Consider the following 576716-nt stretch of genomic DNA (forward strand, 5'->3'; position numbering starts at 1 on the left):
CAATGACAACCAGAAGACAATGGAAGGTCATCTTTAAAAGGTCAAATGCTTAAAAAAAAAAATTAAAAGGCGAATATGGAGTTTTATACCCAACAAAACTACCTTTAAAATCGATGAAATAAAGATGCTTTCAAATTAACAAAAGCTGAATTTGTTGTCAATATAGCTAAATTGTAAGAAGCATTTAAGGAAAATTTCCCCTTATATACAAAAGACAAGCCCCGCCCCCCCCCCCAATCGAAGTGTTGAATTCTGCGGAAATGAAGAACACTAGAAATGAGTGAATCTAATCTATCTCTGCTTTAACGGCCCTTGATTCCAATGGAATGATTTGGTGTAAAATATAAGTTCACATAAAACTATGAACAAGGAGTTACAGTCGAGCCAGAATTTTACAATTTAATACCACATACAGTTGGTCAGTTTAATTTAACCTCAATAAGCTTTAAAAAAAAAAAATAAAGAAACAACGGGGGTTGGGTACTGCGGGACAGGGGTTAAGGACAGCAGTTGGATTTGGGGGGGGTGGAACAAGGACATCCGTGGAGATGTGGGATTTGGGAGCCATGGATGATGTATTTGTTTCAGAGTCCTGTCAGGAATCAAAATTGCTTGTTGTAGATTTAAGCTTTATTATTATGTGTATGCAAGGGATGCAGGCGCCCGCTAAAGCAGTGGGATCCCCACAAGCTGGAGCTATATGCAGCTGTGGATGCCCTTCACTGCCGAGCGGTCTCTTCAGCCTTGTCTACTGTAGATTTAGGAGCCGAAGCGCTCGGTGACACGCACCGATTCCTGTACTCAGGACTCAAGGAGATGAGGACGACCACGAGTTCGAGGCCAGCCAGGTTGACATAGTTATACGCCAGGCGAGAAGGCAAAGTCAGAGAGCCAGTCTTCAAAAATAAATTTGCCGGTGGACATGGCGGACAGGTGGGTCGAGGTGGTGGGCTAAAGGTCAGAGGCCAGAGGTCAGAGGCTCAGCCCTGAGGGACCACCAGCAGTTGCAAAAGGAGCGCACCGGCGGTTGGGCGTAGGTGCCCTAAGGACACGCCCCCTCCGCCAGCCCCGCCCAGCCCCGCCGCCGGCTCCGAGTGGAGCGCGCCGACCACGGGGAGCGAGCGGCGTGGGGATCCCGCGGAGGCCGGGCTTGCGCGTCGCCTTCGCTCCCCCTCCCCTCGGCCCTCGGGCCGCGCGGCCCGCGCCGCTCAGGGAAGATGGCGCTGCACTTTCAGGTCAGTGCGCCGGGCTGCGGGCCTGGAGCGCCGGCGGCGGGCGGCCCAGGCCGCGACCCCGAGCGCAGCCCCTCGCCCTCCCGGGAACGGTGGGGCGGCGGGGCGCAGAGGAGCGGGCTACGCTCGGCCGCCGAGTCTGCCCCTCGTCCGTGCGGCTGCGTCCCGGCAGGTGGGAGCCGGGGCGGAGGGGCCCGCCATCCGGTCCTCACCGAGCCCGCGGTCGGTGCTCGCCCCGGGAGCCTGAGCTCAGAGGCTGGGACGGCGGGAGCGCGGCAGCGCGGCTGGAGGACTGTCATTGGCCGGAGGCGGGCGGGCGGGTCGGGGCGCGGCGCGGCCCGGGTGCTCGCAGCCTCATTGGAGGAGCCTCGGGCCAGGGCGCGGGCTGCGCGGGAGGGATGCGGTGGCGACTGCCAGGTGCCTCCTGCACCGTGCGTGTCTTCGTCCCACAGACATCTATCGCGCCTCCCCACTGAGCGTCTACCGTGGCGGAGCGTTCTGGGGCTGCAGGGCGACATCAGCTACCACCCTTGTCCTTTTAGGGCGTGCTGTAATTACTGCACACGTGAAAACTGTTATGGTAGAATCAGTCCCGGAGTATCGCGGGAGCACAGAAAGGGGTTAGTCAGTCGGTATTCGGAGTGGAGCCTGCACTTGACTTGTTACTTGTTTCCTAGTGATGGTACTTACACCTCGGAGCAAACTCCCCTTGCCTTGTACTCCCAGGAACGTGGGACTCTGGCGGGAATTGTAGGCACTGTCGATGTCTAGGTGAAGAGGAAAGAAAGACTACAGTCTAGAAACTCTGGGCAAAGCAAGGAATTGTAGAAGACCGTAACATACTGCAAAAGCCTGTTCTTGAATCCTAAGATTGATTTGAAAAGAGCTCAGGGGAAGTTGTGGATAGCAGATGACCTTACAGAAGTAGGCAGGGGTTTGATGACAGTGTATCTGTCACATTCTCCTTGTAGATTTACATGGATCCTCTGATCCCACGAACTCACTGCTTTATTATTACTTGTTTTGTTTTGTTTTTTTTGAGACAGGGTTTCTCTGTGTAGCCTTGGCTGTCCTGGACTCACTTTGTAGACCAGCCTGGCCTTGAACTCTCAGCGATCCGCTTGCCTCTGCCTCCCGAGTGTTGGGATTAAAGGTGTGCGCCGCCACCGCCCGGCATTATTATTACTTTTAAAAAGTATTTAGAACCAGAAATAGACCCACATTTTATCTTTTGACTTACCTTTTTGTTTGTTTTATTTTGTTTTTAAGGGTTTTTATTACCACTTTGGGTAAATATGCCTTGTGCAGAAGGACCTAATAGGGAGAATTTATTGTGAATCGGAAATAGATAATCAGATGTTCATAGTGCAGATATAAGTCTTGAGTAAATTAGGAGGTGTAGGAGAATTTGGAACTTTTTTGGACTTGGAAATATGATGCCTGGTAAATTGCCAAGTCCTGGAAACCTCCTTCATACTCAAGTGCAATATTAGAAACATTATATGTTGATCCCCAAAAGAGTCATATCAGTCCCAGAAATATACACTAGCGTGACATTTTTAGGGCGTTGCTTCAGTGTCTTTATCACACTTGGTAATTATGTAGCTCGGTAGAATTGTCCACAGGGCAGTGCCATGAGTGTGGCCTGTCCATGCTTTTCCCCTTCAGTCCACTCCTTGGCTTCCTGTAAGGCAGAGGAAGATAATCCTAGAGATTTGGTCGCAATCATCCTAGTTAGGAAGCAGTGAGAGGCGGATCTGGGTTACCTTGGAGGAGGCATTCCAGGTGGAGGTGTAGAATGAGGAAAGATAGAATTGGGAATAAGTTGAGGCTTGGTCTGGTGCTGTGTATTCTTATGCTGATTCCTGGCCTCCCAAGATCTGGATGCCTGCCTGACAAACACCTGTGTTTGTTGTGTAACCCTTGCTCTACCTAATTTAAAGTTGATTGGTTAATAAAGTTGCTGAAGCGTGTGACTGGGGAGTAGAGAGGTAGGCAGAGCTTAGAGCTTCCTAGGCTTGGGATCTGGGAGGGACCACAACAGTAGGAGGAGAAGATGACTGATGGAGCAGAAGCCGACAGGGAGTCATCTGATGGGCGAGTAACGAGCTTTTAAGTGGGTCTTAAGGGTAGTAGGATTAGAATAGCTCAGAATCTGCCCAGCGTAGTGCTTACAGCTTAGTAATAAATCACAGTCTCTCTGTGTCAATCATTAGGGAACTAGCTTGTTAAAGAGAACTGGCGCCATATTATTTTCTGCATACACTATTATTATTGTTTTACACCTAACAATGATTGGGGAAAGCCCTCAGTGGTTCTGGAATCAGAGACTATTAGCTGTTCTTTTTAAGCTCGACTTGGCTGGATGTTCTAGATGTGACTGAGAAATACACACAGCGATGGCAGTGTGATGAGAAGTGGTTTGGGAAAGGTGGTTGTTAGTCTGAAGTGTGGCACGTAGATTACTTTTCCCCTTTCCGTCTTACCCTTCACAATTGCTTCAGATGTTTTCTGTTTGTGGTTTCAGTCGTGAGGCTTAAGAAAGTTTTGATCATTGTGAGTGTCAGGTTCCAAAGCTTGTGCCCACTCCATGGGACCAGCAACTTTTCCAGGTCTGTGTCTTTTAAGACACCTCTCCCCTCCCTTCCCCTCCCCTCCCCTCCCCCCCTCTCCCCTCCCCTCCCCTCCCCTCCCCTCCCCTCCCACTGCTACTTTCCACTCATTCCTAAGTAGCCTCTGGAGAAATCTAAGATGTTGGAGCCATGGCAGAAGATTTTACTTAATTACTCCAATGTCTGAGTGTCTGGAGTCTGTACAGTGAAACAGTTTGTAGAACTTGATTGCTATAAGTAAATTGATATGCACCCAGAGTTGGGCATGTGCTGTGAGACATAAAACTCCTTTCAGCACCAACAGCAAATTCAGGAATTTCCCCCAGCCATCATAGGTCTGACAGTTTATCAGAAGGGCTCATCAAGTTCAACAAACACTATCAAATTCTGCCAGACCTGGTGGCACATGTCTTTAATCTCAGCACTTGGGAGGCTGAGGCAGGCTGATCTCTGTGAATTCGAGGCCAGCCTACGCCTACAAGTTCCAGGACAGCCAGGACGTCCACAGAGGAACTCTGTCTTGGAAAAACAAAACAAAACAAAAAGCTATCAAATTCACAATATTTATTATAGGGAAAGAATACAGATTAAAAGTGGATAAAGGGAGGAGACACAGGATAATCTGTGAAGGTTCTAAAATATAGCTTCTGTTATCCTCAGGATAGGATGCTCTCCTGACCTCCATATGTGTGCACCACTCAAAGTGAGAAGGCTCCCACCCTTTAGTACCCACAGTATTTATTGAGGCTTTATTATTTAGGCATGACTGATAATTTCTAGTTCCACTGTTAACCTGTGACCCAAAATCATTACCCTAACCCAAAACCCTGAACCAGGTTTGGTCAGTGCTTGTCCTAAAAAAAGAACTCATGTCAAGTATGACACAAATTATCTACCAGAAATTGAGGGCAAATATCAGATCCCCTGGGCAAAACCACTTTTTTTTTTTTAAAGTTATGCAAGAGGGATTAAGGAGAGGAGAAAGCAGAAGATAGTATGAAACTTGTGACAATGGGTCTGGTCTTAAACTCCAACACCACTGGAAAGGGACACCTAGAGTAAAAGTCTGCTGGAGACATGTTTAATTTGGTTTCTGCTGTTTCGGTGTTACTTACAGTACCTTTCTGGAAAGGCTTTGTAGACATATATAAAGGTAAGAAGTGGATGTTTGTTGTCAGATAGATGGTGACTGAAGAATAAAGCGTGGCTGGATGGCAGACAGTGAGGAAGACGTACCTGTTGCATATACACTTGCCATTGGCTCTGTGATCTTGTGCAGCCTACATGCATGTGCCCTGTCAACTCTAGGTTTTTTTTTTTTTTTTAATCTGAGAAATGAACACACTAAAATTATGTAGTATGTAGGAATCTGGTGTTTAGAATTGGCTTAGGAAAAGATAAGGATACACTTGTAAATTGTGAGACACTAAAACTATTTGGTGTAAAATCTAGTTTTTGGGTTTTTTGGAGACAGGGTTTCACTGTGTAACTTTGGCTCTCCTGGACTCGTTTTATAAACCAGGCTGGCCTTGAACTCACAGAGATCTGCCTGCCTCTGCCTCCCCCAGGCATTAAAGGCATGCGCCACCACGCCCATCTATACTGTATTTGCATTTTGGATATTTGTCATTTGATATTCTTAACATGTGGTTATGTTGTAAATCATTTTAATATGAATTTCTTAGTATGCTTTTTGATAGTGAAATTACTGTTTATTTTAGATTTATATTATGGAAATGATGAAGAGGAAAAGCAAATTTGAGGTTTTTTTTTTTTAAAACATTTTACTTGTTTAATACTGTGGGTGTGCTGTGGCACATGTGTGGAGGTTAAACTACCAATGTTGTGTAGGTTCTCTCCTCTTTACATGGCTTACAGCCACCTGCTAAGCTGTGGTTTTCTTGTTTGAGTATAAAAATGGATCTCTGCTGTTACTGGCCCACAAATTGCTAGTGGAGAGTGCAGTGGTGCTTCAGTAAAGTTTGCAAGGAATTGAGAGCCCTGAAGTTGAAGAGCACTGTGGCAGGTCATCAGAAGTTGATGGTGATCCTTGGAAAATAGTCACTGAGACTGATCCTCTTACAACTAACTACAGAAGTCGCTGGAGAACTCAGCGTGAGCTTACTCATGGTCATTTGACATTTGAAGTCAATTGGAAAAGGCAAAAGGCTCAGTGAATTGATTCCTCATGAGCTGATAGAAAATTTTTTAGAAAACTGTTTTGAATTGTTTTCTCTCTTATTCTTTACAATGATGAGCCCTTTCTTTTTTATTTCTTTTTAAAAAAAGTTTTTTTTTTTTGATGAAACATTTCTTGATCAGATTGTGCCATGTGGCAGAAAAATGACAATTGCTGATGACCAGCTAAGTGGTTGAACTAAAGAGAAGTTCTAAAGCACCTTTTCAAGCACCTTGACAGTGTTTCACAGTGAAAAAGCACTCCTATGACCAACAGGATTTGGAAATTGCTTTCTAAGAACATGTTTTAATTCCAAAGAATGGGTCTCCACACTAAAAGAGTAATTAAAGTAATTTCTTACTGGCAAAATATGTTGATTTGTAACGGTTCCTGTTTTGATTAATAAAATTTGCTTTAAGCCTATTTATAATTATTTAACATTCACAGTCCAAACCTGCAACTCCTTTGCACCAACATGATTTTGGATTCATTGTTGAAGGAAGAGGCCCAGGAATAAGGCTTCAGGGATGCCCAGCTAACAAAGAAGGAACAGTTTGTAGGAAACAAGTGACCTCAAAGTGAAGGCAGTGTATCCTACTGGCAGTCAAGAAGCTTGATCTCAGAAGGCAGGAAAAATACAAGGAAGTAGTTTATCTGTTTTTAAAGATAGATAGTTTGGTTTTTTTTTAGAGGAGAAAACAAAGGCCTTTTAGTGAACTATAATTGGTACATAATAAAATGCATGTGTTTAAACTGCAATAGATGAGTTTTGGCATATATACACAATTGTGAAATTGCCACTAAAATATGAAAATGCCCATTGCTCACATATATTTCCATTGCTCTTATGCTTTCTTGCTGTACTGCTGACTGCCTCCTCCCCTGCTTCCCTTACTCCTTTGCTGTTTCTTCATCTAGCCAAGGAGCCTATGCCCACAGCACCAGGGTCAGCGCCACTGAGCTGCTCAGGCGTGGTGCAGGGCCAGCTCTCCAGAGTGGTACAGCCAGTGAGGGGCAGGGCCAGTTCTGCATAGCCCTTGCACAGCAACATGGCTCCAGGCTGCAGCCCAGACCAAGAACTTCCTCATAGTCTTTAGTGGTAATCTGACCCTCTGACATCATGACTCTCAGCAGCAGCACCAGCTGGGACTTCAGCATGGCCTCTGGTGGCAGGGCAGGCTACTCACATCAGGCTGTTCCTTTCCATCCTTGCATCTCCAGTTCCACCTCTCTTCATAGTGCTCAAACCGTTTTGCTTCTCTTTTTTTCTCATCGCTCCATCACACACTTGCACATCATAGTGGCTCCCATGGCAGGTGGACCACAAGGCTAGTGGACCTCTGGGTGTCTTCCCCAACCATGCTACTTGGCATGGCCAATGATGAGCCTCTTGATTTTTTTTTTTAACCATTACAGTAACAAAATTTGTTGCCCCCTTCAGATCTTTTATTAAAGTCCAACTCTGCCCTTTTAAATTTCTACCACTTATCATTTGCTAGTAATATATATTGAGACTGGAGAAATGATGCAGTGGTTAAGATCACTGACTGTTCATCCAGAGGACCTGGCTTGATACCTAGCACCCATGTGATGGCTAATAAATATCTCTGTCTCCAGTCCTAAGGGATCCAGTGCACAGATTTACATGCAAGTAGATACCCGTATACATAAAACTATATGTTAAAACACTCACACATATAAAATAAATAAAAAATAATTTAAAATGTCTTTGGAGAAAAAGAATGATTGGTAATGTTGACTGAACACTAATTAACTATATACCTGTCTTTTTGTCTTGAAGTTTATTAAATCAGTATAGCAAAGCAAATAATATCCAGACTTTTTTTTACAATCTTTCTTAATAGACTTACTTAGATAATTAGATACCATTGACTTGAATAATATGAGTATTTATATTTTAAAATGTTAGTTTCCAACCCCCTGCCAAGACAGGGTAAGCAAGTCCTCAATAGTTCCTGCCTCACAAATATGTCTGTCAGATGTACTGGGCCAGAAGGCTGAAGATGATGCTCCAGTGTTATAGAGTCTTGGGTGACTGTTCAGGCAGCAAACTATCTCTGTCATTTTTTCATTTTGGAAGCTGCTAACCTGTACTTCTGGTCTACTCAGGTAATTAATTTTTATTCCTTCTCAAGTCTCTGATGGGGTTGAAGACCAGATAGGTTAGTTTTACAATTAAACTTAGTTGTTTAGGGCTTAAGATGTTTTTAGGTCTAGATATTTTAAGTTGATAGAGATGAGATATGATAGATATTGATTTACATTCAAAATTTTATACTCAACAAGATGGAAAAATGTTTTATTCAAGGTTGTCTAATTCAAATATTCAAAACATTATGAATGTAACATTTTTATAATTCCTGATTGTTTCATGGTTCTTCTTGCTATATGTAGCTTATTGTATTTATGTGTAATAAGATAAACATATATGTAAAAAATAAATAAATTTAAAAAATATTGGTTTCCTAGGTCTTTTGTAACAAATTGTTACAACTGGGGTGGCTTAAAACTCAAATCCTTCTCAATTCTGAAGGCCAGAAAACTGAAACAAAGGACAGATAGGGTTGGTTTCTTCTGGAGGCCTCTGCCCTACCTTTTATGGGTTTTGGCAGCTTTGGTACTTCTTGGTTTTAGATAAGGCTTTCCATTCTCTGCCTGTCTTCCTATGGCCTTCTTCCCTGTATCTCTTTGCATCTGAAACATTCCCCCCACCCTTTCTCTTTCCAGACAATTAATGGTTTTCTAAGAGCGGTGATAGTATTCACCAGAGTTACCTTTGCAAGGGGCTTTATGAGGGGTGCAGATGGTATTTTAGGGAAGTAGGTTTGGACTCTACCTCATACTCAAATTTCATAGTGCTTTAAAAGTCGTAGGCAGGCACTCACATGTCCCCCTTGTGTATTGGTGTATTGGCAGGAAGAGTGTTCTACTTTGTGACCAAACTTTATATTTGCATGCAGTTTTGTGGAAAGTTCTACTGTGCAGAAAAGGGGGCCAGTGCCCCTAACCCGTCAGCAATGACTTTTTGTTTGGACAGCAATTTCGTATGTAGCACAGGATGACCTTGAATTCTGAGTCTTCCTGCCTCAGCCTCCAGAATGCTGGATTGTAGAAATGTGCCACCATGTCCTTCCTCTCTCATAAGGGTGCTCGTAATTGGGTTTAGAGTTGGATTTAGGGATTGATCTAAATAAATGTAGGATGCTTTTATCCAAATTCCTTAACTAAGAGTTTATAAAGAACCCTTTTCAGCTGGACAGTGGTGGCACACCCCTTTAATCCCAGCACTTGGGAGGCAGGCAGATCGCTGTGAGTTCGAGGCCAGCCTGCTCTACAAAGCGAGTCCAGGACAGCCATGACTATACAGAGAAACCCTGTCTCAAACAAACAAACAAAAAACAAAAACAAAAAACCCAAAACCAAAGCAAACCAAAACAAAAGAAAGAACCCTTTTCGTAGATTGAGGGTTAGGAACTGCAGCTGTCTCTTGGGGATAGCGTTACTTATCTTACGGTGTCCTAACAGTAATGAGTGCAAAGTATGTTGTGTGCATACACACAGCTCTGCCTCATTTAACTCAAGTTGACATGATGGGCATAGGACGATACTCCTGCCTCCTCCTAGATGACAGATTACAGCTATGCACCACCATGCCAGGATTACAGCTATGCACCACCATGCCGGGATTACAGCTATGCACCATCATGCCGCATGAGGTCCTTTATTTTAATGAACCAGTTTGTTACCTTATTTTAGGACTCGTTGGGAGAAAATTTCCAAATCATGGCCACTGGGCTGTGCCTCAGATAGGGAAGTAGGAATGTGAAGGAGCTAAAGAGAGCGGTGGAAACAGGGTGGGAGCCATGGGATCTTCGTTTCGTGGCTGCTTGTGTATCTGAGAGCTGGGAAGCCTAGAGTAGCTGTAAGCTGCATGTAAAAACTCAGGCCCAAACTGAGCAAAATTGGCATCTCTTTTGGATCCCATTATGTTCATTTGGCTACCTGTTTTTGAAATTTCTGCCAACATTTTTGTTGAGTATGTAATTCAAGTTCCAAGTGAAATAATTTGTTTTAATAAATGGCTTTAACAAGATTCTCTAAGCCACGAGAGTGGCTGAACTCATTTTGTAGTTCATTGTTTCTAAGTGTTCTATTTATAGACAGAGTGAGTTAGTCTTTGTGCTTATAATCTAAAAACCTCTACATTAATTAGAATGTTGTCAGAAATACTGTAGGATTGAAAATCATGACATGGTTCACCTGAAGCGCTGTTGAAGGCCTAGATGAGCACACAAATAATTATCGTTAGTTCTTTGTTATAGGCATGAGGGTTGGAAATAATAAAAGAATGTACAGTGAACTATGGCAGCGTGGGTGTGCTCATTCTCCCCACCCCATCTCTTCGTTGGTTGTCTCCTAGCTGTTTACTGGCCACTGCTTAATGCCTTGAAATGAGTGCATTCATTTTATTTCAAGCCCTTGTAAATGCTATCTTTCTTTTTCTTTCTTTCTTTCTTTCTTTTCTTTTCTTTTTCTGAGACAGGGTTTCTCTGTGTAGCCCTGGCTGTCCTGGACTCACTTTGTAGACCAGGCTGGCCTCAAACTGAGAGATCTGCCTGCCTCTGCCTCCCAAATGCTGGGATTAAAGGTGTGCGCTCGCTGCTACGCCCGGCTGTAAATGCTATTTCTTTGTCTACACTACCTTCTAGTCTACTCCTCATTTGGCTTGCCCTTTAGGTTTGAGGCATTCTTTGAACATTTTAGCATATATGTTACTTCTTTCAGGCATAACTTCGTAAAGGAGAGAATCTTCTCCTTTACCTAAATTTACACTGCATAATGATAAGTAAGTCATCTGGGAAGTAGGAAATGTGCTTCTTTTGCCCAGTGTTAAGTGCGTCTTTACTGCTCAGTACCTGAGTATTGAATGGATGTATATAAACGTTATTTCTCCACGCCTTACTTATTGTGTTTAATATATGATTTTTTCATTTAAGTCAGATTTTTTTTCTTTCTTTCTCTGAAGAGTTTGGCTGAATTGGAAGCACTGTGTACTCATCTCTACGTAGGCACTGATCTCACAGAGAGAATAGAGGCTGAGAAAGCCCTCTTGGAACTGATTGACAGCCCAGAATGTCTCAGCAAGTGTCAACTTTTATTAGAACAAGGAACAGTAAGTATGTGATGAGTGATTAACCATGAAAGGCCAGAGTTAATGGTAATAGCAGTGGGATAGCATGAGTACCCAGAGCTTTGGCCACATCTTTTTTTTTTTTTCATTAAAAAATTTTATTTACTCACTTTACATTCTGATCATAGCCCCCTCCATCCTCTTCTCCCTGTCCCACCCTCCCTCCTCCTTCCTCCTGCCCCTACTCCCCTACTCCTCAGAAAAGGGGGGCTCCTCCCCATCAGCGCATCTTCTTCCCCTGTGGGAGGTGATCGAGAAGCAGGCCACAGAGTTGGTGTCAGAGACATCCCCACTCCCCTTACTGCCACATCTTCTGATTGTAATTTTCTGTCAAAAGAGTTAAGCAGGAAAGAACTGGAAAGGCAGGGAAGGAAACATAGAAAACAGCCACAGAGTAGACATTGGAATGTGCTGAAGTAGTTTGCTGGTTTTTCTTGGCCTGCTTTGATGTCACATTGTGTATGTTTATTTTAACAGTGCTGAGGAGTGAACTAGGGCCTTTACATGCTAGGGGAGCTCTCTACCAAGTTACATTCCTAGCCCTACCAATTACATTTCAGAAATAACTTAAAAAAAAAAAAAAGAATAGAAAATGCCAGTGTTATAGGCAAGCAGGCTAACGTTAACTTTAGAAAAGCCAAGGATTATTTAGAAGAGTGCTGACTGCCTCTTTGCACCTTCATTAAGTATTGAACGTGCTTTTTATGCCATACTGCTTGGCTGAGAGAGGTTTAAACTTGGTGTTTTCTGTTATTAGACTTGATTGCGGATGTTCACAGTTCATATATTCATGCAAATTTCTAATGAAATTCTTTCTTTAGACAAGGCCTTACTGTGTAACTTTGGGTAGACCAGGCCAGCCTTGAATTCATAGTAATCCACCTGCTTTTGCCTTGAAAATGCAGGTATTAAGGTGAACACTGTCATTTGCCTAAAATTTTACATCTTTGAAAATATCTTTACAAACCTAGGTTCTGTTAAATCTTATACCAGCATGTTAGTGTCCGATCTACCTTATGCAAGCTTTCACTTAGAAGACATTTTTGAACTTCTATTAAATCTTCTTCATGTTTGCTTTTTTTGCCTGTTATTATATTGCATATTAGTGATTTTCAATTAAAAATTGGTAGAAGGTTCTCAATTTTATAGCAAAATGGATTTTCAAATATGGAAATTTTCTTTATATTTGTATCAGTGTCTAAGCATGCTACTGAGATTGCAATTGGAGATTAGAAAATGTACTGGGAATGGCGATTTCACTCCCTGCTGAAGCTTTTCTCAGTAGGAACTTGTGAAGTGGCTTGCCTGACAGTGCTTGTGGCTCCAGCAGTGCTAATGCTGCCGGGGTGACTGGGGCCACTCACCCTGGCCCCCCCCCCCCACATTGGGCATTAGCTTGGACTCACTGAGAGAAGAAGTTTGTTGTATGCGTTAATTTCTAAAGCCATTTAATAGTGAAAAATAGTGGTTTTGTTTTACCTATAAAATTTTCTTCTCAGCTGTGTGCTTTAAAAAAAAAATACAATTTATCTGTGATAAGTTACTAGTCTTCTTTGTTGGGGGCAAGTCAAGGTATTGAGAATCTGTCTGGCCAAAATTTACAGAGTAGAAGATGAGTCATGAAAGTAAATGAGCACCCCTGGCTCCCTGAGTTAGGAGAGATTCAGATATTCACTCCAGAATAAATGCTAGTAATAATGTGAACAGTACAGGATGATGATGATGATGATGATTAGCTTTGTGACTTTAACTAGCTAAGCCCTTTTCTGCTCATATACTGTCACCATGTGTATGTGGCACATTTTACCTAAGGTTTATGTTTAGTTAATGTTTCCTCAGATCCTTTGAGAACATTCTGGCCTGTAGGTCCACAGCTCCTTCACAGAAGGTAGCAGTTCTCAGATTGCTTGCCATTCATCCTCGGCTTCTAGAATCAGCTGGTGGCAGTCGTCTGTTACGTTGATAGCACAAACAATTACTAGTAACATCAACCCATTCATTGGAAGCTAACATCAACCTTTGCAGTTTACTTGCCCTGCCTTCAAGTTGACTTCTGGTGTTGCTTCAGTGTCCTTATCTCTGAGCATTTGTTCTCTCTTAAAAGGTAGAGAGGTTCATTTTCTCTACTCGGACCTCAACTGCTGCAGTAAAACAACGGTGATTAGCTCATCACTAGCTTGTAAACGTAGCTTTGGTTTATAGTCTCATATTTTACTTCTTTTAAGGGAAACTGCCATCCTGACATAGTGTGTATTAAATTTCAAAAAAAACTACTGACTTTCTTTGAGTTGGGAATATTTTTATGACTGCTTAGTTTGAAACTGTCACAGTATATTCTTTTAGGACAAGGTAGCTGCCCTAAAAGGTACCAAGAAAGTACATTCATTTGCCATCTAATTTAGCATTAGACATTTAAAGTCCACTTTGTTTTTTTCTTTGACATGGGGCAAATACCCTGATGTAGGGAAAACTATGTGTCATGCTGGCTCTGTCTCGACGCTGTGGGGTTATATTACTGCAGTCTGTGGTGCATGAGCAGCAGCCAGATTTGAATATACACAGGGTCAGTTTTAGCTGCTAAGGTCTGCCTTTATTCATGGATCAGCCATGGACAACAAGTAAACACTGAGTGAGGCTTTGTGCTTTAGAAATTTTATTACGAGCTGGGTGTAGTGGCGCAGGCCTTTAATCCCAGCACTTGGGAGGCAGAGGCAGGCGGATCTCTATGAGTTTAGTGAGACCACCCTGATCTACAAAGTGAGTTCCAGGACAGTCAAGGCTGCACAGAAAAAACCTTGTCTCAACAAACAAACAGTTTATCACTGAAGTTCAGGTTGTATCTATTTTTTTATACATTACAAAGTATTGTTTTTAAATCGTTTTCAACTGTTTAAAACTATGAAAACCAGTTTTAGTTCACAATCTATAAAAAAGCAGATTTTGGTTCATTTGGCTCATAATTTTTTTTCCACCTTGTGGAATAAAAAAATACCATTTTGGCAAGAAATCTGTAGGAGTGGAATGAGTATAGAAGTGAATTTTGCAGGATGAACATGTATTTATGGAGTTTGAGTACACTTGTTGAGAACATTGGTGGTGAGGCTGGAGAGATGGCTCCGTGGTTAGGAGCACTCGAGGAAAACATCACACTGGGTGCCTCACAACTGCACCTGACATCCTTTGGCCTTTGAGGATAAGCTCATGTGAGCACACATAGATAAACACAAGCTAAAAATGCAAATCTTTAATAAAAAAAAAAAAAGAAAATTGATGGCCTCAGCGTACTGTCTGACATAAATTCGAAGGAACACAGAACTCATGGTGGGAAAGGCATTGAAAAGGCTTGTGCGCACAGCCTTCTCAGGTGTGGAACCAGCCACATTTGGTGGAGGATGAGAGAACAGACCATGCAGACCTGCTAGGCCATGTGGAGTGTTTGTGTTGCACTTGTTCACAGACATTTGTTTTTCCCATTCACTTGCTGCTGTTGGCATGGCTGTGTGTACCCCCTTCAGCTAACGGTCTTTTATGAAGGATTGTGTACACTTGTGGGTCTACATAGGTTATTTCAAGCACATGTATTATTCATCATAAATCTACTTTGGAGAACTAAGAAAATGATTGGTTTTTGGGGCTGGGCAGATGGCTCAGCGGTTAAGAGCACTGTCTGCTCTTCCAGAGGTCCTCAGTTCAATTCCCCAACCATCTATAATGTGATCTGATGCCCTCTTCTGGCCTGCAGGTGTACATGCAGCTAGAGCACTCATATACATAACATAAATAAGTAAATCTTTAAAAAATTAATTGGTTTTGCTCAGAAAATTCTATTTTGACTATTTGAGTTTTGTGATGATAACAGTTACTGTTCTTTACAGACATCCTATGCTCAGCTCCTTGCAGCAACATGTCTTTCAAAGCTTGTTACCAGGCTCAATCCTTTACCTGTTGAACAGAGGATAGACATCAGTAAGTGATGCATTAATTTTTTAAACAAATCATATTTTAAATGTAAAAATATCCTTTTTTGCTGAACTTTTATTTGGCTTGTAGTTTAGTCTTATTACTTTAAGATGGTAGTTAAGTCTTATTTGTGGAATGATGATGATGTAATAGATGAGGCAATATGTAATTATAAAATATTGTTAATTTAATAATAAATTACATTTTGTATACGTTGTATTTGTTAGGATGTTCACTATTATATTTTATCCTCCAAATAAATGAATGAATTATTCTTATTTTACAAATGAGTAAATTGGATATGATGAGCTCTGACCTGCTCAGGATCACACAACCTGGAAATAGAGTTGTCATTTAAGTACGTTAGATCTGCATAGAGCTTATGCTCTTAATTGTATGCAACTGAATTCCCAGAAAGAAACCACTCTGCAGTATTGCTCATACTGTTAGACCATAACCGCTGTGGCTACACTTAAAACCCACAGCTGAGTTCCTACTTATAGTAAGCACATTATTACTGTACAGTAGCCATATATGTTTTGAGAATCATACACTTCACATATATGTGTAAGCTTGCATTTTATATGGCTAAATATAATAATTAGGATATGAAATTACTTTTTCTTTGTAGTAGAGACAGATTATTGTGTTATTTCTGTTACTTAGACTCAAAGTTAATGTAGTTTATATTTTTGTTTTAGAAAAATGAAAATATCTGATGTTTTAAAATTTTTTAAGATCCAAATTCATTGGTTAGAACCATCCAGTGGTGCAGTTTGCCTTCAGTCTGCAGAAAGTTCTGCACTTAAGACAGCAAAGGAGAGGCATTTGCATTTTAAAAAACCATCTAAGTCATGACTTAGAACATATCTTAAATAGACTCATTATTGTTGTTGTTGTTGTTGTTGTTAGAGCATTTTTAGGTTCTTAGCAAAACTGAATAGAAACTAGAGTTCCCTTACACTCCCCGCCTCTATTCATGGATGGCTTCCCTGCTGTCTGCGTAAGTGTAGGCTGTTCTCTAGATTTGGGCAGTGCACAGTGGCGTGCGTCTGCTGTTACAGCAGTGTGTAAGGCAGTGTCCCTACCCTGCAATTTTTGTGCCCTGCTGCAGCTTCCCTCTTTACCTCAACCCCATCTCTGATTAGCCTCCACTGTTTGCCTTTCCACACTAGCATATGGTGAGACTCAGAGTATGTAGCTTTCTCAGATTCCCTTCTTTCATTTATAATAAGCCAAATCTTTTCATGATTTATTCAATGATCTCATCTCTCTTTAGTTATGAGTAATATTCTTCATTGTCTGAATGTTCATAAGTGATAGATGTTTCGGTTACTTCCAAGTTTTGAAAAAAATGTGAGTAAAGTTGCTCTAGACATAAGCAGATGTACATGGTGACTTGTATTTGGTGGCACATGGGACACTGAGGTAGGAGGCTCCCACAGGTGAGGCAAGCCTTGGCTAAATTGTGAGTTAATGCTTTACAGCAAGCCCGTTTGGAGGGTGGGAGGGAAGGGAACACCCGAAGTAAGTGAAACCTGAAGTAATGGTGAGAGCACTTCCTGCTTTGCTCCTGAACATGGTGGGGAGCTTTTTAAATTCCTCCTTGTTAAATGTGATGCCATTTGTAGTTGCTGTTTTCCAGCATTCTAGATCAAATTGAGAAAGTTCCTCTTTATTCTTAGTTGACTTTCTGTCATAAATGGATAGAGCATTTGTTGAATGCTTTTCTGACACCCATTGATATTATCATATGGTTTTCATTCTGTAGGAGGTTGATGGTTTTATGTGGTGAGCCAGCCTTGCATATCTAAGATAAATTCCACTTTGTTCTACTCCTTAATTCTTTGTACATTGTTGGCGTCAACTTGCTGAGATGTTGAAAATTTTTACAACTCTGTTTAAGAGAGACAACTGGTTTCTAGTTTCATGTTCTTGCAATGCTTTCAGCTTGTGTATTAAGATAATCTGGGGATGGGGTTGTAGTCAGAGGTGGAATGCTTGCCTAGCATGCATGAGGGCTGGGATTTACTCCTGGATGTGAGAGAAAGTAAATAATAGAAGATAACTTTGCACTAAAGTAAGTTAGGTAGGTCTCTACTTAGGTCTCTTGGCAGCTATTTCGTAAAGGCTTGATGTGTTCACTAGTTAGCTCACCTGTGCTTGGTGCTTTGCTCTGGAAGATAACTGTATTATTTAACTGTTGTGTCACTGTGACAGAACACCCAAGAGGACGGCTGAAAGGAGGGCAGTTAATTTGCCTCATGGTTTCAGAGCATTCATTCCATGGCTGGCTGTCCTGTGTGTTGGGGCACAAGTGGCATTGGGGTTTGTGGTGGAGGCTGGCAGTCATCTTCGTGGATAGGAGGGGCAGAAGAGCAATGCCAGCGCTCATTTGGCCTTTTCCTCCCATCACTTTTATTCTCTTAAGGTCTCAATTCCATAGGATGCTGCCCATGCTAGTGGTAGTTCTTTCTCCCTTGGCCAGTCCTTTCTGGAAACACTGTTAGAGACATGTCCAGAAGTGTGCTTCACCAGTCTGAGGTGATTGCACATCAATGAAGTTGACAATGAAAATTGTACTTAGTAATTACTGAGCAAATTTCCTTAATAGTTATAAGGATTCAGATTATCTATTTGACTTATATTTTAAAAATAGAAACATTTTTTTAAAGTAAGGAACATGGATATTAATTTACAGTGATTTGATTTCTGATTTTTTTTTTTTTGAGACAGTTTCCCTGTGTAGCCTTGGCTGTCCTGGACTCACTTTGTAGATCAGACTGGCCTCGAACTCACAGCGATCCACCTGCCTCTGCCTCCCAAGAGCAATTTCTGATGTTTTTATAATACTTTGATTCTATGTAAACAATACTTCAGAATATGAATTTTGATTTTTTTTCTTGTGTTGGTGATACAGGGTCACCACACTTTTGTGATACTGGACAGTGGCAGTAAGCTGTAGCCTTTTGTTATCTCCAAGGGTAAACAATGATATTCTACCCTGTGGTGCTACACTGTGCTACTTGTAGTTAGATGCAGTAAATAATTTCCAGATTACAATGGACTGTTAGGCTTTTATCATCACAAGCTGAGTAAGGCTGGGATGTATTTCAGGTGGTAGAGTGACTGTCTAGCACTGTGTTCAATCCCTACCACTGTACAAGCAGGACATGGTGGTGAAAGGCTATAATCCCTGGACTTGGAAGTTAGAGGCAGGATAATCAGAAATTCAGGGTCATCCTTGACTGCATAGTGAATCCAAGGCCAGCCTGGGATATTTGAGACCTTGTGTCTCACATACACATACTCTTTGAAGCAAAAGTGATGAGCTGGGTGGTGGTAGCTCACACGTTTAATCCCTGCATCTGAGAGGCAGAGGCAGGCAAATTTCTGAGTCTGATGCTAGTCTTGTCTACAGAGCAAGTTCTGCGACAGCCAGGCTGCACAGAGAAACTCTTGTCTTGAAAAACAAATATTGGATTGGAATTTTTGTTATGACATGATGTGTCTAATGGACATGTATAATAATAGGCATGTGAGATCAAATAAAACATGTGGAGGATGAATGGCCTGACTAGTCACACTGCCTTTTCAGGTTGACTTAACTCCTCAGTTTTAGATGATACTCTTCTAATAACCCCATTAGTTCGCTCGAAAACACCATTGCCAAGCTCTGGGCTCACCACACTGCTTTCTACGTTACTAGTATAGTTACCCATGGCCTTCTATTGATTATCACTCAGATACCGTTTTCCTAGCTTAGTACTGAAGAACTTTCATGGCCCTGTCTTTGAAGAGCTGTCCTTGTTTAGATGACCTTGTGTCTTCACCAATGTCATCCAGTTTCTTTTGTCAGGAGGGCCTCATCTCATACCAACTGTTCCTGCCTCGGTGTGTTCTTCTGTGGTTCCCGGCACTGGAGTACTATCCTTCTCCTCTTCAGACAGCTGCCTAGTTTAGCTGTACTTGGGTTTATAAGTCAGTACCTTTCCTTCCCTTCTTCCCCACTTACAAAACATAATATACATTATATCATTAAATACAATTAAGTGCTTGCAAAACAGTAAGTATATCAGAACCAATCAGTTGTAAGCCTTTAGAAAAAGCTTTAGTTTTTGTAAACTTTCTCACAATTCGGTTCTAGAATTATTTGCATTACCCTAGAAAGATCAGCTAGAGCCTGTCTCTGCCACCGTCCCTTAATGTGCTTTCTGCTTTCATAGATTGACATTTTTTGCAGGTATTTCATAGAAAGAGATGATAGTATATGTAGTTTTTTTGTACATGCATAGTACCTTTCCCCAAGCAAAATGATGTTTCATCGTGTTGTATCAGAGTGTCATTTCTTTTTATTACATACAGCTTTAAAAACATCTGTTACCGCAAGGCATTGTGGTTCACGCCTGTAATCCTAGCACTCAGAGAGGCAGAGGCAAAGGCAGGAGGATCTCTTGTGAGTTGGAGGCCCGCCTGGTCTACAATGCAAGTCCAGGACAGCCAAGGCTACACAGAGAAACCCTGTCTTGAAAAACCAAAAAAGAAGAAAAAGGAAAGGAAAGAAAGAAAGAAAGAATGACCCGGCTATTTATTATTAGTTCATGAGTTTATTGGCTGTTTGACTTTCCCTTCTTTGCCACTATAAGCACTTATACTTGGAACATTTACATACAAGCTTTCCTCATGGTCCAGTTTCCCCCATTTTTCCATGTAGACCCCTAGGCATGAAATTGCTGAGTTATAAGGACAGTTTGCGCAAACTTCTAGGAATTTTCCAACATTTTCCCCGAGTGCCTGTTGCCTTGCCAGTGTATAAAGGTGCTGATTGTCCCTTGACTTTCTAGTCGTGTCGTCCCCCCCCCCCCCGCCCCCGCCTTTGCATGTGCATGTGTGCAAGCGCTTTACTCCAGAGCCTTTTCTCCAGCTCTACACTTTCAGTCTTTTGGTCTTGTGTTTTTACCCATAGTATATCCTAAGCTCCTCCAGGCAGCGATGATCACTCATTTATTAAGGTGTTTTGGATTTGGAGTGGTTTCCATTGAAATGTTCTTAGTTGGGTAGCTTGCAAGTGATTTTGCTGTATTAACTTTTATAAGCATTACTTTACTTTTCATGCTTAAAATAATACTTTATGTACCAACTTATCAATATTGCATGCTACTATATCTTTTTGTCACTTAACAGGTTAAAAAATGGTTATAGTCTTTGAGCCTCATGATAAGCATTCACTTATTTAGTTATTGTAACATGATACATGTGTTTCTAAAAGTGACTTGTTGTACAATGCTGCGCAGGCCTTACGAGAGAAAGGAGATTATGGAAACAAGAACAGAGTTCTAGGAAATGTTTGGTAGAATTGTACAGATATAGTGATTTAGAAACACCTGCACAGTACAGCAAATGTGCCACTTTTATCTTGAAAAGTCGTGAAGTTCGGAAGAATCATTAACATTGCAGCTTGTGAGGTACTGTGAAGTGATGTTAGGATGGAAAATTATGGTTTCAGGTAAGGAAGGGTGCGACGGTCACACAGTAATGCAACACAGTGGCCAGTAGACATCTGAGGCATATGTGTTCTTGTGTTGTATTATATTGTACTGCTACATATTTTCATGCCACTTAAATAGATTGACTTATTTGATTTGCGGTTTTCTGCATTTACCTATCAGATTTTTGCATGTGATGTCTACAAATAAAAAATGACATTCATATTATACTTAAATTACCCCAAGATTTATCAAAATGTAGAGGGACAAACTCACATTTTCCAAATTCATGCTCTAGAATCTACTGTATAGTGAGCACACAGCAGAGACCAGTTCATTCCTCAGAGAGCCCTCCTTGGCCTTCTTCCTGTCCTGCACAAGACTCACGGTGCGCTTCTCAAAAGTCCAAACGGTCACTGCTGTTTTCTTTATAGGAAACTACATTCTGAATTATGTGGCATCACAGCCGAAGCTGGCCCCCTTTGTCATTCAAGCTCTTATTCAAGTCATTGCTAAACTCACTAAGTTGGGGTGGTTTGAAGTTCAGAAAGACGAGTTTGTTTTCAGAGAAATTATTGCTGATGTGAAGAAATTCCTCCAGGTAAGAAGGCACTGGCTGGTGCCATGTAGAATGTTAGAATATTGCTTAGAGCTATTTGGTTCTCTTTTGTAGTACCATTCTTATTCACCATTTTTTATTTGTCCTTTGGATCCTTTGTTATTTATTGTCAATTAATAAAAATCACGCTATGTCAGAAGAATGAAAATAACTACTGTTTCTAAATTTCAAATGTGCTTTTATTTATTACATATATACATATGCATATATGTACATATATACATATGCATATATGTACATATATACATATGCAAGCAATATTTATAATGATTTTTATAATTTCCCAATTCTCATAACAGTCATAGGAAGTGGGTTTCATTCTACAAATGAAAGATCTGCGATTTCAGTTGAGTAGCTTATAAGGTCACAGTGACAAAGCGTAACTTGTACCCCAACAAGTCTTTTGACAGCTTTTTTATCCCACACTACATTGACTATGACACTTTTCTGAAAATGTTCTCAAGTGAATTGCTAAAGCATAGCATATGATTAAATGTAAGTAATATATGGTAGATCATGACCTTTCATACTTGTTTACACCAGTCCAGGTGCTAAGAATGCAAGAAGAGAGAGCAGACACTTCCAGGGATCGTTACAGCTTTGAGACAGTAAAGGGATCAGGGCTCTCTCTGTGCTTCTTGTTTGCCTCTTGCCTCTTTCTTAAAATCATGTGGGTGTTTGGTGATACATATTTTTATATTTGTGTAATTTCTAATTGCAAGGCGGCTAACTTTTGTCAAGCTTCAGAGGTCCTGGGCTGGCGAGATGGTTCCGTGGGTAAAGTGCTTGCTGTGCCCAGTCTGATGAGCAGTGTGAATTCCCAGAGCCCATGTAGAAGCTGAGCACAGCAGCACAGGCCTGCAATCCCAGGTGCTTACGTGAAAACAGAAAGAAAGCGAGGGACGTTTTCAGGCTTGCAGTTGCTTACAGAGCCACACTGTGCAACTTTATTGAGTATTGTACACAGTGACGCCATGATTTAGCGACTAGGAAATTAGGATGTCCATTAAGAATGAAAATGCATTGTTTGGTGCTCCCAGCATTGATCGTTGGTGGCTCTGAGATAGCATGAACTTAATTATACCTCATAATCAGTGTTGCTGAGTTTCTGAGCAAGTTAAAAGGGATGACCAACTGTGAAATGAAGATGTAAAAAGCACATCTGTGCATACTTTGGTATTGCGCCTCTGTAATTTGATGCTTCGTTTCTTATTTCCATGCTTTCCACTATGATTTTGTAATAGGGTAATTTGTTAGTAATGTGCACACGAGAGCTGAATTGAAGGAAGTTTTAGAATTAAATTGTAAGCTAATTAGAAACATCATGGAAACTATACCATATTGATAGTCATATATTTACCATACTACATTGGGTACCCTAGATGTCTTCATTAAGGCACCTAACGACTCCATACACGTGCACTGTAATATTAAAAGAGCCTAAGTGATCTTTTCTAATATTAGATCAAGAGATTTAAATGAGTTTCTAAGCTACTTATTAATTATTGAATGCAGCTATCACAGTAGGCTCCAAGCAAATTTCTAGAACAAAAACCATTTTTCACCATTCTTATGATTGTAGAAAAAGTACTAAATTAAGTGTTATTTTGGCAGGGCGTGGCAGCACACGCCTTTAATTCCAGCAGTCAGGAGGCAGAGGCAGGCGGATCTCTGTGGGTTCGAGGCCAGCCTGGTCTACATAGTGAGTCCAGAACAGCCAGGGCTACGCAGAGAAACTCTTGTCTTGAGAAACAAAAAGACAAACAAACAACCAAAACAACAACACCATTCTTTGAAGCTTAGTTTCTCTGACTTGTAACTGCAGGAAACTGTCTAGAGTATGTGCTTTTCTAAGGTCTGTGTACATTTGCTGCCTTACTCCATGTGCCAAAGTTTATCCTTCGAAAATGAGTTCAAAATTCTTCTAGTTATGGAAATAACAATACTTTTTGGTCTTTTTTAAAAACACATACTTTTAAGGATCACTACGAGGCAACTGTGATGCTTTTGAGTTTAATTTTGACAGTTATCACTTGGTTGACCTTAAGAACTAACCATGCTCTCCTTGGTTGTCATTCCAAAGGGCACTGTGCAGCACTGCATAGTAGGGGTGACGATCCTCTCTGAACTGACTCAGGAAATGAACCTGGTAAGTCAGCTTTTCATGTAACAGGACATGGGAGTTGCTTTGTGATGTTGTTTCTCTGTGGTACAATGTATAGTTGTTTTGAGGCATGAAACCCATAACTGATCAAGTCTTTTATGCATTTGTTTTACTAGTTGGAAAATTAAATTAGAATACTTTTCATCAGAAATTACAACCTTAGTAAAAACTGCAGAATAAAAGTAGTGGGAAATAGGACATGGTGCTTGTTCAGTGGGCACTTGGAGAATTGTCTTTTCATTCTTGTAGATGGTGATGATGATGATGATGATGATGATGATGATGATAATAATAATAATAACAACAACAACAACAATAATAATAAATAGTTAACCATAAAAATGAATTATACAGAAAATGAAAATAAATGTATATTTTTCATAAAAAAGAGCAAATGGTTTATAAGACTGATTATTTTTTCTCTTCCTTCTTTCTTCTTCTTCTTCTTCTTCTTCTTCTTCTTCTTCTTCTTCTTCTTCTTCTTCTTCTTCTTCTTCTCCTCCCCCTTCTCCTCCTCCTCCTCCTCCTTCTCCTCCTCCTCCTCGTCCTTCTTCTTCTTCTTTTTTAAGATATGATTTCTCTATGTAATAGCTCTGGCTGTCCTGGAACTTGCTCTGTAGGCCTCGATCTCACAAAGTTCCGTCTGCCTCTGCCTCCTGAGTGCTGGGATTAAAGGTGGGTGCCACTACCTAGAAGATTGATTGTTAACTATAGGTGAATGGCAAGACCCATCTAGAAACACATCTCTTGGCACTTAGTCCCTTTCTGGCTTGAATTTTCACCCCGCACAAGGAACATTTTCAGAAACTACACTCCCCCAGTAGGCAGCTGAGGACGTGTCCTCCGCCCTGCTCCCTCTTGCTGTCAGCATGGTTTTCAAAGGAGGACAGTAGGAGTTGCGCTCGATGTGGGATGGTTTTGTAGAGGGGATTGTAGGCTTTGAACTGAGACACTGCTGTCCTCCTGGGAGGTGCATACAGGAGAGCACGTGCGCACTTGCCAGCTCCCTTTGTAGTACAGTCACAGTATTTTACAATTGAAAAAATCCAATTTGAGGCCAGACTTGGTGGTGCATACCTTTAATCTCAGCGTTCAGGGAGGAGTTTGAGGCCAGCCTGGTCTACAAAGTGAGTCTAGGACAGCCATGGCTACACAGAGAAACCCTGTCTTGAATAACCAAAAAATAACAACATCAGCAACCAATTTGATTAATGTTGCGTGATGAATTAAAATAGATTTTATAGAATTTTCATGTTTTAAAGTAGCCTTAGTTTCCAAGACCATCCATTTTTGCTTCTCTCGGAGAGTATGTGAAGATTATCTGCTATGTCAGTTTTCTCTCTGTGTCAGGAGTAGCCTTCTTGTTGGCAGGATATGATGGCAGGGACCCTGACAAATCATATTTGAACTCTGAATGAGTGTAAAGAGCTGGGAGCTCTTTTTTAAAAGGGAAAAACAATTTTAGCACGTAAATCTACAAAAGTGTGAGACTAGTGCAGTAACCACAGGCACCGAGCTTTTACATTGGCTAACCTTAAAACACGGACTTATTTCCCACTGTACAACAAGGAACAGTACGGCTACCTGAGAGTGAGGGGTTGGGTTTCCTTAGTTCCTGGTTGCTTACTTAGTTCCTTAGGAACTGGTAATGTGGATTCTAATAAAAATGTATCTTGGAGACCAACCAAGTATCCTTTAAAAAATAGAAAAGAACTTTCAGCAATGTTGGAGGGCGGGATAAAGGTCTTTCTTGACCATTTGATAAGTTGACATCATGATGCACTCCCCCGACATTCCTGCAGGCCCAGGGAATACGTTTACATTTCTTTCTACAAGGACATTTCTTTGTCCTACATGATCATGACACCACCATTAGATTTTTAAAAAGTGACATGACTAAAAGCAACTGGGGGAAGAAAGGGTTTATTTCACTCAGTTCCATGTAACAAACAGCTCATCATCAGATGGGGTGAGGGCAGGAACCCAAGCAGGGGAGGAACCTGGAGGCACGGGCTGGTGCAGCGCCATGGAGGAGTGCTGCTTACTGCCTTGCTCAGCCTGCTTACTTACAGAACCCAGGACCACCAGCCCAGGAATAGCAGCACCCTCAGTGGGCTACATCCTTACTCATTAGTCACTAAGAAAATGCCCGGCAGACTTGCCTGCAGCCCCATCTTATGAAGGCATTTTCTTAATTAAGGTTCCCTTCTTTCAGGTAGCTCTAGTTTGTGTCAAGTTGACATAAAACTATCCAGCCCACACTGGAGAGACATGAAGTCACAAGCTAGTGTTTTCTCATTATCAAATCCACATTACATTTATTTATCAGGACTGTCAGCAATAATGCTCTGGGCTTCTCACTGTCTCCTGCCAGGAAGCACATGGTTTGAGTCGTCTAATAATGGATGATACTCACTTAGATTTCTTTGTTTTTTTTTTCAAGACAGGGTCTCTCTGTGTAGCCTTGGCTGTCTTGGACTCACTTTGTAGACCAGGCTGGCCTCGAACTCATAGAGAACCTCCTGCCTCTGCCTCCTAAGTGCTGGGATTAAAGGCGTGTACTAGCAAGCCCAGCTTATATTCTTTTTCTCTCTGTAATTAATATTTTGTGGAGAAGTACTTTACACCTCTGAAAATGCCCTATTCCTCACCAAGCTTAGGTTGTTAATACAGATTTCTAATTTTATTTGATAGACTATAATTCACCAGTAAGAAATCTTCCAAGGTGGCTTTGCTTCCATTTAACATTCCCTCACTATTCTTTCATTTATTTATTTTATTTTATTTTATTTTTATTTTTTTTGAGAAAGGGTTTTATGTAGCTCAGGCTGACCTTACATTTGTGATGTAGCAGATAGTGACCTTGAACTCTTGATCCTTTCCTCTCGAGTATTGGGACTGTAGGCATATTCCTCTATGTCTGTCCTCTTTTGTTCCTCTGCTATAAGATGTTCCAGTTATCCACTTATAATAAAGCCAAGCTCCTTTTTAGAAGAGTGCCATGCCTATGATCCTAGAGCTTGGAGGCTGAGGCAGGAGGATTGGGAATTTCAGGCCAGACTGGGCTGCATAGTGAGGTCTGATAGCTCTAAAACAATTCTACTTCCTTTGAAGCTTTAAAGGATGATTTTTGGCTTTAAAAATTGGAAAAATACATCTTCTGTGGAGCAAATTTCACTGAGCTTGATTAGGGGATGGAGAAATGATTTCCATTTCAACTAGCATTTATGGTGGTGACCAGATTTATATGAGGAAAGTCCACTGTTATATAATGGTCAAAAAATGTACTATAAAGTCATTCAGTGTGCTTGTATCTTCTTCTTCTTCTTCTTCTTCTTCTTCTTCTTCTTCTTCTTCTTCTTCTTCTTCTTCTTCTTCTTCTCTCTTTTTTAAAAAAAAGATTAATTTATTTATTATTACATACACAGTGCTCTGCCTACATGTACACCTGCAGGCCAGAAGAGGGCATCAGATCACATTTCAGATGGCTGTGAGTCACCATGTGGTTGCTGGGAATTGAACTCAGGACCTCTGGGAGAGCAGTCGGTGCTCTTAGCCATCTCTCCAGCCCCTTCTTTTTCTTTTTTAAGACAGGGTTTTTACAGTGTAGTAGCCCTGGTGCCTGAAACTCACTATATAGATAGACCAGACTGGCCTTGAACTCAAAGACCTCTGACTGCCTCTGCCTCCCTAGTGCTGGAGTTATAGGCATGTGCCACTATACTTTGTCCAAGTATGGATATATCTTTTAAGAAAAAGATCTAAACTTGATTTTTTTTAAGTTAAGAGGATTGTAAACGTTATCCTACATTTTTAGAAGCTGAATTTGCTGTTCCTTGAATAATTTGTTATATAATCATCAAAGCAAAGCACATATGCCTATGCAGTTGGTACATTATGTGTGGCATGAAATGGTTGTGCTCTCAAAATACAGTGTCTACATGAGTGACCCAAATGACGTACGCATGCAAGCTTGGAGGACAGCACTGGTGAAGGCAGACATGTCTTTAGACCCATGGCCTATTCTATATCTATGGCTTTGTATGCGTTTCTTAGTTTTTTCAGAGTTCTTTAGTTTCTTACAGTGTGTTTGATCATACTCTCTTCCCCTAACTGTTCCCAAATCCACTCCCTTTCCCCCCCACCCACAAACCTCTTAATTTCTTTTGACGAATTCTGCATGGTTTTCTTTAAAGAGAGATGACACCTTACTACTGCATAGATGTTATTAAGAGCAGATAAACTGTTGGCATAGCACCTAGTATATAGAAGGTACTCCATAATTAAGTTTCTTCTCTTCATGTAATGGATATGGTAAAGAACAGTACGCATCTTAAAGATGCTTTCAAGGATCAAGAGGAGTAATGTGGTAAGCATACTTTCTAATCAGGACTTGTGATGCTGTATGCTCTTTCTGATTCTTAGAAAAAAGGAAAGGTTTGATGTTGTTTGGTTTTAGCAAGACAGAAGTGGGAGAGATGAATTAAAAATCTTTTTAAGCTGGGCGTGGTGGCACACGCCTTTAATCCCAGGCAGAGACAGGTGGATCTGTGAGTTTGAAGCCAGCCTGGACTACAAAGCAAGTCTAGGATAGCCAAGGCTACACAGAGAAACCCTGCCTTGAAAAAACAAAGCAAAACAAATGTCCCCCTCCCCACTCCCCTAGTCCTCAAAGAGGAGGAACCCTCCTCCCCTATCATCTGACTCCATCCTATCAAGTCTCTCTGGACTGCCTGTATCCTCTTCCTCTGTGGCCTGGCAAGACTGTCCCACCCAGGGGAAGTGATCAACGAGTGGGCACCAGAGTCTATGTCAGAAGTAGCCCCTACTCCCCATATTTTGGGACCCACAAGGAGACTGTGCTACCAATTGGCTACATCTGAGTAGATGGTCTCAGTCCTCACCATGCATGGTCCTTGGTTTGTGCATCAGTCTCTGCAGGCCCCCTGGGCCCAGATTTTCTGGTTCCATTGGTTTCCTAGTAGAGCTCCTGTCCCCTCCAGGTCCCTCTGTCCCCCAACTCTTCCATAAGACTGCCAGCACTCCAGCCCCAAGTTTGGCTGTGAATCTTAGCATCTACTTCAATTCGCTGCTGGGTGGACTCTTTCAGAGGACCCTGTGGTAGCTCCCTTCCTGTTCCTCTTATCTATTCTATTTGCCCTTCTGGATGAGAATTAGCATCCTCCCTGGAGTCCTCCTTTTGTTTTTTAGCTTCTTTAGGTCTGTGGATTGTAGTGTGGGTATCCTGAATTATGTGGCTAATGTCTGCTTCTAAGTGAGTATATACCATACGTGTCTTTCTGGATCTGGGTTACCTCACTCAGGATGATCGTTTCTAGTTCCATCCATTTGCCTGCAAATTTCAGGATTTCCTTGTTTTCAGTAGCTAAGTAGTATTCATTGTGTAAATGTACCACAGTTTCTTTATCCATTTTTTAGTTGAGGGACATCTAGGTTTCCAGATTCTGGCTATTACAAATAAAGTTACAATGAACATAGTTGAGCAAATGTCCTTGTTGTGTGGTGGAGGACAGAAACAAATTTAAACAATATCTCTGTACAAACCCAGCACTACAGAAGATACTAGAAGGAAAACTCCCACCTGAGGAAGTTAACTACACACGCCTGTCCCGAAAAAACTCCACAAGATATAAATAGCTTCACTACTGCAAAACCAAAAATAGACAAGCACACAAACACACTTCCACAATGAACATCAAAATAAAAGATTCTAGTAGTCACTGGTCATTAGTATCTCTCAATATCAATGGACTCAACTCTCCAATAAAAAGACACAGACTAACAGAATGGATGCAAAAACTGGACTCATCATTCTGCTGCGTGCAAGAAACACACCTCAGCCACAAAGATAGACATTTCCTTGAGAGTAAAGGGCTGCAAAAAGGTTTTCCAAGCAAACGGGAGAGATGAATTTTAAAGTTTGGTTTAGTGAAGGAGGAATGGGGAGATGACTGAACAGGCAGAGCACTTGGCATACAAACATGGCAGCCAGAGTTTGCATCCCAGGGCCCAGTCAAAGCCACCCAGTGTGTTGTGTGCCTGTAATCCCAGAGCATGGGACTCAGAATCAGGAACTCCCTGGGCTAGCTGTCTAAATAGGTTAACCAAAATGGTATATACTCAGATTCAGCAGGAGACCTTGCCTCAAAATGTAAAGCTGAGAGTGAACAAGGTAGACACACGCATGTTCTCTTATGTGTGACCACACCTACATGCACAGCACACACACACATACACACAGTTTGACTTAGAGCAGAATGCTGCAAATGCTAATTAATTCAAATTATACATTGGCTACAGCTTTCAGCAACTACTTTCTGTATGTAGTACCTTTGGGCTTTACTATGTTCAATATTTTCTAAGTAAATGTAACATTTAAGGATATCTGAATTGTATCCTGAAGTTTAGAAAGTATCAGACAATCAGTTCTTAGCTCAATATATGTATTTCTTAAAACAGATGGAAAAATGGTTTCCTTTTGTCTTCCAAATAGCCAAAGAGATAAATAGTAAGTCTATAATAGATTAAGGCCACAACTGTAATAATCATTTAGCTATCAGAACTGGTCTAGTTTGTTTCCTGTTGATAAATGGAAATATATAGCATATGTGCATATGTGTACACACACACACACACACACACACACACACACACACACACACACACACACACACACACTTATTGGGGAGAGAAGCCAGTGCTGGGAACAAAACCCAGCATCTCATAGGTGTTAAGCAAGTGTTCCCAGCCCTAGTACCACTGTGTAAACCATTTTTACATTTTAGGCTATGGGCTCAAGATCTAGTCCTAGTAATTCTAAAAAATTAATTTCTGGCTAGGTTTGGTGATGCATACCTGTAATCTCAGCACTCTGGGAGGCAGAGGAAGGTGGATCTCTGAGTTTGAGGCCAGCTTCGTCTACAAAGCAAGCCTAGGACAGCCAGGGATCTATTACACAGAGAAACACTGTCTCAACTCCTCCCCCAACCCTCAAATTAATTTCTGGCCAGGCTGTGGTGGCTGTTGGGAGGCAGAGGCAGGTGGATATCTGTGAGTTTGAGGCCAGCCTGGTCTGCAGATTGAGTTGCAGAACAGCCAAGGCTATACCGAGAAACCCTGGCTCTGAAGAAAAATTCTGTTAGCTAATAAAATATTAAGAGATGACACATTGTTGTACATAATCACATTCTTGAGTATCATTTCTATTTTTATTTTCAGAATTTTAGTGTCATAAACCAATGACATTAAAATACTTTCATGTAAAAGTTTTTTTTGTAACTGAATTATTTAGCTGATTTACTCATCTGAATTTGAAGAGTGTTTTAGAGATTTCTTCTTTTGTAGGAGGCATTTGAGAACTAGGAAGTTACTTATTTATATACTCTATAGGGCAGAGTTAAGGAGTCTATGATCTCAGTCAGGGTGTGTTACTTATCTGTGTCCTATGTTGGCACTGAAACCATGATAGTTTTGGGGTGGATTCTAACCATGTCCCTGTCACTAAGTAACCTCAAACAAGTCACCCTTTCAGTCTTTTACAAAACTCTGTATTCATGGTTCTCTGATGACTGGTGCTATTATGTTATGTAGTACATTTTGCCTTGCTTTTCAATATATTTGAAACTAACTCACTTTAACCATTTTAGGTTGATTATTCCAGACCTTCAGCAAAACATAGGAAAATAGCTACGTCATTCCGTGATTCTTCTCTAAAAGACATCCTAGTGTTAGCCTGTTCTCTCCTGAAACAGGTAAGTCAGCTGATGGCTCAGCTTCCCAGCCAGAGGCCTTAAGAGCTTTGAGCGAGTTTCAGATGCATTGTGTATAGTACATCTATACAAACTCTATTCCACCCATAGAGAATTCAGCGCTTGTGTTTAGGCCTTCTTACTGTTGAGTTTTAGTTGTACAAGCTGATTTGATCACAAAGAATTAAAAATCTGAGATTTAATAATTGGAGTGCTTCTTTTTTCCTACCCTCAAGAAGATAATGCTAGAAACAGTTTAGTTGCATCCAGCCATGGACACTTTGTGTCAAACACACATGATCCGCATGAGACTGGTCCTGTCAACACCTTATTACATGCAGAAGGGCTTAATAAAGAGATTAATTTTTTAAATCTGCATTCCAATATTTTGCTGGGGATGCAGTTTCCCTCCCCCCCATAATTTTCCCAGAATTATTTTAATAGTTTCTTTAGGAAATAGGAATTTATTTGTTTCTTACGCACCATGGAGCAAGCCTGACTTTCATAGTTGTATTAGGCTCTGCTGTGGTAAGAAGGGCTCCATCACACTACCCAAGCGTGGTAATAAGGTGTTGTGAGCATTTCCAGAACATGTCAGTAAGCTTTGCTCCCTACCTGTTCAGTTCTCTCGTAGGCTAAGTGTCCTTTATAAATCCTTGGGACTAGAAGTGTTTCGGAGTGGTCTAAATTTTAAAATATTTATATAGACTTAACCCGTTGAAAATTTTCAGAATTTGAAATTCACCAAAATTCAAACCTTGCTCAAGAAACTTTACATTGCAGGTTATTTCAGATTTTAATGTTTGATTAAAATTGTTACCTTGAATGTTAACATTGATAACACTGTAGTCTGTCTAATTTTTTTTTAGATTAATTTCTTTATTATTATGTATATAGTACTCTGTCTGCATGTGCACCTGCAGGCAGAAGGCGACATCAGATCACATTATGGATGGTTGTGAGCCGCCGTGTGGTTGCTGGGAATTGAACTCAGGACCTCTGGAAGAGCAGTCAGCTCTCTTAACCTCTGAGCCATCTCTACAGCCAGTCTGCTTAATTAAATGACTATTATTTTAAAAATATTTTTGTAGTGTGGAAAAACATCATTTACAAAGGTAGATGAAACAGTATGATGGATCTTCTTGAACTCATCAGCTGTTTCATATGTATTTCTGTCTACCTACCTCATTTCTCTTTGTATTATGCTTGGCTTTTATTTTGTTTTTTTGAGAAGGGTTTCTCTGTGTAGCCCTAGCTGTCCTGAACTCACTTGGTACACGTGGCTTCTTCTTATTGTAGTCTCTACAATAAGTCATAGTCTCCAAGATGTACTTTGAGGTTGTATGGGAGCCGACTGTACAGAAGATGGGCAGAACTGTGCTCCTGAAGCCTGTGCCCGTTGCCCGCTCCCGCAGGCCTATGTTAGTTGACGGCGTCTCTTACACAAGAAGTTAGCCCAGATTTTTATAAAGAAAATAATTCTCAGCTTTTTCAAAGTACTTTTTTTTTTTTTTTTTTTTTTTGGTTTTTCAAGACTGAGTTTCTCTGTATAGCCTGGCTGACCTAGAACTTTCTTTCTGTAGACCAGGCTGGCCTTGAACTCAGAGATCCACCTTCCTCTGCCTCCTGAGTGCTGGGATTAAAGGCATGTGCCACTATACCTGTCCTAAGTTACCTCTTAAAACTTCAGAAGGCAATCTGCATTATGTAGTTAAATATATTTTTATTCTCATTTTACAGGGTGAAATTTGAAAGTAGTTTATTATTGTAGAAATTTGTAGACAGCTTTTTTTGTTTTTTGAGACAGGGTTTTTCTGTGTAGCCTTGGCTGTCCTGGACTCACTTAGTAGACCAGGCTGGCCTATATTTTCTTTATTTTTACCATTTAAAATTTACTATGTTTCATTTCACATTGAAGAAGTATTTAAATTTATGAAGTTGAAATTCTTTTAGTCCTAATGTTTTATTTCTAACTTTGAAGGTGTTGGCCAAACCTTTAAATCTCCAGGATCAAGATCAACAAAGTCTGGTGATGCAGGTCTTAAAGCTGGTCCTCAGCTGCCTGAACTTTGACTTTCTGGGCAGTGCAGCAGACGAATCTGCAGATGACCTTTGCACAGTGCAGATTCCAACAACCTGGAGAACAAGTAAGGAGAAGGAAGGGTTTAACACGAGAGATGGTCAACATTACAAGGTGCAGAGTTAACATGTACATATGTTGTAGCTCCGGTTTTTCTCAGTGGTCTAGTGCAGAATAGCTACTAATACTCAGTATTCATTGAAGTGCACTGTCTAGTTCATGTCATAACTCCTACATTTTGATTTCAGGAAAAAAGAGACAAGAGCTGTCCACATAAGTAGTGAGGAAGTATCACCCAAAGGGCTCTTTCATTCAGCGTTACAAGGTGACCGAGTCAGAGGGAGTGGCTGAGCAGAGCGGAGTCATGATTCACCTTTTGATAGGAGGGACACCAAGAAGGAAACAAGATGGCTCCCCTACACTGCAGAAAAGTTAATGTCCACTAGGGTGCCTCTGGGCAGAGGTGGGGGAGGTGCTGGAGAGTGGGTGGTAAGGAGACTTTGTTCTAATTCACCTGTGCAGTTGGGAGACTTGGCTGATGGCCTTGGGATCTGTAATTGGACCTCTCCCTCGCAAAGCTGTTTCCTTTGAAACATTAAACTAGAAAAGCCTCAGATGTGCTGATGTCAGATAGAGACATAAAGGTTTTTTTTTAAATGACTTCCAATTTAGGAATAAAAGATTAATAAACAAGGGATATAACATTCCATATCTTAGTGTGGTGATGAGTTCATAAACCAACACGTGTAGTAAAAATGCTAGCCTAAAAAGACGTATGCACACCTGAGAGCATATAAAATTGGACTCGGTATCGTTGGGAGATTGTGATGGGCACCATGGCTGTGGCGTTGTAGTGTTGTTTTTATAAGAGATCACCAGTGTGGAAAAGTAGGTAAAACATGGTTTAGGTCTGCTGGGTAAAATATGGTATACGTTTGTATTTGATCTTGTGATTCTATAATTTATTATCATAGAAAGTTTAACTTTTTAAAAAGTTGCAGAATTAATATACAAGGTGAAAAATAGAAATAAACTTTAAAAGGGTGTGATTAATATCCCTAGAGATATAAAAGAAAGATAAAACATTCCTGAGGCAAGAGTAGAATATTTGCCATATAATTTAACAATTTAACAAACATCTTAGAAGAGAAAGTTAATGAAATTTACAAAGTAGAATAAAAAAGCAAGATATTTGATAGGAGAGAAAGTATGTATTAGAAAATTAGAAGGTGAGCTGGGTATAGTGGCGCACGCCTGTAATCCCAGCATTCTGGGAGGCAGAGGTATGTTGATCTCTGTGAGTTCGAAGCCAGCCTGGTCTACAAATTGAGCTCAGGACAGCCAAGGCTATACACAGAGAAACCCTGTCTTGAAAAACCAAAAAAAAAAAAAAAAAAAAAAAAAAAAAAATTAGAAAGTGAGGCAAGGAGTTTAGGATTTGTCTATTGGAAATTCCAGAAAGAGAAAATAGGGGGGAAAAAAGCAGAAGGAAAATTGAAAACCTAAAAATGTCCTCAGCTTTGAACGACAAGTTTATGAATTGACAATTGCACCAGACATCCGGCATGGGAGTGAAGAAAGCACTAGCTCTGTAGCTATGATGATGTCCCAGGAAAAGGCTTGCAGTGCATGAGGAGGAAAGTAAGTCCCTTGCACTGGGTTGGAATCTAGAGTGACAGTAGATTCCTCAGTAGCAGCAGTGACAAACAGCGGCTTAGCAGCCTCAGACCTCTTTGGCATTTCAGACTCAATGGAAATCATGAAAAGTGAGAGATACTTTCTCAGACATGCAAGTCCTTCCAAATTTATCCCTCAGATACTTGTATTCAGCAAATTTGGCATACAAATCAAGAAAATAAAAGCGGGGTTGGGAAAGAGCCCTTCAAACAAGATGACAATCAATAGATGAAAAAGGACACAAGATATGTGACAAAGTTAAGAGCCAGCCAGTTGAAGTTGAGTGAGTGACAGGTATAGGAAAATGAAAATGATATTTGATGATAATGGTTGTGTAAAAATGTTAGGAAGTTTTTTGTTTGTTTTGTTTTTTGGTGAACTTGTCAAAAAACGTTTGGAAACAATTAGTGACAGACAGATAGACAACTGTACAACTAAGCCACATGCTTAGCCTAAGTACGGAGATCATTGAGTGAGATAATGATAATACGTTCTTTGGCTCAGCTGTTAACATTCTTTGCATGTTTATAAATGTTATAAGCTTTAGAATTGAATATATCATGAGTTGTGGCCATAGTGGGAGTAGAAAGGTGGATGTAACAAGAATAAATTAATAAAAGAGAAAAAAAAAGGTGGATGATTTCAGAAGATGCTGGAGCTGGGTTGCAGGGCGAGTTAGAGAAGTAAAGTTCAGATGAGGTTTCAGGAGGCAGCAAGTGACATTGTATGGATATCATTTTTAAATGTAAAAATAGGAATGGGACAGGATATAGCTGCTTTTTATAAGTTTCTGGTGCTACTTATCCTCATAATTTTAGAATAATTTTTACATTATTTTAGTGTAAATATAAACTATTTTCTGCTTAGAAATGCAGATACTGTATGGAACTAAGAGCCACCTTAGGTAGCTAATTATTCTTATGTTTATACTGTTTGATTTATCAAAGGAATAACCCTTAAGAATCAAAGCAGCCCAGCTTCAAGCAGGTTGTGGTGGTGCACGCCTTTAATCCCAGCACAGAGGCAGGGAGGTCTCTGTGAGTTCGAGGCCAGCCTGGTTCATAGTGCAAGTTCCAAGAGAGCCAAGGCTACACAGTGAAACCTTGTCTCAAAAAGCCAAGATTAAATGAGTGAATGAACACCTCAGCTGCAATGATTGGCCATGTGTGGAGGTCTTGACATTCTTATTTGATGTTTTAGTGAAAGTAATGGTGTTAGGAAAATCATCTTTTTTCCAGTTTTCCTGGAGCCTGAAACATTGGAGCTTTTCTTCAATCTGTACCACTCGCTTCCACCACTGCTGTCTCAGTTAGTAAGTACAGTCCCTCGTTACTCCTTAAAGGCATATCCCCTGTTAGTCTGCTGTTACTGTCTTATACTACTGAGGCAGCGAGCTCATGGCCCCACACCTTTGATGTTTATATTGTAACAGAGCTGAATGGCAGTCTTCTGGATTTGTGTTTTGGACAGAATGTTACTGTATAGCCCACGCTGCCTTCAAACTTGTCTTCCATCCTCATCCTTTAGGTGTCAGGCTCAGCCTCGTACATGTGATTTTTTACTAATCTGAAAGGAAATACATATTCACTTCAAAAATTCTTATGCATCCGGGCATGGTGGCGCACGCCTTTAATCCCAGCACTCAGGAGGCAGAGGCAGGCGGATCGCTGTGAGTTCCAGGCCAGCCTGGTCTACAAAGTGAGTCTAGGACAGCCAAGGCCACACAGAGAAACCCTGTCTTGAAAAAAAAAAAGTTATGCATTTTACTGAGTTACATTTCTCAAGTAGTTCTTTTACTTCTGAACGTGTTTTGTTTAATTATTTTCAGAATTTGTTAACAGTCCGTTCCACTCTGTGATTAAGCTCAGAACCAGTAATTGATCCTGCTCCTGCCAAAGCCAGGGCAGGCTACCAGTCTCCACCTGCATCTCACTCCCTAGTGCTTCCGGGAGCCTTGCCAGGCCCAGCAGGCACTAGGACCCCCCTTCTTCTCACCTGCTCTCGCCCTTCTCCAGCCTGCCTGGCTGCATGCCTTAGGGTTGACTGGCGGTCTTCATCTGGAATTTCTGAGAGAGGCAAAGGTGAACCAGTCACTGGATTGTGTGCTCATCACTCTTGCATGCTCACTTTTTGTTTTTAAATTCTCTTGTTACATTACATAGCACTTTGAGACTATGAACACCTAACTTTGTTGAGTCTTAAAGATCTAGCAGTGTTGGGGAAAAAATGTAAGTTTAATATCTAAGCTACTAGAAATTGGGGGATTGTATCTCTGGATTGAAAGCGCATTTGTTTAAATGTCTCTTAAAAGGAAGACTGCATTGCCAGGTGCTCTACTGTTGAGCTGCATCTCTAACCCAACAAGTCTGTTCTTGAACTTAGAGTTTAAGGGTTTAATCTGAGCTTCATTGGGTGTTTATTTGAGGTTGTATTTCAACCAGGAAAATTGCTTTTAGTTGTTTAAAATGCGCAAGTCATATGATGATGTTTTAGTCTAAAGCAAAAACATACTTGTGATTAAAAATGTAGACTAGAGCATCTGCTTTGCAGTAACTAGCCTGATGCCCTGTTACGTGATGCTTATCTCGTTTCATTTTCACAGCGGCCTTGCAAGGTTAATGACACCGTCCTCAGTAGGTTGACCTGAAAAACAGAAAACAGACCCAGAGTGTCTAATTGACTGTCTTCAGGGCAGCAGAGTAGATACTGGCATTGAGATTAAAGTTGAGGTCTTTTTATCCACCCAATTATGCACTGATGTTTTGCTTTTAATACACTGAGGGTTCCCTGTCCTATGCATCAGAGTTGCCTAAGGAGGATGGTTTTTGATTTTTAACAATAGAGGCAGTAGGAGACTGGAGCATGGCCCAAGCAGAAAGATTCCCGTGTTTGGTGTTACTTCTACTGTTAACAGGAGAACCAAACGTTTTGTATGAAATCTCCTAATATAGTATTTTAATATTGACAGCTAATGGTAATTTTAGCTGAGCATATAAACACGTGACTCTAGATTAAACGTGCAGAGGTCAGTCTGTCCTCTAGGTTAATATGAAGTTAGACTGCAGTAACTGCTGTGGAGTTGGGGACCTAAGTAATGAAGTGGCCTGGAAACACAGGAAGATAAGTAGGTCACAGATAATCCTTAGGAACTTTCAAAAAGTTCCTAATTTTTCCAGCAACATTTTCCAGTCCTACCCCCGCCCCCAAGATACTTAAGAATGTTGCAGAATATACTTCATGACCAAGTAAATGTGTTATATGTCTGATTCAGTTAAGGATTTTTTCTCCTTTGCATGTTCCATAATGCATAGTTTACAATACTCTGTAACTTTACTTTAGGATCACTTTGTCACTGGTGGAACACCTAGTTCATTGGTTCACAGACAGAATGAATGTCGTAAGCAGTTGGGCACGTTCTGAATATATCCTGGTCGAGGGCTTGCTTTGGCAGATTTGTCGTATAAAAAACACAAGAGAGCATATGTACTATATGTCTCACAGTCAGAAGGAGAAAGAAAGGGATCCAACAAGCAGACGGAGCATAGGGTGCAAATAAGAACACAGTGGAATATAGATCCTCCCCCATGAGAATATCACCTTGAAATCCTTTTTTCTCCTTAAAGTGTGTGTGTGTGTGTGTGTGTGTGTGTGTGTGTGTGTGTCTATAGCTGGGAATCTTAGTCTCTTTGGACAGGATTTCTCTCTGAACCTGAAGCTCTCCTCTTTTGAGTAGAATGGCTGGCTAGCAAGTTGCCAGAGTTTGTCTGTCTGTCTGCCCCTAACACTGACCTTACAGGCATATGTGCCTATGTCCAGCTTGGTATTCAGGTGTTCATGCAAGTGTCATTACCCAATGAGCCATCTCCCTAGCCCATGAGGGCCCGTCCTTTTTAATGAAAATAAAAAAGTAAAATAAAAATGTCAAGGTTTTGAAAGCCAAAGAGAAAAATGCAGTCTCCAAGCAGAGGGACTGAGGAGACATTTTAAAAATAACATGAGGACTACCTACAGTGCTGTTTTTTAGTATAGGGCAGAGGCTTGTGAGTGGCAATAGTAGATGTAGCTACTTTAAAAATTGAAATGAAAATTTTTCTTTGTTTTTTTTTAGGCACTTTCATGCTTAGTTCAGTTTGCTTCTACAAGAAGGTCCTTATTTAGCAGTCCTGAACGTGCCAAGTATCTTGGTAACCTAATTAAAGGAGTAAAAAGGATCCTTGAAAACCCCCAGGTATTTATGAAATAATTTAATTAATGTTTAGCATATAGAAAGTATATTTCTACCCACTAATACATAATAATTTTTAAATTTTGTTTTGGAAAGAAAATATTTAGAATTGTATTCGTCTTCCTGAGGTCTTATTTTATATATATATATATATATAATTTTTAGATGAGAGTATTTCAATATTGATTTGATATTCCTTCTCTTTTCTTTTTCTTTTTCTTTTTTAAGGTGAAAATGAATATGAATTGAAATCATGTGTTGAGTGAATTATGCTTCTGTCTTTTTTTTTTTTTTTTTTTTTGAGACAAGGTTTCTCTGTATAGCCTTGACTATCCTGGACTCACTGTGTAGACCAGGCTGACCTGGAACTCAGCGATCCACCTGTCTCTGCCTCCCGAGTGCTGGGATTACAGGCGTGTGCCGCCTCGCCCGGCTGTGCTTCTGCCTTTTATCATTGTATTTTATTTCTTGGCTTGTACTAGGTGAACTGCTGAGGTGATTGAGGACTACATCTGCTTTTTGAAATAGGACACAACTTAAATTTAATTGTTAATATTGAAATAAGTTGTCTTAAGTTTTGAAATGGTGTCTTTTGCCCTCTTGTGGACACCTCAGTCTGTAACTTCAGAAATAGACTGCATTAGCTCTGGCACTTTGGTGTCAGCACACACAAGCCGATAGACATTCATTAGAGGTTTAGAATGTCGAAAAAGTAATTGTATCACTTTTAATTTGGTTTTTCTGGCTGAACGCTTTTGTAATTAAGCCAGGGACTGTAAACGCATAATTGGCAGCTTAAAGAGCTTTATCTGCGCTTCTCAGTTATGGCAAATTGGAGGCATCAGATAGCTTTGGATAGAAATAAAATGTTATCATTCTACAAAGGCTCCCCCCGCCCCGACTGTTGAAGAGACTTTTTTCATTTTTTTACAATATTTTCACTTACTCTATCAATTTCACATGTGTGTATATAATGTATCTAGATCATGTGCATCCCAAACATGCCCTGCCCACATCCTTTACACCCCAGTACTTCCCCGGTGGAATATCTTAGAATGTATACTTTTTTTTTTTTAATCTTTTCAATGTTGTTTCAGGTCTTGTATTTACTCATTTTGCTGATAGATGGGGTTTTACTTTTAAGATTGTAAATTATTTGTGTGACTATCATGACCTGTATTGTGGGAGATACTTGGTCAATGTCAGATAATCTGAAGATATTTCCTTTTCATGGTGATGTTTCACTGTAAAAGTCATTTAGAATTATAAATGTGTACTAAAATACCTTGTTTTAACATGCGTTTTTGGAATTTGTTGTACGTAATACCCCCATTAGTAAAATTCTTCAGAGTCTTTAAGTATTAACATTCAACCAATTCATTTTTAATTTGATTATATGCCAGATATACTGCGTAGTACTTAATATGGAGGTAACTTTTGTGTGTTTGTGTGTGTGTCTAATATTCAAGCTATTCACAGTTGCTTGGAAAGGTGTTTCTTGGTCTGTTCCTTTTAACTTTTCTTCTAAAAGTTACTTGGATGTTGTGGAGGGATTTTATTAAACTTTCTTCCCTTTGCTACAATAATTTTATTTGAATGCCTTGTTGTTCAGAGACAAGATGTTAACTTGGAGCCACAAAATCTAAGGATACTTAATAAGTGTTGAATTAAAAGAATTTTCTGTTATTTATGCTTGTGCACTTGTATAATGTACGTATGTACGTGTACACACACACACACACACACACACACACACACACACACACACACACCTTTTTGTGTAATAAGTTCCCAAACATATTTGGTCGTCTTGGTGCAGTGCTACTTGTAAATACTTTGTTGCTAATTGACAATGACACTGAACTTAGCAGGACTCATTTGTTCTTTGGTGCTATTATCTACCCGTCATCTACCACAAAGTAAGTGACTATGATAACCAGGGGACTCAATAAAAAAATAAAAATAGTTGGCTTTTTAAATCAGTTTCTTTAAAGAATTTTTCTTTTGTATCTTAATTTAGGGTTTGTCTGATCCTGGGAATTATCATGAATTTTGTCGGTTTTTGGCTCGTTTAAAGACAAATTACCAGTTGGGAGAATTAGTGCTGGTGAAGGAGTATGCCGAAGTTATTGGGTTGATTGCCAATTTTACTATTACTAGCCTACAGGTAAGTACAAGGGTACAATTGAGGTCAAAGTATATTTTTAAAATAATTTCTTGATTAAGGTTTGGTACAGGTGGTTTTTAAAAAAACTTGTTTGAGAACTTTAGAATTATTCTTTACAAAGTTTTTAGATAAAATAGTCATTGCAACACATAAAGTAATAAAAATTGGTATTCTGCTTAAATCTCTAATAGTTGAGGAGTGATGAGCATCCATAATCAAATCTATGTAAAGAAGTAAGAATGCTTTTACAGATTGCATTATGGGAAAATTTCTTTGGAAGTTGATGGGAAGCCGGTTCCACTTGCTATCAGCTCTTTTAAGGAAATGTGGTAATATTTTGTAGTCATTATAGTAAGTGGCATAGTGAGAGTTGTTATTTTTTTAAATACTTCTTGGATTCATAAAATTTGCTATTTTAAGTGATTCTTAGTTATCAGAATACAAGTGACTTTTATTAGGGCTGGTGATATAGTTCAGTTCATAGAAATTTGCCTAACATCCACAGAACTCCAGGCTCTATCCCAGCACCATGCAAATTGAGATGGTGGTGCAAGCCTGTAAGAGCAGCACTCAGGATGTGGAGCAAGGAGAACCAGAAGGTAACGGCCCTTCTCAGGGACATAATGAACTCAGGGCCAGCCTAGGCTACATGAGGCCCTTGTTTCACAACAAAAGCCCTAACCCAAAACAGCAGCAGCAACAACAGCAAGCCCCGTTAATTTTACCTGTAGTAATTTTTCTCTATGGTTTTTAGTCTAGAAAGCTATAATGCCATTTTAATTAACATCTGCTGTGTTTGTTTGTAGCATTGGGAGTTTGCCCCCAACAGTGTTCATTACTTACTAACCCTGTGGCAGAGGATGGTAGCATCCGTTCCTTTTGTGAAATCAACTGAACCCCACTTATTAGACACTTACGCACCTGAAATCACCAAGGCCTTTATCACTTCCCGACTGGAATCTGTTGCCATTGTTGTGAGGTATTAAAATATTAAATAATGTTAAATGTTTTATTTTTTAATCTATTTTATCTTGGAGTTTTTCAAGATTGAGGTAAAATGTTAAGGTTCACCACTGTTGATGTACGTACAGTTTTGTGAGTTTTGGTGAGTAGGTGCAGTTGCGTAGCCACCGCCATACTCAGGAGTGAATGCAGTGCCATCACCCCACAGGCACTTTTGGTCTTTTTTAAGTTAGTGCACAGCTCTGGCAATGATTATTCTGTTTGTTTTCCTATAGGTTTTGCCATTTCTAGGCTATTGTACAGATGGAATGTCAGTATTTAGCTTTTGAAGTCTGATGTCTTTCATTTGGCACAAGCATTTGGAATCCCTCCATGTTGTACCGGGGGCTTCTTTTTATTACGGAGTAGAGTCCCATCTGTGAATGTATCAGTGCACCCATTTACTGTACATGGATATTTGGGTTGTTTACTGTTTTAGCAGTGGGGCTAAACAGCTGATATCATTCCTGTGTACAGTTTCACATGAGCGTAAGTTTCCATCTCTCTTATGTAAAATACCTACATGTGGGTTTCCTGGTGGCATGGTAAGTATATATATTGTTTTTTCCAAAAAGCTGCCAAACTTCTGTGAGTTTGAGGCCAGCTTGGTCTACAAAGAGAGTCTAGGACAACAAGGCTACACAGAGAAACTCTGTCTTATTTAAAAAAAAAAAAAGCGGCCAAACCATTTTCCAAAGTGGCTGTAACATCTGCACTTAACACCTACATTGGATGAAAGTTTGAACAGCTCTGCACTTTATTGCTGGCCGTTGATGATGATCTTTTTAGTTTTATAGTAAGGTGTGTAGTGGCACCTCATTGTGGTTTTAATTTGTATTCCATCAATGAGTCATAATACTCCTAATAGTGAACGTTGTTTCCCATGCGTATTTGCTGTCTACATTTGTTCTTTGCGCAGGTGTCTGTCTGGTGTGTTGCTGTGGGCTGCAGAGGTAGATAGCTGGGTGGTGAAGGGCCCTGACTTCTTTTTCAGATGACCCAGGGTTCGCCTGCAGCACTCACAGGGCAGCTCAGAGCCATCCCTCTGGAACTCCAGCCCTAGGGGATCTGAAGCTCTCTTCTTGCTTCCCAGGGCACCAGGCACACATGGTGCACAGACATAAACACAGTCAAACACCCACACACATAAAATAAAATGAAAATAATTTTTAAAATCTGTTGCCATCACCTTTTAAAAATCGGGTTATTTCCTTAGATTGGGCTTTTAGAAGCTGATGTTCTGTTCACAAGTCTCTGTATTCTTGTTAAAGTCTGGGGCAGCCTCTTGGTGCCTATCAGTTGCCTTTTTACTTTCGGAGTCTTTAGGAGGTTGTAAGTCACATTTGATGAGCTCCCGCTTACTGCTTGTTATTCTGTGTGTCATGGTTGCTGCTGTGTCTTAGGAATGTTTTTACGTCATTCCAAGTCAGAGCTTTTCTTTACTCTCTTATAGTTTATGATTTACACTTATGTGTGTGATCCATTTGAAGTTAATTTTTGTTCTGAGTGTGGAAACACGTGTTTGTACTGCCAGCACTGGGATGCTGAGGCAGGGAGTCAGAAGCTGTGTGTAGTGCGTGGAAGGCCAGCCTAGGTCACACAAGAATTCTGTCTCAGAAACAAAAATTGAACAAACAAAAAAGCCAAGTTTTGTAAGTTATGTTTTATGTATGGTCTGTATATATTTATATTTGATATATCAAGTTGAGATCAGGTTCTTCTGTCTCCATCTTGTTTGAGTTGGATCACCAGTTCGTCACCTGGCACCATTTGTGGATGCAGATTATCCTTTCTAATTGAATTTAAGTTAAGAGTTGTTAAGAATTAATCTACCGCATGTATATGGTCCCCTTTGAGACTCTGTAGTTAGCAGTCCACACATCTTTCCAGCAGTGCCTTGTCTTAGTTACTATAGGAAAAAAACAGTGTGAGTCTTCCAACTTGGTTTTCACTTTTCAGAATTGTTTTGGCTATTGTACTTCATTCTTTTTCCATGTAAAATTTAGCTTCAATATTCTAGTCTCTTATTTAATTTAAAAAGGTATTATTATTGTGTGTGTGAGAATACATGCCTAGCACCTGTGCAGGTCAGAGAGCAGCCTCATGGAGGTGTCTCTGGCCTTCCATCTTTGTTTACACGGTTCCAGGGATCAAGGTGAGGTCCCCAGCCTTTGCAGGAAGCACTGTGCAGCTCAGCTTTTGTCTGGGTTTTACTGAATGCCGTCTGTTAATTTGGGAAAGGAACTGAGATTACAGCAATGGAGTTTTTCAGTTAGCAGCCTTGGTGATTCTCCCTTTCGTTTATTTAGCTATTTGCTTTCTTTGATCATTAGTTTTTAATTTTAGCTTTTAGATTTTGAGCATATTTAGTTAATACCTTTGTATTATACAGTTATTTAAATTTATTTATTTATTTTTGAGAACAGTATCTCATGGGCTCCAAGCTAGCCTTTAAATTTACTTGTAACTGAGGGTGATTCTTCTGTTGTCACTTCTTGGATGTTTTAATTATAGGCCTGTGCTCCTCATTCACCTTACCATGCTGTCTGTCTGTCTGTCATCATCTGTCTGTCTGTCTGTCTCTCTGTCTTTTGGTTTTTCAAGACAGGGTCTCTGTGTAGCCTTGGCTGTTTGGGCTCACTTTGTAGACCAGGCTGGCCTCTAACTCACAGAGATCTGCCTGCCTCTGCCTCCCGAGTGCTGGGATTACAGGCGTGCGCCACTGTGCCTGGCTTTACCATGACACTGTTGTTTAATATTTCATTTTCCTTTCTTTGCCACTATAGAGCGGCACAGCTGTTTTAGCATTTTGAGTTCGTTTGCTATGACCTCAGTAATTTCACTTCTTAGTTCTACTAGCTTTGTGGGGGGAGGGAGGTTTGGTAATTTTTATGTGCATAATCATGTCAAATTCATATATGGGATTTTATTTTTACTTTCCAATCCATTTGTCTTTTATTTCTTGGTTCATCATAGCATTTTTAGATTGCAAAGTTTCTGTGTTGTGATTAAGATGTACCACATTGTAAGCGAATGTCTTCCATGTTTCAGAGATAATTTAGATGACCCCCTGGATGACACTGCTACCGTGTTCCAGCAGCTGGAGCAACTGTGCACAGTCAGCAGATGTGAATATGAGAAGACGTGTACTCTCCTTGTACAACTATTTGACCAAAATGCACAGAATTATCAAAAGCTTCTGCATTCAGCTTCTGGGCTCGCTGTTGACATGGCAATTCAGGAAGGTCAGTCTGTTACACAGTTGTGAGCAGTTACACAGTTGTGAGCAGTATGCTCTCATGAGTAAAGCCATTAGTCACTGTAAGACTCCTGCCCTAAACTGGGCGTGGTGGCACACGGCTTTAATTCCAGCACTGTGGAGGCAGAGGCCGGAGGATCTCTGAGTTTGAGGCCAGTCTACTCTGCTATAAACTAATTTTATGTTTCTCCCAGTGTCTATTTCCTTAGTAAAGCACTGATTTTATTAAGCTGTTGAATAGTGTGCTTGTTGATCTTTAATATGTTTATGAGACAGAGGCAACAACAGCATGGACTCACGCAGACAGTGTGATGATGCCAATGTCTTTGAACTAGTATTGTAGCTTTCTTGACAATAGTAGATTGGAAACTCAGCCAAAATTGGCGAGTGAAAGACGCCTCTTCAAATTTTACTTTATTGGTCTTCACCATGGCTTTTTAATTCTTATTTTTCACTTTCTTTATTATTTCATCTTTAATCTTACTAAGGGAGGCTTCACTTTTATATCCTTTTAAATACTTTCAGATAGATAGTAGGGAATAACATTTTTTCCCAGATTTTTAAAATGCAATATAAGGATGAAAGATCCTATAGCTTTTGTTATTTGTTAGGCTAGAATACAGAATAATGGGTTTCACTGTTCCACTGGTATATCCACGTGCTAGTGGATTTTTTGTTTGTTTATCTTCTTTTCTCTCTCTTTCTCTTTCTCTCTCTCTCTCTTTCTCTCTCTCTCTCTCTCTCTTTTTTTTTTTTTACACAAGGTGTCTGTGCATAGCCCTGGCTGTCCTGGAACTCTTTGTGTAGACCAGGCTGCCTTGGAACTCACAGAGATCCACCCGCCTCTTGCTCCGGAGTGCTGGGATTAAAGGCGTGGGCCACCACTACCCAGCTCTGTTAGTGTTTTATACTTTGTTTCCATTCATTCCCTTTCCCCAGTTCCCCTGTGTGCTCTCCTCCTCTCTGGCTGTGTCTGCTCCCTTCTTTCCTCCAGAGTGTCACTCCTGTCTCTGTGCCTCATACATCGCATCACCTCCCTTTCTCCCCTTTATGACCGGCTCTAGTTTCATGACATGTCCATACCTACTGATATAAATATACCTTTTGATAACATATTCATGTTATACATTTAATTTTAAATTTACAGTCTGTGTATAGGACAAAATAGGCAATATATGTCTTTTGGAGTCTGTTAAAATAATAGTTTCTTGTCCCATTTCTACAAATGTCATAATTTCACTTTTCTTCATGGCTAGATGAAATGCCATTGTATATGTCTACCATTTTTCTTCATCTGCTCATTTGTTGATGGGCATCTAGGCTGGTTTCATTTCCTAGCCATGGCAAATAGCACAACACTAAGCATGGAAGTACAAGTGTCACTGTGGTCCTTTAGGAATATTCCCAGGAGTATTATGTCTGGGTCATGTGTAATTCTGTTTTTACTTAAAAAAAAAGTGACTGTATTTGTTCCTATATTGTTTGCACAAGTTTATGTTCCCAACAGCAGCAAACATATGTTCTTCTTTCCCCATTCACGCTGTCATTTGTTTTCTCCAAGCTAGCCATTCTAAAAGTGGTGAATGATACCTCAGAGCAATTTTACATTTCCCTGACTGCAAGGATGTTGCACTTTCTCATGTACTTATTGGCCATTTGTGTTTTGCTTTTTGACAACTATGTCAGTTCATCTGCCCATGTATTGACAGAATGTTTTTTTGTTAGTGTTTAGTTTTTGCAGCTCTTTCTGTATTCTAGAAATTACTTCTTTATCCAATATGTATCTTTTAAATATTTTCCCGCTTTTTAACTCTTCTTCACTCTGCTGACCATTTCTGTTGCCCTGCGGTAGCCTTTTAATTTCATGTAACCTCATATGACATTCTGAGGTCAGTTTTATATATAGTGACGTACATGGATCTGCTTTCATTCTTATACGTAAAGAAACCCAGCATTTCCAACACTGTTTATTTAAAAGGCCGTTCTCACCAATGCATGTTTGTTGAAATAATTGTCAGAAATCAAGAGTGTACTATGTAAGCTGTTTGTAGGTCTTCTGTCAGATTGCATGGGTCTCCATGTCTTGTTTTTGTTATGGTGGCTCTGTAATGACTCTGAGATTAAGACTCCATTGTTGTCGCATTGCTCTCTTTGCTGAGTACGGCCCTGACACCCGAGGTAGTCCTGCTTGTTGTGGGAGGATGTTACACTCTAGAGGGCTTCTCTAGCCCAGCTACTTCCCAGAGAATCGAGACAGAAACCTTTTCAGTTAGTAAAAGCTTTAACATACCATAACTGGGCAGATATCAACCCTCTCAGCTATTTTGCTATTTCTCAGCTGGCATTTTCCAAGTTACTGTGTGGGCCGCTTCTGCTCCATCAGGCCAGCCCTCTTGGCCACATGCTCATGGTCCACACTGCCCCATGGCGACCTCCTTCTCTCCAGCTCCCTCTCCTGCTTCTCTCTCTCCCTCTCTTCCAGCCTCGCGGTCTCTACATGAGACCCCAAGCCTGGGATCCTAAGCTCTACCTCCTTCTCTTCTGCCCAGTTACAGGTTCCTAGGTATTTTTATTAACCAGCCAGCTTTAGTTTGGGGAGCAGAGTTTACACAACATCACTTGGTGTGGGTGAGAATGTGCTCCTCTGAGCGGTAATCAGATCTTGGTAGCATTTGAATATACAGCACCAGACCAACCCCAACACATGGTCTCTTTTGCTTCCATATGAACGTGAGGCTTTTTTCCCCCTAGTTATTTGAAGAGTATCTTAAGGATTTTGGTTAAGGTTCCATTATTTCCATAAGTCACATTAGTAATATAGATGTTTTCACAAAACGAATAGTGCCAATTCATGAATAAGGAAAGTTTTCATCAACCAATATCTTCAGATTTTCCCTTCAGTGTTTTAAGGTGTTTATTGTAAAGGTGTTTGCCCTCCTTGGTTAAGGCTATTACTATGTATTATTTTTTTAAACTATTAGGAAAGGGCTATTTATTTGTTTGTTTATTTTGGTTTTCCAGCTTTTTGGACAGGTAGGCCACCAGCTGTTTCTAGGGGCCCAACTGTTGTGTGAGAACTCCCTTTGCGATCTCGTTATTCTCAGCCACATATAAATGGGAGGGCTTAGTTAATAAGTCGGGCAGTTCCAACTCTGGGGCACACAAGAGAGCTTGTTTGATCGCTTCAAAGAGCCCTGTTCAGTCTCAGTCCCATGAAAAGGCTGGCCACCCTTAGTTATAGGATAAAGGGGGGCAGCCATCTCAGCGAAGCCCTGTATCCATAGATGACAAAAGTCAACTGTTCCCAGGAACTCCCTCAACTGTTTAGGTATTTTTGAGGTTGGCAGGTTCAAAATGGTCTGTTTTCTGGCTTTTGACAACCATCTCTGCCCGTCCTTCAGAAGATACCCTAGGTACGTTACCTCTCCTTCACAGATTTGTGCCTACTTGGCAGATGCCTGGTAGCTGAGGCGTCCCAGCTGTCTGAGTAGCCGCTTGGTTCCTTTATGCGGGCTTCTTGTTCTTTGCCTGCAATTAGAAGGTCATCTACGTACACCGTAGGAGAGTTACCTGGGGATTGTTGATCTGGTAGGTCTGGAGATCCTGATGGAGGGCCTCATCAAAGTTAATTGGGGAGTTTTTAAACCCCTGGGGCAGCCGGGTCCATGTGAGTTGTCTAGTGAGTCCGTGCTCTGGGTCCTTCCATTCGAAGGCAAAGATCTCCTGGCTCTGTGGTGCCAGAGCCAGGCAAAAGAAAGCATCTTCTAAGTCCAGGAGAGTGCAGGAGAGTGTAAGGGTTGGGCACCATGGGGTGAATGTCCACTACCCTGCGATTCACCTCCTGCTCACGGCTCTCAGGGGCAGAGTAATAAGATTGGGTTCAGAAGGAACCCGTTTACTTCGGGTCCCCATGGCCAGTCCACCAGGGGAGATGAATTGGTGGAGAGGGGAGTAATGTTAGGGATGGATTCAGTAGTTGTTGAGGGGAATGGGGTGCACTGTGTAAGGATGGAGGAGAAGGAGGAAGGAGACTAAGAGGAGGGGGTAATGGGCTGCCGGGGAGGGAGAAGAGGGGAGTGATTGACCCGCCCGATAGGAGGGAGGGTGATCTAGATGAAGCAGGTCATTTGTGGCAGGATCTTCTTGGATGACAGGCAGTGGCTGTCTCTGGCTGGGAGACAGTTCCGGCACTGCAGATGCTGGAGGCTCCTGTAAGGGAAGAATCTGAGGAACAGGGTTAGGCAAGAAGGGGTGGACCCAAGTTGGGGGGGGGGTCTATAATGAGCTCCTTCCAGATAGTGATGTAAGGAACCTGGTCAGGATGTCCTGATGAGTTCAGTCCAAAAACAATCTTTTTTACTGCCAAAGAGGTAAGGAGATCGAAAGTCCCTGTGGCCGGCTAGCCGACCCCGTATGTGGGCCATTCTGCAAAAAGGAATCATGCTGCTTTTCTTGACTAACAAAGATAGGTTGAGAGCCCTAATCTGTAAGTCAGTCCAATGGTCGGTTATGACAGTCAAGGGAGTCGGCTCAGCCTGCCTCATGCCAGGCAGTTCGTCAATAGTTAGTCCAACAGAAACAGCAACAGACAGACAGACAGAACCTCACACGAGTCAATGCCCCTGCCACGGATGTGGCAGAAAACAGGCAAGGAAAACCACATACAAGCCACGCCCGTGCCCCCAGCGTGGCCCAGACCTGCGAGTGGAGACTTCTACCCTCTTGGGCAAGAGCAAAGTGCTGGCACACAGGTTGGAGAAGGGCTGTTTCACCCTGCTCCTGGCGTTCTCTGAGTTTACCCAGGCGGGGACAGCTCAAGCTGGGGACCCCGACTATTGCGAGGACACTGAGAGCAACATAGTTGCTTCCTTGATCTAGGAGGAGACACGTTACGCTGTCTCCTTAACCCAGGCGACGTGTTTCCCCGTATGTTGCTTCCTCAACCCAGACTGATGTTTGCAAACCAGATTCAGAGTAAAGAGGAAAGTGTTAGAACAACACAGAAAAGAGACCAGACAAACCTCAGTGGTACCTGTTATTCCTTATTCCTCAGCCGGAGTCTGGTCCTCAAGGGGCTTCAGAGCTCGATGGGACCTCCAAATGCTAGACTCAGAACGTCAGAGTCTATTCCTGAAGCCCAACTGAAAGTCAGAGTCCAGAGATGGTGCAAAAGCAAAGGAATTTTATTGAGCCCCTCCGAGGAGATGGAGGACCCCTTTCTGCAAGAGCGGGGGATTAATATACCATATACAGAAGCAGAACTTAGCGACAATGGTTAATTAATGTGTGATAGGCTAACAATAGGTGACCTTTTAGGTGAATGGGGGTCTGAGGTAGTAAATTCTAAGTAGGGTGAGATGGGGGCAGTAAATTCCGGGGGCAAGGTTGAGATGGAGGCTAGTGGAGGATTTTTAACTTGTTCTTCTCAGTTCGCTGTTACTTTGCTTGTCCTTGTGATTGGCCTGCAATTCTTAACTTGCTTTGCTCAGCTAACAACACCGTTGTTATGATGGCTAAGCCCAAGCCACCTGGAATCTCACATTGCTTAGCTAATAATGTTACTGCTGAGTTCAGGCCACCTGGAATCTTACAACATGAACAAATAAAAATACCTAGTTACGGGGCTGGCGAGATGGCTCAGAGGTTGAGAGCGCTGACTGCTCCTCCAGAGGTCCTGAGTTCAATTCCCAGCACCCACATGGTGGCTCAAAACCATCTATAAGATCTGGTGCCCACTTCTGGCCTGCAGGTGTACATGCAGGCAGAATACTGTATACATAATAATAAATAAATCTTTTAAAAAATACCTAGTTACTCCAAATAGGAAACCAACAACAAGCCAAACAATTCCAACTTGACAAATTGATAAGTTGATTATAGTTATTCACAGGATGCAAATAAGTACAGGAGCAGGGCTGGCTCAGAGACAAGTGCATCGTGGAAAAGCCTATTCCAGTTTGGGCATTCTCTGACTTGCAGGTGCTGGGCTGCTCAGTCCCTTCTTCTCAGCAGTGTTTACTGCTTCCATGACCTTCCTTGGAGAAGGTCGTATAAATCTTGAATGTTTCTGCTTCTTGGGCTTGTAAGGTTTTGCTTCTCTGAGTCTCACGAGGCTCCCTGCTCTTAGGCAGCACACTGCCTAGAGGTGAGCTGGCCCATCCTTTTACAACTTTTCAGACTGTTCCGGTATTTGCATTTTCAGCATTCTCTCCATTGTGTGTGTTTGGAGTGTTCTTCTCTGGTCATGTCTGTTTGCAACTCTCAGTGCCTTTTTTATCCAGATGTCATTTCCTTCCCCTAGATTTGCTGAGTTTTCTGCGTCACTGGATTCCCTGCCTGCAGTGTTTGCTTCAGTTACTTCTGCCTGGTGGATTCTTAACATTTGATCTCTTTTCTTTTTTTGGTTTTTTGAGGCAAGGTTTCTCTGTGCAGCTCTGGCTGTCCTAGAGCCCACTCTATAGACCAGGCCTGCTTCAAACTCAGAGATCGCCCGCCCCCGCCTGCCCGCCCCCGCCCCCCATGTGCTGGGATTCCAGGTGTGTGCCACCATTACCCTGCAAGACGATCTCCTTTATTGATGTTTTAGTATTGTATTTTATCATCCTTGCCTTCCAGCTAATTTTTTTCTTCTACTTGGTCTATTTTTTGGGGGTAATATTTTGCTCTTGTGTTTTTTGTTTTTAGTTTTATTTCATTCATTGAATTTTAATTTTTTATTACATTCTAAAATTTATGTTGTTTGTTTCTCTGTATATGTGTATGTATATACTTGCACTAATACCATAGCCCCTATGAAGACTCAGAGGACAGCCTGTAGGAGTCAATTCTTTCCTTCCCTCCCCAGCTCATTGGGCTTGGTGGCAGGGGTCTTTACTGGGTAGTGTGTAAGCTACCTTGTTGGCCCTGACTCATTGATTTTTTTTTTTAATTTTCCGTATTTCTATCCGTCCCCCTCCCCCTTAATAATCTCAGTGGTTTTCATGCTGACTCTTTTTCTTCCACGTGACTGTGATTTCCCTGTACTGTTGGTTTTCTCATCCATTTTGCTGCCTTTTCTCCTTCAGAGGGAATTTTGCTTATTTCCTTTTCTAAGTCTCTGACCACTTTTACCAGAGAGTCTTTGATATGATAGTTGACATTCTACCCCTTTTCAGTATCTTGAATTTAGTAGTTGCGGAATTACAATCTTTTGAAGAAATCATGTTTTGCTTTTTCATGCTGTGTTTCTTTATTGCAATTTGCATCTCTCTTGGTTTAGACACTTCTTTGTGTTTGTTTTGGAGAGAGAGAAAGGTCTTCTTTTTGAACCACCTACTCCTGGTCTTGGTTTCTTTTAAATTTCACCAATCTGCTGGGTATCTAGCGGGTATCGGTGTCGTTGTCATCTGTACGCACCTACTGGGTAGTCGTTTTTACATCTTTCATGAGCATTTTAAAGCCATGCATATACTTTGGCCCATGTTAAACTTGGCTTTTGTGTTTTCTCATTGTGGGATTGTAGGAATGCTTTGCATTTTGTTGAAAGTTTGTTTCGTGTGTGTCTTAGGAAGTGCATTTCTTAGTCTGTACTTTGTCTTCTTATTACCCTGTAAAGAACTAAGTTTTTCTTTCTTTCTTTTTTCTGTTTTTCTTTTGTTGTTCAGGTTTATTTGTGCAGTCATTACTGTCCTGGAACTCACTCTGTAGACCAGGCTGACTTTGAACTCACAGAGATCTGCTTGCGTCCAAAGATCTCAATGCTGGAATTAAAGACGTGGGCTACCACCACCCGCTTTGATAGTTTACTTTTTTTTTTCCAATATGGCTGTGTGTTCTGTATTAAGAAATCCTATGTAGCAGCTTCACAGAGACTTTCTCTTAAGTTTAATAGTTTGAGTTGTTATGGTTAGGTCTATGATCCATTTCATATTAATCTTTTGTTGTTGCTTTTTTGTGTTTGTTTTCCATGACAGGGTTTCTCTGTATAGCCTGGCTGCCCTGGACTCTGTAGACCAGGCTGGCCTTGAACTCACAGAGATCCACCTGCCTCTGTCACCCAAATGCTGGGTTGGATTAATCTTTTGATTGTTGTAAGTTCTTAAGTTTTTCCTTTATAGTCAATCCATTGTCCTTATGTCACCTGATGACAAAATTACCTTTCCTTCATTGAATTACCATGATGTTTTTTGCCAGATTATTTTCCCTTAAAAGGCTAAAGTTTGTTACTAGATCATTCTCCTGTACCATTAGTCTGTACATCTGTTCTTAAGCCATATTGGTTCAGCTATTGTGGCTTTCAGCTGAGCCTTGAAGTCAGGTGATATAAACCTCTAATTGTGTTTTTTTTTTAACAGTATGTTTGTTGTATGGTGCCATTAGCATGCATTTGTTGTTGTTGCTGCTCTTTTTTGGCCATTTTTTTAAAAGGTTAACTTCCTGGAATTTAATTGATATTGTCTCAATCTATATTGCAGATGGGAACAATTAATACTGTGTGTCTTCCTCTTAATTAACTTTACGTTGTCCTTGTAATGCTCTGTTGGTTTTGTTGTGCAGTTATTAAAAATGGTCCTACGTTTATTATGTATTTTGATATATTTCATAACTTAGCTCTGCTACTCTATACAATCAGAATTGACATGTTTGTTGTATGTCTTTGCTGACTATTATTTCCAGCTGCATTTCTGTGCACTTGCTCAGTTATTTACATGATAGTGTTGTCTGCAGATAGCCACAGTCCCGTCTCCTCCTTTTTTCTTTCTACAATAGAACTCTCCACTGCAGTGGATAAACTCAACCTTGATGCTCTTAGAACAGATTAGAACAGGATCCAACATTTATTACTGAGTGTAACCTTACCTGGGAATGTTTTCAAGTTGTTCATGGTATAATAAACAGGAAATTTTTATTTATTCATTAGGGCATTTATAGTGAATCCTGTATTTTTTTTTTAAATAAGTGGGTTTTTTTTTGTTTTTTTACTTTTTCAAATAACTTTTTTCATTGCTGAGATAGTGAATTATATTAATTGATTTTTAAAAATTGTTAAAGTAGCTTTGTATTCCCAGGACAGTTCTTACTTGGACTTACTACAGTGTTCTTTTATGCGTACATTGTCTGACACCGTGTACAAAAAGATGGTTTTTTAAATCAGTGTTTGCAAAAGATACTAGTTCATAGTTCCCTCCACCGTTTTCATTTTCTCTGTCTTTAATGCATAGAATTTTAGCTAAACTAAAGAGTTGTTTTTTTCTTTATTTTATGGGGAATTTGTACCATATTGAAATGTATTGATAGAAAGTTATTCCTAGTATTCTACTATTGGGTTGTTGTTTTTTGTTGTTGTTGTTTTGTTTTTGTTTTTTAATCTATAGTATTTGAAGTAGTGCACTTGATTTCATTTTTTATACTGATTTTTTGTTTGTTTTACTTTTTTCTTTAATTGCTCCAACTATTTTGTTGATCACTTTATTTTTTTTTTTTTTTTTTTTTTTTTTTTTTTGGTTTTTCGAGACAGGGTTTCTCTGTGTAGCCTTGGCCATCCTGGACTCACTTTGTAGACCAGGCTGGCCTCGAACTCACAGCGATCCGCCTGCCTCTGCCTCCCGAGTGCTGGGATTAAAGGCGTGCGCCACCACGCCCGGCTTGTTGATCACTTTAGAGAACCAAATTATAGTTTGATTGACTTCTTTTAATTTTAAGTTTTACTACTGTTTTGGATTTTTTTTTTTTTTGATACTTTTCTAATTTTGTTACAGACTCTAGAGGTTTTATTTCTATTTTGTTTGCTTTTTGAATTAGGTCTAGCTTTTATCATGCAAATTAAAAATTCCTTTCTGTTCAAAAATATTTTCTAATCTATGTTTTTCTTTTTTAACTGGTGCATTATTAGATAGCTTCCTGCTTTCTAATTTCTACCTTGGTCAAGTGTCACTTTACATGGTTATGCCCTTCTGAGTTTACTGAAGCTTGCTATGTGACTCGTCATGTGGCCTGCCCTCGTCGCATAACATGTACACCTGGAAAAACTGTCACTAATGCTATTGGACATAGTGCTGATACTTAATTCAGAATCCTTTGTCTGTTTATGTTCTGCAGAGATAAGATTATGAAATTATCTGTTCTTCTCTAATTCTTGCAATTTTTGTTTTATGTAGGCTTGATAATGATATGCCTTACTTTTATTTCATTTTTTGAGACAGGTTTTGTCTTCATCCCTGGCTGTCGTGGATCTTTGTAGACCAAGCTGGCCTTAAACTGACAGAGCTCTGCCTGTCTCTGCTTTCCAAGTGTTGTGATTAAAGGTGTGCACCACCACTGCCTGGCTACATGACGTCGTCGTCGTCTTTTTTTTTTTTTTTTTTTTTTTTTTTGGTTTTTCGAGACAAGGTTTCTCTGTGTAGCCTTGACTATCTTGGACTCACCTTGTAGACCAGGCTGACCTTGAACTCACAGTGATCTGCCTCCCAAGTGCTGGGATTAAAGGCGTGCGCCATCACCGCCCGGTACATGATGTCTTCTTAATTGACATTTTTCTGTTGAAATTTGCCTATCACTGTGATAGCCTTTCCACAGTCTTCTCATATGTCCACTTACCTCCCGTCTGCTGATGTTTTTAAAGCACCTCCTGTAGATAGTATATAGTTTTGTTTTGTTCTTAACAAAGTCCGTCTCTATTCTGTCTTGCTTTTACCTGGAGTGCTTCCCATATGCAGAGTGGCAGGTGAGGGTATTATTAGCTTAATGTCATTTGAACAATTTCCTTAGAGCAAGGCTCTGCCTTCACATGCTACCACGTACTGTGCCATTGAGTCATGTCCTCAGGGTTGGCATGAGGTTTGTTGAGCCGCTGGGGATATATGCTTAGGCCTGGCTTGGGAGTCGTTGCCCTGTGTCCACCTAGCACTGGCATTCCTACCAGCTTTCTCTGTCTGGGTAGGTTATCCCACTTAGTTTATAACATTTTTACCCAAGATCCTACTGTGTCCACCTTTTACGTGGGATTCTCCTCTAGCTTTTCAGCTGGTTAAGCATTTGACTGTCCCTGAACCTGTGCCTGTGGTATCCAACTCCATCTGTATGTAAAGTCTGGCCCTAAAGTTGTTTCTGGCACTTGAGGCTCTGTTTTACCCTTTCTCACTCAGCAGAAGGTTGGGTGCTGAGTGACTGACAGGAAAGGCCCTTCGTTCAGACGCCCCAGGGCTAGGCTCCCTGTCCCTTTGCCAAGTCCTCATTAACTATGCCTGTGTCTCCTTTATAGATATGTGATAGCCCTATACTTAGTGTCATGTACTTTTGTTTTGCCTGGTCACACAAAGGTGGCATTTTTAGTATTTTTTTCTAGATGGGCATTCTGTGTGTAAATACTAGTTTGGATCATGTTTAGCCAACTACCTGTAAAAAAATTGACTTAATATTAAATCTTGCAGTGTTTGCACTACTTTGGTTTTTATGGTTACCAGATGCTGAACTCATTTAATGCATTGATTATTATTTAGTTGTTGTTGCTCTAAAGTTTTGGATTGTTAAATAGTAAATTGAGGAAGGAATCTTTAAACTCCCAGTTCTGAAGAAATAGTTAAAAATGCTATAAAAAAGGGAAATGAAAATATTACATGGGAAGTTAAAAGATCATAAGGGAATGCCATACGTGTCAAAATGACTCTTAGACACAGTAGAAAAATAGAATGGAGGTAGCAAGTGGAGAAATGCTGAGACTTAATTCATCATCTGTATTGTTATTACAGCAAGCCTGTCGTCTACCAGTCATAAACAGAACCAGCTCTGCTTCTTTCATGTTGTCTAAGCTCGAGAGTAGCTCAGAGGAAGGACTAACAAAACAGTCTACTCGATTGACAACTGACTTTAAGGTCCCCACAGCTCCCATGGTATCACTGTGCCTCAGTAGGTGTATTTGTAGGTTTTCAGCTGCTGTGTGTTTGGTATTATATGTTGAGATAGAGTCTGTGTGTGTGAGACAGAGTCTGTGTGATAGTTTCTGTGTAACCTAGGTTGACCTAAAACTCATTACAGCTTTCCTGCCTCAGCCTCCTAAATGCTTGGATCATAGGAATGTTTGGCTAGCAGATGTCTCTTTTTAAGAACCAGATAAAAAAGCTGGGCATGGTGGTACACACCTTTAATCCCAGCACTTGGGAGGCAGATCACTGTGAGTTCAAGGCCAGCCTGGTCTACAAAGTGAGTCCAGGACAACCAAAGCTACACAGAGAAAACCCTGTCTTGAAGAAAAAACAAAACAAAACAAAAAAACCCCAAACAAACAGATAAAATAAGGGCATTTTCCTGACAGATCTAAGTAGAGTGTTTGCTGCCATGAGATCTTAACAGTGATGTTAAAACACTTGTCAGTAGTTTAGAGGCAGGACAAGAAGGAGGTTTAAAGTCACCAGAGACATGGACTGAGTAGAATGATCAAGCCGAGTGGTTGCATGGCTGGATCTCAGAAAGTTCCAGCGCCGTGGCCTTGGACAATTGAAGCACAGATTGCAGAGCTCAGGATGCCCTGCCACTGAGAACAGTGGGGAAGCTGTTAGCACAACTGTATGGAGCCCTTAGGAAGAGACCTGCAGCCATAGTCACGTGACGTGGTTGATGAGCTAAGTGGTGAGAGTAGTGACCCAGTTGACTTTCCTGAGTTGGACAACGGTGGCCAGAAAGCCAAGAAAAGAGCAAGAGTAAAGCAGGAGTTAGGGAAGCATTCATATGCTTGGGTGCAGATGGCAGTTGCTGTGTTGGTGCAGCAGACATTTGACATGGGATGGCAACTGGAGCAAAGGTAGCAGATTGCTGCGAGGGTTAGAGTCCAGCAGACACAGGGACATTGGCAACTCTGTATATATGACGACAGCGAGGAGAGACATGGGGAATGGGCTCGAGTCCTTGTGTAAAGTTGTTCTTTCTTTGTCATCTGTAAAAGGTTCCCTACCTGTCAGGAAATGTACATGCATAGTAAACAGAAATTTACCTTCCATGTTTTCTTTCCTTTTCTTTGTTACTGTATTTAAATTTTCTTTAAGAAAATTGGTCAAGTGGCATGCATGTAGCTTGCTGTGGTTTTATCTACAGCCTTCTATTGCAACTTGGGTAGAGTTTGCCAGATATGTGAAGATTTGCATTATGGCCATTAAAGATTGTTTTCTTTTGGTGCTGTCATCAAGTTGTAAAGTATGGAGATCTTAGTTTGTATGAACTAGTCAGTAGTATGTGTTTAAAAGTACTAATGCAGAACAGTGCATTGTCAGGTATTTGTAATTTGGATATAGAATGCATTCCCATCATCTTAGAGATAGATAATATACTAGAAATCAGATATTTAGTGAAGGAAAGGAACTTTCAGGATGGTACATGTAGCATGAAGCCTTTAATAAAGCTTTTAAACAAGTGAGACAAGTGAAAAGTCCATTGTCCAGGAATAGATGCAAAAGGGGTAAAACTCAAATGACAAAAGAATAGTAAGCACCAGTTCGAGGATCAAGCTCACATCAAGGCCGAGCCATAACTCAGGGTTTGGAGGCGGCCATGACAGTGGGGTTAAGCTGCAGCTTTCTAAGTTTGATACATGCCTTTTATTTAGTTAACATATATTATATATGATTTTGTATTTGTATCAAATATTACATTAAAATGTAGCAAGTGACGGGGCCGGGGTAGCATGATATCTCAGTAGTTTGATCTGTAGAACTCAAATGTGGAAAGACTGATTCCTGCAAGTTATATTCTGACTTCCACACATGTGCTTGGGCATATGTGCATGCGCATGCACACACACACACATGCGCACACTAACTGTAGCAAGATTCAGTTTTTTTCTTCAGAGGGAAATTTAGTGAAAGACATGCATAGAACTAACTGGAAATGAATAATTTATTGGGGGTAAGAGATGTATATTGAATATATTAAGTCACATCCACTTCTTGATGTATGAGAATTTTTTTTATAGTTGGATATAATAGGTCTGTCTATTTGGTACATAGAAAATTTTTAATAAATGTTTATTTTCCACTTTTTCTGTCAAAAAGTCAGTGAGAAGAAATCTGTCTGCCTTTTAAAGGTATCTATAGTGTGGTCAAAAGCAATTGTTACTGTATTAAAAAGAATGCCCAGCATTGCTCTAGTTTGTACATTGTGTGCAGTAGTATTCAATTTCTTTTGTGCAGACTCAACAGTTCAGTTAATGTTGAACAAAGAAAATTATATGCTTTAGTTATGTGTGCTTTAATTTAGATGCTTAATGGCTTTTAATGTTACAAAATAAGTTTATTATTATATTATGATCTCATTTGTATTATATTGTCTTGCTCTCTCATATCTGTGGTGATATGGTCATGGTTTACAAAAACAATAATCCCTAAGAAATAGGTCATTAACAGTAGTTAACGATTACTTGTGATCTATGGTAATGACTGATTTCTTTGGGATTATTGCAGTTATAAACCATAATTACAGATTATTACAGCAATAATTATTTTGTTAAGGAAAAAATGTTCTATGCTTGAACAGCTGCTTAAACAAGCGCCTTGAATATTTCAGAATGAAGAGAAAAATGGGAAATTATAATGAAAATTTAGTCTTATAAAATGAGATTATAAGATATTTATAGATATGAGTCTTGTGTATCAGATAGTTTCTTCTAAATTCAGTTTAGATGCATGTGTTGACATGGTTCTCTGATTGAACTTTCTGAATGCAGTTTTGGGATGAAGATAATTTTTTTTTTATATCCTTTAGGTATACAGCATGTTTTGATGGACATTTACATAATGAAATGAATGCTGTAGTCAGGGTTGTTGCCCTGTCTACCCCCACCTTCCATAGTTCCCCGCACCAAGGCAGGGTTTCTCTTGTGGCCCCTGGCTGCCCTGGGCTCGCTTTGTAGGCAAGGCTGTCCTCAGACTCCTAGAGATCATCCTGCCTCTGCCTCCCGAGTGCTGGCCATAGTTTTGTGTGTGCTTCTGAAAAAGAGATGGTGACACCTGGATGTCACTTGAAGCTCATGCTATTATGCTGTGTGATGATGTTCTTTACTGTAGTCCCAACGTGTCTTCAGTCTTTAGGTGTGATTGACCTATGCAAGTTTATACCCTTTGACCTACTTCTTCCCTCTTTGATATGGATATCAACCTCTCTATTATATCACACTTTTTTGTTTTGTTTCTGTGTGTCACATCATGTTTATTTTTGCTTCCATGTCTGGTTGACTTCTCAAATTGATTCCTCCCTCTCTCTCCCTCCCTCTCTCTCTATTTCTCTCTCTCCCTCCCTCTCTCTCTCTATTTCTCTCTCTCTTTCTCTCTCTCTCTGTTTTCAAGACAAGGCTGTTCTGTGCTCTGGCTGTCCTGGAACTGGCTCTGTATAGACCAGCCTATTCTTGAACTCACAGAGATCTGCCTGATTCTGCCTCTGCCTCCCAAGTGTTAGAATTAAAGGTGTGCACCAGGACACCTGACCCTCGGTGTTACTTTCCTTTTTTAATTTTTTTTAAACGTATTTATTTATTTGTGTCTGTGTGGATGTTCGCTCTCCATATATGTCTGTACCACATTCATGCCTGGTGCCCATGCAATCTGGAAGAGGACATTGAATCCCCTGCAACAGGAGTTGCAGATGCTTGTGAGCTCCCATGGGTCCTAAGAATCGAACCCAGTCCTCTGGAAGAGCCCAGTGTGCTTAACCATTTAGCCATTTCTCCAGCCCTAGTTTTATTTTTGTTTTTCAAGACAGTGTTTCTCTGTGTAGCCTTGTCTGTCTTGGATTCCTTTTATAGACCAGGCTGGCCTTGAACTCACAGCAATCTTCCTGCCTCTGCCTCTCTGAATGTTGGGATTACGGGTGTGTGCCACTTTTCAATGTTGCATTTTAAATAGAAGTTTGGGAGAATAGCTTGATATTCATGAGAAAATACTGCCTCACCTTTAGCTGAGTCCCAGAGTTGCATCTGACAGCTTCCCGACAGCCCTTCACTGTTCTTGCTAGCATTACCTCTAACTTGGTCAGTTCCCAAGAAAAGAAGTACCTGCTTTTCAGTTCCCTAGACCATAGAGACTGTGGCCTCTCAATCAAGAAAGGGCAAATGTACACCCACTTTTCAAAATAAATCAGTGAACTTTCATTTAATGTACCATTATTTTATAAAAATGGCTATACTTTTGTCACATGCTACTTATATATGGTATTATATAAGGTGTCATTTTGAGGTCATAATGAAAGAATTAAAATTTCTGAACATTGAGATGGCTTATGGATAGTTTCATTAGTCTACTGTTAGACAGTAGTGTTCTTTATATAGCACTGCAAAAATCACCCTGCCTGAGGAACCCTCCCGTGCCAGTAGATTCAGCTCTCAAGCAGAGAGTCATTTGCTCCCTCAGACTTTCACATGTTGAGTCAGGCCTTCCTAAAGCTTGGCAGGTTCTCAGCCAGTGTTTTCTGGGTGTTTCTTCCTGGAGAAGTCTTTTCAGCATGGAATTTTGTTGCTGCTGCTGTTTATCATACAATCAACATTAAGGAAGTATAAATGATGAGTTATAGTTAACTTTTATCATAGCAAAACTTTGACAAAGTGGAACAACTCAAAGTTCTTAAGTAATGTGTAATTTCATTTCTAGTACAGCTTCTGAAGGAAGGCAGAACTTTTATGGTTTTTGTGTGTGGCTAGAAGTGGGACTTAGCATTAACAGGCCTTTATTCAACAATGATAGTAATAATAGCCAAAACAGACAGAGTGACTACCTACAGTGCTGACTCCTGTGTGCTATTATGAGTACTTAGGAAGAGTAAGTCGCTAATGTAGTAAATAAATGCCAGACAGACGCCTTGAAGCTAGCGTTTGCTTTGGTGGCTGTTGGTGTTGCTTACCGTGCTGGTTTCCCCTCCCTGCGCTGTCTTTTGAAACAGAGTCTCCCTGTGTAGTTAACAAACCTGCATCACATTCCCAGCAACTTCTGCTTCTCAAAGTTTATCATGTATCATTCATGGAGAACTATGACATTTATATACAAGGAACAACTTTGGTTGGTTTTAAATTAGGTTTTCTTAAATAAGAGCTAAGTGGCAGGTGGTTCACTTCACATTGATGGAAAGCCTTGTATATCACGTTTTCAAGCAGGGCAAGTTTGTGCTGTGCTCTTTAGTCCTGTAATCTCAGCATTAACGAAGTTGAGACCAAAGACTGTGAATTTGCGTGCATAATGCGTGCAAGGGCTACTTACAGTCTAGAAGAGCACACCTCACACAGCATCAACAGCCCACCACCTCCTCAAAGGAGCGGTTTGCCTAATATTTTTTCAAAAGGAACTACAGTCATTAGTATCTAAATATCTAAAGTGATGAAGTGTAAGGGAGGTATGGGTGAATATTTGCTCCTAAATTATATAGTTTGCTTTGAGAAATAGTGTTGTTTGGAGTGGGAGGGGTTACACAGGGTCTTGCTGTGTAGCCTGATCTGGCTTCCAAACAAAGGAGTATTTCTGCTTCAGTCCTCCCAAGTCCTGGGACTGTAGTCAAGTGCCACCATGCCTGACTTGTAGAAAATTTAAAAAATAGTGACTTCCTTGGGGCAGGTAAAATGTTACATTCAATAAAAATTATGCTTGCAGTATTTCAGAATTACATTTATTTTAGAAGTGACTAATAGTTCACACACAGTGCAACTGCTAGTCTGTTAGCTGGTTAGAGTCATTGCTGAGAGCCTCATGATTACTAGGATTCTAGGAAATACAGCTGACTCTTGTTATTTGGGGATAATGGTCTATATAATCTGAACACTATTCACAAACTTCCAATCATTGTTCCTGTTGGTAGTATTGGGTCGTAACTTCCCATCGGACCATAGACACATAACCATTGTTGGATGTGTAAGTCTTTATAAAAGCTCTTTATTTAAATGTATTATTAGTTCATTAACATTGAACTCAGGCCCAACAGCACTATTGGCTCATACTTAAACAGCTTATATAGCACATAGCTTGTTATATAGAAGGCATGTGTCTTAAGTACTTCTCTATTGCTCTGAAAAATAAATTCTATGGCTAAGGCAACTTAGAGAAGGAAACATTTAGTTGGGTCTTACAGTTCTAGGGGGCTGGGGGTTCATGACCATCTTGGCTGTAGCATGGCAGCTGGCATGGTGCTGGAGCTGCAGCTGAGAGCTCATATTCCCATTTACAAGCAGAAAGCAGAGAAAGCACTGGGATGACAGGAGGCTTTTGAAATTTTAAGTCTTCCCCCCCACCCCCCATCCCCTACCCCCCACCCCAGTGACACACCCCCTAATCCTTCCCAAATAGACACCAACTAATCAAGTGGCTGAGACTTACAGGGGCATCTCATTCAAACCATTAGAACACATAGTATCCCCTCCCCCAATCCAAGAACAATACATAGCACTTTGGTGTGACACCAGGGCAATCTCATGCCGTATAAATGGGAAAAATATATAGATTAAGTGACTAAAAAGAATGTTGGTTAGAGATGAAATAAAAGGGTCATACTGCCGAATAGGAACTGGAGTCAGTGTACACCAGACAGCTCAGCCTTTAATGTTTGCACATATATGTGAATTATTTTGAGTAACAATTTAGGGTCACAAATAAGTTTTAGCAAAAAAGTAAACTAAAAACAATAGGGAATCTACAAATAATAAGAGTTAGTAGTAGCACGTCTTGTATAGAATGTACAATACAAGAGTGGCCAGGCTATAATTTAGACTCTGGAGTTGAGTAGAGAGCCTAACAGACAAAAGGACCTGTTTTCCTGCAGTTTACAGTGGGGTTAGCAAGCAATAATTAAGAGTAGCTATATAGAATATGTTATATGTTAGAAATCAGTATGTGCTAAAATAAAAAGCAGAGACACAGAGAGAGGCTGTGTTCTACTTGTTGTCAAAGCTTGGTGATTTATCAATTAACAGTTGCTTTAGTACCTCAATTTCCTGGGCTTTTGAGGCACCGCAGTTAGCTGATAGCCGGGGCTCAAGTTGTTTGTGTTCACATCTCTCATCAGTTGGTATCTAGGCTGGAGTTCCTGGACCCAAACATAAGAGGTCAAGTAACCCTCAGAAGGATATGTAGGTACAGACGTTTATGACTTCGAGTTAGGCATTTCTTTCTTAGTATTGCCAGACAGACACTAACAACAATAGTTAAGTGCTTGGAGTATATTAGAAGTAAGAATTTTTTGTTCATTGAAGAACACCATCAAGAAGGTAAAACTAAGACCTACAAAAAATGCAGTGACATATAATAGTATCTGATCTAAAATACATGAAGAACTTTTACAACTTGGTAACAGTGACAACTCTGCAAAGTAGCCTAGGGACTTAGACTTTTCTCCTTAGAAGGCATAAAATGAGCCAGTAAACACATGAAAATATGCTGAACATAATTAGTCACAAGGGAACGCATCTCAAGATGACCTAAGCTACCAGTTGACACCCACTAGGATAGATGTAGAGAAAAAAGGTGATTACAAGTCTGTTAGTAAGAACATTTGTAGAACACAGCACTTACACTTCATTGGTAGGATTACCAAATGGTGCAGCTTGATGAAGCAATGTGAGCGTTTCTCAGTACTGTAGAGGCCCATATGACACAGCTGTCCGAGGTATGTGGAGACTTGAAGACATGCATCTACAGTGTGTACAGTGTCCATCTCAGTACTCTGCAATAGTTGGAGGTGATGATCACCCCAACATCTAGCAGCTGAAAGAGTATGTAAAACGTCACCTCCAAACAACAGCATACTCACTGTTCCTTCACAGCCAACACAGTGCTGCCACAGCACACCTCAACCTTGCCGCTGTGTTACATGGAGAACACAGTCACAGAATACCATTGTCAGATTCTGTGACTACAAAGTGACCCAGGTAAAGCAACCAAATGTTTGCTGCGGTTGTGGTGGAGATGGGAGAGGGAGCAAGGCCACCATACCTAACTCTATGAAGTTTAATTTTAGTACACTTAATCATTATGAGATTTAATTTTAGAAATAAGGAAAGCCTTAAAGTTTTTGTAGTGTTCGTTGCCCAGCTCTGTGACTTTACTCAGAAGACTAGCCTCCGTGTTTTAAGTGAGTTGTCTATAAGGTTTTTATTTAGCAGGCCTGTTAAAATCTAACAGATCAGGGCCTGGAGAGATGGCTCAGTGGTTAAGAGCACCGCCTGCTCTTCCAAAGGTCCTGAGTTCAATCCCCAGCAACCACATGGTGGCTCACAACCATCTAATGTAATCTGATACCCTCTTCTGCAGATAAAGCATTCATATGCAATAAATAAAATAAATAAATCTAAAAAAAAATCTAACAGATCTACAGGTTAGAGATCCCCAGTAGAACACAGGACTCTCAGGGTCGCCAGACTTGTCACAGTTACTGAAATTGGCAACTACTGTGATAAAATATCAGAAAAACTGAGTGAACCAGGGTCTAGTCTTCAAAATAAGGTGAGGTAATATACAGGAACGTAGATAATTGCATCAACAAACATTCATGGTCTGATGATGTCAGATGTAAAGATGAGTACTTTTATGATTAAGAAAATGTTCTAGAAGCAGAAGCGAGGACCATGAGCACGTACTCCGTTCCATGTTCAAGTTGCAGGATATAAGAGGCTTGTTAGAACGGGCATGCTAACTGTTTGCATGCTCACCAGGGCACACTACATGCTGTCTAGACTCTTCTTTTGAGCTGGGAACACTTTGGAAGCACGGATGTGAACTCATGTCTTACATGGGCTTTGTGCGAGTGTCATCCTTATTAATACATGCTGTGGACCTTGTGTTGTGATGTTTTTCTTGATCACACCAGTTCTTCACCTTTAACTGTCTCGTGTAGCTAGTGGATACACTGCAAAATTGACAGTTTCTGATTTGTTCATGTTTTTGTGATAGACAAAAGAGGGTGTGTATTTGCCAGAGCGTATTTCTTATGTGTAGGATGTCTGTCATTGAAGCAGGTTGCAGACCCTCTGCTCCTACAAGGGAGTTGTTTGTTGATTGCTGCAGTATAATCATGAATGCTAACATCTGCAGGAAAAGCATTGTTGAGAATATATTTATTCTTCCCATGTCTGTTAACAAGCACAGGCCTTTTCTGATATCCAGCATATTTAAATGAATAGAAAGGTCACATGAGAAATGCCCTCCCCCTTAAGATTTTCTTTTACATCTATGAGTATTTTGCCTGCATGTATGTATTTGCACCATGTGCATGCCTGGTGCCCATGGAGATCAGGTGCTGGCATTGCAGCCTCTGGAACTGGAGTTAGAACAGTTGTGAGCCACTATGTGGAAGCTTTAACCATTGAGCCACAACTCTGGCCCCAAGATTTTTCTTCCTTCCTTCCTTCCTTTGTTCTGTTTTGTTCTTTCTTTTTTCTTCTTTTGGTGTTGTTATTTTTCTTCCTTCCTTCCTTCCTTCCGTTCTTTCTTTTTTTTTTGTTTTTTTTTGTTTTTTTTGTTTTTCGAGACAGGGTTTCTCTGTGTAGCCTTGGCCATCCTGAACTCACTTTGTAGACCAGGCTGGCCTCGAACTCACAGCGATCCGCCTGCTTCTGCCTCCCGAGTGCTGGGATTAAAGGCGTGCGCCACCACCGCTGGGCTTCTTTCTTTTTTTTAAGATTTGTTTATTATGTATAGTGTTTTTTCCTGCCTGTTCCCCTGCTCGCCAGAACAGGGCACCAGATCTCATTCTATATGGTTATGAGCCATCATGTGGTTGCTGGGAATTGAACTCAGGACCTATAGAAGATCAGACAGTTCTCTTAACCTCTGAGCCATCTCCCTAGCCCCAGTGTTGTTATTTTTCAAGACAGGGTTTTTCTGGCAGCCTTGGCTGTCCTGGACTCACTTTGTAGACCAGGCTGGTCTCGAACTCACAGAGATCAGCCTGCCTCTGCCTCCCGAGTGCTGGAATTAAAGGCCTGCACTACTGTGCCTCACGGCCACCAAGACTTTTTTAAAGTTAAAAAAAAAAAATAATTTGGGAATTGTTAAATAGTTTGCTCATCTTTGAAAAACAAGTTATCAAGAATGAAACAAAATTTCTCTGTGAAATGACATTTTATGTTAAAAATTCCTACATGTCTCAAAAGTTTTAGAGAATCTAATACTTGTATTAATGAATCTAGATATCTAATATAATAATCTTTAAAAATCATAAAGTCTTGATACCCCAGACTAGCCTAGAATTCTCTGTAGCGTGCAGCCTGACCTCAAACTTGCCATCCTTCTGCCTCAGGTTTCCGTGTGCTGTCATAGCAGGTGTGTATATCATGCTCAGTGCACAGTAACACAGTTTGGTGGTGAGAAAAATCTCGTTGTTCAGCCCAGGCTAGCCCGGAATTCATGGAGATCCTGATGTCCTCTTGCTTTGGCACCCACCTCTCCTGGGTGCTGGATTCCCGTCGTGCCCTGCTGCGACCACAATCACAGTGCTCTTAGCCTAGTAGCAGAAATGGTTATACACAACACATTATGGGGTCTGTTCTCAAGTGTAATTTTTTTGTTGTTGGCTGTTTGGGATGGAGCTCTGCTGGAACTCACTAAGTAGGCTAGGCTGTCCTCAACTCAAGAGATCCACCTGGCTTTGCCCTCCCTCCTGCTGGGATTAAAAGTGTGTATCATCGTGCCCAGAGCTATTACATTTGATTTTAATCAAAATTGTGCCTTATTTTTCCCCATTTGCAAATGAAAACCTTAAGAGTTAAAGAGGTAAGTGAGTAACTCATATAAAATTGAAATAGATTGGTAGGACTGGAATTTATAAGTCTGTTGAACACTGACTTTTATAGTAGTTGATTATTTGTTTAGAAGAACAGATGATTTTGATAATTTAGGGATTTTCTGAAAAATAGGGTTATTTCAATGAATCTTTCTCTCCTTTCTTCTCCTTGTAAGGACGTCTTGCATGGCTGATATACTTGGTTGGCACCGTTGTAGGAGGCAGACTAACATATACCAGCACAGATGAGCACGATGCGCTGGATGGAGAATTGTCCTGCCGGTGAGTGAGTACCAGCATTTAGCCTCTGATTTAGCTTTATAAGGCCAACTATAAAATGATGCACTTGGCCTTTGGGTATTAGTTCCCTTTTTACTCATAAGAAAATCAGTGCACAGAGATTAAGTGATTAGAATTTGATTCTTTAACCAGTAGGTGCAATTTTACTTGATTTTAGCTCCCTAGAGCTAGTGATCACAGCCTTCATAAGCTGCTGGATGAGTCCTCACGCTCCCAGGCCGAGGGTACTCTTACTTGTGAATAACGAGAAAAGCTTGCCTTTCCACACATCTTGACTAAATATCATGTATCCTGCGCACTCATGCTTGGCTTTTGCTTTTTGTTTGGTGAAGAGTTTAATTTCAGTGAAAATAAATATACAAAATTTCAGAGTACTGCTGTTGGTTTTGTAAAGACCCTATGATGATTTTGAATGTGTAGGGGTATTACACACTGCATGTGTATCTTCAACCTTTTTAAAAGCAAAAATTGTTTTTTTTTTCTTGATTTTCTTTGTCACATGACTTTATTTTTTTTTAAATACATTTTTATTAATTTATACATATTACATCTCAGTTGTTAGCCCATCCCATGTATCCTCCCATTCCTCCCTTCCTCCCACTTCCCCCCTACTCCCCTCCCCTCCCCTAAGTCTGTGTCTGAGGGGGACCTCCTCCCCCTGAATAAGCTCATACGGTATCAAGTCTCTCCTTGGTGACCTCTTATCTTTCCTCTGAGTGCCACCAGGCATCTCCGTCCAAGGGACTTGTTCAAATATGGGGCACCAGAGTTTGTGTGAAAGTTAGATCTCCTTCTCCACTCAACAATGGAGAATGTCCATCGGCTAGTCCGGGTAGGGGTTCAAGGTTTTTACTGCCTATTTTTTCCTTGGCTGTTGCCACAGTTTGCGGAGGGCCCCAGGGCCCAGACTCTCCTGTAGTTTTCCAGGACCCACTGGATCCTTCTATTTCCTCTTTCTCCCAGGCTTCTCACACCTAAAGTTTCAATAGGATGTCCTCCCTTCTTACCCACTATTCTGATAGGTACAGTTTTTCATGGGGACGTACACCTTGGACTAGTGTCTCGATATAAGTGAGTATATACCATTTAGCTCTTTTTGCTTCTGTGTGAACTCACTCATTATGACAATTTCTAGTTCAATCCATTTGTCCACAAATTTTGGAAATTCCTTGTTTTTAATAGCTGAGTAGTATTCCATAGTGTAAATGTACCACAGTTTCTTTATCCATTCTTCTATAGAGGGACACGTAGGTTGTTTCCAAGTTCTGGCTATTATGAATAAGGCAGCTATGAACATGGTTGAGCATATGTCCCTGTTGTGTAGTAGTACATCCTCTGGGTATATTCCAAGGAGTGGAATAGCTGGGTCTTGAGGAAGCCCTATTCCCATTTTTCTGAGAAAGCACCAGATAGCTTTCCAAAGTGGTTGTACTAGTTTGCATTCCCACCAGCAATGCAGGAGTGTTCCTCTTTCTCCACACCCTCGCCAGCATGAGGTGTCAGTTGAGTTATTGATCTTAGCCATGCTGATGGGTGTAAGATGGAATCTCAGTGTCGTTTTGATTTGCATTTCTCTGATGACTAAGGAGGTCGAGCATTTCTTTAAGTGTTTCTCAGCCATTTGATATTCCTCTGTTGAGAATTCTCTGTTTAGCTCTGCGCCCCATTTCTCTATTGGGTTATTTGGTTTGGTGGTGTTTAATTTCTTAAGTTCTTTATATATTTTGGATATTAGACCTTTGTCAGATGACGAGTCGGTGAAGATCTTTTCCCAGTCTGTAGGCTGTCGCTTTGTTCTCTTGACAGTGTCATCTGCCTTACAGAAGCTTCTCAGCCTCATGAGGTCCCATTTATTAATTGTTGATGTTAAGGCCTGGGCTGTTGGTGTTCTGTTCAGGAAGTTGTCTCCTGTGCCTATGAGTTCCAGACTCTTCCCCACTTTTTCCTCTAATTGGGTTAATGTCTGTGGTTTTAGGTTGAGGTCTTTAATCCACTTGGACTTGAGTTTTGTGCATGGTGACAAATATGGGTCTAATTTCATTTTTCTACATGTAGACATCCAGTTAGACCAGCACCATTTGTTGAAGATGCTGTCGTTTTTCCATTGAATGGATTTGGTTAAAAGCAAAAATTGTTACAACATTGTTTCCTCACAAGAAAAATGGAAATAGTATCTGTTTGGGGGTTTTTATAAGATTCAAATGAGTTAATTTTTTTTAAATGCTTAGAACAATGCCTGGTTAATAGTGCTATATTATATACACATATATGCCTGCAGGCCAGAAGAAGGCATCAGATCCCAGTAAAGATGGTTGTGAGCCACCATGTGGTTGCTGGGACTTGAACTCAGGACCTCTGGAAGAGTAGACAGTGCTCTTAACCACTGAGCCATCTTTCCAGCGCAAGTATACCTACTTAAATTAAACACAGTTTTGTGAGCATTTAACCTAAAAGTTAAATTTTCTAGATTATACCATAATTTAAATTTGATTCTCAAATTTTAGCTTGATTTTTAATATTTCTTTATTATAAATTGACCCCAAATACTGTGTTTTATGTATTGAGAATTTCCTTAGAGTTGATTTCTTTTCTCTCCCTACCTCCCTTTCTCACTTCCTTTCTTGTTTATTTTCTTTCTTTTTTCCTCAAGACAGTGTTTCTCTGTGTAGTCTTGGCTGACCTGGACTCACTTTGTAGACCAGGCTGGCCTCGAACTCATAGAGTTCCAAACTCACAGAGATCTGCCTGCCTCTGCCTCCCTGAGTGCTAGGATCACAGCAGTCATGTGCCACCCTGACAGTCTTAGAGCTAATGTCTTAAAACAGATAATCACAGTGTCTGTAGCATTTTAAGGAATCACAATAAGTATTATCATTTGGCCTCAGGAGGAGTTATACGTGTTTAGCATTCTTAATCTGAACACCTAAAATTCACAGTTCTTTATAAAATCTGAAACTGAATTTCAACACAGCCAGAAAATATTCCAATATCTAAAAAGCTCTTAAGTCTGAAGTATTTAGTGACTCAGATACTTGATATGATGTTCAAATATGTCAATTTATCTTCCGAACCAAAAGCTTGTGGGTGTCACCATTTCTCTACTGTTGAACACTATAAAATAGAATTATTTTTATTGATAAGTTAATGTAACAAATGGCTCGTATTAATTTGAATTTTTTGTTCTATGTGGCATTCAGCTTTTTCATTCATATTTTTATGATTTTATTTTCTAATATTGGTATTTATATGTATCATCTACCTGTTGTTGTATATGTATATATGTATGTATGTATGCTTTATTCCTCTGAGTGGATGCAGATGTGTGGGGATGCATGTACAAATGTGTGCTTGTGGAGGCACAAAGTAGACATTAGGTCCTGTCCTCAGTCAGTCTCGAGTTACTGCAGCAACCTCTGTCACTGATTCTCGCCCTCTAGCTGGTTTGCACAGGGACATCCTGTTCCTCCTGAGTGTGGGGATTGCAGCTGCTGCTGCATCTGCTCACCTGTGGCTATGCATTCTGAGGATTCCTAATAAAGTCCTGCTGCTTGCAAAACAAGCTCTTTGTCCACTAAGCCATCTCCTTGGTCCCTACCTCACTTTTCTTTTGTGATTATCTTTTGAAACTTACTTACAATAAGTCAGTTTATATTTAGGTTTTCAATATTTTACTATTCAAAGTGTTAACGCAGACCAACTCTGTTTTGTTTTGTGTAGTCTTCTTGGCTATCCTAGACTTGCTTTGTAGACCAGGCTGGCCTCAAACTCCCTGAGATCTGCCTGCCTTTGCCTCCCTGAATGCTGTGATTAAAGGTGTGTGCCACAGCATGCCCAATTATGCTAACTTTACTTTTTAATGGTCTGTAAGGCCACATATCTTACACAGAATTCTTATGTCCTTTTAGAGGTCTTTCATATGTTCCTATTGCCGAGCTATCTATTGTTAGAATACTATTACTCCAGCAAAATCTTTAAAACTAATATTAGTTATTACATCATTCTTAAATATAGTGTGTGTGTGTGTGTGTGTGTGTGTGTGTGTGTGTGTGTTGGGATAGGTGATTAATATCTGGGCAAATGTGTGTGTGAGTGTCCATGCATGTCAGGCCAGAGCAGGAGATTGGGAGTCTTCTACTATGTTCCACCTTGTTTTTGAGATGGCCTCTCATTGAACCTGAGACTCACTGTTAGATTCTGCCAGCTGGTCCACAAGCTTCGGTCATCTGCCTGCCTTTGCCCTGCAGCCCTGGGGCTAGCAAGCTCATGTGGCCATACCTGGCTTTTATGTGTTTACTGGGGATTCGAACTCAAGTCTTCCAGTGATTGCTTGTATACCAACCATTTTTATTTCACTGAGCCATCTCACTAGCCTTAAATATATTCTTAAGGTTTTGATAAATATGGTGTAATTGTGAATAGGGTTTCTTTGTATATTCTCTCTTCCTGTGTCTTTTCTTTTTAATAAAATTTGAACTTGCAATTATATTTTAATTAATGAATTTTTAAAGATAAAACTTTAATCTGAATATATAAAGATATTTCAGTTTCACTAAGGCTTATTATTTCATATGCCAAATTAAGTTACGTGAAAATGTGAATATTAAATATTTACTGCTTTTGTAAAATGCTTATATAATTATTTTTTGTTTTGAGCTACTTTATTTATTCCCTTTACATCCTGGTTGTAGCCCCCTCTTTCCTCTCTTCCCTGTCCTTCCTTCCCTCCCTATTCTCCTCCCCTCTCCTATTCCTCAGAAAAAGGGAGCCCCCACTCATCCACCCCCTCCAGCTCATCAAATTGCATCCTCTTCCCCTGTGGCCTGGTGAGGCAGCACCACCAGGGGGGAATGAGCAAAAACCAGGTCTCAGAGTCCATCTAGAGACAGCCCCTGCTCCCCTTACTAGGGAGTCTACATGAAGCCTGAGCTGCCCATTAGCTACATCTGTGTAGGGGACCTAGGTCCAGTCCGTGCATGGTCCTTGGTTGGTGCTTCAGTCACCACAAGCCCTTCTGGGCCCTGGTTAGCTGGCTCTGTAGGTCTTTTTATGGAGCGCCTGTCACCTCCAGGTCCTTCTATCCTTTCTCCCACTTTTCCACAAGACTCCCTGTACTTCGCCCAAAGTTTGCCTGTGAGTCTCAGCATCTGTTTTGATCTCCTGCTGGGTGGAGCCTCTCAGAGGACCGCTATGCTAGGCTCCTGTCTGCAAGCATAGAAAAATACTGTTAGTAGTGTCAGATGTTGGCTCTCTCCCGTGGGGTGGGTCTTGACTTGGGCCAGGTGTAGGTTGGGCATTTCTTCAATCTCTGCTCTATCTTTATCCCTGCACACCCTGAACTTACTTAAGTTCTTCCATACTTGCTGCTAGAACTAATCTAAAACATAAGATAGATGTAGAAGGAAAAGTTGATCTGGGAATGAGTACTGTGTGTGTGTGTGTGTGTGTGTGTGTGTGTGTGTGTGTGTGTGTGTGTGTGTACATCGTCAAGTACAAAATGGGATCGTGGCTAGGCAGGGCCTCAGTAACTTCATCTTGTTTTAAAACAACAGCAACATATAATTTCTATAGTCCTAGCCGTCAGGAGGCTGAGGTTCCAGGACAGCTATGAGAACAGAGCCAGTGTAGGACACAGGGGGCCCTGCCTCAGCTGTGCCAAACCAAGCACTGACCCACCCCCACTTACACAGTGTATTGATTTTGTTCATGCAGGGTACTTAGCAGTCCCCCACTAGGAAAATTTCATAAAAATATGCAATGTTCAAGGGCGTTGTAGTTGAAAATGCAAGACTGAGAATTCCATATTATATAAAAGTAAGAGTTAAGAAATTTACCCTAATCTTCCATTTAATTTATTTAACAATATTAGTTTTAGTAATAAATTAAAAATTTATTATTGTGTCAAATAATAGTTAATAATAGGTAGTATTGAAAATGGTTGAAGTGAGCCTGGTAATGCAGTTTTGTAATCCCAACTACTCAGGAAGATCACAAGTTTGAGGCCTACCTGGGCTATAGAGTGAATTCAAACAAGCCTCATCAACTTAGTAAGGCCCTGTTTCAAAATAAAAAGCAAAAAGGGGGATATAAATTATAGAATGATTGACTAGTATATATATAAAAACCTAGGCTCAACCTCTAGTACCACATTCTCTCTTTCTCTCTCCCTCCCTCCTTTCTACCCTCCTTCCCTCCCTCCCTCTCTCTGTTTTGTTTTTTTCGAGACAGGGTCCTCTGTGTAGTAGCCCTGGCTAGCCTAGAAACCTCTCTGTAGACCAGGCTGGCCTCAAACTCATAGATTCACCTACTTCTGCCTCCCAAGCGCTGGGATTAAAGGTATGCCCCACCATGCCTGGCCAGTAACACATTTATGTATACACACAGCTTGATTTTCTTTTAAAAAAAAAAAATCAATATTTTTGTATGTTTTAGATAAAAATTTAATGATTCATTAATGGATACTGAATGTAATTTCATAGACATGGTTTTTAATTTTAAAGAGTTCAAGTATGATTTTGAAATATTTATAAATATAAAGAACATTTAATATCTACTTACTGAAAAATAAGAATATTTACTTTTCTATCTGTATATATTAAATATTTACATGTATGTCATATATGTGTTTATAAACTTTAGTAGAATAGTATGTACATGCTTACCTGTAGGAGGTTTATATTTATATTATAAAAACTAGAAGAAACTAGACCAATTATGTCTTGTAAAGGTAGGATTTCAGATGTTTTACATAACATTTTCTGGATCTGCTTTTGTATTTTTTCATGTTTTAGGGTGATTATTATGGTTGTAATAAAAACTTCAACATTGTTTCTCTGAGAATTTGTGCTAAAGTTTTTTTTTTTCTTCATGGAAAGTGTTTTTCAGCTCATAACTTTAATGGATACCAGATTGCCTCGCTGCACCAATGAGAAAATAGAGCTTGCAATTCTCTGGTTTTTGGATCAGTTTCGTAAAACATATGTCGGTGACCAGCTTCAAAGAACCTCAAAGGTAGGTTCTTACTGTCGGAAAGCCTTAGCGTGTCACTGGGAATGAGCATGGGTCTGTGCATAACAGGTGGGAGTTAAGTGATGCGTCTTGTGAACCTCTACCACAGACATGTAATTGATAGCGGAACTCATCTGTTGAATTGGTATTGAAACACAATGCAAAATTAATTCCCTTGTTTCATACATACATTTATCATTTTCTCTAAATAAATAATAACTATTTTTATGTGGATAGTCATTAAACACTTTGGATTTTTCACAGTACTTTGATAGGTAATGTCTTTTATATTTCAAGATTGGAAACAAGCTTTTCTGTTTTAATAGTTCAGAGGTTTGGAGGGGTGGACATTTAAGTGATGTCTAGTATATTTCAGTCATTCCTGGGCATTCTTACGTGCTAAATCATGTGGACTAGCCGAACTTAGACGCATGCTAAACAGACAGCAGCTAGGTCACTGTAATGTTGGCATACTTCTAATGAGGTAACTTAAAGGTTAGCATCAGCAACCTCTAGATAAATTGACTTAGAGACACAATAAAAGATTATTGAGGGTGTTTTCGTGAGTCCTATGGGAGCGCTTAGGGATGTACATGTCCTTCTGTATGTGCACATTCTGCGTCCGTGCTTCAGCCAGCTGGGCGTTGAAAATAGCATTGCGTTTGTATTAAACACGTTTCGACTTTTTCCTTGTCATCATTCCCTAAAATACATTGAAATTACAATAACAATTGTTGTACAATTTGTATGTAATCTAGAGATGATTTAAAATATCAGGGAAGATGTGGGTGTAGGTTATATGCAAATTAAATTCAGAATTCTATTTACTAGTTGCAAAGCATTATTTGACTTTCAGACTTTGCTTTATAGGGCTACGAACATAGCATGGGGGTAAAGCACTTGCTTAGTACACATAAGGCTCTGGGTTCAATCCACAGTACTGAAAAACGGGAGAAAGGAGGGGGGCGGGGGAGGAGAGAGAGACAGGAAAAGGAAGAAAGACTGATGATTATCCTTTAAGATAAAATTTCAGGTAAAGTTTTCTTTGCCTTTTAAAGAATTGATATAATTTGATGCTTTCTTGTTTGAGTATATATGTTATTCTATTTAACCACTGAGCAGTATCTCTAGTTTGGATCTTGACAATTTTCCAAAAACTTGTATAACAAATCGTTGAGATGCCAAGGTGGATTCACCAGAGCTGTAAATGATACCTGTGTTGGAACTATGTTCTGTAAGTGGAAGAGAAGCTGTAAATGAAACTGGTCATTTATTGAAGTTAATCTTTGTTAGAGTCTTTGCTGAGAACTTGACTAGTATTATCTAATTGATTCTCATAAAACCAGTATGGAAATAGTTATTTTGTTATGAGTTTCCATTTTATAAACATGGAAAGTGAGGCTTTGAATGCTTGAATACATGTGTTTGTGCATTTTGGTTCTGTATTTGATTGGATGTCTTACCCTTTCCTGCCACTGACTTTGCTCTATTTGCCTGTGTTGTGCCTCTGTGTCGGGACCTTGAGCAGACTCTTCCATACAGGAATCCGTTGTAAAAACCTCTCTTGCTTTTTGGTATTCAGGAGGGATTACATTGAGCCCAGAATGTTTGCTCTGTACTTTGTATTTGCTCTGCCTCCTCATTCTGCTGGTTTACTTTCTAAGTTTCTTAGCTCCACCCTTTTCTCCTGTCTCTTTCCCTGCATTTCTCACTGGTTTTAAAAGCATTTTCATTGTGCTCCTTGTTTTTGTGTTTTTCTTCGTCAGCACCCCCCGCCCCTGGTTTTGTGTTTCATTATTCATTCTGCCACTCAGTAATCTTCATGGAAAATGTGAGGGAAATGTAATGAGCTTCCCTATGCCTGTTATCCAGTTTGGTCAAGTCACAATGCTTTGTTTTCTTGGCTTTATACCTATATATTTTAAATTAAACACTGATAACCCCATTGCTATTTTAATTGTTATTTTTTAAACATATTTTGCTGAAAATAGCAAATGCCATAAACTTTGTGTTATTGTCATCCGTGAGTGTGTTCTTTGTTCATGTTTCTATGTATTTGTACACAAATACAATGTGATTAACTTTAGATGGAAATCATTTGCCATTGGCATCTGCAGTAACTCGCCGGCTTTGCTAAGTTCTGTTTTGGGATTTATCCATGATGAGACATGCAGATTTATTTATTACACTTGAGTGGTAGTGCGGTGCATTACTGTGACATATAGACTCAGTTTTTCTTGTTGATAATGTGCACTATTTCTAGTTCTTCAATTCTGTAGTAAATGTCCTTATTCTTACCGCTTCTTGCATGTTTAAGAGTTTTAAAAAATAACAAAAGTAAATGCTGATTGTAGAGTGTGTATGTCTCTAGCTTTATTAGATTGTGCAGTTGTCTTCATAAACATTATAACAGTTTATTTTCATCTCCCAATAAGTTAGGTGTGTCTTCTCATTCCTCTTGTAGCTTTACATTTTGACAGTCTGTGAAGCACATTTTCCCCTGTTCTTAAAATTCTTTAGTATTTCTTGTTATTTACAGTTTAAATTTTTCCAGTGGTCAAACTTTGCCCGCTTTCTTTGGACACTTTATTCCACTCTATAACATGTTTTGTGCTGGAAATGTTGCTGTTTCTTTATTCTTGCCTGTTTATACTCAACATGAAGTGACTGCTAATATGTGCTACTCTGTATTGAGGCCTAGTAGAAAAAGGAAATTAGAATGGTCTATCTGTTTAGTAAATTTTGTTGTAATTGTTTTTCTTGGTGTGTGTGTGTGTGTATGTGTGTGTGTGTGTGTACATCCATGTGTATATGTATGCTTGTTGAATCCAGAGTCCCACCTTGGGTGTCACTTCTCATTTGATGCCCAACTTGTTTGAGGAGACACGGACTGTCACTTACCCTGGAGCTCACTGATGAGGTTCGGTTGCCTAGCCAAGGACACCCAGGCATCATCCCAGCTCCTCCTCTCCAGTGCTAGGATTGCATATGAGTGCACACTTGCTTGTTTATGTGGGCTCTGGGGATCAGAGTCAAGTCCTTGCACTTGTAAGGCAAACACTTCACTGAGTGAACTGCCTTCCTAGTCCCTTAGTAAGTTTTGATTTAAGAGGAAGTGTAGGAAAGTAAAAATATAAAATATTCACTTATGAATTCAAATGGAACATAAACAATAAGCTTTCTTTCTTATGTTTCTGACTACTGTAGAGTCCAGTATCAAGCTCACAGTAGCCCATTCAGTAATAGGACAAAATAACTCACTTGGCTACACTGCAAACTGCCTATGCCAGAAGACATCGATAGAATGAATGTTCTGCTCCTAAATCCCACAGTATACTGCCTTCTCAAGTACCCACACGGTGCGCTATATCATCAAACAGCAACAACAGTGACAACAAACTGTAATACAGTTGACGGGCTGAAGTATGCAAAGTATGTTCACCAAGCACAAAGGGCTTTATATATTATTTTTGTTGCTAAGGATCAAATTTAAGCCTCCACTGGCTTTCAGCCATCACTGAGAAATCTAAACATACTTTCAGGTGAATAAAAATGAAAATACAATATAACAAAATGTATAAAATATAATTAAAGTAATAATGAACACAACTTACAGCTATAAATGCCTGCATTAAAAAGCACTGGAGCTGTGGGGTGGAAGTGACACCTTTATTCCTAGTAACCGGTAGGCAGGTATCTGTGATTCCTGATGAGCCAGAGTGATGTTTAGCCCGGGCTGGCCTTGAACTCGTGATCCTCCTGCCTCCACCTCCTTCAGCAAATCCTATCGGCGTGTACCACCATGACTTGTTTAATTATTTCATCTCAATCCTAGTAAAAAAATCTTTAAGTATCTCAAACAAAAATTAATCAAGGAAATAAGAAAATTGTAATCTCTAGGCAGTTAACTACATTCCCTAGACTAGTTTAGAAAACTATCAGCCTCCTAATTCTGCCTCTCCAATGGATGTGGTAGCCATTTCTCAGGCTCCCTCTCTGGAATCGAATCCTGATTCCCCGTCACCTGTGGTCACCATAGTAGGCATGGTGACTACCATCGAAAGTTAATAGGGCAGACATTAGAATGGGTCGTTGGGTGCGATCAGCCCTACTGCGCCTGCTGGCACCAGACTTGCCCTCCACTGGATCCTGGTTAAAGGATTTAAAGTGAACTCATTCCAATTACAGGGCCTCAAAAGAATCCTATATTGTTATTTTTCGTCACTACCTCCTCAGATTTTCAAGGGCCAGCGAGAGCTCACTGGACGCGCTGGAACCGCCACACTATATTATGCTTTTAGACCTATAAAGATTCCTATACATATTTTGTTTGTGTGTTTGTTGGCTTTAGTTAAAGATAGTTTAGACCCTAGATATGCTGTTTATTGGCAGGGTTTCGAAACTGCTTCTTTTTGTCTTGCCTATCAGACTGTTTCTTTGCTTTATGATCGTCATGTCAAATTTTATGTATATATCTGTAAATTTGATTACTTGTTTAAATATTGTTTCATTTTATATATATATATATGTATATATATATATATATTTTTTTTTTTTTTGAGAGAGAGAGGGCCAAGCTTTACTTGCTGCCCAACTTTCTAAGCAAATAGTGCAGCCCAACATGGTACTCACAGCCCATGAGGTAGTAAGAGTACTGCCTCCACCGTGCCAGCCAGCAGCAGGCCTGCCCTTTGCAGGGCCTGGACCCAGGCACAGCAGCTGCCCATGGGGAACAAGCCCAGGGCTGGAGCATCCATGGGCCCAAACACTTTACAAGTGCTGCTCCTGGCTGCCTGTGGATCTCCACTCTTACAGAACAAGGTTAGCCTAGACTACAAGACCTCCTCCAGCAAAGGTCGGCAGCTCAAAGGTCACAGCATGCAGCCTAAGCACGGGTCATGGCAGAATTTGGCATGGCTCCCCATACCAGAGCTACACACAAGTCCCAGGTCAGCCAATAGTGAGATCCTATCTCCAAAAACAAATAAACAAATGAAAAAACAAAAATATAAAAGTGGACATAGTGGCGAATGGCTGTAGTCTGGGCTGTGAGGAGCCTTAGCATACATGGGCTGAGTTCCATTATCTTGCACAGAAAAGAAATCTCAGATCAAACACCATAGCACATTAGGAAGCACTAGAAAAAAATTAAACCAAATGAAGAAAAGACATAATAAAGACAAAGATAGACATTAATCAAGTGGGGATATTAAAAACGAGTAAAACATTCAAATCCCCAAATAGTAGTAGTAATAATAGTAACAGTGACTGTTTTTGGGACCAGCGAACTTTCAGGTGGTTTGGCAAAAGGAAAAGGGACAGCAGGGGACTCAGAACACTGAAATGAGGAATGAGTGAAGAATGGCATTGCCATTACTGCTGACCGCTCAGAAATGAGTTTATCATGGAATACTGTGAACAGTTGATTGCCAGTGTTCCTTAAAGACAAATGCCTAAAGGTGACTCATTAAGACACAGAACCTTGAGTAGACATGTCACAACAGCCTATGAGGTTGTTAGTAATCAAAGTCTGCCTACAAAGAGCACAGACTCATGCAGTTACTGCGTTAATTCTAACAAGTAGTTGACAGCCATACCTACCTTGGCAAAGAATAATCTTTAAAAGCTTATGTAAAATAAAAGTAAGGGCTTTTCTATGCCCACCCCAGCTCCCAAATAATGATACAAAGACCTATATATTTATCAAAAGCTTTAGGCTCTATAGCTGGGCAGATACTGAGCTGTTCTAACCTGGCCTACTTCCCAGCCACATGGCCCCTTCCTTACCTGCCATCTCTGTCTTGTCCTGGCTCTTCCTTCTTCATCTGTGTCCTCATGGTGACTCTCCTCTCTTTCTGCTGTCCATCTGGGAACCCCTCACTGAGACTGCTAGTCCCACCTTAACTTTCCTGTCTGTTGAGACAAGAGATGCTTTATAGATAGAAATGACAGTGCCAGTGTCTGGGCAGCAAATATATATCTGGGTACACAAATCAGCATTTGTGAATACACAGTTAACAAAACATCCTCCATTATCTCCTCCTTTTATTCCAATAAAAGGCTCTTTCTCCTATAGCAATCAACTATATACAGTAAGAGCAATCATCAAAACTTTCAGGTAAGAGTTACATTTACAATATCCAGTTCATTTATAACTGGCAACCCTGGAGGAAGTATCTGTACTGTCATGGTGAGTTCAGAGCTCTGTACTTAAATCACTTTCTATCATAACTTGCGTTTATCAACTTAAGAATATGTTTTTAGACCTTAAAACATTTTTTTCAATCCTAAACAACTTAAGCTCAGTTGTGAGAATATAACTATTTAGTCTTCAGTCCCATCAAAGACCTGAGAAGGATAAACATTACCTGATTGAACAGGTGGTTCAGAGCAAGCAGCTTCCAAAACTATAGAAATGACAGAGGCAGCTGGCTGCCTGGACAGTCAGCTTCTGGCCCAGTATATGACAGACTTTTTTGTGTGGCAGTCAATTATGAAGGACTGCCTACCTAGTCCTGGCAAAGCTCAGTAGTCGATTTCTTCAGTGTCGCACTTGCCCAGTTTGGACAGCATACTGTCAGCACCTGAAGCAAGAGTAAGCCTGTATTCCTATGTGAATGTTAAAAAAATTCTAAAATTTTAAAAGATCCAGCACCCACCCTATAACACCAAGAACAAGACTAAGATGGCTACTACTTGGACTTTAAATGTTGTGATGGAGGTTCTGGCCAGGGAAATTAACAAATTGAAATGAAAGGTACCAAGGCTAGAAAGAAGAAATGAAACCATCCCTGTTAGCAAATTACATGTCCTTATATATTGAAAAAAATTCATAAGGACCCACTGGAACTAATATACTAGTAAATGTGCAGTATATAATAATATCAGTAACTATACAAGAGATTGTTCAAAACATATTTGAGTTCAGCATAGGTTCATGCTCATGATCCTAGCCTTTAGGAGTTTGAGGCAGGAGGATTACAGATATGAGCCAGCTTTGACTTGATTGTAAATTCTGTGTTGTCCTAAACCACCCAGGAAAACACTGCCTTAAAAAGAAAGAACTAAAAAAAAAAATTCTATTAAGTTTGCTTGTACCAACCAAACCAAAACAAAAACCAAAAAAGTGCAAAACTCCTATTTTAACATAATAGCAAAAATAATTTAATACATAAAATTATATAACAAAAGAAGTGTAAAGTTTATAATATGAAAACTAAAATATATTTTTGCTGGGAAGTGTGGGTGCACGCCTTTAATTCTAATACTTAGGAGGCAGAGGCAGGTGGATCTCTGTGAGTTCAAGGCTAGCCTGGTCTACATAGTGAGTTCCAGGACAGCCAGAAATGCACACAGAGAATCCCCGTCTTAAACAAAAACCAAAACTAATTTTAAAAATATCTATCTGTCTGTCTGTCTGTCTGTCTGTCTGTCTGTCTGTCTATCTATCTATCTATCTATCTATCATCTATCTTGTTGAAAGAATTTAAATGGCCTTTTACAATAGGAAAGAAGATCCAGTCTTGCGGTTGGCAAGGAGGAGTACTCTACAAGTCGATCCACACTTTGAGCATATTGTTTCCCAAAATCTCAGTTGCTTTGTTTGCAAGAATTGACAAGCATATCCTAGCATTCACAAGATTAAAAGGACCCAGCACAACCAGAACACTCTTGGAAAAGAATAACACAGAGAGGGCCATACTTTACTTTGAAACTTTTTACAAAGTGACAATGAGGGCGATGTGTCACACATCCAGGAATAGGCACACAGGTAAAGACAGGCACTGAGACAGAGGTCCTAACACTGATTTTTATTTTTTACTTTTATTTTATTTTTGACAAGCATGCCAAGACAATTAAATGGGGAGAGTCATTCAGTGGGTGGTGCTGGACAACGGCCTCACCAATGAAGGGTTTTATTTTTCTTTCCAAGATTCTAAAAGCACTGAGAAAGTTCTGGTTTGGGAGGGGGTGGGGGTACGACAAGGCCCTGCTTTATAAACTGGGCGATGCTACACACTCAACAGTTTGCCAAAGGGTTACATTCTGACACTTGTTAACACTGAAAGGCTCATTTTCTGTTTGCTGAAGTCATCCCTACTTGAAGGATAAGTTATATGATCATTTTATGTGTAGATTGCATTCATAAATAGAAGAATATAGGAGCTTTATAAGTAAATAACTTTTTAAAAGGTAAATAACTCTTAAAACTAGGCAAACATTCTGCCTGTTTGGATCTTTGTTTTCCAGTATTTGAGTAAAATCCATTTTTGTAAACATAAACTAGTGATTTATCAGTATATTATATACGTATAAATCTTTGGAATAACTTAGAATTCACATTAACAATGTAGCACTCATTTTCAAATTGCCAGAAATAAAAACTACTTTTTCTAAAAGGTTTGAGGCATTCGTGTTTTCCTCGTCCAGCGTTTTCCTACTGTTGAGTACACATGCGGAGCAGCAGATGGCATTCTCTCCCTACAGTTGTCAGGCCCTCTCCTTACCTTATGCTGCTAACAGTTACTGTTCAACTGAGTAGGAGAACACCGACTAATGAAGTAGACAGGCATAATAGTATCTTAAAGAGACTGTGACACCTATATGTGTAATTCAGTATGGAAACAATAAATTAACTGCTATTTCCAGTATTTGGCTATATTTTAATTGTTAATAAAATTTATGTTTGTGTTTGATACATAATTTTAAGAAAGTAGAATTTTTATTTTGGTTAAAAAATATATGGCAGCTTTGAAACATTTTAAACAGTCAGTATTTTAAATATTCTAGTATGGCAAACTTTAAGTAGATTATAGGGGCAAAGTGCCTGTGACATTAAGGCTAGAGTGTGAAGCCTAATCATTAGGGAATAACGCTGTATGGCTTTAGGGAGCTGCCAAGTGTTTTGCAAGTTTTTAGAGTTGATCTGGTATGTTGTCAGATTGCTTAAATTCTGTAAATTTATTATAGTATTTTTTAAAAAATTAATTGACCTAATTAGTTTTTCCTCCTTGGTAGATAATCGGACTTGTAGTACATTGGTTTACATAGTTGCTTTATTACTAAGGGAGTTGTTATTTTCAGTAGTCATGTATTCATTCCATAATCTTAGAAAGTGTTTAGGAAGGCAACTAGAGGCTTACACTGATTTGTTTTTAAATATCTTCACTGTGTGAATGGAATTACTAAGTTATACTTTGAAGTATTAACTCCCAAAGTACATCTAAGTGTTGATTGAAGAACCATAAGCACGAGACAAGAAGGTTTAGATCAAATAAACCTGCAAGTGAAGTTTTACTAGGTGTGAGTAACCAAGATTATGGTGTACATTGGAGAAATACAAGATGCAAATTGGAAAAACAGACATTGGGTTCTTTTTTAAAAGTTGACTCTTACTGTTTGTCATCATGCCATTAAATATGCCGTCATTTGACCTCCCGTCCCATGTGGGTTGTACAGTTACATCTCCTAGAAACACACTTTCACCAAAATATATTTTGATAAAATTATGACTATCTGCAATGTTTAAATCCACACTTTATTTTCATTTATAATTTATTTTTAATGATTATAAAATCTAAAATATTCATAAATGTTGAGTAACAATGGATAAATTATAAAGTATAATCTTATTACAAATGGCTTTTTGTATTCTTTTGGACATTTATACCTTGCTTGTGGTTAATTTTTCAAAGTTAGGTAGAGATGGCAATTTCTTCTGGAGTGGACTCCTAATTGTCCTGTTTTCTATTTATTTACTATAACTTAGGATGTTTGAATTTTTTAAATGGTTCTAAGAAATTGATGTAGCAAAAATAGTAAATGAAGCATCAGGTACTTTATTAACTGTGATGTATCTTTAAATAATTTTCAGCAATAAAAAACACATAATTTAAAAGATATAATCAGTGATTTTTTTATATTCCTTAATTATTCTCCACATTGGTTGTCGTTTTTAAAAGTATTGTTTAGGTCTTAATAGAAATTACACATAGGATAACTTTCCTAAAAATCAAAAGGCGAAATGCATGATATGTGATATATTTCCTCAGAAAAACACTTCCATCATTTATTTTATGTTCACAATTCATGATCTTCCATTTCTTTGGTACTCCTTTCTTCTGGGGCAGAAATTGGTTTTGTTTAAAATTCAGAGACTGCCAAAAGCATTGTGGAGCAGTTGGAAAGATGGAGATGGAAACTTTCAATTTTGAAGTTTTGGGTGGGATTCTGTTTTCTTAAAAATATTCTAGCTGTTTAAATATCTCTAACTTTGTTTTCTATGATAGAGCCAGATGCAGATCTGAACGGGTCCTAGAAATATGCCAAAGTATGATCGCTGCATCTGAGTGTATTTGTTTTCTTTTGCTTGTAATCCTTTAAAGTAGGCTGTTGGGGGCGTGGAGGTAGGAGTGAGCCCATCCTGCTTGTGCGGCAGACGCCCTGCGCTGCCATCTGTAACAGTTACATCACAGCGTTGCTTTTTCTTCTTTCACTCTTGAGCCCTAAGACAAATTTTGATGCATTGATTCTTTCTTAAATGGTAAGATAAAAAAGTCATATTAGCTATTAATTTGCAAATAAGAATTTCTAAAATGAGTCAATGCATCAGCACAGAGATCCTATAGTGTCCAATGTTTCCTATATTCCTCAATAAGGAATATTAGGCATTATTTCACTTTAAATATTTTTTATACCTAGAAGCTCCGGTATTTGTTATTAACCATCTATGTACTAATGTCTTAGAGTTTGGGCTGGCAGTTAGGGTTAGCCTGGGCCCTAGCGTGGCTCATTGCTGCTTGAGTGATGAGTGTGCTTAGTACAGCGCTTTTATATTAAGAAAACATTTTACTGACATATTCTGGGGGCCTGTGTTTATTTCCTCTTCAACTGCATGCTATGCTTATTTCTGATTTGTGCATTTATCTAGTATACAAGTAGGAAAGCTAACAAATTCAGCTTCTTGAGAACTATGTGGGAATACTAAGCCAAGTTGCAGATGATTACCAGGACTGTTTTTAGTATTCTTACAGTGCTACAGACAGCAAGAGCTAAAGTGTTGGCGATGCCTGCCAGGGCTGTGGCACTGAGGTGCTGTGTCCAGTGTGAGAGCACCGAAGTCCTCTCATACCACCTGGAAAGGTTTTGTTGTATTCTAAAATTTTACCTTCTATTTATATATTTCTACAAAATGTAGTAAAGTTCAGCTTAAAGTGCTGAAGTATGATTGTCTGAGTCTGAAGAGTTCTGATTTTGTTCAACAGTCTGTTATGTGGTGGTCAGCTTGTTAAATAAAAATTTTAAAATATTGTCAATGATTTCCCAAGTACTCCGTATCCAACGTCTTATACAGGTGGCTTCTATGTCACATAAATGGTTACACTATGCATTTATTAATTTCTACTGACTTTAGAAAAAAGAATGCTTTTTTAATTTCTGCTTATTTTCCCTTACTAGGCATATCTAGGTTATAGGAAGTATAACAAACTAGGTAAGTACAGTCTTCAGTAAGGTGAAATGTAATGGTTAATTTTTAAGTCTGTTACATTTAATTTTCCTTCTGTCCTGTGAATAGACCAAATTTTTGTTTTGCTTAAACAAAGGATAGATAAGCATTCTGAAAATGGTTTTTACTGTCCTAATGATTAATGATCACTGAACAGTTTTGAAAGATTAGCATTTTTCAAAGCTGCTAAAAAATATACTGTTTTATTTAATTACAAGAAAGTAAAGGCTTTTTACACTGACAGGTGGTGGAAATTAGCAGGCAGTTTTGAAATTGTGCTGTGCACGAGAAATTAGATCTCATTTTAATTCTGCTTTTCTCAACTAGCAAATGAGGTTAATGCCATACATATTCAGCTGATATGGATGAAGAAATTGATATAAAGTAGATCAACATAGCTACAGGGCTAGATTAATTTATAGGTAAAGAGGCAGTGATAAATGAAAGTAATGTAGTAGTGGTCACTAAACTCCTCTGCCATGAGGGATTCAATAGCGTTAGTTCCTCATTAAAGCCATTGTCGGGGTGCGTCAAATGGAAATTTGAAAAGGAATAGCCAACTAACCCCTAATTATCAAAATACAGAAAATACTAATTATACCTTAATTAGCTTTTCTTTTAATGTACTGAAATTTGTTACTTTTTGTGTGGCACAAATGGATAGTTATATCAACAATAAATAGGTTGTTTTAATAACTTTCTTTTACCTCTGGGAAAACTACACTCCAATTTTTAATATGCAATAATGCTTCTCTCTAGCCTGTAGGAGATGAAAATTATTAAGTAGCTTTATTTTTTTGAAGATTTTACAGCAGCTTTGGGAAGAATTATTTCACCATGCATCAATTACTTTTAATTGAACTGAATATTTTTCAGATTGCACCAAATGCCTCTCATTTAAGTTTAGCAGTTAGAGTTTCGGGAAGCAGCATAATGAGGGCTGCAGATAACCTCTGTCATATGTTGTAATAAATAAGGATGGTTATTTGTTTTGCTTGGGTTTAGAAAGAACTCAAAGTTGAAATTGTAAAACCTAGTCAGTCACCTTATCTAGTCCTAGGCAGTGTGGAAAATACAGCCTATGTATTCTAGATTCTTTGCTTATGATTCTTCCTCTCACCCTAACCAAGTGGTTTTTGACATAACTAAGGTAGTTTTCAGCAGTCTAGTTAAGAAAGGATTTGCCTATTTAGAATAAAGATACAGCGTTGCACTGGGGAAGCTGGTTGGGCTTTAGTGTGATATACCTCAGGGCAGTTCTAGGCCATTAGTAGCTTTTGCTGCTGGAGGGGAGTTCATAAACTTGCCTGTATGTTCACTGCCTTACCCATCAGCTGCAGTGATGCTGGATGTTGGGATGAGTAAAGAAAATAGGGCAGGTCCCTAGCATCACATTTAGTACATTGCAGATGCCGTAATAAAAATTGGTAATAAGAAAGGTCTTAAAGAAATTCTGCCCCTGAAAATTTTTAATTATCATAGGACTATTTTTCAAGGGATTGCATGTAATCTAATTTTCAGGACATTTAAAATAATTATCAAGTTGTGCTGACAACTATCTAGTTCATCATAAATTTATTTTTTGGCAAAGAATTTGGAAATAATATGTCTTTGGGCTAAGGGGTGGCCGTGAAGTTTTCAGACGCCCCAAGTTGATGTAGTCTCCCAGTGCCTTCTGTGACTGGGAGGTAAAGCCAGGTAGTCTTGTTTTAAAGCCATGATTCTAGAGAAGGACGACAGTGTGACTCTTAAACAAAGACAACAGTGTGATGTATGACCTCATTAAATTTATAGTAAGTTTATAGTTATTTCAGATCTCTCTCTACATCTTCTCATTTTTGATGCTTACATTTGTTTCTCCCACTCATCCTTTTTGCTTTTCTTACTATCTTTTGAGGGTCAGTAATCATGAAATGCACCGTCCATCAACAATGTCCGTCCCGCCAACCCTCTTTAACTTAGTTTTCCTTATCAGCAAAGTACCCCCTGCATGTTGCTCTTTTTGGTGTTTGCAGTATGCTATGATATTCTCCTATCGTCAGTTTTACAACCAACCAAACTAACAATTTGGAAGGAAAAAAGAAATGAGTCACTCAAAGAAGAGAGCAGGGAAGCACATTACAGTCACTGAAAGTATCACTCAAGCTGTTGTTAAAAAATAATCACTGCCCAATGCTTTAAATAAATAAATATACAAATGAACAAATTTATATATGTGGAAGAAGGTATAAACTAAAGTGTTATGCACATCTCCATATTGCCTTTCACCTGTTTACAGTGTAAAAGACTAGAAACTTGAATTTGACCAGTGGCCCCCAAGCTCTGTTGCTGGAAGTTTGCTCAACACAGATTCTAATGCTCTCCTGCAGATAGACCTAGGACTAAAGGCATCTGAGGGCGTGTGTTGGCCTTGCAAGTCACTTGCGCACGGCTGGTCTACACTAAAATTTGAAACTTTTGAATTCTTTACTTGAAGACCTATTGCAGGTTCTGTGTCTTGTTTCTTTTGACCATCACTGGAGTTAGGCTGGGTCTGGACTAACTGCCTCTAGTCCCTTTTAGTCAAAATGCTGTCATTTTTTAAAAATATTTTATTAATTTATTCATATTACATCTCAATTGTTAGCCCATCTCTGTATCCTCCGTAATCTTAACCTAAAGTTTAGAGAAAGCAAGTGGAGGAACAGGCTACTTGACACTTACATGTTAAAAACATTGTATTTAAATACCTCAAAGCAATGTTTAGGTCAGTGGGATTTGGTTTTGCTGGCCAAGGAATTAAAATGTATATGGTTATACAAGGTGTATACTGTAAGGACAAAATTATTTAAAAATAAAATTTCCCCCTTATATTTTTTGTTTTAAAAAGTTACAGTCTGAACTCTTTCCTGTTCTTGCTATTTAATGTGTACTTCACTGTACTTCAGATACTGTATCGAGAATCTGACTGTGCATATCTTGTCAGTCATTGCACTGCGTGTTAGTCCTCCTCCCCCGCCTCCAGCCCGTGTAGCAAATGGAAAAAATAGTGTTGGGAAGGATTGAGAGTCAGTGGATGCATATTTAAAGTGATTGTCCAGCACGCCCCAAGCTTTATTTCAATCACTCCTTCCACCTCAGATTTCCATAAGTGATTTTACTTTTTTTTTGACCATTTATTTCATTGATAACTGGTATCAGTTAATGCCTTACTATTTCACCCATTGCCTTTCTTTTTTCTTTTACAAGAAATAATTTCAGGTGCGATTAAGATTTAGTAAACAGCTGAGTAATGCAGAGGGCCTTGGTCTAAGTCTTCTTTCCGACCTTAGATTGCTAGAGGCCACACTTACTGTGTAAGCTGTTGTTAGAACAAAACTCGCCAGGCCCAGCAACACAGCCATGTGCAGTCTCATGCAGATGGGCACTCTTATTTAGAAAGTTCTTTGCTAGACACTGAGAGTAGACATTGGCAATGTAGAAAAAAGGGAGGAAAGGGTGGAGAGACTCTGGTTAACAACGCTGTGGTGTGATTAGATAGTATACTGTATAGCAGGGTGACTACAAATAGCAATCTTGTGCATTTTAGATAAACCAGTAAGAAAGGAGAGTTAATCTTATTACCACAAAGAAACTGTGAATGCTTGAGGAGAGAACTTTTCACCCTCACTCAATTTGGTTTCTTTGCAGTTAAAACATAAAACCAAAGTAGGATTGCAAAGTAAGTTAGAGAAAAATACTATTCTAACATACTTTCAGCCTGATTCTTATCGAATGCATTCTACTGGACAACATGCAACAACACGTGCATCATGAAAGTGGCCAACATTAAAATGGATTCTTCTTTACAAATCTCTAATTAAAAACAACTAGAAGGCCATGAAATGATGGTTCTTACGCACAATTAACTGTTATAATTCTTATTCTTATCTCCAGCTCCTATGTTTTTCACTTCCCAGAATATGCCTGTGCCCCTCAGTCGTGGTCCTCCAGGCTTGTATACCCCTGAGGATAATCTTCTGTCACTCCCCAATAAGCTCTCCTTTGGTAGGACTAATGATAGCTTAGCCATAAATTCCAAGTGGTACACATAAAATAAATTTGGAAATGTTTGAGTTATAAGGATAACACTCCCAAATCACATAAATTTTTTTTTCATGACAATAAACATCACTCTCTTGGAAAAACTGAATTTTTCCTCTCCCTGCAGGAAGTAATGACAGTTTAGTTATTAACCTTAACCCTAGTGACTAGGTATTCGTTCATTCGTTCGTTCGTTCGTTCATTCATTCTTTTAAAAAATGACAAAATAAAATATAATAAAACAAACACAGTCACATCAAACTTGTACAAGACAAACCAACAGAAGGTAGAGTCCAAGAGAAGGCACAAGAATCAGAGACCAACTTGTTTGCACACTCAGGAATCACATAGAAACACTAAACTGGAAGCCAAAATATATGTGCAGAGACCCTAGTGCAGATGTGGGCAGGCCCCATGTGTGCAGCCCGTCTCTGAGTGCACATGAGCTTTGCTCATGTTGATTTAGAGGTAGCTAGACCACCACTCTGCAACTCCAAGAGCAGTCCTGGACTGGGTGAACTGAAGTACAAAAGCAAATGCCTTATTATCATCATGAGAACAACTAGTGACCTCCACATCAACAGGTAATAAGGCACGGTGACCATCACTTTAAATATGCATGTTTAAAGCCAGCCTAACCTACTATGACCTGTGTTTAAAAAGTATTTATATCCTTCGATCCAGTAATACCGCATCTAGGAATCTCTTACTAGGAAATTGTTCCTCTTTCTTGCATTATAGTCATTAGTAGTAAATTTAGGATAAACAGCCTCATAGCTATCATTATGGGAATTCAGGAAATTACTTGAGAAATGTTTTGATATGATGTAAATAGAAAGTAGTATATAATATTAAATATGTAATAACATTTCGACTATAAGATAAAAGAACAAAAGGATTCTAAGGAAATGAGCCCAAATCTTCATTTTCTTTATCTCTCAGGACAGTTGCAGTTCATTTTCCTGTATTCTTTAGTATTATTTTTCATAATAATTGTAAATCGCAGTTTGATTGTATAGATGAAAATCTAAAGAGTTCATATTAACTTTTTAAACCATGGGTGGGTTGGTAGTATGCTGTCACATGTCATGTGTTTAAACTTCTCGTTGATTTGGTGAATTTTATTTATATGTGCATATCTTTAAATTATAGCATTTGGTTTATAATAGCTCTGTCGAGGAAATTGCCATTTCAAATAATTAGAAACACGGGCTGGTTTTGGAGTTGAGATATTTGTAAAATGACATAGAAGCTGAGTTATATAATCTTGTTTTTTAATATTCCATTGTTATGCACATATGCTATGTATGAAATATTTCTTTAGTAATTGTCCTATTATTTAAATGTGTCAGTATCAAAAATATCACATAAAAACAGTACAGTAAAAATACCCGCACTTGGGAATCTGAGGCAGGAGAACACTAAGTGAGGGCCTCCCTAAGCTACAGAGTGAGTACAAGGCCAGCATGGACAACAGCGTGCGACCCTATCTCAGAGTTACTAATACTAAAAGAGGCCCCGAAATAGAGCTCAGTGGTGGAGCATTTGCTTAACATGCACAGAGTTCTAGGCCTAACTCCCAGTATTGCAAAAACAAAATAACAACAAAAAGATACTAAAATTAGAGGGTTGGGTAATATAGAGCCAGTGTTGAGTTCTTTTCACCTGTTGTACCAGCTTCCTGGGTGTATTTTAACTGGTACCCATTCAAAACAGCCTTAGTGACTGTTGGTTTGGCTTTTACTTCAGTGTTTGGTGTCTGTCTGGAATCTATGAGAAATGAAATCAGCTATAGCATTCCCAAAGGATACTATATTAGAAGGTTGCAGATTCAGAGCTGTGGTTTTAAGTTTGTTTAAAATAGTTGTTATTTTCCAAACAAAATATCAGATTTTTAAAAATCATTTGTATATTTTCTGTACAGAAAATTATCATAAATCTAGATAAGTATGCATTATATGATTGCTTTCAGCTTTTTTATTGTTTGTAGGTTATAAAGGCATTATAAACTTTAGAACTAGGAAGCATAATAAGGGATCATCAAGTGCTCTGTCCCAGACTTGGTGGCTGACCCACTGGAGCCAGTCTCAGAACCCAGCCATGTGGCTGTCTCAGAGCCATGTGCACGTTGAAAACTGCAAATAATAAACTAGTGACGTGAATGGCTTGAAGTTGGTTCCAAGGGGGAAATGCCTCCAGGGTTCAGTCATCTTTTCTTGGAGCGAGCAGGTATTAGAGCAGCAGGGTGTTGTGGCAGATTCATTGTCATCCATTTGTTGCTATGGCAGGTGCTGATCTTCCATTTTACAGATGAAGAAGTAGGGACCACATGAAATCACCAGTACCTGCGAGTATCCGTGAATAAGCCTTGTGGTAATTGATGGCATGTAAGGTAGTCTCCCCAAATTCCTGTCCCCCTGTTAGGAAAACTTAAGGTGCTAGCAAAGCGGGAATTTAAAGGATATTTATTCTAGATCACTACAGTATGCTGGCATTGGAGGCAGTCAGGAAAGTTCTGATGGAAGAAATACAACAGGTGCCTATAGCCATCTATATGCTAGGGCAGGGTCTTCGCTGCTCCCTCGTCCAAGAGTCATGATGTTATTAACCTGTATGCCACTTGCATATAACTGATTTTCTAGAATCTTAAATAAAGGCTTTTCTTGTCTCAGTTCCCAAAAGAGGTGGGAGGATTATCAGCTGCAAAAAGACAGTTTACAAACTGGTAGGCAGGCGGGAATGTAGTTTACTTAGTAGAGTACACTCTGAGAATGTGAAAGGCTCAGGTTTGATTCCCAGCTTTGCCAGCATTATAACAATAACAACAGCAGCAACAGAGGTCTTCCCAGAGCCTCATAGCTGTTAATTTTTAAAGAGAAAAGCAGAATGTCCACCTCTGTTTTTCTAGTGCAATGGTTTCACCTAGTTATTATTTATTAAGCCGTTGCATGAACTCAGTTTTCACAGGTAGAGCATATTATCACAAATAGAGCATAATTAGCTTTCTAAGAATATTTCTCTCTTTGTAAATATGATCCTGATGCAAGCTACCAGGGATTTTTTTTTGCCACTTTATCATGTTTTTACAATGAAAATTAAGCAATTATAAAAATAAATAGCCAAGTTTTTCAGTTGTTGTAAGCTGGCTTTATTTCATGCTGCTAATAAAGTCACATTGTGTTCAAGCATTAGCACTGAGGTATTCCTCCATTAACTAAAACGGTTGGCTGAGTATAATTACTGTCTAGAGCCAGTGTCTCTGTGAAGCTGCATCTACAATGCCATTAAACTATAAGCAATATTTGTAAACTAATATTTAAATGATTCAGAATTTATACCATCTTGTTTCAACCGTAAGAATGAATACTATATACATTTCTTTGGTTAGTTTTTCTATGCTTAGAGAAACCTGAAAGTTTCCAGTAGGATTGAATTGTACACCTTGAGATAGATAAGCTGCACCATAGATGCAATTTTTACCAGGACATTGTACTGTAATAACGTATACATCACATAAAATTGACTATCAAGTTGTATGTTTTAGTTTGTTTGTTTGGTGACAGGCTTTTATATAGTTCTTGCTGTCCTGGAACTCACTGTGTATATCATGAAGACCAGGCTGGTCTTAAATTCAGAGAGATCCACCTGCCTCTGCTTCCTGAGTGCTGGGATGAAGATGTGCACAAATATGCCTGGCTGTCTTATCACAGATTTTTAAGTATGAGAGTCAATGAGACAAGTTCGCATTATTGTGTAGCTATCACCCACATATGTCTCTGGATGCTTTTCATCTTGTAAAACTAAGATGACTAAATATAACCCAGTGTACACTAATTTCCCATTTCTCCTTCATCTTCAGAACCTCTGACAGCTGCCTTACCATTTGGCCTTTATGGTTTTGACTGCTTTAGGGTCGTCATATAAGTGTACTCATATGATATTTGCTTTTTTGTTTCTAGATTATTTTGTTTCTTGTCAAAGTCCATCCATCTCACAGTATATGCCACAGCTCCTTTTTAAGGGAGATTGATAATCCATGTGTGAATAGCCCACATAGTGCTTATCTTTTTATTCATTAAGTACAGTTGGGTTGTTTCCATGGTTTAGCTATCTTTAATAATACTGATATGGGTATAGATGTACAAATCTCTCTTTGATACCTTTCTGATATTACCCAGACATACATTGCTGGATCATATAGGGACTCTCTGAGTTTTAAATGGACACAATTTGCCCATTTATGAGGTACAGTGTGACATTTCAGTGTGCATATGCAGTGTTTACTGATCAAATCAGGCTATTAGACATATCCATCACTTCAAACATTTGTTAATTCTTCATGCTGGGAGTATTTAAAATCCTCCCTACTGGCAGTTTTGAAACACACAATTAATTGTTGTCAGAAGTAGGCAACCTTCTGTGCTGTAGAACAGGAGCTGCCCTCTGTGCCCGTCAGGGTCTTCTGCCACCCCTCTTCCCAGCTAAAGAGCCACTGTCTCCTCCCTGTAGTTGATGCTATTTCAGTTGGTATAACGACTCCTGCATCCCGGGGCAAGTGACAGAAATTCATCTTTTTTATGGTGTGCTGGCATTTTATCGCACGTACATATTGCATTTGTTAATGGATAATAGGTCGACTCCTTATCATGGTTTTTGTAAATAGTCCTGCTGTTCTATATTTCATTTTTGAGAAACAACTATACTGTCATTACAACTTCAACAAAACTTTTCAGTTTCCTTTTATTGAAGTTCTTTATTCATAAAAATATAATATCACATTCATAGTATCCTCAGATTATGTAATCAAGCCTTAACTTGGAAGATCTTTTGGCTTATACTATCACTCACTGACCATCTTCGTGGTAGCTGCATTGTGTTTTGACAGCTACTGCATAGAGATGCCTTGATGTTCCTGCAGGGTCCTTCCTAACCTGAACTTCCATGTTAAGGTGCAACATGGCTACCAGTACTTGGCATTGCTAACAGCAGGCTTTGTGTAGCCTGGTGGGTCTGTGCAAGGCTGCACTGAGGAATATACTCAGTATGCTTGCTGCCTCTCTGCTCCTAAAAGAATACTGGGTTTTATAAGGGAAAGTATTTTAAATTTAGTGTCAAGTGAGCATGATATCAATAAGTAGGACTAGTACCTTAGGCAGTTTACCTAACTTCTCTTTTTCCAAAAAAGAAAACAACAATCCTTTTGCTAATTATTAGAAGAGCTAGAAGTAGTAAGAATTAAAATGAGAACTTTTGGCATGCTCTAAATCTTAGCTATTAGATTGCATTAGTCATATAATCTTGGGTAAGTTAAGTATTGATTTATGTCATATAAGATGAAAGGACTCAACTGGATTAGGAGAAATGAGTCTTTGAATCCTTTTAATAATATACAGATATTTTTATTTTGTGCCCATCTTGGGGAATATATGTTGTGTTCAACAGATTTGTAAAATCACTTAACAGTTTCCAGGAAACTAAGGATGGGGGTATCCAAGTTCTTTGCTAATGATAAAGGATCATAATGATTATACTGCATCTCAGGGTAGGCAGAATTACAAAAATAAAAATAAAAAGATTTTCCAAGACATTGGAATATAAATGCTTTTGTTTTCAAAGGTTATTGTAGTTTTTTTTCATAATAGTAGTGATGGAATAGATTGTAAGCCTATAGCAAATGACCATCTTGCTGAAAATAAAAATGACAGCCTTTAGATAAAGATGTTAACAAAACAACTTGATGTCAGTCTGTCAGTACAGGGTAGATCTGCCTTAAAAGCAAGGCATCACTTGTTTGGACTCTACATTTATTTGGTTTTAACTTTGAGGAGTGTGTAGGAATATGGCTCTAGGCATATTCAATTATTTTTTACCTAGTTAGAAAATGATATTTTGAGAGATCACAGCTCTTGAAAATCGAGAGAAATCTTGGAAATGAAGATCCATAGATTGAGGAGAAGACAAGACTTATCTACAGAATTCCCTGACATCCCTGTAGGACACGATTCCAAGAAATCCAGGGGGAGCTAAGCAGAGACTGTAGCCCTTGAATTAGCAGTTTATAGAACTTGTGTCTTGCCAGCCTAGTGGGACTCAGTCAGCACTTGAGGTTTACTGTTGAAAATCCAGAATGACTGTATTGAGCTTGCCACAGACAAAACCAGAACCTCTATGGTTTTATTTCTGCTTTTCTCTTCTGTTCTACTGGCCTGTATGTGTGTATTTGTTTACTTGTTTTGTGTGCCAATCCTGTGTTGTTTATGTTGATATGGCTCTGGTGTGTAATTAGAAATAAGGACAACATTGCTATTGATTTGGCTAGTACAGTCTTCTGTGCTTCCATATGAATTTTAGGATATTTTTTCCTGTTGTGTGAAGGGAATTCTATTAATTCTTTACATCTCTTTCAGTAATAAACTGTTTCTCATGCATTACTTCTTCAGATTTATGAGCTAGAAGGTCTTACCCATCTTGTAGTGCTGTGTCTTCTTTAATCTCTTCCTTCAGGGTTTCCAGGTTTCCACTGTAGAAGTATTTCACTTCATGGCTTAGGTTTTTTCATACAGGTGTGTGTGTGTGTGTGTGTGTGTGTGTGTGTGTGCGCGCGCGCGCGCGCGCTTTTTCCCTGTTGTAATGGAAGTTTATACACCTTGGTACCTTTCTTATCAAATGTACTATTGGTATGTAGGAAAGATGCTAATTTTGTGCATGCTACTGTGCTGGAAGTGTGTGTCAAAGCAAGAGTTTGCTTGGGTGGAGTCTTTAGGATCTGTAAAAGATAGGACCATGTTGTCTGTAATATGAGATATTTGGACTTCTTGGTTTATTGCTTATATTCATCGGTGTCTCTCTTGCCTTGCTACCCAAGCAGTGTTTTTGAGTAAGTTTGGAGAGAGTTGATGTACTTACTACTATGTCTTGTTTCTGATTGTAGAGGAAACTTTCTTGTGGCCTCTTCATTTGCTATAGTGTTGAGTATACATTTGTTGTCTATATCTCCTGCTATGTTGAGATACATTCCTCCCCTTCCTAGATCTTTCTGAATGGAGTTGTTGATAGATCTATTGGGATGATCATATGATACCCACCCCTCATTGTATTCATGCGTGTATTGTATTTACTAATTTTCTTGTTGAACCATCCCTGCATGCCTGGAATAAAACCAACTTCGTCTTAGTAATATTAGTGTTGAGGTTTTCTCTCTTTACTGCCCCCCCTCTCTCCCTCCCTCTCTCCCTCCCTCCCCCCTCTGTATTTCACTGAGAAATTTTTTATTTATATATATTTTAATGCACAAACTTTATTTTTTCTTAACTACTTATTTTTATGTGCATTGGTGTTTTGCCTACAGGCATGTCTGTGTGAGGGTATCAACCCTGGAACTACAGACAGTTGTGAGCTGCCATCTTGGTGCTGGGAATTGAACCCAGGTCCTCTGAAAGAGCAGTCAGTGCTCTTAACCTCTGAGCCATCTCTCCAGCCTCAACTTTATTTCTTTAAATGCCAGTCTCCAGTTAAAGAAACCACACTTCAAAGGAACTTGCTGATCTAAAAAGAGAATGTGTTCAGTTGGTTCAGTTTACTTTGGAGACTGCCTTGCGGAGGTCTTGGATAGATTTTCTTAGTCCATGTATCTGCTTGAATCTTCTTTGTGATCATTACCTCTTTTTAAAAATAAGACCCTGAACTCTTTTTTCAGACTTTCCATCTTCCTCTGTGGTGTTGGGGTCTTTTGTAGGGGAGTTGGCTAGTTGGGAATGGGTCAGAGATGGCGGTTGTGCCTTCCTTGTCATGATTGCGTATCTGCTTAGATGGATTTGTTTTACAGTTATGTTTTCCTTTCTACTGATATCAATGTTCAATTTTTTGTCTTTCAATTTTTCATTCTTTCAGTTATCTAAAAAGACATTGCATTGTCTTTGGGCTTTCTTAGTGAAAGAACATCTGAGACAATTCTGGAACTTTGTTTAGAAAGTGGAAGTCTCCTACATCTGTTGTGTGTCCTCCAGTAAGTGAGAGCGCTGTGCTGTAACGTAGGCAGGCTTTATATTTTGCTTCCTCCTCTGCAGTTTAAAATGCTTGTTTTTTCTTTGACAAGATTCCATTGCTATGCCACCCATTTTCCATTGTCTCAAAACTGTGATGCATATATTTAATTTCTGGGCTATTACTCATGATTTGAAGAGCAAAACTTTTTTTTTTCAAAAATGAATGTTCATTGGAGGTACTTTGAAGCTGGGGTTTGAGCACATTTGTGTAGCCTGCATCTCTGTTTTTGTGAATTTTAAATTTAAAAAGGAAGAAGGTTTAACTAAATAAATCAAAGAGGTAATTCAAGAGATGAAGTGTGCAAATGGTATCATGAGATGCAAATGATGGAGTGATGGGCAAATACACTATAAAAGAGCATACAAGCCTCTGATGTAGTAACGATTGGTCTGCACTTGATTATCATGAAACAGAAATCACCAGTCTCCGTCTGAACACAACTACCCTATACTACCTATAGTTGCTGTCTACAGAATTGAGTTTTTGGCTTACAAGTGTAATAGAATTATCATTTGGTCTTTTCAGAGAAACCTTTGCCAATCTCCTGCATAAAGGAAGCACGTGGCACTCGCTGTGCTGAGGTCACTTCTCATGATAGGTAGTACCTGCAATACTGGTGTCTGCTATCTGGACTGACCATAGTAGCATAATTGACCTCTTCTTTCAAACTGTTTCTTCTTACTCTTGGCCTGTGTTTGGTCTTGTTTTCCTAATCTCCCTTGGTAATTCCTCTTCTGTCCCTTTTGTGTTAATTTTCTGTCTGGTCTTTAGCGTTTGAATTTCTCATGTGTAGGTCTTTCCTTAAACACCCTCATAGTGTCCTTGATTAACATGTTGCCATGGTTTCCAAACATGTCAACTTAGCCATGTCTTCTGAGCTTTAAACTTGTAATTTACCATCTACTTGACATTCAGTAGACTTTAATAGAACTTATGTCTTGGAAAAGGTGCTTCAATATCTGGTTACTACTTAAGTAAAAAATGTACCTGTTGCTCATGCCAATAGCTTATTCTGCTAATAAGCTCTCTTTATCCTTTCTTTTCAGTGCTTTATTGTTTATAGTTCTTTGATCCATGTTCTTAGTCCAACCCTCTCTCCATGACGTCTTGGGTTGCTTCCTGTTGATTATATGCATCCACCAAGGTTCAAAAGCTTATTATTGTAAACTCCAGTAACTTTCCATTGCTCTTCCTGATAGAGTGAATCTTTTCTGCGCTTTATGGAGTCGACTGAGGACTGCTCTCAGTCTCCCTACACACTTAGCCTACTCCAGTTCTCCTTGTTTCCCTGACTTCTAGCATTTCTTTAGTTCTTAAATTCTGCAATTGTTTTGTCAGAGCCTTTGCATGTGTTATTCTTGTACTTGGTTGCGTCTGCTCTTCATCTCCTGATTCCTACGGTGTGTCCTCAGGCAGCCTGCGCATGCTCTGTCTTCCCTATGTGATGGCATGCCACTGAACGTACTTTTCACATCTGTGAATAATCACAGCTATAACTGGTATAGTGTCTTTCTCATAAAAATGTAGGGTTCTTATGGGAAGAACTTGTACCTGTCCTATTCACCATGGTATTCTTCGTATCAAGCAGTTGATAAATATTTGTGAAATGAAATAGTATGTTTTGTGTTTTAATTGTCACAAAAATTCTTTAATTTACAATTCTTTGGGAGAAGTTTGGTAAAGGAGAATGATAATGTTGTTGTTTCCCTATACTACACATGCTGCCTTATTTCAGCCCTTACAACAGCACTAAAATGTGCTTAATGTTATGCTTACTTTTCTACATGAAAACACCTGAAGCACTGAGGTATTACTTCATTTGCCCAGTAAGTAGCAGAGACATGATCTAAGCATGGGCTAGTCTTTGTGTTAAGGCCTAAAGTCCTACTGCTGGATGTTGCTGTAGTGACAATTCTGGAATTTTGGTTTCTTTATAAAAACATACAGAAATATTATAGGAATATGCTTTTGTTTTAATGCCAAGTGTCAGGATATGGTCTGCTTTGCAGCAGCTGACTATGATTTGCCCCATGCTATCTAGCAGAAGTGTAGTTTTGCCAGCTGTAGAACGTTTCTGTGGTGTGTGACATTTTGAATTCTGGGAACTTTTTGCAGAATATATAAATGCTAGGGCCCTGAGAGTGGGGTGGGGTTGTTGCTTGGTTGTTGGTTGTTGCTGGTAGGGATTTGTTAGGTAGTCACGCACAAAGAGGAAGCAAGAAGAAGAAATTAGATACCCTGATAAGGAAGATCAAACTTGATGCCCCTATCCAGCGGGAAGCAGCCTAATGATAGCACCACCCCTTTCTGAGCCCTGGCTGTATTCAGGGATGTCTTTCCTTTTCTCTCTATCCTTTTTTTCTCACTTATCTAGTGTTCGGGGTTTGAGGGGTGGAAGAGAAGGGGTGGAGAATGGGGGAAGAAGACCTCACAGAGTACAACATCAACCACATGTTGCAGCCTCCTGTTTCATAAGATTACATGGAAAAGTCCTATGATTTTTAACTTTATCTAATACCTTTGACTCCACTTAGCAGATTTCGTGTTGATCCCTGTTTATAGAGCTCACGTGTTTATTAGCTGTACTTCCATAGTTACTCTAGAAACTCATGTGCCTTAGGTTACCAGACACCTCTGAAACAGTGAGGGTTTGCTCATGGTGGTTTGACTTCATTTCAGATGTGCTTCAGGGTGTGGCTGTGTGAAAAATCACACCTGGCTCATGGAGGAATTCAGGCTATTTGATGTTCAGTTTTTAAAATTTTTCAGTAGTAAGATGAGAAGTCACTCACAAATTCAAATGATTTGAATGTTTCTTCCTTTCCTTTTTCTTTTTTAACTTTAAAACACACAACAAAGCTAGGATGCAATTTTAATAGTTAATTTTTTAAATAAGTTTAATAACATGAAATAATGACACTGCATTGAAAACATACATTTTTTCTGCTCGTTCTGTAAACTCTGCAGAGGTGAGGATTCTCAGGGAGGCAACAGAGAGTTATCCTTTGTCTTTTCACGCCATACTGACAGGTTTAGTTTTGTCACAGGCCTTCTTACACCTTCTAACGCCCCAGAAACACAAGTAGAATGGCTGAACAGCATGGCACCCGTGTGAGCTCTTCAGTGTTTAGCTCAAGTGTATTTCACAACTTGCTTTCTGTGGGAATAAGGGTTCTGTGAGACCTTGAGCCAATCCTTGTAGCATCATGCTGGTGTTAATGATCTTACTGTCACCACGGCTTCCTTCACATCGATGACACTGTACACTTTGGTGTCTTGTAGACAGCTGTTTTCCTTCCCTTTGTATTTGCCCCTTGAACTGGGCTGAAGAAAGTAGGCAGACAGACTATATACTGTAGAATGCAAAGTGAGAGCTAAACTCTTAGAGTTTTGACTTCCTGTGTGTTTGTCTGCTGTTAATTGGTCATCTCTAAAACCAGATCTTGTGATCTTGCAGCCAGTCCTTACTGAGCTATTTATTGTTTGCTAGCTTGCCATGTCCTCTCACCATGTGATCTTCCTCATGTGATGTGAAAGTTTTAAATGAAAATTGATACCCCAAATTAAGTGATACCCATAATCACAGAGCATCGACAGACATCCCCAGACCTGCATATAACTGAGTATCAAGTAATGTGATTGAGAGTACCATATTTATAGATATATGTGCAAAGGATATAAATATCAATAATCAAATAATTATTTTTTAAATTTCTAACTATGAACTTTATAAATTTATTTTATTACCTTAATTTAAAAATTATTAAATATACTAAAATATAGCCTTAAAAGGGGGCAAAAGAAGACCTTGCTAAAACCTTGGAACTTATTAGTTCCATAAAATAATACTTAAAAATGTAAAGTCTAATATTAAGACAGTCATCAATTTTGGAGAGAGCATATTTTTAGAAAATTTCAACAGTAGTCTGTACCCATTGAGAGCAGCTAGAAGGTTGTACTCTTCAAAATCACCACTAGAGCAGCCGTAGTATGTGAAGGCAATTTAATCCTTTGGACAGATGTGAGACTATGAATATCTAAATCCAGACCTAAACATTTAAAAAACACTTTAAAACAAACTATTTTGTCCATGAAAATACTATCTTGATTACTGATCTTACCCAACTTGACTTGTGAGCGTTCTGGCGGTGGTGATTGTAATCAGTGTCTTGACTGCTGGACTCACTGGTGGTTTAAAACCTGTCTGACTCCCAACACTGGCAGCAGCTCTTCTTAGCCTGGTACACAAGAGAGCCTGCAGCTAACGGGGAATATGGTATCTGACTTTTCCCTCTCCTAAAGGAGGCTTCATCCACTGCCACTGTACCTTTTTCTGTTCTTTTTTTTGTCTTGCACAGAAGACTGGCATCTTCCTGTGAAGGGCTTGTGGCAAACCTATCCAACTCGGGGTTCTTCCTCCTTGAGAGCGATCTGATCCATCATCACCTGAACCAGGGATCACAGTCTAAGGGTCCAGGTGAGGGCAAGGCAGTCTATGTATGTGTTAAGCCAGTTTCTTTTCTGGTCAGGTAAGTCTCACTCAGGCATGGTCTCGGTTCAGGCAGCCTTAGCTTTATAGTGCTTTCCAAGAAGATAGACACAGTTCATAAACACTCCCATTGCCCAGTCATTCTGAAATCTACCTCAACTGCTCAGGATTTATTGTCATTTTAAAACTTTTTGCTGCGTAATGTGATCGTTTTCAACATCTTAACTGTAGAAATTTTAAAGAGTGATTGAAGATGGGTATTTTAGTCCTGATCTTATCTTGTTAAAGAGCTTGAAGGGTTTGCAAGTTAAACCAGTCTAGAATGTATGATCATAGGCTTTAATGATTTTAATATCTTTTACTATTTACTTGTAAATGGTTGAAGCCAGAGGGGTCCAGAGTATTATAACTATTCAAGAAGATCTTTGTTGTAGATTCTTTTGTTTAATCAAATGGTTAAGAGGAGAGATTTCTCCTTTCCCTCTAGATCAGAAACAAACAAACAAACAAACAAACAAAAAACCCTGGGATTGCTTCCTGTAAGTGGTTGCAGCTGGTTGAAGTCTGGGGTTTGTATCTTATAACTTTGGATGTGAATTTTGTATCATATAACTTTGGAGGCTTATTTTTCAAAGGTTTTCATTGTTGTTGTTGTTTTAGTTGAAGGGGGAAAATCTACTTTTGTTCTCAGAGTCCTTCAAAATGTTTAGTTTGCTTTTATAAGTGCTGAAGTACATACCACAAGTTTTCAGTCTTATAAAACAGTTTATTTTGCCATGATGACAGTGTATGAATTTAATTGGGGGGAGGAGGGAAGCATCTCTCTTAAATGTACCTGGTTTTGCAGTTTGACAACATATAAACAAATTTCACTTCCAGATGGCTCCTAAGTGACCTCAGCCGCTGGAATGAAAGGACTGTCTTCCCCTTAAGTTTCCTGTCACCCTTTGTTGCTGCCTTCACTGCTGAGTTTGTGTTATTCAAAAATCTCTTAAGTTTTAGCAAGAATGCTCTTTTCTACATTGGGGAGGCGACTTCTAACAGCGTGACTGTTGGGTCTTACATCACGCCTACAAGTTAGTGTGCACAGACCCCCCCCCCCCCCACATACACACACCACCAGCTACTGGCAGAACCCCTGTTCTGGTCTGTCTGGGTTTAATGTAATGTAGATAGACAAGTGGGAAATATTTATTAGATATTTAAAACTTTTAAATAGCATTTCTCTTGAACAGAAAAGGTTTGTGCTGCAGATTCTAATGGAAAGTTATTTCCCACTAGATAACTTTTAAGATGATTAGATTCCTATACGTGCATTGTATTGAGTATGTAAACATAGCCTAACCCAATCATGTAAATACATAAAGTAATTTAAGTGCTTAGAAATTTGAGTCATATTACTAAGCTGGAGTATTGTGCATATGTTATTGAATATAGAACTGTGTTGTGACAAACTCATTGGGCATGTTTGGGAGGCTGCACAGATGTCCCTGGTGCTCATAGGCTAGGCAAATTGAATACATTGTTGAAAAATTATAATTTTGAAGAATATTATAAACACTTTGTCCTTTGTTTCTTTCTTTGTTTCTCTCTTTCTTTCTTTCTTTCTTTCTTTCTTTCTTTCTTTCTTTCTTTCTTTCTTTCTTTCTTTCTTTCTTTCTTTCAAGACAGGGTCTCTCTGTGTAGTCCTGGCTGTCCTGGACTTGCTTTGTAGACCAGGCCAGCCTTGAACTCACAGAGATCTGCCTGCCTCTGCCTCCAGAGTGCTAAGATTAAAGGTGTGTGCTACCACCGCCTGGCCTTTTTTTAAACTTTTTTTTTCCTTTTTTTCCCCCCTGAGACAGGGTTTCTCTGGGTAGCCTTGATTGTCCTAGATTTACTTTGTAGACCAGGCTGGCCACAAACTCACAGCAATCTGTCTGCCTCTGCTTCCGGAGTGCTGGAATTATCTACTTCTGCTTCTGGTTTTTTGTTTGTTTGTTTGTTTGTCTGGTTGGTTTTGTTGTGATGCTGATTTTTTTTTTGTTTTTGTTTTGTCTTTTTGGTTTTTGGGTTTTGAAGTCAGGGTTTCTTTGTGTAGACTTGGCTGTCTTGGACTCATTTTGTATACCAGCCTGGTCTTGCACTCACAGAGATCTTCCTGTTTCTGCTTCCTGAATGCTGGAATTAAAGGTGTGCAGCACTGCCCAGCACAACTTACAAACTCTTATGGAAATATGTGGGTTACATTGGACTGGCTCCAGAGTGTTTGTACTTAAAAGAAGTGTGAGGTTGATGGTGAGCTTTCCTGTTTTGTTTCTACTTTTGCCTTTCACACAATCTCACTTTTGTAACCTGACTGTTCTGGGTAGTTAAATATGTAAACTTTGAAACATTTGTCTAATTAAGAATGGACTAAAACTTAGAGACTTTAAAGATCGGTTTAGCCAGGTGTGACAATACACGCCTGCAGGCCCTACTGCTGTTTAGCTGACTGTGAACACACAAGAGAGACCTTGGCTCAACAAATAAAATAAAAATGAGTTTTAAGCTTTTAAAAAAGCAGAACGGAATTAGGTTACCATTCAGTTTTTCCGCAGCATACATATGCAGAGAGAGGCAGCTGTTGTGCATTGGAGGGGCAGTAGACAAAACACAACAAGAAGGGCAGATTTGCTGAGAACATGCAAATAATTGAATTTCACATGCAGTCCTTGACTGTGGAAGTCTTTGATACACACTCACAGAATCTGTTGCTATTCTTAATCTAGGGTGTTTTGCTGATCTACCATCAGCTTGATGGTCCTTTAAGTGTGATGTAATGTATAGACACTGAAGTTACCAGGAAAAAAAATAAAAGTCATCTATACTAAGATTCTACAACAAGTCCTAACTTTTAACTATTAATTAAGCTGTTGCAGGCCAGAGCCAAAGTATGTTTGTCTGCCTTTAGTCCTTTTATGAAATATATATTGTCCATCCCTTCTTTGCCCTGGCATCCTTGTGACTAGAGCCTTTAACTGTATTTTTAGATGACAATGAGTGTCTACCATCCACAAGTTAGGAATGCCATCAGAAACTACTGAAACCTCTCATAGAATTTCCTTCCATTGTTTCCATCCACCTATCAGCGGTTCTCACCCAGCCTGTCATTTCTGAGGGTCTTTGCCCTGAAACTGATAAAGTTGCATGCAGCCACTTCCCCAATGCCACACGTCTTTCAGGGTTGTCTAAATTCATGTTCCTGGGCCATGGCTACTCACATTCAGCTTAAGAATAAACTCCCTTCTATTCCCTTTGAGGTGAGCTGCATTTTTGCATCAACATGTATTTCAAATAATGCAGAGCCTAGACCCAAACATTCCAAAGATGACCTCCCTTCTCCTTGCTTTCTTCCCACTCAGGATTTAATTGTATCACTGTAAAGAGCATTAACATTTAGATCATATTTTATATTTTTTGTGTCTGTTTTCTGTCATCTATAAAAGTAAAAGAAAAAAAAGAGAAACCAATTAATGCTATTTCTTCAAAGAAGCTCTATAAATGATCTTTTCATATCCTCTGAGTAGTGGCAGTGCCAGTTGCATTGGGGCTCTCTGCTTTAGCTATTGTTTGAGCTTTGTCTACTGTTAATACTCATGGTGATGGCTATGCTGCTATTATTTCTAACATAATTTCTTCCCATTGGTTGGTCTGCTTGATGGCCACTAATGTCTCAAGTTAATAACCACAGAATACTTCAAAAATGTGCTGTGTGCTTCATAAAATGTATCTGTGGTTGCTTTTTTTTTTTTTTTTTGCTTAGAACAACCAAATATAGTTGGCTGCAAAATTATATATTGTTAGAAAATGCTGCTTAAAACAAACAAACTGATTTACTTTCTGTTCTGAAAATATTCCGAAGGATTTGTTATCTCTTGCAGACCTTTCTGCAAACTACTAATGGGATGAACACAATATATCACTTTTATAATAGTGAGCTATTAAAGGCAAGCATAAAGCAGTCTGAAGCCCATAAGTGCTGCCAACAGCTCCTGCTTTAATGAATTCCCTTTTAGATGTCCATTAAATGCCCGTGGCAAATGTACTCATAATGGAAATGGCAAATCTAAATGGGTAGATATGAATAATCCATGGAGTTTAAATTCTGTTTATGATCATCTTCACATTTAGTTTTCAAGACAACGCAGTTTAGTTTTCATTACAGTTTGGAATAAAGAGGACAGGGAGTAATTGATTGCTTCAAGCAGATTAAAATCAATGGTTTTCTTTTCAAAGAACCAGTTCAATGCAGTAATTCCAACTTTAAACATTGATTTAGGGTACTCAACACAAAATGTTTTGTGCTGTGTGAACTTTTATATAGAAAGACTAATATTAATTTTATTTCCCTATATATCTATATAGTGAAATATAGAGCTTGTTAGGAACATGTGGATGACTTAATAGTGATCTATATTAAGTCATTTTGATATTATTGCAGTCATATAATGAATCAATGAGATTCCCGTCATCACCGTAATACTGTTTGTAACCCATTAGCACAGAGAAATTACAACCCATCATACATCATTACTGTGATTGAGGCTTTATTACCATATTCTCAAATTGCTTGCTTGCTATAAAACTAAACAGACACAAGGCAGCTATAGGTGGGATATAGACAGCACATTATTGTGCTGCAGTAATGGGGGTAAACTTATGAGGAAAACACTGATAGTAGCGGTAGAAACTCAGACTTTATTACTGTAAAGGTCAAATGTATAGGTTATACTCAGGTTATTATTTTTGTATTGCATGAATCATGTCTTAATGTTTCCTTAGTATTTTTTCTTCTTACTGTATGTGTCCTTTTAAAGGCAGCTTTAATATACTTTGAATGTTCTAGATGGTGTTGGAATCTACATTTTTCCATTTGTGAGGTTAGACATTTTCCCACTAGCCTGGCATGGCATTAAGGGTAAAGGGGGCCAGTGTTCTCTTGGGTCCTAGTTCATATGAGGGATAAATGCAGTGCTGTCCTAAACAGTGAGGAGGAGTGAGTGTAGACCTGGCCCTTGCTATAAGGGGCTTCTGGTGTTTCCATGAAGTGTTTTGTACACTTGGGCATATCCATCCTCTGTTGAGTCTACTGCGTGGCACTGACATCATTGCTTGGAGCAGCTGGAGACCACTTTTGAGATGGCTCACTTAGCTGATTGATTCAGAGCTGCGTCTTAATATGTGGTCCTATAGCTAAAGCTTGAAAACATAAACATTAGATAATATACAAATTAGACAACAGGGTTATCATAAAATTTATTCATGATTATAAAGCATTTTACAAGTATATTCTTTGAACCAGAGTAACCGTAACTACCTAGAAAAATTTAAAGGCAGCAGTCCAAAAAGAACTTTCTTCTCAAATCATAATACATTTAGAAGCCATTTACATACTCCTCTTGGGTTTATCATATGTAATCACTACACCTTTTGTAGAATGTAGTTTTTCATTTGCAACTTAGAAAATGGGTAGAAAATGTGATGTGAATGCTTGTCAGACTCTGTCTGGACTGTAAGGAGGATGCTGCATGAAGAGAAAACTTAGACCTGTTCTTACCAAGAGGACTAGGCCTGATTCCATCTAGCATGTATCCAGCTACACAGACACCCGTACAAACAGCGGCATTCCATGCTTGCCTAAGGTTGTATGCTGAGTTACTTAGTGTTTTTGTAACTTTCTCTTGGATCATTTCATTACTTCTTGGCAGCCCCGTCCAGTCCACGTTAAAAACTTAGTAAGCAATTTGAAGGCAGAGTGCAGGAGTGACAAGGAGCCTGGCTGACACAGTGCAGTGGAAGGTCCTGAATCCCATAAGATACTTGAGGCTCTGGCACAGTAGAAGGGCCACTATTAGAATCTTCTGGGTCCTTTAATTTCCTCAGGTCCATTTGGCAGGATTTGAATATCTTTAAAAATAGATTAGTTGGGCAGATAGTACATCATATAAATAGTTTAGAAAATACAATAAAAAATTCAAAATAAGTACTAACAGGAAAAATAGAATAAGAAAAAGAGTAAAGTGGTTGCTGTGTGGTGTATTAATATCAGTTATTTATGAAAGACCTTTTTAATGAATAACATTTAAGCAAAAATCCAAATAAAGTATAAGGCTAGTCATAGTGGTTTTCTGTAGAAAACATGTCCCAGAAAGAATAAATGTGGACGTGGTGAGATAAAAGAGCATTTGTAGAATAGTGACTGTCCTGGCTCGGCAAACTGTATGAGGGATGCATGATAAATTTAAAGTATGATGGTAATATTACAATTTATAATGAATCCAATAGTATGAATTCTTTTTTGTTGGCTTCATAAGCTTTTTACTATCAGATGATTGATTCAAAGTCAAATAATAATTCCAGTAGTTCATTTTATTTGTGTGTGTGTGTGTGTGTGTGCTGAGTACACATTTGTTATATACTTATGTGTGAATGCCAGAGGTCAATGTCTGGTGTCTTCCTTTTTCCTTCTCCCCGCCCCCCCCCCTTTTTTTTTTTTAAAGTCTGTCCTTGCTGAACCTGGAACTTGCTGCTTTGGCTAGACTGTCCACCCTCTGAGCCCTCAGTGTCTTCCCATGTCTGCCCCTTGGCGCTGAGATTACAAGATAGACTCCTATGGGTCTGAGCCTTCCTCATACTTTGCACAGCAAGCACTGAAGGGAGAACTAGGTGTTTTTTTTTAAGGCAGAGAATCCAAATATGGCAAAAGTGGAATAGAAAGAAGACCTGGAGAAGGCTGGCTCAAAAAGAGAGAAGTTAAAATGTATAAAATTTCCAGCAGCTGTATCCTTTCCTAGTGATCCCTTTACTGTGCGACAAATTATCCCCAGACTTACATGCTTTAGAAAAATGGACTTGACAGCGTTCCAGGAAAACTGGGCACAGCCTAGCTGAGTGACTCTAGCGTACAGAACCTCAGCAAGCTTCAAAGAAGATACCCAGTGAGGCTCAAAACTCAGAGAAAGCTCTGTAGCACTGAAGAATCACTCTGGAGAGTGCTGTTGGCAGGAGGTGTCCTCAGTTCTTTCCTGGCTATTGACAGGGGTCCTTCTTTCCCAGGCTTCTGGATTTTTTTCCTCTTAACATGTCAGCTAGCTTTTTTCCTCAGAAAATGAGAAGAAAGCCTGCATGCTTATGCTTAAGCTAGGCATTCTCACACGTTCTGTCAGCCATCAGTCTAGCCCACTCCCACGTGGACTAGAGTCCAGTTCTACCTCTTGGTTAGATGGTTGTCAAGTCTGCACCCTTGAAGACCACTGCATTTCAAATGCTGGCAGTACAAGTGGTCCAGAGTGTCGGGGACATGCAGACTCCCCCGACCCTTCTCCGTTTGCCCTTCCCCAGGCAGTCCTACAGTGTGGATTTTTCTCCGTCATGCTGCTGTCTCGGCATCGTGTGGCTAGTAAGCAGTAGAGTCTCAAGGATGAAATTTAAAAACTGGCCAAAAGGAACTTGGAGTCTTAAAAGCAAGTCTTTGTCATTTGCATGTAGTCTAGCCTGGGTCATTCATAGGCGTTTATGGCCTGATCTCTAGGCAGGAAAAGGTGGTGCTGCCTTGTGTGGACTTCTTGATGTCTGTGATATTTGCAGTCAAAGTGCTGGTCACCGTTCCCAAGTTCCCAGCACAAACTTTTGATGTCTGCTCACTAAAACTCTGTGTTGAACTCACAGATTGGGGAATCAGAGGGATGGCAAAACTTGCAGAACTAAGTGGGACACAACTTTAGTTTTAACGTAAAGGTAATGATCTATTTTTAGTCATTGTAGAATTCTTTCAACATTTCTGTATGCTTAAAAATCCTAAAAATTAAATGCTGGGGGGTACAATCCCCATCCTTTAAACTGCTTCTGACTGTTCTTCTGACTGTTGTTCCCATCTACACTGAACAACATGTATACATTGTTGTTAAAAGTTGGTGTCGTAGAGTCCATTTTAACCTGCGGATTGTGACCTCAAATGGGGAGTGTTAACTGAATGTGGGGTCACAGACAGTTTGGAGACATGACAAGCTTTAACCATGCAACAACAAGTTGATTCAAGTCGAATGGATACTGCGTCTGAGGTGCTTTAGCAGTGCTTGCCCAGCTCGTCTCATGCAGCTTTACTGCAGCTTGGGCTGTGAGCACACGACATACATCCTGTACACTGTGCTTGCTGCCACACCATTCAGCACCAGCGAATGCCGCCAGACACCCCCACTCAGGTTAGATGGTGCTGCACGCTATGAACTTCAGTCTGTTTACTGCATGCCTTTCCTCCCTCTTACCCAAACATAATAGCTTAATAGTATCTGATTAGTGTGTCTCTACTTCTAGGTGGTTTTGCCTATATAATGTGTTTCCTGTGGCAGGAAAACAGGTGTTACAGCTCTGGTGTCTGCCTGTGTATGCCTAGGGTATGAGTCACACATCATAATAAACAGACTTCGTGTTAGGTAATAGCAGCTCCAGTTACTGTTTGCCTTATAGCAGGTACTGTACTTGGTGCTTCCATTGCTACCTTGGCCCATAGAAAAATCTGAAGAGGTAGAAAAGGATGGTGGGAAAACTATGCTACGGCGCTGTCGCTTCCTAGTGCTGTCTTAGCCCGGCGAGGGACAACTGCAAATGAGAATTGAGGTGACTTTCTCTCATGTGTACGTCTTTATAATTTTGTGTAAATGGAATTATTCTATTAATATTAATTAATACTGGAAATTATTGTGGCAGCACTTAGACCATAGCCAGTTATTTTCCAAATAAAAGATGCAGAAACTTGTTAGATTTATAATAAGCCATAAAACACTAGGGCTGGGCGGATACAGCCCTCTAAGCTATCTTGTCAGCTTCCCATCCAAATCCCCATAGATACTTGCACACGCTCCACTTGGGCTGCTTCTGCTCCATCAGGCCAGTCCTCAGAGCAAGCTGCTCTTGGCCGTGTGCTTCTGGTTACCCCGTGGTGACCTGCTCCTCTCTTCCTGCCTCCTCTCTCTTCCTTATGGTCCTTCTGTGACCCCAAAGCCCCACAATCCTTCACTCCGCCTACCTCTCTTCTGTCCAGCACAGGCTGTAGGTAACTTTTACTAGCCAATCAGATAATTTGAGAGGCAAGGTTCACACAATGTCATTTTGGATACAAGAGAATTTGCTTGTAGGACAGTAAGGATCTTTGGGGGAAAGCAATTGACATTTGACTACATAGTAGCTCCAGATCAACCCCAACAATTTTATGTGTAAATTTTGTATATAGTTAGTGGGCAGCATATGTTAATTACGAGTGGTGTATGATGCTGTAAGAAATTCCTTACTGTTGGGGAGCTAGATGACCTGGTTCAGTCCTTGGACTCTGCTGTCAAAGCCCTGTCACGTTTCTCTTTTTCTTGCATTAGTTAAGTAATTAGTCAATACCTAAATATAATTTTCATAGAAAGCTATGGTGAAAACTTGTAGTGTGTTCTATAATAGTGTTTACTAGTTAGTAATTGGAATCATGGATTAGCTTTTTTATTGTGATTCAATTGTTTTCCCAAACCCAACCTATCAGTGAACAAAATGGAAAAAGAAAAAGCCAAGCAGGCAAGGTGGTTCCCTCCTGTAATCCCATTGCTCAGGGACTGAGTGGGGGTCTCAGGGCAGATCACCAGCTTAGGCTACCCTGTGCTCCACGGTGAGAGGAGCAGCAAACTCCATGCTGCTAGCACTTCCCTCGCTATCTGATTCCTAACAGAATACATTATCGCATTGGTATTTGTTGATACCCTTTATATCCCGGTTGAAGTTCTTTTTAGAAATGGCATTGAAGGCAAACAATAAAATTAAACACACTTATTTTCAGTCTTAATGAAATATCTGTGGTGAAAGAAATGATGACTTAATATTGATGAGTTGCTTGGGTCAAAGAAAATTTGAAATTCTTTTGCCAGTATTTTGAAGATGATTGAGAACCTGAGGAATGGGTTTACTAAATAACACATAATTGTTAGTTAAAAACCTATAAATAACAGCGAGTCTAATGTATTTTTTTAAATTACCTAATAGGCCAGGAGTGGTGTGCACTTCATTAATCCCAGCACTCAGGAGGCAGACACAGACAGGTCCCTGAGTTTGAGGCCATCCTGATCTGCATAGTGAGCTTCAGTCCAGCCAGGACTACATCAAGAGACCCTAACTCCAGACCTCAAAAGAACAATTCCTCTCCCTGAATAATTACTTAATAATTATACACTCAAGAAGAGAATGATACAACCTTTCTGTCAGATGAACCAAATTACAGAATATTTCCTATTAAAACTTGTTGTCTTAAGTAGGGTTTCTGTTGCTGTGAAGAGACACCATAACCAAGGCAGCCCTTATAAAAGAAAATGCTTAGTGGGGGCTGGCTTACAAGTTCAGAGGTTTAGTCCACTGTCCTCATGGTGGGAGGCATGGCAGCGCACAGGCAGCATGGTGCTGGAGGAGCCGAGAGTTCTCCATCTTGGTCCACAGACAGCAGAAGTGGACTGTCTTCTTGCAGGTAGCCAGGAGGAGACTATGTTGCACACTGGACAGAGCCTGAGCATAGGAGATCTCAAAAGCTACCTATAGAATGACATACTTCCTCCAACAAGGCCACACTTCATAACAGTGCCACTCCTTATGGGCAGGCATTCAAACACATGAATCTATGTGGGGGGCAAACCTATTCAAACTATTATACTTGTGCTTTGTATAGAGGGGATATATATTACAGATGCTGAGAGAGATAATTAAATAAATAAATATTTTCTCCTTAAAAAAGATATCATAATGTGAAGAATGATTTTAATGGACATAGAAGTGGATGAATCAAAAAAGATGTGAGAAAAAAAATACAAATGTTCCCTACTTGACAGTTTTTACTATGCAGAGATTGATCTTTAACATGTGACTTACTTTCATGAAGATGTCCTTTTAATTACTTTGGTTCTAATTCTTTGAAGGATTTATTATTTTTTAAGAATTATTTTTGTATAGGTTGGTATGTGGGGAGGTCAGAGATATCAGATCCCTTGGAGGTGGAGTTACAGGCAGTTGTGAGCAGTCAGACATGAGTGTTGAGGATGAAGCAGTATGTGTTTTTAACCACCACGCCGTTTCTTCAGTCCCTGGTAGTAATTCTTCTGGAGTAAATGTGTAAACTAAAATACTCTTTGCAAACTAAAGGTCACTTTTTTTTTTTAAACCTAAACTGTTTTCTTGTGAAGGTTCTAAGAATATACAGTGTAAGACTCTGCTTTTAAAGTGACTAAGAACCAGTGGGCTGCTCTGTAAGTGAGATCTGCGGGAACAAGTGCCTCTCGGGGATGCAGATGTGGGCCTGCACCAAGTCACGTGTTCCATTGGCTTAGAGTACAGCCGTTTTCTGGTTCCCTGAGGTACCCTTCTGGCATCGCATGCCCTGGGGACTCCACTGAGAACTGTGGACATCTGTAGGAGTTTGTAATTCATTGGCCATATGCTATTTGTGCTATTAGATGACACGACTTTAGCATCACTGCTAAAGGACTACATCCGCCTGCGTAAACTCTTGTTGTTTAGCTGGAGTATGTCTAGTCAACATGCTTGTAATCAACACTGACAGCTAGCTATGTGATATGGTGTCAGATGCTTCCGGCTTGTTTACATGTATACAATAAGGGAGGATTTGCCTGGGTCAAATTATAAGTCTCGGTCACTCTGAATGGTAAATATTTATTGAGCATTAGTGAAGTCTTCATTTTTAGTCTTACAAGACAGAGAAGTCTTCACAGGGATTTAAACTTAACTAACATTGTTCTAAACAATCTTTTTGTTGTTGTTTTGTTTTAGTTTTGGTTTTTTGAGACAGGGTTTCTCTGTGTATCCCTGGCTATTCTGGAACTTGCTCTGTAGACCAGGCTGTCCTCAATGTCACAGAGATCCACCCGCCTCTGCCTCCCAAGTGCTTGGATTAAAGGCATGCACCACCACTGCCTGGCATCATATATAGAAAGGATCTATTTAAACAATACAAAGTCCATGTTTGAAGTTTATGTTTTGGGTAAGCAAATTGTACATGTGTGCACTGCCAGCTGAGAGCAAGAAACCAGTGTTTTGCACTGTTCTGACCTCATGTGTGCTCTCTGAGCAGACATGGGAGGTGGTATTTTCTTTCTCGTGCTGTCTGTAAGTATTAATGGGTATGACATTTTCATTTTAATGTATTTGGTGAAATGTGTATTATTAGAAAGAGAACCCAGTATATGAATTCTTAGGCTTCAGCAGTACACATTTATCCAGTTGGTTTGTGTTTTAAACATTGGTTAAAGTGGCAAATATATGAACATTATTTATAAGCAAAATATTTTTTTCTATATTTTCAGAATGCTTTCAGATAACATTAAGGTACATTTTACTTATTTTACTTCATTAGCAACTTTTTCATTCATTATCTTATTTTTCCTTTAATGATAATATATTTTCTAACTATCATAGAGAATTTCATATTTATTTGATATCTCAACATAATACTTGAATTGGTTTTGTTTTACTCACAAAGGTAAAAGAATTCTAAGTTTACTCATAATAAAAGTATTAGAGAAACTGTCAATAAATTTACTGTTCTAATTGAATCATATGATATCTAAATTGTTGATAATATGATCTGCTCGTTAAACAATAGTGTCTGGAGAAAATGATGGATTAATTGACTGATGGCTAAAGTTTCCCTCAAATATAATGGTTTACCCAGTTTGATTTGATTTGTGTAAAATAACTTTCTCTAATAAACAATTTGCTCAGAGGCAATAGAAGAAATGAATGGTTATCAAACCAAACTTAATTAGTCTATCCTAGATTGATATTACTTGGGGAGTCTTCATTTTAATTGTGGAGTGCTGGATACAAAGAGTTTGGTTCATTATTTTTTCCCGTATAAACACTATTGTGTAACTACCTATGGAATAATAACATGTGAATTCATTTTAATAAATGCTTGTAAAGTGGATTAGCTAATTATGCCAAGCTAAAAATGATTCCTTTAATTATTTTGGATATTTAACTGGTACTTCAATTTTATTATTGTTAGTCTGTAAATGTGATTTGTATTAGCTCTGCCAAGCTAATTATAATGTATAACATCACAATTTGAACAGTTTGGTGCCGCTTGCAGTGCTCTCCTCTCCTGTGCAAGAGGAAGCATTCCTACCTAACATGAAGATGAAGGCTCGACATGATTTCAGACCTAAGGGATGGCAAAATATTTGTGAAGAGAAAAGAACACCTGTCAGTATCCAGCTCAGTGCTTTTTTATAATTATATGTATGAGAAGAATAAACACCTGCCATTCAAGAGAAGTGAAAACTAACGGCTCATTAATGTATCTTAAGATATGGTACGGCATAGACCATGTGCCTGTTACTTTACAGTCTAGGAAGGTGTGAGGTCTTCATTCCTTTCCATGATGGGAAGACCTCTCTCCTCATTCTTACTTAGCAGACTCACTCCGGTTTTCTTTGAATCTGAAGTCATTGAAAACAAAGGCTTTAGTAATAAATAAATAGCATCCAAATTTAGTCCTTTTGGAAAAGCAAGTAACCTTGGTCAGAATATGCAGCCTAAAACACGTTTATTCTCTAAATCAGCATGTAATGGAGTTAACCTTTTCTCTTTGGTGCTGTCTATTTCTAGCTATGGCCATCACAACCATTGGTGCCCTTGTTCCTTCTCTCCCCTTAGCAACCACTGAGAGCCTTACTACTGTCCTTGGGCCTTATTCTAGAATGTAATATAAGTGTGATTATCAATGACTTGATCTGTCTTTCCCTCTTCAAATTCAATTTAGCAATGTTGGTATCAGTTTTTTAATTAATATAAATGTTCTACCCTATATGGACCTTAGTATGTCTGTCAGAGAATATTATATTAGAACTTGATTTTTATGGTTGTTTACTGCTCATTGCTCCACTTTTCCCGTTGAGATTGGGTCTTCCTGTGTTGCCCAGGCTAGCGTTGAACTCATGATGCTCCTGCCTCATCCTCCTACCTTGCTACACACAAGGGCTAGCGCTCTTCTATCTGTAGTAGTTGTACGTAAGCAGCACACTTTGTTTAACCCGCCTGCAACATAACGATGTTAAGGCTTTTTGAAAATACTGTATTCAGTCCTGCAGTAAACTTGCTTGTGTATACCTGTTCTCCATAGAGTATCTGCCCTATATTCCTGGAAATGAATTTGGTAGGCAGAAGATACGCACAAAAACTGTATGGATTACAATTCATTTAAAAAAAAACCAAAACCTTGAACCAGCTTGGACTTCATTTTATTACTTTGCCTTCAGAATCCTTTGTAATCTTGGCAAATCTAATATTTTAATTTACATTACATTAAATATTATGGTGGTGCGCTAGTACTGCTGAGTCACTTCTGTAATATGATCTATATTTCAATGGCACTTGGGATTTTTATAAATCTCAGACACTTAAATTGGCTTGTTGGAATTAGTTTGAGAGTGAAGTTCTTGTTTTGTTTTGTTTTCTTTTGTTTCCATTCAATAGAGTTATTTAAAAAAAAAAAAACTCATTTTCAATTTGCATTCTCTTAATGTGCTTACGATTTGAACATCTTTTCATTTATTTAGTTCTTCCCATGTACGTACGACAAGTATCAGTTCCAGTCTCCTACCTGATCTCAGCTCGATATGGCTTTTGCTGCTATTGTGACTTATATGCAAATTGTTTCTCACATGGACAGCTTGCAAATGCTCTCCCTGCATATATGCTGCTCTTTGTGGCTGAACAGTGGTTATCAAACACTAAAGCTTGTTCATTTTGCATGAAGTTTAATTTGCTAGCTTTTTATTTATGCATTGTATCTTTTCTATCATGTCTAAGAAATTGTTCTCTTGTCCCAATTTACATCATTTCTGCATGTTCTTTCGAAACATTCACGTTTCCACCATTCTATTTTAAACTATCTGTATCTCTACATTTAATGTAGAGATTAGGTCTTTCTTTCTTTCTTTCTTTCTTTCTTTTTTTTTTTTTTAATTCTTTCTCTCAATCTCCTTTTTTTTTTTTTATTCTAAAAATATGGAATGCTTCACAAGTTTGTGTGTCATCCTTGCACAGGGGCCATGTTAATCTTCACTGTATCGTTCCAATTTTTGTAGACGTGCTGCTGAAGCAAGCACCAATCTCTCCTTTTAAAATTATTTTTACATTTACATTTGACTATTGTTAGTGTATTCATTTAGTCTACCCTCGTTTATTTGTTGTTTGATCCCTCTATATTTAGTTTTCTTTAGACCTGTATTTTCAACACTGCTCTAGCAAAGATTATGTGCACATATTTGACTAGTTTGTGGTGTTTAGATACAATTTGAAAATTATCAGTCTACTTCCAAATACTTTTGCTAAATAAAGTGCAAGATATATGTCTTTTCTCAATTTTATTTTCATTTTTATTGTATACTACATGTATTCCAATATGTAGTGTTGCATTTACACATAAATTTGTACATTTAAATTTTTTGTAATGTTATAATCTGTACCTTATACCATTATACAAATTTCAAAGACCTTTCAAGATTCACAAAAGAGCTAAGAGCAAGCAACGAGAGTTCAATCATTACTAGTAGCCTTTCCTAAAAGCATCCTGTGTAACTCAGCCATACAAAGGAAGGTAGTGGATTTATTCCTCTATTCCCGATTGTCTTTTAATGGTGTGTTTACTAACATTTCAAGTTACTAGTGAGAACTAAGGCTTAGTTCTGCCATTTTGTTGTTTTCTATTTATGTGCATCCTTCATTGCTCAGCTTTCCTCAGACTACTTTTCTTGTTTGATTGGTATGTCTGTTGTCAATTTTTATTCTCTGTTTAGTTCTCTTTTTTTTTTTTTTGTAATTTTTAAAGCTATTTTCTTAATGGCTACCATTGAGATTAACAGCATCCAGAATTTATAACAATCTAATTGAATCAATACCAACTTTACTTCTGTGGCATTATTTACTCTTATCCTGTTCCCCACCCTTTGTAGTTCTGTAGTGATTTTGGATTATGTTGATATACAGTATGTTCTTAGTGACACAGATTACATGCTTTATGTGTCAGTGAACAAAGTGCACTGCTCTAGTTCTTTGTTTTTGTATATTGTGGGTGCAGTGCTGTGTTCTGTCATTGCATCGTCAAGGATTTCCTTAGCACTGCTGTAGGTCATGTCCACTAGTGCCTGACTCCCAGAGCTTGCCTTCATTGCTATAACTTCTATGTAATTACCAATGTAATTACATTGTAATTACCACTAGTAAATCATGGGAGGTCAGTTTTGAGGAAGAGTTTGTTTCCTGGGTTCCATCTTCCCCTTTCAGCATTTTCATTGTGTGAGCCTAATCTCTTCTGACCACCATAGTTTCTGATGAGAAGTCAGCTGTTAATCTTATAAGAGAACTTTGTGATCAATCACTCATTTCTTGCTACTTTCAAGTTCTCTGTCTTTTGAAGGCTTCTCTGTGCTTCCTCTTGCAGCCTTCACCCACATTTATACTTGCATGACCAACATGCCTTCCTAGTAGAATCTAGGGTCCATGTATGAAAGAAAACATTCCGTGGTTTGTCTTTCTGAGCCCTGGTTGCCTCAGGTAATGTAATGTTTTCCAGATCATCCATTTTCTTGAAAATATGTAATTTCCATTTTCTTTAGAGCTGAATAAAATCTCATCTATATGTATGCATTTTCATTATTTTTTTAAATCTTTTGGTGGCCATTTATGCTGGTCCCCTTTCCTAGTTGTCATGAAAGCTTGATAATAAGCATAGATGTGCTAGTAACTCTGTAGTAGGATGTTGTATCACAAGTACATCTGCCTACCAGTTGTGTAGCTAAGTCATAGGCTAATTGTATCGTTAGATTTTTCTCAGAAGCCTCCAAACCAATTTTCATACTGGCTGTACTACTTAGCAGTGCATAAGGGTACTCTCTCCCAGTCCATTGCTACCATTCTCCTAATTTAGTGCTACTTCTTCAGACTCTGACTTGGGGAATCTCTAAGCAGTTAAAATTTGTATTGTTCTCATTGCTAGGGATGTTCAAAAGTTTAAAAATATTTATTGGTCATTTGTATTATATATAATGGGGAGAGAGAGACAGACAGACTGACTGACTGACTGACTTTACCTTGTCTGAAGCATAGCTAGCAAAGATTTTTCACCCATTCGCAGACTATCTGACACTGTTGATAATTTCATTTGCTGCCCAGAAGCTTTTTAGTATCATATAATCATGTTTGTCAATTGATGGGGCTGTTTCCTGAGCTATTGGAGTTGTATTGAGAAATTTCTTATCTATATATCCTGAAGGCTTTTCCATTAATAGTTTCAGTGTTTCTGGTTTTACATTAAGATTTTTGATCCAGTTTGAGTTGTTTGTATAGAGTGAGAGATAAGGACCTAATTTCATTCTTCTTTGGAGTGGATGGGCATCCAGTTTTACCAATACCCTTTACTGAAATGTTTATCTTTTTCTTGATCATGATTTTGACACTTTTATTAAAAATTAGGTATCTGTTGCTGTCTGGGTTTATCTTTGAGTTGTTTCATCGATCTGTGTGTCTGTTGTTTGTGCCAGGATTATGTCTTCTTTGTCCCTGTTGTTCTGTAGTGTAGTTTGAGGTCAGATAACAAGATGCTTCTGACAGCACTCTGCTTGAAATTGCTTTGGGTCTCTAGGGTGTGTGTGTGTGTGTGTGTGTTTTCAATAAATGTTAGGATTTCTTCTAGATGTATGAAGAGTGTCATTAGAATTTTCAATGGAGATGTCATTAAATTGGTAGATAGCTTTTGCTAATATGGTCTTTACAATATTGACTCTACTGGTCCACGAGCATAGAGGCCCTTTCTGTTGGCCAATGTCTTTGATTTCTTTCTTCAGTGTCTTATATTTTGTTTATAAAGGTTTCTGAATCTATTGAGATGATAATGTGATTTCTATCTTTAAATCTATTAACATGGTGTGTTATACTTATTTATTTTTTAAAACAAAATTTCTTTAATGAAGTGAGCATTTGGGATGTTATATTTATTAATATCTGTCAAACCAGCCTGCATTCTACTTATTGTGATCTTAAATTAGGTGTTTTGTTTTGTTTTGTTTTGTTTTAGGACTTTTTTATGTTCATCATGAAGATTCATCTCTAGTTGGCTAGTTTGATTTCTTGCATTACTTTGTTCTTTGTTTTCTTTTGTCTTCTTCCCGTTTTGGTATCAAGCTTCAAAAAATGAGTTTGATTTTCTTTGTTAGTTTTAACTGTCTATTGACATAGTATTAAAGTACCAGTGTCTCAGTTACAGAATTTCCTAGATCAGATTGACCTGTGGGCATGTCTTTGGAGAGGATTGTTTTAATTGCTTTAATTGTTGTGAGAATGCCTGATCCACTGTTGGCAGCACCATTCCCTGGGCAGATGGCCTGTGAGTAAATAAGAGGCAGAGTTCATCCATGGTTCCTGCTTAAATTCCTGCTTATCTTCCTGCCCTGATTTCCTTCAAGAGTAGGCTGTAACCTATATACTGAAATAAATCTTTCTACACCTTAAATTCCTTTTGGTCAGAGTATTTTATCACATTAACAGATTAAATGAGGACGGAGGTGTTCTTTCCCTTTCTATTTTTTAGGACAGTTTAAGAAATGTTGATATTAGATCTTATTTGACTGTGGTAGAAATTAGAAGTAAATCTTTATAGCCATGGGCTTTTCTTTATAGGGAGAGAGATTTTAATGACTGCTTCAATCTCATTTCTTGACTTGATGTTTTTAAGTTTATTTATATCTTCTGGTATTAATTTGAGTAGGGTCTATATGTTAGAAATATATAAGTTTCTTAGAGATTTTTAAACTTGTTTTGGTTTAAATGTTCAAAGTATTTTCTGATGGGGGTTAGGATGAGTATAATGATAGGTCATCAGGAGTCAGTTAAACACCGAATCCATTTAGCAGAATCACAGTAGGAGGTTCTTCTGTAAGGCCTGTGACCAGGCTCTTGCCTTACAACAATGCTAGGTGTGGGTTCATCTTGTGGATCAGAACGTATTTCATTACTCTTGTGACACGGGTGCCAATATTACACCAGTGGGCATCTTGCCAGGCCTGTCAGTATTAGAGTTTGCCGAGTTCACAGCTAGTAGTGCGCCCAGCACATTATTTTAGAACTATAAAAACAAGCCAGTAGGGATGAAGCTTCCAATTCAATAGCAGCTTGATTTCTCCATGTTGTGTGGTTCTGGCCTTTCCTATCATTCTCTGGACCGTGAGTCAGGAATTTAGCTATGCCGTTTAGTTTTTCCATTCTGCCATGCATTTTCTGTAACTGTGCCTATATCCTGGACCAACAAGACACACACACACACACACACACACACACACACACACACAAAACAAAAACAAAACAAAACAAAACAGGAAGGAAAGAAACTCCCCTGGTACGGTAGAATTCTTTAAAGTAGTCTACTGTTCCTCCTTGGGTTTTCTGGACATCCCAGTGGGAGGAAATGAATGAAAATTTAAGATTGTATCCCCTCCTGTTGAACCTAATTAGTAACAGGTCCACTTCTTGGTCTAACTGCAGGAAAGTCTCTTGACATTTCCCCCTCTTCATACAGTTCTTGTGACCCTTGGCCAACACTGGATACAAAAAGGAAGAAACTCATTCAATTGGGGCTTTTCCCCGTCTTAGTTATTTGTCCTGTGTCAGTGATAAAAAAATACCCTGACAAAAGTGGTGTAAGGAGAACAAATAGGTCCGTGGGTATTTCCCACTAACAAATAGTGTTATATAAGCCAAGTCTTCTCCTTTGTAGTGAGTCTCATTACTCTAATATGTATATAAATGTTTCTTTGTGTCTTTGTAATGATATGTGCTACAAAGCTGTTCATTTCAACACTAACCATTCATTTCTCCTAAAAAATGAAGAAATCAGAAGGATTTTATAAGTATTAAGTAATGGTAAAATCATTTATTATTTAATAAAAATTAATCATTTTGAAATGTGTGGGTTTAAAATAAGTGTATCCTGTGACAAAACAGTCTAAATTTCTAATCTGAAATTTCATTTAACTAGACCACCTCTATATACATGTACCCTACGTTTAGAAAATACTGTATATAAAATTGAATACTATTCAGCTCTAAAGAAAAATGTAACCACAAAATTTGCCGGAATGTGGATAGACTTAGAATGTCTAATATTTAGCAAGGTCTCACAATCTCAAAGACAAAAACATATATGCTTCCTCAAGCCAAAAGTATCTGTGTATGAATGCATAAACAAATTACGTACGGGCACAGAATAAAATGTAGAGAAAAGAATGAGAAAAGTTACATGTTAGGGAACAAGAAAGGATGGATTGCAGGTAAGGGACATGAATTATGAAAGAGGATGACATAAAATTAATTGTTTTCCTAGTTCTAACTGTTTATAGTTTTCTATTTTAGCTGGATAAGTCCATAAAAACATATATTCAGTAGTTTTCACACATTGTGAAGCCCTACAGCTTCAGAATACAATTCAGATGTATAATTCAGTTAAGCACCAGTGGGCATGTCTTTCCAGGCCTGTCATTTTTGCTGGGTATACTGGGTCTGGCGAATTTTGGTGTGTGATATTTTTAATTCACAAGTGTTTTATAACAAAATTGGTTTTAAAATTAGTTGTTAAGGGGGGCTGGAGAGATGGCTCAGAGGTTAAGAGCACTGACTGTTCTTCCAGAGGTCCTGAGTTCAAGTCTCAGCAGCCACATGGTGGCTCACAACCATCTATAACGTGATCTATGCCCTCTTCTGGCAGGCAGAGCACTGTACACATAATAATAAATAAAAAATTTTTTAAAAAATTAGTTATTAAAAATATAAGTACATGTTAAATATTGAGAAAAAGTAGATAAAACTAAGAGTTTATTAAATCACATATTTAGTCGCTAGTTTTTATAGTGAAAACACATAAATTTTATAATCAAAAGAGAAAAATATTCTAGTGTTTGCCTAACTAATGGGATATTCAGTATACTATTTTAATGGTGTCATAGTTTTTTAAATCAGTTTGCTCTTTAGGATGATTCAGATACAGCAAATTGAGGTGGAGGCTTCCTTAGGAGTCCTTGAGAATCTGACACCACTGAGCCCAGGCCATTCTTTTAGCCTGCAGTGTGAGGTTAACATTTGATGAGCTTTTTGTCTTGTTTTTGTTTTATTACTTTTTTTTTTTAATTTGGGTTTTGCCCCCAATACCTCCCATGCCTCTGTGACTTCAGATTGAACATAGGGCCTCAACCAGCCACGCAAGCAATCTGTTGTTTACTGAAATGCCAGCCTTTGGTATTTTTGTTTGTTGAAACAGGATTTCTCTGTGTAGCCTTGACTGACTGTTCTCGACTCTTTTTGTAGACCAAGGTGGCCTCAAACTCACAGAGATCCACCTGCCTCTGCCTCCCGAGGGATTACAGGCATGTGCCAACCAGCCCAGCTTACCTCTGATCTTTTAAGTGCTAAAGTTTCTTTAATGTCTCTAGGAAATTCTTTAGATTACATATATCTTTATGGTACCAAATTTTGTATAATAACCCAAATTTTGATTACTTATATAAAAGATTGATTTAGCCTTTGTTTTTCTTCTCCTCTGTTTACAGGATTTATGATATGTAACATAGAGGTGTAATTAAAAAACATTTTTGTTCAGGATTACTCTTTTGTTTGGCAAAATGCTTCATCAAGCACTTACTAATTTTGGGCTGAGCCCTGTGCCTTAGATCCTGATGAAAGAAAGTATGGTTCTGTACTAGGACATGAGAAACTCCCGCTTATAATGGAAAACAAGCATGGAGATGGCACAGAACAACTGTCAGGCACAAAGAAAGGATGTTGTACAGGGTCGGCTTTATTCTGATTGGGTCGATATTGAGAGCAAATTTGTCACTCAAATTCTGAAAAGCCACAGGGGGGAATGAACATTACAACCGTAATATGAATCAGTATTGAAAAAAATATATTTCTGGAGTTCAGAAACAGCTGGCCACTGGTGGATTTGCCATCACACTAATGAGCTTCAAAGTTGCAGCATCAGACAGTGTCGCTGTCAAGATTGTTCAGTGACAAAAGGAAGCCCTCATCACTTAGTAGGTAGCCAGACTTGATGAAAGATACCTTTGAAGGCCAGGCAAGCCATCATTTATTTAAAACAAAGTCAGCCATATCGTTAATGCTGCCAAAGAAATGCTGCTTGTTGGGGAAAACAAAACAACAAAAATTCAGTAAGATTTCTGAGAGTGCTCTTATTTGTTGTGACATAAGCTAAGCTTTACCAGTCTTAGCAGAAGGCAGCTTGATGGCTCTCTGGCTTCTGTGTCACTGTATTTAGCTATCTTCCCTCCCAAATACTTAAAAAGAAACTTCTAGCAGAAAGTATAATTTTCCTCCTTGGAAATGTTTTGTTTCTTTCTGTAATGTGGTTAAGTATAGCGTCAAACCTTCATTAAGACCAGCCTGTTTTGTTGTGGGTTTTGTTGGGGAGATAGGGGCCCACCGTGGAGCATTGGGTCACCTAAACTTGATGTATGGACCAGGCTGGCCTTAATCATAGAAATTTTCCTATCTCTGCCTTCCAAATGCTGGGATTAAATTAGCTGTTTGGGGTTTTTCCCCTCTAAAATTAAAACATAATCCCATCATTTTCATCATTTCCCCTTTCTATCCCCTCCCACAGCCCCATCTCTTTCCCTTCTCAAATTCATGTCCTCTTTTTCTTTATTATTGTTACAGGTATGTGCATGCGAGTGTGTGTCTGTGTGTGTACAACTTGCTGGGTCCATTTAGTGTTGATGTGTATATGATTTCAGGGCTAATCACCTGGTGTTGGACAACCAGTCAGAGAGCTCATCCTGGGGAGGACTAACTCTCCCCTTCTGGGTACTCCTGCTTATTTGCAGTTCTTTGTCTGGGTGGAGCCCCATGAGATTACTTCCTTCTGTATTAACATATCTATTTGTATTGTCTTTGTTCTGCTCTTCTTTAGGCAGCCATATTTTTTGGGTATCATAGGTGAAGCCTGTTCTGTCATTTCTAGGAGACAGAATCTCACAGAAACTTTCTGATCCACTGGCTCTTAACACACTCTGCCTCGTTTTCTACAATGTTGCCTAAGGTTTAGGAGTGAGGGTGGTGTTATTGATGATCGCTTCCTGGTCCCATTGATCTCTTAGTTATGGCCAGTTTTCTGTAATGGTCACTAACTGGTGCAAAGAGAAGCTTACTTGATGAAGCGTGAGCGCTCACCTGTGGTTAGAATGCAGTTAGGAATCAAGCTGGTCTAGCAAAGTGGCAGCAGTAAGTCCTCCACTAAGGTGTGTGACCTCACTAGCCTGAGTAGTTGGCCAGGTTTCCTGCACCAGGCCTGATTTTCCTTCCCATGAGTGCACTGTAAATCTAACTACACACCCTTTGACTGCGCCTAGGATAAAGTGCCACCTTTAGGGAAGTCTTGCCATGCGGAGCCTAGTTGTGGTTCAGAGGCATCACAAAGGGGTATAAGTGTTGATTACCAGAGAGGGGACTAGCAGAACAGAGGGATAGGAGAAGGAAAGGGGGAGGGGTCAGATTAAAGTGCAGAGTGGGAAAGTACAGCAGTATGAAAGAGAAGGAAAAGTGCGATAAATAGCACTCAGTTTTTTGAAAAGGCCACAAGAAATCATATTATTTTATATTTTCTACTATTACATAAAGCATCTTTAAGTATATGTTTATGTGTATTTGTTCAATGAAGTTGTGCCACTTAGAGTGATAATGCTCCCCATCCCCATAGACTGCCTAGCAAAAAAGAAAAAGAAAACAAAAACCTTCCTACCAAGCATGAGAAACACAAGGCAGTAGAGGCAGTTGCTGTTTGCTATGGCTGCCCCTCTCCTCAGAGAATGAGAATAAGGCCATATTTCTGAAGACTCCACACACTTTGGTCACAACACTCTAAGGATTTGAGCTATATTTGACCAGAAAGTCATCTCCCTGCAGATTAGCGTTCATAGTGCCCCAAGATGCTATGCAAGCTGCCAGTGGAGGGAAGCAGTCAAAACAACCTTTCTTCAAGATTAGAGGTCACATTTCACAGTGGATTGCCAAGGATTATTGGCAAGGTGAATAATTTCTGATAAATGGAAACTTACTGCTAAGGAAACATAAGTTATTTTTCAAGTCACAGCAGGAGGAGCGAGGATGATTTGATGTATTATACCTAATAGTAAAGTTCCTCCAGTGACATATGTCTGTGATAGCTGTTTCTCCTATTGTCTCCAACACTGGACTGGAGCATAGCAAGGAGCAATAGCTGTTTACTGTGTCAGACATTTTAAAATGAAGACTTAGTTTCTTCTTCAGAGCATCCCTTCCACAGGACTTTAATTTTACTCTTAACTTACATGTATCCTGAGCCAGAAAGAAGGTTCAGCAGGTCAGAGCCCTGGCTATTCTTCCAGTAGACTCATGTTTGATTCTCAGCACTCAAATAGCAGCTCATACCAGTCTCAGGGGATCCAGCACCCTCTTCTAGCCTTCCCAGGCACACACATCGACAGGCATACATACAGGGAAGACACCCATATGCATAAAATAAATGGTTTTATATGTGTGATTTTTGCCTTCTTAATGACTGCATTGTTTTAATTTTATAAAAATTTCACTTAGTGCTACACTAAATAGTCAGAGACATTTCTTACCTAATAATTCTTAGAAATTAAATATCTGGGTAAAAGAAAAAATATAAACTATTTTATATTAATTATTTGTTGCCTTGCAACATGATAGTCAATTTGTATCTAACCCACAGACCATGTATATTTAGTGTTTTTCTAGACTTTTGCTGTTTTATCATCTGTAGAATCTATGTCTAGTAGTTGATACAATCTTACTTTTGTGTCTGATTCAGCATGAGTGCAGTTTCTGCTTTTTTAGTTCACCCCAGTCTGACCTATATATTCAGTGCAGTCATACTAAAAGCCTCGGTGGTTTTCTAGGTATTGTCAGTTTTATTTTGGAAATCATGTAGAAAGGCAACATGAAAATTTAGGGGAATAAATCTAACTTTATTAAAGAGGAACCGGCAGAGAAGTCACACTCTCCAGTGTTGGGCTAACTACAGAGCGATGTGTCCAGAGGGCGGACACTGCATAGATACACAAAAGTTGGGAAGATGTCTTGGTGCTTATGGGCGGCGCGTACTGACCTCTTGCAGAGGACTTGAGTTCAGTCCCTATACCCACCTTGGGTATTTACACCTGCCTGTGACCCCAGCTTCAGAGGGATCAGACACCTCTGACCTCCTCAGGCATCTAAACCTAACATACTAACACCACACAATATTTTCAAAAAGCATGTTTGGTAATAGTGTTTAACTGGGTTTTTACAAATTTCAGTAGAATAACAATCGTTTTGATACATATTTGAATAGAAATAAAGAAGAAAAAGAACTTGAATGTGTGGCTATCTGGAATAGTTAGCTCATAGTGGATCATAGGTCTGGAGGGTACAACATAAGCCTAGAATGTCAGAAGAACGCAGAGAAGAAGTATGTCCAAACTTCCAGGTAGGTGATGCTTGTTTAAAATTGACATTTTATCATATTCCACTAAAAACTACAAATTAAATAAGACACTGTTTTAAGAATGCCAATAAAAGTACAGAATGGGAGAAAATAATCCAACAAAGAACTTATATCAAGAATATATCAACTGGCTGGGTGTGTTAGCGCACGCCGTAATCCCAGCACTCAGGGGGCGCACGAATGCGTGCGTGTGTGCACACACACACACACACAAACACACACACACACACACACACACACACACACACACACACACACCCCTACCTCCTGGGAATTGACAGTAAATGTGATATTGGAAAGAGTAATGCCAGTTCCCCAAATGTATCTACCATCTTATTCTTTATCCTGTGAGTGTGTTACTCCATCTGCCTTTCAGATGGAGTAATATTGAGCTACGGCCTGTATGAGTGCCTGTGTGTCCCCGTGTGATCATGTGGGTTCTTACAAATGGACGGGTGCTAGAGAAGAGGAAGGCAGGTAGGTGCAGCGGGAGGGCCACTCAGGCCCTGTATCACCAGCTGTAAGACAGCTGGAGAGAACTGTGAGTCAAGGCTCACCATGGTTTCTAGGAGCAGGAATAGTCAAGAAAACAGACTGACTATAGAACTTACCAAGGAGAAATGCTCTTGCTAGCATCTTAATGTTAGTCCAGTAAGGCCTCTGATAAACTTGAAACCAACAGAGACTGTGTAACACAGCAAATCGCAGTTTTAATTCACTCGCTCATAGCAGTTTGTTACAGTAGGCATCAGGAACTAATACAGTGAGAAAATGATCCACTTCAGTTTCTAGAGTGACCGTACCATTTTGTATTCCCACCAAGAATGAATAAGGGTTCTGCCTTGCCAGCGTCTGTTGTCAGTTATCTTGTTGACCTTAGCAGTTGTAACTAAGGTGAGATGAAATCTCAGAGTTTTAATTTGCATTTCCTAATTGCTATAGAACCTCATGAGATTATTTCCTTTTGTAATAGCATATCTGTTCCTATCTATTCCTATTGTCTTTGTTCTGGCCTTGCTCAGGTAGACATTGTTGAGGCATAATAGCCATTATTTCTTCGCTCTTTTTCTTCTATAAGAATACTCTCTTAGATTTGTAGCCATTTTTATTGGGTTCATTTGTTTCCTTGACTCTGTTTTGAGTTCTTTGTTTATTCTAGCTATTAGTCCTCAGCCATATGTTTGCTGGTGAACATTCTGTAGGATTCTTCTTCACTCAGTTGAGTTTTTCCTTAGCTACACAGAAGCATTTTAGTTTGTGAGCTCCCACTTGCCAATTGCTGGCCCTAATTCCTACACTGATAACATGTAGGGGATTCTCTAGCAGGTTCCGCATCTTGTGTTTCCGATTGAGGTATTTGGTCCATTTGGAGCTACTTTTTGTGCTATCCTAGTACGTGGGCTTGTGAAGTCATGGGTCTTAGACGAGACCAGCATAATTCCTTAACTACATTCTATATCTTACCCTTACGCCCACATATATGATAAGTTAGCTATAACCCTAATAACTCCATCAAGAAGCTTCTTATTATAGTAGATGGAGACCATTACAGGAACTAGACACAATGCAAAGATCAGTGGATTGTGAGAAGCCTAGCCTCAGTGGACATATCTACATCATAGCTCCTCTGTCTGTGGCTCGGACTCGGAGGACCTGCCCCTGGTGTCCTCCATCCCCTCTGCCCCTTTTTCTGCAGGATTCCCCAAGCTCCAAAGGAGGGACCCTGTGCCGACCTTCAATTTAGGCTCTTGCTGTGGATCTCTGCATCTGCCCCCATCTGCTACTGGAAGAAGGTTTTTTGATGATCATTAGACAAAGCACTGATCATACTTGCCTTTCTGGTTGCAGGTTACCTCACTCAGGATGATTTTTTTTTCTAGTTCCATCCATTTGCCTGCAAATTTCCTGATGTCATTTTTTTTAAACCACTGAGTAATACTCCATTTTGTAAATTTACCATATTTTCTTTATCCATTCCTTGTTTCAGAGACATCTAGGTTCTTTCCAGTATCTGGCTATTAAGAATAAAGCCTCAGAGAGCATAGCCGAGCTATGTCCTTGTGGTAGGATGGAGTGTCCTTTGCAGCTCATCCCTTTGAGAATTGCTTCCCTCAGTAGCTGCACATTGATGTTGCTCCCTGTGCTTTTACCAACCACACTCTCTTATTTGGATTCTTTACAAGTCGCATCTGTAGATGGAGAGACTTGTTTGTATTTCTTTTGTGTTAGTTTGGGACATTGGTATGCTAAAAGGAAAGATTTTATTTTTCACTGCTTTAAACGCTGTGAGATTTTACATACTGCCTCACCTAAACCTTGGTAAGTACCTGGTATGCACCTGTTTTACATAAGAAAACTGATACTTGGAAGTTAGTGACTCTGCCAAAATTAAATCCTACAGACCGGCTCTGAATACAGGGTTTGCTTTTAGTTTTCTATTCCTAGAACAGTAAATTGCCCTACTACTTTGCAGAATATGAGAAATCATTTTTGGCTCATTGTAATCAAATGGTACTAATTTAAAGTATTCTAAATTAAAAACTACATCCTCTTTGGTTTTGTTTTTTCTTTTGTTTGTTTGTCTTTAAAAGAAAGCACAGATAGGAAAACTTTGAATTTCGGACAGTCAAGTAAGCACAAGGGCATTCCACTGCACTGGCTGTCTTAACGCTGTGCTTCTGACTTTGATCATGAGTGCAGTGAAGTCACACACAGGTAAAGTTCGGGGTCTGAAGGTGCTGTTACCCTTCACTTCTGTGATAAGCTCTCCTTCCTTAGCATGACTAACCTGGACCTCACACTGCAGTAGTCCAGTCTTGACCTAGAAATGGTTCTCCCACCTCAAACTGGTAGAACTGAAGTTAATAGCAACATAATCAGACAGGGTCACTAAGAAAGTGGAGTCAGGAGGATCATTCCAAGGTCATTATCTATATAGTGAGGTGGAGGCCAGCCTGGTTACATGAGAGGCTACCTCAAACACACATGGGCACACTGATTGTAATTTCAGGATAGACAAAGAAAGATGATATAATGCCCCTGTGTGTGGCCTTCTAGTCTGAGACTGTGACTGCACATGGTTCAAACTGAGCACCCATAGCTATAGGTTACTGTGAACCCGAGGGTAAACATTTTTTTTATAATGATGCAGAGTTACTTTGTCATTTATAGCATTGCAGATTTGGCACTCACCTCCATGATATTATTCTCTGTGAGAATAATAGCTACAAGAAACTGTAATATCTTGGAACTCCAACATAGGAAGTGTTCTCATCATTAATGCCAGGGCAACAAGAACTTACTGTAGTCATCCATAGAGCACACTGGTACAGACTTGGCTTAGACTTTATGTGAAGAAACATGCAAACAGAAACCTAAGCTCCCACAGAGGGCCTCCTCCATGAGTGCTCTTTCACAGCAGGTTAGTGCAGGCTTTAGAAGCAGCTGCTGATTTGGTCCCAGCTCTGCTTTTTCAGGTTTGTTATTTTACCCTGTGCATGCCTCCTATCTTATTCCTGGAAGTTAAAGGTGCATATCTGTACAATGTACCTTGTTGAAAATGTAACATAAATGCAATTGTCCACTTGAATCCCTTCTCTGAGACTCCAAGGGGAAAAATGTTGAGCCCCAGTTGGTTGTGATGTAGTCAAGTGATTTCTGATTCTATCTCCAGGTAGTAGAAGGGGCAGACTTCATAGAAGTTCAAAAACACATGTTCTGAGAAAAGAATTTGATGGAGGAATGTATATGTAGTTTAAGATATCAGCAACTAATGTGAGCCATTTTTAAATTCTGTGAACATAGAAGTGTTTGGTGCAGAGATTACTTATATGACAATATTTATTTTGATATGAACAAAAGTTCTCTTAGGTGTTTTACATCTTAAATATCTTTTGTGGGTTGGAATGGAACCTGCCTACTATAGGACTTATTACCTGCTTCTTTGTATTAATTATCGAGAACTGACTTAAGTAATAGCCTCAAATAACTTGGATAACCTTGCATTCTTAACATCAAAGGAATTTGAAAGAAGAGGATTTATATGTGTTGAGGATGGAAGTGTCTAGTAACCTTACGGTGAAGCCTGAGGAAAAGGTTGGTAACTCTTCCTCTAGAGAGGGTTTGAATTAAGTGGTGGTACAGGCATTAGGTGATATAGTACATTGTTTTATGTTCTCTTATGAGATGGCCCGGCAGGTACAGCCCTAAGAGGAGGCATTGTGGGGAGTCTAACGCACAGGTCTTAGAGAGTCGGCATTACTATGTGCCAGAAAGGGATCACTTTTAAAAGTGTTGGTGGGGGGCAAGGTCAGCATCCCTGCTAAAATGCCCCTTTTTTAAAGGATCTATGTGGAATACACAAAAAAGGAGAGAGAATTTATAATGGTTTAAGTCTCTTTCATTCTTTCTTAGGAGGTGGGCAGAAAGGGGAAGCTTAGTGCAGAGCCAGGGTGTTACCCTGGTGCCTATGGTGACCTGGACAGGATGCTCACAGCCTTATGAGGGAGGGGGTATTGAGGCAACAAGACAATACAAAGTGTTAAAGTATGTAGTATGCTTATATTGATCCTTCCTCGCTGAGCTCCAGTGTGGCTTCGTTTCTCATAAGGCTCCAATTGGCAGGATCTATTTAAGTACTATTAGAGTACTTTTTGAGAAGGGAAAAGGAGGAGAGAAAAGGGGAAACTAAAATCATCCAAGAAGATGTTTGTATTTGTAGTGAGTGGCAAATGAAAAGTTAGAGATGGCAGAAGTGGAGAAAATCTTATATTGGCTTTAGTCTTCTACTGAAAAGAAAGAACCCTCGGCTGAAATTAGAGTTTAGAAATAGGAGCTTACAGGCCAGGGAAGATGTGTCAGTAGTTAGTGGTTGATGTACGAGCATGAAACCCTAAGTATAGGCCCTGGCACCCATGTAAAAGACAGGCACGGCAGTCCATGTGCTGTGCCCAGTGCTGTGAGGGGGGGCACAGATGGATCCTTGAAGGTCAGCTACCCTATCCAACCAACCTATGAGCTCTGGCTACACTAAAATACCAGTCTCAGAAACTAAGCAGTAGAGCAAGACACCTGAAGTTGGCCTCTGGTGCCTACACACTTATGTGCACACCTGAGCACACATACAGAAAAAAAGAAACTAGAGATTACAAAATATTTTTAAAAGATCGCAAGTCGTAAAGAAAAGAGTAGCTAAGACCCAGTACACTAACAAACATTGTATGTCATAAACACAAATCTTCTCAGTAGTACATGTAAATTACCTTAATTTTATTGTCAAGTAGTATATATGTAGTGTATCTACATACCTGCTTGTACAGATACTGTATGTATATTCTGTTTTATAGCCACATCTCAGTTTTTATCTGCTTGCTTTTCTCCTCCTGTTCCTCTCTCCTTTCCTCTTTCACCTTATTCCTATCCCCTAGGTCTGTGACAGAAGGGGACCTCTTCCCACACCATATGGTCACAGCCTATCAAATCCCATCTTGGTAGCCTTCCTACTCATTCTCTGAATGATACCAGCCCTCCCCACCAAGAGGAAGTGGTCAAATATGGAGCACCAGAATTGATGTCAGAGTCAGTCCCCGCTCTCCACACAACTGTGGATAATGTCCTGTCCCTTGGCTAGGTCTGAGTAGGGGTTCAATATTTACTGCCTGTATTATCTTTGGTTGGTGCAGTAGCTTGAGCAGACCCCCCTGAATCCCAATCTACCCATCTTGGGTTTCCAGGTGTGTCGTTAAGTTGCTTAATGGGATGTTTCCAATTTCTTTATAAAGGCACTTAATGCTATGAATTTTCCTCTTAGCACTGCTTTCAATGTGTCCCACAAATTTGGGTATGTTGTTCCTTCATTTTCATTGAATTTCAGGAAGTTCTTAATTTCTTTATTTCTTTCTTGACTCAGGTACCATTAAGTAGAGAGTTGTTTAGTTTGCATGTGTGTGTAGGCTTTTTGTTACTTGTGTTGTTGTTGAAGTCCAACCTTAAACCATGGTGATCTGATAGGATACAAGGTATTCTTTCAATCTTCTTGTACCTGTTGAGGCTTGCTTTATGACCTACTATATCATCAATTTTGGAGAAGGTTCCATGGGGTGCTGAGAAGGTATAATCCTTTGTGTTTGGGTGAAAATTACTATAGATATCTGTTAGATGCATTTAACTCATGACTTTGGTTAGTGTTGTTATTTCTCAGTTTAGTTTCTATTTCAGTGACCTATCCTTTGGTGAAAGTGGGGTGTTAAAGTCTCCCACTACTAATGTTGGGATCAATGTGTGGTTTAAGCTTTGTTAATAGTTCTTTTACAAATGTGGGTGCCCTTGTATTGGGAGCATAGATGTTCAGAATTGTGATGTCATCTTGGTTGACTTTACCTTTAATGAGTATCAAGGATGAGTATCCTTCCTCATCCCTTTTGATTAATTTTGATTGAACGTCTATATTATTAGATATTAAAATGGCTATACCAGCTTGTTTCTTGTGTCCCTTTGCTTGGAATATCTTTTTCCAGCCTTTTACCCTGAGGTAATGTCTATCCTTGTAGCTGAGATGTGTTTCTTGAATGCAGAAGAATGTTGGGTCTTGTTTATGCATCCATTCGGCTAGTCTGTGTCTTTTTATTGGAGAATTGAGACCATTGATGTTGAGAAATATTAATAATCAGTGACTGTTAAGTCCCTTGATTTTGATGTTGGTTGCAATAGAGAGTTTGTGTGGTTGTGTTTTTGCGGCAGGGCGGTTATCTATTTCCCATGTAATTTTGGTTGTAGCTTGTTCTTTTGGGGTCTAGTTTTCCTTCCAGTAATTTCTGTAAAGCCAGATTTGTGAGTAGGTACTATTTGAATTTGTTTTTGTCATGGAATATCTTGTTTTCTCCATCAATACTCATTAATAGTTTCGCTGGGTGTAGTAGTCTGGTCTGGTATCTGTGGTCTCTTAGCGTTGGCAGGATCTCTGTCCAGGCCCTTCTGGCTTTTATGGTCTCTGCTGAGAAGTTGAGTGTAATTCTGATAGTTTGCCATTATATGTTACTTGGCCCTTTTCTCTTGCCACTTTTAAGATTTTTTATTTGTTCAGTATATTTTGTGTTTTGATTATTATGTGACAGAAAGTTTTTCTTTTCTAGCCTATTCTATTTAGTATTCTGTAGGCCTCTTGAATGTTTGTAAACATCTCCTTCTTTAAACTAGGAAATTTTCTTCTATAATTTTATTGAAAATATATCTGGGCCTTGGAGTTGAGAGTCTTCTCTCCTCAATGCCTATTATCCTCAGATTTCAACTTTTCATGGTGTCCTTGATATCTTGGATGCTTTGTGTCAGGAATTGTTCAGATTTAGCATTTTCGTTGATGGTTGCTTCAAGATCTACAATTGTATCTTCTCGTCCCAAGATTCATTCTTCCATCTCTTGGATTCTGTTAGAGAAGCTCACCTCTGTGTTGTTTTCTTTCTTCTTTAAGCTTTCTCTTTCCTGTTTTTCTTTTGTCTGTGTCTTTATCATTGTTTCCATTTTCATCTTCAGGTCTTGAACTGTTTTATTGATTTCCTTCTTCTGATTATTTGTATTTTCCTGAATTTCTTCCAGTGCCTCTTTATAGGCCTCTTTTATGTCTTCCACCTGTTTGGCTGCATCTTCCTGTATTTGTTTATGGATTTTATTAGTTTCCTCCATATTGTCTTCATTACTAAGGATTTGAGGTCATTTTCTTGTATTTCAGTTATGCTTGAGTTCTCTAGGTTGCTTTCTTTGGGATAGCTGGCATTTGGAGATGCCATATTATTTTGGTTTTTCATGTTATGTTTTTTACACTGGCCTTTAGTCATGTTGCTGTCTCTGATGTTGGGAGGTAGCTTCTGGAGTCCTCCACTGGTTGTTGAGAGCAGTTTGTTGGTGAGTGATTATAGGTCGAGGGCCTTTGCCTGTGGTGGTTAGGGAACTCTTCTCTGGGACAGGCAGATGACTGGTCAGCTCCTAAAGACTTTGCTCCACACCCTTAGTTCCCTGCTGGGTCAGCCGAGGTAGGTGCTGGTGCTCTGTAGCCCCAGTATCTGTTTGAAGTAGTGTATATAGAGCTGGTTATCCTGTCTTTGCCTGGGCTTTGAATACTCTATGCTTGGGCCGTGGGCCTTTGGGTCCTAGGCTCAGATCACCCTAGAGTGCCTGAACCCTTGCTGGCTTCTAAAAGTTGTTTAGGTGTCTGCCTGTTCAAAGCAGGTAGTGGGCCCTAGGTTTCGCCTGCCAGGGAGAGAGTAGCTACTGCCTTCTGATTGTTGTTGGTTGGCTAGATTTTTGCTCTATCTCCTCTGGCCTGCCCGGCCTCTCCCAAGATCGGGAGAGTCCCTGCTCAGCTGTGGAGCCTGGTTAGGCAGGGTCCATTGTGACCAATTGTTCCAGGACAGTCCTCTGGGGCCATCAGTTAGGCTTCTGCCCAGCCCTGCTCAGACAGCTGCTGCAGTCTGTGATTCCCGTTAGGGTCTCTGGTCTCAGACCATGCCACTCTGGCTGGGTGTCCCCGGTCTCAGACCCCGCCACTGTGGCACCTGGGCTCTCTGTGGACTGGCCCGGTGCGGGTGGGGTCTGAAGACAGGTCTACTCGTTTCCCTGAGACCTCCCCAGGCCAGGAGCTCTGATGCCTACCTGCCGGGATTTTAGTCCCAAATACTGAGTTTACGCTGCCAAGCAAGGCCACAGCTCCCAGCTCGTAGCTGGCAGGAGAGGTCCCGTCTAGGTGCTGGGGACTAGGTTACTGTTAGTAGCATCTCCAGCCAATGCTGCTGTGGCTGGGCGTCCTGGCCTCAGCTTGCAGGCAGGGTCCTGTCCAGGCTCTGGGGACTGGTCTGCTGTCCTCCATGAGACGCTGAATGACTGTAGTTCTGACTCACCCATGGTCTGCACTGTGTGGATCTTCTCATCCAGATATCCCCAGATCCCACGGTCTGTGGTTTCCTCCGTGCAGATCAGACACCATGCGTCGTGGTCACCGTTATCTTGGCTCCTAGGAACACCCTGAGGCTGGCGACCCCACTGGCGCCCATGGCTGTGCAAGGCTCGTCCAAGAACCATGCTTTTGTGGCTCCCTCTGGCTGCCCTACAGGGAGGGCAGCATGCAGTCCTTCACTGTGCATCCTGAATTCTTGTCTGGAATTTAGTAGCCAGTGCTTGGGAACTGGATCTTATAACAACCCTTAGAGTTGTAAAAGAATTCTTCTCCACAGAATAATTCTTTAGCCAGAAATAGTTATGTAATGGGTAACCAGGATATTTTAAATCTATTTCATTAGTTCCACAAGTATTTCTGCAGTAAACATATTTGTATGTATAAATTTGTGCTGTTTGCTGATATAACTTTTAAATACAAAAAATTTCTGTGGCACAAAATATGTATGGTTAGTATTTCAGTTAAAATCACCAAATCAAGTTCCTATTCCAGCGTGTATCTTATTCCAACACAGTCGCATGTGTGATTACAGACTTTGGCCTATTTGAACTTTGTTCATTTCATCAGTTTACGAAGGTCTGAGATGGCACCTGAGAGCGGTTTTCTTTCTGTACAGGTAACCAGTATTATGTCATTGTCATCCTTGGAAGTCTCAGGATAAAGACATCACTATAGATGCTCTTGTTGCGTGTCTATGATTCGAAGAACATCTTTCCATTTTGTTTTCTTTTTCTGTACACTTCCTGGTTGTATTCTTTGGTCATTGATTATCTGGTTTTTTTTTTTTTATCATTTTCCATATTGGCCTATAAGATATCTGTCATATATGACAAGGTTTCCCTAATTTATTGTTTGTATCATAACTTTTATGGTATGCTTCTTTTTTATATAAAGAAAATTTCCCTGTTTCCCTGGGGGTGTGTAAAGTGTTTGTTTAAGCTAAGAGAGTCACTGTCTAAGTAAGATTTAAAGTACCCAAAGGTTGAACAGGAAAAGCATTTGGCTTGTTAGAATTACTAAGATGTTTTCTGTAAGTTTCTTTCTGTTTCTTTGATTGTTTTTCTTTTAGCAAGGATCTCATTTAGCCTACATTCACAATCCAATATTTTCCTCCTCCTATCGTTCAAGTGCTAGAATTACAGGCTGTGTGCACACTAATTGTAATATAATGCCCCTGTGTGTGGCCGTCTAGTCTGAGACTGTGCCCGAGCACCCATAACTATAGGTTACCTGTGAACCCGAGGGTAAACATTTTGTATAATGGTGCACAGTTACTTTGTCGTTTACAGCATTGCAGATCTGGCACTCACCTCCATAATATTATTTTCCTTGTCACCATGCTTGTCTTTAGAAAACTCATCTGAAGTGAACATTTCAAAGATCTGTGTTTGCAAAAAAGGGATATTTGATATGCTATCAACTTTGTACTATGTACATTATAGTCCATAAAATACATAGCTATGTATCTTATACATGTAAATACAAACATAAACATTTTTTATAATTATATAATGAGTTACTTTGCCGATTACAGCACTATGGATCTGAAGTCACCTCTATTGATATTCTCTGTGCTTGCCTAGCCTTAGGAATGAAATTATGCACAGACTTGACTGACCAATCAGATCACGCTATTTTTACCACAATTACTGCTTTAATACAGGCATATGGACCAGCAAACGTGAAGCTAATGGCACGTCACTTCTGAAGCATGCTGAAACTGGTTGGAAAGAGAAGCTCTCTCCTCACTGAATTTGTGGTTAGAAAATGTCAGAGTCTTCAACAGTTAAGGGCCTTTTGTATTGAAAGGGAATAAAGAAGCAAGAAGAAACACCGAAAGATAGACTGCCACTAGGTTTTGATAACATGGTTTTGATCTGGTTTTTTGTTTTTGTTGTTTATTTTTCATGCCTGCAAAAATCTAACAATATCAAGTTCAGATTCTGGGTGAATAGCACTCCATCTGTCTGTGCAGTCTTTAAAACAAGACCTTGCTATCTCTGCTAATGATTTGAAAGACACAACTGGGTGTGTGTGTGTGTGAGAGAGAGAGGGGGGGGGCGTCAGTTTGAATCTAGCATGGTATTCTACTTCTATAATAAAATATGAAAATTAAGCTTTTAAAATGAATGAAGGAGTGTTCTGGCCCGTTGCTGAACTTTCCCCCGCATTTCCAGAGTGTCTGTATTCTATAACGGTCACCGCAGCATGTCCCCCCTCACACACACACCCACAGCACTCACACATACACAGACACACATTTCTAGTGTACCTATATTCTGTAATGGTCACTGTAGCCCCTTTTTGTGTGAACTGTTTACATGTCTGACTTTTTGTTTGGATTTTACTTGGTGATTTGATATGAAATTTTAATGTGAAAGCACTTAGCATTAGGAGTTTGACATTTCGTCTGACCTTAATCACCAAGAGGATCATGAGAGGTTTATTCAGTGGGAAGAGAACTGTTACAGCTCTGACAGGAATGATGGGAAATAAGTAAACAGCCTTTTAAATCTTCACCAGAAATCAATAGGGTTTAAAGATGATGGACGTTGGTGTTTTTTGCTGCTTAAGGACTTCAACCTTTTACGGGAAAATATCTTCTCTACGTGTCAGCAGTTTTTCCATGTACGCAATGAATCGCTGCTGCAAATAGACCGTTCTGCATAGAACACTCTTTATCACTATTATAAGGAGAAATTGTGTATGACTGGCCATGGTAATATAGAGCCTTTTGGGGCATTTTTATAAGAAAAAGGAGGGCTATATCTCAAAGTTTTGCTCTAGTCTTAAGTATAATTTATACAATAAACTTTTCTCTCAACAAAGCAGTACTAGTTTCCCTATGTTGAAAACCTCTACTGTGTTTGACATTGACCATCAGGTGATAACTCAGATGATACGACTCCATTTTGGATGGTGAAACTGAGGTCCCCAGGCTTTTCTACATTCATCTAATTAGTGACAGAAGTGCTATTAAAATCAAGGTCCATCTGACTTTGAAGCTGATCCTTTTGCTGTTATCCAGGCTATGTCTCTGAGGCCGTGCACTCCGTGGTTCTCTCTTCCACCCCATTTCTTTAGCAGGTGTTTTGTAACGTCTTTCTTTCCTCTGCTCTCCCTGGTCAGTAAAACTAACCGAAGTGACAGATCTCCACTTCATTTAATGAGAATAAGAGCTAAGCCATGGTCATTGAATAAAGGAATATGGGCTGAGAATGCTTCTCTATATACTCTGCAGATTTGTTTTTTATGAATGATTTATGAGCTATTACATTGATGTAGCATTTTGCAGTAAATTCACAATCAGCTGCAGTCTGGTACAAGTGTTCAAATATTAACTGAGTATGTCATGTACTGCTCTTTGTTTTGAGGTGCAAAATTACAAGATCTCAAATTAGAAAGATTTCAAATAACAAATTACAAAATTCAGATTACAAGATTTCACTGTGAAGAATATTCCTAGTAGCTAGTTGTAGTAGTGCATTCCTGTAATCTTAATGGAAAATTAATGGCAGGAGAATCAGGGGTTTAAGCCTCGCCTTAAACATGGTGAATTCAAGGCTGGGCTGTGCTTCTAAGCCAGGTGTGGTGGTGCAAGCCTTTAATCCCAGCATTCAGGAGGCAATAGCAGGTGGATGTCTGAGCCCAAGGGAGCCTGGTCTACAATACAAGTTACAGGACAACAAGGGCTACACAAGAAACCCTGTCTTGAAAAACTGAAACCAGCTGAGCGTGGTGGCGCACGCCTTTAATCCCAGCACTTGGGAGGCAGAGGCAGGTGGATCACTGTGATTTCTAGACCAGCCTGGTCTACAAAGCGAGTCCAGGACAGCCAAGGCTACAACAACAACAACAAAAAAAAAAAAAAAAAAAAAAAAAAAAAGAGAGAGAGAGAGAGAGAGAGAAACTAAAACCAAACCAAACAACAACAAACCGCATATTGCTTCTAAATACTGTAAAGCATGGTAATCCTACCATTGTTTAACTTTTGGCTATTGAAGTGACATATACAAATCAGTACATAGAAAACATGAGTTTTTGTTTTGTGAATTGGAAATATTCATCGTAATTCACACTAAAAATATCAACTCAGTCTTGTGTTAATAAATGTTATAGAACATGTTCTGGTAGAGAAAGAATGTCATATACAATCTATATGTTTAGTTTTAGGGTTCATTTTTATGTTTAAAACTGAAGTAACTTAAGTGATTAGAAAGTCCTTCTAATTCTGAGGTTCTGTAGCCTTTTAAATTTGGAATTTGAGGGGAAGCCATTTTTTCTGTTTATTAAATGAACATATAATAATAGGGCTCACTTGTAGCTCAGTAATTGTATGCTTGTCTGGTGTATGCAAAATCCTTTGCTCAATTCTTGGCACTACAAAAAAAAATGAATAAGATATATTTATTATAGCATTTCTAAGTGTGCCTCTCTGATCCCTGAATGTAGATTCTTCCTATTTCTGGTCATCTCCCTGGGTTGTTTTGACCATGTTATCTATCCACTGGCTTGTCCTCACCTCGTCAGACAAATTGTCTTTTTCCCACTTAAAGATGTGGGGTGGACATTGTTCCAGGCACTCTAAAGACACTAAATTAATCAGCCTTTCTCTTGTGTTCTCTGGGTGCTTGAAGGTTTCAGATAGGTAATGATTTGTTCTGGATTTGTCTAAAGGTATAACTTCATAGATATGAATTGGTAATCTCTCTACATGTTGGAAGGATCATTTCAGATAAAACTGATCCCACCTACCATAGTTCAACATCTACACTAACCACAGCCTTTGAAAAGAATGCTGTTGAGCTCGAGCTCTCTGCTCTAGTCTGATTCACCTTCATAATTTCCAAGTGTTGTCAATTGGAAAGTCAAAACCTTTGAGGACTCAGATTTTTTATATGCAAAATGATAGGATTATTTAAGACAAATACAAATTAATTCATGTGCAAGAATTTGAACTCATTTGAATGACTTTGTAAGTAACTGAAGTATGCTATTTAGTAGTACATATTTTATATATTATCTCAATTTTTACGCTGTAACTTTCAGCATAGGACCAGGAAAAAAGACTGAGGAGATAGTTCAGCTAGCAAAGAGCTTGACCTATAAGCAGAAAGAGTTTAGACCTTCAGTATCCATGTAAATGTGGGGTGCATGTGGGAACATATCTGTGATCTCAGCTCTTAGGAAGCAGAGATAGGATCCTTGATGAGAGCTGGCTGATCATCATAGCTGAATTGCTGAGATCCTGGCTCAGCTTGAGACGCCCTGCCTCAATATATGGGGTGCAGTGTGACCAAGGAGGACACCACCTTGACTACTCCTCTTAACAAATAAGAACGCGCCCACTTTGCATGTATTTTTCACATTGGTTGCTCATGGTACGTGAACTTGTCTTTCCCCCCAGGTTTGTGTGTTAAAGTACAATCCTCAGTGTGATAGTGTTTGGAGGGGCCTTTAGGATGTAGTTATATTAGGAGAGAGGAGCCTTCATGAATAATCTAAGTGCCCTTGAGAGAAAAGGCCAGAGAGTTTCTCAACTGTACAAGGATGCCATGAAAACTTGGCAGACAGCCCCCTAGAAGAACATCTTCATTAAGACTTGTGATGCTAACATCACTTGAAAGTCTAGCTTCTTCCACAACTATGAGAAAGAAGTTGGCATATAAGGTCCCTTACTCAGTGTGTTGTGTTATAGCAGCGTGACCAGCTATCACAGACACTACAGACTTTTATGTTCTATGTTGATGAAATGTGCCTCAATGTTTTATTCCAGTTATATTAGTTTAAGAAACTAGAAAGTTTTCTGAAGACAAGCTTTATCAATAATTACAGTCACTAGAAAATACAGTTTGGTACTTTAAAAAATGTAATGAAGGGAATATTTATAGAAAAATTGTACATAGTGTTGATTACCTGTAGCCTATCACTTTCTGTATTGTTCTCACCTCATTATGCATGTTACTTCTAAAGAACATAAGTGTCTTCTTGTAAAAATGTACATTTGATTTTAATTCATTAAGCAGTGTGTCATAAATCCCCACCAAGACAGACATTATTGTCCCCCCAAATTGGCATTATTTTTCCTCAGAGTGCCCTATGCCTTCTTTGATGTAGCAATTACACTATGCACTTACCTGGGTCTCCTGTTCACTAAGTGGAGCTTTGTGGCTCTGATATTTATTTACTTCCATCTCTGGTTCTTAGAGTTAGCCTTTGGCATTTGATATTTCCCCAATAGTATGTTGAGTAATGCTTCAGATTATGTTTAATTGCAGAAAAATAGTTAGCAAATTAATCTGTGGCTCTATCATGTTGCAATGACTTTTACAGCGAAAATATTCCTAATTTAGGACTGATGGTCTGTGTCACATTTACTTCTATAAACTTCTACAAATAGTGGCAGAATAATAAACTGAAATAAAGGGGACTTAGTGCGACTCTTCCCAGCCTTCAGAATAAACCACGTATGAGACCTTGCCTCCAGTCACTTGAGTGACGGAACCTCATTCAGACCTTATTTATAAAATGAAAGCTGACACTGGCTTATTGCTATAGCTCTGGCTGGCTGGGAAACTCTCAACCAAGCACATCTAACAGTATCTGTCACCTACATTTATTTTTCCTAAAAGATCTTTCTCATATCACAGTGATGTGATCATCCTGAAGTCCTACTAACTTCTATCAAAGCAGGAGAAGCCTCGCTGGCAGACGCCCTCGGCACCAAGGGGACTTGTCCTGTACCTTCCAAGAGCTTCTCACATCCCAAGAAGAGTTTTTGATCTCTTCAGCTCAGTGATTGACATTTTGTATTGACCACTGATGCTTAGTTAGGTTTGGAAAGTATTTGTCTGTATATGTTTGTGGTTCTGGCTTATGAAAAGACGGATTCCTGCCACCCATATTTGCTATCATCTCTAGTCCTTGCTATTGTGTGTTAGTGTCTTAATATTCTTGAGACCATAAGTAGTTAGTTTCTATTCATATAGAACTATTTTAGTTGAGTTTCTTGTTACTCTAACAAAAGTCGTGGGAACAAGTAACAGGAAGGACACACTGACTGTGTTTTTAGCTCATAGTGTTTGGAGGGTTAGTCAGTTCTAGTGGGAAGCCAGGACAGAGAAGCTCAGTTCACAGTCCCACAGGCCCGGGAGGAAGTGGCCCTCATGAATTATCCTTCTCCAGCTTGGTCTCATTTCCTCAGTTTCCAGAAACTCCTCCAAATAACCCACCATCTAGAGTGAAGTATTGAAGTGATCAGTCTGTGGGCACAGTACAGATCTTGTGTTCTGTCAGTGTTGATGCTACTTAAGGGAGGAAGCTTTTACTTTAGAAACTTTATCTCACTCCTCCCATGCTTTATGAAATTATGCTCATACAAAAAGAGCACAGTGCAAAAAAAATTGTCAAGGAAAAGAAATGATTCTGCCCTACAAGGAAGAAAATGACCAAGAACCCAGGTTTATGTTAAGAGGGAAACTTTCAAAACATACATGTTGATTATCACTTTAATGTTTTTAGGGACAAAAAAATAAAATATACTCACTACTCCAGAAACCCTAAATGGTATTTTTTAAATGACTGTAGGAATTACTTGCTGTTTTAATTTTATATAGTCTAGTACTATAATCATATTAAATGTGTATGTATTATGTCATACACTTTCGTTTGTAGCAGTTAATCCCCTATCAAACCTTTCTCCCTCTAAATTTAGTGCTTTGGGCAGTGATGAATCAAAGCTGGGTTTAAGCCAATATAATAAGCTAGATCTAAATCCCCATTAGTTGAGCTAAAATGCATGAAACACATGTCTGCCTAGCTGATGGCTAGTTGCACTATAAATGATAGGTAATTTTTTTAGTTTAAAATTTATTTTATTAAAAATAATTATTAGTTGAGAAAAGTTTTTCTTTAAAAGTACAGCTTACTTGAGTGCAGTGTACATGGATATATGCACACTCTATAGAAATGTTCCTACCTTAAAACAAGGAACTGAACCAACCAGGCATCAAAGAGGCAGCTAGCTCTGTCTGTAGCAAGCCCTTGTGAGTTAATGGGAGATAGTAGTTGTCATCCTGGCCACCATGTTGATGGCAGCAGATGGTGGGAACGGTTCCTAATTGTGTGTTAGACGACAAGAAATTTAATGCCTTAGCAAGTCAATGAGTTGTAGATGAAACATACTAAGGTTGCATTTCCTCTAGGGAAAATAGGGCAAGTGGTGCTCAGTGTGTGAAGCTGGTGTGGAGGTCAGTGATTGTGTCTGCAAAATGCCCAGTGTCCAACATTTTGGTAAATGCTTCTGAAAATTTGACCTTTTCTTTTTCATTGTTGTCAAGATTGTTCCTCTCATTGTCATCATTTTATGTATGGATCTGCATTTAAAGGTGAGTTTCTCCTTTGTGGATCTTCTCAGGGTTTCTTACAATCAGAACCTTTTAATGGTTCCCAGGTACCTAAAGGAAAAAATGTTTCATCAAATTCTACAGTCTGAGTTTTGGCTGTTGTCTAAGCCTGTCTTCAAACAGTGGTTCTTTTAAATTTTCAGAACTAACTTTTCTTAATGTAAAGTAATTTTGCAAGAATTGACCATTTTCTGTAATAGTATCTAATTTGCCCAAGAAGAATGCATTTGTTTTGTGCACTCCTTCCATGACTATCAGTCCTAATTTAGTCATAGTGGCAAGTTTTTAGCTTTCTGACTCTACTTTTTCCTTGTCCTATAATAACTTCATTTTCTTTTACCTTCCCTTATTTTCCTCAGGTTTCTGTTACCTTATTATGGTCAGCTATATGAGTTCCAAACTCATTCTCACTGAATGGCTCATATGCTGTAACTTTGTGTAAGGCCGATTGATGACAAGGGAGTGCTGAGGCAGGAGCAGAGCTGTGCTGTAGGGTGTATGTGCTTGTGTGGCTCTTTTTCCTGCACTGTAATCTTAGAATTAAACTCTTAGAAGACTTACTGGCTACTGTTTTTTAAAAAGGTTTTGTTTTCTTTCCTTCCTTTCTTTCTTTCTTTTTTAAGAAAGCTTGTTGCTTCCCATTCTGTAATAGACTTACAGCGTGCAGGTGGAAGTCAGGAAGAGTTGAGTGGTCTAGTGACCTTTAGCAGACCTTACGCTTCTCGGCCTTACTGTACCCCAGAACAAGATTTGCACATGTAATGGTCCTTGCTCTAGTTGAATTGTGCAAAGATCTGAAGAAGTGACGTGAAATGCACATGAAAGTGCTGCTGGTTGCCAGACACAGTGGCACACACCTGTAATCCCAGCACTTGGGGAAGCAGAGGCAAGCAGATGTCTGTGGTGAGTTCAAGGCCAGCCAGGTCTACAAAGAGAGTCCAGAACAGTCAAGACTACACACAGAAATCCTGTCTCAGGGGTTGGGCGGGGGGAGTGCTACTGGTCCTTCATCTTTATTAAGTTAGTTATCCTTCTAGTCAGGGAGGGTAAAACATCAGTTATTAATGACATTATTCATTGGCAAGAAAAATAAAGTCAGGAAATCTAAGGAGGAAATTGTTGTAAAAATGCTGAACTCATATGTTAGGTAGGCAGTATCATGTGCCAAATGCTAGGTAGGATAATGTGCATGTTGAGTTGTAGCTGGCAGAAAACACTTAAGAAAATAATAATATAACCAAGAAAGGGTCTAGTCTTTGCACTTATAAAGAAAATGTTAAATACTGATTAACTTTTCTACAGACCCTGTCCTCCTTGAAGGCTAGTTATTAGCACAAAAAAAAGAGGGGAGGGGCAAGTGGAGATTCTGCTGAAAATTTCAAGGAAGTGATAGAAATTGTTGAGATGCACTAGTACAAACAAAATCTTAATGGTTTGGTGGATTGTAAAATGTTGCTCTTGACACATTAATTAAAACTTAATAATGGCTGATTTCATGTTTTATAAACTTAAAACTTATAAAGTATTTATTTCTGTAGACATTTTAGAGAAATTCCTATCATGCTTTTTCAACTTTACTATTGAGGTTTTATTCAAGCCATAAATAAGAATTCAAAGAATTTCAAAGTGAGAAGGAAAAAAAGAAGAAATATTTATTAGAGTTATGAAACTTGAGTACACCATGCCCTTATAATATTTCATTCTGTGTAATTGCACTCAGACAGTGTAAAAGAAGAAGGAAATGACAGTCATTGAGTGTTTCTCTCTTTCTTTTTAAAGATAGATTATTTATTTATTTATTTATTTATTATGTATACAGTGCTCTGCCTGTATATGTGTGCCTGAGTGCAAAAAGAGGGCACCAGATCTCATAGATGGTTCTGAGTCACCATGTGGTTGCTGGGAACTGAACTCAGGAGCTTTGGAAGAGCAGCCATTGCTCTTAACCTCTGAGCCATCCCTCCAGCCCTGAGTGTTTCTTTTATATCCAACCCTAACCTTCCAAACACCTACTAGGACAGGGCTTCTGAAACACTTTCCGTTTGTGACCACTTGCTACCTGAGAAACTTCTATGCAGCTTTGGGCATGTAGGCATATGAACATACGTAGTGGGCTATAGAAGTGGCCCAGCAGAGAGCACTGGCTACTCCTGCAGAAAACAGTTCTGTTCTTGGCACCCACATGGTGACTCAAAACTGTGTGTCACTCTAGTTCCAGGAGCTCTGATGCCCTCCAGGCCTCACAGGCACTGCATGCCCATGCTGAACATACATAAGGAAAAAAACGTGTGCACATAGAATAAAAACAAATCTTCAAAAAAATTAAATAGAATCAAATAAGCATAACAATCAAGCATATTCTGATGTTTTTGTAGACATAACTTTGCCACTTATTAAAAATAAATAATTTTATATCCTAATGTGTGTTTCATTTTACATGAAGTCTTGTCTGAATATTTAATACTGCAAGACTTAGGACATTTTTTCCTTCTTCAGAATAAACTGATACCTGATTTTATAATTATTAATTCTAAGAATGCCACTCATAGAAATTCATAGTCAAAATAGAAGAATGTTTAGCGTCATTTCAGAAATTACAGAAAAAATGTTTTGATGCTAACCTAAAAATCATTCTATGATTGGTTTTATAGTGTAACTCACATTAGCAATTCATACAGCAGTTTTAAAAAATCAATATATTCAAAAGATAACTAATTTAATACTTGCATGCCAAAGAATGGTGGTAGGAAAGTATGTATTTTCCATAATTAAACTGTTAGTTTCTGGAACAACAGAAAACTTTGTGTCTATAGTAAAAACCAGCTATTTGTGTGTTGTAAAAGCATGGTATGTGTTCAGAACCATGGCTGCAGTGAACTTTCACAGTACAACATGGAGTGAGAACAGCCTTGGATCCGTGTTTGATTTTGAATGCCAGGTTCAGCTACCCTTTCTGTCGCCAGAGCTTTTACAGTCCCCACATTCAGTACCACAGTGGCATATGGAGCCAGGACTCACAGTCTAAGAAGTTCAAGTGCTAAGAGTGTCAGTTGCTTAGAGCACAGCTCTCTGTGTACGTCATTAACTTTCACTCAATACATGCATACAAATAACAATTAAGTAAATTAGTCTTAACTCTGGATAAAAGATATAGTTTATCAGTAGTCTCATAGTTACTAAGTGACAGGCCTTCAATCTCTCTGCACTTGTTAGTTATTTTACCTGTGTGGATTCTGAGCTTAATTATCAGAACTAGGAATAATCATCCAGAAAGAAAATTGTGAATATAAGTATTTTGTATTTTCACTGATTTTTATGAGAAGGGCAGTGCACATATGCATGTGTAGGTCAGAGGACAACATTTAGAATGCATGTCTCTCTGTACACCGTGCGGGCCCCAGGAATCTTACTCAGGTCATCCAGTATGGCTGGTGGCAAGTTCCTCAACCTGCTGAGCCATCTTTCCATCCATGCAGCAGGTTTTGATGTTGAGGGGAGCCTGGGTTCTGCGCCCTTACAGCCTATTGAGCTGTGCTGAGTCACAGCCAAGATTGTGGCTTCTTCTCCACGGAGCACAGGTGCCAAAGACCGCAGCTGAGAGCCTGACTTAGACGACAAAGGCTTCATCCTGCTCCCTATGAGCTGTGAGTACTTTGTATGTTTAGTGGTTGGAATTTGTTTATTTGTGTGTTTGTTTTGTATTGAGACAGGAGTCTCACCATGTAGCCCTCGCTGGCCTGGGACTTGCTATGTAGAACAGCAGGCTTACCTGGAATATAGGATAATCTTCCCAGCTGACACTGAGTGCCTGCGTTACCAGTCTTTGGCTAGTGGTGCCCAGTGACTTCTTTTTCTTTACGCATGCTTTTTAGCTTCTCAACTAAAGTTTGTAGTAGTATAGAAAAATAACATTAGCCTTTATAATTGAATTCAGGTAACTAATTGGCTTAACACAGTACCAGGAGTGTGCTTCTTGAGAATTAGTTAAGAGTTTGATGCTTCTACTCCTGTTGTCATTGTTACTATCATAGCAGCATTCTGATCATCTTTGAATATAGTAATTTTCCTAGTGGCCTCCTGAAACTCATTGGAAAATAATATATAGGATGTGATTTTATAAATGAAGCCATGTGTTAAATATTATATACTATTAATCTTGTTTTGTAGCATGTTATATCTTTCAACTAAAAATTTTTGTATGTATATATTTGTTACCAGGTATATGTGCATGCCAGTGGGTGCACATCTAGAAGACAGAGGTCCATATCTGTCTTTAGAATTCTGCCTCCCTCTTAATTTTTGAGACCAGGTCTCTGGATCTGGAGCTTGCCAGTTTAGTTGAACTACCTAGCCAGCAGTGCTGGGATTATGTAAGCTGCCCTTGAATTTTTTTTTTTCGTATGATAAAAGAGGCTAGAAAGATGGCTTAGTGGTTAAAAGTGTACGCTACTCTTTCAGAATGACCTGAGTTTGGTCCCTAGCACCCACATTAAGCAGCTCACAACTTCCTGTAACAACAGGTCCGGGGAATATGACATCCTTTTCTGCATTCACAGGCACCCAGTTGCACATGCTGAGATGTGTATGCACTTACTCACACATACATGCATGCATGTGTAAAATTAAAACTAAGAGTGATAATCAGACTAGAGGAAATAGTACAGGGTAAAATGCTGTATGTGACTATAGCATGGGCTAGGAGTCCCTTAAAAAGTGTGCTTTCGATTGGCTTGTAGAAGGCAAGATGGACAGGAGAGAGCAGTAAGAGGCTTCACGAAGGGATGCCCTGTTCCAGGCCTTGATGACTAGGTGGCAGGTATCTAGGATTGCGGGATTGGGAGTCAATTTTTCAGCTTTGAGAGAGCAACACATTCTGGGCACGATGGGATAGGGTCATGTGGATAAAAACGAGGCATTAGGAAAGAATGGGGTTTTTCTATTTGTTGCCCTTTTGTGCCATAAACAAGAGGAACTGTTTTGTGGGGGTAAGGGGAAGGCAGTGGATTCAGACAGGGGAGGTGATAGAAATAGAATTCGATACGCTGGGTGTTTTGTTGACTTGGTCATTTGGTTTCAGTACACAGTCTCGGTACTGATCTGTTTACACATAGTCTCTCCTTGGCAGTTTCTAAGTGACTTACAAGCTTTCTGTAGCTCTCAGTACTGGCTGCAGCATAATTGCATGAAGAAATGCTTTTGTTATTCTTACAGGTATTTTCATTAGCTTCCAAAGAATTAGATTCCATTATAGCATTTCTCAAACAGAATTTGTTTTTGTTTTTTCTCCCCATTTGAATTAAGTGTGAATTTACTCTAAAATACCCGTGTATGTTTTCAGGAGTTTTTAGCTTTTGGGGAGTTAGGGAATAGTCAATACATGGCTAGTAAAATATTTGCCACCATCAAAGTTTTGAGTATTAGTAACAAGTGAAAAAGAAAAATCACCGGTTTATCTGAACAGCCACCGAAAAGTACACATTCATAAGCTCTATCATACACTAATTAAATATGAAATGGGAGTGTAGGACCTATATATTTTTTTAGTTCAATTTGTGACATGGTTGAAAAGTCTCCGCTTTGTTTAAAATAAAGATGAAGTGGTAGTTGTTGTTATTTATATGGAAAGAAATAAACTCTGAAAGCTGATATGTGTTTGTTAAAGGCACACCAGCAGGGTACTGCCTGCCTCAAAGTTTAGTCCCATTGTTATTTTACCATGATGCTTCTCTGCTCACCTTCAAGTGGGTGATTTCCTTACTCGTTATTGTCACGTGGTTTAAGATTCTCCTATACTGAATTTGTCATAGTTAGTATTTCTGTTCTAGAGCGCTCCTTGTTCTAGTAGGAAGTGCTGGCCTCAGACCACAATAGTCCTAAACTGGTCCTGTGAGTGGATACTCACAATTGAGCCTAGCGTTCTCTTCTTGTTTATGTTTTGTTGTTGTTGTTGTTGTCATCATGGACTGTGAATTAGATCACAAGCAGAAGTGGCTTTCATAGAGACAAGATGCTGATATTTGTCTAATGACCTTTGCACTAGAGCAGTAAATCTACATGCAAATTAAAGATTTGGGTGACAAATGGCAATGCTTGTCATCAGTCTAATGTCTTCTTAAGTTTCCTGGGTATTGTTAATTCAAAACATAGTTTGAATTGACTTCCTGTTATTGATTCCTGTACTCATTATACCTCAAAGAAAAGCCTTGCCTTTCCGAGGAGATACGGTTATCAGATGCGTGGTTCTCACAGATACAAAGACCTAGTGGGATATACACGGGGAGAGTGACAGTTAAATGGACGCGCTGGAGGTTAATGCTTGCTTCCTGCATTGATAGCGGAGATCCCGATCCCTTGTCAGTACAGTCTCTAATACATGCAGTCCGTCTTCATTAGGAAGGCAGATAGCAATCAGTTTCAGGTTTCCAGATGAGCCTGTGGCCAGGCCATAATTAACCTTTTGAACTTGGAATTGTAACAGAATGTACTATTGGCTTAGGTTATCAATTATGGTCAGAGTCAATTGATACTCACTCAAAGAGGTTTATTGTTGATTGATATTATAATTTACTCATCTTCCCATTGGGTGATTAAAAAGTAAAGGTGACATGGCATGCTAGTCCAGTTTTTATTCTTGGAAACATAATATTTTATAAGCCAGATACTTTGCCAAACAGTTCTTTAAGTAAAAGGGTTTCCTTTAGTCTCAAATTTTAGTATTATTTTTATGTACTCTTACAACTTTAAGGGAACTTTTAAAATTATATGATATCTCTACTTGTAGCAGAATTCTTTTATAGCCTATCAGCATATTAGAGTTTAGACAAACCATCTAATTGTTACATTTTTATATATTTCTAATGTATCTTATCCAATATTTTATTTATTTTGGGAAAACTTAATAGAAGCGTGCCAACACAGCAGTCCAAATTAAGGAAACATTTTTATATATATCCAACAAACCATTACGTTTAAATTAAGTAGCTTTTTTTTCTTTGTTTTGTTTTGTTTTCTTAGTTTTTTGAGACAGGGTTTCTCTGTGTTATTTTTAGCTGCCTCGCTTTGTAGACCAGGGTAGCCTCAAACTCACAGTGATCACCGCCTGCCCTCTGTCTCCCAAGTGCTGGGTCTGCAAGCCTGTGCCACCATGCCTGGCTTGCTTTTTATTCTTTTTTTAAAAATTTATTTATTCATATTACATCTCAATTGTTATCCCATCCCTTGTATCCTCCCATTCCTCCCTCCCTCCCACTTTTCACCCTGTTCCCCTCCCCTATGACTATGACTGAGGGGGACCTCCTCCCCCTGTATATGATCATAGGGTATCAAGTCTCTTCTTGGTAGCCTGCTATCCTTCCTCTGAGTGCCACCAGGCCTCCCCATCAAGGGGACGTGGTCAAATATGAGGCACCAGAGTTCATGTGAAAGTCAGTCCCCACTCTTCACTCAACTGTGAAGAATGTCCTGTCCATTGGCTAGATCTGGGTAGGGGTTCGATGTTTACTGCACATATTATCCTTGGTTGGTGCCATAGTTTGAGCATGCTTTATATTCTTAAATATATATTTTTATTAATTTTAGCTTCACTGATTTTAGGAATAATTTTGTTGGCATTAAATATTGTATCACGAAAGTTTTTGGTTTTTTTTTTAAAGTTGTGCTTAGCATTTTTTGGCTTTTCTTTTACCTTGCTTTTTTATTTGTTTGTTTGGATTTTTGTTTTATTTTTTAAGATAGAATCATGCAACCTGGTGGTGGCATGCGCCTTTAATCCCAGAACTTGGGGAGGAAGAGGCAGGCAGATTTCTGTGAGTTTGAGACCAGCCTGGTTTGCAGAGTGAGCTCCAGGACAGCCTAGGCTACACACAGAAACCCTGTCTCGGAGGTTGGGTGAGGGGAGGCATACATACACACATACACATATGGTCATGCTGTGTAGCCCAGGCCGTCCTCACTTATAGATGACTTACTGTATTATTTAAAGTTAATTCCAATAAATCTGTCTTCAGTGAATTTCCTCTAAGTGATCTAAATGAGTAGAATGAACATGGTATTCAAATATGTTTATTGTAATATTTTCTGTTGCTGCCTTTCCTTTCTGAGACAGGGTCTCGCAGTGTAGCCTGGGCTGTCCTGGACTCTCTTTGTAGACCTGCCTGGCCTCCAACTCGCAGGCATCCACCTGTCTCTGCCTCCTCGAATACTTAGATTAAAGGTGTGTGCCACTGCACCTGGCTATAATATTTTTATAATGGTGACAAGTCAAAGTGGATCGCTGTGAATTCGAGACCAGCCTGGTCTACAGAGTGAGTCCAGGACAGCCAAGGCTGTAACAGAGAAACCCTGTCTCCAATAACCAAAACAAAGACAACATAAAAGCAAAGAAGTATGTTGTGTGCGTTGGCCTGATACGAATTCATTAGTAGATAGCCCAGACTCTTAATAGAGCATTTTAAAAGGAAGTCTATAAAATTGTCTGCTTAGAGATGAGAGGTAAAATTATTGAAAACAGAGTGTAAGGACATATAGGAAATATACTTCCATATATATAATGTCATGGACACTGCAGACTTAAATTCTCTCTCTAGGATAAAAGCCTCTCTGGTAATGCAGCATAGCCCCCAGCCTCTTGCCGTGAACTGCTTGGTGCTCCCCAGATCCTGCCCCCTTCCATCTCTTTTCCACCGACCACCTCTCCCTGTTTGTCTCATGAGCCACTAGGGGACGGGGAAATTCTTTGCTCTTCTTCTCTTCTTATGTTTTCCAGTCTAGACTTCTCAAAACAGATTAACAGAAGAAAGTCATGGAAGCTTTTTCTGATAATTTTCATCCATGCATAATGAGAGCCTTTATAAGAAAGCTAAAGACCCAAAGAAGCAGTGAGGACCAAAAGTGAAATGGGCGGTGGTGTTCTAAATCATGAAAACGTAGTTTGACATGGGTTTGGGCCAACTGCAGGTAACTGTAGCAGGGTAACTAGGAAGGGCTGTTTGAACAGGTTTTGTCTGTTGCCTTCTTCCTGCATATATTCCCCCTGTCTGGAGAATACCTTGCACATGGGTATTTTCCTACTTTGAGGAAGAAAATGAAAGTTAAGAGCACCCTTCTTGCTGTTTCTAAAGTGCCTAATTCAAGACAGTTTTAGATCATTCTGCCACACTATTTTCAAACTCATCATTTCTACGATGCAACCCCTTAGCTGTTCCCAGAATCCTCCCATTTGCTGAGGTAAGTATGAAAATCATTTGGACTCTTTCACTATCTTCCTAAAAAAAATTTTTTTAAGCATGCTGTAAACTATTTCCTTCTCTCCTCTGTTCCCCTCTTCCTTTCTCCATTGATGAGGATTAAACCCAGGGCCTTCTGCATGCTAGGCAACCAGTAAGTTTTACTCCCAAGCTCCCTATATTTATTTTTCACCTACCACTTAATGAAAGTCCTCTTGGCTTCCTACTCCTCAGTTTCCTAAAATGCTGATAAAACGTCAGTCCTTTAGTGATTCCTACTTCCCTCAGAAATCCTCACCTCCACGGGCAAGGGCTCTAAGATGCTCAGCCTGTTTCAGGTTGGCTTCATCAAGTGTTTGCCATTCTCCCCACCTTCTATGGTCCTTTCCCTCTCTGGGTCCTTTTATTTGTTGTTTTCTCTGGAAAGTAACTCTAATGTCTTTGAACAAAGTCATTCTCACCTCTGTGTTCACAAATTTAATCCATGGATGTCCATACCAAAGGAGAAATGTAGAAAGAGAAGAGTAGCTAAGCTGTGCCAGTGGAGGTCTGCAATGCTCACACTTCTCTCCTGTGTGTCGCTTTCTCTCCCAGATCTGCCACTCCGTGCTTTTCATGAGTCTGTGAAGTTGTGTAGTACAGTAGTCTACAGTTTCTATGGTAACTGTTTACTACAATTACCAGGCCTGTTTCCTACATATCCTTTGTTTAGATGATGCTACTTTGCTTTTCTTCTAAGTACATACCTCCCTTGAATCGATTCGTACTTTCTGTCTCCATCCTCTAAATACCTATTAAAGATAGAAATTGCCAGGAATCCAACAAAATTCTGGGGGTGGGGGAAGTGGAGACATTAGAGGAAAACATCAATGTATGAGAAATCCAGGCCATTCTTGGCTTTGTTAATCCTGTGCCCATAGGTAAAGCTTATATCTTACCTGAACCTTAGCTTCCACCTTGTAACTTCGGCATTTTTGCTTCAGGGCCATGCCTGTCATAGGGTAGATATTTAATAAATGCTGCTTTCTTTCTTTCCTTGCTTTTCACTATGATGCACGTACAGCATGGTTCTAGGAAGAGCCCAGCAGAACTTCCAGTGCAGGTGGGTCTCTAACGGCCAGAGCCCTTACTTCAGGAGTCTCTGCCGTGTCATGCGACTTCACGGCTTTGGGGGAGGTTTTATTAATTTCTTATATTTGAGAATACTAGTCAGTCCGTTACCCAAATTATTGTTCTTTAGAAACTGAACAAGTTGTTACTGTTGGGATATGAATTCATCGTTTGTATTCACTTATTCACGAAAGTGTGAGCACTCCCCATGCTTACGTGGTACAGCTTGTGCGCGATACTAACTGCACTGATAAAACAAATAGAAAGGGGCTCTCAGTACTTGCCAAGCAACAGGCTTCTACGTCTTAGCTTCTTTAAATTCATGATCCTTCTGTACCAGGCCAGGCGTTTAGATCCAGTTACCTCACTTAATTCATAGAGCAGTTCCTCCAAGCTATAATTATTGCTCTTTTCAAGGAGGAAATTAAGTCTCCAATAAGTTCAATATTTTCCCCGAGTTATGGCTAATAAAAGGGGATCTGGGATTCAGCCGAGCCTCTCCAGATCTAGAAACTGCGCTTTAATTTCTGTGCCGACGGGTTTCAGAGTGAGTTCTGAGAACCCTTTTGGTCTCCATGACCCTTTCAGGGGCTCATGGTACCAAAACTATTTTCAAAATAGTTCTAGGACAGTTACTTGCTTTTAAAATCTCACACCTAATTGTGCAGTGGTGCTCTCAAGAGGCTATAATATTCTGTGCTATATCACCGAGGACTGAATGTTGAGGCAGGTATAAAAATCTACGTTCTGCATCTATTAATTTAGCTGTTGAGGTACAAAAAAGGTACATGAGCCAAAAAAGTTTGGGAACTAGTGTTGTATACACTAATCTCATTTCACAGCCTTCCTCTTTGTATGTGTTTTGGGTGTTTTAATTTAAGCCCTTAGTTGCAGAAAGTCTTACTATTGTGTTAAAAACGCATTTTTCTTACTTAGCAGCTATTCAGTTTGTTATAGTAATACTTGAAAGTGTGTGACCGTGAATGGTTGGTAACTGATTCATTGGCCTGAGCACAGCGGCAGCTCTGAGTTTGAAAGCGAGACAGCACTAGCACCTGGCCGGAGGTCAGATGGCAGCGAGTAGACCTGTTTACCCTTTGCTAGAGGTACTGGTTTCTTACAGTGAAGTAAATATGCTAGTCTTGTTCCTGCCGTCAGTAGTTTTATGATTAAATGGAAGAAATTGAGTTATTTGGTGGATGGGGTTGTCAGATGTAGGCAGTGCTGTGGGATATGGTGGTGTGATGCGTGCTCTCCCTGCCTCCCTCTCTTTTCCCCCCTTAACTCCTCTGTCTGTTTTCTCTTAACACAACGTCTTCCCTGGTCTTTAAATCCCTAATCGTATGAAGGAGGAAGAATGGGTAGAGATTATAATGCTGCAAGCTTAGCAATCTGTATTTTTGAAAACTAATCAAAAGAAAAATAGTTTTATCAATTGTCTCTGAAATTACAGTATAGCCCAGCATTAATCAATTCTTAATAATTCTATTGCTATATCTTTATTGTAGAAATTAAATATAGCCATACTGGCCTAAGTGAGGTGGTATGTTTTGATAGCTGGGTTGTAACTACGGTCTGTAGACTTCTAACTTGCAGCCATGTTGTCTGCTGTCTCCTCACCACACACACAGCCTGTCCCTGTCCTTTCTAGTACTGGTTTAGGTTGAGCCCAGGGGAAGGTGGTGGGAGCTTCCTCCTGTGCTAGGACATGGTTCTCTATCTGATGTGTGTGCAGTATCCTGGGTCACATCTAGCTTGTGGCCTTTACATAGAGTAGACATGGAATTTCTCAAAATCACATGGATAGAGTTAGATAGACCCACAGAAGTGCAGAACAGTTAGAAAACTAGTTTGTACAACATAAAGAAATAAAACAAGTATTTTTTAAAAATCTACTTGGCATTGAGACTTTACTTTAAAAAAACAAACAGTTCTGAGGTATAAAAAACATTCAGGTTGATTAATATGTAGTCTGGGGAGTTTCAACATTTTAGATAACGTTTGCCTTGCGTAAAATTACAGAAATTCTTTGAACGTTCTCCTAACTCATCACCACCTACCAAACCCCAAGAGGCCAATACTGAGTACCATGCTTTCCTTGGAATGAACATGGAATAAGCTCCAAATAGATCATGAGTCACGTTCATCTCTATTTATTAGTTGTCCTTTTCTTCTTGTGACAGTATGATTGTTTTCTCCTTATTCTTACATTTTTTAACGTGCTCATTTAAAATACGTAAAAAATATTTTTTTGTATACAAATACTTTTGGGGGGCAGCATTGGGTTTTTTCAAGACAGGGTCTCTGTGTAGTCCTGGACTTGCTTTGTAGACCATGCTGGCCTTGAACTCACAAGGATGATCCTGCCTCTGTCTCCCTGAGTGCTGGGATTAAAGATGTGCGCCACTGTGCCCAGATATCATTTAATTTTTAATCATATCACATTTTCAGTAAGAATAACTTAGAAAATGCAGGGGCACATCATTAAAGAGATGGTGGCTTTTGCAGAAATGACCTTGTATGGTGAAGATAAAATGCTGCTTCTAATTGTTTCTTTGGTAGATAGAAATGAGCAGTTTGATACAACTTTGTTTGTTTTAGAAAGTTTGATACCATTTTATTTCTTCTAGAAATATATATTGTATTAATTACATTTGTTTGAGCAGTCTGTCATGTTTCCTATATACTTAGACTTTTGTCTCCAGAATTATTCTGATAATTACCAATGTTGATGGTGCGAGCTTTTTAGTTCTACAGACTTTGGTTCCTGTATGATTGTGCCATTTGGCATCCTTCGGTTAGATTACTGACACTTAGATCCTCAGTTTGTATTCTGTAAAGTTAGAATAAATAAGGCTATTTAAGAACAAAGGAGACTGCATGTCACAAACTCAAAATATTCATTGTCTCTATAAAATATAAATTTCCCCTTAAAATTAAAATTATATCTTGTAAGTTTCTAGGCATTGGAAATAGCTGCTATTGTTTTTTCAAGATCTGACATTAGCTTCCAAATAATGATTATCCTTTAGATGGGGCAATGTTAATTTGTCTAGCTCTGTGCTGCTATATTGTATAGCTTGAAAAATGTGCTGTTTTTGCAGTCTCTTCATTCAGATGGTTTATGAATTAAGAGCAGGGTCCTATCATATCCTCAGATCCTGTAGTTCATTATTGCAAAACAAAGTATCCATTTATTAGGCAAGGATAGTCTACGATGTCTGCAAGAGTAAACAGACCCACTCACAAGAATAAGTGTTGCCTTCAAATTTGTACTGAAGTGTGCTGAAAATCATGTATGCTATGGCTGTGATAATGAGCAGTACAGTAGAGAGAGGTGATTTATGATGCCTGCTTCTGACAGCTATAGTGCGGAGATTCCCAGGGCATCTGATCATGGCATTAGCATGCTGACAGCTCAGCATTTAGAACATTATGGTAATTTATCCTGCCTATGCTGTCACCTGCACTGTCAGAGTTTCTTTTTAATGATGGTGTAACTATTTTGTTTGTTTGTACTGCATTCTTTTCATTTGGCTAATGCTTTCTCATTAGATTGAACCTAGTAAATGAGAGTAATTAAGTGCTTCCTATAGCTCAGATGCAATGATTAAGCTGCAGAGCTGCTACTGATTATGTTTTGTCATTTATCTCTATTAATCTGAGAATAATCCAGATGATAAACACGTGTAATTTTTTGCTAATGTTCAATAGATGAAATTTATAGTTCCTCAGTGGAACCAAGCATTAAGTATATATTCATATATAAATAATAAGTTGCTACATGTGGACCTGCTTTAAGTAAATGTACAAGTTACAACTAAAGTTAATGAAAAAATGGTCTTTTAATTGCCACACTCTTTCCTAAAATGCCCTTTCCTCCTCACCAGAGAGAAAGTGAAAGAATCAGGCTTCTGCTCTCTTCTTGGAGCAAGCTGTTTCTCTAAGTCCACGGACAAGACCGACTTGTCTGGACTCAGTACTTTGAGTGTTTTGCACCATCACTCCATTCTGAGTCCTTCAGCTTCTAATGAAGCTAATGATACTCATTTATCATTATTTTAGAAAATATTTTAACTGTATTATTAAATAATTAATGGATTACTCTCTTAATAAATAAGTTAAACTGTAGAAATAATAATGTAGAGTTACATGTATGGCTTTTGAAAAATACCTTTTATTTTTATATCTCACATTTGTCCTAAATAGCACCTTTAGAATTTTGATAATGAATATTATATCCAGTGAATAGTCAACTGGCTTTTTAATGTGTAAAAGGAAATACTTAACCAGCTGATACATTTTATATATAATTAGAAACTAATATGTGCCAAGTTTATGTTTTTTAAATCATTGTTATGCAAAGATTTGTTCCTTCCATGATTTACTTTTTAAGGTAAAATTCTAACAGTTTCAAAAATATTGAGAAGACTTATTTTTAGATTACAGTATTGCAGTACTATTTTTATAAATGTTTTTCGTCACAAAATTGTTCAGTTTGTTAATATTTCTTTGTAATCCTACCCCAAATTTTCATTTCCTGTCCAAATGGTAAGAAAATTGCAGGGAACCTGGTTCCTGCCTGAGTCGCACTCCCTCTAGGTAGTTCCAGTTCTAAGAGTGCTATGCTTAATCTTTGTACAGCTTGCTCTCAGGCACTGCGCTGCGTTAAGAACTGTCGCCACGTTTCATACAACCAAAAGGTCTTTCGAGTATTTTACATGCAGTATTGTGCATAATTGAGTTGTTTGCTGAGTTTTGTTATAGTAACAAATTATATCATCTAAATTAAGTGTTGGAAACATTGATACTTGAGCCTACCTCACTTAAATTTAATGGAATATTAATTTTTGAAGTTGAAGACTTCATATAAGCCTTGGATGAAATTTGATGATTCATTTATTCTGTAGATTTCTTTGAAGAAGAATAAATTACTATAAAAAAAAACTGGGTTTAGACTATACAGTGAATTTTTCCTTTGAACATAGAAATGTTTTCATATACGCTTACTGGGAATTGAAGCAATCATAAAATTGATGGCTTATTAAGTTTTCTGCCGGTCTCTTCAAGCTGATTATCATACAGCTTAAAAGATTTGAAATCTGACCTAATGGGTTTTTACTTATTTTAGAAGTCAAAATTTTAACTCTGTGCTTAAGGCTGACTTGGGGCTGAGTTAAAGTAGTGTTGAAACCACCAGATTGCATATGAAGTTTTGTTAGTATTGACATACTAGGAAACCCCAGCCTTGCAGTTGTGCTTGGTGGCTCTGCTGCGCACTGTCCGCTCCCTACAGAAGCAGAGACCTGAGTTCCAGCTCAGAGATTGCTCTTTAGTAATTTCTTCCTAAAAACCTTGCCCTTTCTTTTGCATTCCAAGATATTATCATGTGCAGTATTAATGTAATGTGTTAAATGAATATAGTCTCCTCAAATGTTAAAATGTTTTAGAAGTCATAAATATTTACCATCACCATGTACTGATTGTTAAGTGAAAATTGGATAATACTTGATGGTATATTCTCTTATTACGACTTTTATTTCCAGTGGTTTAAAATATAAGAGCGTTGGTTTTGGTAGACTGGCACAGTCTGACACTGCACTGTTAGAATAATTTTAGTATTCAATATCATTGTCCTTTGTGTGTGCTGCATAATTCATAAATGCCCTTTCTTAAACACCAGTGGTCTCTACAGTTGTTAATTACCCTAAACCCATACTCCTTTAAATAAAGAGCAAGTTTGTCCTAGCTGTTAATGTTGAAATCACAAGATACAAGTGTTTCTTTGTTCATAGCTTAAAAATAATTATAAAATACAGAATTTTTTTCTCCTTGTTGGTCAGTTCTGTAGAAGTAATTTAAAATACTGTATATTGAATTCTTTGATCATTTCTCCTGGGTGGATTGAGAAAGAAGTCAAAGCTGAGGCAATTGCTTCTGGGCTCTCTTTCTGTGTGCCTGGTAAATGAAACACAAGGAACCTCACCAAACCACATGACTAATGGCCACCTCCAGTGCCGCCTGCAATCAAAGATTAATTTGCTTTATCAAGTTTAAAGAATACCGGGTGATAAATCATGTCAAAAAGAAATAATCAGTCAAAGGCTGGTTCTTTTCTACATGTGCGGACAGGTGCTACAAGGCATGCACTTGCCATTCACAGTTAATTTTGCTTTTATGCATTTATTATGTTCATCTTGATTTGTGTTTAGCTGATACCTGAATCAAATAATTTCTCTCATTAAGACCAACTAGCATCTCAACCGAATGACCACAGTATCGTTGATCCAAAGTAGTATTCCCCTTTACTTTGTATAGAGCATATTCTTATGAGTATTACTAGTAGCTGTGTCTTTTGTAAGATGTGAGTTAGCTGGTGCCAATGGAAAGGGAAGTTGTAGTTTTGTATATCAGGATGCCCCGTATGAACTGGGTGCTCAATTGTGGAATAGAGGTCTGTGTTGTGTGTGTGTGTGTGTGTGTGTGTGTGTGTGTGTTTATATAAAATATTTTTTATGCTCATATCTCATCTTTTTGTCTTATTTTAAAGAGAAAGAGAAGGAGCTGGAGTTTTGCTCCAGCTCCTTCTAGGATTCATGTTTCAGGATTCATGACATGTAAAGAAGTGGCCATCCCAGTGTTGGAGCAGCAGATACATGTTGAGTAGTGTCTAGAACTAGACTTGTCTGTTAGCAGTGGTGCTGTAACATTATTTGGAAAACATGGCTTCATGTTGTTTCCATCTGAACCACGTGCTGCTAGCGACAGGCTGTGGTTCTGAAGCTTTAGGTCACACTTGGAATGTATAGCCGTCTGTATGCCTAGACCACTCTAGTGTTGGTGAAAAATTAATACTATTCGATTTGATATGCAGAATTAAATGAATGTTCATCAGATAGTCGAAACTCAGAGTTGTAAGGCTACCTATATATAAAAGTAATTGGAGAAAATCTTATTTCTAGAATGGTCATTTTCTTTATGGTTTCAGCCCTTCTTTCTGCTTAGATTCTCAGCCCAGTTTTCCTCCAGGTGTCTTGGTGGTGCAGGGAGGGTTGTGGCCAGCTTTTGGTTTCCTTCTTCCCCTTCTGATTCCTGCAAATTATTTTAAAATACTTATAAAGGTCCATTATTAGTATCACTAGCACCTGCCTTGTCAGATTCCCCCAGGATTTAAGACTTTTGGGGGGGGGGTTGTTTTTTCGAGACAGGGTCTCTCTGTGTAGCCTTAGCTTTCTGGGACTCACTTTGTAGACCAGGCTGGCCTTGAACTCACAGCGGTCCGCCTGCCTCTGCCTCCTGAGTGCTGGGATTAAAGGCGTGCTCCACCATGCCTGGCAAGACTTCTTTTTAAACTGCACAGAAATCTAGCTTGCCATACACTGTTGTTGGAGTATGAAGTGTCGTCACAGGCTCAGATGTTTGAACGCCTGCTCCACAGCTGGTAGGTCTTTTTTGGAAGGCTGTAGAACCTTTAAAGAGGGAGTCTCACTGGGGGGGCATGGGATCACTGAGGATAGGCTTGAGGTATTATAGTCCAACCTCACTTCTTGCTTAGTCTCTGCTTCCTGACTACAGAGGCAATGAATGCAGAAGCTTCACACTTCTGCCACCGTGCCTGCCTGTCATTGTACACTGTGTGCTCTCAAACTGCAAGACTCCCATAAGTTGCTTTGTGTTGAGTATTTGATCACGACTAGTGATCGAATAATAAATAAGTTGGCAAAATAGCATTCTATGCTAGAGAATTGCTGTGGTATAGACTAGATGTGAAAGTAAAAGTGGGATTGACTTGAAGATTCATCACTGCTGCCCAAGATCTAAGACCAGTATTTGTATAAATAATGACTATATTAACATCAAGAGTGTTGAAGTCTTACTAGTGGGTCCTGCAATAGCAATCTCTTAGTATTAGCATTAGGATATGCTTCTGTACAATTAAATGTGTTTGTCTTTCCCTGAATAGATAAAATATAAAATAATTTTCCCTTCTCACTTTGACCACACATTGGCACCTATACAATTGTGTACAACCTTTATATGCATTTTTATAGCATTTGATCATTCCTCCTCTTCTCTCCTTTACGTTTTATATTGTACCTGTTCTTCATGTTTCATTTTAATTCATTGCTTGACCTTTTAATGTCAAGTGTCCTCTATACCATCTCAAATACTCCATGTGAGTCACTACACAAATGCATCCAGTTGACTACACATGTACATTCTCTTTTGTAGACTGAGCTGGACATCTCTGAGATCTTGATGAGTTGCATTCAGGGGATTTCACATTTCTGTTTAGGACTGTTAGAAAAGTTGTAAGAGGCATCATACTCATCTCATAGCACAAGACCACCGGACAGATTAAAAGCTCGTGGCTCTTCTTGAACTAGACAGAAAACTGAGGGTCTAGCATAACCAAGTAGCCAGAAATAGAAAGGCAGTAGCCTCTAGAAAGCAAGAAACAGAGTACTTCCTTAGCTTGGGACACTGGGAAGAACCACTGGCAAGAAGACTTAATGGACTGTGAGGCCAAGTAAAGACTGGCTGGAGCAAGAAAAGCTCCTTGCAGCCTCGAGTGTCTGGGGATTTTATGACGACTTGGCAGGTTTCCCAGACCTCACCAAGCATTGCCTCAGATTTTGGAACAGTGATTATAGGATCTAGGCTTCTTGCCACTCAAGATGAGAATTTTAGATAAGGAAATCACAAAGTTAGGATGAAACTTTCATATTCAACCAGATTAATCCTGGTATGAATTCCTGGTGGACTTTTTTTCCTACAAAAGTGACAGAAATAAATATATGTAGTTTGATAAACATACTTATTTTTCTGCTTTGACATTGAAAGAGCCTAGAATAAATGAAACTACAGTAGCAACTACACCTGGATCTCAAATGTTAATTTCTAAATTTAATTTTCCAACAAATAGAACCAGATCTTGTTAGAAGTGGGTACTTTAAAGGACTGGATCACAGAAAATATATGTGATGCCGGCAAGTAGTGGAGAATTAGGCAAAAAGAGGCCATGAGAATGAGTTTAGAATTCACAGAGGAAGGTGAGCTTCCATGGGTTCCAACTGAGATGCATGTGGTTAACTGATAATTAAGTCACAACACAGCAACTGTGTGTGTGTGCGGATGATTGCAAATAAATACATTAGAGAGAATAAAAATATATAAAATTGTTATTGGGATAACAGTAATAGAAGTGGTAATGGATCCTAATATTAATAAGCATAAAGTTAAGGACAAATGGGTTCTTTCACTGGTCTCCGCAAGGAATCTGGCATATTTTACAATACATATTAATTCCACAGAAAACTAGTTACTGTGCTCTTGAGACCTTACTTCACCCTGGGACAAAGACTGACATAGTAAGTTAGCTCTATTGACATTGAGTATCCTGGGTAGCTTTGTTAAAAATATATACCCTTAATCCAATCAAGAGAAGCATCAGACAGATCTAATCTGAGTGAGACACATCCTACAAATGAATTGTCCAATATTTCTCAAAAATACATCAAGGAAAGACTGAGGAGACATGGCAACATAGTGGAATGCTGGACAGAAAACAGCAACACAAACCCTGTGGTGGAGATGGAGATGAAACCAGTAGGTCAGTAGTTCAGTTCAATTTGTACTGTGTGTGTGTGTGTGTGTGTGTGTGTGTGTGTGTGTGTGTGTGTGTGTGTGTAATGCTAGCATTAGGTGAAAATAACTGAGTGATACATTTAAAAAACATTACATTTGTAGCTTTTCTATGTATATAACATTATTATAAAGAAGAAAGATTTGTTTGGTGTTTGGTTTGTTTCAGTTGGCAGAGGGCTGGGATGTGGTTCAGTCGGTGTTAAAGTGCTTCTCTTCTTGGACACAGAGTTCTGGGTTTGAAACTCAATAAAAAAGGCAGAAGTAACAGTGCCTCTTTAATTTTTTTTTCCTTTTCCCTTCAGTATTTCTTTGAAAACTGGAACTCTAACACTGCTGAATCCCAGTGTCTTGAGCACCTGGGCTGAAGTGGTCCTCCTGCCTGAGGAGCTGGTGCTAGAGATATGTGCCTCTGCAAGGCTGGGTTCTGTTAAAGAACTCTCTATAGTTACCCACTGTCCCAAATCTTCTCCTGCCTCCCCCTGCCCACCCATACACACATACACACACACACACACACACACACACACACACACACACACACACACACACTGTATTTGTATCTATGTTGCTATAAAGCACTACTCCATAATGGGATCATAGATTGAACAGAAATAGATGGTCCTATACATAGTCTAGTAAGCCTTTTAGCTTGCTGTGTGGTCCAGGGCAGGAAGAAGAGGGCTTAGCATGTTATTATTCCCTTTCGTGAAACAGTGTTTCTCATGCTGATCTTCCAAGTAATTGCTCATCAGAGGGAATGTTTCATATACTTAAAAAAGAAATTTTTAGCATTTCTGAAATGAATACATGGAGTAAGTAAACAAAATAACTTTGTGGGGGTAATTTTCATTTTGAACTAGAATTTCCAGTGCTTTATTTCTTAATTTCTTCATTAAATGTTCACTAAGTATTTACATACTACCTTAGTCATGATGCTTAGAACTTCTAGATTAAGAAGAAGTGTGTAATCAAATAACTGATAACACTAAATGACAAAAGAAAGTTTAAAAGTGCCATATGAGCCAGGTGGTGGTGGCGCACGCCATTAATCCTAGCCATAAATCCGAGAAGCAGAGGCAGGCAGAGCTCTGTGAGTTCAAGGCCACCCTGGTCTCTACAGAGAGAGTCCAGGACAGCCAAGGTACACAGAGAAACCCTGTCTCAAAACAACAACAACATCAACAAAAAGAAGTGCCATGTGAAAGGAGTCAAGAAACATCCCATGAGAAATTATATTTGAACTAATCTTAACGATAGAGGTGATGGGTCCATACTGAAAGGAGAAGGTAATGATTATTTCCAATTAAGGGAAAGGAAGACACAAAGCTATGAAGATGTGAAAGCATGAGATGATCAGTTTTGTCTAATAAAAATAGGGTATCAACAAAGATTTTTAATTACATGGGGAAATATTATTTAAAAATATATAATTAAGCTGGTGATCAAGGAATAAAAAAGTACTTATTGCCAAGTCTGACAACCTTAGTTCAATCCCTTATACCCACATGGTAGAAGGAGAGACCCAACCAATTCCAAGTTGGTCTCCCATCTCTACATACATGTGCACATCAGCGTTAATGCACACACATATTAAAAAAAATACTTTGATAGCAATAGCCTAGTCTCCAAAGGGGAAGGAAAATTAAAAAGGAAACTACAAGTTGCCCATAAGCCATCTTGTCTCTTCCACTTTATGGTAAAAGGGCTATTGTTTCATGCATGTGAGACACACACACACACACACACACACACACACACACACACACACACACACACACACACACACACACACACACACACACACACACACACACCCCAAGCATTAAGTATCAGGTGTCTTTTCATATAGAGAAGCAGCCTAGACTTTCTAGGCTCAGTTCTTTAGTTGGTAGCTTTAGCATGAGCCTGTGGAAAACGCAAAGCTTACATTCTTGTCAGAGGCATCAGCAGGCAGTTTTTGGAGGCCATTTTTCCTGGGCTTTGTTCTGGACTCAGTTAACATTGTGGGATAGCCATCTTCTTAGCATCCCCATGTTTTAGTTCAGCTGTGCTTTAAAATAAAATCTATATTTCACCCTGGCCTAAACAGCAGAGCAGAAACTTGTTTGGTTAAATTCCTAACAATAATATATATACTGAAAGTTCAACAAGTTGACTTCCCCTTGCTTCATCCAGGTTTTGTGTGTTTCCTGAGCCTCTACACTTTCTTCAGCTGTCCTTTTGGCTGTCACGTAATGTTTTGATGCTGGCAAAAGTAAATAAATGTTCCTTTAAAATTTATTTTATTTTTTGAGAATTTCATACATGATACTGTATTTACATCATTCCAACTCCTCCCATGTCCCCCACTCCCTCTTCTTTAATTTTATATGTGTATATGTGTGCATGCTCATCTGTGCATGGGCGCTTGTGCATGGGCGTGTGTGTGTGTGTGTGTGTGTGTGTGTGTATGCAACCTGCTAAGTCCATTTAGTGTTGGTTATATGTGTGTATGTTTACTGGGGACCACTTGGGATTGCCTGATATATCAGGGGGCCTGTCTGCCCCTTTTTTATTGTAGCAGTAGAGATCTCATAGTAACAGATCTATTACACAGTCTCAAGTTCTCTCACGCTGGAAGTTGCCGCTGACAGTAGTAAACTTATAAAATGGAATAGGCACAAAGTATATTATATCCATTCAAAACTCCCACATATTTAGCTTATACATTATTTCAGAGAAATTGTTTCCATGACATTATACAGTGCTTTGCTTCTCCTTTAAAAATTAACAAAACATAAGGAGAAATATAGTTCCTTTAATTATTTAATTAGTGAACTGAGTTTTCGGTACCCATGGGACATCATTTGGAGGAAAAATCTCTATTCTGTATAATAGGTGGTAAGAGGAAGAGCCGGCATTTATTAATCACTTGTACCACACAACAGCAAACATTCATTTTCCTTCCTTGCAACAGTCCCGTGACGTCATCTCTCTAGTGATGCTTTGAGGATGCGTTGGTTTCGCCTTCTCTTTCTTCCTTTTTCCTTTTATCACCATTTGGGTGAATTGAACAATCAGTAATTACAGTTAAAATAGCTGAGAGACAGATATAATAAGCAGTGTGTGCAGAACATCAAGAGCATATTGACAAGTGGGTGGAGCCTGCTTTGTAGAAAAGGCAGTATGAGAGAAATGATGCCATCACTATGTAGCTACAGCCTGTTGCTCGGGTGGTTTTGTGTGAGTACTTTCTTCCTCATCTCACAGAGAGAGCCTTGCATCAGTATGGCAGCTTAACTTTTCAAAAGTCAGACAATTAGCAGTTCTTGGGGCAAGCATTAAACTCTGGTTCTTCATATAATGTCTTCCCAATACCACAAGAAGAAATGTGATATGTTGTATTTTTGTGTGTGTGAAAGACCACTGTCTTTGATGAGATTCATAAAGAAGTTTATTACATCTCTGCCCGCCCACCACCACCACCAAAAGCTGCATTATCTGTGTTGTGCTGCCTTAGGAGCTACATAGTGGGGAAACTGGAGCTTTATCACACTTCTGTTTATTTTTTTAAGATTTATTTATTTTATGCTTATGTTTTCCCTGCATGTATGTTTGTGCATCGTGTGTAGTCTGGTGTCCACAGAGGTCAGAGGAGGGCACTGGGTTTCCTGGAACTGGAGTTAGGAAATCCACATGGAGTTGTAAACCACCATGTAGATACTGGCACCCAAACCAGGATCCTCTGTAAGAGCAACAGATGCTCTTAACTGCTGAGCCATCTCTCCTGCTCTTATGTTTCTTAACCTCTTTTTGTTGGCTAGTATTACCAAATTAAACTGGTTTCCCTGTGCAGCCTTGGCTGTCCCAGACTAGCTGTGTAGACCAGGCTGGCCCCAAACTCACAGCGATCCGCCTGCCTCTGCCTCCCAAGTGCTGGGATTAAAGGCGTGTGCCACCACACCCAGCTAAACTAGTTCTTTCTCCGTTTTTTAGACTGGGAAGCCCAACTTTGATTTTGTTAGGAGTATGGTGTGCTGAGTTAAAGTGCAGCTCTGGCGTGGCCCGGCTCCTGACGCTCCCACATAGCTCTGTTGCCGCAGTTAGCGTTCCAGTTGCACTGTCACTTTCTTTGCTTGTACAGCTAGAGTAACAATGACTCCTTTGATAGATATGAACATGGCGTTGGTGAGTTTGTGTACATTGCTTAATACAGGCAGTACTTCTTTTCAGAAGTGGTTTTCATTTCCCAGAAGACATTGGAGTAAATTGGAAGACATTTTTGATTGTCATTTTGCTGTGGGGTGCTATGGGCCCAGGATGCTATTCCACTGTTCACAGGATCAACACAGGCTCTATAACCATGAGTCACCTGCCTCTAAATGTCAGTAATACTAAATTGGAAAAACATCAGCTAAACATAGTTCCTGGCATATGCTGTGAAAGTTCTTTGCTACTATTTCTGATAATGTCTAAGAAAAGCATGGAGGAATAATTAATTACCATGCACTCTTGTAAGCAGCTAAAGAAACGTAGTTAATGAATTATTTTAATTACTAGAATATCAATATGGAGAATCATATTTAAGGAATGTGAATTTTTGAAGGATGAATACTAAATCATTTCTGATAGCCTATGTAACTAGTTTTAGTATCTAATTCTACCTAGCACTGATCTGCCTGTATTATATACTTTTCAGGGCACTCATGTTCATATATGTATATATGAGTAATTGGTTAAGAATATGGTCTTTGGAGCTGGGCGTGGTGGCGCACACCTTTAATCCCAGCAATCGAGAAGCAGAGGCAGGTGAATCTCTGTGAGTTCGAGGCCAGCCTGGTCTACAAAGATAGTTCCAGGACAGCCAGGGCTACACAGAGAAACTCTGTCTTGGGTGGAAGCAGAATATGGTCTTTGGAGTTACTTAGAATTATTCTGACATGGATTCAACCCCCAGCTCTCAGTTGCAGACTCTTAGTACACATATAACACTTTTTCTGAAATCCAGTTTCTTCAGTAGGAAAATTGTGATATGTCTACCCCTGCATGGTTAAATTGCCATGTTTTGTTGCGGAGCATAATGCTTCCACCCCATGAGCACTCAACAGACAAAGGTACTCAGGGTCCTTCATTGCTGCCGTCCATGACCTGCCACGTACAGGTAAGGGTTCATGACTAGAGGAGCAAGGTGTGGCTGGCTGCTAGCAGGATAGCCTGGCTATGGCTCCGTGCTTACCGTATGCACTCTGTACAGCTTTACATGCTGCCGTTGACAGCTGTATAAAGTCACTGTTCCCTGCTGACTCTCCAGGCCTCCTTCCTTGATTGATAACTATCAGTGTCCATTTTTTCAGCATCCTTGACCCTTTTTGGAGATATGCTGGGTCTTTTTCCTGAAGTTCAAGTTATGCTTATTTTCATGACATATTAGAGTGTCAAGTTGTACGCACCCATATATGTTTATATATATGGAATTTCACCCATCTCCAAATCCTGTGTCACACTAAGAAGAGACTCTGAACCAGGAAAACAGTACAACTATGAACTGTATTTTGATTCTATATTTTCAACTTCCTTTGAATTTTATTATGAAATTGCCCATGTGGTTTGTTTAAAGACAAACTGAAAAATGAGGGGATTGGCTTTTTTGTTTTTAATAATATGTACTTAGATTTTGCATGTAGTAAGAGACACTAGTTACTGTCCTTGTTTCTAAAAGCTAATTTATAATAATTTCTTCTTCCCTTACACTTGAATAATACAGTCTATAATCTGCAGATGTAGCTTAAACTTTGAGGTACTTCACATGTGTCTATATTAATGTTGTCCTAGAGCAAGACCTTAATATGCTCTTCCTTTGTTCTTTTTAAAGTAGTTACATTAAATATAAAAAATGTATCCTAACTTTGACGAAAGAAATTTTTTTCAACCTTCTGCAATTAAAATAGTAATAAGGAACTGCTGTTATGAAATGATAACAGCTTCCTTGGAAGCCTCAGTAAACTCTTGGTTTCAAGAGATTAGGCTTTGGCATCAGTTGAATGTATCACATGATCACCATAAGCAGATGCAGAGATTGCAGGGGAGACAAGCCGGATGTAGAAGCTGCAGTGTTGGTAAACTGGCAAATGCTTCTGTTTTGCTAAACACCTGCTCTTTTTGTATTCAGATGGCTCAAACCATCTGCTTTTATATTATCCTTACCTACTTTTAGCCATTTTAGAATTTGAAACATTTTTAAAGGTGGTCCAGAATTGAAGAAAAAAACTTTCTGTAATAGCTCTGGAATCTCTCACAGTAAGCTACCCATGCCACGCTTTTAAGGTCCGTGCTTTCGGAATATTCCTATTTACTCCTTGGGAGAATAATTAAGTGTAGTAGTATGTTGTATGTTGTTGGGTTAAAATGTTTTTCTCCCTTCTCAACTGCTCATTCTCAGATACCAGAATGTAAATTGTCTAAGTAGATACTTGGCCACGGTGTAATACACTATAAACATATTTATTGAATATAAGTGATTTATATGTTCCTTCTCAGTGAAAGTGGGGAGGGGAAGAAGAAACCATCACATGGTTTGGTGAAAGATCCTAACTCTTCCTAGACTAGATATACCACTTTTATTCTCAAATTTAAAATTAGCATTTATAAAGTACTTACTGAATAATGGCTCCTATACTGGACATGTTTTTCACAGTAATGGAATGTTCTTTACAGCCGTGTGAAGACAGCCATTATTGCCTTCCATCTTGTAGATAATAAAAACTATTTTCAGAGCTGAGTGCGTTGGTGCAGGCCTTTAATCCCAGCATTCGGGAGGCAGAGGCAGGTGGATCGCTGTGAGTTCGAGGCCAGCCTGGTTTACAAAGTGAGTCCAGTACAGCCAAGGCTACACAGAGAAACCCTGTCTCAAAAAACATGAGTTGGCATGTGGTAGAGTGTTTCTGTAAGAGAGACAGTGTATTTTACTTAGGTGGAACCTAGCACACTTCATTGGTTTGTGAAGACCCAGGCTCCCGTCTGCCCTTTGGTACTCTGTGGACACCGTAGGTTTCTCAATGATCATTAAACAGTACTTGGCACTTACTCTCCCATGCTTCTTCTCTTTTTAAAAATCAGTAAAATGTTTAGTTATTTAAGAAATAAAAAAGGTATGGACTATTTCTGAACATGTATAGAACTTAATTTTGTTTGAATGTATATGAGAATGTGTGTATTTGTGTGTGCGTGCACTTATGGAAATAGAGGCCAGTGTAGGGTGCCTTCCTCAACCCAACTCCACCTGGTATTCTGAGGTAAGGTCTCACAGAAGCAGCCTGACTGGCTAGACAGGACTCTGTATGGACCCTCCTGTCTCTGCGTCTCCAGGTCTGTACTGCCTGATTCCTGTCTCTCCGTCTCCAGGTCTGTACTGCCTGATTCCTGTCTCTCCGTCTCCAGGTCTGTACTGCCTGATCAGCTGGAAACAAACTCAGTCCTCGTGCCCGCATAGCAAGCACTTCACCAGCTGAGCCTCTCCTGGTCCTCATTTTCTTAAGAGTGCGTCTCACACTATTAGCTGAGCCTGCAGTGCCCTTTCAACACTACGGTTAGAATCAAATGGCTATATGGCTACGTTCGTTTAGACTTTTATAGCTGCCTAGAAATGTAGCCTATGCAAAACAGCCCCACAGGCACAGTGGAGAAATGTTCAGTTTGACTTGTTTCAAAGCAGTGCTAATAGAGTGCAAAGAGATGCAGTCCACGCCTATTAAGAGCAAAGCACACATGGAAATCAGCATCATGATTGCCTTAGGTCTCTTTAGCCTGGAAAGCAAAACCTTAAGAGGGAAAGTGTCTTATTGTTTTTTCCCCCCTTTGTTCAGAGATATTGGTAAGATGTGAGATTTTTCTAGAATATTTAGAGTTTTTAAATTTATATTAAGTTTAGGGGAAAAGTACAAAGTTCTGTTTCCTGTGGTGGAAACAAAGGATATGGAGTTGTTTGTTTCAAAATAGTGACACAAACTAAAACAAGAAGATAGTAAATTCTCCTTGACTGTTCGAGAACGCATACAAGTACCTGGGCTCTCTCTCTCTCCTACACACGTTCTTAAATAGTTATCGAACGTGCCCAGTTCTACTTGGTGGCCGCCGCCGCGCCCCCACGTACCTTATGCTGGCCCTGATTCTGGGAAGGAGGCGCAGGGTTAGCAGTGCTCACCAGGACATTCTCAGCCTAGGCTTCCTAAGTGTCCAGCAGGGCAGCTCAGAGCCCTGTTTCCACACTTGGTGCTTTTAAGCTCGTTTTGGTGCATATTTATTTGAACTTCTTTGAATAATAGCACCCTACCCTGGAATGGGAAGATGAAGTGAGGGTACTCAGGGTTCAGACTGCAAGAAGTAGGAATCTCAAATTGAAAATAAAGAATAGGAAGAATTATGAAATGGCTGGAAGGCCATAATATCAAGAAACGGAACACATGGTATCAGAGACAGCAGAGTCCCAGAACTAAACAGTTGACACGTGTCTATCATGTGCCCAGTAGATACACAAATCTTTTTATTTGCTTTGTTTTTCGAGTCAGGGTTTCTCTGTATAGCCCTAGCTGTCCTGGATTTGCTTTGTAGACCAGGCTTGCATCGAATTTACAGAGCGCCACCTGCCTCTGCCTCCCTGAGTGCTGGGATTACAGGCGTGCATCACCACGCCCAGCTTGATAGACAAATCTTAAACCACATTTTGATCCTACTTTCTCCTACTTAGAGAACTCCCTGCTACTTGCTCCCCTAACACAAAAAAACCAGTACACTCTGTAAGTAATACCATTCATAGACTAGTACAGCCACTATCCAATTTTAGTCCCTTTTATTCTTCTGTGGTTTGTCCCCATTTTCAGCTTGGATGACATTGTTCTCTATACATACCATCCCCATCCAAGCATTCACACTTACAGTTCTTAGTATCTGAGTCATATCTGTTAAAGTTCATTTATAATAATGACAGTGGTAGCATTTGTTTAAAGTTCATCTTATGCCAAACATTTCTATAACAAAGCTTTTTCATCCATTAAATCTCATACAGTGTTATTCACTCAATTCTCCAGAAAAATACGTAGGCTAAGAATATCCATGTAGGAAATGGTCCCGCATGCTTTGGCCTCCAGTGCATCAGTGCGGCTCCGCGGGTTAAAGGGCTGTCCAGGCAACATGGTTTTGATTCCCTGAACCCATGTAAAGGTGAAGGGAGAGAACAGGCTCTACTAAGTTACCCTCTGACCTCTACACACATGTCATGAATGGCACAGGTGCTCACATACAGCTTAATACACAAACACAGTAAAAATAAATAAATATATAAATAAAGATTTAACCTTAGCTCTGTCTAGCACTCTAAGTGCATTAAATGATGAGCTATCATTCCTGATCTCATTCCTTGAGTATTTTATGTCCTCTGTCTTCATTTTCTCGGTATGTTTGGGATTCTTGAAGACAAGAGCAATACCAAGCAATACAGCAGCATAGCTTGTATTTACCAGTATAACTAAGACAAGGCTACACTATCAACTCATTTCTTTGTGGTTGCTTGCATACACATCAGGCAGGATGTGGTGTTCTGAGTTTGGAGTTATGAGAGACATTTTATTCTGATTCTCCTTTTCCAAAATGGGCATTGCTGATTTTGCAGCAGTGCTGTGGTACGAGCTTGCAGATTAGACCAGGCAGTATTTAGTTTTTAGGAATTGTAAACTAGAAAAAGATCATTATTGGCTATGACTGTTGCTTTGCTTTGCTTTGCTTTGCTTTTTTTTTTTTTTTTTAAGACAGAGTTTCTCTTTGTAGCCTTGGCTGTCCTGGACTTACAGTGTAGACCAGGCTGGCCTTGCACTCACAGCAGTCCACCTGCCTCTGCCTCCCGAGTGCTGGGATTAAAGGCATGCGACACCACCGCCTGGCCTGACTGTTGGCTTTTTTTCCCCCATTATACATATACTTATCCCTGCAAATCTATTTAGTTGCGTACAGTGTGCTAAGCAGGACCCCCTGTTGTGACCAGAGTCTTGCCAGCACAGACTGGTAAAGAACTTAAAACCAATTGTTACTCAATAAGTGATGTACAAAGCACTGGGAACCTGTCAGAGCACTCTCATGAAACTCTGAGGCTGTCTAAGGTTTGTGTGTGTGGTATTGTCACTCACTTGCATAATATAACTATGTAAGAAAGGAATTTGCTGCATGTTGGAGCTCAACTTCACACTTTCCCATCCACAGATGCAAATCCTAATGTCAGTTCAGTTCATATTGTTTATCAAATTAAGGAGCATAACAGCAACTAACATTCTATCTAAGAATGTGAGTTAAAGCAGTGACTTGCAGATGACACCCCAGGGCCTCCATTGCTTCCATTCTGTCACGTAGGTGCTAAGTGTAATTTAAGGTTGGTTTCCATGCACTGCATGAATGTTTACATAGTATTCACTGTACTACAACAAGTGTGAGTGAACATGTTAAGCGTTTTGTTCCTTTCCTCTGTCACTGAAAATATTAATATTTATGATTGACTATAGTTTGGGGAAATGATTATAATTTTATCAAACATGAACATTTACTTTTAGAAGTTAAAACAAGTTAGGTGTATATATTTAGATATATAAACATATTATACACACATGTACATAGAGAGGTGTAGATGTAGTAGAATATCGTTATTGATGAGAGCAATGGTTACCTTCTAAATAACTTGATACGATAAGCTTACATCACTGAACTCTTAAAAACACTTAGCAGGTCAGTAAGATGGCCCAGCAACTAAAAGGACGTACAGTGTCAGCCTGACGGCCTGGGTTCCAACCTCTTACAGTGTCAGCCTGACGGCCGGGGTTCCAACCTCTTACAGTGTCAGCCTGACGGCCTGGGGTCCAACCTCTTACAGTGTCAGCCTGACGGCCTGGGGTCCAACCTCTTACAGTGTCAGCCTGACGGCCAGGGTTCCAACCTCTTACAGTGTCAGCCTGACGGCCTGGGGTCCAACCTCTTACAGTGTCAGCCTGACGGCCTGGGGTCCAACCTCTTACAGTGTCAGCCTGACGGCCTGGGGTCCAACCTCTTACAGTGTCAGCCTGACGGCCTGGGGTCCAGCCTCTTACAGTGTCAGCCTGACGGCCTGGGGTCCAACCTCTTACAGTGTCAGCCTGACGGCCTGGGGTCCAACCTCTTACAGTGTCAGCCTGACGGCCTGGGGTCCAACCTCTTACAGTGTCAGCCTGACGGCCTGGGGTCCAACCTCTTACAGTGTCAGCCTGACGGCCTGGGGTCCAACCTCTTACAGTGTCAGCCTGACGGCCTGGGGTCCAACCTCTTACAGTGTCAGCCTGACGGCCTGGGGTCCAACCTCTTACAGTGTCAGCCTGACGGCCTGGGGTCCAACCTCTTACAGTGTCAGCCTGACGGCCTGGGGTCCAACCTCTTACAGTGTCAGCCTGACGGCCTGGGGTCCAACCTCTTACAGTGTCAGCCTGACGGCCTGGGGTCCAACCTCTTACAGTGTCAGCCTGATGGCCTGGGGTCCAACCTCTGCATGGCACCCCTTCCTCTACACCTGCTCTCACACACATCATGTGCAGACACATAAAAATTTGGAAATTTTCTATGTGGTCCTAGTTATTAATCATAGTAATTATACTGATTCAAAAGAAAGAAATGAAGGGCAGACTGCCACAGAATGTAAATTTAGTTCCTCTCTTGAGGAAGAGATAACGTGGAACTGAGTTGTTGTGCTTTGAAGATTGAAGCAATATTCATCATACATAATTAAACAAAGCTGAAAATTTGTAGGTATGGAACAAAAAAGCCACAGCTATTATAGCTATTACAGGAAGTGGAGGAGATTAATAATAAAATCCAGTGTGTTACCTCATGAGGTTAGAAGAGGAGGGCAGTAAGCAAATACCCTTACTAATTTAACAATTTAATTCTGGAATTGGGGTATAGATATTTCCAAACTGATTAGTACACAGAAGAGTGGGAATGGGGAGCAGGGAAAAAAAAAACCAAACTTACTTTCACAAAGTAAAATTTTTAATAGCAGTTTTGTGTATATGGGAACATAATTTAAAATATTAGTATGTGAGAGAGAAAAAATCATTTGATATGAACACTATGTAACAACATTCCATACACGTGCATACACACACACACACACACACACACACACACACACACACACACACACACAGTATCTATGAACCAAATGGGCATTTTGTCTGAAATCCAGTGATCTCAATATTTTAAATTTGTTTTAGGTAAATGCTGGGAGCTATCATTTTTAAGAGATTGCATTATCCTAGGAACATAAATTACAAAAAGATACCTTCTCAGCTCTCAGTAAAGTTCTGAGCAAAGTTTAAATTAATCCTGGTTAGAAAGCCTTAAATACCTTTGGTGCAAATATATATTTTAAAATTTATTTTGGAGGAGTTTTTAGAAAGTTTAAATACCATTTGTAGGTTTCATGAACAGCTTTTACTGTATGTTGTAGACATTTGTAGATCACATTATTTTTCCTGTTAGCTATTTGGCAAGACAATTTGCTAAGATGGTTAATAGGACACAAATATAGACATTTCATGTGCTGTACCATGTAAATGTAAGCCTTTGTAGTTACATGTTTTTGTAGCAAGAGAATTGTTTTAAAAGGCATGTAATTTATTAGCTATCGGTAGCTGCTTTATTGCCTTGCCGCGCTGCAGTAATAAATAAAAGAAAGTGAACTGATTTTACAAATGGCACACAAGGTGCACATTTTGTGGGGGAAAAGTCTTTTTTTAAAGAATTGGCATTAAATCCTTTTTTTGTGATGACAAAGAGGCTAAGAGTGCAAACTGTATTTTCTGTTTATCGAAAACAGTCTTTTTTTTCTCCGGGGCATTTTTTCCTATGATCATCAAGGGATTTCAAAAGCAATAAAGTGTGGAATCATTGTTCGACTTGAGCAGTATTAAAACTTAGGTTTTAATTTCAGTGAAGTAATAAGATTTGAACCTGTCTCACATTACAGCACTGTAAGGCATTTAGCGATTGTATTTTAAAGGAGGTTTTTAAAATGCAGCTCACTTGTAAGCTAACTGTCTTTCTGTAATTAATAGTTTTCCTTCAGTCTAGGCTGCTGCGATCAGACCAAGAAATATCTGAGTTTTTAGTAACACATACTAATTGTAAGTCTTAACTCCTAATTAGCCTAAATTCCTAATACTTTTTTATTTGTGCCCAAAGCTGCTTAAACGTAGTTAGAGGTGGGGGAAGCAGTATTTAAAGCTATAGTGTGTTTTTGGCTTCAAAAATACAAATGTACAGGTACATATGCATTTTTTAGTTTTTATAAAGAGCAAAATTATGTCAGTATTTTATCCTTCAATATCATTTACTAGTTTTTATGCACCACATTATTTACTTAATTACATACATACATACATGTATGTACACACATATGTATTTACATATGTGTGTATGTACGTTTTGTATATATTTATATTTTAAGTGCAAGATAAGGGTCTATTTGTAAAGCTAAACCCAAAGGTACAGTCTGGATTCTTCCGTATGTAACATTGAAACTCATAGTTATGTCTCAAAAATGCCTTAAAATATGAGCATTTCTATTAGATCAGTATGTGAACATACTTGCTGATAAAAGATTGTATTTACCATTTTGAATTGCTATTGAAAATAATTGCCTCTACAAAAAGAAACATCTGTATGATGGCCCATGGTTAAAGCTGCCATCAATTTTTAACATTTGAGGGTTGAGCTATGACCTTTTATGATGACTGTGAACAGTAACTGCCTCCATTAGCCATAAGTTTTGTTTCTTTATTTTAGTAGATGGCCTAGACTGTAAATATTAGAGAATCTAAAATAAATCAACATATTATCCTAAGGATACAAAATGTAAGAGCTATTTGTGGTTGGGACCCTTTGACAGATAGTTTGGATGAAGCAGATGATTGCCTGCCTAGCGTGTCTGGTCTCCATTGCTGTGCCTGCGGGCAGTTTAGTGCTATGGTTGTATATTGATGTCAGGGTTAGTTCTGAGTGGCTAGCAGTGACAGATGTCTATAATTACAGGCAATGCTTCCAGTATTTCTGAAAAGCCAGCCGATGTTGAACAATTATCTTATTTCTGCCTTGCCAAAGAGCATGTTCCAATTGCTAGTATTAGCAGTGGTGGTATAGAGCGCATCAGCTGCCTTGGGACAAATGTGGAGAAAGCACTTGGTTATAAAACATAAATGCAAAAGATGTTTTTTCAGCGTTTTAAATTAGTTAAGTTCAGTGTTTCCCTAATTTTTATCTCCCCATAATGTTTCTGTTGAAGGAGTCTTGAGATACAAAAGCACATTTGGCACTCTTATTGGGATTTTGTTTTCCCCTAGGCCTGTGTGGCTGGCTCCCCAGTGCCAGTATCCCTTGCTTTACTGAATAGATGTTAAGCAAGTTGGCTTTGAAACAAGTTTCTTTGATGTAAATTGTCTGTTCTGATTTATTGCCATTACAAAATTGAAAATGTATTTCCATGGAAAATTTCTCAAAGCCAGTAAGTAAGTTTAGTTTGAAACTTAATGGCAAGATTATAAAATGATAGAAATTGCTAATCAGGCCAGAGAGGTGGTTCGGTGGGTAAAGTTATTGCTGTTCTTGCATAAAACCCAGTTCATTTCTCAGAACCCTCATGGTGTCTCACAACTGTCGTGGTTCCAGTGCTCTCTTCGGCTTTCGTGGGATCTTAATGCAGTGGTGTCCATAAGCTCACACAATCACCAGCACATTAAAAAAAAAAGCTGGTAAAATAGATATGTCAAGTACCTTAGAATACTGGTGACTTTATGTCTGCTAAGAATTGGAATTTTTGTTTGTTTGTTTGGTTGGTTTTCCTTTGTTTTCTTTTTTGTTTTCATTGTTGTTGTTATTTTTATAGACAGGGTTTTTCTGTGTAGCCCTAGCTGTCCTGGAATGCTCTCTGTAGACCAGACTGTCCCCATGTTCCCTCTCCACCACGCAGTGTTTGAATTAAAGGCATGCAGCATAAATTGTGATTCTTAAATTTTGTTTTAATCTCCTAACCTTAAAGATTTTAGCCTTTTGAACACTTGCCGTCACTTCCTGTCTCAGGTTTTGATGACCACGCCCTTCCATGCTCCTTCTTGGCCAACTTTGCTGGCTCGTTAGAAATGTTTTCATTCTTTGTGATGCAAATGTGAGTGTGTTTTTATCTGGGTATTTTCACCTATACACAGAGTCCATAATGCTACAACTTCCAGGAGGTTCAACCATCCAATGCATTTCAACCTTCTTAAAGACAGGCCTTGTGCTGCAGGTTTCAAATGTTCAGTTACCATCAAATGCCTAGGAAGAAGTTGAGACTGAGTTTCCTCCTAGGTCATACTGCAGCCTGTATGAGGGGTTTCTTGTAGCTTCTTAAAACTAGATGTGATTATCATCATTGTTCAGAATAGAATTTCACAAAACCATCCGGCTCTAACCAGCCCAGCTTGCTTGTTTCTGGATTGTGTTCCCTGTCTGTGGAGGGTGAGTTAGGCATGATCAGTTTTAGAGTGTCCGAATAAAACCAACATTATGACTTCCATCCCAAATTAATTATTTCCCAGGGGAATTACATTTCTCCAACAACAGATTGAGCCACCGGCCCTCGATGGCCAGCAGTGATGGGGAAACTGAACCAGACCCAGCTGCCTAAAACAGGAAAACCACCCAGAATTCAGTCTCGCATCAAAACTGCTAACGCCATAATCTATGGCAGTCCTTTTCTGCTCTTACTGTAATGACTGCTCCTTGGGCACCCTCACAAAAAAATTTAAATTATTTAAATTTCTTGTTTTATTTTTGAATCCCTTTTGTGGATGTACTGAAGGGGAGAAAAAACTTTTGACAATTAGAGGGATTCATTGATCTGAATTGGAAAGACTTCAATAATTTATTACATGTGGAAATATGATTTATCCAGTTGTCTAGTGTGTTGAAATTTTATGGTAGAAGTAGAAATCTATAACGACTCATAAAATGAGGATGAGCACTTCCGAACTGACGCAGACAAGCCTTCATGGGACATCATGGGCTGCTGGTCTGTTTTCTTCCCATCACTTTTCCTGCTGCTCTACTCCAGACCCATTGTGTGTGAGGTGTGGCGCTGCCTTCCATCAGGCCCATTGTGTGTGAGGTGTGGCGCTGTCTCCACCGTACCCATTCTTGTTTAACCATTTCTAAAGCCCTTAGAACATACATCTACTTTCTAGCAATCTATCCAGATAAAGTGCAAGTGTCAGCTCATGGCAGCAGTAGCAGGAGCAGCTCATACATGTGGGAATGTGACTGTGCCGGGACTGTCTTGCTTACTCTGTGCTAATTTAGCATTTTAATCCTTTCACAAACATCTGTAAAAAATTAGCTCCTGTATACGTCTTCATCCTCTAGTTTTTAACAAGCCAAGTTTTAGAGCTTTGCTTAGTTCTTACAGTCACTGTATAGGTGGCTGAGTCCCATGAGTCTTAGCTTCAGACTCCTTCCCCCACCTAGCCCTCTAGACTCCTACCTTATTAGTGATGCTATTTTTAATTGTTTTAGATTTATTTATGTTTTGCTTGCACGTTTGTATGTGTGCATATCATGCATGACTGGTGCTCTCAGAGATAAGAGTGTGTCAGTCACCTAGAACAGGAGTTAGGTGGGTTTTAGCCACCGTGTGTCCTGGGAACTGACCCCAGATCCTCTGTAAGGAACAGCAAGTGCTCTTAACCCTGTGTTCTCTCTCCAGCCTCACATACTATTATTTATTATGGTTTTTTTTTATTCTATAGATAAGATAGAGGCTGTCAAAAATAATTTAAAGTTATACAGTTACTTCATTAAGTAAAATATTTACACACTACACTACAAGGCTAGTAAGAAGTAAATTCTCAGTCAGAGCCTCATGTATGGTACATTGTGTGTTTCCTCCTGGATGACAGTACCTTACGAATGCGCACTCAGTACACTGTGCTCGTTCTTGTTCTTACTGACAGAAGGAAGTGTTTCCTGAGCACCTGTGTAACGTTGTCAGCTACTAGTCAGACTTTTGCGTGTTTATGAGTAATTTACAAAAGAGAAGACCTAAGATAGAAACAGGTTTTAGGTTGTTGCTGCAAACATTGCCTGCTCTGAGTTAAAACCAAATGTTAGTATTTTAAGGGTTTGGCCTTTGAAGATAAAGTTTTCATTCATTAGGCTAGTATATTAGAATAGTTAAAAATGAATTGAAGGAACTTCTTAACTATGTAATAAAGGCTAGGAATGCAGCCCAGTTTATGTAATACTTGCCTAGCATGATAAAGCCCTGGACTTGATCCCCTGGCACCACACAAAACTAGCCATAGTGGCACATGTCTATATCCCAGTATGCTAGAAATAGAGCCCGAAGGATCAGTTTGTATCTGCTACATAGCAAGTTCAAGGCCAGTGCTGGCCACATAAAACTCCATCTGGAAATAGAAAAGCATACTTGACCCAGTGGAAAAGTATGAATGTCAGTGACTTTCATTCCTGGATTATTATTTCAGTCCTTACCATGGCACAGATTTCCTCCCACCTGTAAAGAATAAAGAATTAAGTATCTTAATAGGAAGGAGGAAGTTACAGAGGCTGTTTTTGAATTAGGAAATGGGATGTGGTTTCAAAGAGAGACTCTGAGAAAAATAGAATTACAGAATAACATAAATAAATCAAAGAGGCTAAGAAGTAGAGATTACTTCTGAGTAATTGTCTTACACCCACTATAGCTACAAGTAGACACACTTTTTCAGAGGATTGGATTGATGTGTGTACACAAGAATTGGATTGAGTGCAAAAGATTCACTGTGATTTACTTTTTTTTTTTTAATGACTTCACAATTGAAATTGTTGGTTTTAAATGTGCTTTGGCCATCAGGAGGTGACTTGGCTACTGACACCATTAGCTCCATGTGTCACATTTGCCTAGTGTAAGTGCCTCCTGGAAAATGGCACTGTTAAATGATTCTTTAAATAGTTTTGCCATCACTTATTTGTTCCTTTTTTTAGAGCTAGCTTTGAATAATTGTTTTTTAAATTATTTTTGAATTACTCTACTGCAGCAAACCCCTTATAACTCATGTAGTCACATCCAGAGTTTGAAAATGCCTTCACCATGCCACTAGATACCAGGATGAAATTCAGAGTGACAAGAATATTTTAAGTGACAGCAACAAAGATTCCAAGCCATTTCCTCCCTGTACCTGAAATTGGGAAGGCTTACTGCCCTTCTCTTGTGTCTGACATCAGGTGACAGGTCCATAAACTCTGTGCTTTTTAGGTTGTACGCCCGAAGAATGATGTTTCCAGAGTCCCTGAGAAGGCTTGGAAAATAGTTAAGGTGAGTTGAGTAACTGGTAATGGTGAGGGGATCACCAGCCTTGTGCTTGTCTCACGACCACTTCAGATTCTCGTTACTAAGATGGACACGTGCACACAGGGATGAGGGCGTGGTTCTTTGGATTGACTTCCTTTTTTATACACTACATCAGCTTAGTTCATAGGGCTTAGAGCCAAATATTTCAGTCGTCACTAATTAGTAGGACTAACTGTATTGTGAAAGCAGTCTACGTTTCTTGCTGGTAGCATTTCTGCATTACTCCTACCTGATCGGGTAAGTTTTACTGGATAGTAACTAGGACCTGCTGTCACCTTCAAGAAGCATGAAGAGTAAACAAAATTCTTTGCTTCCCAGTTCCTCACCTCTGCCATTATCTACTCACAAACTTTTATAGTAACTGTTTTGCTTTAAAAATCTAATCATACCATCCTGTATGCTTGGTGCTACAAGATTTTGTTATAATACACAATTATAGATAAACCTTTAAATGGCTAAAATGCCTGCTTCAATCCATGGTCTCAAATCTTCCAGCCAAGCCCGGTTCTTTTGCCATAACCTTGTTTGCATCTTTTTCAGTGGGTTTGGGAAATAATACCTAGAATCTTAGCATGGCTTTACCCACAGAAGACTGGTGTAACAGAAGCTTGGCTCCAGATAGTGAGGGAGTTGGCAGCCAGCAAGCGCAAAGCTGTGTCAGGACAAATGTACACTCTTCATCTTCTCTGGTTGGCTTTCAGCTGGTTGCACCACAGGAGTCACTATGAGCTGTGTATCCTGTGACAATAACTGGTGCACTCGACCCGGGTCCCTCTTGGCTAGGGACAGCCTGTCGGGAGGCATTAGGTTCATGCTGGTGACGATCCTTAGCCAGTGGCTCCCTGAAGGAGAAGGAGGCAAACAGCCAGATTCTGTTGAACAGGTGGTAGTTAGACCTTAGCTCTCGTTGTGGGGGTGGGAAGGAAAGAATCTCTCCAAAATTACCATCTTACTAGTCCTCACACTACCTATGCATTTCTGTCAAATAAGTGATGGTTTAGAGACTTGTCTGGAAATATCTCTGGCAGCCTCTGGAACTCCCTTAACTTTTCCACCTTCCTTTATCAGCCTGGATTTGGGCCCATGTCAGGAATGGAAACCCCACTGGGATGCAAGCAAAAGAGGAAGCATGTTCTTAGCCATGCATCAGTGGAGGCCCCTACTGGGAGAGGGGATTATCACAGGCAGCAGGCAACCCTGCACCCCAGCCTGCTGAGCTCATGCTCTGCCACAGGATGTGAAGCAAAGGAAATGTGAGGCCAGAGTGCTTGCTCCAAGCCTCCTTATACAATAGGTCATTGAAGCAGATTGGGAACGCTTCTTAAGAGATTTATTAGGTCCGTGTCCCCTTAGCAAGATGGCCACCACAGATGGTGGGTTCAGATATCCTGGTTGCAATACAAATTTAACATCCAGGTCACACTTCCATACTGGCTTTTCTTTGACATATACTTTCAGACTCTACTGATTGTTCCACCATTGCTGTTTAGTTCTCAACTTAAATTATGGTTTTAAATTAAATTCTGCAAAAGGATTTTTTTTGTCCTAATTTCAATCCTATGTTTAGTAACTTTATGTTAAATGCTATGGAAAGGCTAGCTAAGATTAGCATAGATCTATTCAGCATCACTATATTTGCATATTTAATATGTAGCAATGATGTTTATACCATTAATTTCTTGCTTTAATGATAAGTTTATTACAATGGTCCTGTTTTAGTCAGTTTCAAATCTCAGTGAAAGAGCTCAGTATCCTTTCTTCCTAATGGTTCCGCTAAGTAAGTGCTGTATTGTTATTTTACTTCAGTGCAGTCTGCTACCAATACCTTCTATTTTAACAGGGTCCTCAGACAGAAAGGACAGAATTAAATGCAAGACGAAAATAATGAAATTTTCTTTCCTATTCATAATATACCGTTCCATGTCAAAGTCCTGAATCCTTCCTAAGTAGTATTAGCACCTTTGTCCTGTACGGGGTGCTGTCTCCATGTGGGTGCTGTTGAGCACAGGTTTGCAGATCACAAGGCAAAGCCTTAATAGATAAGTCACTATGGTAAATTAATACAGTGGTTTAAAGTTCAACTGGGGATGGGTCGTGTTACCAAATCCATGTTATTTGATGTAAGCTTGTGAGAATAAGGTAGTTCAAAGAAGGTATGTCATCACCTGATAGCAGGAGTCTTTGCTGTTGATTTCTACTGTGCACAATGTGCTAAAGCCTTTGAGAAGTTATAACATCTGAAACATCTATAGAGAGCCTATGTGTATTAACTTGCTGTAATTCTCTGAAAATTCATTATCCAAAAATCTTAATTCATTATAACGGCTCCTATGAAAACCTAAGAACTGGGTTTCTCTTGTTCTCATATTTGCACACAATGAGAGATTGGTTGTTTCTAATTTGTTTCATGTGGTGAATCTGAGTACATCTCACAGAGGGCTTTATTGAGTCTCTGTGACTGTCATTATATTCATCAACCTCTAGGAGCTAACATTCTGGGTTTCCCAGTTCTGTAATCTACTTCAGATGTAAGGATTGACATAATTAGCTTCTCACAACTTATAACCAGAATAGCAGACATCTAATTCCAAGTATGAGATTAGAGGGGGAAGGGGGGAGGCAGTTTAAAAATTAGCACAGGCTTTACTTCTACTCTTTATTAAATTTACAGCCAAATATGTTGTTGCTGTTTTTATGTGGAGTCCCTTCTCTGGTTGTCTTCTTTGACTCTTTTGAGGAGCTGTGTGTAAGAGTATTGAGTAAAGTAGAAAAATAAAGGGATGAGTGAGCTGTCCACCTATAAAAGCATAAGCAACATCCCCCATTAGATGAGCTCAGAGGTTAGAGAGTTCTGAAATTTAAAAGAGCCTTTGCAGTAAAAAGCAAGGATTTATTAAAATTATGTTTTAGGAATACGTATTCTCAAACAATTTCTGACATTTCTAGCAATTTCAATATTTCATGAGCTGTTTCAGTGTGTGACAATGAAAATGACACTTTCTAGCTTCGAAGGCAGCTACTGTTTAGAGGCAGTTCAGAGAGGCCATGGCCCAGGCTCAGGTAGCCTGCATGAGGGGCTGTGCTGTGTTCAATGCCCAGCACCACAGACAGGAAGCAAAGGACAGCGGGGAGAGAACTGAAGGTTCTTTGTTATGAAATATTGAAATAGTTGTTTTGCCCCTTTAACAAAGGCAATTTCTGTGAATAGAATGTGTTAATTGATTCAATATATACATAAGGATTTCAGAATTACTAATGCAAATTTCAAAGTTTTATTGGTCTTGATGGTTTTCTTTATACTATTAAAATCTCTGTGAGTGCTAGAGAAATGACTTAGTAGATAAAACACTTGCCACACAGCTTGAAGAATTTGGATCCCCAAAATCCACATAAAAGCTAGACAGGCAGGATAATTCCAGCACGTCAGAGGCAGAAGACTGAGAATCCCCAGGGCAAGCTAGCTAGCAAAAATGGGCATGCTCCAGTTTCAGCAAGAAACTTTTCCTCAACAAATAAAGTGGAGAGTGATACGGGAGCCAACCGTGGTCACTTTCAGCCATACACGTTCTTAATCATGTCCACACACATGACTATTCATACACGTACACAACACACACACACACACACACACACACACAGTCCCTAAGAGAAATACCACCTTCCCTTTCTGTTGTGTGAGGCCTTCTCTTGCAAAGGGTAGCAGTAAGCATTCCGATATCTGTTAGGCAGAAAGGTCCATGAGAAGGGATAGTGGGAAGTAGCGTTTGTAAAGTAACTGCCACATGCCAAGTTGTGTAATAGGGAGTTACCATTCAGACATCCCTAAAGCCCTTAAAGTCTTTGTTATGAATTACTGTTAATTATTAATTCTGCTTTTCCAAATAAGGAACCAAGATCCAGAGGCTTTTAGGAACACCTGTTAATGGCAGATTCAGAATCCAAATCCAAATGTCTTTGGAACCAAAGCCTGTTAATTCTTTTGCTGAGCTCAAGACCATGTTCTAAGCACTGCTGAATCAAGAGCATGTGCTTAAACAGTGGTGAGACATGTGTTCTCATGGGAAGCTGACACTACAGCAAGATCATGCTTATTATATGATATTAAAAGTATCAAAAAAAATATCAATAGTAGACTTGAAACCATGGATATTCCCAAGTTTCCAAGGAAGGAAGGAAGGTCGTCTTAACTAACCTATGAGAAAGCTTTCTCCAGGAAATAATTATGCTTTAAAACCACACCACTTTATACAGCAAAAGTTTGCCAATTCCCGTGTTTAGTGAATCAGATTTTAAATATGAGATCTTGCTTTTTAAAAAAAATTGAAGTAGAGTTGATAAACATACACATTTGATCATTAATTTAATAAGCATTACTAAAGTGGTGGTGATAGTTGCTCTCAAGTATACTGAAGTAGGAAAACAAAGGAGGGCTGAAGCAGGCAGAATTTGTCTGTATAAAGCACAAAACCAAAGGCATGGCTGTGTTTTATTGTCATTTTATTATCCAGCCTTGGAAGAGCAACTGGCCACTTAGCCGGTCTCTTTTCGTGGCTGTGGTGGTGGTGGTAGCAGTGTTTGGAAGTAGTCTTACTGTGTAACCCAAGTTAGCCTCCAGCTCAAAATCTTCCTGGTTCTGTTTCCTGACAGTTGGGATTAGAGCCATTCACCACCATGGCTCACCTTAATCTCTTATTTATTTCCTCAGTGTTAACATGTGTCTCATTAGAATCAAACTACATTACTAGCTTCTGAAGTGAAAAGTTAGTAGCCTGTATGCTGAGGGCAGCCTTTCTCTCCTTGCATCTCTATGCTTCCTGTGAAGGAATTTTATGATGCAGTTTCTTCTTGCTATCATAAAGATATTTTTGTAAAATTGACTTAAAATTATTTTAAAGTAATAAAAGTTGTAGAAAGTGTTCAGAACTCTGAGATCTTTTATTGACTTGTGCTTTATGGAAAACAATTTTGTAGATATTCCTCGTGGGCAGATTATTGCTCACCTCTTAAGTAGTCTTTATCTATCACATTATTAAATTCTAAATGTTAGAAGATATTTCCATATTATGTTTAAGTTCTCCGAATGACACGAGGTCTTGAAAAAATGTGAGTCTTTTAAAGGAAATGCTGTAATCATACATTGATTTTAAATGACCCTGTCACACGTGAAAACAAATCAGATTGTTGCTCTTAATGAGCTTTTCAATTTACTATTCAGTAGATCAGATAAGTGGATTTAAGAGGTAATGATCCTGTTTAGTACTCAAGCTTGACTGTCAGATCTTGGTAGTGGAGAGAAGTCCCTGAGGACAGAAGCGTTGACACAGCTCTAGATGGGGTAATGGGGATCAAAGCTAATGGATGCTAAAAGGAATGGTGCGAGTGACAAGGAGGATTGTGGGTAAAGCACTGCCTGCCAGTGTTGACTGTTTCCTCTTGCGTGTTATTGCTTTAGATCTGATACTTTGAGAAACTGTTTTGACAGCAGAGCATGACAGACCTGCCTGCCTAGCAAACTCTCACAGCAGGAAGACTACTGGTGGGAACCTTAGTTTTCAAAGATGCACTGCAGTCACTCAGTTTTTCACCATGACATAATGAAAATCAAATTTAAATTGTCAGTTTTGCCAAGAAGTAGCTTTTATAAAGTCTTGGAATGTGAATTTTGTTTTTACAGAAATACAGAGTAGTCATCATTTGATCCAAAAGAAGAAGTTGACTAGGAATTAACAAGAAGGAGAACGTGATGAAAATGCCGTAAGAATAGGCCACTTGAAATAATGCATGCCACTGAGCAGTGAGTGCTGGCGCACACCTTTAATCTCAGCACTTGAGAGGCAGAGATGGACGGATCTCTGTGAGTTCAAGGATGGCCTGGTCTACACAGTGAGTTCCAGGACAGCCAAGGCTACACAGAGAAACCCTGCCTCAAAAAATCAAAAAGAGAGAAAGAATGTCATGTCCTTTCCATGTTCTGTATCTTCCAACAGCATCTAGAACATTTATGACACACTATTTTTGTCTTTAAATATGATTGTGAACTCAAGAGGGATAGCTAGTGCTTGGACCAAGTAAAGCTAGTTTTAAGTAGTTTCATTCATGTTTTCATCCTTGGTAAGCACCAGAGCCTTTCAAATTCCAGTCAGCATGAAGTGCACACAGTGTGTGTGCTCCTGCAAGAGCAGTGAGCGGGGAGAGAGAGAGCAGAATGCCAGGTCTCCACTGTTATCTCATAGATATAGGATCTCACCAGATATTCACAGATTAAAATAACAATCCGAGCTAGTTTTTATAAAATTTTTCATTATCTTTTCATTCCCCCCAGAATACGGCATATCCTAAAATGGGGGAGGGTACATTTCATTGTTTGATTATTCGCATTGTAATCCAGTCTTAGTCCACCCATTGCTTTTTCTATTACATATTAAGTATACATGTTGAAGTCACTCAACTTGTGGGGAGAAAAAGAGTAAGACATGTGAGCCCTCAGGGATCTTCCAGCATAATGGGAGAGGTAGACAACTAAACATTATGATGTGAAAGCATCAGGGTAGAAGAACGGAGTAGATACACAGGAAAATACAGCTCAGCCTGCCTGAGAGGGACAGTAAGGCGTTGAGGGAAGATGCCTTTTGAATGGTGGGAGGGGAAGAAGGCCGGTGCTGACCAAATGAAGAGTCAGCGAAGTCCTAGGGATTATTCTGTCCTTCAGTGCTTAGACTTGAGAGAAATGGTTGGAAATGGTGCATACTTGGGGCCAAGGTATGAAAGGTTTACATACCAAAAGGCATATTGATGTCAGATTTCCCAAGAGGACCAATTTGAGTCTTTCTGGCCATGGGTCATGGTAAATCAAGGGGGAAGTTTTCCTTTCTGGATACCATTCTTCAACTTTGAGCCTTCTTTGTGCCTATAGTCTTCTGATTGAGGAGCTCAGTGGTAACTAGTTCCTTGCCCTCTCTTTCCCTGCTGCTACAAGTATCTTAGGACCCTACAGTGATCACAGCAGCCATTGGACGATCATTGGAATACTTCGGAGGACTCAGTCAGCAGAAGAGACAATGGAAATTTAAATATTACTTCTCTCTCTGTCTGTCTGTCTGTCTGTCTGTCTGTCTCTCTCTCTCTCTCTCTCTCCCCACCCCCAGCCTCTTCCTACCATTCTGCTCCTTTCCTACTCCCCTCTATAGTCACCCCTTCATTTCTCCCTGTATCCCTGTCAGTTACACTGCTAGCCTGAGGAAGAGGCTTCCAGACACAGGACTCAAGCTGAAAATCTGTAACACAAGATTCTGATTTGCATAATCTTTAAAATTCAAATACAGTACTTATGTTCTCCTCTCCTGTGTGACCCTTTAACTCTGAGTGATTTATTTTCTTACTGTGACCTGTGGCAGAATATCAAGCTAATGTGTAAAGCTTAGTTGTCTTACTTAGTGAATAGTATTTCTCTTAGTAAACTTAGAAACTAGGGATGCAATGACAGAAGTGCGATGCCACTCAGCTGGTGCCTGGCAGGGACAACCTGGAATCCCACCAGAGCACAGGGGTGTAGAGGTATTAACTACTCTTTGTCAAGCTCCCAGGGACTGGCCATTGGCTGCTGGTGGGATTTCCCCACTTGAAGTGGAATTATGTGTTCAAATGTGCAATGTGCCTGAGGGTGAGACACAAACATCACACCCCAAACTCTGCCCACTTAGAAGCTCAGTGGATCCTTCAGTCCCACCATCCACAGTTAGACTTGTCTGTCTCAGGTAGAGAGTATTACAAGGAGCGCCTGTAACTGATTCACATTCCCTGGTTTTCTAGAAACACTTACTTTCATAATCACCATGAGTTATCTTGAATTTATTGATGCTTTGCTGAAATCTAGAATAGGTAGAAAATGTTTGTTTTAGATTCTTTTACTGAGTACTATTTTCCAGATTTTTTTTTTCAGGGCAAAGAAAAAGATGGCTCCCAGCTTTGAGGTGTAGTGGGTGAAAATGAGTGTGGGTCTGTGTGTGTGTGAGCACATGCACATTCCAGCAGGTGTGCTTCCTGTGGGGAGTTAATGCAATCCGGGACACTAATGTTTTAATTTCAGTAGTCCTCTGCTCACTTCCTGTTTCGGTGTGAATGTAGCAGATCTTTGAGTTTTAGACTTGTTAATTTGAGTCATTTTTTTCCAGCTGCCTATGAATTCTACAGCTTCTCACACTTCATTTTTGATGCAGGTGTACGCACGTATGTCTGAAGTCTTAGGAATAGCAGATGATAACCATGTTCTGGAAACATTCATGACGAAAATGTGAGTGTCTGTGTTGGTTTTTCATTTCCTCTGTTGTTTTGATTTGCATAATGTCTTACTGCATTTGAATCTCTTTATAGATACTAATTTTTAGTATAAAATCTTGGCTTTGATTTTTAGTGTGTTCATTGCTCTTCATTGAAGCTTACTGGTTATACTTAAAACTCACCATCTACAGGGGACTGTAATTTGTTAGGATGTCCACATGTTTAGAGTACACAGTATCAGAAGAGGGTACTAGAAGGACTTATAGATACTGACTCTACAGTTCATTGGGCAACATTGTTTTTTACTTTATGATTAAAAACAAAACACCCTACCTCAAAGATCAATGAAGGGCTAATTGTAAACTAAAGTCACAGTTGCCTTAAACAAGAGCACCCAACCCATTGGCTCTAGCAAAGATGTGTTTATAGAGCTGAAGGGTGTCTCCTTGTAGTCACACATTGTGTGCTTCTACGTGCATGCTATGTGTCTCACGGACAGCCCTTGCAGGAGCAAAGCTGGATCGGCACCACAACTGTAAGTCAGTTTTGGCCACCAGATGCTGGTTCACCTTCATTTACTTCCTTTGTGATGATAATGCCTATTTCTACTCTGTTTGGCTTAACTCCAAACTTAATGTTTCTCTTGCGAATCACTTAACATTATAGGCTGACTCACTTAAGAGAATTATTTACGCAGCTATTTTAAACTTACAGAATTCTATGCCAATGTTCACTATAGATTGATTTATAAACATTTAAATGTGCTATAAGAATTTTAAAAATTCTGTTGAAATTTGAATATGCTTTTCATTTTATTATTGAAGTCACCTAACTTACATAAAATATGTTTATGTTCCTGTGGTTCTCCCTATGCAGGTGGCTATCTAACAATGTAAAAAATTTCTTTCATATTTAGTGTTACAAACCTTAAGTACTGGGGAAGATGTGAGCCTGTAATTTCAAGGACTCTTCAGTTCCTCAGTGACCTTTCGGTTGGATATCCTTTTCCTTGTCTGAGTGATGTACTAAGCCAGCAGGTCCATCTACATAGCCAAATGTTTTCCTTGCATCTAATTTTCCAAAAATTTACAATAAAATGTCTGATCTGTTTAGCCTTATTTATAAGTGTATGTTTATAACTGTATACCGAAGCATTTTTCATCATAGCTGATCTTAAATGAACACATATATATATTCCTGCCTATTTTTGCTTATAGTAATATAGACTAATAAACAGCTACAGAATAAAGTATCAGCACCTCTGTGTCTCAGTCCATAGTTCATAATTTTTAGAAATTCTTTTTCTGAAAGAAAGCGCATAACTAACTTGAAGAGGGTCACGTGCTCTAGCAATCCTTCTCAGCCAGCATGGCTGGCACGAGCTGAGACACACAAAGGAGCCACAGAAAGAGGGGTACAGGTTTCTTAACTACCTTTTGGATTGTCGGCCTCCTTGCCAGGTTATCACTAAACTTACTCTAAATTAAGATTTTCTATTATACATTCAATGTGTACATTTTTATCTCTAGAAATCCTTAAAATTTTGAAACTAGAAATCATCCTTATTAGATTAGTTATTATAATATTTCTACCAGTGAGAATCAGATTATAGATTGTAGCTTGCAAGTTAGCTGTAAGATACATAGATGTTATGATAAATAAGTAATAAATAAATAAGCAAGCGAGTGAGCATTGGCTTAGTTAATCTGTAAGATTAGCTGATATTTTAATATAAGGACACATTCTGAAAACAGTTGGCTTTGGATGGAACCGTTTAATGTAGTTTCATTCCAGGAATATGCTTGTATTAGTTAAGTTTAAGATTGTGTTCCTCCATAAACCATAAAAGATTTCCAAAGTATTAGACACCCACTTTTGTGCTGGAATTTAATATGCAACTTTTTATTGGAAAATAATCGTCCTTGTCTGGCAAAATCCACCATGCAATATTTCTGTTAGTAGGTATAATGCAATAAAGACAGGGAGGGCTATTTATCACTACAAATTTTGAGGATTTCAGGATTCTTTTTATTATTTTAATATATTTCTTTGATATTAAATCAGAAAAATGATAAATTACACCTGTCCAGGCTGTTTTTCCTCTTCACTGGAAAGTGATATACAACCCAATTCCAGTGGTCATTTTGGCTTTTTAAGATATGTATTTTTTCTTATTAAAAAAACTCAACCTGTATTTTTTTCTAATAATGGTGCTGAAACACTCTTTATTTCTAACATATGAAGTGGTTTATAAGTACTTCATAGTATTGCAAACTCTCCAGGTTTTCACAGAGAATTACTGTGAAAACGTGTTATCTGGCAAGAAGGCTTGTGTTGTAGAGCACAGACCTATTGTTTAGATTCACTCTGGTTTTAGTGTGAAAATGATATTTAATATAAAATTAATGTGATTTGTATTTTAGTATAATTTGCATAATGCCTAATTCATTGGTATCTATTAAGATACTTCTGTTATCTGTTTTTAGATACAAATATAACTTTATTTTATAAGCTGTTTATTCCTTTTAAATATCTCTCAAAATTAATTTTTAAAAGTCATATTTTCAGAAAACTTATTAGATGAAGGTTAAAGGTTATAACAGATATGAATTATTTCGATGCAGGTACATTGATTTATATTTTCTAACAATTATTTCAAGTTTGCATATTTAGAAATATAGATTAGCTCAATTTGATTTCAGTGCTCAGTTATTTGAATTATAAATCATTATGTCCCTTCTAGCTGATCAGTCACGAAGTATCTTTGAATTCATTTACATAATGGAATATGTGCTTGGTGTATCCATTTCGGTGCAGTTGCTACTTACCTAATGTGTGTTTTGTTGTTCTATCCAATTTCATTATTTTATGAGTTTTTAAATTGAGATCTTAAAGTAATACATGATTTTTGTTAAATATACAATAGCATTCCTCAGCTGTAGAAACCATGCAAGGCAGTAATGATCACCTACGAGTCTGCATTAGTGAAAAGCCTTATTTTGATACTCGAAATATTTTAAAAATATTATTAGCAAATTAATAAAAACCATGTGGTCTTGTAATTTGTTTTTCTTAATTTATAATGTGTGTCACAGCACTTTGGGTATATTGTTTTGTGTTGTTTTGGTTTGGGTTTCTATTATTTTGTGTGCTTCAAGTGGCTGTTAGTTCACTGCTTACAACATTCAAAGCCAATCTGTGAGAGTTGATTTTTTTTTTTTCTTTAATCTGACCTGGTGCTTGGAAATTAAAATTACGGAAGATTGTTTTTAGGAATTACAGAAAAGCTAGAGCCCCCATCAAGCAGTGGCCAGGCTTACATGCGTTTAGGGCTGTCTGTCACCATCACATCCTTAGGCCCCACACCAGCACCTCTCTCTCTGCAAGGCTCTGACCAGGACCTGAGGACCTGCCTCCTTAGTGCAGCTCTGCACTGCTGACTGGGTGCATATGCCCGAGCCAGGCTTTCCATGGCACATGTTCCCGCAGCTTTGTTAGCACTAAATGAGCAGTTGTGACAGATCAGAGGTCATCTAGCTTCCTAAGTGAGGCTGTGGGAACGGGGTGTTGATGACTACACAGCCTCTTCCTGTCCCACCAAGGGGCTGTTGGCTTCTGTCTGCGCCCTCTGAGTCTGTGAAGTGTGCTGAAGTTGAAGCTCAGGAGCCCTTTTGAGAGAACTTTTATATTTTTCCATCAGATTCATTGCCATGGATGGATGGATGGACAGACGGATATTACATCTTGCAAGTATATTTAAGTAGCTTTTTACTATGCTCTCAGAATTTCCACAAGTAAAATTCAAGAATTCTTCATTCTCAGTAGGTTGAGCTAATGTGCAGAGAGCTCACCTACCTGCTCCACCTGGGCCCAGCCGTCCACAGGCAGGGTCAGTGCCACGGAGCGCCCCTTCCCTGAAGTGTTTACACATCTGGAATTCTCGTTTCTATCTGGATTAGCAATGGTGAGACTGTTGAAGTGAGTGGAGTAGGAAAGCCTCTGAGGAAACCAGAGAGAGTGAAAGTAACAAAGCCCTTCAAATTTAGCTCCCCCGGCTGCTGCAAAGGGCAGCGCTGAGTCTCTCCAGCGCGCTTGTCGACTCCACCTGGCAGCACGCGGCCGCACTGTGGGCGTCACACGTGTAATAGCAAGCAGCTGAGAGCTCTTCCTGAGGACCAGAGCTTGCCCACACCCATGTCAGGCTGTTATAGTGCTGGCAACTACGCACACACACACACTCACTCATATAAGTAAAAACAAAATCTCTTTTAAATAAAAATAGACCCCATAAGAAGGGTTCTATGTTAATCTTTCGCTTTATTCTCAACAGGTCATTGGACCACTGGTTTCTTTATTATCACAAAAACACCTAGAGATTCTGAGTACCAAGCTCAAAATGAGAACTGGAGGTCCCTTCTTTAAAAATCACTCATAACATCAAGATTTCCAACAATAGAGCTTGAAACCAAGATGAGACATCTCTAAGTCTAGCCTGGAGCCCCATCAGATGTGTGGCTCGTACCCCTCGGGGTCTGCCTGTTACCTGTGATGTGAGGAAATCATTCTCTTTCATTGGCCTTGGACTAACTCACCGAAGATGATTTTACATTTAACATAGTGACTTCTACATTTCATTCTACACTCATCTTAATTTTCTGCAATTTCTTGTTCTCTTTCAATTCACCTAGGCATTCGCCAAATGCAAGGCAAAAAAGCCTTCGATTCTAAGAGAATGGGGCCTGATTTTGGACCTCTTTCCATAGTTCTCCTCTAAGAGCCCAAAGTCAATTGCTTTACTAACATAAAACATTTTAAATCTAGTTCATATTATATACTAATTGTCTGGAAATGTATACATTAAAAATAATGTGGTATGTGACAGTGATATAACTGGGTTTTTGCATATGTATTGCATGTACTTGTGCATGTATGTGTGAAGTATGTACTAGTTTTTCAGCTAGGGTGGTGGCCAGCCATCGCCAGTGACCCTCCTGTCTTCACCACTCAGTGCTGGAGTTCTGAGTGTGCTTAAGGCTACCCTTAGCTTCGCATGGGCTCTGAGGTCTGAGCCCTGCTCCTCCTGCTTACACTGCAGGCTGGCTCAGTCCGTGATACAGCTACTTCTGAGGAGCCGGTTTTATTACGTAAAGCAAGCATCCTATTAAATGTAATACTTTTCTAAATTACCAAGTGCTATGCATAGTAGCTATTACTACTGGGGAGCTGTGGGTTGTGAATAGGACGGGAGTCAGGAGAAAATACAGGATGAGAGATGAAACCAAAGTATAGAGTAAAGTCACAGTGAAACATGGAAGTGAAACCGTGTGTCACAGGAAGTCATTTAGAAATAAGGAGTAGAAGTTGTACTTTTGTGAAAATGTTAAGCTTAGTACGCTGTTTTCTTTCCCTGCAAATGCTGTGTGAGAATGTTGAACAAAACTCGTTTCCAGATGCATCAGCTCTCATCGTCTTAGGTTTTCTTTCTCTGTCCAATATTAAGAAAGTCATTGGAATTTAGCTCCTGCTTCTAGTTGTGTACTGGCCTCAAGTGTGGTCGTCCTCTACTCGGGCACCTATTTAGGCCTTCACCAACTTCCTTCTTCACAAGACCATGGTCCTCAGCATTTGGCTCTGAGCATTTTTCTTCCAAAGCCCAGAATCACTTCCACTTGCTTCTCAGATCAAGGTTACATCGCTGATAGTCAAGTCATTTAGCACCGTTGCTGAGTTCCCTAACTCGCTGCTGGCAGCAGCTATTTATGCTTTACTCTGGGGTGACGGACATTAATTTTTCTATCTGCTTGATGCCTTCCTTGCCCATCACTGACTCAAAATGCCAGTCCCCATCCTTTGACAGGGTGGCTCAACTAGGTTCTTGTCAGATTTTCATAAAGATTTTAGAAAACCATACTGAAATAGTTTTAGTCCTTAATTCCTTAGTGCTTGCTAAATATTTAATTCTTTTCATTGTTTTCTCATCATATTTGATTCTTTGTTGTTGTTGTTGCTGCTGTTGCTGTCTGTTGTTCATTTTTTAATACAGGGTTTCTCTGGGTAGCCCTGGCTATCCTGGACTCACTTTGTAAACCAGGCCTCGAACACACAAAACTCTGCCTGGCTCTGCCTCCTGAGTATGGAGATTATAGGAGTGTGCTACCGTGCCCAGCTCTTCTTAGTCTTCTTAAACATGGTGTTCTTATGAATACATCTTAGGTATGAGTGTAATATTGTTTGCTATGCATTATTCTTTTTTCTATTATATTGTAAATTATTAGAGATTAAAACTTAACTTCTGTCCAGGTGGTGGTGGCTCCTCCTGTGCCTTCAATCCTAGCACACCACTCAGAAGGACAGGCACGCAGATCTCACAGCCAGCTTGGTCTACAGAGTTAGTTCCAGGCCAGCCAGAGCATCACAGACAAGCCCAGTCTGAGAACACCAGAGATAAGGACAAAACAAAATGAAACCTACTTCTGAAAACTTTACATTATTGGCTCTTAGAACGTATTGTTACCTCTCCTATTGGGTGACTGAAACTTGAGTCCATTGGTTAAGGTTGTGACCATACGTTTCCTCAGGATTTAACTCATATTTCTGTCATACAATCTTCTTATCTGTTGACTTGCTCTTATTTTCAAGGTGTAAATTGTCTGCAAACATGGAACACGTGTGTCCCTGCTGTATCTGCCTAAATTCTCTCATTGTCCACCCTGCTATGCTTAGTGACTATGGAGCACACTTTTCAATTCTGAAACTATTTTCACAGTTTAACTCTGTCATTGTAAGGTATAGCTTTCGGTTAACATTATTCAGAATCACTTTTTTGGGGCTAGAGGACTAATAGTACTTGCTGATCTTGCAGAGGACACAGGCTCAGTCTCTAGCACACACATGGCAGCTCACAATTGTCTCCAACTGATGTCACATTGCATATATGTGATACCCTTACATCATGCAGGCAAAACACTCACGCATAAAATGAAAAATAAAAGCAATTTTTTCTAATAATATATTTAAAAATTGTATTAGTTTTCTAAAAATTTTTGTTTGTTTTTACAATTGGTGGTCTTTTAGATTTGATAAAATGTGATAGATGTGCTTGACACAAGCTAAAGTCATCTGAGAAAAGGGAATCTCAATTAAGAAAATACCTCAATAACATTGGCCTATAGGCAAGCTAAAGGGCATTTTCTTAATTAGTGATTGATGGGGGAGGTGTTCAGCCCATTGTAGGTGGTTTCAGGTTTCTGTCCCAGGGCAGGTGTCCTGGGTTCTTTAAGAAAGCAGTGTGAGCAAGCCATGAAGAGCAAGACAGTAAGCAACACCCTCCATGTCCTCTGTGTCAGCTCCTGCCTGCAGGTTCCTGTCCTGTTGGATTTCCTGTCCTGACTTCCTTTGATGATGAGCGATGGTATGGAAGTGTAAATCAAACAAATCTTTTCCTCCCCAACTTGATTTTTATGCATGATTTTCATCACAGCCATAGAAACCCTAAGACAAGTTGGCAGACCTAACCATGTTGTTTTAGGGAGGAATATGGAAGAACTTTGGAATTCTGTATTTTTAAAAAGTCATTGAGTACAGGGCTTGGAAGGCTGTTCTCGAGGAGCTTGGAGAGTAAGAGTGTAGAGGGCAGTGTAGAAGATGGAGGCCTGGGATGTGACGTTTCTGAAGGCAATTGTTGTTGTTGTTGTTGTTGTTTTGAATTAAGATTCTTTGGTTCAGGCTGGAGAGAGAGCTCAGAGGTTAAGAGCACTGTCTGCTCTTCCAAAGGTCCTGAGTTCAATTCCCAGCAACCACATGGTGGCTCACAGCCATCTATAATAAGATCTGGTGCCCTCTTCTGGTGTGCAGGCACACATGCAGACAGAATACTGTGTAAATAATAAATAAATAAATCTTTTTTTAAACGATCCTTTGGTTCTGGTTATCTAGGGCTGAAGAATCAGCTGAATTACTAAAGTCAAACCTTTGCTTTGCTGGAATACTTGGTGCTGGTCACTTGGAACTGGCAGTGATTAAAAAGAGGCCAGCATTGTTAAGATCAAATCCTCTGGGAAGTGTTTCCTGAGGGTCAGCACACAGAAGCTGTGTTCCAGAGGTAACCAAGGGTGTCACTGGCAACCGAACTTGGTAATGTAAGAATTACCCAGGTGGTACTGGTTTCAAAGGCATTAAAGAGTCGTGGAGAGCAGGAGAGGCCATTAGGGAAAGTGTAGCCTCAGTGGCAGCTAAAGGCCCGGGACTAAAGGGATGATGCATAGAGATTGAGGCTTGTCACCATGAAGAGAGCCTATGAGAAGCTATTGATGAAAGGGCTGCTCAGCATTGCCATGGGATGACCAGCAAGAACAGCAGCAGCAGTGGAGAGGAGCCAGACAGAGCCTAGAAGACAAGCTGTGAGTGCTGCAGTGGGAAGAGCCAAAGAAGGGACTCCTGTCCCTTGGAGGAGCCCAGAAGATCGAGAAAGAACCCTAGACAGTGGAAGATAAGTCATTTGATTTTGATTTGATTTGATGTGTCTGTGCCCTGGTGCTTACCTCTTGAAGTAAGAAAGTGTTTAATTTATTTCTGGTTTTACAGGTGCCCACACTTAAAAGGTTTTGAATTTTAAAAGAGATTGGCTATTTTATAGAGAATGAATTTTTTATGTTTGACTTTGTAATGACTGTGGGACTTCTAAAGTTATTTATGTTTTTAATATGAAATCTTAGGGGATGATTGAGATAGGAAAGGTGGCTTAATAGTGATGTGTTTGTGTGTCAAGTTGACAAGGGGTCAATTGTGCTAGATAGTTTTATGCCAACTTGGCAAGAGGGAATCACCATTAAGAAAATGTCTTATGCCGGGCGTGGTGGCGCACGCCTTTAATCCCAGCACTCGGGAGGCAGAGGCAGGTGGATCACTGTGAGTTCGAGGCCAGCCTGGTCTACAAAGCGAGTCCAGGACAGCCAAGGCTACACAGAGAAACTCTGTCTCAAAAAACCAAAAAAAAAAAAAAAAAAAGAAAGAAAGAAAGAAAACGTCTTATAATGTCAGGCACTTGATGACAGCATGTAAGCCAAATAAACCCCTTTTTCCTCAACTTGCTTTTTGGTCCCTGGTGTTTCATCACAGCAATAGAAATGCTAAGACAATACTCATGAGTTGAAACCACACTTGCTGCTCCTGTGGTGATCAGCTGCTAACCTGTGTGATACTCATAAAAACCAGTTCATTCTCAGTTTAGTTATCTTCTGCAAAGATAGACCACTCAGAATTGTAGCTGTATATAAGATAAACTATTCTTTTGACTTCTTGCTTTTTTCTGTTAGACATGGTTACTATCTTCCTGGCCATTCTTCACCCATTTTAATGTCTTATAACCACATAGGCAGAGGAATTTTCTGGAAAATTGCTCAGTCAGATGTAACATTTGACCATTAACAAATTGATCACTCCCAAAAGATTAAGATCCTGTCATGTGTGGGACCCACTTCTAATTACAGTTGTATTTCAAGTTGGGCAAAGGAATAAGCACTAGCCTTTAAAGCCAAGTAGGTGTGTGTCACAGAGTGGAAGGAGGTCATCAGACCTGGATTTGAACCTTGCTTTACCATGTATTAGCACCTTCCCAGTGTAGCCTAGGCCAAGGTCTGCTCCTCTGTACCATCCTTAGTGCTGTTGCTGTGGCTGTTGCCATGCAGTGAGTGCAGGCCTCCAAACCTAGCCCAATGCTGCCTTAACCCACCCATCCTGCCCTAAATGGAGCAACTTCAAAGCACACGTGTCTGCTAGAAAAAAAAAAAAAAAAGACCATAAAGATGTCCATTTGCCTTTGCCTTTTTAAAATTTACCTTTATTTTATATGCATTAGTGTTTTACCTACATGTGAAAGTGTCCAATCTTGGAGTTACAGTTATGAGCTGCCATGTGGGTGCTGGGATTCGAACCTGGGTTCTCTGGAAGAGCAGTCAGTGCTCTTATCCTTGGAGCCATCTCTTCAGCCCCCCCCCCGCCTTTTCCTTTTAACATTACAAGTCTTAGGACCATTAGGTAGCTTAGAACTGAATTCCTGTAAAGGCATGTAAATATTCAGATGGATTCTCATTATTGTATTTTTTCAAAATTTTAATCAGTTTTCTTGAGAATTAATTAAAAGGCAGTGGGGGCTGACCTTGGTATAAAGTGCACAGATGCAGCTCTGCAGAAAATGTCTTTGGCAGATGATGTTTTTCCTGTGGATGTTCTGTTTATTGCTTCCATAAATATTCTATTGTCAAAACATGACTCGCTGTTTGTTAGTAGTGCTGACAGGAAGGCTCCTGTTAATGGCAGCATTCATATTACCTGTATACCCTGTCACTTTTAACTTAGAAATTTAAGAGAATTACCTTTGGTAATTACTTAAGATAGTTCTAAGTTTATTGATTCCCCACCCTTGTTTAACTGAGTGAAGTCTGAGTGGCAGTTCATCTGCTCAAAGATTGATGATTTTGAAAAGTCATCAGATCCACGTCTTCAAATCTAAGGAAAGCTTGCTGCTTATCAGTGCTGATCTTGTCCTTTGAGTGCCAGAAAATGTAACACACTGAAGAGTGCGTGGCTGCCAGTCCTGTCCAGGGGGAGTTTATAGTGTGTGTGAAGGTGACTCTAGTGGTCACCTGGAAGTTGGACAGACTTAAATCTAAGTGTCATTGAGAAAGGTATTTAATTTTGTATAATTTATTTGATCACTGAACAACTGCAAGGGATACTAATTTGCCTGTAAAGCTGTAAAAATTTGCTCACCAGCTACTAGTCGTTCCCAAGTGTTTTTCATCCTCATGCCTTTTTCCTGGTTTATATTCAATAAAGATGTCTGCATCATCTGATCCTCAGAGCAGCCCTGTAGTTACTTGGCCATAGACTCCCTTCTCATTTGCTGGAGAGGAACTAAGGTTCAGTCAGGCTGAGTGGGTTATTTAGGCTCGTCCAGATGATTGAGAAGTGTGGTCCAGCCAAGACCCTACATTTCCTGATTTGTGTCCCAGCGTGCTTTTCACTCTGTCTAAAATGGTAGTTGGGCTTTTCAGTGTAATTATACAGAGGAAATTTATAAGGTCCAGAGCTTGGAGATAATATGACAGAAAGGAGCTGATTGTTTCCATTGTGACATGAGTAGAGTTAGGGAATTACTGTAGCCTTCGAGACAGGTGGAAGGACATAGAGTAACCAAGATGTACAATAGCAGAAAGCACATGAGTATGCTGAAGAGAGGGCTGCACCCTGGGTACACATCACTGAAACCCAAAGTAGACCAGGAGCTATCTGGGCTTCTTATTCGTGATTCTGGTCTCTAAAAGTTTTATTCTCACTCATAGTTTGCCTGTCCAGATGACTAATGAAGTAAATGAATAAACATGGTCCTTTAAATTAAGCCTTAGTTCAAATTTCAGAAATGTCAACTATATCCGCTCAATCTTAGATGGACAACTTAATTTCTTTAAGTTTCTGTTTTTGTATCTACAGGACAGAATAAATAACACTGTAATTGTGAACACTGGATAAAATAACATGAAAAATGTCTTCTACTTAAACACTTGAGAAATATTAGTTACATTAAGCTGTCTTTCAACACTTAATGACATGAAATTTGCTATATCTTTCTAACTAGAATTTGGTTTTAAACTTCTGAGTTCATTGTTTCTTAAAATTGAATAATTTTCTCCTTCTTGATAGTCTATTATGAGTCTTTATAATAATTTTATTATGAAGTAGCATTAGTGAACAGAAATTCTTCAGCTATGCCCAAATGTAAAAAGGGTCAGTTTCAATTTCCTGCTATCCAGGCTTTAATAGTGAGGGGTTCTTGTCTTAATTATAGGATCCATTCTTTCTTTCCATAACTAGAATATGTATAAGATGGAAAAGTAATTGCCCTATTTAATAATAGATTATCTTTCTTAGCAAAATGAAAGGCATTTCTATAGGAGTACTCCTAGAAATACTTAACTCTCTTTACGTACTAAAATGCCATTTTAGTTATGTTTTGTGATTTTCTACATGTATTTCTACAGATTCCTTAACATATTTACCTATATCCTTTTAAAAAAACTTGTGAAAATAGATGCTGTGAAATTCATGCTAAAAAACCACACGGTACGTCTTAATTCTTTAACGACTAGAATTTTCTGGTTAGGTCAAACACTGGTAACGTCCCGTGCTCTTTTGCTTTCCTTAGAGTGAACACTTCCCATTTCTTGGCATCAGTGACACTTACAGTCTGAGTGATTTCAGGTGCCGAACAACCTTCTACACAGCCCTCACTCGCCTTCTGATGGTAGATCTAGGTAAGTTGATGAAGCTTCACTAATGGGGGTCAACAGTGTTGACTGAGAAGTGCAACACTGGTAAGCGTAGCGTTTCACTGTTAGAAGTTGCTATCTTTGACAGGTTTGTACCTCTCTAAGCTTTGAGCTTGCCTGTTAGCATTGCAACCAATGACAAATCTTTGTATTGTTTTCTCTGATTCTTTACCTTACAATTTGTTTTTCTTTTTACCCTTTGACCCACAATTTTACTTTCTGGGCCTGGAGGCTTAGGTGAGACAGGAAGATAAAATCAAAGCCTGCCTGGACTGCAGAGTGAGTTTGAGGTCAGTAATTTGGCAGACCTCGATCTTTAAAAAAAATAAATAAATAAAGGCCAGGGATGTTGTTCAGTGGTAAACACTTGCCTAACATGTACAGGGCCCAAGTCAATCCCCAGTACTGTAAAGTCAAGGACAGGAAGTCTTGAAACAGTCTTAAGGACACGACACCTATACTATTAATGTTTGCTCTTGTTTTCATATATTTCTTGCATCTTGGAGTTTTTTGTTTGTTTGCTTTTGTTTTTTTTCTTTTTGTTTTTTTGTTTGTGGGTTTTTGTTTGTGTGTGGGGTTGATTTTGTTTTGTTTTGTTTTGTTTTTTTAAATCTTAGCTTCCTGGGGCTTGCTGGCCTGGAACACACAAAGATCCACCTGCCTCTGCCTCCCTGAGTGCTGGGGTTAAAGATGTGTGCCAACATGCCTGGCTGCATTTGTTTTGTTGTTCACATTTTTAAATTTATCTATTGTGAGTTTGTACATGGCACACATGCACCACAACACACAAATGGTGGCGAGTGGACAACTTTTGGGAGTTGGTCTGTTTTTTTTACTATGTGGGTTCCAGGTATCAAACTCAGATGATCAGGTTTGGCTGATCACTTTATCCACGGAGCCATCCGTCTTGCCAGCCCAGCAGGAATGATCCTCACTTTGTTGTTCTGAGGCATAGTCTGATACAGTAGTTCAGCTGGGCCTCAGGCTGAGGTGGAGAATGAGCTTGAAGTTCTGATTCTCCAGCCTCTGCTTCTGGAGTGATGAGGGCAGCAGGACAGGCCTGTGAGCCTGCACCGCATTTTAGGCGGTGCTGAGGATCCAACCCAGGGTGTCTCATGTGATAGGCCATAGCCCCAGCACTCGTACAGTTTCTAAATCTGCAGGGGCAGGAGATGTTCTTTTGTGTTTGTTTGAGAAGGTCTCAAGAAGCCCAAGGTGGTTTTGAGTGGTTCTGTAGCTTAGAATGACTTTAGATTCGGGTCCTCTTCCCTCCAAATCCCAATAGGTGGGATTATAGGTGTATGTAACCACATCTATTCTTTTCAGTGCTAGGAACCAAATCCAGGGCTTTACGCATGCTCAGTAAGTGCTCTACTGGTACTACATGCCTAGCCTTACACTGTTGATGTTGCCTGTGCGTAGGAACAGAACAGTTCAAGAACAAAATGGAAATTGTGTGAGTGTCCAATAATAGAATTAAAATTATAGTACATCTGCTTACTCATAAAATGGTCTGTAGTCACAAAAAATGATAGTTGAAGACAATGCAGTACATGAAGTTTAATGATACTGAGTGAAAAGATAAAATATTGCTGAGCTATATTGATGTATTGAGAAAATACCTCAAAGGGGGCTAAATATAATTGGGTAAGGGGTTTGGGTTTTTTTTTTTTTGGTATATTAAATAATTACTATAACCATTGTGGAAATTCTTTAAATAATTAAAAATAAAACCACATCAGGCTTTGGAAAGTCTCCTAGTGGGATATACACCCAGAGGGAGTGAAGTCAGCATGCAGAACAGACATCTGCACTAGCATGTTCAGTACAGCAGCAGTCACAGTAGCCAAGAGATAGAAACAACCTAAGTATCCACTAATGCATGAGTGAGTAAAGAAAATGTCACACACGAGTGTGCATGTGTGAGCACACACTAGGATCCTCTTTAGCCATACAAATAAGAAAATGAATCCATTTGCAGCTGTATGGATGAACCTGAGTTATATTTTGTTAAGTGAAATAAGCCAGGCACAGACAGACAACTACTACAAGATGTCATTCATATGTAGACTCTTAAAAAGGTGATTTCATAAATTTGGAGAGTGTAGTTACCAAGGACAATCAAAGCTGGAGGCGTGTAAAGTGGATATCCTGGCTTTGATGTGCCCTTTCAACTACTGCTGGGAATAAAGTTCAAGAGATATGGTATGTATTGTATATACGTGATACTGGGGATGAAGCCCGGGGTGTCATGCATGCTAGGGACATGCTATATTCCGAGGCATATTCTTGTAAAGTACTTCTTAAAACACATGTAAGTATTCTCACCACAAAAATAATAAATGCATGAGATAATATGAATACTAATTAAAATGCCAGACGTAATTATGAATTATTATGTTTTACAGTGTTAAAAAATACCTAGTTCTGATTTGTAAAAATTTTAGCTTACTTTTAACTGATAAAAACAGAAATGGTGTGCCGGGCGTGGTGGCGCACGCCTTTAATCCCAGCACTCGCGAGGCAGAGGCAGGCGGATTGCTGTGAGTTCGAGGCCAGCCTGGTCTACAAAGAGAGTCCAGGACAGCCGGGGCTACACAGAGAAACCCTGTCTTGCAAAACCAAAAAAAAAAACCAGAAATGGTAACATGCAATGTTTTGATATGTATAGGTATTACATAATAATTTTTCATGTTAAACAAACCTTCTTTTAATTGTTTGTATTGGTTTACTTTATTTTGTTGTTGGTAGTGCTGAATGTCAAGTCCAAGGGTCCTGTGCATAGTAGGCAGGCCGGTTACAACTGGGCTATTCCCCCAGCTCAACATTAAATACCTGTATTTTTTGACATTTATCATTTCCTCATTGTTAAAAACCTTTCAAATAGTTCTGTGTAGCTTTTTGAAATACACGTAACATCATTATTGCCTCTAGTAATCCCATCATGCATCAGCACATCAGGACTTTTAACTTCTAACTATAACTCAATGCCTGTTGATAGGCCTCCCTCCATACCCCACCACCACCACCACAAACACACACACACACATGGCTCAGCCTCTGGTAACTACTGTTGCTACAGCATTTGGGAAGTTCTGTCAGGTATGAGGGAGCAGTCATTGTGTCCTGATTTATTTCACTTGACATAAGGTTCTATCTGTATTGTCTCGAAGGACAAAAGCTTCATTCTTTTTTATGGCCAAACAGAATATGCAGTGTATAACTGCCATCCATATGTCCCCCACAGGTGACTGGTGACACTAGGGACTGCCTCTGTTTCTTAACTGCTCTGGGTGGTTATGCAGAGAACTTGGCAGTGCAAGTGTCCTCCTCTCCTTTGGATGTGCACTTGGTGGTGGGATTGGCAGACGGTGGGATAGTACTTTTCAAGTTTTTGAGGGATCTCCATATTTGATTGCATTTCATAATGGCTGTACTAACTAACTTTTCTACTAATAGTGGGTCAGGGTTTCCTTTTGCCCACGTTGTCTTCAGTGTTGTGAGTTTGAGGCCAGCCTGGTCTACACTGCGAGTCAAGGACAGCCAAGGCTAAACAGAGAAACCCTGTCTCGAAAAACCAAAAAAGTAAAAAAATAAAACAGAACCATAGCAACTATCATTATGAGACTTTACACTGCTTGAAGAAATACCCCTCCCCTACTTACCAGTGTTTGGGTTTTTTGTTTCGTTTTGTTTTGTTAGTAGTTGGCATATGTACAAGTGGTGATCTGTAGTAATAACTAGAGTTTCTTGTCTTCTTAAGAAGCAGAGTTGTTCTTTACAGAGTATGTAGAGATTCTTCAGAGTCCTGACTTGGCCTTTTCATGCTTTTTTAACACCAAGCTCACTATAGTTACTCACTACTTACTGGTGCTTGTTGAATGAATGACAGGCAGCTATACAGCAACCAGGATGCCATTACTGTGGCTTCTGGAGTTAGCTCTGCCTGTCAGGGTCTCTGTGGAAATATTTTTGATTGCTGTTCTCTCCAGAACAGAGTGTATCAAGTGGCTGATTACTTCCCAGCTGATTAGCTACATGCAGCCACTCTTGTGCCCAATTAGTCCTCTCTTGCTCTCTTTCACAGTGTTATTACCTCATTTTTTGTTGAATGTTATTGAACAGTCTTGATTATTTGAGGCCTTGTCTCATAACCTAGATTAAGGGGAGCGTTACTGTCAAAATTTCATCTATCTGGCTTGGTAGTTTTCTATTTCTTCCATGGAAACAAGGAGGAAAAGGTAGTACTGAAATCAAGAGTATCACAGAAACAAAAATAATGGATGATGCATCCCAAATTTAAATAATAATAATGGTAAACTTTATAACACTAATTTAGGGAGACAAGAATCAAGTAGGAAAAGAAAGTGCCTAACCAACCTGCTTGCAGAAAAACTGGACATGATTCTTGGCTTGAAATACAAAACATTCTAATTGAATCCTACAAAATGAATTTGAATATTTTTATATAAGCCATGCACATTGGAGTAATTAGAAAGGGGGAGAGAAATTGGGTGTCACATTAATTGGTATTTACTTTGAAATGCATTTTGGGTTATATTCAATAATTTGCACTTTGTATGAATTTAATTAGATGCTATGTGCCCCAGGTTGTATTTCAGATGAAAATGGGGGAGTTTTTGCCAATAAACAGTTGTACTATGTTATCAAATTGTTTTAAATAAACTAGACAAAATGCTCACTCGTATGAGGACAGAATTGGAAGCGTTTCATCATTGCGATGATAATGTTTCAATGTGGAAACGATGTTAGCTATGTGCTATTTATGTCCCCAGAAATTACCAGAGGAACACAGGAAGTCTCCTTGCAAGAAAATGCACATGCAGGAAGAAATGGGTGGCCAGCCTATGTGTGTTCATTGCTACTCTTCAGGGAACCACTTCAAGGCTCCCTGGGTTATTTTACAATTAACTTGTTGATTTAATAAGCTAAAGGAAAGAGTAAATGGAGAACCTCCAACAAGCTGTTCAGTGTAAAATATTTGAATAAACAAAAACCTTCTGTGCTGTTTAATTTAAATGGAGGTAAATTAAGTTGACAAACACTGAAGAGGGGAGGCATAGAAAAAGCTTTCAAGTAAGCTGTTTGTTTTGTGAAAGACCAAATATTAGTTGCAAATGTTTTTCCACTTACAAATTTGGAATTTCAGTGTCAGCAGTCCTATCAAGCCATTTGTGCAGAAATTCTGACACAACTACTCAGAAGTATTTGGGTGGTATTTGAACAAGCATGATATTCCTCAGGTATTTTAAACTGTAAAAAGCAACAATATTTTTAATGGTGAGAGGAATATTAATATTTAAACGGTGTTTATAGATGTTAAGACAGTTCTGTGTTTAGGATTGAGGGTAACAAAGTATGTGTTTTCATGATTTAACAGTAATTGGCACTTGAAGATGTTGCTGACCCAAAGTTGAGGGATTTTATGCAACAAGTTAACAACTTGAGTAACCGGGAAAGAATATTCTACAAATGGCAGTTTAAAAATACACAGGCTCAGAGTAGTAGCACACCCCTTTAATCCCAGCACTCGGGAGACAGATGCAGGCATATCGTTGTGAGTTCAAGGCCAGCCTGGTCTACACAAACAAGGGCAGCCAAGGCTACACAGAGAAACCCTGTCTTGAAAAGCAAAACAAAAACAAAAAAAGAAAGAAAAGAAAAAAACCACAGAAAGAAATTTCCCCTTTTAATATTACATTTTATTTATTTGTGTGTGTGTGTGTGTGTTCACACGATATGTTTGTGGAAGGCAGAGAACAGCTTGGAAAAGGCAATTCTCTCCTTCCTCCATGTATCCGTCATCACATTGTTTATTAATAAACTGGGGTTCAAAGATACACTGACTTGCCTAAGGTAGCCATCAGACCACATAGTTTTATTCACTCTTACCAAACTTTTCCTTCACCGTTCACTTTCTCAATCAAGTAAAAAAAAATATATAGCATTTTCTTTTTATTTGAACAGTTTGGACCAAATGATTGGTTTAGGTCTTAGGAGCAATGATGGGGAAATGAGAGATTACTTTCTAAGAGTCTGTAAAATAAACAGATTCGTTTCTATGTGTGTGTGGTTTTTTTTCCTGTGTAGAAGAATATGACAATCCAGTGAAGGTCAAGTAAAACTTTTAGGTGGTGTTGTGTGTCTAATAATTGAGCCAGGTTTATTTCTTTTCATGGACCAAGGAACAGAAAGGCAGGCTTCTGAGGAAAACTTAGCAGGTGAGGGCCTATCAGCAACAGCTAATGTTCTCATGGATGAAGAACACATCATCGTTTCACCTGTGCCCGGGACTTGGCAGAGACTGCTTGGAAAGTAGACATGGGAGAAGGGTGGGAGAGTGGGCAGTCGGGGTAAAGAAGCAGCTGGAAATACTTAGAATCCGTAATGAGATAATTAAGACTAATTAGCTGGCCCTGTAGGCAGAAGGCAGCCCATTAAGTCCAGATCCAGTTTTAATAATGTACCTGGTTTGAGGGTAGGGTCCAGAGCACCCCAGGGAGCAGACGCTCAGGGTGAAACATCTAGGTTAGGTTTCTTACTGGAGGAACAGTAGCTCTGCACTAGATAATGTTTTTCTTCTAGAAACTAAGGCAAGCCTTGTGGTTTCCTAGAGGTTCAGGGAGCCTCGGTTTCCTCATCTGTGAAATGGAGATACTTACCCTGTGAGTGGAACACCTAACCAAGCACTTAGTAACTATTAACTGAGAAACGTTTATTGAAAGTCAGAAGCAGGCCACTACTTGGACCTCAACATGAGGCTCTTACTACACCTACTTCCCAGCTGTTGATGCTTCCTGAAGATCCTAAGATGCCCTACCCTGCCCTCCTTGAAGTCCCAGGTCATCTTAAAAGTGACCAGAACTCCTGATCAGTTTATAAGGACACAGACAGAAGCTGTGTTTTAGGGACCAGGCAAGCACATTCCTTGAGCCTCTTGCTAAAATTGAGACGTGCCATCTTCTTGCAGCATTGGACTTAGAAGGGACTGTGGATGTAAAGTCAGTGCAAAGAGCACTGCCCGCTGGGATCACCACAGCCACTGGGCTTTCCTCCTCGACTCCTCTCTCTCCTTATGTTGTTCTTTTATTAATTTTCCTTAGTTTGGGCCAGAGGTTGACAGGCAAGTCTTCACTTACTATGCAAAATTCCTATTACTTATGTAACAAATTGTCACAACTTAGTAATTTAAACAATATAGGACTCATTTCATTCTTGTAGATAGCAGGTGTACAAAGTGGGTCTCAGTGAGTTGAACTAAGGCATTGGCAGGGCTGTGGTCTGCCCAGTCTGTCCTCCTGCTTCCTGGCCTCCGGGAGGGACTGTGGCTCGGGCTCCTGCTTCTCCCCATGCTTCCCTCCTGCTTCTAGGAACTATTAGGACTGCAGTGTATTCTTTGAATAGCACAAAATAATTTTTCTTTCTTTTCCTCCTCCTCTTCCTCCTCCTCCTCCTCCTTGTCCTCCTCCTCGACAATATCTCACACTGTAGAACAGATTTACCAATCTGGATTGAAACTCAGCAATCCTCCTATCTCAGGCTTCTAGGACTTTACTGTATAACCCAAAAGAGTCACATATTCCTATGTTAGAATTTTATCTAGCATGCTGACATCACAAATGCCTCCACACTTGACAATGTTTGTCTTGCAGTAGATTATTTTTTAATAATTTATTTTATTTTATGTGCATTGCTGTGAGGGTATCAGATCCCTTGAAACTTGAGTTACCAACAGTGTGAGCTGGCATGTGGGTACTGGGAGTCGAACCTGGGTCCTTTGGAAGAGCAGGCAATGCTCTTAACAACTGAGCCATTTCTCCAGCCCCCATGCAGTAGATTCTTAACAACTGTTGGTTATCATCACTTATAATTACTGTAATTACCTGTTTCTTGTCTCTCGTTGCCCACGTTAACAAGTGCCTAGTGTCCATCCACCATTTGTGTTAAGTCTGAGGAAATCAGAAGACTCTGTGTGTGTTTAAAGGAGAGGAGGAAAACTCAGATTTCTACCATGGTAGTGATTTTGTTTGCTTTTTAGGCTCCGGTGCCATGAAATTGACCTTTCTAAATGTACAACCCAAAGTTATTTATGATTTTTAGAGTATCTGCAATGTTGTATAAGCACCACCATTGAGTATTTCCACAACATTTTCTTCTCCAACCACCCCTTTGTCCTGGCAATCACTTAACTGCTTTCTGTAGGGCTTGGTCCCAGAGTGGACATTGTCTATAAATATCCATCATCCATGGCCTTTGTATCTGTCTTTAACGTAGTATAGTATTTTTGAGGCTTATCCATGTTTTAGCAAATCCAAATCCTGATACGTTCCCCCTTGGTGGCCAAATGTTCCTGTGTACATGCTCACATACATATGGCTCTTCTATTCTTTCACTTAAGTAACCATTTGGGATTGGAAATGTTTCTACCTTTTGGCCATTAGGAAATGGTGCTATGAATATTTATGTACAGACTGTTTGGTTTTGTTTAGTTGAGACAGGGTTTTTTCTCTGTGACCCAGACCATCCTAGACGTGGAGGCCCTCCTGCCTCTGCCCCTGGAGTGTTTGGATTATAGTGTACACTGCAGTTCCTGCAGCTTACAGGGTCCCTGTGATAAAATGCCTGCAGTTGTCTTGAGGTCAGATGGCAAGTCTGCTGTTTCTGAATAACTGTCAGACTCTTCCCCAGTGCTGCCTCACCGTACTGCATGCGTCGTACCATTTTATACCCTCTGCAGTGCAGTTCTTCCCTCTGGAAGCAGGACTCAGGGTTGGGGCGGGAGGTGTCTTGTTTGTTTTTATTTTAATTTTATTAATTTATTCAGGTTACCACTCAGTTGTTATACCATCACTTGTATCCTCCTGTTCCTCTCTCCCTCCCACTTCCACCCTATTCCCCTCCCCTAGGTCTAAGACCGAGGGGGACCTCCTCCCCCACTATGTGGTCATAGGCTATCAAGTCTCATCTTGATAGCCTGCTTATTCTTTCTTTGAGTGCCATCAGGCCTCCCCACCAAGGGGAGGTGGTCAAATACGGGGTGCCAGAATTCATGTCAGAGTCAGTCCCCACTCTATATAACTGTGGAGAATGTCCTGTCCATTGGGTAAATCAGAGTAGAGATTCGATGTTTACTACTTGTATTGTCCTTGGTTAGTGCAATAGTTTGAGCAAACCCCCCCCCCCGAGCCCTGATCCACCCATCACGATGTTCTTCTTGTAGGTTTCTAGGACCTTATGGGTCCTTCTATTTCCCCATCTCCTATATTTCTCTTACCTAGAGTCTCAGTAGGATGTCCTCACATCTACCCCAATCTCCTGGTAAGTAAAGACTTTCATGGGACATGCCTTTTGGGCTAGTGTCCAATTATAAGTGAATATATACCATGTGAGTCTTTCTGCTTCTGGGTTAACTCACTCATTATGATCATTTCTAGTTCCATCCATTTGTCCACAAATTTCGGGAATTCCTTGTTTTTAATAGCTGAGTAGTATTCCATAGTGTAAATGTACCACAGTTTCTTTATCCATTTTTCAACTGAGGGACACTTAGGCTGTTTCCATGTTCTGGCTATTATGAATAAGGCCGCTATGAACATGGTTGAGCATATGTCCCTGTTGTGTGCTGGAGCATCTTCTGGGTATATTCCAAGGAGTGGAATCGCTGGGTCTTGAGGAAGCCCTATTCCCAGTTTTCTGAGAAAGCACCAGATAGATTTCCAAAGTGGTTGTACCAGTTTTCATTCCCACCAGCAATGAGGGGAGTGTTCCTCTCTCCGCATCCTCACCAGCATGTGGTTTTGGTATGAGGTTGGTTGGTTTGGATGGGCTTTTGTTGGGATTAGTTTGTATTTTTGAGAGAGGGTCTCACTATGTAGCTAAGAATGTCCCTAATCCTCCTCCTACCTCCCAAGCGTTCAGGGTTGAAACTGTACATAAGAATAAGTAAAACATACTAAAAATCAAATTGTTTGCAGTCAACATGCTAAGAAAGCCCCTATTCTAAATGTGTTTTCTCTGAAGGGAAAAAAAAGTTGGGAACATATGAAAATAGTAGCTTTGCTGTTGATCAGAAAACCCAAAAACCTGGTAGTTTGGTTGTTTCCTAAAAGCCAAAACTTTTCTCTTTGCTCTTTATGGGTGATGAAGAACTTAAAATGTGTGTTCACATAATAACTTTACCTTTCAGCATTGGGGACAGTTTGTTAATTAGCACTTTCCCTTCCAATCACATTAGTTTTGTGCCCTTTGACTTCCAGGAAAAAAGTCAGTCTTAATTATTATTCAAAAGATCCTGGCATGTAGAGTTTGCATAGTAAATTATGACTGCAATTATGAAGCTCCAACACATGTTTTCTTGTTGTCTACAGCAAATGCCTTCTGTAGACAAGACAGTGAAAGAGAAGTCGTTAACAGATGCTGGCTAAAGCAGCGAGTTTTCGAGTGTAAGCAGTACAACATACCATGCAGTCACACCAGAACAGCATTAGAGTGTAGTGGAGGCCCTGTAGCTGATCTCCCCATCCAACTCACTGCTCACCTAGGGTTTCCACTTTCCTCACTAGCACCAAGCTGTTCTTTCCTTCTCCTGTCTTACGCAGCTCCAAATTCAAGATTCTGTGTCACTGACTTCACTCCATATTTTTGATGTCTTCCACCCCCATCAGAGATATTAAAGAAGAGCATAAACTTGAGAGTAAAGCAGACCTGATCAGGATGTCAGGTCATCGTTGGCATTTATCAGCTAGAAGATAGTTGATATGCTACTTAATTCTTGTGGGCCTCGCTGTTCCCATGCAGAAATTGAGGAGATGGCACAATTATGTGGGGTTGTGAGTTGCAACAGTGTATTGAATATAGTAAGGGCCATGAACATGTTCTTTAATAAATTCAGTGCCAAATTCAACCAGACCCTATTCTAAATACTGAGAAATAGCCATAATCAAAGGAAACCACATTCTTCCCCAAGAACATTATATTCTAAAAAGACAAACAATAAATGACAAAGTGTATACAAAGTCATAGGCAGTCATAATAACTCCAATAAGAAAAAGAAAACTGGCCAGGCAGTGGTGGCACACGCCTTTAATCCCAGTACTGGAGAGGCAGAGGCAGGCAGATCTCTGAGTTCGAGGCCAGCCTGGTCTACAGAGTGAGTTCGAGAACAGGAAAGCAGGTTGGAAAATAATGGTGGAGGAAGTCATTTGAGACCCAGTGGACAGAAAAGGCCTGTGAATATGTTACAGCTAGCAGCACTACTGATCACATTTCTATTTTCAGTTGTTGTTGTTTTTATCTACATGATGAAAGCTTTGGTTTTTAATTTTTTAGTTTTTATTTTTTAAATTAATTTATTCAGATTACATCTCAATTGTTATCCCATCCCTTGTATCCTCCCGTTTTTTCCTCTCTCCCACTTTCATCCTATTCCCCTCCCCTATGTCTGTGGCTGAGGGGCACCTCCTCCCCCTCTATATGATCATAGGCTATCAAGTTTCGTCTTGGTAGCCTGCTATCCTTCCTCTGAGTGCCACTGGGCCTCCCCATCAAGGGGACGTGGTCAAATATGGGACACCAGAGTGTGTGTGAGAGTCATTTCCCACTCTCCACATGACTGTGGAGAATGTCCTGTCCATTGGCTAGATCTGAGTAGGGGTTTGATGTTTACTGCACATATCTTCCTTGGTTGGTGCCGTAGTTTGAGCAGACCCCCCTGGGTCCAGATCTGCCCGTCATAATGTTCTTCTTGTAGGTTTCTAGGACCCTCTGGATCCTTCTATTTCCCCCATTCTCCCATACTTCTCTCACCTAGCGTCCCAATAGGATGTCCTCTCATCTATCCCACTTTCCTGATATAATTATGTCTGTTCCCTTTGCCTCCCTCCAGCTCCTCCTGTGCCTCTTCTTCCAACCCCTCCCATGTCCCCTCCCACTCCCTCTCAAATTGATGGCCTCTTTTTCTTTGACTGTTATTGTTAGACACACACAAATATATATGTGCATATGTGTATATATACACATACATACAGCCTGGTAAGTCTTTAGCAGGGCTTATGTGTATATGGTTATATAATTTTAGGGCTGGCCACTTAAGGGGCTCACCCCTGTAAAAGGTAATTCTCCCTTTCTTGGTAGTCATTAGTTGCCTACAGTTATTTGTCTAGGGATGGGACCAGGTCAGATTGACTCCTTCCCCATTATCATGGTTTTTAATATTGTATTTATTCAGGCCTTGTTTAGGCAACCATGTCATTGAGGTATTGTGATGTAGTTTTCCTATTATTTCTGAGAGAAGAATCTTCCTGATCCTCTGGCTCTTATAGTCCGCAATTTTTTCCTGAGCTCTTGGTGTAGGAGTTGTGGTACAGATACATATGCTGGGACTGAGCGCCTCATGTTTTGTCGGTCTCTACATTATAACCAGTTGTGATCTTCAGTAGTGGTCTCCATTTGCTGTAAAGAGAACCTTCTTTGAGCGTTGAGAGATGCACTTATCTGTTAGTAAAAGGATAAGGTTTTGGGTACAATTAGAATTTTTGCTGGTCTGGTAACAGCGATAGTAGGTTCTCTTCGAAGCTCCATGACCTCATGACTTCAGGCTACTATCTGGCTGGGTTTCTAAGTCCAGGCATGGTTTCCTTCCTCTTGAGTGGGCCTCAAGAATTTTGATTGGTGAAATAGATGGAGTCAGTAAGATTTTTTTTCTGTCTGTAAGTTAAAATATAAAGCTGAAATACGTTCGCTCTAAATTTGTATATGTTATGAATAAACATCTCTTTGCCTTGGAAAAGTCAAAGCTTTGTTGCAAAAGTCATTCCCAAAGGAAGGGTATTTATTGGGCTGGCAAATGTGTGGTCACACTTTATTTAATTATCATAATCACCTCTCTAAGTCCATGCTGAACTCAAAACAACAAGAACGCTAATGGCCATCATTTGTGAAGTGCCAGCAAGGGGAGGCACAGATGCTTTGTTACTTAATCCTCACAGCTACCTTTATGAAGTAAATATTATATCTCTTAATTACAAATGCGGACACTAAGGCTTAGATGCCAGACTCTTAACAGGAGCCAAGACTAAAGCCCAAATAAGCATCTTGGTTTTGGAGTGTCCACTCTTTCCTGAACCCTTCTGCCTGCAGTTATAATTACCACTGTTCTTATTATTAATCATTTTTAGAAAGAACTTTATTGTAGGGTAAGATTGTGTTTTTTAATTCAATGTATGTATTATGTGGCTAGGATTAGATAATGTTCACTTCCATTATATATTAGACTGGATTTTTTTCCCCTTTAAGTTCGTGTGTGTGTGTGTGTGTGTGTGTGTGTGTGTGTGTTCATTTGTTTTGTGGTGGTAATATTTGAGCCCAAGGCTTTTGCACATGACAGCCAACGTATTCTACCACTGGACAACCTTCTTGGGCCCTTTGTTTTTTTGTTTTGTTTTGTTTTTGTTAATATCAAGTGTTTTGAAACCTTCGAATAACAGATTTTCAAGTATCTGGGCCTGAAACCCTTGATCCTCTTCCTCCATTTCCAGGTGCTTTCCAAGATATTGTAGGCTTACGCCAGTAATCTGACTCACCCCAGGACTTTGGAAATGGTTAAGCAACTGTTTTTCCCTAATAACAGAAGGCACTGTTTCTGGAGTTGATACTGTAATACTAGTACCACCATTGGTGTATATATACTAATAGTGTAATGATACTATTATAATCTTTGTTGTGTATATATACTAATTCTATACACCATTGGTATATAAGAAACATATTTTTTTTCATGTATTTTAGCATCTCATCTTACAGAAAACTTAAAGGTAGTTTCATCCTTATTTTGTAGATGAGGAAGGTGAGGCTCAGTGATTGGTAAAATATTCAAGGTTAAATAACTGTGGTAAAAGTCGGGTTCCCGAATCTAGGTACTGCAGAGCCCTGCATCCTCCTCCTCCTCCATATAAAAACAGTGGCACACCATGTCAGCACTCAGAAGCTAAGGCCAAGATAGTGACCAGGGTAGGTCAGTGGCTGATAATTCACACATGCACATTCTGTCCCACAGATGCCTTGATCAGGTGATCATGGTGGTAGTGTGACATAAGTGGCTGCAGTATTGGTGCTGCTCTTAGATGAGTGCTTTAAAATGAGGGGACATGCAACACAATAGAAGGGAAGAGATGGGTACGTCCAGAAGACCTGGGAAGGGTGTGGCCATCTTTAGATGACATCTTTGGATACAAGCCTTAAAAATAAAAACTTCTGTGATAAGCGGTGTTGGGTATGAGGAATGATATGGTCACATAGCCACTTAACAGAGCAGAGATTATAAATTGTTCTGCCTTACACTTCACCCAAGATCTTGACCCATCATGAATAGATCACCCAGAAAGACTCGTTGTCTTTTTCGGGATCTTTTTGTGTTCACTATCCTGTGATAATCTCAAGGCAAATTATATAAGTTTTAAAGGAAGAAGGAAATCATAAAAGATAAGGGTCAAGATCAGCCACCATTTATGAGCCAAAAGACCCACCATTGACAGATCGTCTGTATGTGTGCCCTTGGACTTCAACATCTGTATGAGGATAAATAGACTAGTTTCTCTAAGGTTGACATTTGCCAAAGCAGAGTTGCTGCCTGCCCCCTGAGATTCTGATGCAGTAGAGCAGACTGGGTTGGAACCCTGAAGTTGGCATCTCATAAAACTTAGGTAGAGCAAGTACCAAATGTTGAGAGCCACTGCTCTCTTCTCTGAGTGGTCTCCTTCCAGATACTGTATTTTTTTTAAGATTTATTTATTTTTACATATACAGTGCTCTGCACACCAGAAAAGGGCATCAGATCTCATTATAGATGGTTGGGAGCCACCATGTGGTGCTGGGGATTGAACTCAGGACCTCTGGAAGAGCAGTCAGTGCTCTTAACCTCTGAGCCATCTCTCCAGCCCCAGATATTGTATTTTAAAACCACTAATAACACAATAATCAGAAAGTCTGAACCATACAGTTCTCTTCCAACTAAGCGACACCTCAGAAAGATATGTAAGCTTTAGCTGTTGCTTTATTAGTAAATGGTTCTCTGTCGCAAAGGATGAATGAGAGAGCCCAATGTAATTTCAGAGAAACCGATTTTGAAAATAACAGTATGCAAATTATCAGTGTGTGAAGATTCTGCTTTGACAGAATCCTTAAGGAAATATGGTTACCTTTATATGAAAAATTAATAAGAAATATTTCATTTTATCCTTGTTCATAATGAAGAGGAAGTGTTGCGTGGACAACAGTTGAAGCTAAATGACCCATGAAGAAAGCACATCCTTTTGCCACTTAGTAATAAGCTGACTTTTAAATATTTCTTTGTGTTTGTGTACCTGTGAGTGTGTGCCACCAGAAGAGGGTGTGGAGTTCCACGGAGCTACTAGTTACGGGCAGTTGTGAGCTACTGATGGCAGGGGCTGGGAACGGAGCTCAGGTCCTCTGCTAGAGCAGCAAGTGCTCTTAACCACTGAGCTAGCTACCTTTCCAGCCCCCATAAGTTAATTTCTAAAGAATATAAATAAAAAAGAATAATAACTTAGAGCTTTCTGGGCATCTAAGTCTGTGAGTCCTTTGGGGCCTTGGGACCAAAGAAAAACAAAACAACACAACAGAAGGAGGGAGGCCATTGTCTGAAAGCTGTGAAAATAGCCTTTCTTGAAACATTAGGGAAACTCTAGAGGGCCCAAGAGCTACAGATGTGTGGAAATGCCTGGGGCCTGAGTCAGCTAGAGCCAATAAAAGATGGGGGGCAGGGTGGGTGCTGTTAAGTAATGTTGCTGTTTCATTTAGTGGAGAGAGAGAGAGTAAAACCAGAATATTCAATGAACCAAAGCACAAGTTGTGCCATGGGCATAAGTGCAGGCCGACCTCTTCACAAGGACATTTCTAATCTTGAATGAAGTACTCAGTGTTGAGGCTAATGTACATTAGCGTACGTTTTAAACCGTGACCCTTTTGTTTCTTCCATAGGTGAAGATGAGGATGAATTTGAGAATTTTATGCTACCTCTCACAGTCTCTTTTGAAACAGTTTTACAAATATTCAACAACAACTTTAAACAAGAAGAAGTAAAGGTTTGTTTTCATACAAGAAGAAAGACAAGTTTACTCTTTCTCAGATGTTTAACACCAGAAAAGGCATTTGTATGTCTGTACATTTGTGTGTGTGTGTGTGTGTGTGTGTGTGTGTGTGTGTGTGTGTGTGTGTGTGTGTGTGTGTGGTGTCTGTCTCATGGCCATGTTTCTAAGTAATATGCTTGTGAGTTGTGCTTTAACGTAAGCACTTTTCTAGTTTCTGAATCAAATGGATTTGCAGTCAGTGAGTGTGGCTGAGGACAGTCAATTCATGGTAGATGATGCGGATTTGTCTCCAGCGATGCTCGCTGTCTGTAATAGTCAGTTCTCAAGGCACCGCACCTCCTGTCCCCCCTGCTCTGTGTGTTTCAGCATAGCCACACAGATACATGCACACATGCTAAAACCCTACATCTCTGAAGATTTTTTTAAACAAGAATTTATATAAATCAAGACTTTATTAAATGGCTAGGCATATGTGTATAAATAGGAGCCAGTCTTGAAGTGTTGCATTCTTAAACTGAACAAAGTGATTAGGATAACTGATAGCTAAATAAGGCTTTATGTGCCTGTGGGAGCCATATTAGGATTGATTTGACAAGTCAGTTCAGCTGTGGCAACAGTCATAATATCTAAGACAACATTATGTTTTATTAGTAAAATCCTTAAGTGTAGCAAGCTGTTTGTGACAAAACAGCCCCATATTTTAATGTGGGGGGATGGGAAGCAGGAGCTTTGCCAAACAGAAATAGTATCTTCTGGAATTATATTGTCCTGTTGCTATATTAAATAGATTGGCACTGATTATTATTTTTAAGTATAATAAATATACCCGAGAGAAGTAGGTACCTTTGTTGGTGATGCCTTAGTCACATGTTACTCTTTGAAATAGGTTGAAATATTATCTATCTTTCATGGCTTCTCTTCTCCCCCCCCTTCTTTCCTCCCTCCCTCCCTCCCTCTCTCTTTCTCTCATACACACAAATACAAATACCATGAAGCCAAATTAGAAAAGGGATAGCCTTTGGTGATATTTATATAATTCTTCTGTGAACAGAATATTACCCAAATATTATACCTTTCAGTTTAAAATAGAGTTTTTGAACTAGATGTTTATCCTGATAAGTCATACAAATATTAAAAGTCAATTATTAATTTTTCTTTGTTTAAATGATCTTCCTAAGTTCTTTGTCAGTTCCCACTCAAATTAACTGTATTTTTAGATGTCTTCTGAATGCTTCTGGCCAACAGAATCTTTGCAGCTTTTAAGTAGCCATTGCTGCCCTTCATCAAAAGAATCGGTGAGGTTGAAAACTGCCATCTTTATAAAAATTACATTTGTCTCATTTGGAGATTTCATTATATTCCAAGGCTGTTTAGATGTAATTCCATCTACTTTGATAGAAACCATCTTCCTAGAGTCATTTTTAATGGAGTTCCAGTGATATATCCCTAAACTAGCAAGTTCTTAACGACCCTGGAAAGTGACTGCTTGATTACACTTTAACGGTATTTGCAAATAAAATCACAAGTAATTAAGGGGAAATCTCCAGGCTTTTGAGCAAGTTTGATGCATGATAACTGCCTGATTCAGCTTCATCTAGAGTAATGCTGTGTAGGCAACAGCTACTGAGATCAATAGCAACGTAATGATAGTGGCAGAATTAAGTGAGTAACCTGAGAACTGTGCCTCAGAATGCATGCAGCTGCCACGAACCAAGGCCACACAGTGCACTCGGCGCTTCCGTCCTAAATGTTCATCAAAAGACGCCCTGCAGGAAAATGGAGTTAGATGCTCTTTATTGCTGATCGTGTCTCTTGCCACATTTATCAGGGAAATTGGATTAGCAGTTGGCAGCTGCAGGTAGACAAGATTCTGCAGTGATTAAATATGCAGCTTGGCTGCATTTGTTGTGACAGACCTTTAGTAAATTCTACTGTAAGCACCATCTGTCTAATTTGTATGAAGAAAACTTGGTGCTTACAGCTGCCGGTAAGGAACGAAGTCTGTTGCTTTGTCATAAACAAAACTTTTGCACTAAATGCTCCTAAATGTAATTTACTAGGTTAAGGCTATTTTTCTATCATACTGAATAAATAATACATGCAAAGGTGCTTTCAGGTTCTTCAGTTTGCCAGTACTAGAGATGAAAACAGTTCTGTTTTGTTCTCCAATAAAGTATTTAGTATTCCTATCCACAGGAGGTGATGCTGTTAAAATATCTTTATGAAAATGCTGCAGGACTGCCAAACTCATTTAATTTGCAACCCTTACCAGAATCGTCTAACTCTCTATTTATAGATATTTTTCAAATGCAGATTTTAGGTTGAACTTGAGCATTAGGGACCTGTATTTTTTAAACTGAAATACTGTGAGGAAAAGAAATGCCAAAGAGCTCTTATTTATAACTTTGTTTTCTTTACTTAGTCCTAATAAAATTTAAGCAAATAGTGAATTTTAACTTAGGGTTCTCTCTCTCTCTCTCTCTCTCTCTCTCTCTCTCTCTCTCTCTCTCTCTCTCTCTCTTTCTCTGTGTGTGTGTGTGTGTGTGTGTGTGTGTGTGTGTGTCTGTCTGTCTGTCTGTCTGTCTGTCTGTCTGTCTCCAAAATCAAGGGAAATAAAGAAATAAAATAATTCTAGAGTATTGTTTCTAAATGTTTCTTGCCCCCACCTCCCATCATTTTATCATAGTAAAATACTGTATACTGTTCCCCTAGCCCAGGCATATTTTTGCAGTTCAGCCATGACGTCACAGGTTTTAAGGAAAATGAATGAAAACTTCTTAGAGGAAGAGGAGCAGTTAAATAGGAACCTGCTATCTTTAGTCCCTCCGTAAAAACTCCACAATGTTAAATTATTTAAAATCCTTGATTTTCAGCATGCACACATTAAAAGTTTTCTCACTAAGTGCCAAATGTTGCAAACAGCACTTTAACAGAATGATTTTGCTTTGATCCCTGTAGCAGTTCCTGAATAATTTATCACAGGTTATTGCCTTAATTCTGGAGAGGGATAGAGCAATAAAGGCAGATGAAAACACTCCAGTTGAAACACCTTGGGGCCTGCTCATTCCTCTGACACGGCTCTTTTGTTGGAACTATTTAGAGGTTATTAAGATGTGTCTCCAGAATTAAGAGTATGCTGTAAGGATGAAGACAGCCATCTTAATTCTAAAGACAAAGCACAATGACCCTTCACCTTCTTTTTCTTTGTTGTTATTATATAGTAGAATTATGAGGATAATATTATAGCTGCCCCAGTAGTGCCACTACAGTAAAGGGTCTGTCAGACTTCCCATTAGAAACCCTGTTTGGGGGTCAGGGTGGAAGGAGCTGCGCTTCAGCTGTTTCCCAGCCCATCCGTCTCCCGCTTGGCACACAGACAACTGTTCACCATGCCACGGACTGAAGCTCTCGGCGGTCCTTCTTGCACTCTCCCAAACAGAGTCTGTAAGATCGGATCCCAGACCTACCCCACCCCTCCAGTGCACCTCAGGAGAATCATCAGAGCCATCATTGTTTAGACCTGCCCAACATCCTGGGTTCTTTGCCAGCTCGTGTGAACTCCTGGTTAAGGCTGTCTGTCTAGTACTGTACGGAGAAAATTCTCCTGTAGCGTTGCTTATGTATCTGTGTAGATTCAGTGCTGCCCTGAAAGGAACGCTATTTTTTAATATAATGAATCTGTTTCTTACATTAACACTACACTTTATTGCTTGAGTGAATATAAAACTTATGCTTGGTATACACTTTAACTGTTCTGAAGTAACACTTTCCAAAAGTAAAGCACTAATATAATTTTATGGCCACATTTTACTGTATTAAAAAGACTACATTTGCTAATTTAGAGTATTTGTATCAACTTGGTATCTTTAAGGAAGAACAGTTCTGATCAAATAAAAATTAACCTTTCATATAATGGCATTTTATGAAAAGCCCTTTGTACGAGGCATGAAGTGAAATTCATGGTTCTTGATCACTAATTTAGAATTGAATAGTGGATATCTGATGTACATGGAAGTTTAAAATCACTTGAAGAGTAGCCTATACAAGTGTACATAATAAAAATAGAATTTTTAAAAAGTACTTTAATAGATAGCAAAGCCAAGTAGAATCCATCTTATGGCATAGACAGCAGCCAGAATCCCAGTGTTGAGAAAATGCTGCTTAGATGGTGGATTTTGTTCTGGAGGCTACAAGGAAGGAAGAAAGCTGAAAAAAAAAAGGCCTGTCCTAGCCGGTGGGGGGGGGGGACACACTGGAATAATAAGCAATTTTAAAAAATAATGCTAATGTGAATGAGGAGACCTGGTAATTGTAGAAAAGCTAGAGCTGGTGATGTTATGGGATAAAACTAAATGAGTCATTTGAAGCAGCAGAAATGAAGTTAGGGATGATGGGAGCCATGTATAAACCGTTAGACATAGAAATTGAGTAGTCCATAGACAGCGCCGCGTTATGTCGCACCACTGTTTAGGTAGGAGGGGCAACATGTCTGACTGCAAACTATGATTTGTTACTTTGAAATGTCCTCCACAATAAAGATGGTCAAAATTCTTTCCCTACTTGGATTACTCGGGCTTTTTACTAAACAGGTTTTCATTTATTACCAAAATCTATCTGAAAGGGTCCCGAGACCATTTTTTGGCTTAACATTTCTTCTAAAACAGTATATTCAGAAATCACAGTTGCATATCTCAACTATCATGCCTCCTCGTTGGGCAATTATGTTTATTTGTGCTCTTTGTTCTGACATTCTAGCATCTGTTCCTGGGTTTTCTATCTCTCTTCCCAAGCATCATCCTAAGGACAGCTTAATTAAGAGTCCAGAGTATGAGTCAGATCTTTTTTATTTATGTCAAGGGGGTTTGGTTTGGTTTTCCCCCTCCTCCCTTCTAAAAACATTTATGAACCATGTTTACTATTTTTCTTTTTTACTAGTCTTTTTACTATTACTATTGATATGCATTTTTGCAAACAATTGTATCTATCATAGTACATCTGTAGAATGACCATAATTATAATTCACCACTGTGATAGATTTGGAAACCAGGACTGATTGATTGCCTGTCTTTAAGAATTAAACAAAGCTAGAGTTCAGTTTCAGAGTCTTGTGACATTAAATAAATAATTTTTCCCCCTTAGCATCGTTCCCCAGCTTGAACAACATGGCTGCTGTGCTGGTTATATCATAATGCTGTAGGTCACCTAGCCAGTTTCTTCTTGTCCGGAGTTATTGCAACTTTTCTTTGGGGATCTTTAAATGCCAGAGCGTTTCTAGAGCAGACTAAATTGTATAGTGGAGTTGGTTTTATCAAGCCAATTGGTTGAGATTTGCTATTAAATAATATCCAGACTATCTATCTCTTGTGAAATTATGAATCCTGGTCCTTTTTTCCCCCTAATTTGGCAGTATTCGGATACAAAATATATTAAGAATCCCAGTGTTTCTGTGCTCTTAGAATTAAGACTTAGCTCAATTTATAAGAAGCAAAGTGGACTTGCTCAGCAGATTGATGGTCTGTTTATTAAAGAGTCTATGGTTTTCTATGGAAAGGATCTAAACGAGACATTTTAGCTAATGAATCAGAATCAGATATGTGGTCATTATTGCCTGATTATTACTCCATCTGCTCGGCACTAACGTGAAAATCAATTACAGTGTCTCTTTCCCACTGACAGCGTATGTTGATCGGGCTGGCAAGAGATCTTCGAGGGATTGCCTTTGCACTGAACACAAAGACCAGCTACACCATGCTGTTTGACTGGATGTATCCTTATTACACTGTGACAATACCAGCTCTGTGCACAGAGGGATGCCAGGCCCCTCTCTTTGGTTTAATAGTGTGGCACAGTAGGGAAGAGGAAACAAAGCTAAATGAACTAATGTGTAATCAGCTAAAAATTACAGCACAGTGGCAGCAGAGCAGATAACTGAGCACAGCGTTTGGAGACCCGGCGCAAAGAGGTCACTTTCTTGATAAGATACCATTAAATATTGACAACTTGAAAATCACTTCCTCAAAGGATTGTTTATGCTGGGGTTGCAGGCATCATGTAGCTAATATCTGTGCTGGTGATCAGTGATTTGTACCATGTGGTATTTTCTGAGATCTGAAGTCTCTGTTCTATCTCAGTTAACACAGTTAGTTTATCCTTTTGAGATTTTCCTCACTAGGCTACAGTTGGTCATCATGTTGAGGATATTAATGCTCATGAAGGCGGGTGGGAGATAAATGGCCAGGATTTGTCATTTGCTATAAAATTTGAATTTGCCATTACTAAACTATAGTGTAGACTGGGGGTGGAGGGATCCCTATACAGAACGGCCTCATCACATAAGAATAAAAAGAGGCAGATTAGGTTTGAAATTGCAGCTCTTCAGTTACTGTGTAAACCTCAGCAAGTCATTCTGTTTCTTGGAAACTTGATGTCATCATCCAGCAAAGGAGACAACCCAGTGTCCTGGCTTACACTGAGATAAGGACATACTCTGTCTGCTATCTGACACTTATGACACAGTGGCCATAAACATTTATTAACATATTAATAGAACTCTGAGTCATCTGTGATCCTAACAGGAGATGACTGTTCATACAAACCACCGAAGTGTGATAGCATCATGCTCTTTATATTTGAAACCAGCAGCCCATAAGAAAATGTACTTTAAAGCAAATTGACTTGTTTTGTTTTATGGCTTTCTTTCTTGTAACAGTATCTCATTTGCCCAGTTTGGCCTCAGACTTGACATAGAGCCATGGACGGACTTAATCTCCTGGTCCTCCTGCCTCAGCCACGGAAGTATAGGGATTCCCATGCCCAACTTCATTTACATTTAAGTGGTATTATTTCTTGCTTGTTTTATTTAAGCCTTTCTTATCTAAACTTTCTTTATATATCATATCAGTGTTCAGCAACTGCCATAGTTGCGGCCCAAAACATAACAGACCTGAACATATTTTGGAGAGAACAGTACACATTATGAAACATTTTAAATGCTACTATTTAGAATACTGACTTATGGTTTTTTAGTTGCTATGGAAACCTACGTCCTAATATTTACTTTCTTAAAGATTAGACAGTAAGTTTTTTTCCATAGTCCTGAAGGATCAACTACATGCCTTATATATATAGTGGGTATATAAAAGTTAAGAATGTGATCACAGAAAATCTTAAATTCGTCTACAAAGGATAAATCAGATACATATGACCATTTTATTTTTCTAAACACCTACTTCCAAAGTTAAAATTTTTCATTTATTTGGAAAATCATAAGCTACTTTTGGAGAAAAAAAATGGTTACTCACTTGAAACTAGCCTCTAAAGCTAGCCTATCCAGCAATAAGAGGCTTTTTCCTTGTTCACCAGTTGTAATTAGGAGTCAAGGTCAGGAATTCCCTTCTGTGTCTACAAATATAATCTGGTTTCCATTTCAGCATTTGTCCAGTAGATGGCAGAAAGGGAAAATCTTGAGACTTGGTGTTTTGTTTTGAACTAGAAACTAGTCTCTCCTCCAGTTGACCATAGACGTTGAAGTTATTGGGGTCAGGGGCGAAGGGCGAGGTGTCAGTTACGCAGCAAGCTGTGCTGCATTGCCAACCACAGTGGCTTGCTACTGGCCTTGCTTATAATAATTGAGTTTCAGGAGCAAATCAGCTTCCTTGGGAAAAGGCCAAAGGCTTTTCATAATTGTATTGACAACAAAATGAATATGATAAATGGTGTTCATTCAGTTGAGACAAGATTTATAGTTTTCCTTTGGGCAAAGGATGAAGAGCAAATATTTATAATAATAGTAAAATTTGTTTAAAAGTTACATTATTTGATCATTCAAAAAGCTTTATTAAAATATTTCGAAATACTTTTAACAGTTTCAGGTGATAAAGTACAGATTCTTTCCAAAGTATTCAAGTAATGCAAAAATGAATAAGTGTATGATTTTTTTAAAAAATACGGATATGAAAGTCATTTATTCTTACTGAAATATTGATATGTCAAACCGTCAGTGATGATTCCCACATTACTGCTGGGGAAAGTTTATTTGCCTTTTATCCACATAGATGTGTGTTCTTTAATTTGTTATGCAATTCTTATCTTACAGAAGAACATTCCTGCAAGAGCACATGTCATCGTAAAGTCAAAATGCATTTTATTTATGGTGATTGTTTGATAAAATGCTATTTTAGTGTTTAGCTATTTAATTCAGAAGCATCTCTATGCACGCTGACTGCATTAACTTCCACACAAACTGCATTGCTTATCATCACCCTGTCCTTCTAAAAGTAAATGGTCTGAAACTATACAGCAACCATCTTGATCATTTTTCTGTGGCTTGAGACAGCAAGAAATCATTCATTTACACCTTTGCCCCTATAATAAGAATACAGCAGTAAGAACCCTTCATCTTGCAGGGCATTGAAGCACATCATTTCCCAGGTGTACTTAGGTTAAGGTGTCAGAAGTCCAGAGGGGAAGTGAAAAATAAACAAATGTGAATATTACTTTACACACTCTTAAGTTCCACAATGTGGCCATTGAACTCACACAGGTAGTTAGTATTGTTTATTAGTGAACATAAGCACATTACACAAAATCAAAAGAAGACAGTGAGAAAGGCAAAGGAGTGTGAGCTCTTTAATAAACAGTCTTTTTTTTTTTAAGATTTATTTATTTATTACGTATACAGTGCTCTGCCTGCCAGAAGAGGGCACCAGATCTCAGAATAGATGGTTGTGAGCCACCATGTGGTTGCTGGGAATTGAACTCAGTACCTTTGGAAGAACAGACAGCGTTCTTAACCTCTGAGCCATCTCTCCAGCCCTAATAAACAGTCTTAACCACCAGCCTTGGTTTTACCACTTTACAACCTGTGGATCTTGGGACTTATTTTGAGTCTCAGAGTCACATTCTACTTCCTTGATCCAGGGATAATAGTCCTTTTTCATAGCTCCCTCATTAGGGCTGTTGTGACGGATATATAAAGGTCCTACTGTGTGTCCGGTACAGAATAACTACTTCAACACTGCCACTTCTTTTCCTAAAGCAGTTAACAAAGAACTCATATTTGCTTACTTATTCAGCAGAGCAAGCTTCCTTGGCACAGTGTGCTTGGGTTTGTGAGCAGTATAGTTTACTGAGACACAGTTCTTAAGACCCCAAATGAACTTTTAGTTCAAAGCAGTCCTCTGCATGAATGACTTAAAACAACACAGAAAGCTGTGAGTGCCATAACAAGAACACAGACAGCAAGGCTCTGTCGTTTCTGTGGGTGTCAGGAAAGGCTCTGTAGAGGTGATCATGACAACTTGAGTCTTGCCAGGTGAAGAAAGACCAGACCCTGAGGAAATAGGAAGAAACAGTTTCAGGTGATCATCAGTGTAGGGGAGATAATAAAGATGCTTCATTAAGACACACCTTACAGGCTGGAAAGCTAGCTCAGCAGTTAAGAGCACTAACTGCTCTTCCAGAGGTCCTCAGTTCAATTCCCAGCAGCTGTATGGTAGCTCACAACCATCTATCATGTGATCTGATGCCCTCTTATGGCATGCAGGTGAACATGAAGGTAAAGCACTCATGTACATTAAATAAATAAATAAATATTTTTTAAGAGACGACACAGCTTACTTCATGGTTAGAAACAGCCTGCCTGGCACCACTGACTCTCAGACTCCCAACATGTGTATCCATGTCCTATAGGCAGTATGACGTCTGTAGAATAAGCTTTGATGTCTTTGAGTTTTCAATGTAATCAGAAGCATATCTCAAGAAAATAACTGGCAGTATATGGAAGACAAGTTAAACTGGAGAAGAGCCGAAACAGCTACTGATTAGCCAGCCTTTAGAATGTGTGTTTAATGCGCAAGAATTGCTGTTCTTCAGATGCTTGTAATTGTGTAAACATTCAAAAGACACCCCTATTAACCAACTAATTGTGCGTGTGTTACAGCAGACACATGTAAAGGGACATGTGGACATTTGTGAAGAATTGACTAGTATTTTGGGCAAGGTGAGAGCGGTTTCCCAGGAAACCAGAAGTTACACTATACTGGAAAGATGGATTACCAGCCAGAAGAGATGGAAGGTGTCCTGCAGTCGTGTCCGGGTGTTGGCATGTTCTTGCAGCACCTTAAGATGACCTCTGACCTGGCAGGCTCCTTCTAGCCTGGAACCACCTAAGCCCTAAGCCCTGAGTCCTAACAGTTTTAACAAAAAAAACCTCATATTGTCATAAGTAGTATAATGCTTTCTTGTCTTTTTTTATTTTTCTAATTATGTTCGTTTTGTTTATTTTGTGTACATGTGTGCTCTGGCATGGAGCACACATGGAAATTAGAGGGCAGCCTGTGGGAATTAGTTCTTTCCTACACCACAAGGGTCCTCAGTACTGAACTCACGTCATCAGGCAGCAGGGAGACGTCTTGCTGGCGCTTTTTATTTTCTTTCATACTTTAAAAAAATTTTGTGTGTGTGTGTGTATCACTTTTTCAATTATTAAATCCAAGAAGGAGATAATTGTGGTTTTTCTCCTTATTACTTTTTTTGTGGTGCAAAATACTGAAACTACTAATAATCACAGGATGGGTAATTGGGAAGATACATGGATGGATGCGAATCCGATGCCTGCCGCTTTCTCATATTTGGCATCCTGTGTGCTAATGTCTCCATTAGTGCCTTTGTTTTTTCATTTTCTAATGTGGACCTTTCTTATCCATTGAGAAGATCCAGGTGAAAGAAATTAGATCCGTGCCTCTTGTACCTAAGGGCTCCTTTTCTCTTCTTGCCCATATATATGTAGTCCTCATAAGGCCACTGGAAAATTAAACTTGGGTTTTGATTCTCACTCTGTAATCTGAGCCTGGCACTCTCACTCTGAAGCCCTTTTAACCTCCCTGCTTAGTAGACCTCTGCTCCGCTTCCCAATAATCCCTCATTTTCTCTGTGGCAGTCACCTCTGTCAGAAGCATATTAGAATTGTCACTACTCTCATTCCACACAGAGAAGAGAGCATCCCCTCATATCCCCTGGTCCTGTCCCAGTGTGAATACCACATGCATGCTGTATAGACGCTGTGGTGAGGAGTTTGCACGGTGGGTGGCTAGGCCACTGGTGTTCTTACATTTTGAGGTTTGTGTCCATTCCCTGATGATCCTAGAGTTTGTGCTCTTTCTGGAACTGGGAGCACCCTTTAACAGCCTGCCACCCTGATGAAGTTTGACTCCTAAGCACAAAGGAAAAAAAAACCAACACATGTCTTATATTTCTAGATTGGTCCTTAACACAGTTCATAGTATGTAGTATCTATAGTCTGTTAAACAATAACAGCTTTCCTAGTACTTAAAGAAAAGCAGGGTTGGGCGTGGTGGCGCACTCGTTTAATCCCAGCACTCAAGAGGCAGAGGCAGGCAGATCCCTGTGAGTTCGAGGCCAGCCTGGTCTACAAAGTGAGTCCAGGACAGCCAAGGCTACACAGACAGAGAAACCCTGACTCAAAAAAACAAAACGAAAAGAAAAGAAAAGAAAAAAAGAAAAAGAAAGAAAAAAAAAGAAAAGCAGTAGACTTATCTGACAGCTCAAGTAAAGTTAACTGCCAAGTTAGGTTATTTTAATATTCATGTATGTAAGTATGTGTATACACACACATACACACACACACACCACAGCATCACAGTTCATACATAGGCATCAGAAAAGAACCCACTCTTTCCATCATGTGGTTTCTGAGGATCAAACACTAGATCAATTTTTATCATTTCTGCTCAGCTTACTCTTCACCTAAACATATCCACTCACTTCCTGCCCTCACTCTCTGTTCTTTCCTTTGTGGTATTTTCTAGCCTGTGCCTTTACTTTACTTCTTTTCTTATTAGTATATAAATCGCATACGGGCAGGGATTTTCCTAGTGTTTTGTCACTGGTAGCTCTGGAACTCTTGGAACAGTGCTTTTGAGGAGCACTTTAGCACATCCTTGTTATGGAATCTGTTTTCGTGAACACAGCCTGCGCATGCTGTCTTCATAGGGAACTGCCCCCTTCCTTCTTGAAGGGGCACAGCACTCTTTGGGCCTTGGGGGGCTTGCTTTCTCTATTACAGAAGTGATTTCTTAAAGCTCAGCATCAAGCGCAGGCAAGAAAACAGTCATGAGACACTTGTAACACATAGGTTCTGTCGACTTCATAGGTTTACTGGTTTATGGAAGCAAATGCTAAGATCTACATTGTACTGAGCCTATGCATAGGAGACTCTGGTTTCTGCACTCACAGGGCTGGGAATGGAGAGAGGTTCTGCCATAGGGATGGCACAATCCTACATAGGCCTCTCACAACCCAGGTGCACTAGCAGTGTAAGTGATGGGAAAGGCTTTCAGGAGTCATTGACAGCTGTTTGGAGTATGAGGCACATGTGGTCATTAGAAAGGAGATATATGGAAGCGTGGATCCCCGCCCTTCCAAAGCTGACCGACAGGCAGCTAGCATTAACAGCCAGCCCTGCTTCTCCCTCTGAGAAGTGCTCAGCAGTGCTCACTGAGCGTTTATGGGTAAGAAAGAGATTGGCACCATTTCACAATAGAGAAAGCATCCCAGAGACATGAAACATGAGCTAGGTATTGAAAGAAGGGATGAGGTGGAAGGAAGCAGCATATAGAAAAATGGACACAACTGTTGGAATCCTATGATTTGCAGAGAGCTGGGACAAGCCAAACTACATAGAGTGGAAATGGAGGGGTTCGAAGCAGAACAGCCTTTATGCCTTGATTGGTTGGTTGGTTGGTTGGTTGGTTGATGCCTTTATTGGGGTACGGGGCCTGGATTTATGTTGAAGTTTTTCAACATGGAGCTCTTGTCCAAACCACATAGAAAGGGACTAGAGAGATGGCTCAGCAGTTAAGAGTACTGCCTGTTCTTCCAGAGGTCCTGAGTTCAATTCCTAGCAACCACATGATGGTTCTCTGTAATGTGATATGATGCCCTCTTCTGGCCTGCAGGTGTACATGCTGATACAGCACTCGTATACATAAAATAAATAAATCTTTTTTTTAAACCACATACATACATACATACATACACACACACACACACACACACACACACAAAGAACTGGTGATCTAGTTCAGCATTTTCATCTGAAACAAAGACGCAGGTGCATTGGAAAGAGATTGGAGGCTAGCAAAACAGAAAGTGTCAAGCCTTTCTGTTTTAGTTTGAGGCTTTAATCCTATATTTATGTGTCCATTTACAAGGAGACCCAGTGTGAGCTGAAGGGCCCGCAGAGGTGAGTCATCTTTTCCTACCGTGCGTTCCCATTTGGGCTCCTCAGATGTATGCACCTCTTGTATTAGTAAGATGTTTGCAGGCAAGACATGGTGGTGCACACCTTTCATCTCTGCACTGCAGCAGTAAATGCAGGTAGGTCTCTGTGAGTTCAAGTCCAATCTGGTTTGCCTGACAAATTCCAAGGCAGCCAGAGCTGTATAGTAGACCTTGTCTCAAAAAGGAAAGAGGGAATGCTTACCTGTGTGTTGTACTGCCCTTAGCAACAGTGGCCTTGAGCAGATTGGAGCTGGTACCATCATATAGGACTAATAAATTATTTGATGCCAGAAAAATGGTACATTACTAGGAGACCAGAGCTCTTAAATAGACTAACAGCCCAAATGTGTCTTGGAGCTTCAGAGGTACCAAAGCAAACAAGCCAACAACTTAAATTTAAAAAAAAAAGACAAATGTAAGTGATCTTGAAGCTGGGGTAGATCTGAAATATTTACTGTTCCTCTACGCTTTTGTGTTTTGATTTTTGTTTTTTGTTTTTTGTTTTTTTTTTTTTCATAATAAAAGTCTTCTTGGTATACTACTCAGAAGCCCCAATAATAATGACTTAAATATATTTTTATTTCTCTTTAGCTAAATTTATTTTGCCCCTATAACATTAAGCATAATTCTTTAACCATACTACTTACATGATATTTAAAAGTATAGCTTTAATTTATACCTAATACCAGGAATACAAGAGTTAACTTTGTAGCTACCCCAAAAATATAGCTATACAGTTAAAAAAGAGTAATTTATACAGTTGCCATTATACACCAAACAGAAGAAATATGAATATTTTGTTGGCTTGCTTGCATAAAAATGCCATTATTTTTCAGCAGCATGTGTTTTGTTCTTATTTGGGGGATGGTACCGAGGACTTGTGCATGCGAGGCAGGTAGGTGGTCTGCCACTGAGCTAGGTCCAAGTTCTTCACCCTTAAGTTCTTTAACACATTATAAAAGGTACCCGACATATCTCCCAGTTCTTCAGAGAGCTATTGAGCGATGGTATGGAGAGCCAGAATGTACTACTCCAATCTTAAAACTCTTAGCAGAGCTGATGCAAAACAGGTAAGCAGCTGTGCACCGTCCACAGAGCTTGCATCTGCCTGCTGTGTATTGTCATAGCATAGCAACGGCACAGGGCAGCAATCAGTGAAAACAATAGATATGAGCTTTGAAAGGAAGAAAGTTACAGTCTACTGTAGCTATGTGAGGCTGAGGAGGAGGAGGAATGAGTAGTATACTTCATAGACAGAAACTTCTGGAAATGATAAGGTTGAATGACTATAACCACTATTATTTAAAATATTCAAAGTGACAAAATGGCGGGAAAGAGCAGTTATTTTTAACTATTTTTCTGCTTAGCTACAATTCTGTAAAATTTTAAATGAGGAAGATCTTCTAAGTTGAGAGGTTTCATTTTATAAGGAAGGAAACTGAGTCTCTGGGCTGTTCACTTTGTCCAGGAGCTGTAATGCAGAGTGTCCTGTGCTGGGTGCATGTGCTGCAACCACTGTGCTCCTCAGACCTTAGGACTTGTGAGGAGCAGCAAGAATTCGGATGTTCTGCCTGTAGCTGTTAACAAAGATTCAGCTGAGAGTTTGGAGGAACTACAGCAATCTGCTTGTGTTAGCCTCCTTAAAACGTGTCATTGTGGATGTGGCCTAGCACCAATAATTTGTCGCTTTGCCACCCTTTTCATCAGTGCCTCTCTACAGACAGCATGTTGAAGGAGATAGCCAGTCAGAGAGGCAACATGGGCTGCAGCTCAGCTTTAAACCTGTTGTTGAGTTGTTCGCAGCAATAATTCCAATTTTTTACTCTTAAGTGAAAGGTGGAAAAAGATTCGTGAAAGAAACCTATTTTTTTTGTGTGTGTGTGAGCTCTAGAGGTTTTATTTTTTGATTTTTGGTTTCTTTAGTTTTCTCACTAGTACTTTGTAAGTATTCAGAAAATATGGGCTTTGTATTCAATATTAAAAATGTGGATTATTTATCGTTAAATATTGTTAATTAGACATAAAATATCATTTAATACTGAAGGAAAAATAGTGTTCTGTGTTATAAAGCATTTTGTGTCTGCCATAGCAAATAATTTTGCATAGCATAAAAAACATAATAATTGCCATATAAAAATTTATATTTCATGATATGCTATGTATACATTTCTCTAGAATCTAGTATGAATTATATATTTGCATTTTTCTAATGAGAGTTATTTTTGTACTTAATATTACACTAATTTTGAAAAGCCGCAGTCTGTTTAGTGTTGTTGCAACACTGACTAAAGACATTCCAGTGTATCTTAAAAGCATAGTTGCATGGCATACCAGAGCCAATGAGGTCAGGAGGAGGCTAAAAACTCACACTGTGGAACATGAAATGTGTGCAACTATTACTGTTTTTAACTAACTATCTATTAGTCACTTTGTGTGAGAGTAGAAGGGGTAGAAAAATCTGTGATATAAAATTTCAGGATATTATTTTGATAAATTAAAAAAATGAACCATCTATTCAACAAGCAGTGGAGAAATTATTGTTTATTTAGTGTCTCTTTAAAGAATAATTAGTGCTGAATGAAATTCTTATAAATGAAATTGCTAGACATGCTGATATTTAGTTTCTTTATCTGTAGAAATAGTGTAATTTTTCCTATATTTCTTAGGTCTCAGCGTTTGAATTTTGATGTGTCCTCTCCTAATGGAATTCTTCTCTTCAGAGAGGCAAGCAAAATGATTTGCACCTATGGTAAATACCTTTTTCCACACTGGTCTCTGCAGTATAACTTTCCTGCTTCTGGAAGGAAAGATGTTCTTTGCTTTTGACCTCTGTGTCTGTCGGTAATAGCGCAGACACAGGTGATAGTGTCCCTGAACAGCATCGGGCAGGAGAGGCAGTGACGGGCTGGCCAGCTTGACTCATTCTGGGGGATAAAATTGCAGTGTCAGTAGTAAAGAATACAGCAGACAGGCCTTTTAAAGTTATAGTATACTCAGAATTGCTAAAATTTATATCAAGGAATTTGCTGTCTTAAGTCTATGAATGCTTAGGCAACTTTGTCAGGAAATATCCTGGCAAAAGACAGTAAATTATTTGGGGGGAGGTGAATAATGATGTTCATTAGTCGGGGGAGGTTTTCTATTTCAGGTCAATTTTGAAAAATTAAAAAGAAAAATTCTCCACAGCTGGGCAGCAAATATTTTATTGCAAGGAACCTTTGGGTTCTGTAACCCTAGAAGCAGAGCTCCTGAGTCAAGATTATACTAGTCAATCATAGTTAAAATTTTTTTTATTTTATTTAGCACTTTAGGCCTAAAAAAGTATCATTCTCCCTAACACTTGCCAATTAAGACAACTTCAGTAATAACGTTGTCTTTTTAAGACTTTTTCTGGGTTACAGGCATTCATTTCTCTTGTTATTTAACAATTGCGTACGTGTGTGTTGTGTTCTGGTTACTCTTTTTCCCAGACCCTCTCTGTCTCCCCGTAGCCCCTTCCTGCGGCTCTTGTGCCCGTGTTTGCTAGTTCCTGTTTTGTTTTGTGCCCTATAGAATATGCAAGATGTTGGGTTTGGAACTAAGCTTCAGAGCTTGGAAGGCCCACCAGTGGGGACACAGCGGGGCACTGCCTCCCCAGCTCCCAGAATCAGTTTCCAGTTGGTGTGCAGTAGTGTCAGGGCTCCAACCCATCCATAGCCAGTTGTCACAGGGTCTTTCTCTTGTGGGCCCAGGACCAGCACACATAGCTGTAGCGTGTTCATGATTTTGCCTTGATCATGTCATGCTTCCAAAATGGCAGTTCCTAGCCCATCTCCCTGTCTTTCTGCTCTTTGTCTGCCTCCTCTTCCACAGTGTTCCCTCTTAAGTGGGTAGTGGCAAAGTCTTATTTATGGTGGAGGTGACTTGATGCTGTGTGGGTTCAGTAAACAGTACTCGGCCTGAAACCTGTTGAGTCGTGGACGTGGGGCTGAGCGTATAGTGTTGGACACGTATGCCCCTCCTCTAGAGTGGACCATGGCTGCTTTTTTGTTTTGTTTTTATTTTTAAGTATTCCACGTCCTTAGCTGAAAGGGAAATGCACATAAACTACTTTAAGATTGCATCTTAGCCCAGTCAGGATGGCAGTCATCAAGGATGCAAACAGTAGCAGGTGCTGGCCTGGCTGTGGTCATGAGGAGAATGCTTATGCTGCTGATGGGAGCATGAACTAGTGCCACCACTTTGGAAGCCAGTCTGGAAGCCCCTTGAAAAACTAGACACTTCTCTGTAGGTGGGTGGTGACAGCAGAACAGACCTGAGTCTGCTAGTCTAGTTTAGCATGATCTGGCTGGGGCCAGATTTGAGCTGGCTTCTATGTGGTACATTTCTCCCAGATGTTGTCTTAGTCCCATCTTCTCTTCCTTTGTAGTTTCAACTGTTTCTTTGGTTTGCATGCTTGGGTTTTGTCCCTTTGTTGTAGTTTCCCACTTCATCTCAGAAAGCTAGTGATGCTCATCCCTCCTGAATAACTGAGATAGATTTACAGAGGGCTGTCAGGCTTCCTTATTGTACTTCCGTATGAGTGTGGGAAAGAGTGGGGGGGGGGGGCGCACACCTACTACTTTTTAAAAAGTGAAGGCATATTTAAAAGAACAAAAAATAGATGTTTAAACTGTTCTTACTTCATTTCATCACATTCTGGTATTCTGAGCTATCTCTGTTGTAAACTTCCATTAAAAATGCTTATTTTCAGTTGTGCATTTAAATTTGAGCTTGCAACACTAAGTGCACAAACGCAAAACAACCTGCCTGTTTAGGGAAGTAGACTGACACTCTTATTTTGCCTTGTACCAATTGCTATATTACCACAACTTTTGTATCTGTTTTTAAATAGATAAAATCATATAAAGTAAAATAATCACTTCGTTTGCCTCCAGAGGTAAAAGAACCACTGTGAAGTGGAGTTCCTAAGTATAGTTTGCCTTGCATTGAGGATACAGCTAATTCTATGGATTTTTTTTATTTTTTATTTTTTGGTGTTTTGTTTTGTTTTGTTTTGTTTTGCCTTCATGCATATAAGTGTAGCGTGTGCATGCTTGGTGTCTGAGGAGGCCGTCAGCTCTCCCGGAGCCTCAGTTACAGCCAGTTAGGAGCTTGTGGATGCTGGGACACCAAGCCAGGACCTCTACAAAAGTAGTAATACATTTAACCACTGAGCCACGCCCCTAGCCTGTTCACATACACACACCCAAAAAAACAGTAATTATCATTGTGAAGCACTGCACAGAGCAGTTACTTGGTAACTGGTAGGGCTTCCACTATGCAAATGTTGGGCTCCTGCCACCAGGAACAGTTGACCCTCTCCTGGTACTTTGGGGCTTATTGACTGCTGCCGTGAGGTTGATAAGAGTAGTGACCTTTCCTCTTTGGTGCAACTGCCTTTCCTGGACAGACGCTGGCAAGTGACACCAAAAGGAGTCATACAGAACAGTGCTGACCCTGTGGGCTTTAAAAGCCCTCCAGTCTCCTTTGCAGTGGTCAGACACAGAAGAAAGTGTTGGAGTAAAAGATGGGAAAGATAGCAGTGTGGAGATTGCATTGGAGGAGGAAAAGAGAGAGCAAGGCAGGGAGCCTTGAAAGCATATGTTTGTTTGTTCAAGCGGGTCTCACATCGCGCAGCCTGCCTTGAGGCTCACGCTGTGTAGTCTTGAATTTCTTTTCCTTCTGCCTCTCTCTCCCAAGCACTGAGACTGCAGATATGTGTAAGAATGGCTGGCATCTAAGTATTCTTGAGAAGAAATGCAGTAAGGAATTTTCTTGCTCAGAAAAGAAGGCCAAGCGTCAAGAGTCAGGATCTGGGGCTGGAGAGATGGCTCAGCGGTTAAGAGCACTGGCAGCTCTTCCAGAGGTCTGGAGTTCAATTCCTAGCACCCACATGGCAGCTCACAACTGTCTATAACTCCAGTTCCAGAGGATCCAACACCCTCTTACAGACAAACATGTAGGCAAAACACCAATGCAAATAAATTAAATAAATCATTAAAAAAAAGGATCTGCTTCTCAATTTAGAATAGTACTTTTAGTAGATTTTGGGTTTAATCAGCTGTTATGTGCTTGCTCTCTATATTAAGTCATTTATAATGTATTCTTCAAGTCCTCAGGACAGATGCTGCTAGTTCCATGACCTTGGTTAAGTTGCTTCCTAAATGGAAAAACTAATGCATAGCTTCTACGGTGGTTATAAGGAACTCCCTGAGGTACTGTTGTGAAAGGCCTTGGGCAGCCTCTGTAACTACTGTAGCCAGAAGCTGAAGTTGAAGCAGTCGGCATTAGGAGCTTACCAGGTAGTATGTAGCCAGCAGTTGGTTGAATTGGAAGTTAGTGTGACTGGACGTAGTAATCTTTCCATATCCCTTACTGCTTCTTAAGATTTAGGAAGTTGATGACAAGTGCTATGAGTTTTCTTGATTCTCATCCTAAAACTTGAGACAAACTGAAGTGTAAGTGGGAAGGCAGCCTCCAGCTGTGTTGCGGTGGCTTTGTGCACTTTCCATGGACTACTAGAAGACTCCCTTGCCCTCCGTGGAGCCCCATGCTGGCTTCCTTCTGCCGTCTGGGCTCTGGCCTGTGTTCTTACTGTGCTTGTCCTCTGGAGACTCTGGCATGCTCATTGGAGGGAGATGGTGTGGCTGGCACCTAGGAGCCTGAAAGATCCAAGAGTCACAGCAAAGGCTGAGGGCAGCCTGCAATACTTACCTCTCTGGGTTATCCAAGGTTAAGGACAGAGAACTGTAAAGGGCGAGAACATTGTGCAGTCACTCTGTCCCCATCCTCACAGAGCTCCCCTGGAGCTCCTCTCTCCTGGATCGTGTATGGGTCGTCAGGGATGGGGTGGTATCAGAGAGGACTCAGTGCCTAATGCACCTGATTTATCACACATGGAGGACTGCCTCTTCTTCACTGCACTGTGAGACTGGCAGAAAAATAATACTTTTGATATGCTGTTTTATTTATCTACATTCTGTCATGATATACTTTGATGTAAGTTTTTAATTTTGCTTCAGCTCTCAGCTGCTCTTGCTGTTACAGCTCGGGGTCAGCACTGGGGTTAGCCACAGTAGCACAAAACAATTTCCTGTTTGTACAGCCCAGGTAACATTTGGATGAGGATTAAATTTTACCACATTTTCTACTAGCCCTAGCCTATTATTTCTAATGAGTTTTAAATTGCTTCAAGAACATGTATTTCAAAACTTAGTGCAATGATCCTTCAGCCTGAGCAACTTAATAAAAGAAATTTCTTTCTCTAAATTTTTGGTTAAAATGTTGCATGCACTGTAATAAATGTTATTACTCTGGAAACCTACTTCTCAGCTTTAAGAAGTGGATGCTTTTATGCTCAATTTCCATTTGTCTAATCTTTTCTTCCCATTGCCTCTGGGTACTAGTATCTTTAGTGACATCTGTTGGTTGAAGAGTGCACAGAGGGGGAGAAATACTGGTCGTTTTCATGAGGCTAGCCAACGTGGAGTTGCTTGTATTCCTTCCTTTGGGAACTGATTTTTAAAAGGCTTAGCTTGTGAAAGTTTAAACTTTAGAAATAGCTGGAACAAATTATGATCATTCTCTTCACTGAAGAATTTACGTATTGTGCTGAGAGGTGTCTCAGCAGAGAACCTGGGTTCAGTTCCCAGCCCCAACACGCCAGCTCTAATCTGTCTGTCAATTCTAGTCCCAGGAGATCCAGTGCCCTCTTCTGGCCTCCATGGGGACCAGACACACAAGTGGTACACAAACATACATGTAGACAGAAGACTCATACACATGTATGCATGGATGGATGGATGGAATCTCAAAAATTTAAAGAAAAAAGAATTTACATTGCGAAGCAACATATGGTTCTTTAACATTCATAAATTTAGTTTGTAAAGCTTTGTGCAAAGCATTGCTACTCCTTGTGACCCAGCTAACAAGCCAGTGGCTTACTCAAGGGTTTTACAGAGTCCTAGGAGTCTGTGAAAGCACCCACAGACGTTCTATAGGAAAAAAAGGAGGGGAGCGGAGACATGGCCAGAAATACCTAGCTACATAGTTGCACAAACAGGATTTGTTTGTAAAGGATGTCTCTACAAGAATAATTCTGGAATACAGCATTAGAAGTCTGAGATTTGGTATTATATTTACAGTAAGATGATAACAAGATAATAGATGAAGGCTGCATTTTAGTCTTGAAACACTTAGAGATTTTATACAATGCCAGCAGGAAATAATAGTGGTTGGAAATAGAATTTCCAGGGCTATTGCTATGGCCTTGGCTTTATTCACAGCATGCAGATAATAACTTCTGAAAGTCTTGTGAAGGCAATGGAATGATTATGCCTTGAGGACCCCAAAATCCACCCCCCAGCTAACCTACCAGAAGAAAGACCTCAAAGACACCACGGGGAGTCTCAGAAGCTATTGGTGTTAGACTAAGCCTCTTTTGCACACAAGGAAAAAAAATACTAAGGACTTCTTTCAGCATGCAGCTAACATTATTGAACATGTACTGTGTGATACTGTAAGTTACAAGGGATGAGAAGATGAACACATAGAAAAAACAATTCTTCCCTAAGAAAACTTAGGACTAGCAGGGCATTTAGACAAACCAATGAAGGGTGTGCTGTACTCATGATTGAAAAGTATTTAGAGGGTTCTAGAAACCTAGAAGAGATTTCTCACTCTAACTCCACGGAGAGAACAGGCAGGGTTTTTTTAATTAATTAATTTACTTATTATTTGAAGAAACAAGAAATGGGCCCAGTGGGTCTAGAGAAATGCGGTTAAGAGCACTTGCTGCTCTTCCAGAGGACCCAACTTTGGTTCCCAACACCCACATCTAGTAGTTCATAACTACCTGTAACCCCAGGTCAGAGAATTCAACACCTTCTTGTGGCCTACACAGATATACATATAATTTTGTTTGTTTGTTTAAGAGTATGTGGGCAGCACAAATTGGACTTGATGGATGGGGAAGAAAAGGACAGAAAGTTGGATCTGGAAGGAATCAAAGGAAGAGATGAGTATGATCATTGTTTAAAAAGAGAAATGGACTGCTGGGTGGTGTACACTGTGGTCCCAGCACTCAGAAGGCAGAGGCATATGGATCTCTGTTCAAGTCCAGCCTATTCTAGAAAGTGAGGTCTGGGACAACCAAGGCTACACAGAGAACCCCTGTCACACAAAACAAAACAAAGCCAACACCAGAGAGAAATGTGTATGCAACAAGAAAACTGCAGATTTCAAAATTGCTGGAGTCCTATGTGAGAGTAACTTGTATCTAATTCTACTGTGTATGGGTGTGCATGCATACATACGATCCTGTGTGTATGTCTGTCTGTGGGGGTCAAAGGACAACTTTCCAGAGTTGTTCCCTTCTACCATGTGAGCTCTAGGGATCAAACTCAGGCCATCGGGCAGCAGACACCACTAAATCATCTCAGCAGCCCCAACTTTATCCTTGTAAAATAAGTTTGGTTAAATGTATTTAAGAACTATAACACCATATTCTGTGATGGCTACAGACCACAGGAAAGGGTTCTGTACTGCCCTGAGTCTAGTTAGTGCCACCTGTATTGCTTGGGTGTACGACCATCCAATGAGGCAAGAGCAACCTACTAGTGGCCATGCTCCCAAATACATCCCCAGCAGCCGCCAGCTGCCAGTAGCTATCAGCTATGAGGGGGCTTCATGAATCCCTCCTGTGGTGCCTAAGTTCTGACTATCATGGTCTTGTAGAAACCACAGCTGCCCTGAGTTTATGAGCTCAGTGGCCATGTCCTATCCAGGAGAAACCATTCAGAACACCACTCTTCCTCGCCCACCTGCTCTTACATTCTTCTTACCTCCTCTTCTGTCTATTCTCTGAGCCTTGAGGGTTAGGGGATGACATAGATGCCCGCTTTGGGACTGAGCCCTCACAGCACTTTGGCCAGTTATGAGTCTGCTCTAACCACTGCCCACTGCAGAAAGAAGTCTCTCACCATAGTTGAGAACAGCACAAATCTATGGGTATAAACAAAAATGTTTATAAGGCAGTTTAACACCATGATCATTTAACAAAACAATAGGTTTTTCCCTAAAGATTGTCACTTCTCCAGCAAATAGCTCTTGACCAGGCTTGTGAATGCCTACTGAGTGTGAATTGTCTACTGTGGAGCAAGCCTTACAATCAGAAAGTAGTTAAGAGTTCTGCTATGGCACCAGTGAGCTCTTTACCAGTATCCAGTGCTGGGGAAAACAGTTAACGTGTTTCTTCTCCCAGCAGCCTCCATAATACCATAGTTCAGCACTATGAAAGTTAACCTGCAGGCCAGAAGTTTCCCGACAGTTCCAAGTTGACTTGCTTGCCCTGTACCCAGCAGGTGTGATATCATGGACGGTAGGGTCTGACGGCAACCAAGAGTAAAGTCAGTGGCTGTCACTATGAGCTTTGAGCAATGATGGTGTGCCACTGTGGATCATAGGTGATGCAAATGTATCCCTCTGACGGGGAACCCTAAGGCGGAGTGAAGTGATGCATGTGGGAGTTAGGGACACATGGATGGATGGCAGACTTTGTGTTTTTCTGTTGGCTTTGCTGGAATCCTAGGACTGCTGTTTAATAAATACATATAATCTTTGGGGAAATAGCAGAGATTTGGCATTTGTTATATTACTAGAGTGGCTGAAGCATGCCTAGTTGAAAAGATGACGTTTAACCAGGCTTCCTGCAAGTAAGAGTCAGTCATGAGGGTGCCTCAAGAGAAGAGAGTCTCAGACTAAAGCACTTGGCATCCTGAAGCAAGAATGTCTGAAGAGCTGCAAAGGCGGTCAATAGCCGAAGTGGAATGAACAAACAGAAGTGATGGGCGCTGAGTCCACAAGGCCTGCAGCCAGCCACTGTTATGACTTTATCTTTAAGTAAAACAGGCCTGTAGAGTGTTTCAGGGTTTTGGTTTGGTTGGTTGGTTGGTTGGTTGGTTGTTGTTATTTTTGTTTTCATTTTGTTAGTTTGGGGTTTTGTTGTTTTGCTATTTGGGGTTTTGGTTTTGTTTTTTTTTTAATGTTGCATTAATTTATTCATATTACATCTCAATTGTTAGCCCATCCTTTGTATCCTCCCATTTCTCCCTCCCTCTCATTTTCTCCTTACTCCCCTCCCCTATGTCTGTGACTGAGGGGGACCTCCTCCCCCCGTATATGCTCATAGGGTATCAAATCCCTTCTTGGTAGCCTGCTGTCCTTCCTCTGAGTGTCACCAGGCCTCCCCATCCAGGGGACATGGTCAAATATTCCACTCAACAGTGGAGAATGTCCTATCCATTGGCTAGATCTGGGTAAGGATTCGAGGTTTACTGCACGTATTGTCCTTGGCTGATGTCATAGTTTGAGCAGGACCCCTGGGCCCAGATCCGCCCATCATAATGTTCTTCTTGTATGTTTCTAGGGCCCTCTGGATCCTTCTATTTCCCCATTCTCCCATACTTTTCTCACCTAAAGTCCCAATAGTATGGCCTCCCCTCTGACCCACTTTCCTGGTAAGTGAAGACTTTTGTGGGACATGCCCCTTTGGCTAGATTGATTTATTTTATTTATACAGTGCTCTGCCTCCATGTAATACGTACAGGCCAGAAGAGGGCACCAGATCTCATTATAGATGGTTGTGCACCGCCATGCAGTTGCTGGGAATTGAACTCAAAACATTTAGAAGAGCAGCCAGTAACCTCTGAGCTATCTCCCCAACCCCTTGTTTTGTATTTTTGAGATAGGGTCTCACTTTGTATCTTTGGCTGGCCTTAAACTCGTTATGGAGACCAGGCTGGCATTAAAGGCGTGCACACCATTTTGAACAGAGGAGTGACATCCCTCTTGCTGTCTTGTTAATGCTAGAATATACAGGACTGCACGCAAGGAGGTGCGATAAGACAGTGTTGTGGCCATGCAAGCAGTTGGACACAAACTGACATCCGGCAAGTGAGAGGTGTTGGTGCCACCCAAGTGCAGGTGCTGAATGTGGATTTGACATGAGATGCTGGGGTCTGGAAGGTAGTTCCAGACTAGAGAAATGAGTCTGTGAGTCAAGATGGCTGGTGGAGGCAGGAGAAGGGAATATGAATATAGAAAGCTCGGGCTTAAGCCCTAGTGTCGGAGGTGAAGGGAAGGGGGTGGGGGGGTCAGCGTAGATGGGTGCTTGCAACCAGCACTGATGGAAGAGGAGACCGGCAGGGCCTGAGGACAGGAAAGCTGAGGTAGTCACCAGGGTCCGAAGCTATTAGTACAGCTAGGAGGAGAAATGCAGACGTGTTTGGGACAGGCCGTTCTTTTCTGAGTAGTTGTGCTGTGAAAGGGACGTTCTCCTGCAGCGGCCGTGGAGGGTTTGTGCTGCTTTCTCTTTTCAAGTGGAAGAAATCTTAGCAGGTTTTATTTTGATGATAATGATCTAATAGCAAAAAGGAAATGATTGCTTAGGAGAGAAGGACGAAGATGTGGTTTCTTCTGCCTCAAGCACAGAAGAGCTAAGACTGATTGACCTGGCTGAGGAACTGACTTGCTGAAGTGCGTGCGATGATGTGAGTTCGGTGCCAGTAGACGGAAGGATAACGATGAGGGCCTTTAGAACTCAGGATGGAGTCCCAGGTGGAGATGCAGGGTTGGCTCTACCATGAACTGTGTCAATGGAAGGGTTAGAGGGAAGTGACACTTTGTATTGTACATACCTAGCTTTGTCTGCTCTTTTCCACATTCCAGCCCCTCCACAGGCTCTCAGACTAGAGAACAAGTGGACTCTGTAATATCATACCTCACGTTTATTGGGCACTGTGCCACTTAGTGTTGGTAAGCACTTTGCATATGCTGCCTCCTTTACTCCACTTAAGAGTCTTGGGAGTTATAGGTGTTGTTATCTTCATTTTATTGATAAGGAAACAGTGACTTTCAGAGAGTAATAATATACCCAGATAACCAAGTAGCAAGCATTTGGGTGAACTAGCTATTGAGTTGATGGCATTCTCTTCTCCTGGGCCCTGTATAGTTTTGACATCCACCTATCCAGGCCCAGTGTTAAGGACAGGGGCTTTGCCCCTACTGCTAGTTATAACAGATGTAGTCAGTGAGACAGTGTAGTTAGGGGGTTGTTTGGATTCTAGGCTTGGACAGTCTTTCATTTAGGGAAAGTCTCACTTCCTTTGGTGCTGCTGCAGTAGCAGCAAAGAGGCAGCTATTACTGGCTTGAGTGGCTGCCAGCCTGGCAGGGCCATTGCCTCCCACCACTGCAGTGCTGTAGTGTAAAGCTCCCTCTCAGATTAGAGCTATACAGGCTTGGGGCCCAACAAGCAAAGTAAAAACAGTATCAAAGAGACACAGATGACTCTGTATAATTATATGACTCTAATTACTAGACTTTAAGCCTTTCGAAGGCACAGTCTCCAATCTTGGACAGTATTCCTGAGTAATACATACTGGAGAAAATTAAACTGGAGTGAAAAAATAATGATTTAACCAAGATTTCCCTTTCATAGTCTTTAATAGCAACCATAGAATTCTGCGATACTTGTCTATAACATAAGACCGTTCCCTAATTCTGATGTATTAATTATGCTTTTTTAAAGCCATAATACTAAGTTAATGAATTAATTCAGACAAAAGGCAAGTGTGCCAACATTGCAACTTTAGCCTAGCAAAAACGATGAGGCTCCTGAGTCGCCTGGGTGGTGGATGGTCGAGTCCCGTCGCAGTCTCTAGGCTGTCTACCAGACCTTTGCTGCAAAGTGCAGAGGTGTTAGGTAAGAAAGTAGAAGAGGTCAGTTATACTGAGGGGAGAGGAGAGCAGGGAAGGCCTCACCAAAGGACCGGGCAGCCGTGAAGGGACACAGAGCTCTTTCTCTCTCCCATAGGATAACTATAAAAGACACCCTTGGGTTCCTTCTCTTTGTCTCTGGCCCCCAGCAAACACAAAATGTGTGAGCACCGTCTTGCCTCCAGAATTACCCTAGCTCTTTCCGCCTTCTATCTATAGTGTTTTCTTCTTTGGAAAAGAGAGGGTGGGGATGTGACCTTGATTTATGTTTATTTGAGACAAGGCAGGACGCTATTTCTTAGACTTCCAAGTTTTTGCACTTAATCTACCCAGAACATTCCACATCTTCTGAGGCCACCTGGGAGATGCAGTCAGCCCTTCAAACAACCTGTTCTAAGAAGTCTTGCCTATTGCCCTCTACCTAAACAGGATTTGTCTCTTCTGTTATCACAGCGTCATTAGTCACTACACTGATAGTATTTTGTTACATTTTATGGAGTCAATCACAATTCTCTTCACCCCCACAATGAAGTCCTTAGAACAAAGATTGCTTTTCTTCATGTGTTTATCAGTAGCTGTTAAGTAAATACTGTCATATTGCGTTCAGTCTTTGTGGAGCTACAGTTTCTGTCTCTAAGGTGAATTAGAATGAGGTCAAGAAAGGGTACAGGATGTGCTTCTAAGTTCCAACATAGACTTCCACTTTCCAGACAAAACTTTGTTTCTCAGATGTCTCAGTTACAGGCAAAGCCTCATGGGTATCTAAAGCCGTAAGAGAGCAATGGCAGTCAGTGTTTTAGTAACACACTTAGGGAAAACTTTGTCCCAACTAGTTTTCTTTCACTCTCCACTAGGAGTATTGGTCCTTTTTTAATCTCTTTTTAACATATGTAGTTACCTTGATACACCTATCAAGTGGGAGTTGGTAGGGTGCTTGCCTAGGATGCTCTAAGTCCTGGATTTGATCCCCAGCATCTTGTAAAGTGGGCATAAAAGTGCAGACCTGTGATCCCAGCAGCTAGAGTCAGGAGAAATTAAAGAAAAGGAACACTGAATCTTATGTGCCCATGGTTGAGAGGAGGAAGTAGGTCCAAAGGAAAGGCTGAAGATTGAGGCTGGGGGACCACTGGCTAGCCCTCCTGAAACAACGGCAGGTATGAACATGTTGGACCATCAGGGCAGTCTAAACACTGGGCACATCAGGGAGCCAGAGCAGGATCTAAAGCAATGTGGTCTGGGAAGAAACGGACCTGTGTGGCGAAGAAGCGTTGCCTCCTGCTAAGCATTTGGTTGCAGACTTGAGGTCATTAGCAGGGTTGGTGGTTCTGAGCAAGCAGCAGGGAAGAACAAGACCAGCTGGAGCCCAGCAGTCGGTCTCCACTGTGACTCTCACCACTTTCAGAGAGCCTTGCAGATACTTCCCTTCCTCCTCCTCCAGCTTACCGAGTGCTCTTGGGGCCACGTGCACCCACAGCCATCCTGGGTGACCGGTTCTGCGAAGTTTACTTCTTAGCCAAGTTGACACCAAATAAACTATATTGTACATCCAAATTTTAGAAATTGGATTTAGTTTCAGTTTTACAAACAGAACTCATTTGAACAGTAAAAAGAGCTAATAAAGAGTGTATCTATTTTTTAAAGAATTCCTAGGTACTGGTTAGCTGCACACTTTCAGAATACATTTCAGAGACAGAAATTTTTTAATATAAATCCTAAATACTACTAAAATGTTAAAGTGATTAGGTAGATAGTTCTTTGTCTTGTTAATGGTGAGCATATGTATTTGTCAGGGTTCTCTAAAGGAACAGAACTGCAAAGAGTGGCGGTGCATACTTCGAAGGCAGAGGCAGGTGGTCTTGAGTTTAAAACCAGCCTAGTTGTCATACCAAAAAGCCAAGTTCCAGGACAGCCATGGCTATATAGAGAGACTCTTGTCTCAAAAAAAAAAAAATGACTAGACATAGCAGTACACACTTTACCCTCAGCACACAAGAGACAAAGGCAGCCACATCTCTGTGAGTTTGAGCCTAGCCTTGTCATATAATGAGTTCCAGGACAACATGGAGACCTTGCCTCAAAATAAATTAAATAAATAAAATAAAGGACCAGAACTTGATAGAATAATAAAAATTGAAAGGGGATTTATTAGAATGGCTTACAGGCTGTAGTTCAGGTAGTCCAACAATGACTCTCTCCCAATGGGTATATCAAGAATTGTGTATTTGCTCAGTCTATGAGACTGGATGTCTCAGCAGTTCCAGTCTGGCACTAGGGTCCTAAGGATTCCTAGAGAGCTGCTAGTGTTCAGTCAGTGTTGGAAACCTAAAGAAGCAGCTTTCTGATATGACCAAAAAGAATGTCCCAGTTACGGGATAGATGAATTTGCCAGCAAGAGTGAAAAGCAAAAGCCTCCTTCTTCCGTGTCCTGTTCTGTGGGCTGCCACCAGAAGATGTGGCCCAGACTCAGGGCAGGTCTTCAATCTCAAATGATCTAACCTAGAAAATCCCTCCCTGGCATGCACCTCACCTTGGGTTTTAGATGTGGTCAAGTTGACAACCAAGGTTAGCCATCACAACCTGGAACTTCGGTAGAGCTTTTAAACCAACTGTCTCAAGATCTTCTAAAACCTAAAGGGGAAAAGCCTTGATGATTTTGTGTAATGCCAGTAATTTCTGTGTGTCTCATCTAATTCCAAATCTGTAAGGCTCCTAAAAATAAAGTAACCTAAGATTAATTAAGTTCACATAGGAAATTAAGACTTCACCCAAAATATAGAGTCATTTGCATCTTAGGCTTTCTTTCTTTCTTCCTTGACTAAGCTGGTTATTTTTAGTAATTTTTTTATTTAATTAATTTATTCAGATTACAACTCAATTGTTATACCATCACTTGTATCTTCCCATTCTTCCTCCCGCTTTCACCCTATTCCCCTCTTACACTATGGAATACTACTCAGCTATTAAAAACAAGGAAATCCCACAACTTGTGGACAAATGGATGGAACTAGAAATGATCATCCTGAGTGAGTTAACCCAGAAGCAGAAAGACTCACATGTTATATACTCACTTATAATTGGGCACTAGCCCAAAAGGCATGTCCCATGAAAGTCTCCACTTACCAGGAGATTGGGATAGATGTGAGAACATCCTACTGGGACTCTAGGTAAGAGAAATGTAGGAGATAGGGAAATAGAAGGACCCATAGGGTCCTAGAAACCTACAAGAAGAATATTTTTAGTAATGTTTAAAAATAATTCTGTGAGAATTTCATATAACATATTTTGAGTATATTCACCCCCTCAACTCCCATTACTACCATCTCTCCCCAGTCAAGCTGAGATTTCTTCTTCTCCATTGAATTTAGTTTGTGTTGCTCAGGCACTCTAGGGAGTGGTGCCTGCCCTGGTATGTTGTTGGCCTGCAAGGGATCCTAACACTTACCCTCTCCCAGAAACTCTCAATGCTATAGCTGCTCAGGTAGTGGAGGGATTTTGTGCCTGTCTCCCCTAATATGCTGGGATGCCGCTTACCTAGTTCTTCATATTCTCTCTCTCTCTCTCTCTCTCTCTCTCTCTCTCTCTCTCTCTCTCTCTCTCTCTCTCTCTCTGTCTCTCTCTCTCTCTCTCTCTCTCTGCCTCTCTCTCTCTCTTTCTCTCCCTCCCTCCCTCCCTCTGAATGTTTTGCTAACTCAGTTCTCTTTTATATTTTTTAGCGTTTATTTATATACTTATTGTGCAGTTCTGTGTATGTATATTTGTGTGTATGCACACATGAGCCACAGCACATGTGTGTAAGTCAGAGGACAACTTAAGGCACTGCCCTCCACCGTGCAGGGATGGGTCTCAGGCCACCAGACTCAGCAGCAGGTGTCCTTCACCACTGAGACATCTCACCACCCTTACCGGACCTTTTTTTTTTTTTTAATAAAAATGTTTGTTTAAGGGCTAACATTTACATTAAGGTATATAAACTAATCTGAATGGGTATATGTAGCGCATGGTTTTCTTCATGTCTTTGTGTGTATCAGTGTAATCGCCATCCAAATCAAAACACGAGCCTTCCCCAGCACCCTTGATTGATTTTTCTTTGGGCTCATCATTCTTCCCAAATAAATGACCTTGTATATATATATTTTGAACAATGATTCAATTTTGGAGAACTACTGAAGGAAAGTTAACATTAGCTGCAAAGTGAAGATGTTAGTGTGTCTCACAACTCTTGGAATTACGTCTCTTTATACCTCTTTCTTTCTGCTTTTGCCCTACCACAGGAAATCAGATCTTGTCTCTTGGGAGTCTCTCAAAAGATCAGATTTATCCAATGAAACTCAAGGGCATCTCCATCTGCTATTCAGCTCTCAAGTCTGCCTTATGTGGAAATTATGTCAGCTTTGGCGTCTTCAAGTTGTACGGGGACAACCATTTTGACAATGTACTCCAGGCCTTTGTCAAAATGCTGCTGTCGGTGTCTCACAGTGACTTGCTGGTAAGCACCACAGTGCCATGGGGGCTCTTCATGTGCAGTGGGAAGTGCCAGCACCACAGGCCCAGGGAAGCCCAGGGAATCCAAATAGCACCACATCTTATGTTTCAGCACAGCATGCTTGCTCCAGATTTAACCAGACCTGGACAGCTATAGTGATTACTTACATAATTCAACACACAGGCTAACAGTGTCCCAACTGCCATTCTAACCACTTGGTCATCCAAAGTGCTGTAGCTTCATCACATGAAAAGCAGATTTGGTAAGGTTAGTAAATCGCTTTCAGCTATATTCTTGATCCAAAAAGGGAAATACAGGATTGGGAGCAAAATTTCCCCTCCTTTCATTCCACCATTTAGCTTCTTGCTGTTTGATCTTCTTTTGTATTAGAATTTGGGTGTGGCAGGCAGCATTAAACTGAAAGTTGAGCAACCTGATCTGTTAAATGCTATTCATTTAGTCATTTACCTGGAGTCAGTCACCTCCCTTCTTCTCCGGGCCAAACTTGTTTTTAATGAGTGGGCTTTAAAATGTGATTTCTCGGCCCCCTTTCTATACTGATGTGAGCTTTTGTGATGTATGTCAGCGATCTTTAAACTTTGAAACCTTTCAGAAATGTCTGGGATGCTTGTTGGAAACAGATTTCTAGGCTTCTTTGGCTGTCCCAGCAGAGCTTCTTTAAAACATTTCTGCCAGTTTATAGCGAGCCGCTGTACGCTCAGTGTGTTCTCAGCATTGGGGTAGGTGAGCCTTTCCCGCCCATTCCCACCCAGAAGTTCCATGAATGACCCGGAGAGCTTGGGTGAGAAATGGTCCTGAGCTTACAGTGGCCCGGAGCGCAGCGCCCAAGCAGGCTGTGAAGCCTCCTTGCAGCAGAGTGAATGCTCTGCCTGCATGACAGAAACCACAAAGCAGAAGTAGCTGCCATGCTCAGCAGCCTTATTGATGGGACTTTTCACTACAGTTGTGGTCCACCACAAAAATCATGACTAGTTCTCAAACCCAAGGGGTACATAAGACTGTATTTATCATATATGAAAAAATGCTTATTTCAAGGCCTCACTTCAGAGCTTTTTGTTGAGTGGGTCCAGAGTGTGGACTGGAAACCCACGTGTTGAGTAAGCATGCCCATGGAGTGTTCTCATCTCCCTAGCTGTCCTACTGCGCTGGGTTTACTTGCCAGTTAGGCCGTGACGTTGCTTTCCATTACATTTGCGATTTCCCAGGTATTGTCCCATACATTGTCTCTTCTCCTTAGAGTGTGATCAGTAGCAAATCATTTACCAAACAATAATTTAGCTGGCCTTGTACAAATATTAGCAGACTGAGCTGCCATGTCCACATGGCCTGACATTTTCTCTCTCTCTCTCTCTTTGTACAGCAGTACCGGAAGCTGAGCCAGTCCTACTATCCACTCCTGGAGTGTCTCACCCAGGACCACATGAGCTTCATCACCAACCTGGAGCCCCCTGTGCTCCTCTATGTTCTCACATCGCTCTCAGAGGGACTCAGCACTGTGGGTAAGGCCGAGAGAACACTGCTCCCGCAGGAGACACGGGATGTCCCTCTCCTCATGTTTGTGTTCATTGAGAGTCTTGTCCTATGAGGGGAAAAGAAATGTTATCAGTGCAACTGAAAGATTATTTTACAAGCTATTAGATGCAAGTGGAAAATAGACTTTAATATTTTGGTAATTTTTTTCAGTTTTGAGATAACAGTTTAAATACCACCAAGGTCCAAAAAGTTTAACAAATACATATATATTAATGAGACACACAGCGTGTAAAGTATTTGCATCACTACACAAAGCTCCAATATGTCTCCATCAAAGTTATTACTTGTTCTTAACGTGACTGCAAGGAAACTACTGTCTTTCTCTTTCTAGAATCTTTATGCATGGACTCTGAAAATAGGAAGTCATTGGTATCTTGTTTCTTTCATTTAACATAGTGCATTTGAGAATCATCTGTGTTGTTTTTTGGTTTTTTGTTTTCTTTTGTTTTAAGATCTATTTATTATGTATACAGTGCTCTGCCTGCATGTACACCTGCAGGACAGAAGAGGGCATCAGATCACATTGTAGATGGTTGTGAGCCACCATGTGGTTGTTGGGAATTGAACTCAGGACCTCTGGAAGAACAGTCAGTGCTCTTAGTCTCTGAGCCATCTCTCCAGCCCTCCCCGCCCCCCCCCCATGTTGCTTTTAAATCAGTTCATTTATCCTTCCTTTTGCTGAGTGCTATAGCTTCCTTGGTTACCACACTGCATTCATCCACAGATCATTTGATGGCTCTAGGACTGTTTTCATTCCTTGACTGTGTTGAGCATAACCACCATGACATCATGCACAAGTCTTCAGTGACAGTCCTTCGTAGTTCCTTTGGATAATACCTAGGATAGGATTTCTGGGTTGTACACTGTCAGTTTTACTATGTCGAGACATCATCTCCCAATGTGACTACAGTGGTTTGCTCCAACAGTGTAGAGAGTTTCCAGCCGTTCCTCATCTGTACACTTACAGTGATTGTTTTCAGGTCGAGCCATTGTAGTGTATATAAAATGACAGCTCTCTGTGGTCTTGACTTCTGTATCACCAATGAGTAATTTGAGGATATTTCTATGCTTATTTCTTATTCATGTATTGTGTTAGTATTCTGTTGCTGCAGCAAAATACTTGGGAGAAGTCACCATGCAGAAAGGGCTGTTGATATTTGGTCCACAGTTTCAGAGACTTTCGTTAGTGGTCTCGTGTCCCCTCACTTCGGGCCTGTTGGCAGGAGGCATTGGACCGGAAAAGTTGCTGACCTCATGGTGACCAAGAAGCAGAGAGAACAAAAGAACAGTTTGGAGTCAGTCAGATAAAGTGCGTCAGAGACACGCCTCAGTAACCTACTCCTTCAGCCATTCCCTGCCCTTCTAGTGTGTTAATAAGTCCTCCGTGACAGTCCACTGATGAGGTCCCCACCTTCAGCATCCCGTCACATGCAGTGGAATGAAGCTGCACTTAACCCTTGGGAACATTTTAGATCCAAACAGTAGCTACATTTTCTTCATGAAGTTTTTGTTAAAATATTTTACTGGTTTTTTTTTTTAACTGAATGTTCTGTTTTGTTTAAGATTTATTTATTTACTACACATACAATGTTCTGCCTGTGTGTACAGCTACAGGCCAGAAGAGGGCATTATATCACATTACAGATAGTTGTGAGCCACCATGTGGATGCTGGGAATTGAACTCAGGACCTCTGGAAGAGCAGACAGCACTCTTAACCTCTGAGCTCTCTCTCCAGTCCTGGATACAGATTCTTAATCAAATAAGATTCTAAAATCATTTCAGCCCATGACATGTCTTTGTGTTGTCCTAACAATATCATCTAAAAAGGAAAAGTTTCTATTTTTAAGAAATCCAATACTTCTTTAGCCTGAAGACATAAAGATTTCCCATTTTCTTCCAAAAGTATCATGAGTTTGGCTCTCATTTTAAATCTATAATGCATTTCAATTTAATTTTTACCTATGTTCTAGGAATCAAACATTCTTTTAAAACAAATATTTGCTTGTTCTGCAACCTTTATCTGTCACTTATTTGTACTAACCATGTCTTAGTTTTATAATGGCCTTAAATGCTGTAGTGCAGTCCTTTAAGACTGTCCTCTTAGGTCCTGAGTTCAATTTCCAGCAACCACATGGTGGCTCAAAACCATCTGTAATGGAATCTGAGTCCCTCTTCTGGTGTGCATGAAAACAGAGCACTCATATACATAAAACAAATAAATAAACCTTTAAAAAAGTATTCTTCTAAACTTATTATAACTACAAGGTTTTTGCCTTTTTATAGAAATTTTAGAATTAAGCTATCAGTCCCTTGTATTTCTCCACACCTAGCCCCAAACAAAAGAGTAGGGGAATTCAGCTTAGGAGACCATTGAGTTTGACACTGTTGTCCTAAGATTGTTTATAGTCTCCGCCTGGTACCCAGTGTGTGAATCGTCTGTCTATATTGATCTGCCTATAGGTACATCTATAACATCTGCCTGCTATCAGTGTACCTATTGTCTCTGCCATGATATCCTGATGCTGGTCACTGAGCCCTATTTTTTTCTCTCCTCATCACCATTCTAGCTATAGTGTTTTACTGCAAAGCTTTCATTTTGATGATTTATTTTTATTTTTATTTTACTAAGTACAGTCTTTCTTCAGTTCACTTTGCTTTCTCTTTTTTAGTCTTGTTTTCAGATGAATGTATTGCTCGTTAAGTTTAGATCTTTAGACCTTCTTTTATCATGTATTTATACTGTTATTTAATTAAAATATTTTAATAATATTTTATTTATTTTTTAAGGATCTTGTAACATGTATGTGTGGTGTGTTTCTGTATCCACCCTCCACTCGGGCGACAGCCCTCTTCAGACCCCACCCAGCATGCCCTTTTTCTTACTTTTTTGAGTAGCCCACTAAGCCCAGGCAGTGCTGCCTGCCCATATCCTCGTGGGTGGAGCCATTAATTGGAGCTTGCAAATCTAATAGCAGACCCTCTAAAAGACAACTACTGTCTTCCTCAGGGGCCATCACCTGGTAATAATAATAAGCTGATTGGCTTGGGTGGGTTTCTTAAGTCTCATCCCAGTCTTACTTGAGTTTTGACTGGTTTATTGTGCAGGTAGCCATGGCTGCTGTGAGTGTATGCGTCCACTGGCCGTGTCCAACAGTCAGCGCTGCTCCATACCCTCCAGGCCCTAGGGATTGAAGACTTGATACAGATGTCCCGTGTAGAGATAAGCACTTAATGGTTACTCATTCTCAGCACTTTGATCAGTTTTGAGCCAATGCATTAACTGCTTCCCGTGGCAAAAGAGGCTTCTTTAACCAAAGTTAGGAACAGTTCAGGTCTGTGGGTATAAACATGAGTACCCAGAGGGCTGTTTGACAGGACGACCAGAAAAATCTCTTTATTGTCCTACTGATTTTCTTTTTCTGTTGCTGTTTTTGTTTTTCAAGACAGGGTTTCCCTGTGTAGCCTTGGCAGACCTAGACTCACTTTGTAGACCAGGCTGGCCTCAAACTCAAAGAGATCCGGCTGCCTCTGCCTCCCCAAGTGCTGGCAATCCCACTGTGTCCAGCTACATCCTACTGATTTTCATTTGAGCATTAGCCAATTCCTTTGAAGCATAATGCTTAGTTTTCAAATATTTGAAGATGCTCTTTATTCTGTAATTGAGGGTAATTTTATTCCATTATGTTCATAGAATATATTCAATGATTTTTGTTTGGTTGGTTAGTTTGGTTTGGTTTGGGTTCCCCCCTCCCCCAGAAAGGGTTTGCCCTAACTGTCCTGGACTCACTTTGTAGAACAGGCTGACCTGTAACTCAGAGATCTGCATGCCTCTGCCTCCAGAGGGCAAGGCAGAGCCACCACCACTGGGCTGCTTGACTTTCTAATAATCTATTGTCTTACTGGTTAGTTGTATAATTTCTTTTATCTATTTGTTTTGTGAATTGGCAAGAGAAAAATACTAAAATCTTAATAATTACAGCTTTGTCCTAGTTCTCTGTCTCTGTTCGGGTCTAACAGTTTTTGTACTAAATATTTCAAAGTTCCTGTGGGATGCATAAATATTTGAAATTATGGTATTCCTTTGATGAATTTTCCTTTTTACGATCTGTACACATCACGATCTGTAGTAAATTTCTTTTCTCTGAAAGTTCTATCTGATGATATCTTGAGTTTTCTTACTACGTGTATTTATGTGGGGGTGAGGTGGATCTGCCACCATGTTCACATGGAAATCAGAGGGCAACTTGCGGGAGTTAGTTCTCCCTCAACTATGAGGGTTCCAGGGATCAGCCTTAGGTTATCAAGCTTGGCACCCTTACCAACGAGCCATCTCACCACCCCGGCATTCTTTTATTATGTTATTAAACGTGCCTTTATATTTTTTATTTCTAGAGCACATGCATTTTTGTTTGTTTGCTTGGGTTGGTTTGTTTGGTTTGGTTTGGTTTTTTTCATGACAGGATTTCTCTGTGTAGCCCTGACTGTCCTAGAACTCACTCTATAGAACAGGCTGGCCTTGAACTCACAAAGATCTGCCTGCCTCTGCATCCCAAGTGCTGGGACTAAAGCTTTGTGCCACCACCACACAGCTAAGCACATGAATTTCTTATTTATGCTCTGTCAGTAACTTGATACCTTAAAACATAAATGTATTTTATTATAGCTTTATACCTTCTATGTGTCGCATGGGTCTCACTGAGTTGAATTCAGGATGTCAGCAATGACACAGGTCTTGAGAGATACAGGCACATTGTAATCTCTAAGAATTCTACGAAGAGATCTCCTTCTGCTTGACTCTTTCCCAGTTCCGTAAACCCTTGGGTTTACACTGAGGCTCTTTTAGAAACAGCAGCCTAATTCCCACTGTGAAGCCTTCTATGTTCAGTTTCTGGGGGCGAGGCCATGCGTTCTTCTGCGTGCAGCATAGAGCTGGGATTAGGCTTGTTTATCAGAGCCGCTGTTTCCTGCTGTGGAAAAAGAGTTTCAGGTGTTGAGTTTAACTACCCATATATTCGGGTCTGAATCTGCAATGTCCATGTGTCCTTGCCCACTTGATCTTTGTTCTTATTTGCCTTTTTTCACATCTTTTTGTTTAGATTGAAACCTACACGTGTTTTAATTTATTAGGTTTAAACCAGTAGTAATGATTTTTTTTTTTTGGTCTGTTGTTTGGTTGGTTGTTTTCAGACACCTATGCTCCTCTGTATAGGCCATCCTGGCTGTGAACTTACACTTTTCCTGCCCTTGCTTCTGTGTAGCTGGGATTGCAGACATGCGACAACTTATTCGGCTCTAATTAAATATTTTAAATGAGTCCATCTTTTATCTTCATGGGTTTATCAACAACCTTTATTTTTTATTGTTGCTCTATCTGTTTAAAATGGGCATCTTCAAGGTTTCTTTTTCTTTGTGTGTGTGTGTGTCTTTGTCTTGGTTGCGACAGTCTTACTGTAGCCCTGCCTGTCTTTGAACTCACATGTAGACTGGGCTATCCTTGAACTTACAGACATCTACCTGCCTCTGTCTCCCTGGCACTGGAGTTAAAGGTGTGCACCATCAGGCCCTTCCCACTTTGTACTGTAGCTGGTCTTTGCTACTTTGTGGGTTCTTCTTTTTCCCACCCTTTATCCACCACCACCACTACCACCAGTTTCACCCCTAACACTGGATAGGAGAGAAGCAAAGATAAAGGGGAGAGAGGAATTAGGAAAATTCCTGAATCTAATTTCTTTCCTTTTGTTTTTCTTTGACCACAGCTACTAACAAATCACAACAACCTCCCTGAGTGACAGATAACCCCTAACCCTGCCTCTTGGGGCCCTAGCATTTATGTACCCTCTGAGAAATTCCCAGAATTCCACACATCACACAACAGTATAAACTATTACAGCTGGCAGAACCATGCTTCTGCTAGAGCAGGAGGTAAATCATGGTCAGCTGCTGTGGACAGTCTGAGGCAGTCCCACATCCCTACACCTGGGATTGCTGGAGCGATGGCTCAGTGGTTAAGGTCACTGACTGCTCAAATCCCAGCACCCACATGGCAGCTCACCACTGTCTGTAATTCCAAGATCTGACATTCTCACATAAACACATATGTAGGCAAGACACCAATGCACATAAAATAAAGGTAAATAAAATTTAAAAAAACAAAAAGCATATTCTTATTTCTGTGTTTTTTTTTAAGAAACCAGAATTCCAGGATTCTTAAGACTGTCACTACTGTATACTTTTGAACAACCACAGTCTGTCTCCATTTCATCCCCAAACTGCAGTTACATGCTCTAAGCCTCTTGGCCTGCAAGCTTAATTGTGCCATTTTTTGGTTTGGGGTTCTTTTTTTTTTTCCTTTCCCCCCCCTTTTTTTTAAATTAATTTAATCTTGTTACATCTCAATGGTTATCCCATCCCTTGTATCCTCCCATTCTTCCCTCCCTCCCATTTTCCCCTTATTCCCCTCCCCTATGACTGTTCCTGAGGGGGATTACCTCCCCCTGTATATGCTCATAGGGTATCAAGTCTCTTCTTGGTAACCTGCTGTCCTTCCTCTGTGTGCCACCAGGTCTCCCCCTCCAGGGGACATGGTCAAAGGTGAGGCACCAGAGTACGTGAGAAAGTCATATCCCACTCTCCACTCAACTATGGAGAGTGTTCTGACCATAGATCTGGATAGGGGTTTAAAGTTTACTGCCTGTATTGTCCTTGGCTGGTGCCTTAGTTTGAGCGGGACCCCTGGGCCCAAATCTGCCTATCATTGGTTTGGGGTTCTTTTTTTCTCCCCTTCAATTTCACTCATTTCTATAGTTTTATGTGAAGTTCACAGATTCTTCTACAATATTTAATCTATCAATGTTGTTGTTCTTCTTTTTCTTCTTCCTCTTCCTCCTCCTCTTCTTCCTCTTCCTCTTCCTCCTCCTCTTCTTCCTCCTGCTCTTCCTCTTTTTCCTCTTCCTCCGCCCTCCTCCTTCTCCTCCTCCTCCTCCTCTTCTTTTAGGTTTCTTTGAGACTTTCTTCTGTGTAACCCTGGCTGTCCTGGAACTTGCCCTATAGATCAAGCTGGCCTCAAATTCAAAGATCTTCCTCCCTTCCCTTTCAGATGCTTGGATAAAGGCCTGAGCCACCCCTGCCCAGCCCCAATGCTGTGCCTTTTTATTCAGATATTTTAGAAATCCCACTCTCCCTCTCCCTTCCCCACGTGTGTGTGTGTGTGTGTGTGTGCGCGCGCGCGTGCACATGCGTGTATGTAAGTCAGGGTATCACTTTGTTGCCTGCACTTACCATGAGTTCTTGGGCTCCAGCAGTCCCCCTGCCTCAGCCTCCTAAATAGCTAATAGTACAATTACTCTAACTTTTGGTCTTTTTTTATATCTTCTACTTTCTCATTAAGCTTATGCTTTTCTCTAACTTTGATACTATTTATAAGTTTTATAAGAAGTCATTTTAAGTCTTTGTCTACTAAAGTAGTTTCTACATTTTCTACTGATTTGTTTTTCTTTTTATGGATCATATATTATTCTTACATTGCCTTTTTTAAACTGGGTATCAGATATTGTGAATTTATTTTGTGTAGTGTTTGACCGTGATTTCGGATTTGGTTCTTTCAATTGAGTTACTTTGTGGTTAATTTCATTCATTTCCGCTGGGGTGATGACATCTATTTTGGAGTAGTTCTGTTCTGAGATGTAGCAGTGCTGCACATGTTGTGAGCATCCCAGGAGCTAGCTAGTCCAGCTGTCTGGGTTAGTTAGGAATCTTTTGGCCTCCAGCCTTGCAGCTTTGGTGAGTTTCTTCTCATGTTTGCAAGGAGGACACAAGAGAAGACTCCCTCATGACCTCTGTAACTGTCTCCCCTGTCACTCTCACACTCTGGTGCTTTGTTCACAGTTGCAGCTGCCTCATCTCCCACCTTTCAGTCTGTTTCTCTTCAGCTCACTTGGGTTTATTTGGGTGGCCCTTCCTGTCCTGCAGTCTAGACTGCTTTGGGCAGTGCGCTGCGGCAATTGTAGGTATTAGCTCATTCATTTCCCTCTCCTCTAGTTTAATAGTCCTATACTTCTTGTTGTGCAGTAATTGAAAACTGTTGTTTCATATATTTTGTCCTGTTTCTGGTTGTTTATGGCAGGAAGGGAAATCCTCATAGCAGTTAATCCTTTGTGGGAAAAAGCAGAATTCTTGTCTTTTGTTATTACAGTTTAGCTTGACATTGTTATCTTACATCGTAGTAATACTAAGGGGTTTGAGTCAGTTGCAAGCAGCTCTGTTAGCCTCAAAGTGTGATGTTCATCAGGCCTGGGGTCTGCATTTCAACAGTCTTGACGAAATAGCATCATAAAGGGTGCTGGGCCCTAAGTCCCATTGTTGCTGTGTACACAGTGTCAGTGGACACATCCCATGCCCAGGTCTGTCGTAGGGGGTCTTGTGTTCGCTCACTTCATTCTCTTCTATACCAAAGTGGGCGAAGTATTCTAGGAGTATTATTTGTCCTCATTTCCTTTTGGAAAATAACCTTCTGAGGGACAGGAATAGTGTTTTGCTTTTTATGTTTTATTTATTCTTTGAAAGTCTCATACAATATATTTTGATCGTATTTTATGCCTCTTCTCTTTTCAAATCCTCCTATCCCTCCCTACCCAACAGACTAATTAAAAAAACAAAAACAAACCACTGCTGTATTGTATCCGGAAAACACTTTACCAGAAACCATCCACCACCCTGGTTCTTTAGTATCTCTCCACACCCTCTTCTGTGTAGATCTCTGAGCTTTGAGGGGATTGTGTGATAATCCCCATTTGTTTAGGACTGACACTCCAAAGTCTGTCACTCTCTGCACACTGCCCAGTTGTGGGTCCCTGTACATTTACCATCTACAGAAAAAGAAACTTCTCTGAAGAGGATTGAGTGCTGCACTAATCTATGGGTATAGAAATATGTTATTAGGAGTCATTTCTTTGTTATGTTCATTTATCAGACCAACGTAGATTTTCCATTAGGCTCATGGGCATCTCAAGTTCTTCCTCACTAACTGTCGGGTACAGACTTCAACTCATGGATCAGGCCTTAAATCCAGCTTTAAAAAGTGGTTAGGTGCTCTCATAGCATCCATGCCGCTAGTGCACCGTGGGTGCTCTCATAACATGCATGCCGCTAGTGCACCGTGGGTGCTCTCATAACATGCATGCCGCTAGTGCACCGTGGGTGCTCTCATAACATGCATCCCACTGGTGCACCCTGGGTGCTCTCATAACATCCATCCCACTGGTGCACCGTGGGTGCTCTCATAACATGCATGCCGCTAGTGCACCGTGGGTGCTCTCATAACATGCATGCCGCTAGTGCACCGTGGGTGCTCTCATAACATGCATGCCGCTAGTGCACCGTGGGTGCTCTCATAACATGCATCCCACTGGTGCACCCTGGGTGCTCTCATAACATCCATCCCACTGGTGCACCGTGGGTGCTCTCATAACATGCATGCCGCTAGTGCACCGTGGGTGCTCTCATAACATGCATGCCGCTAGTGCACCGTGGGTGCTCTCATAACATGCATGCCGCTAGTGCACCGTGGGTGCTCTCATAACATGCATCCCACTGGTGCACCGTGGGTGCTCTCATAACATGCATCCCACTGGTGCACCGTGGGTGCTCTCATAACATGCATGCCGCTAGTGCACCGTGGGTGCTCTCATAACATGCATGCCGCTACTGCACCGTGGGTGCTCTCATAACATGCATGCCGCTAGTGCACCGTGGGTGCTCTCATAACATGCATCCCACTGGTGCACCCTGGGTGCTCTCATAACATCCATCCCACTGGTGCACCGTGGGTGCTCTCATAACATGCATGCCGCTAGTGCACCGTGGGTGCTCTCATAACATGCATGCCGCTAGTGCACCGTGGGTGCTCTCATAACATCCATCCCGCTAGTGCACCGTGGGTGCTCTCATAACATCCATCCCGCTAGTGCACCGTGGGTGCTCTCATAACATGCATCCCACTGGTGCACCGTGGGTGCTCTCATAACATGCATGCCGCTAGTGCACCGTGGGTGCTCTCATAACATGCATGCCGCTAGTGCACCGTGGGTGCTCTCATAACATGCATGCCGCTACTGCACCGTGGGTGCTCTCATAACATCCATCCCGCTAGTGCACCGTGGGTGCTCTCATAACATGCATCCCACTGGTGCACCGTGGGTGCTCTCATAACATGCATGCCGCTAGTGCACCGTGGGTGCTCTCATAACATGCATGCCGCTAGTGCACCGTGGGTGCTCTCATAACATCCATCCCGCTAGTGCACCGTGGGTGCTCTCATAACATCCATCCCTCTAGTGCACCGTGGGTGCTCTCATAACATGCATGCCGCTAGTGCACCGTGGGTGCTCTCATAACATCCACCCACTAGTGCACCGTGGGTGCTCTCATAACATGCATGCCGCTAGGGCACCGTGGGTGCTCTCATAACATGCATGCCGCTGGTGCACCGTGGGTACTCTCATAACATGCATCCCACTGGTGCACCATGGGTGCTCTCATAACATCCATCCCACTGGTGCACCGTGGGTGCTCTCATAACATCCATCCCACTGGTGCACCGTGGGTGCTCTCATAACATGCATCCCACTAGTGCACCGTGGGTGCTCTCATAACATGCATCCCACTGGTGCACCGTGGGTGCTCTCATAACATGCATGCCGCTAGTGCACCGTGGGTGCTCTCATAACATGCATGCCACTAGTGCACCTGTGAGCCTATCTGGCAAGCAGGTTGTTACCCTTGCTCAAAGGGTTCCCCACCGGGTAAGGCTGCTGATGAGTATTTTCTCCTCTGGCAGCATGCACACAACCTTCCAACACTGTGAACAGCAGCCAGCAGCGATAAGGCTTCTAGTTAAATGCCAGCTAGGTTTCTCTTAGTTCTCTGCTGTGAGTATGTGGCATCTTCAGCCATCGGATCTTACCATCAGGCTGTAGAGTATAACCAATACCATTAGGAGCACCCAACAATATTTGGGGAAGGGTCTACTGGACCACTTTGGGTAATAAGAAAATAGTGTCTTGATCGCTTCTTTATTCCCAGGTCTGGTACAGCAAGTGCTTGCTCAGTAATTACTATAAGAATTAATTAGGCCTGCCCGGCGTGGTGGCGCACGCCTTTAGTCCCAGCACTCGGGAGGCAGAGGCAGGCGGATCGCTGTGAGTTCGAGGCCAGCCTGGTCTACAAAGTGAGTCCATGACAGCCAAGACTACACAGAGAGTCCCTGTCTCCAAACCCCCCCCCCACAAAAAGAATTAATTAGGCCTCACATGGTAGCACACTTCTTTAATACCAGCACTTGAGAGGCAGAGGTAGGAGGATCGTTGTGAGTCCAAGGCCAGCCTGGTCTACAAAGTGAGTCTAAGACAGCCAAGGCTACACTGAAAACCCCTATCTCAAAAAACGGAAAAAAAAAAAAAATGCCCGGCGTGATGGCTCACGCCTCAATCCCAGCACTCATTCAAGACCAGCCTGGTCTACAAAGCGAGTCCAAGACAGCCAAGACTACACAGAGAACCCCTGTCTCAAAAAACCTAAATAAATTTTAAAAAAATAACAGAAAGAAAAAGAATTAATTAGGTAATATTTCAGTTTGAAGATGAGTACAGTATGGCTGGGAAAGTTGTATCTAAGAGTCTTTTCATTTCTTTTCCTCCCCCTCCCTGCTAGATCTGCCTGGTGAAGGCTGCAGATCTGACAGCTGGGGACTTGGTAGGAAAGGTTATCCTTGTATTTATGGTTTTGCTTTCAACTTCTTCTGTTGTTGCAACTTTGGCGAATTAGACCCTGTGCCTTCAATAAAAATTGAATGTTGAAGGTGGCCACTGGATTTTTTTTCCCCTGGACTTTTTTTCTCTCTTGGTATGATACACAGACAAAAAGAGAGTTGCTGGTTTTGTTTGAGCACAAAGTAGATTTCAGTTCTATAGCTTTGGTGTAAGGTAATGGGGCAGAATCAGAAAATTGAATTAGTAATGGATCAGTTGCTTGCCTAATGTTCTGAACATAGTATTTTTAAATGTAGTTAGCTAGTGTTCATTAATGTTCATAGTTTCAGGCCACATTTTGTTCATTCATTTGTTTTTGTTTTGTTTTGAACAGGGTCTTGCTGTAGCTCTGGCTGGCCTAGAACTCATTATGTAGACCAGCTTGGTCTCTAACTCACATAGATATATATCTACATCCGCCACCCCACCCCACCCCACCCTGCCCGTCTGTGCTCCTGAGTGCCGGGGTTAAAGGCGTTCACCGTCACAGCTGGCTTTCAGCTAACTCTTTAAGCACCTATCCTCTACCACCCTCATTCTTTTACAAATACCATACAAGCCTGGGACTTAGAAAAAGCTGCCCTAAAATATAAAAAAGAAAAAAAGAAAAAGCTGCTTTTAATGGTTCTCAACTCATTAATTCAATAATTAGCACTCTTATAAATGCTATGTACTCCCAGCACTCGAGAGGCAAAGGCAGATGGATCTCTATGAGTTCAAGGCCAGCCTGGTCTACAAAGTAAGTCCAAGACAGCCAATGCTACACAGAGAAACCTTATCTTAAAAAAATAAAAAATTAAAAATGCTGTGTGCCAAGTAGTATTCTAGACCTTGGCAGTACTGAGGGGAGTGAGACATGAAAGGTTATAATTTAATGGTATGTGATCAATAAGTAAAGAAACACTCAAACAAGAAAATATCAAGTCATAAGTGTTAAATAAATAATTAAAATGAGGGAGCAAATGGAGAATGAGTAAGTGTAGCAGTTCCTGTCGCAGGGATGGGAGAAGGTCCTGGAGATCAGCTGTGTGGTAGTAAAGGATAGCACAACATCTGAACATGCAGTGGCTGCACCGGCTGGCAAAGATGGCTTAGTGGCATAAGTCCTTGCCTAGGAAAAGTGAAGGCAAGCAAAAAGTTCAGTCAACTACACGCTACACACCTCCAGAGCTGTTATCAGCATGTAATGTCAAGGTAGGTATGCTGCCATTTCTAACATTCTTGGAGGCATGTTCACCATCGGAATACTATTCATGGTGAAACATTGAAGTTTAGAGGGATTCCCACACAAGTAGTGCTAAAGAGGGGAGACAGCTGGAGGCTGGTTTAGTAGGTAGGCTTGGTGTTAAGGGATGGAAAGCTAAGCAGATGTTTAGGAAGTGGAAAGGGGAGGTGCTCTGTGTCGGTATGTGCTGTATATTTTGGTGAAGCTTCACAACAGTGCAAGCTTGGGCTGTATGTACTGCACAGCACAGATGTAGGACAGGTCACAGAGAGCAGCTTAAATTCATGCTTGCCTCTTTCCAAAGCTCCTATTCCTCTCCGTTAGTCCTTTTGTCTTGGAAATGGCCTTTCAGAGGACACTTTTCCAAAACCAGCATCCTCCTCCCCTGTGCTATGATGAGTTTTGAGCTGAAGCCAGATTTTAACTCGGCCCCATTATCATCTTCCTAATTCTCTGTTGTGCACAGTTAACTCTTCGGAGCAGCTTTCCGTGGTGCGTCTTAGTAGGCAGGAGGGCTATTAATGATGTGTGCGCTTCCTGTGGAGACTGCTTGCAGAAGAGCCAGCGAACTTGGATGTCTCATGCCAAACAATGAATTGCTGGAGAGAACAAAGCACCTGATGGGTGTCAGGACATTCCCAAATTTGTCTAATTTATAGATGTAATTGTTTCCAAAATGTTCTAAAAACCAAGAAGTAGCATAAAATTTACAAATCAGTGGTGTCTGCCCATTCTTTGAGAAGTCATTGTTTTAGTCTCACAGGAGAGTTTCCTGTGCAGATAAAGAGACAGTAATGCTAATGTCACATCTTCAGCTCTATTCATCCTATTTTGGCCAAATCCTGATTCTTATGAATCCACACATTTAAAACTATCTAGAAATGACGGGGAAGTGCTGGCTCCCACCTTTAATCCCAGCACTCCGAAGGCAGAGGCAGGTTGTTCTCTGTGAGCTCAAGGCCAGCCTGGTCTACAAATCGAGTTCCAAGACAGCCTAGGCTACACAGAGAGACCTTGTCTCAAAGCAGGGGAGGGCAGGAACTACCTGGAAATAACATCCTTTTCAAAGCCCAACCATAAATCAACCATAATGGAACCCCTCGCTTTTATTGCAAAGCAGTGTGCTCCAACCTTTGAGTCTAAAGTGTTTACCTGGCTTTTCTACAGCTGACTCAGTGGATTGGACCCTTTTAATGCAACTTGCATGGCAGTGTGGTCACCAAATTATGTGAAGTATTTGTAAGTTTTGTGTATGATTGATAGCATACTGCTCTTTACTTTCATCGTCTTGGCTTCAAATGTAGAAGAATGAAGGAGAAAAAACAAGGAAAAGAACTCAAGAACTGAGTGTTTGATTCCTGGGCTGCCTCCCCAAGTTAGCAGAGCACAGGGTTTCTTCCCGCAGAGGAGCCCACGTAGGGTGTGGTGCAGAGTGGGTTATCTGCCACCAGCTCCGTAGCTTTGAGCAGCCGGGGATGCTCCTTCCCTACCTACCCCTCTGTCTTGCAGAGCTGTTGGATGTACCATGTTCAGGCTCTCATCCCTTGGGACCCTCTCTGGGCTGCCACCATCCTGTCTGTGTCTCAGAAGCCCACAGACCTCCTCTCTTCTCTCTCTAGGACATGGCTCAGTAGTTATATGACCATTTCAAGCTGGACTGTTACTGTCTTGCTTGCTAAGAATTACTGAGCATGGCTCACACCTTCTCTGGAATAGTCTCTCAGGCTACTTCCTGTTCTTTAAGTCCCTCATTCACCTCTGCTCTATCAACCATTCATATCTTAAGCATAAGACGAATAAGAATCTGTTTCTCTGTTTACCTCCTCCCCTTCTTTTTTCTTTTTGTTTTCCTCTATTCCTTTTGACTTGGGTTTTGGCTTTTTGAGACAAGATCTCATAACCTAGGTCGGTCAAACTGCTGATCCTTCTGCCTCCACCTCTCAAGTATAGATACTGCAGGTGTGTGCTACCATGCCTGGCCTTTCAGTCTGCTTCTCTTGTGAGGGTACTATATTTGCCATTTTTGTTTCTCTTTAGTAATCAAAATATTGCCAGAGATTATGTCAACATGCTTTTATTAACCAAAAAAAAATATGGGGTAGCATCACGGTAACCATATTAAGATTCTAAATCACTAAAATGGGATAAACTAAGAAATCTTTGGATTTTAACCCTCACCCCTTCTGCTTCCTCGCCCTCCCCTCACTTCAGGGCCTTAAGCATGCTAGACACGTACTGTACCACTGAGCTGCATCCACAGCCTTTTCCCATTTTAAAAATACAAATGATACCCAATATACTCAGTATTTGTTAGAAGTTAATGAACTAAGTGAGGGCTAGGCTGTAGCTCAGTTACAGACTGCTTACCTAGGATATATGGAGTCCTGGGCTGGCTCCCTAGAACTACATAAAGCCAGCATGGTGGCTTAGTCCTGTTAATCTCAGCACCAGCACTGAGAAGGTAGATTTGAGAGAAACAAGTTCAAGTTCATCCTAGGCTACACAGCAGGTCAGAAGACAGCTTGGGATATGCAAGACCCTGTCTCCAAAGAAAACATGGACTTACAGTCAATCATTTTAGTATACAAAGGAAATACTTCTTCTTTTTTCTAATTTTTTAAAGAATTATTTATTTATTATGTACAGTGTCCTGCCTGAATGTACCCCTGCAGGCCAGAAGAGGGCATTAGATCCCTTTATGGATGGTTGTGAACCACCATGTGGTTGCTGGGAATTGAACTCAGGACCTCTGGAGAAGCAGCCTGTGCTCTTAGCCACTGAATTCTGTCCAGCCCCCAAAGGAAATTTTTTTTAATCACTACATAATAACTTGCTTAGAAAACTTTAAGTAGGTCTGGGTGTGGTGGCACACACCTTTAGTCCCAGCACTTGGAAGGCAGAGGCAGGTGGATCTATGTGAGTTCGAGGCCAGCCTGCTCTATAAAGTGAGTCCAGGATAGCCAGGGATACACAGAGAAACCCTGTCTCAAAAAAAAAAAAACAAACAAACAAACAAACAAACAAAAACCTTGAATAACATCTCTGTTGACTTTGAAATTAACGATGAGTTATCTCCCCATTTTTTGACTGCTGTCATGTAGGAATCCAACCTGCATTATCAGCCTTCTGTCGTGATTCCCCTACACATTGTCCTACGCAAACCAGTCTTACCATCCAAAATGCACCCTCATTTTCACTGTGAGCGACAGCCCAGTAGTAACTTGAGTTCCCATTATAGGGCTGTTGTTTGGTTTGGTTTGGTTTTGTGGGTGCCAAGGATCAAACCCCCAGGTCCTTATGTGTGCTATAGAAGTACTCTACCACAGCCAGCACCCCCTGCCATTGTTAAAAAAATTTTGATGCTTGTATATATTTTTACTTAATACTTGGTTTTAATATTGTTATGGACAATACAAATTCATGGTCCAACTCCTTATTTCCTGTCCAACCCTGATCTTACAGTGTTCTAAGGATATGTCCTTGGACAAGTCACTAAACCTCCATTCCTCACTACAAAATGAGGATAACTATTACAGGGCTGTGATAAAAGATTTAAAATAGTAATCCACGTAAAGTGTTTAGCACTGACACTAACATGTAGTAAACCCTCAGTATGTATCAGCTATTTGTTGTTACAGTTGAACTTTCTTTTCTCATTCAACTCTACAAAGTATTTTGCAGATGATGAGAAGGTAAAATGTAGCACTTTCAAAGAAACAGTACAATTAATAAAAGAAAATGATGGAACTCGGAAACAGAGCTGTCTAGCTCCAAAATCCAGGGTTCCCACCATGTTGTTAACTCTTGTTTTTCTCTCCCTGAAAAAACGTCCTCCTTGTATCTCAGCAAAATCACCTTTCCAAGCCAACTCAAGCCATGGCCTTTATCCAGCTCACTCTGGCCACCACTAGATCATGATCTCTCCCTCACAGTGTAGCAGTTAGGGCTCAGTTGGTGAGGCCCTTGCCGTGCAAGCATGAGGACCAGGGTACAGATGCCACCTCCCCCTGTAAAAACCAGGCATGGTCGCACATTCCTGTAATCCCAGCTTTGGAAAGACGGAGATGACAAGACCCTGGGTTTGCTAACCAAATAAGTAAACTGCAATGGGAAGTCCTTGCCCCAAAAATAAGTTAGCAGGTGGTTGAGTAAGGTTCTAGATATTAACCTCTAGCTTTCACATGGTGTATGCAACTTCCACATGGGTATGCACACACCAAAAACAAAAACAAAAAAATCCCAGTAGCAGTATGTGACTGGGTGACTCTTTCATATATTACTTTATACTGTACTGACCTCTGTGGAAAGCCATGCACTTTTTGACACCAGAGCTGGGTTTGCACCTCTTTCCTCTTTGGAGCCATTTCCCCTAAAGTGCTTTTCACTGCGTAGATACTTAATAACTAGTCAAATTGAACAGAGGTTGTTCAAGTCCCACATGGGAATTCTGTCCAGTTCAAGCCAGGAGCGCTTTCTTGCTACTGTTGCTCTACGCCAGGCCCTGTAATAGACCCAAGAAGCCAAAACCCCTTCCCAAGGATTTAGCATTTCCCTGAAGTGCTTTGGGATCCTAACTCTTTTAATGAAGACAGTGTATCAAATGAGCAAACAGTTCAGTAATAGGAATGAATTGTGGTTTGTTGTTTATACAGATACAGTCGTCTCCTCCAGCTGCTGTACCAGTTTGGACTACATGGTCACCTACCTCTTCAAGCACATAGCAAAAGAGGGGAAGAAGCCACTTCAATGCAGAGAGGCTCTGCAGGCTGGTCAGAGACTGTTACATTTTATGCAACAAAACCCAGATGTTCTGCAGCAGGTAACCTTGCTTTTAACGTGTTTTCCCAGAAGCCAAACTGCCCCTGAACACACATAAATATTTGTCAAGATGTTTAGCAGTTATCCTCCTTAACAGTTTTCCCTGAAAATAGAGAGAGCACTGGCTGAACTCTGGGCTACCCATCATAAACATCCCAGCACTGTTGAGCTCACTGCAGAATTCAGAAAGGGCTGTTCTTTCTAGGCTAAGGAGCATTCCCTGAACCTGGGCAGCCCCTGCTGAAGTGCACGTCAAGGACATGGCTGCTGGGACAGTCACGGGCTAGTCCTGCTCCTCGCAGAGCTTGCTAGGAGCTGTCCACTCAGGACAGTGTAGTCAGCAGTTGTTCCGGTGTAAGAGTAGGGGTCTCACAGTTGAGCCATGAGGCAGTGCACCCAAACAATCAGTTAATGCATGATGATGCCACAGTTCTTTGTTCAGTCGTGCGTTGGCACAGGCTAAGTCCAAGTTTGTGATTGTTTTAAATAACCCACTTCTACCAACCTGGGAGAGAACATGCATAAGAAACGGAGATAGCTGCCAGGAATAGTCCAAAGAGAATGAGGACATTTTTCAGATACACCATCACTATGACTGGTGTTTCTACTTCCACAAAACTTGATCTAAATACTGCTCTCAGTTTTTTGGTTTTTGAGGTTTTTTTTGCCCAGCATACATCTATAATAGTCTGATTTGCAAAAGTAAATACCTCAACTGACTATATTGTCATTAGTGAGCAATATCATTTAGTCAGAGAAGCTTCCAGGACTAGGCCTAGGTTAGCAAATAGAGTTAGTAAGCCTTCAGCAGTGAGTCTCAGAGACTGAAAGCATTTTAGGCCCAGATTAGATTATGGGGAGCCTAGAAGCTTCTGGGTTAGACCTAGGTTAGCAGACAGAGGCAGTAAGCCTCCTGAGACAATTAAATCGGGCAAATAAAAGTTACTTTTTCATAGTAGACTATATCACTGCACACAAATATGATGAAAATAGAATGGGAAATTCATGGAAGAAGTTTCCTTCCTGACTAATGGTTTTGCAAAGGTTTAAATGAAATTATGACAGTCTTATTAAAGTGACATTTCAGTTAACTAGTTGCATTCTAAGGATGGATGGCAGGAATATAATTCATTTGTATTTTGAGTAACTAGAAAAGGTCTAATTACTGCACGCCTGAAGCTATTCAAGTAGTTGGTAATATCTTTTTTAAAAAATGAAGCGAATTCATTGAGGATCTGGTCAGTGTAATTTCTAGCTCACCCATGAGTATCTGTTGTCTTTATTGCTCTAAGCCAGTGATGCTCAGCCTTCTCCATGGTGAGCACGTGTGGACTGTAGCATACTCCACCTGGACCAGCGGTGACTGGCTGTGGTTGGGCCTAGAGATGTAGAACTCTTATGGATCTGAATAGTCTGTTTCATTTATTGTGTACAAAGTGCAAAAATAAGATGTGTAAAGATGCAACTAATCAACTGGTCATGTGACAGTTCTATGAACATAGTAAGAATTGAGACATAGACAGAGGGGAAGACCATTAAAGAAGTCTTATTTAGACTCTACAATGGCCTAGAAATGTGGCTGTCATGATCCCCAGTTTTACAGACCAATACACCAGGTGCCACAAATTTCTTTAGAAATTAATGGAATTGGAATTCAACCAAGGTCTACTTATCTCCAAAGCCCACATCCTTACAGCTCACACCACTGACTCTTGAGGTATCTCAGAGTCACTAGATGCCTGTTCAAAGTACACATTCTGTCATGATTAGGATACACTTCTCCCCCACACATCCTCCTGCACATCACTGCAAATACAGGGGGCAGTATACTCCAGCCCTGTGTTTTCTACATAGAGAAAGCTGAAGACCACTGACTTAAAGCATCGAAGATAATAAACACTCAAGAATATGCTAGAAATCAGGCCCAGCCTACCATGACAAAGGACAAGTCTACCACCAAGTCATTCCTGCTAATGGGCAGTCATCATCACAGTATTGTCCCATCAGTTTTGGGCAGACAGTTCTAAGCTGGTTGAAAATTTTAGCAAAACTCAGTGGTCTGCAAGCAAGTACTATGACTGTGCAAGAGATCAGCAGTGTGTGTTTACTCAGAACCATGCATTTGTTGGTTTAAGTAACTTCTGTGTGTTAATAAGACTTGGTAATCTTTCACTTTATAGCATATGACTAAGTAGTGATATGTCTCTATTAAGCAGTGGAATACATTCTATTTATTTTGGATGTAAGCTTTCAGATAACATTTTAAATATTAATGACTGGTCTCTGGTAGTCAGCATAAATATGATTTGCATTAGCACTAGGTTATAGCATCTTGAGTGCCTCTGATGTCAACTGTTGGGTATACTAATATCTGACATCATCTCCTTAGGTCACTGACAACTTTGACCTCTATTCTTATGCACAGTTTCTGTCGTCTCAAAAGCTCTTTTGAATTGATTTGAAATTTTGACTCTTCCCTTTATGAGGCAGTAAAATTGATAATTATTCAGATGGGAACTGAGCACTGAGTGAAAAATCAATTCCACCCGCTCTCTGCTGCGTATAAAATTACTTCTGAGTCTGCTGGACTGAACGGATGGCCAGAGTAAAAGCAGCAGGCAGGAGTGGTGGGAAGAATTAGCTGGACAGAGCTAATAGCCTGAAGGGATGGACCTGGAAAGAGGGAGTGGGCCAGTTGGGGTTATTATGCACAGGGATGGGCCCATTGATCATCTGTTTACATCAGCTTTCCAAGACCTTATAAATCAGCCCTGAAGAGTGGCAGGACCAAGAGTCAGACTCTCACCAGTGGGACTTGTATTAGATTATTCTCATTTTCACACTCAGATGAAAAGTGAGCCATTGATTATTCATTGGTTGCCCATTAAATGCTGTTTTTATAGATGATTTGCCTATCACAGAAGGTAATGAACAAGGTTGCTGCTTCATAACTTGAGGTTTCACTTTTCAAGGCATCTGTGTCGTTAAGTAATGCCTAACCCTATTAAAAGGAATGGGTTACAAATTGCTTAACAGTGCTGAAAAACTAGACCCTAATGACTAATTGTGCCTGGAGTTTAGAGAGGGCTTGTCAGCTCTTTAAACTAAACTGATGCAATGATACTGCAATTATTTACTGGTTTGAACTGTTCTCCCACCCTGAACATATTTGGCTAGAAGCATAATTGCATGGAGAGTGCCGGTTCCAAACTGCAAAGGTGGTCTCCTCAAGCTTCCACAGAAAAGCCCTAACTTTCACAGCCTGGCCATTGCTGTGCCGAAACCGAGAAAGACATGTTAAGTGCCTCCTCGCACCTGGAAGTACATTTACGATGACCTGTCACATGGCTATCGATCCCAGCCACAGTTTGTGAGCAGATGTAACTTTGCAAGGATTAAAATTTATTTCATGTGAAGAGTTATTGAATTTTTTTAATTTTTAAAAAATATTTATTTATTATGTTCACCAGAAGAGGGCATCAGATCTCATTATAGATGGTTGTGAGCCACCATGTGGTTGCTGGGAATTGACCTCGGGACCTTTGGAAGAACAAGCAGTGCTCTTAACCTCTGAGCCATCTCTCCATCCCGAGTTATTGAATTTAAGTGTTTGAGGTAAGAATTGTTGGCTTACTAGCATTGCTTCAACTTAACACCTGAGAAAAACTCAGTTTGCATAAATTAGGGGAGAAGAATTCCCGATGTATTTTTATGTCACTAGGAGAATAAACTAAAAACTTAAAAGGAGATTAGCAGCATCAATGGTTGGATTGTAGTGGGTGAGAATGCTCTGCTATAGAAATTCACAGATAATATTTGCATATGAACTGTTTTCAGTTTCATTACTGGTCATGTCAGGTATTTGCATTCATAACCAATAGATCAGGATTCATTCAGGTGTATGAAAAGACAAAAGCTGTGCCCAAATTAGGTGAATGTAAAATTGAGGGACCATTTTAGAGACATGATGAATTCTTTTGAAATATTAAAGGCACTGTTGTAGAATCTTCTCTGCATCAGAATCTCCTTGAATGCTCTAGAAAGAGTAGTAGCACCTTGTGTGGGAAAAGACAGTACCTATGGCCTGCTCTGTCACTGAATGGACTGTGCAGATAGCAATTAGAGTCTCATGTCTACATACAGTGCATAGGAAAATTAGAGCAGGAGGATTTGAGGGTCTCTCAGATTCTACTTAGCTATTTGGCTCAAGTCAGCTCTACTAAAAATGCAGAGAAATTCTAAGTGTGGGTTTCTTTTCTCTTCCTCTTTTTTTTATTGCATTTACTTATTATTTATTTATTTATATGTTAGCATGCCATTTAACTAGAAATTGTGACAAGCTGTCAGGAGCTATAAGAATCATACTTCAGCAGGGACGTAAGCTAAAAGAACATTCACCCTTTTCCTCAATCAGTCAGTCAATCAATGAAAATTGCTTTTGTATAGTGCTCTTCATGACATGCATCCCAAAGTGAATTACAGCAAAAGGGAAATCATCTGCTCTTTTTTCATTTCTGTATTTAGACTGAAACAATATTGCTCAACATTTGACATGCTATACAAGACATCTTTCATTCTTAAGGTTCCATTCCTTAACACTAAGTAGGAGAAAGTGCCGACACATATTAAACGATGTTGAGGCTTAGGCCTGTGGTCCCTGAGCAAGAGTCTAAGGGCAGAAAACACTGCAGCAAATGAAATACTCACGTTTCTTATTTAATTCATTGAACAGTAATTAGCATATTTCTAGTATTAATGAAACCATTCTTCTTGATCCTTAAACTTCAAAAAAGTGCCCTCCATTCAACATTCTAGTTTAGATCGGACTTATAACTTCATTACTGAAAACATGGTAGTAGGCTCATCAAAATAGGTTGGAAAACATTCATAACTAGGCGAGAGGACTTAAAGGAAGCCAACAGTCTGCCATTAGATGCAGAAAGTAAAAAATAGGCACCTAGATTTTGTGACAATTGTTCTCACATATGTTGCCATTATCTTAGTCCTTTTCACAGAAATCTGTGCATATGCCATGTATTCTTTCTGGGAAAAAGCAAGACTGGCAAAATGTTTTTGTTTTGTTTAATTTGTTTTTTCAAGACAGGGTTTCTCTGTGTAGCCTTGGCTGACCTGGACTCATTTAGCAGACCAGGCTGGCCTGGAACTCATAGAGATCCACCTGCCTCTGCCTCCCAGAGTGCTGAGATTACAGGTGTGCACCACTGTGCCCAGCTAACACTGGCAAAAGGTAAGACTTCACTATGTGCAGGCCCTGCCTTCAGTTCTTTGGTTACACAGTATCTGACGCCATTAAGTGTCTCTGTGAGGTGTGTTTGCATCATCATTTCACAGATGCAAAAGGTCAAGTGCCCATCCCAGAGCCACAGTCTGTAAACTGAAGAACCGTTCACCCCTCTTTTGTGTCTTTATTTTGCACTTTGTAGGCATTAGTTACACCTAGTAATGGGTTTCATTATATTTTATACAGGTATATAATGTGTTATCCCTCATTGTCTCTTTTTCCTCTTCCACACCTACTCTCCCCTTTCTGAAGAACTAAAATTTTAAGGAAAGTCTCTTTAACTCCAGGGTCCATGTACTTACCCACAGAACTATCTGCTCCCTCATTTAGTGGCTCCTAGTCTAGGGACGTATATTATATTGTGTTTTGAACACTAATAATAAGGCAGTTTGAATATTGTAATTTCACCTGGGTCATTGCAAAGTAGAATGATTTAGAGTGTTCATCCTTTAAAAAAAAAAAAAAGGTTAGGTGTACATCTGTGTGCTGTGTATAAGAATGTTCTGGCTCTCCTGGAATTAAGTTATAGGTGATTGTGAGCCACCTGGCATGAGTGCCTTCGTATATGTCTATGCACCACTTGCATGCCTGTTGCTCATAAAGGCCAAAAGAAGGTATGGCATCTCTTGGAGCTGGAGTTACAGAAGGTTCTAGGCTGCCAGCTAGGTTCTGGTAATGAAACTTGGAACCTCTGTTAGGATGGTCAGTGTTCTTGGCCACTGAGCCATCACTCCAGCCTGCGTTTTGGTGTTTGCTTTAGCCTGGTGTCTCCAGGGGACTGTCCAAAGGGCAGCTGTGCTTTGTCTCCCAACCCATCACATGTCTGTCCCATCCTTTTAGTCTCAAGCTGACATATTGATGCCAGTTTCTTTCACCAGTAACAGCCTTTTTTATTTATTTTTATTTATTTTTTTGTCCTAGATTTGCTTTGTAGACCAGGCTGTCCTTAAACTCAGAGATTCTCCTACCTCTGCAGTGCAAACACCTATGTACATATAATAACAAAATAATTGTTTAAATCCAAGAGGGAATAAACCTCTTAAGAATGAAAAACTCCTGCTGGAAAGATAGCTCAGTCAATAAAGTGCTTGTCTTGCCTTGTGCTTGAAACCCCCGGTGGAAGGCAAAGACAGGTGGGTCCCTGGGGGTCACTTCCTAGGCAGCTAGCTTATTTGGCTGGTTCCAAGCCAGTGAGAGACCCTGTCTCAAAAAGCAATATGGTTAACACCTCAATGATAATACCCAAAGTTGACCTCTGACTTATGCACACGCACACACACACACACAAATGTAAGTATTGCCCCCAAAGACAAGTTATTAAAGTTCATGTTTTTAATTTTAAAAATAAAAAAGTAGGGGCCATGAGATGGCTTAGTGGATAAAGGTGCTTACCACCATGACTGTTCCTCAATCCCTGGAACCCACATGGTGGAAGGAAAGAACCAGCTTCTATAAATAGTGCCATGGTATGCATGTGTGTAGACAGACAGACAGACAGACAGATAGAATTTTAGGAATAAGAACTAGTCTTTGGTTTGATTTGGTTTGGTTTGGTTTGGTTTGGTTTTTTGTTAGTTTGTTTGTTTGTTTGTTTTTGTTTTTTGTTTTTTTCCAAGAAAGGGTTTCTCTGCGTACCAGCCCTGGCTGTCCCGGACTCACCTTGTATACCAGGCTGGCCGCAAACTCACAGAGATCCGCCTACCTCTGCCTCCTGAGCACTGGGATTAAAGTGCACCACCTTGCCTGGCCTAAGAACTAGTTATTTTAAAATGATATTTAACCCATAATGCTATAGAATTATTTGTTCCTTTAGAAAAAAACATCTTCTTTTAGAAGAATGACTGTTGTCTTAATCTTTTAAGTATGCCTGCTACTTTGATGTTTGTTGTAGGTATATTTGTTGAATGACTATTTGAGATGCAATATAGGTATCATCATATTAATGGAATAATAATGCATTTTTATGGTATGCCTCTATTCCTCTTAAAGATCTCCTACATCTTGACACTTGACCAGGCCTCAGCAATTCCTGATTCTGTACCGTGGCCCATGGGTCCAAACAGTGTTCCTTAAAGGAAATACCCAAAATATTAACTTTCAAAGTCATAGACTATAGACATGATTTCAACTGTAAGTCTATTATGGTCATACTCTGCTACTATAGAATAAGCCAAATGGCAATGCCTCAATAGAAACTAGCCCTTCTAAAACTCCAAGAAAAACGTCTAGTCTACATGGGTCAGAGAAGAAAAAAGCACTGCCAATATTGTGCAAGTTAACAGAAGAGCAAGTATTCCCACCCCAGGAGGACTTGTGTCCTCACCTCTAAGCACAGTGGAAGGATACAATCCATTGATGGCATATCTTGCCTTATTAATTGAAAGGAATGGAATCCACCAGATGTAGCCCAAGCCAGTAGAGAGTTGGGTGACTAAGCAACAGCAAAGAGACCATATTGAGCGAGCCAGAATCCAGTCTCCAAGTCATTTATTTCAGCCAGTGACAGTACATTTAAACTCCTGTGCCTCCGCAGTGATTGATGGTTTAATATCATATATAATTTTTTTAATGAAGGAAAACCATTTAAATATGTTACCATTTGCACTGGTATTCTCCTATGTACATAACTGCATTTAATCATTATGGGGATTGTTTTTATACTTGTGTAATTTGTATCCACGAAATAACTGTCAAAAGCATCTCATGCTGTTGCTGGAAATGGTACAGTGTGCTTCATACACGAATAGATTCATTCTTCCCTGCACATAATTAAGAGTGCTGGAGCTCTCACTGCCACCACATAGGAATTCCATGTTTACATTTCAGAGAATGAAAAATAAGCCACAATGTGTTTTCAGGTTCCCGTTTTCTGAGGCAATGATATTTAAGTGCTTTAGTTTTGTACCAGTGTATGATTTGAAGAGTTTGATTTTAAGACTTTTAATATTAAAATACATAATAAAATTTTATTATCTAATTACAAGAGGGTTTAGCCTCTTATTAAAGTTGCTAAATCAGGCCTATATTAGCATTATAATGGCACAGTTTGACATGGAATACTCAAAAGTCAAGTTCAAAAGGGGGGGTTGGTTGTTGGGGGGGTCTTTTACCCCTACCCCTCACACAAAATAACAAGGATGAAATGCATATATGGAAGCAAACAAGGAGCAATTTGGGATGCTGGAGAAGGAGTAGAGGTGTCAGCCTAGGATGGTACCCTTAGGCAAGGCAGCTGGTATATGTAGCCTTTTGTTTATCTGCTACTGGTTTATGTAGCCTTTAGGCCGGCACCAGAAACAATCACTCCTACAGGGTCAGCTGCTGGTCAGAAGCAAAGTAAGAAAAGATTTTGCTTCCAAACACAGCAGCCATAATTTCTGTACAGCTGGCACCTGCTACTGGTGCACAGCGTGAAGGTGAAAGGTCAAAGAGGCAGTTGTTCAAAACTCAAGAATGGCTTAAAGGGACTTGTAGATTAATCTGCTTTATTAACTTCTGTATATTAGATAACTATTGCTGTGAATGACAGCACATCTTTTTGAATAAGTCACATCTCTTTCTCTTTTAAATTAGCTTTTGAGTAATGAATATTAAATAGAAAGCATTTCAGAAGTAATTAAATGAAAACAGGATGATGTCATTTTGCAGTTTTGTTTGTGTAGATATAGAATAGGAGAATTGTGCTTTCCAAGAAACTTTAAAAGAAGAAAGAAGGAAGGAAGGAAAGAAAGCAAGAAAAGGGAAAACAGTCAGCTCTTTATAAAGAAGAAGTCGGAATAAACAAGCCAGCCACATGCCCATTAGCCTTTGTCTTAAAACTGAGAGAATATGATGTCTCTTGTGCCTTAGCGTGGAGTCGCTGGGTGCTGGTGGCTGGCTTTGACACTCCCAGGGGCTCCAAATGCTTTCTTTATGAAGTAAAGTGACTGCAATCTGTCATCATTCTTTTATCTACAGTTTAGCACAGTCAGTTCTGCTCTCGGTCCGCAGCAAATGTTCTCAGAATGGTAAAGGAGTTGTGGAAAGTCGACAACAGACATTCCTTTTCTTTCACACTCATACAGAGCAGCTAGAGAGTATTTTGTAAGGGGAAGGACACAGCTTTCTGCACACTTAGCCCAATGATAATTAGGCATGCTCACTAATAGCCTCTCACCCTGTTCTGGCAAGTAAGATGGGCTTTAGCCTCTTCTTTGATAGTGATGAGCATAATTGGCTATCTGTGTAAATTAAAAACAGAAAGAACTCTGTAACTGTATCCTTTTTTAAAACCTCTGCAAAAAAACAAGTCACTATAGAGATTTTCCATAGGTTAAGTGCTGGCACAAACTCTGGAAAGGTTTTAAACAAACTCTTCAAACAGGATGGCTTTGTCTGTTGACTGACAGTGAGTTTTCATCTTTGTTGTTTGTTTTAAGGTTTCTCGTAAAATGAAAGTACTATAGAGGACATGTGCATTTTGTGATAAGAGCACAAGTACCAGCATTCATATATATTTCACAAAGAAAACTGTGCACCAGGGTTTATACAGGTGTAATCGGTCCACACTAAGCAATATTTCTGTGAAAACAGAGGTTACACCTAAAATCATCTCCCTACTCCCCAGTTCATTGCACAAAGCCATCTAACCTCTGCTTGAAGATCTGACCCTGTTACCACCTTATAGAACCCTGATGTTCTGTGGGGCTGCTGGCACCTAAAAGTCACTGTGGAAAGACCATCTCAGACTCATCAGAAAAATGTGACAGTGAATGATTTCAGTGAAAAAGTGGTAGAAACAATTCAAGGCTCTGTGCTGAGTGTGAGACAAACTCAAACGCTGGGTGTAGGTTTGTATGTATTATGTACATATTAGAATATGTGTTTGCGCACATGTTCCTATTTAAACCTCTTTACTCTGAAGCACTCATTTAACCATCTTATAGTCTAAATATTATCATTGGGACTCCAAGAAGTTAAAAACTGAATTCAGTATCATGCAGCTAATAAACAGCAAAGCTTGTGTTCTCACCCTGGAAATGCACAGCACAAATCTCTCACTGCGCTGAGAATTCCTATTTGCAGGGCAGGGAAGTGGGAGCCAAAACACAGTTTCTCTCTGGAGCCCTGGCTGTCCTGGAGCTCTCTGTAGACCAGGCTGCCCCAAAGCTCAGAGATCTACTTGCCACTGCCTCCCAAGTGCTGAGATCAAAAGTGTGCACCATAAAGTGTTGACACTTGACCTAACGTGGGTTACTTAACATCCTCTTTGCTGAGTTGTTTTGTTTATTTATGTATTTGCTTGCATTGCTCAGATTAAACCCAGGGCCTCATACATGCTGGGCAAGTTCTCTACTTCTGAGCTGCACCCCTGTTCTTCCTTCATAAGTTAGAAACTAGTACTGAGATGTTTGTAGCCAGTGTTTGCTACATTTTGGGTTCTTTCTTCTACCCCTTTCTAGCCCTTTTCTTCTTCCCTTTCAACCCCCTAACACTAGATAAAAGAGCCGGGCGTGGTGGCGCACGCCTTTAATCCTAGCACTCTGGAGGCAGAGGCAGGTGGATCACTGTGAGTCCAAGGCCAGCCTGATATACAAAGTGAGTCTAGGACAGCCAAGGCTACACAGAGAAACCTTGTCTCCAAAAAAAGAGACGGTGGGAGGGAGAGAGAAAAGAGAATAGAGGGGAAAGGAAAGCAGTCCTTGAATAAAGTCAGGAGTCGGAAGTGGGTGACGTTATTAGACGACTTTCCACTAATGAGGGGTGTCAAGCTCCTTGGGGAAATTTGATCTTCACCATAAGGATATCTAATTTCTTGTTGTTTCTTCTTTGAGCAAGGATTAGTTAACAAACTGAGACCAACAGCAGCCAACCAACAACAGTCCTCTCTTCCCCCCACCCCACTGCCTCTCAGGAGCCCTAGCATTTATATGCCCTCTGAAAAGTCCCCAGAATTCCAAGTGTCACACAGTCAAGAAACTATCTGCAGCTGGCAAAATCACACCACCACCAGAGCACAAGGCAAATCGTTGCTGCTACAAAGCAGCCCCATCCCCCACCTGGGATTAAAATGAAAACATATTCTTTTAATATTTCTGTGTTTTTTTAAAGAAACAAAAATTCCCAAGTTCTCACTACAGACCTCTAAGTCTAAATACTCACTTAAGCTGAGCATTTAAAGACCACAGCACCCATTCCTTGCCATATGCTTAGAGAGGTGGCAGTCTACAAGGAGAGAAGAAATCAGGTAGTCCAAGAGGTTCCCAAATGAAAGGCCAAAAGCTGTGGGCGGAGACCAGCTATGGGGAGAGAGAGCCCAGTGGGTGCCTTGTCTTCTTTAGGCCTAGCCAGGAAGCACTACATTGTAGACCTGAGATCTTTTAGTAGCTATATCCTCACATATTAAAACTTCTTGACTTAGAGAGTTGTGAGGACCCAGTGAGCCAGTGAACATAGACTCACCTAACACAAGAAAAATCAACAAGTAATTTGGCTTTGAGTTTGATGCACAGCTACTACTAACCTTGGTTTGATGTTACTGTTTGCCCTTGAGAAATTGCTGCTATTTAAAAACAGATCCTTCCAGTGTGAGTCTAAGACTTCTTTTATAAGGTCACTTTATTTTGAAGTCTGTGATATCAGGCAGATTATCAAGGTCTGCAGGCATGCCCTCCATGTGCTTTGCCCTTCTAGAGTTCTTTCTGTGACACACATTCTCAAAGTCACTCTTACTAGACCCAAGATAACTGTTTGCTTCACTTATTCCTCCTCCTTATCCTTAGACATCACCTCACAGCAGAAAGAGTGAAAATAAATGCCATAGCTCTTCTCACTAATATGACACTGTGATATTTGAACTCTTTTGTAATCCTCATACCAGCAAGAATAGGCATGGCTTCTTTAAAATATGAAAGCATCCGAACATCAGCCAGCCATGGTGGCACACACCTTTAATGAAGAAAGAAAGTTTTGGTGCATCACGAGTAAACTAGTGAAGGAAATGTGCAGAGAGTCAAGAGTTGAAATAACTTGTTCAAAATTGCACAGCCAGCAATAATGGTGCCCGATGCCATCGCCTGATGTGTTTGTGTCCCCACCAGGCTTTGTGTCATTAGGAACTTGGTGCCTAGGGTGATACTGAAAAGGGGGACCTTAGACCATCTGACTCATGAAGTAGCTTAGGGAGAGATTATCACAAAAGCCTGGCCTTCCTAATCTTGTTTTCTGGATTGAGATGTGACTCCCTCTTCTGTAGGCTACTAAGTGGTACCATTCCCCATGAAGCTCCCACCAGATGCTAAACCAGTAGAACCCAGTCTAGGCATGAAAGCCTCCAAAGCTATAAGCTAAATAAGCCTAGATAACAGCTAGCATTGCTTATCTCTAGATCACACCCAGTTCTTACTGCACAGAAGTTTCCTGGGCTTTCGCCTTCCATTCATTCTCAGTATGTTTTCTTTTTGATTTTTCAAGCCACGGTTTCCCTGTGTAGTAGGTCTAGCTGTACAAATTCAGAGATCTGCCTGCCTCTGCCTCCCCACGTGCTGGGATTAAAGGTGTGTGCCACCACCCAGCCCCAGTGTATTTCCTTACCTTAGTCCAAGGGAGACAGGCAAGATTTCTGCTGCCTTTACTTCTCTGAGTGACACTGTGAAAAGGAATGAGAAGCCTTGGAGTTTCTTGAGGAATGGCAGATTTGCAGTGATTACTGGTTTTCGGACAGTTGCAGGCTGTTCTGTAACTGCTGAAGCGTGTCACTGCGGTGGCAATGTGAAGCTAACCTTCCTGCTCTTTGCCTGTTAACTCTGAGCCAGTTCAGCCAACGGCAGCCATTGATGGAAACAATGTTCATACAGAATGTAAAGGAAGGCTTGTTTGTCTGCAGTCTGATCACCTCGGATGAATTAATTCTGCCCTAGTCATTCATGCTACCCATAATGCATGGCAAGAGCCCATGGAGTCTTTATGCCTAGCCATGCTTGGGGGTTATATCAAGTGGTCTTGGGCTCCAGAAATTCCATCTACATTTAACGACTTTTCTTTGAAGATGCTCTGTTTAGTAAATGCTTGCATACCATGTGTCCTTGGAATCATTTACTATCTCTTAAAGGATCACACTACGCTACAGAGGAGAATTCAGACCATTGTTGAATTGGCTTCTAGGATCAGTTGGCTGAGCCCCAAGGCAGATCACCATAAGGAACACCCTCGAGCTCTCTGTTAATGCCCATACTTAAAATGGCCTCTCAGTTCAGATGGAACACAGCAGTTCCACTCAGCAGCAATTAGACATAAGTGCTCAGGATGACTTCTCTAAGATTAGAAGGAACAGCTTGATGGGTGGACGATAAGAGATTAATAAATACATGAGCTCTTTAAGGCCTGTTATGGTTGACTATGAAATGGCCTCCACATGTGCTCACTGCTTATCCCCAGGTGGTGGCACTATTTTAGGGGTTCTAGGAAACTTAGCAAGTAAGACCTAGCGGCAGGAAATAGGTCACAACGGTCCTTGGGTGTGTCTTATGCCTGACCCATTCCTCTTCTCTTTTTCCTGACCACCATGAAATAGTAACCTCCTGAACCACATGGTGTTCTGCCCAGGCCCTGAGGCTAAGACACCATCAGCTGAGCCTGTGGAGCCATGAGCCAAAATAAATCATTTCTCCTTTAAGTTGTTTGTGTCAGAGCAGTTTGGTCACAGTGATAGGAAACTGACTGACACAAGACCACATTTTTTTATTCAGCTCTGTGCCAGAAGTGTTCAACACATAATAAGAAGCTAGTAATTCTTTGAACAATGAGTAAGTATGAGAAATAAAAAGGAAGGAGAAAAGAAGAAAATTCCCATACAACAATGCCTGGTATACAGCAGGCACTCAGTGTGTGCTGCTGCATGTGTCCATCAAGTATGCTAAAGAGCTAGTAATTAAGTAGTGGCGGTGTGTGCAGGTGATAGTCGTGTAGAGATGAGGAGCCATCACTCCTGCAGAGGCCCAATCTGTTTTGGAAAGTGTAGAAGTTCCATTCCTGGTGCATAATGTGCTCTTATCCCACAGAGGAAGAAAGCCTTCCCTCTCCACCCCGCATTGCTCTCCTCAGCTCCCCTGCATTAGAGAGAGGCAGGAGACAAATTGACAGAAATCTGGAGGGAAGTAACTCAAGTGATTTAGGAGAATGGAAGGGCTGGCTTATGGGGCCAGATTAAAGAAGCTAAATATGTATAGCTTGCCTAAGTGACAACTAAATGGGGCATTTGATAAGTCTATAAATACTTGGAAGATGTAAATGCCAGGAGGAAAGGGAATTACTTAGCATGGCACAATGGAGTATTGGCATAATGGGATAATATTAAGAAAGGGAAGATGAAGGTTGAACATCAATAAAAAGCTTCCTGACAAGAAGAACCATTCCTGACAGGGGACACTATTAGGTTATGTGCTGTGGGCCAAGGGAAATAATGTCACTGCCCTTCCTCAGCCCACTGGCAACAGAGCCACCAGGCAGGAGATGATGAGCAGTGTCCTAACTGGGGCACAGAGGCCAAGCAAGTGACCTTCTCTGGCTGTGGCCTCCGCATCACAGAATAGGAAGAAGATGCTGCTGCTGCTGCTGCTGCTGCTGCTGCTGCTGCTGCTGCTGCTGCTGCTGCTGCTTGAGAGAAATGAGACAGCCCAGAGGTCCCAGAGGCTGAGACCCTGTAGAGAAATGGCTGTGCCCGTGGTTCATACCACATCACAGCAGCCAGTGAGATTGTCATTCTCTTGTGATGACACTCGTTTCCTGCAGGATAGAATCTACTTTCTCTTGAAAGCAGGCCCTTCAGCAGATGCAACCCCTGCCCACAAGAACAGCATCCCTTACACTCCCTGCATAGCCCCACACTGCTGCACACCTTCACACTCACTTTCCCTACTCTCCTGACAGCCGGGCAGACTGCTTGTTCTGTACAGCAAGCCACTGTCCCCTTCTGAAAGCCTTCCCTGTCTCCTAGCCTGGTCAAGGTATGCATCCGCAAATGGAGTAAATCAAGGAAGCAGGCCCAGCACTCTTGGTGCCTCTCTTGCCTTAGGCCCATGCATTTATTAGGAGAAAAGAGCTTCCCTCTCTCAGTGCCTGAGTCAGTGCTTATGTCGCTGTGGCCCTGTGTGCTTGTGCCCATTGACTAGGCTTGGCTTCATTGCTGCTTGTTCCCAGTTAGTGATATGTGTGAGTGAACTCAACGACACCACACATACACACCACCCCCCCACATGCACGCACACACCACACACACACCACATACACGTGCATGCGCATGTGCACACAAGCCCACATAAAAAGCAGCATTTCCGTCATCCTGATATTTATTGAGAGTCTTGAATCCGGGCACCTGTTCTTAGGGTTCTGACTCTGTGAGTCCAGGCCCAGTGTTCTTTCTCGGAAGGAATGCTTTGACAGAGAGGAACTTGGCTGGAGACCCTGCCGTTCTGGCTGCTGCTATAGTCTTGTTCCTCCTCGCTGCCTCCACTGCCTTGTGGGCTCCTGCTCTCAACGGCAGACCCCATCTGACAGCCGCGCGCACCGGCCCAAATACCTATCAGTAGTTAGCATAAAAGATCTCGCATAGCCTGGACCTGGGCTAGGGTCTGCTCCTCCCCTCAGCTCTGCCTTGTGCCACCCAAGAGCCTTCTGTGCAAGGGTTACTCATTCTTCAAACCTACCAAACCCTGCTGTGTCCTGGAGGTGTTCCCATGTCATTTCCTCTCCCTGGTGTATCCATGTCCTGGGTGCTGCTGCGTTCAGCTGTGAGTGCCCAGCGGCCACGTGTCCTGAGCAGATAGGCTGACCTTTGTAGGCAGTCATGGCATATGTGCCTTCAATAGTCTCTCAAGCTGCATAGATACCTTTGCTCAGAGGCCATTAGAAGCTCTCAAATGTGGCTCCAGTTAGTCATTCGGGTACTACTATGTGCTGGAAGTAAGTGTCACTTGAAGGCAAACTAGGGGGGGATGACAGGCTTGAAAGCACAGAGCACACAGATCAACCTTCCTTCCTACCCGCAGGAAATTTGGATGGTGTTTTTGACAGGTAACGCTTAATTTTAGCATGAACTTGACATATTCTGTTTGGTGTCGGCAAGGTGTGTGTGTGTGTGTGTGAGAGAGAGAGAGAGAGAGAGAGAGAGAGAGAGAGAGAGAGAGAGAGAGAGAGAGAGAGCAGCCCAAATAGTGCTGAGTGGCAAGCCCTGCAGCCTCCAGTACCCCAGGTTTTCTGGTTTATTTTAATGTAGCAAGCTGCTTTATGAGATCTGCAGCCACTTGAAATATGATTTACTACATGTAAAAAGTTTCAGATGGATAATGAAGATTCAGGATTGAGGCTCACAGTATAGTGTAGTCAATTTTCTTGCTGTTGCTCTCCAGTACATCTCTGCCATTGAAATGAATAATTTATTATAATTTATTTCAACCCTGGAAAATAAAACTGTTTTCCTGGTGATGTGTGCTATAAGATTCAGAATAGACACATCGCATGCAGTACTCTCAATTAATTAATCCTGAAGTTTCATTCTTGCTTGACCTTCTCCTAAGCTAGGAGACTGGCAGGTAATTCTTTCCCCAATAAGCCATGATTAAAATGAATGTTTGAGAAGTAGAGGTAAAGTTGGTAACAGAGGAAATGGAAAGAACAGCAAAGCCAGGTTCTGTTTCCCTCCAGACAGTACATTCGATGCAAGAGTTTTTAAATATTCTAGACAGTTCATCACTTAGGGCAACTTAGAGCAAAGCGTCCTTGACTTGCTGTGAGGGGACGGAGGAGGAGGAGGATGCTGTTTTGGAATGAAGCAGGAGATGCTCATTTGTGACCAGCGCTGGCCAAGCTTACTGGGCCTGGGGTGCCTTTAAGCATCCCCGCACCCCAGTTTTAGAGCAAGGCTAACTCTGTATAAAGGCCAAGCTCAGGACTCCCAGTGACCTCAGGGGTCACTCATAATTGGTTGCAGGCTTATTCAGAAGAGGAGGCTCACCTTATCTTGCGTTTCATTTTTTTTTTCATTTTAAATGCTAAATACTTCAGTTATGAGGCTGCAGAAACACTATCAGAATATAGGGATTGCTTTAAATTTAATGTAATTTAGATGGAGGACCTCGGTTAATCTGGAGAGAGAGAAAAATTTAACGAAATATGTGCTTATTTATCCACTGTGTTCATTTTTCATAACATCCACTAATATCACATAGGAAGATGGCAGATGAAGGGGACAATTGATTCTCTTTCCCTAAAGACAGCTAGTATCTAATCTGAGCAGGATCACATTTCAATATCTGCTGTGCATGTGGCCTCAGGAGCAGCACTCAGCAATGACAGAGACTCCCTTTCATGCACTGAAAACCTGGAAGCAATTCCTCCTTCAGCTGTGTTCTCTCTCACTGGGCCTGAGCCTCTCACTAGGACAGGTGCTCTGGAGAAACCGCTTTGGAGGTGGAGAGATTTCTCTGCTTTCTCAAATGCGGTTGCATTATTCAGGCGGTTGTGTGGGATGGGGTGCTTGCCTTTGCTCTGATTTGTCTGTTATTTTCGTTATTGGTAAGGTCAGCCTTCCTCTCCTCTCTTCCTGCCTTCTGAAACGCTGGTGCATTCCCCAGGCGCAGGCTAGCTCTTAAGAGTTGGATGCATTCGTTATTAGTTGTTCCTCAGAGCATCACCCGTGTTTTACCGCACAGTCAGGGGGGTGTAGCTTGGCTGCGGTGTGGACTAATACACAAGGCAGCCTGTCCCGCACTGTGTTCCCCTTGCTTGTCCTTCAGGGTCTCCCCTCAGCCCTCAAGGCCTAGGGCACAGGGCTGCTCTGTCTCGAATCTCTCACTCTTTGGCCTGGCTTTGCTAGGCCCCCTCCGTGTTAACCAGAGGACAAGGCCCACTTTTCATTTGCCTCACAAGCAGACAGCACAAGTGCAGCATTATGAAGGGTCACAAGCCCCAGCAAGGGCTGGAGACAGGGGGGAGAGAGAGCAGTTCCCTGAGCAGACCTGCAGGATGAGCACTCAGGCCCTACGGCCTGGTTTGTCTGTGGGGTACAAATGGCGGAGGGGGGACAAGAGGGAAGGTTAGTTTTGTTTTTGTTTGTTTCCTTTATTTCTTATGACTTTACAGAATGTGTTCTAGTTACAGTATTCAGCACGCTCACGTGCTAACCATGGAAACATTTACTCTATAGGAATTATTATAACCCAGAGAAAATTAGCCTAATCTACCGGTTTCTATGATGTTAATTTAAATTATGGCATACTCGGTGGGAGGAAAATCATTATTTCCCATGAAAAGTTCAGTGATCAATTTCCTGAGACATTCTTAGGTTTTCTGCTGTTCGCTTTCGGAGTCTGCAAATTGACTACATTTGTAAGCATTGGGTGGGAAGCAGGAAGGTTTGCTGAGAACTTTTCAGAAGCCGTGGCCCTGGATTCTAATCACCAGCTGCAACAGCGGAAGGTGCTGGAGCAGACAAGGTGACATGTCCAGGCCACTGGAGGTGGGAGAGTGAGCCTTCCCACCACTGCCAGGTGCTCTGAGCCTCACTTAGAACAGCCTGCGGGTGGATGGGGGGAAGAGGCAGCCACAGGCTGGCCCAGCAAACTCTCACAGACCTTTGCTTGTAACCTGAATTAGCCTTCATGCCCTAGCGGCACCTTGATCAAGTGAATACTCCTTGACCTAAGGCCCTTAGTATATACAAATATGTGATAGATAATCACACACATACACACACACACACAGGGCGGAGGGGGGGGGGGGTTTGCAGAATAGAGTCCACAAGTGCAGGTGCCTGACAGTGTGCTGAGCACCCAGCAGACTCCAGAAATGATGGCTTCTTTGTTAGGTAGTGAGAAAACTCACCAGCAGTCTGTTTTCAAAAACAAGATCCTTGGAAGTGAAGGGTCCGTTAGTTTAGGTATTTAACCATTTCATGTGTAGACTAGATTAAGGGCACAGTTTGGTTTTCTGTGTGATGCTCTTCACATTAATGTGTGTGTTCTCTGTCCTAGCAGGAAAGTGCCCAACGTAAGCTAGAACTTTGCTTATTTTACATCAGCAAACAATAGAGCAGGAACACCCAGCGTGAGAACATCTCTTCAGACGCTGCTGCGTGGCCCAGGGAATTGTGGGGGATCTGCTCTGCTCTGCACTTGTACCTCATGCCCTTGTCAGGGGAGCATGGCAGAGAGCACACGCCATTACTTTTCTCCTTCTGGGTAGTTTTGTAGTTTTGTGCTTAGATGTGTTTGCATGGTTGCAAACGGCACTGTCATTCAAACCCATGCCAATACCTCCAGCAAGGCTTTCTGGGCTGCCTCCTGCCTGAGGTTAGGTTTGGTCTACAACTCTACCTGGAGTTAGGTAACTTGGAGGAGACCATAGTAATGTTGTTTACCTGTCTAACTGAGGCTGTATTTTTTGTTGAGCCATGAAATTCCACTGGCTTAGGCCAGAGGGAGGCTACAGTTGCAGTGCGGGGAAGTCATGTTAAAGGCACCATGCTGTGTGGCAAGCACAACGCAGAGGACAGTATCTGTCACAGCATCCCTTTCTTATCACTGTCACAGTCCCGACTTTGTATCTGAGGATATAAAGGCAAATGCCTGGGCTAAAGAGCAGGGCCAGTTGTGAGTCTAATGCCTGTAGCTACCACCTCACGGAACAAAACTCCAGCCAAAGTCTGTAAGAAGAGGGAGAAATAAGGAATAAGTAAAGTAGTGTGGAGTATGATTTTCCTAAGCAGACAGCTCCCTTCCTAGATAACCCCATCCCTGCTTTGGCAAAAGAGCCACTTATTAGTGTCAGTGGATAACATGTGTATGGTTTGGGGTATAGGCCCTGGGCAGTGTAATGAAAGCCAGTTTAAAGTGGCCTCCCACCCATCTGTGCCTCAGTGTTAGGAGAGAGTAGACATTCAAGAACTAGCCACCCAGCTCCCCAACCACCACTGCACCAAGTACTCGTGCAGCTGGTGACAGAGTGTGGGCTAATGGGTGCACGGTCAAGACTGCTCCTTCCAGTATGGACTCATGATGTCCCTGACCTCAGAGACCACTCATCTAAACGCCACACTACCTGCAGAGGAAAGGGGCTGTACTTGAGAATGACACCCAGTATTCTTGGGGCAGGGCTGCTTTATCATGACGCTAAGGTTATTAGAAAAAATAATTCTGGAAATTGGCTGCCACATCAATGCCATTTAAGATTACTTGGTACTTTACATATTTCCAGAAAAGTAAAAAAGAAAAAAAAATCCATTTTTGCCAACTTTATTTTTAGAAAAGTATTTTATTCAAACATCCCCTTACTTATTACAGACATAAATACATGCATTCAGACAAATGAATACACGAGAGGACCGTATAAAGTAATTGGCACATCACTCCAGGATGCTTTGTCAGTTACGGGAAGAATTTGGTGCCTCTAACTTTAATCTTCTCCATTAAAATATCCATTCTGCTTCAGATTGTGAAGCCCATAATATTTTAGACTGTCTCCATGGATCTGTTAGTTTTGCTTGTCAATTTAATTTGTGCTCTATGACTTTGAGTGGCCCACTAGACTGTTCATGGGAACATGTGATCTACAAAGGAAGTTGAGCATGCCAGGCATGGAGTTGTAGCCTTTCCAGAGAGACTGGACACGCAGTGTCTGTGTTTGTACATAGACTGGCAGATTTTGTCTGTAACCAGCATAATCATTGTGATGGTGAGGGAAATGGCAGCTGTTGAGAGCTGCAGAGATGCACATTGTGGTGATGATGATATGCCGTCAGTGTCTGTAGGATGCACACTCTGCCACGTCATCTCATTTCATTCTCACAGCTTCCTTGGGCTGGATTATTTCCTTCAGAGCTAATGAAAGCAGGCACTGCAAGAGCCATTCAGTTACCTGCCAAAGACTGTAGGATAAATTAGATCACCAAAACTTGTTGCCAGGAGCAGGGAGATGGCTCAGTAGGTAAGTAGGCACTTGTGCAAGCGTGAGGACCAGAGTTCAGGTCCCTAGCATCTACATAAAAGCATAAGTGCTGGATGAGTGTAGTGGCCTGCCTATAATTCCAGTGCTTAGGAGGCAGGCAAGCTGACTAGCTAGGTTAACATTATCCTCAAGCTGTGGGTTCAGCAATAATTAACTTACTGCCTCAATAAATGAAATGGAGAGCATTTGAGGAAGACAGCCAGCTTTGCCCTCTCATGCTACTCAGGTAAATGCACACGCAGTGTACATTCATATTTATGCAAAACAGAGAGGGTGCCAAGCATTCAAAGCAAACCAAGTTATCAAAGCCTATTTGGAGTGGTGTTTGTGGGGCCTTGCCACACAGTCGCCCTTTCATCTGGCCTGCCGCCTGTTGCCTCAGGCCCAGGGCACATCCCACAGTTTCACCTTGGCCACAGACCCATCTCTAGCAACCTCGTCTTCAGGATGAAGTCTAGACCCCTCAGCATGGTCTTCCATTCTGGCCATGAGGCCTCACTTCTCCCTCCTGCCACACTACTGTAGAACCCACCGGGCTCGTTCCTGCCCTCTTTGCCGCTTGGTCTGCCTTGATGAACTCTTCAAATGTTACCTGCCCCGTGCCATCTCCCTGACGGCCTTGGAGGACCCTAGAGGCACGCCCCTCCTCGGGCCACTACTCTTTCCCTAGCCGCTTTTCCCAGCGTTTTCTCTTGGTGACTTCCCTAGCAAGCTTGGAGGTCCTAGGTAAGAGGCTGTGCTGCAAGCGTGTCCTTTTGTCCCTTCTGTGTGCCTTACAAACTCACAAGCTAAGTATGTACTGTAGCAGTGAGTGAGCGCTTAATAGTAAATGCTTTGAAGAACAGCCCTCTGAGCTCACAGGAAACAAGCCATTCCAGGGTCACATGGAAAGTGTGTCATTCCACTTGGTGATGAGCTACAGAGAGAGATGTCCACTAACATCACGAGCCGCTTGGTGAGGTGAGGAGCAGACAGGAAAGTAAGGGCTTTACCTGGTACCTAGCACAGAGCAAAGCATATACAGCGTGAGAAGCAGAGACCGAACCTCGCGCCTCTGTGGCCTCCCATTTCTGCTCACCAAGAACATTCTTGCCAGGCTCTTAATGGGAGAGACTTCTTCTGTGGGCTGGGGCTGCCCTGAGCTTACATAGCTTTCTAGACTCCCAAGTAAGGCCGGGCGTGGTGGTGCACCCCTTTAATCCCAGCACCCGGGAGGCAGAGGCAGGTGGATCGCTTGTGAGTTCAAGGCCAGCCTGGTCTACAAAGCAAGTCTAGGACAGCCAAGGCTACACAGAGAAATCCTGTCTCAGGGAAAAACAAACAAACAAAAAAAAAAAAAAAACAAGAAAAAGAAAGAAAGAAAAGAAAAGACTCCCGGAGGATGGAGGGAGTACATAGAAGGCCTGGGATTTGGGCAAGCTCTTGGCCAAGGGTCCCAAGCTTCATGCGACTCCATCTTCCAGATGATGTCTGTCCTCATGAACACTGTTATCTTTGAAGACTGTCGGAACCAGTGGTCAGTATCCAGGCCTCTCCTGGGGCTCATCCTGCTCAATGAGAAGGTGAGTGTGCTTCCAGGGAGGGCCAGAGGGAGGGAGGGAGGGAGGGAGGGAGGGAGGGAGAGGGCCTGAAGGCCATGGGCTAGTAAGCTGGGGCCTTGACAGCCTAGAAGGCCTTCCCCCAAAGGCTTTAGCTCTTCAGCTAGCAGAGGCCACAGAGGCCCACACATTGCACTGTGTGTGTGGAATATTTCAGTCACCCTCACTTACAGCAACAGCCCTTTTGCCTTCTTCTCCAGATTCCCTCTATATCTTGGGATGCCTGCCCCACTGCACCCTCCCCGCACATGTCCACAGGTGGTGCCAGCAGCAGCCCTTGAGAGACTGTGCATAGAGCCAGTACCCTTCATTTAGGGAGCAAGCATCCCAGCCTCCTCAGCACTCTGGCCGCCCTCAGCTGCCTCCCAAGCACCCTGGCCCCTCAGCAGTCAGTGCATGGCTGCTGGGGAGAATGAATTGTCTATACAATAAGATAGTACTGGGAAAAAGACAGTGAGATTACAGGCAGCCGCATACATTAAAATTCAAACTAAAATCCCAGCCTTGGAAGGAAACTAATAGAAGAAGAAAATATATCAAAAAGAGAAGAGCTGTCTCATCACTCACCTGTGCTGAAGTATCCAATTTTAGCCACATTCAATAGCACTGTCATTCATCTTCCCTCGGTGTTATTGTGATTTAAATCCAAGCTCTATAAAAGAGAGCAGTTCTTTTAAAATGATTGAGAGGGAATAAGGGCAAATTCGGTGTTTAGAAAAAGCTTATGACATCACAATATTATACTTTACTGATGGAGGCAATATTTCATGGTTTAGGATGAAAAACTAATAATTTTCTATTTGGTGTGAGTCACTGCATCATTATAAAAGGGAAAAATAAGTAGCTTTGTGCATTCCCAATCTTGTTCAGGAAGACATTGTGGTTTAAGTATAATGCCTCTGATATATAGTATTTAAGTATTAGTCTGACTACATATTAATTATGTGTGTTTTTTGATGTGAGCTGTTTTAATGTATGATAGAAATTAAATATCATGCAGCTTGGGCTTGAAGAGATAAACATATGACTGGCAAAATGTTGTCTTTTGCTGAAATTCTGCTGTTCCCAGTGATTAGGAACTCTGTTTTTAACATCAGGGCTTCTGTTTGGATAAAAGACCACAGAGCCAGCAGGAAACGAGGGGGCTGAGCAGCCATTTGTGACCAGGTGTGACAGATACCACTCCTAGTGCCAGCAAGTGCTCCCAGAACTAAGCAGGCCCCCCTAGTGCCCTGCCTCAGCAGAGCAGACCCGTGCAGCCCAGGAGGACAGGCTTGGAACCCAGCCCAGACCTCCTTGAGAAGTGATTCACTGAAGCCAGGAAAGAGGATGAGGCCGGAGGGGAGACCCTTGGCCTTGCCTTCCGTCACCAAAGTGCTCCCTGAGCATTTTAAGTTCTTCTTCTGCCTTCCTGTGACAAGTAGAGTTGAGACCCAGAAGACCATGGGTTCAGCCCCCCACAGTGGAGGCACAGACCCCATTAGGCTAAGCAGTGACAGGTCCGCAGTCATACAAAGGCATTCTTATGAGCAAGTGGCGGGGGCCGATTTGACACATCCATCCACCTAGGTAGGTGGTACACCTGCGTGTGGCTTAGGTTTCTCTAAGGACAGAAAGTTCAGTGTGGACCTGGATGTAGAAGCGGAGCATCAGTGAGCCCGGGCAGACCCCAGCTGGCCTGACTCCCCACTGCCTCCTTCCTCCCGGTTTGGAGTTGGAGCCTGAGTCTGAAGCTGCTCTGTCTCCCAACAGTATTTCGGTGAACTGAGGGCGAGTCTGATAAACAGCCAGCCCCTCTCGAAGCAGGAAGCCCTTGCCCAGTGCTTCAGGAACTTGATGGAGGGCGTGGAACAGAGCCTGTCTGTCAAGAACAGAGACAGGTGAGCATTGGCCAGTGGGGTGTCTGGGTTGGGGAGGGGGGCATGCTAGGCTTGTTGAAAGTAATTAGGCTGTGGTTAGCACAGATTTTCCACTACAGCTTGTGATCTTAGGCCAGGTCAGTTCCAGCACCACATTTTACTGGGTGTTTGCTCAGGGTGCAGAGCTTAATAAAACCCAGCCTTTGCCCTTAAGCAGTTTATAATCCAGCAGGAAAGAGGTGAAAAATAACTAATTGGAAAGAGCAAATGAAGGGAAGCTCACATTGTCAATGGAGATGAGCAAGCACAGGCCTTAGGGGCAGATGGACCCCATCAGGTGTTCCTCCTGCCTCTGTAAGCTGTGTGACAGCATAGCAGACTGCCAGTCACGTGGATGCAGCGGTGGGGGGTGGGGGGTGGGGCACGGGACACTGATTGTGGTGTTTAAACAACAGAACATAGTAAAACTCCGTTCGTGGGCCAATTAAGCATTGGCTTCTTCCTCTGCCTGTCCTAAGAGTGCCTGGTGTCACTGACCAGTAAGATCTAACCAAACTCATCAGTAGGCCCAGATGCATTCATTCATTCATTCATTCATTCATTCACTGCAGCATTGGGAACCTGTGGTAAACAAATTGTTCCAAGTTCTCTTGCTCTTATGGAGCATGCATCCTAGTGGATAAGACAGACAGTGGTCAGTGAGTGATAAAGAAGAAAATGTGTTCAAGGGAAAACTTCCCCACTGACCATTCATCAAACACTGTTACCAGCTGAGCCTTCCCACCAACCTCCAAGTATAACTTTAAATTTTTTTGTTTGTTTTTCTTTGTTGTTGTTGTTATTGTTGTTGTTTTTCGAGACAAGGTCTCTCTGTGTAGTCTTGGCTGTCCTAGACTCACTTTGTAGACCAGGCTGGCCTTGAACTCACAGCAATTCACCTGCCTCTGCCTCCCTAGTGCTGGGATTAAAGGCGTGCGCCACCACCGCCCGGCTAATTTTAAATTTCTTAACCTCTAGTTCCTCAGTGCTGGGATTACAGGCATAGGCCACCATACCCAGCTTAAGTACTGCTGGGAATCAGACTAAGCACGTCATACGTAAGTACACACTAAGTGTGTGTGTGTGTGTGTGTGTGTGTGTGTGTGTGTGTGTGTGCGCGCACACACACACACACACACACACACACACACCACATTTGCACCTCTTTTCTAAGATAGGGTTTTACCACTTAGTGCCAGCCGACCTCAAACTCATGGTCCCTCTACTGTGCTTTCTCAGTGCTGGCATTACAGCTATGAGCTACCCCCACCCCCAACTTTTTATTCACTAAATTCCATTCTAGTTGAGAATACTAATATCTACCTTTGGGAAGACCTCTAATAACTAAAGTATTTATATATCAACTCAGTCCGCTATTTGAGACATAGGTGCAGATGTTTTCAACGTTTTGGATAGGAGAACTTTCGGTGCTTTCCATCCCTGGCCTGCTGAGGGTGGGCTGGGTGTTGGCTCCTGTTTTCAGGGAAGGGTGGTGTGGTAGCGGAAGAGTGGTGGCAGGTGACCTCCCAGCCTGAGGTGCCTTCCTGCAGGTGGCAGGTGACCTCCCAGCCTGAGGCGCCTTCCTGCAGGTGGGTCCTCTCCGGGCGTTGCGCTCCACGGTACCCTGCCTCCAGAGGCTCATATGGCCTACACGTTCACTTCTCTTTCCACAGGTTCACACAGAACCTCTCCGTCTTCAGAAGAGATGTGGCAGAGGCTCTGCGTAACGATGGCCACACTGGCCTCTACAGCCTGGACATGATGAGCTGACCCAGCTCCTGAGCGCAGGCTGTGCAGCCTTTGTCAAGAGACTGGAAGGTCTGGGCCCAGACTGAGATGCTGGCCAGCCCAGAAGAATGTATTTTTCAGAACAAGCAACAAAAGCCCTACATTTTTTTTATGAGTCTAACCCAATTATAAAAATTTATAATAGTGCACATACAATGTAAACTCAGTATTCAGAGTAGACCGTGTTTTCTGTCTGTCTGGGTTCCCACAATGCTGAAAGGTCTAGAAACTCTATTTAACCAAAGAACATAAGGAACCAGTTAGCACCTGCAGGCAAGGTGTCGCTCTGGTGAAGATGCAGCCCTGGATGTAGGTCCTGGCTTGAGACAAATGCCATTTGAACCTGGTGAATTTGTAGTTTTTACATCTGGAAAATACTCTATTAGAGACTCTGGGCTGTGGCATTTAGACAGAGCCAGAGAGCACCATAAAGCCTCCCCTAGACCTGCACACAGGCCTCTCTGCCCCAGCAACATCTGATAAAGTTGAGAGACAGTAACACAATTAAATGACTTACAAACAATGTTTGCTTTCCGCTGGCATAAATCTGAAGTGGCTCAGTCTAGAAGAATTAAGCTGTGCAATTGCTGCCTGCAGAGAGATGCCCTGGTTAGAAGTTGTGGGTGCACCAGCTCCTCATCCCTTGAGTCTTGAAGAGGAGTTCTTGAAGCATCTCTGCCTTGTTGGACCACCGAGAACAGTCCAGCTGCTGCCTTCCACCCTCCACACTCTTAGCCACTGTTGGACTGTGGCTTCATCCAAACACAGGAAGTGAAAGCCTGTACAGTTTGTGTCCCATCATAAGTAACTATTAATTTGAAATTGCCACTGTCAAACGGGCTGTCTATCTCACTGTCTGTCATCATGGCTCAGGCTTACAATAACACTGTGCCCATTATTTCTGATAAGGCATGAAAGGCTGGCCTCACTGTTGCAGGCAAGAAGTCCACAGGCTCTGGTAATCTTGTTTCTCAGACTAGTGTTTCTTCAAAGCTTTTTTGATAGTTGAGTTTTGCAGCAGGCTTGTCATATGAAAGCGGGTCACCTAAGTTCATATCCAAGTGTTTGTCTTCCATGTGCAAAGGGAGTCGGGAAGCAGTGGTCTGGATGAGACTGCATGTGGTCGTTAACGGGCAGATAGGCCTGAACCTTGCTCCGCCCACTCCATTCAGAAAGACAGCTCCCCTAGAGAAGACAAATCCTGTACTTGAAACATCAGCTTTCGAAGGAGCTTGATAAGAATTTTTCTTTGGTTTTTGTTTAGTTTTTATTTTGTTTAGTTTTGGGGGTTTTGAGGCTCCCTCTGTGGCCCAGGCTGGCCTGGAACTCACTGTGATACTCAGTGGAGGTTGACAGGAGTGGGCCACAATGCCTGGCTTCTGCAGTTTGGGGCAGAGTGGTTATAACTGCATCCATTCCACAAAAGCTGTAAATGCTTATCGCATTCTAGCACTGTTTGTTTACAGACGCCCGGAGTCTTACAACACTATATTGTTTGCATTAAAAATGTTCACAAAAAATGAATGGTGTGTTCTCCCTTCTCTTTGCCACAGCCAGCAATCACCTGGGGGCTTAGCAGCAGGTGGAGGGTCCCTTCAGACTGGCCTTGGAGACCTGCAATTTGAAAAGCAAGGTCAGCCTGTCTTCTCATGCCTCAGTGGGCTTGAATGCTTGACACTTGAGAGAAGACAGTCGGCAACATGGAGCCCCTACCTTTACCCACACTACCTCCCTCCCGCTGTGCACATCAGGAAGTAAGGCCCAAAGATGGCTTCTAGCTGACAACTCATAGAGGTAGATTTTTTTCCACCACATCTGTCTCAAGGGAACTCTTGGCTGCTCCTAGTGGTAAGTGGAAATGTTACTCATGGTTAGTTCATTTCCACCTGTTTCTCAGAACTTGGGCTATTAATGGTAAATTACTCAGCCAGGCATGGTGGTGCATGCCTGTGATCCCAGCACTCAGGGAGGCAGACGCAGGCGGATCTCTGTGAGTTCAAGGCCAGACTGGTCTACAAAGTGAGTCCAGGACAGCCAAGGCTACACACACACACACGTTAGTGCCTTCAGGTCAGGCCTGGAGATACAAGTCAGTGTGTATCTAGTGTGTGTGATGCCTCAGGTTCTAGCTCCAACACTTAAAAAGGGGGAAAAAAGTGAAATGGCTTAAATTATCACTCATAGCTCCCAATGCATGGAAGGGGGAAATCCGGCTGGGTCCCTGGTGCAGTCTCTCACAGGCTACACACACTCAGGATAGTTGGCCAGAATTATGATCACAGCCCTAGTGAGGAAGGCCTGCACACAAGTTCACATCCATGCCTGGTGGGAGTCAGCTCTGCACAGGTGTTACGACACTGGTCTTAGCTTGTGGGAAAGGGCCAGAGACCGCAGAGGTCTGTCAACAGTCGTCAGCCACCCAGCGCTAAAGGGCTTCCATCAGCTGCTATGAAAACTCTAGCCCCGTCCCACACACCAGGAGCTCGAGGTGACTGACTTAATGCTGGAGACACCAGAATGCTAAAAGCTGTCTGCCGAAACCTACCTCGCATTTGCCACACAGGCGTCTCCCTTAAACTACCAAGTTTCCTAATCTTGATTTTCCTTGTGATGCTTCTCCTCCGAGAGGAAAAGGAAGTGAGAAAGCCAAGTGTTTGTGGATGAACCTCCATGGCATCACAAGCATAAACCCACCAAAGCTTTGGAGGCCCGTGGGGACAAAAGCCTGCAGACTTAATGAAGGAGTGGGCTCTGGATGCGTTCTGTCCCACCCAGCAAGCCTGCAGAGGGCACATGGAAACAAACGGCTCAGGTAGCAGGTGTATCTGCCTGCCTTGATTCAGCAATAGGGAAAAACAGGGCTGCTGGTGAGTGACTCCATTCGACTCACCACTTATTAAAGGCATGAGAAGAGGTGTATGGGATGTGTTTGCACACCTCACCTTCTGAGAGATTCGAGTGTATAGACACAGTAGAGCTTCCACGTCAAGCCAGCTGCATAGCCAATGCTCAAGAAGTGACCTGCTGGTACTCTGAGACATTCCTCACTTTTCAGGGCTGTCCCATCAACCTCCAGGCAGGACACCAAGGAACATCTGGTCCTTTCACTGTGTGTAATGGCCTGAGTAGCCCAGAAAACCCTCTCGGATCCCTTGGATCCCTTCCGCTGGCCTGGCAATCCTGGGATTGTAGTAATGGGGGCCCCTTCCAAAATGCAAGGCTGGGCTGGCTTATAGCTCATAAGCGAGATGAGTGGCTGGATTATCTCTCTGGAGCTGAGCATCAGAATAGGGCAGGCTGCTGAGGGAGATTGAAGAGTATGTGACCTGCCGTACCGCCCTATCCAGATGTGGCCAGTCTGGCATTTTGGAGGAAGGAGTATTTGAGAGCCTTGACCAGGAATTGAGCCCCTGGAGAGAGGAGCAGGACTTGGGGTGTGGCTCTGATAGAGCCTGCGTAGGGCCCTGAGCTCCATGAGGAGGAAGGAAGCCATAGCAGGAGAACCAGAACCACTGGAATAGACTGAATTTACCCACTAGACCTTGCACCCCAAGAGAATGTCAAATATTGTTTTCCTTGCTTTAGAGATGAGAAAACAGACTAATAGACTGAGAGATGAGAAAAGGCTACATAGCTAGACCCATAGGGGAGCAGGGAGGAGGCTTCATAGTCTACAGTGTCAAGGCACATGCTAGCTCTAGCCCTCCCCAGCAGCTTGCTGTTGGTCAAGGACCTCTCCCTGAGGCAATTGCCCTTGAAGCTTCAAGCAGGACCCATTGCCTGGGGCCATTTTCCCCCTCCAGCTGGCAGCCCGAGCCAGAAATCAAAGTCAGATCGTCCTAACTACAGTCCAATTGTTTTTTCCTGCTTAATCCTAAACCTGGTCCTCTGTGGTTGGTACTAAAGAGATAGAGGGCCCTTCAGGCCCCTCAACCCATGGGACTAGATACTTTGGGAGGAAAGCCAATCTACTCAGACACTGAGCTGTCTGTGAGCTCTGCCATTGATTCATCCTCCTGCAGTTCTTCATAAAATCGTTCCTGAGACTTTTTAATGTTTTATTGAGGTGCAAGTTTACGAGGAAGTGAGTCTCTCCAACTACAGCAGAGTAACCTGCCTCCTTGGCATATTAAAAAATAATGTTAGTGCCGGGCTTTACGTCCCACAGTTTGGATTGCTGATAAGAGCGCTTCCCTTGACAAGATTCTTTTTGAGGTTTACAGAAAGCGTAATAAAATATGTAAGTTACATCTCCACAAACAAAAGCTATAACATAAGTTATTTATAAGTGTGAGATACAAACAGTATCGTGATAAATAAGCCATAAAGGGTACCTGCAACATCCATCTTAATGTAATTTGCCCAACAAAGGGCTTGAAACAAAGTCAAATTCAGTAGAGAAATTTTGTCAGGAAGGGAGGAAAGTTATAGACCACAAAGTGGGGGAAACGGCTGACGAGTAAGGAACAAACGGGTGTTAGGTGAGGCTTGAAGGTCCCCGACAGGACTGCAGCATATGCTTGCCCACAGGGACTGCCCCACCCCTCCACCCCACACAGCCTGCCATCTGCACCTAGTTACATCTCCAGTACCGTTTAGCAGCCTCCAGCCCCACCCCCTAGGAAAAGGAATATCCTAGTCCCCTTCCCTCCTGCGCTGTGGCTTCATGCTACTGCCAGCTCCCAGGATTGGCCCGCTCAAGGCTACAGTCTGAAAGTGACCAAGCCCAAGGACCCTAGAAGACTTTCCTCTAATCCAGTAGTCCTCAGCCTATGGGTCACAACCCCTGTGACAAACTTCTATCTCCAAAAATACTTGCATCACAATTCCTAACAGTAGCAAAATTACAGTTATGAACTAGCAACAAAAATGATTGTGTGGTCAAAGGATCCGCACAACATGAGGGACCCTATTAAAGGGTCACAGCATTAGGAAGGTTGAGAGCCACTGACTTCCTTTACTTATCCACTAGTGAGCCAATGCAATGAATGAGACCAAGTCTCTGCCCTCAGAGCTGGTGGGCTGTGTCAGCAAGTCAAATGTAACACAGTACATCGAGGACCGGAAACTGGGATACAAAGGGTCTGGGGTCAGGGGTGCTTTGGAGGGTGGGGAGAGAGGCGAGAGGTGGCCTGGAACTTAAAGGATGCATAGGTTCTGGCCAGGAGATGAGCCAGAAGAGAATCCTGAATGGCGTCCACAAATTTCTGAACCCAAATTCTCATCCCTTTTTTTTCTCTCTTACTTCCTCTTCTGCCCTGAGTAGATGCCATAGCGCCATACCACAAACTTAGTGCACTGAGCCCAGATGTAGACTTGGGTACCCTAAGAGAGCTCCCAGGCCAGGAGAGACAGGCTGCAGCCCACCAGGAGAGCCCTCACCTCCACACCTGACCCCTTCACCCAGACCTTTCCAGAAGTAAAAATAGTGGGTGAGCTAAAGGAAAAGTGGACCTTGCAGTCCACATAGTCAAAAGACAGCCCAGCTCTATCCTCAGCAGCAGCACGTGTTGGAGTACCTCACTTCCCTAAGCCAACTGTCCTTGAAGCTTCAAGCCCTGTGGTGAGATGTCACATACACACCCCGCCAGGGTCTTTTTACTTCTTCCAGCTGGCAGCCTTGAGCCCTTTCAGATCCCACAGGAACTTTCTTCCCAGTCCCTTCCCACCATGGAAAGCCGTGATCAGTAACCAAATTCCAATGCTCCACTATCAGAGAAAGTAAATCTGCATATATAGGAACTGTAAGTATGTGCTCGGTAAATAGTTTTTGAATAAGTAGGGGGCAGGTGTAATTTTCCATCTTGAAAACTATGAGGGCCCTAGGTCTCCTCATAGGATGTGCAGAATGTGGTAGGCAGGTCAGCAACCTGTAACATGATGTATGTGCCGAAGCATGTGCTTATTCCTTTTATGAACGTGGACTATGATCTTTCCCCCCAATTCCTTCAAATAGGATAGCTAGCCCAAATACACTTACGAGCCTTGATTCAATCCCTACACTATTTTAAAGACAAGTAAATTGAATTCCAAATCACACAAGAAGTCAGTGGCAGAAGAATCTGAGCTGCCTGCATCCAGACTTACGAACCACTTGGAAATCCCAGTGCCTGCCACTCATCCCAGAAACCCCACCTCTCCTAGAAGACTCCCAGCAAGACCACTTTCTCCCATCTTCACTCCTGGAAGACCAGGAGATTTCTTCAGCCTGCAAGTCTCTAGGTCCCCGAGAGTCCTGGCCCCAGTTCCCTAGCTTAGAATCTGCATTCTTCTAACCGCTCTCCTCAGTGCATATGTCCTCTCCCCCACCTTGGTGTTGAGTTAATAGCAGGTACAAAAGTGCAGCAACTCACAGTTTCAGGGACACCAAATATATAGCAAAACATCATTCAGTCAAACCATGTTTGAAGGAGACCTTATTGCCTTGAGTGCAGTTATTTAAAGAAGGAGGGGAAAAAAGAAATTTTGACAAAATAAACTTCCGCCGCAACAAAGAAAAAAATGAATTTATAAAAAGTAAAAGCGAAACAAAGCATTTAATGGAAAACATGACTCAAAACAACAGCAAAACAGATAACAAGAGGTGGGTATGTAGCTCAATTGATAGAATGTTTTCCTAGCACTCATAAAACCCTGGTGTTCAAATACCAGCCCCACCTGAGCTGGGCACAGCGGTGCACATCTGTAACCTCACTGTTCAAGAGGTAGAGACAGAGATCAGAAGTTCAAGGTCTTTCTCAGCTACATTGCCAGTTTGAGGCCAGCAGGGGCTCCATGAGACCCTGTCTCAAAAACAAACAGCAAACAAAAACAAACAGGATAATGAGCCCAGCATCGTGGCCCATTCCTGTGATCCTAACTCTTGAGGAACTTGGGGTGAATGTGTGACTGAGGACGAGCCTGGGCTCAAAATAAAAGAGGATAGTGAAATGAAGCCTCCACTACCCCAATCCTAGAGATTGAGCCCCAGGCTCTCCCCCGTGTTAAGCAGGGGCTCTACTACTGAGCTATATCCCATTAAGGGCCTTTTTCAAGACCAATAAACCAGACTTTGTTGTCCATAAGAAGCACAAATATGTAAGAAAGGGTGAGAAGCAGATGTCAGTACCAACACTCAATTCACATGTGTTTATTTCCTAGTACATCTGAAAGCCAAAAGATGGGAGGTCTGGACACCGCTTTCCAAATCTGAGAGGCACCAGACTCATTAGGTGGCTTGTCAGCTGACTTCTCAACCCCACCCAAAGTTCCTGACATAGGGGGACTCCCCAGGACCCAACGATGCCAAAAAAAAAAAAAAAAAGCATTAGAAAGACAAGTTGCCAAGTGCTGAGGACACTGCTGGTCCAAGATCACACCTTCAGAACCACTGACCTAGACCAGGACCTCTCCCCCCACCCCCACCTCCTGATTTACTCTCCTTCCAGGGCTGACTGAATACCCTCCTTTGTCCAGGGAAGAATGGAAGGGGGCTGTGATCGGCAGCCCAGCACTCAGGGTGACTGAGGACCTGGAGTTCATGAGTGTTGAAAGCAGAGCCCTCACCCCTGCCGGGCCTAGACTAATTCTTTCCACTGGACCAGCTCCAGCCCTTGAGCTTGGTACTGTTTCCCTGCTCTACACACACACACACACACACACACACACACACCTGAAGCACAAAGAGGCTCAATGCTCCCAGTCTGAGCAAACTGAGATGTCCCTACATAGGTCCTGGAAGCAGTGCTGCCCATGCCACCCACATCCTGGTCATCTTGCACCATGGACCTTTTGTGCTACAGCCTGATGGGCATTTTACCAGCTCCTGAAAGTGGCCAGGCCTGCCTGGAACCCGAGGTTCTGTCAGGCCGGAAAGCAGATTGCCCTCAAGTCTGAACTCAAGTGAATTCTCTGTCCATCACTTCCCCCAGTTAAGGCCCTGGCCTCCCTGGGTGAGTGGGTAACTAGTGCCCACCGCTGCCACACAGAGTTCTCAAGGGCAGGAGAGTCATCTCTGTCCTTAAAGGTACTCTGTCCTAAAGGTATTATATAATCCAGAGTGTGGCCTGTCAGGAGTGGGATTTCTTCACAGGCACTTGCACTGTTGGTATCTCATTTTGTTCCCATGGCCACCATGGGGGTAGCTAGTACCTTCTCTGTTCTGTTTTACAAATAAAGCAAATGAGGGTGGAGAAAGTCAGTGGGAGCCCATGGGCCCTCAGATCTCCAGCAGCAATGCCTGCATTAGGAGAGAGAGAGGCCCCCAGAGCCAGCACAATAGTAGCTGTCCTATCTAAAGCTCCTTGTCCAGGGCCAGGGCATCCGGCACTTTTCAACCCTCCCTGTTTCCAGGCCTCCCTGTCCCAATCCGGCACATCAGAGCCAGCAAGCTGCCTAGTGTCACACAGCTGGCAGGTGACCTAACTGTGGGGCCTGGAGGAGCTACAAACCCTGAGTCATCTGGATTGTTCAGAGCGATGAAACTAAGGAATTAAAACCGCCCCCCCCCCACTGCCTCCTTCCTATGCTCTGACCCCATTAGTGAAGAAATACGCCTGCCTGAGCTACCTCTGAAAAAGAAAAACTACCAACGAAATAAACATGTACCATACCATGATGCACCATCCATCACACTGGGCATTCGGGTAGGAAGCGGGCTGAGTGATGTGCAGTACCTACTAAGTACCTATGCTCATAACAACTCTCAATATCTCTCACGGTGCACACGAATACTCTGCACGCTTTACCCTATTTTACAAATGAAAACCCAAAGCCTAAAATAATGAAGTCATCTGGCTCAAGCTTGCTCTATAAAGGGACCCGCCCAAATTTACACACAACTTCTGACCAACAGCACAGAGATCGCTTGGGCCATTCACACTCAGGGAACTAGAGGAAGAGGCCCTGCTGGGAGGGCAGCGCTTTGAGTTTACAGCCAACGACTTGACAGTCCGCCTCTAGGAAAGGACTCTGGGCATCACTCAGGCCGGGAGGAAGGTGACCGCTCCCCATGTGGTGCTGGCCACGGTGCTGCCGCCGGGCTGGTGTGGACAGTCCCAGAGGCGACTGCAGATCCTGGGGTGGTCAAAGCCTGAACTGAACTGGAGCCTGCAGGAGCTCGCTGCTCAATTTTCCAAAGGAAAATTGCTCTAAATGGGAACCGCCCCCCTCCTTTGCCACTAGCGAACTTAAGTACCCAAACCTGCTGAATCCCAAGGCCGTGCGACCACAGCCCCATTTATCCCGCAACGAATTTCAAGGCGCCGGATACCAGCTCCCCACCAGTTGACCTCGGGTCCCTAGTCCAGCCCGGGCCCGTTCGCATGGGCACCTGAGAGCCAACGCTCAGTCCTCCTGGCTAGGGCCAGGGAGCGTCTCCAAAGTGGCCGCGACGCCTTGTTGGAAGCCAGAGCGGGGGCAGATTCTCCCCACGCGGGTCGGTGTCCTTGTTCGCGTGGAGAACGCTCCAGTGCTCCGCTTGTTCCACGCGTGGACAGCGCCGAGCTTGCGCCCCATGATGCGATGCTTTCGATGGTCAGGCGGAGGGCGAACGGCCGATAGGCTTCAGTAGATTTCGTAGGACCGTTCTGGGGTTGCATCTCCATTGTAACTGAAGATACATTTTGTTTGAGGTTTGCTCAGATGAAAAAATTTAGAAGACAACGAAAAGCCCCGCGGCAAAAGGCCATTTCCCCAGCAGCGCGCCTGCCGCCCGGTGCGCCGGCGGGAAGCGCCTGGGCCCGGAGCGGGGAGCGTCTGCTAATTGCAGCTTCGTTAGATTTCGGGTTTGAGAGGCTGCGGTTCGGGCGCTAATATCCGCCGCCCATTATCCCGGCTAATAAATTTGACCTATTGTTCGTTTGTTAAAATGATGTCACCTTGGAACAGTCCCTAAGCTCCTATTTCCATGAATTAGGCCTTTATTGAAAGCCGAGAGCCAATGAGAGAAGAGAGGCTTGTTGATCGCAGCCAATGGCTGCGGCGGGAGAGGAATTAGCAGCGGAAACTCCAGGTTCGGTTCAAGAAAGATGACACAGAGCCTGTCGGGCCCGCGCACTCTTGGCAAAGTTTCAGTGCGACTGGAGGCGCCGGGCGCTCCATGGCCGCGCCGTAACGGGGACCCAGCCGCCTCCCCGCCCAGCCCAGCCCAGCCCTTCCGCCCGCCCAGGATGGAGGCGCCCGCCAGCGCGCAGACCCCACACCCGCACGAACCCATCAGCTTCGGCATCGACCAAATCCTCAACAGCCCGGACCAGGACAGCGCACCCGCCCCGCGGGGCCCCGACGGCGCCAGCTACCTGGGAGGGCCCCCGGGGGGCCGTCCGGGCGCCGCGTACCCGTCTCTGCCCGCCTCCTTTGCCGGCCTCGGCGCGCCCTTCGAGGACGCGGGATCTTACAGTGTCAACCTAAGCCTAGCCCCCGCCGGCGTGATCCGGGTGCCAGCGCACAGGCCGCTACCCGGGGCCGTGCCGCCGCCTCTGCCTAGCGCGCTGCCCGCCATGCCCTCTGTGCCCACGGTCTCCAGCCTGGGCGGCCTCAATTTCCCCTGGATGGAGAGTAGCCGCCGCTTTGTAAAGGACCGCTTCACAGGTGAGCAGAGCGGGCCACTAAGAGCCAGGCCTCGGCCCTCCGGGGGGCCAGGGTCGCCGCGCCCTGTGCTCTCGGTTCCCAGGAATGATTCCTGAGGCCCAGGCATGGCGGAGGCCTTGGCGCCCAGGGCCCAGGTTGGCTATGGAGGGGAGGGGAAATCGGAGAGTTTCGGGGAAAAAGAAACCACTGTCCCGGGGAAGTGGGGAGGGAGGGGGCGTCCCTGCCTGGCTTGACGTCGCTTGGGACTCGCGGGACGAACGAAATAGCGGAGCACTGTATCCCACGGGGCTCCATGTGCGGCCTGAACGGTAGTGGGGCTGAGCTTCAGGGGGCCTCTCGTGTCTCTGCAGCGGCGGCCGCTCTCACGCCCTTCACCGTGACCCGGCGCATTGGTCACCCCTACCAGAACCGGACGCCGCCCAAGCGTAAGAAGCCGCGCACGTCCTTTTCCCGGGTACAGATCTGTGAGCTGGAAAAGCGCTTCCATCGCCAAAAGTACCTGGCCTCGGCCGAGAGGGCGGCGCTCGCTAAATCCCTCAAAATGACGGACGCGCAGGTCAAGACCTGGTTCCAAAATCGGAGGACCAAGTGGCGGTGAGAGAGGCCAGGCCCGGCCCACCACGCACCTGCCCTTCACCTGCCCCGCCCTGCGCCGCAGCCCAGCTTCGTGTCCTCTCCTGTGCTAGCCCCTACCCGCACCCCTGGACCGCACATCTCCCCCTGTTTTCCAGATTTGTTGTCCTTCCTTCCCGCCGACCTGTAGTCCTCTCTCCGTCTCTCCCATGCCTCGTGTCTCCATTTCCAGTACCATGTCGCCAGTGTTTTGTTTCCCCTCCTTTGCTCTGTTGAGTTCCTCCCACCTGCCCCCACCCCCACACACACCCCGGGCCTCCCACACTCTCCACCCTCTCCCATTCCAGCCCACCCACTCGGATTTCGGATTGATAGCCAGAGCTGTGGGGCCCTCATTCCAACTCTTGGATTTTGTTGCTGTTGTTGTTGTTGTTGCTGCTGCTGCTGCTGCTGCTGCTGCTGCTGCTGCTGCTGCTGCTGCTGCTGCTGCCGCTGCTGCTGTTATACAATCCTTGCTTCCATCCAACCCGTAAACGACGAAGCTAAATGTTCTAGAGAGGGCTTCGAGTCAGGGCCTGGGAGAATCTTATCAGACTTATCCGTCAGGGGCCGCCCAGCTGGTGGTGCACAGCCAGCCAGTCCACCCGTGGGCCCAAGTGACCCCATTGGCCGCAGGGCTGAGTCAGCTATACATTGCCCTGCCGTTGTTATCCCGCAGGGGTCACAAAACACACAAACACACACACACACACAAACAAGATTTATTGTTGGCGAAGCCACAAAATCCGGGTGTGCAGGTGGATGGCGGGCAGAGTGCCTTCCCAGCGCCCCCAGAGTGCACAAACAAAACCAACGGTCCCACCCGCCCTCAGCCCCGCAGGCCTCCGGGAAAGTGTGTGCCGGCCGCAGGCGGTTCCGCGCGCCTCGAGGGGCTGGGATGCCGGGTTCCCGGGAGGGTTGGGACCCGCTGGTGGCCTAGCAATGCCCAGTGCGTGACAGTGCTGTCCCTCTCCCTCCCTGGGTGCAGGCGGCAGACGGCGGAGGAGCGGGAGGCGGAGCGGCAGCAGGCGAGCCGGCTCATGCTGCAGCTGCAACACGACGCCTTCCAGAAGAGCCTCAACGACTCCATCCAGCCCGACCCGCTCTGTCTGCACAACTCTTCGCTCTTTGCTCTGCAGAATCTGCAGCCCTGGGAGGAGGACAGTTCCAAGGTCCCCGCTGTCACCTCGCTGGTGTGAAGCCGCCAGCGTGCACCGCAGCTACGGATCGCCGCCCCCAACAAGCGGGGCGCCCGGGTCCCCCAGCCGGGCTGGGGAGGGAAGCTGGACCGAGAGGGGCGGGGCGGCCCTACTCGCGTGGGTCCTGGGGCGCACCGCACAGCGCCGGCCGCGGAGGGGGGCTGGGCCCGGGCCCGCGCGGCTGCACAATCCGAGCCCCCCCGCCCCGCGCCCCGTCCTGCCCCAGGCCTGGGCCTGACAAAGAAGCGCCTTACGTTACTTCGCCCCGCGCCCGCACCCCCGGGCTGGGCGCCTGTATTATACTTTGTACTTTTGCCCAAACGTGTAAATAATAAAAGTTTTGGCTTTTTTTTTTCTTTAGAACCCGGCCACCTGCTTCCCCTGCGGGGCCGCTGGAGGAGGGCAGCTGTCCCGGCGACTGGGGGGTGGGGGAAGCGCCCAGGGCTGGGGGCATCCTGCGTTTAGGCTGGGTGCACGCCTCTCCTTTTCCGTTCCTTTTATTTAAGTCGTTTTATTTAATAAAAAGTTAGCTATTTCACTTAATGCCGCTTTTATTTCGTTTTCGTTCCTCGAATGCTTGGAGACCGGCCCTAGCGTTCACCCCTATGGCGATCGCAGGCGAGCTGCGGTGCGCGCCGGCGCGTCCAGGTCTGCGAGCTGCATTGGCTTCGCCCTGTCCCGAACCCCGACCCGGGGCCCCGCGGAGGATGCGCGGTGCAGGTCAGTGCCAGCCGGTCGTCCAAAGCCGGTTGCCGGAGAGATAGGGAGTGGACCTGGGACCTAGCCGCGCGCGCCTGGAAAGGGAAAGTTCTGAAGCTACCCTAGGTCAAAATTCACCTGGTGGTAGGTGAGTGGCCGAGTAGAGGGAAATTTTTGCAGCCAGATAGGAAACGCTAGACCCTCTCACACGCAGCTTTTGACTTTCTAGGGGCCCGGTGCCACCCACGGACCCGGCTCTGAGGAGTCCGGGCGGCCTGAGAGCACCGGGGCCGAAGATCCTAGTCTGAGCATTCAAATGCCTAGGGTTTACGCAAGCTCCCAGGTGGAGCATGACGTTATTCAACGTCACAGCGATCTTCACCCGAGATCGTGCCCCAACTCTCAGAACCCGAAGGCTGATTGTGACAGCCGCGTGGCGTTGTCCTCTTGGATTTGCTGAATTTAGGAAGTTTCAAGATGGCGAGATCCAGAGGCAAGAGCCCCTTCCAACCGCAACCAACGCGCGACCTTGTGTTTTGACCCTACTCTCTATCATTCTTGTGGTCTTTATAAAAAAAACATTTCTTTTTCTATTTTCTGGCGTCTCCATTCTTTCTCTGACATTTTGTCTGTTCTCTGTGTGTTCCTCGCGTTATCCGGATGCTGTTCCGTGTCTGCCGCCGCCCTGGCTTCTTCCTTTCCGGGCTCATGATTCTTTTTTTACAGTTCGTTCTCTGTTGCCTTTCATTTCTCTGAGCCCGGTTCTTTTTTCGTAGCCACCGATTCCACAGTTCCCTCTTGTCCTTTTTTGTTCCCTTCCTCCCTTCCCAGGATCTCTTCGCCTCCGTTCCGGTCTTTGTCTCCCTCCTCCAGACTCCCCGGTAGCTCTCAAAACTCTCAGCATCTAAACATTTGGGGGGCAGTGCCCTTCCCCTACCCCAGCAGCCACACCCCACGCCACTGTCTCCCTCAGAACCAAGCGCCACCCTGCGGGCTGTGATAACTTGAGAGCCTTCGTTAGAAGCGGGCTGAGAAGCTGACAGCCCCTACGTGGCTGGCGGTGGCTGGGCTCGGCTAAGAATCACTTCTATTCCCAGCCCCTGCCCTCACTTGCACTTTCAAGCCCTTCTAACCCGAAATCTGCGCCTCTGGGGATTTAACAGTCAGCGGGGTAGGAAATATTGGTGACTCAGACTTCAGGTCTTTTCCCGGGGTGTTTTCTTGTTATGCTTTTATTTACTATGGCTGAAAAGCCTAGAGAGCAGCGGTCAGGTGGCTGGAAAGGTTGGCCCTTCGGCGTAGGAGGAGGTCCTTCTTTGCCCCGGCAAGCTGTTCTTTCCTCCGGCCTGGTGTCGCTTTCTGGTTCCTCCAGGATTTCCTCTATCGCGCCGTAATAAGGCCTACCATTTTTGTTTTTTCTAAATTATCTGTATTGTTTTGACAGGGTCAACCTCGATTCTTGAGTCTCTGGGGGCACACACACGTTGTCTTTTTCTTCCTTGCAGGCTCTTCATCTTCTACAAAGGGGCTCTGCTTAAGAAGCCTGCCGTTGGTCGTTGTCCAGTCAGAGTTAGGTGGGGAGCTGGGGTTCAGCCGGAGTTAGGTGGGGAGCTGGGGTTCTCTCACTCGGTGCCTTAGGCAGTTCCTGGCCTCTTAGCCATTTGCCCCCAAACGAAGCGTCGCTGAACTAGATGCCATCTACCAGTCTGATTTAGTTAGGAGACTAAGCCCGATCTCACGCAAGTGGGCGCGAGTGGGCCGGGGCGGCGACCATCTCTTACCCAGCTCACCCAGAGCAGGTGGGCGCCCCCAGCAGGTGGGAGCAATTGCTGAGCCGCAAAGGGGTGTTGTAGTTTTCACTAGTGATGTACCTGCTAAGTCTCTAACCTTTTTTGCCTTCGTAGTGCGGGGTGAGAGGTAGAATTAGAGCAAAGGGCTTGCTGCTCTGGATCGCCCTACTGGAAGAGCCGCGGGTCAGGGTCGGGACCACGACCAGGCTTAGGCAGGTTTGGAGGCTGAGCTGAAGGAACAAAGGTGCCTCTTTAGAGATGCTCCCTCGCCCTTAGGCCCGGGCCAAGGTTCCGGGTGAGTGCAAGCGCCCAGGCCTAAGGCAGTAGGGGGTGACGCTGCCAACCGTTGCACAGCTGGAGACGTTCCTTCCTCGTTGCGCCCATTTTAGAGATCTGAGGCGGCCTCCCTGGCCGAACCGCTGGGTAGTGCAGGATCTCTCCGCGCAGGGTTTTGAGGTGGCACCTAGTGCCTACCTGGGAAAAGCCGCAACCGAGGCGTCCAGGGCCAGGGACAAGGCTTCAAAAACTCAGCCAGGAACTAGGTATGGGACTGAAGGATGCAAGGCCACCGCGCCATATCAGAGTCCTGCAGAGGGAGCAAGAAAAACTCCGATTCTCTGCCCATGTCTCCAAGAGAGAAGGCAGGCCACGCGCCCAGCTTGGACAGGGTGAGCTTTACCAGGCTGTTCACGCCCTCGAGGTTTGGGTGCCCTCCCCAATTTGCAGATGGAAACACAGAGGCCCAAAGAAGTTCCGAGGTTAGCCCTGGCTGGTGCAGCTGCGATGACTTCTTGCTCAGCAGCAACAGTTTTGCCTGGTGCTTGGCATGTGGAGGCTGGGAAAGGCAAGGAGCTTAGTGACTTAAAGGGTGGCAAGGAAGCCTAGGGCCTACTGCAGCCACCCCGATGTGAGAGAGGTCCACAGATGTCAGTGAGCCTGAACCGCCACTCACCCACTCGCGCTTGAGTGATGGACAGAGTCTCGGAGTTAAAATAGCACCCAGTGTCTATGGCCTCTCAGCCAGTCTTACCGGGCTTTATTTTATTTATTTATTTATTTATTTATTTATTTATTTATTTATTTATTTTTGCCATGCATGCACGCACAAGTTGGGAAGCCACCCCACGGTGATAGAATCAGAGACCACCCCAAGCTAGGCAGCCAGAGCGTGAGGTGGGCCAAGCACAGGCGACCCCTGTGCCAAGTGGCCCCTCACGGCCTGGAAGGCGGCTCTGCACCCCTATCCAGGGACAGGCGAACCTAGCTATCCAGTTTACAAGAGTGTGACTCCAACCCAGTCTCCCCCTCTGCCCCCCCCCCCCCACACCCCACAGAGACCGGCAGGCAGAGCAGGACCTAACTTTTGCAGCTACGTCATGCAGAAGGTTCCTGGGAACCTTCCCCCAGATTCTGATCTCTGCCTGGGTGCAGCTAAAGCTGAGGCCGAGAAGAAAAGCTTTTGGTGTATGCGTCCACATTCTGCAATGGTGAGGTTTTCCAAAGGCCACGGAGGTTTTACTGGTGTGAAATCCATTCATCCCAACTTTTCCAAACAGTGCTTGGGCCGTCTGGGTTCAAGCCTGACAGATTCCTGCTGAAATCAATCCCCACCAGCACCTTCTCTTAAGAATCACCCAGAAAGGGTGGCAGGGCTCTGCTGTCCTGTTCTGAGGTGCCTGCATGAGTGACGTCTACTCTTGGAGCCTCGTTTTTTTGTTTGTTTGCTTGTTTGTTTGTTTATTCTGTTAAACATAGTCGGCGAAGACTTTTAGAGAAAAACAACAGCCATGGCTTACGGTACAGCCGTTTATAAAAATTATCACAAAACAAAGGCATTTAAAATACTTTTTCTTTCTGGTACAAAAATCTAACTGAACGGCTACTAATGGCATAGGGGCTTAATCATAGTATTGCAGCGTCCTCCCTGGCTTGCGGCACTTGCCGATGATGATGACGGCGCCTCAGACCTGGGCAAAGATAGGCTTGTCAGTATCCTACCTTACCCTTTGCAGTGCCTCTAGTGAAAGTCTCTGCCTCGCTTCAGCTAAAACTGATGTTCTCGTGTCAGACAGGCTGCGGGGTAGTGGAGCACTTATTAAACCCCTTTGGTACGCTCCCAGTCAAGTGTTGAGAGGAAGGAGAAAGGGAAACGAAAAATACGTAGCTGAACAGAATATTTGAGCTTTTCCTCCCCTTTCCACCTTCCACCCAACCCTCTCTGGAGCAGCCTTCTGTTCCAGCTCTGCCAGAGAACCTCTCTCTGACCGCTTTACTGTATGGATTCGCTTTGTGCCTCTCAGCCCCACCACCACCTTGTGCTGCCTGTGGAGTCGGAACCAAGCTGTGTCCCTACCCCCACAGAAATCGTAGCTGGGAAAACTCCTCAGCAGTGAATACACTAAAGACACGTTTGTGCCGATCCAAGCTCCCCCACCCCCACCCCCGGTTTGGAGAAGCCAAATCCTCCCGAGCAGTGAAACTCTCTGGTTGGCTTTAAAAGCTTGGCGGAGCAGGCAAGGAGGCAGGTACAGCTTGAGATGCACGGCCGCTCTCGAGCCCCGTTGTTGGGTGGACTCCTTTGGATGCACGGATGCACGGAAACTCTTGAGGGCCTGGGACGTGGGTGGACAGCGGCGCACTCTTCGCTACTTTCGTCTCCTATTAAAGAACAATCCCCTCCTTGCTTCTGCCCGCAAGGCCTCAGCAAATAACAGTGCTGGGGGCTCCTGAGAAAGACTTTGAGAAGGTGGCCGGGCGGTTCCCTGCAGGCTGGGTTCCCCGGACAAGAGAAAGTGGTGCTGGATTCAGACGGGCTGAGTGAATATGCTAAGCAGCCGCGTGTTCGCATCTGCGGCTTGGGCACCACAGCTGGGGCACTTTTTTTGTTCCTAGGCTAGAGTGAAGCTCAGGAAGATGGGGGTGGGGAAAGCAAAGAGGAAACCCAACCCCGGAGGACCTGTGAGCCCGCGGGCAAGGGCGGACTTTATTAACGCCTCCAGTTTCAGTTCGTTTGGGGAGGAGGGGTGGGGGTGGGGGGGCTTCGAGGAAGGATGGCATAGCGCCAGTACTCAGCTCTGAGAGCCCCTTTAGAATTTCAGCCACCTGTACCCTGGCATGGTGGATCCGGAAGTGGGCTGTGGATGCCCAGCAGGAGCTGCGTTGAGGGCGGATGCGCGATTTAACTAGTCCTCAGCTAGCCTAGGAGGTAGGTACGTAGTGTAATATAACACCCATTTTGCAGATGAGAAAACTGAGGGTCTGAGGGGGCACCACAGCATCCCAGGGCCCCGCTGGTGCCAAAACATTAATGGGAGCCAAATAACCCCATTTCACCAGCTTTACGCTTGAGGGGACTCAGACCTCCTTGTTATTAAAGCCCAAGCCTTTGTGTGCCTGCCAAAGGGAATTCTGGCCGCTTTGAATATCATTACCTTTAAGCGGCACAGGATATAAACCAGAAATGCGGGTCTGTTTATAAACATCCTGAGCTATCTTTGCTCCAGCCTCCTTATCAGTTCTCTTTAGAGCCACTTGAAAGCAGTTGAAGGTGCTGCTGCTTCTTACGGTTTGAGGGAGCCAAGGGACCTCCACTCCTTGGTCCTCTCTTCCTACCGCTGCTAAAACCAGGCTCCAGCGGACCCTTATGGGTGTGGATGCCGCACAGTAGGTAATTCGTAAATACTATTTACTATTACTTTTATTGCCGTGTAAGCATGCCCTAAGCACCTACAGTGTGCCAAACACCAGTAACCAAAAGTTTGGAACAAGCCACAGAAGGCACCAGAACCCAGCTACTCTTCCTGTGGTCCAGACAAAGGACTAAGCATTTTACCCAAGTATCTTACACATTTAGCCCTTAGGGACTATCTTAAGAACTTAGGAGACATTAATATTTCATTTTGGATAACAGAAATGTAAAGTTTGGGGGTGTTAAAAACTTCTTGATATCAGCCAAGCATGGTGGCGCACGCCTTTAATCCCAGCAGAGGCAGGTGGATCATTGTGAGCTCGAGGCCAGCCTAGTCAACAAAAGCAAGTCCAAGACAGCCAAGACTACACAGGGAAACCCTGTCTTGAAAAACCAAACCAAACTAAAAACAAAAACAAACAAAAAACAAGAAACAACAACAACCAAAAAAAAAAAGCTTCCTGATCTTGAATAGAATAGAATACAGGTTTGACTCCAGCTGCTTTGACTGTAGAGAAGAAAACACAGCTACTGTGTGCTGAGCTCTAGGCTCAAGACCTTACTCAGTCCTTCGACAATCTTGCAAAGGTCTGAAGCCCACTTTACACGCCAGGAAACAAAGGCCAGTCAACTTTACTTTGTGTTTGCCCAAGATCTGATAGCTGAAGCCACCTAAGCGCACTGCTGAAGCCCCGGCGCATTCCAAAGCCAGCTTTGAAGTCTCCCGTTCCAGTCAGGCGCCCTGGAAGGAAGGGAGCAGCTGCTGTGACGGGCTGGATGGGTCCTCCACAGACAAAGCAATGCTCTGCCTGAGGGACAAGGGACAGAAAGGGAAGTGTCTGGAGAGGAGAAGGATCCAGAGCAGTCCCAGTCGGGGTGGGCAGGGGGCTGCCTGAGACTGCACAGCTGAGGTTCTTGTTGCCTCCCCCACCTTGTCCTCCCCCTCGCTGTTTCCTCTCCTCTTCCTAGCTTCCTCCTCTCTGCTTCTTCTTCTTCTTTTTCTTCTTCCTTTCCTCTTCCTCTGTATTTCCTCCCCCCCCCATCACCTTTCATCCCCTCGCTGCACTTTCTGGAATCTTCCCCACCCACCTCGTCAGGGACTTCTTTGATGAGGTCTCCAGGCCTTTTGTACAAGCCACGTCCAAAGCAGAGGAAGTTGGCATCTATGTTGCCCAGATACACCTGAGATTTTTGAGATCAAGTAAGATGGATTGCTTTGTGGGTCCTCGAGTTCAGCAGGTGGAAAAGACAAAGGCCTTGAACCTAGAGTTATTAAATCCTGGGGGGGTGGGGGTGGGGGAGCAGGGCCTGGGCTGATCTCTTGGATTTCTTTCTTTAAAAAAAAAAAACAAAAAACAAAAAACATTTTTGCCAACCTGCCTGTGTGCTGTTCCAGCCCCTTACCAAGGCTCTGTGATGCATGGCCAAGCACAGTGCACTTAGTGGGTGGCTATGACGTGCCACGTAGAGTAGGAGATGCCACCCTGTGAGCTGGCTGCTTGCACTTGGTCAGTTGAGGTCAGGGTCCACAGCTACCCTGCAAGAAGGTTGTGTGCATTTCCTGGAGAGGAAGTCGAACCTGCACTGCATGTAGTTTAAAAGCAATTTGTCAGTGGCGACAATTTACAGAAATATATTCCTGTTGCAGCATCTCCCAACCGCTGGGATTTATGGCTTCATCTCTCAGCTTTGAAAGCATACTCGCATGCTCCAGCAAATGGAAAAATGTATGAACAATTTGTTGGCTCCTTTTTTTTTTATCAAGTTTCCCCAAATATGTAAACTCTGAGAACGCCTTATTCTTTTTAAATGATCATTCATTTGTCTCCAGACTCTATCTTTTGGCACAATTTATTATTCTCTATTTCAAAAAACTTAAATGCATTTTGCATATTAGCACGTAACTCTTGGTCCTGTCTCCTCAGTTGTGGAAAGGGCTGGATTGCTTTTATAAAGAAAAAAATGGCTAATAAAATTGGCCTCAGCACCATTGCTCTGCAATTCTTATGAACAGTAAAGTGGTACTTACCGTCATTGATGTTAAAAGCTATTTCTAAATTATGGTGCCATTTATTATCTCTAGTGTCCAAAGTAAGTTTAAATGATGCTTATAATTCATGTTTTACCAAATTTCCTTTTCCCCCCCGAGGATACCTCTGATTAACTTATGCACATTAAAGCGCTTTTTAAATTCTTCTTTTATTGCCATTATGCTCTGAAAATCTCAGCGATTCTCAAAAATGGGTAATAAACTTGAGATAAAATGCTGCAGTTTTAGATCAATGCTGACATATCACTGTGGTGATTTCTTCAGAGCTAAAGTGATAATGCCTCATATTTACGGGATATATACTAGGTTATTACTACAGTATTACCATTTTGTTCTAAGATGAAATGAGTAATTTGCCAATTTATTAAACAGTTACATTTAAGTATTGCTTAGGACATTACCACCCCAATCTGTTTACTTAGCTTGAAGAGTCACCATTAAGATACCCTGTTTATTTAGGTAAAATTTGTAATCATCATGCCTTCCATTAACCAACTTATTTTTCTGCAAGGCTAATTGTCTGGAAATGAGTTTCTTCTTATTTACTGTGCTACATTCTGCTTAGCTGGCTAAAAATGTCACCCCAGCAAGAAGTGCTAGGAAAATTAATAATACATACAGGGAACAGTTTTAATTAGTATAATACCAAACGTTAATAAAAGATTTATGACGCTGTAAGAAAGTTCTAACAGAAAAGATCTTATCAGCCCCAGGCTTAGTCTGTCCAGAGGGGTCTTGAGTGGGTATGCCCTCTATGGGAGGTCAGAGTGATTCTCCCAGTCTGCAGGGGCTCCCAGGAACACAAGCTAGAGATGGGGAGCTCCCCTTGAAAGGACATTTGCAGGGAGCTGGATAGAGAGTACATGCCAAGGAGAAGGCCTCAGGGCCTGGAAGTGGGGTGCCAATGGGAGCTGGTGCTCTGCAAAGCTGGAGAGGAACCATGCAGGCCAGCGGATTGGCCTTCTGCACGCTTCCTGGGGTACCAGTGATCTTTGGCTCAAACTGGGACTAGATCTTTGAGAAAGAAGCCAGGCTGCTGTTCAAAAGCCACAGGGACTAGACAGAGAGGCACATGGTCAACACACACACACACACACACACACACACACACACACATACACACACACGCATGCACGCACATCTGGGCATGGAGTGCGTGTTTTCCTCATCTGACAGCAGAAGACAAGGCCTGAAGGGTCAGCCCAGACCTAAGGCTGTACATCAGGGCAGTGGAGAAGATTTGAACCCAGTGTATGACAGCCCCCTGAGATGTAACCCTGCCACCTGCTGTCTGCTTTCAAGCCTTCCATATCTCTTGGCCAAGTGGGGATCCAGATGGGAACACTGAGTCAAGCAGTTGGCTCTTCTTATTGGGTAGACTGATGATCCCCCGGCAGTGTTGTTTCTTCATGTCCACACCTTTCTTGTGCTGGAATGATCTGAGAAGTAGAGACTGTTTCTTGCCTTCATTAGGTCAATGTCTGGCACATAGTAGGTAGTTTTAGAAGGCTTTAACGGACCAAAGGGAAAGAGAAATGAAGAAAAATCAGTGCAGCTTTGCAGTGTGAACAGGAAAAACACCAACTTCAGCAGCTGCAGGACGTGGGGCCAGCATAGCACACCCCCCACTGGCTGAGGTATAACATGTTATTACGGTTTCCAGCCCCCCCCCCAAGGGTCAGATCTCAGGAGCAATGGGAATCCTATGTACAGTGAGCTGGTTCATTTTTAGCACATGTAATAAAAACTGACCAAGCCACTGACTTTTCTAAAATTCTCTCCAGTTCTAGAAACTCCATCTCAGGAGGCACTTGTGGACTTGTGGCTCTTTTGCCCAACTCTTGATTAAAAAGAAAAAACAAAACCAATGAAAGTTCTCAGGAAAAAAAAAAGCCTTCCAAGTCATGTGACAAAACAGTTTAGGTCACTTCTAGAAAAACAAGCACAATGTCTAAGACCCAGGCTCTCCTGGGGAGGGCCCAGGGGGCTCCCTCTATTACCCAGCTTCTCAGGAATGAAAAAAAAAAAGAACACTATGGTCTATCCATACAATGGACCATTACTCAGCAATGAAAAGGAATATAGCACTGAGACATGCTACAGCATGATTCCAGATGAAAGACACAAAAGGACACAGATGGTATGATGGCACTTGTGTGTAGTGTTCAGGACAGGTAGATCCACAGAGGCAGATGGGAGAGTCGTATCGACAGACAGAACGGAAAAGGGGAAATGGGACCAATGACTAATGGGGAGGGACATTTTCTAGGTGACAAAGGTTGTGAAACTTGATACTGGTGGTGGCTGCACTGTGTTATAGAGTCACAAAGGCTCTGAACTAAAATGTATGTGTTGATTTATTTATTATTCAGGGCTGGGCTAGAACTCAGAACTCTTCTGCCTCAGCTTCTTGGGTGCTGGGATCACAGGACTGCACCTGGCCTGAGGTGACAGGAATCTCACCTCCCTCATTAAAACAAACAAACAAACAAACAGGGGCTGGAGAGATGGCTCAGAGGTTAAGAGCACCAGCTGCTCTTCCAGAGGTCCTGAGTTCAATTCCCAGCAACCACATGGTGGCTCACAGACATCTATGCTGGGATCTGATGCCCTCTTCTGGCATGCAGGTGTACCTGCAGATAGAGCACTCACATAAAATAACATTTAAAAAATAGTAGTACTTTTTAGGAATACTAGTGTTCAAAGCTGCACACTCCTATGGGTTCCTTTCAGCAGTGGCTGCAAGGGTGGCAAACCAGAGGTGACCATACACCCATCATTTCGAGGTGAGTCATTCAAAATCAGTCATTCCATGGCAGCTATTAAAGTAACTGGGGAAATGGACAGATGTGCCAGTCTGTGGGGTAGTTTAGCTACAAAACAGCTTGCATGTTACATGCCATTAAACACATACACACACACACACACACACACACACACACACACACACACACACACACACGAGGCTGGCAAGATGGCTCAGTGGTTAAGAGCAATGGCTGCTCTTCCAGAGGACCTGGGTTCAATTCCCAGTATCCATCCCCGTGGCAGCTCACAGCTGTCTGTACCTCCAGTTCCAGGGGGATTGGATGCCCTCACACAGACCTATGAACAGGCAAAATACCAATGCACATAAAATGAAAAATAAAGATAAATACATCATTAAAATGTATTTAAACACACACACGCACACACACACACATGCTCTGCGGGGCAAACTAGGAGGACACACAGAACAAACAACTGCAAAGACAGGCAGAAAACTGATGTTCCACAAGGTCACAACTGAAGGGAGAATGCTGGTATGGAAGAATGTTTTGTGAACTGTGAAAAAGTTGAAGACTTTGAAGAAAAAAAGAAAGAAAATTTTGAGACAAGGTTTCTCTGTGTAACAGCCCTGGCTGTCTTGGAACTCTTTAAGTGGATGAGGCTGACCTTGAGCTCACAGAGATCTGCCTGCCTCTGCATCCCAAGTACAGGCATTAAAAGCATGTGCCACCATGCCCAGTTTGGAATAATTTTTTAAAAAGATTTATCTATTTTATGTATATGTGCCACATGTGCATGCACACCTGCAGGCCAGAAGAGGGCATCAGACCCCAATATAGGTGGTTCTGAGCTACCATGTGGTTGCTGGGAATTAAACTCAGACCCTCTGGAAGAGCAGACAGTGCTCTTAACCACTGAGCCATCTCCCCAAACCCCTGGAATAAAAATTTTAAGAATTGTTTTCTGTTATTTTATTTTTGTTTTATTTTGTTTTGATGTTTTGGGGGGTTGTTTGTTTGGTGGGTTTGTTTGGTTTTTTGAGACAGGGTTTCTCTGTGTAGCCTTGGCTGTCCTGGACTCCCTTTGTAGACCAGGCTGGCCTTGAACTCACAGTGATCCACTTGCTTCTGCCTCCCAAGTGAAGGGACTAAAGGCGTCGTGCGCCACCGTGGCCATCATTTTCTGTTATTTTCAATTATGCTCATGTGTGCTTGTGTCTGTGTGTGGGTATGTGACAAGAGTACTGGTACCCTGTGTCAGATCCCTCAGGGGCTGAAGTTAAAGATGGTTGTGAGTCAGTCCATGCGGATGCTGAGAACTGAGCCTGAGACCTACTTCTGTTAAGAGCAGCAGGCACTCAACCACCAGGCCATCTCTCCTGGGGAAGTGAACATATTCTCATTTGATCACGAGTTGCAATAATGTGCAGGATGAAAACAGCCGTGGTCCTGCCACTGAATGCCGTAGCTTTCTTTGTATGGTCCCTGGTCTTGCTTTTGGTGCAAGGATGAGCAAGGGCTTGGTGCGTGTTAGGCAAGTGCTCCATCACTGAGCCATACATACCCTTGCCATCTTGGATTTCTTTGGACACCAAGGTTTGGAGGATTTATTTGCTATTTTTTTTTATATTAATTTAAAAGGAAAGGGAAACAACTGCAGACAGAGCCAGGTCTTCTTGGGCCACCCTACTGTGTCTTGTATCTCTTGTTGGTTCAAGGCTTGGTTATTTATTTGGTTGGTTGGTTTAGTTTTTGGTTTTTGGAGACAGGGTTTCTCTGTGTAGCCTTGGCTGCCCTGGAACTCACTCTGTAGACCAGGCTGGCCTCTAACCTGCCTCTCCCTCCAAAGTACTGGGATTAAAGGCATGCACCACACCCAGCTTGCCCTAAATTTTTTCCTCCAAGAACTTTTGGGTTTGGTTTTGGTTTTGGTTTTGGTTTTTCTAGACGAGGTTTCTCTGTGTATCCTTGGCTGTCCTGGACTCGATTTGTACACCAGGCTGGCCTGGAACTCACAGCGATCTGCCTGCCTCTGCCTCCCGAGTGCTGGCATTAAAGGCGTGCGCCACCATGCCCGGCTTCTCCCTAGAATTTTTAAGTGAACTACATTGGCCTGCAATTCTCAGGACTCAGAATAGAGAACATGAAATGTTCATAAGTGAATGGCTGTGCCACTGGGCAAAGTACAAGTCAAAGACTCAACCCCCCCTGCCCCCCCCCCAGGCTGAGTGCCCAAGGCAGTGCTTTGTGACCCTGCGGAAGGCGTGTCTGCCGCCGCGAGTGATTGACAGGAATTCCTGTCTGTGTCTTGCCTTGCCTGGGTCTGCAGAGTAGCCGGAGTTCAGGAAGGGACTCAATGTGCTTGAACATTGAGACTCACTTGAACTCAGTGTGCTTCCGGATGTCTACGACCGAGACCTGGGACTCTTGAGATTCATTTTCTACAGCCTGCTCTCTCGCCCGGCCGGCATTGTTCCCCCTGCTTCTTCATCCCTCTTTAAATGACATTCTTCGACGCTAGAGGAACAGGATCCACGGACCACGCGGACTTCCGCGCTTGTACGTTTCAAGCATGTGTACTCTGCATATCTGGGTGCATACACCACGGTGGCCTGGTGTCAAAATACTCGCGGCAGAAGGGAGCCAATTTTTCTCTCTTGTTTTCAATGTATTCTTTTCCCTTGGATCTAAATAATTGATAAGGAGGCCCTTTGCCATAATTAAAATGGATGTCCCTACATGTCAACACCGATAGCTTTTCCAGGAATGAATAAATTGAGATCCCCCATTAGGCATGGCCGCTCCTCAGCCTCGGTGGCCACACTGCAGAGAGTGCTGGGGGACCATAGAGGGTGACAGAAGCTAGTGAGTTCAGCAGAGAGAAGGAAGAAGTCTGAGAGGTGACACCAGCTTGGCCCAGTGGGATGAGCGAGGCCTTGGACTGGCAGGCAGCTTGATGACTCACGGCCTCTGAGCTATGTCTGCCACATAGGGTCCTCCTCTTCCACCAGACCCTGCAGTGAAACCTCTCGCTGAAAAGGGGAAGGGCAGCATCTGGAACCTTCTAGGTAGAGATGACGAGTTATAAATATCAAAGCCTCACACACTGCCCCTTCTCCCCTGGGACCGTACAGAACAGCCTTTCTTGGGGCTATGGCTTTAGCTCAGCGGCAGAGAGTCATCCTCCAACGCACAAGGGCCTGCGTGGGGAAGGGTGACGGGACCCCATGTTTACTGCAGCAGACTTCCCAGGAAGCAGCCTAACCGATTATGATGGAGAGGCAAGACGGAGAAAATGTAGCGAACGGATACCGTGGAATACTGCTGCGCCTTGAAAAGGAAGTCAATCTGACATTTATGGACAGCATGTTGCACCCAAAGGGTGCTGTGTTAGGCGACTTATCCAGACACAGGGAGATGAACGTTGGTGATGTCAGCTGAACTCATGCAAGTAGAGTGGACCGGCGGGTACCACAGCTGGGAGGGGGATGGCTGCATCCTGTCAGTAAGACAGCCTAGAAGCCTGAAGGCTAAACTCCCAGCAGTTGAGCTAACAGGTGTACATTTGAAAATTGTGAAGGAGGACGTCTCAAATGTTTTCACCACAAAGAAATGGTGAGTAGCCAAGGCAAAAGGCATGTGCATTCACTTATTTATCATGCACGCATATATTAAAATGTCACGCAGTATGCCATAAATGCATATAATTACTGTATTTTAGTTATAAAGAAGAAGACTGGGGTGAAAACATGGCTTGACTTGTAAGAATGCTTAGTAATCTTCCAGAGGACCCAAGCTCAGTTCCCATCACCCGTGTCAGGCGGCTCCCAGCCACCTGTAACTCCAGCTCCAGGGGATCAGATACCCTCTTCTGGTCTCCAGGGACATACGGGGCAAGCACAGACAGAGACACAGAAATAAACCTTTTAGCCGGAGGTGGGGGTGGGTGGGTGGGTGGTTCATGCCTTTAATCCTAGCACTTGGGAGGCAGAGGCAGGTGGATCTCTCTGAGTTGGAGGTCAGCTTGGTCTACAAAGTGAGTTCAGGATGACCAGGGCTATACAGAGAGGCCCCTGTTTTGAAAAAATAAACTTTTAAAAAAGAAAGGAAGGGGGGGAGGAGAAGGAGAGAGAGAGAGAGAGAGAGAGAGAGAGAGAGAGAGAGAGAGAGAGAGAGAGAGGAAGGAGGAGGAAGAGGAGGCGGAGACGGGAATATAATTATAGAGTGCTTGCCTAGCACTCATAAAACCTAAGGATGGCGGGCGTGGTAGCACACGCCTTTAATCCCAGCACTCAGGAGGCAGAGGCAGGTGGGTCTCTGTGAGTTCGAGGCCAGCCTGGTCTACATAGTGAGTCTAGGACAGCCAGGACTACACAGAGAAACCCTGTCTCGAAAAACCAAAAACAAAAACAAAAAAAAACCCTAAGGGTATAGGGGCAGGGAGGCACACAGTGAAACTGAAGAGATGGCTCAGCAGTTAACAGCATTGCTGCTCTTGCAGAAGACCCAGTTCAGTTCCCAGTGTGCACATGACAGCGCACAGCCACCTGTAACTTCAGTTCCAGGGGATGCCATTGCCTCTTCTGACCTTTGCGGGTACCAGGCATGCATACGATGCACATGCACACATGCTGGCAAAACACTCCCGCACACTGTGGTGGCTTGAGTGAGGATGGCCTTCATAGCTTTCCTATTAGAATGCTTGGTCCCTGCAGTGGAACTGTTTGGGAAGGGTTAGGGGGCGTGGCCTTGCTGGAGGAGGTGTGGTCACTAGAGGTGAGCTTTGAGGTTTCAAAAGCCCATGCTCTTCTGAGTTAGCTCTCTCGGCCTTGGACGTGTAGATCGGGATATAAGCTCTTAGCTACTATTGTGCCAGCACCACTCACTGTCTGCCAGCTGCCATGCTCCCAACCGTGATGGCGGGAGCTCACCCTCTGAGACTGTAAATCCAACAGGCTGTTTCTTCTTTGAGTTGAGCCCTGGGCATGGTATCTTATGATGGAAACAGAAAAGTAACTAAGACAGACACAAATCAAAATAAGTAAACTAGTAATGATGTGACCTTGAGCTATCCGCCTGCCCTCTGTGGAGCACAACAGGACAGCAGGAGTTATACGCTCCTGTAGCACTTCCTCCATGCAGTCAGCAGTCGTGACACTTATGATCAGTGAGCATCATCCGATGTCCCACACCTGCACCTGTAGAGGGCCGGATGTGCACAGGGGCACATGAACACGAACCTCGCCTGGAGCCCTGGGGATGGGCAGCTAATCCCAGAAACCCTTCTGAAGGAGAAGACTTTGAATAAGGAAAAGAGAGAACCAGGAACCCCAGTCTGGCTGTATTTCCTAGCAGATTCTTGTGGAAGTTGAAAAGGAGACAGGGAAATGAGGGTGCCAGTGCGGAAGTCCTGGAGGGCGCACCTGCTCGCCTGGTCCTCTCTGTCTGCCTCCATCCAGCCTCCTTCAGATACTTTGGCTTTGAGCTTGTCACCTGGCTGCAGAGGAGGCAGAGGATGACCTCTGGGCAGGACGGAGAGCTCACCTTGTGCTGCCCCTGTGTGGCTCCTAAGAACAAACAGTTCTGGTGCTGATGCAAGCCTTTTATAAGTGTCATGGAAGCTGACATTCTGGGACGCTAGAGAAGCGCATATATTATTTACTTTCTTTCGCACATTCCATGTTTCATGATCCGCCCCCCCCAAGAGCTTTTTTTTTTCTCATTTTATGTTTTATGTTTGGGTGGTTTGCCCATGTGTATGTCTGCACCACATGCATGGAGTATCCTCAGCATCCAGGAGAGGTTGTTGGACACCCCCCCACCCCCGGGACTGGAGTCACAGGTGTTTGTCAGCTGCCATGTGGGTGCTGAGAGTCAAATCTGGGTCCTCCAGGAGAGCAGCCAGTGCTGTTAACTGCTGACCCATCTACCCAGGCCCCTCAGAACATTGGGGGTTTTGGGTTTTTTTTGTTGGTTTGTTTGTTTGTTTCTCTGTGTAGCCCTGGCTGTCCTGGAACTCACTGTGTAGACCAGTCTAGTCTCTAAATCAGAGATCCTCCTGCCTCTGCCTCCCTGGTGCTGGGATTAAAGGTGTGCACCACCGCTGCTCAGCTAGAACATTGTTTTGTTGTTGTTGTTATTTTGTTTTTTAAATCCTTTATGGGGACAAAATCCAAAAAGATAGCTCAGCAGTTAAGAGGCCTTGGTGCTCTTCTAGAGAACCAGAGTTCAGTGTTATATCAGGTGGCTGACAAGCAACTGTAACTTCAACTCCAGGGGACCTAACGTCCTCTTCTGGCCCTCCCTGGGCACCAGACACAGGGCTCATACCCACATACAGACACACTGGCACAGAATTAAATATACAAAGCAAGTCTTTTTTTTTTTCCCTGAGACAGGTTTCTCTTTGGCTGTCCTCGACTCACTTTATAGACAAAGCTGCCCTCAAACTCACAGAAGTCTGCCTGCCTCTGCTTGGGATTACAGACATGCCTGGCTTTTAAAAAGCAAATCCTGCCAGGCAGTGGTGACGCTCGCCTTTGATCCCAGCACTCGGGAGGCAGAGGCAGGTGGATCGCTGTGAGTTAGAGGCCAACCTGGTGTACAAAGCGAGTCCAGAACAGCCAAAGCTACACAGAGAAGCCTTGTCTTGAACACCCCCCAAAAAGCGAATCTTAAAAAAAAACAAAAAAACATTACATTTAAATCTAGTGTCTAATCATTTCTTTGAGGAAAAAGCCCAAAAGCACACAACTCCACCAAGAGGGCAGGCGGAGGGCGGTGGGACTGGAGCACAGGACAGACTGTAGGTCCTGGCCTCGAAGGGCTTTTCTAGCGGAGCCCTGTGGTACAGCTGGAGACCTGGATGGGAGCAGCTCGCTGTCCCCAGGCAATGTTTCTGCTTTGCCTGTCCTTTGGTTTCCTCCCCGGCTCATTATGGAGCAGGGGTTGGTCTAGAACTTGTGATCACTGTGTCTCTAACCTGTCTCTAACCTCTGGAGTGCTGGGATTACAGATGTGTACCACTATGCCTGGCAAAAAAAAAAAAAAAAGGAGAGCTTTGAGTCAGCAGGAGGCTACAAGTGTTTTGCCTCAAAGAGAAACTATAATTATGGGGGAAATCCCAGGGGCTGCACCTCCAAAGTTGTGTGTAATATATGGCCTATTTGCAAAACATTGCAAAAGAGATCTGGCACATTGCTGGATGCCTAAGCCCTAGGGCACCACCATCACCACCACCACCCCTATACACATGCATACAACCAACACACACACACACACACACACACACACACACACACACACACACACACACACACACCCTGGGTCTCAGTAGGGCTGTTCCCTTGCCAAGTGTGCATTGTGAAAACCCACCACAGGAGGCTTTTAGAAATTCTGGGAGGTAGTGGGGGGGGGGGGAATTGGGTGGCAGAGGCAGGCGATCGCTGTGAGTTCAAGGCCAGCCTGGTCTACAAAGCGAGTCCAGGACAGCCAAGGCTAACACAGAGAGACCCTGTCTCGGAAAAACGGAAAAAAAAAATTCTGGGAGGGGACTAGGCCTAGATAAGGCCAGTCAGGGAGACCCACTGATGCCTGCTGTCTCTTTGTGAGGGAGACCAGAAGACACATGTGCAGACTAGTGCTGTCTTTTGTCCTGTGATGTCCTGTGCCACTTGGAACTCTGACAGCAAGAAGGTCAATACCAGACTTGGCCCCTCCACCTTAGACCAGACCCGTGAGCCCTTGGAACTTTCTAGGTAACGCTGCGGGTCAGGTCTCCCCCGGGCCTTCAGGGTACAAGGTTGAATCCTACATAGGCCATACTGGGCAGCCATGAGAACCCACTCAAGCTGCCAAAGTAGCCCAAGCCAGGAGAGGTTTGCTTGCAAAACCTAGGGCACAGCCTGTACCCTTGGTCTGTACTCAGGGTGCTGTCTGTAGGAACCATACAGGGAGGTTCGGTCACTGTAGTGTGAGGGCATGGTGCTGTCAATGCCCCCTCCCCAGCCTGGCCCCCTTACGGCTCCCCGACCCAGGCTTCTTGCTCCCCCCAGGTCCTCTCAGGCCCCGATGCCCACCATGAACCAGAGCCTCTCGGTGCCCCAACTTCTGCCCTTGGAGATCCGGAGCCCCGCCCCTTTTACCCAAACACAGCGGGCTGGGAGCTCCAGGGCTTGTCCTCTACCAAGTGGGCGGAGAGCTAGAGGATTAAACCCTGCTGCCTGGCCCCGGTGACAGGCTGTTCAGGCCGGCTACAAGCCCGCAGGAGGTTCGCGACCCAGCCGCGCCTTCCGGAAAGTGCTTGCACGGGTGCCTGGCTCCCGCTTAGCCTGCAAGGCAGGCTTAACAACTCAGTGCTTGCACCCAGAGTCCTCTGACTCACCACGCTGGGCTTAGCCACACGGAGCCAAACGCTCGCCAAAAGCGAGTTCCTGTGGCCTCACTAAATTTCTGCGTGCGCGAGCTCGGTCTACTGAGCTGCACATCTGTTCCCCATGTTGTGAAGCGACAAGCTGTGAGCAAGAACATCTTGACAGTCCTTTCCCGCGTGTTCCTCTCCTGACGGGGAAGTCTCAGGCTTGTCACTTTTAATGATTCCCTGGCATTCCCTTGCTGTTCCGCCCTGTGTAGAAGGCCAGCTCTGTCGCTGCCCCAAGTGCTCAGAGACCTGTTACTGTCTTGAAATTCCTAACGGAGCAAGGGTTTACACACTTTCATATTGCAGTGGGTTCTGCCTGGTACCAAATCCAGAGGGCCCCGGCTTTAAGCATTGTAAATGCAGCGGTGACAACAATCAAGAAAGGAATAAATAAAGATAAAACAACAATAACAAAAGATTATATACTGTGCTGGCAAGAGGGACCAAAACAGACACTCTCAGATACCGTTGACAGGACAGTTAATTGTTCAGCCTGCTGTAGGTGCAATTCAACAATGTCTTTCCCTAATTGAAAATGTTCGTTCTCTTTAAACGATTCCACACTCAGGTTTTTAGTAAATAGATGTGCTTCTCTGATTATTCAAAGAAGTATGTACAAGGTAACTCATTACAGCATCATTTTAAAAAGCAATTGATTGTAAATGGCCCAAATGAATCTCAACAGGGACTCATTTAATAACTCAGATTACCTACATCATGAAACCCTTGGTTAGCCATTTAAGAAAAGGTCTGATAAGAACCATCTATAGATCTCTTGCAAAAGCCAGGTAAAGAATGGAACGTTTGCATAATAATGTGGGAGGCTCTCATGCATAGATAATGCACAGACCAACTCTGGAAGCATGGATGAACAGCTAGTATCCTGACTGTTTTAGGGACGGGGAATATGGGAGGTCAACAAATTTTTCACTGTGGTAGGTATCCTTTTTGGTTTTTGAGCCTAGCTTTTAATGGCAGAACCATCTCTCCAGTTTATCTCATATATATATATATATATATATATATATATATATATATATATATATGAGAGAGAGGTCCTGGTGTAGTGATGCACACCTTTAATCCCAATAGATGGGAGGCAGAGGCAAGTGGCTGTCTGTGAGTTCAAGGCCATCCTGGTCTGGTCTACATAGTAAGTTCCAGGACAGCCAGGCTTATGTTCAAAGACCCTGTCTTTAGATAGATTATACATACATACATACATACATATATACATACATACACACGTACATACGTACATACAATTTATGTGCATGGGAGTAGGTCTGTGTATGTGCACATGTGTGTGGATGACTGACGCGTCCTGAAAGAATGTCAGATCCCCACAAGTTGTGAACCACCTGATCTGGGTGCTGGGAACTGAACTGTCCCCTGCAAGATCAGCAAGCACTCTTAGCCACTGAACCATCTTTCCAGCCACCCTTTTCCTACGGTTTTACTTCCCAGAGTTTTAGTTACTTCTAATCACCCATAGTTCAAAAACATTAAGTGGAAAGTTCCAGAAAAGCACATTTCATAACTTCCAAACTGTGCGCCTTTCTAAGCATGCCATCGCGTTGCCTCCCACTTAAAATGTAATCTCTTCTTTTCTTGCGGTGTAACCATGCCACATACACTCCTGGTGGCCATCTTGGTTAATGAATATGAGCAAGCCTGTTTGATCTATTGATGGCCTCAAAACTCAAGAGTCATAAGGCCAAGATGGCTCCATGCACGAAGCTGGGAAGACAGCACACTGTGTGAAGATGCGGCAGATCTAGGGGGGAAACTTAAGTTTGGGGGTTCAGTGCCCACTGAGGTTTGGGACATTCACTGGCGGGGAGGGCTCAGTTCTGGAGTATGTGTCCCCGCGGACAGGGGAGACTTCTGTACCTAAGCCCTTCCTGTACATTCAGCCTCCCTTTCATTTCCCTGTGTGTGCTATTCATCCATCCAAACGTTTAATACTTAAAGATGTAAAAATAGAACAGAAAAACCACGCAAGCAGACTATCAGGGAGTCAAGCCTGCCTAGCAGCCCTGCGGTGAGCTCAGGCTTCAAGTGTAGGGTGACCAGGAACTCAGGAGCCCGGTTGAGCTCAGTTTTGGGTCTCCTTGACAAGTTGCCACTTTCCTCCGGGGTCGCCGTAAGGTCGCAAGTGATGATTCCTGTTGCATTCAGAGCAAAAGAAAAAGCTAATAACCAGTCCGCGCGTTCTCTGTGGTTTGAAAGCAAGAGCATAAAGTGACTGTGCCAATTCCCCCTGCCGCCAGGCAGGAAACCCAGAGACAAACTTAAACATAATTACTGGTTAGCCATGTCTACTGTATGATGCAGGATTTTCTTCTTCTTCTTCTTCTTCTTCTTCTTCTTCTTCTTCTTCTTCTTCTTCTTCTTCTTCTTCTTCACCTCTTCCCTGGACTTGGTTTTCCATTTCTCCTACATATTCTTTATTCTGGCATCCCTGTTTTTAATTTTACATTAGATTGATTTTATTGTGCACGAGCTAAAATAATATTTAGGATTTCGAATGGGTTTTTTTTTTCTTCCTAACATTTCCTTGTCTCCACCCCCACCCCCACCTCCAGCCCACCTCCCCATCCTCTTTCAGTCTTCCAGAGCAGGTGGCTTCCTTGCCTCAGGGAAAGGATGTCACTGTAGAAGGATGAGAAAAATCTCTTGCATTTCAAAGCCCAAGCCCCAAGGAGAAAGGGCTGGAGCAGCAGATTTGAAAGGAGAGGTTCCTTTGGGCTTCAGGACCTTTCTGGCTGCAGGAAGGAAGGAAGGGAGTCAGAAGTCAGACAAGAACAAAAACCCAAAGCCCATGGACCGTTAGTGGAGCCAAGACAGAAATGGCTGTGTAGTTAGCCCAAGGCACCTGAGACCAACTCTCAGAGGCCCCTGCACCACGGGTGACACAGCAACCATGTAAGAGGACTCCCTTAAGCCAAGGAAGAGGGCCAGGAATTGCTCAGAGCCTGGTCGATGAAAATGAGGACCACCTGGCAGCATCCTTCATCTTTGGTCCAAAAGGCCTAGATGAGATGGTGGCCATCACCTAGATGCCAGCCAGTGTAGACAGTGGGCAGAGAACAAGTGTCTGGTAGGCACCAGAACTTAGATTGAGGTGAGCACGTTATTATGTAAACCAGAGGAACTGAGTTGCCCTGTAGAGAAAATACAGATTTCATAAACCCGAGTTTTTGAGCGTTGCTACAGCAAAACCCTCGGTGGAGTAGAATGGACCAGAATGTAGAATTAGATCAAATAAAGAGTCTTATCCTGAAAGGAATCATTTCTGGAGCCTTCTGCAAAAGGATGCCCCGGGACATGCTGTCTCCTTGGGAGCCCCATCAGTGGGCTGTCTGCTAAAGCCAGAATCCCGGGCTCGAGACACAGCTACAACAAATGCTTTCTGCAAGTGCCAGCGGGATCTGGTCCTGCACAGGGTGAGGCCTGCTGCTGGAGAGAAGCAACACTAGCGGGGGAGGGGGGTATGAGGGGGTGGGGGGGTGATAGGGGGGTGTCTTCGGATTTCCTGGCTAAGGATCCAATCCTTCGGTGGCAGCTTTATTTGGAGTAACAGGTGACCAATGTTGTGGCCTGAAAGCTTCTTGCTAGCTGGGCTCGGGAGCTTTCTGTCACTGAAGTAGACTGCTTTTGTCATCTGCCCCCGGTTGTCTTACCAGTCTGACCGTTTCTTTACCTATCTCTCAAATGAGGGTAAGAATAATTTCTTCGTGGGGGACTGATGCTGAACAGATGTTTGCAAAGCCCCCTCAGGATCGCCATGACAGGTCCCTCAGTAGGAATGAGATCGTGGTTATGTAATAATTTCTCCTTCTAGTTTTGATTAAAAAATGATACATGCGCATCTATGTGCACAAATGCGTCGGTGCTAATGGGGACATGCGCAGTGGAACCGGCTGCATACATATGGAGTAGAAGGACGGTATCCCCAAAGCAATATCTCAGAAAAATCACATCACACCGGGCAAACGGTCGGGAGAAATCATCATTTTTTAAAAGTTGAGATGTTTTTAAACTGGGAACCAAACATTCAGTGGTGACAGAGACCTGTGGCCTGGACAATCAGAGGCCGCTGAGCCTCGCCGAACCCTAGAGCATGGCCATGCCGTAGTCTCTACTGCCCTCTGCTGTAATTCGGGAAACAAACGCTTCTTTAGGGAGCGGTAAACATTGCTGCGGGGAAGGAAAATTATGGCTCTCTCCTCACAAGTTTCTACCTGGCTTATTTCACTTACCATAATATCCTCCCCTACAGCATAGCGGCACGGCTACAGCTTACAATTCGTGTATTTTATGAAGAAAACCGTCCTTGACGGTTCCCAGTGCAAAGAAGGGATGCGAACAGCAGAGACCATCACTGCACACCATAGTGGGCATTGGATTATTCACTGAATTGTACGACTGTATTTGTAAATTACTATATGTCAATTTAAAAATGTCTCCATATGGACTTGACCTTACTACTGCTTTCAGTTATGTGGGTCTGGGGCTGTTTTTCTTGTCATCACAAGGATGAAGCTAAGTAAGAAAAGGATTAAATACTACCATCAGATGAGCTGAGATCTTCTGCATCACCTAAGAAGAGAGTCGGCGTCGGTCATCTTATATAATCCCACGATGTGTGTTCTAGGGTTTAACTCTAAAACGTATTTTCATTTCCTTTTTTTTTTTTTCTTTCCCCTCATCAAGCTGCGGAATACTTGCATTTGGACCTACACGGACCATTCTTAGCTGGCTTTGTCCCTCTGCCTGTGTCTTTCTGTCGCACCTGGGTATGGCTCAAAGACAGAGTGCTCATTTACTCTGTAAGTGAAAAGGATATTTGCCCATTAATTTCAACTCCAGCACTCCAAACCCCATATAAGGCACAGTTAATATAATCTCACTTCAGATGACACTCGGAGGAGCAGGAAGACAATTTGTGGGGGGAAAGGAATAAGAGGCAGCGCACATTTACCAGGAATGTTAATATTTACTCCTGCATGCTTGGTATCTGGGAGACGGCATAGTCACTAAGTGGGGATTACATCGTCAATTAAGTAGTGGTAGCTGGGGACCCGGTGATGTTTCACAGAGGGAAACTGCCGAAATCATACTTTAAGGAGAATAATTTTTTTAAAAGCTACAAAAAAATTGAAAGAGAAGCCCTAGGGAAAAAATAGAGGGAACATTTCTGTTTAGGGAATCTTAATATTTTGGCTGAACACATTATGTAAAATTAAATACTATTTTAAACCAAGGAGATATGATATCTAATTAAGTTTTTGTGGTTGATGAGCTTAGAGAGGATTGTGAACGTTATATCCATTGAAGTGCAAGAAGTAAAAAAAAAAAAAAAAAAAAATTAAATAACACCGTTCTATAGTGACTTCAGCCAGACACGCAGGCAGACTTCCGTGTTCTGCCTACCGTCTGGCACTCCTTACAGCTCACTGAAGACAAGGAGGATGAGGAGGACAATATGTACAGTGAGCTCATGAGATCTCAGGGCAGCCCGAGGAGCGGCCATCCAGGTTGTCAGCCTCATTTCCGAGCTGTGACTATAGACTTCAGAGGCCCAGGGACTGTCATCCCCGGTCACGCCAGAGGCCGACTATAAAAAGAACAAAACTACAGGCTCTGCTGCTCCTGCCCAGGATGCTGGCTGCAGGAAGGCACTATGGGAAGCCAAGGCAGCGGCTTCTTCTTCTTCTTCTTCTTCTTCTTCTTCTTCTTCTTCTTCTTCTTCTTCTTCTTCTTCTCCTTCTCTTTTAGGTTTTTCTGTGTAACAGCCCTGGCTGGACTTGCTTTTGTAGACCAGGCTGGCCTCAAACTCACAGCCTGCCTCTCCATGCCCAGCTCCAAGGCTTCTTTTGTGACGCAGCAGTTACCAGGCAGAGCCACCTGAGGTTAAAGGCTCTTTGGAGTTGTAGACCTTTAATGGGGGATGTACAAACTCCAAGGGTATAGTTAAAGGAGATGTTGGATTTTTAATAATTCTTTCTTTTTTTTTCTTTTTCTTTCTTTTTATTTATTTATTTTTTTTGAGACAGGGTTTCTCTGTGTAGCCTTGGCTGTCCTGGACTCGCTTTGTAGACCAGGCTGGCCTTGAACTCACAGCGATCCGCCTGCCTCTGCCTCCCGAGTGCTGGGATTAAAGGCGTGTGCCACCACACCCAGCTAATTATTTCTTTTTTAAAAAATAATTATTTCTTGAGATGTTGTCTTTTCTCTTTATTTGATTTTTTTAGAGACAGGATTTCTCTTGTAATCCTGGCTGTCCTGGACACACAGAGATCTGCCTGCTTCTGCCATGCTGAGTGCTGGGATTGAAGGCACAGTGGTGCTTTTTTAAAAAATCATTTATTTCATGTATGATTGCCCTTTTATGTATACTTGCATGCCAGAAGGCAGCATCAGATTCCAGTAAAGATGGTAGTGAGCCACCATGTGGTTGTTGGGAATTGAACTCAGGACCTCTAGAAAAGCAGCTTTTACCTGCTGAGCTATCTCTCCAGCCCCAAGATTTTGTCTTTTAAAATGAATGATCACATAAATGCATGCTCAGTCACTTAAAAAAATGTTTTTGTTTGTTTTGTTTTTTGAAACAGGGTTTCTCTGTGTAGCCTTGGCTGTCCTGGACTTGCTTTGTAGACAAGGCTAGCCTCGAACTCACAGTGATCCACCGGCCTCTGCCTCCGGAGTGCTGGGATTAAAGGTGTGGCACCACCACACCCGGCCATGCTCAGTGCTTTATATAATAACTTTTAAAGAGTAGAAATCAAGGCCGAGAATGGTGGCACATGCCTTTAATCCTAGCGCTTGGGAGGCAGCGGCAGATGGATCTCTGAGTTCCAGGCCAGCCTGGTCTACCGAGTGAGTTCCAGGACAACCAGTCTACACAGAGAAACTCTGTCTCAAAAAAACAAAAACAAAACAAACAAAGTAGGACTCATTAAGTTACCATGTATAGCTGGAAAGGTGGCTTAGAGGTTAAGAACTTTTACTGTTCTTACAGAGGACCCGGGTTCAGTTCCCGGTTCATATAGTGTTTGATGGCCATGAATAACTCCAGTTCCAGGCTCTCTACCGCCCTCTCCTGACCTTCTTGGGCACCAGGCACATATATGGTATATATACATACATGCAGTCAAAATGATCATATACATTAAGACAAATGAATCTAAATAAAATGGGGGGGACCATGTGCCAACCCTGATAGGATTTGCCTCTTCTCTCAGCTACTTAGAAGGCTGAGGCAGTAGTTCAAGACCAGCCTGCAACCCAGCATGATGGCACACTCTTTCCCCCCCCCCTTGGTTTTTCAAGTCAGGGTTTCTCTGTGTAGCCTTGGCTGTCTTAGACTCACTTTGTAGACCTGACTGGCCTCAAACTCATAGCAGTCTGCCTGCCTTGCCTTCGAGTGCTGGGATTAAAGGTGTGTGTGCCACCATGCCCAACCCAATGTGGCACATTCATTTAATTCCAGCACTTGGGAGGCAGTAGCAGGCGGATCTCCGTGAGTTCTAAGACACCCAGGACTAAAAAGAGAGAATCTCTCAAAACAAAACACAAAACAGAAAGATCAGAAAGGAAGAGAAGTGTAGGAGGGAGAGGAAAAAAGGAGGAAGGAAAGGAAGAGGGGAAACTAACATAATTTTCAGTAATTTTTACCTTGAAGAGTACACTGGGTAAAACTGAAGTTCCAATCTACCAACAGGCCACACAAACGAGGCAAGACTCCGTGGGCAAACAGTAAGCATTTTGATATTTCATTGACTTTTCCCTTTAACTCAACTGCACAGGAAGCATAACAAAAGATCTAACTCACCTGTTAAAAGTTTTAGCCTGAGGGCTGGAGAGATGGCTCAGCAATTAAGCGCACTGGCTGCTCTTTCAGAGGTCCCTGGTTTGAGTCTCAGCACTAACAAGGCAGCTCACAATCCTCTGTAACTCCAATCCCAGGGGGTCTGATGCTCTCTTCTGCCCTCCACAGGCCCCAATCACATACATGGAGCAATAAACACATGCAGAAAAAAACCCATACATATAACATGAAAATAGTTCTTTAAAAAAATTGTTTTAGCTTCAGTATTTATTGTTCCCTAGCTGGGGGGGGGGGGGAAGCAAAGCCATATTTAGTATTTGAGGGGCAAAGAAGAATTCTTAGGACATTACTCACCTGGACTTAAAAGAAATTTGGGGTGGGAGGGTGCTACAGAGATGGCTCAGTGGTTAAGAACACCGGCTGTTCTTCCAGAGGTCCTGAGTTCAATTCCCAGCAGCCACATGGTGGCTCACGACCATCTAGAGTGTGATCTGATGCCCTCTTCTGGCCTGCAGGTGTACAGGCAGAGAGAGCATTCATATGCATAAAATAAATAAATAAATCTTTTTAAAAAAAACAACAAAAATAAATTTGGTCAGAGGGTTGTCTGAAATTAGGATATTCAAATTATATCTTGACGGCGGGGGAGTTATTTGAGCAATTACAAGGGAGGAGTGAGCTCCAGGAAGCAGCTTTTTGAAGGTCCATTTTATTCCAAAATTGCTGTGAGTGGGAAGGGTGTAAAAATAGATGTCCAGGGTAGGCAAGTGCCTCTGACAGGCGCTCGGGTACCCACAAGCAGGACTCTAGAAATGTCACTCATTTAACAAATTGCACCATTAAAAGTCATAATAGGTCTAAAAGCCATTCTTGAAAGAACTTACAAAGTAATTTGACCTACATAATCGCCTTGTTAAATTCATTTGATATCATGAGACAGTTGGTGAAATATGCATAGTGCATTATATTAAAGAGAAGAGTACCCTTCAGTTGGTATCTGATGTGCACTTTGCAAACGTAGCTATTAGTTGCCTATAAAACTCCTAGACATGATTTGATTTGATTTGATTTCCGTCAGATCATTTTACTTTGTAACGTATAGGGGGAGGGACGTTGCAGGTCTGCCCCTGCTTACTAGGAAATATTTAACGAAAAATATGTTTTATTTATTAGCATAAAGAGACACTGTGGGTCACTGGGTGATTAAAGTGATGATACAGCTGCCACGCTCGTCAAAAACACAGCTGTAATTCAATAGCAAGGCGACAGTCAGTCTCGGAGTTGATCTATGCTTCGGCGAACTGGCTCTGAAAGCAGGACGTTGCCTCCTTTAAAGTGATCTTCACAGATTTCTGTAATTGCACATTACCCAAACCAAACAGCAACAGCGGTAAACCCACAGAGTGATTTCCCAGTTACGAATTTGCTTTCTATCTGCGGGGCGGGGCGGGGGGGAGGGGGCCCAGTATTTTATCTTTGTATTTACAACATGCCAAATCAATAACCAAGAACGATACTTAATGTCTCTAATCTTTGTGGGCCACACAATTTTTTTTCCCCCTGAAAAGCAGAGAAAAGAGATCCAGTCGGTGTGGGACATGAGAAGAGAGACAGAGACCTCCTGCGGCCCCCGGCCACCCCTGGACCCTGGGACCCTGACGTGAGCTTTAGGTAAGTGAGGGAAGAAGATAAGAAGACGGCACTGTAAACAGGCGATTGAGGCTCAACACAGACTTTGCCTAAGGAGCAAGACGGAGTGGAGGAGCTGAGGCAAGAGGATCGGGCATCCAACGCCACACGGGAGGGACTACGTCTCAAAAACCAAAACAGAAGGAAAAAATTAAGAAAGGAAATTAAGAAAATCCAATAAAGGCATCAAAGCCAGACAAGAACCACCACTTATTGAACCACTAAGTTGCGTAAATACCGCCACCCCATTTCATACGGAAAGCTAGAAAGGGTAAAGAAACTTTTTGTTTCTTTCGAGACAGAGGTTTCTCTCTGTAGCCTTGGTTGTCCTGGGCTCACTTTGTGGGCCAGGCTGGCCTTGAACTCACAGAGATCCTCCTGCCTCTGCCTCCTCAGTGCTGGGATTACTCCTGAGTGCGCCGCTAAGCCGATTTGTTCTCACTTTGTTAATGAAAGCATTGAGTGCAAGTCCTCTGTTCGTATTTTAATCTATTTTCCTTTAAGAATATTATCAGCTGGGCGGTGGTGGCACGTGCCTTTAGTCCCAGCACGTGGGAGGTAGAAGCAGGCAGATCTGAGTTCCAGGCCAGCCAGTGTTGTACAGAGAAACCCTGTCTTGAACAATAACAAAATCACCACTACCACCCCAACAACCGACACCACCACAACAACAAAATCACTTTTTAGAAGAGAATATTTGATGGTTATTTCACCTTGCTTACACATAGATATGAAATATCTACTCCATAAAACACCCGCTTGCTGCGTGTTCCTTTCTATAGTGGGTTTACAATCATGAGTCACAAAGTAAATAATCAATTTGTTCTTTACTCTTCCGTCCTGTGTTCTTTGCCGTTCAGGATAAAGTTATTGATATTTCAAGGTAAAACATGATAGGTTCTGATGTAGTTTAATTCCACGTCAGGATATGCTACAGACTCCTTTTCCATTACTTGAATGCTGTACGGGTCCTCTTGGTCAACAAACCTTTGCGAGCCCAGGAGCTGCTTAGCTCCACAGCGCCCTCTGCTGTGACTCCCAGACTTTACCGCTCTTTCTAACAGTGTGGCCCGCAGAGGAGGATGCGGAACCTGAGCGCTGACAGCGAGCCCAAATCGAAGCCAAATGGAAGGTTTCCTGACTGAGCCCCTAGGACTTTCTATCCTCCCTTCCAGCTCCCTGCATCCAACATGTGGCTTTTACATCTGAGGCTTCCAGATCTGACCTCTCCACTACACCATTTCCAGCCCAGGTAGGACGTACTTCCTGGTTGTCCCGTCTCTGAGAGGCATCATCTTCATCCAATTGTTCAGCCCACACCTCAGAGCTGTGATTTTTCTTTCTTTCGTTCTTTCTTTCTTTCTTTCTATTTTATTTTTTAATTTAATTAATTTATTCAGATTACAACTCAATTGTTAATTTTTCTCTTTCTTGTGACATGGAGGAGACCGTTCCCAAATCGGTATGAAGCACTGAAAAGCAGGAAGACAGGTTGTATTTATTACACAAAATGAATCGCGCTGATGAAAAAGAGAGAGTGCTAGCACTTTCTCTCCAGTGGGTAGCCTTGCCTATGGGCAGGAGCTAGGACCGGTCTGTACTGGCGTATCTCTGTGAGTTCAAGGCCAGTGTGTTCTACAAAGTGAGTCCAGCCAAGGCTACACAGAGAAACCCTGTCTCAGAAAAACAAACAAACAAATAAACAAACAACAACAAACAAACCAAATAACAACAACAATAAAAACCCCATGCTAATAAAAAATGACATACATAAGCCATTAAAGGCGTAGTGGCACACACCTTTAATCCCTCCACTTGGGAGGCAGAGGCAACTGACCTCTGAGTTCGAGGCTAGCCTGATCTACAGAATGAATTCCGGGACAACTAGAAGCCACACAGAGAAACTGTGCCTCAAAAAACCAAAAATTAAAAGAAAAAAATGTCATAAACAATTTTCTAAATTATCTTGTGAATTATCAGTGAAAACAGATACACAGACTTAAAATAGAAATGACACCCATTTGGACAACACATGTACAATTAAAAAACCAAACAGGCTTGCGGGGGAGGTGGGGGCACTCAGGATACAAACGTCCTGCATTCTGTGGGCACTGTTTGCACACAAGGTGTTCAGGTATACCTGCAGGCAAAACACCCAGTCACACACACAAAAAAACATGATTTATTTTAATTTTTAATTACATGTATAAATGTGTGTGCACATGTAGTGTGTGTGCATGCATGCATGCATGTGTGCTTGTGTGTGTGTTGTGTGTGTGTGTGTATGTGAGAGAGAGAGAGAGAGAGAGAGAGAGAGAGAGACACAGAGAGAGAGAGAGAGAGAGAGAGAGAGAGAGAGAGAGAGAGAGAGAGAGACTCTTTGGCAAAGAATGTGGCTACTTTTTGCTTTTGTCCTGAAAATCCGCCTGAGGTTAAATTGAAGATTTTTGGATTAATGGCATCGGCAGATTCCAAACAGCCTCGTATTGACTGTCGCATGGTTATTAGTAATCATCCTTGTGCAGATTTGTAATGAAAAGGAGCAAGTTGGACAAAGAGAAATACAAAATGGACAGTTTTAGGAGAAAAGAACACCAGAGCTCAAGGAGATAAAAAGTGTAAAGAAAAGCCCGAAGCTGAATGGAACGGAGAGACCCAGTCCAGCTACACTTATAATTTGTGAACAGGAATTAAAGAAAAGCTTGAGCAGTGCAGCGAGGCATCAACAACAGAAAGCTAGTGCAAATGTCACTGAAGGGAGGGGCCGAGTTCCAGCCCCTTCATGAAGCAGAACTGGGCAGCTTCCACTTGTTTCTGGCCATAGAGTCAAGGATACAAAGTAGGTGTGGTAGCTATGGAAGCAGTAGGGAGGCAGAGGCAGTTTAATCTCTGGGAGTTCGAGGCCAGCCTGTTCTACAAAGCGAGTTCTAAGACAGCCAGGGTTGGCTGTTCCACACACAAAACCCTGTCTCAAAAACAAACAAACAAACCAAACCAAGGATCACAGAAAAGGATTGTGGGATCTCCCCTATGCCTGGATTCTGAAGTGCTGGAAACCACAAGATGTTGGAGATGGCAAAGTTGTGCGGTAAGAGCTGCAGACAGGGAGTGGAGCCAGCCCAAGATAGAGAAGTGTTTTGCAGTCAACAAAGCTGAAAGGAGTTGGAAGTCTGAAGAGTGTTTTACATCAGACGCGGAGCTTGAGTTTCCCCAGCTGGTTTTAGGCCTAGCTTTGGTTCAGTTTTTCTCACTGTGCTCCCATTGCCCACTTTGGGAATGACAGTGTATGCCCTGTGCCTTTGACAGTGTACGCCCTGTGCCTTTGACAGTGTATGCCCTGTGCCTTTGACAGTGCACGGCCTGGGCCTTTGACAGTGCACGGCCTGGGCCTTTGACAGTGCACGGCCTGGGCCTTTGACAGTGCACGGCCTGGGCCTTTGACAGTGCACGGCCTGGGCCTTTGACAGTGCACGGCCTGGGCCTTTGACAGTGCACGGCCTGGGCCTTTGACAGTGCACGGCCTGGGCCTTTGACAGTGCACGGCCTGGGCCTTTGACAGTGCACGGCCTGGGCCTTTGACAGTGCACGGCCTGGGCCTTTGACAGTGCACGGCCTGGGCCTTTGACAGTGTACGGCCTGGGCCTTTGACAGTGCACGGCCTGGGCCTTTGACAGTGCACGGCCTGCGCCTTTGACAGTGTACGGCCTGGGCCTTTGACAGTGTACGGCCTGGGCCTTTGACAGTGTACGGCCTGGGCCTTTGACAGTGCACGGCCTGGGCCTTTGACAGTGCACGGCCTGGGCCTTTGACAGTGCACGGCCTGTGCCTTTGACAGTGCACGGCCTGTGCCTTTGACAGTGCACGGCCTGTGCCTTTATATGTTGGAAATCTGTGGTCCACTCTTTCTTATTTTGATTTTACAGGGGTTACAGCTAAGATTGCCACAAGTCTCAAAAGAGACTTTGAACTCTAGACTTCTAAACAGTGTTGAGACTGTGAAAGACTATGGGGACTTTTTATTTTTTATTTTTTATTTTTGAGACAAGGTTTCTCAGTGTAGCCTTGGCTGTCCTAGGCGCACTTTGTAGACCAGGCTGGCCTCGAACTCACAGCAATCTGCCTGCCTCTGCCTCCCGAGTGCTGGGATTAAAGGCCTGCACCACCACACCTGGTTTGACTATAGGGATTTTTTTAAGTTGGACCGAATGCACTATGATATAGCCTACGGGGACCAGGGAATAGAATGTGGTGGTTTGAAAAGCCACCATAGGCTCATATAGTTGAATATTGAGTACCCAGGAAGTGGTGCTATCTGACTGTATTAGAAGAATTAGGAGTTGTGCCCTTGTTGGAAGGAGTGTCCCACGGGGGCGGGGGAGGGGGAGGTGGCAATCAGGCGGTGGGAGTGGGCGCTGCAGTTTCAAAGACCCATGTCAGGCCCAGTTTCTCCTTTTCTTGGCCTGTGGAGCACGCAGCAATCAGCTCCGGCTCCAGCACCGCGAGTGATGTGTTCCAGCTGTGCTTGTTCCTGTTCTTTGTTGTCTGCTTCTGAGATCTGACCCGCCTCCCCGAGTAACGTCGTTGAGTAGGAACTAAGGGATGGAATTCTAGATAACACAGTTTCAGTTTAGCCAGTTTAGAAAATAACAGAACTGGGGGCTGGAGAGATGGCTCAGAGGTTAAGAGCACTGGCTTCTCTTCCAGAGGTCCTCTGAGCCATATCTCCTGCGCCTAAGACACAGTCCTACACCCGCTGTGTACCAGCTTGCCCACTGATAGACAATCACCACGGACAGTCAGTCCCGTGACGCCTGAGAAAAGGACAGGAGGAAGCGGTCAGCGGCCATATCAGTATGCCAGCCAGGATTCAGGAAGACTGAAGAATGCATTAGTCACAGTGAAAGCAAGAAGAGCCCTCTTTGCTTCCTGTTTTCTCTTGGACTGCTGCTGTGAATCTCCGTGGAATTGCTCCTGCCTTGGGATCCAAGAGCTACGGTCGAGCAGGGCCCAAGGATCGGAGGGTGGGAATCCTGGTCGTACACCGGCCATTGCTCTGGGTGCAAATACTTCACCCTGGAGGGTGTTGCTCTAGCCCCATAGGACACTAGCGTCTGCCTAGAGATGTAAATGAGTCTTCGGGAGGCCATTTCGAGTTCTGTGAGGGCACATGCTTTAACTATTAAACTCCTTGGCAGGAGCCTACCTGCTGTAAAGGCAGAAGCGGTGCTAAAAATGAACTCCACGGAGGGAGAGCTTGGGCGGGCGGCACCACAGTAGGCAAGGAGGGCAGCTGTAGTCACCTAGTGTGCCATCCCTTCCGATGTGGAAGTGACTCACTGAAGACAACCAGTCACCTCTGGGCGGGTTGATTCCCCTGAGGAGACCTGTGGCTGATCTTTGGGCTGGCCTGTGTGAGTCCATATTGCTACGCTTTTGCAAATTTTCCATTTCTGACACTATACTCTTCCCCCCCTCCCCCCGCCGCCGGCCCCTGTCCCCACACACACACCAAGAATTTTAGAAGCAAGGGTAGAAGTCACTGGGGAAAGGGGCTGACTGGGGATGTCAGAGGAGGCCATCTTGCCCGTGTAATGATTAAGCTTCCTCTCGGCTGATGCTTCTCTTTGGTAAGCAAGCGGTCACACAGAATGCAAGGGCTTTGACATTCTTCATCTATTCAGAGGGGTGTGTTACGGACTCATTACCCAGAGTTCCTCGGCACCTGTTCTATTACCTCTCTCCTGCTCTCTTGTTTCTCTGTTCCTCTCTCTTTTAAAAAAAAAAAAGTTTTTTATTATGTGTACTGTGCTCTGCCTGCATGTACACCTGCAGGCCAGAAGAGGGCACCAGATCCCATTGTATGTGGCTATGAGCCACCATGTGGCTGCTGGGAATTGAGCTCCTGACCTCTGGAAGAACAGTCAGTGCTCTTAACTGCTGAGCCATCTCTCCAGCCCACTCTGTTCCTCTCTTACCTCTCTCTCCTCTCCTCTCTTTCTCCCCCTCTCTCTCCACCACCCGATAATAAACTTCTCCATATCATATCTGCTATGTGTGGTGCATATCTTTTTTTTTTAAGACAGGGTTTTGTTATTGATATTTTACCAGTGCAGCCTAGTAATGTTTGTTATCAGGCCTATAATTATTATGACAGTATTTTTTTTGTTTTGTTTTGTTTTTGGGGGGAGGGGGAGGGTTTCTCTGTTTATCCTTGGTTGTCCTGGACTTACTCTGTAGACCAGTCTGGCCTCAAACTCACAGCGATCCACCTGCCTCAGCCTCCCGGAGTGCTAAGATTAAAGGCATGTGCCACCACTGCCCAGCATTATGGTGTGTATCTTATATTTCATATTTTATTTTCTTTTCTTTCTTTTTTCTTTTTTTGTTTTTTGTTTTTTGTTTTTTTTTTTTGTTTTTTGAGAATTTCACTGTATAGCCCTGACTGTCCTTGATTCACTTTGTAGATCAGGCTGGCCTGGAACTCCTCACAGAGATCCCCCTGCTTCTGCCTCCCAAGTGCTCCCACACCCCCACCCCTGGCCTTGGCACCTACTTTCAAGTCCTGTGTGTTCCAAGCCCCAACCCAGGGGTCAGTAAGTTACCACCCATGAAACACTCCCTTTTTGTAGGTGGAATGAACGAACACCCATCATGGTGCTCAGAGTTCTGTCCCTGAGAGCATGTCCCTTGGCATGGCCTCTTGGGATAACAGACAGATGTACCAGTTCTCTGGGCTAACCAGCCATGGGAAGTTAGTAGCTCAAAATAGCTACCATGTGCTTTGCCTGGGAGTCTGGGGAGGGAGGCAGTTTGCTCATGCCTGGGTAGACCAAGAAGCAAACTTGGAGCTCACATGAGGCTAGGGAAAGAAGCCAAAGAGTCATCCCCGCAGCTCACTCAGGACTGGGAGGAGCTGGTAATCCCACAGTCAGAATGGAGACACCTCATCCCACACAGTGCGAGGGCTCGAAAGGGGTCAATGGTACCACATGGAATCGTCTCCAGATCACTGGCTGTGTTAAATCTACCTTCAAAGCAGCTTACTTATGTGTTAGAACTAAACCTAAACCAGGCGGTGGTGGCCACACCTGTAATCCCAGCACTCAGGAGGCAGTGGCAGGCAGATCTCTGTGAGTTTGAGGCCAGCCTGGTGTACAAAGCAAGTCCAGGACAGCCAAGGCTACACAGAGAAACCCTGTCTTGAAAAACCAAGCAACTACAACAACAATAGCCCTAATATCAGGAGATGGAGTGATGGCTCAACTCTTGCTGAGGACCAGGCTTCAGTTCCCAGCACCCACGCGGCAGCTCACAGTAGTCTGTACCTCAGTTCCAAGGGATATAGCGTCCTCTTTTGGTCATCACAGGAACTCCATTCACATGGTGTGCAGACTTAAATGCCTCCAAGATGCCCATACCCATAAAACATACATTAAAAAACAAAACAAAATGTAAAAACCTTATGAACAAGTTTTGAAACATAAAACCATTAAGAACTAATAATCTAGGAGAGATGGCTCAGCGGTTAGGAGCACTGGCTGCTCTTCCAGAGGTCCTGAGTTCAATTCCCAGCAGCCACATGGTGGCTCACAACCATGTATCTCCTCTAACGTCCTCTTCTGGCCTGCAGGTGTACATGCTGATAGAGCACTTATACATAAAACAAACAAATAAATCTAAAAAATAAAAAATAAAAAGAGCATCCAATAATCAACCTCTCTCTTTGTCTTTCTTTGTGGTGCAGGAGATTGCCCCAGGACCTCACACGTGCTAAGTAAACGCTTTACCTTTGAACTACAACGCCAGCTCGAGTCCCTCCCAGAGCCAGGGCTTCTCCGTATACCACTAGTTACTCTGAAATTCATTCTGTGGACCAAGCTGGCCTTGAACTCAGGGATTAAAAGCATGTGTCACCATGCCAGGCTCTAGCCCTACCTCTCAAAAAAAATCTTATGAAAGAAGACAAAGAGAGTATAGAAACATATTTCAGGTAACAACAGCTAAATTTTTCTAAGTTTGATGAAACTGAGTATCCAATCTCCAGGAAACTCAGTGACTCCTGAGACAAAAGAAACAGGAAGGGAAGTGCACTGAAGTCCGTTGGAATCTGCCTGCTTAAAGTGAGGGTAACGAGAAATTCTCCTTCCTCCCTCTTCTCTCCCCCGCCCCAACCGCTCATGTAGCCCAGGCTGATCCTGAGCTCTGCTCCTTCTGCCTCCATTTTCTCAAGTACTGAGGCTATAGGCCATCGACCACATTAGTCTAGGTGAGAAAGATCTTACAGGCCTCTGGGGAAACCATGTCTAATCCCAGCACTCTAGAGGCGGAGGCAAGAGGATTGTGTTATGTAGGGATACTCGCTCAACAGCCACAAAGGAGGGTAAGAAGGACACAATGCAGCTGGCTGTGGCGGCGCACACCTTTAATCCCAGCACTCCGGATGCAGAGGCAGGTGGATCTCTGAGTTCAAGGCCAGCCTGGTCTACAGATCAAGTCCAGGACAGCCAAGGCTACACAGAAAAACCCTGTCTCGAAAATCAATAAAGAAGGGAGTTTGTTTTGTCTTGATTTGTTGTTGTTGTTTTGTTTATTGGGGGGTTTTTGTTTGTTTGTTTTGTTTTTCAGACAGGATTTCTCTGTGTATCCTTGGCTGTCCTAGACTTGCTTTGTAGACCAGGCTGGCCTGGAACTCACAGAGATCTGTCAGGAGTGTTGGGTTTGAAGGTGTTAGCCACCATGGCCTGCCTTGTTTCATTTTGTTTTGTTTTGTTAAAGATTTATTTATTTATTACTTATACAGAGTTATGTCTGCACACCAGAATAGGGCCAACAGACTTCATTATAGACAGCCATGAGTGACCATGTGGTTTCTGGGAACTGAACTCAGGACCTCTGGAAGAGCAACCAGTGCTCTTAACTGCTGAGCCATCTCTCCAGCCCCCTTGTTTTGTTTTTAAAGAGAGTTTTTGTTGTTGTTGGTTTTGTTTTGATCTTTTAGTTAAGAAAAGATATGTCAAGCTGGGCATGGTGGCACACACCTTTAATCCCAGCACTCAGGAGGCAGAGGCAGGCAGTTCCCTATGAGTTCAAGGCCAGCCTGGTCTACAAAGCAAGTCCAGGCTGGCTAAAATAACATAGAGAAACCCTGTCTCAAAAAACTAAACAAAAAAAACAACAGCCAGGCGTGGTGGTGCACGCCTTTAATCCCAGCACTCGGGAGGCAGAGGCAGGCAGATCTCAGTGAGTTCTAGGCCAGCCTGGTCTACAAAGTGAGTCCAGGACAGCCAGGGCTATTACACAGACAAACTTTGTCTTGAAAAACCAAAATAAATAAAAAATAAAGGGGGTATACTGTGGGACACACTGTAACACACTGTAAAAGGAGCTTTTATTCTCCTGTTTCAGTTGTTGCTAACCTAGGCCTAGTCCTGGCAGTTTCTAGCCTCCGTATAGTCTAACCTAAGCCTGGATGGTTTTCACCCTCTGAGACTTACTGCTTAATAAGCTCACCCTTTCTTGTTCTTGTTCTGGGCTGGCAGGTTCAACTCAGCCATTCTGGCTTAAACTGCTCACCCAGTCTGGCTTTTCTCTCAGCCACTGAATTGCTCTGCTTGGCCTCCAGCAATCTGTTCTAATCTTCTGGCTCCTTCTCATTCTCTGGCTCGTTCAGTCTTCACCTGAGTTCTGTCTCTGCGACCTATCGCTCTGTTGCTGTCCTGGTAAAACTGCTCTCTCCCTCTCTGTGTTCATTTGTCTACCGCACATGTGTACATGTGGAAACCATAGTCCAACCTCAGATGCTGTTCTTTCTGCGATGCTTGCTGACTTTTGAATCAGGGTCTCTCTCTAGCCAGCCAGCAACTTACCAAGCAGGCTAGCCTGTGGCTCGTCATGGAGCGCAGCAGTCTGCCCATCTCTGCTTTCTGACCCTCAGCTCGCAAGCGTGTGCCACCACAGCAGCTTATTTTATGCGGGTTCTGAGGACACTCAGGCCTCCGTGCTTCGGAAGCAAGCACTGCGCTAAGTCAGCTCCCTGGCTCTTCGTTTCATCACTTAATTCTTTGATATTTTTATCCATTAAGGTGCTGCAATAATCAGTGAACTGCACAGCAAAACTTGTGCATTTTAAAATAAGAAATAAAATCTAAATAGTGAATTCATTGTCACCTATAATGTAACCAGCAGAGAGAGTTCCAGAATGAAAATGATTAGGCAGACATCGTCAGGAAACTGACCATTCAGGACAGACCGGTGCTGGTGGATACGAGGATTTGTTGTTGTTCATAAAGTCTTGATACCCCAGACTGGCCTAGAATTCTCTGTAGAGTGCAGCCTGACCTCAAACTTGCCATCCTTCTGCCTCAGGTTTCCAAGTGCTGTCATAATAGGTGTGTGTATCATGCTCAGTGCATAGTAACATAGTTTGGTGGTGAGAAAAATCTCATTCAGCCCAGGCTAGCCCGGAATTCATGGAGATCCTGATGTCCTCTTGCTTTGGCACCCACTTCTCCTGGGTGCTGGACTCCCATCATGCACCGATGCAACCACAATCACAGTGCTCTTGGCCTAGAGGCAGAACATATATACACAATATATGTATATATATATATATATATATATATATATATATATATATATATTTCTCAGGTTTAATTTTTTGTTGTTGGCTATTTGAGATGGAGTTCTGCTGGAACTCACTAAGTAGGCTAGGCTGTCCTCAACTCAAGAGATCCACTTGGAGCCAGGTGTGGTGACGTATGCTTGGGATTATGTATACAGCGTGGAATGGCCTAATCAATGCGAATCTGGTCCTTTCTTCTTGTTTTCCTGTAGTCATGTGGTATAGTAAAATACAGTTGTATAGTTCTTCCTTAGTATCCACAAAAAAATCAACTAGCTCCAGGATTCTCCCCTGCCAATACCCAAGTCTGCAGGCGGAAGGACGTATATTAAATAGCATGTGATATGTGTATGATGAAACTGTTGAAAGTGGCCATTGACAATAGGATTCTATTTTTATGGGGGGGTACTTATTTTGTTTCAGTTTTTGTTTTGTTTTGTTTTGTTCTTTTTCAAGATGCGGTTTCTCTGTGCAGCCTTGGTCATCCTGGACTCACTTTGTAGACCAGGAAAACCTTGAACTCAGAGATCTGCCTGACTTTGTTTCCAAAGTGCTGGGATTAAAAGCATGTGCCATTGCACTGGGCTAAAATGTTTTTTCAAAAAGGTATTTTATTTAATTTTAATTTATGTGCATTGGTGTGAGGGTGTCAGACCTTGGAGTTACAGCCAGTTGTGAGCTGCCATGTGGGCGCTGGGAATTGAACCCGGGTCCTTTGGAAGAGCAGGCAGTGCTCTTAACCACTAAGCCATCTCTCCAGTGCTAATTTTTTTTAAAGATTTATTTATTATGTATACAATGTTCTGCCTGCATGTAACACCTGCACACCAGAAGAGGGAGGGCACTAGATTTTATTACAGATGGTTGTGAGCCGTCTTGTGGTTGCTGGGAATTGAACTCAGGACCTTTGGAAGAGCAGCCAGGGCTAACTTCTGGGCCATCTCTCCAGCCCCTAAAAACAGTTTTAAAAAACACTTAAAAAACCAAAACAAAATTCTTTCTGTGCCATTACTATGGTGATATGAATGTCCTGGCAGATGCTCTCAAGATCATAAAAATGCTGAGAAGAGAGGCAAATACCAGGTACTTATCAGACCATGCTCCACAATCATCGTGCGGTTTCCTAACTGTGATCAGGAAGCATGGCTACTTTGGTGATTCGAGATCACTGATGACCCCAGAGCTGGGGAAATCCTTGTGAACCTCACAGGTGGGCTGAACAAGCGTGGAGCGATCAGCACTAGATTTGATGTGCAACTCAGGGACCTAGAAAAATGACAGAACAGTCTGCTCCCAAACTGTCAGTTTGTCTTCACGGTACTGACCACCTCAGCCTGGCATCATGGGCATAAAGGAGCAAGACAAAAACACACAGGAGGGAAAATCCTGGAGTTCTTCCCCCCCCCCCCTCGACCCCCTAGGGTTTCTCTTTGTAGCCCTGGCTGTCCTGGACTCACTTTGTAGACCAGGCTGACCTTGAACTCACAAAGATCTCTGCCTCTAAGTGCTGGGATTAAAGGCGTGCAACACCACGCCTGGCCTGAGCTGCTTTTTCTAGAGATGTAAAACAAATAAGCCTCTGGACCATGAAAATAAAATCAAAATAAAGCCAGGTGGGAGTGGGGTGTACATTTCTAATCCTAGCACTTTAGAGGCAGAGGCAGGTGGATCTCTGTGAGTTCAAGGCCAGCCTGGTCTACAAAGTAAACACAGGACAGCCAAGGCTGCGTGGAGAAAAACCAAATTAAACCCAAACAAATGTTTGATTATGTTAATTTTCTCTGCCAGTTAAAGAATTAAAGGCAAGAAAAGCCTCAAGTGCAACAGGTACAGCAGAGAAATCTCAGGCACCACAGACAGTTGAAGGGCGGCACTGGGTTGAGGAAGCACACACAGAGATAAGGCCCCTTGCAAAGCCAGAAACTCCAGCCTCTTCTTGACAGCTGGATTTGTTTAGTTTATTTTTATTTTATGTACATTGATGTTTTGCCTGCATGTGTGTCTGTGTGAAGATGTCAGATTACCTAGAACTGCAATCACAGACAGTTGTGAGCTGCCACGTGGGTGCTGGGATTTGAACCCTGGTCCTCTAGAAGAGCAGCAGTCCATGCTCTTAACCTCTGAGCCATCTCTCCAGCTCCTGAGAGCTGGTTTAGTTTTATTCAACTATTAGACCTGTTTTTCTCTCCTAATTTAGGGTTGGTCAGTTTGAAGACAGGATGGTTGATTGGCCCAGAACTGTGACAAGTCCTGAGCAGGTCTTAAACTGGTTGAGCAGGAAGTCTTTTATCTCGGATGCAGAGGTTGAGGAAGGAGCTACCTTTACTATCCAGCCTTGGCCCCTCACCCTATCTGTCCTCGGCAGAACAGGGAGTCTGTGTAACTCCTTAATCTTTCTTCTTCTCTCTGTCCCCCCGCCCCCCATAAGATTTCTCTGTGTAGCCTTGCCTGTCCTAGACTTGCTTTGTAGACCAGGTAGGCCTCAAACTCACAGTAATCCGCCTGCCTCTGTCTCCTCAGTGCTGGCATCAAAGCGTGTGCCACCATGCCCAGCTTGTAACTCCTAATCTTTCAACTCCATGAGTTTATATTTAGACAAGGTGCCTGATGTGCTATAACAAATGAGTTTACATTAGTGATGGCTTCTAAATGGCTTAGTCTCTGCATTTATTTATTTATTTGTGGCTTTTGAGACAAGGTTCATTTGTGTAGCTCTTCGTGTCTTGGAACTTGCTCTGAAGACCAGTGGCCTTGAACTCAGAGATCTACCTTCCTTTGCCTCTGCTGGGATTAAACCTTAAATAAGATCCAGAACTGAAAACCAGTGAAGCAGTTCCCAGTTTGAACTGCACAGGCTCAAGGAATAGCGACACTTCTTCCTGCACCTAAGTCTCATTTTGAATGGCCAAACTGTTCACATGTGGTTTTCTTTTCTTTTTCTGAGTCCATCTTGGTTTATTTACACAGACAATTCTTCACGAGTTTCAGAATTTTTCACTGGTAGTTGTAAAGTGAAAATGCTCTGGGCCCCATTCACTGATTTTTTTTTTCCAAATTTAGGATTTGGTTAATAATGGGTTCACACGCATTATTCAATTGTCTTCCTAATTCGACCGTCGCTGGAGTAAAGAGAGTCTAGGAGAATTCATATCATTGTTTATATTCCTCCCAATAATTCTTGAATTTGTTAGCTATGTTGAGATAAAAAAAAAAGATTAGGGCTGCCGGGCGATGGTGGTGTACACCCGTAACTCCAGCAACTAGGGAGGCAGAGGCAGGCAGATCTCTTGAGTTCAAGGACAGCTTGAAAAAGAGTGAGTTACAAGCCAGCCAAGGCTACATTGAGAAACCCTGGGGGAAGGGCGGGTTGCGGGGAGGAGGTACGAACCAATTAGGACTGGTCTCAGAAGGCACACAATGCTGTGGGATGTTTATCAGGATGCAGTTTAAAATGCTCATTCCCAGCCAAAGATTCGTATGATGGCTCAAGTATTTCTTACAAGCCATACGTCCTCATTTGTAATGATAAAGATGGCCTGCGTTTTCTTAACTCTGCACACTCTCTACACCTATAGAAAGATGCTCTTTGGAGGTGAATGACTCGGTCCCGCTCTGGCCCCCAAATGACGTTAAGCTGATTAATTTCGACTTTGGGGAGGCTGCCTCAGAAAAGAAGAATAAAAGCATGGCCAAGTGGCAAGTAGCCTATTATTTTACTTAATAACCCATCCGCTCTACCTTTGGCTCTTGAAGCTATATGGGAAAAATTCCAGGCTTTTGAGCAAGTAAAATAAATATGAGGTGATTATGCCTGCTCGTGAAGGAGGTTGTTCTCTGAGTCCCTGCCCGCGGCCGCCATCTTTTAGGGTGGGCTGCGCAGCCTCTCAACACAGGCCCACGAACAGAAGGCAAGCAAACGTGGAACCATTAGAGGCGCAGGGCTCCATTACAAAGAGAAAGAGCGCGCCTGCGTTCCGCCGACCAGGGTGGAGGGGCGGAGCAGGGACGGGCGCGCGTGCGCAGTCAGAGCCCGCCAAGTACCTGGAGGAGGTGGAGGCGAGGTAGAGGCCCGTAGGGTCGAAGAGCGCTTGCGCAAGAACGCGACGGTGCGGGAAGTGGGGGTGGATCCGGAGGATGCTAACGGAGGCGGGATCAGATGGGATCTCGCGAGATCTCCTGCGGCCATATATACATGCGGCGAGCCCGCGTCCTTTCCTTGGCGTGATTCCGTCCTGCGTGTCTGTTCTAAGGAGCAGTGGGTAGTTTTCTCCGTCCGACTTCACCCACACCGAAGTGCTCGCCTCCGCCTCATGGAAGACTCAATGGACATGGACATGAGCCCTCTTAGGCCTCAGAACTACCTTTTCGGTAACTATCTGGGAGGGCTTGGGCAGGGCCTGGTGGATGTGGGGGGGGGGGTTAGTCCAGCCGCGGCCTGGCTGATGTACGCTGCGTCGGTGGAGGCCGGAGGATTGGGAGGACCCGCCAGGGTATCGGAAGCTGGGAGGAGGAAGAGTCTGCGGCCCGGAGGCTGGAGAGCCGTCCTGTTTGGGGCGGGAGAGGCCCAGTCTCGAGCCTCGGGCGTTGGAGTAGCAGTCGGCCGAGGGTGCGACCTTGCTCGCACGGCGAGCTGGGGCTCCGACCATAGGCACTTGCTCCTCCGGCGCAAGAAAGTGTGCAGGATCTTGTTCCCGGGCAGCTGGGTTTTTTCCCCCCCAGATGGTTCCTAGGCGGGTCGCCCTGCAGAATGAGGCCTTTGCAGCGAGGCCTCCCCCCCATCGCCCTATTTGAGAGGTATATATGTAAAGTCCGCAGCAGACAATACTATGGGCCGCGGCTCCCGCACTAGGGGGTTCGGCCATTACCGTGGACTCGGTCGAGCAGGCCCCCTGAAGCGGAGGGGGGCCCTTCGCAACCTCTGGGAGCACGTGGCTGCCACGTGGTTGGGGGTTAGGGAGGGGGGTGTGGGCTCTACATCCGGGCTCTACTGGTTGATGTCTTGTCAACCCTGAGCCTTTGGGGTCCTGTGGTTTAGGATTGCTGGACTCAAATGCTTATTCAGGTGGCTGGTGGCCTCCGGGTTTGTAAGGTCTTTGTTCAGATTTTTCAAAATTCACCGTGAATTTAGAACTCAGGTTGGCTTCTGGAAGGTGGAGTCAGCCTCACGTTGCAGGTGGCCAAAATGATGGTCGATGTGACTTGTCTCTAGAACTAGTTTTTTCTTTGCAAGGCGTGGGGAGCAGGGGGAGTATCTGTTGAGCAGATCGAGGGTTCACTTTGGCACCAAAGTATTTGGGCTCTCACCTAAACTTTGCTACCAGACTCAGGTGTTAAAATTTTGGTTTTCAGCTTATTAACTATGCTGAGGTTAAATGAGCAGTGGACTGCCAATAACTGTTAGGTGAACCACATTAAATACTTTTAAATTTTGGTAATTTCAATCAACTTCCCCTCACTACTTAAAAGATGAGTACTTGTATACATGGACACCTACTGGTGTGTGAGAATTCTGATTTGCCGTACTAACCTTCAAAACTATTGGGTTCAGCTTCAGCCACTGGGTTCGGTTCTAGTTTTAAGTCAGAGTCTTGCTGTGAAAGGGGCAATGGTGCCCCCATTGTAGTTGATAATGAATAATAATTGGAATTTTTTAAGTGGGATTCACTTATGTGTATTGGGTTGATTCCATGAAGAGAACCGAGTCGTTTTGGGTTTTGGTGTGTTACATGTCTCCTTGCTAGTTTTGCGTTCTTTTTCTTTCACAGGTTGTGAACTAAAGGCTGACAAAGATTATCACTTTAAAGTGGATAATGATGAAAATGAGCACCAGTTATCGTTAAGAACGGTACATAACTTTGAAGATACTTAGCATTTAAAACAATTTCAGCCATTTAGTGCTTTCTGATGAGTTAGTTTTACTTCCTTAACTGCTGTACAGATAGTATATGTTGGTTAATAAAAATTGGGAGTCTATGCCATGTGCTATTTTACATAGCCTTGTGAAGTGATCTTTTAAGTCTGCCAACTTTATTCTATTAGGTTGTATTAGTTAGGAACATATATTTTTATCCGTTTCTTGAGGATTTAAGTAGTGGTGAAAAGATAATCGAAGTTTTGAGTGCTCATAAAAGCTTTCTGTTCACAGGTCAGTTTAGGGGCGGGGGCAAAAGATGAATTACACATCGTAGAGGCAGAAGCAATGAACTATGAAGGCAGTCCAATTAAAGTAACACTGGCAACATTGAAAATGTCTGTACAACCAACGGTAAGTACATTCCTAAACATTTCATGTTGGTCTAGGTATTTTCTGGTTACACAAGTATCAACGGAAGTTACATCTGTTGCCAACATAGCTCTGCAGCTTCTCTTAAAAAGCTTATTGATAAATAACTTTTGCTAGTGATATCTGGTGTAAAACACTTCACAGTGCTCAATGATGGAAAATTGTTTTTTAGGTTTCCCTTGGGGGCTTTGAAATTACACCACCTGTGGTCTTAAGGTTGAAGTGTGGTTCAGGACCTGTGCACATTAGTGGACAGCACCTAGTAGGTATGTTTTTCTTACTGGCTTATTGTGAGATTTCTTGGTTGCTTAGTCCCCAATATAGGCTGGCTTTTTTAAAAAAATTTAAGCATTTGTCTTAAACAGTTTAAAACATTTAAATACGTGACATGGTGTACATATCCAGGTCAAACGAGACAGTCTGCCTAGTGTCTGATTCTGTCATGTACGTCCTGCGCATCATCAGTTAGGCTATCTTTTTGGACCTCCAGTTTGGACTTTATAAAGCCTGTTTTAGTTCTACTTACGTGTACTGAAATGAGACTCTAGTAATGTGTATCTAGAAAAGTCTAGATTTTCTTAACACACTGAACATTTTCTGATCTTCATTTGCTGCCTTTAATGGAATCTTTAAATACCACATGCTGTATACTCTTAAGTTCTTGTCATGAGTTTGTATAACTAGGGCTGGAGACATGGCTCAGCACTTAAGGGAACAGAGGACCTGGGTTCAATTCAGCACCCACATGGCAGCTCAAAATTATAACTCCTGTTCCAGATGTACTGACATCCTCACACAGTCAAAACACAAATGTAAATAGAGTGAGATGGTTAAAGAAATTTAGTATATCCAATTCTTTTTTAGCTGTAGAGGAAGACGCAGAGTCTGAGGATGAAGATGAGGAAGATGTAAAACTCTTAAGTATGTCTGGAAAACGAACTGCCCCTGGAGGTGGTAACAAGGTCCCCCAGGTAAAGATTTTTCACTATAAATAATTTTCTGGCTTTTTTTAGGGGGGGCGTGGTTGGTTTGGTTAATCATCAAGAAGTGACTGTTGGCTAATGAATATTTATCTTTTAGAAAAAAGTCAAACTTGATGACGATGATGAGGATGATGATGAAGATGATGAGGATGATGATGAGTAAGTAGTATGATCTTAGAAACATGACATTATATGCACTGCAAAGGGTTTTTAGGATTGATTTCTCCTACACCCTCCTGCTCCCCCCATGGGCTCTGTAAACATAATTAAATAAATGATCAGTGGTGGTGGTGAAAGTAAAGATTTTGTACCTATAAAGGACTTTAGCCTGTGAGTCTTCCATTTTTCTTAATGATGGGGCATTGATTTTTCTTGGGAGCTTTGTTGTTGTTGCTGCTGCTTTTTTGTTTTTGTTTTTGTTTTTTAGTTTTTTCAAGATAGGGTTTCTCTGCGTTATCTAGACTCACTTTGCAGACCAGGCTGGCCTCAAACTCAGTGATCTGCCTGCCTCTACTTCCCAAGTGCTGAAATTAACCAGCTTCTTGGGAGTTTTTGGTTTGCCAGACAGGGTTTCACTGTACCACTAGGCTGTCCTGGAACTCTTTGTAGACAAGACTGGCCTTGAACTCAGATCTCCCTGCCTCTGCCTCCCTAATGCTGGTGTTTAAAGGATTAAAGATAAAATTTTACATGTTTAATACGGGCAAGTTGTGAAAGTAAGCAGATGTGAAATTTGGAACTATTACTGGTCTTCCATGACAATTGTTGCCTTTGAATATCTTGTTCTTGGTTCATGTATATTTATTTGAAAGCATGTTAGAACTAAGGCAAAGTACTGTCCCAGGAAAATCAAACTTTGTGATTGGTGATTACTTTATATGGACAGTGGCCAGCAAGTTCCTTCCATTAGTGAGATAATGGTCAACATAGATGTCCGTGAAAGTGAAGTAATGTCTGGAGATTTGTTGACACAGTTGAAGAGTTAAATCATTGCCAGAGCTGTGCATGGTGGTATATGCCTGTAATACCAGCACTCAGTCAGAGGCAGGCCAATCTGGTTCAAGAGACCAGCATACTATATAAAGCATGTCTTAAGACAGCCAAGACTACATAGAAAACCTGTCTCCAAAAAAAGACAAAACAACCCATATATCCAGAAGTTGTAGAATTCATGAAAGGAAATGAGTGATCTTTCCATTCTGAAAAGAGGCTTTAATTTACACACGTGGCATGTGTGTGTATGTTTGTGTATGCAATTTAGGCATATGGAATTGAAATCCAGCATCAGATACTCAAATGTAGTAAAGATTGACTTCCTTATATTTCTTTCTATGGTTTTAATAAGTTGGGGAGTGGCAAATCCACTAGCAGATACAAATGGGTTATTACAAAAAGCCATGCCATTTATATAACGGATTTTTACTATTTTGCCATTTGAGGAGGATCTAGATTACCTTTAGGGATTATGTTATAAACTAATAGCATGCTGTTATGAACTGGGTAGTGAATGCTGCTTTATGTACTAAATGGCAATGTATCTGGTCCCATAACGATATTTCCTAGTAATAGAGCTTTCTTAGGAAATTTTTAGAATGAGTAATTTTTAGGTAATGCATGACTGATTTAACATTACATGGTTAAGGATAGAAGAAAAGGTGGTTAGTTTTATAGAAACTGGCATTGTTTCTGGTACAGAGAAAGTACCTGCATGGAGTGAGTTCTAAGGCCAGTTTTATACTAGCAAATAGTAATAAATCACCAAAAGCGCCGTGTTTACATGTGGCACTGACATGGTATAGATCCCAACAAGAATTTCCCCTACTACTGAAAAGGTATTTACATACTTCTCTAACTTAATGAGCCTAGCGGTGTGGAAACTATTGTAGGACCACTGTTGGTTGACTTTGGATTAAACTCAGCCTGAATAGTTAGATTATGAGTACTTAGGTATATATATTTTAATGTTTGAAAACAGCATGCTTGAACATTTTGTACTTAGTATTCCTCCTAAATCAAGTGCCAAGTGGCGCTAAATAATCTTAGATCTAGATTGTGAAAGTGAGAAGCAGAATCTTCTGAGCTGTTCAGTAACACTCAAGTACTGGAGGTGGATTGTTCTGTTAATTGCAGTCTGGCAGCTTAATTCTAATGACGGAGCTTTAGGAAGAGCCAATAAAATAAAAGCCCTGCCAAACTGCTCCACCCCCACATTGGAATGAAGAGCTGTAAGAGGTGAAGAAAGAGCTTTGATTGTCTCAAGGGGAAACGTTAGGACACAAGTAGAATCAGAACAGGTTTAAGCTTTTTGCTACATTTAACAAGATCCCTAAAATTCATTAGCTTTTGAGTATAGACGTTTGTATTACTGAATTTTAAAATATTTCATCAGCCTTAAAAGGCTTGTTTATTACATTGTCCATATTTCTTAGGCTTATAGCTAGCTGCTTGTGAATTTTTGTATGCAAACTTGCCTCTTCAAATTATTTTCCATAATTGATTCCTGCTCGTTTGTGCATGTCTAGTGATTTTTGACAAGATTGATCCCCATACTCAATTTTCATACTCAGTTTTTCTTGTGGGTGTGCTAATGCTGTGGGCATTGGGTTATTGTCAACAGTATAGGAGCTTTTAAAGTTTATATATTTAGGGCAATGTGAAGTGGTGTCTTCATGTTTGCTTTATAGTTCCTAGATGAATAAAGCATCTTATGTTTATTGGCTATGTATGTTTTGGGAGAAATGTCTGTCCAGATTATTTGCATAATTAGGCATCTTTGCTCTTGTTATTGGCTATCATGTTACATGCCCCCTGCCCCCAGGATTTCTCTCTAACCCTGGCTGTCCAGTTTGGCCTTGAACTCAATCTGCCTCTGCCTTTTTGTCAATCTGCCATGAAATTTTGTGTCTTGGGGGAGGTGATTTGAGACAGGATTTCTCTGTTACAGAGCCCTAGCTGTCCTGGACTCTTGGTTATACCAGGCTGGCCTGAGCATCTGAGCTGCTCCACCCTCTACCTCCCCAGAATGACTCCTGAGTGCTGGGGTTAAAGGCATGCACCACTGCCCTTGGCTTTTTTTTCTTGATCTATTGACTTGTCTGTTAAGATTTTGCTACAGTGGATGAATATAACTTAGTTCTTTGATCAAATTGATCGTAAAGTTGAAGCGTCTTGGCTTATTTCATTTGTAGTGATGATGATGATGATGATTTTGATGAAGAAGCTGAAGAAAAAGTTCCAGTGAAGAAAGTGAGTACATAAAACATGCTATGAAAATTGTCAAAAATAGGTAATAAAAGACATGAAAATGCCTTATTGCCAGTAGTGAAAACTAGCTAAGATGATCTCATTCAAAAATTGGTTCTGGGCCAGATAGGCTAGAAACCATCATTTTTCTATGTCTGTAATTTTTTGGTTGCTTATGTTGGTTTAGGGCAGTTTAATATGTATTGATCTCTACTCTAGAGAAGGCATACTGATTAAGACCAATCTCTGTTTGCAGTCTATACGAGATACACCAGGAAAAAATGCACAGAAATCAAACCAAAACGGAAAAGACTTAAAACCATCAACACCAAGATCAAAGGTAAGTCATTGACCTAGTAAGGAAAAGTAGTAAGTTCTATGTAGAAAGCTAGTCTTCCTCAAACTTGGTAAGTGTTTAGGCAACCCTGGCTACGTAACAAATTTGTAGTGCTGTGTAGTTTGTGAAGAGTGTCCTGGGATGGGCTCCAGGCACTAATCTATTTTTAGAACTATTGAATTTTGACCTGTGTGTGTAGAGGCCAGGAGTTGATTGTATTGAGATGCTTGACACAGATTGGCAGCAAAGTACCCTGATTCTAAACTAGGAATCTCCCAATCCTTTATTTACTCCAACTTAAAAAAACAACAGTATTCTGTCTGCAGGCCAGAAGAGGGCACCAGACCTCATTCTAGATGGTTGTGAGCCACCATGTGGTTGCTGGGAAGAACAGACAGTGCTCTTAACTCCAGTCCCTTGATTTTTATCATACCAATTCATATTAGCAACTTCTTAAGGGTTTCTCTGTGTAGCCTTGGCTGTCTTGGACTCGATTTGTAGACCAGGCTGGCCTCGAACTCACAGTGATCCGCCTGTCTCTGCCTCCCGAGTGCTGGGATTAAAGGCGTGAGCCACCACCGCCCGGCTCATATTAGCAACTTCTATACTGTTCATAAAAGATTGTAAGACTTTAGAGAAATCTTGGTAATTATTACTTACTAAGAACAATACTATTAGTTGGGCTTGATGACACATGCCTCTAATCCCAGGTAGAGGCAGGTGGATTGCTGTGAGTTTGAAGCCAGCCTGCCTGGTCTACAAGCTAGTCCAGGATAGCCAAGGCCACAGAGAAACCCTACCTTGAAAAAAAAGGAACTAGTAGTTTTAACAGTCTAAAATTTTTCTCCAGGGTCAAGAGTCCTTCAAAAAACAGGAAAAAACTCCTAAAACACCAAAAGGACCCAGCTCGGTAGAAGACATTAAGGCAAAAATGCAAGCAAGCATAGAAAAAGTAAGTAAGATTACCATTGAATAGCTTGGTCATCCTGGGTGTAAAAAGTAGATAATACAATAATGTGTACAGTCTTGTGCATTTATAAATTGCTCCAATAAAATGTACAAGGATAGGATGCACTCTTAGATAAGAGCATTGTCTTTAGGATTATGCTGCAGAACCAGCAGAGGGCATTTGGTTTCAATAAAGGTAAAAAAAGGAAAAGTAAGACCAAGTTTTTGGCTGCCTGATACTATAACTAAGGTGGAGAAATGATCACTTAAGTATTTCACAGTGATTTGGATAATTGCTATGCCCTCTACCACAGCATCTTCAGTCAATGACCTGGAATTTTATGTAGCTAATAGGCTTACATCTAATCTTAAATTTATCTTGTTTGACCATTTGGGTATCTTGTTTGGCCATTTGGTCTTTTGTGTAGAAATTGAATTATTGGGTCGGATGTTTTTTGGAGAATTAGATTTTCTGCATTGTGATTCTAACAGGCTGGCTGTTGGGAATGACTGGAGTAAGGAAATGGCCATTTCTTGTCCATGGTTTTCCTGTATGTAGGCCCCACATGGTTTCAGAAGATTTTCTTCCATTGTGCAGCCACGAACAGATTGGAATTTAGCACTTCAGTGCCAGCACTTTATTTAAACTGTAAACTATGCTGGTGTCACTGGATTTAAAAAAAAAAAACCCTTGCATACACTGCTAAAATGATGCCCCTCCCCCCCCATTTTAATATGGTCCTATCTCCTTGGTTTAATTGCAGGCGCATTGAACATTCCTGGTAAATTAAGCCCAAAGATGGGGAAAGAGGAAAAGGAGAGAAACAAATATAGTCCATACTGAGTACCATCAACAATCCAGACTGAAGTCTTCTATTTTAATCTCAATCCCCTTTCCTGATTGGCCTAACCCCTTGCACGCTGGAAGCAATCTCTTGTTTTCCTATAGCATTTTCCTTTCACTCCTATGATGCAGAGAACTTTACAGCTTTCTACTACTTGTGCATATGCCTCATCTCTTTGACCGTGTTTTAATACCTTTGTATCCTTAGCTGCTCAATAAATTTTAAAATGAACCAAACAAATAAGGATGTATGTGACAATATTTTTAATTTAGTGACTTATTGGTGATGGAGGCAATTGAGTACCTAACATACAATTTTGGAATTTGGGAAGCCTTAGTCTTTCTAAAAGCAAAAATGCAAAGAAACTTAGCAAGAGGTGATATATTTTATATGAAACGAGGGATGATTATAGGGACAATTACTTTTTTATGCTGATAAATTACCGGTTACAGTAACTAAAGAATTTTTGTGACACCTTGTAGGTATTGCTTATTATGGTTCACTGTCTACATTCATAATTGGAAATAAATGCGAAGTGTGCTGCATTAGTGAAGAGTAGCTACTGTTAACTTTAGATTCCTTCCGTCGGTTCCTGGACAAGTGTTACAATGCTATCCTTGGTTCTTGGGAAACACTTGGGTTAAATTTAGATTGTTTATTGAAGGCGACAAAACTAATTTATAAGATAAGGCTAGGTATTCGAGTTGTCTATTTGCATTCCTATAGAATCTTCTGCAGTTTAAGTTGGCTGTTGGAGGAATTGGACACCCAGCAATGAAAGACCATGGTCTTATTGTTGCTGCTTAATAGGTCTGCTTGGGCCTCAATGTCATTGGTATTTTAGTAAAACAGAAAAGTTGACAAGAAATAAATTGTTCATATAATGACATGTGAATCTTTGAGAGTTCTCTAATGGTGTCTCAACAACTTGTGTGCTTGTACTAAATTATGCTTTTCCCCCCTCAATAGGGTGCCTCTCTTCCCAAAGTGGAAGCCAAGTTCATTAATTATGTGAAGAATTGCTTCCGGATGACCGACCAAGAGGTAACTTTTCTATGTATATTACCAAATCCAGAATTTTCATTGTGATTTATGATTTTTTTCTTCTGTCCCTTAAGTCATGGCTCTTGTAAAAAGTTCCTAACCACAGACAGTACTTAAATACATGGAAAGAATTTAATGGCAGACAGCAGATTTTTTTGTGTGTGTGCATTTTTCCCAGCTTTTACATGGTAAATTATCTCTTGGTTTCTGAACTTTGTTTTACTCTGGGTAGTGTGTTGGCTAAAGGAATAGATGGTGGTTTTTCTTTGCTCCTTTGAATCCTCTAAACATAAATCTGTTACATGCTCTCTTGGGAGCAGTAGTATATTCTCCCCATAGTGAAGAAAGGGAATATTTTGAAAAACCCAACTGGATGGGTTAAAGCTCTTTACATGGGAGAGTTTATGTAAATATTAGAAAAATATGCTAGGAGAATTCACTTGGGTCACAGCAGTGGCAAAGCACTACCAGAGATCTGTCTTCCCAGTGGAATGAAATTTTTCTATTCACAGTGGTAAACGGGTAAAATATAAGTGTTTCATCAGTATCAGTTGTATAATTTTCTATACGCAACCTTTGATAAAGTTGGAAAAATGGGGACAGTTAATGAGTGGCCTTTTAAAATTTGGTTGTAGTCACAGTGGTTAGGATTGAGGCAGAATGGTCAGCAGTTGAGGTGATCAAAATGTGTGTCTCCAGTACCAGCCAGCCTTTTGTGTTTTTGTTTGTACTTAACGTAAAAGGCAAAACCCTTGTGGAGAATTGAGATGCTAGAGCCTGCCTCATGCATGCTAGGTCCCGTTCCCCCTTTAACTGTTTTCAGGAAAGGGTATTAGCTTGTTTTACTGTTACAATAGATATTCCTTTGGGTTTTTGAGGTTGTGATTTGTTCTTGCTTTGTGACACTTAACTAGGATTTACTGTTTAAATACATTTACTCATTCTGAAGCCTAAAAATAGAAATAGGGCTGAGCCCCATAGGCCAAGGCAACATTGGTTAGATAGCTGTTTTTTTTTTTTTTTATGTTAAAACAAATGGTTAAGCTATAGGAATCTCCTTGTTAACATTCTGACCTTTCCTTAAGTAGAATGAAAAGTATTGAACTGAAGTTTATTGAATTTTATATAAAGTTACATTTCTTTTTTTTTTTTTAAACAGGCCATTCAAGATCTCTGGCAGTGGAGGAAGTCTCTTTAAGAAAATGGTTTAAACAGTTTGAACTATTCCGGCTTCATTTCTGTAACAGTTAATATCTGGCTGTCCTTTTTATAATGCAAAGTGAGAACTTTCCCTACTGTGTTTGATAAATGTTGTCCAGGTTCAGTTGCCAAGAATGTGTTGTCTAAATGCCTGTTTAGTTTTCAAGGATGGACCTCCACCCTTTACTTTTAAGTATGTATGGAATGTTATGATAGGACATAGTAATAGTGGTGGTCAGATGTGGAAATGGTAGGGAGACAAAAATACATGTGAAATAAACTCAGTATTTTAATAAAGTAGCACTGTTTCTATTTGTTTATTTGTTTCTTTCATACGTTGTCAGAAGCTAAATATGCTTTTCCCTCTATCTAGCTCATCCTGTTTATACATTCCCACCCATGTAAGTCAGTCATGGATATTTAGGGGACTAATGCCATTATCTGAGTTGGACATAACCATTGTGGCTTCATGTGAATTCATCCTGGCTTACTCTATGGTATATTAAAGTACTGTGGCACTGTATGGGAGACTACTCATACTTAAAAAAAACTCAGTCTTAAATATATTCTTTATGGATTTTTTTTCTTAAATTCTGTTTTTGTTAAAGCTTTACAAATAGTTCCTTTATATGTTTCTGGTGATTGTGGGATTATGATTCTGGGGTTGCCCAGAGAGTCATGTGGTAAGTTGAGTATGGTACTGGTGACAAAACAGCCATTTATGTTAGACTTTTCTAGGCAGGGTCTTTCTTACAACCTCTTCATTAAGGAAAATTTATATATGAGTACACAACAGGCATATACATACAATCCTGACATTTTTAAGTTATTTGGTAATTATGATAAGGATTAAACTGAAACTTGAATGTTGAGGATGTGCTTAACTTTTACACAAAGACCACATGGTTAAATACTTGTCAATTGTATTAGGGTGATTGTTAATGGGGAAGAACACCATTTCACCAAGGTTTAGAGTATGAGGCATTTCAGAAGCCTGAAAGTGTCCCACTCCCAAACCAAATTTTGAGTTACCAGGATGATAAACAACTAAGCTGTAGGAGCAGAGCGTTCAGACATTCAGTGCAGACCTAGTCCTTTCTTGGCTGTTGCGTGGGATGATGGTGTGCACAATGCAGAGTGACATTGAGAGAGCTTCAGAACTGGAGTTAGTTAGCATTTACCTTTTGGAGGCTTAGTAAAAGAGGAGGTTTTAAATAGATTTTAATTTGAAGTTGGTTTTGTCTAAAATTACACTTAGGAGTGGCGGGAACTCCAAATACCATTTCTACCATGTTAAGGCTGGTGTTTCTCAGTTACATTTTTAAGAGTTCTACACCTGCGTGCTGATTTGATTTTTTTTTTTCAAGACCGGGTTTTTCTGTAGCTTTGGTTCTGTTGGACTCAATTCTAGAACTCAAAAGCGATCTGCCTGCCTCTGCCTCATGACTGCTGTGATTAAAGGCGTGTACCACCACACTCGGCTCTTGCTGATTTAGTGACACAAGGTGAAGGTATTAACATTTTATTAAAATATCCCTTAAAAGGCTGGGTGTGGTGGTGCACGCCTTTAATCCCAGCATTCAAGAGGCAGAGGCAGGTGATCTCTTATTTGAGGCCAGCCTGGTCTGCAGAGAGTCCAAGATATCAAAAGCTACTACACAAACCCTGTCTCAAACCGAAGGGCGGGGGGAAATACCTTATAAAAAGGCAAATAAGATTCCTGTGTCTCAAAGCTATTAGGCACGATTCCTAGCCAGCTAGATGACAATCTTATTTATGGGCTATAAGCTATTGATGAACTACCTGTGCAAGGCCTACAGAGATCAGGTCAAGCGGTCTTGGCTGAAGCACAGGTTGATTTAACAAGAAAAGGAGCTTGCTTACCTCTACTGTTGACTTGAGGTAAGGAATTACTAGTAAAACATTTTTAGGGTGGGGGCATCTGGATTCTAGAAATGCAGATAGATGTCCGGGTTTGCTGCTTTGAGTTTCATCTGCGTAGATGGTCTCCAGGAGCGTTCTTCAGGTTGCTTGTTTCAGTTTGCTCACTTAAGAAATGAGAATGATCTGGTTGCAGCACTTTCGAGGTAGGCAGATCTGAATTCAAGGCCAGCCTGGTCTACAAAGTGAGTCCAGGGCAGTCAAGGCTACACAGAAACCCAATAACAATGTAAACTTAACCTCACTCCCCCTGTTCTACAAGTGTTTGGGGTTGGCCAGGGAAGCAGTGTTTAACATTTATTGTGTATGCAGTAGACAGTCTCTCCTTAGGAAGGTGTGCAATTGAATGAGTCACCATGTACTCTTGACTGGAGACCTTAACAGACTTGTGCTGCAGTTAGATCATTCCAAACTGACCATCCGACCTAATTCCTTATGTGTACTACTATTGCTCCAGTCCCAGTCTTCTACTCCCCTTTATTTTTAAATTCACTTAGGAGTTCCTTGTTTTTGACCAGAGTTTCAAAGCTTTTTAATGGTCAAGCATGGTGTAATGTCCAAATGTAGCAGCAGTTGATTGTAAAGCAGGATTCCACTGGAAGGGGAGGGCATCTTGCCCTAGGGACTGTTGGGGAGATTACCTAAGAGGCGATGTTTGTATATAGGTGGGTTTGCCAAAACTGGATGATGCACAAAAATGAATACAAACCTTTAACAATGTTGGCTGCTTGGTACCTTACGAGGGCCTCCTGCTTACAAGGCATTAGGCCTGCTCTTCTCTGCTGTCCCTGGTAATGCCTTCCTGTCACTGAAAAACTTGACACTTTAGTCATTTTCTCACACATACCTGAAATATTCCTTTGGCTGGCTGGCTGCATCCTTCCTATCATTGGTCTCAGCCTACATATTGGCCAGCTCTTTGGACAATCTGCAGTTCGTAATTTCTTATTTTTCAGAATGCTGGTTAGAAGAATAAAAACTTGGCACATCTTGACTTACTGATTATTACCCAGTTACACTGTGAGAAGATAATTATGTGTGGGTGCATGCATGTATTTGCGCACATATGAGTGTTAGAGCCTACACATGCGAGTCTAAAGACAGCTTGGGTAGATTCTCTCCTGCTACTACATGGGTTTCACTTGCCACATCTTACCACCACCACCAAACAAGCTAGTTACCTTGTTTCAGCAAGTATTGATAACACAGGACCTCAGACAGCAGTGGAGTAAGTTATCACATTAGCACTTAAGTACCATTTTGAACACTTAAGGTTGATGCGTATGTATATTAATATCTGAAACTGGGCTTCAGGGTGTGAGTAATTGAGAAAGGAGTGACCTAAATGGCTTTGTTTGAAGTCAATAGATACTGTTTTTAATGTTTCAGTGTAAACGATCTTGTCTCTACTTAATGGAATTGAGATATGAAAAGACGGAGTTAAGGTTAGTAGTTGGCAGCTAAAGTGGTTGTCTTTAGGGTGTGCCACATTGTATGTGCAGCAGTCTTGAGTTGTTAGCTGTATTTTGTAGGCAAGGGAGAACATTCAGGTTTTCTAGGGACTGATTTTTCAAAGAACTGTGGCACATGTGTGCAGGTACCCAAGCAGGAAGCTGCTGAGCCATCTCTCCAGCCCCTTCCCCCTTTGGCTCTGAGACAGGATCTAATGTAACACCCAGGTGGGCTGCTGGCTGAGTCCAAGCATAAGCCTTTTATCCTGTTTGTAGCCTGGTGTTGGGAATTAAACTGTGGGTCTCTCCAATGAGCCACAATCCCACCACCAGGACCTGTGATTCTTGAATTCATGTTCTCAGAACACCACTGGATTTTTGGGACCTGGGACTGCATTCATGTGATAAATGAAGTGGAACAATAACCCATTGCATTCAAAAGTAATGAAAAACAGTATAGAATGCAGATATGAAAGAATGATTCTTAGCCAGGAGATACATGAAACATTTCAGCAGATAAGTAAAACGCCTACACCTCCGAGGGTATGTGTGGTGTGTCAGTTTGTGAAGCAAGGCCAAAGGCTTTTCAGTTCATCTGTGGTTTGTCACTTCACTCTGGATTGGTTGGTTCATTCCAGACTTCAGGAAGTTACTAATAACTGCAAGAATAGTTCTGGCAGTCCAGACAGTCTACATAGAGTCAATTTAGCTTCGTGCAAGATGTATGTCAAAGCAGTCGATTTTGCAAGGGTTTTCAGGATTTGTTTTTAATACTGCCCTCTTTAGCCTCAACTTTGAAAAGGAATTGAAAGTAGCTTACAGGGAGGTCTGGGACTTGGAACAAATACTACGCACCCTCTTTATGCTCCAGTGAAAGGGGAATAGCAACCACAGCTACTGACACAAGGCTCTAAACCAAATAATCTGAATTCCTGAGTTTTGCATTTTGATCTTGTTCTCTAGTTTCTTGCCCACTATGACCTGTTTGTCTTAGCATCAGTCCAAAGCAGAGCTTGGCTGACCCAGGCTCTAGGCAGAATGTGGCAGGCCTCGGACAACAATATCTACATTTTGGGGTTAATGGAAGGACAGAAAAAGTTCATGGCTGGTGATGAAGGGCAGGAAAACAAGCTGCTTAGTGTCTAAACCGAAGAGGACCTGAGTGAGCGCTGACCAGAGTCCTGGCTACTCTCAGGCATGTATCCGGTCAGGGCTGGGGTTACAGAGACACTTTCGGACCGCTAGGTGGTAGCCGTGTGCTTCCACAAACCCAGTCACCTACGAAAGAACGCAGCTGGAATCTCTAGAACGGACCTTAGGGTCCCAGGGCGGGGGAAGGGAGAGAGAGAGACGCCCTTGAGCCCTTCCCATCTCCCCTGGCAGGGTCGGGGAGAGAAGGCTTCGCTGGTGGTGGTGGAGGTGGTGGTGGTGAGCGTCTGGGAAAAGCCACTATCTTGCGTGGCCTCAGAACAAGGGTAAACACGATTCTTTTCAGTTGAGGCACCTCACCGGGTGGGTCTTGCTCGTTCTCCCCTTGCTTTCGAACATTAGTAAATGTGAACGCAAACAGCAAATATGAGGGAGGGAGGACTCTCTGCACCTAATTGGATTCTTTGGGAATCCCGCCTGCTCCATTCGGCCAATATTAGCGTTGTGGCGCAGAGTTCCGTCGGTTTCCAGCTCTCATCAGCTCCAGATTCGTGGGTTCTGCCCTGCTGAACCGCCAGACCCATCGCCGACAGTCTGAGTGCCTCCCCTTCAACCCTGAGCCGCCAGAAGGAGGAGGCAGTGGAGAGGCCGCGGCAGGCAGGCGAGCAGGCAGTGCCGGCTTTGATGTGGGCGCGGCGCACCCAGCCGAGCTGAGCGCCCGTCCGGCCGCGCCCCGAGGGGGGAGACCCCGGGCCCCGCATCCTCATTGTGCCGGCGCGGGCCCGGGCCCGCCCCCGGCCCCCCGCCCCCTCGCCGCCCGCGCGTAGAAAACGCCCCGGCCGCCGCCAGCGGTGGGAGGCGGCGATGCGCACGGCCGGAGAGACACGGAGGAGGAGACATGAGCCGGCGGGCGCCCAGACGGAGCGGCCGTGACGCGTTCGCACTGCAGCCGCGCGCCCCAGCCTCAGAGCGCTGATTCCGGTCCCGCCAGCCTCCCGCCCGGGCCGCGGCGCCCCAGCCGCAGTCCCCGCCGTGCATGCTGCCCCGGGACTGAGCCGGCAGCCAGCGTCCCGCGAACGCCCAGACGGCCCTCCCGCCTGCCCGCCTCGGACTAGCTTCTCCACACCGGCCGAGCGCCTCCCGCACCGCGGTTGCCCCGCAGCCCCCGCGCCGGCTCGGAGGGCGCAGCGCTCGGGAGGAGCCGCGCGGGGCGCTGATGCCGCAGGGCGCGCCGCGGAGCGCCCCGGAGCAGCAGAGTCTGCCGAAGCAGCCGGCGAGGAGGGAGCAGCAGCAGCGGCGGCGGCGGCGGCGGCGGCGGCGGAGGCGCCCGGTCCCGGCCGCGCGGAGCGGACATGTGCAGGCTGGGCTAGGAGCCGCCGCCTCCCCCCCGCCCCGCGATGTATTCAGCGCCCTCCGCCTGCACTTGCCTGTAAGCACCCGCCCGGGGCTGGCCACCCTGCCTGGATGCCTGTCCCCCCCCTGCCTGGATGCCTGTCCCCGTGCGTGTGGCTATCTGTCTGCCCGCCCGTCTGCTCGCATGACTTTCTGCTGCATGTCTGTCTATCCATCTGCGCCCCCTCCCTCAGGTCCTACTGACCGCCTCTCCCTCTTTCTCCCGCAGGTGTTTACACTTTCTACTGCTGTGCTTCCAGGTTCAGGTATGTGGGCTTCTGAGAGTCGGGTCGTGCCCCTTCGCCACCACCCCCCATTTCGCGCCGCCCCCCCCCCCCACGCTCTTCCTCGAGGTGCAGGACGACCCCCCTTCCCGGGACCGCGCCCCCTCTCGGTGCCCCACCCCTCCTGGGCAAAAAGCCCAGTGCACCTGTTCCCAGGGCGCGGAAGGGCGGTTTCGCGCGCGCCCTGCGCTGGCGGTGTCCAGCCAAAGGCTAGGAGCTGCTTGCGGGGCTTGAGCCAGTGCAGGCTGTCGCGGCCATGGTCAGCCTCTGTAGGGAGAACTCCCAGAACCGAAAAGTGATGTGCGGGACTCCAACCCCTCACCGCAGCTGGAGGAGGGTAGAGACCTAGGGCTTTTTCTGCCAACTGCCCCTTTACAGCCTGCTTGTGCCTGCAGACAAAAAAGGTTGTTTTCAGCTGAGTAGATTTTGAGTCCAGAGAGCGAGAGAGCTTTAGTTGTAAATTACTCTGTGGGTGGGAGAGGAGAGGAGAGGAGAGGAGAGGAGAGGGAGACGGAGACTGAGAGAGAGAGACTGCTCTCTATCCTGCTGCGCTCTGCTCCACATGTCCTTGCCCAAGGTGGTGCAGCCCAGGGCTTGTTCCCTGCCTGGTCCCCGTTCACTCTCTGTGAATCAGAAGAGGGCTTGGCGCTCAGCCTGGAAAGCACTTGCTAAAATCTGATCTGTTACTTCAGCAGCTTTCAGACTCGGGAAGGTCTTGGCACACAGACAGTTGGAATGCTCTGGCTTCCAAAGCCGTGGAAATGAAGGAAAGGGGGGGGGGGTAGGGAGTCGACTTCAGCCCCGATTAGAACCAGACCAGGGCTGCCTCAGCATGGTGGGGGGGGGGGGCGGCGGCGGCAAAGGGAATAGGAAACACCAGCTGCCCAATACCTCCACCTACCTACAGCTACAAGGAGGGGGGGTGGTGGGAGGAGGGGGCTCAGGATAAACTGGACATAGGCCAAAAGAGGATTATCTGTCCCCTCCCCCTCTCTGTGAAAGGCAGGTGTCCTTGCAGGGGTAATGGGAGGATGCTTGTGCCTTCTGAGTTCTGTCGATGTCTGGAGACTGCCCTGTGCACGGGCTTGAGGCAGTTCTCCCAGGTACAAGGAAGTTTGTGTTTGTAGCTGCTGCTGCTGTGGTTCCTAGCTTGATCAATGTTTGCTATTGGGTCTTCTACATCTCTTGACTCTTTGAGAGAAGACTGTTCCTTGGGACAGGGCAACCAGTTGAGGCTCAGGGCTGGAAGGATAGATGGATGGACAGACCGATGGCTCCTTCCTTCTGTTGGCCAGGCTGGGGTCCCCAGTGACTCCTTGAATCAATACAACTGGAGTCAGTAACTTAAGGCTGGCTGTTTGCCAAAGCAGATGTGACCCTGTGTGGCGAAGGGGGTGGGGGACTGGGTGGGGGAATGGTGGATGTTAAAGTAAAAGGCCAGTGCCAGGCATGGGCTGCCTAGTCTGTCTGCAGCTGAGTCCCCAAGCAGAGGGCAGGTCCCAGGGTCACTCCAGGGGGTCTGCTCCTATGTCTGGGCTGAGCCTGCGCAGGAGCTGAGGATATGGGTATGGAGGCAGAAAGGAACCTTTGGATCTTGCTGCCCGAGCCTGCACGTGCTTGCTGCTCTCAGTTCTTTAAGTAGGGCCCGGGAGGGGCTGCTGGGTGGTCTTTGTGTTGTTCTCTGGTGGGAGTGAGAAGGAGGGAGTCTGGACCCCAGCTTCCCACCTCCACCTCCTGGCCAGAACTAAGCCAGCATCTTTCAGAAAGAGCTGGGTGGTCTGCTTGGCTTAGGTCAAGAGGCAGGATCTGTGCAGGTGAGGGAGCCTCCTCTTTTCCACCCCCCCCCTTCCTTCTGCCTCTTTGTCCCCTTCTGCCTCTCCATTTCTGAATTGCATAGGGCTGGTGTTTTTAACCCTTGGTCTGTATCCTTGGGACTGGCTGGGAGTGTCCTTGAAAAATCACTCAGAAAATAGTGTACAAATTTGGTATGCCTGGACAAGGATTCATAGTAATCCTTAGGCTTTTTTTGTTCTTTTTGTTTTTTAAAGTACCCAGGATTCCTAAAAGGTAAATAAATAAATATCAGGGGGAATGATTAGCAGGCTCCTGTTGGCTTTTATAGTTCAGAGACCGATGGAATGGTTCTTAGCAGTAGAGATGAAGATGGCTTCAGAGGTGTGGCTTGCCTGGAGTCTGCAGTCAGAGGCAAGTTCGTCAGATGCTGCAAAAGCAGATGTAGTCCTAGGCAGAATGCACAAGGACGTCTGCAGGTGGAATGCCTTTGGTATAAGTGGATCAGAAGGCCTTGAGAAGGGGCACAGGGCTTGCCCATAGGTGATCTCTGCCTGGACCCCAGCTTCATCGTGCCCCATCTATGGTCAGTAGGAGTTTTAGTTTCATTTGTGCAAAGTGGCCCTTAGGGCAAGAAGAGATGTTGCTGACTATTACCCACTCAGGGAGGCATAATGGCCAAGTGGAAAACCAGTTTACTTTCATCCTTACTATTTTAGGACGTCGGTACTGTTTTAGCAGTGGAATTTCTGGGTGCCTCCCCTCCTCCCTGTCCTCAGCCACCAGCCCCCAAATGGATTCCCCACCAAGTCAGGTTTCTATGAACACACTCAATGCCAGATACTGCCTTCCGCCCGCCACCAGTGTGGTGAGCCCCGCCTTCACCCACCGGCCACCCTGGGAAGTGGAAAGCTGGGAATTTAATAAAACCCCCTTCATCCTTTCTCCACACGATTCAGGACACCGCAGATAGCTCAAATCAGAAGAATTTTAAAAATTTCCGCGGGGAGCAGGCAGCGTGACCAGTAAATTGCTTTTCTGCACTTGGCTGAGCTCTGACAATGACACCGGGCCGGGCTTTTCACGAAGCTCTGCCGGCACCTGCCTGACATTGTTCCTGCCGCCAGGCTCCACTAGGTCCTTGCCTTCCTCAGACAGGCTAGCATAAGGCGGGCCAGTGCAGGGAGGTGGGGACGGGGAGGGGGTGGGTGGGTGGGTGTCTTCCTCCAGCCTCTTGTCTCTCCTGACAGCCCCTTGTTCCTCCCACAGAGCTACTTCCAGACTCACCAGGAGGTGTTGGAGTTTGGAGCTCCCTTCAGGTTCCCACTTGACCACCCGCACAGAGCCTCCTCCTCATTGAGGCAGATTAGACCCTCCCTCCACACTAGTCAGACTGGAGAGGCTAGGAGACAGTGCCCTTCAGGACAAGAGGAGGAGGGGAAACTGTCCTGTTGCATGGCACTTTACCGATCGTATTTGTTTCTATTTTATGTACATTGGTGTTCTACTTGTACTTATGTCTGTGTGAGAGTGTCGGATCTGCTAGGAACTGGAATTGTGAGCTGCCGTGCGGGTGCTGGAAATTGAACCAGGATCCTTTGGAAGAACATCCAGTGCTCTTAACCCCTTAGCTGTCTCTCCAGCCCCTGGATGGCACTTTTACTATTTCAAAGCAATGTCTTTTATGGATCCATTCTCTTGAGTTTCCCTTCAACACATAGTCTGCTTCTTGTTGGCTTTGGGAATGAGCCCTAGGCAGTCTCTGGTCTCAGAGGAGGACACTGTGGATGCTCCTGGAACTGTGACGTCTCTTCCACTTCCCGGGAAGAGACTTGCCTAGGTGCAAAAGAGACTGCTTCTTAGAATTTAAGGGGGTCTCACGTAGGGACATTGTTCTCATTCCTCTCGCTCTCTATAAGGAAGCCAGGTAGGATCAGGTCTTATTCCCGCTCCACAGAGAGAGAAAGCAGACATAGAACCAGGTAGGAAAGGCAGAGAGGCTTTGTTCAGGGCCATGGCTACAAGCCAAGAATCTGGATTTAAGATCTTGTATTTGGAGACCGGTGTGATGGTGCACGCCTTTAATCCCAGCACTCGGAGGCAGAGGCAGGTGGATCGATGGGAATTCAAGGCCAGCTTGGTCAGTAAAGTGAGTCCAGGACAGCCAGGGTGACACAGAGAAACTCTGTCTTGAAAAACCAAAACCAAAAACCAAAAACCAAAAAACAAACCCTTGTATTCCTTCTATTTCTTCTGGAAGGAATTCTCAAGTTGACTAGTAGAGGAAAGCGTCCCAGGAGGCATCCTGGGGCCAGGCCCTTAGTGGGAAGTCCTGTGTTGATTCTCAGGAGGGTAGGTGGCCCTGGTGTAAGCCAGCTGCCTCTCTTTCCCTGTCAGAAAGCTCCACTCTCCTGGGAATGCCCCAGAGCCAGAGATGGGTGCTCTGGGGGGTGTGCTGTGTGTCATAGGAGGCCTAAGTCTTTCTCCAAGCCTCCTTCCTAGGGCAGAGAGAGGGGAGGGGTGGGGCACCCTGCCAGCATTCCTGCAGCCAGGGAAGGTCACCCACTTGCTTTGAGATAAGGAGGTGGATTCTTTAAATTTCTTGTGGTTGGCACAGCCAGTGTCAGTCGGCTGGGGGTAGTCTGTCAGAGTCACAGGTATAGCCTTCTCCCTAGGATGGGACAGCTCTGTGGTTCTGTGGGCGCCAACCCCCCAAGGGAGGTTTGAAGGGGAGCAGGGGCGAGTCATCTATTCCCAGTAGAACTTTGTGTTTCTGACTTGACTATGTTGCAGAAAACTTATGGAGGTGCTTACACCGGGGGGGCCGGTCCTCCAGGCTGCTGACAACAGCTCAAGCCCACTGTTTGACCTGGGTGTCTGTGTCTTTTACACGATTCAGGTTGTAGCTCATAACTGGCTTGGGATTAGAGAGTTCTGTAGACAAAGAACAGCTGCAGCAGAGCACAGTAAGCTGCCTCTGGTCACACAGCGAGAGAGAGGCAAAGCTGTGGATACTACTGGATGTCTGACTCCAGGGCATCTGAAGGCTTGCGATTCGTACAGCCTGGTTCAAACTGTAGATCTGCCTTCTGTTTGCTGTGTGGCCATGGGGCAAGTTGCTTAATCTCCCTGGGGCTTAGCTTCTGTATGTGTAAACTGGCAAACCTACCACTTGCCCCTCCTAAGAAACAAAACCTCCCCAAAAAAAAAAAAAAAAAAGAAACAAAAACCCCAATGGCACAGTTACTATCTTCTAATGGGAGTAGGTGGTAGTTCTAGGCTTGGCTGCTGTGTTCCTGGTCCTAGAAGTGTTCTGTCACCTGTTGGGTACAGCAAGCACTGCTCCCTCCTGGTGTGTGTGTGTGTGTGTGTGTGTGTGTGTGTGTGTGTGTGTGTGTATGTGTGTGTGTGTTGAACAAGGGCTGTTCTGATGATCCTGTGTGTGTCCTTTGATGTTGACTTTAATGCTGTTGGCAAGACTGTTCACTAGCAAGGGCCCATGGCAGACCACTGAGTAAAATGCATGCTGACATCTTTCCCCATAGACCAGGGCAGGAGGGGAGGCGCCTGGCCTCAGGATGAGCTTAGGCCTGCTGCCGCACCATATGCCTGAGTTGGGAATTTGTTCTGGAACACAGGTGGCCCCTAAGGGTGTGTGTGGCCTGGCTGGCTGATTGTTCTTCTGTTCAGACATCTAAGTAACATATAAAATGTTGCCATGTTGATGACGGGGCCAGAGACACTGCCCTGGTCAGTTGAGGGCCACCAAAGACTCCAGGGTTGTATAATCAGTCTCTACCTTGGCTCAGTCAACCCTGGGCCTTTGCGCTACTAAAGTGGTTCTCAACCTGTAGGTCGAGACCCCTTTTGATGACAAACCACTATCTGCAAAACATACTTGCATTGCGATTCATAACAGTAGCAATATTACAGCTATGAAGTAGCAACACAATAGTTTTATGGTTGGCGGGGATCACTACAACATGAGGAGCTGTATTAAAGGGTCGCAGCAGGTAGCAAGGCTGAGAATCGCTGCTCTACTGAGCTTATCTGGCTGGGTAGGAGCAGGGCACCGGCAGTGTTCATGGGGCCCCGTGCACAGGCACTGGCATCAAAGAGGCCTGGGTTTCAGTTCTGTAACTGTTTACCTGTAACCACCTGCTCCCCTATATCTGTAAAGTGTGATAATGTGAGGGATCTCTGTAGAGCTAGGGAGCGGACAACACACTCAACGAATATCTGTGTAATTGTAACTGCCTGGTCAACTATATGCCATGTCCGAGGCCCATCGTGTGCTGCCACGCGCTAGAGAAAGCAAAAAAAAACGTGGTCCTCGAATGAGCGGCAGCAGGTATTCTGGGCTGTTGGGAGTAGAGATTTGAACTTAGGCCCACATGTTATCCCACATTTGGGCAAGACCCTAAACCTCTAAACTGTTTTATAAACAGGGATTAACTATGCTATCCCCAAGGCTTTGCATGGTGGCACTCACCTGTGACTCAACACTGGGGAAACTGAGGCAGGATGGTGAATCAGCCTGGGATATATAGTGGGACCCTGGTGCACGCCTTTAATCCCAGCTCTTGTGGAGGGGGGGGGCAGAGGCAGGTGGATCAATGTGAGTTCGAGGCCAGCCTGGTCTACAAAGCAAGTCTAGGATAGCCAGGACTACACAGAGTAACCTTACTGTCTTGAAAATTTAAAAAAAAAAAAAATTTTTTTTTTAAGTCAAAAAACCACAAGAGAATCCTCAAGCACTTTCCAGACTCATTGATAGGGATAATGAAGGCCATATCTTGGGTCATGTATTCAGTGGACACTCAATTATGGTATCATTCTTTGCTAATAAACAACTAATGAGCATTTATGGGATACCTGCTATATGCCTGCCTCCGCAACTGGGTTTGCTTTTCAAGGCTTTGGCCTTTCCCTCGTGTACTATATGAGGAGGTGAGCACTTTAGGTTGCTTCCACCCCTCCCCCACCTTCTGCCTTGGGACCCCATGGGATGCCGGTTCACTGTCTTTGACAAACTGCATCCTTTGCTAGAATTCATAGGCACAGGAAAGAGCCTGGGGTCTGCTTTCAGCCCACTGGTCACACCCTGTCTTGGGGCACTCACTAGCTGTATGACACAGAAGATGGCATAGCCCCCTCTGTGCTCACCATTAAGGAAGCACCAGGGGTTGCTGGGAGGGGGACTTTGGTCCCTGGGGGGAGCCCTTGGCATGAAGCCAGGCTCTTTTGCAGATGTTAAGTGAGCCAGAGCTCTAGCTCCAGCTGAGGATGTCGTGAAGCCTGCTTGCCCACCAGGCTTGTACTTGTACCTGGAAACCCAGGGGAGGGCAGACCCCTGCTACAGGCTCTAGGTCCTGACTGGGAGCCTCTCAGCTCAGTGAGCAGAGGCTTTGGGAGCCTGGACCTGCCTGGGCTTGAGTTCCTGTGGCCACCGCCTGTGTGCCAGGGGCTGGGCCCCTAAGGGTCCATGCCTGTCCCAGCCCCTGGGTAGCAGGCACTGAGGGATGCTGCTGCAGAACAGAGCCGGAAGGACAATGGGTTCCTTGATGAAGGACCCTGAAACTGGACCTGGGCCAGAGCAGTTGGCCAGCGGAAGCGTGTGCTGTGAATGCAGGTGCATGCGCATGGAAGGCCACTGAGGCGCTTGGCACAGGCTTCCTGGAAGCAGGGAACAGCACTGTGTGTGCAGCGTCCTGTAAACCCCGTTGTGATTGCTGGAGCATCATGCTCAAGAAGGGACTGACGGAAGAGGTCCTCATGGGTCCTGAGCACCAGAAAAAAGGAGCTTTTTTTTTTTTCCCCATCATCTCTTGGGCTTGATGACCACATTTGCCTTCAGGGAGACTACATTTGATTTCAGGGAGAAGAGTGATGTTGAGGTGCTGGCAGGGGGAAGGAGAAAGGAAAAAGACCTCAAGTCCACCCATGTCCTGTTTCCTATCCAGGCTAGCTCCAGGATTGACTACCTGCACCGCGTATCGATGATCTGTATGGAGAAGGCTGATGTATGGGGAGAGGGAGGCTGGACCTTGGGCCCAGCCCCCATTCTGCAGTGCCCCGCCCATGCTGATGATGGCTTGGCCCTGCCAATCAATACATTGATAGCCCTGGGAGCTTAATGGACAGGCTTGGGGGCGGGGAAAGGACCTCTGCGGCCTTACTTTCTATCCAGGCTGTAGTGGCAGTGGGGACCATGATGGTAGGGGCCAGAAGCTTGGACATGGGGTATGGGAGGGGCGGAGAGGGGGCGGGGCACCTTCTTCCTCTTCATAGGAAGCAGTGTACTTGGAGGAAACTAAGGCTTCAAAGCTGAGTGTGTCCAGATCTCGGTTCTGCTGTGTCCTTCCTGTGCACCTTGGCAAGTCCCTTGTCCTCGCTGTGCCTCCCTGTGTCACTGGGAACCCAAGGCTAGTATAGTTTACACTTGCTCAGGATGGGTCAGGAGTAAGCTGATGGCCCATGGTCAGAGCCAATGTGAGTTTCACTCTTGATGTATCTGGCAGCTGACTCCAGGCTGACATCATGGCCGCCCTAGAGGAAGTATCTGGAGGGTTGCCTTTTGGAGTGGAGCAGGAAGCTGGCTTTCCTGGGGCCCACTCTTAGAGAAGGCCTAAAGTCTTGGGTTTGAACCCAGAATTTGGAAAAGCTCTAAAAGCTCTGGTCTTGAAGCCTGTGGGTTGTCCTTCTTGGGACCCAGGAGACCCTTCACTCCTGGGCAGGAAGCATGGAGAAGGACATAAGTGGCACGAAGCTTCAAGAATCCGGGGGCAGGTCCGTGGGACTCACACAGGGGAGTTCAAGGTTTTTGCCCCTTCGTGGATGGTGTTCCTGCCCCTCCTCCATGCTGTAGGTTCTGACCCATCTTCTGTCTCAGAGTGCAGCTGTATCCCTTTACTTGCATGGTATATGTTCAGACCTTCCAGGGATGGCTACACCATGTGCAAGCACCACCGAGAAGGTAGACCAGATAGCCTAGATAGCTACTAAGGCAGTGGATAGCCAATGCAGTGAGGATGCACTTGGTTGAAGAATGGTATGGGATTTCATCACACTATTTACTCATAGCAGCACTGAATTGTTCATGTCTAGAATTGTCCATGTGATACTGTTGGTCCTTGGTTGGCCAGGTATAGCTGGAACCCAGGATACAGGGACCCTGGTAGGAAGGAGATGGTGAAAGCAGGGAAAATGGTAACAGATGCGAATGAAATGGCTTGGACTCTAGACACAGGGAAAGTTGTGTTTGGATTTTGAGTCCTCTCCTCTGTAATTCTGTGACTTAGGACACATGATGGGGTCTCCCCCAGGCCTCAGTTTCCTCAGCTTTAACCTGGGATGATATCATTCGTCTTGATGGTATCGCTCTGGTGATTCTATAGGATGAGTCACCCACAGTGGGTATTTAAAAAAAAAAATGGCTGTCGGACTAGAGAGAGCTCAGTGAATAAACTGTTTTCTATGCAAGTGTGAGGATGTGGGTTTGACTCCCCAGCTCCCACATGAAGTTGGGCATGGCAGTGTGTGTGTCTGTAATCTCAGCGCTCCTATGGCAAGACAGGAGGTGGAGTAAGAGGCTCTTAAACACTCATGGGCCAGACAACTTGGTGTCTACAGCCGAGAACTGTAACAGAGATCCTGCCTCGAGAGAAGAGGCGAGGACTGACACCCAAGGTTGTCCTCTGACTTCCACACATGCACCTCACCATATACCCTCCCCCACAAATGTGCACATGCGTGTGCACACACATACCCACGCACGCACGCACGCGCACAGACACAGAGATTGAAAGTCCCTTGGCTGTTTGTAAAGCAAGACTTAAAAAAAAAGATAAATGTCATTACTAATGTAATTTTTCCCCCAAGGCAAATGCTATAAACGTTTCCATTTTGCAGCCAAGAAAACTGAGGTCAAGTAAGTCAGATATTGTGGTTGGAGACAGATAGCCTGATGGTCAAATGGTCCCACTTAGCCTGTTGTCAGAGGTTCATGTAGGTGACCTGGACCTTGATGCAGATCTTTGGGAGATGGTAATGTGGTCTGAGAAGATTGGAGATCCTCTGCTTCTCAGCCAAGGGTCTGAAGCCTTCAAGGAAGGAAGCATGGGGGGTGGGTGGCAGGTTTCCCTGTGGGACAAGATACCTTGATTGGGCTCTGGAAGCTTTCCTTTCTTTTCCTTTTCTTTCCCTTTCTTTCTTTCTTTCTTTCTTTCTTTCTTTCTTTCTTTCTCTCTTTTGTTTTTTTGAGACAGGGTTTCTCTGTGTACCCTGGCTGTCCTGGAACTCACTCTGTAGACCAGGCTGGTCTCGAACTCACAGAGATCTACCTGTCTCGGCCTCCCCAAGTGCTGGGATTAAAGGCATGTGCCACCACTGCCCAGCTAGAACGCCTTTTTATACTGGTCAGATTATTAACAAAATGAGGGGGCAGAAGGTTGGAGAGTTGAGGCCTGGCAGGTTTCTGAGTAGAGAGGAGCACCCTCCCCTGAACTGAGAGCACTCTAGATGAAGACAGGAAGCAGGCAGGGGGCCTCTGGGCTCCATCTACTGAGCTCTGTGTTGGCATTCCTAGGCCAAGGCTTTAGGAGATCCCAAGGTCAGAACTGGGTTCCAGCCTATAGGGCCCTTGTTGCTCATGGGCAGAACATGGACTGGGAAGTAAATATTTCCACCAGGGCCCAATCTTTAAGGCAAGGGCAAGGGCCAGGTTGGGAGTGCTTGGAGTACTCTAGGCTGCGTGGACACCATCATCCACTCTTGAGGGCCCACTTGGACCAGGGATCACCCGTGAGTGTGGCATTGAGGGAGGTGGGGCCACATTGTCTACACACCAGGTCTTCTGGTTTCTTATGGGTGCTGTTGACTTCTAATCCTTGTGAGCTTGGAGGCGTGTCATCCAGGCCGACTTCTCTTAAGCACCATAGCCAAGAGAGCTGCCTGCCACCCAGCTAGAAAGCAGGGATGGTGAGTCTCCAAAGGAGGCTTCCACTGCACGCCTCTGGCAGCAGAGCCCAGAATTCCGTGTACCTGTACCCAGCCTGGCATCCCTTGCTTCTCTCTGCTGGACACTGTAGTCATCTGGATGGGAAGGGTTGATGCTGGCTTCCAGGTGTCCCTTACTTCTGCCTAGTCATCTGACAAGCACCACTGATTACTTCCTGGGGACAAGATGATGCCCAGCGGTGAGCCTGGTTATCCAAATGGACTTTGGGGACAATAGCATGTCCAGATCCTGCCCTGTGAGGTGGTGTCAGGAGGGGATCTCTAGAGCAGGCTTATAATGACAGGTAGAAGGGGCCGGTGCCCTGAGCCCACCAGCCTTTCTAGAAGAGGGGCCCAGTTTCCGGCAGAGGCCGCCCACTCGTTCCCTAGGGACTGACCTGGTCAGAGTACGGCTTAAGTGGCGGAAGCTAGGCAAGATGGATTGAATCCCCACATCCTGGTGCACAGCCACCCAATAGACTTTGCTGACCCTGGGTCACTCTGCTGCTTCTGTCCACTGGGCCAGGAAGAAAATCATTAATAGAAGGCCAGCTTCTGGGGGCAGGGAGGCGCCCCATGGGAACTGGGGGTGTGGAGATTGGCTTGACCTCCAGTCGATAGGGTCTCCTGTGAGAGCAGGAGTGGTGGGGGACGGGGATACCGTGCCTACTTTCGGGGGAGGGGACAGGACTACACTGACTCCAGCAATCATTCCAGAAAGGTCAGTGGCCCCCAAGTGTGGGGTCTCCCAGAAAAAATGCCCTCTAGGTGTGGGCCTCCAGGCCTCTTCCTCCTTGGATGTCAGGGTGGGAAGAGAGGCCGTCCCCGGTATTGCTTGCTGGCCATCGCGCCCTGGAGATGGAGGGAGGCGCATAGTTGCAGAGTAGATGTTTGTGAACCTCGATTTCTGCTTAGCTGAGCTTTACTTGGAGTCTTGTCAAAAGTTCTGGTGTTTGCTCAGCTGTGGCAGTATCTGCCATGTTGCCCTTTGCATTTAGTCTTTGTAGCAACCTCCGAGTTGGGTGCTGTCTTCATCCTGTTCATTGTGAAGAAATTGAGGCACAGAGAGGGGCCCACAGTTAAGGCTGAGAGGGATGTGTGGGCAGCCAGGGTCCAGAGGGCTCTAGCAAAGGCTGGGTGGGCAATGCTTTTCTGGGAACGGAGTCTTGTGTGTTAGCTTTGTGCCAGACTTGGTGAGTCCACAGAGCAAACCCATAATGCTAACCTGCTCTGACTTATAAGATGGGATAGACCATGCAGCTAACTAGGAGGCACCGGTGAGCATAACTCAGTGCTTAATGGCATGACAGGACTGTATGTGTTCTTCCTTCCTTCCTTCCTTTCTTTCTTTTCTTTTCTTTCTTTTTTTTTCTTTTTGGAGACAGAGTTTCTCTGTGTAGCCTTGGCTGTCCTGGACTTGCTTTATAGTCCAGGCTGGCCTCGAACTCACAGCGATCCACCTGCCTCTGCCTCCCGAGTGCTGGGATTAAAGGCATGCGCCACCATGCCCAGCTCTTTCTTTTTCTTTCTTTCTTTCTTTTTTTCTTTCTTTCTTTCTTTCTTTCTTTCTTTCTTTCATTCACTTATCTCTGAACAAGTGCTTGGGTATCTGTCATCTGTGCTGGAGCTGCAGGGCCCCAGCAACACAGGAGAGAGAGAGAGAGAGAAGGGGAAGAGGAATATAAAGAGTGCTCTGGCCAGGTGTAGTGGCGCACGCCTTTAATCCCAGCACTTGGGAGGCAGAGGCAGGTGGATTGCTGTGAGTTCGAGGCCAGCCTGGGCTACAAAGCGAGTCCAGGACAGCCAAGGCTACACAGAGAAACCCTGTCTCGAGAAAAAAAAAAAAAAGAGTGTGCTCTGGCTTTCATGGTGTCACCAGTGTATTAAGAGCAGACAGTCAGAAGCTGAGTATGAAGATGCTATGTTGAGTCACATGTGCTAGAAAGAGTCTCAGGGCAGAGTGGAGGCATGGAGGGTGGCAGGGGTAGGACAGTCCAAGGAGGCCTGTTTGAAGTGATACCTCGTCAAGAGACCTGAGGGAAATGAGTGTAGAGAACTGAGAAAGCGTCAGAGCAGAAGGGCCAGCATGTGCAAAGGGCCTGAGGCTGGTGTATGCTAAGTATTAAGAAGGTTCCAAAGCCTTTAAAGGTAAGGTGTATCGGGGGGGGGGGGGACATGGAAGTAACAGGAGGAGGAAAAGAAAGCATGGGGGGTAGCCATCGGGCCAGGTCTGGAAGCCCCAGAGAGGACAACTGTTTGAGTGTGAGGAAGCCCTGAGGACTGTGGATATGGAGGATGCTGCAGGAGGGCTTTGTGTGGTGGAGGGCACATTATTAGCCGGGCAGCGACGGAGGGGGCTGAGCAGGCGATGGGGGCATACTGTTCAGGCGTGCGCCTGTGTTCTCCATGAGGGAGGGAAGCAGTGAATGTGGGTGCAACCTAAGAAGGGTTCCCCCAGGGTTTGGCTGATAGGAATCAAATGGCAATAAGTCCATGGAGTTGCCATTGGGGATGTAAACTGGAGGCTTGGGACATGGCTCAGTGCCGCGGTCTGAGTGTGAGGGGTCCCTGTGGAGATCCGAGGGGAGGTGGCGTGCTGCGTTCTGGCCCGGTGGCCAGTACTTGAGGCTTCTCATCTCATGCCTTTCCTGCCACGTGTCCCTGTGACTTTCCCCCTCAGCCCTGTCTGTGGATGTTAGTTCTCTTCCTAGTTGCCGAGGCACTGCTCACAATCCCCGATACAATTGGGATAGGAGCCTCTGTACCGAAAGGGAAACTGAGGCAGAACACTGTGCATGCTGTGGTCACAGAAAACACATGCGGGTGGGTAGGAAGAGTGATAGACCCAGGCCCGCCCGGTTTTATGATTTTTTCCCCCCCAGCTGCCTTAGTTGTTGCCTTGTCTGTGACGTGGGGCCTGGCCAGAGGTGGGTGCAGAGGCGAGACGACAAGGCTGGCTCTCACCATTCCCTCTCCCCATTGCGTAGGTGTTGGCAGCCGAGGAGAACGTGGACTTCCGCATCCATGTGGAGAACCAGACGCGGGCTCGAGATGATGTGAGCCGGAAGCAGCTGCGCCTGTACCAGCTCTACAGCAGGACCAGTGGGAAGCACATCCAAGTCTTGGGCCGTAGGATCAGTGCCCGTGGCGAGGACGGGGACAAGTATGGTATGTGCCAGACCCTGTCCATATGCCTTGCATGCGCTCTCCAGCCTTGGAGAGTCTTCATCCAAATCCCAGCTCTGTGTTGCGCTGGACATGTGGTGCTGGACCTAGCACTAGCCCCCTCCTGAACCTCAGTTTCTCCATCTGTAAAATGGGGGAGGCGTTGGTGACTCCTTGAGACGTGAATAAGAAGTGCCCCCCTTACATAGTGGCTTGGGTGGGAGTTGCTGGGATGTCAGTGGCTGCTCCTTGCACCTCAGCTCCCTCCAGCTCAGCTACTGGGAAGGGTGGAAACCTCTGGTCATGCTCTCTGGATGCTCTGGAGGCCACGGGAGTCATCTTCATCGAAGGCGTATGGGAGTGTGCATCTGTGCGTATGCAAATGTGCACGTGTGTGTTTAAGCTTGAACCTGTACCACCCACAAGACATGGGTATGCACAAAAACTTGGGCAATGGGGCCTTGTGACCTTTCCTTGATCCGGGAGCAGCTTAGCCCTCCTGGAGGGCTGAGAGACCCAGCCCATGCAAGCCGTGGGCAGTGAACAGAGTGGACATACCTCCACCTCATCAGCGCTTTGGAGAGGACTCAGCCAACACAGATGCTGGGCAAACACTAGACACGCAGATATCTTATTTAAAATTGCTAGACAGGAAAGGCTTGGGACTGCCAGGAGGGCCTCCTGGTCCTTGCCTGTCTATGGGATGCACCCATCCCCAGCCTCTCTGCCTCATTGGGCCCAGGTTCTAGAGGTCGTGGGCTGGGGGTGGGATCCTGCATATGTGCCGAGCCTGCCAGCCTTGCCTTTTTGGGATGGTGCCCTGTCGGGCCCCCTGCCCATTGCCATCAGGACATGACAACAAGACAAATAATTTCTTGGACCTTTTATCTTGGACACCATTTATTTTCCCACAGCCCCAGGGCAGGACTGACCTCATGGTAGAGCCCTGAGTGAGGCAGCTGCACCGCTCTGGGGGCTGGGCCAGGCTGGGCAGCCTGGGCTGGGTCCCGGGGCCCCAGCACCTCCAGGCCAGCTGCCTCCGTCCCTATTTCCTACAGTTATTCCTATGGTTCCTCTACTCTTTTCTCCTTCCTGTTTCGTGCTCCTTTCCGTCTTTGTTTTGGTCCATCTCTGTTCCTCCTTCCCCGTGGAGTCTGCCCTTCCTTGCTCTGTCCACAGCTTCCCTTCCCACAGGTTTTAGGCCCTCTGGCTCTTGTTGGGGGGGGGGCACCCCCCAGATGCTGGGCTGTGCAGGGCAGACCCAGGTGGAAGTTTTCCCTGGGATTCTCTGCCCAGTGCTGCCAGGAAAGGGGCAGCTGGCTGGCCAGGAGGGAGGAGGTGCCCTCCTGGGGTGTCCCCGGAGCTCACTCTGGCCCCTCCAGTCTGGAGAGTACAAGGGGTGTGTGTGTGTGTGTGTGTGTGTGTGTGTGTGTGTGTGTGTGTGTGTGTCAGACTCTGGTTGAGCCATCTGTCCACACCCCAGGATGGGAGGCAGGGGCTGGGAAGGAGAGGAGCCTTATGTGGTCCACCTTCATGGCAGAGGCTGCTGGCCTTCTGACTTTTCCTCAGCTGGGCCACTCTTCTCCTAGCATTCTGTCCCCGTTTCTCATCTGTATGGTTCCAGGCTCGGGTGAGCGGTTAATGTGCACATGGCTCTCTGAGGGGGGGGGGGGGTCTTGTCAAGATGTCCTTACTGATTCGTGGGTCAGAGGTGGTCTGAGCTGCTGCGGGTGGGACCAGCACCCAGGTGCTGCTGCTAGAAGCCTGCCTTGAGTGTCTAGGACTGTCCTAGTTTGCTGCTGCTCTGTCCACACACTCTTGGCCTTTATCTTCTCTATTGAGGAACCGAGGACCTGTGTTTACTCCCCGCACCGCCCCCGCCCCCCCCCCCAACACCCAGGGCAGCATGGGGCCTTGCAGGCCGCCGCTGCTGCTCCATTTGAATGTGCCATTAGAAACGCAGATGAGGCTGTGAGACCCATCTGTGAGCCCGGGGAGAGGAAGTGAGACAATGGAGCCCACGGAGGCTTCCAATCTAGATGATCAATACAAATATTATTGGGAGGGTGATTTATGTGACCACGCAGGGCAGGAGAATGCCCACCCCCACCCCAGGGCCTCCCTGCTTCTCTGCACCAGGAGCTGTCTTGCTGGGGGGAGGGGCAGCAGCATGAGGAGCGCTTCAGAACCTGCTCTGCTATCTCAAGGCTGGGGGCTGGCCCCCCCTCCCCCCAGAGACCTGCGATACCCACTTGGCTACACAGCCTTGTATCATCATCTGCTGAGCCAGAAGTACAACAGATGCCAAGTGAACACCTGGGATCCTCAGCTCTGGGTCTGTCAAAGGCTGGCCTCTGCTGGGTGCAGGACCCCGGGTCTGTGGGCCCTCTTGCTGCTTCCTCATCCTAGTACTTTCTGGAAGGTGGTTTGAGGCGAGAGAAGGGTTCTTTGCGACAGCTAGCATGGCTGAGGCTGAGTCCGCGAGTCTGACCCCATGGTCCCTTTTCTACCTGTCTGAATGCCACTCTGTTGCTCAAAAACAAAACTCATATTACCCAGAACCCAAGTCCTTGGGTTAGCCAGAGAGCCGGGAGGGTTCTGCTCGCGAGCCATTCCCATCTCGCCACAGTCTCAGGCTGTGTCACCTCTTCTTGTGGCCCGTACTCTGCCAGGCATGGTGCCATGGTCAGGCCAAGCACCTTTCTTTCTAAGGGCCTCGGGTGCTCTCCGCCTACACGGTCCTGAGACATGCCCACTCACTCCACTGTCCTCTCCTTGGGGCCGCCATCTCTGCCCTTCCACTGGTGTACTTTTTTCTTACAGTCCTGTTATGTACTTAACACTCTGTCTCTCAGGAGATTCTGGGCCTCTGTGCTGCTCTGTCCCCAGGACACAGAGCCAGCCACAGAAAGGTGATTGCCCCCAGTAGAAGGACACTTCCATTATACACCTGAGAATGGAGACAAGTTGGCCACCCCAGCAGATCAGGGCACAAAGCATCTTCCACACCCAGGCGGCACCTGGTACATTGCTCAGGGAAGCCTTTCTCCCTCCCTCTCACCTGCTTTTGCCTTGAATACCAAGAAGAAGAGACTTGGCTTCCCCTAGGAGTCCTCTCTTCTGCCATGGGACCTTTGCATCTCAGCTTAAGCCTTCCATCCTTGGGCCTTGCCTCTGTCTCCAGAGAGCCGTGGCCACCCACGTCTCCTGGCTCCCATGTTGAAAGGGCTGTGTTAGAGCTACAGCCAGGATTCAATATAGCTCCTGATCGATCCTATTGATTTCTTCCCCTAGTCCTTTCTGGTGAGTCTGTGTAGCCTGCCAACCTCCTTGGCGACTTATGCAGAAGAGGAACTCGGGGCGCTTGAGTGTGTATGTGTAACAACAGCAGAGTAATGGTTCCAGAAAGAACCACTCCCTTTCTGCTTCATTCCACCTGACCCACCTCCAGGGGGAAGGGAGAGCAGAGACAGGACATTTCCTCATGGGAGGATGTACTGTGGGAATGTGTCAGCCAGTCCCTCAGGCACTCCTGCACGGGCTCTGCCCAGCCTTTCCCTGGTCTGTGTGTTTGTGTGTGTGCGCGCATGCGCAAGCTCACAAGCACACACACGCACTCTGACCAGGTCCTGAGGGATTTCCCTGGGTATGTCCTGGTTTTATTCTCTGAATTGTCTCTCCCTGAAGCAGGCTCCCAAGTTTCTCTGACTCCACAGCCTCTGTCTTCCCCTTATTGTTTTTCCTACCCTTCAAACCCAGAGTCTAAAAGTAGAGGCGCTAAGTCGCTTTTTTGGTAAAGCCAGTGGGAGACCTACACATCAGGGTCAGTCCATTGGGGCCACTTGTCCTTTCTTGTCATTTGAGGCCTACACTGTGTGCCCTCACTCTGTCCATGCATCGTGGTGGGCTCTGGAGTTGCCACTTGTTTTAATGTTGCTGCCTGTCTTAGTGCATGCTCGGGGCAGGTGGCTCCCCTGCTCTGTGGGCTGCAAGGCCTCAGCTTTTTCACTCGTAACTGCAATCATGGTCCGTGCCTCACAGGGTTATAAGGACTACCATCGTCAGACTCCCAACTACACTTGCGAAAAGCATTATGGGTATTGGCTATTATTATTATTAGTCTCCCTTGTTTTTTAGTTCAGGTGGACCTTGAACTTGTTATTCTTCTGTCTCAGCCACCCAGTCTGGCTACCACGGGTGCCATGTTTATTCTCCAAGCACTTCCGAGAAGAAGTAAAAAGACAACAGAAAGCTTTATAGACAGAGTTTTCTTCCAGCCTTCTGCACTGCTGTGGAGGGTTTGGTGAATCCCTCTCCTCTGTCTATGGCCTGAGACCAGCCCTGGCTCAAAGCAGAAGGGAATAGAGTGATGAAGGACATTGAATCAGGGGCTGATTAAACTGTCATCACCAACTATGTGCTCTCTAACATGACCCTGCCCGATCTGGAGTTCCCTTTAGCTCCTGAAACCTGTTAAGTCATTGCCTACATCACTAGGGTGCCCATGCACTTATTATCATTTAATTGGTGGCCATTTAATATGATCCAGGCCTGGGCTGGGTGTTAGAAAAAAACAAGCAATGAGCAGTAAGGAGAGCTCTCCGGTCTTCATGGAGAATACCTACACAACAGGAAGGGTGACAGTTTGTGTTAACTTACTATTATTATAACAAAATAGCTGAGGCGATCAAGTTAAAAATAAGTAAGGTTTATTTTGGTTCAGGTCTAGAGGCTCAGTCAAAGATTGGCTAGTCCCTTGCTCCTGGCAAGGCAGAATTTCAGTCATGGCTTGAGTGTGAGGCAGAGGAGGCTTACTGCATGATGGCTTGGAAGGAGAGAGAGAGAGAGAGAGAGAGAGAGAGAGAGAGAGAGAGAGAGAGAGAGAGAGAGAATGTTTAAGATCCAAACAATAGCACCAAACAGTTTTAGAGTACTGGAATCCTGGGCTCAGCAGTTAAGAGCATTGGCTTCTCTTCCAGAGGACCTAGGCTCAATCCCCAGCACCTACATGGGGGTTCTCAACTGTTCCAGAGGACTCAGCACCCTCACACAGACACAACAATGCACAGAAAATAGAATGTTGCATGAGACTGGAATCTTTGGGTTGGGAAAGGCGGTGCTAACATCAGATACAGTAGAGCCAGGGAAGACATCTGTTGTAGACACTGTTCTATTGGCTATGAAGAGATGCCATGACCAAGACAACTCTTATTAGAAAGCATTTAATTGGGGGCTTGCTTACAGTGTTAGAAGTTTAGTCCGTTATCATGGTAGCAGGCATGGCGGGCACGGTGCTGGAGAAGTAGTTGAGAGCTACCTCTTCATCTGAAGTAAAAGAGAAAGAGAAAGATTGGGCCTGGCCTGTGCTTTTGAAAGCTCAAAGCGCCAGCCGGGCGGGGGTGACGCATGCCCTTAATCCCAGCACTTGGGAGGCAGAGGCAGGTGGATCTCTGTGAGTTCGAGGCCAGCCTGGTTTACAAAGCAAGTCCAGGACAGCCAAGGCTACACAGAGAGACCCTGTCTCTGTGTATATTCATATATAGAGATATATGAATAAAAAAAAGAAAAAGAAACCTCAAAGCCCCAACCCCAGTGATTATATGCTTCCTCCAACAAGGCCACGCCTCCCAATCCTTCTAATCCTTTCACATACCACTCCCTGGAGACTAATCATTCAAATGTATGGGGGACATTCTTACTCAAATCACAGCATCTCTAAGGAGATGATACTTGGCCACCTGGGAGACGGAGAGGGTTTGGACAAAGCAGCATCCAGGTAGAAGGACAAAGGGCCTGCAGCAGAAACTAGGTGTGTCAGAGCAATGGCAAGGGAGTCAGTGTGCTTGGGAGGTTGGGAGGGAGGCTGGAAAAGAGGGACACTGCGGGGAGAGGGATGGAGGAAGCGGGCAGGTGATGATGTGGGTCCCAGTGAAGAGTTTGGAGTTTTTCTAAGTTGCTTGGGAATCCTTGGGAGGTTTTTCAGCAGGAAAGAGATGTACTTGTGTATCTGTGTATGTGTGGTGTGTGTGTGTGTGTGTGTGTGTGTGTGTGTGTGTGTATAGCCAGAGGTCAACTCAGATATCTTCCCTCAGTCATTACCTATAATTTATATTGAGAAAGGGGTCTCTCACTGAGCCTGGAGACCACTGGTTGGCTAGACTGTCTAGCCAGTGAGCTTGTGGATCTGCCTGTCTCTGCTTCCCCAGCGTAAGGGTGACAGCGTCCGCCACCGTGCCTAGCTTTTTTTTATGTGGGTTGTTTGGAGATCCACGCTCAAGTATTTATGCCACATGGCCACTACCTCACAGGTTGAAGCATCCTGACCCCCCAAATCGATGTGTGTAGGGAAGACTGGTGAGGGCAAGAATAGTGGACGGAGGTGGCTGTGGAGCTGTACAGGCTGTGGGGGAGGGGCGGCCACATAATGTCATCCCCCCCCCACCCCCACCCCCACCCCCAGGCCAGCTGCACGCCCTGCCAATGGAACTGAACCAAGCCGAAGCTCTGGCTCCTCAAGCTGCATCTTTGGAGCTTGGCTCTCAGAAGTGGGTGGAGGGTGAGGACCAGGGAGGCTCTGGAGCAAACCTAGCTAGGGTGGAGTCTCCGTCCCTCTTTCTGTCCTGCTGCTGCTGCTGCTGGTCTATGACTCCCCAAAGACTTTACATAATTCTGGCCCGGCTCCTTCATTATGTCACTCTCTGAGTGGAGTCTAGGTCACACTACTGAAATGCTGTGGGTAGGAGGAACAGACTGCCAGTGGCTGCTAGGCCCAGGCCCTCCCCAGGCTGGATGGGGGGTGACCAGGCCTGAGGAGGGCAGAGTAGACCTGAAGCCATAGCCTCTTCCCCAGGCCCTTTGGATATTTGAACCTACCCTGAGGATGTGGGGTGTGTGTGTGTGTGTGTGTGTGTGTGTGTGTGTGTGTGTGTGTGTGTGTGTGTGTTGGGTAGTGTTAGGAGTGGCTTTCAGAGCCATCGAAACCTGCACTTAAGTCCTCCTCCCGGGCTATGGGTGGGCGTCTTACATGCTTACCCTGGGGAGTGAGGACTAGGGCTGCTGACTTCATGTGTCTGCGGGAGTGAGCTTTAGTTGTGTTGTATGGAAGCAGATCTTGTCCATGGAAGACATGTACTGGGAGGAGCTAGGTGGAGCATCCTCCTTGACTTGGGGTGGTACCCTGGGTCCTATCCCCAGTGCTTCTCCCATTAATCACAGGCCCCTCCTACTCCCAGTAGAGTCTGACCTTCTCCCAGGCTTGACTCCATCCAGGCTGCCAGAACAAAATAGAACAGGGTTGAGGCTGATGCCCCACCCCCCCTTAGCACCAGGGAGGAAACTGAGGTCTTAGAGACAGGTGTGGTGATTCACTCGGGGTTCAGTTACACAGCATGGGATGGTAACAGGCCCATGGGCACTCTCAGATGCCCTGTCTGGTGTGGGACACCTGTGTCTGGAGAAGGCCCAGCAGATTCAGAGCAGGGGTGGGGCCTCGGGAAACAGGCTGCCTTCTGCTCTCACAGGAACGAATGTGTGGGCTCGGCCTCCCGGGTCAGCCTCCGGGCTCTCTTTTCTTCCAGGAAAGGTTTGACTTTGTAGATTTTAGGAAACTTAAAATGAAGATCAGTGAGGTTTCTCCCTGGACCTCTAGGACAGGACACTCTTGCTACAGGCCTCCCAGGCCCTGTTGATGGGTCTGGATGGCTCTCTCCATTTCACTGGTAAAGGTCCCGAGGCTGCCCAAGACACAGATGTCGGTCAAGTAGAGCCCCAGGGGTCAAGTCCACTACCAGACTCTTGCCCTCCTCATATACACTCAGCCCCCATAGAAGCTTCTAGAATCTTCCCACACGGGAGGCCTACCTAGGCTTTGCCAGGAGGGTAGAGCAGGCTGGGGAGCTACTGTGACCTTCCCTCTGGGAACTGGGTAAGTGGAGGGGTTTGAACAAGGGCAAGCAGAGTGCATCAAGAGCTTGTTCATGGTTCTAACTCAGTGTTTACTGGGGGTGGGGGAAGGCGGGAAGAGAAGAATGCACCCCACCTTGCTCCCAGCATTACAAAATTCTTGTTAGGTCTTTAAATTTTATGTAAATTCTTTTTTTTTTAAGGTGGGAATCATATTTTAATTAGAAGTGGTGTCAAAGGAGGGCTAGATTAATTATAGAAGTCTTGAGATCCAGGTGGTTTCAATTTTCACAGCAGGGCACCAGGGCCTATATTTGTAAATGTTTTTTATTAAAATCATACCTAGTGTATTTTAGGGGCACCCCGAGGTACACTCCTTGCAGCTCCAAGGATACTGTACTCAGGAATTTGGGGCTATGATTTTGTTATGGAGAAGCAAGTCCCTTGTCACTGAAATGAAATGTTTGCAGCTGAGGGAGGGGCGGGTGCTGGAAGGGAAGGGTCACAGCCAAAGAAAACAGCCAAGGGAGAGAGGGTGGCAATGGGGTTCAAGGCCAGGGAGCAGGGAGAGCTCACCCCAGGTCACCCTGAATCCTATAGGTCATTGATGCCTTTGTTAGGGGTTTAGGGGAGCGGTTTTGGACAACTCTATCCTGACGCTGAGGCATGGATAGGCTCCTGAGTGGGGAGAATGGTGTGTTCTGGTCAGACCTCTGTGCTCTTGAAAGTTAGTTACCTGTCAGTTTTGATGCGGGGTAGGGGGTGGGGTAGGGGGTGGGGGATGGAGGTGGGGGTGGGGTGGATTTCGAACATGGGGTATGGCACCTTCACCTCCTGTCTTCCTGTGTCAAGTGGCCAGGTCAAAGGTGCCAAAACTGTATTAGCAGGGGTGCCAGATGTTCGCCCTGGGGGGAAAAGGATATCTGATTCAACTTTTGAAGGAAACAGCATGAGTTCCCAAAGGGTGTGTGTGTGTGTGTGTGTGTGTGTGTGTGTGTGTGTGTGTGTGTGTGTGTGTGTGTGTGTTGTTTCCTTGGTTGTTTCTGTGGGGGGTACTCTGAGTGATTGTTGGTCCCACCTGGGGAGTGGAATGGAGGGGCTGGGAGGTGGGTGAGGGGGAAAGGCCACCGACAGAGCTCCCCTCAGATTGGATCATGGGGAAAGAGGGGGGCAGTCTCCCTGCCCTTTGCTTGACTTTGGGGAAGTGAGGAACCACGGGTATAGTCAGGGAGCACGTTGCTGGGTCTTTAGACAATACCACTGCCTCTGGTTAAAAAGCTTTTCTTATTTTCCTTCTGCCTTTCGAAGCCCAGCTCCTAGTGGAGACAGATACCTTCGGGAGTCAAGTCCGGATCAAGGGCAAGGAGACAGAGTTCTACCTGTGTATGAACCGAAAAGGCAAGCTTGTGGGGAAGGTGAGTGATGACGCCTGGGTGCGTGGGTCCACCCCAGCCAGATCTGGAAAACTGGCAACGCAGATCCAGGGTCCTGTTGGCCTTACCCAGAATGCACGTCTAGTGTGTGTGTGTGTGTGTGTGTGTGTGTGTGTGTGTGTGTGTATGGATGAGGGAGAGCTGTACCTGATGGCCTCGCTTCCTGTCACCATTTCTTTTGGTGCCTGCAGCAATCAGGCTGAGGTACACGCATGGCTGCCACTTGGTGCCATAGAGGCCTGGGTCCCGCTGGGGAAGGGTGCGGAGTTCTGGGGCAGCCAGCTCGTGCTCCTTCCCTGCAGCCCAAGGGCTGGGACTGTAGAGATCATTTGAACAATCACCTGGGGCTGGTTCGCAGCAGCAGCCGCCCGCTGCCACCGTTGCCGCTGCCGCTGCCGCTGCCACCGCCGCTGCCACCTCCAGAAGCCTTCCCTCCTTAGAGCTGGGCCCGAGGTTCTATCAGTTCAGGAAGATTTTTATTCCTTTGGAACAGGCCAGAGAGCTGCATGTGCACACTGGTGTATGTGTATGTGAGTGTGTACACATGCGTACATGTATCTGTGAGTGTATGTGCACATATGTGCTTGCACACGCGTGCGTGTGTGTGTGTGTGTGTGTGTGTGTGTGTGTGTGTGTGTGTGTGTGTACACCCACTTGCTGGGTTTGCATGTTCCCTGAAGGTTGCCCTTCATCTCTTTATATATCCTCACGTGCAGGTCACAGGCATGTTTCTCCCAAGGGTTTAAGAGGAAGATGGCACCCACAGGGGCTCTATAGTGAAGTCACCTCCCTGTCCTCTGCTCTCTGTAACGACTCTCTCTGCTTATATACTTGAACTAAGGGGGAGTCAGTCTGGGCAGGTGGTGTGGGAAATGGGCCTCTGCTTAGGAACAAAGTCCTGGGGAAATTGGTTTCATTATACCTGTTGGGGTCAGTCTTGCTGAAGCAATATTTGATTTCTTAAGCCCTTGTGCCCCTATCCCAGTCACAGGAGCAGTGACTGCTTCCTTTAATTGAACACCTACTGTCTCCCAGGCGATAGGCAAAAACTAATTGCAGATAATGTTGGCAGGTTAGCACCACTACCATCCCCATTTCACAGGTGAGAAAGCTGAGGCTCAGTCGGCCACATCCCTGTGCAATTGTCCTAGGTCCCATACTAGCACTAGGCTGAATTCAAAGCCACAGGGTTTGGAAGGAAAAGATTCCAGCCACACACCCATACCAACCCAAGCTGCAAAATAATAGTAATCCAAAGAGCGTCAAGATGCCTAGGAGTGGTTTCAATTAGTGATTCACTTTCCGCCGCCCCGACGCAGGCTGGTCGGCAGGCGAGGGGGTCCCTCAGCGGCTGGGACAGCGGGCAGGGGCGGGTGCCTGGTCCCCTGGCCTGGCTGGTCCTCCTCTTGGCCAGCAGTTTCCTGAGGCAGCGGCGGTCCAGCCCCTCGTCAGGCGCTTTGTTCTCCTGCCCGCCTGGGCCTCCTCCCAACCAACCTGCTTTGAGTTTGAGACTCGGTTTTCCCCATTGCTCCCTCAGTGCCCAGTGCCCACGCTACCCAGTGCCACCCGTGCTACCTCCCGCCTGCTCTCTTCCCAGCATCCTGACCTCCTAGGAGTGCCATCGCAGGGTCAGGAGAGCTCCCAGTCCCCTCTGGCTTCAGCCCCGCCAGCCTCCTGCCGGCTGGCCGCTGAGTCACCGCTTCCACAGGAGCGGAGCCGGCTCCGATTTCCTGCCCCCTTGCCCTCTCTCCCATCATTAATATTGGTGACGGTTCAGCTGGCTCAAGGCGCTGCCCCGAAGCAGGCCTGTCCCCTGCCTCCATCCCCGAGCCCTCCTTCCAGCCCAATTGCCTCTGCCACCCTTCTGGGCTCAGAGGCTTGGTGGCCCCATCGGTCTGTGTTGGGAGGTGTGGAAATCATGCTTTAGGTTCTCTTATGGCATCCTCCCTGCTCACCCAGGCTGTGTGGGGAGTCCTTTCTTTGATGGCTGGGTGTGTCTCCTCCTTACAACCTGGGTCTGCCCTCAGCCATTTCCACATATTGCCTGTTTGGGAAGCTTCAGGCCCCGACTGATTTTCTTCTCCCTGGACCAGCTTAGGGCTCAGCTTGGCCTCTCCACACTCCTGGACACCTATGCCCCAGGCAGGCTCTCTGCACTGCTCACACCCATCCCCTGGATGTGAATTTAGGGCTTTGTGCATCAGCCCTTCAAGCCCTGTCATGCTCTCTCCATGGACCCTTTTTGGCCCATCTGATGTGGTCTCTAGAGTTACCTGGCTCCTAGGTAGCTCACTGACCTCCCTCAGCTGTCTTTGGACATCCCACCCCCTCACCTGGATGTCACTCCTTGTCCTCAAGTCTGTATTTTCCTCCCAGCTGGGAGCTCATGCAGAGCCTGAGGGGTACAGAAGCAACAAAGAGGAAGGGACATTGGCTCTAGTTTTTTGAGACTGACTCAGCCTCTTACTATAACGATGCCAGAGAGCCTGGTACCCTGGCCCACTAGGTACCCCGCCCCACTGAATCTTGAGGCCTTGTTTGAAAAAGGGACTCATGCTGCCATTAAGTAGGCTCTGCCTAACTGTTAATCTCTTCCTCCTTCCCCTTTGAAGATAGGTTTGTTTTACTTTATTTATTTTTTAAGACATGGTCTCCTCCAGCCAAGGCTATTCTGGGACTCAGGAATTCCCTATGTAGCCATGGATGGCTGTGGATTCCTGATCCTCCTGCCTCTACATCCTGATTACAGAGACTAGAGGCAAGCACAACCACCCCAAGTTCATGTAAGGCTGGAATGTACCCTGAGTTCTGAACGTGTCAAGTAGGTACTATGTGGCCTGAGCTACACCCTGAGCTTGAAGCTGGCATGTGACATCACTTCTGCATTCATGGGAACTCTGGCTGGAGTCCATCTTGGAGCCCTGCGTGCTTTGGCAGCCTGGCCACTCCTCCCAACCATATGCACTTGTCCAGAAGGTAGCATGGTCCAGAAAGAATTGCTGAGTGTCTTCTATCACATGCTAATCAGACGTTTCCTCATCTGCTCCTGCCTGCCCTTTTGGGAGCAACTGGGCCGCAGAGTCTTTCGGGGCAGGTGGTTAAGACCATTTTGGTTGTGAGTTCCTGAAAACTCAATGTTTTCAGCAGAAGGGGATCCCCCTCCCCCAAAGAGCTTAAAACAAACAAACAAACAAACAAACAAATGACACCTCTAGGTGTTAGGTGCTGCGTGATCTAGTGATGTCATTGGAATTCAGGTCACATGGAAGGGCTGTGACTGTCTTTAGAAGTAAGAGGGTGGGAGGTGAGAGAGGACTTCTACTAACCTTCCAAGACTTGGGAGTGATCGGTCACGTTCTCTAAGAACTGATGCCCCTGCCTGTCTTACCTAGTGGAGGTGGGGCCCAGACATTGTGTTGTTGTTGTTGTTGTTGTTGTAATGTAGTTGTAAGTGACTTAGGGTCATAGAAAGGGCCAAAAACAGAGACAAAGGTCAAACTCAGGTGCAGCCTGCTGTTAGCCTCTTAGCTTTTCTAAGCCCATCATGGAGTACCTGTGCTCGTCATAGGTTCCGTCACTGGTCCCCAAGAATCCCTCTGTGCCCTGGAGTGTTGGGACCAGCCCAGAGCCCTTTGAAGCAGACATGTACTGAACCTACATGCCTGGTCTGGGCTACAACCAACATTTTTTCTTTGTGTCCATGGTGGCTCTGTGGGAGGTGAGGAGTTTTTTTTTGGGGGGGGGGGCGGCATCAGTCTCTCTACCTTCTCTCTTTCCCCCATGGACTTCTCTAGAACTGGACATGAGACAAGTGTGCGAGGGACTGTCTTCGAGTGCCATGACCTTGGGCAAGCCCGTTCGCCTCTTTTAGCTGTTTCCGTTCTCTGCGTAGAGTGGCTCTCAGTGGCTTAAGAGGGTGAAGTAATGACATTGACGGATGTGGAAATGTCTGGCCTGTGGTCGGCAATCAATACATACTGAGTGAGTGAATGGGGAGACCAGGTGGGCCAGACAAGCTCTCAGCATGTTCCGTGTGCTTGACTAGCTAGTCCTCCTAGAGGGACATCTGTGAGACACTGTAAAGGGTTCAGAGCTTCTTTTTCTCTTTCTCCCATCTTGGTTAAGGCTCTCCTTTGTGTGAACAGAGACTCTCTTTGGCTAAGGCCTGTGCTCAGCTCCTAGAGTAAGTCAGAGGCAATCCTGGTCTCAGAGAGCTCTCGGACTGAGGAGGAGGCACATGGATGCAGAATTACTCTGTTGGGAGCATGGGGCAGTAGACAAGTGAGGGGAATCTGGGGAGTGTGGGAACCAGTTAAAGCCTAAGCGCAAATGTGCAGTGCATGTCTAAACTTATTTCAGAGGGCTGGGAAGCTGGGCTCTGGGCTGGTCCCAACACCCCAGGACACAGAGGGACTCTTGGGGACCAGTGGTAGAGCCTCTGATGAGCACAGATTCTCCTTGATGGACTCAGAAAGGCTAAGAGGCTACCAACAGGCTGCACCTGCCTCTTGAGGAAGTGGAGGAGTTGCCTAGAGAGAGATTTGGTGGTCCAAGTGTGCTTCCCAGAGGTGGCAGTTAACAGAACTGAACTTTGAAGACTGACTGGGTTCTCTAGCTTTTGCTCAAGTTGCTTTGACTTTGGTAAAGGTCATGCAGAGTTGGACAAGGAGCTTCTAGACCTTTCCATGAGAGACTCAGGGTCCAGAGATCTCCCGCTGCAACCTGCCTTCCATGTGTTTTCGGCCTTCCTTTCTAATAGTCTCACTAGAGTATCTCCCCATGCCGTCCTCTGCGTATCGTGTGTCTCGAACCTGCCCTCTGTCTGTCCTTCAGCCGTCTGGAAAGATGGCATTTCCCAGCCTTTCTGCAGAGTTCAGCACTCTGTCTGCAGGGAGTAGGCTTGCCCTCCTCTCAAAGGTGAACGTCCCTGGAAGCTCAGGCCAGTTTTCCACTTCAAACAAAAGGCTGGAACCCGCACCTCAGTCTCCACACACAGCCAGACCGCTGGGCTTCCAACTTGGCTGGGCAGCCGTCCGGAACGAGGAGTGGGCGTGGCCTAAATTTGGAGATGTTAGCTGGAAACTTGCACTGCTAAGCCAGCCCGTCCTACTCTGTGTTTCCCACTCTCTCCCATCATGCAATCTCGCAACCTCTGCTCCAGAAGAAGGCTTGCGAGCCGTCTCCCCACCGTCTTTTGTTCAGGGCAGCCCCAGCAGAGCCAGCTGCTCTTGAGAGACAACCTGGAGGGCCCCTCCGTGTGTTAGACCCCTTTACAAGTGCCATCCCATCTCGGGTCTCTGTGATGCAGAAGTAAACCATTGTATTCTTTTGCCTGGTGAGGAATCTGAGGTTTGGAGCAAGGTCTTGGCAACCTGAGGTCACAGGATGTTAATTTGGCTGGTGGCTCCAGAGTCAGTGCCCTTTGCCCTGCCCATACCTAGTCTCTGAAGACATCTGCTCAGGAACCCGAGACCCCAGGGCCCCCTTAATGCAGCCTGTGGAGGTTGGCTTATGCTATGTCTTATTTTTGGAGGCTCTCAGCTTGCTTCATACCAAGTATTAAAGTGTGCTGCGTCCCACCGTGAGTGAAGCTTGTGTTCAGCTGTGGCGCAGAAGAGTCGAGCAGCTGACTTAACGTCAGATTTTGTGCAGATCTGCCAGGACCCGTTTCTCTTACACGTAGTAGACTAAAACATCAGCTGAGTGAAAGGAAATGAGACACGGTTGGCCCACGTGGCGGTGAGGTAACATGAACTGCAGACGCAGCTGGGTTGGGAGCCCAAGTGATGTGACCAGGGCTTGGTTGTTTCTTTCATCTTCCTGTCGGCCTCACTTCCTCAGCGCTGGCATCACTGCCCAGCAGGATTTTCCTTCATGTTGGTAAAATGGCTGCCCTCATTTCAGCCTTATAAATACCTCAAGTTTAAACCTATTTCTTTTTCTTTTCTTTTCTTTCTTTTCCTTCTTTCTTCCTTCCTTCCTTCCTTCATTCCTTCCTTTCTTTCTTTCTTTTTTTCTTTTTCTTTTTCTTTTCTTTTTTTTTTTTTTGCTTGTTTCGGCACCGGTGGTGAAACCTGCATAGCACACTGATTGGTGGGCTTGGGTCACATACCTGGGAGAGAACCTGCGTTGATGCAGAGCCTGTATCTTTTATGAAAGAGGAGAATAAGGATGGAGTGGATTTCCGCAAGACAATGGGACTCTGCTCCCTGGGTGGAGGATGCACAAAGATGTAGGGGCCTATAACAAAGAGCTATTTGCACATCAGGAAGTAGAGGCTAGACCCTCTCCACCGTCCCAGCCTCCACCATGACCCCTGTGCCCTCCCCACAGAGCTTCCCTCCTCCAATTTCCTTTATTTTCCTTTATTTTCTCCTCTTGGCAAAGGCTTCTGCTTGGTTTTAGCCGTGCTCCTGAATATTCTAATACTCGCTCAGGCCCGTCTCTACAGTGCTTGTAAAGCCCAGTTTTAAGCAGAACTCTTCTTGGTATCTGATCCCCAGGCATGTTTGCTCATGCTTGTTTTCAACCCCTTCCCCCCGGCAGATCCGTCTTGTGCCTTCCCTGCTCTGTGGCTATAGACTACATTTGCTGATGGTGTTAAGGTTGGGAGCTGCGCAGACCCTTCCTAGACCTGGGGGGACCTGGGTGCAATGGGCCCCGGTACCCATCCATCACTGGTTGCGAGTAAAGCTTGCTGCGGCACACTTACTGGGGGTTTATCGCCTGACTTCATCTGACAACCCCTCCCCCCCTTCTCTCTCTCCTGCAGCCTGATGGTACTAGCAAGGAGTGTGTGTTCATTGAGAAGGTTCTGGAAAACAACTACACAGCCCTGATGTCAGCTAAGTACTCAGGCTGGTACGTGGGCTTCACGAAGAAGGGGCGGCCTCGCAAGGGTCCCAAGACCCGGGAGAACCAGCAAGATGTGCACTTCATGAAGCGTTACCCCAAGGGACAGGCTGAGCCGCAGAAGCCCTTCAAGTACACCACGGTCACCAAGCGTTCCCGGAGGATCCGCCCCACTCACCCTGGCTAGGTCTGGCCACACTCACCCCCAGAGAACTACATCAGAGGAATATTTTTACATGAAAAATAAGGAAGAATCTCTATTTTTGTACATTGTGTTTAAAAGAAGACAAAAACTGAACCTAAAGTCTTGGGGGGAGGGGGGGCAATAGGATTCCACTGTTGACCTGAACCCCATGACAAAGTGCTCAAGTAAGGGGACTGCTGTCAACCTACAGGTGCTTGCCTCTCTCTAGCGGGCAATTCAAAACTCATCCCCAGAGGAGGACTTGAATGAGAAAACTCACACTGCGAGAAACCAAAGTCCTTTCCCCCAAAGGTTCTGAAAGCAAAAACAAACGAACAAACAAAATGGAAAAAAAAGAGTAGTGCCCTTCCCTGACCCTAACACCGCACCCCCCCCCCCCAACCCTTCTTCCTGCCCTAGACTCCAACAAGAATCGCTCTCTGGTTTGCGGTCATTTATTTATTGTCCACTGCAAGCTGTCCCACGACACCGCGCAGGGAAGGCGCCCCTGAGAATTCTCCGCGCCTCGACCTTTCCGACGACAGACGCCTCGTCCAATCATGGTGGACTGCCTTGCCCGCGGTTCTGGAGGATGCTGCTATGGACCTTCCGTGACTCACGTGACCTAGTACACCAATGATAAGGGAATATTTTAAAACCAGCTATATTATATATATTATATATATAAGCTATTTATTTCACCTCTCTGTATATTGCAGTTTCATGAACCAAGTATTACTGCCTCAACAATTAAAAACAACCCACAAATTATTTAAAAAAAAAAAACCAAACCAAACCAAACCAACCAAACCCGTGAGGAGTGTGGTGGCTGGGGGCGGGGTAAGCTTTCTTCCTCTTGGTCTTTGTGCTGAGGGCTGCTCAGGGCACTCTTTTAGGCACTGAGCAGGCAATGTCGAGCAGGTGGGAATCGCTTCATCAGAGAAAGTAGTTCTCCAGTGCCCTTGACACAGTGATGGACCCAGACATTGGTTCACAGGCCTTTACATAGCCTCCATGCTACGTCCGCAGGGACCTTAGCCATTAGGGATTCAGATCCATTGCTTCATTGATGTTTATCATTCACCATTGATGAACCACTCTCTTGCTTGGTATCCATTACGATCGATGAATCCTACGGTGTTTGGTCAAGCTGAAGCTGGATTTCTGAGGTTGTTTCCGTTCCTGGAGTTTCTCTCCTATGCTGTGAGTCAGGGTTATAATGCCTTGGTGACTTGTGAGGGCCTGCCTGCTCTTCCAGGGTCACCCTAGAGCTGGAGGCAGACAAGGCTCCAGGGAGCCTTCTTTCTGAGGTGTGGGCCTGAGGAGTCTGGGGTAGGCAGCCATACCCTTTCTCTCCTCCGCCTTCAGTCCAGACCTCATCCTTGGATAACAGTTTCTAGGAGGTGAGAGGGGGCCCTGAACCCCTTTGTTGTCACACACACCCTCCTTTGAAATTTCCTGAACTCTGGGCAAGCAGATCTGCTTTGTGACCCAACCGCCACCTTTACCCAGTTCCCGGCTCCTGCCACTTGGCTCTCCCTCCTGCCAGGCACAGCCTGTGTCCTTGAAACGTTGTGAAGCCCTCCAGGTGCCCAGTGGGGTGGGAAGTTCGTGGCTGTCCCATTTGTAGATGATGAACGGAGGCTAAGAAACATAAAACTGGCTAAGATCCCTAAATAAGACAGAAGTGGGGCAAGCACCTTCCCTGGCCCACTGTCTCCTTCCACGTTTGACAGAGAAATACTCCTAGGCTCAACAAAATCCTCATCTTGCCCAAGGCCTAAGTGAAACGTTTCATGAGAACCCTAATTGGAGGGGCCTAAAAGGCTGTTGTACACAGTGAGGTAATGTGTCAGGCCACAATCTCTCATGGCTGTGTCATGAGCCAGAAGGAGAAAGGAAAGAGGCCTGAAGTCCTCTGATCCCCTTCAAGGATGCACCACTGCTGGGAGCCTCTCACAAGCTTCCACCTTTTCCCAGTAATGCTGTGCCCCTCCAGGACCAAAGTTAACATATGACTTTCCGGAGACCCATAGCCAAGTCTCACCTTCCTGTCCTGTCTCCTCCCCTCTACTCTTTCAGTTTTTTTTTTGAAAAAACAAACAAACAAACAAACAAAACAAAACAAAAAACCACAAATGGATGCCTGGAACTGGAATTCCGTTATTCATTTATCCATTCATTCAACCAGCAAACATATACCCTGGTCACACTTGCTGGCTAGGAATGGGTGACAGCAGTGAGCCGAGTAGTCCTGAGGGCTGAGGAAATGGCTTGAGGGTAAAGAGTTTGCTAGGACAAGCACGGGGATCTGAGTTCGGATCCTCAGCACCCAAGTAAAGTTGGGCATCGCAGCACAGTCGAGCTGAAATGTGAGATCCAGGTTCAATGAAAGACATTGTCTCAAAAAGTAAAAGTGGAGAGTGAAAGACCTGACTTCTGGCCTCCATCTGAGCATACATGGGTGTGTGTACACACACACACACACACACACACACATACACCATAGAGAAAACTGGGGAAGGTGAGGGGAAGGAGTGGGCTGCTGTTCATGACTGAGCAGAGGGGACTTTGGGAGGGATTCAAGTGGGCCCCAAGGACAGAAGCTGCATATCCACACCCAGGGAAAGAGCATTTCTGACAGGAAGCAGAAGGTGTGAGGGCGGGAGCCCCATCATAGAATAAGGCATGTGGGGTCAGGAAGAGTAACAGAGTCAGGGGCTGGAGGCAGCCGGACTCTGGCTCCAGTTTGTGTTTGGCACAGGACAGGCCTTTTGCATTACAGAGAGGCTTGGCTGACTCCAGCCTAAGGCTGCCTCAGGGTAACCTGGGATCCCACAGACTAGACTTTGCCTGCCTAGGATAATCATATTTCATACACACACACACACACACACACACACACACACACACACACACACACACACACACTTCCAAGTATAGATGGCTCAGGCCTTTGTTCTTGTCCCCCCCAGGCTACCAGGCTACACTGCCTCCATTTCAGGGCCACTGGGCCTGAGGTGGGAAGATGTGGCCAGATGTGGCCCAGGTTCTTTTTGCTCTAGTTAGCATTCTCTACATTTCCTGAGTTAGGAGAAATATGTGATAAGCATAGCGGGCTGCCAAGAAGACTTCCCTGCCACGGATGGTGTCTTCTTAGGACCGCTCACTCTACTGAGGAGGCCAGGACGGGCCTCCACACTCCAGCTGTGCAGGGAACCTCAAGCATCAGTCCCCATGTTCAGAACTCCATCTGTGCCCCAGGACCCACCCCACACAGCCTGTTTAGTGGCCCCTGTTAACTATATAGGTCAGGATCAGAGAGGAGTAGTCCCTTGCTTGAGGTTACATAGTTAGGAAACAGAGAGTCTGGGATTTGAATCCAGCTCTGTCCATCACTAATGGGCCCCCCAAATCTAGACATTTGGAGCTGTCTATATTTGTCAGAGTTCTAGTGTCTTCACAACTCCAGACCCCTAATTCAGCCTTTGTGGGGAGCAGAGGAAGTGTATGATGTCCTCATGTGGATGTGTGCTGTTGCCATGAGCCAGCCATGTCAAAGACCAAAACCTCAGACCCATGAAAACATGGCAGAGCCTTCTTCCCAGCTGAGGCTCAAGGGATGGCACAGCCTGCCTTTGGCATGACTGGATGTTGATGGAGTATGCAGAAAATGACCACTGTAGTTTCTCTCTTGGGAGTTTATAGTCCAGAGACTGGCCCTACACAGAGAGAGACTATCTCTATAGAGGGAGACTGTCCTACAGAGAGACTGTCCACAGAGAGAGAGAGATTACCCTACAGAGAGAGACTATTCGAGAGAGAGAGAGAGAGAGAGAGAGAGAGAGAGAGAGACTGTTCTACAGAGAGAGAGACTGTCCTGCAGAGAGAGACTGTCCTGCAGAGAGAGACTGTCCTACAGTGAGAGACTGTCCTACAGAGAAAAACTGCCCTTCAGACAGTAGATAAACTCACCTCCCTGTTCAACTGTACATCATGAACCCGCTGAGCTTCCAGAGCACCCCAACTTCTCCATCCGATAGCCCAGAACGCTGGGTCCTAGCCTTTCTCTTGCCTCTGTGTATCTGTCACTTGTTCATTCCCTGCCTCCTCAGCTAAGTGAATTCCTGGGGTCTGGAGCCTGGAGGGCTGCAGTAAGCCTTGGTGCCCATTATGTCTCTTCCCACTTGGTGGAGCAAAGACCCCATGCCCAGTTTCCCCATGTAGTTATTGCTTTTCCTGTTCTCTGCATGGGACCTGCAGCCAGAGTGTGTTTTTGACTCATTCGCTCTGCCTGGCTTAAGCCAATCATATCCTTTCTAGGGTGGTATCTCTCATGCCCCAACTGTTTTGACTGTGTTGGTTTAGGGGTCATGACTAAGGAGGTAGTGAGAGTTCTTACAGTAAGTGTGGGAGTTAGGATGCCCTCACTGTTGGGCAGCTAGACACCCTGGGTCCCTCCTCAATCTGTTTCTGTGATCTGAAGTGTCAGATGGGGAGGGATTTCTGGAGGGGGCACTGGCTCTTCACCCTATGCTCACAGTGGGGCCTGTGCCTGGGCATTGGGGTGCAAAGGGATTTGGGCATAGCATTTCAAGATGATGAGAGGAGCTTGTGGAGGAGCTGCAAATTGGAATAGAGTGAGTTTGGGGACAAGGGGCTTGCTTCATCCGTCCAGGTTTGCTGTGTAAACGAAGTCTCCCTGCTGGCTCTGTAGCAGCACATGCCTGATTCTGACCTGTGGTTTCAGCAGAGCTCCTGGTATCTCCGCTGTTAACACACTGCAGAAAGGCTTCCTGGCATCTCCTTTGTGGATGGGAAAACAGACCAGAGTCGAATGATATTGTTTCCAGGACCCGTGTTAGGAAGTGACAGAGGTGAGATTTGAACCCAGATCCCTGATCCTGTCTCATTTTCTAAGCTTTCTAACCTTTGCTGGGGTTGGAGTTGGAGATAGAACTCAGAGCCTGAGGCAGGAGACTGGTCCGGTGGATTGGGGGCAACTTAGGGCTTGAGCTGGGAACCAAGGATGTTCTCCTGGTTATGGGGCCAGCTGGAGCCATGCCAGGTCAGACCAGGATTCCAGGGGGCTTAAAATCCCTGTAAACAGGCATGCCCCTCCCTTGCAGGTGGGGAATGGGGCTTCCAGAGAAACAGTAGTGAATTAGGTGTTAAAGATGTCCAGGCAGTGCCCCAACCAGGCAATTAGCTCACGGTCTGCTGCAGACATTAGAGGAATTGGGGACCAGATGGCTGCCGGGCTCAGCTTTGCAGGCTGTCCTGGGACAGGACTTGCCTGGCCTTCTGGCTGAGGTTTCCAGCTCTGGCCAGGAGGGAAGGTGGCAGGTAGCCTTGGGTGTGGCCCCCTGCTGGGAAAGCCAGTTATTAACTAGGCATTCCTCTCTCTGGGCAGCGTGCAGGCGTAATTAGCACGTTTAGAATTTCTGTCTGCTGCACTGCGGAGGGGCGAGGCTCTTCTCACTGCCTGTAGCTGAGGGCTCCCTTGGTCCACCTCATGCAGGCTGTGGTGTCATCACACTGCAGCATCTTCACGTGGCCCTCTCTGACTGTCAGGGACTCGCTTTTGTAGACCAGGCTGGCCCTGAACTCACATCGATCTGCCTGCCTCTGCCAGGAAGGAAGCTTGCTTGTTGGAGGTCATTTGTTTGCGGTCCCAACCCCTACACATGTTTATTAAGCCAGAGAGAAGTCTCCCTTTCCCTCCCACGGCAATAAGTTGATAATTTCCCTGCCTTACCAAAAGATAAACGGTCAGAGAGGCAAAGAGACCTGCCTAGACTCAGATAGCTTTTACATGGAAAGAACAAACAAACAAACAAACAGGATTTGAACTTAACAGCTATTAAAGAGCCCTAATTCTCCCCCACACCTCCACACCTGTCCTTGCGGTCTTTGAAATTCTTTGGGTTCCAGGTGCTAAAAACACAGGAGGCCAAAGCCCAGAAAGAACGTCATTAATACGTATGATAGAAAAGTGAGCTGGCATGTAGCTTCAGGTACAGCTTGGTCCAGATGCTCAGTTTCCTCATGCTCCATCCTCCCGTGTTTCCTTTGATTGTCAGGAAGCCGTTCCTTGTCCTTCCTACCTACAGTTCAACTAGATTAAGAACTTCATTATGCTCAGAGGCTCCAGCAAAAGTCCTGCTCACTCTTACCGGATGAACTTCTGACTTGCACGATTTTATACCAGGGACAGAGAAGCTGAGGCAGCCAGGACTAGACCCAGGGCCAGTCCATGGATCTGGCTTGGTACAGGGAAAAGCCAGTCCCAGGCAACTATAATCTCTGAAAGTGGGATTGATGAGGCACAGACGTGATGTACCAGGCGAAAAGGCAGTTCTGGCCTGAGGTTCTCAACTCAGGGCACACTGAAAGCCCAGGAGACACGTGGTTTCTGGGATCCACCCAACAGGCTCACCTTCAGCAGGCCTGGGGGGCCACTCTTGGATTTATACTGCTGGCAGGTTCCAAGGATCCTCCTTTTTTCCAAGGATTTCTCTTTTTTGTGTTCCTAGCCTCTTTGCCTTCCCTGCCTGGTACCCATCAGCTCTAAAAAGAAAATATAGCTTTTGTCTTGGCTAGTTGGGCTGTTCTGAGTTCGGGCATAGCTGGGTGGAAACAGTTTTGTTTTGGCTACCTGTCTCTCTTTTTTTCCAAATCTTGACCTGCATTGCACTTAGTGGTAAGAGAGAGTCTCCTCATAGGAAAAGAGATGTGCATGGCAGGAGAAGCTTGGTTCAGGAGACACAAGCTCAAGCCTAAGCACTCAGTTATCTATTTGCCTGTTCATTTATCCATTTGTCTACCAGCACTCCTGCCTTTGCATCCATCTGCCCACCCTGCTGTCCATCCACCTTTCCATCCCCGTGTCTGTCCATCCACCCACCTGTCTGTCCCTGCATTCATGCATCTGTCTGTCTGTCCATCTTTTTATCCACCTATCAATCCATTCATCTATCCACCATCCATCCACCATCCATCCATCCATCCACCATCCATCCAATCCATCTACCATCCATCCATCCATCCATCCATCCATCCATCCACCATCCATCACATCATCCATCCATCCATCTACCATCCATCCAATCCATCTACCATCCATCCATCCATCCATCCATCCATCCACCATCCATCACATCATCCACCATCCATCCAATCCATCTACCATCCATCCATCCCCTATCTGTTCACTCATCTGTCCATCCATCCATCCACCATCCACCAGCCTACTCACCTACCTATCTTCCCACATACTGACTAGATCATCTCAGAGCTACCACATGTAGGATTTGAAAAGGTAAACCTGACTGGGGAATCATATCACTTTCCTGTCCATCTTGTCATAGTCTCTATCTCTGTGAATTCTGATTTTTTTTCTCGGTTTCAAAGCAGGAGGGAAATATTCTAAACATACTTAATTTTTTAAAATTCCATTTATTTGCTGTGTGTGTGCATGTGTGTCAGCCATGGTACATGTAGAGGTCAGAGGACAGCTTGTGGGACTTGGTTCTTTCCTTCCACTATGTGGGATCAAAATCAGGCTTGGTGGCTGGTGCCTTTACTCCCTGAGCCACCTTGCCAGCCCCAAACTCACTTTCTACAGATTGTCCCATGTAAAACACCACATGCTTGTGGAAAACTGGTGCCTAACATTTCTCCTTGTATTCTCACTTAATTTTCATACTAGATTACTAGATAAATATAAATACACTTTTTGTTTTGTTTTGAGATAGGGTCTCCCTATGATGCCCAGGTTGGCCTTGAACTTGCCATGTAGCTCAGGCTGCTCTTGAATTCCTAAGCCTCTTGCCTCTACCCCCTGAGTGCTGGATTATAGATAGGTAGCACTATTCCCAGCCCCACCCCCTTCTTTTTCCCTCTCACCTGGGAGCACGTCTTTTATTTGCTGTCACTATTTACTGACGTGCATTCATTTAATGGACTTGCTTGCGTGGGAGATAGATTCTATAGAATATTTGTAATTCTCAAAGTCACTGGCAGGAGCTCAGGGACAAAGCAAGTCAAACCCATCTTAGCCCAGTTGGTGCATATACGTAGATACGCAGTCTCAATCTTGAACGTTCTTCTGGCCACTGGCCACTTGCCTGCCTTCTACACAGTCCCTTGGGAAGACATCGTTGAGGAAGCCTGGGCACACACCAGTTTATAAGGCTCAGGTCTGCCTCCCCGCGTTCCTCCTTTCCTCTGCTCGCAACATGTTCTGAGGGCTTATTCTACACTGGGCTCTGTGGAATCCAAAAGTCTCACACACACACTGCTGAGAAGCAAATAAGTCAAGAGCAACCGCAAGTGTGGTAAGTGCTACCGTGGGAAGGACTGCACGGATGCAGTCAGAGAAGTCTGCCTGGAGGAAACCACATTCAAGCAGAAGAGGGCAAAAATAGGAAGGGAGAAAAGAGATGGGCTCCTCCTAGGAGGACCTTGCATTGGAATCGGCTGCTGAGAGAGCCGACTGCAGCCTCTGGGTGGTCCCTCCTGTGGCTCCCTCCTCCCTCCTCCTTTCCCTGGTCTGTTCACTTCCATCATATTAATGTGACTGGCATTTGTTTTCCTGGACCCTCCACATGGCCCCCAGAGCAAATCCAGACTATGGTGGAAGGGTCTCCCGGCCTAGCGACAAAGACAGGCTCACGAGCAGGCCGATTTCCACTACAGTTTGGAGTAGGGTGTTGCTTAGTGGTAGAGTGCATGCCTGTATCCAAGAGGCCCTGAGTTCTAGCCCCAGTATTAAAAAAAAAAAAAAAGTGAACAAAAACACGTATTTGGTGTAAGTGTAAAACAATTCAGTGAGACTAGACAAGACACACAGAGAGATGGGGAGGTAAGTTCACAAAGGGAAAATGCCGAGAAGGCTCTGGTGGCCATCTTGGGAACAGTCAGTTCTGAGCACATAATGGGGCTGGAGGCCTCCCAGGGGCTGCGACCACCTGAGTCTGTACAATGAGTCTTGACTTTCCACACCTTCATGCCAACTGTAGTCCTTTTGCCAGTGACAGGCTCGAGGACGGTCATGTGATTCCACTGTGGCCAGCGAGTTACAGAGGTGGGGAATCTCATCTTTCTAGGGACATTTCTTAACTCTTTTTGTTGTTGTTGTTGTTGTTGTTGTTTTGTTGTTGTTTTTGAGACACAGTTTCTCTGTGTAGCCTTCCTTGGCTGTCCTGGACTCACTCTGTAGACCAGACTGGCCTCAAACTCACAGAGATCTGCCTGCTTCTGCCTCCCGACTGCTGGGATTAAAGGCGTGCGCCACCACACCCGGCTGAGTTCTTAACTCTTAGATAAAAGGGAGAGGCATAGTGGGCACACATCTGTAATCTTAGCATTTGGGAAATCAAAGATAGCAGGTCAACCCGGCTATGCAGGAAAACTCTCTCTCAGAACAACAACAAAGGTGTAAGAAAGTCATGACTTCTTTCTATCAGTTTGGGTTTTTGTGAGGGGGCAATGGCTGGCACTACTGTAGCCACTTTGCCACCATAAGGAGAGGAAGTCACTGCCCCGAGGATGGAGGAGCAAAGAGATGGAAAGAGCAAAGCCATATGGCGTCTTCTCAGCTGAGATGACAGAGTTTCCTTGAATCTATTTCCCAGCTGGGTTGTATGGTCTGTGTCGCTGAAAACCCAGCTGCTACAGGAGAGGAGGTGGAATTCGAAGAGCCCTGGAGAGAAGGGAGGCGATTCAGGAAGCGGGCAGAGCCCACAGCGGTGCTGAAAACACAGGGATAATATGGGGAGGGCAGCCGGCACCAGCAGGCCTGGTTCTGAGGTGAGGTTGCAGGGGGCTGGGACTCAGCCAGACAAGCTAGAGCTGTGACCCGCGCGTCCTCCACCGCTCTTTCAGGGCTTCCTTTCCTCAGCCACCCCCTTTTCAGGATCTACCTGGGACGGACATGCAGGAAGGAGCCACCTAAGCCTGGGTGCATAGTGTTCTTTGAGTCTCACTCTGTGGGGGCCTTAAATTAGGGTGTAAGGGTACACTGGCTCTCTCTGCACAGAGCTCCCAGACGGGGTGCATGCTGGAACAAACCTGCTGTAAACACGCACTCAGCCTTCAGAGGGAGGGCTGCAGCTGGCTCCAGGACTAACATTTGCTTTCTATTTTAATGTTATGAGTATATTTTGACGATCAACTTCTATATATGGAAGAAATATAAAATTCCCTTTTAAGTACATGTGAGCAAAGACAGAAAGAGTTAATTTAAGAAAAACTAGTCAGTGATGTTACAGGTGGCATGTGGATGTACAGAAATGTTTGCAATAAGAATTTAACAGATGTGTGTACGCATGCGTATCTGTATATACATGTGTATATGTGTGTATATTTGCAAATGTATGTATGTATGTGCATGGATGCATATGTGTGTGTATATATGTTTGTTGTATGGATGTGTGTGTACTGCTACATGGATGTGTATGTATGTGCATAATCATGTGTGAGTGTGCATGCATATGTGTTGTAAGAGTGTATGAATGTGTGAGTATGCATGTGTATATATATGTGTGTGCATGTGTGCAGATGTATGTCACATGCGTGTGAACATGCATGTGTTTGTATATGTCACATATATGTGTGCATTTACGTGGGTGAGTGATGCTTATTTGCACAGCTCTTCCAAGCCCATGAAAACAGGTTGTTTTAGAATTACTGTTTCTGAGTTTTTACGTAGCTTTCCTGAGAGGTGCCATGTCTTCAGACATGGCTCTCTGCCCCTCTGTTGCTAGCTAGTCCTGAGTTTGCACCTCCAGAAGTCAGGGCTGGGAAGCACTGGGAAGCCTGCTCTTTGCCCCACAAGGGACTCTGTGGTGAGGAAGGCAGGATGGGCAGCTGGCAAACAGGATGCACAGTTGATATTCTAACGGGGACTTTTGCTGTATGATGTAGCGAGGGGTGCAATTCACAATGAGGCATCTGTAAGTTGGGAGTCACCTCTTCACCATCTGAGTTGGAAAACAGCCTTACCTTCAGCACGACCCTTTTAATCGCCTTATTCAACATGGTCCTTAGCTATAGACGCGCAGCCATTAGGTCTGTAGCTCATGCTGGGATGCACCTCCCCTCACACGTGTGCTCTCTCTCCCTAAGGCAAGATTTTAAGCTTCGGGTTCTTATGTGTGTGACCATTTTAAACAAGTAAGTCACTGACCAAAGGAAAAAATGAGCAAACTCTGTCCCCTGGTGAGTCTCAGAAAGGATATTTTATTTCCAGTAAGAGAAGCAAGAGAAGGCCCACGGCTTGCCTTGTTTGATGCTGGCTGGCAATGTTTGCATGGGTGACCTAAACATTTATAGTATTCTGTGCATGTCTATATCTGTCAGGGCCTCTAGAGAACGGCCCCAAAGAACGAATACATGTTGCAAAGAGAGTTTAATACTCACCGTGTGGTCCAGCAGTGGCTGCCTGTACACTGGAGAGTCTGAGAACTTGTTCAGTCCACAATGCTGGGTAACTCAGCAGCTCCCATCTGGTGCTGAAGGCCCGGGGCTACCTGGAAAGCTGAAGGAGCTGGGGCTGAAGATCAATGGAGGGTGGCAGCAGCAACAACAGCGACGAGGCTGATGCACACATTAGCAAGACACAAAGGTGGGCAGGCAAAAAAGCATGGCTTTTCTCCTCAGACCTCCATATGCCCAGGCTACTCGCTCTGAGGAAAGGACTTCTCTTCCTTTCTTCCTGGGAATGTCCTCAGACACCTACCCAGAGATTGTACCTTTTACTTGATTCCAGATCCAGTCAAGTTGGCAATCAATATCAACCATCATCCTGTCCATGACCACCTGTCAATGGGCTATGGATATTAATTTAGGCACTGTAAAACATGTTAAGTAACTAGGCAAATACTCAGTCACAAAGTCAGCCAACCTATCTATTATCTACCTGCCAACCATCTTTGCCATCTATTTATTATCAGTTTATTTACATATCTGTCTTCTACCTATCCATCCATCTATCCATCCATCCATCTATCCATCCATCCATCTGGTCCTCAGCTGGGTGGGATATCATCAGTCACCAGCTCTGCTTGTCTCCCTGTCCTGGTTTGGGTTTCAACTTCTGTATAACTATAAGACTGTTGCAAGGTCTGTCCCAAACTCACACCTTCTTTTTAACGTTAGTTTTGGTTTTTCAAGACAGGGTTTCTCTGTGCAGCCTTGGTTGTCCTGGACTCTCTTTGTAGACCAGGCTGGCCTCGAACTCACAGAGATCTGCCTGCTTCTGCCTCCCTGAGTGCTGGGATTACAGGCGTGCACCACCGTGCCCAGCTAACTCACACCTTTTTGATTCCTCCTATGCTGATCAACTGTAGGCTTGTAGAGCTATGACCCCAGCCAGCCAGTCTGATCTAGTACACAAAATGCATAGCTGGTCCTCAGAGAACTCCAGTTCCTCCCTTGATGACTGCAGGGCTGGCTAGTGGGAACCAGCTGTGCATGAGGCAGTGAGAAAGAAGCCTGTGAGATTAAAGGTAGGGAGGCTGCATGTCTCCAGCAGTTTCTTTCACTCCCAGCAGCAGCCAGGTTCCAGTACAGATGGAAGTCACTGGATTACAGGCCAATGGCAAGCTATTTTTGGTGGAGTTGTGTGTGTGTGTGTGTGTGTGTGTGTGTGTGAGATGTACGCACTGAGGTTCTTGGCCAGCGCCTCTGTTTGTATCTGCTGTCAGCAAATCAGAGGCGCCATCCACATTTGTCATAATTCATTACACTAATTAGTCACGTTTGAGAACTGGGTGTGGGCCAGCAGGGGCAGGAGGCCACCGCATTGTTGTGTCTCAGCCTCTTGGGTCAGAATTTCCACGGTCTGATGGGCTGCCATCTCCTGCACATGTGTCCCCTCACACGAGGACCCTGATGAACTCATCGTACTCACATCTGGGACTATTCTCTGCAGATGATGCCTGTGGCAGGAGGCCAGAGGCAAAGCACATTCCAGAACTCGGCTCTAGAGGCCCCACTCTGTACCCAAAGGAGTTTGGAATTACCCTGCCGTCTACGATGCCAGGATGAGCATCCTTCTGTGGTCTGTCCACCCCTGCCTGGTTTCCTTGGCCCAGGCTTTGAGTAGGCTACGCGGGCACTGGTTAGGGAAAGCCTTCTCTAGTGCCTCATCTCAGTGGGCACAGCCTAGGCCCCTTCAACTCTCAGGCTTGGAACCTTAGGTGGCTTCTCCACTTCTGCCTCCCCACAAGTGTCATACCCTACTGAGTCCCTTTCTTAGTGTCTCTCGTCCCTGTCTTGGATTCCATCATCTCTCACTTGGGGAACAGTGGTAGCCTTGTCTTAATCTCCATTCTCCCCCCCCCCCTTTTTTTTTCTCCTCTCTGCCTCCTTTTCTCTGCAGGCTGCAGCCAGAGGCTTCTCTCAACTGCAAAGGCAGCAGCAAGCTACTCTCCCTGACACTGCCACTGTTGGCCTTCCCTGAACTGGCCCTGCCAACCACTGACTCCTGTTTGTTTCCAAGCCTTGTTTGCCAGCCGCCCATCACTTCTTCCCTTGCATTTCTTTGGCTTAAGTTAGTGTAATGGATAATCTTGATTTTTTTTTTTTTCACTTTGGCTGGATTAATATATACCTAGGAAGCCCAACCGTGGGCATGTCTGCAAGGCCGTTGCTAGAGATGATGGTTTAGAATCTAAACTTTAGATGGTTTCGTAGTGAACAGATTGTAAGGAGGTAGTGGGACTTCCCATTTGGTTGAAAGAAGCACGTCATAGGGGGTGTGTCCTTGAAGATTGTGTCACGGCCTGATTACTTCCTGTATTCCCTTGACTCACTTCCTGTCTGCCATGATGTGGCCTCCATGCTGCTTCCTGCCTATCATGGATGAAGAGTCTTTCCTATCACCTTCTCCCAACGCCAGGATGTTCTGTCAAAGTCAAGGAGTCAAGAAATCATGGATGGAGTATTCTGACACAGAAGAAAAAAAATTTTTCCTTTAGGTTGTTTACGTCAGATATTCCATCAGTGATAGGAAGCTGATAGGAAAGGTTGACATCAAAAGGTGTGTGTGTGTGCGCGCGCGCGCGTGTGTGTGTGTGTGTGTGTGTGTGTGTGTGTGTGTATGTGTGTGCGCATGTGTGTGTGTATATGTGTGTGGCCTGTGTGTGTGTATATGTGCGGTGTGTGTGTGTGTGTGTGTGTGTGTATGTGATGTGTGCATGTGCAGTGTGTGTTTGTGGCATGTGTATAGGTGTATGTGCGGTGTGTATGTGTGTGGTTATTGCTGAGCTTACATTCTTTTTTTTTTTTTAATTTAATTTGTGTGTAGATGGTTCTCTCACTGATGCTAGAGTTTGTTGAGTTGGCTAGGCTGGTGAGCTCCAGGGAGTTGTCCCTGCCTCCCCAGTGCTAGAATTACAGATGCGCCACTGGATGCTATGTGGATACTGGGACCAGTGGTTTTCTCTGCTTCTTGCTCCCCATGAACTGAGCAGCCGCTGCACATGCTCCTGCCGCTTTGATGCTCTGCTTTCGCTCAGCACAGACCGAGAGTCAACAAAGCCCAGGACTATGGGCTCTTAGATTATGAGCCGAAACACATCTTTTATATTTTAAATTGGACAGTAGAGCAGCAATAATAGTAACACAGCTTTTGCTGCATGTAGCAAAAAACCTCCCAAAACTAAAACCCAAACTAAATCAAAACAAAAAACCAACAAAAACCCAAAACCCAAAACAAAAAGAAAAACAAACAACAATAAAAACCCAAAAAACAAAAAGCAAAAACCCTAGTTCCTGAATGATGAAAGCCAATATTTCTTCCACATGTTAGGTCAATGGTAATTTTTTTTATTTGTTTTGACAAAAAAGAATAAAACCCTAGTCTCTTCTCATGTGCTCAGTAAAAGGGCCACTAATTAGTGTTTACTCACCTAGTCTTTGCTTCTTAAAAACTAGGTGTTTGGTGACAGATCAAAACCTACCTGAAGTTAATGCCCAAACTGTCCCAATGTCTTGAGTCAATGAATTCTCCAGACTGACTAAGCTGTTTTGAGTTCAGGTCTCTGAGGTTTTCAAGTTAGCAAAGGTGCTGGTTGCATCACAAGCTGTTTTTGGACAAAGACAATACCTGCCTTTGGCGGCTCAGTGAGCTGTTGAGGCGAACTTGATCTTCGAATCATCTAAAACCCTCACCAACTTCTTCCCTCCCATGGTGCTAGGAGCACCCCCTCTGTCTCATTGACAGTTTACAGAGAACTCGTATCCACTATCTCATTGAAACCACCAACAGATGTGAGATATGTGCAGACTGTTTCCACTTTACACAAGAGGGAACAGAGATTCAGAGAGGTCTGCTTGCCAGAGACCACACAGCAAGTGAGTGTGAATCCTGCTAATTCCAGACTCTTCCCTTCCCTCTTCTCTCCTCTCCTTCCCTCCTCTTTCCTCCCCCTCCCCCTTTCCTTCCCTTCTTGGGCCTGGAGATTTGGACCCAGAGCTTTGTGTATGCTTAGGCAAGCACTTTACCAGTGAGCCATATACTCAGCCTTAGGATGTACCCTCATTCAATTATTTAAGAACAGAAAAACTTGTTGAATGCCTGCAGTGTATAGGCAGCTTGCTAATCTTCAGTGGTCCACCAGCGAACTCAGCAGGGGCTTCATCCACCAGGGGTTTGAGGACATGGACCGTGGCAGCGTGATGCGGAGACATCTGTGGTAGGAGGTAAGTCGGTGGGTGGCCGGAGTTGCCCACTTTATTTTGAGCTTCAACAACAGGGCCAGAAGCTACCACTGAAATGAGCAAACCCCACAACCACTTCCAATCCTTGTGTCTCATTGCCCAAGATGGAAATCCTAGGCTTGGGTGTAGGGCGAGCGGGAACAGCACAATGGAAGGGGTGTGATGGCGAGTAGGCAGCAGCCCAGGAGGAAGTTGGGACATTGTTGGAGGCAGATTGGTGACAAATGTCGGCTATGCTTCGGTAGCTTCAGCTGTTGACTGGGCTCTGGGTACAGAGGGGGGTGATGGTAAGTGGTAGAGTTCCTGGGAATTCTCAACTGGCTTTTATTAAGTGGCCGTTTGATATTTATTTATTTATTTATTTATTTATTTATTTATTTATTTATTTTGTCCTCTGGGTCCTTCTAGTTTATTTAGTGCCATCTTCTGTGCCTATTTGGAAATGTTTTAGGGAGATGATAAAGATGGTGAGAAGGACACGGTGGCCCACACCTGTAATCCAGCACTCTGGGAGGCCAGAGGCTGGTGGATCTCTGTGAGTTCGAGGCCAGCCTGGTCTACAAATTGAGTCCAGGACAGCCAGGGCCACACAGAGAAACCATGTTTCAAAAAAAAGCAAAACAAAATGAAACAAAACAAAAAAGGTGGCGAGAGGGGCCCATCTTTATCATAACTATCAGGAACATAAATGCCTCTTGTGGGCTCTCTACACCTGCCCACAGCAGACACAACTGATGGATTCTGGCATTCTGTCCCATTGAGTGTAACAGTAACTTTTATTCTCCTGGCTCAGTTGTTGTCTGGGAGGCAAACTACTTCCTTCTGCTAACCTAGGCCTAGTCCTGGAAGCTTCTAGCCTTCAATCTAACCTATGTCTAGAATGTTTTCAGCCTCTGAGACTGCTAAATAAACTCACCCTTTTTAGCTCTTACTGAGCTCTGGGCTGGCTGGTTCAGCTCAGCTGTTCTGCTTCAAACTTCTCTCCCAGCTGACTTATTTAATCTGGCTTCTCTTCTCACCCTGGAATTGCTCTGCTTGGCCTCAAACTAACTCAGAAAACTAACTCTGCTCTAATCTTCTGGCTTCTCATTTTCTGGCTCGTTCCATCTTCACCTGAGTTCCCTCTCTCTCTCTCTCTCTCCCTCTCTCTCTCTCTCTCTCTCTCTCTCTCTCTCTCTCTCTCTCTCTAACCCATCTCTCTGTTCCTGTCCTGGTAAAACTGCCTCCTCTCTCAAACTGCCTCCTCTCTCAAACTGCCTCTTAAGTAGCTTCCCTTTCCTCTCTCTTCTCATGAGAGTTGGGCGTATCCTATTCTGTCAAATCTTTTCTGCCACTCATTTCGAACTTTACTTTCAAACATGGGTGCTTTCTTCTACAAACTAACTTTATCTTCCTTTGGGAATAAAGACATGTACCACCCACCATGCCTGGACCTAAGCTTTTCTTTACCTGAAACTTGCTCTATACCAGGCTGGTCTCGAACTCAGATCTTCTTGCCCCTGTTTCCTAGATTAAAGGCATGCTTGTATTCCAGCCGGATCACACAGACCTAGAAGGTCTTTGGATGTGATCTCTTGCCAGAGTAGCCATGTTCTGAATTAACATTCCTCTACCATCTAGGCTGGATAAACCTTCTGCAGTCTTGTCGCCCTCCAGGCCAGCCAGAGCCACTGGATCAGCATTTGCACATGCTGTGATACCTTTGGCCGGTCCTGTTTTGGGGACAGGTGTCGGGTGTCTGCAGCTTCTGAGCATTTAGGACAGGAAGGTCTTTCAGAGGTTGGGTAAAGAGTTACCTCCATGGTGTCCCCTTTTCCCCTTCCTGGGGTTTCAAGACATGGCTGCTGATCAGACTTGCTGGGAACAAGCAAGTCTGTCTGTCTGTCTGTCTGTCTGTCCAGTCAGTTCCACTTGGGGAGTAGACTCAAGGGCCCACAATGGCCAGGACAGCCACACCTATGGAGTACCTCCAGTGTATGCCTGCCCCACCTCTCAGTTACAAGTGATAAAGCTTTCACTGGTGAGGACACCGACCTTGAGGTGGTATCTTATCCAGGCCCCAGGAGTAGGGTCTCTGTCACTTCTTGTGACTTGCCAAACCATAGCCCCCATCCAAGCCGCCCTTCCCACACTTGCGATCTGGATGGAGATCGGGCCATTTCTTCCAGAAGCATTTCCGTTCCTACAGGCTTAGTTACTCCTCTGCTTCCCAGTTGTGACCCACACTTGCTGGTTACCTATGAAGACTGTCTCTTCAGTTCCCAGCCTCCCTTGCAGGTGAGTGGCGGCAAGGTGGAATGCAGGCAAGAGCAGGGTGCGATTTCTGGGACAGGCTGAAAATGTCCACGCAATACTAGGTCCCGTGTCACTCCTTCTTGGTAGCTGATACCTGGTAGAAGACGGTGTAGAAGATTCCAGGGAGGCCTAGATCTCAGAGTGAGTACGTGGAACACAAGCCCCAACCAGTGCCCTTCAGGGACAATCCTGCTTCTACTGGAGGGTGCCTGGGAGCAGGGTCCTAGAGCATGGTGAGGAAATGAATGACAGAGTTCATGAGTGTGCACCAGAGTGCACCGAACAGACCATTTTAGGAGTCACGGTGGGCCGGGGCCGCTGCCTGATGCCTGGGGTGGTGGCAGTGGTGGCAGTGGTGGCAGTGGTGGCAGTGGTGGCAGTGGTAGCAGTGGTGGCAGGGAAAAGAGAGATGCAGCAGCTGGAAAGGGGGTCTCCCCCTACAGACCTGGCTTCTGGCTTCTGCTCCCTCGCCTTCCTACCCATGCTGTGATCCTAGGACCCTTCTGGCCCTGTCCTTGAGTTTTCTTGGCTGGAGGCCTCCAGAAGCTGTTTCTCTTGGACGAAGCATCCCCTCCCCAAATCCCCATAAAAGGGTCAAAGTATTTTTCTCTGACTCAATAAAGCAATGAAAGGCCAGAGATGTCTCGAGAGCTGAATTTGCATTTTCCTGGCTTGCTCAGCCTGGAGCCCTGCAGCCTTTGGGCAATCTTTCAGGACCTTCCTTGCATTAGTGGATCAGCAAGAACAAGGGGATGAAGTCCATCCTGCTAACCAGTGGCAGGGGCAGGCACAGTCTTGTTGATCTTGGGTGTCGAGACACAGATCTTGGGGGAGTCCGTTCTTTACTAGGTGGTCTCTCTCTCTGCTCCACTTGGGTTCCCCTTGGTGATGGCACAGGAACAGTTTGGGGGTGGCTCTCAGGAATCTAGAAATTTTCTGCAGGAAAGCTACCCTGTGGCTCCCTGCCCGCTCTGCTGAACAAAGGCCATACGCAGGTAGGAAAAATGGCCGAGCAGAGAGGAGGGGCTGCCCCCACTGCACCGGCAGGTCAGGGATCTCTCCCTACTCCCTACCAGGGACTGACTCAGAGTCTCTGCACCCAGGTGGGGGTGTGGAGCCAGAAGACCAGTGGAGAGAGTTATGTACCAACTGAGGGCAGCCGGATGTCAGGAGCTCATCACTGTGGCCCTCTACATGAATGCCAGGTAGGAACCATCGTTGCCATCTTATAGATGGGGAAACTGAGGCCAGACATTTATTTGGTGGTGCCTCAACTTACACCCAACATTTATCAATACTCCAATCATGGGCTTGGATTCTTCCTAGTTTGGAAGGGGTTTGAAGTGGAGGTGGCAGGCCCAAGTGTGGGGAAACCATCAGGCTGATAGGCAGCCTGCACGGTGCCAGGCAGTGTCTGTACTCACCTGGAGCTGTGGCTGTGTTGTCTTTAGGTGGATGACAGGTGAGGTCTAGCTGTTCCTGTCCAGGCTCTGGACTCTCTTTGGCCAGTTGTTTCTTCTAGAAGCCTAACCACTTCCTCAGTCTTCTGTGTACATAGCTGATCTCACCTCACATCCCCCTGGTGGGCGGCGCTGGCTCCTTGGGAAAGGGGGTTCCGTTTGAGACAGCCCAACCCTCCACCCTCTTTTGCACTCATTAGCCTTGGCCAGCCCCCTGGGCCCAGCTCGGAGAACAGACACTAACCCTTCTGCCAAGCACGGAGTGGGAAGGGAAGGGCTGCACAGTTTAGCCAGGAGTCCTGGCCAGGGAAAGATCAGCTGCGATGACTGTGGCTGCCGAGGGGCCGGGACCAAGGCATGGGGACGTGGGACTGGGAGAGGCAGAGGGGTGGCTGGAAGGTCAAGGAGTGAGCAGAGGCTCATTCAACCCACCTCAGTCTGGGTGCAAGACCCCTCGGTTTCTTCTTCTTCTTCTTCTTCTTCTTCTTCTTCTTCTTCTTCTTCTTCTTCTTCTTCCTCTTCTTCTTCTTCTTCTTCCTCTTCTTCTTCTTCTTCTTCTTCTTCTTCTTCTTCCTCTTCTTCTTCTTCTTCTTCTTCTTCTTCTTCCTCTTCCTCTTCTTCTTCTTCTTCTTCTTCTTCTTCTTCTTCTTCTTCCTCTTCTTCTTCTTCTTCTTCCTCTTCTTCTTCTTCTTCTTCTTCTTCTCTTCTTCTTCTTCTTCCTTCTTCTTCTTCTTCTTCTTCTTCTTCTTCTTCTTCTTCTTCTTCTTCTTCTTCTTCTTCTTCCTCTTCCTTCTTCTTCTTCTTCTTCTTCTTCTTCTTCTTCTTCTTCTTCTTCTTCTTCTTCTTTTAGTCTTTCAAGGCAGGGTTTCTCTATGTAACAGTCCTGGCTGTCCTAGATTCGCTTTTGTAGACCAAGCTGGCCTCGAACTCACAGTGATCCTCCTGCATCTGCCTCCCGAGTGCTGGGATTAAAGGCGTGCACCACCACGCCCAGCTCTCCCCTTCCTTCTTAAAGGGGTCAGCTAGACCTTTGAGAGAAATAGGTCCTGGACTTAATGGAGAGGTCTGAACAGAGGGCCTCCCCAGTAGTGAGTTATCCTGCCAGGAAGACACATGACCTCGCCTCCTGCCTGCTACCATTACAGCATCCAGCAGGCTTCCTCCTGGGCCCCTCGCTGCTTCCTCTGGAGTGTGTATTGTTAAGTCCCGTGCTGGAGGGGTGCATCAGAGGTGGCTGGTAAACAGATTTGCTCAGGGATTCCAGGTTCCAAGAAGATCCCCTCTCAGACTCTCTTTTTGGTTTGCCAGGCCAGGATCCATTCTGTCCCGACAAATCCTGGCAGGGGCAGGATTACCCCAACCAGTGTGCTCTGGGGCCTGTCACTCAAGCCCAAGCTCCCACATAGAGTATGCTAGTCGCATGTCTTTAGTTGAGTGTAGTTCAGCTAGCAGGACCGTGGAGCCGTCTGTAACGGGGCATATGGGATCCCATCAGTAAGTACAGCCAGACTAACTAAACATTACTCGGTCTTGAAGGAGTCAACCAATGGCAGCAGGTTTGTTTGTTTGTTTTTCTCCATAAATGCTTTCTGCAGAGGACACTTCCTGTCACTTCAGCCAACATGCAAATGACATGCTTAAGGTCCCGCAGTGAGCTCACCCAAAGCTGGGATTTGATACTGCTTTCTTACTGTCACCATGTGGTGTGGTGCGGTTATGGTACACTTAGCCCCAGGCGTACACGTTTTTTTGGAGAGGGGCTCTAGTTGGTGGTTGTTGGGGCACAAGATGGCTCTACCATCTAGAGCCTGTGATCAGAGGGTGACAGATTTTCCTTCTTCGTCCCAGCTGTGTGTCACTATGAACCTGGGGGTGGGGGTGGGGGTGGGGGTGGGGGTGGGTGGGTGGGTGGGTGGTGGGGTAGGGGTGAACCACAGATAGTTGTGCTGGGTGGAAATTGGCCCAGAAGCTTGGCATCTCTTCCCTTTCCAGCCTCAGCTTCATCTCCAGCTGTATTTTGGGGAGTCACCCCTGACCTTCACCCCGCGAGAAGGTTTCTAGGACACATGGCACTGGAAGGGGGCCTGTGCAGGGAAAGTGAGCTGTTTGTCCGTGCAGTCTCCAGTCTGTGGCCTCAGCCTACAGCTGCGCCTGGCCTCCTGCTCTGCCACCCCCTCCCATGAGCCCTCAGGGATTTCTCTGCTCCAAACTGACCCTTCCTGGATGAAGAGGCTTCTATTCGCCATTCCCAGGTACACCCACTCAGGCTGGCGCCTGGTGCTTCTCTGTGGTGGTGTCTATGTGTGTATGGGGGTTGGGGGTGGGGAGTGGAGGTGGGACGTCTCTCTGATTCCACCAAGACAGGATGCTGAGCACAGGCTGTGCCCCATGCACAGAGTTCCAGTGAGTCAGCCTGGACTGGCTCAGCTGTCCTTCCCAGAGCCTCGTCGTCGTCCTCCTGGCTGCGGCTGCCTGCAGATTCCCGGCGAATGGTGCTCCAGAGACCTGCCGGGCCCAGGCTGCGTCATTCCCACCCTCCCTGAGCCCGGGGACCAGCCGGGCAAGGCTCCAGCCCTGGGAACTCCGCCTGCTGCCTTTTTTCTCTTCTTCGAAACTTTACTCTGTGATTCAAAGAAACATCTCGGGCTTCCGGTCGCCTGCTGGGCTAAGCTGACCTTACGCTGGAGGGCAGAGAGCATGGCGCTGGAGTCCTGTGCTGGCTGGGCTAGTCGGCCAACGATGTCCTGGGAGATGATGCAGAGTCCTGTGACTCCTTGGGACTCGGCCTGTACAACTCAAGCGTTACAGGAGGGTGGAGAGGGTGAGGGTCGGAGAGGGGAAGGGAGAGTGCTGCCTTTGGACCCCTCGTGGCTCTCCCTAGCTACATGGTTTATTCATTCGTGTAGAATTCTCTAGAGTTTCCAGGGGCCCAGACTGGAACGGCTTGCTGTCTTTCTGGAGAAATGTGTACACAGATCGCCACTTTTGGACTCTGCTGTTGTGGCCCTGGATTGGAACTCGGCTCTCCGGAAGAGCTAACCTTCCAACCGTTCGTTCCCCCAAGGCAGAATGCTACTACACCACCACAGGGGAGGGGCTCTACCACTAGAGGGCGCACATCCCCAATGTGACTAAAAAAACAAAACAGCTTACCCCAGGTGAATGCAAGAACACTCTTTACTGAGTACCCTTTATACTTTGGGTCTATACTAACTCTTTCAGTACCTCTAGGACACCAGCAGTGCTGTTATTCCCTCTCAACACTGAGGTCCAGAGAAGCAACATGACTCACTAAGGTCACCTAATTTCCAGTGACAGAGATGGTATAGACATCCATGATCAGGCAGGATTAAGCCCAGACCTGGATGGTTTGGGGAAGAATGTAATGTCCCCATAGTCTCTACCAGTCTCACTCTCAAGCGTCTCTGTTAGGATCTTCATTTTTCCTCTGAGGTTTGTGGGGACATGTGGGCCCAAATCCTCAGGAGGTTTCTCCTTTGTATAGGTACCACCTAGAGGTCACCCTGCCGCTTCACAGATGTCAGCTCTCTAGATTTTCCAACGAGCTGGGGATGATTAGCCGTAGCGGCAGCGTGCCTCTGACTCCCCGCGGGAGGAGGGTGTCATTGGGTAGGCCGTGTGATGCTGGACACAGGCACTCAGTGAGACCAATGCTGAGCAAGTTCACAGCAAAGCCTTATAAGGGCATGTGCCTGTCAGGTGTATGCCCAGTGCTATTAAATAGACGCTTAGAGAGGTGAGCGGGGCCCACAGGTGCACACGTCAGTGCTGGGCTGTACCCTGGCTGTACCTCATGGAGTCCCTGGAGCAGACGATGAGACATTCAGTATTCACACCCGTGAGTAGATCTTACCTTGTCTTTTGTCTTGCTTTTTTCAGTGGGGCATTAGCGAGCTCGGTGCAACCGGAGGCTTAAAAAGTGTTCCGTTGGAATCTTTCTTGGAACTACAATAAAAACAGTTCTGATTATCCTGTCCGAGGAGAGGATGGGAGCAGAAAGAAGAGGGCCCTTCTATCCCTATCTCGTAGTGAAAATAGCAGATATGTGGGTACTGATGTGCTTCCTGTGGCCCAGCCTTTGCAGGCACTACAGGAGCCGAAGAACCACCCGGCGGAGCCCAGGCTTGCTCTGACCTGGGACCTAGAGTTGTGGGTGATTTGCTATGGGGCAGCAAGAGATACCTGAACCAGTTCCTTCTGGGGTTGTCAGTAAGACTGGGGGTGGGATTCGAACCCAGGCTGCTTTTTAGCTCCTTGCTCTGGAAGGAAGGGAACCAAGTTTCTGTAAGCTTGTCAAGGTTCCCTACTATCCCTTCTTGAGCAGAAACAAAGGACAAAAAGGCTTGGTGGAAGTGGAGGAGAAGAGAAAGAAGAGGGGGAGAGAAACAGAGAGAGAGGGAGGGAGCGAGAGAGAGGAGGGGGGAGAAAGGGAGAGAGGGAGAGAAGGAGGAAGAGAGGCAGAGAGGGGGAGAAAAGAGAGATGAAAGAGAGAGGGAGAGAGAAAAGGAGAAAGGGAGAGAGAGAAAGAAGAGGAGAGGCAGAGGAGGGGGAGGGGCAGGCAGAGAGGCTATTCATGGTTGTGTTCTGGTCAGTTCAATTCCTCTTCCATTTTTTTCTTTCCAATCAAGATGCCATGTGATCAGTTGCCAGGCTGTGTGTGGTGGCCCCAGCCTTTTAAAGATAAATTCTAGTTGTAAATGTGTTCGATTATCTTCCAAAAATGTTGACTCAGTTTATAGTTCCTGCAATAATATAAGAAAGAAAACAATGTCCTCACTTATACCCTCTAATAGCAGCCTTCTAAATGTTTTCAGTGAGGTGCGGCATGGAGTGAAATGCCTCTCCCTCTCCTTCTCCCTCTCCCCTTCCCCCTCCCCTGTCTCTCTGAGACAAGGCTTTTGTGTAGCCCTGGCTGTCCTGGAACTCCATGTGTAAACCAGGCTGGTCTTGAACTCAGAGATATGCCTGTCTCTGCCTCCCAAATGCTGAGATTAAAGATGTGTGTCATTACCACCTGGCTACATCTTCTTGTTTAAATATGGAATAAAAAACTTTATATTTTTAAAATGTGTGTGTGTGTGTGCCTGTGTGTGTGTGTGTGCCTGTGTGTGTGTGTGTGTGCCTGTGTGTATGTGTGTGTGTGTGTGTGTGTGTGTGTGTGTGTATGAAGAAGCCAGAGGCACTGGGACCCCTGGCGTGGAGTTTCAGGTAGTTGTGAGTCACCTGGCATGTGTGCAGGGACCTGAACTCAGATCCTGTGCAGCAGCACTACACACTCTTAAGCACTGAGCCATTTCTCCAGGCCCTAAAGGTGGAGTTTTATGGTGACCAATGAGGTGGGACTTCCCATGTATTCATCGCACTTAATTTCCATTTCATGCTGTGGCTTCACACAGAACCGTGGCCTTGGAGTTGCATCTCTTTTACCTCCCGCTGAGAGCTCAGCAGAGCTTCGAAGGCACACAAGTGAGTGAGCGAGGGAGTGAACGAATGACCCTGCACAGCCACTTCTGCTCTGAGAAATGATAGAGCAATCCCCGCATCTGATTTCAAGACTCAAACGTGAGTCTCTAGGGCAACATCTTAGTCAGGGTTTTTATTGCTGTGATAAAACACCATGGCCAAAAGCAGCTTGGGGAGGAAAGGGTTTACTTCAGCTTCTAGCTCTCAGGTCACACTTCGTGACTAGGGGAAGTCAGGGCAGGAGCTAAAGCAGAAGCCGTGGAGGGGTGCTGCTTACTGCCTTGCTCCTCATGCCTTGCTTAGCCAGCTTCCTTACATTCCCGGGACAAATTTACCAGGGGTGGATTTCTTACAATGGTCTGGACTCTCCCAAATCAACCACTAATTAAAAAAAAAAAATTCCCCACAGGCTTGCTTCCAGGGCATTTTTCCTCTTGTGGTTCCCTCTCTTAAGATAACTCTAGCTTGTGTCAAGTTGACTAACCAACCAACCAAACAAACAAATCCCAATCAGGACAATTGACTCCTTGTCAACTTGATATATAAACACATCACTATTAAACCATAACCTTTACTTTTTTGTTTTTCTCAAGATAGTATATTAGTATTAGCAGGACAATATAAAACAGTCTAAGTTTTAAAAGTTCCATAGTCTTTAAAAATTAAAACACCTTTCAAAGTTCAAAGCTTCTCCAAAGTATTCGAGTCTCTCTCTAATATTCCAAAATCTCTCTAAAATTCCAAAATCTCTTAATCATGGGCTCCAATAAAATAAAAAAAAAGTTAAATACTTTCTTAGTCCAAGAGGGAAGAACCAGGGCACAGAAACAATCAGACCAAAGCAAACCCAAAATTCAGCAGCGTACAACCGTCAGTGCTCGCTGTCTGAGACCCAGCCGGCGTCCTCCGGGCTCTAAAGGGCACTGGCAGCTCACTTCTCTTGCTTTGCCATCCACAGCCCATGCAGCTTGTCTTGTAGGCTCAGGGCCAGTTCCACCCGACAGATGTTGCTCTCTTTGGTCATCAGTCCATGGGGTGGCATCTTTAAAATGCCAATGTTTCTACTGCAACTGGATTGCACCATCAGCAATATGCTCTCTTGGGTTCTCTCTGGGGACCCTGGCCATGCCTGATGGTGCCAAGCTCCAGTTTCTCTCCATGATCTCTTAAGTTGTGGGGCTGCTACTACAGATTAGGCTACACTTTTTTACCAGCAGCCTCTCCTGGCCTCTCTTGTGGCACTTCAGCCCTGCCACACGGTTTCAAGTCTTATGTGCTCTCTCTCTCTCTCTCTCTCTCTCTCTCTCTCTCTCTCTCCATGACCCCTTCATGCCTTCAGAACCAATACCATGTGGGTGACTCTTCCACATTACCATGTTTGGGTGTCAGCATGCAATGCAGCTTTGGGCCCCCTCTGGACCATATTTTCCATGTGATGACCCTGAGAGAACACTTCCCACAAGGTTTCTTCTCAATGATATACTGGTCTTTTCTTTCTTTCTTTCTTTCTTTCTTTCTTTCTTTTTTTTTTTTTTGCTGGTCTCTTCCTAATTGTCACCTATTTCTCAGCTCAAACTACCTAGCATCAATTGTTCCAGCAATGCAGAAGTTTCACTTTATGCGTGTTAATATTTTGCTTGCACACATATCAGTGTGAGAGTGTCAGACCCTCTGACACTGCAGTTACAGATAGTTGTGAGCTGCCAGGTAGGTACAGGTAACTAAACTGGGGTCCCCTGGAAGAGCAGCCAGTGCTCTTAACTGCTGAGCCATCTCTCCAGGGCTGCAAGGTTTGACTTTACTGGTTCTGTTATCTTGTTAATCACAGCTGGGTCTTAATTCAAAACATCATATGGCCTTATTGGAGTCTTTAAGAGACTCCCAGGCTTCTGTCTGAAACTTAGTAAGACAGACCTCCATCATCTGCATTACTCTCAAAATTCCTGTCTTCCAACCTGCCACAGAAGAAGCCACTGAGCTCTGAACACTCAGTGGCTTTTCTAGTCCAAAGCTCAAATGCTACCACAATCCTCCCTAAAACACGTGGTTAGGTCTGCCATGGCATACCCTGTTCCTGGTACCAACTTCTGTCCTAGTTAGGATTTCTGTTGCTGTGATAAAAATACCATGACCAAAAGCAATATGGGGAGGAAAGGGCTTAATCCAACTTCCAACTCTCAGGTCTCAGGTCCATGACCGAGAGAAGTCAGGGCAGGAACTCAAGGTAGGAACGTGGAGGCAGGAGCGAAATCAGAGCCCGCAGAGCAGAAGCTTGCAACCTGTGGATCGCAGCCCCCTCGGCAAACCTCCATCTCCAAAACTATTTGCATTACCATTCACAACAGGAGCAAAACTATAGTTATGAAGTAGCAGCAAAAAAAAAAAAAAAAAAAAATGGTTGGGGGTCGCCACAACATGAGGAACTGTATTAAAGGCTCGCAGCATTAGGAAGGCTGAGAACCACTGCTGTAGAGAGTGTTGTTTATTGGTTCTCATGGCTTGCTGAGCCTGCTTTCTTATAGAACCCAGGATCACCTGCCCACAATGGTTTAGGCTCTCCCACATCAGTCACTAATTAAGAAAATTCCCCACTTGCTTACAGGCCAATTTTAGGGGGACATATGTGGTTCACTCGTCTAAGATAACTCCAGCTTGTGTCAAGTTGACAAAACCACCAAGCAGGACAGGCGCTGTCACTCACCACTGGATCAATGAAAGTCAAAAGCACGGTGAGATAGCTCCTTAGACCCACAGGGTGGCCACTGCTGATAAAACAGACTAAAATGAAGTTTTCAGAAAAGTATTTGTCAGGGTGTGGAGAAAGCAGAACACCTGTGCCAGCAGGAATCGGGGATGGTGTAGTTGTTAGGAGAAAGATAGTGTATCTCAAAGCAAAAACAGTCACCACGTGGTCCAGCAATTCTGGGTCTGGGTGTATTCCCCAAAGAGTTGGAAGCATAGGGTGAGCAGATGTCTGTGCACACATGTGCACAGCAACACGGCTCACAACCAAGGGGCTGTCGACAAATGGATGCGAATAGAAGGCTACACATGCAGGGGACTGTTCTCTCAGAAATGGAGGAAACTGACACAGGCTGCTGTAGGCATGACCCGGAAGATGTTCTTCAGGATGAGCTAACCAGCCATCAAAGACTAGTGCTGTAGATTCCACCTATGAGTTGTACCGTAAGGGTTCAAGTTTATAGAGACAGTTGGACAAAGTTCCCGGAGTCTGGGAAAGGGACAGTGAAGGATGAGTTAACAAAGACAGGTCTCAGTTTTGTAAGATGAAGAGATTCTTGAGATTAGTTGTCTGTGGTTGTACTTAATGCGAGTGGCCTATACGCTTAAAAGCGAATATGATGGTCAAACTTCCTTTTAAAAATATTTTGTGTAGCCAGGTGGTGGTGGTGCACGCCTTTAATGCCTGCACTCAGTTCAAATTTGAGGCCAGCCAGGTCTACAGAGTGAGTTCCGGGACAGCCAAGGCTACATGGAGAAAGCTGGTCTCAAAAAAAAAAAAAAAAAAAAAAAAAAAAAAAAAAAACCCAAACCTATATGTGTGTGTGTGTGTGTGTGTGTGTGTGTGTGTGTGTGTGTGTGTGTATGTGTAGTGGGTACCTGTAGAGGCCAGAAGAGAGTGTTATCAGAAGCCCTGAAACTGGAGTTACAGGTGCTTGTGCGCGTCCTGTGAGGGTGCTGGGAACTCCGCCCGCCTTCCCCCCCCCCCCCCCCCAGTCAGGGTTTCTTTGTGTAGCTTTGGCTGTCCTGGACTTGCTGTGATTACAGGAATGCGCCGCCAAGCCCGGCCTTGATGAGCTTTTCTTAGGACAGACAAAAAGTACAGTAACCCAGGTAAAAAGCCACGTCCTTGATCTGATGTCACCCTCCAACAACACCATCCAATACTCCCTGGGGAACGGGCGACACCCACTGGCGTTCCGGCCAATCAGAACATTCAGAGGCCTGAATTTAGCCAACCATAGTTAAGCATCTCCCTGAGGCAGAGGCCCTTCTAGGTTCTTTCTCTTCAGTAACAGAGCTTTGAGGGGTTGCTTTGGAAAATGGTAGATAGAGATACTGTCTAAGCGTTAGACAGAGATACTGTCTAAGCCACCAAGAGGATAAAGCCCACACGGCGATGATGACGTCAACACCCCAAGACTAAGCACTGTGAGTTGCTCACAGAGATAAGTAGCCTGCTTGAGTCACACAGAGCTGGGAGGTTCTATTTCTGTGAACTAGGTACCACAATGCCAACTTTAAGGAACATGTCCTGTGTGCAGACTGCTGTTGTAAGTTCTGTCCGATAGAAACTATGACCTCTCTGTTTTGGTGTCTTGGTTTATTTTCCCGTTGTAGTGATAATATGCCCTGATAAAAGTGACTTAAAGCAGAAAGGATTAATTTTGGTTCACAGTTCAAAGGGTGAAGTCCATTGTGGCAGGAAAGTGAAGGTGGCAACAGCTGACCCCAGAGCTGGAGGGATGGCTCAGAGGTTAAGAGCACTGGCTTTTCTTCCAAAGGTCCTGAGTTCAATTCCCAGCAACCGTGTGGTGGCTCACAATCATCTATAATGAGATCTGGTGCCCTCTTCTGGTGGGCAGGCACACATGCAGGCAGCACATTGTAACATAAATAAATAAATCTTTAAAAAAAAACAGAAACAAACAAACAAACAAAAAACAACAGCAGCTGATCCCATCAATTCACAGTGAGGAACAGAGAAGGATGAATGTTTGTCCTCTGCTTACATTGTCCTTTATATACAGTCCAGGATCCCAGCCTAGGGATTGGTGCCATCCACAGTGGGTTGGTCTTCCTATCCCCCCAAGTCAGCAATGAGATGAGCCACATACACCTTGGCTATGCTCTGTTCCCTAAACATCTGTGCACTGGAAGCTTGGTCCCAGTGTATTAAAGTGGTAGGACCTTTAAGAAGCACAGCCTACAGCAGTCAAGAGTGGGTACCGCTCTTGCCAAGGACCTGAGTTCTGACCTCAGCATGTCTGTAGTTCACACGCACTCATATGTAACTAGCTCTGGAAGATCCGAAGGCAGCCTCACACTGTGCGCACAGAACACATTGTTAAAGGTAATTAATAATAGAATGTTTAAGAGAAGCAAGGGCAGCCTGGATGGGAGGGCTATTAGGTCATGTCCTTTTTTATAAGGAGTGAGGCAGGGGCTGAGGGACTGGATTAATTCCCACAAGAATGGCTTATGATAACTCAGCCAGGCCTGTCCCCAGAGTCCTCTGCTGTGCATACTGCCAGCCTCTCCTGAACAGTGTTCCCACCATGATGGCTCCACTCCCTATGAGGCCCTCACTAGAGCCAAGCAGCTGTTGGCATTAGACTCTTAAATCTCCATAATGGTTAGCTAAGTAAACCTCATTTCTTTATAATGATCCCAGCCTCAGTTATTATGTTATAGTGACACAAAAATGACTAAGACAACTTCACATATTAGATGCTAGTGTGACAATAAGCAACCAGGACATGGCTTTCATTGGAAGAGAATGCAACAAAGGCAAAAAAGGAGAATCTCGGTCCTTTGTAGAAACCCCACCCCCACCCCCAAACCAAAGTTCAGATCATGTAATGATTTTACAGATGTTCACCGAATGAGTGATTAAGTAGGACTGTCAGAAATGACTAAGAAATCCATGGGAGATGACAGGTGCTGACGCACAGGGTACCTCGCTAATGCTGCCCAGTGCCTCAGTGAAAGGACAGAGGACTGGGTCTAGTGGTAGTCCTGCACTGAAGATTCCAGAAATGGATTGCAGGACAGTGATGCCTCACATCCTTTTGCCCAGTCATGTAGTCATCTGAGTGGCCAGTTGTAGGCCACACACATGCACACCCCTTTTTTTTTGGTAGTCATCATGAAAATCCTAAAGAAAAAGTCCTTTCCCCACATGCTTTTTTGCAGCTTTTGGTTCGGTCTCTGGGTTGCCATCCCACCAACCAAAATTGCCTCGCCCTGTGCTGAACCCCAGGTCATGTCCTCAGGGGCCAAGAGGATGTGTTCCCAACTCAGGAAGTGTGGGAACTCAGGTTAGGCGGGGTGTGCTGATGAGTCTCTTGACTGAGCTGGAACATGCTGGCGAGTCCTCTGCACTGTTGACGGACCTGTTTGGAGAGGTGTTCGAGAAGCTCCAGGGAGCTGGCTGCAGTTCAGGCATCTTCCAGGAACCCAGAAAGCAGCCACATTTTCCTAATTAAAGCAGGGAAACACTGATTACAGCAGAGCTACGAGAAGGCGGAACTGGCTGGCTTGCGGGCTTCATGTCTCTGCCTTGGGTGGTGAGTTGGTGACACCAAGGAGGCCTTGCCTGGAGCGTCTGTGGCCCCACTCCCAGTGAGACTGGGGTGACAGTGGGACATCTCTTTGGGTCTCTTCAGGGAAGCACTAAAGAGGCTGGACTAGCCTCCCCCCTGTGCCCCCCCCCCCCCCCCCCCGCCAGGCTGCCAAGTCATTCTTTCTCTCTTGCGGCTCAGGATCAAGGTCACAGCCTCGGCCATTTAGAAAGTAACTTGAGTGGATAGTTTTTCTAGATTCTTCATTCTCGTGGTTGCCAATATTGCTGCCAGGAAAGACTTGGCACCTGCTTTGGGAATGAGATGACTGGACCCTACACCCCGTTTTCTGTGTAATGGGGGTGCTTATCTGAGTCAAGCCCTATAAAGAAAGGAAAGGAGGAGGAAGCGAGAAGGAAGACAAGGAGGAAAGGAGGGAGAGGGGGAAGAAGAAGGGAAAGCCGAGGAAGCCAGCTAATTAGGCTACCGGGTATAAAAGCTCACTGGATGCCAGCACTGCCCATGCAGAGCGTCCCGGCCATTTTACAAGGGCCTTAGTGACAGGGAGCCGGTCCTTTCACAGGTCTTAGCGCGCTGTGCAACGTAAGTGCTCAGCTGCAGTCTCTGCTTCCTTGAGCAGGCCGGCAAAGCTCCGAGGCTAGCCATATCCCCATGTAGAGACAGGGCTTCTAGGGGACCAGCTGGGCCACTGAAACCAGGATACTGCAAGGTTGGAATCTGGTTCGGTTTGGTTTGGTTTGGTTCAGCCAGGCTTTCACTATGTAGACCAAACTAGCCTTGAATTCCCTACCCATCCTCCTGCCTTAGCCTCCCAAGTTCTGAGGTCACAGCCATGAGCCCTATACCCAGCTCAGCTATGCTTGGCTGCACAGACGACAGCTCACCCCCGACTGACCACATAGCCTCCGGGGTGGTGGTGGTGGTGGTGGTGGGCATTTTGGCTCCCAGCCCCTCCGTACGGGGTTTTCTCAGGCATACTAACTGTGGTTCTTCCCTGCTTTTTCCTTTCCTTTTCTTTTCTTCTCTTTTCCCTCCTCTGAGACAGGTTTCTCTGTTGTAGCCTTAGCTGTCCTGAAACTCACTCTATAGATCCGAACTCATAGAGCTCTGCCTTCCCCTGCCTCCACCACCGCCCTCCCTCCCCTCTGTTTTGCCAGGCACTGGGCTTTCAATGTATATTGTACTTTAACCTGCGGTCCACCGTCTGGGGTGACTTCTGACTGTCTGGTGTTTTGGATGCAGCCCTGGGGCTCGAAGAGCGACAGTGAGCTGCTCTCTCTTAGACAGCTGCGGAGGCTTCTACACTGCAGCAAGCACGTACTTCCAGCCAGAGCCCACTGGGCCCCTTGTGGGTTTGGTTTCTGCTTGCACCTTCAGGCCTGTTCGACAGCCAAGGGTGGGGTGCAGAGTGGGAGCCCTCCCTCTACCGAACATAGACCCATCCATCAGCTTTTTCTAAGGCCTTCTCATCACAATGCCAAGGCCAGGCCATGCCCCAAGGCTCAGCTCTGGACAAGCGTGCCAGTCTGTACTGGGTGCCTTTGGAACCTCCTCTTTCCAGGGCAACAAGTGATGTGACCACGAGGCATGAGGAGCAGCCAGGCTGTGGTCTGCTGGCTCCTGTGCCCAGGCCAGCCACGCCAGCCTTTGCAGTCCAGAGTTCTTATCACCCGCTGTTATGCTTGGCCCTAGAGTCCCTCGGCAGAGCCCAGGGACTGTCTCGAGGGTAGTCTTCCTAGGCTTCCCAGTCTCGCCCTGCCGGAGCTGGGGGAAGCCAGCCCGGGATGTGGCAGGAGGCCGCAGCCCACCTGGTGTTTGCTTGAATTGCTCATGGCTGTTTTATTTGCTCCCCATAGCAACCCAGGATAGTGCGTTTTCTTTGCACATTTTTCAGGTTAAAACTGAGGCCCAAGGGCTGAAGCGGCCTGCTGAAGTCATATGAGAGGTGTTGGGGCCGCAGGTCCGGGGCATGCCCTCAGAGTGACCAGCTAAGGCTGGGCGGTTTACAGCGCGCCTGCGTGCTGAGCAAGTATTGGGTAGGGCTTCCTTATGAGGACTCAGCATCCTGAGCTGCGCTGCTCGCTCCGGGGTTCAGCAGGACCCGAGTAGCGAGTAGTGTGGCTATCCTGGGGCAGGGAAGAGCAGTCTGTAGCGTGGCTGCAAAATACAGCCTTGCAATTAAAGGCAGGCTTCCTCAGGGGCAGCAGTGCTAGATCTGTCTTTTTTTTTCCCCCCAGCATAAGTCTGGCCATGCAGTCAGGCCTTGCTGAGGCCCCCAGCTCTGAGCGGTCCCCCATCTTCTTTCTCGCTATGGTAAGGAACAACCAAACCAGACCCCAGCGCTGGACCTCATCTCAGAAGGAGTAACGCCAGAAGACACTGGTTGTGCTTCAGAGGCTCGCAGAGATGCCTTCCGTCTTCTCTTGCCATCACCACTGTCCCCATCCTACGGATGAGGGGGACCAGCCAGTGGCAAAGACCAGTGGCTATGTTACATTACGTTCTGTGAGTACGTAGGAACTGTTGGTTCCATGATCCAACAACCACTATGGTCATGCAACAGGCAAAGAGATACAGGCAGCGGGTCCCAGATCAAGGCCTGAGTGGAGAGGTGGAGGCTTGCTTGAACAAATTCACCAATAAGGAAGAAAGCAGGAGTAAATCACCACCTGTACCTGCCCCATGGACTGAGAGGGGCTGGGCTGGAGGGAGACATGAGGGTCAGGTAAAGACCGGGAGACAGGAGTGGGGTGGGATGGGGGTGGGGTGGGCAGAAAATTTTGGCATCCCTTGACATCCATTAGATACTAGTCCCTGTCTAGGCTAGTGGAGGGGTCCCCAGACCCGAGGAGAAGGGACACTTGCCATCTCTGTCAGTGACTCCAATTACATATCAATCTAGGCACCCTTGCTTTCTCTTTCTCTCTCCCTTCCTTCCTTTCTTCCTCCCTCCCTCTGTTTGTTCCTTCTTCCTTCCTTTCTCCTTCCAGCTCTCCCCCTCCCTCTCTGTGTCTATGGAAGTGTACATCTATAAATGCTACACAATCATTCCTTGGTACTTACCCATGGGAAGACTGTGTCCAGCATTCTCCATGAACTCCGAAAATCCAAAGATGCTTAAGACCCTTACAGGAAATGACATGGTGTCTACCCATACTCCACCACCACCCTTTCCTGTACACTTCCAACCATCTCTAGGCAGTTTGTAATAGCTGGCACAGTGTCAGTGCTGCGTGAGTAGTTGCTATCCTGTGTTGTTCAGAAAACGAAGAGAAACAAGTTTGCACATGATTAGAACAGACACTGGATATTTTCAATATGCAGTTGGTTGAATCAACAGATACAGAACTTACAAATAGAAAAGGACTCACTGTGTGTGTGTGTGTGTGTGTGTGTGTGTGTGTGTACCTACTACCATTTGTCTGTCTGTCTGCCTGCCTGCCTGCTTGTCCAGCTTTCTACCTAGCTAGACATGTGTATTCTATCAAGTTTTCTGGAATAATACATGCTCAACACACTTTCCCTGGCTATCACAATGTTATACAACCACACTAGCACCTTAGACTTTTTATGAAGGGAGGTTCACTGGGCGTGGTGGTGCATGCCTGTAATCGCAGCACTCTGGAGGCAAAGACAGGCAGATCACTCTGAGTTTAAGGCCAGCCTGGTCTACAAAGTGAGTCTAGGACTGCCAAGGCTACACAGAGAAACCCTGTCTTGAAAAAAAAATTTTTTTTTTTGTTTAAATGAAGAGAGGTTCACATACTTTTCTGCCCAGTGGCTCCCCCGGCTCCCCCCGGCATGGCCTGGGTCCTGGGCTTGGCCTGCACTGCCTTGCTGCCATCTCACTTCTTTCCCACATTCCTAGATGTAAGCCCAGTGATGGTCCCAATTTACTATGTAATTAATCTGAGCCTCAGAGAGATGGAGTGGTATGCTAATATGAATTCTTCCTAACAGTGACACTAGACCTGTCCCTTTTATTTTACCTCTAAAGCCCTCTCTACAGACAGTGCAGGGATTCTCAAAGACGATACACTAAGAGAAACTAAACTAGACAGAAGTGGACACCCAGGTGGCGGCTGAAGACGGGCCACAACATTGCTGGATTCTGGCTGAGTCTCTGACTCCCAGGCCAGAGCTGGGCCTCTTGGTGTTGGGTCCCGAGTAGCTCACAGAGTCTAGAAAGTAATGAAATGGTGGCCTGGGAGGCCAGAGGCCCTAGAGTCAGGAGGTCATCACCCTGCCCTGCCCTGCCCTCAGTTTCTCACACCAACTAAGGGGTCATGGGGCGGGGTGGGGTGGGGGAGGCTTTATGGCCCAGGGGATTTATGACCAAGACAACAGTTTGTACTCCCAACTGCCTGGCCTGAGCCACCCAGGGAGCATTTTAACACACACCCCTGCAGCCCCCAAATGGGGTTTCCAGCTGGAGCTCTGGGGCCCAGGCTTAGTCCAGAGCCTGGCTTGGCCCCATTTCCCATCTGTGCAGGAACCTCACGAGGCAACTTTGCTGCTGGGAACCCCCCACCCCTACCCACCCCTCCATGAGCTCCAGGAAAGAGAAATCACTGTGGAAGGACCCCCATAGTAGGGTCCAGCTCTGAGCAAAAACCAGGTTCCTCGCAACATGAGTAAGAACTGGGGCTCTTCACTGCTCCCCTTTGGGAGTCTTTCTGTGACTTGGGGCTCCTCAGCTTGTGGACTGTCACCTCCTCCTTCCTTCGAAGTCGAGTTTCTACCTTGGCTCTCTCTCTAGTCCTTCGGTTCCAGCCAGCCAGGTCTCCTCATCTATTTACACCTCTGCAGAGGTAGCTCTGCCCAAGACTTCCCTCCTCTCCCACCGGCTCTGTCCTGGCACCCATCTGTCAAGCCAGAACTGTGGAGGCCCGTTTAAGCCACTCCCTCATTTCTCAGTCACCAAGTTGAGAACGCTTGGCGAACCCCGAGACCTCTGCCAGTGGGAAGTCACCTCTGAGGTGCACACACACACACACACACACACACACACACACACACACACCAGGGCGTGTTGTACCCCAGTTGGCCCTCCTCTGTCTCGTCTCGTTGCCTAGGCCTGTGCTTCTCAAACTGGGTGCTCAATAGAATTAAAAGGTAACAGTAAAGTCCCAGGTGAAACAAGTTGACTCTCCTAAGCGGCCAATAGAACTCAACATTCTCAAGGGGGGAAAGTTAGCATTTTTTTAAACACCCAAATAAATACATCCTGTGGAGCTATACAGAAGCTCTCCATAGTTCTGATGGAAGAGTGGAGTGGGTTGTTTGCAGGTGCCTACTTTGCTGTATATACATGTGCATAGATTTGGGGCTCTCCATACAAATGGGACAAGAGTGTGGACCTAGGCCTAGATGCAGATGTGCAGACATAGATTTGTAGATTTCTATTAAAGAATGGGCTAATGTGACTATAGAGTTGGCGAGCACACAATCGGCAGGCCCAGGGAGGAGCTGATGGGACTCTGGAGGAAGATTAGAAAATTCTTTTGTTTGTTGGGGACCATGGATATTGATTGCCTCCTCTCAGGCCTTTAGCTGATGGAGGCTCACACACGCGATGGAGGGCGATCAGTTTTACTTCAAATCTATTTTTCTAGTATGAATTGTTACCAAAACCAAACAACAACTACTACAGCCTCCACTGCAACATCTGGACTGGTATTGGACCAAGTATCTCAGTGCTGTGTCTTAGCCAGACTGACCCATGAAACTCACCACTCCACTATGTGCGTCTTTTTGTATACAGTGAGTGTGATGATGTCGGAGGGACGTGTGGGTATGATGGAGAACGTGATAAGTATACGTTTAGATGGGACGATGGACTGACAGGTGGACAGGTGGTTAAATCCCGGAAGAACTGGCTGATTGAATAGGTAGGTGGGTAAGTTGATAGGTAGATATGTGTATAGGTAGGTGTTTGGCTGATCAGTAAAAGCGGGAGGAAGTGGGCCTGCTGGCTAGTTAGGTGGTGGCATGGGCAATTCACTATTGTCATGAGACCTGCTGTTGGGTGAAGGGCTGATGGCTCCGTAATTGTATGGCTGCTGAGTGGCTGTGGAAACATTTATATGAGTGGAGCAGCGGACAGCTGGCCACCAAGGTGCAGACTATGTAGACATGAAGCCACGGAAGGGTGAGTGGATGAGTGGATGGATGTGGGGTGCGGTGCATTGGGCATCCGTAGAACTCTTTGAGAAAATGCTAAGCTGAGGAATCAAGTCAGCAAAGATTTCTGTGTACATGGCTCATGTGACTTCCTCCATTTCTCTTGCTGTGTCTTCATCTCTCTGCCCGCCTGCTGGGGCGCTGTGAGGCCACAGCCCGACATGTGTGCAAGTGCATGTTCTCATTTCACTAAGTTCCCAATTGTCTATTTTCTGTGTCCTTCTCCCTTTCCCCTCCGTCTTCATTGTATTTCAGAAGCATAGTTTGTAAAGGTCTCCTCTGTAATGTCCATCCCAGTCTGGTGTATGTGTGTGATATGTTCACATGTGTGTGTCATGCACATGCCTCTATGTGCATGCAATTATAGTTGCCAGAGATTAATATTGGGTGTCTGTCCTCAGCCTCATCTTATTTGATTGATTGAGTGAGTGTGTGTGTGTGTGTGTGTGTGTGTGTGTGTGAGAAAGAGAGAGAGAGAGAGAGAGAGAGAGAGAGAGAGAGAGAGAGAGAGATGCAGAGGACAGGGGACAACTTTCAAGTGTCAGCTTTCTCTTTATACTATGGATTCCCAGAATCAAACTCAGGCCATCAGACTTATAACAGATATGTTCACCTGCTGAGCCATTTCACAGGCCCCTTCTGTTTTGTTTTGCTGAATGGTGAGCTGGCCAATTTCGTTAGACTGCCTAGCCAGCAAACCCCAGGGGTTCTGTGGTCTCTGCCTCTCCAGTGCTCCAGGGGGCACCAGGTCTCAGAGCTCGGGTCTGCGTGCTGTATGACAGGCACTTTATTGGCTGAGCCATCTCTCCAGCCCCATCCAGCTCCATTTTAATACAAACACATCCCCGGCATTGCTAACATTCCCCTTCCAGCCTCGTACTTCAGCATAGAGTCTCCTTCAAGAGGGACACCACTGGCTGAACGTCTGGTTCCAGATGGGATAATTTCTTAATCCTCGAGAGACCAAAGACAACATCTGGCCTGGCTACCAATTCTACTTGACAATTCTCTCATGACATTCAAACATGATGAAAACCACATTTGCTCTCTTTGGCCGAAACAACACTTTCTCCCTGAGAGATGGGAAGATGAGAGACCTACGAGAGAGGCCACACACACACTCATGCACGCACTCATGTACGTGTGAACAATACAGTTTCTACAGGGGCCGGGGTTGGGAAGGAAGTCTGTATTGTAGCTGAGCAGCGTTAGGAGGCTGAGTTAAAATCCTGGCTCTGCCCTTTGGGGGCTGAGTGATTCTGGAGAGGTCTCCGGGCTTCTCTGAGACTCACTGCTTTTTATCTGTCAAATGGAAATCAACATTGCCTGCCTTACAGGTGTTTTCAAGAAGGAACTTAAGGTGTCTGGCATACAGTAGGCACTAAATAAAGACCGATTCCTAGCCACTAAGTAAAGACCAATTCCTAGCCCCACTGGAAAATTATAGGGCTGAGAGAAAAAGGCTTCCAATGTGCCAGTTAGGATTACACCTTGAATTTGAAGCCCCCCAGGAGGAGGAGCTTCAAGGAGAGGCATTGATTGATTGGTTGATCAACTGATAGATAGATAGATAGATTCATTCATTCATCCATCCATCTACTAACATCTCTTTGTTTTTAAGTCAACAGGCTTACTGAGGTATGAGTGACGTACCATCGATTGCTTCCCCTTGAGGCACACAGCGATGAATCCCGGCAGATGAATGTGGCCATGAAATCATGGCTACAATTAAGATTTAGAGATGTTTTTAATCGCTCCAAAAATTCCAAGTGCCCTTGTGTAGTCTCTTCCTGCCTCTATCCTCAGCCCCAGAAAACCACTGTTCTGCCTTAGTTGATGATTTCTGAACTTTTTATAGAAAAGAATCGCAGATTCTCTTTACGCCTGGCCTCTTCACTCAGCGTCCCCACCTGGAGATTCAGCCGTGCCACTGCACAGGTCATAGTGTGCTCATTCGTTTACACTGTTGGGCTCTACCTTTTATTCCCACTGATGCCTGAAACTGAATAGTACCAAGTTCTAGATGGGCTACATTTTTGCTACCTGTGATAATTTTTTTTTGGTTATTTTGTTTTGTTTTGTTTTTGAGATAGTGTTTCTCTATGTAGCCCTGGCTGTCCTGGAACTAGCTCTGTAGACCAGGCTGGCCTTGAACTCAGAGATCTACTTGCCTCTGCCTCCTGTGTTCTGGGATTAAAGATTTGTACCACTACCACCTGGGAATAAATTTTAACTTATAAATTAGAAAAGGGATAAACACCCATCACTACTAATAATAGATCAATCAAAACAATAGGCTACAGTAAAGTTGCCATCAGCACTGTGCTTGTGCTTTGCAGTCATTACTATGCAAAAGAGGCATTACTCTGCCACCAATGCTGAGATACCCAGCTGACTTGAGTCATGAGTGAGTAGCACCATGCGATGTGGATACATTTGGCAAGGGAATGAGTCATACCCAAGGCAAGACGGTGTGGAATGGCACGTGATATCACTATGCTACTCAGAACAGTATGGAATTAAAACCTTATGGACTGCTTATTTCTGCAATTTTCCTTTTTTTTTTTTTTTTTTTTTTTTTGGACTTCTCTTGACTGTAGATATCTATGCTCATTAGTTTTTGGTCCACCAACACAAGCTAATGAGAAAAGTGTCTCTGTTGGATTGGGGGCGTTTCCTGATTAGGGGTTGACGTGGGAGGGCCCACTCCACTGTGGGCAGGTGCAGCCTGTGCAAGCCATCCCTCTGTGCTCTCTGCTTCAGTTCCTCCCTCTAGGTTCCTGTCTTGGGTTCCTGCCATAATTACCTGTCACAACAGGCTGTAAGCTGTAAGAGGAAACAAACTCTTTCCTCCACAGATTGCTTCTGGTCGTCATCGTCTTCTTCATTCCAGCAACAGAAAGCCAGCTAAGACAGGAACTGAAATCATGCAAATCTTAACCTCGGATAGAAGAGGAACTGTTGTGTTGACTGGGTACCCGGGTGATAACAGACCCGGCACAGTACTAGATCAGATGTGCACGGGAAATGTGTGCCTTGGACTTTTCACTGCTGTGATAGAGATCTGACAAAACACCTTTGAGGAAAGACCTGTGTTGGCTCACGGCATCAGAGGTCTCAGCAGACGCTCGCTTTACTCTGCCGCTCCAGGATATATGCTTGGTGAGGCAGAACGCGATGGTGGGCAGTGTGCGATGGAGCCAAGTGGCTCAGCTCATAGTAGAACAGAGACCCAGGAGTTTGTCTGTGTCATTTGTATTTCTCTTTCCCCTGGGCCTTATTCCATCCGGGCCTATTGAGTGGAGCCGCCCACATTCAGAGCACAGCTTTCTCCTTACATTGGTCTTTGGAAGCACTCTTGTGGACATACCCAGAAGGCACCTGTCAGTCAGATAAAACTGGTGATCAAGATTAACCACCAAATACATCCTCACTAAACATGTCGGAACAGGGTGTGTGGCACACGGCTTTAATTCCAGCACTTGGGAGGCAGAAGCAAGTCCGTCTCTGTGGATTCCAGGCCAGCCTGGTCTATATGGTGGATTCCAAGCCAGCCAGGGCTTCATAATGAGACTCTGTCTCAAAAAAAAGTAAATTAAAAAACATAGTAAAATGAAATAAATGTGTCAAGAGTAAAACAGGGAAGTGTTGGCCCCAAAGAAGACCATACTCCATTAGATATAAACAAATGCATGTGGAAGGTGACAATTTGTGGTAAGTGGCATAAAGAGAGATGTGGCAGATTTCAGGGACAGAGTTTTGGAAGCTCTCTACTATCTGTAGAGAGGAGGATGTCTGAACACATCAGGTAGAGGCTGGAAAGGAGAAAGAGGGCGACCAAGGGGAGACTTTAACTAGTTTGGATGGTCTTTCCCCTCCCTGATTGCAGAAAGAGCCAGCCGGCACAGGACACCGGATGCCTCAACCCTCTCATTTCCGGTGGTGTTGGGCAAAGGGTCAGGTCTGCTTCTCTCCCATGCTGAAGACTAAGGCCAGAAGTAGGAAGTAGGCCAGGCATTCTGTGGTAGAGACTGGAGCAGACCAGCATCCAGGCCCTTGGGCTGGCAGCATGCCTTCCCCTAACCCATTCTAACACCAGCTTTGCAGACTTGGGCAATGGAAGAGCCAGCACCGACAATCACACAATAACGAGGGGTCTCTTCTCCTTTGGGAGAAGGGTCTCTCTTTCCTTCACTTCCATGCCAGGGCTGCTTGGGAGGGTGGTGTGGAGTTGAGAAGATGAACATGTGACTTTGATCCCATGACATTCCCAACGGAAGAAGCCTAAGGTGTACCATCTTTGTTAGCAGAAGTCTCCGGATGCAGGTCTCCCGGGAAAGTTCCCAGCTAAAGGCAAACTCAGTTGGTGGGTCAGCCTTGAAGAAAAGTGGCTATGCCTGAGAAAAACTGCAATGCCTTGACTGTGACTCATCCAGCTCTTGGGAGAGACAGTTGTCTCAGAAGGGGCAGGGGAGGGCAGGGCAGGGCACAGGCTTCCCCCACTTACTAGCCGTGAGCAAGCGACTGAAGCCCCTTTAGCCTTCACGTATCCACCAGCAAAGCAGAGATGTGGATCCCAGGAGATGCCTGGCCCTGGAGACCACCTGTGCATCGGGCATTTAAAGCAGCTGCGTTCCTAGGTGTGAAGTAGATTTTAGGGCTCGGCTCTCACTTGAGATTTCACTTTTCAGAATGGGGAACTGCGCGCGGCTCAGCGAGTGAGTATCCACGGGTTGAACAGATTGAGCGAATGACTAGTAAACCTGTGTACGAAATGCTGTGGAGAGTGCCCATGCCTTGGAAGAGGGAAGGAAGGGACAGATGCCACTTAGGGGACTGAGAATCAACTTCACAGAGGGGTGGATGCCTGGATGTCGTAGTCTGATTAGACATGACCCAGTTAAGGGAAGGGCCCTAGCAGAAGGAACGGCCCCTGCAAAGGCAGAAACCTGACAGTGACCCACAGTTGTTTTCCCACACAGCTCATCCTCAAAGAAAGCAGGGCTCTCAGGAGTAGGCGTTCCTTTCCCCCGACTGTCAACACACACATTCCTCTTATCTAGTCTACTTCTCAACTCTGTATTTCATATCCTGGGATCAGTGCCTGGCACACAGGAGGTGCTCTGCAGTGTGGCCGCCAGTGTTTACCCTTCACAGGTGCCTTTTCTTTCACCTGTTACTCTTCCCATTGTAGAGCTGAGAAAACTGAGGCATGAAACAACGGCTTGTCGGCGGGAGGTCCAAGAACTTGTGGGGAAAGAGCTGGCATTAGAAACCAGAACCCAGACCCAGCTTCAGCAGCTAACCGCTGCCTTGCATATTTCTTTAGTCTTGGCAGATGGTACCTCTGGCTACAGTTCTAAGCTCAGGAGGAGGCTGGGTGAACTCGAGGATTGCTGTTTCTGCCGTGGTGGGGAGGAAGCTGAGTTCAACTAGACTCAGTTCTCAAGTCAAGGGTCCCAGTGCTGCAGGCGAAGCCTCCTGCTGTGGAGATCAGGCCTGGGGGATGCAGAAGCATCCTGGCTCCACGCATCCTGTCCTGAGTCCTTGCAGCCTTTCTTCCCTCCTCTTTGAAATGGCTCTTATGGCATTGTTGGGAGAACTCAGGGAGTGATGTGCAGTGTTCAGCACAGGGCACACACCCAGTTCATGGGAGCCGCTGCTATGACAACCGCCACTTTTTTGGTACAGTGCTCTGCACAGCTGCAAGTTAGCAGGGTTGGAGTCCCCTCTAGATTCCTGAAGCTTTGCAGATTGGCTGGAAAGAGGTGGCCAGCTTCAGGTCTCCTTTGGGAGTCATGGGCATTTCCACCATCTGGGGTACGGAGCTGGGAGACCAACCTTTGAAAGCATACTGTGGACCTGAAATGAGATCTTGGCCATCTTGCTTTTTTTTTTTTTCTTTTTCTTTCTTTCTTTTCTGTTCTTTCTTTTATTTTTCAGTTTTTCAAGACAGGATCTCTCTGTGTTGCCTTGGCTGTCCTGGACTCACTTTGTAGACCAGGCTGGCCTCGAACTCACAGCAATCTACCTACCTCTGCCTCCCAAGTGCTGGGGTTAAAGGCGTGCACCACCATGCCCGGCCTGGCCATCTTGCTTTTAAGGGAGATGGAAGACATAGCCTGAAGACGAATGATGCCTCGGGGACAGGGATGGGAGGCCTTACTGTGGGTCTCTTTGCTGGATACTTAGACCTAACAGAAGTCAGCTGAGATCTGTGAGGCCACGAGGAACAAGGAGATGCAACAGGCAGTGGTTGTTACAAGGAGGCTGTTGGAGGGCCTTTTGCCACCTCCTGGGTGAGAGCCTGAGTCCTTGAAGTGGCCCCCTGGCTATTCCCAGCTGGATCTTGGAGGGCATCACCTTCCCTCTACCCTGTGACCTCTGGGTCAGGGGCCTTCTCCTGGGGGGCTGAGAGTTTGTGTCTGGCTCCTGCCAGCTGCTAGGAGGGGAGGAGGCCCCTGCAATGGCCCTTTCACACCTCAAGGAAAAACAAACCCATCTGCAAACCCAAGAGGTGAGAGGTGGGGGCTTGGGAAAGGGGCTGCAGTGGGTGGGTGGGGGGAAGTGTCCTTTCCCTGCAGAGTAGTGTGGGATCCAAGCCCCCCTCCCCTTCCTCCACCTTAGCCGGCCTCTCCTCCAGAAAGCTATGCTTGCTGGATGGACAGAGAAGCACCTGGAAGGGTAGGAAGCCCTGGAACACTTTGCAGCTTAGGGTGGAGATGGAGCTTTGAGCAGTGTGTCACTAAGGCTCTTAGCACTCCTGAGTGCCTGGGGTCCTCCCTCAAGGCCCCCAGTTTCCCCAGATGTCCGGATCCAGTGCCCGTGGCCTGGGATGCTCTTTCTGGCTGGAGAGGGTGTTTAGGCTTTCCCAGTATGGGTGGAAGAGCCAGGCTGAGGCTGGGCACCAGGAGCGGCTCGAGTTCCATTCCTGAATATCAATGAGCAGGCCTAGGAATGTCTGCCGCACAGCTGGCTGCCTGTCTGAGGGGCGGGCGAGGAGGGGGAAGGATGGGAGGAAACCGGCCCAGCAGCTCTCCCAGACTCACCTGCCCAGCAAGGCAGGCACAGCTTGCAGGCAAGCCTAGCAGCCTCTGCCATAAAGCAGGTAGATGGGGATTTTACCAGGAATCTGTGAGCTCTCTCTCTCTCTCTCTCTCTCTCTCTCTCTCTCTCTCTCTCTCTCTCTCTCTCTCTCTCTGTGTGTGTGTGTGTGTGTGTAAATCCTTTGGAAGCCACAGTCCTCTCCACCTGCACATGTGCACCCACTAAGTCTTCAGCACTTTGAACTGAGTGACTTTCTGCTCTGGGAAGAGGTAGGTTTCCAAGTCTGTCTCCAGGCCTCAGCTCAAGCCTGTGGAAGGGCTGTAAATGTGGGCTGTCCAAGGACTGCTCAGCAGACAGTGCGTTCATTCACTGTGCACGAAGCAGGCAGTGCCTGTGCCATCCAGGGCTCTCTCTATCTGTGAGCAGGCAGGAAAGGTTTGAGCCTCGAGAGAGATGACAGAACAGCAGACATGAGGTTGTGCTTCTTGACCATAGTCAGCCCACAGGAAAATGTCTGAAAAGTTATCAGGGCACTCACTCGCCGTGCCATCCTGACGGCCCCAGGAGATGTAGAGCCGGACTCCATGGTGGCTATGGGGACAGATTAGACAGCTGAGCTTGCCATTTCTGACTCCTGGTCCCTCCACGAGTGGCAAGGATGGGAAGACGGAACCTTCATGGACTAGTTGCTCTGCCTTCACTACTGAGCTGGCTCCTGGAGAAGGTCATTGTGCCTAGAGGCCAGCATCTGGGCATACACAGGGGTCTAACCTGGGAGGGGAGTAGAGGCAAACCTGGGACCTTGGCCCTCGCAGTCTAGGGTTATCAAGATTCATATTCTAGCCCTGGGTCCATCTATTCATTTAACACTTCATCCTCCACCCACCTGTTATCTACTCATCCATTCTCCATTCAGCGCCCCATCCATCCATCCATCCATCCATCCATCCATTCACCCATCCATCCACCCCTCCATCCACCCCTCCACCCCTCCCTCCCTCCCTCCCTCCCTCCATCCATCCATCCATCCACCCCTCCATCCATCCATCCATCCACCCCTCCATCCATCCATCCATCCATCCATCCACCCCTCCATCCATCCATCCATCCATCCCTCCCTCCATCCATCCATCCATCCATCCATTCCCACCATTGACAAGTTGTGGATCACAGACACACTCAGGCTGTGCGATTAAAAGTGGATGTGGAGGGTGCATTAGAGAGCAAAGCCACGCATTAGAATGGTTTGACAGAGCCCCTCAAATTGCTCGCGCTTGGAACGACAATCTCCAAACCCCCAGGTCAGCGATGTTCATGGTGGGACCCTTGGGAAGTGACAGGGTCATATTCATAGATTAGCGGGTGACAGGTTGTTGAGGGAGTGACTTCGCTGTGACCGCAGCTCTCAGGGGGTGGCGCTTGCCCTTGCCTCGCTGTGTGGTGCCCTGGGTCCGCATTGTCTCAGAGACAATGCAGCAAGAAGGCCCTCGCCCAGCAGGTGATGAGCAGATGTGGAGGCGAGGTTGGTGCTACCCTCTCTGCCTTCCCAGCTTCCAGAGCTGTGGGCCACATAAACCTCTATGGTTTATTCATTTCCTAGCCTGTTATGCTCGGTTACAGCAACAGAAAATGGACAAAGACACAAATGGGATTTCTGCTGGGGAGGTGGAGCGCATTCCCCCTTAGATGGCTCCCTGCCCTCTGTGTGCCAGGAAAGCTGCTTTGCTCTTGTCGGCCTCAGTGTTTTCATCTGTGTGATGGGCTTTAATGACCACCATCTGTTTGCAAGGCTGCCTTTAAAAAAGCCTGGTGAGGCGACAGGCGTGAATACCAGCACAGTACAAAGGGCTTCTCACAGGAGTTGCCATCAGTGTTCATCACAGCGCTATGCTGTCACTTTGAGCTTGCTGAGCACCAGGCATAGGGAGGAGGAGAGGGCAGTGCATCCATACAGAGCCCATCCATCATATCCCAGCTGAGCTGCAGTGGGCAGCCCTTCGGTGCCTCCACACCTTCATTTGTAAATCAGCACTGAGTGCTGCCTTGAAGGGTTGAGGCAGCCGTGAGAAGCAGGGACCGGTCTTCCGTGTTGGGCTCATAGGGCATGTTAACACTAGTTGCCTTCCTCCTTTTCTCTGAGGGTGGGCTGGGGGCACACTGACCCCCAAGGGCTGCTCACAGGGGAACTACAGGGCATGCACAGGGACCTGGCTGGCACAGTTTTCACCCATCTATCTGCAGTTGTCTGCAAAGTCTTGTGTGGGTGCTTAGATGGGCAGGCAACGTCTTTGTCGCTTATGAAGCCCCTGGACGGGAGAATGTCACATGCACAGCACACTGTGTTGTGAGTGCTCTATAGCAAAGCTCCAGCAGCTGTCATAGCTGGTCAGGGGCTGTTTGGGATGGGGAAATTGTCTTAAAGAAGGTGGCTTTTGGGTAGTGAGTGGAACTGAATCAGTTGCGAGCTGTTTAAATGTTACAGGCGTTATGAGAGAGCGCATGCCACCTCTACAATGACCCTGGGCTCGCAAAGCCTTTGGAGGCCCTGCCACTTAGGAGGCCATGAGAATCTTGTGAAGTCAGGTCAGAGTCAGACCAGACAGGCAGGCTGTGGCGATGATCCTATTTCTCAGTAGTTGAACCTGTGAACTCACGGAAGTTTAAACCACCTGCCGGGAGTCAAGCTGGCTAGAGCTCAGAGCTCAGGTGGGTCTCTAGGGGCAAGCCCTGTTGGGAGTCAAGGGGCAGAGCTTGGGTGCTCTGAGATGCCCCCCCCACCCTTGTGAGGTTGTTTTGGGGGGTGGGGGTGGGGAGGAAGGGCCCGGATGTGGAGAGAGAACATGGTGTCTGCGGGTGAGAGCCAGGCAGCAGCCTAAACAGGACAGACCCCGGCCAGCCCTGCTGCCGGCACAACTGCTTGTGCGGCTGCCAAGGAGCCAGATGCCGCTTCTGGAAAAAATAGCTTCCTGGCTCGGCACTCCTGCCTGGCCAGCCATCCAGCCTGCCATGCAGGGGAGGGGGGCTGTGGAGTGTGGGTGCAGCACCCCAGAACACGCTGCTGCGCCTTTGAAGCCAGGGCAGGAAAAGGGGGGGGGCAGGGAGGATTCAAACAAAATATTTTTGCTAAAAATATTCTGATCCAGAAGAGCTTCCCCCTCAGTCTTGTTGGAAAACCAAGTCTTATTAAAACAACACTAGAATATTTCATGTTGATATCAATTAGGCAAAGGAGAAGGAATCTCGAACTTTTTTCCCTGCCAGTTTCACATAAAAGAAATATTCTCTTCGAGGCCAAAGGATGAAGGGCTTTAGGGTTTTTTTTTCTCTCTCCCTTTTTGAACAAAATTCCTGCAGTGTGGATGGAAAGTTCCCCCTGTCTGTGAGTTTCCTGAGAAGTTGGGGCTATGGACCTCCAGGCCAAGTTCTCTGGGTGGGGCAGGGCAGGTGGCTGGTCCCCAGAAAAGGCTTTCCAAGCTGGCCAGGGAGGGATAGAGCCAGGCCCACCTGCACCTAGGCCCAGCCAGCCCGACCTGTGCTCTTGGTTAAGGCAGCTGCCAGCTGGACCACTCAGCTGATGGCCCGGAGAGCGGCAGATACAGACAGAGCCTCTGGCCTGGCCTGCTGGCTCCTTTCATCAGAGCTGCTGGGCAGCTTCAAAACAGGGAGTTAGTTACACCGAGGTGCCAGACCTGGCCAAGGCCACTCTCCCCTCCCTGGCTTGGGCTTTTCAAAACCACAGCGGCACCATCATTGCACACCTACTGTGTGCCAGGCACTTAAAAAACTTGTCAATACGACATCTCACTTACTGCTCACAGTGGCCGCAAGAGATGGGATTGTATTATCCCCCCAAAGCCCCAAGGATATTTGGACTTAGTGTCATGTAGCTAGCTAGCTGCAGTGACGAGGCGTGAAGCCAAGCCTGTCTGGTCCTAGAGTCTGAGCTGTGTGCCCTGCTTTGCTAGCCTCTCAAAAGGCCCCACTGGCTCAGCTGGCTCCCCCTAAAACATCTTCATCAGGATGTCCTTTTTCTTTCTGACTTCTTCTGTTTAAACATTAACTAATCCTTTCGTTTATTCCCCCAGCCTTCCACTCATCTGATCACCCACCCACCCACCTCCCACTGTACCTGTTTCTCTACCCATCCATCCAACCACCTGGCCAGCCACCTTCCACCTATTCGTTCATCCACCTGCCCACTTTCTAGTTTTCAGCTCTCCATTTCCTCGCTCAGCGTCCACCTACCCATCTCTGCAGCCACCTCTCACTTATCCTGTCCCCTTCTTTCATCTGCCCCTCGGGTATCCGTCCACCCATCCTGCTAGGCATTAGTCCATCTCCTCAGGGGGCCCTCCTTTACTCAGAACTGGAGAACACCGGAACGCAGGTCTCCGCTCAACCCCATCCCGAAGCCACCGAACTCTGGATGTGGTCTCAGAAAGATCATCATGCACGGAATAGGATCCGTCCTTGTTTTCTATGAGGAAACCCCAGCTCTGGGACGTCATTGAGACTTGCTGGAAAGTTGAGCGTTTGAGCAGAAGGGATTAAAGGCCTTGAGGTCAAACCAAACCTGAGTTCTAGTCCTTTCTAATGGGAAGACACCCCGTCCCCTCCGGCCAAGTTACTCTGATTCTGTAAGGAAAGGGAACAACTGTGTGTGAGGGCGGTGAGGCCCAAAGCCGTGGTACAGAACCTGGGCATTGGTTCTGAGTACAATTGGCACCATGCCAGGGACTGGAGCAGGGACGTGTACTCCAGCTTAAATTTTATTTTATTTTATTTTATTTTTATCTTAATTTTGTTTTTTCAAGACAGGGTTTCTCTGTGTGGCCCTGGTTGTCCTGGAACTCACTCTGTAGATCAGGCTGGCCTGGAATTCAGAGAGCCACCTGCCTCTGCCTCCCAAGTGCTGGGATTAAGGGGGTACACAACCACCGCCCAGCTGCAACTTGATTTGAAAGGACCACTCCAAGTCTTGTGTACAGAATAGTCTGCCAGAAGGATACAAAAATGGTAAGCACCAGCTTGGAAACTTATCTCAGGTAATCCAGGGAGTAGGTGATGGGGACTTGGACCAGAGTGGTTGTTTTGGAAACAGCAAGAGCTGTGGGTATTCCATCAGCGAGAAGCAGGAAGAGAAGCCTCAGGAATGATTTCCTTGGTTAGTGCCTGAGTAACCAGAATGATGCCACCACCTGAGAAAGGGGAGGGGGGCTGTGGGTGGAGCCTGTTCTAGGGCCATTTGGAGTCCATGTTTGAATTGCTGAGTCTGAGATGCTTGCTAGCTGTGCAGTGGTGATGCCATGCACAGAGGTCAAGGTGGTCTCAGATCAGCTACAGGTCTTGGCTCAAGGTATGCATGTGGAAGCCACTGACATATGAATGGTGTCCACAAACCTAAGCATGGGTGAGACCAGAGTATAGACAGTGAAGAAAAAAGTGCCGAGGGATGATGTAGGGCCACCTGCCGCTGAAGGTTGTCCTGGTCTATGGTGAGGACTTGGAACACACATGATGAAAACATGATCACTGGCTTCACAGAACACAGATTCTGAAAAGACCACAGATGTGGGAGAAATTAGCAAACTCAAGCCTGATAGCTTTTTTTCAAGGTCAGCCCCTAGTGAGACTTCACCCAGTCCAAACCACTCATAAACATGGCACGAGCTGTTATGCTTGGTAGAAAGGGGAGGAGGTGTGTGTATGTGTGTGTGTGTGTGTGTGTGTGTGTGTATGTGTGTGTGTGTGTGTGTGTGTGTGTGTGTGTGTGTGTGTGTGTGTTTGTGTCTCCCACACAGAGTCTGGGGCCACATGTAATTCTCTGCACAGCCCTCTAAGATTGATTGTACTCTTGAGACCTCCATTTCTCAATTGAGAAATTGCCTCCATCAGATTGGCCTACGGTTACGTCTGCAGGGCATTTTCTTCACTGCTAATTGTCAGAGGAGGGCCTAGCCTACTGTGGGCAGTGCTGTTCCTAGGCAAGTGGGCCTGTCTGGGCTGCTTAAGAAAAATAGTTGAAGGTGAGCTTGGGCGCAAGCTAATATGCAGCATTTTAATATTTGTTTGTTTGTGGTTTTGCTTCAAGGTCCTGCCTTGGCCTCCCTCAGTGATGGAGTATGACCTGTAAACTCTTTCCTTCCCAGGCTAAGTTTGGTCATGGTGTTTATCACAGGAACAGAAAAGAAAATTAGGACACCTATTGAGAGCCTGGGAATGGAAGCTTGGAAAGGGGAAGGAGAGAGAGAGAGAAAGAGAGAGAGAGAGAGAGAGAGAGAGAGAGAGAGAGAGAGAGAGAGAGAGAGAGAGAGAGAATATGAATTCTGGGAGAGGAGATGAGAGTCAGTCTCTACCCTGGCATGTGGGCACTCTCTCCTGGGGCACTCCAAGGCCTGGCAGACTACCCGCTCATGCCTTCAAGGGACAGGCCCAGGACATGGAGGAGGTGTTGGGGGTGAGGCTGGATGGGGAAAGCACAACCTAATGCAAGGGGCAGCTGCTGCTCAGCTTAGCCAGTAGTGGCCCTGCGGAAATGTGGGCCAGATCTGGTTTCTAAAGAGAAGCCGGAAACCTGGATTTTTATGTGAAATTTCCCCCCTTTTAAAACAGGGTTGGGGCCAAATAAAACACATGTGCATGTTGAGTTGACCTCAGGGCCACTGGCTCCGGGCTTTAAGGATTCTAGACTGATAGTTAAAAGTAAAGGCTTTGAGATTCCCAAATACTAGGTTCGAATCCCCCAACCCTGACCACTGGCTATGAGGTCTAAGCTGAGTGAGCTCATCTCTCCGTTTCTTAAATGTCAATCAATCATTTTGTGTTTCAGAGCTGTATCAGGATTGTGGGAGACAATGTGTCTACAAAGGATGAACATCCTGGTACCTAGTACCTAGCTGGACAAATTGTGAAGAGGTGTATGTGCGTGGGTCGGTGTATGTGCGTGGGTCTCTGTGTGTCTCTGTGCTTGTGTGTGTCTCTGTGCATGTGTGTGTCTCTGTGCATGTGTGTGTCTCTGTGTGTGCCCGCATGTGTATGCATATGCGTGTGTCTCTGTGTGTCTGTATGTATGTGTGCATATGTGTGTGTGTGTCTGAGTATGTCTATGTGTGTGTGCATGTGTGTGTGCATGTGTGTGTGTGTGTATTCATGTTGGGACAAGGAGATGTGAGAGTGGCCTGGAGGTTTGCGTGGCCTTTACACTCCTCTCCTGGCCTTACCGTGTGGCTCAGTGGCTGTGAGACAATCCTTTGTAGCCCTGGGCTCCAGGCCAGATTTGCATCCTTAGCCCCTCTTCTCAGCATCCCCCGTGAGCCACTGTGGTGTCCTGGGCAACCATGGCCTCCAGCCCTGAACAGTCCCCATCAGCCTGGCTTCCTCCTGCCAGGAGAGCCATGGGGCCAATAGATTCCTGCGGGATGTTTTCCACATTTCTGGAAACCCACTGTGGTTTGGTTTTCCGTGGCACAGGGCTTGGCACGGGCTCGGCCCAGTGCAATGGCTGGTAGCTGGGAGGAGCCAGAATCAAGAACACATCCACTGAGCACCCACCCTGAACCAGGACTCAGGTGATAAAGCAGCCCAGGGCCTCCATTATCTTGTTATGGATACAGCCCTGAAATATGACACATGAAAACCATTTTTTAAAAAAGATATATTTATTTATTACGCATACAGTGTTCTGCCTGCATATATACCTGCACGCCAGGAGAGGACACCAGATCTCATTATAGGTTGTTGTGAGCCACCATGTGGTTGCTGGGAATTGAACTCGGGACCTTTGGAAGAGCAGCCAGTACTCTTAACCTCTCCAGCCCTGAAAACCATTTTTTAAACCAACATTCTTGTTGCCCCAGCCAGTGGTCTCCTTCCCTTGGTCCACTCCTCTTCTTCCCTTTGGATGCTAGATCCTCCTGCCTTCATCCTCTCAATCTCTGGACCTACTCATTAATTTCCACTTGTCACCCAAGCCACTAATGGTGGCCGCCACCCCACCACGCCTCTCGGCCCCTTCAGTCTAGTTTATGATCATGTCACTCTCCTACCTAGAGTCCTCAGTGACCCCAAGGTCATATCCAAACCTCCTCCTTGGCTCTCATCTCTTCCACATCTCCCCTCTACCTGTGTTCCAACAAGCTGGGCTTTGAGAAGTCAGCCGCGCGCACCTGCTGTTGGCTTAGCTCTGGGCTCTACACTTCTCTCTGCAAGTGAACTCCCAGTAAGCATTCTGCTCTCTGCTTGCACATCACGGAATTCCTGCAGGGAGTGTTGTCCCTCTCACACCTCCAGGCTGCCCTGGGGTCTTTGTTCTATATCCCTAGAGTTTTGTGACAAGGTTTCTCTGTGTAGCCCTGGCTGTCCTGGAACTCACTCTGTAGACCAGGTTGGCCTCAAACTCAAAAACATGTTGTTTGGTTGGCTGTTTTTTAATTTTTATTTCTTTTTTGTTTTATTTTGTTTGGTTTTCAAGACAGAGTTTCTCCGTGTAGTTCTGGCTGTCCTGGAACTCCGTCTGTAGACCTGACTGGCCTCAAATTTAGAGATCTACCTGCCTCTGCCTCCTGAGCGCTGGGATTAAAGGTGTGGGCTACCACTGCCCAGCCCCACCCCCACCCCCAGTACTTTTTGCTGAATGACAATGCCAATGATAATGGCAATAGTAATATCAACCCTAATGTTACATAAACTAACACGGATTGTGAGCACTTCTCCAGTGCACACAGGTGCTGAGTGCTGTGTTTATATTCAGTCCATAGCTTCCAGATAGGAGCTATTGTAACCACACTTGACTGCTGAGAAGACAGGTATAGGGGGGCACTGGAACCAGTTCCAGGTCAGGCAGGGAGTAAATGGAAACACTGTGTTGCAAAGATCTACTTTCTGGTCTGACTCCCCTCAAGGGGCCCTAAGCATCATGAAGGATGGAAGCCCTGATGCTTCGGCAGTGCCTCGGTGCTCCATAAATGGCGGATGGTGGAGGAAAACCAAGTTAGGTGATGCAGAATTCTAATGCCTGGTGCAGACACTGGGCTCCTCAAATGACTTGTTTCATAGTCTTTCCACTTAGGGTTTGGCATTCAGGGTGCCCTCTGCTTGTCTAAAGCAGTGCTTCTCAACCTGTGGGTCCATCCGGATCCCTTTGGGGATTGAATGGTCCTTTCACAGGGGTCACATATCAAACGTCCTGCATGTCAGAGTGTGATTCATAGCAGTAGCCAAATTGCAATTACACAATAGCAAGGGAAATACTTTTATGGTGTGTGTGGGGGTGGGGTGGGGGTGGGGTCACCACAACAGGAGGAAGGTTGAGACCCACTGCTCTAGAAGCAGCTCATCCAAGGGAAGTAGAGTAAAATCCATAGATTGTATCAGACTTGATAGGTGAAACTCAGATGCTTCTCCCCTTTTAAAGAAGAGACATACCCACTCACCCATTCACTTCATTCATTCATTATTTTTTTGTTCATTCATTCATGTGTGTGCTTTTTTTTTTTTTTCAAGACAGGGTTTCTCTGTGTAGTGTTGGCTGTCTTGGACTTGTTTTTGTAGACCAGGCTGGCCTTGAACTCACAGTGATCTACTTGCCTCTGCCTCCTGAGTGCTGGAATTAAAGGCGTGCGCCACCACGCCTGGCTGTGTGTGCTTTCTGAGTACATATTTTGTGCCAGTTCTTAGCCACCGAAACAGAAACAAAGATGGATGGAAATTAGCTCGTTTCTTCTGAGGGGATGGTGAGTGGGACAAGGAGTGTGGAAGCAACCCAGAGAGAAGAGGCCCGAGCTTGGAATCCTGCAGTGGGAAACCATCGGAGATGGACCTAGAGAGAGCTGCCCTGCTTCCCCAGCCATGGGACCCTCCCGTGTCAGCCCTTTGTCAATGCCAGGTTTGTGCACACGGCTTCCAGCAGCCCACACCTGGGAAAAACATTAAACATTTATATCATCATAGGCCCTAAGATTAAGTCTATAAATGGCTCTCATCGCAATTCTCTCCTGTTCACTGGATGTCATAAAAATGGCTCAGTGCAAGTGGTGGTGGGGGTTCCCTTTAACAGCTGGGTGTTAACGGCCACACGATGAGGAACTAGCCGGAGCTGTGTCTGAGGAGCCTCCAATACAACTTGGAAATCCTGCTCTGATTGGCTGCATTTGCGAGAGGGCCAGCTGGTCACCAAGTGTGGCGTCTCTTCCATGCTTGGGGATGAGCAGGCAGAATCCTGTTGGAAGATTCAGGAGTGCACACGAAACTACTTCAGGGGCTACATACTCACCTGTTACCATGGCACTGGGGAAAGGTTCTTAATCTGGGACTTCTCAGCTTTGGCTTGAAACCTGCTTCCACTTTCTGCAGCATAGCTGACCTTGGGCATGGAAACCACTTGTCACCTCTGTTTGTAAAATGGGCCCGTGGCAGGTACTGCTGGTTGCCCATCAGATAGTTACGGTCCCCACTAGACAGCCCTGGGCTCCCCCATGCGCTCATGGCCCCTACTCTGGAATGTACCATATTTGGTCTAAGTCAGTGACTGGATCAGAAGCTGATGTGTAAGCAGGTTCTGACCAATCGGATTCTGACCAGAAGTTCTGATTGGAGGTTCACACAAACATTTCCATTCCCTTTATTTCTTGCTTTGAACAACATAGTTACAGCTGAAGCTTCCGGTGAGGAGGCGATGAGCTTCCAAACCAAGTTCTGCACTCTAGGAATGGTGAAAAGATCCAGTGGCAAGGCTGAACTGCTACATCCATGGGGACACTTGTTCTCCGAGGAAAGTTTTTGCCAGTGTTTGGGTGTTGTGTTTCTTGAACTAGAAGCTTTTTTTAACTGAGCAAGGGAGAGGATGAGCACTTTCCAGAGCTCCTAGGGCAGCCATGGGCCACGTGTACACTGTCTAGAGCTCGCAGGGCAGCCAATGGCCACGTGTGCACTGCCTAGAGCTCCCAGGGCAACCAGCTATGGGCCACATGTGCACTGTGTAGTCACAATGCTGTACCTGCTTTCTCATCCCTGTTGTCTGTAGTATGATCTGAAAGCTACGTAGGAGGAGAGTGACATACTGCAGCAGGATAGTTGCTGGCCTCAGAAATCCCTTGCAACGTAATATAGCAATGTATCACTCAGAGCAATTGCCTGCTGGAGTTCATGTGTATCAAACAGATACGTAGCGCAAAGAGATCCTTTGAGCAGAAGTTGTCCCGAGGTGGAAAATAAATTGGCTGTCTTCATTCATTTAAGTATCTGTTCCATCCAAAGTAGTTAGTCAAAGTTAATGGATATGATTTAACCCTTCTTACTAGTGACTGGTTTAGGAGTGGTCATGTGACCCACATCTGACCAATGAGAGATGAGTGGAACCCACCGTGAGAACTCTGGGAAGTCTCATCTCTCCTAGGAGGGAGTCCCAAGAATAGTGGGTTCTCTCCTTTCTCTCGGTGCTGTGATATTTGCCTGAGAGAGACATCTGAAACCAGGTGCCCTGTGGTACCAGGCTGAGGAGGAAACCAGGGCTGAGCTTTGAGCATGGCTGACAGGGCTGATCTGTGAAATGAGTAGGTTCTGGCTCCTGCCCTGTCTCCCTCCTGGAATGCTAAGTATATCTGCTAAATGACTACTTAGTGCTCAGCCACTGGGGGTTGGAAAGACTTTCGCTGAAACCATTTGGATACTGGGAGTTGACTTAGAAGATTTCCATTTATTCAGAGAAAGCCCATGGGTCCACATGGTTCTATTGGTCCAGGCTCTCGTGGGGAAGAGAGGTGGGCTTTGGGAAGGAAGGTGGCCCTGGCTAAGAGGTATCTTTCAGCTGAAGCTGGATGAGACAGTTAATTCCTGTGATGACTAATACTGTTAAATCGACAAGGCCTAGGGGATGCGCCTCTGGGCACATCTGTGAGCGAGTTCCTAGAATGCTGTGAGTGGCTCCATTCCATGGGTTGGGATCCTGGTCTAAATAAAAAGGACAGCGCCATCGCCATCTAAGCCTAGGGCTCATCTGTCTGCTTCCTGCCTGCATTCAGTGTAACCCGCTGCCTTCTGCTCTTGGACCATTCAGATAGAGAAGCCCTAAAATGCTGTATGCAGGGCTAAGTGGGCCGGTTTTGGTGCAAAATTGGAAGACCAGATTTTTTTTTTTTGCTGGTTTTTTTTTTTTTCGAGACAAGGTTTCTCTGTGTTAGCCTTGGCTGTTTTGCATTCATTTTTGTAGACCAGGCTTGCCTCGAACTCACAGTGATCCACCTGCCTCTGCCTCCAGAGTGCTGGGATTAAAGGCGTGCACCACCATCGCCCAGCTGGAAGACCAGAATTTTAAGCGTTAGCGCTACTTACCAGGCCAAGGTTATCTGATACGACTGATGAGAAACAATTCTTTGACCAGGCACCAGGTAGAAGGTGTTTACAGCAAGACTGAGGCTGTGACTAGTTTATTTCAAGCCATCAGACTTCTTACACTTTTACCAGAAACAGAATACAATGCCCTAGGAAGTTGCTAGCCCATTTTACAGATGTGTAAATAGAGGCTTAATGGGGACCAAGAGACTCACCAAACATACCAGACATATGAAGAACACTTTGGAATGAGGGTGCTGGCCTGTTCATTCTGCTGTGTGGGGGTGGGGGTTGGGGGGTTGGAGGTGGGGGGTGGGGGGATTCAGTGCTCACATTGATGGTAGCTCCTCTCTTATTTGCTCCCTGGCCAGGTCTGCCAAATTGCTTTAAAGAAAGAGGAAGTAAAGAGGGTGGGTATTTTGGGGCAAAAGATGCCTTCTGCTTCATTGATCCAAGCGTGGAAGCAAGAAACCCCCAAGGGCAACTATGTTGCCTTAAGGTATTGACTGAGCTCAGATCCTTACCAGGTCCTTTGCAGGACACTTTGGAGGCAAGCCATGGATGGGGACCCACTGTGAACCTTTCTTCTTGGGGTCCAGAGTCCAGATCAAGGAGCCTCCTGACCCCAGGAGAGCTGTTACTCGGTTCTGATGCTGTGGCACCCAGGCTGGCTTGACCTTAATGTCTTGAGCTCTTGGTCAGGAAGGGCTGGGTGGAGAAAAGACAGCTAACTAGCCGGAACACGAGGAAATGGCGACCTGGGGTTTTTGTAAAGGAAGGGGCCTTTTGTAAAGGAAGAGGGTGGTATGTTTAGAAGCTACACAGGTTTGGTTCAGGAAAAAGACAAGCCGGGTCACCCAGGCGACCTGTTTGTTGGAGCTGCCTGATTTAGCAGAAAATCGCACACACTGGCCCTGGCGTGGGCCTGTGGAAGGTATTTCCTCCACAAGCCCGGGTCAAGTTTCATTCATAGGTACTGTCTAAAATTAGACTCCCGCCTTTCATTCTAGTCCAAGTTCCTTGCTTAGCGTAATATTTGGGAGAAACAGGCAACTCCATTAAAGTGCGCCTTCCTCCCTCGGCCCCTTGGCCTCCGAAGGACTGCGCCCTGTCCCTCCTGGCGGCCGCCACGGCTCATAAACCTGGGTCTAAATTCAAGGCATCCGCTCTGCCCAGTGGCCCTGAGCTTCCAGGCAAACCTGGGCCGCCTCCTGCCGCTCACACCACAGGCCCAGCCAGGTCATGCCAAGGGACCCGGTTCATGCCTGTGGCCTCTGTGAGGGGAGTGTGAGGGCAACTCCCCAGAGGCAAGAGGGGCCTGGCACCTGTGGATGGAGCACAGGTACATAAATGGGTCAGCCCTGGTGTCTTCCTCTACAGCCTCAGGGGCCCAGTTTGGCCTGGTTTACTGTTGGCTGCCATTCGCCAAATGAACATACCCTCAAAGGACTGACTCAAGGAGAGGGTGATCAATCCCATGTTTGGTCTAACGCTCAGATTTTGTTTGTTTGGTTAGTTGGTTAGTTTTTTCGAGACAGGACTTCTCTCGAACAGAGTCCTCCTGGCTTGCAAGTCCTAGACTTGCTTTATAGACCAGGCTGGCCTCGAACTCAAAGATCTTCCTGTCTCTGCTTCCTGAGTGCTAGGATTAAAGGTGTGTGCCACTACACCCAGGCTCCTAGCTCTGATTTTTAGTATTTCCTGACCACAGGTATCCAGAATCTTTTGGCCAGGAGTTACAGATGAGGGCACAGGGACCAATGGACCTATGGAGACCTTTGGAGACCTATGGAGACCTTTGGAGACCTATGGAGACCTTTGGAGACCTATGGAGACCTTTGGAGACCTATGGAGACCTATGGACCTATGGAGACCTATGGAGACCTATGGAGACCTATGGAGACCTTTGGAGACCTATGGAGACCTATGGACCTATGGAGACCTATGGAGACCTATGGAGACCTATGGAGACCTATGGAGACCTGTGGACCTATGGAGACCTATGGAGACCTATGGAGACCTATGGAGGGTTATGCGAATGCCCACTGAGCTGTCCTCCTGGCTCTAATGTCTATGCGGGGAAAGTGCCAGAATACAACTGAGGCTCTGAGAAACACGGCCTGGCCAAGGTCAGTATAGCCTGAGTGACAGTGCCAGGCATCTACCCAATAGGTCTGGGTCTCGCTTTGAGGTTTTTGCCTATGTCAGTGTTTGAACCTCTGCTTTTTAACGTTCCTGGATCCCAAATAAAACCTACCGGTAGCTTCAGAAATCACCTCTTCCCGGAAGCCTCTTGTCACCTGCCAAGCCTGGTCAAGAACTTTCTCTGTGCTTCCAGAGGAGGCTGCTTGTTGAGCAATTAGCGCCATGCTGTTAAATCTCTCTCTCTCTCTCTCTCTCTCTCTCCCTCCCTCCCTCCCTCCCTCCCTCCCTCCTTCCCCCCTCCCCCCTCCCCCCTCCCCCAGGCTCTTTCTCCTCAGTGCCTGTCCTGGGTTGCTTCTGAGCTCCCAGGCCGAGTCAGTTTTCTGCTGCTGTGATAAAATAAGGGGAAAAGGGTTTCTTTTTGCTCACTGTTCTAGAGGAAACGAGTCCATCATAGTGGGAAAGGTATGACAACAACCAGGGGAAATGGCAGCATTTCCATCCATATATAAGAAACAGAGAGAAGCTGGGCGGTGGTGGTGCATGCCTTTAATCCCAGCACTTGGGAGGCATAGGCAGGCAGATCAGTGTGAGTTTGAGGACAGCCTGGTTTACAAAATGAGTCCAGGATAGTCAAGGCTACACAGAGAAACCCTGTCTCGAAAAACCAAAAAAGAAAGAAAGAAAGAAAGAAAGAAAGAAAGAAAGAAAGAAACAGAGAGAACAGGAAGTGGCAGCAGGCTTAAAACATAAATATAGATCCTCAAGTATATAAATACAAAATATAAACCCTTAAAGCCTTGCCCAGTGACACACTTCCCCACCCAGGCTCCACCTCTTAAAGACTCCATAACTGAAGACCAAGGTTCAAACACATTAGCTTATAAAGGACTGTCCTCACCCAAAGCACACCCAGCAAACGCTCCTCTGCTGAGGTGCTGCACTCTGAGGCGGCCTCCTGCAGAAGCTAGGTCAACTGGGGTGGTTCTTAAAGACTTCTGAGCACTCGGGAGGCAGAAGCAGGCGGATCGCTGTGAGTTCGAGGTCAGCCTGATCTACAAAGTGAGTCCAGGATGGCCAAGGCTACACAGAGAAACCCTGTCTCGAAAAACCAAAAAAAAAAAAAAAAAAAAAAAAAAAAAAAAAAAAACTTCTGAGCTGGAACCCAGAAAGGAAGACCTACCTCTGCGCCACCAGCTAGCCCTGAGACCACCAGAAACGGGCTACACTCAACCATGACCACCAAAATAGGAGCATTACGAGAGAAGAGTGGGTGCCATGCCAGGAGAGAAGCTGAGGTAAGGGATGAACACAAAGTCCCTCAGCTGCGGTTCCCTCTTTTCAGGTGACTCTAGTTTGTGTTAAATTGAAGAAAACCAACCGGCACACTGCTCTTCTACCAGACACTCATTCTCATAGGCAGCTCTGCTCTCTTTAAGGAAAAAAAACATGCAGGGGTGAAGAAGCTGAGTCAGTCAGGCTAGGTATAGGATGACTGATAGAATCCACCAGGCTACTTATAGGATGACTGATAGAATCCACCAGGCCAGTTATATGATGATTGACAGTCTCAGTGTGGGAGATGACAGTGGCTGGGAACAGTGACCCACATCAAGGGTGGGGGGCAGGTTCCGCCCTTGCTGTGCAGGTCCAGCCAACAGCTGCTGGACAGGAGGTAGCCTTTCTCCAGTCCTGTCCTCTCATGCTTCAAAAGAAGCCACGAGATCATTTTATCTTCTGAAAAATCTGCACTAAAACACAATGTAGGTGGCGCATAATGCATCTGCCAGACCTGAACATAGAAGTCTAGGAGTTCTGTTTAGTCTGTAAGAGCAGGTGTGTGTGTGTGTGTGTGTGTGTGTGTGTGTGTGTGTGAGCACATGTGTATGTGTGTACATGTCTACGCATGTGTATGGGGGTTTAACGAAGTTCTTTTCTCTAATTAAGAATGCAGTATGCTCCCTTCACAATATGGGGAAATGTTACATTTCCCCGTTTCGTTTTACTTCAGGTTTCTCTGTAAGTGATGTTGGGATAACCCCCTTGAGATGATGCTTTGTGCTTTCCACCCTTGGGGCTGCCTGTCATGAAACTGGACCAGGAAGGTTTATTTATGGTGCTGGCCTCTCCTCTAACCCAGCCTCTCCAAGGATAAAGAAATGTCTTCAGTTTCTTTGAATGCCCACTGCTTAGCACTCAGTCCAGATGGCAGAAGGCGTGTGTGCAGTCAGTGTGTGCAGAGTGAAAGAATGGGGCAGAGGGAAGGGACCTCAGCTTGGGATGCCACCACAGGGAACTGGGGATGAGAGCGCTTTTACTGGGACGATGGTGAACCACTCTCTACTGAACCTCTAGGATACCACTGACTTAGCCCTCCATTTTGGGAGCTGCTTGGCCCAATCTCATGGGCTTTCTGTCACAGAACACAAGAAGAGACCATTCCAGTTTCCCTGGAATGATCACAATTGAGTCCAAATGTGAAGGTTACCCACTTATTTATTATTTATTTATTCATTCATTCATTCAAAATATTTATCAAAAGACTTAAGTTCCTTCCATGACTTTATCACCCAGTGATGGAATGAGATACAGAAGTGTAAAGCAAACAAACTCTTTCCTTCCCAAGTTGGTTTTGGTTTACCGTGTTTATCACAGCCACAGAAACCCTAAGTAATAGAACAGCGGTTCTCAACCTTCCTAATGCTGTGACCCTTTAATACAGTTCCTCATGTTGTGGTAACCCACAACCATAAAATTATTTTGTTGCTGCTTCACAACTGTAATTTTGCTACTGTTATGAATTGTGACATAAATATTTTGGGGGATAGACGTTTGCCAAAGGGGTTGCGATCCACAGGTTGAGAACCACTGTAATAGAGAACGTTTTAGCTTTCTGTTACTACAATGAAATACCCGAGTCTGGGCTATTTTTAAAAGAATAGACGTTCCAGCGGGTCTTGGCTCTGGAGGCTGGAAGTTCAGGAGTACTGTGCTGGCATCAGGCCCTTCTCCGTGTGTTATTGTATCATGGTGCCACAGGGGCACATCCAACCACAGGAGGCAGCAGGTAGCCTCAAGCCCACCCCCTACCCCTCCAGGTTTATAAGACCAGAAATAACAGCCAACCCATCAAGGCCCCAGTCATGAGCAAGAAGGTGGAAACATGTAGTTAGTATAGCAAAAGTTATATTTTATTATGCTGGGGGGCATCACACAAGGTTCACACTCTAATTTTAACTACAGTCCTAAGCCTATCTATCTCTCCAAGGCTGCTCACCTGTGCAACACATCCTAGCTGAAGGTCAGGTCCAGTCTCTAACGGAAGCCTCTCAGGGCAGATCAAGGTGGTATCTCTCCTATGGAAGTCCAGCTTTGACATCAACTGGGGAAAACTGAGGTGGGGCATGAATCCTGTGGCTGGCTGGTGACCCTGCTGACTTTCTCTGAGGGCAACCTTCCAAGCCGGAACTGATAGTTACTGGCAATAGCTTTCACTGATGGTGGCAAGCTGGGGCTAGGGCTGATGGTGGCAAGCATCTAAAAAAGAAAGGAAAAGGAGAGAAAAGAACTGCATACACACACACACACACACACACACACACACACACACACACTTACACTAGACGATGAAGTAGGACAGACTCCAGCTGTTTCTTCTTCTTTTATTATTATCTTCTTATTTTCATCCTTATCCCTATTCTTACCTGTTTTCTTCTCCTTCTCCTCCTCCTCCTCCTCCTCCTCCTCCTCCTCCTTCTTTTTCTTCTTCTTCTTCTTCTTCTTCTTCTTCTTCTTCTTCTTCTTCTTCTTCTTCTTCTTCTTCTTCTTCCCCAAGACTTTCTATGTCAGAGCCACTAGCAAAAACATCTCTACCTAACCTTGTTGAACAATCTATTTTTCCAAATTCTTTCTAAGGGTAGTAATCATTGTTAGCAATCTACATCTGCAGGTTGTTTTCAAGGTGGTGGTTGAATAATTAATCTGCTGCAGCAGCAATGCCTGAAGGAGATCAAGCATTGTTGTTGCATGTGCCAATGATACTGCCCAGTGAGGGGCTGGGAGCCCCCTTTATAGTACTCACAATTCACATGTTAAGGGGATTATAAGGACCGCAAAGGTAACAAGTATAACATATCACAACATAACAGCATGAAGGCCTCAGGGCGTGTAGTTCTCGGGGTTATGCCTCACCAAGACACACCCATTGTTGGGTTTGCTAACCGGTGGGCCGCATTCCATGAGTTCTAGAGCTGTTTGGCTGTTCCTCTTGCACAGACCCCGCCACTCTCCAGATATGCAGAGCAGAGCAGTGCTCTTGGTCTCTGCTTATAAACTGTCCAGTGGGTGTTATGGGCTTCTAGGATTGTGTCTGGTTATCTTGTGTGAGTGATGTTTCTGAGTTCTGATTATGAGGCACAGCCTTGGGTGTAGTGGGGATTCTGACTAAGCTATTTTTACATGTCTAAAGGCTCCCCCCCCCTGCCCCGCCCAGACTGGGTTTCTCTGTGTATCCTTGGCTGTCCTGAACTCACTTTGTAGACCAGACTGGCCTTGAACTCAGAGAGATCCACTTGCTTCTGTCTCCCAGAGTGCTGGGATTACAGATGTGTGCCACTGTGCTAGCTTAAAAGGCATTAAAAAAAAAAAACCTACGCTCATTACAGCCCCTGTCGTTGTGGGCTGAGTGGCCCTACACCAGGCTCCTTGCTTTTCTAACAGAAGGAGAAAGCCAGGGACAGTCCCAGACTACCTGAAGGGGGTATTCCCCCTCCCAGCCACTCAGGATGTGTTGTTTCCTAGGTGCTTAGAAAGATGGCCTCTTTGGGCCTCTTGTTATCCTGTTTGAACATCAAGGCCCAAGGGCAGGGACCTAATTGTCAGCTGTCTCCTTGTCTTCCCCACCCAGTCTTCCCCCCCAGGAGGATAAGGGAAGGCCATTTCTTTCTCACTGAGGGAAGAGGGAAACGCCAGCACTGGAGCATGGGAGTGACTGACTGTTCTTCTCCCCACTAGCTTGTTGATGGGTGTGAGGCTGTTCTTTGCAGTGCTGAAGAATGTTCTGGAATTACAAAGAAGAGAAGCTTGCTCAACCTTGTAAATACAGTTTTGTTTTGTTTTTTAAAAAGGGCAACATTGAATTACACGTGGTAGAAGGGCAAATCAGATGGCATATGAGTTATATTTAATTTAATTGTGTATTTTAAGTAGCTGAATTCACCCTTGTTTATCTGAAGCCCTGGGACCCAGAATTTCACTACTGTCTGTTCTTCCGAGCCCTCCTCCTGAGGAGCCTCCAGGGTTGGGCTGGAGTAGGGAGCCCTGGGATCCTTTGGTTGATCACCAAATTTGCTGCTGTGGTAAAACACTCCCTGAAGGCAGCTTATGGGAGAAAAGGTTTATTTGGCGTACAAGTCCAGATTTCATTACCCTGTGGGGGAAGTCAAGATAGCCGCTCACATCACGTTCACAGCAAAGAGCAGGGAGAGGTGAAGACGAGTGTGCGTCCGTGCTCTGTCAGCTCACTCTCCGTTCTCACACAGTCCGGGACCTGAATCCAGGGCGAGTCTTCCACCTCAGTTAACCCAATTAAGAAAATCCCCCACAGGCATGCCCGCAGGTCAACCCAATGAAAACAAGCTCTCACAGAGACTCTTCCACACTGTGTCAGGCTGGCAGTGAAAAGCGACCTTCATGAAGCTGTGTACATGGTGCAGGGCAATGTTTTCTAACCTTTTTTTTTTCTCGACAGCATTTCATTATGTAGGTCAGGATGGCCTAGAACCCGCCGCACAGCCCACATCGGCCTAGAACTCGTACTCTTCCTGACTTTATCTCACAAATGCCGGGGCCACAGGCATGTGCCGTCCTGTTCACCTACACACTTCTTTGAAGTGGTTTCACATACACGTACTCCTTTGAACAACTGTGTGATATTCCATTACATGGGCACACTGATTTATTTACCCAGATCACATATTTCAGCTCCTACGAGACACACACATTAAAAGAAAAATACCACTAATCGTGATGAAATAATAGTATTATGATCACTGTTGGCCACACCACCTCAGTACTTTAAATAAATCTGCATGGCAGGCATTAGTTAGTCTCATTTTCTAGATGAAGGAATCAAGGCACAGAGAAATAAGTCTCTTGCCCCTTTGGCTTGAATGTGTTGGGGACGTAATCCCCAAATTCACGTATGGATTGGAGGAGAGGCCTTTGAGTGATAATGAAGATCTGATGTCACTGTCAGAAAGGGGGCCGCAGAGGACCAGTGGCTTTAGAACAGTGGCTCTCAACCTTCCTAATGCTACGATCCTTTAATACAGTTCCTCACGCTGTGGTGAATCCCCCCACGCCCCCAGCCATAAAATTATTTTTTGGTTGCTACTTCCTAACTGTAGTTTTGCCACTGTTAGGAGTTAGAATGTAAACATCTGTGTTTTCTGATGGTCTCAGGTGACCCCGTAAAAGGGTTGTTTGACCCCCCCCCAAAGGGGTCAAGACCCACAGGTTGAGAACTGCTGTCTTAGAAGATGAGAGACCTGAGCTAGCACTCCTGTCTTACTGTATGGTAAGCCTCTGCCACGCTAGGGCACAGTAAGAAAGCACTTGCCGAGGCTGGTGACGCCCAGGGACTTTCAAGCCTCTAGAGCTCTTTCTGAACCACCCAATGGCAAATGTTTGGTCACAGCAATGGACAATGGAGTAAGCTGGCTGGGGAGGTGGCTTAGATGCACAGACATGAAGACATAAGATTCTCAGCACCCATGTGAAAAGTCAGGAAGCCTAGTGCTGGGGTGGAGAGTGTGGCTGGGTGGTCAGAGACTGGCAGATCCCCATGACTCAGCCGATGTAGCTGAAATGCTGAGCTCCAGGTTCAGTGAGAGAGGCTGCATCAAACAGCTAAGTGGACAATGGCAGAGGAAAAGATCTGGATATCAGCCTCTAGCGTGTGCACACACAGAAAAGTGCACCTTTAAAAACAAGTTCATGTACATACGCGAGTGTGCACACACATACACATATGCGCACGTGTGCACATGCTGAAACACATATGAGATGCTCTCTCACCTCGTTGCAGGTGAGCAACAGTAGCCGTAGAGTAAGTTCCTGAAAGTGTAGCCACTATCCTGCCTTATGTTGCCTTACATTAGAGTGTAAATAAATATAAACAAATAAACATTTTTTCAATAGGACAGGCAACCTATATCTTGTAGTTTAGTTTGTGCTTTGTTATGAGTACTGTACAACATGTTGATTGTTAAAGCTCTTAATTGATCTTTTCTATTAGATTGTCAGTATTTCTTACTGCTTTATAAGAGTATATTGCATATAAACCATAGCTATATAAGACCATATTTTATATAAATATATAAAAATTATATATAGAAGTTATACAATATAAATATAACAATTATTTAAAGACATGTTATGAAATACAATACCTACAGAGAACAGTCATCTCATTCCTCTTTATTTCTAGACATAAATATTCAAATCAGCTCCGAAGTGACACAAAGTACTCAGACGGAATCATCTCTGGGTTAATTTTAAGAGAAATGGCTTGGCTATGATATTGAGATTCTTCATTAACAAAATGGATGCAGTGGCACACACCTGTAATCCCAGAACTCAGGAGGCAGAGGCAGGCAGACTGCTGTGAGTTCAAAGCCAGCCTGGTCTACAAAGCAAATCCAGGATAGTCAAGACTACACAGAGAAACCCTGTCTCAAAACAAACAAACAAACAAACAAAAAAGCCCAACCCAACCCAAACCAACAACAACAAAAAGAAAATGGTCTTTATCAAGACTAAATCAGGAAGATTATAGATATGATAGAAACAATTCATCCATACAGAACAGCAACACTGAAACACATCCTGTGAGGCCAGCGTTCCCAATGAAATACTTGCCAGCTGGGTTTAAGACTACATTAAGGGGTTACCCCATGATCATGTGGGTTTCATCACAGGAGTGTTGGTTCAACACATGCATCAGTAAAAGTGACATAATGCTGAAATGATATGAAGACAGAAACTACATTGTTATCTCAATAGATACAGAAGAGACCTTGAACACAGTTAAGCATCCCTTTATATAAAGTCCAGAAAGAACTAGGCATAAAAGGAACAGTTTCCAGCACAATAAAAACTACAAATGTCAACCCTGAGGCCAACATTACACTAAATAGAGGAAGCAATGAAAGGCTCTCACCTAATGCCAGGCTTGAGACAAAGTGTCCGCCCTCACTGCTCTTGTCTGATACAAGGCTTGAATTCTTAGATTTAGCAATAGAACAACAGAAAGAAACAAAATGAAACAGAAATAAATGAGGAAATAAAAAAGGAAAGGAAAAAGTCAAAGTACCCTTATTTACAGGTGACATGATTCTATACCTAAAGAATCATATGGGGAGTCTAGCTAAACAGCTTAGGCTGATATATACTTTAAATAAAGTATCAGTATAAAAAAACAATATATAAAAATCAGTAGTCTTTCTGCATAGCAACAATGAGCTTGCCAAAAAAAGAAATCAGGAAAATATCCCATTTGCAATGATTTATTTACTTTTATTTTATGTGTATGACTGTTTTGATTGCATATATGCTTTTTGATTGCATATATGTTAACGCACCACATGTGTACAGTGCCTGCAAAGGCCAAAAGTGTTGCATTCCCCTGAAACTGGAGTTATAGACAGTTGTGAGCCACCATGTGGGTGCTAGGAACTGAACCTGGGTCCAACAACACCACTGAGCAAGGAGAAGTCAAGATGGTGTCTAGCTACAGCCTTCACTCCTCCTGACTAGTGTCCATGGTATTGGAAGATAACTCTGCATGCCACCAGAGGAAAAGGCAAACATCAGCCCAGCTACAAACCCAATGATCAGATAGTGACCTGTCTGAAATATACATGGTGCAACAGTGGCACAAGAGCTGTGGGAGGGACCAACCACTATTGATTGGCTTTAAGGCCCACTTCATGAGATGGAACCCATGGCTGACACTGCTTGAGGAGCCAAGAACATGAGACTAGGTTAGAGCTCATTTGGGCTCCTCATCTGGGCAGCACAGTAGAGCTGGCCCTGGTGTGAGTGTGGGAGAGATGGCCGGGGTGGAGTAAGTGTGGGAAAGCTGTCAGGCTGACCAACTCAGCTACTACCCAGGCCAAGATCCAGGGCTTTGAGTTGGCCCACACCAACATCTACCCAATCTATGAACCACTGATCCATGTGAAGGGGCTGGTCCTCCAGAACCAAAGCTGCAGGATCTCCATGACATAGAGCTACAACAAGCTATCTGATAGGAGTCCCGGGGGAGGATACACTACTGATAGTGTAACAGAAGCCAGAGGCCTCGAACCAGACCAATAACTCATTGCAAGGAACATTTGCAAGAAAAGCTATGCCGGGCGTGGTGGCGCACGCCTTTAATCCCAGCTCTCTGGAGGAAGAGGCAGGTGAATTACTGTGAGTTCGAGGCCAGCCTGGTCTACAAAGGGAGTCCAGGACAGCCACAGAGAAACCCTGTCTCAAAAAACCAAAACAGATGAACCAAACAAACAAAGCGGCAAAAGGGTGTGCTGAGACACATCATAACACACTGCAGCTTCCACACTGCAAGATTTTTGTTTGTTTGTTTGTTTTTGCAGGGAACTTGCAAAGGCAAGGGGTGGATAGAGAGAGATGCGGAGATGAGTGGGATTGGGGCGCATGATGTGAAATTCACAAAGAATTAACAAAAAGTTTTGAAAAATGAAAACATGACATTTGAAGGAAGACAGAAACAAAGGGAGCTAAAAATATTTTAGTTTTTGTTTTAGATAGGATTTCATATAGCCTAGGCCGGCTACAGTGTAGTATTTGAATAAGAATGGTCCCCCATAGGCTCATATGTTTGACTGTTTAGTAACCAGAGAATGGCACGATTTGAGAAGGACTAAGGTGTGGCCTTGTTGAAGTAGGTCTGATCTTGTTGGAGAGGACTTTGAGGTTTTAAAAGCCGCCCCAGGCCCAGTGCTTGCTCTTCCTGCTGCCTGCAGATCTGGATGTAGAACTCTCAGCTCCTTCTCCAGCCCCATGTCTGTCTGTGCGCTGCCATGCTTCCCACCATGATGATAATGGACTCATCTCTGAAACTGTAAGCCAGTCTCAATTAAACGCTTTCTTTTATAAGAACTGCCTAAAACAAAACCAACCAACCAAACAAACAAACAAAGACTTGCCCTGGTCATGGTGTCTCTTCACAGCACTAGAACACCCCTGAATTCTGATCCTCCTGCCTCAGCCTCCTTAGTGCTGGGATTACAGGCATTCATCATCTCACTTGACTCCATGGCTCTGGACTTTGTCTGCCATGAGGTGGTGTGGGCGCAGAAAAGATGTCCTCCCAACCCCTTGACCCCTCCTGAGAAGGGTTGGAGAACTGGAGCTGGAGAGGGGGCCCAAGAAAGCTGGGCCCATCATCATGAGAGTGGGAGAGCTGGCCGTTCCCCTTGCCCGCTGCAGCGTGGGACCTGTGGAAAGAGGGCCCTGCACCTTGCCTGGGCTGTCCCTGGTGGTTTGGGAACAGGTGAGCTGGCTCCATGGAGTGAGAACAGGAGAGCTGTTCCTGCTTCTTGCTTGCTGTGGCATTGGGTAAGCTAGCGTGGACAGTGATGGAGAGTTCACTCTAGCGGTGCAGGTTCAGGAGAGCTGGCAGGCTGACCAACTCAGCTACCACCAGGCCCAGCTCTAGGGCTTTGAGTTAGCCAACCCCAACATCAAATCCATCAATGAACTTCTGGAGAGCTGCAGGATCTCCATGACACAGGGCAACAACAGGACACCCAAGGGGAGCCCTGGTGAGTATCTAGTATTGACAGTGTAGCAGAAGCCAGAGGCTTCGAATCAGACCAATGACTCATTGCAATGAACATTTGCAAGCAAAGATGTATGGACCGAAGGTTATACTGTGGGACATACTGTGACACACCACAGCTTCATGATGAGATATTGTGTTTTGTTTTTTTAAAATTCCTTCTTTTGGTGGGGATGTTGCAAGGGTGTAGGGTAGATACAAAGGGATAAGGGGATGAGCAGAATCGGGGTGCATGATGTGAAATTCACAGAGTCAATAGAAAAAGTTAAAATTAACATTAAAAAGACTAATATAAGCCACCCATTGTACTATCCCCCACCCCAGATGACCAAGTCGGCAGCCTTGATGCTCACTTAAGAGGCTTAAGAAGCTCTCTGGGGACGAGCTTGAGAAGTGGGTGTTCACAGTTATGATTTAGCAAGTTTGTGCTCATCTGAGCCTCTCTACCTTTACCAGGTTGTCTCTGATTTTTTTTTTTTTTTTTTTGCTCTTTTTACCTTCGTCCTCAGCATCTCTTCCCTTAGGAAGGGGAAATATAGATCCAGACTGTGTAAGATGTTATTCCTTGTTTAACAAAGTATTTCTTTATGTTTCACTATATAACATTTTTAAAAATATGCGTTTTTGGAATGCTTAGTAAAAATTTTGTTTAGGGTTTCTTCATTTAGTTCTAAGGCCAAGATACATTCCTTCAGTGCCCCCTCACTTTCCGACTTTCTAATCAAGAGGAGATTGAACCCATAAAACATTCTTTTATGTACTTGATTCTATGAAGAATAAAACATTTAAGATCAAATTATCAGTTTTTCATCTAGTTGATGAGATACTTACAATTCAACCCTGAGTTTCCTTTGCAGAGGGGAAGCTGCTGATTCTGCTTTTCTTTTCATTAGCTCCTTAGGCTTCCCATCCCCTCTTGAGTCAGTTTTAACGAATTAGGTTATGAGAAGAATTGTTTCCTTGTGTTTGTCAATAACTTGGCAAATTTTTTACATAATCTCATCTTGCTTACTTACTATACATTACACCTGTTTGTATTTTTTCATTCTTTAAATTGTTTATTGTATGTTCTCTCTCTCTCTCTCTCTCTCTCTCTCTCTCTCTCTCTCTCTCTCTCTCTCTTGAACTGGATGATCAGAGATGTGTCTATTAGTCTTTTAAGAAGGAAATGTTTTATTTTTCAATACTTTCTCTCCTTAATAGTTTTTGAACTTATACTATTGAGTTATGTTTGTAACTGTGGTGGTTTGAATGAGAATGCTCCATAGGCCCACAAAATGGCACTGTTAGGAGATGTGGCCTTGCTGGAGAAGTTGTGGGGGGTGGCTTGACGGTTTCAAAAGCACACTCCAGGCCCAGTGCTTGCTCTTCCAGCTGCCTGCAGATCTGGATGTAAAACTCTCAGCTGCTTCTCCAGTACCATGTCTGCCTGCACGCTGCCATGCTTCCTGCCAAGAGTGGACTAAACCTCTGAAACTGTAAGCCAGCCCCAATTAAATGTTTTCCTTTATAAGAGTTGCCGAGGTCATGCTGTCCCTTTGCGGCAATAGAAACCCTAACTAAGACAGTAATGTTAAGCTTCTGAAGTGATAGATACTTTATATTTAATTAAAGCACCACAGAATGTGATAATGTATCAATTCATCACATGGTACCCTATGGATATATACAATTAAACATGTACAGTTAAAAAATTAATTTAATTAAAAATGTAAGTATCTAAGGTTGTGTCTGTCCCCAAGAGTTCAGCAGTAACTGCATTGTATGGATTTAATGTAAAGAAATTTTATTATCTTTCAGCTTTAAATTTTTTAATGTTCAGTTGGGCTCGGTGGTGCATGCCTGTAATATCAACACTCAGAGAGGCGGAGATAGATAGATCTCTGTGATTTCCAGGTCAGCCTGGCTACAGTGTCCAGGAAAGCCAAGGCTACACAGAGAAACCTTGTTTTGAAAAACAACAAAACAACAACCAATCAAACAAACAAAAAAATTTAATGTTCTGATCTGCCACTGCTTCTTGGATCAGTAAGAACTTTTAGAAACTTCTTTTTAACCTTTCGATTTATTGCTCAAGACATTTCAGCATGCATCTTGGCTTATGCAAACAAGACTAAAGTCAGTGAGTATTTCTTCCTGATGGACAATGAAATCCTCCCCAGTTGTTGTTTGGATTGGTATTTTTGTTCTATCTCATTTCCCTCCCCAAACTAGATTTCACTGTCCTTGTAAAGATAAAATATATTAAGATTTACTCACAGTCAGTGTTCTGACTGACATTTCAATGGTTTCCTCACGGATGATTACGCTCTTGGCTGAAGCTCATCTTTAAGATCTCCTCGTAGTAAGTTCTCTCAACTCCTGTGCCTAAATGCATGAGGATTTCCCTCGTCTGTGTGTCTGGATTTAGAATGAGTTGCTTGATCCTGTATAGGGTTTACCAGAGCGTGAAAAGTCAAATCAACAACCTCAGACTTTTAAACCAGTGTTACTGAGACACCGCATGCCCAAAAGTGCACAGTTCAAATCACACAGCGTGGTAACTGAAGCCTAAACCAAGACAGCAAGGACGTGAGCTGCCTGCTGCAGTCCAGGCCCCTGCAACCACAGCTGCTTCTCTCCCCCTCTCTCACACCCTCCCTTCCCTAGGCAACACTGACCTGCTCTCTCACCATAGATTAGATCACATTTTTCTGAAAGTTTATATAAGCAAACGTATACCATATAGAGTCTTTTATCTGGCCTTTTCATGCAAGAAAATGATTTTAAAACCCACCCATGCTGTTTCAGGTGTTAGCAGCAAATGTCTTTTATTGCTGAGCTGTGTTCTGGGTTTTCAATACACCTGTGGAGAAGTAGGTTGTTTTCGGTAAGGATGCTATGAATGTTTTTGCTGTTGTTTTGTGGGGTTCTTCCCTTTTTTCCCTTCCTTCCTTTCTCTTTTTTATGGTTTTTCAAGACAGACTTTCTCTGTGTACCCCTGGCTGTCCCTGAACTTGTTCTTTAAACCAGGCTGGCCTTGAACTCACGGAGATCCACCTGCCTCTGTCTCCCTAGGGCTGGGATTAAAGGTGTATGCCACCACTTCCTGGCTTGTGGGTTTTTCTGTATCACTATTCGCACAGATATATGCGTTTATCTCTCTTGAGTACATAGGCACAAACACTGTGGCTGCATCAGACAGTAGGAACATGTGTTATGTCTGGGCCTAACAGTTTAAAAAATTGCCAAGCTGGGGGCGTGGCCCTGCCCAGGGCTGTGTGAAAGGGCAGACCCACCTTGCCCCTCTCTCTTCTACGCTCTACTCCCTCCCCCTCTCTTACTCTCCTTTACTCATCTACTCTTTCTCTCTCTTCCTTTCTCTGTCTCTGTCTGTCTGTCTGTCTGTCTGTCTGTCTCTCTCTCTCTCTCTCTCTCTCTCTCTTGTGTACCGCTCCCCCCTTTACTTTTCCGCCCATGCTCATTTAATAAACTCCTCATCTAATATAAAAAAAAATTGCCAAACTGCTTCCCAAATTATCTGTGCCTCTTTACACGCCCACTTGTAATTTATGAAGCTCCCAGTAGCTCCAAATCCTTACATACTCTTGGAATTAATGGTAGCGTTTAACCAACTTTGGACTTCCACACATATGCAAACATACATACCCACAAGTATTGTCCAAGTATATGTGAGCACATACACGCGCGCGCACACACACACACACACACACACATGCAAAAACATTGGTTATATATTCAGAACTATTTCTAAAGTCCTTTATCTCCCATCAACGCCACGCTGTCTTGCTCCTGGAATCATGTGTGGTGCTCTTGCAGGTCTGCTCCTTTCTGAGTTGTTTTGGCTGAACCAGGTCAGCTGAGAGTCTCTTAGACTTGAAGAAGAAGCTGTTTAATTTCCATAGAAAAAGCTCTGAAGACATTCGGCTGGAGGCCATGTTGAAGTAGGAGATGCAGCACTTTAATGCTGTTAAGTCCTCTGCATCTTCAGTTCTCTCAGTAACATCTTGAAGTTTCCAACGAATCAAGCACATGTGTCTCTTGGAAGATTTACCAGTAAATGGGTGGTGTGTCTGTATTCCCCTAGAGTGGCATTGGCTTTTAAATGACGATGTCAAATTTTTCATTACTACTAGGTAGGGACACAATGGACACTTGCATGTTTATCTTGTCTCTTGCAATTTTGCTAAATTTATTTATTACTTCTAGTGGATTCTTTGTAGAAACTTTGTGTGTGTATGTATGTGTGTGTGTGTGTCTGTCTGTCTGTCTTTGTCTGAGTCTGTGTCAGTATGTCTGGGTAAGTTGGGAAAGGAGGACAAGATCTTGTGTCATTCTTCCTCAGGAACATGCACCTTGTTTCTTGAGGCAGGACCTGTCCCTGGCACCTGGGACTAGACTCACCAGAGATCTGCCTGTCTCTAGCTCCCTAGCCTTGGGATTATAAGTGTGTGTCACCATACTCAGCCTTTTGTGGGTTCTGGGGATTGAACTCACATCCTTACACTTGCATAGCAAGCACTTTAGCCATGCTGTTTGTATGTCGGGGGAGACTTACTCTCTTCTTCCAAAGTTTGGCACTATTTACTTTTATTACATTTAGTTTCCTGTACCACTTTTCTTTTTATTCCCACCTTGCTGGACCCTCATTTCAGGTGCTAAAAAGAAGTGCTGGTAGATGCCCTTTGTGATGCTGATCCCTAGGATGCAGTGTTTCTCAATTGGATTTGATGCTAACTCTAGTGGGTTTTTTTGCTTTGTTCTGTTTTGTTTTGTTTAGATATTCTTTATGAGACTGAGGAATTTCTTTCCACTACTAGTTTTCAGAGATTGCATTTTAGAGTAAATGCTGATATATTTTAGGTCAAGTTGATTTTTCTGCGTCTACTGAGATCATATGACTTTTCCTTTTATTTTTACTATGGTGAATAACATTGATATTTGACCCTCAAAATAACACATATTCTTAGAATTAATTTTTTTTTTGAGATAGGGTTTCTCTTTGTAGCCCTGGCTGTCTTGTACTCACTTGTAGACCAGGCTGGCATTGAACCCATAGTAATCCTCCTGCCTCTGCCTCCCAAGTGCTGGGATTAAAGGCAGGCGCCACCACTTCCGGCTATAATTTTATTTTTTTATTCTTAATTTTATTGATTTTTTTAAAAAAAACATAGGGTATTATTATATAACCCAGTCTGGCCATGAACTTGCAATTCTCTTGCCTTAGACTCTCAATTGCTAGAAGAATAAGTAAATAAGTATGTCACCACACCTGGATTGCACTCTATTATTATATTATGAGGAGTTCTCCATTCTAAATATTGGTGAATGTAACATGCTAAAACCATTATTTTTGCATCTGTGCTTGTGAGAGATATTGGCTTGTGACTTCCTAACCTGTTATTTAGTAGTTTTATTTTTGTAGTAAATAATATTGTCCTTATAGAAACAATTAAAAATCATTTTATTCCTTTTAATAGGGAATCCAGATGTATTTGTATATAATCAGTATTATTTATTCCATAATGGTCTTAGTGACAAAACACCATGGCCAAAGCAACTTGTGAAAGAAAATGTTTAGTTGGGCTTGCGGTTTCAGAGGGTTAGAGTCCATGATGGTAGAGCAAAGGTATGGCCGCAGGAACAGCAGAGAGCTCACATCTGATCCACAAGTAAGAAGCAGAGAGGAAGACAGAGGAGGAGGGAGGAGGAGGGGGGAGGGTAGGGGAGGGGGAGGGAGGGAGAAGGGAGAGGGGAGGGGGGAGGGGAAGAGGGAGAGGGAGAGGCTGGGAATAGAGTCTTTTGAAACCTCCAAGACCATCCCCAGTGAAACTTCTCCTCCAACAAGGCATCCTGATCCTTCTCAAACAGTTCCACCAACTGCAGACCAAGTATTCAAATATATGAGATTATAGGGTCCACTCTCATTCACGTTACCACAATAATGTTTAAGAATCCTTACCAATACAGACATCTGGACTCAGGGTTTTGTTCTGGAACGACCTTTAACCTCAAATTCATTTTAAAAAATAGTTTTAGTGGTATAGGTAGGAGTGAATATCATTCATTTTGTTTCTGATAGTGATAATAATTCATCTATTGTATTCTCATTTTCTTTTTTCTTTCTCTTTCTTTTTTTGGTTGGTTTTTTGTTTTGTTTTGTTTTGTTTTTTGTTTTTTGTTTTTTGAGACAGGGTTTCTCTGTGCAGCCTTGGCTGTCCTGGGCTCACTTTGTAGACCAAGCTGGCCTTGAATTCACAGCGATCCACTTGCCTTTGCCTCCTGAGTGCTGGGATTAAAGGCGTGCACCACCATGCCCAGCCTGAATTTTCATTTTCTAACAAGTTAAACTAGCTAAACATTTATGCTTTTATTTTATTTTATTTTTTATATTTTGTTTGTTTATTTGAGACAAGGTCTTACTATGCTTGCTGCCCTAGAACTTGCTATGTGGACCAAGCTGGCCCTGAACTCACAGAAATTCACCTGACTCTGCCTCCTGATTGCTGGGATTAAAGGCGTGTTCCACCATGTCTGGCTTGTTTTTTTTAGGTTTTATTTATTTAACATTTAAAATAGATAGACTTTGGGTTAATTAATTTTTTTTCTATTTTAAAAGATATTTCATAAAAACTGAGTTTGTAATGTATGCCTTTAAACCCAGGACTTGGGAGGTAGAGGCAGGTGAATCTCTGGAAGTTTAAGGCCAAATTGGTCTATAAGGGGACTTCTAGGTCAGCCAGGGCTACATTGTGAGAACTTTGTCTCAAAAAACAAAAACAAATGAACAAACAAAATTTTCATTGATTTTAGTTGAAATTTGGATTATTTTCTTTCCTCTGGTGCCTTGGGGTTTAATTTGCTTTCTGTTTCCTTAAGGTAGAGTTTGAGACCATTAATTTGAAAACTTCTTTCTGTTCTAATATAAGCATGTAATGCTGTAAATTTCCTTGCAAATACAGATCTTGTGGTGGCCCATAAATTTTGATATGTTTTCACTTTCATTTGCTTTGAAACACTTACAGATTCTTTTTGTTTTGTCTATTTGACCCTTCAATTATTTAGGAGTGTGTTATTTAGTTTTAAATATTTGTGGAAAATTCAGAGATCTTTCTGTTATTAATTTATAATTTGATTTCATTGTGGTTAAGGACCATGCTGTGTAAGACTGGGCTCCTTTTAAGTTTATTGAGATTTGTTTTATAGCCCAAACTGTGGTGTATCTTGGTAAACATTCTTTGTGCATTTGTAAAGAATGTATTCTGATGTTGGGTGGAGTGCTGTATAAATAAATGCCAATTGGGTCAGATTGGTTAACTCCGTTGTTCAGGCCTTGGATATCTTTGCTGACTTTCTCTCTACTTATTCTATCTGTTCTTGAGAGAAAGACAGATATTGGAATCTTTGGACCTAGTTTTTAATCTTAGTTCTCTTCTATTAATTTTACATCACGTTTTAAAGTGTTTTATTGTGTACATGTTTAGTGTTTCATCTTGACGAATTTTATCATGATGGAATGAATTTTTTTTTTTATCCCTGGTAATATTTTTATGTTTTGAAATCTTAGCACCCCAGTTTTCTTTTGATTAGGGATAAGGAGTACCTCTTTTTTTTTTTAATCATCCTTCTGCTCTCAATTTTCTCTTTATATATAAAAATCAGTCTCTATTGGCAGGATATAGTCAAATGTTTATTCATTAAAAAAAAAACAACCTCTAATCTGAAAATCTCTGCCCTTTAATTGCACATATTTACAGCATTCACAGTTAGTGTAATCATATGCATGGGTTCAAGTGTAATGCTTTGGTATTTGTTTTCTATTATTCCCATGTCTCCGTTGCTCTGCCTTTTGAAAATTTTAATGATTTTTTAAATTTCATCTCTTCTGGCTACTAATCATAACTCCTTTGTAGTTGTGGTTATTTTAGGGCTTATAGTACCCGTTGCTTGCTTATCACACTCAAGTGACTGCGTGCCACTGCACACACAGTATACTAACATCAGCATTGACAGTGTTGGTCCACTGCACCAAGCCACTTTCTCCCACTCCCCACTTCTTACGTGGACCTGACTATGGTGCACAGTCTGTGGTACACTGCTGTGAGCATTCCACACACACACTTTTTAATCCACTGATTGTCATTTTTTTCTTATGTATAAATTATAACCACATACTTCACTAGTGGAGTTTATTAAAGAATTCACTCTAATTTTAAGATTTTTTTCTAGGTATCCATCTGTTTTCTTTCTTTCTTCTTCTTCTTCTTCTTCTTCTTCTTCTTCTTCTTCTTCTTCTTCTTCTTCTTCTTCTTCTTCTTCTTCTTCTTCTTCTTCTACCTTTTATGCTAGCAGTTCTTGATTATCGGGTCCACTGAGTGAATTTCTTGGAAAATTCCATCATTTTGCCTTAACTTTTAGAAAATGTGTTTTCCAAGTGTGCAATTCCAGATTAATATGTTATTTCTTTTCCTCTGACACTTTAAGATGTTCTTTGCATTTTTTTTTTCTCCAGAAAGAATTTTGGCATTATTTTAATTCTTGGACACATCTTTCCCGTTAGCCATTTTAGGGTATTTTCCTTCTCCCTGGCTTTGAGCCGTGCCACTATGGTGTACTTGCAGAGCACTTGGATGCCGCTCACTGATGTTTGCCGAGGCAGAGCTCGGTTGTGCCTCTTGGATGGTCCGTTTATAGTTATTGTCACATGTGGAAACTGTGCGGCTGTTACGTCTTCAGGCATTTCTTCTGTCTGCTCTGCTCCTTCAGGGACTCCAATTACGCATGTTATACGGCATGAAAATTCCCACAGCCTACAGATTCTCCTTTTCATTGTTAGGTTATTTTCTTGCCTGCTCCTCATCGCTCCTCTGCATAGTTCCTGTCACTCCTCGCACATACATGAATATTTCCCTCTCACATCTTATTTGCCTTCATGTCTCAGGCAGTATGTGTTTTATTTTGGACAGTAGAGGTTTTATCTCTATAAATTTGATTTGTGGTTTAAAAAAATACCTTGGTTTCCTTTTCTTAACATTTTGCACAAACAAGCTATAGTTAAACTAACTATTGCTCCTGTCTGGTAATTGATGTGTTTGCTTCCGTTCTGACTGAATTTTCTCTCTTTTTTTTTTTTTTTTTTTTTTTTTTTTAATGCATGAAGCATTGTATCTTCCACTCCTGTGAATGTCTAGAAATATTTTGGGGGAGGAATTTCCCTTAAATAATTATAAATATTCAATATATAAATAATTATATATTTAAGTTGACAGCTAACATTGCTTTCACTTTGCATAGCACAATATTTTGAAGTGTCTACATTTCGCAACAGCTCAGTCTCGCTAACAAGCCAGTGCATTACTCACATAGCTGTCGTTTTGAGATGATGATGCTTAATGTCTATTCTCTTCACATTTTTCAGTGATATGTGTCATCATTCCCATAGTTACCTTGCTGCACAATGGAGCTCCTGGAGTTTATTCTGCGTCTACCTGCATCTGTACCTCTTCTGATGAGGTATGCGAATTAGAACCAATATCCTAAAGTTAAAACACTCTACTTTGAACTGGTACCCACTTACATCCAATATCATCAAACAATTCCACTTCCTCACTCCTCTGCCCAAGCCTTTTAAGTTTGGTGATGTTAAGATACCACATAATTTGTGTGCGGCATGCCTCAAATATAAACTAATGATGCATTTAAATGCATTTGTTTCTTGAATAATGCAGAAAATGGACATAGAGTCACAAAATATTACTATTATACTAGTGTTTAGAATAATTGATTTTTAAAAGTATACATATATACTTTATATATTATATAATGTCACACACACACACACACACACACACACACACACACAATGTATTTTTGGTATTTTCTGAGCAGGTTCCTTTCTCTAGTTATGTGTGGTGACATACTAACATGTGTGGTCGCATACTAATTCTAATATTTTTTTTAACATTTTAGTTTTTAATGTCAAACTTCAAAAAGGGGGAAAAAAGAAAAAAAAACGAAGGTGAGGGGGCACTGCCGTGAATGTCTTCAACCCCTCTCTGGAAGTGACTTCCGATAGTGGGGAGTCCATGCCCCTCTAGGAAGAGTTACAGTGTGATGGCCGTCTTCCACTTTACCCACACCTTTGCGGTCAAAAGTAGCAACCAGAAATCTGACCACAGGTGACCAGGCTATGGAGGACAGTGTCCCCCTCACCTGCCTAGGCTCTCTGAAGGTGTGTGCAGGCTGCCTCTGGGACACGCGGATAGCTTCCTGCCATGGGACCACAGGGAGGGTGTGAGTGGCTGCCCAGGTGCTCTGAGCTGAAACTGACGAACCACACCACAGTTACCTCCTAGGCGCCGTGGAGCTTGCAACCCTCCAGCTGATTCCAGGGTTTGCAAATCTTCACACCAGCCGGATCCTGCGTGTGTGTGAGGTGGAGAGACCGACCGGCTTCTGGTACACCCATCGCCTTTCTACCCAATTAACTTTGGCTTTTCCGTACACCAGCTACTGAGCGTGTAACTAAACACCACCATTCCCCTCTGCCCCGTCCTCTCCGTCTGTGAAGTGCAAGCTAGGGACAGCCTGTGCCATCCACACTCTACTACAGCAAATACTTTTTTTTCCCCTTGGGCGATTCTCCCACCCCACCCCAAAGCTCCCATGGGAGCAAGGTGGTGGCAAAAGCTGGTTGACTTGATGGCAGGGAACTCATTTTTTGTGATCCTGTCGGCGAGCACCCATCAGCACCCTCCCGAGTGATCTGAAAGGAGTCCTTGCTCCTCGCCATAGAGACAGTGACACTCCTGGGCCTAGCAGGGAAGTGTAGCTTGCCACCCAGCCACTCACAATACCAGTAGTGACAACTGTTTCTTGTGTCGCAAGGCACACCCAGACACAGATCTTGATTTGCAGTGCAGCATTATTGCAGCAACCGGAGGCGAGCGCCCCCTTGCCTTTAAAGCGGGACACAGCAAGGAAGAGTGGGAAGTCCGATGGGCCAGTTTGGCAGAGGCCTCCAGAATTGCCCTGAGCACCCTGAAGTCTTGTTCTTCATCTTGTCTCACTCTGATGACTGTCACCGCCTCGCCACGTGCTCTCCAGCCTCCAAGCCTTACCCTTCCATCCATTGACCCACCAAGGAGGCAATCTAAAAGGCAGGTTTCCCTTGTTACTCTCCTGGTAGACAGACATCATGGGCTCCCTAGTGCCTTCGGGACAAGCTTGCAAAGCTCTTCTTTCTAATTCCGGTTCACCTTGTCCTGGCCTTTTCCTGACTCCCGTCATGCAAGACACCATTCAGTCCTTTCACTCTCTCAGGCATTTTTTTTTTTCACTTTCGCTTCTCCCTCTACCCCGTCTCTCCCTACCCTTCCCCCCGCCCCCCACTTCACCTTTCTCCACAGCCTAGGCTAACCTTGCTGGGCTTTGGTCCCCAACAGATAAGTACTCAATGCTTACCCTCCAGTATTTCCTGTCAGCTGTTTAGGAGCGTCCCTTGTTTTCTCTCAGCCCAACTCCGGGGCTCCGATGGCCATTTAGATGAGTGATGCTGAGTATTCACACAGAACTTTTTTCCCCCCAGATATAATTTTTTTATTTAATTAATTTATTCAGATTACATCTCAATTGTTATCCCATCCCTTGTACCCTCCTGTTTCTCCCTCCTCCCGCTTTCACTCTATTCCCCTCCCCTATGTTTGTGACTCAGGGGGACCTCCTCCCCCACTATATGGTCATAGGCTATCAAGTCTCATCTCGGTAGCGTGCTTATTCTTTCTCTGAGTGCCACCAGGCCTCCCTACCACGGAGAAGTGGTCAAATATGGGGCACAAGTCCCTGCTCTCCACTCAGCTGTGGAGAATGTCTAGTCCATTGGCTAGATCTGAGAAGGAGTTCCATGTTTACTGCAAGTATTGTCCTTGGTTGTTGCAGTAGTTTGAGCAGAAGCGCTAGGCCCAGGTCCGCCCATCCTGATGTTCTTCTTGTAGGTTTCTAGGACCCTCTGGATCCTTCTATTTTCCCATTCTTCTATACTCTATACTCCTCTCACCTAGAGTCCCAATAGAATGTCCTCACAACTATCCCACTCTCCTCACATAGAACTTTGAAAGCGTGGGCCGTGACCGTGATACCAGGTCTTCCCGGTCAGAGAGTATGATGCTCTAGGTACTATCCCTGCCTCCCAGACCAGAAGTGGGAGGCTTGGGAAGGCAGAGCCATTTGTTCAGAGTCACACAATTAAAAAAAAAATGGCGGCTGTGAGTTGAGTCTAGGGAGCCAGGTACCAGAGATTCTAAATACCGGGCAACAGTGGCTCTGGCCTCTGAAAGCCAGGCTTCTTGAGACAAAACTGGAGATTCCATCACTAGATTTTGGATGCCAGAACCTCAAAAAGGGAAGAGGCAAGCCTTGTTGCCTCCGTGGGGGCCTTGCGGAGGAGAAGACACTGGGAAAGGGAATGCCGAGGTCTTGGGGCATCCCGGCTATACAAGAGCCTTGGAGGAGAGTTGCAGCTCCTTAGCACCTTGTGACCTTGGGCAGGAAGCCACGTTGAAGTTTAGTGAGGGAGACTCCCGAAAACCCCAGGGTGGAAACAGTGCAGCTAAATGTCAGGGTTTAGGGCCCCAGCCAGGCCTGGCTCCTGTGTCCTGAGTTCTGTGTCCTGCTCTGGAAGGAAGCTCAGCCCCAGATCCACCGGAGCAGAGAAATTCATTGGGAATGGTGGTGCACAGGACCCCCCCCCCCGCCCCCACCTTCCCCCTAAACCAAGGTGCAGGGGATGCTGGGCGTCCTGTTGGTCAGGTCAGGGTGAGACAGCCTGGGCTGTGTGGGGTATTAGGCAGCTGGGCCACCCGGACACCTCTGACAGGCAATTTCCAATTTCCTATGGAATGAAAGTGTCAAAGTGGAGCATCCGTCACTGTCTGCTGCCTCCCTGGGAGGGAGAGGGACTGCACCCGGCTCAGCTGTGGGCCTTTCCCAAACAAACAGCATCTAAGAGAGCTGCTGTGGGCGGTTTGGGAGCCTGGTTCCTACCTGCTTGGGTGACCCTGGGAAGGCCTGTCTTTCTGGGCCTCTTTCTCCCTTTGTGGAGCGGGGTTTGGGGGGAGGGGATGCCAGAGACCCTTTCCAGCCCCAGGATGCTCCATTCTGTACTGAAGTTGGGTGTGGGAAAAGATGAAGGCGAAGGGGAGACGGGGGAAGGGGCTGGAACCTTTCTGGGTTGGAACAGCTAAAGGAACCTCTGTTCATCCCCAGCCCCCGAGCTCCCGAGATCCAGCAGTCGAACTGGGATCCACCCAAAAGCAGCGCGGAGAAGCCAAAAGCATGAGTAAGTAAAGGCTGGGGCCAAGCATGTCATCTGCACAAACAGCCAGCCCCCTCTGGGGTCCCATTGGCCCTGCTGGGGGAGGAGACGGCTGTTGGGGCCCCCTCAGCCACTACCTCAAGCTCACTGACTTGGCCCAGGCAGTCAGGGTGGAGGCCTGACTGTGGACGTGGCCGGGCAGTCCTCGGGAAGGAGCTGGGGGGGAGGGGGAGGAGGGAAATCCGGGGGGCCCCTGCAAGGGCCAGGCAGTTGAGGGTGGTGCACTGAGGGCTGGACTTCCACGTGACGCAGCAGCGCATGGTTTTCTGGGATGGTCTCCGTGCTGCATGGGCTTGAAGCTCCTGATTTTCTGGCCGCGGCCGTTCTTCGAACTTGCAGAGAGCCAGCAGTCTCCCGGGGCCTGCTCTGTGCATCTTCACAGACATTTCCAACACACTTCTGGGTTTCCTTCTGTCAGGTTCTTGGCTCCAGGGCAGTCCCATTGCCCAGTTTTTCAAGCTGGTGTTCTGGAGTCGATCCCAGAATCTCTCCATCACGACAGCCGTCCAAGAGCTTCCCCTGTCCTGTCTGCTGCCAATGCGACGGTTCATTCTCTCTCTCAAAACATGCGCCTCCTTGTTTGAACCTCACAGCCATTTTCAGTCTGCCTAAGCACCACTTTTCCTAAGGCCTGCCTTTAAATCTTTCTTTCTTTTCGAGACAGGCTTTCCCTGTGTAGCCTTGACTGTCCTGGACTCGCTTTGTACACCAGGCTGGCCTCGAACTCACAGCGATCCGCCTGCCTCTGCCTCCCGAGTGCTGGCCAATCTTTCTTATTTTTAATAGCGAAAACAAAAGCACCAACAATAACCCACGTTTGCATGCCCAGTACCGTGTCTCCTGCAACCCAAGGGAAGCCAGCCTCCTGCATCTTGTGTTTATTGCGTTAGTGCGGCTTCTGTTAATCCGCAGTTTCATCACAGTGACCAAAGTACCTGATGTAAAGAACTTGCTGGAGGAAATAGTTCTTTGGGCTCATAGTCCATCCTGGTATGGAGGGAGTGCGGGAGCCGAGCACCCCAGGTTGCCTCTGCCAGAAAACTGGAGGCCTGGACTCCAGGGCTGGCCCTGCTGCACCCTGGGGTCCCAACCTCTGGGGTGATGGCACCTGCTTTCAGGGTGGAGTCCCTCTCAGAAAACTGCCTGTGGAACAGCTGTCACAGACACATCAGGTGTGTGTGGCACAGATCTAGGTGCTTTCCTTTCCAGTCAGACACTCACGATCAGCCATCCCTCTGCCTTCTCCTCCCGGACTCCCAGAGCCTACTTGTCAACGTTATAAAAAGGGGATCGTTTTCCATATAGTTGGTGGGGAGTGGGCACCTTTGCATTTGCTGTATTGCCTAGCAGATTGTTTTTGTTTGTTTGGTTGGTTTTGGAAATTTTGTTTTTTATGTTTTTGAGATCGCTTTTTAAAAAAGTATATGGGTATTTGGCCCACGTGTGCGTCAGTTCGGTGTGCATGCTCGATGCCCGTGGAGGTTGGAAGAGGATGAGCACTCGGGAAAGGAGTTACAGTCAGCTGCGACCTGCTATGTATGCACTGGGAATCGAACCTGGGTCCTCCAGAAGAGCAGCCAGGGCCCTAAACCACTGAGCCAGTCCCATTGCTCCCATTACTAGGCTGTTGGCAGCACAGAAGAGATGCACTCATCTCTCCCATACTGGCTTTGCAGGAAGCTTTTGAAGTGCCCTCCTTCTGGAGGCTGCGTTTTCCTCACTGTCTGCTAGATCTCTGTGTGCACGGTGCATTGTTCTAAGAGAACATGATAGAGGTGATGGTGTGTGCCCAAGAGTGTAGGCCTTGCTGTGAGCCCCTCCCCGCCCCCATACACACATAAAGTGATAGGGAACTTAATCCCTGATTCTTGTGTTAAATGTATTTGGAGGCAGGGACTCTGTGGGTGATTGGGAGTAGATGAAGTCACAAAGGGCCCCCATTAAGGTATTAGTGGCTCCAGAGCTAGCATGCTTCTGGGCCTCACACCACGTGCCGTGCTCTTGAACTTAAAAGTCTCTAGAAGTGTGACCTGAACAGGCCTCTAGTCTTAAACCATAGCAATGGAAAATGCACTAAGCCAGACCTTAAAAGGGCCCGTGAGCTTCTTCATTCTCCCGGGAACGCCCACCGCAGGAGATAGCTGGGCAGGTGATGGGCGGTATGCCCCACTTGCCACGTTGTTTCAGCAAGTAGCCAGTTCTTCCTGAGAAGGGTCAATCAAAGTAGTTGTGCATCCGTCGGTTAATGAGAATGAGGAATCTAAAGAAATAAGCATTGCCTTTCAACCGCACTCTGCCATGCATGGGTCGGTGACTACGGACTTGACGGCTCTCTGCTCTCACGTGATTTCCAGCATCCTATCCATCTCACGTGCTATGCAAATACAGATATGTAGACCCTGGAGATGCTCCCCAAATGTGTGTACACCATAGCTCACACTGTAAATACTCTCATGGATTACATGACGCATGGTCTCACTGTGTGTATGTACCGCACAATGCGTGCTGTATGAGTTCTCACTGTGTGCGTGCCGTAGCTTGTACTATGCGTACGTGTGTCCTTGTTGAGTGTTTGTTTACTCCATAGCTTATCATATCTGTGGCCGTGCTGTGCACGACTCCGGGGACTGCCCTAACTGAGGCAATGAAGGAATGAATAAAGGACAGACACACAGACACACGTATGGAAAGGCTGGCATCAGGTGGCCTGGGATCTTAGATGGAGGAGCTGCAGCAGCCTGGAGGGAGTTGCTCATGCCAGGAGGCAGGAAGGGAAGATTGGGTAGGCTTCCATATTTCCCCTGAGGGAAGCATCCTGTCAGGTTTGTTTTAGCTACTTTATTTGGGTTCTTGTATCTCTACCTCCCTTCCAACCCTTACTCCACCCTAATTAACATCACTTTAGACTACTTCCCGCTGATAGGGACAGAGTTGCATTCCTTGGGACAAGTCCAATCTTCATTCTCCAACTTCTTGTCTCTTTTTCTCTCGGCCACTGGACAAACCAGCAACAGGAGCAGGAGCCAGCAGACGGAACAGCCACGCCTCTTCTCTTGTGGCTCTGGTCACTTTATACCCTCTCTAGAGTCCCCACAATTAAACTATCTTCAGCTGGCAGAAGCACGCCCCTGCCAGAGCACGCATGAGACAAATAGTATACTGCTGTGGACAGTCTGAAGCAGCCCCATATCCCACACCTGGGATTAAAACAAAAAAACATATTTATACAACATAACTGGGTTTTGAAAGGCTCCAAAATTCTCACTACAGCAGCATCCCTAATGTGCTGAATGCCCCCATAGGCCCCATGACCCGAAGGTTTCACCGTCTCCCAACATCACCACCCCAAGGACCAAACTTTTATATATGGACTTCTGGGGGGACACCTATCCAAGCTACAACAATCTGTCTGAACCCCCAGATCATGGCCACTACATTCCAAGGTCTCCCATGGTAGGTCGGCCTTTGGAAGGCAGGATTGGACAGTGTACTTCTATGCTTCTCCGAGCCAATTCTGTCTCAAGCCGAAGCCCTGTTCTGTAGACCTCGCCTGGCTTTTCCTGGGTATGTGTTTAGGGTTTTGGTTTGCTCAATCTTCCCGCCATGCTCTACGCTGTTTCTTTCTAACAAGGCAAGGCCAAGGCAGAGGTCAGCAGAGGCCCTGCTCTTGGCTTACTCTCTCCCAGGGTAGATTTCCAGCCAACCAGAGGGATACTGAACTGGCCTCTCAGCACATGGGTGGACCATGTGGCTCCCCTGACCCTGCAGCTGAGAACGGCTCTGCTTTGGAAACACTGCCACAATGGTGGCTGCAGGAGAGGCGGGGGGGGGGGGGGGGGGGGGAGAAGAGAGAGACCGAGATGGGGGGAGGGGGAAGACCTTGTGTTGAGTCAAATTTCCTGAGGGCTCATCCTGAATTACAGCTTCAGTGGGCGACGTGGAACAGCTCATCAGATGTCCCCAGCAAGTCCACCGCGACCTCTTCTGCAGCTGCAGGCTCCCCCATTCCAAGGCCCCAAATCAACGGACCTGATCGAAGGTCTTGGATGCTCATTCCACATCGAGTCGCCCTGGCTAAAACAGCCATGTGGGGCCCAAGGGAAAGATTTGTTTGGTGGGGACCTAAGCTCTTGCAGCTGAGGCCCCTCCCACCTCCAGGAGGATAGAAAGGGTCAGCGCGTCACAAGGGGCCTTCCTCACTGGTCCAGCGGCCTCTTGGACAGCATCTCCCAGCTCTTCAGGGACTATTCCTGGAAGTGGCTTTAAACTCCAGGGACTTGGGCCAGAGAGACCTCCATGGAGATTTGTGCACACACCCCTGACCCTCCAGTGAGTGAGGTGTGGGGGTGGTGGGGGAAAAGCTTGCTCATCTAGGCTTTGGAACGTTCCCACGCAGTTTCTTCCAGGCAGGCCCTAGTCACTTTCCAAGCATTTCACTTTCCATTTCTCCTCCAGATCTGGTAACAGGGTGTTCCTGCCCTCTTCCCCTCATTGACCCCTCTGCCCGGGCCCATCCCTGCCAAATTTGAGCAAGTCCTCCACAGCTTTCAGAAGACAGTCCAAAGCTGTGCTCAGCCCAAGGAAGGCACAGATGCTGCTAGACGGCCCTGCCTTCCTTGCCTGTGACAATGGCCTTACCGTAGAGCTCTAGACACAACTAACTGTTCAGGGGAGAAAGGCCCAACAGGGCTCAGTGGCGCCAGAGCTTTGGGGCATGTCTAGCCAGCTGTGTCACCCCACAAAAGAGTCTTGAGCGACTGGGTCATGGTGTGATCCTCTGACGGAGGGGCCACCCTATTAGCCAAGACATTGCACTTGGAATCCGTGGGCGTCTCTGGGCGAATAGACAGGACCTGATCCAGCCTTGCGTTCCTAAAGCTGACTGTTGGCACTCTCGCTCGGGAGGACAGGCACTATGTGTCTTTCTAAGTGCACCGAAAAAAACAAAAACAAACAAACAAACAACAACAACAAAAAACCAGGTAGCAGAGCAGTAGAAAGCAGAATACAAATTCTGTTTCCCAGCTAGGGGCCCCTGCTCCGTTTCACTCCACTCCTCTGGGTCCCCGTTACAATGAAATATGATGTCTTGTCCCATGTAGGCAAACATGCAACCTTACTCGAGGGGTCAAGCACAAGGTTAAGAGACACAGTGCAAGCCCTTGGCACAGAGTTTGGCTTAAGGGCGGTGGCAGGACACGGGGACTCTTCTTTAGGGTTGGCAGTGGTAGTCTCAACCCTCTCCCTGAGTGGCTTGGGAAGTTCTTAGTGGAAATCTTGGTTTTGCTTACACACACACACACACACACACACACACACACACACACACACACACCCGGCCTCCATTTTCTAGGCTACATAAATTTTACAGAGCAGATATGAACTCTAGAGAGTAGGGAAGAAAGGAAAGAAGGAGAAAGCCAGAGTGGGCGTTGCGCTCTGGAACAGCAGCCAGCGGCAGCCGGGATTCGCTGCACAGCCAGAGCCCGCTCTTGTGCTCCCAGGCAAAGCTCAGCCTACTTTGAAGTGTTGACAACACTTAAAATTAAAAGCATCACAACACGAATTATCACTTTGTTTTTCCCACTCCGATAGCCTCTGCAAAGCATTTTAGACCAATGAATTAATACAAATGTCTCTTTGCGAAGACATCAGAAACAAAACCCTTTTTTTTCTCCCTTAAAAGAAGCTGACAAAACGAATAAAAACAATTTTAGCTCTGACTCGCATGAAGGCTGTAGGAAACTTAGTGAGTCGGTCTCTCATTTGAACAGGGTTTGCATTGGAAGCCACTGACAACTAAGTGTTCAGCCCTCAGATGAGATAATCCAGCCCCAGTTGCAATGCTATTGTTTCGTGTCTGCATATGTGTATAAAAACATATATGCCATGTGTATGTATATGTGTGTGTGTTGTGGCTTGGTAAAAATAAAGCTTGCAAATTAGGATTAATTTATAACTTGTTACAACTCGGTTATTGGCTGGGACTGCCTTTATGTTACAGCAGATGGACTTTCGCGTGAAATATTTTCCCCTAGTTGCTATAGAGACGTGCCAACAGCTTTCTGCTGAAGTGATTCCCTGCAGGCCTGTTTGTTGTTGTGCCCGGTACCAAATCACTTGCAGCCCTCACAGAGGCTGATTAAAGAGCCCAGGGGCCTGGGGAGTCTCTGGCCTTTCAGCTACTGCCACCTCAGACCAGACAGGTTGCAAAAGTCGTTGGGGTTGGGTGGAGGGGTGGGAGGTTCCCTGGGCAGGTGAGCCAGGGAGCTGCAGATGGAGATGGTGACTTCGAGCAAGAGGGACATGGGTGCAGTAAAGTCCTCCCAGCTATGGCTCTAGAGAGATCCCAGATCTTGTCCACTCCCTATGGCAAGCTGAGAGGTGGGTCCTGATCTCCAGGTGAGGACAAGGGGGTGCAGTGGAGACCTGTGACCTGCTTTAGCTAGTCCATAGCAGGTTTCTCCCTTTGTGGGACCACACGGATGTCTTCCGTAAATGGGAGGGGAGTGACAGGGACAGTGTGTCTTAGACCCAGGATCTTGAGTGAAGCAAGAAACTACAGGCAGGACAGGGTAGTCATCGCAGCCCTCTGCCAGGTCCCCTGGCTGTTGGAGGCTCCTCAGATAAAATCTCCAGTGCCTCACGCAACTCACAGTCCATTTGGGCAGACACACTCAGCCTGTCTGACGAGCCACATAAACATGACCAAGTGCTGCGACGCCGTGGGTCTTGACTTTAGAGCCAGAGTCTGCGCACATGAAGCCTCGCCTCCCCCCGTCTCCACTCCGGCAAAGACGCAAACTGTAGGGTGCCTCCAGAGAGCGGCATTTACAAAGACAGTGGCCTAGAGTGATGACAGGCATGTAGCTTTGAAGTTAGACCCAAGTGAGACTCTTGAATCTGCCTTTGTCCTGAGATGTGACTATGGGCCACATAGTCTTCCTCTCTGAGCCTGATGTCCTTTATCTATCAAATGGGATTCGGAGACCCTCCCTGACAGCCAGACTCAGTTCCCCTCCCGGAGTGGATGTTCCCTAGAGTAGTGCCCCTCCCCTTCTCACCCCCTCCCCCCACCGGCCACCACCTAATAATCTTAAATGCAATTGAATAACTGAACGTGTTTTTAACATAGCTGCCAGGTAGTAAGTGTTCAGCGTGTGTGGAATTGGTTTTGATTTGAGGGTCATTTTCTTTTTTGATACTAACTTCTTCGGCTCCCTGGATAACATTAGTGAGGACCCTGAGTCTTGGGTCTTGCAAACAAACCGCCACACAAACTATGTCTCCTTAGGGAAGCAAAAAGAGAAAGGACGCGTCCTAGGCTCCCCTATCCCTTCAAGGGCACACCCTTAGTGACCTAACTTCTTCCTACTAGCCCCCACTATTTTTAAGTATGTAAATGTGAATGTGTGTGTGTGTGTGTGTGTGTGTGTGTGTGTGTGTGTGTGTGTAAGCTAGAAGATAACCTTGGGTGTGATCCTCGGGAACTCTATCTCCTTTATTAGTCTGGAGTTTACCAATTAGCCTGTCTCTTCTTGCCCAGCGCTAGGATTATACATATGTGCCATCACACCTGGCATTTTTTTTTTGCAGGTTCTGGAGAACCAAACTCCGGTCCTCATGCTTGTGAGGCAAACTTTTTACTGACTAAGCCATCGCCCCAATGCTAGGCTCCATCACCTCCTAGTGGCACCAGCGGGCCAGTGACAAGTCTCTGTTCACGGGCCTTTGGGGGACGCGTATATAAACCATAGCAGGTCTCTTGGACAGAAGCCTCACTTAAATTGTCTTAAGCTGGCAGAGGAGCTTTTTAACAAGGAAATAGGGTTTGAGGTCCAGCCGAGCGCAGATGCCCAGTTAAACTCTCCCATCATCTGTTCGTCATGACTGGCCAGTTTGGAATGACTTCCAGCCAGGCTCTGCCCTGTGATGACAGAGTGGCTGCCTGCTTTTCTAGCCTAAACTTTAACATCAGGCCTAGGATTTAAGTACATTGGACAGCTTTGGATTACATGTCAAGCCTGGTCACATGTCCACCCTGGAGTCTAAGAGGTACAGTCATCCTCAGTATGGTCTGAGAGTGAAAAAGAGCAGTTAGCTATCCATGGGGAATATGGATATTCCTGCCAGACGAAGAGGAAGCGGATTCTGAACAGGCAAAAACAGTATCTACCACAGAGTTGGGGAACCTTAATTTTTATCCATGACATCTTGAAAAGTAGCCGTTGTGGTTTGAATAAGAATGTCACTGGTGCGGGTGGAAGAGGCTGGAGAGATGGCTCAGTGGTTAAGAGCACTGTTTGTTCTTCCAGAGGTCCTGAGTTCAATTCCCAGCAACCACATGGTAGCTCACAACCATCTGTAATAGGATCTGATGCTTTTTTCAGTCCTGTTACACAGATATACAGGAGGACAGAACACTCATATACATACATAAATAAATAAATCTTTTTTTTTTTTTTAAAGAATGTCACTGAGTTACAATGGCACACTCCTTTAATTCCAGGACTTGGGAGGCAGAGGCAGGCAGATCTCTGTGAGTTCTAGGCTAGCCTGGTCTACAAAGTGAGTTCCAGGACAGATAGGGCTACACAGAGAAACTCTGTCTTAAAAAACAGTAGATAGATAGATAGATAGATAGATAGATAGATAGATAGATGGGAGGATAATAGATAGAATCCCCCATAGGCTCAGGTATTTGAACAGGTGGTGGGCGCTGTTAGGGGGTGTGGCCTTGACAGAGGGAGTGATTGCATCAGTGGTGGCAGGCTTTGAGCCTGGGGCTCAAGATGTGAGTTCTCTGCTTCCTACTCCGGCCACCACACCTGCCTGCTGCCATGCCGCCCTTCCATGGTTGACTGACTCATCACTCTGCAACCATAAGCCCAAATAAGCTCTCCTCTTAGAAGTTTGCTTTTGTTCATGGCATTTTGTTGTAGCAACAGAAAAGTAACATAGTAGCTGTGGTTTCCCCTTCCCGCATTTTGCATAAAACTGAAACTCAGAGAGTCTGGGGACTTTGCCCAAAACTGCCCAGCATGCCAGCGGAAGGTTTAGGGTAGGAAGTCCCCAAGCCCAATCCCTTAGGTTCATGCTGAGATTTTTATAAGGGAGAATCAGACTCTCAGGAGGGTTTGAACTAGCATCTGCAAGGTAAGCAAGAGACACACAGATGGCCCCATTGGAAGCTTCTGGGTCCTTCAAGTGCTGTCTGTGAGCCCTGCTTGCAGTGCACCAAGCAGTATAGACCTTAATAAGATAGGTGCTTCTTCATCGTTCCAATCTTTCAAGTGCCAATGGACGCCATGATGAAAGGGACCATTGAGCTTTCAAACCCAGCACATATGGAGCAACACCAGTCAAATAGAAAACAAAGACCTAATCCATCAAGGCCCTCCGTTCTAGGAAAGTCCTTGAGTGTACTACCCTTGCTTTTGGCTTCTGTAGCTCCACTTCCGGCTAACTATTCTTGCTAACTGAGGTGTGTCAACGTAGGATTGTACTTTATGCTTAAAAACTCACTCTGAAAAAGGCTCAAGACTGCACAAGGTTTCAAAACACCCAGTGTAGTTACTGGATGGCTAATAAAGACTTTTTATTGGCTGGAACCCATGGCCTCATAGCCTTCTCTGGTGAATATCTCACAACAGTAAGCTTTGTGATTCATTATTTTTTGGTTGCTTCCTTTCAGAAACACTTAGATATTGGCATTATTAAGAGGCTTTATCCATAATTTTCTTTTAAAGGCCTATTAGTGATCTTAACTTACGTCTCACATGACCTTCATATCTCACAGAGCTAGGCTCTTCCAGAAAGGTCATAGAAGGAGACATTTCAGGCCACGTGCTCAAGGCTGACGCTGTTCCCCTCCTCCAGATCTGCTGTCAGCTCTTCCATCCCCAGGCTCAGCACCTCTGGGAAGGAACACCAGCAGGGATACTTCCAAACCCATGTTTTCTCCTTTTTCCAGCCATGGCCCTCTTTCCATGGCCTTGTCCCAGGTGATCTGCCTTCAATTTATCTTTAGAATTACTGTGTTTCTGGAACTGGTTTGCACCTGGGGTTTGCAAGGGCCTTCATGAACTCTAAGGCTATATATGATAGTGGTTATGAAACCACAACCAAATTCGCAACACTACCAGGTTCTTTCCCTCCACTCTCTTGGTTCTTTCTTCAGTGGAAACTGAAATATGGTCCAGAGCAGTGGTTCTCAACCTTCCAAATGCCTGGACCCTTAAATACAGTTCGTCATGTTGTGGTACCCCCCAGCCATACAATTATTATTGTTGCTAATTCATAATTGCACTTTTGCTACTGTTAGGCATTGTAATGTGAGCGTCTGATGGCAGGATATCTGATATGTGACCTCCAAAATGGGTCACAACCCACAGGTTGAGAACCACTGGTCTAAATGCTAAGTGGCAGCTAGCAAGACAGGTGACAGATGATGGAACACACATTTCTTTGCCTGCCTCTTTTCCTGAACAGTGAACTCTGTGAGGGTATTAACCACTCTAATCCCAGCATCATGTGTTAATATCCTGGGGTACAGAAAATGCTCATGAATGTTTGCTAAATGAAAAAAAAAAAACGCATAGAGTGGTGAAAATCACCTCTCCAAAGACACAACACAGTGCTGTCAGTCACCTCAGCATTGTGACCTGCTTAACTCTATTTCAGTTTTCTCACGCTTAAAATGGGGGATATTATCACACCTGTGAGTAGCATAAAATATCACCTGTTTGGAGTCAATGCCTGGTAAGTGGTAAACACTCACCGACCAGTAACACCTTTCTCTCTTTCTTTGTAGAGTTCACATCTTGGCTGGTCAGCAGTGACTTTTTGGTTGGTAGATGGAAGGATCTACCAGAGTGACGATGGGGACACACTGGGTGTGAAATTTCCGTTGCTAATTGCAAGGATGTTGACAGCACAGAGAGGTACAAAATTCTAGGAAGTTAGAGTGAGAGGTTGGCGGGGGTGGGGTGTGGGGGGTGGGGTGTGGGGGTGTGGGGGGTGGGGGGTGGGGTGTGGGGGGTGGGGGGTGGGGGGTGGGGTGTGGGGGGTGGGGGTGTGGGGTGTGGGGTGTGGGGTGTGGGGTGTGGGGTGTGGGGTGTGGGGGGTGGGGGGTGGGGGGTGGGGGGTGGGGGGTGGGGGTGTGGGGGGTGGGGGGTGGGGGTGTGGGGTGTGGGGGGTGGGGGGTGGGGGGTGGGGGGTGGGGTGTGGGGTGTGGGGGGTGGGGGGTGGGGGGTGGGGGGTGGGGTGTGGGGGGTGGGGGGTGGGGGGTGGGGGTGTGGGGGGTGGGGTGTGGGGTGTGGGGTGTGGGGTGTGGGGGGTGGGGGGTGGGGTGTGGGGGGTGGGGGTGTGGGGGGTGGGGGGTGGGGGTGTGGGGGGTGGGGTGTGGGGGGTGGGGGGTGGGGGGTGGGGGGTGGGGGTGGGGGGTGGGGTGTGGGGGGTGGGGGTGTGGGGGTGTGGGGGGTGTGGGGTGTGGGGTGTGGGGGGTGGGGGGTGGGGGGTGGGGGGTGGGGGGTGGGGTGTGGGGGGTGGGGTGTGGGGGGTGGGGGGTGGGGGGTGGGGGGTGGGGGGTGGGGGTGTGGGGGGTGGGGTGTGGGGTGTGGGGGTGTGGGGTGTGGGGGGGTGGGGTGTGGGGTGTGGGGTGTGGGGTGTGGGGTGTGGGGGGTGGGGGTGTGGGGTGTGGGGGGTGGGGGTGTGGGGTGTGGGGTGTGGGGGGTGGGGTGTGGGGTGTGGGGTGTGGGGTGTGGGGTGTGGGGGGTGGGGTGTGGGGTGTGGGGGTGTGGGGGGTGGGGTGTGGGGTGTGGGGGGGTGGGGTGTGGGGGTGTGGGGTGTGGGGTGTGGGGTGTGGGGTGTGGGGGGTGGGGTGTGGGGTGTGGGGGGTGGGGGTGTGGGGTGTGGGGTGTGGGGTGTGGGGGGTGGGGTGTGGGGTGTGGGTGTGGGGTGTGGGGTGTGGGGGGTGGGGTGTGGGGGGTGGGGTGTGGGGGTGTGGGGGGTGGGGTGTGGGGTGTGGGGGGGTGGGGTGTGGGGGGGTGGGGTGTGGGGTGTGGGGTGTGGGGTGTGGGGTGTGGGGTGTGGGGGGTGGGGTGTGGGGTGTGGGGTGTGGGGTGTGGGGTGTGGGGTGTGGGGGGTGGGGGGTGGGGGTGTGGGGGGTGGGGTGTGGGGTGTGGGGTGTGGGGGGTGGGGGTGTGGGGTGTGGGGTGTGGGGTGTGGGGGGTGGGGTGTGGGGTGTGGGGTGTGGGGGTGTGGGGGGTGGGGTGTGGGGTGTGGGGGGGTGGGGTGTGGGGGGGTGGGGTGTGGGGTGTGGGGTGTGGGGTGTGGGGGGGTGGGGGGTGGGGGGTGGGGTGTGGGGTGTGGGGGTGGGGTGTGGGGGTGTGGGTGTGGGGTGTGGGGTGTGGGGGGGTGGGGTGTGGGGGGTGGGGTGTGGGGGGGTGAGGGGTGGGGCTGTCCATGTATAAGTATGCACACTTGTGCACGGGTCCGTATGGATATGGGTAGATGTGTTAAGTGAGAAGGGACATTGAGTAACTTCAAAGCCCTTTGAGACCTGATTCAAAAGTTGAAATTTAGAGTGAAGAGCCCTGGGTAACCCCCTGAAGTCCTCAAGAAGAAACAATGCGGAGATTCTTTTAGCAACTGCCTGAAGGACAGCCTTGAGCCAGGAAAGTCAGGAAAGGCTCATCTATCTAGTCCTCGAGGGAAAAAGGGACAAGGAGTTAGTAGATGTTCAATAAGACATGTTGGCATTGGGAGGAAAGAAAGGCAAAGCCTGAGGATGCCTTGGACACATCGATTAAGAAATACTTATTGAGTATGGATCAAAAGAGAAAGGACCAGATTTATTTTTTCCTTCCAAAATTACAAATGTGATTTTTTTTTCCATTGCAAAATAGTATAGCCCCCATACAGGATATAATTAGAAAAATGACAGGAAAAATAATCCACCACCATGACCGCATTTTACGACCCCTGGTTGGGCCCTGTGAGAATGACTGTGTCTGCTGTGTTCATGATGGGCATGGGGGGTGGGGGAGGGGCGGGGAGTGTCAGAAAGATTTGAAAGAGACCTCTGCTGAGCTGACTCCATCCAAATACCCAGAGGAGACCTGAAGCAAAGGCCACATCTTGATGCTGACTGGAAGCCTCCCAGTCTCTGTGCTGCCCTGATGGCTGGAAGGCCAGGCTGCCTTCAATGTGCCCATGCAAGTCCTTCCCCTCCCCGACTCGGTGGGCATTTTAGATTCTGTAATTTTCTTTTAACACTTTGTCGTCTTTAGACTTACACCTGGAGTGTGCGTCTTGCTTTGTTGGGAGTCCTGGAAGTCTGAGTTCTTGGCAGTAAGTAGTGCAGGTCAGTGGTTATTACCTTTCATTCTTCCAACAGTGGTCTCAGCATTCCATACTCTCTGGTGTTGGGCATGCTGGCTCAGGGTCCGTTGGTGAGCTTGGGGCTTTGGGGGGGGGGGGAAGCAGACAGGTTAACTGATTAACTGTGTATGTCACACTGGCTCACTGACAAAACTAGCTCACTGACCAACTGCCAACCAGTTAGTCTTGCTGGCTGGCTGGCTGTTAAGTGGCCTCCCGCCATCTTTAGCGGTCAGTCTACCCACAGCGCATCAGCCATCCCCTGGAGCAGCCATCCTTTGGGCATCTCACCAGCCATAGCCTATGTCAGTCTCTCCATTAGACCGTTGGCCAGGTATCTCCTCAGTCTGTCCATCAGCCAGTCTATAGGTCTGTCAGCTGCCAGTGAGTAGGTGGGGCCACACCCTGATGTTCCCCTCCAACTGGTGATCTCAGTCCTCACCTGAGGGGGAGGGATGGAGGGAGAAGCTCATTTCCTCCCCGCTGAGACTCTTTGAAGTGTGTTCTGTCAACCCTTGGAAACTGAGCTGAGAAGTTATTTATGAAGCGCTGGAGTGCAAACAGCCCCATCATTCTGAGTTGCTAGCAGCCAACTTGAGTCCACTCGTCTTCCATCAACCGTGCTTAAAATGCAGAGCCATGTGTCCCTCTTGCCCACACTGCACCCCCAGCTGCCTCCCTCATGGAGAGAGCTAGAGGATTGGTTTTCAGGAGCAGGTGATTTCATCAGTTGCTCCTAAAGCCAACTTGACTTTGCCTGGGTCCCCCAAGGGATGAGTCACTGCCTGCAGAAGAGGCTTGTGGGAAGAGAGCAAGTTCCCAGAGCGTAAGCTGTGCCATCCTGCTCAGGGTCTCAGAACCCCAGGAATAAGACCTTGGGCCTCTGCTGTGAGAGCCCAGTGAGGGAACACAAAGGTTGTTTAACATCCACAGAAGGTTTCTTAAGTACCTGCATGAGGAGGCAGCATTCAGGCTGCCCAGGCACCTGAGTTCTAATCAGCTCACAGCCAGAGGCAGGGGGAGATGTTTGCTCGCAATCCTTCTGCCTTCCACTGTGCTGCTGTCACGTGGATTTTATCAATCATTTCCAGCACTAGTCCAGTAAGTACCAGGAACCAACCCTACACATGGGACTGAGCTGTCAAGTTCAAGAATCAACATTTATCAAGTGCTTCCCAGGCTTTGGCACCCCGCGTCCTCCTTTAGAGGGCACATGCTGTCCTGCTCTGCGGAGTGACCAAGCACAGCTGCACTCTTGGCTAGCTTGGGATTGGACGCACTGTGAAGCCAAACTAATATTGTCCTTGCCTTTATGGAGGCCGGAATCCAGGCATCACGGGTCAGGAGTGAAGTCAGGACCAAGAATGAGGAAAACATGATCTGTGGTGTTTGGAGAGCTGGGGGGGGGGGCCTTGCCTGAGCCAATGGGGCTGAAGATTGAGAGTTGTTAAGGTAAAGGGAAGATGGAGACACAGCATGTGTCCGTGCCTTGGGGAGGGAGGGGCACTGTCACACTGAGACAGCTGTTGCCAGAGAGACTGGGAGAGGGCAGAGATGGGCACCGAGGCTGGAGAAGCTTCTTCACTCACACATACGTGTGTTAATTATACACGGATCCGTGACCTCACTCATCCTCACCCTCAGCAAACGTTTGCAGAGTCCACACTACATCTCTCTTTCAGAGTTCACGGACCATGACCTACAGAAATCAGGACCTGACCAGATAGATGTTCTGGCTCAAGAACCGTGGGAAGCATGCTGTGGAGAGAACACAAACTAGTGGTTGTGAAAAGAGCCGGCTCAGAAATGATGCTGATGCTTGCCTGGATCCCTCAGGGCATCTCTGGGAACCATGGCAACTGTACTGTAGCAGTCCCTATAAAGTCAGCTACTACTACGAGGAGGAGTGTCGCCCAGAATCTTGTTCCCTTGTCCCATCAACCTCTAGGGCTAAGGCAGGGAGTTAAGTCTGGCTGGTGTGCACCCGCTTCCTACCACACCAGGTGTGCAAAAGCAGGAAAGAGCTCCTTGTCTGAGAGAAAACGGTACATTTTGGAGGGAACCCAGTCTGTTCTAAAGGGAAGCTCATTAACACTCAGGAAGTAAATGACTTAAAAGTTTCAAGAAGTCCCTGAAACTGACCAGAACCGCTAAGTCTTTCTCCCAGTTGTTTGTTTTTTATTTGTTTTTCGAGACAGGGTTTCTCTGTGTAGCCTTGGCTGTCCTCGACTTTGCTTTGTAGACCAGGCTAGCCTTGAACTCACAGAGATCTGCCTGCTTCTGCCTCCTGAGTGCTGGGATTAAAGGTGTGCGCCACCATGCCCGGCCCTCCCAATTTTATATAACCACGAAGGACCCCTGAGAGACACTCTCCGACAAGATCAGCTATCTAGAAGAGGCTCGGATCAACTAAGCTGTCTGAAAAAAAAGACACTGTCAAACCTGCTGAGCTGTCTAAAAGCTGTAGTGTGCCCCCAGTGTCCAGCTTTGATGAGCGTCACCCGTAGTGGGGTGGCTTCTGTGAGGCAGCTGTCTCTGCGTCATTTCTAGTCACATAACCCCTCACTCACCCTGCAGTATGTAACCCCAACAAAGCTCACTGGTTCGCCTCAATAGACTTGGGTGGTTTCTATGCTTTGGTCTGTCACTGGTTCCCTACTCGGAGTGAGTATACATTTGTTCACATCTGCCCAGGACTAGTGTCACCCAACAAATAAATGGTATGAGTGCCTCTACAGTTGTGGTCCCAACAAGACACCAGGAAGAAGGAGCGGCTATTCTGAGACACATTGAAGTATACCTAGGGAAGGCCCAAGTCATCCATAGTTTACCCTCAAATTCTGAAGTCAAGCCAGGAGCTCCTGCTGGTCTCCTGGCAATGGTTCTTTTTTTTTTTTTTTTTTTTTGGTTGAACTTTTAGCACTGTTTTAATGGATGATGCCGGCACAGAATGGCTTCTTGCACACGTCTGGGTGTGTAACCCTTTTTGTTTCGTGTCGGGGTTGCTTCCTGAGGCACTCACTCCTTCCTTCATCACTCTGTCAGGTGGGGGTGGGGTAAGACCCTCCCAGAGCTCAGGCAGGACTTGGCTCAGGACACATGAGGGAGCACTATTGCAGGCGGGCCACTAATGCACTAATGCAGGGAGCACTACTGCAGGGAGCATTGGTGTGAGGGAGCATTGCTGCGGGGAGCACTGGTGTGGGGAGCACTGGTGTAGGGAGCATTGCTGTGGGGAGCACTGGTGCTGGGGCAGGATCTGGGCCCTCATGAGCAGGCTGTGAAGACAAAGCTTTCTCAGCTGTAATCTGGAGACCACCAAAATCTATACCAGAGCAAGTGTGTCCTCATGGCTCCAGGGACATGGAGGGTGGGGACTCGAAGCACACCTCCTCTGCCACTTTCCATTCCAGAGGTGGCCCTTTGCTCTATCTCTAAGTTCACACCTCCCAGCCAAAGCTCACTTCTCTTTGGCACCTCCCGGCTTTAAGGGAAGGTTAAGCAAGCTGCAAGCTGTTGAGAATCTTTTGGAAGGTCAGATCTCCCTGTTACCAAGGTCTGCTGAGTTCCTAGGTTGGACGTGGCTGGACAGGCTGAGTTACAGTAGGAAGCAATGGGCCCATTGCTTAGATGACAGGAAAGGTCTGCCTCTGTCCTCTGTGGAGAGAGGCTGGAGAGGGGTAGCCATGACTCAAAGGCCTCTCCCCTGGAGAATGTGGCCTCCGTGACTGGGTTGGGAGAAATGGGTCTTTCCCTTCCGGGACCAGAGGCAGTGGGTTTCTTCCCGGCTGGAGAACAGCTCCATGCTAAGGGCCATTCTTTTCCCTCCCCCTCATTCCTCCCCCTGATCGATCAGTCCGCGTGTCTGTCTTGTGACTGAGCCCGTGTTCACTTGTGTACTGTCTTTCCAGGCAGCAGGTGGTTGCAAGGGTGGGACTCTCAGGAAATGCCAGTCGGCTGTACCTTGAGCAGATGTGGTGACACTGAAACAATGTGTCCTGGGCCAGAAAGGGGCCTTACGAAGGACGAGGGCACGGAGAGCTGAGTGGCTGAGTCTCAACAAAGCCCAAGGCCCTTGCTTCATGTCTGGATCCAACAACCTGGCTGGAACAGAAGGCTCTGTGATGCTTTGCAGTCTTAATGCCCTACCATAGAACACAGGTTGGGGGACATGTCAGATATCCATGCAGTGTCAGTATCAGAGGGGTTTTCTTTCTTCTGACTTATGTTTTGTTATGAAAAATGTCTTTTACAAATGTGGGCGCCCTTGTATTTGGAGCATAGATGTTCAGAATTGTGATGTCATCTTGGTTGATTTTACCCTTGATGAGTATGAAGTGTCCTTCCTCATCCCTTTTGATTAATTTTGGTTGATGATGGCACTCGGGGGAAGGATAGCAGACTACCAAGAAGAGACTTGATACCCTAGCATCATATTCAAGGGGGGGGTCCTCCTCAGTCACAGTCGTAGAGAAGGGGGATGGGGTGAAAGCGGGAGGGAGGGAGGATGCATTGGATGGGATAGCAAATGAGATGTAATATGAATTATTTTATTTTTCAATAAAAATGTGTTTTAAAAAAAGAAAAATGTCAAGCATAGAAGAATGCTACAATGGGCTCCTCATATATTTTCTACCTATACTCAATGATTTCAAACTGATTGTGTTTCTTTTATGTTTATAAAAACGCATTTACCCATAAGAATCCTCACCCATGCCCCTGTGATGAAGAATTTTTCCTCTGTGTCCCCAAACAGCTTCATGGTTTGAAGCTTACACTTATTTCTGTAATCAACTTTGAGCTGACCTCTGTATGCTGCGGCAAGACATCTAGTTTGATTCTTCTGCACGCGTTCAATTTCCCCAGCCCTATTTATTTAAAAGATTCTCCTTTTCCAAGGATGGGGCCTTTCTCAGAAATGAAAAAGCTTTGAGTGCATGGAGGTATTTTCCTGTTTTCTACTCTGTGCCATCAGTCTTTGTGTCCCATTAATGCTGGTACCAGAGTGTTTGCCAACTATAGCTTTGTGATACGTGTTGAGGTCAGTGTGGCTCCAGTAAGCATTAAGAGTTGCTATTGAAGGAAGACCCAGTAACAGCCTGGGACACACATAGATATTCTCGGAGACCTTTGGGTTGTCTTACCAGACAACCTACTTGACTACCTACACTGTGCCAAGCATTTGGTGTGCCGTAGAATCTTCTTGATGATGCTTTCTGAACTCAGGCTCACTGTGTTCTTGTTCTCTGGTTAGCATTCCCATCCATCCATCCCTCTACTCATCTTTATCTGCCCAAGAAAAGTATTTCACGGTAATACATCACAGGTTTTCAACATTGCCCTCCTGGTAGAAATTTGTGTTGTTTATAGACTTACTGTTACACTTCCTGGGAAGCGTTTATTAAGCACCCACTTCTATCCGCATTGTCCCAAGTGCCTTTGTGACAGTAGATAAGGCTTTAGTGAGCACAGGTCTTGGCTTTTTCACCTTCATAAGCTGTTGTGACTTAAGACTTAGCCTTTGGACATCCATAACTCATTGCCCCTAGAAAGTGCTTAATACAGTGAATAGATTCCTAGATCAATGAATAAAAAGAAATGAGCCACCCACAGAGCTAAAGTGTGGACCACGAAGGGAGCCTGGCTTTGGCTCTCAGAAAAGAGCTCCCCATCTGCTCAGGGCTGCCTGTCTGTGGAGCTCTTTGCCTTTCTGAGAGGTCCCATTTGCTGTCCATACTGTAGTCTCTCCGGCCTTCTTAAAGGCTTGGCGGTTAGCACGGTAGCTCTGCTTGCTCTGCTCGCGCATGCCTACGAGTGTCTACGCCGTTCCCTTGGGTCGGGACACTTCCTTCTCTGGCATTTATTCCAAAGCCATCTCCTGAGAACCTTTTCTGAATTTCCTTCTGGGAACAACTACAGATGCCTGTTCTGCCTCCAGGGAACCCTGCTGCTGATGGCTGCAGCTCTTCTGCCATCAGAGCTAGCTCCACACTCTCTTAGGAGGTGAGGGCACTAACTCTGCCCGTGGATGGTGAACAAGCTATTTGTTGCCAGTGCTGGTTCATGGGAGGCCACCGTTGCAGCACTCCGCCTATAGCAGGTACAACCCGAACTTCTGTGGACAGAGACCTATCATTTAGTGAATCCCCAAATATCATCATTCCAACAAACAAGCAATAAAAACCTTCTCAATGAGATCCTTGCCATTGTTTTTTTTTTGTTTTGTTTTGTTTTTTTCCATATGCAGAGCCTTGACCATTCGGTGTATAGGCCCACCTCAGTTCAGGTGCTCTGTTCTCACTGGAAACGTGCGGTGTTTATTTGCCTCTTATAATATGTGTGGTATGAACCATAATCACATCGCTAAGTTGTTTAAAACATACACATGCCAGCTCCAGCAACCAATGGTCAGTTGTTTAGTTTACCTGAATGTAAGAACTTTCAAAGCTAGTGTCTTCACAGCATTAGCTCCATTGCTGGGGGGGGGGCGCAGGGAGGGCTCCCAAGCCCCCCCCCCCATGGCTGCACTGCAGTAGCAGAGCCTGATGAAGAGGGCCTCTCTTTTGTAATGCTGAGTCAGGGCAGCAGGGCCTACAGAGTAGAGACCCAGGAACAGAGACCCAGGCCTGGCACTTGCTGCTTCCAACACCACGCTCTTCTTTCTCCTGACGGGACTCACTCAACTTGTGCAGGTGGCTGCATGGGTGATCTCACAAAGGTGAGAAGTGTTGAGAGCTGGTTTGTTCAGCTTCTCACAGGCACAGGGACATGGTGACAGGACCCCTTGGTATTTTCTAAGAGGAAAGGGAGCATCAGATGAGCAGCAAGCCACATGGCTCTCGGGTTAATTCAAGAGGAGACCAGAGCCTGACTGGGACAGAGAAGCAGCCGGTAGCCAGAGGCTGAGCTAGACTAGGGTGGGGTGGCCAGAGCCCAGCAAGACGCTCTGTCCAGCTCTGAGCACTCCTGGGAGGGGAGTCTGGAGAACTACATGGGCTGTGTTGTTGCTATGTTGTTTTTGCTACTGTGGTTCATGACCTCATTCTGAAGAAGGAGCTAGAAGGCCTGAGGAGTGTTGGAAAGAACAGGACCCTGGGGTGAGAAAGTCTCTAAATGCAACAGCCAAGCAACCTGGGCCATGTGGCCTTGCCTCTCACAGATAAGCTTCTTGTGGGAGGAGGGCTAGGGGACTCTGTGTGTGTGTGTGTGTGTGTGTGTGTGTGTACGCTTATGTGTCTAGTCCTGTGCTGACTGCATGAGATAACCCATGTGACCCTTTCTCAATGCGCCTGAATGTTGTCCCACAGTAAGGATCCAGGCAGTCATTGACATTAGCATGGTCAGCCAGGTGGTGGTGGCGCACGTCTTTAATCCCAGCACTCGGGAGGCAGAGGCAGGCAGATCGCTATGAGTTCGAGGCCAGCCTGGCCTACAAAGTTAGTCCAGGACAGCCAAGGCTACACAGAGAAACCCTGTCTCAAAAAACAAAAACCAACCAACCAACCAAACAAACATATTAGCACAGTCACTTATGTGCGCACCTACAGTTTATTTTAAAGGCAAGAATGAGGTAGAAAGAGAGCAGTGCAGACAAGAAACCCTGCACATCACCCTGGAGTAGGTGGGATATGCCAGGGGGAATCTCTGAAGTACAACCCAGTAGAGGCTGCTCCCTCTAAAGCAATGGTTCTCAACATATGGGTCGCATCCCTCTTGGCGGGGGGGGGGGGGTCACATAGCAGATACCTTTTGTATCAAATATTTACTTTATGATTCATAACAGCTCACAACATGAGGAACTGTAGTAAAGGGTGGCAGCATTAGGAAGGTTGGGACCCTAGAGCAAGGAGAGGCCAGCACCCTGCAGAGCAGCTCTCGTTAAGCATGCCGAAGCCAGGGTGTCTGGTTAATTCCTGGCTCCTCTACTTCCTAGCTGTGCCTCGGTGCCCGCAGTGTCCTCTGTGTCTGCAAAGTGGGAATTGTAACACTTTCCGCCTCACCGAAAGTGCTGTTTGCGTTGGCGCCATCTCCAGAACTGTGTTAGCAGCAGTCTTTGGTTCCCATGTGGCCCTGCCAGGCCCTGCGCTCCAGAAGAGACACATACAAAGAGATGGTAGGTTAGGAGGAGGCTACGGTGGAGTCTCCTCCTGGTTCTGGTAGGACTTCTCTCCACATGGTGAGACCCCTGGAAAGAGCATGGGAAGGCTGGTGGACCATTTAAGAGCGGGTGATGCCCATAGCCTCTTCCTCAAGGACATGCAGGATTGAGTGATGGGAAGCCGGGCAGAGGCAGCTTCAAATACAGAGGCTATGAAGCAGCTGAAAGAGCTTGCTTGCCCAAGGGTTTCATTAGTGACTTAGGTAAATGCCGCCCCTGCGCCCTGGCTGCAAATTGCTGGTGTTAGAACCACCTGGGACCGGTTGTGAAAAGTCAGATTCCAGGCCTCATCCCAGGTCCGTGAGCCTGACCTCTGGGTGGGGACTCAGAGATCTGTGCATTTAAAAGCCCATCCTCCTGCCCCAAGCAAGCACGATTCCCAGCCAAGCTTGGCAATCACAGGTTCTCAATTTTGAAATGTTGGTTTGTACTAGCAATACTCTGATGTTACCAGAACAAACTGGAGAGTGATGCCTTTTCAAAAAACAGAAGTAGTCCCCAGAGCCTTTGGCTATAATGACAGCCACAGTCACGTCAGCCCCCAGGACTAATTAACAGGAAAGAGTGGGGCCTGTTCTTCGTCTCGGTGGCTCCCTTTTTCTAGAATGCTGCCCACGTTTCTTTCTTTCTTTTTTTTTTTTTTTAACCTCACTAAGTATCATCTCTTTCTTCAAACTTCAGTCAAACCCTGGGATCCAAGCTTTCATCAATTACACCATCAGAGAGGAATGCCAGAGCATTGACGGATGTCAGATAAGTGTTTGGGACTCAACTGAGCCCTCACGGGCCACCAGCCTGGGTATACAAGGTGTGCATTCAAGCACAGACTGTTATTACTGAGTAAACAGGCAGTTTGCCTTCTGTTCAGAGACACAGTGAGCACCAGTCTAGCAACTCAGCAAGACATTTCTGTGCTCCAATATATATCATCCCCTCAAAAGGAAATTACAAAAGATGTCGAATACACGATATGGTGTAGATAAACTCTAAGAGCACAGGATCCCTTGTACAGTTTTTAATTACACCCATCTGTAGGAAAAGTACCAAACACTTGTGGAAATAGTACACATCATGTTCCAATTAGCAACTACCTCTGGGATGGAAGGGATGAGCCCTAAAAAAAAAAAAAGATCCAGAATAGATGGCATAGATTAAATTTTAGTGGTAGACCAAGGGGTGTTGCATTACTTTTTATACTTTTAAGCTTGTTTGAGATATTTTATGATATATTTAAATCAGGCCAGTATTATAGAAATAAATGCTCGTGTAGAGACAGAGATGAGTCGGTGAAGATTCAGGGTTGGAGTATGTTTTGAATGACCTCATCCTCTGCTCTGAAGCTGGAGTCTTTGTCTTTTGATAGAGGTATTTAGCTCACTTATATTTATATCACAGGTGGTGGCAACTTCTTCTGTTCCTTGAAGCATCTCTCTAATTGGGTCCACAATTACAGTGGGATGGAGGAAAGGGAACCATGACATACCTAATGCATGCATGGGAAACATGACCGGATCTGGGGTCAGCAATTGACCCCTGCTTGGACAATAAGGGCTCAGTTTGTCCTGGGTCTTTCAGATCAACTGGGGATAGAAGTAGAGTAAAGGGAGGACTCTTCATCCAAAGGACCGTGCTGTCACAAGACATGCTCCTTGACGGGAGCAGCAGAGATCTAGAATCAGACACCAATTTCACATGCAGTTGGCTGTTGCTGAAAACTGGCTAGCTGAATGTTCGGCCCCACCTCTTCTGTCGGAGGAAGAGGGAAAGCCCAGGTTTGAGGCCCTAGTCCACATACTTGGGAGCACTGTGCCTTGTAAGCGATTTCATCACTCTTGATTTCAGGCCCGATCAAGACCCCAGACTTACTCAGCTGGTGAATCGAATGACCACCATGGTGTACTCTGACCTGCATGGGCCCCAGGCCTGTTTTGTTTTCTTCTCCCATCCCAGGATACAGACACACTCCATTTCATCGCACCCTCTCAGAATGGGAAGGAGATAGTGTTTGCCCTGTAGCGGGGTCATCAGACGGGCTGCCTCAACCATCATCACTTATAGTCTATGGGGCGAAGGAGCTTCTGGCTATGGGGGGACAGGGTGGGGGTGGGGTGGGGAGAAGAAGGATCCTTTCTAGCCCAGCTCCCATGCAAGGAGAGGAGCCAGTTCTGATTGCTGCCAGCTCCCCTTGTGAGTGAGCATCAGCAGAGAGAGGCACAGCATGCTGGCCAGGCCAGCTCCATGCTCCATGTGCCCTGGCCAACGTATACCATTTGTCGAGCAGAATTTCCTCATAAATAAACAAGATCTTGGGTTTCACATTGGGGAGGTGATGACAGAAGACGGCTTGGGGGCTCTCTGCGTTATCTGCACCAAGCCTGCCAACTCTTCCTCGCTGCCTGGAAGGGCTGAGAGGAGGGAGGGAGGAGGCTTGGGCCAAGAGCACATTTTTTGGCCATGGAGTCACGGCCTGGCAGCAAGCTCTTCTGGTTTCCTGTGCTGTCCCTTGCTCTGGTCACTGGGACCTCTGCCTGGCCAAGTTCGAGCACCTGAGCTCTGTTGTTAGGGAGTTGGGCGAGGTAGCAGCTGGGAGCCAGGAGAAGTCAGGGGCTGCAGGAAAAGGCTTTTTTTTTTTAAAGAAGTTTCTACCGCAGATTTCTGTCCTGTCCTGCGTGAATTTTAAACCTAATTCCCCAAATGGAGTGTGCTTTGCTTTATGACATAGATAGTGTTGGCTGAGAAGAGAGCTGAGCGTGAGCCCAGTGGAGATCAGCTTACCGCCTCCCACTGGGAGAGAGGAAGTGGAATACAACACAATAATGAAAAAGGATAAATCATTATTGTTTCACACACAGCCACAAAGAAGTCACATACACGTAATGTTGAGTGAAGGCAACCAGGCACAGAAGACTATGTGCCCAGGCAATCCTGCCTCTAAAAACACCGGCTATGAGGATGAAAGTCAGAATCTGCGGCCTGTACAAAGATCTGAAACAAAGATGAAGAAAGATGTGGTGGCCAGCCGGGGTGACAGCCTTGTGTGCTAATGTAGAAACCCAAGTCTGGCTGAACGAGGTCCATCTAGGGCCTTCCTCCCAGCCTGCCACCTGGACCCTCCATCCACAGGGTCCCCCTGGGAGGCCCAGGCCGGATCCTCCCCACCCCCGGAAACTCATGGCAGTGGCCTGACAGCTGTATTCCACTGGCGGCCACAGCTGCCACTGAAGTCGGGTTCCTGATGCCGAGGGCTCCGCCGCTTTTTCCTGGCAGTCGGCTCTGCCGCTCAGGAAAGCTACTGTACTTGTGGGAAAGTGAGGTCAGTGCGTGTTTCCATCGACTCGAGAGGGAAAACAAAAACAAACACACTCGCTACTGAATGTGCTTTTGATTCAGCAGGGTCCAGCCCCAGAGGGCCCCATTTGCGGCTCATCCATGTGTCTCCCCTCCCCCAGCCCCCATTTGCGGCTTATCCCTGGGTCTCCCCCCGGGGAACACAGGATGGAAGGCTGGAAGGGTCTGTGGTCCAGGTCGCATCCCTGGAGAGGACTTCAGAACCAGCAGGCACAAGGGGCGGCAGGGAGAGGTGGGGAGTTGAGTCAGAGCCATGGGGTGAGAGTAGGGGCACATCTGGAAGTGGGGTTGCAGCTCTCGTCTATGCTTTGCCCGCATGCTGCATGGAGCACCCTTTCTCCTACTTGTCAGCCCTGCAAACTCCTGTCTACTCTTCAAAGCCCTATTTAACTCTCCGTTCCCCTAAAGCTCTAGGCAGAGCTGGTCCTTTCTCCATGGAACTCATCCAGGCCCTCCCTTATTAGACATGGGACAAACCTCCTGCCGTGTCTCTCTATAGATGAGAGCTCCTAGCATGGTCCTAGGAGCAAGGGACAGGCGCCTAAGTTCTCCCAGCCAAGCAAGGGCAGGCAGCATGTGACAGTTGAGCACATTAGGAGAGCAAGGCTGGGATGCGAGGCTGCAGATTGGCAGACAGCAAGCAGACTGAAGGAGTGAGCACGGCCGGGTGGGCCACTCTTGGACTCATAGGCAGTTGACTGAAGGAAGGAGTGTTTGCCAGGCTAGGTGGTGCCGGTGTGACATTTGGGTCCAGGTTCCTGAGGTAGAACTGGAGGGGAGAGATGAAGCTGGGGTGGGTGGAGACAGTTGGAAATTTCCCTTGATTCCTTTATTCGTACTGAGGCCGGGATATGTGTGTGCTCAGTTCAGCCTGCCTTTCCCGTGGTCCCGTGGATACCTCACAAACTCAGATTCTCCCAGCGTTCTCCACGTTCCTGTCTTTGCCATGCCTCACTTCCCTGGGGTCAGGAACCCGGGCTGTGCTTGCTGCCACTTTCTGGTCATGTTTTGGTGAAACCCACAGCCTTGGAGGTCCCCAACTGCCTGCCTCAGTTTCCCTCTCTGTGGACTCGGTCATAAATGAGAGTCTACGCATGCAGTGCTGTAGTAAAGCAGGCCTGCCTCCCTCCCTCAGATTCTGTGGGGATCATGGAGTCCATCCTTTCCCTGGCGTTCCCCACAGAGGGCTGCTAAGCCGGGAACCCAGGTGGCCACTGACCACATTTGTGGGACTTTTGTGCTATATGACTGTGTCAGGCAGGGTGAGCTGGCCCCTTGCCCCATTCCCCTGGCCTCTCCAAACCAGAAGAGCTAGGAAAGTTCATTTCCATGCTATGTGTGTGGGTGACCAGGATGAAGGGTGTGGGAAAACAGGGAAAGATGTTGGGATCTGAGTCTCCTGGTTACCAGGTCTGATGGTACTAGGTGACTCCGGACCCAGGAGAGCAGCGACCTTTACAGAGTTCGGCGAACTCAACCTCTGGAGGGGCTTGGCGTGCGCAAAGCCACAGAACCACTCATTATAGCTAAAGACCCTTCCTCTTCCTCTTCTTCTTCCTCTCTCCCTTCCTCCCTCTTCTTGTCCCTTCCCTCTCCTCTGTTCTCTTCTTCCTCTTTTACTACCTCCCCTCTCTCCCAGTCTTCCCCCTCCTCCTCCCTCCCTCCTCCTCTTCCTCCTCCTCCTCCGTGAACCATCTCTGGAGAACCATGGCCTGTAAAGCCTCTCCCTCACAGGCAGTTCTCTCTATGAATCACACAGCTCCACTGCTTTGGATGAGGAACCAACAAAACTGGAGAAATCTAACTTGACCCACACCGGGAAATTTCCATCCAACCTGAAAGGAAAATGCTGGTGCTGCAAGGGGAGGTCTGGAGCTGGTGACAGGAGGGGTGTGAGGGGCAGGACAGAGGTCAGCCTGGACCTCCCATGCTCTGGGAACAGGGACCATGGTGAGAGAGACACTTGTGGGTGGCAAGGTTTCTGGGGTGACTGCAAGTCCTGGGCTCTCAGCTAGCACTGTGGACCTTTCCTGGGCTCCTTCCTGTGCCTCCAGCTGCCTAGCCCCACACCAACCTTCCTAACTCACAGAACCTGCACAGCTGGCTGAGTACGTTTAGTCCCCTCCATAGCGCTGTGTCTTGGGATCCAGTCTCATCTCAAGGGGTCTCTTTTCCCTTGAAGCTTATGCAGCTGTGATGCCCCCACCATGGCTGCTGTTACCTGCTCCCGTGTCTTTCTGTGGGACCAACCCAGGGTTGACTGCGAGCATGTGCCTATCATGTTGGGGGTCACGGCTTTTAAGGAGGGTGGAGGCGTGCCTGGTGTCCTGGTTTCTGGCTCATAGGCCTACAGCCAGCAGCACCCAGTGAGGAGTTTTTTCTTTTCTGCAGAGCTGGGGGCAGAGCTCTGGGACTCACTATAGACAAGTCCTGAGCCGAAACTATAGTTTCGTAATCAGCTTTTACTAGACCAGTCATCTATGTTTTTGAAATTAGTATTAGTAGTAATTAAGTGATAACTGCTAATAATCCTTCAACATTGGTTGGCAATCAAAATAATATATTTTGAGCTGGACAGGTGACAGGCCTGTAATTGTAGCATTGGGAGGTTGAGGCACGAGGATCAGGTGTTCAGAGTTATCTTTAGCTCCGTGGCACATTTGAGGCCAGCCTGGGTAAAATGAAGCCTTATTTAAAACAAGCAAACAAACTAAAGAAAGTTTAAAAATCCTTTTAAAGATAGCATTTGGACTTGTTAAGCTGTATCATGTATAAACTAAAGTTTGTGCCCAAACAAAAACATACCTGGAGTGGATGTAGACATGATTTTGTTTTCATCCCAAGTGTGGGGCAGGAGAACGGACTTGTGAGAGAACAGGTGATGTTTATCCACTAGAAGATGAACTACCTTGTGCGGGGGCTTGGTTTTTGCCAGCTGAAACACATCTTAGTACAGACTTTCTTATATATATATATGAGCCCAAAACAGGAGAAGGGATTTTTTTTGGGTCTTGGTATTGTTTGGTGGTTCATCGCTCCACTTCAAGAGGCTCTTAGAGAGAACCACTCCAGAAAATGCTTCGGGCCTCCGGGTTCCAGCTGCTGTTCCAGGTTCCAGCAGAAACTTTGGTTGAATTGATGGGCTGCCAACTCTCCTTGTGAGTACATGTGGTGGTGGGCTGGGAGTGGTCCTGACCAGGCCCAACATTGAATACAGATAGAAAAGAGTTCAGAGGCTGTGCAAACTAGGAGCTCGGGGATTTATCATCAACACAAGGGCAACTACAGCGCTAAGTTCTTCAGAATTAAGACCAAAAAAAGAAGCATTTGGGGGTGAGTGGTGTTCTGTTATCGGCACAGATCCAATTGTTATCAGACCTGCCATCAGAGCTGCCCTGCCCTCTTCAGGCTGCTCTTGGCTAGGTAACCCCCCCACCCTACCCGTGTGTGTGTGTGTGTGTGTGTGTGTGTGTGTGTGTGTGTGTGTATTACTCTCACTACACTTTTTACAGAGGATCTTGGGGGAAGTGATTAGCTGGAGAGATGGTTTATAAATTAAGAGTGCTTGCTGCTCTTCTAGAAGATTCAAGTTTGGATCACAACATCCTTCTTGGTTGGCTCATTACAGCCTGTAACTCCAGCTCTAAGGGATCCAAGACCTACCTCTGGCCTTCAAGAGCACTCACACACACACACAAACACATATACACACTGTTTAAAAATAAATTAAATCTTAGTGCAGTGGTGCACGCCTGTAATCCCAGTACTCAGGAGGCAGAGGCAGGCCAATCTCTGAGTTTGAGGCTGTCCTGGTCTACAAAGTGAGTCCAGGACAGCCAGGGTTACATAGTGAAACCCTGTCTTGGAAAAAAAAATAAATCTTAAAAAAAGATTTAATTTAATACAGTCACCTTGGTGGCTTATAAGAAAGGGATGTATAGCCAGGCAGTGATGGTACATGCCTTTAATCCCAACCCTGGGGATGGATCTCGGTGAGTTAGGCTAGTCTGTTCTACAGAATTAATTCCAGGACAGCCAGGGCTACACAGACAAACCATGTCTTGAAAAACCATGAGGAGGAGGAAGAGGAGGAGGAGGGAGAAGGAGGAGGAAGAGGAGGAGAAGGAAGAGGAGGAAGAGGTGGAGGAAGAGAAGCACACATGCAAGTGCACCCTCCCTGTCATAGCCACATGATTCCCTGTGCCACCTCAACTAGAAGGCCACCACAAGATGCCAGCCTTTGATCTTGGATCAGAACCATGAGTCAAATTTTACTTCTTCTTCTTCTTCTTTTTTTTAATAATGTATCCACTCCATGGCCCTGTGCTCTTAGTATAACCCACGATGTGGCACCATGCTGTTGCTCTTAGCAACAAACAGACAAAGACACCCTGCCTCCAGCTGGGCTCTAAGGTCTTGCCACACTTCCTACTCCTGGGCTCAGCATAAACATCCCAGGGCTGTGCAAGAATCAAGGACTAGAAATCCAGAGGCCACTGCTGCTCACTCAGGGTCTACATGGCTTAGGCATTGACCTTACCGAAACAACAGGGAATGAGAAAATAGAAGTCATAAATACAAAAATGCTGGGGTTGGGTGAGTTGTGCACTCTGACGGAGAGGAACCAACCGCTGGGAAACTCAGTGAGTTTCTTCAGCTGAGTGAGGAGCAGGTGAGCTAGTTGTGGTAGGAGCCCTTTGTAGGGGAGCAGGCTCAGTCTAAAATCATGTGGGAGGAGAAGCTGTCCATGACTATTACTTTGTACATGCACATACACACACACACACACACACACACACACACACACACACACACACACACACAGAACCAGTTCTGCGACATCGGGGTCCTTGATTGGCATGGAGGTGCTCATGTCATGAATGCCCACTTATACAAGACACATTGGCTCTCCAGCTGATCAGACTGAGTTTTCCCAAACCGTGAGCCACAGAAACCTTCCCAGTGTTTTATGTTATTCATCGCGTTACTATGCTATTGCTACAGTGACATAAAGTTGATTGACACAATCGACGATTGCTGGTTCACATGTGATGGGTCTTCTTTCATTTTAATTATTGATTTTTTTAATCCTTTGTTTTTGTTTGTTTGAGACAAGGTTTCTCTGTGTAGCCCTGGCTGTCCTGGAACTCACTCTGTAGATCAGACTGGCCTTGAACTCAGAGATTTGCCTGCCTCCCAGGTTTTATGTTTAATATAAGGCAATAAGATAATAAGGTGCCAGACAGCAGATATTAGATTATATGAGGTTTATTAAATGAGAATGGGGAGAAGGAAAGGGGGGAGGGGTGCCCCAAAGAGAGAGAGAGACAGAGAGAGAGAGACAGAGAGACAGAGACAGAGAGACAGAGAGAGAGACAGAGACAAGGACAGAGGAAGAGAGGGGAGAGAGAGAAGAAGTAAGAGAATAAAGAGTAGGAGAGAGAGTAGAGAGGGGCAGAGACAGAGGAATAGATAACACAAAAGCAAGAGAAAAGGTAGGGAGAGAGGGCCACAAGGGGGGTCTGCTGTCCTTTTATATACTAGGTAGGGCCACACCCCCATGCCAGGTAGGCAGTGACATCACAGGTAGGCTGGCTGAAGCAGAACCCCAACACCAAGTGCTGGAATTAAAGGCTTTGCAGCCGCCACCACCACCCTACTTGATTTTTAATTTTACAGGGAACTTTGTGACCTAGCCCCGAAGCGTATTAAACATCTTTACGAAGTTCCATCCTCAGTGTGCTCCTCTTATCAGAGACAACTTCTGCTGAAGTGTGTGTGGTGATTTTCTTGCTTTGGGAACATACATATTTATAGTTTTCCAGATATACACACACAGCTTAACAATATGTTGTTTAAAAATTTCTTGTTATAAAAAGTACATTCCAGAAATCCCAGACTTGCTTTTTCCCTTTCAACGTATGTTGCTAAAATTCATCCATGGAGTTGAAGTATATTGATTTTAACTCATGTAAAATAACCATCTGTGTATATTCCACAATTTACTTAATGGTTCTCCTGTGGGTAGGAGTGTTAAGTTCTAACACATTTCCGTTGGGTCTGTGCTCATGACGGAAACGGTTTGGTCTTAGCTTATTCGGAGTTCAATTTATAGCATAGAGCCGAATTGATTAGAGATCATGTTCAACCAATGATCCATGAAATCCAGGCTGTCAGATTTCCAGTTAACACTGAGTTGCACTTTCCTGTTGCTAACAAGACTGAACTCTTTGCATATCTGGTCAGCCATATGCAAGACCCCTCTTTACAGCTGTTCACTTATCTCTTGCCCGTGTTTCTAATGATTTGTTCTCTTTCCCTTTTTGGTTCCTTAAAGAATTTATTTTCTGCATTAATGTTCTGTCTGGATGTGTGTCTGCGTGAATGTGTCAGATCTGGAGTTTTAGACAGTTGTGAGCTGCCACGCGGGGCTGAACCCAGGTCCTCTAGAAGAGCAATCCGTTCTCTTAACCACTGAGCCATCTCTCTAGCCCCCTTCCTTTTTGATTTTCAAAACCCCCCACCCCACCTCGATCCTTCCTGTATATGTTCTAAATATTTCTTGTCTGTAGTCTGTTAGCTTTTCAAAGATCTTTTTGATAGAAGCTCTTAATCCTCTTCAGTAGTTTTACAAATTGGCTTAGTAGAGAACACAACGTCAATTACTCCGCGATCAATCACTCATCAGCCTGCTGTTGGAGGAAACGTCCATAGAGTTCCAAGGGAAAATCAGAGGTATCGTCAGGCACCTTGAAGCAAGAGAAGACAGCTGGCCAGGTGGTCTAAAGATCAATATGGACAGGTGTCCGTGTGATTGATTATGCTACACAAAAGCAGTCAAGAAGAAAGCCGACCTGCAGGAGGTCAGCTACCCACTACCACAGCCACAGGTCAAAGAAGTGAAGAAAGATGTCTCTCAAGCACGTCAGAAACTACGCCCATAAGCTCTCCCCAGCTTACCTACCTAAACCTGAGCTGCAAAAGGAAGACATCAATAGACACACTAACGTGGACAGAGCGCTTGAGGATGGGACTCAACAGAACGCTACAGCAGGTTGTATTTGCCTGTACGCAGGCACGCAGACACCCCGCCCCGACCCCAATACCACAACAGTGAATGAAAAGGGAAGCCCTAAATTTGAAAGAGAACAAGGAAGGATAAAAGAAAGGGTGTGGAGGGAGGAAAGGGAAGTAGAGTGATACAATTATAATCTCAAGGAAACAAAATACCTTTAAAGGAGGCTCTTTATATGTTAAGGTGTGAATCTCTGTTAAGCCTATTTAAGTCCAGCCTGAGTTGAGCTGATGGTGTAAGAGATGGCTGAGGAGAATAGCAAATGGAATGAGGAGTATGCATCAGAAAGGGACCACTTCCCTGTCAGTCAAATAAGCCAACTGAATCTATTTTCTCTCTCTGCAACTGCCTTCATCTAGAACCCCATGTGTCCTTCCTGGTTGCTATGCAACCCAGTTAGGTACTTAGCCTTAGTAGTTCTTGTCGTAGAACACACACCGCGGAGAAGTAATCATCTTCCCTTAAAATTGTTGGGTTTGGGATTTATCTGTAAGTTCCCTGGTTTGAATAGAGTGGAAATAGACACCCAGTTTCCCAGATAGCATCACATGACTGGTGCACAGCTCCAATCAGCGAATGTCAGCATGTTCACAGTCTTAAGTCAGTAGAACTTGGTCCATGACACTGTGCCACATGAGCGATGCTCATTTTATGACACAAATGATTTTGTGTAGACAAACCCACACATTTCCTGGGGGCAGTTTAGGGAGTGGGCACGGTGACACGGTGTCCTTGTCATTGCCCCACACCAACTCAAGTGCCGGAAACACATGAACCTCTGGGTCTCATCTTTGAACACAATCCCACCCCTAACTGGCAAATTCCTTTCTTACTTCTGGGTCGTTAGATCTTTTAGTTAGTGCCTGATGCAGGAGAGGGCTGGCTCTGATCGGTATATTTATGAGAATTCTTACTTCTATAAGATGGGGCAAGGGTAATGGTTAGTATTGGGTCTCTGCTTCAGTTTGCCAACCTGTGATGTCGCTGTCTATGGGGACGTGACCCTGCCCAGTATGTAAAAGGACAGACCCTCCTCATGACCCTCTATCTTCTTACTCTTTACCCCTTTTCTGTCTCTGTCTCTCTCTCTCGGGTACGCCCTCTCCCCTTTCCTTCTCCCCCCCATGTTCATTTAATAAACCTCATATAATCTAATATCTGGCACTCGGTATCTTCTTATCATTTTCTTCTTATTAAACATAAAAGTTAGAATCACATAAAATCACATTTTCAAAATGTTTACCAACGTGGCTGGCCCTCAGGAAGTGCTCTGTAAGTGCTGTCACCAAGTGTCACAGCTCTGAAGTTGGCAATGGGTTTGCTTCACTGTGTTGTGTAGTCCTCTCTAAAACCTAGCTTCAGAAAGTCAGCAATAAAAGACAACAGGCATGAGATTGAGAGTGCTTAGAGCAAATTGCAGCTGGCCCGAGACTTTGGCCGTGTCACCAGGCCACAAAGCTCTGGCCAGCAGACTTGATAGTCCAGTCATAGTTCTGGGATGGCTGAAGAAAAACAGAAAGGACTACCAAGAAAAAGATGGCCGCCAGTGGTCCCAGAAAAGGCACAAAGCAAACGAGGAAGCTGAAAGGACTCACAGGACCCTTACACTGTACAGGCAGCTAACCTCTCTGATTGGGTCATACACTTAGGCAGTGAAAGCTCACAGGTGTGAGTGGTATGTGGAAAGTACCTCTCATGCCCCATGCCTGACATCTCCCGATGGCCTCGTGTTGCATCATGGGAAGCTCTTCACCACAATGCCCCTCAGATCCGAGTGAACTGAAGTTCCTCCCTTCTCTGGGCTCATCCTGCCTTTATCACTTGCTGCCGGGAGTCTTTGCACAGCCGCTTCTTGTCTTTCTACTCTCGTCTCTAGCGTCAGTTTCTTAGGCGACGTCCAGCAGCCGGGCGGCCCCAAGTGCTCTGGGTGTGAGCAATTTCACATGCACTCTTGTCCCATCCCCTCTGGTGTTTGTCATAAAATGAGGCTGCCTTACAGTTCTCTTTGCTGTCTCTCTTGACTTCAGGTGGATCACCTGTGTGGGGCAGGCCGACTTCTCCAGCACAGAGAACTAGGCCTGGGATTTGCAGACACCCTAAGACCTGTGCTTCCATCACACCTTGATCATCTTATCCACAGAATGAAAGTTTTGTCACATTGAAACTCCCCCAAAATGTGGAACACTGAAGCTTAGCCAACATACCTAAACATACTCTGGATGCATACACCAGCCCACAGTTGGCCAGAATTGCCAGACACAAAGGCGAGTTTCTAATAGCATGTGGGAGAAAGCTCGTGTGATTTATTGAATCCCTGTATCTGAACACACTGGCCGCTGGAGTACCTTCCGAACTTAGGCTCCCTGCTGAGATCATCGTCTGGCGTGCAGTGAATGGTGGGCTGCCGGCATCTCAGCGCACAGGAGAGGCTCACGTCCTATGTTGCTGGAGTAGGGAAAAGATCCACGTTGAAAGTAGCGGCTGGAGAGATGGCTGGGTGAGTAATGCACTTTCTGTTCCAGAGGACCCAAAATCCCTTCCCAGCACCCATACCGGTGCTCACAAATGCCTGTAACTACACCTCCAAGAGATCAGAGCCCTCTTCTGGTCTCTACAGGTATCTGTCTACTTGCTACACACACACACACAGACACACACACTTTAAATCATCATTATATTTGTGTGTATGAGTATTTTGCCTGCTTATGTTCTCCATGTATTTGTACGGTACCTGTAGAGGCCCAAAGAAGATCTGGGAAATAAACCCAGGTTCTCTGGAAGAGCAGTCCGTGCTCTTAGCCACTGAACCATTTCTCCAGCTCCTAAATCAAATGTAATACATACACAACACATCTATCCATCGTACATACATACATCATACAAGCAATCATACACAATGCATCATACATGTATGCATACATACACACACCCATCATAAAAACATACATGCACACATGCATACATACATATGTACAAAGTATCCTTCCTTCCGAGGGCCTGAGCTGTCGCACCACCATAAAGTACAAACACTGTAAATGGAGCTTTCCCTAAGACCTGGATACCATGCAGCTGTGCTCAGCAAACATTCGGGAGCAGGCTTTGTTTGCTTCTGGATGCTCTGGCAGTTGCAGGTGGATTCCCACCTGGGGCCTTGGCCATTGGTCCCACAGTATGATGTCGCGGTATGATGTCACACCCAACACATTGAGGCTTTGAAATTCCAACAAGCAGTGGAAAGGTGGCCAATGAACTTGGGTGTGCTCACTTTTGATTTTCTGCTATCCTGGGGAGAGGTTATAGCAGAATACAGACAAGAGTAAATGAGACTACCAGGCATAGCCATTTAGCCTAGAGGAAGGGGAAAAACAAGCAGGGGGCCAAGGCAGGGGTAAGGGGAGTCTGGAAACCTTTGTGTCACCAAGCCCCTGGCTTCGCATCCTCTTGCCACTTAGTATCACACACATTTACACAGTTCCTCAGTGTGTGCAAAGACAGCACATGCCCTTTCTTTAAGCATGAACCACACAGCCACTGGTTCCGTAGATGGTTTTCCACAAAGCCTGCCACATGGCGGGTTGGTGATGGCATCACTGGTTCTGTGGCTAGAACTGACCCCAGCTCGTATCGATTGTCCTCACCTGACTAGTGACTTTCATCTTTGAAATGTGGTGGCTTTTGCTGTTTTCCTAGATGGTCTCATACATAGTGAGAAGCCAGAACGAGATACATATGGCTTCTTCCTCATGCAGACTAAAGGCCAAGGTTAAACACTGGGGGCTTACTCTTCCCCGAAGCTTGTCTAAGAGATGGGCAAACTTTTGATAAATCCGCCAGAGACTACCTGCTGGCTAATTTATTGGAGCACTGTTGGGGACAGCAGCTGAGGAAGCCATGGCTTGATTTCCCAGGGCACACTGGCGGGGGAGCTCTCTCCCTCGGCTGTGGAGCAGCCAGGCAATTATACTTGTGTTACTGAGTCCTGCCCACCCGGCTCAAGAGCCCCCACAGCTCTGAGCTAACGGTGGTTTTCCCAGGTGCAGTGGTATCTTTAGCAAGTGTTCCTAGGAAACCATCCCTCACCTTCTACCAGGCCCCACAAAGGACACCAGGGGCAGTTCATGGGACAGAGGCTGACAGAGCCAAGCCAACCTCGAGTCCCTGACGATTGCCCCCTTGTCATCCAACTCAGTGGGCATAGAGAGGCTGTGCAGCCACCGGGAGGCCTGCACTTGATTGTCCTACCCCACCAGGTGTGTGCCACAGGCTATCATCTGCCCAGCTCTGGACTTGAGGGACATCCAAAGGCCACATCTCCCGAATGACCACTCTCAGCCACTTTTCATTGCCAGTGTTATTTCTTCCAATTCCGGAAGACACTGGCTTTGACAAGGGGAGAGTAATGAGGTTTCCAGGCAGCATGGGTGATTTAACCCCAAAAGCATGCCTCTGGCACCTCGACCAAGATGCCTCAAATGATGTTCCCTTGAAAAATTATATATGTACTAACATACCTGTACTAATGATTTCTAAAGTCTGCTTACTTTCAGAGCAAAAACATGACAATTATGAAGATCGAACTTCTGCCTCTGGCACTACTGCTTCTTCCAGAAATTGCATGCATATTAACAATAAATCGGCTAGCCGAAAGGATCGATCCCAAAAGGACTGGACAAAAACAGCTAGCTTTTCCAGCGCTTGGCCAATATATTATTTTTCTTCGGTACCCGAAAAATATTTTTCTCCTAAACAGCATAAAGTAATTTTGAGAACACGACGCCCCCATTCCCAGTAGGTGGGATGTGTGTTTTTGTTGGGTTACCAATGCTCATCTTTGCCTAACGGGGTTATTTACAATTAATAAAAGTTCATTTGGGGATTTCTTTCTTCTATCTTTCTTTCTCTCTTACTTTCTATCCCTTTTAATATTAAGGAAAAGGGGGGAAGGAAGGGAGGATACAGGGTTGTAAAATAAAAGGTAGATTATTGAATCTACTAACTTCAAAAATTCTATATTGGTAAGGGAGGATACAGGGTTGTAGAATAAAAGGTAGATTATTGAATCTACTAACTTCAAAAATTCTACATTGGTATTGTAGATTGATGGAAATTTAAGACTTTTGATTGATGGAAATATAAGACTTCAACTTTTGCTTCACATTGATATGAACTTAAATTGTATATTCCATTCATTTTTGCCTTATGTATTGTATGTTATATGTTGACAAAATATTGTATATTGTATGTTAGAAATTTACGTTCTTTTTGTTCAATGTTTATATGATGTATTATTCATGTACCTCTAATGTCTTATAAAAAACTGTTTGGAATCATCGGGGATAAAAGTTGGTATTTAGTTACGTAGAAATCCTATTAGATACTCACTTTTTTATAGAGGTTTGTTTAATAGCTCGTATATGTCTTCAAAGGAATAGATTGATAACTGTAAGAATAGATAGATTTGCTCTTCAAACTTCAGAGATCCACAGAATATGGCATTTAATGATGAGGGCTTTCCTGACAGAGAGAGACATCCGCTCCTGGCCACATCTCCATTTACATCATTGAAGATGGGGGCTTCAAGAGACGCTGGTGACAGAATGGTCACTAGATGGAAAAACTGTTCTGCTACTGCTCTTATCTCTACTGCTGATAACAGGCTGACTGTCTGCAATGATCAACAATGATGCTGGAAAGTTGACTGTCCAGCTTTGAAGAGACTAGATGGACCAGACCGTCGGATTTCCTCCTTCAAAAAGCAGTTTGTTGGATGTTTTGGGCCGATAAGGCTGAAGACTGATTGCCCCAATGAAGGAGAGAATTCGGTGACTTTCCAGGCAGTCTGCTCTCTCTGTACTACGCAACTTGGAAGTTGCCTGCCAGCACTTCCTTTATTAGATAGATTTTCCTTCTTGGGTCTCTGATGGGATTGAAGACTAGATAGCCACAGTGTTACTAGAAGCTTTAGTCTAAGAATTAAAAACACATTTATAGATTAATAATTGCAATTTCTCATGAAAGAAAAGGACTCTCTTTGGTAGGATAGTGGTATACTTTCCCTTAGGTTAACAAGTATAAAAGGACTTTGTTATGTCTTTTTGTATGTCCTGTTAAGTATGTATATATGTATATATGTGTATATAGTTCTTAATTTTTTAAAAGAGAAGGGGAATGTGTGGGAACGATTAAGCTTTGTCACAGGTGGAAGCAGTCTTGGCGGGCTTTACCCTTGGGGCACACCATGAATACCTTGTGAGAGACTGTTTGGAGCCTTCCTGGGCTTGGAATTCAGGAAGCCTACCTGGGAACCCCACCGTGGCTATTGTTTTCCTAATTGACCCTCAAAGGGAGAAGGAGACCGCCCTTTGCATGTGACTGGAAGGTGGTGAGAAGACAGAACACCTGGGGGAGAGGAAGAGAGAGCACGGAGAGAGAGGAACGGACCAGACCAGCTTGTGGGTCAGAGAGACACCTAAAGACCTATCCCGTGGAACAGATACTGGAAGGTTCATTCTTCTGTCCCTTTAACCTTTTTTCCTTCTTGTGTATGCTAGTTGGGTTGTATAATAAAGTTTAATTGTTAATAAACAGAGCCAACAGCCAGTGTTATTTCTTCCAATTCCGGAAGACACTGGCTTTGACAAGGGGAGAGTAATGAGGTTTCCAAAAGTAAAGTCGCTTGTATAGTCACATGGTCCACTGGGGCTCGAGCTGGGCTCTCAAGTCAGCCTCTAGTCTCCTCAAAACTGTGTTTTTTTATGATGGGTGCTGGAGAGGAATGGGGGGAAGAGGCTAGACAAATTGATATGACGAGAAGAGAGGAGGAGGAAAAGGAAGAGGTGGAGGAAGAAGAGATGGAGAAGGAGCAGGAAGAGGAAGAGAAGATATTAGAAGAAGTGATGTGGCATCTAGCAAGTGGCCATAGATAGCAAGCATGGAGCTGGTGAAGTAACAGCAGCGAGGCACTGTATTAGTTCCCTGTTGCTGCTGTAACAATAAACACACCGATTAAGGCAAGACAAATACATTCTCGCCGGCGTGACAGCAGGTATTGGAAACTTACAGGGCTGAAATAAAGGGATGGGCAGAGCCTCCTAGGGACAATTTGTTTCTATGACCTCATTCCAGTTTCTCTTGGAGCTTGGGCTATGTGACCTCTGGCCTCTCCTGCCCCTCTAACTGGATCCTCTTACCTTCCCTGGGCAGCACCAGTTCACCCAGGTGACCTGGGATGACCAGTCCATCTCCAGGCCTCTCAAGTCTTTGCCATCACCCACTACAATTACATGGCGTCCTGTTCATATCAGGCGGCACTCACAGGTGTCCTATATGTGGGAGACTGATAGTCAGCTGTCAGAGTCGAAGAAGGATGGAGAGAAAGGGAGACACAGGAGGATGTGATGATGGAGATAAAGGAAGAGAGGGACGTGTGTGGTGGAGAGGACCGCGTGCTGGCCTTCAGCCCCAGCTTCCGCTCAGTGGAGAATTCCGGAGAATGTGCTGTTGGAAGGCTTTCAGAACTGCATAGCAAGGTGTTCTGCTGCCTTCTGCCTCTGGCCTCCGGGGGCTGGTGAGGGGCAGCCCTCACTGGGGCTCCCATTTGGAAACACCCTTCCCCTCCTGGTGTTGCCCTGGCTCCTCTCTGGATTCAGACAGTGCAGCTTGAGCCTGCTATGATGCCTGCTGGCCGCCTCACCCTGCTCGCGCTCCACCCATCCCCACTGTCACTTCCAATCACTCCAGGACTATGCGTCCTGCCAGATCCAGCCCAGCTGCCCAGCGCTGGCCTGGCAGTTGGACACTGCTGCCCAGTCCTGGGTTGAGCTCAGTCCTTGGGAGAGTTGGTGGTGGTGGTGGTTGGGGCGGGGTGGGGAGTAGATGCCTTGGACTTCAAAGTCAATGGCTCCTCTCAATCCATGGCCCTGGAGATTTTTGCAAACCGTCAGCCTGGCATTGTACCTTCTTTGTTACTGGTGTCCCCATTTTCTCCTTTCTCCTAGTCATGAGAAAGTAACCCTATGACCCTACTAGCAGCCCCTCAGGGAATCACCTTTTTATGAGGCAGGGACTGACATTTCATAAGCATTGATGGCCAAGTTACTATCTATACCAGATGCCTTGTAGATGGGACCTCATGTGGTCCTCGGGGAAGGCCAAGCCTGTTATCCCTGTACTGCCATTGAGAAGACCGAGGCACAGAGAGGGCACACGTATCTTCAAGGACACACAGCATCTTCTCTCCCTATGTATCCCTCCCTCCCTCCCTCCCTCCCTCCATCCATCCATCCCCCACCACCTATCCATCCATCCATCCATCCATCTTTCCATTCATCCATCTATCTATTCATCTATTACCCCCAGTTTCTGGGTACCATCCCTGCACATTAGGAGTAACGAAGGGTTAATTGTGCCCACTCAAATAACCCTAACTCCATGCACCTGTTAATATAACCTTGTTGGGAAACAGTGGCTTAGCAGACACAATCAAGCTGAGGACATGGAACATCATAACCCCTAACCCAGTGACTGGTGTCCTCAGAAGAAGGTCTGGACACAGATGCAGAGGGAGAGGAAAGTCATACAGACAGCATTTGGAACCTGAGAGCTGCTTCTGCAAGCCAAGGAGCCGCACTTTCCAGAAGCCACCAGAGGCTGGACCGGGAGGCAGCCCTGCTCTGGGCTGTGTTTCAGACCTCTGCCCTCGGGCTCTGGGAGGACTGATTTCATTGTGTTAAGCCGCCCATTTCTGGTAATCTGTTACACAGCCCAAGTAAACCGATGCAGATGATAATTAACCCTTGCTACAATGGAATGGGATAGGAAGGTCAGACTGAAGATCCGAGGCTGGACAAAGGAACTGCTGATGTTCCCTCAGCCGCCTGAGAGCTGCTGTACAGTTTAAACTCAGCATCAGTAGACCTTGAGACCTTTGCCCCCTGCCCGTCAGTCCTGAATCCTCAGGCCTTGATGAGGCCTCTGAATGACTAAGAATCACCCTAAAATCACAATTCCGGACCCCATCCCTGCTGCTGCTGAAGAGTTCAGGGCCTAGGTTACTTCATGTTAACCTCACTCCCCGCCCCCCCTGCCCTTTTTTTTCCCCCAAGACAGGGTTTCTCTGTGTAGCCTTGGCTGTCCTAGATTTGCTTTGTACACCAGGCTGGCCTCGAACTCGGAGATCCGCCTGCCTCTGCCTCCCGAGGGCTGGGATTAAAGGTGTGCGTGCCCCACCAAGCTTGGCTGCTTAACCTGGCTTTCCCAGTCGGGCGGGAAAAGGGCTTTTCACCGCACTCCCACCAACACAAGGAGTGAGTCCAGTTTGGCACAAATAGGGGTGGCTAACACAGGGAGGTAAGGGGGTTCAGCAGTGGAGGAGGAAAGCCACATTCCCCCATCCTCCCCACCCCCCCACCCCCCTGTCCCCGCATACCTGGCATGGGAGCACAGTCCTTCTGACACAGGCCATCTGCCAGCCTTACCCTGTACTCATCCCGCTCAGCTCCAGCCTTGGGATCCCATCCCTCCTCCCAACGCCTCTGCGTGTTAGAGACTTCATCCAGCTACCAGCCCCACCATCTAATACTTTGGAAAAGCGATGCTAAAGGGTATCACACATTCCCAGCCTCTGACATAGCTCTGCTTCCGGTCTCCCTAACTTTTGGAATACACCATGTTAAACCAGAAAGCAGCCACAGGCAGGAGACAGGCTGTCGAGGAGTAGACAGTGGGCCTGGGGACAGGTGGACAGACAGGGGCCAGAGAAAGCCAGTGCACACTGGCCACGATATGTGACTCTGGGGTTTAAAGGCTCCCCTCTCCTCTGTCTCTCTCTCCCTCCTCCGCCCCCCCCCCAAGGGTTTTTTGTTTTTTGGGCTGGTTTTTCTTTTTTTGGTTGTTTTGGTGGTGGTGGGTTTTTTTGTTTGTTTGTTTGTTTGTTTGAGACAGAGTTTCTCTATGTAGCCTTGGCTGGCCTGAAACTCACTCTGTAGACCAGGCTGGCCTGGAACTCGGAGACCCACCTGCCTCTGCCACCTGAGTGCTGGGGATTAATGGCGTGTGCCACCACAGCCCAGCAACCATTGCTCTTTATTAAATAGCATGTATAACCATTTTTCACAGCTTTGGAAGCCAACCTCAGAGAAGTGACGTCACCTGCTCAGGCGGTGGCCACTGGCTCTCGATGATTGCTCTGGGATTTGAACTTGGTCCTGCCCACCCCTAAGTCCCAGGCTCTTCCTGTTCTAAAGCCTCACTGGTTCCCAGGCCACACCCTCCCCCACAGGAATCCAATCTGCAATCAAGAGTGCAGTGCCATTGGCCAGAAGCTTAGTGGGCCATTCCTTCCCAGCAAGCTCTCCCTTGGCCCACAAGAGCCTTTGGCGCTGTTGGCAGCAGCTGTACCCCAGCCTCTGTATTTCAGAGGAGAGATCGGAGCCACATGTTGGAAGCCAAGAGCTGAGTGCTAGCAGGACATGCCACATAGACAGCAGGAGGTAGGACAGGTCGCTGGGACCCATCTTCTGTTCTGAGTTGAACCAGGCTCCAGTCCCCAGAGCCACTCTTGCCAACTGTCCCCTCCCCCAGTTCTAGCTCCAGCCTATAACAGTGGTGGCCACCTGGCCAGCTGGAAAAGGACTAAAGTAGAGGCAACAGGTGCAGGCATGGGGGAGACAGGCTGTCCTGGCACTGAGGTACTGGACGAAGGTGGTTCATGGAGTTTGGGAGAGGTTGGTCTCCAATCAGCCTGGGCCTGAGCATCTCCTACTGGTTGTGGAATTTGGAGTCTTGTCCCTATTTAGCCCTTTGATGGAAAGAAAACATCTTCCCTTTGTGGGCTTCAGTGTCCACATCTGAGATGGAGGGGGGCTCCCTACCATGTGCTCTCTTCCGGCCCCAAACTCCTGGGTTTGAAGCCCCAGCTGGCTTCTCTAGCAGAGAGTGTGTAACAGAGGCAGTTCCTCAGCGGCACAGGAGAGGAGGCCGCCACACCTGAGGGGTTTGGGTTACCCAGCCAAAGCAACCATGTGTGTTTCAGATTTTCTTTCAAGTCTCTTTGTCAAGCTTCTCCCTGCCCCAGCGTCCTGGGCTGAGACTATAATGGCTTTGCAAGAACACCTCACCCAACATCTGGCGGGGAGGGGCAGGTGGAAGCTGAGCCTTGGGGCTAGGCATCAGTGGTAGAGGGAGGGGAGGTGTGAGGCTGCACTTTGGCTAGGCCCAGGGGTGCTGGTCAATGGCTACAAGGCGATTTGGGAGATAGGCCGGCATCTTCTCTCTGTGAACGGCACAAGGAATCTGGTGCCCAGGCCTCTCACCATGGCTCTGCCTCTTTCTGACCCAGTGAGTCCCTTGACCTCTCTAGCCTCAGTGTTCTGGCCTGTGAAATGGAGCCTTGATGGATATCTGAGCTCAGAAGGGCTCAGTTGCAGGTGGTCAGGCTTCTTGCCTGATGAGGTACGATAAGAGTGTGAAATAGCCTCACACAGGGAGGAATGGAAGATCGGTCCTGGCTCCTGGGCCGCCTTCTAGGCCTCTCTGTGTAACTCTTTAATTAAGCTTTAGACACCCCCAACACCTCCACTGCCAGTGTCTCTATGTCCACCAGGCTCCAGGCTCCTCAGTCTCCCCCATCCCTGAGGCCTGTCTATATGCACGCACGCACGCACGCACGCACGCACGCATTGCTTCCTTTCCTGCTCCGTGGTGGTAGACTCCCCTTGTTCCTGATACATTCGGACTAGACCCCCCTCTCCACAGTCCAAGGTGGACTTCCCTGCCACAGTAGTCCTGCACTATTCTCTCACTTCTCTAACTACTGCCTTGCTCTGGCTTCTGTTGACAGAGGACCAACCTGTTTTGTTAAGGTTGAGAGCCCCGACTACCCACCTACCAACTGTAATGATCAAAAAAAAAAAAAAAAGATGCCAGGCAACAGATATGATATGGAAAAGTTTATTAGCAGGGAGCGTGGGAGAGCAGGGGAGGGGGAGGGACACCCCAAGGTGGGGGGGGGCCGGAGGGAGAGAATGAGAGAGACAGAGAGAGAACAAGAGAGAGAACAAGAGAGAGAACAAGAGAAGGAAAGAGAGGGAGAGGTGCAAGATGGGGAAGAGAGAGAGAGAGAGAGAGAGAGAGAGAGAGAGATGAACAAGAGAGGGATGAGGTGGGTTTGTCCTTTTTATAACCCTCGGCAGGAGTATAGCTAGTGACAGGCAGGTAATGATGTATAGGTTGCTAGGCAGACTAGGAGCAGTATGTTAACACCCACCTCCTCAAAGAGCCCCAGCCTAGGCGTACCCTCACTTCTTGAGCAGTTGTTACCCAGCCTCTTCCCAGGAGTCCCTCACCCCCCCCCCCCAGGGACAGTCCGCATGCTGGATGTCGGGGGGGCTTGATCTTTCTGTTCTCCTAGTCTGGGGCTGCTGCTCTGGAACTGGGCAGACCTGCTTCCCAGGTCCCAGTCGACCCATCCCATACTTTCCTAAGGACCTCGAGTCCTTGGCAGTGAGGTGGGAATGCTCACTCCTGGGAGAGGCACCCCCAAACCTCTGTCTGTGCCTCTCTCCTGTGACTGCTAACTTAATGAAGAGAGATCGCAACTCAGATTCCTGCCACAAAAGTCAGTCCTCAGGCTGGGGAGCCTGCCCAAGGCCTGCTCAAGGACACTTGCAAGACCCTTGGCCAGCTCACTGGGCTCTGGCAAAGGGAGTGACAAACTTGAATGACCCTGTGCCAGGGATTATCAGAGTTAGCCTCCCCTTCCCTAGGTATCAGAAGACACCATCATGTCTGTGTGTCAGAGCCGGGGGATGCGCTGGTTCCTGTCCGCTTAACAGTGGGGGAAACCAAGGCTGATTTGTGGAATTGATCCTGGTCTCGATCCCCTTTCCGGCTCATTCTCGGGGTTTGGCAGTAGCCACTGGACCTGGAGCAGGAAACCTAGCTGGTGGATGCTCAGCCGCCTGGGCTCTGCAAAGGATGAGGAGCCCCATCTACTCCCACACCTCGATATTTGTTAGCAACTGACAAACGCGGCAACTCAGGAGGCCCAGGTTTCTGGCTTGCCCGTAGCCGGAGAACAGACGGCCAATTCATCCGATCAAACTTGGCACCTCAAACAAAAGAAATAATATGTGCTTGGCTCCTTAATCTGTTCCTCAGGTTCCCAGGCAGGTGACTGGAAAATCTGATGACAAGAAGCATTGGCTGGCCTCTCAGGACACTCCACAGGCTGGCCTGCTATTGTTATGCAGCTCCCCACACCAGCCTGTTCCCCTCTCCTCACTCTTCCTGGGGTTCCCAGACAGCAGAGCCAGACCCTGGGGAAAGGTGGGAGAAAGGTCTGCTCAGGGAAGCATATATTCTCTCAATGGCACACCTCCTCTCCGAGGCAGACAGAATTAACACCCTGCCATGCACATGCGACGCTCTCAGGGAAAGTGATCTACCTAGCGAGCAGGGGTGACCACAGTAGCTGCTGTGTGGGTCCAGGCGGCTGCTTGAACATGCCCAGAAACCAGGTCTCAGCAAACTGGGACAGTCTGGGATCTGGATTTGGGCTCACCAGACCGCCACTCCTCCCAGAGGTTTTGGGGTGGGGGTCCTGAGGCTGGAGAAGTGTGCATGGTTTTCCTTCAGTGCTGTGGCCTGGGGAGGCAGGGGCCTCTCTGTTAGCTCTGGAGATGAGTTGTTACTGAGTCCCCCACTATGTGCTTGGCACCTCAGATGGGCGCTTCTCAGCTTTCCTTAGTGGGCCCTGTCTTGTATGCACCACAGACTGAGCACTACAGATTAAAACGTTCAGGACAGCAGGAGATGCCGAAGTCATAGGCCAGGCAAAAGCCAAGCTAGGACTCTTCCCACTGCCTCACTGTTCTCCACCCCCCACCCCTCCACCCCCACCCCCACCCCCCTGCAGCCCCAGCCCCAGCCCCAGGGAGGGTGTTAATGAGGTCCATGGAGGCAGAGGCGGGGTAAAGAGGTGCTGTCCACAGGTACCAGCAGGCCTTTTGTGATGACCAGACTGGGCCTGGCGCCACTCTGCCCCATGTGTGATGGTGGCTGATACCCCTCTGGGGTGGGGCGGGGGCCTCTGCGCGTGTCTAGGGCCTGCCAAGACCACACCCTTGGAGACCCAAAGTCTGTCCCAGGCATGGCTGCTCTTCCCACTCCGGGATCCCTGGGCAGGAAAGAGGGCCGGGGAATACCCATGGCAGTTGGCAGCCCTGGGAAGCTTCAGGTGCCCATGGAAAGTGCTTGTATACCACACAGCCTCAGGGGCTAGCTGGTTTTCCTTTCTCTTGGTGCCTGGTTGACTGGATCTTTGAGTTTTCTTCGCTGTCTCTGGGTGTCTCAGGGGTCAAAGAGTTTGTAGGGTGATGACAAAACACAGGGTGGGTACCCCCAGAAGCCTAGTTTTATTCCCAATTTTCCTGCATGATTCTGGGGTGTCATTTGCCTACCCTGCTAGAGGCACCTGATGGATCAAAGTTCAAGGCCACCTGAGCTCCTTAGGCGTTGGTGCCTATGCCACTGAAGGCAGTGAAAGATGCACAAGGCTGTGTTCATCCATTTTCTCTCTACTGACCCCACTTGAGAAGAGGTCTGGCTGTCCGCAGAAAGGGACATGGTCACAATAGGAAATGGCCTTCTCCTGACCAGTCCTGTTGGTCTACTTCGACCTCCTTCCCTAGACCCTCTAGACTTAGGCAATTTTCGGACTCAACTCCTTCCTGTACCAGCTTTGTCTTCAAACTCCTGCTTGGGACAAAGTTGGTATAGGGCAGAGGAAGAGCAAAACTAAAAGACTGCCCAGGATCTGCAGGAAGACCCCAGGAAGTGACTGGGTTCCAACAAAATGCCTCACCGTTGTCACCGTGCTGACTACATCAGCACCCGCGCTGTTAGCACCATCAATCCACTACTGTCGTTAGCACACTATAGTCACATCACCACTGCAATGGATGCTGTCATTACCACCATCACCACCATCACCACCATCTCTGCCACCATCACCGCCGCCATTGCAATGACACCGCTGCCATCAAGACTACCATCACTATCATCTCCACCTTAAAAAAAAAAACCACCACTACCTGTACACGCACCACCTTCATCAACACCTGTGTCAGTACCGCCATCAAAATCACCATGACCGTTGCCATGGCCACCGCGGTCATTAGTAACACCATCACCATCATTGCCACTTACGCAACCTCCGTTACCATTCAGACCATTGCCACCTCCATCATCATCTGTACCACTACTGTCAGCACTGTTGGTACCCACTTTATTACTCCACCATCAGTACAGCCACCACTGACATATCAATGCTACCATCTACCATCCTTACTACTCCGCCAGCACTGGTATCTCTGCCACTACCCCCACCTCCGTCAACACATGCTGCTTCCTTCATCAGTCCTACCACCGTCACCACCACCGTCACCACTGTCTTTGCCATCACCAGTACCACTACCCCTCTTACCATCATGGTTATCGTTATCACCTCTGCTGTCACCATGAACTCTTTGGTTGTCATCGTCGCCCACCCTCTGCTTCCACCACAACCAGCTCTCCCCTAATGACCAGCATTGCCCTCACTATCCTGCTGCCACTGTGCTAGTTTCCTCTTGCTGCTGTAACAAATAGTCATAAGGAGGATGGTTTAAAATAGTACAAATGTATTCTCTTTCGGCTCTGGAGCTGAGAGATCTGAAAGGGGTCTCTCTGAGCCCCAACCAATGCATTCAGCAGCGGGGCTGTATTCCTTTTGGGGGATCTGGAGAACGTTTTCCTTTCTGACCCAGGTTCTGGAAGCTGCTAGCTTGCCTCCTTCCATCTGTGAGCAATGAAACTGGACCATTCCGACCTCTCCTGCCTCCCTCTTTCACTATGATGACTCCATGCTTACAGAGTCAGCAGGATAACATCCCTCTCTCCAGAGCAGCAGCCCAGCAGCCTTGATTTGCTTCTGCCATTTGACATAATGTATACACCGGTCCTGTGTATTACAGGAACTTTCTGTTTGCCCAAACCAGCATTGCCATCATACCCAAAGCTATTACAACCACCCAACTTTATTTTTACCACCAAGGCTAGCAATTATTACCACTGCCACCACTGATCCCAGCATCTCCTCTCCCTTCCCCGAGCAGATGCCAGCCCAAAGTTCCTTCTCCTGACCCTACAGCCTTCTGAGCCACTCCCTCTGATCTGTGCCCATCTCACACAGGCAGGGGCACCAGAAGGTCTAGAGAGGGCTAAGGGACCTGGTCTGACTTACTCACTTCAGCCATGAATAGTGGCACAGGGAAACTCTCAATAAATACCCACAGAATAGAAGAAGCGACTGTGCCTGTATTTGAATCTTAGTAGGCGTTGACCCAAGGGGTATTCCTGGAGGGGTAACATCACAGCTGGCGGAGGTCAGGCTAATGGGGTGATTAAAGGATGAGTAAGGAGTCAAGGTGGGTTCTGGAGGGGAAGCTGGCTTGAGAGCCACAACATAGGTGTCTTGGGGGTTTCTATTGCTGCGGCAAAATCCCATGACCAAATAACAAGTTGGGGAGGAAAGGGTTTACAAGGTTTACAGGTCCATGTCGCTTTTCATCATCAAAGGAAGTCGGGGAAGGAATTCAAACAGGGCAGGAGCTGGGAGGTAGGAGCTGAGGCAGAGGCTACAGAATGGTGCTGCTTACTGGCTTGCTACCCATGACTTTTTAGCCCTGCTTCCTTATAGAACTCAGGACCACCAGCCCAGGACCACCCACAATGGGCAGGACCCTCCCCTATCAATAACTAATTAAGAAGCCCTACAACCAGAACTTATGGGGGGGGGCATTTTCCCAGTTGAGGTTCCATCCTTTTAGATGACTCTAGCATGTGTCAAGATGACATAAGATCAGCTAGGACAATAAGTGACCTCTAGAGGAGAGGTTCAGGAGTGGGCAGTGCCCACAGCACATGTTGGGAAGGTCTACCCTTGTCCTAAGAGCTGTGGAAGACTTTGGCGAGCTTAGGGCCTGTGAGTAGCCATGTGTTTCTAGAAGGTCATTCTAGCTCCGTGGTGACGTGTGCACTTATTCAAGATGAGGGGCCAGAAGTAGGTGGCAGTAGCCTAGGAGCCTTTCTGCAGCCCAGGGGTGAATGGTAAAAATGACAGGTGTGGAGACGGAGAAAGGGAAGAGCATTGGTGACTGCAGTGATTAAAAAGAGGGAAGGGGGAGGAAGGCCAGGACTCAGCCAGGTCTCCACTTCCAAAGCTGGGTAGTGACAACTCTGACTGGCTCCTCAAGGGCAGAGACCAAGGGCTTGAGAACAGGGGCAAACCGGTATCCTGTGCACTTACTGTATATAAATCCTGGTGGGTCACAGAAGCAGTGGCCAACAGTTGTTGAGTGCTGTCCAAAGCAGAATTCCATATGAAAAGTCACAGCGGTGTCATGTTAGCGTGGATTCACCAGAAGCTAACCTGGTAAAAGAGACTGGAAGGCAAGGCATTGGGAAGCAAAGCATTTAAGGGGGTAGACATGAGGCGGGGCATGACTGTGGTTCTGAAGGACATGCTGTCAAGTTAATGATACCGTTGACAATGGAGCTTGGTCCTGCCGGGGAACTCCAGGAGCCATAGGAGAACACCACCTCAGGCTCCCGTCACCCAAGCACGAGGAACTCAGGGAACAATGGTCTCTTCTTGTCCATGGTTTGATTCCTGTGGCCTCAGTTACATTAACCACATCCATAAACAATACATGGAAAATTCCAGAAGAGAATACTTATTTGTTTGTTTGTTTGTTTTTCAAGACAGGATTTCTCTGTGTAACCTTGGCTGTCCTGGACTCACTTTGTAGACCAGGCTGGCCTTGAACTCATAAAGATCCACCTGCCTCTGCCTCCCAAGTGCTGGGATTAAAGGTGTGCCACACCACGCCCAGCTTGAAGAGAGCAATTCTTAAGCTTTAAACAGCATTAAAATTTGCTGTTACGATTGTTCTATTTTATTATTATTGTCATGAATCTCATACTCTGGTTTACAAACTAAACTTTATCATGGGTATGTTTATACAGGAAAAAAAAACAAAACAAAACAGTGTTTACCAGGTTCAGAACTCTTAAGCTTCACAGTGCTCCCCTAGTCCCCTCACTTGAATAGCCTCTCCCTCCAGAGGTGCAGGGTCACTACATTTATACCGGCTGACTGCTCAGTCATTGGAGGCTGTGTCTAGAGGTCTTGATTCCCCACAGCACTTCAGCCTACCACACTCAGGGTCAGATGCGAGGAAACCCCCAGGTCAAAGCAGATCTAGGGTCTGGCCGTTGGAATTCAGTCTTGCCCATTGAGACAGTAGGAGCCGGCATCCAGAAGGGCACTGCCAGCATTTTTGCCTTGGCAGAAAATACTGAAGTAAGAGCTTCCAGTCCTGCCTCTTACAGCACTAGGAATTGAACCCAGGCCTGTGTGTGCTCAGTAAGCATCCAGCCTGGAGGCATATCCTCAGCCCCAGTCCACGACTTTTTAAATTTCAAGTTTATTAGTGGATAAGAACATGAATGAATGGCTAAAAAGACAGTCAGTCAGACATACATACATACATACAGACAGACAGACAGACAGACACACACACACACATACACATACTCTCTGATGGTTGGATGATAGGTATTCAAAGAGATGGCTTGCTGGGTGTTTGAGAATGCATGGACGGTGTAATGGATGAGTAAAGTAAATGGGACCTGGGCATATGGTTCTATAGATAGATGGAGAGATTTTATTGTCCACACCTGTGGACTCGTTGTTTAAGTACTGTGCCTGTGACATTGTGGCTAGACAGTAAGAAGAGTAGACGGAGTACACGGGGAGGGAAGGACAGGTGGATGGATGCCCTGAGAACGGTTGTCTGTGGCTCAGTAGGCAGAGCCCCAGCCTTCCGTTGAGGTGAACTCAGCTAATATCAGCCCATCCCACATTATCTCCCAGCGGTCCAGGAGGACCCCTTCTCAGCCTATAAGCATCCGGATTCTGGTCTCATCTTGATGGTCCCACACCAAGAACCACATGGGGACCCAGGGTGACTGACCGTGGAGGACGTGTGACTTGGGGAGGCCCACATGATGGGACGGGAGGAGGTTGCAGTACTTGCTCTTGTACCTAGAATGGTGATGTCTTGCCCGGGGCTGCCCGGGCATCTGTCCAAGTGACAACATCATAGAGCTGGCCCTGGCCACCCTGCCCTACGGGTGGATATCAGACATATCCAGGCTTGTCCTGCCACCCAAGCACCACGGTGGCTGAAGGAGAATACTGCTCTCACAGTGGGAGCAGGGAAAGGAGGCTGACATCAGGCAGGAAAGCCACCATCTTGGCAGAGCCCAGGGGAGTCCAGGGACACCAGGCTCCAGCCCAAAGCACAGCTGATGGGCCCAGCTCTGCCAGGTTTCATTGCCCGGGGCACATTTTTATGACCAAGGAATAATGAGAGGCAGGCATCTAATTCCCAGATTTTCCTAGTGCAGCTGTGTGTGTGTGCGCGAGCGTGCATGTGTGTGTGTAGATGTCACATGTCGATCTTATGTGCTTGTTTATGAGTGCATTCCAGAGTTTGCATGTATGTGCTAGGACACTTTGATATATATTAGCATGTCTATGTATGTATGTAAGCATTTTTAACCAGGGGCAGGTGCTTTTATGTGATGTGAGTATATGTGTGTGTAGGTTGCTTATATATGTATGAGCATGTTTGCATTTGCATAAGCATGCATGTATGTGAAGGTGTTCAGTCTGTATATTTGGTCATATAGTTGCTGCTTGCCTGAGTGGAATTCTACCTCCCTCTTCTCTCTCTCTCTCTCTCTCTCTCTCTCTCTCTCTCTCTCTCTCTCTCTCTGTCTCTCTGTCTCTGTTTCTCTCTGTCTCTGCCTCTCTGTCTGTCTGTCTGTCTGTCTGTCTGTCTGTCTGTCTCTCTCTCTCTTTCTCTCTGTGTATGTGTGTGTGTGTGTGTGTGTGTGTGTGTGTGTGTGTGTGTGTGTGTGTATTAGGCAGATATAAGAGGTAATCAAGGACCGTGATTTATGGGATGGAGAGTTCCATTCCCTAGCTCCATCCTCATCCTCATCTTACTCCCCACCCTTTCCTTATGGCTGCACACCAACGTCAAGCGTGAACAGTGCTGCTCACACATTCTAGGCTACCCAAGGCCACCATGGTTTATATGTATTGCCAGGAAGGCCATCTTTGCCCTTTTTTCTTGAGGGGAGGACTTGTGTCTAATTCTTTTTTGACATTCCAGAGCATGGAAACTGAATCCGTCAATGTCATAGGATGGTCGGATGGAGGGATGGGCAGATGTATGTGTTGGATGGGTAAACAGATGGAAAGATGGACGGAAGAATAGATGCACAGATAAGTGGGCAGACAAAGGACTGGGTAGACGTGCGGATGGATAGGTACGCGGGGGCGTAGTTGTGTGACGGCATGATTCGATTCCACCCTTCTGCTTGAGAACACTGGGAATTTAGGCAAGCCTCTTCCTTACCTCGCCTTCACTCTGGTGTGGAAGAGACAACCTCTTCTGGCTGCAGTCAGCTCCGCAGTACCCTCTCTCTCCTCTGATCGCCCCTGCTCTGGGGATTGCTGGTTCCAGGTTGGCCACCTACCTCACCAGATCTTTAGCAGATCAGGCCTAAAGAGGCATTGCTAAGTGGCTTAAGTTAGCCCCTGTTTGTGTTCAGGGGTTTTCAAAGGCTGGGGAGACTGCTGAGGCGGGGCCTGACTTCAGGCCCACTGCTAAGTGGGCAGGGATTGTAAGCCCTCCAGGCCTTGACTGCAGACAGCTCAAAGCAGAGCCATAGGAGTTTTGAGACAGGAAAATAGTGTTTTGTCTTGTGAATGCATTCACTTGGCTTTGCCCTGGAGAGCAGGCAGGTGTCCCCAGACGGCTGCTTTGAGCTGGTTCAGGGAAGGGGGCGGGGCGCACTCAAGCCCTGGATTACAGAGGCCACGTAGAAGAAGGAGGCCTTTGATGGGGCCCGGGCCTGTTGTCCAGAGTCTGCTTTGCTGGTGGCTGGAGCCCCCTAATGAGGGGGAAAGGGCTCCACTCTGAAGCATTCCCTGGGCCTCCCCTGGGTAGCAGGCGGAGACCTCCTTTGATGTTGGAGTCCTTAAGCCAAGTGGGGACTAATTGCCACAAGGTACAGAATGTTCTGGTTGCTTGGGGGGTCTGCAGCTTGCTCACAATGGCACCACCACCCTGGGGTTGAGGGGAAAAGCCAGCCATCAGCCACTCTCCTGATGGAGCCACCTCAAGGGCAGTTTGTTGCTTTTTTTTTCCCCCTCCTTGCATTCAGATCCGCATACAAAACTAGTCCACGGCAGGTTTGTCAAAGCATCCTGTTGGAAAGCATCCACTTTAAAAATCAGAACCGGTGTAGTGGGAAAGACAAAAGCCACACGAGAAAGACAACAACGGGGAAGCCTGACACCAGTGGATCCAAACCCCAAGTCCCTGTTTTATCACTCGAAGCTGGGGGCTGTCTCTGAACTGTCTTCTGCAAGTGGCAGATATCAGGCCCGACACACAGTAGGGCTTCCGTTTCTTGTGTGCCCTCCATCTGCTGAGGTTTGAGCCGGAAACCAAATGCAGGGCCATGTTGCCGGGGCTGCTGGTTGGTCAGGTGGGACCCACCCAGTCAGGAGAGTGGGCAGACAGTTCCTCTGGGTTTTCACGCGGGTCCCCTGGTTCCCATCTAAGGAAAGATGCCCTTGCGGTCCCTGAATTAAGCTTACCCCATCCACTCCCAACTCTACCTCCCCATGGAATCTGGAGCCAGACAGAACAATTACTATGAAAAGAACCAGTGCAGTCAGCAGTTGTATTTTTACTCTCCCGTGCACCGCCTCGGTTATTTTCCTGCATTCTTGCTTGCCTTCACAGGGACGTGCTCAAAGGCTGGTAGATCATTTCACAGACTGGGAAACCAAGACTCTAAGGCAAACAACTTGCTCAAGATCATCCTATGTGGGAGAGGAAGAGCCCCAATACCCGTGTCCTGCCCCAGCCCTCTTCAGCTGAGCCGAACAGGCCCGTAAGGGCTTCCTTTCCCATCTGGCCAACAGGAATAACAGCAATGGTCTCCCTCTATCCTCTGGCTGTCATGCAGTGCCAGAAATACGGGGGAAAAAAGCTGTGCCTATACACACAGCTGCCCTTATACATCCCTTCTGAAAGCACCCAGAGAACCTTAAAGATATAGCAGGGACTTTCCCCCTCTACTGCCAGCCCTCCCCCACGGGTACCACGGCTGATCTTGCGGAGAGGAGACAGTGTCCATCCAAGATGTTCTTTTGGGCTGTGTGTCTCCATCCTGGCTTTCTGGCCTGTGAAAGCTTCAGGGAGTGAAGAGGAGAGCTGACTCTCCTCTGAAAGCGGCTGACCCGGGGAAGGGCCTCGGTATCCGGTGGATCCAGCAGGTGCTTGCCAAGGAAGTCCACCTTTGCCTCCGTCAAAGTCAGCAGCCAGTGTGTGGGTGTAGGGGGGAGATGTGGGGGGGAGGAGCTGAGATTTGAAGAAAGTGTCACCTGTGTTTTCCAGCTTCTGCTGGATGCTTCTGATGCCACAAGTGACACAAGACCTGGGCATCCTCAGGCATGCACAAGATGTCTCTGAGGAGGAAAGTGATGCAGGGCAGAAGCACAATCCCTAGGCCCTAGGAAAGTGAGGGCCTGAGAATGGATTTCAGAAGTGGCCTGAGGGTGTCACCATCTGGGTGTAGCCCTGAGGGTCCCTCAGAAGAGGAGATGTTCCCCCAGCAAAGAGTACTGAGAGACAGCTGTGCCAACAGCTGTCCCTGGCCTGTTGGAGCACACCTGGCCATGGCCAGCACACCTGGCCAGAGGCGGGGTTAAGAGGCTATGCAGTTTCTGTGTCCCCAGATGTCATTTCTACTCATTCTCTTGTTTATTTAAAAAATCGTTTGAGGCCAGCCTGGTCTACAAAGCGAGTCCAAGACAACCAAGGCTAAACAGAGAAAGAAACCCTGCCTCCCCTAAAACAAAATAAAACAATCAACATGAAAACAACCTCACTGTTTTACAGCAGTATGTATTCTCTCCGTTTCCTCCATTTCACATCTGAAATATAAATAGGCGGGGCTGGAGACAATTAAGAGTGTGTATTGCTCTCACAGATGAGTGGAGTTCAGTTTCCAGCACTCAGTTTCCGGCTCACAACTGGCTGTTAACTCCTGCTCTAAGGAACTCTGACTCCCTCTTCTGGCCATGTGTAGGCATTGCATTCATGTGCATACTATATACACTTAATTTAAAAGATACACATATATACACATAATTTAAAAGAAAGAATACAGATAGGCTAAAAGGAAGAAATAAAAATGGCCAGAAATAGCCAGGGAAGCTGGCGCATGCCTGTAATCCCAGCACTCTGGGAGGCAGAGGCAGGTGGATCTCTGTGAGTTCAAGGCCAGCCTAGTCTACAAAGTGAGCCCAGGACCGCCAAGTCTACACAGAGAAAACAACTTGTCTTGAAATAAAAGAAAAAAAGCTGTGTCTATACACACAGCTGGCCCTATACATCCGTGGATTCCTCATCTGCGGATTTAGCCAATCAGTGGTTGAAAATCTGTGTGTATGTCTGTATTGAGCATGCTCAGACATTTTCTTCTGGTCCTAGCTCTTACCCAATGCAGGGCTCCTATTCAAGAGCAGCTCTGGCATCTCAGGCATTAGAAGTCACCCAGAGATGATGAAAGTAGGCAGAGGGGTGTGCAGGGGTCAAGTGCCAGCACTGCTCCCGTTTTATATGCAAGGACTGGTCTCCCGTAGGTGAGGGAATCATGGGTTAGTCTGCCATCCATGATTGTGTATGCATGCATGTCACACTTCATAGGCACCTTTTTATACACACATGTCTGAATGATGATTTTAAACAGCTTGATAGCATCCCAAGAGAGGTCACAGTTTGACGATCCCCAACTGTTGAGTGGTTAGCTGGTTCGAGTCTTCTGTGACTAGCTCCCTATCTGCACTGGTCCCAGCCCCTCCTGAGACTCTGTGCTGTGGAGTGATTGCCACTGGCATCCTGAAGCCTCTGATGGCCCAGCTGTTCCCAGGGAAGGCCCATAACCTTCTGCCACCCATCGCGGTGTCCAGAAGGCGATTTCCTCACTGGCCATCAGCACCAGGTTTGAGGCGTCACATCTTAACTTTGGGTGATCTGGTCAGGGAAAACAATCTCTCTCTTTCACCTGACTTCTTTGGCAACTATTTCAGTGTCTTCATTAAAGCGGATGCCTATCCTATGCCAGGCATCTCCCACTACAGGGTGGTGATGGTCCCCATGTAAAGCACAAGTCAAGCAGATGACCTCCCATGACACTGCAACCCATGTTGGGAGGGATGGTGGCCTGCTGAGCTGGGCCAGCAGGAGCTTTGACCCATCCACAGTCTGTCCAGGATGACTTTCCTTGCTATAGGCAATCCACCAGCTCAATCTCACAGTCAGCTTTTTGTTGTTGTAACAAAACACCTGAGGTGATCAACCGAAAGGAGGAAAAGGTGTTTAGGGCTCACATTCTGTTGGTCCCATTTCTTGGGAGCACGCAGTAAGGCAGTACACCATGGTGGAAGAACATGATGTAGGAAACTGGCTCACTTCATGGCCAGAAATGGAAAACAGAAAGAAGAGAATAAAGACCCTCAGCCCTCCTCAAACCAGGCTTCCATCACCCGAATCCTCTCAGTAGGTCCCACCCGGTAAAGGTTCTACCGTCTCCCAACAGCATCAACTTGGGGATACATGGGCCTTTGAATTCCACGTGACAGCATGTTTCATAACCACAGCTCCGTTTTGCCTTCCAGCCACACACTTTTCTAAGTCTTTCCAACAAAGGTGTTTAGAAGCCCTTATTAAGAAGAACAAGGCTAATTCTTTTACGGCCTTCTAAGCTCTGACTTATGGCACACAGCAGCATGCCTGAAAATGACTGCTTCCCTGGTGAGGAGTCTTGGTGTCCACATAGGTCTACTTTTCTTCCACCTTCTCTGAGTTCCCCAAGCATAAACACTTAAAATGCCTTCACAAGACCTGAGAACTGCACTGATACAATCAAGCAGAAACTGTTTTGTCCCCTCTAAAGTAGGTAGGCATGGTCCATCTTCTGCCTGGAGCTGGGGTAGCACTCACAGGCCAAAGGTGTTGGCTCTGACCTATCTCTGCCAAGAGGATTTTCCCATGGTAACAGAGGTTCACAGAATGCTCCCCCAGTTCTTGCTTGAACTCACAGACAGGACAACTGTGGTACAAAGTGAGTTAGGGTTCTGTCAAGTTCACATCTGGAAGAAGGGGGCCGGATGTGACTCAACCTCCTTTGGGCATCAAAGCAGAGCCTGTGCTCCTGTATCATGGTCAGAGCCAAAGTCTGAACTTCTTCTCTGAATCAGCATGCGTGGGAGTCCTGGGTCCTCAGTAGTAGTCTGAGAAAGTGCCTTGTCAGTGGTTGGTACTCCCAATTGTAAACTGAGTCAGGAGTCTGGCAGCTCGTCTGTCCACCCAGATAGGCATCAGAGCAGTGCTGGCATATGGCTGCAATCGCAATGGGTGATGGGCTAGGCACACGTTCTCTGCTGACTGATGTCATGAGCTCATTAGAGCAATGGGGTTTATAGCACAAGGCAACTGTCCAAGCAATAAATTAAGCTGCACAATTTAGCACTTAATTATCCCCTCTCTCTCTCTCTCTCTTCTCCTTCACTCTCATTCCCTGGGTGTCCATCTGGCCCTTTTGCTGGGTGGGAGGATCTTCCTGGGCCTCACACCCCACACTCAATCCATCACACAGGCCCAGTGGGGCCATCTTGGCCACATCCCTCATATACTTTTCCCTTTTTCACATCCCGTGGCCTTCACCTCAGCCAGCCTGTATCCTACCTGTGGCCCCAGGTGATTGCTGCTTGGTCTCCCTGGCGTTACTTCTCTTCTGTCTGCCATAGCAGGTTGGCGTTCAAAGCTGCCTGTGACCTTGGAGGTGGGCTACTTCCCACCTTACCATCCCCTTCCTCCCAAACCTGAACTGGCCACCACCTTCCTACACTGGAAGAGCCTACAACCTTCCTTGAGAAGCACACGGCTAGACCTTGGGCTACCAGGCCTTTGCACCACAGCTCCCTCCTGACCCCTGAAAACACACACACTCAGACTTGCCACCCTACCCATCGCAATGGTACTGGGATTCAGGGACTTTCCAGGTGAACCCTCAGTAAGATTTCTCCTTTTTAGCTTCCTCCAGCCATCTCAGCGGCATCTCTCCACAGGACTGCTTGGGAAAACTATGGTGGTGACAGGGCTACCTATCTGTGGAGGCCTCTGATCAGGCAACGTCCTGTTGAGCTCCTTCACTGTCTTCCTAGGTGAGTGCTCAGTGGAGCCCCAGGGGCCCGTTTACACATTACGCTATAGAAAAGGGAAACTGAGGCTTGGGTGACAGAGCCTCGGACTTCACTAGCTGACGTCTACATGAGCAAGGACAGTAACTTGGGGTCTGGGCGAGCAGGCAAGGTGGCCCTGTGGGGAACCATAGAGGAGGAGGGTCTTCAGGGTCAGGTGGAGCAGGGGTGTTATTTGACCCAGAGGAAGCTTGACTGTCAAAGGGCAGCACCTCACTAAGAATTCTCTTCTTTACCCTCATTTTTCCGGCGGGAGGGCTCAGTGAAAAGGAATGTGGAAGAGAGGTCAAGGTTACAGAGGAAGGGGCTGTGGGTACAGCTGGCCCTTTACCCTCTCTTTGTCCCTTCTTCCTTTTTCCTACTGTCGGCATCAAATATTTCCCAAGTTCCTGCTATCTGCTGGACCTGTAGGCTGGTTGTCAGCGATACAGAGATAGCTGTTGAGTTGCGTTGAGTTTGCTGCTGCCTGGGCCTGGCAGGCGGCGGGCAGTCGGTAAGCAGCGTCTGACTGGCTAAATCAATGAATAAGCAAAGCGCATCAGGGTTATAATGCAGCCCAATTTTAACACCGTGAGCCGTATTTCCTGGGGACCTGAAGGGGTGGATGAATGTGACCCAAGCCTTTTAGAAGCATCTTGGCTGTACGCACCGCTGTACCCATTTTACAGAAAGGAGCACCGAGGCCCGCAGAGAGTGTGGGACTGGCTTCATGCTTGGTGACTAGAAAGCTGTTCTCAGCCATGCAAGGAAGTGAAGAATTCTGCATGTCATGCACGTGATGGGTGTGTGTGTGTGTGTGTGTGTGTGTGTGTGTGTGTGTGTGTGTGTGTACATAAAGAATGCTTTCCTTTTGATGTCTGAACAAGAGATGGTTCCCTGGGAAGGCCACTGTAAATACCATCAGTTCTTTATAGACTTCAGTTTCTGCTGCTGTATTTGTCAACATTCCACATGTATGGACCAAGAATGTGTCCTCCAGTGGGGCACCAGGGGAGATGCATGGCGGGGCCAGCAGCACTTTACAAGGCTGAGGCGCAGAACTGAGCCAGTAGGCAGAGGAGCTGGTTCCAGGCACTAGGCTGGGTGAGATCAGCGAGGCTCTCCCCAGCATCTGGTCCCCAGCCACATCCAAGGCACGGGGAATGTCCCTTGTTTCCATAAGGGGGAGCCTGTGTGCAGGAGATCCCAGTCCAGCTAGAGCAATTCAGGGGCCTGGGACCAACTCAGGCCAGGAGTGGCCATTTTGGTGGCACCAGCAGGCATCTGTCCTGAGGGGGTGCCCCAGGGTTCTAGTGACCTGCTTTGTGTGGGAAACCGAGGGAGAGGGAGAAGCACAAGGCTGCATGTGGAAAGAACACGGCTTTGGTTGGAGGGGACACATTTGGGGCTCAAGCCGGTTCCATCAGGAATACTGTGTGGCCTCGGACCTCAGTTTCCCTATCTGTAAAATGGGGAGCCCTGCCACTTTTAGAAGTAGTTACACACAGCTATGTCAGCACCTGCAGCATAATGACTATGACACGAGCAGACTATGCTGACTGTGGGCAAGACGGTCATGACAGTCTTAGAGGTTGCCCTGGCCTCTGCACATGCATCTGCAGCAGGCCCTTCATAGAGAGAGAAGCCGGGAGGCTGCAAATACAGAGCCACTAAGCACTACTCCTCAGAGAGAGAGAGAGAGAGAGAGAGAGAGAGAGAGAGAGAGAGAGACAGAGACAGAGACAGAGAGACAGAGACAGAGACACAGAGACACAAAGAAAGACAGAGAGATAGCAAGACATAGAGAGATAGAGAGGCACAGAGAGACACAGAGACACAAGAGAGACAGAGAAACAGTGAGACAGAGAGAGACAGAGAGATAGAGACAGAGAGACAGAAAGAGACACAGAGACAAAGACACAGAGACACAGAGACAGAGAGAATGAGTATCAGTCTCAGTTCCCTCGCTCTGTGTTCTCATGGACACAGCTCCTTGGCTCACACATGTTTAGCACAGTGTAACAGAGCAGGTGCTTAATTCTTTACCCGTCACAGTCTTTGGTCAGCATCATTCCATCTTCTTTCACTGGGCTCCTGCCAGAAAAAAAAGCCATGTATGGTAGGCCCCTCTCCCTGGGGGGAGAGCAGCAGTGCAGCCTCTGTCTGCACAGGCCTGGTGCTACCTTCAGGGCACGGTGCACAGGGACTGCCTGCCGCCCTTTCATTGCCTCCTGCACACTCATGGGTGTTTTGTGTTGAAACAGGGCCTTGCGATGTAGCTCCAGCTAACCTGCAACTTGCTATGTAAACTACACTGGATTTGAACTTGTATCAATCCTCTGCCTGAGGTTACAGATGAGCACCACCAGAAAGACTTAAGGTTTTTCCTAAATAGAAATAGCATTGTCAGCCAGGCGCGGTGGCTCACGCCTTTAATCTCAGCACTCGGGAGACAGAGGCAGGTGGATCGCTGTGAGTTCAAGGCCAGCCTGGTCTACAAAGTGAGTCCAGGACAGTCAAGGCTACATGGAGAAACCCTGTCTCGAAAAACCAAAAAAAAAAAAAAAAAAGAAAGAAAGAAAGAAAGAAAGAAAAAGAAAAAGAAAAAAGAAATAGCATCATCTTTCTGGCTCACAAACTAATGCAAGTACATCATCACAGGTCACCCAGCCAGGACCACTGTTGCCCTTCTGTGCAGGTCAGGTGCCATATGACCCAGCTGCAGGTGCACTCTGCATAAGTTACAACAGGGTCCTCCTCTGTTCTGATCCTGTCTATGGGGTTCACCTCGATTGCTCTACCTACCTCCCCACCCTTTGAGCATAGCCCAGCTCAGTTAACCAATCTCTGAGTGTTACACATTTAGGTTATCTCTGTCTTTGTTTTTATTTTTTTTTAACATCTTGTTTAAAAACAATTATAATAGAATGCTGTCTTGGGGCCAGTGAGCTGGCTCAGGAGTTAAGAGTGCTGCTGCTCTTGGAGGGAACCTGAGTTAGGTCCTTAGCTGCCATGTTGGGCAGGTGACAACCATCTATAACTCCAGCTCCAGGGGACCTGATGCCCTCTTCTGCACTCATGTGCACAGCCCCCGAATACATGCATACATATATATACACACACACACATTTATATATACACACATGTATATGTTGCATATAATATATAGACAATGTATACATGTATATATGTATATATAATCTTTAAGGATGTTATTTATATGTATATATATATATCTTAGGACATTGTTGTAACTTATGCTTTTTATTATTATTTCTATTATAAACAAGGCTTCTATGAGTGCTCTTGTGGAGCATTCTGTGCAAACACACCTTTGGCTTTCCCTGACATAACTGTCCCAAGTGTTCTAGGCTATTCAGTGAGATCTACACTCTGCCACCCCCTCATATCCCCCCACCCGACTCTTTGATCGAATTCTTCCACCCCAGCACTCCCCACCTCTACATGCATACATCTGTGTCCTGCTGTCCCCTAAGGCAGTGCTTTTCAACCTTCCGAACACAGAGACCCTTTACTACAGCTCTTCATATTGTGGGGACCCCCCCCAACCATAAATTATTTTGTTGTTACTTCATAACTGTAATCTATGTAATGTTTTGAGTAAATATCTGATATGCAGGATATCTGATATGTGACCTTTGTAGGGGTGGAGACCCATGGGTTAAGAATCGCTGCCCTAAGGCATCCCCCCCCCACCTGTCTTCTACTATCCTCTAAGGCATCCCCACCCTCACACCCAGTGATCTCTGTCTAGTATATATCTTCCGTGTTTTTATTATATTAGTAGGAGTTTTTTTTTTTTCTGTGACAGAACACCATGGCAAGGACACCTTAAAAAGAGAGCGTTTGATTGGCTTCAGCTTCAGAGGGTTCAAGTCCATGGAGGTAGAGCTGAGGTGACAGGAACTGCTGCTGAGAACAGCAACTGAGTGCTCATATCTTGATCTGCAGGCCTTAGGCAGAGAGGGGGGGGGAGGAAGAGAGGGAGAGGGAGAGACAGAGACAGAGACAGAGACACAGAGAGAGGGAGAGAGACAGAGAGAGAGAGAGAGAGAGAGAGAGAGAGAGAGAGAGAGAGAGAGAGAGAGAGAGAACAAGTCGTTTGAAGCCTCAACACCTGTCCCCAGTGACAAATCGATGAACCTATGAGGACCATTCTCATCCAAGCCCTCACAGACGTCTAGGCTGATCACTGAAAATGCTAGAAACAGACCACCAGCTGACCTTATACCACTCCTGGGTATGTTCCCAGAGGGGTCTGCATCCTACTGCAGTGATGCTCCCTCGCTCCTTCCTGTTTGCTTTTCACAGTGGCCATGATCTTCAGTTTGACTTTGAGAGGTGCTCCAGGTGTCTCCTCAGTCTAGCCACTGAGCTGGTCCTAACCAGTAGTATCCAGTCCAGCGTGGGTTGCACATTCCCTTTTATTGGGAAATGGTTCGTTGTTGCTTCTTAGCCCAAGAGAGAAGAGGATAACAGTTCAAGGTGACAGTTTTCTTTTGTTTTGGTCAGCTTTTGAGGAACCCACATATCCACGATTTTCTTCAAGTACCAAACAACTGTCAAATGGTCCAGATGGCGTTTGCTGGCAGTGTCTTATGTAGCTTTGTAATGGGTTCTATGATTGCTCTCACTTGGCCATTGTCAACTCCTCATGGCCCACCATGGCAGGGGTCACCTTCAATCCTCACATCTCCTTTGCAACTTTTTCCTTTTTAATTTTTAAATTTTGTTCTACACAGGAATTTTGTCTGCGTGTCAGAGCTCCCGCATCTCCGTGCTGTTGCACAAAGGCGTTACGTTCTAGCATATGGTGACAGGAGGACACACTCATCTGAAGCAATTATTACTTTATATTTAAATTTTTCATTATTTTATGTCTATGGGTGTTTTGCTTGAATGTATGCCTGTGTGTGTCTGGTGACAGTGGAGACTAGAAGGTATTGGGTCCCCTGTAGCTGGAGCTAAAGACAGTTGTGGATCTTGGGAATCAAGCCCAGGTCCTCTAGGAAGGTAGCTAGTGCTCTTAACTGCTGAGCCATCTCTCCAGTCCCAGGTATTATTTTATGAGGATTCTTGTTTCTTCACTTTAGTGAACATTGTTCTTTTTTTTTATTTTATTTTATTTCATTTTATTTATTTTTTTGTGAACACTGTTCTTACCAATGGAAGACATGAAGGAAGTTAAAGTAACCTGGTGTGTGTGTGTGTGTGTGTGTGTGTGTGTGTGTGTGTGTGTGTGTGTGTGTAATGTTGCCATATGTATAGGAGATGAACAAGAAAGACCAGGAAAGGCAAGGTGTGAAGAAAGTGTAACCTTGCCTTAGGCTGGTCCCAAGGAGAAAGCAGTCTTGGGTGGCTTGACCCCACTGAGATTTTGTCTCTACAAACTAATAAAGATCTTAGACTCAGAGAGAGAAGAAATTTCAGCCCAAGACAAAAGACAGGCTCTGCCCCGGGGTATGGTATTGCAAAAAGGACCATCAATTAGGAGGAAGAGGAAGCTGGAGGAGGAAGTGGGGAGGAGAGAGAGGGGAAGGACACTGAGGATCCTGAGACAGCTGAGGGTCCTGCCCACAGTGCACACGGTTGGAGGAGTTGGTGGCTGGCTGCAAGCTCCGTGGATTCCTCCACGTTTGGTCCACACACAGTGAGGCTTCTTCTGTCAGAGGCTCTGCTGGACTCCTGAGAATTCCGCCAGGGGACTTGCTCTGTGGAACTGATACCCAGAAGCTTTCACTCTTGTTCTTCTTAATCTCCTTTCCCCCCTAAGCAAAATATATTTCAAAAAATGAACTTCATCTGTTTCTTTGTACTTTTTAAAAGTTGACTACTAGAAATTTAAAATATCCCTTGTGGCTTGCTAGTGTGGCTTCCATACTGTGGAATCTGAGCAGCGTGGGCCACTTTCTCACCCACCGGCCCCTTGTGGTCAGCAGTGGGCAGTGACCATGCAGAGGCCAGAGCCAGGAGCACGATGCTGAAGCACTACATTAAAGGCAGCTGGCCTATGTGGTTTTGCCTTCAACAGCCAGGGCCCAACCACAGGCCCCACAGCATGGCAGGAGAGAACCTGCGGTCAGAGTGGCCTTTGTTGGAGTCCTAGCTCCTCAGGACTGTTCTTAACAACTTCCATGAAATAGGGCTAAGGGGAACCTATAGCAGAGATATGCCCCCATTCAATCAGCTTTTATTGTACCTACTAAGTGCCCTAAGAATGCTCAGGACACATTCTGGCTCACCCCTCCCCCCACCGCCAGAGACATGATGCTAAAAATAGTTGGAGGTAGTGTACTGTACTGAGCATTTTGGGGGCCCACTGGTTCCCTGGGATGGACTGCTCCTCAGTATCACTGTGTGACTTCAGAGAGTCATTTCTTTCTCTGTTTTCCAACTTCCCCACTTATGAAGTGGGTATGATGACATTACCTGTCCCACCGGGCTGCTCTGAGGGTCAGGTGAAGCAGCGTGAGTCAGGCACCGTTCTGGATGCTTGGACTCCAAGGCACAATTGCTACCCTTAATGGTATGTATGGTTCTAGTTAAAATTGTACTTTCCAAATCTCAGGGATTCCAAAGCTGTTGCCAAGAGACCAAAAGGAAAGATCCAGAAGACTTCTAAAAGTGATGGAAGATGCCCTTGCACCTATGAGGAGTTCAAGTGATAACATATCCTGGCCATCTGGGGCTCATGCCAAGCAGTGCTGTGCCTGACCTGTGTAGAAGTCAGCCAAAGATATGGTGGAAACAACTCCAATCGCAGCCCACCATCACAGCCTTCCTTCCCTGACCACTTGTCTGGATGCCCACCTCTGCCTGCACAGGCCTGCCACGTGCCCACAGGCTTCTTCAGTCTAGTGAAACTGCCAGGCCTGAACTCAGGGCAAAGTAAACAGCACCAGAAGGGTGGCCTTGGACTAGAGGTGAGCAGGAGCCAACGGAGAAACACCTCCACCCCTCAGCCTGTATCTGAAGACCTTCAAAGCATGCTCCCCTCTGTCTGGGGCCCAGATTTCTCAGGATTGGGTTGCAGTTCCCCACAGTAACTATTAGCGAGGTAAAGCACCCTTAGTTCACTGTCTTGGTCCCCCTCCCCCTCCCGACGGCCCTGCTAGTGTTGAGCACGCAGACAAGGAAGACAAGCTTTATTTAAGCTTTGCTTGAGGAACCCAACTCAACATTCCCTTCCCAAGACCATCCAGGTTGGATGAGATGGCACCTCTGCCTGCAGAACTGCCTCCTCTTCCTGTAGGTGTTTTCCCTCCCACTCCATCCCCACATAACTGTACAGGTGCAAGGTCAAAGAATAGCCAGTTAGGTATGAGGGAGTCAGAGAGGTTCTTGGTTTTTGTGACATCAGTGTTATCTTGACACCATCTAGAATCATCCGGGTGTCGGATGTCCTGGGTATAGCTGTTGTGGGGCTATCTTGATTGGGTTAATAGAGATGAGAGAGAGAGAGAGAGAGAGAGAGAGAGAGAGAGAGAGAGAGAGAGAGAGAGAGAGAGAGTCACTTGTCTAATGTCACACTGTTTGGCAGGTACAGATTTTCAACCCAGCTTCCGACCCCATGGTTTCCCCAGCGTCTGCTTCTGCCTAGCTAAGAGAGAGTTCAGAACAGGCCTGCAGAGGACCCCGCTCTCCAGCTAGCTAGTCAACAATTCCTTCCCTCCTTGATTCTTTTCTTTCAGAGCTTAAATTCCCAGAAGCTGTTCCTTGGTGTGCCTGCTCTCTTACGTGTGTCTCCCACCCCCACCCCTTATTTGTTTTTGAGACAGGGTCTCACTATGTAGCCTTGGCTGCCTGGAACTCACTGTGTAGCTCTGGCTAGCCTGCAATTCATACAGAGCCACCCATCTCTGCTTTCCAGGTGCTGGGATTAAAGGTGAGTGTCACCATGTCCTGCTTGTTCTCCCCTTACTTAAACAGCTGCTATTATAAATATAAAGTCTCGGAATAGGGCTTCCTCAAGACCCAGCTATTCCACTCCTTGGAATATACCCAGAAGATGCTCCAGCACACAAGAAAATTTGCTCAACCATATTCATAGCAGCCTTATTCATAACAGCCAGAACATGGAAACAGCCTAAGTGTCCCTCAGTAGAAGAATGGATAAAGAAACTGTGGCACATATACACTATGGAATATTACTCAGCTATTAAAAACAAGGAATTCCCGAAATTTGTGGACAAATGGATTGAGCTAGAAATGATGATCATAATGAGTGAGTTAACCCAGAAACAGAAAGAGTCAAATGGTATATACTCACTTATATCTGCATACTAGCCCAAGGGGCATGTCCCATGAAAGCCTTCACTTACCAGGAAACTGGGACAGAGGGGAGGACATCCTATTGAGACTCTAGATGAGAGAAGCATGGGAGAATATCAAGGTAGAAGGATCCAGAGAGTCCTAGAAACCTACAAGTAGAACATTATAATAGGCAGATTTGGGCCCAGGAGTCCCCCTCAAACTAAGGCACCAGACAAGGACAATACAGGCGGTAAACTTTAAACCCTTACCCAGATCTAGCCAATGGGCAGAACATTCTCCACAGTTGAGTGGAGAGTGGGATATGACTTTCTCACGTACTCTGGTGCCTCATATTTGACCATGTCCCCTGGAGGAGGAGACCTGGTGGCACTCAGAGGAAGGACAGCAGGTTACTGAGAAGAGACTTGATACCCTATGAGCATATACAGGGGGAGGAAATCCCCCTCAGGAACAGTCATAGGGGAGGGGAATAAGGGGAAAATGGGAGGGAGGGAAGAATGGGAGGATACAAGGGATGGAATAACCATTGAGATGTAACAAGAATAAATTAATAAAAAATTAAAAAAAAATAAATATAAAGTCTCTTTTTGGGTTGTTTGTTTGTACCGTGTCATCTCCTATGGCCCACTTGGCTCCTTCAACCGGTAAGAGCACACGGGACATCAAGAAATGGGGAAGAAAAGCTGTAATATGCCCACCCTGTCCCTGAGAGGCCTGACTGCTCTGTTTTCTGGGGAAGGAACACACAGGGAGAATCCAACAGTCCAAAGGACTTGTAAAAACACAAGAGCTGTTGTTGTTGTTTTGTTTGTTTTTGCTTGGCATACACAATTAGGTTTTTGTTTACAAAAAAATTGGAATTAAAAGCCTTCAGACTTTATACCCAAACCTTATACTTTCTTTACACCCAAATCTTTTCTTTTCTTTTCTTTTTTGTTGTTGTTGTTTTTTTGTTTTTGTTTTTGTTTTTGTTTTTGTTTTTGTTTTTTGAGACAGGGTTTCTCTGTGCAGCATTGGCCGTCCTAGACTCCATAGAGATGCCAGAAACTGTAGGGCTCTGTCTAGTCAGCACGAGTCCATGGAAGCGGCCGGAATCAGCCGGAGTACCACGATAGGTTCTCTGGAACATCTCTCTGTGTGAAACGAAGACCACTGAAGACCAGCAAAGACCACTGAAGACCAGTGAAGACCGTCTATCAGCACGTGTCTGCTCCCAGCCAAACATCACACGCCCTCTCACAAGACATCTTCCAGAAAAACATTACGTGACCTCTTACAAGCCAGCTTGCAGCAAGACACCACTTGACACAACTGAGTCTTCAAAGAACCAGAAACGTCCACCACCTCACCTCCCCACCCCAGCATCCTTGGCTTGCATTTTGTCACCAAGATTAGCTAGAATGTTCTTTAGCTTGTATCATCGAAAACACAACTCACATGACTCCTGTGAGCTCGGTTTGTGGAATCAGGCTCAGGATGTGCTCAGCTACCACTCCTTGTGTCACTTTGGACTGTTCCTTTTCGCCCCTGAGCCTTAGTTCCTTTATTTCCTCTAAAAGCCAGCAAAGCAGCTATTACATCATGCAGCTGCCATAGGGATCTGACATGGCGCGTGCCAAGCTCATGGAATAAAAGGACACGCAACACCAGACATTATTGTTTGTGTTGGGACTGTTGCTTTTCTGAGATTGCCTTGTTTCATACACAGGAAATAGAAACCTGGCCTGTGAAATTTTTATCACCCATATACACTTGTAGCAGAACCCTGCTTTGCTTGGTGGACCTCACAAGTAATGATAATGGCCTTGGTAGCAATTGTGGGCTAACATTAAAAGGATGCTTCATAGGAGAACAAGGAAGCCTCTGTCCCCTCCCAGTCCCCATGTTCTCTCTTGTCCATTCGTATGGTTGGCACCTGGACACATGCTGGGTATCAGCGTTCAGTATCTTGGCAATCCAGACTAAGAAAATACACTTAACATCTATTGATTTACACCCCTGCTTGTAGCCTCCCTAATTGTGGTGCTGGCCTGTGGGAGGCCAGAGTTGCTACATGAGAAGGGCTATTGGCTCTCTATCCTCCATGCTGCAAGAGCTTTGGCATTTCTGGCCCCTGGTGTGGATGGTAGTCGTGTCCTCTCAGTCATCACAAAAGCCTTCAATGCCCTCTGACATGTGTGCATGTCCCAGGAAGGGCTGAGGCTGCCATCGGTCCAACCTTTCAAGCTTTCCTCACTTGTAAACTGGAGTCACACTCACCCTCCAGCCTTCTGAGGCTCAGTTTCCTCGTCTGTCAAGTGGGAGAGTCATCCCAGCCCCTGGACTGTTGGAAGAACCTAGAGGGAGGACATATAGGGCACGAATAGTGTGTGTGAGTGGCACACAGTAAGTGTTCAAGTGTAGGCGCGCAGCACGGGTCAGGCTCCAGCTCCCCCTTTTCCACTGGTCATGTCTCCACGTGACAGGGCCAAGGGGGCCTTTCAGAGCTTTCCAGACTTCATTCTGGTCTAATTGGAGTCTTTGTGGAAAGAAGTCCAGTATTGAATTTGGCCTGTGTTTGACAGATCACTCTACGCACGGCTAACAGAACTTGTTCTGCCCATGCATGATACAGAGGGGGGGATTCTTGGCCTGGGCTCAGAGGGGATTTGCTGGAGAAAATGTCCCATGCAATTAAGGCTGATTGGCCCTGACAGTTGTCTGGGTGAAGTTTATAAGGTACATCTAATCTGCATGCATCTGGTCATAAAAATGCAAAACAAGCCTTTCCCACCCAAGTTCTGACTCCAGATGTGGCCGACTCCAGATGTGACTGCCTTGCAGTGATTGGCATCGTGCTTTTTTTTTTTTTTTGCAGCTGTCCTACATTTTAAATCTTTTTCTATTTAAAATATATTCATCATAATTATGGAATGCAATAAACAAACTTCGGCCTGATGACAAGCTTTAAATATAAGAATGTTTCGGCTTAAAAATAAATGCCGTGATTTTTCGGCCCGGGGACGGAGCCTGCACTGGCAAGCATTCTCCAAAGGAGCCCTGACCTTGTCACTGCCGACCAGAACCAATTTTTCTCCAGTATTGGCTGATATTTGGAAGGAGGACAAAGAAAGAAAAATTAAAAGAGCTATTTATATCAGATTTTTAAAATGGGCACAGTTCTTCAGAAAGCCATATTTGTAGGACAGAAAAGAGAAAAACAAAAAGAAAAAAACAAAACAAAACAAAAAACAAAAAGAAAAAGCCCTGCATTCCATTGCTCCTGTCTCGGGAGCTCTAGTGGCACAGGTATTTCTCTGGCTGCAGTGAGACTGACTGGGTCAGCAGATTGTTTATTGTAACTTCTATATTCCATGTTGCTACTGGGAGAAGAGTGTTGCTGTGTGCCTCAGTTTCCTTAGCTGGAGAGTAGAAGGCAGTAAGAGTGCCTATTTCATAGTGTAACTGTGAACGCAGCGGCGGGCGGGGGGGGGGGGCGGGGGGGGGGAGGGGGACGATGTAAGAACAAAGCTTAGAACTAAGGCGGCTGCATGAGACCTCAGAGCAGCAGGCTGCTGGGCTTTAACCATTATCAACTGGCCTCCTCTTCCTACAGGACCTTTCAAGGAGAAGCTCACATTTCCAGAGCAGAGTCTGGGCAAGTCTCATGACGAGGCCGGGAATCAAACCATCAAACTCTGGTCATTGGACTTACTAGTGGGCATGCAGGTGTATGGTCAGTGTGGGTCACACTGGTGTTCTCTGTCTCCGGTTAGCTTAGCTGACTGATGGTTGTGTATGACACTCATGACAGATGTCTACGCTGTTCTGTCTCTGCACTGACGCTGCTGTCTAAACTGATGCTACTGTCTGCTCTGATGTGCCACATCTACACCAATAAATGTCATTTCCTCCAGTGCCTTTTATGCATTCCACCAGGGCCCTGACAAAGCGTAGGTGGGAGGGTACCCTTGGGCCATTTCTATGGCTCCTGGAACGCCTATTTATTTATTTATTTAAATGCATTTAAATGCATTTTTAATAGACAGTTAAAGAACTAAAGTCTCCGGTTAATTTTAGATAAGCATGCCTGTCCACAAGCTGCTGGGTTTCTAGCCACTCTTGGACCTCAGCCATGACCTAATGATTCTGCCATTAGCAGTGTGGACAGCTCTGCTCCTCAGAAAAACAGTGCTACCCCGTGTTCCTGTCAAAAGGTTGCTCCTCTTTAAAGTCGCAAACCCTCCGAAGTGTCTGCTGCTAAATTTAGATCCTGACTTGGTAATTGTTCTCCTATTAGGCTGATGAGAGAGTTAGCGGGGCTGTACCTTTGGGCTTCTGCCTACAGTGTGAGCCAAACAGGAAATGACTCTGTGAACTTGACTTCTGAGATGTGTAAAAGGCCTGTCCATCACACTGCTCGTGGCACAGGCTCAGTATCAAAATAGCATGTGCTGCCTTTCCCAGCAGATGAACTCCAGGCCTGGCAGGACCCCAGAATCCAGCAGGAGAGAAAGGCTTTACTGGAAAGGGGGCAGCTGTGCTTTGTTCCCACTGGAATCCTGGCGATGGCCCTCCTCATGTCCACCGCCTGGAGGATTCCTGGAGAGCTGGCAGCATTCAGCCTACATTAGACCAAAGGAATTGAAGTCTGTTGTCAGTGAAGTCTAACTGCGGTAGCAGCATGGCAGCAGCAGGGTAGATTCATTCCTCAGCAAGGCACAAAGGCAACAGGCAACACTGCCTTATCATTGGCCTCTTCGTGTCTGGGCTGGATGGTTGAAGGTGTTGCCTAGTTTGAGGGATAGTCTTAATGCTGTCAGTTAATACTTTTTGTAAATATTCTTCAGAGACTCGCCTAGAGTCATGTCTCTTAACTGAGTTCAGATGCAGTCAAACCAACAACCAAGATTAACCACGTCACTTGGATTAGGAAGTGTGTCTCTCCTTCTGTAACAAGATGGAAAATGAGCAAGCTGTGCTATTCGTCTCCATATTGATCAACTAGAAATGTCTGAAATCCAGTGATAGATTTGTAATGTCTGTCATGGCTGAGGAGTAGGCGGTAAGAATGGCATTCCATGCATTTCTATCTCCTTTCTGGAACGTAAACCCCAAAGCTAAACTTAAACAATAATCCAAAGCATTTTGCTTCTTATTCTTCATAAGGCTTAAGTCTAAAGCCATGTTTGCAGGGTTTTAAACGCTCTGTATCCCACAAAGACCTAGAGTTTCAAAACTCCATGCAAGGAAAACATTAATAACCTTACCCTACAAATAAGGGACTGACATTTCAGATTGGGAAAAAAATTACCCAGGATCCTGCAGTAAAATGATAAGAGATAACAAGTGTGCTACCAGTAAGGCTGGAACAAAAATACCCACCTTGTTACTATCTTTGAGAAGTAGGGATGTGCAGGGGTATGGTCTACACTTGTCCAAGGAGGGTTTTTCTAACTTTGTTTCTGTGACTCAGCACACCCTCATCCCCAAAACATTCCCCAAAGAACCTTTGGCATTTTAGATGTCAACTCGAGGCTATTCAATGAGCTTGGGCAGGTCACTTCTTAGGATCTTTATCTATGCTGTTTGTCCAACCCAAGAGAGGCATCCCCTCCGATACAGGATCCCCTTTCTCAAGGAAGGACTTGTCAAGAGAGCATTGCCAGAGATCTGAGGCCCAGCACATTTTCCCTTCAAAGGAACGTCAAGTGTGTGTGCCTGTGAGTGAGTGTGTGTGTGTGTGTGCACATGTGTGTATATGCATTCATGTGTGCATGCATGCATGTCTCTGTGTGTGCCTGTGTGTAAGTGTATGTATGTGGGCACATGTGTGTATGTGCATTCATGCGTGTGTGTGTGTGTGTGTGTGTGTGTGTGTGTGTGTGTGTGTGTGTGTATGTGTGTCCAGGGGAAGTGATGGGAAAAACCAGACATCTTAGTGACTTGCAGATGAAAGCTGCCTTTAGAGGGATTTGTCAGCCTTCTACACACCAATCCCAATGTGCCTGGAAAATCACTTAACTTGTCACTGGATGCCAAGTCATGAGACAAGATAGAGAGACGGAGACACAGAGGTTTGCCTCCTGGTGGCAGTGTCTTTATTTGCTCTGTATGTGATGTTGGAAGGAAGTCAGAATGAAGGGCTTTTGTATGTTATTTCGTGAAAGATGGAGAGAAAAGGTAAAAATGAAGAGGAGGAGGGGAATAAAAAACAAGAGGGGGAAGAAAAGGGCAGAGAGGAAATGAAAGGGAGGAACCAATGGGGCAACAAGTGTGAAGGGCACGGAAAAGGAGCGAGAGAAGCAGAGAGCGAAGAGTGGCGAGGCAGGGAGAGGAAGTGCCAGGGAGAAAGGAAAAGGGAGCCAGGGAACAGACAGACTGGCCACAGGACAGAGGGACAGGGAGTGTGCAGAGCCACCGCCCTTCCCATCCTGAACCTGCTCTTCCGCATGGCAACATGGCCCCTGCATCCGTGGGGCTGTGTGTGCCTGGCTCCCACGTGGAAGCAGCTGCCTCCAAGTCCACAGAGAGGCTGAGCTCACTGTCTTCATCCTAGATGCTGGTAGAGGGGCGAGTGGGGACCTCGGAGTAGCAGACCACTCACCGTCTGTGCCCCAGGGGAGGGTTTCCAACGGATGTGACCAGTAGAAGGACCCAGACAGAGCTGGATTTGAGTCTTGATCCATTTTGACCAGTAGCTCTAGGAATGTGGTTTTGAATCTCAGCTTCCCCGTCTGAAATGGCCCTGAGACGAGACCGGGTCGGTGGGTGGTGAGAAGACGAATGAAACCTCCGAGGCCAGCAGCTGCAAACTGATGCCAGGCGGCTGAAGAGAGGACATCCGCTTCTTCTCCTTCAGGCTTTGGAGTTTCTTTAATTAGTCGCTGACATTGGTACCCAGGGGTTTTCTTATAGGAAGAAAATTCTATTCAGTTTCTTATGAAAGATTCTAACACCGAAGGCAAGGTACAGGAGTGGCTTCCTCTGATGTATTTCCTGCCAAGACGGTGGAGTTATTCAACTTTTTCTTCAAGCCCCTGTGTCTGCTTGGATTTCTGTTTGATGGACATGGTCTTTCATAGAGAAAGGTAAACAAAGACAGCCAAGGGACAAGTTGTCATGGCTCCCTCAGAACAAAGCCAGGTGTCTATCACTCCATCTAGCAGGAAACCCATGGACTGATTGGATTGCAAGTGTATTTCCCAGTGAGCTCCAGGACCCAAGCAAGAGGCAGTTTCTCCTCAAAGAATATGTTTCAGCATAGCGTTTAAACAACGTAGCTTTCCTTCCAGGCATTGCTTGGAGCTTTGCGAGATTTTCGGCAACAAGTGGGTAAAATGACACAATGACATATACTGAAATGACAGACCTTTCCAAGGACACAGGCAGATCCTTCTCGGTATTAACACGGGGCCAGTATCCCCTTGCCTGCTGTATACACCCAACTCCGAAGTCTCTTGTATGCCGTTTGCACAGCACCTACACACAGCCTCTGTAGACTTGAATCCTCCAGAGCTGCTTACACTTCAAATCCAATGCACATGCTGCGTGGATGGTTGCTATGCGACACTGTTCAGGGGCAAGAGGAGAAAATGGTCTCTGCAGGTCCAGAAGAGGCACAGCTTTAGCTTTTCTCTGAAGAACATTAATCAGATGTGAGTTGAATTCGTGGATGTTGGATCCATCTTTCTGGAGGACCAACTGTGTGCCAGCAGAATGCCAAAGGGCAAGAGGCAGAAAGGACTGGGTTGACAGAGGCAGGAACCGCCATTACTTGAGCACCTGTAGTGGATGTAAACATGTTTTTATTTTGATCCCAAGTGTCAGGTGGGGAACAGACTTGTGAGAGACAGGTGATGTTTATCCACTAAAAGATGAACCACCTTGTGTGGGGGCTTGGTTTTTGCCAGCTAAAACACATCCTAGTACAGACTCTGAGAGGATGCATATGTATGTATGTATGTATGTATGTATGTATGTATGTATGCATGTATGTATGTATATATGAGCCCAAAACAAGAAGGCTTTTTGGGTCTTGGTATTGTTTGGTTGTTCATCAGTCCACTTTTAGAGAGAATGCCACCAGAAAATGCTTCGGGGCTTCGGGTTCCGGCTGCTGTTCCAGGTTCCAGTAGCAACTTTGGTTGAGTTACTGGTTTGCTGAAATCCTGCCAACTACACCAGGGGAATCACTCCCAGGAACTGAGTCCAAAAAGGTCTATTCCTCCCGGTCCCATAAACCTCTTTTCTCTCCTCTCTAGGGTAGGTGGATTGAAAGAGGGTATAAGCATTAAAGAACCCCAAATAAAGTAGGTTTGGAAAAGGTCGAAGTCTGCAAGTACCTGCTGTCTTTTGAATCCAGAGAGATGTGCCCCCCATCTAGACATGTTGACATATCTGGTCCAGCATGAGAAGGCAACAGGAAAACAGACAAAAATCAACTTTTCCAAGCCAACAGTGCAAACGTTTCAGGAAATCCAAGAGAGAAACAGCTTGGAGGATTGTGATTCTGCTTCCTGGGAAGATAAAGCCCAGATGACAGTGGGGTTTCACCTGTGACAGAGGTACAAATGAGTGCTCTGGGCAGGAGGTGGCAGCCATACGTATGTAGCTAGGGGGTCCCAGAAAGACTGTAGGGTGCTGGACCATTGTGCAGGAGAGCCGAGAGGAGAGATGGAGCAGGATGGGGTGCTGGGGCCACACTGGGCACATGCTCTGGCTAGTGAGTGCAGGAAGCAGGTGACAGCCAGCTAGCAGGTGGGTAGCAGGAGCCATGGGCAGCTTCCTAGAACAAGAGAAGCCAGATGCACTCGGGAAGTGGAAAGGTGACTTTGGAGGCCGTGTGGCGGGAGCTTGAGGTGGGTGAGTCTGAAGGTGGAAGATAAGAAAGAGAACATGGAGGCGGTGGTGGTCCCTAGGAGCGGAGGGCTGGGTTGCAAGAAGCCTTGCTGCAGAGAAAGCTGATGAGCCTTGGGGAACAGCTGCAGCATCCCCAAAGGAATCTGATTTGCATAAAAGCTGGGTCTCTGCAAAGTTCCACCCCAACCAATGGGTGCTTAATTGGGTTTGTTCATTCAACAGCGAACACTTGGAGCTACTGGCCCCACTGGGACTCCCAGCTAGGGGCTGAAAGGAAGAACGAGAAGAGCAGATCCTTGCCCAGGAAGTGAAGAACCACCTGGAAACCTTGCTTTATAAAGGAGTTCTGTGACCCAGCATCCGATGAAGCAGATGGTTGCCCTCCCCCTCAGCCTGCATTCCAGCTCCCATTTTCCCTGGCTCAGATAATACACATGGCTGCCACTGAACTCAGGCAAGAAGAGCCAGGCCTGATTGACAGTTTCCTGTGTGCCAGGCGTAGTATCAAGGGCTTGTCACCAACTATCTTACCCCCCAAAATAGAGTTCAAGGCTTGGCAAGCTTCCTGCGAAAGGCCGGGCAGTCGAGAAGTTTAGGCTTGAAGGCCAAATGGTCTCTGGAGCAGCTATTTCAATCTACCATTGTAACATGAAAGCAGCCACAGACTAAACATAAATGAATGGACAAGGCTGCATTCCAATAAAGCTTTATTTATACAAATAGGCTGTGGGCCAGAGTTGGCCCTAAACTGTATTTTGTTAATATAAGATGGAGGAGTTCCCTGCTGTCGATGAGGAGAGTGAATGCGTCAGTCAGGGTCCCAGGGAATGGAGGCCACTCAAGCAGGGCAGCTGGAGAGGGTTTACTACAGGCAAGGATACTGAAGAGTAAGGAAGAGGGTGGCTGTCTTCTCCAGGGACAGCCACATGGGGTGCTTGCAAATCCTGGGGGAGGCAGGGATGACAGGCAGAGGTGGTGGACACTTGCTGCATCCTTGGGATACTGAGTCGTTGCCTCACTGATAAAGCTGGAGTGGTACTCTGACCCGTTCCTTCTCCCTGCATCAGGCTCTCCTTCTGCCTGTCTCTCTGAAGGACCACGGAGTCAGTGGGGGCAGACAGAGAGGAGTATGCTGGCAAATGGAGGCCGTGCAGATCCCGGGACGAGACTGACCGATGCTTGGGGAGGCCGAAGAGCTGCTCAGGCATGCAGCTCCTGAGCGTCACCCATAGCATTTCCAGCCACCCTTGGCCTATATGACCTCTGGCTGCCATGTGTTGTTTTAGGTGGCACTGGGCACAGAACCCAGGGCCTCATCCATGTGCTCAACGAGCGCATGGATTCTGAGTTGCACCTGGGTTTGCCATGTTCTCTTTGGGTAGAGTTTGACATGTGAGAGGTGACAGGCCACCACAGGCAAGCCAGGAGGGTTTGCTGCAGGTGGCAGCCGTCCGCTGAGGGAAAGCATCTCCAAATGTGGCTCCTTCATTCGATGCTAGAGTCAGACGAGCCCGTGTCGAATCCCAGCTCGGCTAATTATTCCTTCTGTGTCTTGGGGCGGCTCTTTTTACCTCTCTGAACCTTATCTTTCTTCTCTGGAAAATAGCCAGGTGTCTTTCTTTATATAGAATGGCCCCTCTGGGATGTTAGTTTACCAAGCCGACTCCCGGGACTCATCGCTGACTGCATGAAAGCATGCCCGGGTTGAGCCCTAGGGGCAATCTGGGCTCCCTGACCGCCCACGAGAACCCTGTTGTTTTAGTCTCTCTCCCCACCAATGTGATAAAACACTCCATTAAATGCATCTAAAGGAATAAAGCCTTTACTCTGGTGCACAGTTCAAGGGCACAGTCTCTTACGGTGGGTGACTCAAGGCAGTAGAAGCTTGAGGCAGCTGGTCACAGACATGCACGGCTAAGAACAAAGAGCGATGAGCCCTGTCAGTCATGTATTTTCTCTGCTTGTGTGGATGAGGATCCCACCAGGAAATCTGACACCCAGGTAGGGGGGTGGGGCTTCCCACCTCAATGAATTCCATTAAGATAGTTCCCCATGGGGCTGGAGAGGTGGCTCAGTGGCCAAGACCACTTGCTGACCTTGCAACGGATCTGGGTTTGGTTACCAGCACCCATACTGAGCAGCTCACAATGAGCAGCTCACAACTTTCTCATACTGCAGTTCCTGGGGATATGACACCCCCTTTTCTGGTCTATGTGGGTACTGCACACATGCAGTGTACATACAGACCAGCAGGCACACACGTGCACACAGAAATAAAAGTAAATAAAATTAAAGCAAAGAAAGGCAAACAATTCTCCTAGACTCTGCCAAGTTGACAATTAATACTAGCCATCGCATCAGTCTTGTGGCTTTTGTGAAATTAAAAACAAAAATCTATACAGCTGTGGGCCTGAGGTGAGGTGAGCTAACCCATTACTTGAAAGAGCAGACTGTCTACCCTGCGACTAGACCTCAAATAGTCTGACCACCAGGGGGGATCACATCCCCTTCCTTTCCCATTCTACAGCTGGGAAAACAGAGAGCAGAGAAAGACCCAGATACCTGCCTGATTTCTAGCCCAGACACGAGTGTGCTGACTCAGCTCTTCTTCGCTCCTCCGTGGTGGGGCCATGGTGGGGAGGCCAGGAGAGGGGGAGGTATGCAGCAACTGGGGAAAGCCAGAAACCCCCTAGGGCAAAGCCCAAGGGCTGAAGGTGAGAAGCCCAGTCTCCCTCCAGAGAAGCTGCAGAGAGGGGCCACCCAGTAAGGCTTGGCAAATCCCCGGTCCCGAGCTTCTCTTCACTGCCTCAGGACAGGCGCGGCCTCCACAAAGCTGTGCAACTCAGCAGGGTGTGCGAAACCAGCCAGGGTGTGTGATTCCTGCTAGGGGACTGGCAGCCTCCACACCGAGGCTTCCTCTCCTCCTTTTAAATCAAACCATGAGACTGGCTCATGGCAAAGGGGCCCAAACACTCTGACTTGCAGAGAGAGAGAGATATGCACCCTCCGGAGTGAGTGCCAGGCTTCTCCTTGGCATCTTTAGGTGGAGATACCGAGATATGTGGGGTTTTTTTAAAAAAAGATAATAAATCCCAAACCTTGTTTGAATCCAAACCTAGAACAGATGCAATGCATATGGGCAGTCGACCTGGAGTTGCAAATAAATACATTTGGAAAGCAAATATTTAAAAAGCGATTCTTCTCTGTCTTTTTCTCTCTTTCTTTCTGTTTTCCTAAGGGTAGCTGCCAAGATCAGCCCATGGATTTGGATTTCCCTAAAGCCACTGCCACAGGATTGTATTCTCTCAGCCAGGAGGGAGTTATAATGCCTTAGGTGAGGAGAGTGTGGAACTTTTAGCTTCCATGCCAATCTCCAGTATTGGTTATGGCTTCCCGGAGCACTAGGCTGAAAGGGGACCTAGGCTCAGTTGGAAAGAGTGCCAAGATTGATTGCTAATGTCTGACTTGGGATTTGTGGTAGGCAGTGGAGGGATGCATGCCATATTATTGTTTTATTATTTTATTGTATATACTGTACATTATTAATCGTGTAATATTTATTATATTACTCCTAAGGGTTTTGGGGGGGTCTCATAAATCTTCTTTTTCCTGACATGATCATGGTTTTTAAATTTTGTGTAAAGTGCAATGAAAATTTTAGGGCACAAAAGAGTCAGGGACTTTCAAGAGTCTCATCTGCCATCTAAAAGCAATACCCAAATATCTAATCACTCCCCTTGCTAAGTCAGCCCTTTGACTGAAGGTAAGCACACCTCCGTCGTCCCAGAGAGAGCACTTAATGCGGACATTTCATCCCTTGTTGGTGGCTCCATGTTCTTGGTCATTGGCCTATTTCCTGACAAGAATGTGTTTCACAAGGACAGAGATGCAGTGGTTTTGTTTGTCTGTTTGTCTTTGTTTGTTTTAAGATTTATTTATTATGTACACAGTGATCTGCCTGCATGTACACCTCCATGCCGGAAGAGGGCACCATATCTCAGTATAGATGGTTGTGAGCCACCATGTGGTTGCTGGGAATTGAACTCAGGACCTTTGGAAAATCAACCAGTGCTTTTTACCTCTGAGCCATCTCTCTAGCCCTGTTTTTTTTTTTTTGTTTGTTTTTTTAAAATTTATTATTATGTATACAGTGATCTGCCTGCATGTACACCTGCACGTCAGAAGAGGGCATCAGATCACGTTATAGATGCTGGAAATTGAACTCAGGACCTCTGTAAGAGCAGACACTGCTCTTAACCGCTGAGCCGTCTCTCTAGCCCCTGCTTTGTCTCTCATGTCTAGCTGACAGTGCTTGTCATCAAATAGGCTCTGTGTGAAACACTGTAAGACGTCACCTCATCCCTTCATGCATATACCTGCTGGTGCTGTTGTCCTGGCCCAGGACTGCATATACAGATCCAGATTCAGTAAAGCAAACGTGTGAGCAGCAGCTACATACACTGGGGACTGTAGACGGGTACAGCAGGCATTGGGGAAAGTAAGCATCAGGTGAGGACTAGGAATCTTCACTCTGGCCCAGTCACAGGAGCAGTCCTTAGATACTCCCTGGCATGGCCGAGACGGTCAGGCTTTTGCAGCCTTAGGCCAAATAAGTTTAGTTAAGGGCATCATGTGAGGGCATCTCCAGAGATCCTGCAGTGAGCATCAATTCTGGGTTGCATCCCAGGAGACACTGACCTTGATGGCTTTTAGCCCACAAGCACACATAGCCTGTTTTCACAGTGTTTTGCTCAGCTGAGCTGGACTAAATGTCAGATTAGACCATTTTTCCTTCCCGTTTTTTTCAGACTTTTTCAGGGGACCAAGGAACCTGGCTAGGTAGACTGCTTGCTTGGAGGATCTGAGACAGATGCAATTTTAGGCTCTTACCCTTTCAAAGACTGCTGTCTTCCAGTGCCAGCACAGAAAAAGGACACAGCTATCATCAGCCTTGACGCCATGCTTGGTGACATCTGCTGTGATGTCATGCTTGCTAACACCGGCCAAGACACCGTGCTTGCTCTATGCATCTGGGACACATTGTCCCAATCTTTATAGCAGCCTAGTAGGCCCATCCCAGGGCTACCGTTTTCTCTATTTTCTCAGATGAACCTTAGCCCTAGTTTTCATAGGTAGAAGTGACAGAATGGAAAAGAAAAGCCGTGTTCTGCCAGGCATGGTGGCACACCCCTTTAGTCCCAGCACTCAGGAGGCAGAGGCAGATGGAGCACTTTGAGTTCGAGGCCAGCCTGATTCACAAAGCGAGTCCAGGACAGCCAAGGCTACACAAAGAAACCCTGTCTTGAAAAACTAACAAAAAGAAAGAAAAAAGAAAAGAAAAGCCATGTTCCCAAATTCCCAAATGCACAGTTTTCTCCTCCATCAGCTATCTGCATGGTTTTGCTTTCTCTCCTCTCCTCTCCGCTCCCCTCCCTTCTCTTCTCTCTCTCTCTCTCTCTCTCTCTCTCTCTCTCTCTCTCTCTCTCTCTCATTTGTTTTCTTTTTGTTTTTCAAGACAGGGTCTCTCTGTGTAGCCTTGGCTGTCCTGGACTTGAACTCACAGAGATCCCCCTGCCTCTGCCTTGGGAGTGCTAGGATTAAAGGCGTGCGCCACCACTGCTGGCTATGGTTCTGAATTCTTAAGTAATACTTTCTACTTTCAAAAAGGTTTGCAACAACTAGTGGATATGCACCAGAGAGAGGGGGGGGGATGGAGGGATAAAGGGAAGACAGGAGGAAGGAAAGAAAAAGGAGGGAGGGAAGAAGAGAGGAAAGGAGGAAGGGAGCGAGGTGGGGGAGAGGTAGCAGGCCAACTTTAGTCACCAGACCTGAGTGGCTGAGGCAGAAAGCATCTGCTTGTTGCAAGCGTCTGGATGGATCCACCTTACCCAGGCAGATCATTTGCACAGGCCTGTGAGGCCCAGTTTGCACAAGGCACAGAGTCTGGGTATGTCTAGTCTATGCTGGGTACAGAGGTCTGCGTGGGTCCAGTAGGTCCAGGGGTCCAGGTGAATGCAATCTATGCAGGGTACAGAAGTCTGGACAAGTAAAGCTTACACTGGGTTCAGGTGTCTGGATAGGACGCAGGGCCTGAGCAGGTCAGGGGGGTCTCATTCTCCAAGCACACGGCTCACAATTCCTTCCTCTGTTGGTGCTGGGAACACTGAGCAGCTGTGGTCGGTGGCTCTCTGAGGCTGAGGACCTGGCTCTCTCTTTTTTGTTCTGAGGGCATCACTTCATTTCTAAAGTTGTGTCCTGAGGTACGCATGCGCCTGGAATCACGAGTCTTCAGTCTAGCCGCTTTGCGTCAGGATCTTAGACCTTTCTTCTCTCTCCTACTTCTTACCTCAGCCCTGAAGTCTCCATCTGCACCACGTGTTTTCTGGAGTTCTTGTCAACAAGCCATTTAAAACTGTTTTGCTTGTTTGTTTGTTTTGCTGTTGTTTTGTTTTTTGAGACAGGGCTTCCTCTCTGTAGCTCTGGCTGTCCTGGAACTCACTCTGTAGACCAGCCTGGCCTCGAACTCACAGAGATCTGCCTGCCTTTGCCTCCCGAGTGCTGGGATTACAGGGGTGCACCACCACACCCAGCTTCAATTAGTCACTTTTTTTACATTAGTTTTATTCTTTTTTTTTTTTTTTTTTTTTGGTTTTTCGAGACAGGGTCTCTCTGTAGCCTTGGCTGTCCTGGACTCACTTTGTCGACCAGGCTGGCCTCGAACTCACAGTGATCCGCCCGCCTCTGCCTCCCGAGTGCTGGGATTAAAGGCATGCGCCACCACGCCCGGCTACATTAGTTTTATTCTTTGTTATTGTCCACACTTCCTTGTGGTACTTACCGGCTGTAGGCGCTTTCTTTGCAGTAAGCATCTTTGAGTTATCAAAAGATTACGTGGGTTATCAAGACTGCCACTCACAGATGAAAAATGAGAAGACCCAGGCTGCAGGATAGGGGGAGGGTGCTTTGCCCATCCTGCTGCCATGTGCACCATACTAAGTAAATGCACTTTCTTTCAAAAACAAACAAAAACAAAACAAAAATCTTGAATCTAAATTAAGTCTAATTTAATTCCCTTTGAATGTATATGGTATGGCTATCAAATATTTTAAATCTATGTATATTTGAAATGCACGTGATGTCTGACTATCATTTTTGCATTTGGCCAAACCTCCCTTGCAGAGACCTGCACACTTACCCTCTCTGATAAATCTGTTTCCTCCTATCACCTTCCGGACCTTTCTAGAAGATTTGTCTCCCCAGTGAAGATGTTCCTTCTGGGATTCCTCTTAGCACAGTGTCCTTAGACTCGTTCACCATGGAAGCAACTTCCTTCTTATGCTCTTAGGCGACCTCCCCAGGCCCCTGTCTGTGGCTTTTCTGATTCGCCCATCCTGTTTTGCCTCTTTGATGGTACACGGCATTTTCTTCCTGCCCCTTGGATTTTCTCAGGCTATCAGGAGGGCTGTTGTTCATTTTTATATTTGTGTATCTCGGAGTCTGAGGCCTGCCCAGCCTTGTGCAGTCTGCCTCATTCTCTCTCTTTCTAGGACTTCAACCACGTAAGGTGCCATTTTCCCTCATTGTTTTAGCAGGCATTTTATGTTCTTTTTCTCTCTTCCGGTTCTTTTAATTTCCATCCTTCAATGTATGTATTTTTTCATAAACCCACTACTCAGATCATTAAACTTTTCTTCAGCCGTGTCCACCCTGCTGTTAAAACCACTGCCTGTATTCTTCATTTAAATTTCAGTATTTTTTTTTAAATACCTGTGGCTTTCAGTTCTTGTTTACTTTTAGTTTTCTAGTGAAGTGTTTCAATTTGTCATTTCTTTATTTTTTAGTTTATATGTGAATGTGTGCATACTTCTAGAGACTGAACTCAGCTTCAGTGCCAAGGGCCTTTATCTACCAAGCCACGGTTGCTGGGTCCCTAGGACAGGCTAGTCAGATCGCCTCTACACTAACAGTAGGTATGGTTGGGGTCATGACCACCCAGTCTTTAGAACAGAGATCCAAGATGCTCAGAGTCAAAGACAGACATCTCAAGGGACAGCAGTGGCTCAAGACACAGACTCACCTTGACAGTCACAGAGGGAGAGGCAGGCACACTGCAAGATTTTGGAGGAGGCAGCCTGGGCAAAAGGTGATCCCTGAGCGCCAAGATTCACTTGCTTTGTGATAAATGTCATTTCCACCTTCAGATCTGCACATCAAGACTTAGGAAGATGAAGCCCCCTTGCTCAAGATCATATATTGCCAGCAGCAAACAAGAAACGTGGTCTCTGATGGACAACTCCCTTCCCCTCAGTCTCCTAACTCCTCTGTTGGGGCTTGGAGAAAGTAAGAATACAGAGCTGTTAAGTACTATGTTGGACAGCTTTCTGTGACTGTGACAAAATAGCTGAGACTATCGACTTATAAAGAGGAAAGGTTGATTTGACTCACAGTTTGGGGAGTTTAGTTCATCATCAACTGTGACCAGGCTTTACATCAGTCATGTCACAGGAAAAGTATGGGAGAGGAAGATGCCTACTTTGTGCTGGTGGAAAGGGAAAGGGTAGAAGGGGTCGGGCCTCCACATCCCCTTCAAGGCTGCATCTAATGACTGGAAGATCTCCTACTAGGTCCTACTTGTTAACAGTATTGGAGATTAAACCTTTAATACTTGAATCTTGAGGAACACTTTAGATCCGGCCGGTGACAAAGTTCACGAAAGTCAAACTGAGAGGTAATATTCCAGCAGGACCAGAGCCCTGACCCCCAAAGAGACATTCTCAGAGAGTGAGGTCTATAATGGATCCAAGGACTTTCAAAGGGGAGCCAGCAGAGCCAACATCACATCTCACCAGAACCCAGGCCTGCTGATCACCTCCTGCCTGGAGACTGCATTCTCTCTTGAGGCTGAGTGTCACGCCTCAGTATGAGGGGTCCTAACTTTTGAAAAGGTGGGCAGGCACAAGATGCAGCAGGCAGAAGAAGATTTTGGGACTGCTGTGCTGGACAGTGGGCAACACAATGGAGAGCACGTCTTTACCTCTATACTTGGATCCTTATCACTCAAAGCAAACATGGGGGGCGGGGGGGACACTGGTTTGAGAGTGGACACTTTGCTTCCTAAACTCTTCCTGCCGTGTGTGCTTGAAAACAGGGTTCAGGCGTCCATGTCTCAGAACAGTGTGAGCAAGACTCCATGGGATCTCAGAGAAAGCCTAACTCCGTGATCATTGGAAACAGACCTACGATGCACTGTGTAGTGTTAACACGTGGGAGGTTAAGTGTGAGCTCTCGGGCTCTTTGATGTGTTAAATACCAAGGACTTTAACGTAATAAAACTGTAAACCTCAAATCAGGGCTAATCACACTAATTTGCTGAACTCTGAAACCAAACCGAAACGCTCTTTTCTTCTTAAATTGAACCACAAATCCAACTTGTTTTGATCTGCGAATCAATCTAACAAAAGATTTGAGGTGGCTTACGAGAAATGCGCGCAATAAAACAAAAATCTAACTAGATAAAAACCAGGATCAGGAAAAAAATATCAAAACCAGAGGGAACATTACAACATCGATATGCAGGACGTGTGTAGTAATTTAAGTTGAAGCGGGGAGTTCCTGAGCCCCCTGGCCGCCAGAGCAACATGGAAGACACATTAGTTACATGGCGTGCATTAGCCATAAGGAGAAGTCACTTAACCGTTTCTAAATGCATGTTAGCCAGTTTGAAACAGCAACAGAATTTCTTCTGATACAGTGTTGGGGGCAGGGAACCAAAAATTCTCTGACTCAGACTTCAAAGTATTTCGCTTCAAGACCCTGTGTCACACATACAAAAGCTTTGGAACCATCGATTTCCTTATCATTTCAATGTTATTTTTCACTCAAAAACATTACAAAGGGTCCAGTTTTTCCTTCTTTGATTTTCTCCTTAAACTCTTTCAAGCCATATTGCTTTTGTACACGACCTCATTGTTTTATCGATTAAAGAAGGAAATTTGCACGCAGTGTGTCCGGGGAAAGGAGAATTCAGGAGGTCAAGTGTGGTCCTGCACTGTGCTGTGGTTCTTAAGCCCCCAGAGAACCTTTTCCCCTCCCCCTGAAATGTTTGGATAAACTGAGGAAATTTCCTGGCGGGGTGGGGGGGTGGGGGGCGAGGGGGGGTGTGACAGCGAGCCTGACATTAATCTTGGTAACAAGTCCTCCAGATGTGTGAGTGCTCTGAGAGTGTGGAGGAGCAGGGCTCCAGCTGCTGCAGCCTCTGTGGAAAGCGGGAGTGGGGCTGGGCTGAGGTGAGGCAGCCAACGCGGTTTCTTCCTAAGTGTCTTCACACCTCTGGCCTGTGGCCACAGGGATGAACAACTAACTCTAATGACAGACAAAGGCAAGCGGAAGAATCAAAGGGGTGGGAATGGGTTACTGTATAGACATTGAGGTGCTAGCGGTGTTCATAAACATCTGTTTGAAATAATACCAGAGCTGTCTGGAGGGAGGGAGTCTTGCTGGTCACACATCCCTAAATTTTCTACAACAAATACACACAGTTTTACAGTTTTCTTTCCCAAACAGTCACTCAGGAGTAGCCGAGAGTCTTCCTGCATCGGGGAACTGTACAACTGTCGCCTAACTACAATCTGTTCATGGATGGTTACACTGTGGCCAGGATTTACTTGGGTCTGTGTGCACTGCAGGTGATGCACACCCTAGAGGCTCCTGCAGGGCCACCGTAGGGACACACACTGGAATCGGTCCTTGGATTTGTAGTCTCTGAATTGCTTCAGGGGGCTCAGATCAGTTTGCAAACACTGCTAAATTAAAGGAGAGTTTTAATACCCACGGAGTAATTTGTGCTCACCCATCTGTCGACTTCAGAAACAAATTAGCTTCTCTCCACAGGGCTCTGCCAGTCCTTCCGTTCTCCCTGCCCCTCCCCACCCCCACCCTCCTGCCCCCCTGCACTGCCCGCCCCCCCAGTCCCTCAGTGCAGCCCTTTTCCAAGAATTCAAGACTTGAGAAGAAAAGCCCAGATCACAGAAGAACGTCTCCTCTAAGATAATAAGTTGCATGGTCTACCCGTGTCTGCGTGTACACCCTCACAAATGTGTTTAAAGGTGTTCACGTGTGTGGATAGTGACGCAGCTAACCAGGATTCGGTTCTCCAGTACTAGACGTCAAAGGTGTCTCTCAGTAGGCAGCAGCAGCACTGGAAAATGAGACGAAGAGTCCCCACAGAGGGCCTTGTTAGTGTAGGTTGTATGAATAGATGTCAAAGGTTAAAAGTGTGGACCCCTAGGGTAGTGTTGTTCAGAGTTGGGGGGAACTTCTTCTAGAAGTTCTAGTGGAAGGTTCCCAAGGCATCGGGCATGTACCCTTGGAGGAAGTGTGAGGACCCTGGCCCATTATTGTTTGTTTTTTATTCTTGCCTATAATCAAATAGTCCAGTCTCCATGTGAATCCAGACCTGAGATCTGGTTGCCCTTGTCCTGGACAGGAATGCTGGGAGATCGAACCAGGTTCTCAGTCAGAGAAACGGAGAATCCACATCCCCGCACGACGGGTCAGGAGACCTGTTCTCCCTCCAGGAAAGCCAGCAGTGGTCAGGGTTTGTCTTCTTCATGGGTAACTTGGGCAGCTCAGGCCCTCGAGTTGGACTTTTTCAGTGTGGGCAAGTCCCCCACACGTCAGTGTGCTCAACGATGTGTCTGCACCAAAGCAGAATAGAGCAGAGGTGCGGCATAGGAAGGCTGTGCCCACACACGTGGCCCATCAGGGTTCCTAAGCCACCCTCTCCTCACAGAAGACAAAGCTCCCCCGTCTCATCTCAAGTCTTCCTGAAGCGTTGAACCTCAAAGGTGAGGCTTGGAGGCTCAGTCCCCTTTTCTCCCAGAATTCTTTTGTTCTGTGTGGTTTAAACTGTTCCAGCTCTTTCCTTGTGGCCCTCAAGCCTGGTGGATATAGGGAGAAAGGGCGGGTCAGGCCAGTGAGTCCACTCAAAAGCCGATTCCCTGCATGTAAAGGAAGATTAAATACTCCCAACGGCACCCCCACCCCCCACCCCGCCAAAATACTCCGAACCCAAGCCTAAATGCTTGCACCGGCCCACATCATTGGAAAGACAAGTCAAGTACTTTTGGCTTCAACACAAGAGGTCTTTCTACTAAGAACAGAGCTGGCTGACAGTGTTTGCTTTAAAAATAATAATAATAATAAGACAATAAAAACAGACCCCGTTAAATAAAATAAAATAATAGACCTCGTAGACCACGCATCAGTAATAAGCACAGTACACGGTCCCTGAACGCAGGTCCTCAAGTACACTGAGAGCTTAACGACGGCCATCCACATAGCCAGCGCCGTGCCAAGTGGTGCTGGATCTGCAACACATTCTTAATTCTCCAAACATCCCAGCGAGCTAAAACCTGCTCTTAGCCTTGTTCTGTGGACGTGAGGCAGGGAAACGAGGAGGTGGGGAGAACCTACTGGAGGCCAGGCAGCCAAATGCCGTTTTAAAGTCAAATTACAAACCCACATTATCTAACCTGAAAGTCTGCTCCATTTCATCACTCACCTTTTCAGAGGTTTCCAGAAACATCGGACAAACAGCACGGAATCCTCCCGGGGCATCCTCCCCCTGCCCACGCCTGTGCACTTCCTCTTGGTGTGCCTGATTTTACTGGGTTCTTTTGTTAGTGAACCAGTGTTAATCATTACTATCAGTTCACGCCTGTGGTCTTTTCAGAGTCCCTTGAGTTTGACTCAACGTCCCTTTTCGGACAGTGTGTGATATGTAGCCACTGGGTGTCCTTAGGCTGTTCACAGCCGCGACAGTTTTTGTTAAGTGCCAGCCTGTGTTTTAAAGGGTGCCTCTTATTGCAGCATCTGCTGACACTAGTCCCCCTGTTCAGCCTGGAGCTGCAGGGCCCAAAGGAACAGTCACAGGGGCAAGGGCACTCGAGATCACGTGCTGTCAAAAGTAGACACTGCAGCACACTTCCTGAGTATGGATGGCCTTCCCCAGAGTGGGTCAAGGCCCAGAAAGAAGGTATTCAAGGGTGGTGTGCGGTGGCAAGTGTCCAAGGTCCTACACAGCCTGCCAGTCCAATCTGTGTCTGTATCCCCACACTGCTTACGCGAGGGGTTACTGAACATCACTCAGTTCTCGAGGCTCCAGGCACTTCCACCTGGTCCCCAGACTCTAGAGCTAGGACTCAGGAGGATGATAGCCACTTACCTGCAGTGGCAGTGTCCCACGTGTCCTAATTAACTTTCACTGTCTACCTGACACAGCCTATTGTTACCTCAGAAGGGAGTCTCAGAGGAAGGGTTTTCCCCATCAGAACAACCTGTGGGATACGTCCTGGTGAGATAGTCTTGATTGTTAATTAACGAAGGAGGGCGCAGCCCATTATGGGCAGCACCATTCCCTGCATTGGTGGTGCTGGGCTGTATGTGAGCTAGCAGACAGCATTAAGGAATGGCAGCTTCAAGCTCTGGCTTGACTTCCTGTCCTGGCTTCCCCCAATGATGGATTGTAGCCTACAAGCTAAAAATAAGCCCCTTTCTTCCTCCCTGTAGCGGTTTGAACAGGAAGGTGTGGCCTTGTTGGAGGAGGCGTGGCCTTGTTGGAGGAGGCGTGGCCTTGTTGGTGGAGGAAGTGTGTCACTGGGGGTGGGTTTTGGATTTCAAAAGCCCAAGCCACGTCCAGTGGCTCTATCTTCCTGCTGCTTGCAGATCCAGATGTAGAACTCTCAGCTGCCTCTCTCTAGCACCTTGTCTTTCTTGGTGCTGCCGTGCTTCCCACCGTGACGTGACAGGTTAAACATCTGAAACTGTAAACAAGGTCCAGTGAAATGTTTTCTTTCGTGAGAGTTGCCACAGTTACGGCGTCTCTTCACAGCAACGCAACAATGACTAAGACACTCCCCCAAAGAACGTTTTAACACAGCAACAGAGATGAAACTAGAAGAGCCATCTCTCACGTCTCTTTTTCTATTTTAGCTATCACAGGTGTGCCAGGTGAGAGAGCAGGGGCTGGGGAAGGCAGCAGTGAGATCGTCAGCAGTAACGGTCCTGCCCAGTGGGTCAATTTCACTCTCTCCCCGCCTCTGGAAGCCTTCATAGCTTCTAAGCCTTCGTAGCTTCATAGCTGGGGGTGCCGAAAGGTGCCCCCCCCCCGTGTGGGTAAGTCCTTCTAGCTGCGGGCAGCGAGTAAAGGTGCTGTAACCATTCATAAGCAGGCTCTTGTGGGGCCTTACTTTAGACCTCATTTGTGTAAAATGTCAGGAAGTACAGTAGCTGAATCCCACCCGTTGTAAGAGTGTGTTGCATTCGGTGGGAAGCTGACAAGGTGTCTTCCGGAGTATCTGTGCCTTCTGCGGTCCCATCAGCAAGGCTCTCTGGACTTTGCATCCTCACCGGTTAGGGTGGGACTGGCTGTGTGGACTGTCATCTTTGTGTCGGGTTCCGATCCAGCAGTCATGGCAGGGGCAGCGAGATGGCTCCGTGGCTGTCTACAGCCAAGCCTGGTGACCTGAACTCCATCTCAGGCACCTGGAAGGTGGAAGGAAAGAATAGACTCCGCCAAGTTGTCCTCTGACCTTCACATCTGCACGCACACACACACACACACACACACACACACACACACACAGAGAGAGAGAGAGAGAGAGAGAGAGAGAGAGAGAGAGAGAGAGAGAAATATATCTAAAGGTCTTAAACAAAAACAAAAGATACAGCCATAGTAATAACACTCTAAGGAGGTAGACACTCACATTCCTGCCTTCAGAAAAATCTCAGTTTCTACTACTCCAGGTGTGATGTCATAGGCCTTATAGCTCCGTACAAGAGTCAGATCCCTGGGGATCTTTGCCAGATCGCCCTCTCTGGGCCTCAGCCTCTTGGTTTGTAAAATCAAGTGACAAGAACACATGGTCCCAGAGCCCTCCAGTTCTGACACTAAGGTTAGGTCCCTACTGGTAGGCTTCCCCTACCAGGCTCCCATCTCCTATCTCTAAAATGGCCTTATCCCCAACAACGCCTGCTGTACTGGGCTCTACAGAAAATTAAATGAAAGATTATGTACATAAGCCACTAAGGACCGGCACGGAGCACAGTCAACTCTCGTTATTAGGCAGCCGTAACAGAATTATTTTTATTATCCTGACACCTGTCACTTGCCTTT

The 576716-nt window shown here is 44.5% G+C and overlaps 4 protein-coding genes and 1 long non-coding RNA gene across 9 annotated transcripts; 4 read left to right on the plus strand and 1 right to left on the minus strand.

Moving 5' to 3' along the window:
• The first annotated feature begins 389 nt into the window (after positions 1-389).
• RANBP17 (RAN binding protein 17) lies at positions 390-300934 on the plus strand. 3 transcript variants are annotated; one of them, XM_084764395.1, is made up of 29 exons: positions 390-1235; positions 11071-11217; positions 15111-15201; positions 21116-21282; positions 23384-23449; positions 31132-31236; positions 33215-33380; positions 36229-36302; positions 39099-39218; positions 41236-41382; positions 42189-42361; positions 45436-45629; positions 68533-68638; positions 75529-75664; positions 185039-185098; positions 193351-193424; positions 194328-194408; positions 205468-205531; positions 205614-205722; positions 221755-221858; positions 227541-227629; positions 236129-236236; positions 237833-237915; positions 253233-253447; positions 254826-254964; positions 272681-272847; positions 295590-295688; positions 297477-297604; positions 299296-300934. In XM_084764395.1, exons 1-29 carry the CDS (start codon positions 1218-1220, stop codon positions 299390-299392), a joined length of 3327 nt encoding a protein of 1108 aa, XP_084620521.1. In that variant the 5' UTR covers positions 390-1217; the 3' UTR covers positions 299393-300934. The 3 variants fall into 3 exon arrangements, with proteins under 3 accessions (XP_084620521.1, XP_084620522.1, XP_084620523.1); XM_084764396.1 differs by having other exon boundaries at positions 254829-254964; XM_084764397.1 differs by lacking the exon at positions 185039-185098.
• Positions 300935-309436: 8502 nt separating this feature from the next.
• Positions 309437-312328, plus strand: TLX3 (T cell leukemia homeobox 3). The gene is made up of 3 exons (XM_084764715.1): positions 309437-309979; positions 310330-310573; positions 311580-312328. Exons 1-3 carry the CDS (start codon positions 309559-309561, stop codon positions 311788-311790), a joined length of 876 nt encoding a protein of 291 aa, XP_084620841.1. The 5' UTR covers positions 309437-309558; the 3' UTR covers positions 311791-312328.
• A 43201-nt stretch (positions 312329-355529) lies between these two features.
• On the plus strand, positions 355530-366534 carry NPM1 (nucleophosmin 1). Of its 2 annotated transcripts, XM_084763983.1 has the most exons (11): positions 355530-355719; positions 357117-357196; positions 357497-357616; positions 357807-357900; positions 358499-358605; positions 358715-358776; positions 361806-361863; positions 362117-362200; positions 363048-363149; positions 364960-365034; positions 366194-366534. In XM_084763983.1, the coding sequence occupies exons 1-11, from the start codon at positions 355662-355664 to the stop codon at positions 366230-366232; spliced, it is 879 nt and encodes a 292-aa protein (XP_084620109.1). In that variant the 5' UTR covers positions 355530-355661; the 3' UTR covers positions 366233-366534. The 2 variants fall into 2 exon arrangements, with proteins under 2 accessions (XP_084620109.1, XP_084620110.1); XM_084763984.1 differs by lacking the exons at positions 364960-365034; positions 366194-366534 and adding an exon at positions 363910-364233.
• A 5559-nt stretch (positions 366535-372093) lies between these two features.
• FGF18 (fibroblast growth factor 18) lies at positions 372094-403585 on the plus strand. The gene is made up of 5 exons (XM_084764716.1): positions 372094-372204; positions 372397-372433; positions 386227-386407; positions 395615-395721; positions 402512-403585. The coding sequence occupies exons 1-5, from the start codon at positions 372173-372175 to the stop codon at positions 402776-402778; spliced, it is 624 nt and encodes a 207-aa protein (XP_084620842.1). The 5' UTR covers positions 372094-372172; the 3' UTR covers positions 402779-403585.
• Positions 403586-414288: 10703 nt separating this feature from the next.
• On the minus strand, positions 414289-423126 carry LOC311587471. 2 transcript variants are annotated; one of them, XR_014775872.1, is made up of 3 exons: positions 422692-423126; positions 422224-422398; positions 414289-414317 (listed from the first exon to the last, which is right to left on the minus strand). It is a non-coding gene; the product is annotated as an uncharacterized lncRNA (long non-coding RNA). The 2 variants fall into 2 exon arrangements; XR_014775873.1 differs by lacking the exon at positions 414289-414317 and adding an exon at positions 420872-421022.
• Between the last annotated feature and the right edge of the window lie 153590 nt (positions 423127-576716).

The sequence above is a fragment of the Acomys minous genome (assembly GCF_964271855.1).
Source record: "Acomys minous genome assembly, chromosome: 16".
Taxonomy (NCBI): Eukaryota; Metazoa; Chordata; class Mammalia; order Rodentia; family Muridae; genus Acomys; species Acomys minous.

What these genes read in the sequence shown, in the direction of transcription:
- RANBP17 (XM_084764395.1), top strand. An exon ending in TCCAACAACCTGGAGAACAA is followed by an intron (nt 33,381 to 36,228) that starts GTAAGGAGAAGG and finishes TCTTTTTTCCAG; the next exon opens with TTTTCCTGGAGCCTGAAACA. An exon ending in TCTGTCAAGAACAGAGACAG is followed by an intron (nt 297,605 to 299,295) that starts GTGAGCATTGGC and finishes CTCTTTCCACAG; the next exon opens with GTTCACACAGAACCTCTCCG.
- TLX3 (XM_084764715.1), top strand. Translation starts at nt 309,559, where the DNA reads ATGGAGGCGCCCGCCAGCGCGCAGACCCCACACCCGCACGAACCCATC. An exon ending in TGTAAAGGACCGCTTCACAG is followed by an intron (nt 309,980 to 310,329) that starts GTGAGCAGAGCG and finishes GTGTCTCTGCAG; the next exon opens with CGGCGGCCGCTCTCACGCCC. An exon ending in AATCGGAGGACCAAGTGGCG is followed by an intron (nt 310,574 to 311,579) that starts GTGAGAGAGGCC and finishes CCCTGGGTGCAG; the next exon opens with GCGGCAGACGGCGGAGGAGC.
- NPM1 (XM_084763983.1), top strand. Translation starts at nt 355,662, where the DNA reads ATGGAAGACTCAATGGACATGGACATGAGCCCTCTTAGGCCTCAGAAC. An exon ending in CATCAACACCAAGATCAAAG is followed by an intron (nt 362,201 to 363,047) that starts GTAAGTCATTGA and finishes ATTTTTCTCCAG; the next exon opens with GGTCAAGAGTCCTTCAAAAA. An exon ending in TCCGGATGACCGACCAAGAG is followed by an intron (nt 365,035 to 366,193) that starts GTAACTTTTCTA and finishes TTTTTTAAACAG; the next exon opens with GCCATTCAAGATCTCTGGCA.
- FGF18 (XM_084764716.1), top strand. Translation starts at nt 372,173, where the DNA reads ATGTATTCAGCGCCCTCCGCCTGCACTTGCCT. An exon ending in CCCTCCGCCTGCACTTGCCT is followed by an intron (nt 372,205 to 372,396) that starts GTAAGCACCCGC and finishes TTTCTCCCGCAG; the next exon opens with GTGTTTACACTTTCTACTGC. An exon ending in CGAGGACGGGGACAAGTATG is followed by an intron (nt 386,408 to 395,614) that starts GTATGTGCCAGA and finishes TGCCTTTCGAAG; the next exon opens with CCCAGCTCCTAGTGGAGACA.